Source organism: Falco rusticolus, chromosome 8 (genome assembly GCF_015220075.1).
Source record: "Falco rusticolus isolate bFalRus1 chromosome 8, bFalRus1.pri, whole genome shotgun sequence".
In the NCBI taxonomy this organism is placed as follows: domain Eukaryota; kingdom Metazoa; phylum Chordata; class Aves; order Falconiformes; family Falconidae; genus Falco; species Falco rusticolus.
In genome coordinates, this window is record NC_051194.1 from 58,592,388 (window position 1) to 59,169,103 (window position 576,716).

At 46.1% G+C, this 576,716-nt stretch overlaps 3 protein-coding genes, 3 long non-coding RNA genes and 1 pseudogene across 19 annotated transcripts; 3 read left to right on the top strand and 4 right to left on the bottom strand.

Annotated features, from left to right (window-relative positions):
• The first annotated feature begins 54,473 nt into the window (after positions 1-54,473).
• Positions 54,474-56,492, top strand: LOC119152098 (helix-loop-helix protein 13-like). Its single transcript, XM_037396841.1, has 2 exons — positions 54,474-54,951; positions 56,455-56,492. The coding sequence occupies exons 1-2, from the start codon at positions 54,474-54,476 to the stop codon at positions 56,490-56,492; spliced, it is 516 nt and encodes a 171-aa protein (XP_037252738.1).
• A 33,462-nt stretch (positions 56,493-89,954) lies between these two features.
• TWIST2 (twist family bHLH transcription factor 2) lies at positions 89,955-127,534 on the top strand. Its single transcript, XM_037398906.1, has 2 exons — positions 89,955-90,634; positions 127,048-127,534. Exon 1 carries the CDS (start codon positions 90,115-90,117, stop codon positions 90,595-90,597), a length of 483 nt encoding a protein of 160 aa, XP_037254803.1. The 5' UTR covers positions 89,955-90,114; the 3' UTR covers positions 90,598-90,634; positions 127,048-127,534.
• Positions 127,535-161,884: 34,350 nt separating this feature from the next.
• Positions 161,885-163,233, bottom strand: LOC119152403 (annotated as a pseudogene).
• HDAC4 (histone deacetylase 4) lies at positions 161,951-429,099 on the bottom strand. 14 transcript variants are annotated; one of them, XM_037398255.1, is made up of 27 exons: positions 428,935-429,099; positions 400,981-401,230; positions 325,121-325,192; positions 286,312-286,556; positions 270,024-270,171; positions 264,989-265,109; positions 258,952-259,073; positions 245,850-245,981; positions 242,781-242,893; positions 237,946-238,062; positions 237,660-237,858; positions 234,029-234,243; positions 222,255-222,512; positions 220,365-220,551; positions 213,493-213,626; positions 206,006-206,126; positions 201,456-201,502; positions 193,173-193,280; positions 192,563-192,618; positions 191,429-191,516; positions 190,008-190,127; positions 187,705-187,802; positions 178,952-179,070; positions 177,114-177,247; positions 169,596-169,680; positions 167,664-167,805; positions 161,951-167,161 (listed from the first exon to the last, which is right to left on the bottom strand). In XM_037398255.1, exons 2-27 carry the CDS (start codon positions 401,000-401,002, stop codon positions 167,122-167,124), a joined length of 3,243 nt encoding a protein of 1,080 aa, XP_037254152.1. In that variant the 5' UTR covers positions 401,003-401,230; positions 428,935-429,099; the 3' UTR covers positions 161,951-167,121. The 14 variants fall into 14 exon arrangements, with proteins under 14 accessions (XP_037254152.1, XP_037254151.1, XP_037254149.1 ...); XM_037398254.1 differs by having other exon boundaries at positions 234,029-234,258; positions 245,841-245,981; positions 270,024-270,174; XM_037398252.1 differs by lacking the exon at positions 428,935-429,099 and adding an exon at positions 428,287-428,355 and having other exon boundaries at positions 234,029-234,258; positions 245,841-245,981; positions 270,024-270,174.
• On the top strand, positions 234,392-237,295 carry LOC119152665. Its single transcript, XR_005105842.1, has 2 exons — positions 234,392-234,944; positions 235,527-237,295. It is a non-coding gene; the product is annotated as an uncharacterized LOC119152665 (long non-coding RNA).
• A 93,349-nt stretch (positions 429,100-522,448) lies between the features above and the next one.
• LOC119152595 lies at positions 522,449-526,890 on the bottom strand. The gene is made up of 4 exons (XR_005105815.1): positions 526,257-526,890; positions 526,040-526,160; positions 525,161-525,380; positions 522,449-524,198 (listed from the first exon to the last, which is right to left on the bottom strand). It is a non-coding gene; the product is annotated as an uncharacterized LOC119152595 (long non-coding RNA).
• Positions 526,891-567,530: 40,640 nt separating this feature from the next.
• On the bottom strand, positions 567,531-574,189 carry LOC119152617. Its single transcript, XR_005105820.1, has 3 exons — positions 573,986-574,189; positions 569,075-569,161; positions 567,531-567,741 (listed from the first exon to the last, which is right to left on the bottom strand). It is a non-coding gene; the product is annotated as an uncharacterized LOC119152617 (long non-coding RNA).
• Between the last annotated feature and the right edge of the window lie 2,527 nt (positions 574,190-576,716).

The window sequence follows — 576,716 nt, forward strand, 5'->3', positions numbered from 1 at the left end:
TGACAAATGAATTACAGGTGGGGAGCGCATTGCCCGTTTAAGACAAGGACTGTTTAAGTAAAAAAATCTGTCATTTTTATTTGCTTGCTTTTTTTTAATGTTTCTTTTCAATTCCCTCAAGCAAACAGATTAAGGAACATCATAGACTGTCAAGTAATGTCTGTTTGTAGAAACACCACATCTCTTTGATGCATCTATCATGTGCTGGAGTGGAGAGAGAGGGGTTTTCTTTCACTTGCAGTGTAGCTTCTTTTTATTTTTTGCCACTAATTATGGAATTTCTCATTAAAATAACAAGAAGCACGTCTGGCTGGGATTCCAGCACATGTTTTCATTTTTGAAAACCAATGGGAACCGTATGCTTTCTTCCTTCTTCCATGTCCCATGCAGCAATGGCAGTGCAGAGGCCAGCACCAACGTCCATGCCCTGCTCTGCCAGCCCCATGGCCGTGCACCGGGAGAAGACCTTTTCCCAAAGGCAGAGGCAGCTCACGCCAGGCACAGGGATGATGCCACAGTCATCGGCTATGTTTAAACTCCTAAACTACATGCCATTCCCCAGGGTTTGGACCTGATCTTTATTTCTTTCCCTTCTTAAGCCTTTCTCCTCTCTTCTTCCTCTTCCTCCTTGTTCCATTGCATTTTTTCTCACAGCAAAACTCACTCGCGCAGACCTGCGGCAGTTATTTATAAACTCTCCTTGAACACCAAAGCGCCATGAACAATCATTTCCCTCCAGTTTACAGGAACATTCAAAGTGCTCGGAAACATATTTTCAACATAACTCATCACTTTGAAGATGCGTCCAAGCTTTTGTTCGTGTTTATTGACAGGAAGTTGTTTTTCATGGCTCAAATCAGGAGGGGGATGATGAAGGAGGGAAGTTGCCAAGCAGTTGGAGCTGTACCCTGCAAAACTCGACCCTGCATTCCTGGCATGCATGTCAGCTTCCCCCAGCCACCCGCCACCCAACCCCACTCTTCTTTTTAAGGGGAAAAAAATGTCATCAGAGCTTAGAAAGGCATAAATTAGAGCAAGAGCTGGTGCAGGCAGGTGGGAGAGGGGGAGAAACCTCTGTTATCCATCATGGCTATGGAAGAGGATGGTGTTTTGGGGGCACTCCTTGGCCCTGGAGGGTACAAGCACCCCCCTTGTTTTGCCTCCTGGAGGAAGGCTGTGCTGGGGAATGGGCCAGCACAGCAGGATCATCCCCTTTCACAACTCGGAGGCTTAGGGGAAGTTATGACTCAGGCCTGGGGGGGGGGGGGGGGGTAGCAGGAAAAGAGGGGGCTGGCTGAATCACTCTGCCATGGAGGGGCAGGGCTCTCTATCCCTGTCTCTGGGGGCTCACACAGGGGCTTGTTTGGCTACTTTTCCATGGAGATGGGCAAGAGGTGTGCAAGGTGGCCAGTTGAGGATGGGAGCCCTCCTGGATGGGGCCAAAGGGTGGAGGAGGGACTAGGGGAACTGGGCAGATGGTGATGGGAGAGGGGCAACACAGACACCTACCTGCTTACTGCTGCATGCCGCACGAGAAGATGAAGTGCTCCTGGTTACCACTTCCAAGTCCCAGGGAACGTCTTCAGGGTATATCCTCTGCTGGCTGCAACCATTCTGAACTTCAGAGAAAAGCAGCATCCTTCCACGAAGGCTGTGGTGATACTCATCTCCTGCTCCACGGGCTGGTTGTGGTGAAGAAAGCCAGCAGAAGAGCAGGATGAGTCCCCGGGGTGCGCAGGGAAGGGGCAACAGAGCCCAAGATGAGGACCTCAGCCAGCCAAAGAGGGCTGCCATCACAAGAAAGCACCGTGTGAAACGCAACAGACCCGTTGGGCTTGACCTCACGGACACATTCGAAACCACTCAGCAGCCCTGGCACAGATCAGCACTCTGCTCCGTTTAACAGGGAAAAAGAGAGATTTTAAATAAGGTTGTATCAACCTTTTTATATTGACAATGGGACTGGTTATTATATACTGTGTGCCTGAGGTTCTTCCACTGAAAGGAGTGTAATGCAACACTGGGGGCAATTCTTGATTCCACTTACTCCCAATAATTATTACTTCTTGGCTTGTTGCTACACTATATAGTGTAATGTTATTGCTTGGAATGGTATGTTAACTTAGTTTTTACTGATACCATGTGTTCCCCTTCTTTTATCCCAGTAGTGTGTCAAGAACTGTTTTTGTAAGGATGGTCAAGGGAATATGATTCTAATATTACTGTAGATGATATTAAAAGTTTTATAGACAGTATTCCACGTTTGAACTGGGAGCCCAGAATTCATCCACGAGGGCCTTAATCAGACACTTGAATTGCACATTTCAAAGGCTCAGGTTGGCCAGTGAGGGAGAAAAGGCACTCGCTTGATTACAGGCAATAGCCAGTTTGAAAGCCTCGCACTTAGAAACAAAACAAAAATCTATGAAAGCTGGGCTTATAATATGCAATTTCAGGCATCATTTGGCTTCAGAAGCATGATTTAAAGCAGCCTGAAAAATACATGGGGACACATTGCTTATTGTGTTATTCCCACAAATAGACCCATAAACTGCGCCTGTTAATGTGACAGTCACTGTCTGGCAGAGCTGGGTAACGCTCAGGTCCTCCAAAACTCAGAACAGAACCTGCAATAGGAGCTACAGACCAGGGTGTACCGACAGTTACAAAGGAGCTTTGCATGCTGGCTAGACCAAAAAACAAAAGCTGTGTGCACAAGCGGGCTTTTTTTTTTTTTTTTTTACATCACCATGCAGAGGTGCGCAAGGTAAGGACTGGGCAATGCCTCCCTGCTTGCTCAGTCAGATGGGAGCTCAGAAGAGCTCTGCACAGCTCTGTGATGCTCGCCGGCAACGGCGTGGTGCAGAGCACAACCCCACAAACACTCAGGAGGAGGAGATGCAGGGACTGCATGCTTGCTCGTGGCACTCGGGGTGATGCCTGGTGTGGGAGAGCAGAGTGGAGCTGGGCTGCTGAAACTTCCTCCAGGGACCAGAGCACAAGGACTTGCTCTGCTAGGTTCTCTGCTTCATGTCAACATTTGCAGTGCCATTTCTTTCTCAGATCTGCATCTGCAGTTTACAGTTTATCCACCTTTGGAAGCTGCTGGTTCAGCTCCTGTGAGCGACTGCAGCAGACAAGGACTCCACACATCTCTCTGATGCATTCAAGAGTTCTGTGCTTGCTAACAGCAAGCTTTCCTGTTCAGTCATCAAGGTATTTCTTGATATGTTTTAGAGCAGAACAGGTCCAACGTGCAAAAGGAGGGGACTTTGAAGGCAGATAGCAGCAGGCGGCAGAGTTTTCCAGCCCCACCAAACTTTTATGAGCACTTCCATAATGGCATTTCCAACACTTGGGCCACAACTGCAGTGGCAGCTGACGCCTCGTACATCATAATATGCTTTCTATTTAAAAAACAATGATGCTGGTTTATTTATTGCAGGCGATTACCTTCGCATCGGACGAACGTGCCTGGAAATTCCAACACTTTTGTCATGGCAGCAGGCGGGCTTGGCCTGCCTGACACTGTGTTCATCATTGCAGTCGTCACCAGGGCTGCATGCCCCGCATGTTGCAAGTCACTGCATTGCCTTGAAATGCTATACGCCCGCTACTGGCATGATTACTGGAGTTTCAGAGCTTTCCTTGGGGTTTTTGGGACCCTCGAGGGTGTCTTTTTGGAGGCTTACGGAGCAAAGCTTTGTCCCTAACCAAAGAGAGCTTCAATTGTACTGCAAACCGGCGGCACATTTTCCTGACTTGGCGACTGCTTATGCAGGCTCAGGCAGATGGACATCTGTTTTTCTTTCTCTGGATGTTCCCTTTATTTCACTTCCATAATCTCATCAGACCCAACTCCTGGGGCATCCTGTACTCGCTCTGTGATTTTTCATCAATTGCTTGTTGTGTGCATTGAGCACAAAGGGAGTAGAGCAGTCACTAGCTTGTGCTTACTGGGAGCACCCAGTGGTGAGACATCCTGGAATGGGGCTGGGGTGCCTCAGGAGGGCCAGCTGGTGTGGGACAGAGCAGCAAAAGGTGAGCCAGGGTGACAGCTAGAGGGAGAAGACCTCCTTAGAAACGCAAGGACAGGGTGAATAGGGAATGTGATGGAGCAGGAGGAGCACAGCAGTTCACCAAGAGGGAGATGAGGCAGATGGGCTTATGGTCAGCTCCTTGCTCAAGCACCCTTGGGAGGAAAAGTGGGTGACAGCAATCCTACCAACTCCCACGTGTACAACAATGAAAATACTTCTACTCACTGGCTTACCTGGTGCTCTTCACTTTAAAAAGGGAAGGCAAAACCTTCTGTCTGTAAGGCTAAGGAGTCAGCAAGCTGGAGTGAACAGACCTTGGATGAAATGTTAGCTTTGGTGAAGTCATTTGTTTGTAAGCTTCGGCCAAGCCACCGACTTTGCAAAGCACAACTGGGCTCAAAGCAGGACAAACACCTGTTCTGGAGACCTTCCAAAGCCACAACTGTCCAATACTGCGTGTAACTGCCCAAATTAGAACTAAGTATCCCCAGGTCCTACTTTTCCTACTCATACTTCATTAATAGTCTCTCTGTTAAAAAAACATAGGGAAGTAGACATCTGGACTGTCTAATCCAAACCAGGAAGACTGCTTTTATGCATCCTTATCTGGCCTTCTGAATGTGCTCCCCCGTGAGGGTTTAGCTATCAAGCTGAGGGGACCCATACTTCTGAACTTCTGTCCAGACCAACCCATTTCTGCATTGAGGTAGCTTTAAAAAGACATCACCATGGAAAGTGGTTCCCTTTACCTTCCATACAAACAAAGCTCCTTGCTTCACCCCAGCTCCATCAGATCATGGAGAGTCCATTGGAAATGAAATCTTACATTTGAAAACCAGCAGCCTCTGGAGATGACCTATAGGGTCCCTTACCAGCATGAGCCAAAACTGAACCACTTGGACCACAGACACAGGCAAGCTCTGATGCACCCCTGACCAGCTCAGCTCTCTTCCACTTGACATCTTGTGATGGGGAAGAGCACTTCTGCTACCCATACAGTCCCTGCTGGGATTTAATGGCAAAGGGTCGAATCCTGGACTACCAGGAGCCTCATTTAACTCCTCCAAGATGTGCTTTGCTTCGCCACTTCCCAGCATTCAATGCTTGGAAGACCTTGGTTCTGGTTTCAGACTGCTTTTCTTCACGCTCTCTGCTCCCCATTTCTGTAACTCTTTTCCCATCTGCAAAATCAAGGTAATATTCCAAAACTCCTTTACAACTGCCTGAGCTTTCTGAAAGAGAAGCACAAGGCATTATTCTTTAGGACTGGTTTGAAAGCTGTTGGTCCACAACTTCATAAACATCGTAACAGATTTAAGACAGCAAAGTATGAGGAACAGTCTATCTGCAAGGTTACAGCTACTGCTCCTGGTTTCCCTTTCTCATGTGGTATACAACATAAAAAGCCCAATTTGAAAGGGAACGGTTTGCAAATGAATCACTGTTTCTTAACAAGGGGAAAAGGAAAAATAATCTGCATGCATGTCCACAGCCAAACTCTGCAGGGAGAGATTGGTAGTGGCTGCCGAGATCTGAGATGCACGCTGCACGCACTGGACAGGGGAACAAGGGGGCCTTAGGTAATACTGGGAAAGATTGCTCTGCCGTATTTATTTTTCAGACAAAAACCTGACCTGGAAATCATCAACATCGTTCCAGCATGAGGAGGCTTTTTTTTTTTTTCTTTTTGAGACTGACATGCAATCTTCTGAATCTGAAATTGAAATTTCACGCTTCTGAGGGCTTGGGATGTCTTTTAGAGATCAAACCAGTGCTCATCTCCAGTCCCTCCAGAGACAAGTAATGAGGCCAGGTGCTTTTTTTGAATTAGCACAAGGACTAAATGACACTGTGCTGCAGAGATGTATTTTTAAAGAACAAACTGGATCTTTTAGTGATTGTTCTTAGGTTCATTTATGGGGTAGGGGATCTGATGGGCGGGGGGGGTGGTGGGGGTGTGTGGGAATCATCCTCCTGTTGATCTGGTAAATACATCATCTAAATACAATCTGCTCTCGCAAACAGGCGAGCCCAGGGAGATGAAGGAAACCACATTAAAAACATGATGAAAGTTGCCTCAAGGCTCCTTATGTCACACTTGAGCTTTGGGCAGTTGGATTTTTTTATTTCTTCCCTTCTTCTTCCTTTAATAAAGCCAAACCTAGCCTTCTTTACTTTGGTGTTAAAGGCTGAGAAGACCCCTTGGCTTGTCCCCCAAACACATACACATGCACACATACATGCATGTTTGCGTGCAACAGATGCCCATTGCCTCCTGGCCAAGCTGCAAGCCAAGGGCACATTAAAAGCTCACAGGCAAGAGGGATTAGGGTTCCTGGCTTCCACTTGCTTTTTTAGGTCTTCCAGCAGATGACCTGCCTCCTTGGGTGGAGACAAACCGATTTTAATGGTAAACAGTCAGCTAAACACCAGTCTGGGCTGAAGTAGACAGTTCCTGTTGACACCAGGCTCCTCTGGCATCTCCCAGTGGCTCCTCCAAGGGATTCAAGCAACACAGAGGGGGAAGGGATGATACCAGGTGGGGACCCTGTGCACCTTGTGGGCATGATCCACAGCTCACGATGCTGGAGCGAGGAGAGAAAGAAGCACCCCCCCTCCCCCAAACTGCATTATTTCTACCCTGTTGTGAACTCCCTTCAGCAACGACAGAGCTAAATAAAACTCACACATGGTTTATTTTTGGATTAGCACCCCCCCCCCCCCCAGTTGATTTATGGTGCTATTGTTCTGTACTCTGACCTAACACACCAAACACTTCGAGCTTTGCAGCTCCCTCCCTGCTCCTTCCATCATGCAGGTGTAACTGCTGTAAAAGCGAGGGAGAGGAGGGAGAGGGAGGAAGGAAGCAGAAGAGAAAACAAGGGGAAAAAATTGAGGCTGCAGATGCACACATCTGCTTTCTGACTAATTCAGGGTATGGCACACCCGTATGGGTCCCTTTTTATTGCTAACATTCCTTATAAGTTAAAAACATTTTTTTACCACCCACCCCCCTCTTTTCCTCCAAACTTCAGATGTCCCAGAGGAATGTTTAAATTATTATGGAATCCCAGAGGAGTTTGCTGCTTCCCTTTTTAATTTGTTCCATGCTAGTTGCTGGTTTTTTAAAGCAGTGCCCAGCTTACTCTTTCCTAAAGGCGAGCCTAGGGCTTCTTGTTCCGGCTGTGGTACAGAACTCGTTATAACTTTGTTCCCCAAATCCCTGTGGGTTTATAGTGTGGCTATAATAATTTACTTGATGCTGAATTTTGCGATTACCTGCTCTGGTTTTTGAGCTTTTGTTTAAATAGAAAAGCTAAAAATACTGACTTAAGCCAATCAAAAAAAAAAAAAAAAAGAGGCATTATTGGCCATTTTTCACTTGGCCAGCTTTCACAGGCGAGCTGCAATCCTGTAAGACCAACGAAATGCCTGGTGTTATCTAGCCCTAGGCACAGACTGATGTCTTTGCAGAGCCAGACAGAAAAAAAGATCCATGTGTAGTAAAAAGGAGAAGGCTGGAACTGGGCTTTGACCTTTAGGATCCAGTGAGAGTTGGCAGCTGGGGTTGCAGAAGTGCTATATGGCATTTGCTGTTTTTAACCTCATCAGCCCTCTTTGCCCCTCGACCACTGCTCCAAGGTGGGAGGACAAGAGCAGATGCTGACAAATTGGACCAAGGTTGTCTAGAAAGTACATGGTAAAAAAAGGACTTATTCTTCTCTGCAGCTGCTGGCCTTCCTTTTTTTTTTTTTTTTTTTTTTTTTTTTTTTTTCATCATAAGCATAGCACAAAGCGACTCTGCCTGGCTCTGGTCCCCCTGGAATCCCTTTGTCTGAAGGGAAACCATTTCACTGGCCTTATGAATGACCCTTAGAAACAGTTGCTTCCAAACTGAAGGCAAAAAAGTCTCAGATCCACAAGATGACTGCACTAGGGAATGAAATAGATAAAACTCAAAAGTGTTTGGGAAGTCTTTTGTAAATATGGCACAAAGAAAGAAAAAATGAAGGAGGTGTCCAAAGAATTAGGAAGGGTGATGCATCTTGAAACATTCCCTGTTAATTAAGAGAAGAAAAGCAAATACCGGCCACACCTGTCCTCAACAGCACCAGTTAACTATTAAGCTCAATATTTTGTCAAATCAAGTATTGCTTCTTCACGTAAGAAATTTGCTGTTCACTGAGAAAACAAATTTCAATGAAAATGCAGTGCTGCATTTTTCTTGGTGAACCCTACTTCCCAGCCATCTCTGCATCTACATGCCTTTGAGCATTAGTGAAGGAAGTTTCTGTGTCACTGATGAGGCAGAGACTTTTGAGAATCATGATGGGGGGAACAGTAACGTGGTTCTGGTCTTCCAAGCAAAGAAAGAGGAAGAAAAAGAAATCTCCTGTTACCAGAAAAGTGGAATAAGATTGAGCAGGGGAAAACCTGCAAACACATTACCAAACCAGAACATGCTTGGGAAGCCAGCTGGGTGAGATGGAGCTTGTCCATGCCTGTGCTACACTTGACAGTATAAAGGCAGGGCATTTCTTACTAGGCGAGGGGGACATAGGTCAAATACCTTTTGTGTCACCTATCAAGCTGCTTAGGACTTGGCCCACTGAGATCTTCAACTCCAAATTGTCCATGTACAAAGCCTCAGGCACCCCCAAAGCCACTGGGTGCCTCCTTGCCTGCCTGAGCAGTTCCTTGTACCAGCTGGTTTGGTTTTCAGTGTGCACAGAAATCTCCTCAGAAAAGCCAGGTGGGTCCCAGGAGCTCGTATGGAATTCCTTGAAAGGCTCATTCCTTCGGGTACATCCAGGGCACAATGAGGACCCACCACACCAGACTTATGATCCCACAGAGGAACAAGCATTTGATACCAGAAGGATCAGAGAATGGTTTGGGTTGGGAGGGACCTTCTGGACCATGAAACAATTTGAGTGAGAAACCAGAAGACGGTTTAAGGAGTGAGAGCTGCAAGGTGCTGCAAGAGCCATCCAAGGGAGCACAATATGCCTTTATGTGCCATTACGACACGTTGGCTCTTCATACCTATGGCCATTTCTGGCATGGTTTGGACCTCCCTTCCCCTAGGGAAGAAGGGATAATATCCTGCTGTTGGGATGGGGCTTTCCAGGGAGCTCTTGGGAAGACTCAAATAACTGCTTGGAGAGTAGAGCAGTTCAGTGTGTTTCTGTCCAGGTAATTAAAATTACTATTAATTTATGGACTCCAGAAAGACTTGAAAAGGGAGGGAGTTGAGACCGGTCCTAGAATCTGCTAATCCCCTCTGTGGTGAGGAGTAATTAATGCTTTTCCACTGCCCGAGGGATAGCTCTGGGGCCATTAACTCCTGTGACTGCTCTGCAGCACGAGCAAGATCTCAACAGTACCTTAAGCTGGGTGAAATATTTCCCCTGCCACTCAAGGGCATGTGCCACTTGCTTGCTTTCACAACCTATTACTCACCTCAGCCCCCGGATTTGGTTTATAAATATTTCCATTCTGTTTAAAATCAGGTCCACTAGTTTAGCTTGGCGTGTGTGTGTGTGTGAGATTGGTGTTTGGTATTTTTAGTTTTCTAATTTCATTGCAATCGCATGGCTGCACCCGTGTGCTGCTTTGAAAGACTGTTCACTGGTGCTCAAAATCAAAGGTAAAACTTAGGGGTGGGCAATCCCCAGGAAATGAACATCCAGTGACTCTCCTGTGAACCGAGACAGCTGAAACTACGTGCCTTTATGGGGAAAATTAATTTTATGTATAATTCTCCCTTCCATTTCTATGTGTGGTATCCATGCTGTTTCAATTTCTGTGTGACAAAATGTATTATTGATAGGAACCAGACCTGTGGCTGCTTTAGTACTTAGATATCTAAATACTTGCCTGCAAGTACCATCTATCGCTAAAGCGAAAAACCATGTCACTTGCAATGTCCTTTGGGAAGAAGAAAACCACAATTCTTTCAAGATTTGCCAGTTACTTTACAAGTTAAGCCTGTCAGTTTAGCACTAAATCTTAGACTTAAAATGGTAAAATGAAAAAGCACAAAAAAAAAAAAATTCCTTGTTTCAAAACTGGGAAATTGAGTTTGTCTGAAATATTTTATGCTTGTGTTTGGGACTTGCGATGATTGATTCATGGGTTTGGGAACTGCGTGTGCTGACAGCTCTGAGCATCCTGCCTTCATTTTGTGAGCATGGATTAGCTCTACCGTAAACAGTCTGAAGGGAAGCGATGGGTGAATAAACAACGACACCATCCTGCTTGCCATCACCTCCCACCTGTGAGCCATGGGCTTTCCCAGCAGCCAGCCTTCAGCTCTACCAGCAAGGTGAGGGTTTCTGTACCCTCTCTGCAGCCAGATGCAGAGCCAGCGGGAACTGCCCACAGCCACCCAGACCACCAACATCACAGTTAGGACCAGAAACTTGCATCCTCTCCTTGACCAAGGCATGAGACCTTTGCTGGGGGAGGGTCAGACCAAAGCATTTAAAGATGTGAAAACTGGAATACTGGGGATCTAGGAAGACATGACCTGGCTGCTGAAGAGAGCCAGAGCATCTCTCTTGCACTGCCCAGGGATTTTAAGCTTCCTGGGTGTGTGCGAGGCACAGAGCAGTTTGCTGCTCCTGCAGCTCAGCTGCGCTTTCATCTTGTTGGTTTGCAGCCAGGAGGTTTGCAGCAGGACAAATTTAATGGGACTCTTTTTCTCGCCCTCCTGCCTGTCCCAGCAGGACCCCAGGGCAGCAAGAGGCAGAAGGAGGAAGAGTTGAGCAGCAGCAGCATCTGTGGCACTGGCCTGCCAGCAGCAGGATGTGCCTATCTGCCCCTGGCAGCCAGATTCACTGCATCTGCCTTTTAACCTCAAATAGCAGCACTGGGGGTGGTACTAGGCACTTTACAAACATCTGGAAAACAACCACGTTGTAAATTTGCTGGACACAAACTCATCACTTTGGCCCTTCCCGTGTGGTTATCCCATGGTGAGCTAGCGGCTGGCTTTGCTGCCTCCATGCTGTGCATGTTTAGGACCATAAATCACAGGACCACGCTGTGGGTGGGCACAGAGCATCACCAGTGCCACTGGAGCAGTGACCAGTCACCACATGAAGAACCATGCTTGGCATACCTTTGTCCTTTTCCTTTGCAAACACATTAGCACACGTACCTTAAAAGGTCATCTAGACCTTAGAAGATGCAGCTAGAGACACCATCAAGAGACCTCGTTGACAGACAGACTGGCTCAAGGACCTGCTCAGATTTTCTGCAAATACTGCAAATCCACACAAGCTGCATCCGTTGTGGGTGGCATTCTCTAAGAGTTTCACTTTGGTCAGAATGAGTCAAGCAAACCCTGGATCTCTCCTCCTGGGTGTTTGCTGGAGCAATCCTGGCATGGTGGAGAAGAGAGTCAAGCTGGGGAAAGGAAAAGGCTGTATTTACACTGCTCCCTATCAGGAGGGAGACCACAGGATCTATGTTCGAAGGGAGAGGGTAAAAAATTCTCATTCACAGCATTTAATGAAAAACATCTTTTTCCCTCCCACCCTGCCCCTAAGACAGTTTTCACAGAAATTTCATTTTTCAATTTCTCTTTTCTGGGGTTTACTGAAGAGTGGAGAAGTCTGTCTTTTCATCAATAAAATAGTACACCCCCACTAAGTCTGGTGAAACAAAAAACAAAATAAGAAGAGTGAAAGAAAAGAAGGGATTGTTTCCTGGGGAAAGTCTAATACCATTTTAGCTGTGGTTTCTAACAGATAGTAAGTCCAACTTATTTTATTACTTTTAGGGGTCTAATTGTGATTAGACCTTAATTGTATTTTGGCTTGCCTTGCAAAGCGAAGAAAGAAGCAGCCTGTGCTGGCCATTGGATGCAATCATCTGCTCTTTTGATATGCATGTGTGTGTGTCTGTTTTCTCCTTTCATCTTTATATAAACTAGGAAGTAGAAGCTGCTGTGATCCTACCACACCTGACAGCTTTACTGTCCAGACAGCTTTACAGCCCATTCAAGGGCTCAGGCTCCTGCGACAGAGCTGACAGTGCTGCGGAGGGCTGCGACTGGAGCTGTCGGAACCAGACACAGCCTTGTCAGCTCTTTTTTTATTTCTTCTGCCACCCCTTTTGTCTTGCTGCCACGTTCAGCAGGTGTTGCTCTTCCTTTTGTAGCGGATCCTTTTGAAAAGACATCAAAAAGCTTCATTAGGCACAAGAAAAGGGATCTTTTCTTAGGCTATGTTTGTTCCCTAACTACCATAGATGATCTGCCATCACTAACAAATGGAAGTGGCCGTAAGGGCTGTATTTTGAAAGCTTAATTGATCTGAATCAAGTTTCAGAATCCCAGCCAGATGAAACTCTTCTGCTTGTGCCTGAGCACAAGTTGATTTCAGGGGACCAAAATGAGCGGCAGCCCTGAGCACTGCAAGCAGCATCCTCCCTTTTGTGTCACTTAACCTCAGCGAGTGACGGCCTGATGAAGGCACAAGGGAGGAGTGCTGGGAGGCTGAGCAGAGAGTGACCTCCTGTCATCCCTCAAAACAGACCAGTGCTAGTCCAAGGTGGGGTCCAGCACAGGATCCAGCAGCTCCCCAGGAAGGTGCTTTGGTGTTCCAGGCAGCCTGCACCAAAGCTGAAGCTTGCCCCTCCACTCACCACCCTCCTTCCCTTTTCCCCAAATCAGCTGTGCCAACACCAGCAACAAAACCCAGGAGATTTTCCCCAAACTACTTTTTTTTTTTTTTAATTACCTTTCCTGGTCTGGTTGGGATGGGTTCACCTCCAGGGTTTTTGATGCTGCAGAAGTTCAGCTGTGCCTCGGCTGCTCCTCCATCCACCTCCTTGCAGAGCGGTTTTCTGCTGGTCCAGCCCTCCCCGTGCTGTGAGCACATGTTCAGACTGAAGGGGTTGATTTCTGGGGCTGTGGTTTAGCTTTCTAATGATGCGTGAATGCTGGGGGCAATTTGTGTTTTTATTTTCATAAATAGATGTTCTGTCTCCTTGGATTTCTAGCGGTGTGAGGTTTAGCACATTCATTACTCTCAGCGTTTTAGGACTGAAAAAAAAAAAAAGAAAAATAATCATCAGACCGTTTGTGATTTTTCTTAATAGCATCCAGGGGATGGAAAGCAGCTTCCTCCCCCCAAAAGCAACAGTGATTCAAAACATGAAAGCTGAGTGAGCAAAGCCATAGCATTTCAAGAGCAATACCAGTAGCAAAGTCTACAGCCCTGTGGCTAAAGAGGTAGTGAAAAAAGGCCTGGGACCAGCTGTACCTTCTAAAATGTAGATGTTTTCAGGAAGACCATTACCACAGCAGCGTTATCAGCCTAGCCCTGAGATGAAATTTGTTCAGCACATGAATTCTCCTGGCCCTCGTGTAACCCTGCATACACTTCATACTGTTTAGGCTGCATCCGTATCAGAAAAGGGTTCACTCCACACCTTCAGAGTTAAATGTGAGCCTCGGTCCTCCGTGAAGAGGGATTTTTTTAGGCACATAGAAAGGCACATAGAAACATCATTCAGAACAATCAGGGATGCAAATGGAAACTGAAGTGAAGCTGAGTCCTTACTGATTTTGAGAAAATGTAACTCAATACAGTCAAGATAGAAAACCCAGGTTTTCCAGTAAGTCTGCAATAGCAATGATAATTTCATGCATCAGCAGATCAGTAATTAGCACAACATACCAGCGTTTCTAATTGTGATGCATGGGGGAGTCAGGATAAAACTTCCATCATTAGAAGTAGTTTTTTTTGATCATGCCTAGTATAACACGGTTTATCAGATATGAGTAGGGATTAACATGCAGTGGTTGCTTTTCGGTTGCCTTCACGCCCCAGAAGTGCAAGGAATACCCTTGGGTATGGAATACCATACTTCCCTTCATCTTGTAATTCATAGTGGCTCCTTCCTACCTGAGCACTGCAGCCATACAGGAGGCTGAAGTTCTTCTGCACCATCATGGCCTTTGTTGCATGTGGTTCAGAAATGCTAAAACAACTCCTGGAAGAGCTGTTTATCTGACTTGGATGCTGTGAGATCTCACTGCACCAGAGGCACTGAGCTGCTGCCGCTGAGCTAACCGTTTAGATATTTCTGGGAAGAAAACTCTGTTCCTAATACATGGTGGTGTAGCATCAGCTTCCTTCTTCCACAAACCTCCTGGCTCTGCTGGGCACTGATTCCCCTCGCAGGGTGAGAGGAGAGCTCACTGTCCCTGTTTGTCACTGGCTGAGGACAGCAGCTGGGAGGCCTGCTGTTGATCAGCCTTGCCCCACAAATTAGCTGCAGCTCAGGTCAAGTGGTTTTGAAAACTGAAGACCATTAAGCCAGCCCTCTGAGCAGGCAGTGAGCCTCCACCATAAGAAAACCACAAACAGTATCAAAGCAAGTAACGCACAGCCCTCTGACCAAGGGCTGGAAGTATTTCTGTGAAGAAATTCAGAGCTTTATGGAAATGGAGAAATTCAGATCACCATGAGGAAGTGGCTGGGAAACAACTGGATGGTACTTTTCGATGGTGTCGCTCTGTCCCCATCACTTGGCACCATCTCTGCTAGCTTCCTGCGACATTGGCGGCCTCTTAGATCTGGGCTTGACCCAGACCAGCAGACCTATAGCCCTCACTGAAGCCCTCTATGGTTGTGGGAGTCACATTTGACTTTTCCACAAGTGATGTGGCACAGCGTATACACAAACACACAAGAAGCAAGCCTTTCCTGGGGTATCAAAAACATCTCAGTGCTTCAGTAAGCAGATCATAGTCTGGGTCAAAGTCCTGGTGCTCTGCAGGGACAGAGGGATTCCCAGGGATGGTGCCAAGAGAGCAACACGGTCCCTTCTTGATGCCTAGGAAGGGATACCTCTGCTAGAAAGGGGGTGGGCAAAGCACACAGGGTCTTTCTTTGCACTACAAGGTCAGACCTGCAGGGTCATAATCAGGGCTGTAATCTTCATTAGTCATGGTGAACGCTGCGGAAAGAAACAATGCAAAAACCTTGAAGTGTTCTTTCTGTTTCTCAAAAACACTGTCAGGACAGCCCTGCCTGCCTGCCTTTGCATTCCCTCTCCTGCTTGACCACATCCAGCTTTATCCCCAGACCTGCATGCTATGGGCAGCCAAGATGCAGAGTGAGGGGCTCAGGCGGGGGGAATCTGATGGCTGCAGGATTCTACCTGGCCTGTTGTGTTGCTGTGACAGGGGGCACCAAGCTACGTGTGGGCTGCAAGCTGGGCTGTGTCATTCCTCAAGACACCACGATCTTCCTGATTGCATGACTTCGTCACAGCGCTGAAATCTTCACAATTTATGGGGATTTTCATGCAGCCGGCTCTTGTACAGGGTTTCTTTTCTATTTATTTCACATTTGACATGACTTTTGGCATATTTTTTTTTTAAATGAGCAGCTCCCTTTCTCAAATGCAATGCTTTATTTTTTTGCAACGTATTCAAGTAATCGTGGGTGAAACACTCCTCTCTGGAACAAAGGGAAAAAAATTCCTGTACACATCACACGATGGGCAAAGTCTCTGCAGCACGTCTGGGAACACCCCTTCATCAGGGACCACGCAGGCTTTTCGGATACACTCAGTGGGCTGTGTACCTTAATGGCAGCACACACACAGAGGCTTGACAGTAATGTGGTGGTGGGCTTGGGGAAATTTTGGGTTGCACTTCTGTTACATTTTCTCTTTCTCACTCCTGACCTGGTAGGACTTTGGCATGTCATGCACCATCATTGCATGTGGATTTTTGTGCTTGGCTGAGCTCTGGGCATGGCTCTAGGGGGGCTGGCTAAGCCCACCTGCTCACCCAGATGGAGAGCTATCTTTCAGCAAGCATTGCTGTCTGGAGCTGGGGGAAGAAGTGGATCTGTAGCCTGACACTGCCCAGCGACTCTTCCCAGAAATACCCACTTTCCACATTTCTGTCAGTTAAGGAAGTTAAGCATCTAGCTACTTAGCCTTGTCAAACAGTTGTGGCTGCAAGGCCACCAGAAAGGAAAACTCACATGCAGGGGAATCTGAACAGGTACTTTGTGCACTGGCTGTAGTTGCACAATAGATATCCAAGAGAGTGATTCTGGGTTCAGAACACTGAAATTCCATTCAATTCTAGCCTAAACCTTTGCGTCTGCATCTTTCATCTGAAAGAAAAAGAGGAAAACAGAGGTTTGCAGAAATAATAAAGGTGAACACATACAAGTCCTGGGACACGTCAGCTCATTATTCTTAGAGCACTTCCCAGCATGGTTTCTGCTCGCATGGTCATTTACAACATCCATGCCATCTCAAAGTCCCAAAATGTTTAAGAACAGAAAATCCACAGAAGACAGGAACTGTGGCCTTCTGTGCAATATTAAACATATTTTTTTTTGTATTCTGAAGAATATCTGACCAATACTTACATCTGGTTCTGAATCTTGCTTGCAGTCCTGAGTCTACCAGCCCATCCTGAGCATTGAGTGCAGCATCTCTAAGGACCATGGCTGATCGTTATGCTACTGCATGCAGCAGGAGATGCAAGAATCGTGTGCAAACATACCCGTAAAGGCAGATATTTGTCATTCACAGATACCTGGATCTTCTCTGCTCCTAAAAAAGCTAGCAATAATGCTATGCATTTCTGAATGTCATCTCTAGATTCTGCCTCCCTTAACTGCTCTACCTGTCTCTACCAACAGGTCTATCCTGGGCCATCAAACACTGCAGCAGTTAGCATTTGCAAGTGCTAGGCCTGCTGTCCACAAATAAGATAGTAAACTTTTTTTTTGAGTTAACGAGTTTTAATTTTACTGAGCTATAAAGCCACCTAATTGAAAAGCTCTCCACATGGATGAGATTAGCTTGTCAACCAGGAACCATCACTGTTAGCCGAGTGGGAGATTTGCATGGATAGTTCTCATTAGAGCTAATGCAAGTCATATGTGGCAAGAGAGCACACTTCAGAGAGCTGGGTTAAAGAGCACGTGCAGTGAAAAAGAGGTGGGATACTTGGGCGAAGACTGGGACTGGATGGTCTTTAGGTTAAACAAAGCTTTTCTGAAAGATGTCCCACAGCTTCTAGGATACGGACAAGGAACTCAACAGAACAGCAAATATTTAATGCGGCCCTTGCACCTCCCTTCTACCCCAGTGCTCCGGTCAACAGGTAACCATTGTCTGCTGCCTGTAGGCGGTGGTACCTTCAGGCTTAGGCTGTGGTGGCGAAAGGCGTATAAACACATCAATTGGTCCTAGCCCCAAGGTTTTCGTAGTCCAAGATGTGTGGGAAGATGGTTGAAAAATGGAGGAAAGGGGCAAAGAGACAGTGATAGCCAGCAAAACCCCAACAGCTAACAAACCTAGGTAGCAGCAGCAGCTGTGTTAATTAAAGTTTGTCGCTGTCATGTCAAGGACCTGTTTTTAAGGAGAAAATTTGGAGAAAGACAGCAAGTTTGATCACTGCAGGGCTTCCCATTGGTGCAATGAAATTCTGAAATGTCCTATTTCCCCTCCACAAAGTTTAGACTGGGTAGAATTAGTGACTTTTAGCCTTTTGTTCCAGATTTCCAAGAATCCACTGGTCCCATCACAGGGACAGCAGCTACCAGGCATCTGTCAGGCTCAACAACATATCCAGAGTCTCACACAACATCTGTACACAGCCACAGCTAGGGCACTCCAGCGTGACAGCCTAAATTGGGCAGTATCCTCAAAGACCCACTCATCCATGGTGTCAGATCCATATGCAAGCAGGGCCATGAGTCACAAGCATGCTGAGCATGGCTGAAAGAAACCAGGACACTGCTGGTTGCATACAGTACTAAGAAAATTGCAGCAAAGCCCCAGCTCTGATGAGGACCCACGTTGTTGGGAGCTGTCCAGACACAGAGTCGTAGTACTTTGAAGCTGCGAAGAGCTTCAGTTCAAGATAAGAGACAAAGTATTTCCGTTTGTATAGATAGAGCAAAAGCAGACACACGAGGAGTGGGATTTTTGGAAGGACCCAGCTGCAGGAACCTGGCAAGGAGTGGTTTACAAAATACCTCTTTGACTTGACTGCAGTCACACAAAAAGGCAGGAGCAAAGCAGAGATTCGTTTTCCCACCTCCTCATACCACTTTGACTGTGACATATTGTTCTCCTGATGCACTTACTTGGCTGGTGTATGCACAGAGTCAAGCAGGGATGATGCACGTGGCCCTCCCTTTGCTATGCTGGAAAGCTTGAGGTCAAGACACAAACTGCTAGAGAACATTTTGAGCAGGAGCTCTCACACACCCAAGTTTAGGAAAGGGAAAGAGAAGAAACTGTAGCATGAACATCCCGGCCCAGATGTCAGCGGCACCATGCTTGTCCTCTGGGCACACGTAGCGGGTCCTCACCTCTGCTCCTGCCCGTTCATCCCTACCCAAAACTACAGTGCCTGTTTTCTTGCCGCTGCTCTAATTCACAAGTTTATATTTTCAGAGGCAAAGAAGGCTGAAGGCAAACTCACAGGCTTCCTCAGTCCTGCATTTGGCTTCATCTCTGACCCATGAAAAGAGAAATGCTGTTCTTATGACTCCTTGGTCAATCTCATCAAAGCCTTGCCAGCTGATCTCTCCCAGACGCTGCTGTTGCTTTTTCCTGTGCCTTGGCTTATTCTTAGCCACGACACTTGAAAGGATGATCAAAGCTGAATGATCTCTTCTGTTTTCTCTCAAATATTTTCTCCAGTCACCTCCCTGGGTCCTCTCTCAAGTCAGAACAAAAGGTAATCAAAATGACATTTGTTGCTGGCATATGCAAGTGTCCCAAATTGCAACCACTTCCAAAAAGTTCTAGGTTAAAGCCCTTGTAAATGCATTGAAAACATCTTTTCATCCCTGAAATAAATGTAGTTTCTGAGGAAAAGGAGACTGCAGCCTGCCCGTCACCATAAGCATTTTCCCCATGGCAGATGCTTTTTTTCCAAGGGAGACCGTGAAACAGAACTGTGGTACAAAACCCGGCATGTTGACAGTCTAATTAATTAGTCCTGTCCTAGAACAAATTCTTGGTAAATGCTGTAATGAGCCAGCTAAGCATGTTGTCTACAGAAGGGGGGAGGGGGGAAGAAGTTGCAAAATACATTCTCTCGCAAAATCCTTGCCCAAAACCTCCAAACCTGCAATAATCTTTGGCTCACACCACAAGAAAAGGTACCTCTGGCTTTATCTTTCAACCAACACTTCCCTCACGGCCAAGTATTTTAAAAACTCACAGTAATATGCTTCATATGTCTCCCAGACTGACTGCAGGTTGGGGGGGATGTGGGGGGCTGGGGAGGCAGGGAAGTGAAGCAATTAGGCCAGCAGACGCCTAAATGCCATTTGCTCCGTGCATCTCAACCACAGTCGAATTTCATCCCTGGAGCAAGACTCCCTCTGACCGCTTCTCCAGCTGCTTGCATCTAAGAGTTCCCCAGCGGAGAAGCCAGGTGTCCTACTCGAGTGCTCACACACACGCTGTCAGCCACCAGGCTTTTAAAAACAGAGTATAAAACGAAACCAAGAGAGCAAGCTGCAGTCCTGAAGGTGCTATCTACCTCACTGCCTGGGGAAAATGGCTTCAGCATGTGCCGCAAATGCGAAGCTGCCTGTTCCCAAGGTCTCCCAGCCCAGAGCCTGTACTAAGTGCCTCCCCCCAACACTCCACCTTTCAACCACCAAAAAACGGGATGTACCTGTTTTTATTCACTTTAACATGACTGAGCATATGCTGACAGTTGCTTCACTTGCTGTTGCCATTGGAAGGGACTGGCAGAGCTGGGACTGCGAGGTGAGAACCAGGGAGTCAAACTGGAACCATATGGATGAATCATGAGAAAAATGGGTGGTAAGTATCATGGCTGTGCAAGCCTGACCCTTAGCCCTTGCTTCCATTTCTCACAGTCCTGCTGCACTCCAAATCACCCCTCCAGCATCATTTTCCTTCTTGCACTGTTCGCTGTAACTCTCCCCTTTTATTTCTCTGATGAGACTGACTGACAGACTCATAGGATCATAGAATTGCTTAGGTTGGAAAATACGTTTAAGATCATCGAATCTAACTGTTAATCCAGGACTGCCAGGTCTACCACTAAATAATATTCCCTAAGCACCACAGCTACACATTTTTTAAGCACCCTCAGGGATGGTGACTCAACCACTTCCCTGGGCAGCCTGTTCCAGTGCTTGACAACCCTTTTGGTGAAGAAATTTTTCCTACTATCCTATCTAAACCTCTCCTGGCACAACTTGAGGCTGTTTCCTCTTGTCCTATCACTTACTCCTTGGGAAAAGTGACCGACCCTCACCTCACTACAGACTCTTTTCAGGTAGATGCATCCTTGCAGAGGATTGTGATCGCTGGACAGACTGCAGAACTGCAAGAGTGCAAGGAAAGCTCCTTCTGCAGCACAGGACAAGTGGCTGTAAAGCTTTCCTCCCTTTTTTTGCTTACAAAACCTCAAAAGCACCTAGGGAGCTGGTGGAAGACACAGCTGCTGCAGAGTAACTTGTTGCATTGCTGCAGTGCATGCATCCATCACTGATGGAAGCCAGACCCACACAGTGCAAGTTAAACTCAATGTAGATACTAAAACTGATATCAATAAGTGGTAAATGAAGCCCTACTTTACACAGACCTGAGACAATGCTCACATAAAACCAAGAGATTCACCTCCTCCTTGCTCTCTGCTGCTCACTTTAGCTCCATTGGGATAGCAAAAGCAAAACCCATGTTCAGGAATAAGTTAACAGAAACCCTTGTAGATACAGAAGACAATTACTTTTTGATATAATCAGCAGGTAAAGAGCGTCCAAAGCCCAGCCAAGCATCACCTGGTACAAGCCAAATACTCCTGCTGGACTTAAGTGCCAGTTTAAACTTGAAATGAGGAATAGCACTGATTTCAGCCCAACAGCCGGGCAGATGCAACTGACAGCAGATCCAGTTAGTTGAATCTACATTAGTCATGGTGCAAGAGCTAGAGGAAAGCTAGCTTGGACCCCTGGTCCTGGCTTCCTGCAGGGAGCTGGACATAGGCAGATGTACCCTCTTAAAAGTCAAACACCTTTTTACACCCAAACTGGAAAAGTGCAACAGGGAATCACTCCCAGCCTCTTGGGCTGGACCCTTTCAACCACCTCTTCCTAGGGCTGTCTGAAACATTTTAAGGGGAAGCAGAGCATTAAGAACCATTTTAAAAGTCACGAGAGACTGGATGCCTGGAAATGCAGCGTCCCTGTTACTTTTTTATTTTCTCTCATTTTTTTCCTTTTCTTTTAAAAGCATTAAAGGAACCCAGCAGAACAGACTCCTCTCGTGAGCTGTGGGTGACCCTGCTCAACTGGGTGCAAGTTAAGAGCCTTATGTGTGGACTAGCCACAGTAAGAATGAAAAACTTTGCTGAAAGGCCAGAATAGCTCAACCTTGCAGTAGGAGTCACCCTTCACAATGCATCTACAGGCAGGTCAGGCACAGGACTTAGACCCAGGTCTTGTAGGTCTGAGGCACACTTGAGGACAATGATGGGCTGTAGCTCAAGCAACCATGGCTGTATGAGCTGCAAAGCCCTGTGCTTCAAACCCAGCTACAAGCCTGCAGCAAAGATGAAAACCAGTTCCTGGCACAGGATGTTCCGTGCTTTTGACAAAATCCATGAGGCTTTTTCTCTCCAGCTCAACACAGTCATGTTCTGATTTCCCAAAATCCCAGCAGGTTGCTCTGAGCCTCCAGCAGCTGGCTAAGAAAGAAACATCATCTATGAAGAAAATGCTGGAGGCATCTAGAATGGTTGTCTGCCCGACCACAGTCCTATGAATCAGGAGCATCATTTCAGTAAGACTTCGAAGACCGCACTTATCACAAAGGCACTTGCTAAGAAAATCCCTTCTCCAGGGAATATAGTCTCCTGCCCAAATCACAAGCCAGGAAGATGTGGAAGAAGCCAAGATATCAGTTGGAGCCAGAGCACCTCACATACTTTTATATGAACATGAGATGCATCAGAGCACTTAATTTCATATTTTTAATTGGGGTAGGATTCCCATCACGCTTCTCTCATCTGTTCTTTTTTTTTTTCCACCTGCCTTTTATTTTATTTCTGGCTCTTTATGGCCTCCCTTCCCAGCTGCTTACTATTATCACCTACGATTCTAATCCCTACTTAACTGCTCACATAATCACCCCTTTATTTGGGAACCTGGATTCATACCCTTTGATCCACAGGTTGTCCTTGTATTTCCTGATATTTCTGTTCCAGGGCATCCAATATTTTCCAATGTCCTGGAGTCCTAGCCTGTCCTTCACCACATCATGGAAACAAAGTAAATAATTAGCACCAGAGCACAGGGTCATTTGAATTTGGTGAATCCCCTCTCAAATGTTATGGACAGGCTGCAGTGGCAGCTCTGCTTTTGTTGCTGTTTGCACTACTTTAGTTGTGCAAATACATGGAGTGCTCTAAAAATCACTCCCAAGTAACTTGGTGCCCAGGGGGTTGGCCATGTCAGAGCAACCATGAACCAGGGTGAAGTATTCCGGTGTTAGAAAGGAGTGTTCTGGCTCTGTGCACCAAGTCCTTCTTTCCCTGCTTCTCCTGGCCACACTTGCCCTTGGCACCGGTCTTGCCCATGGCTGACTTGGATGCTTTCGGTGAACAGCTGTGCTCACCCCACCAGATCTCTTTTTTCCCAGCGTCAGACAGGCTCAAGACATGCACTTTGCTTTCTGGCTCAGCCAGGGTGTTTTGATGGAGCACTTACTCTCCATTTCCATGCTTTTACCCCTTGCCCATCACATCCTGCTCTGTTGCCAAGATCTCAAAGATGTCAGTGGGCAAGAACTTCTGCTACCTCCCTTTTCAGCAAAAAATTTCCACTGTCAGCCCTTCATTTAGAAGATTTCATTTGTTTCATAGCTCATAGCCCAACAGACCACTGTGGCAACCTACCCTGGCCTCATGCATCACACAGACCAGAGGATTTCCCTGGGTCAGGCACAACACTTCACATCTGATACAGCACACAACCTAGGAAGGCATCGGAGATGAGACCACCAGTGCAAGCGGAGCATATTGATTCATCATATGTGGTCTCTGAGTGATATTAGTAAATTAAAGGCAAAGGGAACTGCAACTCAGTGAAAAAATACCTAATGATGCATGAAATGAAAATATTGTAGTGGGTGTTTCCAATTGTGATTTAACAGTCTCCTCAAGAGAGAAAGACGGAAGAGTGAAACGACCACCATGCTGGGAAGCTTCTTTAGGCACCAACAGGGTAAGCAATCCCAAATTGCCTTATGCATGTGCCAAGAGCTCCTGAACGGATGCAAAGCAGCTCATCCAAACCTACAGCTCAATAAAGACTACTATACTAAGCATAAATAGAACAGAGAAGGAGACCAATTCCTAAGACACAACAGAGATCCACTGATGGTTCCTGTGGCTTTTGCCCCTCTGGCTGGCCAGGAGCCACATCAGATACATTTTAGTTTGCATTTTCTTGATGATGGCTTCTCCCTGTAATTGCTTTCAAATCTGTAGTCAAGAGCTTTGTCTTTCATTTGAGTAATACTCTCCCTCCTCTTTCTCTCTCCCCATGGACAGCTCATCTAGTGCTAAAGTGCACTAAGATGAATCTGAAAAAGAACAAAGTGTATTGCTTCCCACATCCAAATGAAGCAATTTTAGTGCAATCCAGGAGCAGCATGGGAATTGTGAGAACGGGAAATATTTTCCTTGCTGTTGAATCAGCGGGCTTCTGATGGTCCTCTCCTAAGGTAATCCATCCCTATGTCTTCACCTTCTGGATAAAACTCTTTCATATCCAAAATTATGTCCCCAAAGAGGTATTTATAGGTTGAGAGTGAGTCAACACTTGCTCTTCTTCCAAAGAAAGTCTGTTTTCCATCTGTTTCTCCGTACCCTCTCCCTTTTATTGTATCTTCAGTTGAGAGTGGACTCTCACTGCTGGTATTATATGTGAAACAATGAAGTCAATATTCAAATAACTGGTTGAGATAGACGGGAATCCTCCAATATGGCCTGAATTGGATCACACCAGATAGCTTAAAAGGAAGCATGGTTAACTAAACAGCAGCTGTAATGTAAATCATTGTTAAAGACCAAGAAAGTTCTGAAATCAGGGAAAATGTTTTTCAGAGATGGTCCTAACTGGGAATCTCCAATTTGAATTTTGCAACATGCAGATGTTTGCTTTAACTGGGGAGTTTTTATTAGTCATTAATGTTCACATTTTTGTGTAATTAGGTCAACAACACAATTATTCAGCCTTCGGATCTGAGGCAACACAAGGTCATATCGGTTTCAGTTGATCTTCTGACAACTTGCTTCAAATGACCAGTTTCTAAAGGAAACTGAACTGTATTTTGATTGTTCTGTGAGTAATTCACAATCGATCCATCTGATTCACTCCTACATCCCGTTCCTTGAGTTACTGGGATACATTCCACCTCTCAAGAAATAGATGTGTCATTTCTCCTTTCAAAGGATATGAATCAGCTCAGCTCATCAGAATTGTATCTTCTCCTGTAAGTTACTGTAATGCATACACGCACCTATGCAGGTACTTCAGGTCACGTTTGGGTTACTGGGGGAAGAGGGGGGGAACAGTATAAATCCTCTGCACTAGCTTTAATCACAGCTTCTCTGAGACATGAAGGGCAATGGAGGCTCAGGGTAGGAGAGGATAACACACAGGAACCTTTCATTTGCAAAACTCTTACCTCTACCTGGGGCTTGGGAGTGAAGCACAGGTCAGAGCAACCCCAGCATCGGCTGGACCTCTTCTGTTACACGAGTCTGTCAGGCAAGCAGTCTTCATTTTCTTCCAGCAGCCATAGAGGTGATTCAAACCTACCCTGCAAAGAGCATTTTTTCTACCATCTCCTCAGGGAGCATCTTTCCCACAGGCTGTGGTTAGGGCCCACAGCTTGCAATCATGAAACTCAGCCAGGACCGTAAGCCCTGAGTGACCCCACACCATCTTGGCACCCCATCCAAGGAACTGTCTCACATCTTTCTCATTAAGCAGCTTCATTAGGTGGTTCAGAGTTTGCTTTTTTCAAACCAAGGGATGGGCACTGTTTTAGCGCCACTGCAGCAGGGCACAGCAGGCACGAAGCTGCTCGTGGGACAGTGATGGAGCTCGGTGTGGGTATTCATGTCAGCTAACCCCAGGCGTACCATCTTTTAACTGCAGAACTAAATCCAGCAATGCCTGCAAAAAGATTTTGTGGTCCTTGAACAAGAGCTGTGTACACCACAGGGAAATTAAAGCAGGCCCTCCACCTGGCAGCTTTAATGTCCTGACAATTTCTCTGTCTTTCTAGTCCAAGTCCTCTGTGGATAGACAAAATCAAAAGGTTTTGCAGAAGGAAGGAGGAGACAGAAGCTGCCAAGAGAAAAAAAGCCTCCTGCTCTTTTTCTGGTTTGCTTTGGAGAATACCTCCAAGCATACTGAGTGTCAGAATGGCAACAGGGTAAAGTTATACCAAAAATATTCCTAACATCAACTGCCATGACACGCTGCACAGCTACAGAAGGAACACCTGAATGTGTCCTGCCCACAGAACACACAGTTGTTAGCAAAGTACATTTTGCTGAGGCCTTATTATATCCAGCAGTGTGTAAACAAGAAAGGACTCAACTGGATTAAGCTACACGAAGGCTTGCCATCATTCTGACACAAAAACAACAACAAAGAAAGTACCAAGTAGGAGGTTTTTTTCACAGATATAGGAGAGAGATAAAAGGAAACACTATCTGACCATGAAGACCATCAGCTAAAAAGCCAGCAAGGTGCCACAGGAGACCTAGGCTGGGTTCACGGCACTGGTATGCATGCCCTGGTGTTTGTCCCTGAGGAGCCACTCCAACACAATCCATTTACCTCAGGCCATGTGTGGGTCTGGACCTTTGCAGCTCTGTTTCCTGCCTAACCCACACATACTTTCAGCACAACACTGTAAACTGAGATCACGTAGATGGACACCACCGAACCCCAGAGTCCCAGCCTGCAATAAGGCGGACCTCTAGAAACTACCACTAATGACCTTAACCCTTGCTTGCGTCAGGCAACACACACCATGAACAAGGAAACACGTACAGGTCTCACGGTTATCCTGAAACCAGAAACCAAACCTCAGGTGGAATTTCCCAGCCTGGAACTTGGTTTCCCAGTCCTCCGTGCCTTCCCATCCATGGCTTGCTTATCTCAACCACAACTTGCTTACAATGTGCATGGTGGACTCTGTAATTAGGTAATATCTGTATTATGAATTCCTAAAGAGTCGTGAATGAACAAGACATTAACCCCATCCTCTCAGAAAAAAATATTTTGCTTTCTATCATACCGTAACACACGCAGGCAGGGGCAGTGTGGAATGCTCCTCTGGGGATTTCCAGAGAGGATACTTCAGGCGGTGCTCAGAGGTCAGTGGAGTCATGCCTTTGGTTTCAGTGGAGGTCAGATGCCACCACATTTCAAAGCTGCCTGCAAAAATAAAACCAGTGTAGCAGGAAACCTACAAAATTTAAGTGCTCTGGGAACAGAGATGATGAGGGTCGGCTCTTGGGTGCTGCATCCGCAAGTCATACACCACCAGGGTGACCTGCACATCGTCACCTGAGCTACCCTCTGCAGGAAAAAAAAAGCCATGCCGCCTGCCTCGTATGCATGTTTATATCACACAATGTCAAAGAGCTGAGTAGGTGGGAGAGTTAGGTACTCAGAAGCTGGAATTGCTTCATCCAAGCTTACGTGGGCAGCCATAATTCAGCTCCCTACGCAGTCTTTTTGGGAAACACAGGGAGTCAGGTTTCTAAAGGCTGTATCAAAGCACATGTGTGAGATTACAGTGGCAACTATAAATCTGGCATTTCCTAGCGTTTGAACGCTTGACTTCACCTACAAAAGTTTAAACAGTTTCCTAAGTTTCCTTTGGGGTGGGGGGAGCAGAATTTAATAAGTAAAAGCCGCAGTGTGCTAGAAGCTCGTATCACCAGCAACACGTGAACTGCAGTTGGCCTTCATTGCCACCACTCATACTGCTGGCTGCATAGGACACAACCGTTATTTCCCAGGGGAGGCAGGATGCTGTGTTTGGGTTCTTTTTGTGGTCCAGTCCCAGCCAAGGACCCCAGAGGAAACAGAGGTCCCCCCAGGGGATAGAAGTCAAGGGCCTTCCACATCTCCAAACCCATTGTTCTGAAAACACAACACGCAGCGTTGTACATTTCTAAAGGGAGAATTGTGCCAATATGGAGCTATTTCCATGGGCTATCAAAATCCTTTTATGCACTGCAAAGTAGAGGTAGGAAATTGCAGGGTCTGAAGATGATTAACTGATGTTCATTCCACTTATGGGATGAGGAGATGATATTTCTCAAAGTCCAAAGTCATACCTCTGCTTTACAGACAAAACCTGCTCCAAGGAAAGGACTGGGAGGTGTTAGCAGCTCTGACCCTCCCTCCCACCAGCCTGGGAAGACAGAGGTCCAGGTAGTTCTATGATGAGGCAGTCCAAGACCAAGCCCCAAGCTTCTACTGTGTGCTTGAGCAGCCTCTTCACCTCTGCTACGCAGATCCAACACCCAACAAGACCACACAAGAACTACAACTATCAGACACCTCCACCTGCCTTCTGTGGAGACTGTGGTCCTCCACTCGCATCTGTTTGCGGCCATAGTACCCCAGGGACAAGTCTCATCTTGCAGCACAAGGCAGTCATGCCTAAGATGACTGTCCTGGTCATTGCCTCTAAGTAATGCTGGACAGCCCTCTGGATTCCTGCCCTTATGCATGAACTGTTCCTCCCTATAATGACCTTTGAAGTCCCTCCTGCCTGCTTCAAGACAGTACCATACCTCTCGCATACAACATTCTGCTTAATAACTCCAACAGCCTGGAAATAATGGAGAAAACCCCCACTTCTTTTCAGTTTTGTAAAAAAGAAACCTCACGTTCAGCCCCACAGTGGCTGCTGTCTCCAGATGACCATTTTTATGTGCTTTGCAAAATCTTGTTCCTCTCGTGCCCCTGCTCCCAGAGCTGCAGGCTGGGGCAGACCAGACCCATCTTGCAGGGGCATGGTTCTCATTTTCTAGGCAGAGTCTGCAGTAAATTGTTCCGTCATGGTCTGGCTGCTCAAAAAGTCCCAATTAGACACCCATGGAAGGAGAGAATGGCAGGACTGTTTCCTCCTGAGGAAGCCCTGAACAGAGCTGCAAGGGGAGAAAGGCTTCTGAGGGTGCTTGGGAGCTGATTTTAAAGTGGCCATGGCTGTTTTAGGGTAATGCCTTCCGGGCTTTCATACCGGCTCACTCGTCCCAATTACACCACGCGTTATTTCTGCAGAGCCATGGATACCAGGCACCTTCTTGCTGCAGTTACAAGTGAGCCTGGCTCTGGCTCCCTGTCATTGGCATCACCTCCCACTCACCAAGCATCCAGGACCTGCTGCATTTAGTGGTTGCTTGCTCACATCCCCAAACTAATCTGGTCGTAAACCCTTTTCCTCAGAACCAGCATTTGCTGGGGCAGTGACATGAAGGCTCCCTGATGCATCTATTCCCAGAGCACCACAGTCAGTCCCATCCTGCCAGTACACATCACACTACTTCAGACCTTGCTAACTCCTCTTCTCCTTCATTCCCGAGACACGTAATCTTTTGCCTGCAAAGTGCTCCTAAGCAGAGGACCCTGTGGGCATCAGAGAATCAGTTACTCTTTGTCAGGGAAACATGCATATCACTCCTTTGATGAGGGAGCTGGTGGCAGGGCTTTGGGCTAGGAGACAGCAAGACCTGACATCACATTGCGTGGTAACTGTGACGGTCATCCCTGCTTTGAGTAAGGGGGGCAGAGCTCAACCATGAAAGAAAAAAATTGTGCCATGAAGTAGCTCCACCACCACAAAGTGAATTCATTAGCAAGAGCAAAAAAATAAAAGGAGGTTAAAAAAAAAAAAAAAAGCGCACTTTGGGATGTTTTCCACTGGTGCAAGCATTCAGGTACCTCTGGCCTGGCAGCCTGTTCCAGCTGTAGGCAGGTCCTGAGTTTTCCCAGATCTCTGTTTCTATTAGAAATACTGCGCCTTGGCTCCCCATGGTGCTTCTTGGGAGACCTCTGGTAGCACTCATTGAGAATAAAGGACATTTCAACTGTTCTTGGGTGTATTCTGGGGACATGAGGGAACAGGTCAAAGTTAGGGAATGGTTTATTCCCTGCCATAGGGTGGGTCAGGGCTGGCATCCTCCCACCACATTGGGGTGCAAATGGAGAGCTGAGGGGATAAATGTTTTGCATCCTTTGGGACTGCTTTTTCCCAATCCCTTGACCTCAAAAGCCCATACAAGTTTCTGTTCAAACCGGCTGTGTCCCAAATGAACTGCTGCTCCCTTAGTGCATGATCCTCGCTGGTTGAGCCACATCAGACTTCACATGTGGAACAAAAACAGGATCGTAAAAGAAAGAGCTGGGAGTAACAAACCCCACAAGAGGAAGATAGACGGTCAAACTACCATCTTTGTGCCTGAGATACATACACTCCTTTCCTCACCCACACAGCGATTGCTAGAAACCACGGAAGCCTAAGGCAAATAATTGGCCAATTTGCAATGATTTTACATGAGGTTTGGGCACCTCCCTCCTCAGCCTCCTTTGAACGTTCACCCTTGCACCTGGCCCCTGGCCCTGGGGAGCACCGAGCAGTTATGTTATCCTGTGAGACTACCAGCTGCCTCCGGCTCCTTCCTGCTCTGCGTCTGCTCTCCCTCTCGCCCCTTCACCGCAGCCTGCTGTTGCTCTCCATCACAGGTGAGAGGCTATGTGAACAACAGGGAGCAAGCTTGGGAGAATTATTTTTAAACCCATTAAGGGAGTCACCTAGAGTTTTATGGTGCTCTGGTTTTAAAGCTCAGGAGAGCCTGCATTTGATGTGGAGTATACAGCCTGCAGGCATCATTTCACAAGGCGTTCACCTTTTACCCCACGCTGCCATGCCAGTTGCCAGTTATCTCACTTTGCTTTGATGTCTCCCACGCTAACACTGACAATGCTAGTGGAAGAAATCTCAAGAGATACTCCATTATGAAAACAAGACCCAGAGATACAGCTGATGTCTTAAGTTCATAAACATCCCAAGGCAAACAGGGAAATTTTCCAACTTCAAGGGCTTTTTGGCTTTTCTACTTTTCAACTCACCAATTTCATCCGGGAACAATTTGCAGCAATGCTAATTGTATGCTTTCCCTGAGCTGTGCAAAGTTATAGGCCAATTATTTCTCCTCCACCCCTGTGATGCATGTGGATTGCTGAAAAAAGTATGAAGGAAGAAGCCAAGTCTTTTTGACCAAGCAACAAGTCAGCATCATTCCTTAAAGTCAATGAAAAAAAAATAATTATCAAAATACAAGCAAGGGAATGCAAGGTAGAAGCAGTTTAATGCTGTCATTGGTTTCAGCAGGAAAAGAGTTAAACTGATGCCGAACACTTCTGGAGATGAGAAGTCACGAGGGGACTTTGCAGCAAAGCTACATATGTGTTCCCTGTGTTATTAAAAACCAGAGTATCTGCATGCAAACTAGCTGTCAGAGAAACATGGCAACCTGTTCACCTCTCTGTAGCCTCCTGTTTCAGAGGCATTTGTGTCTGCTGCCTTTATAATCCCAAAGTGTTGATAATCTTATAATTGAACTTTTGATTTGTAAAATTCTTCTGAGTAAGAAAAATACAACTTTACTCACATCAGAATTTTGGAATGTCCACATTTTCCCATCTTCAGATCCTCTGGAACACAAAAGAGGGTCCTGGCTTCAGTGAAGATCCGAATGGTTAAATGCAGGCGTACTTGCAGAATTAGCTAGGATATCCAACCCATTTCAAAGCTTTAAGTTTGAGAAAGACAGTCATGGGCTTTTGCGAAAAAACAGGAAGCCAGCTCCTTGAGTGAGAAATCCAGGTCTGCTTTAAGAGAAGAATCCCAATTTTAATCATTACAGCTAAGTGATGGAGAAGAGAGGGGTAAGTGTTATGAACATCTCGTAAGTTCAGCGTGGGATTTGTGAACCCTTGTCTCCCAAATCTGTTTCCCGTTACACTGAGTGTCCTGAACTACTCTGATTTGCAGCCAAAGCCAGTCTAATGGACTTTTATGACTGGCATAGAAATGCGGTCCAGATTGTCCTAGGGTCACCCAGGTTAGCTGAACTAGAAACCAAGCATATGGTATATGCTGTCATGCATACAAGCCTTTTTCCCACATCGTCCCCAGACATTCCTGCCTCCCGTCACATTGCCCCGTGATTGCCTAGGGAATAAAAAAGAAAACCATGCAGAGCCCGTTTTCACTATAGATGCAGGTTACTGACTGGAAAACAGTCCCACTGGAAGCAAACAGTGTGTGGATGTAGTGACAAGCAAACGAACTACCCACAACAGTGCTAAAGATGATAGTAGAATATAATAGAAATGTTATAATTAATATTAATATGTTTTGTGTTAATTATTATGGCATATAGCTAAGAAAACAAATCACCTCTCCCTTCCCCAAACCCACACTCTTTGGCTACAGCCTCTGGTCCATTAACAACCCCAATTCCAGATGCCAAGTTAATAAGCCTTCCCCCAGACACACACAATTTCAAAGACCAAAGCTCACCACCAAATTCTTCAAGGTTTTCCTTATAAAGAGAGAATGACTGACCAAGAAAGCTTGCTAAAGCCACTCACCTAGGACAGGGCAAGCCTCCCTATTTCCACAGAGCTCACAGTCACAAAAGGCTGTCAAGCTCAAACCTACAAAGTTGTCAGGATCCTTGTCTCAACAAAGAGACCCCTTCTTTCCCAGGGATGAATTTTCTGTCACTTTTTACTTCCCAAGGAGGGCAGACACATGCCTTTTGCACACTGGTGGAGTGTTTATAGTGCACCTAACACGGCTGGGATCTAACACATACATATTGTTGCTATAAAAAAGGAGTAGCAATCAGCGCTAACAAAGCTGTGCAAAGATCTCATAGTATAGAGGTGCCTCTCAAAAAGTTAAGGCTGAAATTTCTGTGTTATAAACCAACAGCACCATGAAAGGAAGACATGCCCAGATAATAAAAAATTCAGCACTTGGTCAATAGCAAGTCTGTTGGTCAGACCTCTGAGAAGTCATGCTTGTGTGGCAGCACCAAACAGCACCATCGTGACACAGCTTCCTGCTGCCCAGCAATGCCCTGCTGGCTATTACTTGGGTCCCAGCAGAAGAGAGACCAAAACAGGGCATTGCTTGGAGGCCAAGGGAAGAAAGCATGTCTGTCCTGTCCCCCCACACCATTTCCACCAGGAAATATCTCCAGGTGAGAGATCAGATCCACCAGCTACATCGATGCAACCCTGTCGAATCCAGCGAAGCTACCCCAATGTGCATCTTATGCCCTGGTAATTCCTTGGCATTTTCCATCAAGACCACAAATTAGTTGCTTCTCTTCTCTGATGACTCACTAAAAAAAGCAGCAGCCAGACAGGTTCAGAGAAATTATTTGGAGGTGAAAAGCTCCTTAACCTACTTCGAAAACCCCACAGCCCTAAACTGCACCATCTGATACAATATTTATGTGCAGCCTATAGATCACAATAAAAGCAAGTAGGCCAAAGACCTATCAGCTCTTTAATGTACATTTGGCAAGGGTACAAGACAACAATTCATTTCCCTGGGACCTTTTACTTCCCTATAAATTCCAAGAGCCACATTTAAAAGTGAATTGGCAGAGACCATTTTATATTGTAAGGAAATTTGTTTGCTTCAGCAATAGGCAAGCATCTTCAGTCATAAACAATGAAAGGGAGGGTAGGCTTCCACTGCAGCTAGCCTTAGTAAGCTAGCAGTATCTTCATGCAGAAAGAAAAGCTGGATCGTGTGGTGAACTACAAAGAAGTTCTACAGAAAGCTGAATAACAGTTTTTGTCCGGAAACCCAAAAGCGCAGGCACTTTTGGAAGGCTATGGAATGTGTTACAAGTTGTAATCCTCCCAGCAGAACCTCAAAAGCCTTGGCTTGTTCTGCTCTTTTAAATTCAGAACTTGACAGCTATTTAACCAGAACCACAAGTGTTAGAGGTGGAAAAGGCCTAGGGATCATCTAATCTATTCCATGACTTGAACAGAGAACAGCAACACTAAAACTGCACTGCAAAAGTGCTGTGAAAATGCCTGCAGAAGAAAAAATCAGCAAAACTGGTGCTGGAAGTCCAAGGAACCACATTCCCCTTGTCTTGCAACTCATTAATTAATCTCTTAGCTTGAGTAGTTGCTATGGTGTTGCTCTTGACCGGAAGGATGATGGCATTGTAATCTGTGCTGCTTCAAGGCTGCCAACGAATGCCCACACATGAAGAATTAATCTTTCCAAGTGGTGTTAACCCGCTCAGCAGGTTCCCCGCTAGGGAAAAAAAGCAATGGCATTCATCCACTACCAAAACATGCATCTTTTATACTTTTATAGCAATGTTGCTTTGAGTCTTAAGAAACAAACTCTCTATAAATCACATCATAAAATATATCCAGACTGATGGTTTACAGGAAAGCTCAGCAATGTCAAGTTTTTGGTGTTCTTGTTTTGTGGATTTTTTTCCTTTTTTTTTTTTTTTGGGGGGGGGTGATAATTCAGCTTAAAAAAAGCGGTTTTCTTCTGATGCTGGAGGTAAAACAGTTTATTGTGTGTGGATTAAAAGCCTTGCTCACAGTTTAAGTATTGGAAGGTCTATCAGCCACTGGCAACTGAATTCCACCATCACCCCCCTCCTTGTTTCATTGGTATTAATATTTGTGCTTTGCAGGTCTGCTGTAAAATGGATTGTGGTTTGCTGAACTTTTCACCCTACTTCTTCCACACGGTTGGGAGCTTGCAGGGGGACAGCTTAGTGAAGTTACTTGTGTACCAGTCAAGAAGTGGAGGTGATCTAGATTTTGACCCATGACTTTCTGAGTCTTCTGAAACACAGCTTAAAGGTAACAATCATTTTCTCTGACGGGGCAGGTAGCAGAGGAAGAAAGTCAGGCAGAAGTCCAATCCTGACAGATGTTAATGCTGTAAGGGAATAAGGTATAGGGACAATCCGGAGGGACAACACCCACCTTTGAGGATGGTGCCCCTCTCTCAGCTTACATAAAAACTTCTTCAGAAGAGTTGCGCTGGGACCACAGCCAAGGAAATCCACAAAATGAGATAACAGCAACAGGAAATAGAGTGAGATAAGGAAAGATTCACGCACAGTTAGAAATCCATTCAACTCCTGGCCACCCTCAGCAACAGGTCACAGCAACTGGTTGACAAAGGAAGACCATGATCCCCTGAGTTGTCACCAGGTTACAGTCTCCCCAGTGTCTTCCAGGATACAGAAGCAACATACTAACAAAAGCTCATCTCTTGTTTGATTCTTTTAAGTCCTTGGTGGCCTGAAGCAGAGCTTTTCCCATGCGGGATCTCCTGTGCTCACAGATGACCTTGATGCTGGAGGTTGAAGCTCCTACATCTGCACAGTATCCTTCCCACCTACCAGAGTAACATGCAGATCAAAGCAAGAGCCAAAGTCTGCTTTTTGGCATGTGAGGTGTTTAATCCAAACTGGTCCCACCCATGAGTCCCAGGTTAAAACCTGAGGTCTTCTGTGGCCATCTACATTGGACTGCAAGAATATTTGGTTCTTCCCTGTATTATGCCTTATGATGGGAACTTTGGTAAGTCAGCACAACAGCAGCTCAGACACAAGTTTGTTGGAAGTACTTAACACCTTTCCTCCTATGTCTCACTGGCTCTTACCAGCATATCTTTGGCAACAAGGAGGCTTAACTCCACTCTAGAAGTCCATTAAGGCAGAATCAAACTCATTCTCTGAGTTGCCCTCATTCCTCAGATCTTCTAAGGGGGAGCGGAGCTTTGCTTTCGAAGCAGCTCTGGGGTATGGAGGAACACGCCAGCCAGGTGGCAGAGCGGGGCTTGGGTAAGACCACACATGGCAGCAAAAAGGCAGCCCAGGGCTGGAGCCTGCGTACCACTGGTGTGGCCTGAAGTGTGGATTCTGCAGGCTTTGGCTTGAACATCTGTGCTAAATACACGGCGAACCAACGCTTTCACATACAGAAAATCCACAAGCAGATGGTTACCACCTCTGGAGCGTTCGGCAGTCCTGCCTCTGGCCTCGGCTTTGCGTGCCACTGTCCTTATCGAAAGGAGTAATGACACATCCCCAGCTGGAACGCAGGCTGTGTTGGCATCCAGCAGCCCAGATGCTTTGCTGCTCTCCCCATCCCTCCACTCTGCAAGCCTGTGCTAAGAAGATCAGGAGCAGATTTCTCCTGAGATTTCTGGCACTCTTCCTTCCAACCATGTCCGGCAACTCCAAGAGAAATGCCTCTCTTTTATGTTTTGGCACTTTCAGTGTTGGCAGGAGGGAGGAGGGAGGAAAACAAACCTGAGGCTCCCAGAAACTCCATAAACAAACAAAGATTTCTTTTCATTGTGGTTCTGAAGAGAGCCAGAGATCTGGGGAGCAGGAGGAGGAGAGGGAGTATTTCAGCCTCAGCGCTGGCGAGCGCTTCTCCCAAAGACAGAACAAAAACGAGCCTCCACCTCTCTTGCACATTACACCATCGCGACATCCCGCTTCGACAGCAAGGTGCTCTCTTTGCAAGGGACAGATTCCTTGCCAGGTGCAGTCAATGTGCTTGCCAGAGGGCATTACACAGGGCTGGCAGCCTGAGGAAACATGCTGCTTCAGCCACCAAAAGGGTGGATAGGCTTGGGTACGTCACAGCGGATCAGGCAAGGGCTTTTCCAGGTGTGGAGGCACATCCAACATCCCTGCTGGATTATGCATGGAAATGGAGCAACTTGGACTCTTACACAGGAGCTCTTCCAGAAGGAACTTTTTCTCTGGTGGTCCAGATAATAGCTGCTCTTCGCTGAGCATGTTAATTATGTCCCTGAGCTTGGTGGGTGGCAAAAGGAGAGTCCGTGCTGCTCCATGGGCCTGTTACACCGGAGTTGTGAGACAGAGAGGAGCCAGCTCACAAGTGAGTGAAGGCTGAGCCTGGGGGGACACTCAGCTGCTGGGAAGGCAGGGAAAGCAGATGAAAGGGCTGAGAGCAAACCTTGCTTTGTGAAAGCTCCAGTACCTGTGGTGAGGCAGGTTTTCCCAGCTGGAAACTCTAAGCAGACCTGCAAGCTACTAGTTGTTCAGGAAGAAACTGCTTAATAAAATAGTTTCCCCCTCTCCTTCCTCCTAAGAGCTGCTGTGATTGTTGCTATTGTTAGAGCATCTTCACTGCCCTTGTCCAGGCTCCTCCCATGCTGAAACCACTCTCGTAGCATATTCTTCTGGGGACTAACAGCTTGATTTTGTCCAGGATTATCCTCCTCTGGCAGTGCAGTCCCGTTTTACTCACAGATTAATTAATGTCACGCTCATACGCACTGAGCTGCATGACTTTTGTGAGTTGTACTAGTGAGCACCTGCTGGCCCTAACCCTAACCCTGCTGACAGTACTATTTTCTTACAAATCTAAACCCATTAAACTGATTCACTGGTACACACTACCCATGCAGCCCAACGGAGTGCTTCTATATAACTCGAGCTAAAGTATAACGATTACTTTTTTTACCTGAAAATGGTTGTACCTGATAGAACCAGTTGTTTAAAAGACGATTTGTTTGCCACATTGATTTAAGTAAGAGTAAGGTCAGGCAATCACAATCTCAAACACACGGGTTTAGTAAAACCCTGCCTCCTGGCCAAGCATGCTGTTTGGCTGTGGATCACTACTGGACAGATGTGATCTGAAAAAAAGCCAGTTGGTCAGATAACAAGAGCTCAGCTCTTAATCCCATCATTAATGATCAAGTAAGTCGAATGAGTCACTTCTACCTCTCTGGCTTAGTTTCACTACTAATAAAAATGAGTAACTTTTTCTTTTTCTTTTTTTTTTTTTTTTTTACATTCATCTACTTCACTGTGATGTTCTGCAGACTGATGAATGAGGTGTTTTTCTGTGAAACAAGACAAAACGATGCTGGTCCTGGGAACAGTCTTCAGGAGATGCTGCTGAAGAAGTGCATATTGTCAGGGGTGGCAGAGCAGAGAGGCCAGAGTTTCAATTTGCTGCTCTGCAGCCACAGGACTTTATATTGCTGCTTCCCTCCCAGTCATTTTCCCTTTTTAGATTGATATTATCAAAAACAACTAGGAATTCTTCAGAAAGGCAACTCTTGCAATGTAGTGACAAATGGTATTTAGTAAGACTAACTTGTAAGGGCTATCCTCTCCCTCAATAGCTCCGCAAAGTACAGCATACAGCTTGCTGCTCCATTATTAGGTATGCATTTTCCATGAAATGGATGCATATGTTTGTATGTGCGTATATATTCGCTTTACCATTGGCTTCTTCCAGCTCTGTCTCCAGCACAACAGCTCCACTGCTCTTGGAAGCAGTTCACACAACAGCACAAAGGGAATATTGCGAGCTTCTGCGAGAGCTTCGCACGACCGATGTGGCTTGCTGTATGAAGGCAAAGCACACATGTACCCAGCCTACTGAAGGTTCGGCCGTGTTTTCTGAGCCACAGGACCGGATCCTGGTATAAATTAACATTTTCCATTCCCAGATGTTCATTCCGCCTTGTTGCGACACCTCTTACCTAGTTTCAGGCTGACCTTGCGCTGGGCTTGAGACTGTTCACGAGTTTTTTAGTCATTGTTAAGAACAAGGAAAAAGAAACAAACATCTGGTTAGCAGAGCTGCCAAGCGCACATTCCTTCGTTGTTTTTCAACCTTTGAATCCCTTTGTTTTCGGCCTGAAATTCCATTTGATAAATGCAGGGAGAGCCACAGGGCACTGATTAGATTCTATTCCGGTCCTGACCCACGCCACTGCTCCATCGGCACTGCTTAGTGGAAACACCGCTGACATCCACAGACCCCAAACCAGAAGTAAGGCCCTGGTGGATCCGTCCCAACCATGCTTACGTATGGGGGCCTGATCCTACTCCCACTGAGGTCAATGGGAGCTTTGCCACCGACTTCGATGGGAACAGGATGGGGCTTTAATGTTGTTACTGCATTGAAATGGTGTTCAAGCCCATCCTCTGCCAAGATGTGGGCTTCTCAGTTTGTATAGCTGTAATATGTTTTTTCTAAATTGGAAACAACAACTTTATTGAATCTTGGCCCATGCTGCTGGCACAGCCTGACCAGACCAGGTGGAGTTGCTCCAGCAAAGACTCATGAAGTACCAAACACAGGAGGGGACACATGACAACAGCTTCACCTTTTTTACCTTGGCTGCACAAGCTTCAGCCACTGTACCTCTGCTCAGGTGCATTCTCCTGGACCACAACTGCTCAAACCTGCGTGAAGTTGACCCTGGGTCCACCCTTCCCAGCTCTGGTTGCCTCTCTATAGCAGCTAAATTTAGTAAAAGATGCTTCCTTAGGTTTCATCTGTTGATAGAGAGACCCCTCCAGGGGTTGAGTCAGACCCTGGCCAGGCTGTACTACCTTCCAGAGGCATGCCTTTTGCAGGAGCCTGCTAAAGGGAAGCTACATTTTTAGCCGAAGCCAGGAAACCAGGATCAAGAGCTCAGTGTGAAAAGCAGCTTTGAGTCCCTTCAGAGCAAAATTCTAGGGAATAGGTAAGATGCAGAAGGATCGCTATATGCTTACTCCATGGGGTTTCTTAGCAAGGCATTGCATTAGCTGTTGCTTGGAATACCAAGCATCTGAGTCTTTTAAAAAGCTTCCCTCTGTTTTTTATTTACGTGTGAGTGAGTCTGTGTGCCTGAAAACCAGATTTGAAGATCATTAATCTGAGACAAGAAAGTGCCAGACTTATACAATGCTGTCCCACCCAGTTGTCAATCCTCACCGACCCCAATCTACGCAATGACTGACGCTGTGAAGCAGGATTGTACCGGACTGGAAAGCCTCTCTTTTCCATCAGAGATGCCAAATCTGCGGTGTGGCTTGATGATCCAAGTTGACACCGGCCATGAGAACAGTTTTGTTTCCTCCCCTTTGGTCACTTCCATAAATGCCAAGTTTTGGGCAACACAATGTACGGCATTTCCAGCAAACCGCTCAATGATCTCATTTGCATTGCCAGGTTTTTTTTGGTTGTTTTTTTTTTTTTAATGCTTTTTCTTTTAGCCATACATTTTAGATTAAAAAATAATAATCATGCAATCTCTCAGGAAATTGGGCTTTCAAAACTGGGACACAAAGAAGCATGGTCCAGTGGAGATCTGAGCAGGCAGACTTTACAGCCCTGCAGCCGCTTGTTGGATACCCTTTTTCATTCAGATTAGTTTCAGCTTCTGGCCCATGCCCTCCCATCACAAGTAATTTTTTTTAACCTAATGCCTTTCCAAGGGTTCTCTCATTCAAGGGAACTACAAACTCAACAGCCAGTTGTTAATTTCGCTTGTGAATGTATAGTCCTTATCGAGCTTTGAGTCTGATTTAAAGTGATTTCTGAGTGGGGAAATTACAGCCCAAAAGAGAACTATCAGTTGCCCATTTCCTACACACAGGAGGTCTGAATGTTATCAGCGAAGTTGCTCAGAGAGCTTCCCATCTCGTACGTAAGAAGAAAAAGGGTTTTGAGTGAGCTTGAGAATACAAATGCAGAAGGACCCTGGCATACTAGGCTTGTCCTGGCATTTCATGACCCTAGACACAATACCATTTTATCAGCTGGAAGGAGGAACAATGCCACTCACAGATGGAAATTACACAGTATTTGTACCAAGAAACCTGGACAGGTATGGTGGAGACTACTGGGAAGTTCAGCTTTGTGGAAGGAAGATTGTTAAATCTTTCCTAAGCTTTCTATTGGTTCCATCTATTGAGACTTACCGATTCAGAGTGGCTTAACAGTCTCTGCGAACCAGCAAAAAGCACCCATAAAATCTTTAATAAAGAAAATGTTTTGGAAAGCCAATTTGACCTGGTCTTCTCCAAATGAAGGGACTACATTCAAGCTTTGGAAATTCTTCCTCTGCATTGTACAGATGCCCTCTCACTGACCCATAACTTCATTTAACTCTCCTCAAGAGGAAGAAAGGAATCCCTGCTAAAATTATTAGCTTTCACAAAGAATATTTTCTTTGAGGAAATGGCCAGCACACGTGCTTTGCTTTCTCAAAGGACTTCCATGAATACAGCACAAACTCTGCGCTCCTGCAGCTAGGAGGCTTTTTTCCAAAGGCAAACACGTATTAGTACCCTGTAATACTCGTCTCTCCTGTTGCACTTCCCACGGAGATGGCAAAGAGACCTCCTTCCTAATTTCTTGCTGTATATCACAGCTACTTCGGATGCTCAGTGCCCCTTGGTCCCATATCCCACTTCTTTCAAACTGCCTTTACTTCTGCAAAATATGAGTCTGTTGGCGCAAAGCACAGAGTGTTCGGTGGGTAGCAAACATGTCCAACACCTTCAACTGCCTTTTGTTCAGCTGCCTGCCCACCCCCAAAAGAAGGATCACAAAGCAGGAGATTTAGACCTGAAATGCAGCCCAGGGATGTTAGCTGGAACCCCACTACAGCCTCATAAGACAACATCTGCCCTGGCCTTTTGGAAGGGAAAACCAAACCAGAACGAATTTGCACAACATGTAATCGAACACAGTTGTTCTCAAAGGTGAGGAGAAGGACATTTGTGCCGTCCTCCTAGCATCCATCGAGGGCCCTATATCCCTAATGTGATCTTGTTCAGCTTCTTGGTCATATTTTCTGCATGTAGCTGGAGGAGTTTCCCCCTCGTGGAGGTTTGCTAACCATAAGGGTTGCAAAGAGTGCAGGAATATTAAGAACAGTTGACAGAAGAGCTCTCAGGGTGACGCAAAGGCTCCTGGCTTACCACTCAGCGTACAGGCCCTTAGGATAATGCATAGCATCTTATTGTTATAATTATTGTTACTTTCATTAAAGTAGAGGAGATGAGAGACCCATAAGGGGAGGAGAGCCTGAAATCATGCATACCTTTTTTATGACACCCAATACAAACTGTGGTCCGAGCCAAAGCACCCAGAAAGCCTATCTCATCAAATCCAGCAGTAGTAGTGAAAAGAGACCTACAAGTTATTTGATAAAATGCCACGTTACGAGATATCGTGGCCTCAGACACAGGGAACTTCAAAGCTACTCCCAGCTATGGCTCTTGCAGAGAGCTGCTGCCTCTCAGTCCATGTTCAGCTTGTTATTTCAGAACACCCAGGGGTGCTTTCCAGAAAATGCTGCCTATTCTGAAGAAAGCGGGTGTTTCCCTTTTGTTCAATATCAGATCAAAAACCTCCTCAACTCTTTGTTTCCCCACAGTGAGGGGGAAATGCAAGGCATTTTTTCCCATGCAAGGCAATGCTTTGACACCACGAGCTCCATCAATTAAAATATTCCACCCTGAAACTTAATAGTTTTTCAGCTGGGGTATCTATTGCACTAAAAGAAAGACCATAGCTGCTGAAATTTAAGCAGGAAGCTAGAAGCTGCACACCATAACCCACTCTGGTTTGCTCCCACTGCTGGATTTTGCAGGGATGCTGGTTTGAGAGCAGTGACTCACGCCTTCTGCTAGCAAAGCCAAAGGGACATCTTTGGCAGCAAGAGGAGTCAGGGTAGGCAGAGTGAGCATCTGCTCATGGCTGAAGCAAGCACAACAAAACCATAGCCTGTCATCCTATGAGACACAGCATTTCTCAGACTGCTACCATATTGTTCGGGTGAGTGCTAATTAAGCCTGTCACGTCACCCAGCCAACACGGGTACAAAGTGTTCCTGTTGCCTAGTATAGCCACACGCAAGCTGAGATGATCGCATGTATCTCCATTGCACCTTCCAATCATACTTCAGACCAGAAATCAGTATAAACCACAGGTTTCCCAAGCAAAAGGATGTTTATTCACACAGTTGTCATTCCAGGCATCACAAAACATAGCCTTCTCACTTCTTCCCAATGCTGTGCAAGTACCATCACGCCCAAAGCAGCTATTTCTTCATCTTCAAAATGTTCCTCCCTCTAACATGTTCTCGGCAGCTCCCCACAGAGAAGTCACGCACATGCAACTGACCTTGAGCAAAACACAGTGTCACCTCCAGTGCTGTGTCCATCCCACGTTCTTCAGCTCTTAGACATCTCAGAATCTGCAACAACGAATAGAAGCATATTAATCTTTCTGATCCATCTTCCTGCAATCCACCAAGCAGTGTCCTATAGCTTGTGACTGCTGGCTTATTACCCAGTCCTCACAGAACGCATTAATCACTTTAAGACATAATAAAGCTTTTTAATGAAGAACAAACTACAGCTGTTAGGAAAAAGCAAATGCTAGGCTAGCTTTTGTGGGCATATCATACAGCAATGCTGCTATAGCGAACTTCCCATTTTGATGCATGCAGTTGACGTTAACTGGCACAAACAGAATGTTAGCTTTATAATTATTCTAATATTTTCTTTTTTTTTTTTTTTAATTATGTGAGACACTGATGCTAAAAAGCAATGCGCTCAAGGAAAGCTCTGCTGAAGTCAGCGGGAGGCAATGGTTAGGCAATGTGGCGAACTCTTCAACAAGCAATATTTTAACCCATCTTGGTAACTTGAATTAGTCCCAAAGCATTAACCCCACACGCCTTGTCTTCACCTCTGTCTCAGTTGTCTACATCAGATACGGCCAAGACACACAAAGCCGTGCACTGCAGAGCTAGCCATGCTGACCTTAGCTGAGGTGAGGCAGTTCATGCAGAGCTTGGAGCTGCTGGAGTTAGGCTCTTGCTGGTACCAGCTCGCTCTGCTGTGACTGCATGGTCTGACATGTAGCCCAGGAAAGGGAATGGCAAGAGCTTGAGGACACATGACCCGTGTAGAAAAGTCAAATGGAGCCAAGCTAAGCCCATCAACTAAGTAAAAGGCAAAGAGGAAGACAGAACATGGGGACAAACTGTGGAGTCACAGATATCAGTGGAAGCGGGGGAAAAATCAGTTTGAACATTAGGAAATGTCTTCTGTTAGTGAGGATGGGAAAGCACTAAGTGAGGCTGCAGTCACTGCCAGCCTCTAAGAACGGGTAAGACATGTCTGTTAGGGTGGAAAAGGTGCCATCGGTCATGCATTAGGGAAAGAAGAAATACATGGCTTACTGAAGCCCTCTGCAGCCACACTGTCCAAGAGGATTTATTTATATGAATAAATGCCATATTTTGGGGATTTGGGGACTCTGCATTTTTTTAGGATTTTTGCTTTTGCAGTGTACCGGATTCTCTAGTTGTACTGCATTGCTTCTGGCTGAACTATAGAACTATGAACAATGATAAACCCTCTGGGTTTAAGGCATCATGTTGATCACACTGGGATCACACCATCTAAACCACTTGGTGAGGTTTACCTTAGATATATCTGAGTCAATCTGAAAAGTAGTTTACATTCGTCATCTGAAATAAGTATAACTTACTCTCATTATTCCCCCCAACCTTCTATACTTAAGCTTTTCACCTATGGTCTCTGCACACACATCCTTTTGCAGAAAGGTCAAGCTAGCTAGAGGAAAAATAAACTTCTGCACATGGAGAAGACAGCTCTACCATGCTCCTCTTAGGACTCATTCATCACCCAGTTTTGGGCCAATGGACCATGAAACTCAACAGCCTGCCCAGGTCCTGCCATCATGAAGACTGAGGGCAGCCCCCTTCCTCCCCCTGGAAGCAAACCTGGGTGGTGTGGTTTCACATCTGACCTGCATGTGTGAGGGTTGTGGATAACCCTGCTTCTCTATTCTACCGGTAGTAGCTTAAATAAGACTGGCTTTCATGAAAGCCAGACCATTGTTTTATAATGCCCTGTAGCATGAAGGGTCTGCCTGAAAAATGCCTAGTTGCCACCTAGGATCTCCCTTCCTCCAGGGCAGTAAAAAGCCAGGTAAAGAATCTGCAAGTGCAAGGGGTCAAATGAACCTGACTACAGAGTTTCTGCAGCTTCATGTCCGTGCCAAGCATTGCCAAGAAAGACTTGTGCTCCGTTACACAGAGGCCAAGTGAAGAACAAGGTTTTTCATTTCTGTGTGTTCACGTGTGTGTGTTTGTGGACATGGGGAAGTTTAGTCTCTTTACTTGTGGATTTCACTGGTATTTCCAGTGAAAAGGACAGTGCTTTGATGCTGGAGGCTGGGTATGTTCCTTAAGAACTGGGGGTGATTCCAGAATGTAATTATAATATTAGTACAAATAAAGCATGACATTTCCTACTACAGCACATCTAGAAAGAATTTTTACATAGTTTTTAAGACTCCAGAGTCACTTTAGCCCAATGGAGGCAGCCAGTCACGCTGGAATACCAGCTGCTCAGAAGAGCACAGACTACTTCAAAGAATGAAGTGTTTAAAATATCATTTTTTTAAAGAAGTGACTTTCCTTTGTCTTGCTTCACTGATTTTCAGTGAGCTGGATAGATTAAGTTACTGCATCATGAGCAATAGTTGAATTACGATCATGAGCATACTTTTCTTTGGTGAACTTGTAGAGAAAATGAATACCATTTTTCCACATACCTGAGGAATAAAAGCACTTGTGGAGAGGAATCTCTCCCACAGGGAACCCTTGTGTACTTTGCAGTAGTATTTTATTAAGAGTTGGAGAGTTCAAGGGTCTCACAAATGTAAGTTTTCAATTAGCTTTCCATTGTGTCCCAAACAGTCTCTAAATACTCAACTAAACTTTAATCCAATCACTTGATTTGACTCCAAGCATGATTTATCTTTTAATCATCATCTGTTCAATGAGAGGGAAAAGAAAGCAAACTTGTTCTTGGCCCATCATGACTCATACATGATTTTACTGCGATCAGAGTTGTGTTTTCCTTTTGGCTGATGCCTTGGCAATTGCAAGCATTGGCTTGGCTTTCTGTTTAGGTATGATCTTTCCTGCTCATTTCCCCACCTCTCCAAAATGTTGAACAGCACTGAATGTTTGTCCTTTATACCTTTTCCCACCGAGGCACGTGCATATTTTTTTAAAAATATCTTGATGTTGCATTAATCAAAAGTGTCTGCTGTTTGACCTGCACTCAAAACACAAAACATGTTTTAAAAAAAGTGGCTCACTATTTTAAATGAACGGCGCTTTTCTGGAAGGACATATTACACAGAAAACACTACAAACAGTAAGACACAAACCAGCTAGTACCTTCTGGGTTCCCACTAAGAGCTTGGCTGTTGGAACTGGGGCAGTGGTGTTTCCTAGCAGAGAGAGCCTGATGAGATTTGGTCCTTCTTCCATGTGGCCGGCTTGCTGGCCTCCTGAGGTGGTACCCATGGTGTGCCTTGGTTTCTCCACCTGAAAAAAAAAAAGATTTTCATGCAGCACCTTTAAAATACTGTTCTACCTTCTGTAATTTCTCCATAACAGCTGAATGTTAAGTGGCCACCACAGCGTATAGATAAATCCTAGGGGGAACTGCATGCTGCCAGCTGGCCCCCTGGGAGCTGCAGCTCTCTGTTCACAAGCCACAGCCACAACATTTAATGACCTACCTCCCCAAAACATCCCAGCCACGTGCTTTTGCCGTCACGCCACAGTTAAGTGCATCTTTCAGGCTAGAAGAAGGAATGCACCCAACCTTTGCCCATGAATGGCATGAACTGCAGAGCCTTTGAGGTCTGAAAGTGTTGTGCAACATCTTCTCATGCATTATTATTCGTGTCAGTGGCTTGTGCAACTCACAGTTCCAGCTAACAGCGGGGGCAGATTTTGCAAAAAGCTGCTCTCATCACAATGCACTGGCTGCCCAGAGCTGTGAAGTAGCAGAACTCCCCAAAGCATACAGGTTCCTCAAGAGATTTCCCATTTAAGTCTTCCTCACTACGGCTAGAAATTTCAGACAAATTCCTTGAAGGCTGACTCAGATATCAGCAAGGCTAGTAATTTTTGATTCCTCTGAGTGCCAAAGTTTGGAAACAAACAATTTCATGAAAAGCCCAGGTGTTTTTTGTTGTTTTTTTATTATTATTATTTTTATTATTATTATTTTAATTGGGGTATGTGTTTTCTTTTGGTTTTTTTTTTTTTGGGGGGGGGTGTTCTTTTTTCTTTTTTTTTTTTTTCTTTTTTTGGGAAAACCAGAGTAGACAGTCCCTGCAGGCTATAGACAACTACCTCCCCCAAATGCATTCAGATGGAAAAGAGAGGAAGGCTTTTCAAGCTAATTTCATGACCTAATTGGCCAGTTCTGCTAGGCAGGAGGAGACACTTGTCTATGGGTTCCACAGGAACAGCCATTCTAAGCCTGGCCAGGAATCTGCACTCTCCTGGCTCTGATGTAGCCAGTACCAGACCCTCATGGAAAGAGCACAGGAATCTGCTTATGCTAGTAATTTCCCTGGCACCCTCCCCCAGCTTCCAACCACCTGCAATTCAGGGACTTCTGGAGTTGTGGCTGGATCTTGCTGAGGCTGCAACTATTTGAAATGTCAGGGTTTTTTCCCCCATGGATTCAAGAGGCCGTCTGAATATCACCAGGCAGCATTAACCTGGGCAGTGAAGGAGACATGCGTAGGTTTGTATCATGCATTTGCAGAAACTCCCATGCCCAAAGCTTCAGTAAATGGACTTGCTTGTGGAGCTACTGAACACTCAAGTGAAAAGACAGACCCAGCTTAGCAGCCTGTAGGCCAGCTTAGAGACTGCGGGGGAGGCTGTGGTTGCTGTAAGTGATATTCATCTGGAAGCTGGTGCTGAAGCATCCTTCTCCCACTCATAGGCAACTCATCCCACTCCATTACCTGCTTCTGATTTCCTGCCAGCATCAGTAAAGACAACCCATTCAGCCACTTCAAGTGCAAACATCTTCACAGGCAGCTCAAGTTAGCTTTAGAAGATGACTTTGTGACCCAGCTTCCCATGCAGGTCCCTGTTTAACAGGCAGTAGTAATTAGGTGCCTCATTAGGGAAGCAGCACTAGCCTGTACTTCCCTGGTCCATCTCCATTTGCTCATTCCTATGGCTGCTGCTGGCAGAGGTTCTGCCTCTTCCCAGTGGTTTTGCTATTGGGAAGGTTGTCCTTTGCCTCCAGGGGATTAGCTAGTTGCTCCCCAGTGCCAAGCCATGCTTCAAATCTGACCTTTGCAACTGGGCTACTTGGCAGTAAATACAGGCATGGTGCAGTCTTCTGCCATGAAATCGGACGCACACCTTCAGCAAAGGCAGTAACAGCCTGCCAGCGTATGCAGATCCTTTGGTGGTCTATCACTCGGAGACTCTGAATCAAGATTAGATGTATCCTTTTAAAAAAATGTCCAACTGCAACAACAAGATACCCGCTGGGCTTGGGGCCAAAGCTGCTGGGTAACCACCAAAGGCGTGTGTTATCACAGCGATCAGACTAGAGGATCTTAATGATTCCCTTCTGGCTTCAAATCCTATGAAAACTCCCTTCATGTTGATGCTGAATTCATGGAGCAGGAATTCGCTTGGGACCCTGCCCAAAATGACTGGCAGCCACCACAGTGCATCTAAACACCTCACCCTTTTTATGGTGGGAGCCTGCATCCGTGCTGCTGGGAACGGTTCTCAGGTCTTTCATTGTGATGCTCATTTGTTTGCCACTGCCTCTTTCTCTCATGTGGTCAAGTAATCATGACCTTGCTCTTCTGCACACCTGCCTCAGAAAATGGTATCACTGCTGATCACCACTGATTCAGAGCAGGGAGGGAAGGATGAGAGATGATGGAATTAAGCTTGCTTTTGTCTTAGGGGGATTCATCTGATCCAAACCTTCCCCAAGACTCTGGCTCCCTCCTTATTGCTGTGAAACACTTGCCTTTCACACAGAGACCCCTGGCTCCTGGCTTTGATCCAACAATGACCTGTTGGCAGGAAAAAGGAAGAAAAACTGAAAAAACAGAGTGGGACCATCATCATCCCTGGAAGGGGACTGTGATGCTGGTTATCCCAAGCTTCCCAAGCAGGGCAGGCTGATGTGGGGTCTAACTGCAGAGCTGTGTCTTCACTAACCATGCTCAGTGAATTTAGAATCCAGGTCGTTCCAAAATTGCCTTTCCAGACTTAATTTTTGCATTTTCCATGGAGTACAGCAAGCCACTCACAGTCCTTTGGCTGTCCCCATCTGTTGCTGTCTTTGTCCTCACACAGATTTAAGAGTTTTCTTTTCCAGACCAGTTTGTTGTCATGGCTGGCACCTGATCTTGTTCCCAGATTCCTGTTTTTTCTCTCCTGTTTCTGCAACACAAAGCAACTCATTAAACAAAAAAGAAAAAAAAAGAGACACTCTTCCCTCCCCCAGTGCAGCATCATGATAACACGGTGTGACAGCTCTCCATTAGAACCAGGTTTTGTGCGTGCTTAGTCCTGCCACTGTGTCCACTGAGTCAACCAAGGCTAAGAGGAACTGAGTTGCATCCAAAGCACATCTAAAGTGGTTGGTAGCAGCCGGGAAGAACTACCTCCCGGATGGACAGCGGGGCTGAAGCGTCTCACGCAGGCAGAGGTTTTCCCAAGCTATTGTTCCTGTTTTATAGTGCGAACATGTGCTGGCTCCCCATAAAGTGGCAACAGCTGTCAGTCAAACAGACATCACTCTGTAAATCTGCCCCAGTGACTCTGTTTTCAAACCCGAGGTCTCCAGGCAGGTTTATGAGGTGCCGCCTGTGTGATTAACAAGTCCCAAGGACCGCTGTGCAGGTGCAGCGAGCAGGAGGGGAGCAGGGCTGGAGGGAGCTGGGGACCAGGTCCCAGCCCAGCCAGAGCCCTGCCATCAGCCACACCAACCTGCACTTCAGGCTTTGCTATCTGAGAGTCTCAGACTCTGAAATTCCACAAAGATGACACATTAATGGGAAATATCATGAGATTTCTGACAGCGGTGCAAGCTGCAGCTGCACAAGCATGGGTTTCTTCTGTCCCATCCGTTTGGCTGGGCCCAGCTGTGTCCCCCTCATCAGCTCCCTCCTTAGGGAAAGCAGAAAGGCTAAAGAAAAAAATGAGCCTCAATACAGGTATGGCTGACAATATTTTTTTTTTTTAAAAGCCCACCAATTCTATTTTTTTTTCATTGTCATGAATACAAACAATGCAGATATTCAGGATTTCTTGTACCCAAAGAAAGGGCACCAGTAGCTCCAGGAATGGACAACCCACCCCTTTAAAAGCTCTTCATGCACCTTGCAGAAGACTTGCTTTCTACAGTGGTTTTGCCAAGGGGCTAAGATTTGTTTTCCTCAAGAAGGAGGGGGCAGAATGATTTTCTTAGTTCCTGGTGGCTGACTGACTTACCTGTGAATGGGAACAAGGCATCTAAAGTTACCACATTGAGATATCCAGATAAACCCACTAATAACAGCACTCAATGTCACGCAAATGACAGTTTTTCCTCTCCCTAGAGATATTTCTCATCAGTTACAGAGGTAGGGTTATTCATGGGCACTACCTGCAATCCCTGAATGCAGCATTATATTAACCTTGCTAGGGATATGCTTCAGATGGTCAAAGAAGTCACTGAGATGCAGGGCAAGCAGCCTTCCTGAGGCTGTTGCATGAACACCATTTTCCTTCAGAGGTTCCCATGAGCACTTCCATCCCTTTAAGACTGAAACTGTACAGCTAAGCGTAGGCTGACGCACGCGTTGTCTCCCAAAGATGACCATTCAGTCCAATGAGCAGTCACAGACCCCAGTACAGTGACTTGGAAGAGGAATTATTTGGCAGCAGCAGTCCAGAAGTCATCCCCCAACTCATAAAAAGCTCTGTGAAAAAGGGGAAACCACAAGTGAGTGTTTTTATTAGAGAAAATACCTTCCTTCTCCTAGAGACTGGGATTAATTTTCTGTAGCTTTGCAAACACCCTGCAGAAAGGTTAAAGTAACCGTGTTCACTTTTAAACACCAAAGACTTTTAAAGCAAAGACTGTCTTGACTAGTTTATAGGAATAATGAAATAAATCAAAGTTACATTAACAGTCATTCACCAGTGCCTTCTTCCAGAAACTTTGACGTCTGATGTTTCTACCCTGCGAGTAATAAAGGTCCTGTTACCTTTTCCGCTTAAAAACAACATCCTGCATATGCTATGAAGGTTTCATTTCACAATCATTTTAGCATCTCAGAAATAGCCATTATCCCTTTGAAATTCACTTGCCCTGGAAATCCGTGTTCTGCTTTTCATTACATCGTTACATTTGCTATTGTTTTAGGTTAAAAAGAAGCACATTCCATTGTTAAATGATAATACTTGCACTTTTCTTGCCCCCAGAACTTCACAAACGATGTGCCCAGTAATTCAGGTATCCCAGGCATGGCATGTGGCTCAAAAGAAGGTATAGAAGCTTGGTGGTCCACCCTTTAGCTGTGGCCGTAAGGAGCTCAACTAGCCAATTAAGAGGCCAGCTCAGGTCCTGGAGATCCCTCTCCGTAGCTCTAGTTTGGCAGTGCCAGTACTAACACATGCTAAGTGAGCCACACCACCAAGACCTGCACTGTCCCACCTGGATAAAGCATTCCCCAAGATTTTTTACTTCTTTCATCTGGTCTTCTCTGTTCATCTGGGACCCAATTCCCAGCTCGGATGATGAGCTGCACAGCATAATGTTGGATTAGCAGCAGTGACATGATGGACTTGTTCTGTGGAGTCATCTAACTTGAAAGTAAAGCATCTGGTCCTTTCTACATCTGTTCTTTGTCCAGGCCAAGGACTGACTCCCTTTATTAAGCAATTAAAGATGATGGAAACATGCTCAAAATGAATGTCCAGGGGGGTAAAAAAAAGGGGGGGTGTGGGGAGCCACTTTGCCAGAACTGGGAGTTTTTGCTGACTCCATTAAAAATATCATTGGGAAGGTTCCATAAGCTGATTCTGAGATAAGGCCCATGGGACAAGAGGGGGAGAGAAAATTCTACCTCCAAAATAACCCCAAGGAGACCCTGTTATCTTTGAGATACAGGTACAGGGTAACAGCTTTCAGCTGCTGAGTCACTGTGAAGAAAAAAAAATGCAGTGGAAATATTCCCTGAAATCAGGTTTCCACCCAAAATTCTATGAAATAGGCAAAATCACAGAGTCTGCTATGGACGTATTTGTTCAGGTGACAGGGAAAGGGGGACAGTACTGAGAAAGGTAGTTCCCAGCACAAATAGAGAAAATTATAAAGGGAGATGTAGATATTTAAACCTGGAAAAATTAAAACCCAAATGACCTTGGCTCCCTTGCCTTCACAGACAAACCCAGGACAAAATTTCTGACTCAAGAATTTGTTTTCATTAGACCCTACTGAATAAAAATGACCAGCAGCCAAATGTTATTTTTGGATCCCACTGGGTCTGAAGAGGTTTTAGGGGAAATGGTGGTTGAGCAGATCATAACATTACAGTAATGTGTCACAATCAACAGCATCCTGACTCAGTGTGGTGCCCATGCTACCTTGTTCCCTGTTGGAGACTCCTCCACCCACATCTGGACAAGTGCAAACTTAACCCAATTAGTTGTACATTCCCTCCTTCTCTGATAAAGTTGCAGGAACACTGGGAGTGCAACAGTTCTGAAGTTGTGTGAGGGTTGTTCATATGAGGGATGGGAACCTCAGCTTCTCTTCTGAGATCTGACCTCTTTCATAGCTGGCTTTCTAAGGGGAAATCTTTTCTTGCTTTTCTCTTTCTTCCCTTCCGTCCCCTCCCCCATTCTGCTTTGTCCAGAGTCTCTCTGAAAGCCAAATTCCCCTTGAACACGCTAAAAGTAGGCTTGCTGGAACATCTGCTCTCCATCTGTGGAGCCAGACATATCCCCAGGCAACACTATTAGCAGTGATGGATCTGGAAGGGAACATTAAGCACCGAAGAAGCATCTGCCGAGAAAGAGGAACCCAGCACATAAACCTAACCATGTTATTTGCTGAGCCTCCTGGTCTCTGCCCATTGCTCCCAGTGGACAACAACTGTCTCCTCCGGAGGCCTGTTCAAGAGAAAACCTGCTGTTCCCTTGCGGATTTTAGTATTTTCAAGTGTCTTATGTTTGTGCCTAAGGTGGCCGAATGAGCAGCTCAGTTAAACAGTGACTGGGGAGCTGTGGAAACATCTAAAAGATAATCTGAAATGTGGGAACTACAAAGCATCCACTGGAGGCCAACGATGCAGCAACAGTGCCACCGAGGTGGTTTGGGGTAGAGGTGGCGCAGCAGGCAGAGGTAGGGAGCTCAGGCAGGAAGGCTTTTCTGCTGCCTTCTTTTCTGTATAACTGAGCCCAAATCTGCTTACAAGGGTGTAGAAGGGGCTGCTGGGATCGGACATGCAGCCCCGCTGCCAAGCATGGGGACTGTAATAAATGGTTTCTTTGGGGAATGTTACTTACACATGACACTGAGAAATATAGTGATACGATTTAAAAGAAACCATTGCAAGACAAAGTCTGCATCGGTTGGTCCGAGTTCAAGTCTCAGATCTCCCACCTGTGACTATGGTCATTCCTTTCACCCCTCCTGCCCTGTAGCCAGCTGCCTCGTCCCTTGCTGGGATTCATCTGGAGCAGAAGCTGTCCATCACTATGGGCTTTCACACCACCAATATTTTGTTATTATGTTGGTATCGTGACAAATTATTTGCTTTGTACTAAGCTAGTATAAAATTTGTGCCCTGAGCTGACCAGAGAAAGCTAGGCGCGTTCTCATTTTTTAACCACCATTTGCCCTGTATTGTCGCACTTGGTATTTTCCTTTGTCAAACAGATTTACAGATAATGGGTTTCTTGCTCAATTTGCACAACAACAAGAAAAAAAAGAGTTCTAGTGTTTCCTATACTGCAACCTTCTTATATCTACTCCTTGCAAAAAACTTTCCTGCACCCTGTTTTCTGTTGCCTTGAATTTCCTGGAGCAGGTAGAATTGTCACAAGGCAAAACCCCAGGTTACTAAGAAGAGTCATTAATAGCCTATGCCTTACCTTTAAATTAATCCCTCTATTCACAGGGCAAAGCTACCAGGACCGCATCCTAAGTCATTGTTAGATGGAGGACCTGATCATTCTTTTGGGTACATTAAAAATGCCTGTCATTTTATGCTCTCTGGCTCTTTATCTGAAGCTACTGAGACTTTGCTTTCAGCTGTCCTATCAGGAAGCTGTCTGTGGCTCATAAACTTCCCAGCAGACATCTCCTGAAACTTCACACAGCAGCATGATGTGAATTTGTGCGTGAAGTCAAGCATTTGATTAAGTGTCTTGATAAAAGTTCTTTATGACATGCTTCAGGAAAAACATTCAGGCTTTCTCTAACTTAAAACACGTTTCCATTCCATTCATCTAAGTCCTTAAAATACAACTTAAACTACTTCTGAATGAATTTAAACATTGGCTGAAGTATCGTGGAAATCAAAGAGACTGAAGCACCCACTTATATTATGCATTTGCTTTAAAGTTCTAGTGGTGCTCAACACCTTCCACCCCATTTGTCCAGCATCACAGGGATGCTGGACACCTCCTACTCTCCCAGTTTCCAGCACTTCTCAAGATGTGGCCCACCTGGTCCACCATTCTAGGACTGCACCCATTGTGATTATTACAGCTGCTGTTATTTTTCCTGTGCTTAGAATGGTCTGAGACAGAGCATCGAGTGTCTGCATTGCCCACAAAACATGCAATTTAAGTGTGAATCAGAAAACACAGTGAGCAAATGAGGTGGTGTTGGCCCACTTAGTAAGAGATACCACCGTGCTCCAATCTAACACAGCAGTGCATCCCACATTTTTATCCCAACTATTCTCTTGCTAGAACTGAAGAAGGTGTCACTAACTTCTGCTGTCAAAGAGGGCGGAACCATGTGTTTCTGACAGCATCATAATAGGTTTTTGTTTGTCCAGCCATAGGAGAATGTGGGTCTATTAACACTTAACCAAAAAAGAAAAAGGACTCTGTTTTGTTTCTTGCTCTAACTACTCCTAACCAATAACAATAACAACAAAATCCCTGCGCGAACCCTACTCTAAATAGCAAGTGGAGAGACTGAACTTGTGCAAGAACTCAAGAGCTGCTTCAGTGGATTTTTCAGCAGAAAGTCAATAGGAAATTCATTCTCTCCTGTTACAGTCGTTGATATTGTTTTGTAGATAACATAATAAAGACAGAAGCACGTGCACTAATTAGTTTTGAGTGGAGAAGAAGAGGATCATTCCCCTGCTGAGAAACCATGAAGTATTTAAATCATGAGCCTTACCTGGATTTGCAATTGGGAAAACTTTTGCGATAGTCTTCCTCAAAGACACAACCAGGACTCCCTGGCCCTGATATTTTTTGTGCTGGGTGTATTAGTGAAATGAGAGTCTCATTTTCTCGAGAATCGGCCTGAAGCTGCGAATATTCCCATCAGCTTGCCTCAGCCTGGCGGGTGGGAGGATGGAAGAGCTTTGTTACAGCTTCGAGCAGGAAGGCTCCACTCCCGAATTCCTCTTCTGGGAGCAGGCGGATCCCAGCGACCAGCTGGATGACTTCCTAGCCGAGTGGTGCCGGCCGCCGGAGCCGCCCTGGCCGCGGGCGCCCGCGGCGGCCGGTGCTGAAGTGGACAGCTCCCCCGCGCCGCCCGCGCCCGCCGCCCCGCCGCCCCCCGCGCCCCCCCGGCCCCGCCACGCCGCCAACCTCCGCGAGAGGAGGAGGATGCTCAGCATCAACTCGGCCTTCGACCAGCTCAGGTGCCACGTCCCCACCTTCCCGTACGAGAAACGCCTCTCCAAGATCGACACGCTCCGGCTGGCCATCGCCTACATCGCGCTCCTGGGCGAGATCCTCCTCTCCGGGTGCGATCCCAAATCCTACGTGGAGCAGTGCCTGAGGAACGGATTGCAGAGCCAACAGCGGGCAACCTGGAATACAAGCGGTGAGTGAATGGAGGGTTGGCTTTTTGGAGATCACAGAAATGCTTTGGGTTGCTAGTGAGAGAGAATCGGTCAAATTGCTTTTGAACATCCACTTGTCGCATCCAAATGGCTCTCATAACATACAACTCACCTTCAAAAAAAAGTAGCTGAGTAATGTCACATCAGGAAAAAAATATCAAACCTTTTCTTCTAACTTCATTAAGGAGGATTTTTACTAAATAAAAACAAACCCCTTTCCCCCCAGTTTTCTAAGCTCATGTGAATGATTTCTTTTGCAAACAAGATTAAAGATTTTTTTTATTCTCAGAATACATTTATAGACTTTTTTTTTTATTCTGTGCAAAGATATTCTTCTGTAATGCAAACTGATGGAGCCTGTAGAGATTTTCTTTATTTTCTTTACAAGTTTTCTTTAGCTTATACCTCACTGAGGAAAAAATACCTAGCTTTGAACATAAACACAATCTCATTCTTAAAAAAAATCTCATTCTTAAAATACACATGTTCATGTAGCCAAGAGTTTCTCAGAGATGTTACAGTTTAACACTGAGAACCAGGATACACAAGTCAGCACATTGAAATTTCAGGTTTGTTTCAAAGTACAGGGGAGCAAATGCCTATTTGCAATTTACATTCTTCTATAATTATTTCTATTTTAAAGTGAAGGATTGTTAATCCTGTTTTCTATTTGGCTTGTACTAAAATTCTGACTTATGTGGACTTGATCGTTGCGCTTGCTTCCACCAGAGCACGTTGTTTCATCAGTCCATTATATGGTGAAGATGGGAAATTGCCCAAGTGCCCCACACAGGCTCTCAGGTCCCAGATAGAAGGCAACAGGGTTTGTGTTACTTAGCAGTGCAGGGAGGAGCAGAGGGTGATTTTCAGTAGTTCTTGGCACTTTGCATTATGAGGTAATTAACACCTTCCTAACTCTGTCCCTTTGCTGTCTAAGTTCCTTTGGATTTTATCATTTTTTGGAACTGGGCCTTGAAGCATATCGGCCTTCTAAAGTGCAGCATAAGTAGAGAAAAGTCATTGCCAGAGAATATTCCCCCTTCATTTCACAGTTCAGTGTCAAAGGGCCAGAGCCTGCAGGTAAAAAGCAATCAGTTTACTTTAGAGGAAAAGTTAATCCAGTCTTTTCACCTTTTCTATTAATTTCCATTAGCTACATGACTGGGAAAATGACTCCTGATATACCCACTGATCAAAACTCTTGACTACAGAGAACATTTATGTTTTATTTTCCAGCTGCCCTCAGCTTTAATAGATAAACAGGTTTTAAAACAACACAAATGGCTCTCATTGGGATCACCTCTTTTGTCAGGCTTGTAGTTAACTAATATTTCTGAAGAGCTCCACTTGGAAAGATCTATATGAATGAGGTTGCTTTTCTGGAGACGCTGAATAGTTAACTTGTTAAATGCTAATTTAAATGTTTTTCAATCCATGCGGTATGTTTTTACTTTGTTTCTCTTTCTCCCTTCTGTTCTGTGCAGATCTGACAGCCCGCCTGTCTTGGGTAAAGTGGGATTAAGCAGTACCCAAAAGAAAGATCTTTAAAGGCAGCATATTGCAAAACCCAATGACCTGACTGCTGGATACCGGCTGTTAAATTCTCAGTACTGCAAGTAAAAGCATGGCACTTACAACTTTACTTATGGCCACAGATCGCTTTCTGGCCACATGTCAGGCATCCAGCCCCTTGTGGTGTTAATCCATTGCTGTGTAGGGCCTTCTGTTTCTCTTTCTTCTAGTTTCTCACACACTGATAGACAGCTCTTGCCTGAAAATAACAAAACATTAAAAATCAGTATCATTGCAATCACAGCAACAACAATATTCTCTTCCACTGGGTGAGAACTATGTCCAAATCACATTTCTAGCAGGTGGGAAAACCTACCCCTGATCACAAGAAAAAACTAAGCACCACCTGTTGCAACGTATTGATGGGCTTAAGATGCCCAGGGCTGTAAAAGTCACCAGTGATTTAGAGCACAGAGACATTAAAAGGCCTGGTTTTCCAGAGGTGAGAGACAGGTCTGTCTGTGTGTCACTCGAAACTTCCCCATGCCTTACTCCCAATGTGACAACTTTGGGAGGCCTGAATCCAAGGCACCGTGCTATGAAAAGGCCAATGGCTGCTGGCACTTGGCCACCATCACGGCATTTCTCAGCAGGTAGGATGCTAGATCTACATCAAAAAGGATGCATTTATTTTACCATACTGATTAGTTCTCTTTATAGCTTTGATCTCTACAGAGCAAAACCAGGTCAGGGACTGTGCTTGTACTCTGGTGGTTTTGGGTAGAAGCAGAGATGAAGAGGAGCCTTTGAGGGGGAACCTGAAGAGAATCTTACTTTTTCAATTTTTCTGTCAAAACAAAAGGGGGAATTTCATCCCAGCTGCAACAATGTATTTCAGTCAATTTAGAATAAAACACTTCACGTCAAACTTCTGACTCTTTTCTTTTTCACCCATTTAAGACACTCAGATGAATTTTTATAGGAAACTGCGCCTGAAAAGGTGAAAACTGTAAAAAACAGCTGAAAATGCGATTTTCCACTTTTACTTACTTCTCCACTCACCTTGGTTTCAAAAATACAAAGCAAAACGAAACAAAATCCCACCACAAAAATATCTACTGGATTTTACTTGAATAAGTAAATAATATAAACCTTTAAAATCTCTAAAATATGAAATCATTGGCTCCTCCAATTCCATTTCTCTCTTTTACTAGAAATGCAGCAGGTCCTGCAGACACACCTGGCTGGGAAACTGGGGCTTTGGTTGAGTTCCTGTTTCTACCTTATCTGCATGACTTGGGGCACATCACTGATGGGCTAATACACTCCCTTCTTGCTCCCTTGTTTACCTGACAGTCTTTCCAAGCCCACAAATGCTTCATTGTGTGCTCTTGGGCAATGCCTAGCACACAGGAACCCAGCTGGAACCTCCAGCTGGTAATACTGAAGTCACATCTATTTTTCCTGCAATGGTAAAGTGCTCCAGATGGGGCCACACAATACGTAAAGTGTATCAATGCAGCAATCCTGATGCTTTGCTTGATCTTTTAGATATGAGTTCACCTTTCTGCATCCTGAAAGACCAAGGTCTGTGTTATCACCCTGCTTCAGCTCACCTCACAGTCTGAGCTTAGCAGGTCTCAGCGGGGAAGGTGAGAAGAGCTTTAAATACCTACTGACTATCCACTCACATGAAAGCAATATAAGGAGATCAACCGGACTCACAAAGCCTTGAGAGGCCCCTGTGCAAGACCGGCAGGACAAGTGATGGGCCTGGAAGGTCTCCACACTGTCCTCCTGGCCCACAGCTACGCATTGGTGGTGTCTATACTCGTCTAAACTGGTCTAAACACCACAATCCAGGCAGAGAGATAGAAGCAGGAGACTGTTTTTTCTAGGAAAGTACGTGTGATGGCACCCAGAGAAGGCCATTCTCCCCCACCTGCTCTGGCAAGTCTGATCTTCTATGTCACTGAAGGTGACACAAGCATCACACATTAGCAGCAATGGGTGGTCAGAGATGGCTTGGTGCTTGGGTCCAGGATGCCCAAGTACTTGTCTGGGACCTCAAAAAAAGAAGAAACCATCCAGCTCCTCACCTTTAAAGCTCTGCAACACACCTTGGAGAAGTGGTCACATTACCACCTTCCTGGCAAGATTAAGGCAGGCTCAGTCGCATCAGTGGGATCACAGCCATCTTCTCAGGGCTGAGAGACCCCCATACTTATCTCAGAGTCACACAGCAAGCCAAGATCAGTGAGTGCTCTCACTGAGGCATGCAGGGGCAGGAACAGCCATGTGCCATTTCTCCAAAGCTGGACAGGACTTCCCACAGCAGACCAAAGGTGGCAGGCTGTCCCGATACCACAGCCCCCAGCACCTTTGGCCAGAGGAAGCTCTTTCAACAGCCCAAGGTGTGATGCTCAGCCATCTACGCAGTTTGGTTGCCAGCCTCCAGCTCTGTGCTAATGGGAAATGCAAAGATCTGCAGGTTCCCACCTCCTGAAGACACCACTACCATGCCGTGCCTGCAAAAACAGCACAATCTGTGTCAAGCCAACTATTTAGAATGTATCCAAATAGACCTGACAGTGCTTTCTGCAGGTTTTCATCAGGATGTATATTTCTTCAAGGTCCTTACTGATGGCAACAGGGGCCTGTGACTCATCCTTCCAAGACGCTTTCAGACGGACTCCACAGGTCACACAGTGTAGTCATCAGGGAGCAGTAACTGCCTCTCCAGTGTTGTCACGGCTAGTGGTGGAATAGCCTCCAACTGGGAACATATGTTATAAAAGCTCGTTCACAGCAAGCTCATTTTGGGTGTCCAAAATCCCTGGCTCCAGGTATGCCCCATTTCAATAGTATCAGAGACTGGACAATCTGCCTTACTTTTCTTCACAGTGCAGCAGAGGTTTGTGCTGGATACAAGACAATAATGCCAGAGCATGAAACACACACACATTTGCTGCAGACACCTGGCTACAAGCAGAAATCTCTTTCTTTGCCCTTTGCTCCAGCCTAGAAATCCTGGGTAATGAGTTCTGAAGCAGGCTGGGGGTGTGCAGTAGCAGCAGGAAAGCACACTCATATAAAGGTAATGTCAGGCACTCTCTCAGGTTTGCGCGCTGCTTGCCGTGGACAGACAACTAATCTGGAGATTACATTAGCATCAAAAGCATTGTAATGACAAAAGCAGGAAGAACTGTCCTGGAACAAAGAGATTTTCCTCAATGTAGTGACTCCAGCGAAGGAAGTTGAAGCTGAAGTTGTCCTCTGAGATGCAGACACCCGTGACTGATGCTCCGTGCCCCAACAGTGATGTCAGGAAAGAGAAATATCTGCTGAGCTTTCTGCAGCCCCGTTCCACCAACACCACCGTGGAGTTCCTGCTGGACTTGCCAGCTGTTTGAGTGCAGCTGGCCTGTGGTCTGCAGGCTGGCAAGCTCTGCAAAGTGCCCTACTGCAGAGGCACTCCCACCTATCGCTGCTGCTGTCAAGGAATCGTTGCACAAGGCATGGCTTTGAGGAACGGGCTGCTGGAATTTGATGATGACTCTAAGCTTGGAAAAACTGTAGCCAATAAATCCTGCAGCAGGATATGTAAGGATTGGGGTTTGGGTTGAAGTCAAAACCAGAAATAAAAATGTTCCTTTCGGGAGTTAAAACTCTAATCCTGGGCTCTTGAGTCAGTAAGTAGGAGTCAATACATTTATTGCCACCATTAAAACTGATGAAGCTGTTTCTCCTCACGCACACTCTGCTCTGACACCGGTATTGTTGCATCACCTTCAGTGGAGCCACACTTGATTGATGCTGGCTGGAGGGGACGGTCCACCTCTGCCTGCCCTCCCCAAGCTACCTGGAGTCTGACAGGCTGTTACAGCTGATGCACCAGCCAAAGGTGCTAAACCAAAGGATGCTTCTTGGGTGATGTCATTTGGATCCAACTGGCTGCTAAAATGGTGAATGTGTCATGCTATCAGATCTGTCTCTGTTTCACCCTCTCTGATGATTCCATTCATTTGGAATGAATAAAAGCAAATAAAGAGGGTATCAGCTCTCTCCAGTTGAAGGAAGCCAAGCTGGTGCTATGGCCTTCTTCCTGCTGAACAGTACAGAGGCAAATTGTCTCTTCAGGGATTTTTTTTTTTTCCAGGACAGCCATTCCTGAATAGCTCCAGGTCTAAGCGCATTTGGTTTTAAATAAGCCTGCCCTTTTCTGACTGAACTTCAGCTCCTGGATGTGGACTATAATGCAGAAAGACCCAGGAGGGAAATTATTTCTGTGCACTACATTTGCCCCCCGCATCAGCCCAGGGTAACTGCTGTGTGCAGACATGCTCCTTGCCCACCCATCTTCTCTCCTGCCAGTTCTGGCTCATTCCCTGTGTCACATTTGACAGCACTTCACCCAGTATTGTGGTGTCCTGTCAACAGGCTTGACTGGCAGCACAGTGTGATTCTCTGCCAGGGAACTACTTCTGATGTTTACCCACATTTTTCAGTTTCGTCATCTCTCCTCCTGAACCCTGAAATTTTATTCCAGAAACAACAACTACAGAGTTCCCAGAAATTATAGGAATTCTATTATACACACACAAGCTGATCGTGCAGCAGCCCATACACAGTAGATTACACCCTAGTCCAGATCAAGATTTTGGGATGACTTTATGAAGATGGAGACCTAGGTGAGGCTCCTCAGTCCATCAACACATTCCCAAAGGAGCACATTGACTTTCAAAGCAGGTCTCAGTGACTTCCCCACTTGGAAGGCCAGGGTCCCCCTTCCTGGGTCATTTCAGTTCTGCTTCCTTTGCAAGGCAGCACAGATCGGCTCTGCTTTTTCCTTGTTGTCTAACAAAGCAGCAGGATTCTCTCACCAGAAATTTGAAGGCCAAACCTCCTATGGAAGGAAGCCAGGAGGTGCTGAAGAATGGTACCCTCATATTGCAGCCTCTGAGGACCAGCTTAGGGGCCCACACATCCCTGTTTCCAGCTCACCAGGGTCCTTGCCAAGAAAAGTGAGAATTATTTGTTACACCTTCCTTCCCTCAAAACTAAACTACTCTTTCTGAAACAATACACCATGGTTCTCGTTCATCAGCTTGGAAAGTCTGGAACAAAAGAAATCAGCTCTTTATTGTGAAGAAAGGAGTTCTTTTGAGAAGGCATGGGTAGTTTCTTCACAAGACATACCTGGGGGTGAAGGGACAATTTGTTTTTTCTTTTCTTTTTTCCTTATTTTGGCACAGACTCACATTAGCAAGCTTCATTTGCAAGAGCCCTACTATGCCAGCATGGAAAAAGGACTTTCATGTTTCACCTGAAACAAGACTGGGCAAGTAATTGGACAACTTCATATTGCTTCTTAAGTGTTGCTAGAGCTTGGCCACTGAAGATCTTGTGATTCACAAGCTGCTTGAGCTGTGGTGCTTAAGATTTTGAAATTACTGAGGCAGGCCTGCCTTCCAGTAACCCAAAGCCCTAATATAAAGAGAACTCTCTTTGGGTCACTCCCATATTGCCTGGACAGAAGCTGGACACTTTGCATGGTGCTCTTCAAGTCCCTGATGGACTGCACTGAAATTTTCAGGCCAGAGACTACAGAAAGGAGGTTAGACCCCAACAGCAAAGTGCTGCAGCACCACAACATTTTGTTATGAACAGAGACGTGGTCCTAATAGGCAGAAACCTCTCAGTGTGAAGAAACAGCTCAACTGCATGGTGAGGTTTTATACCTCAGGTCAGTAGCCAGACACCATTTCATGCAGAAGAGACCCCGCGGTGGTAACTGCACCCTGTAAAAGCAGTCTGAAGAACCCAGTCTCTCTCGCAGCTTTAGTCCTGGTGGATGAGAGGAGGTGCCTTACACTGGCTTGGTACATAGTCCTGCACATCATCCTGCTGCAGTTCATGGCTGACTTTCCAAAACTCACTCCAGCAATACAAGATCAGTCACAAGGGCTGGTTCCAGTTTGCACGTGGATAGCAGTCTCTGAAGGATGGATGTGGCTCCACAGCTGTTGTCATGATGATGGATTACCCCAGGCTGTAGCTGTCTGCACTCATACAACCATACGCATCCTGCTAGATAGAGGAGAAGGTTGAACTGCAGGGAATGGATGTGTTAAAACTCTGCCCTGAGCCAAACACCGAGTACTGTGTCTTCGCACCAGTCCCTTTTTGGATGCTGAGCATCAGTTGGTCAGGAAACACCATGTTTTTTCCTCAAATAATGGGAACACGTAGTACCTTGGGAGCAGGGCTGTCAACAAGGGAGCTCCCAGGTGGTCTTTTCTTCACCGTGTTCCTGTTGCAGAAAGGAATAATATTTCTCTGTACCGCTCATGCCAAAACTCCCTAGCCTTGAGAATGCTTCCACCATGGTCTGCCCTGGACATATTTGCAGGTGAGGTGGCAGCCAGTGCTGGTGCCGTATGGCAGCTGGTGACAGTTCTTATATTGCACTTGTACAGCTTTGAAGGTCTCTGCATGTGAGTCTCAGGCCATGTAAGACCAGCTGGTGAAGCAGAAGCAGCAGCAGGCCTGTTATTAGCAATTTGTGTTTCTTACCTAGCTCTGCTGGCCACTTTCTTGACCAAAATGCTGATGCATTATTCACATGACAGGCACTTCACCACAACCTTCACTCACCTTCAAAACCAATGATCTTCATTTTGTGCAGGATTTCTTGGGCTGTGGACCATGCTCTCATTATGTTGAGCACAGGCTGGCGTAAAGGCATGGGACATGATGCAGGAAGCTTGTCCAAGGAAACTGCAGGAGGAGACTACAACAGCCTGAGGGTGTCTTGTAGGTACTGGTGTCCTGTGGGGCCTTGGGATCTATGGCAGAAGATATTTTCTCCTAGGTCACGCTTTGGGAGGGAGGCAACCAACCTGTTCCTTTTGCATGGCCATAAAGCAGCCTGGCCAGGGCCAACTCCTGGGTCAAAGCTGGACCTTGGACTCTACCCACCGACACTCCTTGGAGCAAGGTAGTTGGTTTGCACAAGTAGAAAAGGCGGCAAACAGGCAGTCTGTAGTGGCTCTCAAGAGAAAGTTAAATATATATTGTCAGCATCCTACAAGCCTTGTGGAAGGCCCCTTACAACAATCCAACACGTTGCCCTCCTTTCCCAACTGGATACCCCCAATAAATCCATGTGTAGTGTCCAGGCACATTGCCGTCGGGGTTACCAGCAAGCCCTGACCTCTGGGAAGAGCCTCCCAAGCCACATCAGCTCCTTTTGTGGGAACAAAGTGTAATTACAACCACTGTGTCTAATTTTAGATGACTCCTACTCCCACCCAGTCTGTTTGCTTAAGTCCCAGCGCGTTTGAACAGAGAAACACCACAGCCAAAGCGATTCCAATCTCAAAGGTGATTTCTTGCCAGGAGAGGGGAAAAGGGGGGCGGGGGAGGGAATAAAATTAGATAATACTGCTTTTCACCAACAAGCAAAGCCTGTGTAGTGGGAGGGTGTTTGAGCAGAGGGAAATGCAGCTGCGGGCACTGCCCTCTCGTGGTTCAGGGTTCAAGTCTCGCCTTTCCCGAAGCAGAGGATGGCTCCTGCGAGCATCCCTACCCCGGCAAAGCGGGGCACCTCCGGCAACACAGGGAGCAGAAACAGCTGTTAAAAAAAACATACAGATAAAATGTGTGCATAGCTTCTCTGTAATCGTATTATGTTTTATGCCTCTTCACCCCGAAAGTACACTTTTTATCTTTCCAAAGCCATTTTTTATACATCTTGCTGCCCTCTCTCCAAGTCCTTATTTACACACCTTGCATACAGAAAGAACCTGAAATATTATATAGCTTCACAGTGCTCCCGTCTGCAGCGCCTGAGTGCTCAGTTAGTGGTGTGGTACTTGCACAGCACCGGGGGAGCCAGGATGACACGAGCTGGCACTGAAAAACCTACAGGCAGCAGATCCCCTGATCTCAGACACCCTGAGGAAGCAGCACACCATTCCCTCTGCTCCCTGCTCTCGTCCTGCAGGCTGCCTGCGCTACAGTGAGACGCCTCTTTCTCTCATCACAGTCTTGCGAATGGCTAAGCCATCTCCTCCAAAAGCCCTTTCCAAAAATAATCAAGCTGAGGCAGACACCGAGCATGGAAAATTTTAGCCCAAGCAGTTCCCGTTAGACACTGCTGTACACAGACGAAAATGGAGCAAAGCAATGGGAAGGGCAATCACGGGTTTGGCTGTTTGGAGTGTGCATACGCGCTCGTCTGTGTGTCCCTGTCTCTTGGAACTGTGGGATAGGAGAAGGGGGGAATATTAAAACATAGAGAGGCCAGCAATTATTGTCAGTCATGAAGTGGCATCAGCCTGGTGAACCTTTCCTTGCAGCAAGTGTTCTCACAGCATTTCCATGCCTGACAGGTTTCCCTCTTGCCTGCCCCTCCAGCAACAAGTCACGCTCACAGACAAGGCTTATCAAACCCCCATTTCCTAGGTCATGCAGTGAGGTTTAAGTTGGGATTCCCAGAGAGGGACTTTTCCTAAATGGTCACAAAGCTCCTCAGAAGGGAACCTGATCCCGATACCCCCAACGCTGAGCCGCACGCAGGCGTGCACACATGCACGCATCCTGCTCGAGCGTGCAGAAGAGATTTCCCAAGCTAACATTTATGCAGTTCTCTGGAGGACAATAAAGTTATATGAACTGAAGTAACCATTATTGGATGTTATAGCACTAGACCCAGCCAGTGAGCTAATCTGAGACCTGGTTTTCAACAAACAGCAAATTCTCTTGTTATTCAGATACCTGCATTTCAGACTCATGATTCCCAAGGTTTTTGACTCACGCAGCCCCTGCTGCAAGCGCCTCCTTAAAGCACGGCACATACTTCTATCACCGTTCTCATTTCCCCCATCCCATATTTTACTCCTCCTGTGAAGGTATATGCATCGACCCACACAAAGCCACCACTGCATTTCAGAGTCTTGAGTGACGCAGCCAGACAAGCTTGCAATAGCAAGACAGACTTTCCCAGCTAGCAGATGCCTTTGCTCAGATTTTTGCCTACCAAACAGGCTGGTTTGCAGCATTTCTGCTCTTTAATCCCAGTTCAGCAGTCCAGGAAGGTGATGCAGCATGTGTTTAAATATCAGCTTGTGCTTAGGTTGAGCTGGCTGTAGCGGGGGTGAGGGTGCGATTAGTGTGAAGGATAGACTCCGGGGTTTTGATGGATCGACACCTTACATGGAATAGCTTATCGCTTCTCCTTTCTGGTATTATGTGCTGCACTCTTAAAGCAACCTTTTCCCGGAAGGTAATTCCACATTATCAGTCAGTTTCCTACAGACACTATCCAACTCTCTCCCTCTGACATCACGGACTAGGATTTCTGCAGCATTGTGACAGTACCAAAACTTCAGGCTCAAAAATATTACTCTGCCCCAGAAGAAGGATGGATCTGCTTCCAGGGGGCGAAAAATCCTCAAGCCAAACGAAAACCAGAAAAGGTCTTTCAATAACTTCATTTTCCTTTTCTACATTATATTCTTCTACTGACTTACATCTTCGTGAACCCATCCCAGCACAGCTCTCCAACAGCCAAGCTATTCTCCGTAGGGTAAAACATCAGCAAAACACGCGACTCCGACTCAGCACTGAAACCAAACTGCTTTGCAAAATGAAAGTAATACGTGGCTGGGATCTTCCCAGAGAATTGAATTAATAATGTGAAAAATCAATAGTAACTTAACAGTTCTACAAAACTGCGAAATTAATTCAGTGAAAGAGGTTGGCAAACCCTTTTTTCTTTTTTCTTTTTTTTTTTTTCCACCTGATAAAAAAGATTTAGAAATTATCAGCTTTCAAGGTATTTTAAATACTGCGGAGGAAGAATTGCACCCTATTAAAATAATTGCTCTTGGAACATTCAAGTGAAATCTGTAGCCATCTTAACCTTGGTTATTTTGATGTTAAAATGTGCTGCCCTTATGAGAGCGTTCATTAAATTGAACATTATCTAAGGAGAAGTCATGCACTCTCTCCTCTGAAGGTGTTTAGCACAGACAGAAGTGCGTCCAAAATCATAATAAGTACTGACCTTTTCAAAGTAATAAAAAGTAGTTAGAAAATTGCATTGAGAAAGTATTTGGGGAATTTGTTTTAATTTTTTACTAGCACATGAATGCGAAATAAGTAGTCTTAAAAATACTCTCTCTCATTGCTTAAATAAATTTAAGACCCTAAATAAACATGGATGGAAGTGATTTTTGGCTTACTTGATCCTCCCCACTCCCCCCCCCCCCTTCTTTTTCTTTGCGATTTCTGTTACCTTGCTACTTATTGCTAGCTCAAGTTCAAAGCTGCAGGGAGGGCTTTTTTTCCCCCCCTCCTGCTCTATGAGCAGATCAGCTTGAATCCGGAGGGGAATTTCATGGTTGTGGCTGTCTCCCTGCCTCCAGAGCTAAGGACAAAGCTGTCTAGCCTCCCTTCGAAACAAACTGTGGTGGAGTGGTTCGGTGCAACTGAATCTCAAACTAAAAAGAAAAATGCACACACAAACCCTCCCCAATTTCATAAAATCAACCAGATGCCTCAGAAGGGCAAATATCTTGTTCCTCTTTAATTAAAAGGTATAGCAAATAAGAATCTGGGTTTAATTAAACAGCAGGAATATAAGATGTTATCTCCCCAAACCACTCTGCCGTGGTGAATTAACTTTTGCTGGGGTTATTTTGTCGTTTTGGTTTTGGTTGTTTTTTTTTTTTTAAAAAATTTGCCACATATCAATCTAAACCCATCACACAAAGAGAATCTAGTTTCTATGAGAATATTTATATGCTCCACAATAACAAGGCAGCAGCTCCTGAGCGGGTATAAACTGGCAGCGCCAATGGTTTGTACTGGTTTGGGCTGACACCAAAACAGGCCCTTTAGAGTCAGTTTTGACAGCCACAGCGCAGACACTGACATACACACACTCACATCTAAGCACACTTAGCTTTTGCTTTAGACGCTGAGGGATCTAGCAAATTTAATTATAGCATTTAATCAATTTTTAAACCCGACCCAACAAACCGCTTGCTCCAGTCCTTCCAGAGCAGTCCCCCTCCCGCAGCCCACACCCTCAGGGATGCAGCGTGCCCGCATCCTTGCACGCGGCGGCTCCCAGGATGTTGGAGACAAACCTGGGATTATTTTTTTTTTTGCATGAAGGTGTCTCTAAGCAGGGTTAAGTGCTGGCTTTTCCCAGCAGTGTGGTATCCCACACCAGCACCCAGCCTGCTTGTAAAATACTGCAGGTGTGTTTATTGTAATCATCCCCCACTAAAAAGAAACAGGTTCAGTGGGTTTAAATATAATTAGCATGAGCTACACTCCTGCCTTTAATCACTATCTTGCTGGTTAATATAATCAGGAAGGTAAACAAACAAGGATTAACTCCATTAAATTAAAAAAAATATATATTCTACTGGAAAGCTTGCAAAGGAATTTTGTTTTGTTATGCTGCTCCAAAGCATCATTTTATTTCTGTGTTACAAATTATTTTTAACATAAAAATACTTTTTTTTGAGAAGACTTCTCCTTCCTCTGCCTCCTGTAATGAAGAGACAAAATTCCACACCTTTGATTTTTATTTTACATTCAATATAACCACAACACTTCGCACTTTCATGGTATTTTTCACTAGGAGAGAACCAAGCACTTAAAAATTGTAAGTCAAATGAAAGATAGCATTTGAGTAACACACCTGCTACTCTGATAATTTATCCAAAATTATACATCACACACAAATACAGATTTCAGTAGCGAGAACTGGTGTTTCCAAACGCTCGGGTCAGTCTATTGCTGTAAACCCTGCGGCTGGACCCACTTGTTTGGCATCCGAGAAAATGCCTGGATCTGGAACAGAGTTTTGCCTGTTCGGATGTGGGATAGGATATTTTGCAAATGAGCTTTATCACGACATAGGGATCATTCCCTTATGAAATAACCACTTATTTCACATTGCAAGCTCTGTTTAAATCACACACCTAAACAGAGGAAACGCTTTCATCAGTGGAGATAGAGGCACAAGGCTGCTGCCATCCCACAGTTTCACGTTCGCAAGGGGAAACCCGGATAAATACAAGCACGTGAATATAAGCCTGTTTGGAGGTGTACACACTGAGTATCTCACTGCAGAGAAAACAAATAGCCAACACACTCTCCCCCCTTTCCTACCTCCACAGAAAACCAGCCCTCGGGATCTTCCGTAGATATATTTAACACAACCCATCCAGCTCTCCCAGAGAAGGGAAAGTCAGCTCTACCAGCATGTTTATTGATACAGGATGTTAAGTATCTGACTAACCAAATTTTGCTTATAATAAAGACACTTTTTGTGCAAATTTTATGGAATGCGGTGTGCCAGAGTTTAGAGGAAAATGGGAGATTGTCATGGTAACAGCACATGGGGGCTGCAGTTGGGAGAGGTCCCTCCGGGAACCACAACACCAGCAGAATTTTAAGCATTTGCAACTATTATTTTTTTTTTTTAAATCACTTCATAGCTGTGCCAAAAAACATCTAGGGGAAAAAAGAAAAGAGGAAAATACTACAGTATTCTTCATTGGTTTGCAAATAAACATCTGTCCCTTCCACTTAGAAACTGCAAAGATGAGAAAATGTGTTAGAAGAAAATATTCCTTCCAAAACACTGCGTTTCAGAAGCAACGCTGCCATTACTGCCGGACTCAAAACAGGTTAAAAAGATGCTCGGTGGATAGTTGCAGCTAGCTGAGGCCACGAGCCTGGAAAGCATTACTGCTTACGACAGTGCTTTATGCACTGTGAGCCCAATCCTGCAGCGGTTTATTCAGTGTGCTCCGTTTTATCCCCTCTGAGCAGCTCCTCCGAGCTCAGGGAAGCTCCTTGCGGTGCATAGATAGTTAGGGATAAAGAAGTTAGAGAGAAAAACCTCAGCAAGGTCTCTGACACCCCAGTAATGCAGCTCACAGGGTCTTAATACCCTCCACGCACGGTGTGGGGCTAAGCGGGATCCTAAGCAAAGCCGGGCTTAAACACATCCCTCCACTAGGTCAAAGATGAAGCAACAGCTTCAAAAATGCGCTGAGCTGCTTGAAAACTGTAGCTTTTGCAAGAGAAGTGCCAATCAGCTTTCCTATGTGAATTGCTGGTGTCAGGCAATTCACCAAAAACACGGACTTGGATGTACCTGTCCCAAAAAATAATGTTTTCCACCCAAATACCTGCATTTCCAGAAGCCAATCGCTGCTTTCACAGCACACTAAAAACGTTTAATAACAACTGAGGTTACTTTTGTTTATAGCCAATGGTGTTTTCTGATTGTATGTTCCTAATTTTGGAATGAAAATGCAGGGAAAAACGCTCACCTTCTCCCATGGAAAATTTAATTTTGTTTTAAAAAAATAATAAATATATATATATTGAAAACTGACCAAGCATTTCTAACAGCAGCTGGGAGAGGATACAAAGTTGAATAAGGCAGAAACACAGGTCTGGGTTCAGCCTCTCTTATCATTCCTGGAGTTGCCCAGGGAAGTCTGAGACGGCAGGAGCCTGTCTGCTCGGCCAGACAGAAAGATGACTTTAACCACATCTGTCCAGAGGCAAATTCTACTGGAGAAAATTCTGTTTCACAGCCACGGCTATACAATGAAAACTATGCACAGCATGTAAATGCGTAACGTCAGGACAACTTAAAAGAGACTTATGTCGAGTCACAAGATGTAGCTAAGCTCTACTTTAAGGACAAGAAATATTCACGCACTGTGGTTGTTTTAAATGAAAAGGTATTTGAAATGGAAATACTACTGGAATTATAGGCTGATCACTTGAAATAAATTACTGATATCACTGTGCAATAGTAATACCTCTGTTTCTGCATCTGCCCCTTGAAAATGACTTCAGGTGTTGATGAGCTCCCGTGTTACACATCGCTTTGCTCGCTCCTGGGGCTCTTTGGAAAGGAGGTAGTGCCTGCGGGGCCGGGAGGCTCAGATCTCCTTGACTCATGTCCATCCCCACGGTGCGGGGTGGAGGCACTGTCCGGCACGGTGCGTGGAGCCGGAGCCCCGTCTGCTGCAAATCAGCGCCAGCAGCAAGCGGCACGCTATCAGCTCACCGGCTGCCAAGCCAGTGGCTCGACCGGGGTGCAGCTGCGAAATGGACCTTTTTTGCTCCTGTTTAGCACAACCTGCGTTTGTTGGAACAAAGGCAGGATCTTTTCCAAAGCGCTCGGTCTTGAGCCGGCGATGTTAGCAGCAGTGATTTGAACAGGAGCAGAGACATACTGCAAAACATTTTAAAATGCCCGCTGTCCTAACACCTGCAAAATCCCAAGGTTTGCCACAGAGTGGGGCTGGAACCAGCGGGGATTTGCAAATATCATTAAAATAGGGGACAGGCATAAGAACGAAAGCAACTCCTTGTTACTTTAGAGACTTCTTTCAGCAATGTCCTTCAGTCTTAGGAGCAAAGTGCTAATAGCCCCCTTCCCACAGCTCCCTGGAGCACCCTGACACGCATTGCCAAGACCTACTGGTGCGCTGGAAGCCCTGAGCTCTCCACAATGCGACGTGGATGATGATAAAGGGACAAAGAACAGCAGCAGAGCCAGAGATGGTTGGCACACACTGCAGCAAGAAAAGAATAGGGTTGGTCTGGGAAATTAGGATCACAAGGCTGTTGTCACCACTTGATGTTGGTGTGGACCAAAATGCCCATTGGTGATCTTTGAAGCACCGGGATCACCACCCCACCTCCAATCTGTTTAGCAAGGAGCTAGAATCAACTGGAAGGATGTGGCAGCTAATAGTAATTTCTGGAGCTCTGAAAATTTGTGGAAATTGGGATAAATTAAGTCAGAGGAGATGGCACAGTCATACCCTTGACATGCTCATGAGAGAGCGTCATTAGCAAGAACATCACTGTAAAGCACTGAAACAAACTCTTGCCTATCAAGACGATGACAGTGAAAGCACATGAATCGCTTCTTGTTGAGGCTGAAATAAACCACTAATGTTTTTTCCCCCATTTTCCCCACACTTCTGGAAAATGTTCACTTTCTGGATTTTATTTATTTTTTTTTTTTTTTACATTTTTGAAAGTATCCTTCTACTGTTACTAACTTTATCAGTCACCCTCATCTGTGCCCCAAAGCAGAAAACAAAAAAGTGAATGAAAAAGAAAAGAAATAAAAGGCATGTAAATACAGAAAAAGGGATTAGTCTAATGTATTAAAATTATGGTTTTAAAAGCTGTATTGTAAGAAAAAAACCATGTATAACCTATTTTGGTAGACTGTACAACAGGGAATCAACAGCAGCAAAGGCAAATCCCTCCTCTTTGCTTTTGTACATGCATCAGCAAGAGCTTTGTAAAGCATTTATTTTGGGGGTTGGTGGTTGACCCCACCTCTTTCTACTCCCCAAGAAAAATCCAAGAAAGCATAAATATTGTTTGAGTTAGCTCAAACTTTTATTTTTTTCTTTTATCCCTTAAACCAGAAAACAGTAGGGAAATAAATGTTCTGATCAAACACGACATTTCATTGTATCTGAAACAAAATGTTTCAGTTTTGGCTTGGGGTGAATTTTGCACTATTTAAAAACACAACATTTAACCAAATTTAGTCTCATAATGTCTTGTTGAAATCAAAATATTTCCCTTCTAAAGTTTCAGCAAAAAGCAGTTTTAATCAGGGAAAACCCCACCCTTTTCAGTTAAATCTAACTTATATTCAACACCAGCTCACAAATAGTTTTTGTCAAACCAAAAAATGCATATTTTGGACACATGAGCAAAACATCTTCTGAGCTCTGGTTGGTGTAGAAGTTGGTACTCTGGGGCCCTGATGTGTGCTTTGGCTACTTTATTGCCACAGTTTGAACATCGCTGCCTGCCCGTCCTGCAGCTGAAAGCAAGGCTGCTTTGTGCTAGGTGCCGCAGGAAGGCTCTGAGAAAAAATACAAGTATCTGCACCATCATCATCGTTATTACTATGATGGAAGCCTGGATGCTGCTGGCTTGGACATTCAACCATCAAAAAAAAAATCCAGGGAATAAAATGCACCCCCTTGATTCTTTTTATCTTTGGATTAAGTTGTCATTTCTTTGGCATCCCCGTTCCCCATCATAGCGGCTTTTGCTATACTTGAAAGGTTTGCCTTTGCTCGATACGATCAATAGCTAAGAACAGCAGAAAGAGATGATCATCAGCACAAGATTATAATATCTTCTTTGGCTCTTCGGTGGCTCTGAAAACGTGCAAGTATGGTTGGGGAGATGGAAAATAATATGAAACACTCACTAACAGCATGTAGCGTAGAAACTTAGAAAACCACTGTAGTCATTGACTCACAGATGGTCAAATGAACAACATGTTTCTATTCCTGTATTTAATTAAATCTTAATTATGCCACCAACAGGGTTCAAAACAGCATTATGAAACAGCTTGCATGAATACCAAAATACGATTGGCTGACGAGACTTTGAACTCGTGTAATTATCTTCCCAAAAAAGCGCACACGTTGGGTCTATAAAGCCACTTCACCAAGCAGCCCATTGCACCACAGCACAAGATTAAAAATAAATTCTTGTAGAATATACTTGGTTCGAGATATGGAGCTGATAAATGGAGAAGCAGATTTCAAATTACCAGTGAGCCCAGCTGAAAGATGCTGGGAGTCAGAGGAAGACTTCCCAAGCCCCCAGTGCGCTCCAGATCAGGCCTCTCCATGGAGGCTTTGCCTCTTACCTTTGTTGGTGTAGATAAAATGGACGCATAATAAAATCAAGCAACACTAATTTAATTCTTCCACCAGCTGATCACGTGAGTTAATTAAAAACAGCTGTATTAAATGTTTCTTTGAATTGTCTTTTTTTTGTTGTTGAAAGAAGGCCCTTTATTGAAAAATATTTTGGAGGATCTTTCTCTCTTGTTTTAAATATGACAGCTAAAAACCATCAACAACAACACAACAACTTACAGGCACATTTCCCCAAGGAGTTTAGTGGGGTTTTTTAGTACTTCCCAGAGCAGAAGGCTGGGATGACCCCTGGCAGGCAGCTCCATCCTAAATTCATCTTGCGGGCTCTTCTTCCACCTTTTAATGCCATTTCAACCTTTTTTTTTTCAACTTGATATTCAGAGCAGGCATCACCTGCCTCTTTCCCACAGACAACCATCGTATGGAAGAGCTACACATCTGAAAGCAAAAAGAGCACAGCATCCAAGGTGAGCTCACCTTACAAGCCACAGGTTCAAGAAAAAGCACAAGAGATGTTTGGGGTTTTTTTAAACCATCTTTTAAACATTTTTACTGCTTTCTACTTTTATGAAAGGTTTTCTACTTCTCCAAAAATTTATATTTTTTTTTTGGTGCACATGCACAACACCTACCCAACAGCCCTCCAGCCTTGGTCTGAAAAGACACTTTTCTGTGCAGAGCAGCACAGGGGGAAAGAAGGAAGATGAAGAATGCAAAATCCCCTGGATGGAATAAATCCTGGCTGGGGACACCTTTATGCCTGTCTCAGAGAGGAAGTAGACCATAGGTGCCTTCAAAGCGTCCTTGCTCCATAGATGCTACTGGGCATCACCAGTCAGGGCGCTCCCACCTGGGGATGGAGCTACTTCCTCCACCACCTTGCTAAGCTAACAAAAGCCCTGGGAGAAGCGTGCATAGAAGCCTTCGCTTCTTTGAATTTTCATTTTAAAATTAAATATGACACAGACACACAGTAGACAACTGGCAGTGCTCCCGCTTCCTATAAAAGCCCAACAGATTTGCTGAGAGCGAGAACGTTTTTTCACACCCCTTACTCGCACTTTTTGATTTTTGACCTAATTTAATTACCGATGCATCTTAAAAGGAAAGCAGAGCTTTTCTCGGGCTTTCCTTTTTCCCCAGTGAGGCCTCACACTCCCTGAAATACCCAAAATCGCTGACACAGTGTGCTCCTCCAGGAATCCAGAGCCTTTCCCACTGAGTTACAAGCTGCCAAGGAGGCTATATTATAACAAAAGAAGTTTTTATATCCTCCTGTAGAGTGGATACTGGAAACTACCATGAAAAGTGCATTATCTGAACGGTATTTGTTGATGGTTAGAATCAGCTTATTTAGGAAATTTCCAGCTGATATGTAAACACACCGTGGAGAAGGACGGAGACAGCAACAGCGATGCAGGCAGTGTCTGAACACTCTTGGCCTCCGTCCTGGGACTTAATATCTTAATAACTCGTCCTTATGAGTCACTGTAGTGAAGGAGCCAGGATCACTCTTGTCACATTTGGTAAGTGGACTGAAACGCAGTCGCGGACTGTGCAGTGGCTCAAGATGGGGCTGGGCAAAACATCCACCGCAATGGGGATGCCATTGTGCGCTAGGGACCTTGAAGAAGGGTATTGTTTAAAGGACTGAAAGGAAAAATAACACAGGGGGAAAAAAAAAAAAAAGGGTGAAGTTGAAAAGGAAAGATGAATGAGGGAGGTCGGGAGCAACAAATTTTAGGTGAGTGTGTCAGAGGACTCAGCGCAGGTGGCTGGCCAAAGTGCTCCAGCCTGCCATAAACAGGTCAAAGTAATCGGGTATTAAGCTTTTTTGGCAATAAGCTTCTGAACGTTTGATTAAATCAATGAAGAATACTAATGGCTCCCAGGAGGCCAGCCTGAATTTTCACTAGACGAGCATGATTTTGGCCCGTCCCATATTTCCTCAGTTTTCCTCGGAAGAAGGCCGTTGTGCAAAGAAGTGCCCACGAATTCTGCCTTTGGGTGCTTTCTACACCCAACACTAACCTGCAAAACGAACTGCAAGTGGTCTCATAAAGAGGACCAGCAGCAAATATTATTATTAAGCAGCCCAACTGATCAATCCAGAGCCTAAAAATCGGGGTGATGGATGCTTTTATCTCCCTTTCTGTTCTGCATCACTGGCAACACAGGTTTTGCAGACCAAGTTGCAGGCGAAGCACAGCCAGGCAAGCCCACTGCATCCACTACCTTGCGCTGATTTCCCTCAGCAAAAGCTGATGAGAAAATAAAAGGAAACATGCAGGGAGCTAGCAAATCTTCACGTCTCTGAAAGGGTTAGACTTCAATGACAAGCTAATGCGGCATTTACCGACAGCACCAAAGAAAAGCAAATCTGAAAGCAAACAGATTTGGCAGAAAACAGATCTGGGGGAAAGGCAGCGCGTTTCACATACGGGTTTTTCAGGGTAAAGCAAAACTCTCTGAGTGACTTTGTAGTCAGCAAAGTGGCTGTAAAACCAGCACCTTCTGAGTCACCCACTGTGATCTTTTCATTCAACGTATCTGCCAGCTCCAGCAACAGAACCAGCTTTCGTGCTCTTGGCCATGTTGGAGCTGCAGATTCGGACCGGCTCTGCGAGAGGGAGCTCCATCCCCCTCTGGCAGCCGTCTTCCCAGGACACGTTATCCGAAATCCTCCCGCCGAGTCTGATTCCTGGCACGGATGTGGGAACAGGAAGGAGCCCTGCGAGATGTTCGGGTCCCAGCCCACGTCCTGCAAAGGAACACCAGGGCTGCCCAGACAAGGCAGCCGATTTTTCCCACCCCAAAAAGCCCCTAGCACCGTGGCCCTGAATTCAATTTCCTCGCCAAGATGTGGGAGTGAGAGGAGAGGATTTGTCCTGCATGGGTGTTCCCCACTACCCCTATCACAGATTCCTTCATCCTTCTTTTTCCCAAAAGCTAAAATAAAAAATAAAAAAAAAAAAGGAAAGAATCAGGAGTTGCTCTATAACATAATATACATACATTTTCTCCACACCCTGATTTTCTCTGCTGTATCCCCTTTTCTGTTGACAGGGAGACCCACCCAAAGGAAAAGCAAAAAGGAACAAAGTAAAGGAACGAAAGGACTTGTCCCCAGAAATATTTCCCTGGTTTTCTTCTACACTGAAGAGACTTTTACATGAGTATTTCAAAATGGGGGGTTAAGTAGCATTCCCTCTTTTTCTTTTTTTTTTAAATGTAAGAAATATAAATACAAGTAGTAGGATTTCCTCCGCATTTAATTGTTCCCTGAAAAACTGTGGGGAATCTGAAAGAAAGTGGAAGATTTACATGAATTGCCAAATTAAAAATGTAGGTGTATCAACATCTCATTGCTTCCTTCTTGCTGTGAAACACTAAGGGGAAAATACTGAAAACTAACTTCCAAAAAACGATGATCGTGATTTTTGTCTAAGATGTGTTTTCCAGCAAAAACAACAAAAAAGAAAGGAAAGTAATCTTATCAGTGACATGTTTTGGTCCCCGCTATCCAAGAGCCTCTTTATTTTTAACCCCAGAGATTTGTATCTAGGTCAAGTGTACGACCAGCCACCCTCCTCCCACAGCGCGAGATCCAGCCTATCGTTTCTCAGGTTAGAAATGCATTTTGCAAAACTCTTTGGGTCAGCGATGAGACTGAGCTCAAGGCCAATTCATATTCCATATGAAACGGTTGGTCCAGTCCTAGCGACAACAGCCAGAATATCAAATATACGACAAAACTGGCCTACTTAATGATATTTAAAACATATGGAACAACAACGTACCCCACATTTCCATAGCTTCACGTGTGTCTGTTACTGATACGCCTTGCATTGTAATGAAAATATTAGTACACGTTGGATTGCCATCCCCCTCCCCCTTCCCTCCACATGGAAGGATTTCGTCATATGTCTGCTCCGGTCTGATTTTGTTATTTATCTCTACTGAGTGCCTGACAGATGTTTGCTTGCAAATTTCTAAATTGGTCTGCATCGGCCTGACTCTGCTCCTGCTGCATTCACCGGGCGTTTTACCCCATTGCATGTGAGGAGCGATGCAGTCTGCCCGCTCCTGCCTCCTTCCTGCTGCGGGGATATAAACCCCTACAGCAGCTGTGGGATATGGTGCTGGGAACACTCACTGGGAGAAAAAAACCCCCACCCCGTCCCATCTCATTCCTCTGCGTTCATGGTATCCAGCCACACAGTAGAATGAAGTGCCGAGGTGGAGAGGTGCCCAGGCTGGAAAGTTCCTGCACGAAACCCATGTCTGGGGACTGGGATGAAGGGTCTGGGGGCATTGGGGCTGAGATTGGCCCTTCAGCACCGACAGGCTGAGCACATCTGACTCTTGTTGATTGTCCCAAAAGTGCTGCTGGAAAAGCCCACTCTGCTGTTAACAGGCTCATATCAGCAGAAGAAAGCACCCAAAAGCCGTTTCCTCCAGGGTCCCACACATTTCCTCAGCCGCATGTTTTGTTTCTATGTACCTTTGCCAAGACAACACCAACCTTGCAAAGTTTTCATGATAAAACCTCCAATCCATCCTTGCCCACAGAATTGTTTTTGTTCAGAGAAAGACAACTATCTTAAAAAGAGCAGTCACACTTCGGGGCTCTCAAAATTGTTGTATTGTGAGGTCAGGCTGAAGATTCATCTTTTGTAATACTTGCAGTAAGCGTTGCTGCATATAGCCTCCTGCTGTCCCCCAAATAAAACTTTTCATGGTTGTGAAAACTTCCTTTAGGAAGTTCTCTTCTTCCTTGAAAACAAGTTGTTTATTTTCAACCAATCAAATTTTTTTTATTATTTGCTTTCTGAATCAGTTTTTTTCAGCCTGTGCTCCCATCAGAAAACCAGATCTCACAGTAAAAAAAAAAAAAACAACAACCAAAAAACACACAAACCAGAAAAACACACAAAAAGCAGGGAGCAACTCTAATTACAAAATATCACTGAGCTCCGGTTGCACAATATGCCGTGAGACGCTGATGTTTCTAGCTTTTAATTTAAGCTTTGCCTCGTAAGCTAGAAGGTATGCATCCCACCAGCCCCGCCAGAGGTTCAGAAAGTGCTGTTAGTGCCTGTTGAGCTGGAGACCTCAGCTCTTTGTTAGCCACCCAAATCTCACAGTTCCCAAGGTGAGGCTGACCCAGGGCAAATCAGAGGCAGTGGAAGCGTTCCATCACCCTGCCCAAGGCTGCTTGGTGCCTGTTTTATTTTTGGTGGAACCGAGCTCTCTGTTCTCCTCAGGCTTCGTTCATGGCTGAGACATGGAGAACAGCTTTCCAGTGGAGAACATGCTTTCAGAGAGGTGAGGTCTGAGCAAAGGGCTGCTCGCATGCCTGTGGGTAGCTTGGTGCTTGCAAGGGACTTTGCACGGGAATCAGATGGCTTTACTGGAATTTATCAGAGATGTCCCACCTGCCTCCTGGTGAGACCCCAGAAAATAGAGATTAAAAGTATTTCCCCATTTTCACTGTGGGTTTGAGCTGTCCCCAGGATGTCACTCGAGCAGAAGCTCGTTCACATGAGCTGGGTGGTAAAGGGACCTCGTAAACTGGGGATCCCCAAGGGACTCCAGTTCTCTCCCTCTCCCATCCTCCCAGCAGCTAATGGATCATCTGTCCTCCTGCTTCTTGTGGGAGTGCTTCCACCCAAATCTGGTTGCATCTCCCACCCTACCACCCTCCAGAAAACAGCCTACCACCCTGCTTCACCCTTCCCTTTCAATCAGCTGAGCATTTCTGGGAGCCTTCAATGACATCCTCATCCCAACCCCGAAATAACTACCTTCCAACGATGGTAGAACTACAGAAGAGCCGCACTAAAATCCCACCAGAGACATCTATAGTCAGAGCCCACGGCAACTTCTACAGCTAGGTGCCTCCAATGCTAATTCTTTCTAAATGAAAGGCTGCCTGGTGGCAAACTGAAAATTGAGCCTTTGAAGCCAGCACACAGCTCCCCAGCCTATTATTGCTTTTTCAGAAATACTCTGCTAGATCAAAATTATACAGATGGTTCTGTCACGAGTGCAAAAGCAATGGTTTCAGTGTCTTCCCCACATACGAAATGTAAGCCAGCTTATACAAAGGATCTTCCAGTTATATTTCCTCCATGTGTTATTTTTATGTATCTTCCAGGGAAATGCAACTGGAGAATTTGAATTTAATAAGTGTGGGATATGGGGTGCTATTAAGTTTTCAAAGCACAATCAAGCAACAGTGATGGATCAAAGGCCTACAAAAATATTGCAAGAAATTATTGGCCCTTTAGGAGACTGAGACACGACAAATGCCTACTGGATTCGTACTTCAGCCCCCTTGGGAGGGCAGAATTATTAAAGGTCGCCGTAAAGCCTGCTGAGAGCAACATAAAGTTTTCTGCTGACTTTGCAAGTTGTGGATCAGACTCCGAGTCACCTGATAGAGCATATAGTGGAACCGACAGTAAATTTTATCTTTGCCAAAAGCGCAAAAGAGAAGGAAATGAAACATCACAGTAGTATTGATGCCAGGAAAAAAAAAAATAAATTGCAAAGCTCAACTGATAATGAAAAAGCTGGGGGAGGTTCAGGCTGAGGACAGGTATGCTTTATAGCTCTCCTCCTTCAGCAATTAAATGCAAGTTAAAAGACCTCCTGAGCTAAAATACACAAAAACGCAATATTTTTGCAATCCACATGTTCTTGTCCTCATGACAAAGAGAGCTACTATGCAGTGTTATTGTTTTAATTCAAGGATTGGACAACATGGAAGCTAGACCATATCCTTAGGCTGCAGCTGCTACCCATGTCACCTCCTGAATTGGGAGAAGGTTTGAGCACGTGCATCACTCACCCTCTTCATTTCAACGTAAGGAAGTAAATGCTTACAGTTGACCGTATAGGACATCATTCTCTCCCATAGAGACCAAAATATGCCTCACCATGAAGAGTGCGGTGGTGCATCCAGCCCTATAATGCACCTTACAGCTTAACCAGGAGTATTTCTCAAGCCCACTTCCCATCTGTGATGCTGAAGGTAGGATGTGGGCAGCTGGGACAGAAAAATTAGAGCCCAGCTTCTTACAGTGCCGCTGGAGCACTGCTTCCTAACATTCAATCCCAACACAGCAAGGCTCAGGATAATATTGAGCAAGTCACCCTTGCCCAGCGAAGAACACCAGGAATGCAATGGAGCCAAGCAGCAATGGAGGTGGGGAAGGATATCTCAGCAGGGTTGGGAGGTTAAAATACCTGCTGCCTCACCCAAACACGCATCTTCTCTGACACTACACATGCAAATCCACAGATGCTTTGCAGGATTGCTCTTCCTGGGCCTTTGTGGGATGCAGCTGTTTCCCTGAAAATTGCATTTCCAGTGATTTCAGCTAGTACAGGTACATTCCTTTACACCAGCTTTAGGGTCTATATACAGTCATGTTTTTACACCTAGGTAAAGAAGACTTGTGCCATGGTCCTGACGGACAATATATCTACAAAGGTAAAGGCTGTTACCATTGAGAGAACAGCCAGTTCACTTAACATCTCTGGAACGACAATCCAAAATCAATGATGCTAATTTATTAATCTTATAGTTGCTTCTTTTAAATTCAGCCAACCTTAACTTCTGAGAATTTGTTTGTTTGGGTTGGGGCTTTTTCACCTAATTGTTTTTGAAAGAAATGATGAGCCTTTCCTGCTTTTTCTCCCCAGATCTCACTATGAATGCCAAGCCTGGTTTCCCCTGGATTTGCTGAGGGTCCCAGAAGTGGAACTCAATCTTTCGGGGTCCAGTTGGGTCTTTAACAAAGCTATCTTTTCTCCTCAAAGTTTATTCAGGTGCTTGAGTTAAATAGGTGTTGGTAAAGACAAAGAAAAAAGCAGAAGTTTTAACTAGTCTGAGAAAAACAATTTCCTCTCTCAGCTGAGCAGGTTTGGCTGACTGTCCCTTCTGATGTTTTAAGTGTACTTAGTGATTTATTTTCTTAAATGGAAGATTTTAACCTTTCAGCATCAAAGTAAATATCCAAGTGAAACCAAACTGGCTGATAACCAAGCAATTTGATCAGAAGGTGCCAGCCCATTGCTGCAGCAAAAATCAAAGAGAGCCACTGGCTTTCTGTGTCCACTCCTCTCGTGGCCAGGCAACCCAGGACATGGTAAACTCCCTCCTGCTCAGCTGCCGTGGTTTATCAGCGATGTCAAAGCAGGGAGCAAGGGCAGCAGGCAGCTAAAGTACCTGGGCACACAAGTAAAACGAAACTGCAACACATGGAGGTAAAGGAGTCAGAGTTAGGGTGCCTCATTTTCCTAAAGAAACCATGTTTTCCTAGGAATGTTGACATGTTTCAGAAAACATTGTTCTATTTAGAAAACAAAGATTTTTTCCCTCAATAACTAATTCTGTCAGGTTTTTCTTTATCTGCTTAGCAAGAGATCCACCAGCCACCCAAGGGTTCTCCAAGGCGATACCCCTTCCCTCTTCCAGGTCATTTAAATACATGAAAGCAAGACACAGAAGACATAAACCAACTCATTTCACTTCTCAGCTGATATCCAAGGGATCCTTACCAGGTCCCACCCTCCTTCTAAGAAACTGAACCACCAAATACATTAAAAGGCACCAATCACCCTTCAAAAAGTGTGAGCCACAGCCCTCCTGGCGTGCAAGTTAGTCCCATATTCTTCAACCAAACCCAAGCAGCAGGCTGGGCACTGGGATGCCGTACTTTGTCCTGCTGCTGCGACAGCATCAGTAATGTCTGAAGACCCAGAGAAGCACTGTTGTTAAACCATGTTTTAAAAAGATGGATAACAAAGGAAGAGTGGCTGTGATTTTTAAGCAGTGTTTCCAAGAAAGAGAAAACAAACTGTAGGCATTTGGGTTTTTTTTCTGCCAAGGTGTGGGAGAACAGCTGCAATTTGGCTCATAACGGGCTCCACAGCCTTGGAGGCAGAAAGTATAGCTCACTGTTTTCAGTAGATGAATATTATGGGAGGTTTAGCCCATTTGCTTGAGTTGGCACAAGGGTGACAGCGATCCAACTAGTAGAGCTCTTCCTCTCTGGTACAGGAAACCACGGTCCCATCTCTGGGATCCCACTACCAGGCTGATGGTGAGTGGGAACACTTCAAAGGTGGGACTTTTCACTGCTGGGAACCATGATGAATGACCTGTCACTCGGCAGCAACCCATCCAGCCCATCAACGAGCGCTGCTAATGAGCTGTCCAGTCTCCCTTAGCCAGAAGACGTATGCAACATGATATGGTGGCCTCAACTATGGCTTAAGCCCTAGAAGAAATGATTGGAGAATTATAGTGCTGTGGGATGAGAAATGAGGACAGATGTCCGTTTTTATCTGGGCAAAGGAGGGCTCCAGGGTTTGCAAACTGAGTGGCTCAGATATCAGCCAAAGCCAAGGTAAAGTCCAGAGCTGGCCAAAGAGACTACAAATAGTTTATTTTAACTGACCCCATCCTCTTCTCCTTGAAAATTCAGGGTTTCTTACTTCAGAAACCTTAACAATTTCCCCCTTCTTTTGCCCTGGCATTGAAAATAGTGACTTTTCCAAATTCTGACAATTCCAAAAAACCCAAGGAGCTCCACCAGAGCTTTTCCTGGGGCTGCCAGCAGATATGCACCCAGCTCTTGGGAGGGGTTTTTCTTCTCCAGGCAGAGCTACCTTATAGCTGCCTATGTCCTAGCTCATCATTTTGGCTTCCCCTTTACCCAAGATCTGAACTGCAGAGCACTGTACCTTGGTGGTTAAGGTCTAGAGGTATCCTCAACAGTTAAAACTTAGCCAGCTAAGGTTCAGGGCAACAAATCCCTCCTCTCTGCGTTCATATCTGCTGAGCAAAACACCCAGGCAAATAAAGCTACTTCTGGATCTGCCTTCGCACACATCAATGGGTGCAATTTTTCAGGTGGCGTCTGTGCGCTTAGGAGGCATTTGTGAACCCCCCCTGGCCAGCAATAAGGAGACATATCGCCCGCGCCATGCATCCCCCTGACATAGCATTCAAAGTGGTTTGAGTGGAGAAGGGGAAAGCTGATTTGTAATATGCTTTGAGAAAGATTCTTATGCGGACCATGGGAAAAGTGATTTATTTAAATTGCAGTATAATTACACCAGGGCTTTACTTTCCAGTACTTTGTTGCTGTCCTTTCACGTCACAACACAGTCTAACTACAAGGCTGATTTATCTCTAGGGTCACTGTTAATCCTCAAAAATACTGAAATGCAGGAATACAAGCAACAGTACTCTGGACTTTCTCTTGGTGGGCTTTCCAGCCATGTGGATTCACAGTGACTGTGGGTTTTGAGGTGTGTAAAAAGAGTAATTGAATCACAGACTGCTGTGCCCACCCTACGGTCAGTGGCTGGATCCAAAACAGGAGCTAAGCAAAGGAGCACGGTGTTTGCAAAGGCACCTGTGCCCAGCAGGAACAATTTTCACCCTGGGATCCTGCCAACACCTTCAGAAGGGGCTGTTGAAGGCATCTAAGACACAGGACTTACAAGACTTATAACTCCTTGATGGGATCAGTGCCTTCCTTACATTGTTTCTGGGGCTTCCCAGATTAAAGACAAAACACTGACCTGAGGCCATCAACTTCTGCAGACCTGTTTTGCTGTCCACAAGGAGGGGGTCCACCATGTAGACCCAGAAAGGACAGTCCCTCTCTTCATGGCCTGGACACGGAGATGAGGTCAGGCTCCCTACATTGGTGTCAGCTTGGCCAAACCCTTTCCAGCCCACAGTCCACACTTGCACAGCTGAAGTCAACACAAGGTTCATCCCGGGAGCAGCCCTGGCACCTCAGTGGAAGCAGTTCTCCATCTCCTGGAGATGGAATGGCTGTCAAGCAATACTCAAAACTGGAAGACAAACTTGATGTTGTTTTGAATATACCTGCCTTCAAGTGGCTGTTGCAGTCCAAAAAAATACACAGAAGCCTGACCCATCCCAGCAGTGCCCAAGCGCTGTTGGAACAGCCGGGCTGGTTTTGGATTCTCCTTGACATTGGTGGGAAGCCCTTCCTTCCCAGTTCAATGAGGCTGGAGATGGGGGAGGAAAAGGCAAGGAGAAAAATATATTTCACAAGCTTTGATTTTCCAGTTCATGAAAAAATACTTTCAGTTTTCCTAGCCCAGGTTTTAAGCTACTACTGCTGCAGCCGCAATTAATATTTCACCTTCCAAAAAAAGGGAAAAAAAATAATCTGTCTTCCCCACGGATTCCCAGAGAGACATTCCACTCTGATCTGCAATTAGTGGTAGCCTCGGGTAAATGATCTAAAATAGAAATGTTATTTTTGGAATTGTGATAGCTACTACTTTTTACTCCCCCAAATGCCAGTTCTTCTTTTTTGCTTTGCACTATCATTAAAAATAGAATCCACAATTGCGATGCCACTGCCTTTTGGTTTCTTCTTACAGCAGGACACGCTATCTTTCCAACGCTACCAACATGAGAAATTGCACAGATTTCTAATCAGACCTAAAACACCGCACTCAGAGTTGGAGGCAGAGCTGTGTCTGGTCTAAATTATCCTTGTCCCATTGACAACAGAGCTTGGATGACCAGGAGATGTGAACTGATCCTCCAACAGCTTAATGTTTGAGATCTCCTTCCAAAACCTGTAGAAGCCACTGAAAAAACATCTTTCTTATTTCAGAGGGGGTTCAGAGCAGAATTTCAGGCCTGTATTTAGCATTCACATGCCTTTGAACACCTGTCTACGTCCCACAGATGTTAGCAGGACTCAGATGCCCCTTTCTTCTCCAAGGCATGCGTCAGTGCTTTGCAGAACCTGGGCCTCAGAAAAAATGTGAATTGCAGTGCATTTTAACAATCTGACTCACCATAGTGTTTTTTTGTATTATTTTGATAAATGCAAATCGCTTACACTGTAGACAGTTTGTCCTGACGGTACACACGGCAAATAAAGCAAAGGCTGGAAAGCTGGCCCTTGCAATTCACACCTTGCTTGGTCAGAGCTTGGATGGAGCTGCCTCCTTCATAAAGTAGGTGGACAAAGGGCCTGTGAGGCTTTCTCAGGAGAAAGATGTCCACTGGGGAAATCTTTAAGTCCCTTCTCTTTTCTGTCATTCTCCTCTAAAACCTTTCCTAAAGAGGTCCGTATTTGCAGCCTCCTCCCGCACAAAGCTCGGGAAGCCAGGTGGATCCATCAAACCTCCCCACAGGGCAGGCATCAGCACACCCAGCTGCCCCAGCAACATCTTTGCAAATCAAAAGCACCCCTTGACCTTGACTGCATTTATTGGCAGGATTAGCAGGCAATAGGACTTGCTGTCCCCAGGTCAGCCTCTCCTTTTGCTTGTATCTTGCTGCTCCGAGGGTTTATAACTGAGGAAGCAGAAAGGAAGAGCGGGCACATCAGCTGGTAACAGTTCAGAAACAGATGTACATTCCTGCACAAAACTCCGATGTTAGCGTATCCAATTACTTTGAAACCATGCTTTGCTCCAACTGTCTTATCCCTAAAGCCTTGCTCCCCTTTACCTCCTGCCTCTTATCTGCACTGCTCACTCACCGCTCCTTTGCTTTTGATTATAAACTTGTCACTGCAGGGTGAATGCTTTGGGAAACATCCGCCTGCCACGTCTGGCCGCTGCTGCGGAGCAAGGCGAGGAATAAGGAAACAAAGCCCAGAAAGCAGAAGTTGCAAAGACAGCATGTGGAAGATGCACACACCAGATCACATTTAGTAGTTGCTGCACAAACACTAAGGAATTACCCACTAAATCACACTGAAGGCAAGGGGGGGGCAAAAAAAAAAAAAAATACAAATCAGCTTAATTAGACCTGGCTACAGTAGAGGCCATTCAACACTGGATGCAATTTGCAATGGGGACATTTCTGAAAGGCAAAATAAATGATGCTTCTCTCTATAGCGGCAGGTAGCGAGGAGGAGGAAGGCAGTAAGCACAACAGCATCTTTCTTCTTTCAGTTTGCTCCAAAAATTTGCAGCCCTGGCAGCTCCCCCAGCAGAGAGGAGCTGGTAGAGCAGTCTGAGTGCGTGGAAGTGCTATTGCCTTTACTGCCAGGGCACCCAACCTTCCCCAAGTTCCTGCTGTGGGCAGAGGGAAGGGTGGCAGGAGGCAGAAATACAAGAGTTCTGCTCTGCAGTGCAGAGGGGCTGAAGGGTGATTTGCTGGCCAAGCCCTGCCACAGGGACAAGTGGACCACAGGCTTCCTACAGAGAATAAGCACTGCCCCCAAAGCCCAGTCTGTGTCCATTGTGTCCCTCTAGAAAGAAATTGTAGGAGCCTGGTAATGGCAATGGTACAGCAGCAGCAGCATGGTGGATGTCACATTTAAACAGGGTATTAAACTTTCACCAAAACTATTTATCATATAGCAGTTTTTATTCCATAACCTCTTTCCCACCACGCAGTGATAGCAGGAAGGACGCATCCACCCCATCCTTCTTTGCCAGCGGTACCTTCGTAGCGCGTGCCTCCCCCACAAGCCTCTCAAAACTCCCTCTTCCTTCAGGAGAACCAGATCACATTTCACCCGGGTCTGTGTACACGTAGACCATGCCTTTGGTCTGCTCCAAGGGAAGATATTTGCAGTATTGTCAACACTGTACTTAGCTCTGGCACTAAGTACTGCTAGGGGACTCAGCAGCCGTAAAGAGTACACACATACACAGCAGCTCTGGAGCGATGCTCGTTGGAGCCAGGCTTATAGACTTCATAATTATGACACAGCCAAGTTTCACCATAAATTTCCCCTAATGAAGCCTGCCTGATACTAAAAAGCTTTGCACATTTAGAGGTTACGCACAGCAACAGCCCCCTTAGGGAGAAATCCTGCCTCACTCTGTCGTGCAAACACTCCTTCGGTCTCATTTGCAGAAGCCAGGCAGGGGGCTGGGGTTGCTCATTTATTTAATACAGCCACGGTGTGTGGAGGAGCGAGGGGCTGCTCTGCCGTGGGAGCACTGTGCTGTGCAGCTTGGAGAGGCACAGCCGAGAGCGCCAGGAGCAGCAACCACTCGGCTGGACCAGGTCTGCACCACACGGTTGCATCCTTTTGCCACCACAGCTCCAGCACAATGCCCAGGAGCTGCATGGCTCCTGTGCATCCACCCGTGGCTGCTCCTGTATGGAATGGAGCCGGGGGCTATCCCAAAGGCAAAATGCCTGTGCCAGCTGAGAATTGGGCATTTTGAGATGCATCCATGCAGTCCACCACCAAAACCCCTCTGACCCCAGCCCCTGGAAGGACCAAGCTCCTCTCCATGGAAACACCTTACTCCCCAGGAAGTTGTCCTGCCTTTGGTGGCACGGCGGGGCAAAAGGAAGATGCAGAATAAGTATCAGCATGCACGTCTGCAGGGCATGGGGAGAGGAGAGGCAGCAATGAGCAGCTCCGTTAGCTCTCGCAAGCTCAGCTCTGCTCCCCTTGCCGCTGGTGCTCTCAAACACAGCCCAAACCAGAGCCCTCTCCCTCCCCGAGCAGCCTCTCACAGGTGCCTACAGCACCTTTGGGCAGCACACTGGGTGCTCAGTCCTGTGGCCCAGCTGTCCTCCCACACTCCACACGCATCCCTGCAAATCCACGACAGCTTACCCTCCATAAACACGGTGCGAGCGCCGGAGAGCCACTGCCGTTAGCGGGGAACCTGTTTACTGGGAGAATCGTGCTTTTTGCAGCTAGAAAGCGGAGGTGCCCCTCCGGTCTCTGCTGGTGACTTCTCTTAATACTTGGAAACGATCTCATGCATTAAAAAGAGTAGACTTCTAATTACCTCAAGTACAAACTAAATACCCCTTATGAGGGGTGTTTTGCCCTCCGAGACACAGTTCACATCGGCACCACTATCAGTAGCAGTTTATTCCACTTACGGGGCTGGCGAGGGGCTGTTCCTTAGGTTTTCCCAGCATAAACATTGCTTGCCCTAAGTCAGCCATGGATGGTCTCTGCCTTCGGGTCCACAGGGCTGGTAAACACCATCCCAGCCCGCTGTACACATGGACCACCAGGTCACAGATGCAAAGCAGTTGCCAACCCCCAGCTCCGAACCTTTCTGGAAACCTGGCTTTGGGGTGCGAGCAGGAGAGGCACCCGTCCTGTCTGACTCGCCGGGGTCTTAAATTGGATTAAAAATCTATTTGCAGAACTGCCTTGCTTTCCGACTTCTGTGCTGCACCTGAAAACCTTTCCTTTTGAAAGCAAACACAGGCTCTCCCCAGGGGCTGCCTGGGGAAGTCTTTCCACTATAAACATTACCTACCAGTAGTGGAGTCAGCCCCAGGCAAGCCAAAATTCCTTCTCCTACCAAGGAACACTTTCCAATCAAACCAGACATTATTTTTTCCATTAATGAGTGTTGATACCTACTGGAAAACTTTGCAAAGAAATCCGCTCCAAACTAATTCTTCTGATACAACATCCACATTTCACTGGTTTCTTTTGTCTTATTTATTTTTATTATTGTTTTATTTTATTTTCCTGCTCCGTATTGAAAACATGATCTTTGCTACTCAGGAATGCGTCTGTTCCTGCAATTTGGGCTGTAACTAAAATCAGAGGTCCAAATCTGATTTTGCTCTGCCTTAGCTCCACGGAAGCGAGTAGAGTTTTCCCACATTTTCCCTGGTGTGATGGAGGGGAAAAAGAGATCCGACATCTCTGTTTGATACATCAGAGACCCTGGAGCTGCTACCACGATTTTTATGTGCTGGGATACCATGATTTCAACAGCAGGATAGTCTGAAGGCAAAGACACCCTCCTATCTACCTTGGCTCTTGTTTCCCCAAAAATGTACTATTTAGTATTTAACGGGGAGTGGGGGGTGTAGAAAAATAGCGGGCAGATGGGCTATGTGACCGGCATTGCCTCTCCGGGGTACTCTCCATGGGGTTTCTATAAATTATAGAAATAAGCTGCTTTCCAGATGACCCATATTTTGGGCTCCACTGGGTTAGTCCAGGAGGGTCTTTCCATGCCCCCCACAAGAGGGGTCTTGCAGGAGCTTCCCCTGGCTGCCCCCGAACCTCCACCTTTCCCACAGCTCAACGCACCCCAGGGGACTTCTGCCACCCTGGGGTCACCCCTGGGACCCTGAGGCAGGTCCCCATCCCATCTCTGCAGGGCAGGGGTCTGTGGAGCAGGGTGCTGTCAGGGACAGAGGGGGGTTTGCAAGATTCTCAGCACCAGAGGGGTGCAAAACAGGGTGTTATTTTGCAAAAATGGGGCACCTTCTTGGGTGCACCCTGACCGGGGCAGGGTACCGCTGCTGCCTGGCCATGGAGTTGGGAGCAGGACCCTCAGCAGCGTGGGCTGGATGCATCCTGCAAGCGCTCAGCCCCCCCAAACCCCCCAGCAAGGGGATTATGCTGGAGGGGTGCTGCGAAATCAGCATCTCTGGGGGTGGGGGTGGCAGCCAGCTATCTTTTATTCGAGGTGCATTCCCAAGATTTTAGTTAAGTGTAACATAAAACTGTGAAAGTTTAGCAGGGGAAAAGCTTTCCTCCCACTGACCTGGCCGGCCAATCAGGAGGGAGCCCCGCACCTCCCTCACTTCTGACAACTATTTAGCAACTGAGCTCAGCTAAAGTTTCCAAAAAGTTAGAATAACTTCCTCTCTCCAAGACCTCAATTTTTTGCACAACCCCGGTCCTTGAAATAAGAGCCCTTCAAGCAACCTGGAAAACGTTTGGTCAGCAAAAAAAAAAAAAAAAAAAAAAAAAAAAAAAAGCAGCCCTCCTGTTTTTCCAAAGGATCTGTCTCAGGAATTTAAAGCACATTTAAGACACACACACACTCACATAACATAAGGAGGGGGGGAAAGTCTCTTCCCCTCCCCTTCTTGCAGAAAGCATGGAAGAAAGCTCCAGTTCTCCTGTTTCCCCTGTGGATAGCTTGGGGACCAGTGAAGAGGAGCTGGAAAGGCAGCCAAAGAGATTTGGCAGGAAGAGAAGATACAGTAAGAAGTCCAGCGAAGATGGCAGCCCCAACCCAGGGAAGAGGGGGAAAAAGTCCAGTCCCAGCTCCCAATCTTATGAAGAACTGCAGAGCCAGAGGATCCTGGCCAATGTCAGAGAGAGGCAGAGGACTCAGTCGCTCAATGAAGCTTTTGCCGCCTTGAGGAAAATCATCCCCACTTTGCCCTCTGACAAACTCAGTAAAATCCAGACCCTCAAGCTGGCGGCGCGGTATATAGACTTCCTCTACCAGGTGCTACAGAGCGACGAGATGGACAGTAAGATGACGAGCTGCAGTTACGTGGCTCACGAGAGGCTGAGTTATGCCTTCTCCGTATGGAGGATGGAGGGAGCGTGGTCCATGTCGGCCTCCCACTAGCCACCGCCCGGGCCAGGCCAGCCCAGCTGCCGAAGGGGTAGGTACCGATTTCTCTTCTCCCGGATGATGCTCTGCATCCGTCTGGCTGCAGGATGGGGTGCCGGTGGCTCCTCTCGCCAGCCCGGCTTTGCCATGGGGTTTGAACCTGCCCATGGAGAGGTGGCACGGCTTGGTGGGATGCGGGGACACTGCTAGGCAAGGGGTTTGGGGTCAGTGACCTGGAGGTGAGACGGACAGCATAGATGTGTCTAGCCCCCTCCTGCTTCCCGGCATCGTGAAAATTCAAAAAAAAAAAAAAAAAGAAAATTCTAGGCAGGCAAAAATGAGATATGACCCATTAAAAAAAAAAAAGTCAGCATGTTTCTGCTCTGCAGGGATGGGGGAGCTGAGAGGGGACCGGTGTTGAGAGCTGACTGATGAGGGATGGGGGGGAAACCATCGCTGCATGAGATTTGCCAGAAAGCGCTGCTTCGGGGAAGGTTTTTAAGAGAGGAAAAGGCGATCAGTACAACCGGCTGACAAGGGGATCCGAAACAGCTGCCGCCCCACTCCACGGGTGCCTGTGCCCAAAAACCCCGGTGCCGGGGCAGCCACATCCTCTGCTGGCTGGGGGGGGACCAAGGGGTCCGCAGGACCCGAGCAGGGTTAGGCGATGAGTTTGCCCCAGGTTGTGCTTCTCTTAAAAGAAACGAGCAGCAGATGTCGGCTGCAACCCCAGGCTGTGCCCCTTCCCCCTCACACAATAAAAAGCAAACAAAGATAGAAGAAACTTTGCCAAATTTTTGTATTTGCTCAGTTTCCCTTCCCCAAAGTGCCGGTAAAGCGAAGCCTGGTGTTAGATGTAGTTTCTTATTTACTCTCATCACTAGTCCCTTCCTCATCGTTTTCTATTAGCGGAAAACTACTTCCTCTTCAGTTCCTTTTGTAATATTCAGGGAGGGAGGAATAAACAGTAAGAAAGGAAGGGGGGGGGGGAGGCCCTTAATAACACCCTCATCTCAAGCTAATTAAGCAGAGCAGCTCTGCATTGTGTCAGCCAGAGTTTGCATATAGCCGGTCCTTCTCTGGAGCTCCGTACATAAAGCAGAGCCCACAAACCCCTTTCGCCAAGCAAACACCCAAAAGGGAAATTCACCCCCCCTCCCCGCAACGTTACGCGTGATGTAAAATGAAATAATTTCATCATGCAGACTATCGGCTCCTTAAGGACGAAAAGAAAGTTTATCCCAGCCCATTGGCTAGGCTTTTTAAGAGAGGCAAATCCATATTTGTTTTAGCAGCAATAAACAGGCTGTTTAAAAAACAACAACTTTGATGCAACTGCAGGAACTGGTTTGAAAAAGCCGAAAAACATTCAACCGAATGTACTAGTGGTGCAAAATGCAGACTTAAACCCATTTTAGAAACCACTTCAAGTAAATGTTCCGCTTGTATCCTGAAACAGTTTGTACTTTGGTCCTGCAGTTAAGGTTTTCATGCACTTCTAGGGAGCCCCCAAAATGTTAGGCTGGTCAAAAATTTGTTACTCTATCCATTGCACGAGCTGTCTGTTGTTTAGTTTAAATAGGTAACGCTGCTGCTGTGGGTTTTACGGCTGTTGCTGATGTTACTATTTTTTACATGCTGTGCCCTGATTTCAGCTGAAAAAAGATGAAATAGAGTCATTTTTTAAAAGGATAAACCCTGTCATTTATAAAACAGAGTGCCTTTTCCCATGCTAATCTTGGTAAAAAAGCTGCAGCAAACAGATTTTTTTTTTTTTAAAAAAAAAAGACTAAACCCACACGCAAAAACCCAGGCTTCTTGTCAAAAACAGATGTAAAATGTCCTGAACACTTATTTCTTCAGCAGCTTAGATTGGCTGAATAGTAAAGTGCGGGGATGGAACAATGCATTTATTCTGTTGTTTCCCAAATTATGTGCTGCCATTAGCCAATGATGTTTTAAAAACTGTTACCTAATATACAACCCTTCCTCTCTATCACACAGTACTTTAGCAGTAAAACCTGCTTTTTTTAAGCATATTTAAAAACCCCACCACCTTTGGGTGAATTATTATTACCATTGCTCCAGCGAGGCAGATTTTATACGTAGATGCTCGGATTTATCCGTACCCAAAAGAAATTGCAAGCGACGTTTCAGACTGCACAGAAAACCATGACATAGAGCCAAACCCAACACTTTTTTGGTTTGTTTCGGGGTGAATCTGCATTCGGTACCTTTGCCGTAACCCGGCTTCCAGCCCAGTGGTTAGATATGGCTCTTTGCTCCACATTTGTGTGCCTCTGAGGACGGCCGCCTTTCCCCGAGCCCCCAGACTTTCCCCCCTTGCCTCTCCTTTCTGCACTCGTGTGTGCATGCACACGCATGTGGTTGAACTGTTGAAAACGTTGTTGACAAATGGCCTGGTGTGGTGCGGTGTCAAATTCTATCGTTTATGGTGACAAAAATTACATCTGCCAGAAAAAAAAAAAACCAAACTACAAGATCCTCACAAAACCCTCTAAAAATGAGCAAACTTAGCTGGGTGGTGAGACACGGACTTCTGCATGGGTCTGTCCTGGCCAGAAGAGTTCTTATGCCTTACAGGGGAGCAGCCCGTTCGCTCTTGATAGCAAAAACCCCCAGCCCTTAAGAAATAGCTGTCTGAATTTGGGATCAGCTTCTGCCTTTCCTTGGGAGCAGTAAGCACTGCAGACACTGGGTGAGCACGAAAGGCTGAGTGCCATTCAGGCTGGATTGCTGCAGCCGTCCTCCCCTTTTCCCTGGGTTTTGGGGACAGACAGGCAAGGAAAGGTTTTCTACTTGGAGGAACGATCGTTCCCCTTTAGCTGCAAAAAAAATCAGAGGAGCTTTTTTGATTAGAAAATCAGAGCCTTGGGAACTGGTAAAATGCCACCTGGCCTCCGTGAACACCAGCAGGTCACTGCTGCTCGCTCCTCTGGCCACGAGAGGTTTTCCTGTTCTGCTCCACATAGTTACAGACAACTTACTCCAGTAGTTTCAAGAGAAACAGGCGCAGCATTGCACTTCAATTAGCACAATAAGGTGTCTCAGCAGACATGCCAAGCTGAGCCTTCCCCCCCTCAAATCTCCCCATCCTCATCGCCGGCACCTGTGCCCCTTCCCTCACAGCCACCTTTCTCTTTTTCCTTCAAAATGTTCAGGATGCTTTAAACTACACAAATAATCAAGAGAAAAGAAAATACGTCCCCTGTAATTCCATTTAGTAGGAAAGATCCCACCCAACTGGGATGTCAGGAGCATCAGCAAAGTGCAAAGGACAATGTAGCCCTGATCGCTGTGCCAGTAAGACCAGTCTGTCAGCAACCTCCTCCTTCCCACTCGCTGCGGAAGGGCTTGGGATGAGCCCCTTGCCTCCCCTGGGCTGGCACTGGCACGTAGTAACACCTTTCCCACCTTTTTTGTGCTGGGGAAGCTGCATGCAATGTGTGCCTTTGATACGCAACCCTCTCACCATTGCCCCTTCAGACTTCCAGGGCTGTTTCCAGTATAAAACACCAGCATCCTATTTCATTTTGTCCTTAAAGAAGCAAACAGATGTTATCTCTGCTGGCCCTGGGAACAACCTCATTCTATAGTATATGAGAGCAGTACAGCTAACCAGGGGTGCTGTCACACTGGAACTAAGCCTTTCTTGTCCCCAAAGCCCTATTTTTTTATACGCACCCTTAGAAAAATGTAAATATATTTCCTTGACAGGAAGGATTGTAAAGTTTGGTATTTACATTAATAGGCTTGTAGCAGGGGTGGGGGTTCATCTTGGTGCATTTAAAAGCCCAGCAAAGCGCATGTTAGATCTTCTGTTTACGTTCGTGTCTTTTCTTGGGAAAGAAGAAATCTGTTAGGCGGCAGACACCAAATGCATTGCAGTCAGCCAGAAAACGCTCAGGCTTGGAGATCCTTGAAAGAGAGGGTGCAAGGGAAATGCTCTGGAGAAGGAGACATGCAAAAGCAATCTGCCATGGGCTAGATGCACATAAACTAATTACCGAGCTGAAAGACTCAGAGACACATACGGTGGAGGGAAAACATTGGATCAAAACCGATGGACCGCTTAGAAAAGCGGTGAAAGCATGTTATTACTTAATCTGCTGGAGGCAGGGCTGTGGTAAAAGTCCTATCAGGAGAGATGTGCATTGAAGGGTCATTACGGGAACAGCCAGGGCATACATTTCAGCTAAGTAGCCCTAATTTGTCTCCAGATTAGTCACCCTCACACCGGTCATCCATGCAAAGGAGCTCTAATTTTAAGAGCATATGAAGCATCCTCATTAAAGAAAGAGGAAGACTGCAAGGCTTCTCCTTTGCAAGCTCCCTTCACATTGCTTCCTTCAGTGCTTTTTGGGGCGTATTTTATAGAGTTATAGGTAGCGGTAATAAACTAGCCTTGGAGATCACAGCAGCCTCTTACAGAGCCAGGACAGATACTGTAACCACTGCTGAAATCTCTTTTGGGGACGTTTCTTGTCACTCTTTCCCCCAGCAATATAATTATTTTTATGGCTGTAGCTCTGAGAATCATTTCCATGTGGTTCAGCACGACTTTGAAATCTCCAAGCCTGAAATCTCCAGAATTTATGTCTTGCTGTAGAGCTGTCGGAACAGTTTGATGAGGCCACGAGCATGTAAGGGAACGCCACCACAACCCCGAGCACAAAGCGAGCTCCACACGTAATCAGGGAATTACAGCTGCTGGTCAGGGAAAGCGCACGTTTCGGGCAGTTCCCCCCACCCCTGCCGGCTTCATGGAAGATTAGGAAGGGGAAGAAAAGCTGATTAAAATAAAGTGCTGTGCCATGGAAAACACACTGGGCCAGATCCTCAGCTGGCTCCGAGCTGCCTTGCTGCTCCTTGCTAGCTGACGATCCCACCAGACATCTCCGTGGGTTGCCGTAAGTGACTTGGAGAGGGCTATACACCATTGCTTATGATTTACTTAAGCAAATTTAGAGGCGAGGGAAAACAAGAAGTCCTCCAGCTGCATACTAGCAGCCTTGTGCTAATTAATGATTAGTTCTCAAGGATTAAAACAGTAGAAGCATTTGCCAGGGAAAAAAACAAACCAACCCAAAAAACAACTCTAGGCACCCCAGCATTTAATTAGATTTGTAGTTGTAGAAGATGACCACTCAGCAATAACAACAACTAATCATACGCAAATAACAAATTAACTCAGCCAGCCAATAAATCAAAGCAAGGCAACCCTTATCCTCATACCCATCTGTTTAACCACTTCCACTCCAGACCCAGCCCACAGCAGCCAGTCCACCCAGCCAACGCCGGGGCACAATTGTGCCATTGGGGCCAGCTTTTGCAACGTCCTTGTCCTTTTCCCGGCAAGGGGAGCCAGTTAAGCAGCAAAGATGCTCCTCTCCAGCAATCACCCCCTCGGCTGGGCTTTTTATTAGGCTCTGCTCAACCTCCCTGGCCCTGCTGGCACTTAGATTTTCTCGGCATGCACCTGGACAACTGTGCAAGGTGGGCATCGGGGCTTCAGGATGTGCTTCTCCTCCTGCATTAAAGCAGGGCTTTCTTTGGGGGGTTGAATGGTAAAATAGAGCATTTCTCTCTGAACTTTTTCCACGATCTGTCACCCTTAGAGCTCGAGGCTTTCAATGTTTACCAGTAAGGAGGGTTTTCCCTTGGGAAGGAAAAAAAAAAAATTACAAAAATCAGCCTTTCTCCTCTAAAAAAAATGAGCCATCACCTCATGGGCAGCAGCATCGCGAACCTGGAGACAGGAGGACCTTGCTGAAGGAGGGTGCAGAAGGGACCGGCTGTTGGTACCACTCCCATAAAAATGTTCAATAAAGCCTATTGCAAACACAGGGTTTCAAAGAGGCCATTAGATCCCTGATCACTTGATGGCCCTCCCTGAGGTCTGAGCCTTTCGGGTGGAAAGGGTGTTTTGATCTACTCCAAACTGAGCCCAGAAAGGCAGCTCAGGAGCTTTCCTGCTTTCCCAAACTGGCGGCCAGTGGGTGTTTGCCAGCACCCAGGCTTTCAGCCTGCCTGAGCTGGGGTCTCCCTGGGAAGGGGTCAGCAGAGCACCTCCAGACCTCTCCTGGGGGCTCCGTTTGAGACCCTTTGTGTGATTTAGGATATTATTTTTTTTTTTTGGCTTCTGTGTTTTGGCAAGGGGTGGGAGCTCTGCAGACCTGGTTGCCTACAGCTTGCAAAAGTGATCAGGCGTCAAAAAGAAAATAACCCTTATGCCCTGCACTGTACGGTGAGCTGGAAGTGAGCTATAGTCCTTCTTCCTCCCATCTTCTCTTCTCCATCTTTTAACCACAGCTTAGAAAACAGAAAAAGGAGGAGGGGGAAGAGACAGATGTCTACTGGTTCAGCTTGATATATATTTACTGGAAGAGGTCCAGTAAGCCTGTACTAGCTTTAATTGAATTCCTAATAAGATAGTTTTGCCTTGTTAACTGCCACCCCCAAGAAGCAGCTTTGCCATTTCCTTAAGAGATACTAGACTTGCCAAACACACACTTTAAAATGTATGAATTAAGTTGTGGATGAATTTAGGCACCAAAAATTCTCATGCAGTAATTTCTGTGATTATGACTTTTGGTTTAAGCTGTTTGGGCCTTCTTTCAAAAATCATATGTTTGTGCTTAAATGTAAATAAACCTAATTGCTCGGCTAAGAGAGATGTGGGGGGATCACAGCTGTACTAAGGCTCCTGTTAAAAAAAATATCAGCTGATCACTCTTGGAAAATTCAGTAGGGTGGGACGGAGCTAGGGCTAAGCTTTCACACGGAAAGCTGCGTTTTGGGTGGCATAGGTATTCCCTGACATACCTGCATCCAGCATCCCCAGTGCCAAGCTTCTTAATAAAATTAATCTCTCAGAAAGATCTCACACAGCCACAAAGACACACATTTAAAACTGACCATGTTTCATGCGTACCATGATGAAATCTTGCTATGTAATATGGCTTGTTAGAAGAAATTGCTGGCCGGGAGGGAAAGCTCAGAAAATCATGGGGATGTTAGAAAACCAAACCAACAACAACAAAAAAACCAACACAAAAAGTAAGGGCAGACTCAGGAGAAAGGCAAACAGGCATATGGCTCCCAGCATATGATTTGCCATTGCTAAAGATAAACCATCCTGTTAAGAACAACAAAGATCTTTAAACCCTCTGCAAAAAGCATGCCTGGGGAGCACTGTGACACCCTGATATCCCCACACCATCACCCCACAGATGCTGTCAGGAGTGTGCTTGGCCTGCAGCACAAAAAACCCACCCTGAATTTGCTCAGGACAGAGAAGCAATAAAACAGTGTTTCACTCTCAGAAGTGGTGAAATGCGGAGGACCAGCAACAAAACACTGTTTGGTTGCTGGTCCTCTGCATTTCACCACTTTCCTTTCGACATCTAAACAGCCCCATCCCACTGCGCCTGCTGCGCGCCTCCGCCAAGGGCAACATATACGCAACAGCAATTATATAAGTGCTGCCCATTGAAGAAAATATAAAATTTAAGCTCCTACTTGGGCATTCAGAGCAAAGACCGTGGGGGAAAGCGGTGCTGCAGGCTGGGTTGCACAGGCAGTGCAGCCAAGGAGGAGCTCCTGCATCCGTGGGTGCTCAGTGATGCCACCCACCCTGAGCACAAGGGTGTCATCCTCCCCGGCAGCACGTTGTTGGATGTGAGCGATACACCCTCATACTGGCATTGCTGCAGGCATAGCAGGGCTCCCAGGAAAAAACATCTAGGGCACAATCGAAGCGACAGCAGGAGTTAGTTTAGGGAAAACAGCTTTCCAAAACTGAGCACCTGTTTCCTTATCCCTTTCACATGTTTCCCACCGGGATGCCCAGTACTACCTCCATGCCACGTACACACCAAATTGTATCCCCCCAAAGAGCCAGGCAAGCCTGACCCACGAGCTATGGCACACCAGCCACCAGCGGGTGCCATGGTGGGGTGGGTGCAAGGACTGAGCCCATGCAAGAGCATCTGCATAGAGTTTTCAGCTACGGCAGTGCCTCTGGTAGTACCTGGGAGTCACCGCCATGGAAACTTCCCAGTAAGATATCAGGGCATAAAACCCATGATAAAAGCAGGCCAGATGAGACAGCAGTGTCTTAAAAAAAAAAAGAAATCTATACATACAACATATTAATGTGTAGGTTTACACATTAGGTGAGATGGCTATTCTGCATCAGTTAAAGAAATTTATTATTTTGCCTGATGAGTTTAGGAAATTTCTAATATCACTGAGTCCTTGTTGCTGCCTTTCATTGCAAGTATCATTCTTCAGGCACAGCCCTGCAATCTCCGCGTTCAAAGCTCTCCTCCAGTTCGGTGGGGTTTTATGCACTGAATAACCAGATATTTTGCAAGAGGTTTTCCATCCCTTGCCACAAGAAGGGATGTTTAATAGATTCCTGTTATTGCTAGCACTAAACCTCTCTTTTATACCGTACGGGTCTGAAATGTTTGCCGTTGGAGGGGAGCTGGAGCAGAGCTAAGCATCTGCTTTCTCACCACCTTCCCCGTAAAGAAGCCATGAAATTTGTATCTGGGTTTCGGTGCAGAGAGGTGGTTCAGGGTTTTGAACTGTTCAAGGTGCATTTTGTGCCTCGAGAGCAAGGGAGATCAGGACATCTCTTTCCAGCAAACCCCTCCGAAATTTTAAACCCACGCAACCTAGCAATCAGTATTTCTTGCAATAGCTTAATGCGCACGAAAGAGTAACTCACCACTGTCTTACATATTCACGCCAGGGAAACAGGGAACACCATAAATACAGGTACCCTGGGCCAATGCCATGTGTCCAGAAGGCTGGGGATACAGGGTAGCAGTTTCAGCTGTGAATAGGGAGCTCAAAACACAGATTTTCAATAGGACTGAGTTAATCTGAAAATTTTACTCATAAGCGCTGTTATTTTGTAAACCAGGTGATACTTTCACTCTCAATGGGTGGCAAAATGTAAATATTTTACAGTGGTTGAGGAGCCTAAGGAAACGGATGTGGCTTTGAAAATTGTAGCCGTGAATTATGCCAGAATAAGAGAGAAAACCACCTTGCTTTCAAAGCACTCTTCAAATGTATTTCCCTTTTTTGATACAGCTTATTGTTCTTATACGTCTTTACTGGCACATTTTCTGCTACAATTAGACAGGTTTTCATACATGCCACACAATGCCTGAGCAGGTACGTGCACAAGCCCCAAGTTTCTTAGATCTGCCCACTCATCCCTGCTCCTACAGAAAAAACCCTCCCGTTTATAGCACATTCGGCACTATTTCCTAATGCCATAATTTCACCAGCTGTGCAAATCGGTTGTGATAGATTTTTCTTCTCTCATGCTGTTTTTTTCTTAAGCTTTCATTTAAAAGCTACTACATAAGTTCTCACAGAGCTCTAGCAGCATTCGCATTATGTTAAAATACAAAACCTTTCTAGATCAGAAGCCCACAGGCGCCCCCCTTGAATTACTCATCCACTGCACCGATCAGTCTGCCTTTCAGCTATTCTTTATTTCAGACACATCCTTAAAAATTACATATGCAGCCAAAATATTTCAAAACGAGACACTTTTCAGGCATTTCTGCCACATCACACTAGCAGACCCAGCCTGACGAAGCAGCTTGGAGAACCTCAAGGGGAGCAATTCGGTGCACGTTTCCCCATTGCATGCAAACACACAGCTCATCCACGCAAGCTGCAGCACCCTGCACTGGGCACCGCTAGTACAAGCCCATCTTAACATTGCATCTTAAAGTAGTCATCTAAACCGCACCCTCCCCATGCAGAGGGTGTTTGCCCATGCTGTTGGCTCCACTGATTTGTCTCTTGGGGCTGGCAGGAACCCCCGGTGAAGACGAGCTATAGGGACCATGCAGTGGTCCTGCAGCAGTACCAGCAGCAAGCACAGGGCAAGCTCCTGGGGATGGGGTGCTGGCAGTCACATCCTGGAGCTGAGCATGGTCCTTTTTCCATGGGACAAGTCCAGCATAGCCAAAATGTGCTTTGAAAGGTGAGGGCCAGCACCACCATGGTGGATGTAAAGAGGGAGAGGAGGGGAGGAAAGTTTCCTGGACTTCTTGCAAGGAGTGCAGGTCAGGCCTTGATGCCTAAAGCTTTGCAGGGGATTTGGTTGCTGGGATGATTCAGAGCATGGGTGTTTGGAGTTGCTCCACTGTGCTTTGTGGGTGCAAACACAGCTGGTGAGGCACCTGCAGCTCCGCAGCCATGGCACCATCAGGGAAGTGGCTGGGGAAAGTTGTTGGCCCAGCAGTGCAACATGCAGCAGAGCTTCTGTCCCCATGCAAACCCACTGCTTCCAGCTGGTTCACTTCTTGCAGGTGTGCATGTGAGCTGGCTGTGGCACAGGGATGCCCCCACCGGGAAAGACAAAGCAGGTCTGAGCACAGCTCCAGCCCGAGTGCTCAGCATTCGGCAGGCACTGCTGGGCCCCCCGCTGTTCATCCTGGTGTCATCCCCCCCAGCCCCAGCATCTCGCAGCACGACAGGATCCCTTGAATTCGGGCTCACTACCTGCCTGGCTGCCAACATCGCAGCACCATGTAGGGATGTAGCACCATCAGCCTTTACCCAGCAAATTTAGGAGGCATCAGATGGGGCTGAGGCAGATGAGGCCGTTTCTCCCATTTTCATTTTCTTAGGAAACTAAGAATTTTTTTAAAAAAATAGGAACAGCATTTGGCAGCAAGCAGAGAGTAGGGATCCCTGCCAAGGCCCAGACAGCTGTACCTTCTTCACTAGCAAGTTGTGTGATCAGCGAGGGCTGTGCTGAAAGCCAAGAGGAGTTACCATAGCTGCCACATTGCATTTTGCTGATCCTCCCTCTGGGAGACACCTTAAAGAAACAAACCCACCCTAACAGCTACGCCAGCACTTGCACTTCACCGTGCATCAGAGGAAAACTATGGGTGACCTCTCAGGGTCTGGGTTTTGTGTTGGTCCCCCGTCCCCCCCTTCCCTGTTCTCCAGCATTTCTGATCCAAGTCGAGGGGACGGGGGGGAGGAGAGCAGTTTATACAAAACTGGTTTTCCGTTTTGTGCAGCCTCGTTCGTGCACAAAAAGGCCATCCGCCCCTCCCATTCATGGCCCCGGCAGCGCTTTCGTGGCTGGATCTTCCCGATGGCTTGAAATAACCCAGGAAATTGTGCAAAAGCCCCAGCGGGTCTGATCCTGCTGGCTGGAGGCACTCACAGCTCTGTGGCTGGGACCGACCCAGCCCAGCCTGTGCCCTTGCACTACAAATCTTCCAGCTTTTGCCTGGTGGGGTCTTAAAAATAGCAGAAGGGAACGGTCATATCATGAGGAGGAAGGGAGATGTGATGAGCGTGGAGGAGCTTTGGGGAGTGCTGAGGGGCTGTGCCTGGCTCACAGCAGATATCCACCAGGAGCATTCCTGCAAGTCCTGGGCAATGGCTAGGGAACCTCCATTCCCCTCCCCAGAGGGTGGGTAACAAAATGAGATGAGAGGCTCTCCAGTTTCTTTTTAAACAGAAAATTATTCTTCCCTCCTCCTTTTCTTTAGAAGAAAAGCAGGAGACCTGTTTCCAGGTTTTACCCCTGCACGACAGCCAAGCACTCCCTAGGCTTCAAGACTTATTTTTAAGCTCATCAGTGAAACAACCTTCTGACCTCCAAAGCCTTCTTTCACATAGCCTGCCACGTGTATCCTTCTTTCCATTATAAAGCTCGTTTTCCTTAAATTTTCCTCCACAAAATACCTCCCCGGAGCTGTGCGTGCTCCAGAGCCATCCTGAGGTACCCAGTCCCTAAACCGTTACACAAACATCGTGATGATGCAACAGATGTATTTAGCAGCTCTGCCTACCCTAGCAGACCCATAATTAGCAGTTTCCCAGGCTCTGAGAGATCTGTTTGAAGAAAAAGATGGAAAGCCACAGGAGCACAGCTTGCTTCTGCACTATTGCTGACTCAGCATCTGCTGGCACTAGAGGGCAGGATACACTATATTAAAGAGCAAGGTGGGTTTGAGGTTGCACCCAAGGGGCACATCTCATGTATGCCTAACAGGGAGCACACGGCATATCTGGGAGCAGCCAGGAGCTGTCTCACTGCACAAAGCAAGGGGGACACAAATTTTGCACCAAGCCCATCCTACAGAGCGATAATCATCAGGACAACAGTCTCCCAGGTTATTTAATTTAGAGTTAGAATGCCAAATGGCATCAGAGGCACTTCCACCACATTGCAGTCACAGCTGCCTGCTGCTTTGCCAGTCATGTAATTCAAGGTGAAAGATTTTTGTCTGGCAAGGGGGATGCTCTGAATGGTATCCACTGACACTGTGCGGCAGTTCATGATCAAAAGCATTTGGCAGACCTGCGTAGCAGGCACAGGAAGGCTACACTGCAAGTGCTGTGGCTCAGATTCTTGGAAATAACCTTTTTCATGCATATTGACCAGCTGATGCTTTCTCTATAGAAAAAGTGTGGTGGTTTGGATTTTTTTAAATCTCATTACTTTCTCAGTTGTTTTTCTATGTATTGATTAAAGCTGTACTGTCTTCATTTTAATAGGAAATTTTAGATTGGCTCCAAACAAGCAAGCATAGGTTTACTCCATCCCTATATCAACAGCCACTTCAATAAACAACCAAAGTTTTAAAAAATTACTCCAAGCAGGTCATGCAGTGCAGTCTTCTCATTAGTGAAAACCTCATAGAATTTGCAGGCTTCAAGAGCAAGGTAATTCATGGTCTAAACACAAGAAAAACTTCTCTCAAGCCACCCAGACCTCTTTTGTGGGGAAGCCCTAATCCTGCAACCACGGCATGCCGCCCTGCAGCACGCTGGATGCAGATACCCGGTACGTGACTGCAGAAAATACTGTGGACTGACAGCCAGGAGCTGCAGGTTGCACCCTGAATAAGTGATATTTCTTTTGTCATCACAACTTGTAATACATGATAACAGCTAACAGATCAGGTCATACCAGCGTGACAAACCCCTGCCAGGATGCAGCCTGTTCCTACTAGCAGCTCCGTAAGCACAATGCAGGCAGAGGATGCGACGAGCATTGTCCCCAGCTGCTGGTACCCACCACTGAGGGACAGAACTCGTTCAAAATAGAAAGATCAGGGTGCACACTGACAAGCTGAGCCCCACCAGGATGCCGTACCTACAGGGCTCTGTGCACCGCAGCACAGCAGCACCCCAGCACAGCCAGTCTGTCCAGCAGCCCCCACTGAAAAGCTGCATTTTAAAGCCAAGACACCTGAAAACAGCACAGGAGATCTTTCAGGATCATAGTCAAGCTATTGGGCTGGGAAGATGAGAGGGACAAAAACAAAAGTATGGATGTTCCATAGATTTCTTAGAAGAGAATCACCAAGAACTGCCGAATAGAAGAAAAGTGGGGGTTGGGTTGCTGTTTGGGAGCAGAGGTGTCTCACCCCTGCTTTGCTGCTAGGGAAAAAGGGGTGTCTAACCATACTCTTGGCTGCTAGGAAAGGGGGTGTTTCATAGGGCAGCAATTTGAGAGCTGCCGAGATGATGGTTGATGAAGGAGCCCCCCCGACTTGTTCCCGTCTGTTCTGTTTGTCTCCAGCCCTTTTTGCACCGCTGCTTTTGGAGGGGACTGTGCATGCTGGTGCCCCGAGTGCCATGGGATGTTGCGGCTGGCTTTGCTCTGGCCAGCTTGCTGAGCTCCCTTGTTGGGGCAGCTTATACCAGAGTCTTAAAGCTACTTGTAAAGGCAGCAGCTCTCTTGTTATTTTGGGTCGTTTGATGCAGTGGGGGCAGCAGGTTTTGCTCTGCCTGCACCCATAGCCCACCCTGGGGGCACTCATTTCCACCACACCCTAAATGAAGGGGCCAGGCTGAACCTACTCCTGGGTCAGACCCAATTTGTCCATGCAATTTTGGTTGAAGGTGCCTCAGTTTCCCCTCTGAAAAGCAGCAGCTAATACTTTTCCTTTGCCTGTTGCCTGCCCACCTTGTAACCTCCCGGGGAGACAGACCCTTCCTACAAACAGCGCATGCAGAGGAGGAATCCACATGCAACCAGACTGTTTTTTCTCTGCCCAGCCTGGTGCTGCCCAGCCAGCCCATCCTCCTTGCTGGTTGTCAACCCATGGCACATAACATCCTCTCAGTACCCTGTATTTTTAGGTGCTTTTCACATCCCAGAGGGATCTGACCACTGCCAGATGGAAACCAGCTCTGTTCTCTGGGCCAGGCTGAGCAGCCTATCTACAGCAATTCGGATGCATTTCACAGTTTCTCCTTTCAGCGATCTAAAGTGCAGATGTGCGCTTCAGATTTGGAGAGAGACAAAACGGAAGGAAAAAGGTTAAGCAGCTCTGTGAGTCACTCCAATACACGACCTACTGTTGATTTAGAAGCCTACCTCGGCAGTAAATACAGAATAAAGTTCTCCAAACTGTTTAACCTTTTGTATTCTGGATAGCAAAACAAATAAATGAGAACAAAACATCCCTCCAGAGTCAGAAAAGCAACAAAGCTGGAAAACCCTGCAGTGGAGTTTAGTACCAAGAAAAAAAAGTGACTCAAAACAAGTGACCTAAAGAAGGTGGGAGGGGGGGAGCAAAAAAAGAAAGAGCAACAGACATGAAAGGCAAAGAGGCAGGCACACACATTAGTGAAGCAGATAACGAAGAGAGCAGGCTGTACTGCTCTCCGGGAACTGCTCCAGGCAGTACAAGGCAGCAAAGGCAAGCAACAGCTTTCCAAACAAGCTCAGGGAGGTTGCACAGCCACAACACAAAAAGCAAAACGCAACACAAAATGCAGCCTATATGCTGCTCAAGCCTATGGCAAGACTCTGGTTCAATGGGCACCAGCACCCACTTTGTGCAGGAGAATGGTTCGCACCCAGATACTCCCTGGGGTTGCACAGACTCAGCACATCCATTACAATCCCAAATTATTTATCCACAGGCAGTTTGGTTGCTGCTTCTCTGGAGCTAGAAGCGCCAGGCTGAAGGCAAAGGACATCCTGGCTGCATACCTGAGGAAGAGCTCAGTGCATAATTGCAAATGGGCATCACGTGCATATAGAGGAGAGTAGTTGTGGGAGAATTAGCTTTACCACAGGCAGGCAAGTCTTACTATGCAGGCAGAGCATGCAAGCTTCAGTGGTGGGGAAGCTGTGCAGAGGGCTGGCACTGAAGACCCTGATCATAGAGGCATCCTTAGCTTTGGAAACCCCTGTGAATTTTTGATGGCAGCTGAACCATACAAACCCCCTAGATCTTGTTGAATCATTTTTGTCTTCAAAGCACAGGGTGTAGCAGCGGAAGGAGAGCTTTCCCTGGGATTTGAGGCACTGAGTGGGAGTTGAGAGAAAGGCCAGCATCTGCTGATCTCAGGGTACCACCAGGAGAATACTGCACAAGGATCTCGAGGAGTTCACTTGGGCCAGAGCCATCCCGAGGTCTCCAGTTAAAGCAGAATCACTCAAAAGCCATGCAAAGTGACTGGGGGAGCCAAGGGGGCTTTAGAGTCCCAACAGTTGCACTGATTAAAAGGAAAAATGATGAGCAAGCATTTACAGTATAAATCAGACTTTCCTTATATATTTAGGCATGCTTGAAATCAGCAGTGCTGTGGTTCACAAGCCACTAGAGATTTTGGGGATGCATTTAAAAAAAAGTCACCACTATGGTCAGCATACAGATGCAAAATTCAGGGCAGAGACAGAACTGCCTGCATAGTGCTGATGCATAATAATTCAGACTCAAACACCTTTTGGAATTGTTTCCCCACCACCACCTTCCTAGATCAGGGATGCAACACTCATCACTTCCATTTGTAGAATAGGGATAATGGCTGTTGAATGGAAGACTGCATTTATTTGTTAAAAATCACACCTGTACCTGGGAGCATCTCTCCACCTTGCTGTGAAGGCCCTCTTGTGTTTTTGCAGCTTTGAACAGCCTGTGTCCTTGATTCTTCCCCATTCCCAGGCAGTTGTCAGCCCCCCACGTCAGACATGAACCGAGACAGGATTTCAGAAACCATGCTTCAAGTTCTATTTGCTAGTTTTGAACTCTTCAAAAATAGTTTGTTCAAGTTTTTTCCACCTAAAGTCTGAATATAAGAAACAATCTATTAAAAATACAATTTTTGATTAACAAAGACATTAAATGCTCTGTTAATAGCATCATTTTAAAAAATTACATGGGACTTTAATAAAATACCAATAAAGCAGGGATAAAGCTAGACATCACAACAGCAGGAGAGGTTTCTGGTACAGGAACAAAAAGCAGAAAAGATCAAGATTTTTGTTTACAGATGCTGAGCCAGCAGTGTTCCCAAATTGTGGGTATTTTCAGATGCATTCCTGTACCTTTATCTGTTCCTTTCCCTCCCTTTGCTGTAGCTCCTAACACACTGGTATTTGCTTGCTACAGCTAGACACAGAACTGCAGGATTCTCCTCCATGCTGCAGCCCCTCCTGAGAATTAGGATGAGATCTTGGGAAGATGCACCTTTTTGCAGTGGAACTATAACAGATGATGCCTGGTGGTGGTAAAGAATTAGAGGCGATTTAAGCATCATCTTCCTCCAAGGCAGGACAAATCCACACTGGTTACATAGCACGAGAATTTCATGTAGCTTTTGAAGCCTTGTGCTAGGAAGAGCCTTAAGTGCAATCAGTGATATTATAGAGAGCTACCAGGAGCTCATGTGCTCTCACACATCTCCCTACCTTCTGCTGGTATGGAGCCCTACAGACAGCGAGAAGCCCAGAACTGGGAGAAGGCACAACACAAAGCTGAGGGAATCTCAGCCAGGACAGGGGTTCATCTCATGTGTTCTTATCTCAGCAGAGGCGAGGGATGGAGCACAAAGGGAGCTGAGGGAGAGGAAGGAACAGACCAGGAGAAGGAGCCCCAGAGATGAACAGCAGAGGAAAAGGGCCTTGGAGACCAGGGGGGAGGCATCAGGCAGAATGAGCAGCTTGGGCTGGGGTTATCACAAAGGGAGGCTGAGTCTGACCAGGCATCACGCTAACACAAGGAGCCTGTTCAGTCGAGATCTCTGCTTTGCTCTGCAGACCACAGAGCACTGCACCACATGGATGTTGCAGGCATGATGACTGGGATGAAGAAGCAGCAGCCAGACCTGCCACAAGCATCAGGGTCGAGAAAGAGGCTGGAGGCAGAAAGACTCCCAGGAGCCTGCAACACCCTTTTCACACCTGCACATCCTTCAGGAGTACAAAAAAAACAGGAAAGGAGAAAAGATATAAACAGGGTTCCTAGAGAGTAGTTGCAGGGTACTTGGGAGGTTTCCCCACTTTCTTTCCCCCTCTGGTCCCAACCTTAGCCCCAAGCTGAGCTGAACCCCTACCAGCTTTCCCACAGGAGCAGCAGGTCCCCAGCTCCCATGGGCTGCCAAGCCTGGGCTATGTCAAAATTCACCCTGACGGTTTTGCAGTTCCCCACCAGGCAGAGAGCCAGTCTGTGTTGCTTGATCATGACTAACATGGTCTAACACCATTAAGTTGAAGCCTGATAAAACTCTTTCACCCTCACTGTGTGCAAGTGCCCACTCCTCACCAGAGCATTGCATTTAAATTTGTCTTCAAACAGCCCAGACTACCTTCCTATGATCTGTTATGAGGGAAGTGATGGGGCCCGATGAACAGACTGGAGCAGAGACGTGAAGCCAAAGAGATTTAGAGCCTCTCCAGAGGCAAGATTATTATTTATTTATTTTAAAGAACCTAGGTTTCCTTAATCCTTTTTAGAACACCAGCCTACATTCATGTCAGAGTCTTTATCATTTAGTTGCTCTTTGAATCTTTTGAAAAAACTTGAGCCAGTAACATACAAGACCAACAGAAGTAGGAATAAAGCAATATTTTCAAGTTTGATGTATACAGTTGGAAGTCCAGGAGAAGACGCAAGCTGGTTCAGAACAGCCCCTACATGTCCTGCTACTGCAGTGGCCCAAACCACCTCCACGGACATTTCTGGTCCCTGGATGAGACCACAGCTCCCTTCCCTCAAAAGGCAGCCCTCAAACATCCCCTTGCCTCTCTTGTGCCTAGGAACAATCCTCAGCCAACACAATGAGTTGATCCCCTGACCACACAGCAAGTCCCCCAAAAGCTAAGCATCTCATCCACAGCCCACATACAGGAAGATCTTGCAGACATGGAAAGGGGGAGCAACTCTAGAACAGATACGAAACACTGATTTCTGCGGTCAGAGCCTAGCTTGTGTAACCAGGCACAGTTCCACTGGAAGGAATCAACTCAGCTCCTTTCATCAACAGAGCATAGCTGGAAATAGTTTGGGCGGTTTAGTACTGGAGAAGTCCAAGAGCCCCATCCCCAGATTTGAGACCATAACCAGAAATGGAAGAGCCAAGTGAGGTGGTGGGATTGGAATAAGGACATCTCTAGAAGGAAAAGCAATGCCAACGGTTCTCCTTAGCCTCTGGAGCTGCTGTGATAGGGCACCCTCCAGCAGCTTTCTTACTCCAGCCCTACCTGATTTGGAGGCCAGCATGCAAACACTCAGAGATAAGCATAGATCCTTCCCTCGTACACACCAGGATGCTTTTGCAGCGTGCCCTGCCCTGGAAGGGGAAGCTCTGTGGTGCAATAACCCAGGAGAGTTTGCCAGAGAAGGACTGAGGGGCAGGAAGGGAAGAAGAAAGTATTTAATAACTCCCAAATCATTTTTAAAAATTCATTAGCTATTATTTCAGCTGCGTGACCTCCTGAAGGGACTTTCTAGAGGGCCAGATTATGCAGTCAACTAGAAACATAAATAAGTATGGAAAGGGCAGAGATCACTTTGCTCGGCCAAATCGTGTGGGATGTCAGGTTATGTTTCCTGTAGGGTGCATCCGTGCTCTTCCAGGAGACCAGTGTGGCCCAACAGCTCCCCCAGTCTGAGGACACCTCCCCAGCCGGCAGGCATGGCACAAGCAAATGAATTATTTTCATTTGGGGAGTGCTGATTTTCAAAGACTTCCTGCCAGTCCCGCAGGGACAGCAGCACGTTGCGTGGCTGCAAGGTTTCCAGCTGCGGATCAAGCAGGCTGCAGCTTCAGCCGTGCTGCAGAGGCCAGCTCGCAGCCAGGCACTCTGCTCCGGGTAAGGGTCCTTACCCTTCGAGCTGCAGCACTCATACCCAGGTAGGGGAAACTTGCGAGTTCCTTTTCATTTGCATTTCTTAACTCCTTCAAGGAAAAATGCACGTGCCCATGAGAACCAGCCAATCTTCCCAATCTTCGTTTCATTCACTCTCTTATTGATGTTGATTTAAATAACAGCTGGTTTCGGGGAGCCTTTAAGTTGAGGAAGTGCCAATCCTTAGAAACCTGTTTGCCTTTTAAGTGAGGATGTGGTAAGAAATACAGCTGGTCCCATTTGCTAGGAGCTGAGGATCAGGTGGAAGAGGAGGCTTTTTTCTGCAAGGTGTGATGTGTAAAACCAGAACCTCTTTGGCCATCAGTGATATACCTATGGTTGTGCTCCCTAATAAATGAACACCAGCTTCACAGTATTACATGCACACCAGTATTTACCAATACAGGCAAGTGCTGTACTATAGGTGCGTGCATGTGTAGGGGGAGTATGCAGCATACGTATAGATATGATAAGACACTTCATCATGCCTTATGGCACCTCAAGTGCCTGAATAAAAGTAGCAACCAGAAATTTGAAAAGAAAATAAAGGCATTTTTAACCACTAAAAAGCACAGAGAACTGAAAAGTGCTTAAAGTCACTACAGACATCCTATACTCCTCCATACCTACAGTGTGTTTGAAGTCTAAATATGCTATCACAGATGATCTATGTATTGTGTGTAGCAGCATGCACACACAGTCCTCTGGACAGAAAGACTTCCCTATACCCTACCTGCAGGGAATTTGATTTCTTAACGAGCCTTTAAAGCTTCCATCTCAATCACTCAGGGTAACATCCAGCCTCCCTCATGCTTCACCGACATACACATGCAGATTTAACCTGGAGAATAAGAAACTAAAGGAAACATAGCTGATGTTGGCAGAACAGCAAAACATGTAAAACTCGATTGCATAGAGCAGAAAAGCTGTTCAGGATCAGCTGCAAACCCAGGCAGTCAGATGAGAAGCTCACCACCAGCAGCTTCTCATCAAGCCCCTGATTCACAGGAGCACAAGCTTAGGTCAGGCACATCCTAGGACAGCTTGTGAAATTCAGAGGGACAGCATTGCCAAAGCCAGAGCACAAAGTCTTTGTTTTGAACAGATGCAGAATGCTCCTCTTCCTCGCCCCCCCCCCCCCCCCCCCCCCCCCCCCCCCAAGGAGATTGCATCAGTACCACAGTAATACAGGTTATTAGCTCAGTGGGAACCTAGCAGAGTTCAGCCTCAAAGGTTCAAACAAGTCCAGCTTGCAGCTGGCAAACCTAAACAAGACCAGCCAGCTGGTGTTGAGCTGCGTCATCCACACTAATTTGGTTGAAAATGTTGACTTAACCCATTCATTTAATCACTGAAACCCGAAAAAACCTGACAACTGGAGACAAGGAAACACCATCTGCTTTTTGCAGAATGACAGACTAGAAAAGACCATGTAAACCAATTTTCCAGAGCCTTTTCTAGGCTTCTGTGTGCACGCTGCGTACAAATCCAGTTCTTGGTAGTCATTTGCTCGCCTGCTTTGATTCAGCAGAGCACATTGCACATCCTTAGTGCATGTGCTAAATCTCACTGGCATCAACAGAGCTAAGAGCATGCATTTAGACATTAGGCATGTGATTAAATACTTCAGCAAATGGAGACAAGCTAAAGGCATGCTGACTTTTTTGCTCCTTTAGCAGAGAGATTTCATCTTTGCATGTTTCTTCCTCCATGGGTTTGAACTTGCTGGAGCGAAACTGTTTGTTCTCCTTTGAAAAATAGCAGCAAGGGAGCAATCAACTTTGTTTTACCTCTCATGAAGCCATAGACTCTGGAAATATGATGAAAAACTGACATGAGATCTCTGAAGTAGACAGCTTATTTATAGGCAAGAAACACAAAGCAGCAATGTAGCTTATTTATAGGAAAGAAACAAAGCAGCAACACAGAAGGCTGGTAGACAGCACACAGAATACACCACCTTCTGTGTCTACTCCCAGGTCTGTCCACTGATGCACATAAAAAAAAATTTTATAAGTTGTTAGTTAGTCATTGCAGAGGAAATTAAAACCCTCAGGACGTTAGTTTATGGGAGCGCAGGCTCCTGGAGCAGAGCAGCGGGTTGGGCAGCTCACAGCACCATCCAGGCTGGAAATGCATTGCTAAAGAGGTTGTGAGTAAGATCATTCCCTCTCCTGCTTCCCGTCACTTGCTTGCCCGGCATCACCCACATAGCGGTTTCAGGAAAGCCTGTAAAGCTGCAGCCAACCTCAAGCCGAGTTATAAGCCATGATGCTAGCCTGATGAGTCTTGGAAAAACTAATGAATCACGGTTGCTCAGAGCCCGGACAGGGACGGGTGGGTTACTGCGATCTCCTCAGCAGACCGTGCTCCCGAAATAGGATGGTGACATCAGAAACCACAAAAACAAAGATAAAATATTTCACCCATGACCAGCCCCAAGGCACATTCACAGCTGCTGCGTTTTTGCCCTCCTCACCAGAAAGCTCTGACATTACCTGAGCTAGGAGTCCACTCAGTAGCCACCAGCGCAGCCCGAGGGGCACAAGCAGAGCCCAAAGCCAACTCAGACAGTCAAGCTGTCAATCAACCAGAGCCAGCCAAGAGGTTTGAAGCAAATCAGATGAGTCCATACGGAAGCATAGCGCATTCAAACAAAACAGCCCTCCGCAGACTCCAAAACCCCTTCTAGCCATGCCAGTAACCTACCCACTGCCACTTGTCCTGCAAAGGTCCCCTGATGCAAAGCTGTGTTGAGCACCCCCAGGCAGCAGAGAACCAGCCTCGGGGATGGGCTGGCAGAGAGATAGGAGAAGTCAGAGGGGTGGCTGGGCTGCTTATAAACACCGAGGCGGGGGAGGAGGGGGCTCATTAAGCTAAAGAGCAACACCTGGGTGAAAGGACTCAGGCTGAAATCTAGAGGGCTGATTTTAAGCTTGGGCAATGCCGTCTGCGTGGAAAGCAAAAGCTGTAAAGTTTACCAGGAGGGTTGTACAGTGCGGTACTTGCAGTGAAGGCTGGGGTGAGGGGCCCAGGAGAGATGCAGGACCCAGGATGGCTCTTTCCAAGCTTGTGTCCATGTTAACATTGCTGCCAGACCATCAAAGACTGAAAGAGCCTCTGGGCACTAGCAGATAATGAACACAAAGCAAGCCATGGTCTATCAGCACACTTACTCAAAGTCACTATTGCTGTTCCCAGCGTTAGCATCAGTCGCGTACAGGGTGCCCAAAGGGCGAATGCAGCTGAGCTGCTGTGCTCCTGTCCCGAGCTGTGCTCGCCCCAGCCCCGCACATCAGCTGGTGGCTGTCTCTGAAGCACAGCGTGGTTAACATCACTGGCACGTGCCAGAGTGCCTCACTCAATGCCAAGTACTTCTTACCCTGGTGGGACTGTTTGGCGTATAAAAATGTAACTCCCTCCGCATGAGGGCAACACCCTGTAACCCCACGTATTTTAAAGAGTTGGACTATTCTTGCCATAAAAAAAGATCAGAGTAGCTTTATTGACTGCAGTGGAGTTAAGCCGGTTTATTCCAAGTGAGAATTTGGCCCCTTGACTTCAATGAAGCCGTGTTGATTAATCCCAGATGGAGACCTGGCCTGGTACAACCCCCTTTGAAAGTCCTGGGAGATTAGTAACACGTAGGCTGAATCACCACTGTTACTCAGAGCCTGGGTGGTTATCGCAAACCTGCACCTGCCGCCGCCTGAAACGCTGCCGGGCTGGGGCTCAGCAACTGCCATCACCGACTTCAGGGACCGGGGTGTGGTGAGCCAGGGCACATTCTTCAAACGCTGCCTCATGCTAGGGGGGAGATGCCAAAGTAGCGCCCTTTCCTCCGCAAACAGCTGGGAACGTCACCCAGGATGCGAGTCCCGGCTCTGCCAGAACCCGGGCAGGGTGCCATTGAGCATGTTGGGCAAGGAGAGAGGGCAACCCTGCTTCTTTGCATTAAGGGCTTTTCGTGATGCTCTGTAAAGATCTGGAAGTGTAAAAATTGAGGATTAAACCCCCCAAGTTTCAGGGATCTGCCACGGCATCTGTTTGCCAGTTTTGAAGACCAAACACAACTTCAAGCAGCAAAGGGAAAACTTTCTTCCCTGCTCCAAATGCAACAACCCCAGGGTCTTTTTTCGGTAATCACCTCCAAGTTCCTCTCAGGGCAGGTAAAGGTTTGCTTCCCAGTATTACAGGCGCAAGTGCCATACTCTTTGCAGGGAAGGAATCCACTGAAAATTAAAATCGCTTGACTTTCACAGCAGTTCCTCTACACAAGCACACACCCACACATGTGTGTGCCTGTAGAGAAGACGGTAAAGCTGTGCCATGTGGAGAAACACCAGAATAAACCCATTCAAAGGTGGGTGTTGGTGGATTTTTGAGTCTCAGGTGGTAAAAATGCAGAGTGGACGGTATGTAGCCCATCTCCCCAGCACATCAAGCATGCAGAGGCGTTATTCCTGGCTATAGGACACCGATGTCTCTCCCCACATGGCTGGCTGGCGTTCCCCCTTTGTTTGCTTTGAGGTTGCATTGCGCAGGTCAAGGTGACAGCAAAAGGGCTCGGCATTGCGTGCAGAGGAGGCACGGCATCGCCGTCAGGAGGAAAGAAATGCCTAAGCTTGCAGTTCCCTCACCCCAGCTCTGCCTTCCAAGCGTTTCTGAAGTCAGGCATCTGGAGCGTGATGTAATCTGAAGATTGATCAGCAGCAGCACACGTACAGCTGCACACATCTGGCCTACAGGTGTTTCAGCTGCTATTTGTCAGTGACTGTATCGAACATTTAAAAGCACCCCGAGTTTGTAAGGCAATCATACCTGTCCCATGGATTGTTCACAGAAGTCCACGAAATGCCATTGATTTTATGCAAACTGTCTCTGCTTTTTAGTGGGTGGCCTCAGGCTTTTTTGGGGTTTTGTTTGGTTTTTTTTTTCTAAGTAAGGAGTTTAAACCATGGATGCTTTTAAAGAAGGGATTTTGTTGTTGTTATTAATTCCATTGGCATTAATCTGTGTGGTTGAGTCAGTCATAATGGATGGCCGCTATCATTCACGTGCTGATTTACTCTTAGGAGTCAACTTTATTACGGAGTCTTTGTGCTGCACTGATGAGAAAAAGCAGAGGCTGTTCCTCCTTGTGCTCAGCTATGTACAGGTACAGAAAGACTTACTCCCAAAGTACCTAATCTAAACAGGGGAGGGACAGGTAAAGTGGAGAAATGGGTTGGAGAGGTCTCATCCCTGGGGTAGGACCTGCTGGTGCCTAGTCCCAGAGGCAGAGAACGCTGCTTGTCGCTTCCTGCGGGGATGCTGCCTCTCGTGCGGTTTGCAAACCGCAGCTGAATCCATGTTGCACACAGGAAAAATAAGGAGAGCAGGGAAACTGCTGGCTGAGCAGGCCAGGCCGAAAGAGTTCCCTTGGAAAAAGAATAAAGCTGCAGATGTATATATTTATTTTTAGAGGTGTTTTTCCTAGGATTTGTATTATTTTGGCAGGAATGCAACAGGGAGGAGAAAAGGTTTCCCTTTGTCCAATACTCTTTGCTATTCTTAAATGGGGTGGAGGCAGCAGGGTATTTTACAGCCCATCCCATATCTCAGTTGTGTTTCTCCCTGTAGAGATGTACAGGGACCAGAGACACATTTCGCACTGACTGCCAGCATTGTCGGAGCATGCTGCACACCCTGCTGCAAGCAGCACCCGCTGCCCCACGCCACCATCTTCACATATTCCCAGCAAGGAAGACCTATGTTTTTGTTGATGTTTTTCTCCCAGATAGTCTCAATCAACCTGCGAAAACATGTTTGTCTCAAACACCCATGTATTTCATATTTCACTTTCCAAACTGCTTAGTGCAGCTTAAGCCTTAGCTTGCAAGCTGGATTCATGCAGGGTAAGATTTGCACATGGCTTTTGCCGTGAGCATCCCAGTGTATGGGCCATCTGTAGCAACTTTGCCCTCCTTACCTGACCTCTGCATAACACATTTCCATCGCTTTGGCACTGCTTTGGCTGTGCACTTCAGGCAGGGAGAACCAAGCGCCTGCCCAGAATTGCTTGTGGTCTGGCAGCTGGAGCTTGTATTGATCTGAGAAGCCCAGAGACTGCAGGATGGGTAGCTCACGAGGCAGAGGAAGACATGAAATTACTTCCCTTACCCTTGGCACAAGTGCCACCAGCTTCAGAGCCACTCTTAAAGGACATGACCGTGTCTGTGCTACCTCTCCTCCCCAAGCCCATATCTTTTACTTGAGCTGCCCAAGAAGAACATCTCATTCCCTGCTTTTTTCCCCTCTGCCTGCTCCTTTATTCCACACCTTTCTTGTGCAAAGCCAGGCTTGTGTGTGAGTGCCTCTGGGGAGGGGAGATGAGACCAAGGAAACAGCAATGGGCTTCCTCTGCTGCTCTGTCAGCCAGGAGGGCTGGTGGTGGCCCTCCTCTTTGCCCCCAGCTGCTGGTTTCCCCTGGCCACGCGCCCTTTCATGGCTCAGGAGATGCTGGTGGTGTTCCCCCAGCGCTTGTTCTTCTGAGCCACCCACGAGGCAGCTGGGCAGAGCTGAGGACAGAGCTTAGATGGTCCTTTCAAATGTCGAAGCAGCTCTGCTTTTTCCTGCTCCAAGTGCTCATTAGCAGCTTCCGCCTTTGGGCAATTTCTAGCCGTGCTTTCAGTGATGTGCTGCCAAGATTTTAACAAGGGGCTCCCACAAACCTACCTCCTCCTCCTCCAGCTGCGACAAACCCCACTGCCCCGTAGAGGCCGATGCTCAGGCTGTGGAGGAGTGCAGGGCTGGGGGAAATGTTCCTTTGGGGCAGATCTTTCCTGTTTAAAGCTTTTTTTAAAAAAAAATATTTAATTTTCTGGCGAGGGAGGGACGCAGCACCTCAGAGCAAACATTACTTAACTGCCCGGAGGTTGCTGCAGAGAGGCAGGACATACCACAGGAACTCTGAGCATCCCAGAAGCAAAATGCTTCCTTGCAGAGTTCTCGCTTTTCCTCCCTACCGTGAGGCCAGCTCCAGGTGACTGATTTTATCTGAGCTGGGGCAACCACCCACAAGCCAAAATGCCAGAGCAGCAGCTTTCTGTAGGTTCTCCAGGGCCCCAAAGGGCAAGTTTTTCCATGGGAAGTTGTTGAGCCCACAAGCTTCTGTGTGTGATGGAGGCCACCTCAGCTTTCTGACATTGATGGGCATGGATGAGCTATGCCAATCCACATCAGGGCAGAGCTGGTTTCCCAGAGGAGCTCTGAGCTTGCAGGTATCTCACAGATCCAGGATGGGGCTGCACCAGCCCTCCAGTTTCTCTCTTTGGTGAGCACCTCTCTGTTCTTCTCAGGTGGAAAGGACCTGAAGCCCCAAGGAAAGCCCAACATCTTGGTTATCAAGACCTAAGGAAAAATTGAGATCAGAGCACGCAGAGGTGTTAAACTTGTTTGTGAGGGTGGTAGTCTCCCTGGTGCTGGAGACACCTCTTCTGCTCCAGGCAGTGTAGCCTTGCTGAGGTACGCTTGAAACTGGAGGAAGGTGAAAGCTTGTTTTCCACCTTAATTATGAACTAGGTGCAAGATCAGCTGCTTGATACCAAGAGTAAAGTGTGTGTGGGTCAAAGCAGTCAACTAACTGCTGATTCATATGTTCCTAGATAAGCCCATAGATTATAGATTAATAAAGCAGTTTAAATACAGGCCATTCTGGTAAACACAGCAGTGTCAACTGCACTGCACCCATGCAAGCAAATGGTATCTCATGCACTTCTAAAATGTGAGTTTTCTACATTTTGATAATTTGTTTTTAATTTAAAAAAAAAATAATGGTGAAAAGGAAAGAAAAAATAAAGTGACAAATACATTGCAGCATTGTTAAGCTGGATTCAAGCATCTTACAGGTCTGGCAGCTCTTCCAGGACAGCATGGTCAGACACTTATTCCACAGATAGGTGGATAGGATAGGACAGGATAGGATAGGGTAGGATAGGATGGGATAGGATAGGATAGGATAATGCCTATTTAGATGGGTGGTCATGGGCAGCAATGAACCTTTCTGCAACAGAATGAGGGGTGAAAAAAAGAAGGATTTAAAGCAAGATTATTTAGTCATTTCAGTCAGTGCTGGCTGCTTGCTGACATCAGGCTTATTTTGAAAAAAATTGAATCAGTCCACTTCTGTCTGCTGTGGGTAGGTATTTAGGAGAGGAGCACTCGCAAGTACCCCAGATCTCTCTCGGCTGTGGGTGAGGAACCGTTTTTGGCAACCAGTCCCGTTCCCAGCCTCACGGGTGTGCTCCATCCTGCTCTGCTGGCCAGGATGAGGCACGGGCAGGAGGGACCAGGGCCACCGGATCTCCCCTCGGTTCCTTTTTCTGGCGTTGCCTCTTTAGGAACTTTCACTGCCGCGATTTTTCCCTGACAGTGAGGTGTGAGCCAGCCATCGACCTCTCTCGACGGTGCACAGGATGGGCTGGGGAGACAGAAACAGTCTCAGAGGGAGGAGAAAAAGCTTCCTCCTCCATTTTCTTACGACACATCCCCATCAAACAGCTAGTTACGCTCCTGATAACAAACCAGGGATCTGCCGGACACAGGGAGGATGTTTTCCCTCAAAGCAGCCATGGGCAGATAAATCCTCCAAGGTCTGAAAATCCTGGGCTAAATTAGATTAGAGGCTTTCCTCTAGACAGTGAGGGCTACGTTTGGTGATAGCCTGGGGGGGACCTTCGGCTCAGGAATGAACAACTGTGAGGGATATGTTTTTAAATGGTTTCCCAGCTGTAAGATGCACATAATTGTGGCTTTCCTTCATCTGGGAGACTTCAAGAGCGGATGGTTGATAAGGGTTCATACCAGCAAAGACAGAAAAACACAAGCCAAGGTATCTGGTTTCAGTCTGTCCGTACCCACAGCATTAGATCTGATTTTGGCCCTCTCTCCCCCCCTGCATGTACACAATTATCTGAATTCCTTTCTCCGCTGCTTCCTCCCCTCTGAAGCCTTGCAGACCGGCCCTGCTGCCTTTTCCATTGCTTAAGGGACAGCCGTGCATTCGGACTCTCTCCTTTCCTGGCCCACGGAGGGGTCGGTGCCACAACCACAAGGACCAGCACTCCTTGGAGGGCAGGAAGCAACCACTAGGATGGATATTTAATCCCCATCCCCATCTTTTTAGCTTTTTGTGGTGGGAAAAACCCTAAAAATCAAGGGATTTCTGCTATTTTAAGGTGTCGTTCCTTTGTGCCTCGGTTTCCCCATTGTGTCTCACCTCTGTTGTTTGCCTCTGGTCATGTTCAGAAAGAGGTCCTCCAGCCCCTTGCATTGCAGCTGGGTATCCCCAGGGACTATTCCACAGGCAAGCACGGGGTGGTTTCCCAAGGCAAATGTGTGGGCAGCAAGCTAGATGCAGTCAAGGACACAACTGAAGCGTTGGTGTCCCACCTCATGCCGCTGCCGTCTTGTTTTTCCCCATCCAGGCACCCTGTTGTGGTGCGGTCCAACAGCGGAAGGGGGACCGTTTCCAAAATGCTGGTATGTGGAAACGGCTTTCCAAGTATGGCTCTCCATCCTTCCCAGGGATTGCCAAATGCTGGATTTTCCCTCAAGGGAGCGCAAGCGCTTACTTGCTCGCAAAGGTCCCACTGCTGCTAAGCAATATGGTATCTTTCCTAAAAAGTTGCATTTTTGCACCATCCACATCACAGAAATGTTTTCAATTTCACATATGCGCTGCTGTCCACTTTGGCTCTGGGGACAGCTGACAAGTGCATAAAATAATTCAAGAATATCCCTTTGGTAGAGATCCAGCCGATGCCTGCAGTGAGTTACGTACGCTATATGCAGAACAGCATATCCCTTCTTCCTTTGACTCTGCTGTAAAAATACTTGAGCATACACTAAACCATGCATAAACACAAGCAAAACGTGCAGATAGCATTTTCCCACCCTTAAACAGAACAAAGACTGTGTTTCCACAATCACACCTAAAGATTTAACCAATGCAGCTGAAATTCTCCATGTGTTTTAGTTTGGGTTTTAGCCTTTTGATGCAAGCTGAAAGTAGACACTTCAGCACAGGAATTGCAGAATTGAAAAGCCTTTGAAAAATTCCCCTGGCGTCACTCTGACGACTCTTTCTGACATCTAGGTTTGACTGACACAGCAAAAGCTTCTCTACAAACTCGAGGAACAGGTGGGGCAGCCTTCAGCTGTGGAGAAATTGCTCTTGTTTTGTTCAGGTGAAGCAGGCAGAGAAAGGAGAGCATCAAGTGAAGAAGCTCCTTCGTAGGAGGACTCAGGGGGTTTGTGAGCACGGCAGGAGGGAGGCAAGGCTGTGTGCACAGCCTGCGCTTGGGCATACCTTAACTTCAGCTTGCTACGTGACACCAGGTGCTTCTGCGGGCAGCAGGAAGGCAAGAAGCATCCCACCTGCCAGGGTTAAGGAACTATGCTGGTTTCCTAAAGTTTGCCCAGGCACTCTGCTGGGAACACAAGTCACCTAATCTAGGTGGCAAATTTTGCCTATGTACATTCCAACTTGCTTGGAGTCCAGCTCCAAGCCCACTCCCGGCATCCACCACCTCACCTCCACCCTAGCACATCTCTGCTGCTTCACGGTGGCGGTGATAAAAGCCGAGCCAGAATAACTCCCCATCCTTCCTGCCTTAGGTCTGCTTCATATGGCTCACAGAAACACTCAGCCCATGCATAGTTGGAAGGCAATTTTGGGAGGCTCAGAACTAGGTCAAAACAAACTTAATTTCCTCCAGGTCCAGGTGGGACGTCGCTTTGCAAGCTGGGCGATTTGCACGCTGCCTTTCAGCTTTCCACCCGCTGCTGTCCCAGCCTCCAGCACACGGTCACGGGGAAGCCTTCAGCATTTTTGGAGCACGGCTGTTTTCCACTCTCCCCGTGCTCTGAAACAGCTGGACCGTTTTTACCCAGGCTCCAGAAAACAAAAACAATGACAAGAAAGAGGAATCACCGCTGGGCATGGAAATTTTTCAGCTCAAGTGGCGTAAGTTTCAGAAGGTTTCGAGCAGATAAAAAAAAAACACAGGAGGCTGGAAGGCAAAGCGTACAAAGCTGACCGTGGACATTCTGATTGATACATGCCATATGCTTTTTTAAAGCAGTCGTTCCCAAGGCAGCTGGGAGCGATGGTCCCTGGTTTGACCCAGGACCCAGGAATGAGCGGAGGAATGAGCAAGGTTAAGGGTGAACTGAGGGCATTTGGCTGTTGAGCACCTTGTGTAGGGACCCCTGCCCATGGTGGTAACAACCTCTGCCAGATTAGGTGATTTCTTGGTCCCCAGCAAGAGCCTCCTGGGTATCTCAGGCCTCTGCACTTCAAGCTGCCATGTAGGTCTTAATGACAGTCCCCTTGGCTGGCAAATCTGGCGTTGAGTTGGGTCACAGAGGTGGGGAGAGAGGAGCATGGGATGCTCGCAGGAGCCCAGGTCGCCTGCCATGGGTTGCATCTAGCCTGCTGTCTCGGTAGCCAGGCCAGACAGAGCTCTCTTGGCCAGGAGCAATCCAAATCCAGACTTTCTGGCCTGAGAGTCAAGACGCTGAGATTTGTCCTCCCCTTCAGCTTGGCATTTCATAATCTAAAAAAGAACAACCCGATTTCTGGAGTTGCTTGCTTTGGCATTTCAAAAATTCACGCCAGCCCATGCTGACCTTTTCTCTCCGAAGGCACGGGGGCCGACACGTGCACCCCCAAGTCACGTTTTGCATTGTTCGTTGTTGTTTGTCCCTGTCCCCGTGCCTACGCGGCAGGATGCACGCAGCGCTGGTGCGGCAGGCGGGCGTACCGGGGGTATGACATAATGCAATAACCAAATTAGCTGCATTTATTTATTTTGAAAAAAATATTAAGGGCAGCTGCTACTTAGCGCCGACTGAAACATTTTATTGATTTTTCTAAAGCAGGAGTGTCCCCTTTTGTGTTGTATCCCAGCATTGCTGCAGCCCGGTGGTTGGACTATTCCAGAATAACTCATCTACATCACATTTTCCTCCTCTTGATAAATATATAGAGGCTCTCCAGCCCTGAAGGTACACACTGGGTAACAACTGGAGAGGTCAGTGCCTGACATGCTTGCTCTGCCCCATATTCTTCAGGTGTTACCTCCAAGCAGACCCAAGTCAACAGGCAACTTCTACCCCATTCAGCCTGCAGCATGCTCGTAACCTCTTACCAGCTGTTTTGCAGCACCTAGCATAATAAAGCCTTAATTAACAGCACAGACAAGGACCAGTGATAGCCAAAGTAGGCTTTCCTTGTACATTTCCTTACATTAATCCTTTCTGGTTATTCCCAGTTTGGAAGGATGAGTTTTGAGATGGTGGCGATAGGGATCTCCAACTAAGTTTGTTTGGTGCTTTCTCATGGGTTGGTTTAACATTTGCTTCCTCCGTGTGTGTTTGTTTCCTGGGGAGGAAGATCACGGAGCTCCTCTGTCACCCGCGCCCAGCCACGCTGCTGGCTCTGCTTATACCCTGCCTCCTCACCCCTGGCAGCGCCACCGCTCACAGCAAGGCTGCCCCCCACTCCAAGCCCCCACAGCCTGCAAAAAAAACCAACCCTTGAATTTAATATCCCATTAAAATGAATGTTGTGGGGGTGCTTAAAGAGCAGGCGCAGTCTGAGGAGAGAGACTTCAAAGGAGGCAAAACAAGGCAGCAGGGATGGTGCCGAAGGCAGCAGAGCTGCTGGGAGAACGCGGGCTGGGAGCACTGGGGCAGCCACACGTGGGGTCGGCGAGGAGCGTGCCCACTGCTGCCACGTGTAAGAAATTCGTTCTTGCAATTCAAACTCCTTTCAGCAAGGATGCTTGGTCAGAAACCACATGCCCTCCAGAGGTGCCTGAAGGGAGCATCGTCAGCCCACGAACAGTGTGCCCTGCACCAACCCACGGAATGGGGCTGGGGTCTCAGCTTTGACCCACACTGGTTTTTACTTCCCCAAGTTGAAGGGGAACGGGGGAGGAAACCATCTATAAACTCGTTTGGTGACTGCCACAATCAGTACCAGGTGGTTCGGGGTGTGTGCTGCACCACCTTGCCGCTCGCGCCCCTCATCTCCCCGCTCACTGCCTGACCCTGTCCCCAGCCCCAAACACAAGGCAAGAAGGTGGGCCAGCACTTTCTGGTATGGATTTTGGCTGGCCAAAACCCACATGGAGGGAGAAAGGTTGGGCCCCAGGAGGAGGACCATTTTTTTACATTCCCAACTTGAAAAGAAGTTGAAAAATCATCCTAAAAAAAAAAACAAACCAAACAAAAAAACCCCAAACCAACCAAAACAAACACCAAAACAAAACCCAACAAACAAACTCAAAACAGTTTTGCTGCATTTCCTATTTCCTTTGCACTCTTGGTCATGTTATGGAAATTAATTCAATCCCTTTGTAACCCAAACCGCCCTAATCCTATATAAGCAAAGACCTTGGGGACCTGTTGCAAAATTTCCTGCAACGAGGGCTGTGCTCTTGCTGCCACCTTACATCAACCCAGCAGCTCTCAGCTCTTGTTTCTGGGCTGTGCTCTTGGGCTGGAGAATGCTCCTTATGTGGCTGGGAAATGCTCCTAAAGCAAGGAAAAAATAGAGCAGCGAGCCCCCAGTTCACTGTCCAGAGGACACTGCGTTAGGTCTGCAATACACCAATGCATAACAACTGTACTCTGTGTTACAAGCTGCAGCGTAAGAGAAACACTTGGAAAGTACGTTCAGCTGAGAGCTTCACCATGCATGTATCATCTCTCGGTCCCAGCACTATAATCACGCACTGTTATACTACAGTATTATACCCTTCAGCTATACCTTGGGGAATCATAAGGTGCCTTACGGGCACCAGTGGATTAGAAACCACAAGCACTGTAAGAGACAAAAGGATGTACTTCAATTTCCCAACCAGGGAAACTGAGGCACATGCAGGGGTGAACAATTACATGGCAAACCTGTGCATGAGCCGGAATTAAAACCAAGCTCTGCAAAGTCCTGCTGTGCTACCACGTCACCTTAAAGCCAGGAAGGAATTCTGCTCCCTCCCTGTGATATCTGCTGTGGGCTTGGCTGATTCTTTTAAGAATAAGTCCCATAGAACCATCCCTCGTCATCCAGCAGCCGTAGGAAGCCTGCGGCCCTTCCTGCAGGAGCGTTAGGGAGCCTCGGCGGGTCCGGCTCGGGGGGCTGCATCCGACGGGTGCCACAGGAGCAGCCAGCAGCTGAGTGCCTTGGCAGGCTTTGACAAACACCTTTCTGAGTGCCTCTGGGATCAAAGGATTATAAACATGAAGCACGACCTTGGGAAGGTCCATTAGAGCACAAAATCGGTATGGGAAACTTCTCCATAATTTAAGAGGGGAGAGAGCCAGAAGGGCCCCATAGACTCATTTCATAGCTCCTGAAGGCAAGCGGGGCTGTGCTTCCCCTTCTGGTGATCAGAGCCAGCCCTCCTGGGGGCCCAGGCACAAGGCACTGGGCTTACTGGGACACGTCAAGATGGGCTTTGCAGAAACAAGGGGCAGGAGGAGGCAGCCACCACAAAGAGTCTGCAGCAGTGGTGTGGCAGCACTGGCTAGGAAGGGAGGAAAGACCATCCCACAGGTTTTTGGGGGTATTATCCCACTTCCTCAGCCAGGAGCTGATCCTCCTTCACCCTGCAAGACCCAAATTACAGCGAGCGAGGACCAGGTTTCTAAGATGAGGGTCACAAGGCAGATTCAGAGTACAATTTCTCCAGTATACATAGCACTCTTAAGCAAAGTGAGAAGCTGCTGAACTCTCCTCACCTTATCAAGCTCCATGTGGGATGCTAGCAGGTTTTTTTTTTAGTACAGTACTCCTCTATTTGAGTGACCTGGAGAGGGTAAGTGAGGGGGAACTGGTTGGGTGCAGACATCACACATCTCATCGTCACTTCTCTGCCTGCAGTGGACACGTTTCCACACATCCCACCACCCAAGCCTGTCCCTCATGCAACAAGCAGATGTCCACCTCCTGTTACCATTGATGTGTTTTTAAAATTTCCACTTGGAGCCAGATTTTCAAAACCAGTCAACATCCAACATCCCAAAGGTCCAGAGAAGAAGAAACAGATGTAATAGGTTTCTCATCTTGTGTACTTCTTTCCTTCTCTCGTGCTGACAGATTGGCTCTGCGGATTAGCGGGTTTTACTCTTTGATGGGGATCTTATATGGAATATGTGGTAAGAACAAGCAGCAAAATGTTACATGACATGAACTGAAACACAAATACATGTCAAGATGGGGAGAATAGCCCCTTCATGGCCAGATATAGCATCTCCCTTTGGGTGACCTCTATATCTGGTCATAATATTGCTCCATCGGCTGAGACAGGCTGCTTTAGCATGTGGTGAACGAGCACAGAAAACAGCAGTGGAAATGGCTTACCAGATCATCTGGTCATGGCAGGGCTGATAACCAGGTATTAGCCAAGCGATGGCTGAGCAGCAGCCACATCTGCCTGCCGTGACTCTGGTCCTGGTGCCCTGTGTGGGATGGGCAAGGACGGGTTAAGCCCTGGGAGCATGGCAGGGGACCTGGCAGAGCCATGCCAGAGCCCTGGGCCACTGCAGCGCTGCTGTCCACAGGGTAGACCACACTCATGCACCTCATTGTAATGGGGAAGCAAAGTTAGCACTGAGATGCTGTGAAATTCCCATTTTTCCAGTTGGCTGGAGCCAAAAGAGCTCCTGGAAACTGCAAAAAAAAAAACCCAACCAAAACAGTGACAATGAGACCAGCAGCAGCAGCCAGAGCAGAGCATTTTACCTGGGGTTAAAGACATTGGCTTGCAAATCACCAGCTTTGCTCTAAGAGCAGCTTTGTGCTGACCTCTCCAGTCTTGGCTGGGATTTAAAAAATCAGTGGAAACAGATCAGCTCAGTATTGCTTTCTACCTGGTTTCACCTTGTTTTACATGGCAGCCAGGTTCAGAGATGAACAGGGCACAGCGATACCTTGTCTAGCTGGCAGCGAGCATCCTCCACCCCTTCTGCTTGCTGGGGAAAATAAAAAAAAAAAACCAAAACCAAAAGACAATCGGAAAATCACTCCATGATGTCTTCCTCCACCCCTGCATTTCATTTTCCTTTCCTGAGTCCCTCCCAGGCCAGGGCTGCCGCAACACTGGTGTTAGGGAAGGGCCAGCCTCTCATCTGTCAGACGTGCGTGTACACGAGCCACCGCCGCTCGCACACACCCAGCAGTTCAGCTTTTCTAAGTGGTCCTGGGCAGCTTGTCAAGCCCCAAGCTCATCTGCAGAATGTGGTTGTAATTAGGTAATTAATAACTTTGAGAAGGAAAGGAAAGGAAATAAGCTAAATGGAAGCTTTCCTTAGTGGGAGGAAATAATTATATCTGCTTTTTGATATATGAGCTGAGGTGGCTTTCTGTTCTGAAGGCAGAAACAGCATCGTGCCTGCAAAGCCACCCCTCCCCCAGGTTAGATTGGATCTCTCATGGGCACTGCTGGGTCACAGAGTTTGTCTCACCAGCCCACAAATGAGCAGCAGCAGGTTGTTGCAGATCAGAGCAAACCCCGCAGGCGACAGTGCTCCCCAACATGTTGCTGAATCCTGTCACATCCCGATAAATGGAGCAGAGAAGAGCCGATATGCAGGGCTGGGTCACCAGGAACCACATGGGAAACAGGAGTTTAGCACAGCTCCTCAGGGCTGGAGATGCTGCTGTCAGCATATGGACTTTTCGATGGTTGCATTGCTCCTGCCTATGGATTTATCATTTCACAGTGCAATGCAAAAAAAGGCTGTGACATTACCAGCCTCTGGACTTAGGCTATACATCCAAAAGTCAAAGGAATTCTTAAGTTTAAGCTGATTTGTTGTTGTTGTTGGTTTTGGATGTGCTTTGATATTGCCTAAACGTGTTACCCCAGGATGGACGGAAAACATATTCAGTTCCAGCAGGGTTTGCCTGATTTTACAGGAGGAGCCACTGTGGATGGAGTTTCTAAAGCCCATCTCGAAAGCCTGAGCATCCCATCTCCCTGTTTCGCTTGCTTAAGGGGCGGTGAGGGCCGCTCCTGATGCATCGGATCTTGCCCAGATGCTGGATTAACCATGTGGCTCCACGCTGCTGGGACCAAGGGCAGGCTTCAGCACGTGGTCACAGGTGTTGGTGAATCACAGCCTTGATTCGTAGGGGAAAAGAACTTATCAAACATATCTCAGAAAGATGTCCTGTATTCAATGTATTTATTTTTCTTTTCTTTCTTTCTTTTTTCTTTTTTTCTTCTTCTCTCCAGACTGTCCAGTGTCTGAGACTGAAGTGGAATTGGGATATATCCAAGTTTGTAGCTTCTGAAACCTTAACAACCTCAAGTAAACTGGTCCAAAAGACCCCTCTTGACCTCCCTCGCTCTGAACTCTTGCGGAGCACTTAGACTGAACAGAAAACAGCACCAAAGCTAACGGTCTGAAACTTTGCAACATCTCTCCCCAAGCGACTGACCAAAGAGAAAAGAGAAGCAACATTCCTGGTTGTTCGTTATTGTTGGGTTTTGTATCTGTCTGTCTGTGTGTTTGGTCTTATTTCAGATTTATTTTTTTTTCTGAAAAATCTTAATTCAGGAATACATTTATGAGAAATCTTTGGGTTCGGATTTTGCTTCCCCTTAGCTGTATTCTTTTGTGTGTGTGTGCGTGTGTGTGTGTGTGTATTTTTTAAAGTTCAAAACCTGATTTCTTGTAGAGTAACATCAAAACTGGACCAAGGCTCTCAGAAAAAAAAAATAAGAAGAAAAAAGCCCACCATGTCCCCAGCTCCCTGCATGATTTGTTTCAAGTACAGCCTGGATTACAAACCGCCCTCCACACTCTACTGCTCTTCCTTATTGCTCCATGATTTGCTACCGCTCACCCCCTCCCTCCCCAACTTTTTTTTTTTTTTCATTTTCTGTTCTAGTGTATATGTTGCTTATTTGTTTTATTTATTGAGATATTTTTAACGAGCTAAGAGACTGCAATGTCGCTGTGTATACTGCTTCTCTTGCCAATAAAAATAAAGATGTCATGCAGCTACTGCGGGTGTGAGATTTACATTCTTGCCTGCACGGCTCCGAGCAGAAGCTGAGCTGCTTCCTTGCACCCCGCAATGTTTCGACACTCACCGGTTTGGCTAAAAGCTGTTTCCCAGGTAGTGAGCGATGGGGTGCAGAAGGTACGAGCATCACTTGTCCGGGCTGATGTCTGCCTGCATGTACCAGGAGTAGTTGGTGATTTACTTGCACCCTGGCAAAGCAGGTTTGCTCAGGCTGCAGCACCGTGGTCTCCAGTGCACCACTCGAGTAGCTTCTGCTGTCAGCAGAGCCTTTATTAAGCAAAATCCAACAAATCTCAGTATGCATCAGACCCACCGGTCTGCACGCTTGCCTTCCCCTAGAGTAATGAGTTGGTCTCCCTCATGCTTGCCGGTGGGAATGCGAAGGGCAAGCACTTCTCAACGAGAAGAGGGGCTGCATGCTGCTGTGCAAGGTGCTGCACGAGCACACCATGATGGAAAAGCTGTGCCCATGACCCAGAGAGGCCTTTGCATATAGTGCCCAGAAGAGATGCATAACCCACAACAGCCAGCTGCACTACAGAAACGGTCACCCAGAGCCGCTGATCTGCTCCTCCTTCCCTCTTACCTTCCACCCTGCGAGCAAACACTGGTGGGCTTCGTTAGTGCTCACTCACCTTCCTCCTCCGCCTTGCAGAGCCCCATCAGACACTTGGTCCCCATCAGACACACTGAAGCCAGGCTTCAATTTCCAGGTCATACATAACATGTTTAAAAATAATTAATAAGAAAACCAACAGTTTTAAAAATTACTTTAAAGAACAATCATGGATCTGGAAACATGGGTCTAAATTATCCCAAATGACCTTTTGCTCTCACACCCTTTCCTTGCTGGATTAACAACATTAATTAGCTTGAGAGCATCTGTGCTGCAATAGCGAGGTGACAGAGAGAGATTGATTAAAGGGCAGGTCTAAGGCACAGGCGGTTTGGAAGCCTCAGCATTCATTGTTGGGATTATCAACTTTGCAAAGCAAGAGGCAAACCAGATCTTTGTAAGAAAGATCTGCTCAGAAATTGGCAGGGAGTGATGTACTGGGAGAGACGGGGGAGAAAAGATGGTGAAGGATAATTGACTCTGGGGAAAAAAAACAAACCCAACAATGCTGTGGTGTCTAGAGCCATTAAAAAATAAATCATGTCATTCCATCTAAACTAACTTCAGAGAAAAACATTTTAGCATGCCAAATCAAGAACATACATGTGTGTATCAGATGCATTAATTGCCTGATAGGTTTCAGAGCTTGAACATCAAATGTTTATTTTAAAACAAGTGCAGTTGCATAGAGTAAAATATATCACATCCATTAGAAGCTCTTACTTTCTTAAAAGTAAATGACATCTCAGTCTGGACTTTTGGTACCAGCAGAGCCAAAAATGCCATTTAAGAAGGTGAACTTAACAGATGTCACAAGATGCAGCATGTCACACAGCAAACGGGATTATTCTTTTTTCCCCAGGGTATGTGCGTTTGTGTGTTAGTTAGTGCAACTTTGTGAATCTTTAATGATGCTCCAGATTGCGTCAAACTGATTTCACCATAAGGAATGACATTTCTCCATGCCTGGCCACCTAAATTCAACTTCAGCTTTATTAAAGGCTTGTCAGAAGAGCCTGTTGTGCAGCTCCACTCTCCCAGGACATGAGCAGGACCAGGAGGAGATGGTCAGACCTTCCCAAGCAGTTGCCACCATAGCTGCTATCTGCCTGCCTTCATGCTACACGGGGTCTCCAAGCTGCTGAACCCCACACTCCCATACCATGCATTCAAGGACCTGTCACGGTAGATCAAAGCATTTGACCTCTCTCTCTGCAAAGTGCACTAGCAACTACTAGTGAAAATAAATGCTCACCAGCACTCACGGGTACCTCTTCCATGAATTCTGGGGGTTAGCCCAGGCTCCTGTGGGTGAATGGCCTGGGAGAGGTAAATTTGGAGCCCAGAGGTATGCTGTGACATTTTTTTTTTCAGGCAGAAAAAGTAATAACTGTAAAATCTGCTCAGGCCAGCCAGCGAACAGCCGTGCCCTGGGGCTCGGATGAGTGGTTTCAGTTCCTGAGGGAAGCACTAAGGCTATCAAACACTCCAAAAAGTCCTGACAATTTGAGAGCTGCAAACTCTCCGGATAACAGATTTTTAACAGAAAAAAAACATTTGAATTGATGAATAGAAAGACACGTGTTTCAATCAGCTGCTGAAAAGGCTTTTCATCTTGTGCGAGTTCGTCTTACACGAGCTGCAGCCCGCAGCCGGTGATGTGGGTCAGTTAGGAAGAAGCTGAAGTAAAAGGTAAGACTCAGACCCTAAAACTGCAGCTGTGTTGTCATGCACAGGACATAACATCGATATATTTGCTTTTCTTTTTCATACGTAGGAGTTTTATATAATAATAATACTAATATAATAGCATTTATCACACCGTTCACCCAAATTCCCAAGGGGATTAAATGAATCCTTCCCAATCCCACCCCTGCATGAAACCTCAGTGCCCTGTGAGAGATGATGAGATGTGCCCAAGGGCAGGGACAGACTGTCTTGTGCAAAAGAGAATGCAACAAAAAGAAACCCTTAATGCAGCAGGCTTAGTTGCAAGCGATAGCTCCCAACAACAGGGTTGCTCCTCCGTGGCGGCACGCACGCACACGCGGAGCCTGGCTAAATACTGGTCCTGGACCGTTTAGTCTCTGCATACGTGAAAGGCTACAGAAAGCACCCAGGGCATGCTATTTTGTGCAGGGGTCCAGCTAACAAAGCAAAATATTCACTGAAAAGAAGCGAGGCACTGAGGTAGTGATGTAAAGCATACCGATACCTTTATATTTTTTAGGGTTTTTTTACTCGATTCCAGCTCTACTTAACACCACCAAACCCCTCTATTTTCAAAACAGGGGGGAAAAGTCTTCAGCTGCCACTCACATTTTCAGCTAAAGTCCTTGATACAGACCAAATGAAAAAATAATTAAAACCTCCCACCCTAAAATGAACAAATCCAAACCCCAAGTCCCATCCCTTGGGATCTCTTTTCTCCCTGGCCTCCCCCAAGGCCACCCCCTTTTCATGCAACTGGGGGACGCTAACAGCAAGGAGGGACTGGGGAAGGGGGAAGCACTGAAAATTTTTCCCAGTGATGCTTGTAAACTTGGAGCCCTCGCTTTGGCTGGGACCACCCAGGCACCATTCCTGGGATGGCAAATTCAGCCCCCCTGGAAGAGTGACAGCAAAGAGAGGTCTATGTTGGTTAGCATCATCTCAGCGCTGAGACCTCGGCTAGGGGAGCTTGCATCCCACCCAAACCCAGGAGAGGAGGGAGCCCCTGAGCCTTCAGGACACCTACGTGCAGTCAGCTGTATGATCAGGACAATGATAAATCTTCTATTTACTGCTGTTACGAAGCGTAGTGACAAAGTGGCCTTTATCAGGTCTTTTATCACGATAAAAATTGTACCCAGAAATCACAAGTGATGTGAAAGATTTTTGCTGAAACTAATCTTGTGTGTCACCTGGCCAGGCTTGAGGAGCAAAGCATTGCAGGTAGTCATCTCCCATAGGGCACAACCCTCGTTCCAGTACGGATGTGGCCTCCATCCGTTCTGCCCAGCTTTGCTCACAGCATTGACCAGAAACGCCCTCAGGTGTTTTGAATGAGGGCTCTGTTCACTGCTGGATTCATCCAAACATGGGCCTCAAAAGCCACGGATGGCTTCTGGATGCCTGGAGTTTGGAGATCCCTTCCAAAGTGCTCACTGAGAGGAGAGGTTGCAACTACAGATACCAAGAAGCAATGCCCACCACCCCAAGAAAGCTTCACCAGGGTTTTCCTGGGGCTGGGTGCTGAGCCCCACCTGGCCAACATGCACAGTGGTTGGGGAGGAGCAGACCCTTCGGGCCCTTCTCCATCTTCTCCAAGCAGGCAAAACCCCTGTCAGCAGCTGCTTCAGCAGCAAGCAGATGGGCTGCCGGGAGCCACCAAAGGCAAAAGGAGATGTCAAGCCCAGCAGGATACCCTCTTCCACAACCCATCCCTTCCTCACTCGGGCAAGCTCTCTTCACAATGATTAAAAATGGTGAGTTTCTGTCTCACCCTTAACCCTTTCTCCCCCTTCTAGCACCAAATCAGTAGCCAAAAGCTGGTCACCCCAAGACGAAGCAAATGCCCTACATACCAGCACTTCACCCATGTTTTAATGGAATAATTCAAGCCGATGTAGGGTTTTGAGCTGTATCTCGATGCTTTTTGTGGTTTCGATGCCATTCCACTTGCCTTTGTAGTCTCAGAATTTGTTTTGAGCATGGTAAAGTGCACTCAGCCCTTTTATGATTTCCTGTCTTGTTTCAGAGCCCTGCACTGAAAGACTTTAGTTGCCTCCTAAATCTTTTTCCAGAACTCTCCTGTCACTTTAAATATTGGCCAGCATTTTGTTAGCTTCAAGACTTTGAAATAATATCAAAGTAAACCTCAAAGGAAAATAACGCAGTAAAGAGTTAGGTTGGAGCTTAATTCATATTTAAATAAAGATCTTTCACTTCAGCTTGGGTTACTGTGTAAAATAACTGGGAGCAAATGGAGCTTTTAAAGTCCTTATTCCCCCGGGGGGTCTATTTTGAAATGATCGGTAAGCCTACCAGGCAGCAGAATGAAATTGCCTTCCCATGAAAAATTCCTTACCGTTGGGAAGAAAAAAACCTTGAAGTTCTCCAGAATCAAGATGGACTTTTTTCCTCCCTCCCCTCCTGATCTGTGATCCCGGAGGACGTTTGCAAATGGTGCTCTCTCTCCCTGCAGGCAGACAGGAGCGTTGTCAAAGCCTTTGCAGAAGGAAACAAGGAGCTAGGGACGCATTTGCAAGTCAAAACATAGATTTTTCTTTCTGGTTTTTTTTTTTGTTGTTGTTGTTGTTTTTTGTTTTTTTCTCCTGGGGTGGAACCGCACATTTTCTAAGATGCAAACAGGAGATATCCCCCTTTCCCCCTCCCAGACTGCTAGTTTGCAGGGAAGAAGGAAGGAACCAGGGGCTGGTTTCCAGCGAACCTTAGCACCTGACAGGGATTTGTACCAGACCACAAGGGCAGATTTGCAAGCTGACCGCGCAGCGCAGGTATGTTTGCAAAAGCAGCCAAGCACACAGCTCTCCTTGACTTTATCAGGGGATCTCCTTTGAAATCTGCCTTTAAGCTTCACATCCTGCTGCAGCGCGGAGCAGAAGCAGTGATGGATTTTGCCTTCCACATACCCTCTGCTTTTATTTCTTATTTCCTATTCAAGCCCCAGGAACAGTGGGCGGGAGGGACAGCTTTTGTGAACGCCAGCAACTCCGGATCTGCCAAAACCCAAAACAAAGGCTGTGAGAAAAATATTTCTGCAGGAAGCATTTGCTGAAACATGATTCATTTCTTTAAGATAAGTCATATTTCCTCCAGCCAACACTTACAAAAGGGTTAGCCTCCCTTATCCGTGCTCCAGCCTGGATGATGAATACGGCCAGAGCATGTGCTTCCAGTTGAGCCTTTGCAATGCTGGTGTGCTCACACCGCGCTCGACGCGTGGCATGCTGGCGTAAGTCTGCTCTCATGCAAAGGTAGTTTGAGGCTGAGGACTTGCCTGGTTTGCTCTGGGTTTTTCCTTATTGTCAGTGTCATGTCCTCCCCCTGTAGCAAGTCACGCTGCTGAAGGGGACTCTCCCCCCCAGCTTCACACCACCACTTCAAGCAGCATTGTTTTCAACCCGGGTCGGACATCCCTGCCTTGGTCGCTGTGGCTTTTTCACCAGCTACTAGAAACAATGGGCTCAGTGGGTCATTCGCAGTTCATCACGTCTTTCAGTTGTCCGGGTAGTTATTGGAAAAAAACATTCCTGTTTTGCACATGGCCACAAGATACGTAATGAAATTTCCTAACATCCCTTATTTCAGAAACCTCTTTCAAGAGCGGCCTGCCAGACTGCAGCTTGCTTTCCCAAATTAGTGATCTGGTGGAAACTCAGCAGGAACTGGGCGAGGGACCAGCTGGCATGGCCTGGGCGACGCGCGAGACAGCAGCTCGCAGAGCGCCACGGGAGGTCGGGACTTGCGCCACCATGCCCCGTCCCACCAGGGTCTGGCACCAGGGCTCAGCTCCAGTACCTGCACCGCTGGGTTTTTGGACCTTGACTCCTGTCTTCCAGCAGCCCTTTGCTTCCTCACTCATGGCATGAGGAGCTGGCTGAGCATCTTCTTCCTTCTTGCCCCAGCAGGGGCTGGGGGCTTTGCAGGGCTCTCCATCCAAGCAGCAGGCAGGGCAAGTCCTGGTGGGAGGATGGGCCCAAACACTGGGCAGGGAGCTCCATGGGACAGCCCCTCTCACCACGCCGGTGTGGCGGACACCGGAGTTGGCAGATCCCATCCACGGGGCCAGCCTCACATCTGCTGCACCCAAGCATGAGCCTCACACATGGCAAACCGTGGCCGCTCTTTAGCATCCATCCAAGATGAGGCCGCTGACCTCCATATTTTCTCTGCTTTTTCTCCACTGCTTACCCCTGGACACCTCTAACCTGCTCCACTGGTCTCCACCAGACCACATTTCATCAGAGCTTCCTCTATGCAACAGTGACTATCATCACAGGCAGTGCCTGTTGGGCCCTGTGGCCACCACCCTGCCCCACCAGTGCCACCTTCCCTCTAACAGACACGTGGCACCAGGCTGTAGTGCCTGGTAGGCATGAGGACATCTGACCTCAGACAGCTCCTTGCGGTTCGGTGGGAGTGATGCGAGGCAAGGAGCTGTGGTCTTTTGGTGGCCTCAGGTGGGATGCCAGGAGAGATACAGCTGAACGGGGGACAGGCGAGTACAGGAATGCTGTTTGCAGCCCCACTCCAGAGAAAGGTGGATAAGTTTGTGCCAGCACTCAATTTTTAACATCTTGGCTATGAGGTGAAGCTGATTTCCTTCCAATTTATGTTCTGCTTGGGGTTTTTTTTTGTGTGTTTTTTTTTTTTCCTGGGATACAATAAGTCAGAGGAGTTGGCTGGAGAGATGTTTGTGTGAGTTATTACCTGGCTTGCTCTCCCCGCAGGCAGATCTTCCCATGACCCCTCGCTCAGCAGCAATGGGGCTACATCATCACCATCAGCTACACCCAGGTATTGTGCCCCACGCCACCACCGTGCTTCTCTGGGTGCATTGGAACAGCTGGGGATGCCTGGTGGTTCATGGCCTGCTCACGCTGGGGTTTGGGCTTGATCTTCAGTCACCGGTCACCACCACAGAGCATCCTTGTCTCATCAAGGTGCAAGGACAAGCTCAGCTACCGAGGGAACTTGCACCATCCAAAAGCCAGCAGAAAAATAACTATCTATCAAATCTTGAGCCTCAGCCTTCTCACATTCTGGCAGTTGGCTGAGATGGGATGAGATTTGTCCCTACTGGAGAAACAACACTGAGCACTAACTTCCACAGCCATGAAAAAGGAACCACGAGTGCGAAGGAAGAGAGAGGAGCCGAGGAAGAAGAGTATTAGCATGCAGTACGGAAAGGAAGGTAAGCTAAGCCCTGCCTGCTCTTACAGACCACACGTAAATACCTCGGCGTGGAGATGGATGGCTCATTCAGGTGTCAGCTCAGACCCACATTCCGTATACCTCAGGTTATATATTTCATTCAAGCTAAACTCTGCTTCTCTGCACCGGGACCTCAGCATTGCTTTTATAAGCCCGTATTGTTAATGCTGCATTAAAATAGAATTACATCAACAATGCCAATATTTTTGTTGCAAACACTGCAGGAGCAACGTATTCCCACTGAAGCAGTGAGAAGATAGTTTATGTTATTAAAACCTGCTCTTTCCTGCTAGTTCTTTGCAAGAAATTCCTCAAAATGTCCATCAGATCTGCAGAGTTCTCTGCACACCTCCGCAACTCTCTGGGATGAGTGGGACCGAAGCCCTCGGTGGGATCTGTCCCTGCCCTACCCTCCAGCTCCCGTCCTGTGCAATGTGGTGCATGGGGTCTCCTCTGTCTGCATCCCACCCCTCCCCACGATGGATGATGTTAGGGTATTAGGCGAGGAAGAGCATGACAGATAAAGGCAAAAAGCTCTCTGAAAGGGGGCTGCAGACCATCCCCAGCCCTGCTAGGGGCAGCCACTCGAGGCAGGATGGGGGGAGTCTGGCCCCAGCACCACAGCACAGCACAGGCTGGGAACGGCTACCTCTGGTACAGCTCTGCTGGGCTGTAATCAGATCTTACTCCACTGAACCTCATGCTGTGACATGTTTATATGACCAGACCCTTTCCCCTTCATTAGTATTGGGGTCAGGAGAAGCCAAAGGTCAGGCTTGAAGCCAATGATTTCACTTCTAAACAAAACCATTGCCTCTCTCTACCTTCCTCCTCAAAGAGCTTGGCCATAAATTTTCATTTAGTAGCACCAAGTTGACCACCCACCCCACCCCCCCACCCCCGCCATTCCCTTTAACAAGAGGGTTATTTCATTCCCCAGAAGCAGAGGGCAGTTCCTTACTACCCCACGTCTCAAGCTATTTGGGCAGCTTTGGCCAGTATCCTGCCCCGTGCTCCGATTTACAAAGTGCCAGTCAGAACTGCTAGAAAAATAAAGGTGGCAGAGACGCGAAACTGCCCGGTTTTAATGGCTCTGCCACCCGTGTGGCCACAGTGTCAGTGCCCCGTTTGACGTGCTGGGGGCTGGAAAGTGCAAAACCAAACCCCGCTGTCAGAAATGTAAGTGCTTTCTTTGCTTTGAAGAGAAAACAAGGAAAAAAAAAAGCGGAAAATGCAGCTGGCTTTCAGGTTTGCTGCTTGCGCTTATTTGTATCCTAGAATCCAGCTAAAGCTCAATGTCAAAGAGCAAACCAAACTGCACGAGCCAAAGTGCAAAGCATCTGTGTTTCTCCTTGGGAAACTGTGTCCTGGAGAGGAACGGCGCTTGCTGCAAAGCCCCTCTGCCCTCCGCTGCTGCGGACAGCTCTGAGTCTCCCCAAAGGTTCCGCTTTACTATAGCTTTTACAAATCCTGCACTCTCTCATTGCACTTTTCCAGTGGTGGTTCCCAGTGCCTGTTCATCTGACAGCACCTGCCTGTCCCGGGGGAAGTTTCGGAGCTCAGCTGGCATGGGAAAAGAAATTGGCTCCTGCCACACATTGAGGAGGCAATTTAGACAGCCAGATTCGAAAGAGGCTAAGGGATTTGGGTGCTCACATTCTGCTGAAAGCAAGGAGCTGCTTTTCACAGCTGCCTGTGAAAATCCCACTGGGACAACCTGACCCTTCCTGGAGCTGAATGCACTTTCTGCCCTGGGGCTGCAGGTTCACATCCCACAGCAGGGGTCAGGGTTAAAAGCATGTTTGGTGGTTTCAGCTGGGTCTCAGCTCCCATCCATCACACTGAAACAGGACAGTTCAAGACCAGTGGGTGATTTCTGAGCCATGGGGTTCAACTTCTCCAGTGTCTTACCACAGCTTCAGGCTAGGGGTGCACATCCTCCTGCATCAGCCTGGCCAGGGACCAAACTGTTGTGGATGACTGCCCAGCAGTTGCTGCAATCCCTGCATAGCACGATGTTTTTATTTATGTCCTGGTGAGGCATAATCATAATAATGGTGAGCAGCTGCCCATCACAACCAACAGTGAACTTGCTAACAGAAGCACCTATAAATCCCGCCCCCCAACCAGAAGCGAATGTGTGCATCTCCCACCCAACACGAGTGGTGGGGTCATACCCAGCTGAGCTGGCATTGCTTTTCCAGCCCACTCGGCCAGGGCTGTTAAGGAGAACTTCCCCTGACTAGGTCATCCTCACCTCCCCAGCCTTGCTCAGCATGAGGGACGGTGCCCGTGGGTTGGTGCCATCATCTGGATACAGCTGCAATGAAGAGGAGGAGAAGAGGTGGGAGGAAGAAGACTGGGAAAAGGACAGATTTGGCATTGTCCAAGTCAGGGTCTAAGCCTAGTTCCCTCCTAGCGCTACAGATGGGTGTAAGTGGGACCATGCTGCTTCCTCTAGTGGGTTGAACAAATATAAAAGCAGCAAAAGCATACACCACCTGCACCTTACCTACCCTACATCATCTCTGGTGCTCACGGCAGATCTTCAGGGGGGAATTTTCCCAGATGATGCCCTAACAAAAGCAGCAGCAGTTGAGACTGAGATCTCTGCCATGCTCAAAAGGCTCAGAAGCTGAAATGGAGCTGTGAGTGATACTCACTCTACCTTCCTCAGGCTTCCACGCTTGGAAACGGGGCTGGAACACACTCACATATGTATCATCTCTTCCAGGATCTCCAGGACTGTCTGGTCTACCAACACAAACATACCATTGAACCTGAAGGAAAATCAGGCTGTGGATTTTGGCTAGTGGCAGAGGGTGGGTTCTTTGCTCTGGGCTTGCATCCTGTCCTGGAAGTCACACAGTCCCCAACCTCCAACTTTCTTGCAAAACTGAAAAGCAATCCCAGCCCAGGATAAAAATAAAGGGTCCATGGGGCCCTGTCACTCTGGGGTCAACTGACGCAGTGGACGTGCAATCAAGCTCCTTCATATAATTTTTCCACCGCCTTTTACAGGCTGGATCTGAAACGGAGCCAAATGACGAGCAGGGGGGGATAACGAATCATGAGCCTGGGGTTTCCTTTGTACAGTCAAAATCCCAAGCCAAGTCCTGCTGGCTGGGATGTTCCCATTATCTTGCAGGATAGAGCACTGAGCTCCGATGGGCTCCTTCCAAAACCCCATCCGCTGTGATGGAGAGCAACCTGCCCTGACTCAACGCCTGACTCCTTCTGGGATGAGGAGGGGGGATGAGCTTGGTTCCCACAAGGAGCGGAGGAAGCCTGTGAGGACCCTGTCGAGGCACTGCTCAGCTTCCCTCTCTTCGGAGGAGGCAGCGGTGTCTCCATACCGACCTCTGCACCTCCCACACACACTCTATGCCTGTCCACCCTTGTCATGCTTTTGGCTCCCCTTGAGCTGACACTGCCAAGGTCTTTGCAGAGCTCTCGCAGCATTGGAGCGGAGTGACTTCCCACTCGCAGGCGCTGTCTCTGCCAGGATGGCTCTGGAGGAGCTCTGGATCTTGGCTCTGGAAGAGCTGGCGGCTGGGGACCTGCTTGGATGAGGTGCAAGGGACACGCAGGTGGTCGGTGCTCAGCCCCAAGTGCCTGGACAACCCGTGCTTGCGTTGTGCTCGTTGTCATGGGTTAGGCCACCAGCCTGTAGGCACAGGTGGGATCTCCCTCGGTGAGCCATCAGGGCGCATCCATCCTTAGCTAGCTGGCGCCCCGTTCCAGCCGGGTTTTGCAGTGTGTGGATGACTGCATCCAAGATTCATTAATGACCCAACTCCGTGTTGCTGTTTCAGATTAAATTGTTCCCAACGCTATGCATTGTTATTTGGGAAATGTATGAATTTTTCCCATATGTCTTTGACCTATAAAATGAACATCCCTCACAACTAAAAGGTTATTGCCAACTACGACGTGTTTTCATTTCTCGTCTTTAAGCACATTTCATGGTTTGCCAAAACTTTTTAGGAGGCTGAAACTGAAGGCCTTGACTCAGGAAAGCACTTCAAACATGTGCCAAATAGGACTTACGCGCATACTTGCATCTAAGCACATGCTACGGGCCTGTGCTGGACGGAGATGCTTTCCCAAACCGGTGCCAAAATCTATCTTCCTCTTCATTAACTCCTAGGCTCTCAGATTCTGTCCTCAGCTTTAGTGGCCACCACCTACAGGTGAAATTTGGCTTGCAGATGTATAGCTCCTAGATTGCAGAGAGCAGCTAATTATTTGAGGATTGCTGGCTGGGGCTTTGGGAAGCCATAAAAAGCCAGAGTAGGTAAAGGTGGGTCATGTTATTTAAATGGGTATTTTAAAAATACAACAATTTGCAGGAATTTCATGGAGTGGTTGGTTTTAACAACAAAATCTGGAAAAAATCAAGAAGGCATATTTCAAGTGTTTCTAAATGAGATCTCTGAAAGGACTTTGATTAAAAATTTCTCTTTTCTAATTTTACAATATAAATGGTCAGTGTCCAAGTAAATACTTCATTCAGGCCGACTCAAATATCTTGCTTGACAAACAATGTCTCTTCGTTCTTTTTTTTTTTTTTTTTAATTTTGGTTTGCCAGAAATTTCCAACATTTCATTTTTTCAGTTCATCCTAAATCAGTATTTCAACTTTCTGAAATTTTGCTGCTAGAGAAGTCAGTGCTCGTATATCTAAGCGTGTCCCAAGAACTGAAAGCACAGCTGGGTAAATAAAAAAGTCCAACTCTAAAGTTCATCTTTAAGAACTTGCCAGTCATCTGGGAGGAATTCAAGCTGCAGCAGATACCATGGGTGTCAAAAGACAAGGGAATCTGTACTCCACTTCCAGGAAAGAAGTATTTCATAGTTACAAGGAAAAATATGGGATGGAGACCAGCCCCCACCACCCGGAGCTTTCAGCATTCTTACCTGCACTGCAAAATCCCCAAATCAAACCTCTCCTGCAACACGTCTTTTATCTCCGAAGCACCACTCTGCATGAAAGAAAACCCATATTCTGTTTCGACACATTTCTGGCATAGTTAAGCTGTTAACCCACGGAGCGCGGCTCTCGCAGAAGATGTCTGGGATGGGAGTGGGTGGCTGCAGCTTCCCTCTTGCAGGCTGTTTGAGTGCAGGGCTGCAGTCCAAGGCAATGGACAACCACAACAAGGCTTCACCATGCTAATTTCCAGCTACAGAGAGCAGGCAGAGCACTGTGTTTAGTTAATGGCCATGCGTGACTTACCCCACCATGGGACCTTAGGAAAGGCTGCCATGAGGTAAGATGCAGGACCACGCAGTTGGATCCACACGGCGATCCCCGCTGCGGGAGCGTGGTGCAGTGCATGGGCCGAGCGGAACGGTGGTGGCAACTCAGGAGAAGCTGCCTGCGGTGGCTGCTCTGCTGCCCAGGTTAACCAGCCTGTGCCAAGGGGGGAGCGACCACCCCACATTTTCCTCTGCTGGGACCCTTCACCTCCTGCCCTTCCCCAGTCCCTGCCTCCTGGGCTCTGGTCGTGTCCTTATCCTCCAGCCCACCCCACTAAGCCAAAATTCCCATTGCAGCCCCCCTCAGCTTTGCCAGACTACCCCTCTGGTCTTTCTTGACACAGAGAACTGGTGATGGCCGGTAGCACAAGAGTCACCCTGTGTCTGCAGCTCTGGCCCCATCCCCCCAGACAAGCATTGCCCTCAAATGCAAATCATGGAGTAAAGACAATGCTGGACTTTGTGTGAAATTAAATCTGAAGTTTTTATCTCAGCAAGGCAGGGGTCAAGCAGAGTCATTTGGCAAGCCCCACCATCAGATCTGCTGGCCCCGCTCCTGAGCACACAGCTTCAAGACTGCTTTAAAAGACATGAGCACAACGATCACCCAGCATCTCACCTCCGAGCCCAGCCTGAGCACGCCGGAGAGGTGGTTCTTGGCCAGTGTGCATCCCCAGGCAGCGCTTTGGAGATGGTCTTCACCATGCACATTTCTCACATCAGCAAAGTAACCGGAGCTCTTCCACCCATATGGCTATTATAGAACAAGATGGCCAACATAGCCAACATAGAGGGGAAAAAACGCCCAAATCACATTTTTTTTGATCCTCAAAAAGTTTGGTCACTCCTGAAATCAATTAAAAATGAAGAGGTTTTAATGGGGAGTTGAAAGCAGCAGTAGGGTGGGTCACTTGTTTTTATTCCTATTGTCAAATGGTAAAATCATTCTCTTATTTAAGATGTCAAAAGCCTGTGAAGCAAACAAACAAAGCCCAAAAGCGCCAGCTTCCCAACACCCGACCACAGTGAGGCATTCATGGACACGAGGAAATGGGCTGCAAAACTTGCTCAGAAAAATAAACCTCCCTGAGAAGGGCTTTGCCAAAGTTAAAGGGGAAAAGAGGTTAAGAGCATTTGTGGGAAAGAGTGCTAAAAGGGAAGGATAAAAGAGACCAAAAAAAACCCCCCCAAAAAAACCCTAAAAAAAAAAAAAAACCACCAAAAAACCCAGGAGGAAAAAGCAGAGGGAGAGGGGACTGGGGCTAGGGCTGTGCCAGTCAGGAGGGATTTGGCCGGATGATGGTTTTACTGCATTTAAATGTGTAAGATACACTTTGATTAATTCTAGTAGACTACACCAAAGTCATACTTGCAACTCCCAGCGAGCTAATTACGGAGAAGAGGCGGACAGTGACTCATGTTGGAAACTTCCCAACTTCCAAAGGGAAAAAAAAGAAAAAAAAAAAAAAAAAAAAGAAGAATCTCAGTGCTCAGGCAACCACCACATGGTCCCTGGACCCATGCTGGGACAAAGGTCGGGGCAGGCATGGCTGCGGGGAAGAAGCACTGGCCAGGCTGTTCCCAAGGAGGTCTGGCAGGGGACCCCCCCGCCAGGAGGATGGGGGGGGCATGGGCAGGGGTCTCTGGCTGTGGGGTGCCTCTCCAGGGCTGGGTTTGCCCCAGCATCTCTCCAGCCGTGCAGGTAGGGCAGCTGTTTCACTCAGTGCTAATCCCATCACTGGAGGCAAGGATGCTGCCATCCCAGAAGAGATGACCCCAGAGAGACGTCAGCGAGGTCTGCCCTAGGTAGGACCTTTCTCCTCCCTGACACTGAAAACACCTTCTGCCAGGTGAAACGCAAGAGGGTAGGAGCTGGGGGATTGCTACGTGTGCCCCTGCCTCTGCGACCACCCTGTCACCAAGCCTTCCAAAGCCAAGCCCAGCTGAAGTGCTGGAGCCGCAGTCTTGCAGAGACATGGATGGAGCCCACCAGCTCTGGGTTGCATGAAGGCCAGCTTTGATGGGTCACAGAAAGAAAAACAGAGCCACAGACCCCGTGTTAAGCCTCAGGTGCCCTGCTCAGCTCCTGCGTGGTGAGGAGCTCCCTCCCCTCTGTTCATGAAATATTTAGCAAGAAGGAGATGCACACAGGCACACAGATGTTTGCTCAGCAATGATTACCGCCAGCTCCAGAACATCTCTCGGGGCAACAGTGGAGAAACTAAGGGGGGGTCTTTGCCTGATATTTATTATCCCATCTCAGCTCTGTTCTCATCTACTCAGTTTTAACTCTCTGAGAAGCTGACAGCATCAGAAACCAAAGCGAGAGCATCAGATTAACAACATCTTTCTTCTGCAGGCTTTCAGCCACATGTTTGAATTGGTTCAGCCCATGAGCAAAACTGAAACCCCGTAATCTTACAGGCTCGAGACAGAGATGGGGGGATGGAGACAGCAGATTTAATGCCTTGTAGCCAACTGTAGTTTCATTTCTTTAGCAAGAAAAGAAAATTACTTTTTTTTTTAACTATTTGCTTATGTATTTTTTTTAAAGAAAGCAAGAAAGGAAGCTGCAGGGTGTGACCCTCATCTCTACCACCCTGGCTCTCAGCTCAGATTGCATCTTGGCAATGCCAGGGACATGTTGCATGGGCGCGTGTCTCTAGACCTGAGCAGGAACCCATCTCATGGCCTTCAGATGGCATTAACAAGCCATTAGTCTGCAACACTGTGCTCCTCTCTGTCTCCCGGACTCCACCACAGACCCAAATGGCTCCATAACCACTAGAGGGGGGTGGAAGGTAATTAGTTGAGAAGATGATTTCCTCCTGTTGCGTCCTTTTGGGAAACACAGGTGTTGGTGGGGTGGGGAGCTCTGCAGTTCTGGGCAGGGTATGGACGTCCACCACACTGCAAGTTCACAGCATCCACATGAGGAGGTTTTCCCCATCGTCCATGGCACCAGTATGCTGCTGAAGCAACCTTCAAAGTGGAGAAGCCATGTGGGATGTCAAAGTTATTCTACAGAGAGGGCTGTTGTGACACTGGTTGGGGAACGAAACCCCTCGGGGTTCTCCCTTTGGGGAGAGAAAATTCAGCAAACCACAGGTTGGAGAGCTGCAGAAACAGCTATGAAATGCAAAGACGGGACAGCACAGACGGCATGAGAAGGAGTTAAAGGCAACCTAATTCAAAATGTATGTGATCGCCCATGCCTCGGCCGCCTTCCAGAGAGGTTGCAACACCCTGCAAGCCAGCGATCCTGCACTGCACGCCTGGGGCAGGCGTCTTGTGGAGATAAGAATCAAGCTGCTCTGCAAGATTCATGGTTTCTGGGAGGCCAAGAAAGTGGAGCAGCCACTTGGTGGGAGGAAATGCTCCTTTGGGCAAGAGGAACCTGCTGCAACCTCAGGAGAGGATGAAACCTTGTGCCTCCTCCACCCATCCTCCTCCTAAGTCAAGAATGTACAGACAATTTCGCCTGATGACCTGTGAGATCTTCTAAGGGTGAAATAAACCATTTTCCTGTTGGAAAAACAGACTTTTAAGAAAACAAGGGTATGGTAACATCCATTTGGAAGTTTTCCACTGGGAAACATCACAGGAGTTGTGCTTTTGGACTCCCCACATCTTTCCTGCTTTCTGATTCATGCCATGGGACAGCACCTTCTGTCCCCAGCACGCGGCTGGGCTCCAGCAGTGTCTCTCCTGCTTCACCAACGAAGAGACACGGGGCACCAAGGAGAAGAAGACTCCAGGTGACAGGATGGCCATTTGCCTAAAAGCAGATGCTAGTGCTGACCCAGAGCATGTCAGCATGGCTTGATCTCCATAACCCATATTGTCTCTGAAGTTCATTAATATAAATAAGTGGAAGCACATCACTTGAAAACTCCATTGAAGTTGTGTGTAGATGGGGTAGGTAGGGCTCTCCCTGTCACCAAACCACCCACAGAACCCTTCAGGATGCTCAAAAGCAAAACACAACCCTCTGCAAATGTCCAGCTTGGCCTTCTTAACTGCCACAGCAGGGAAAGGGTTAGTCAGGAGCTATGTGAGGCCAGGTCCATATTTTTGGCTCCCTTAGCTCACCCTTGCCTGATGATGTCCAACAGCATCCACAGGGCACAGGTACTGTGGGCTAGAGGCCACCACCACAACTCCATGTCCTCCTGGTCCCTCTGCTGTCTTGCTGTGGGGGCTTTAAGGCCAAGGGCCACTCCTGTCCTGCACGTATTGTTCAGATGTTCTCCTAGACCATGAGAATGGTGGAGCATGGACAAAAAGCTGACACTCACAGGGCATGGCAACATCTGCATTGGTGTTTTTCCTCTTGGTGGGGAGCTGCTGCCTGCAGGCAGTCAGCCTCAGGGGAGAAACCTGCAGGCTTTCAGAGACGCTGCTTGCTCTGCCTTCTCACTTCCTACTCTCTCCAGTTTCCCCTCCTTGCTATTGCAGGACAGAATGCTGATGAGACAGGATTAGGTCCAACCCCAGTTAGTCATTTCCCAGTAATTAGCTTGGGTTACCAGAGAAAGGACACCAAATGTTTGCTCAGGTCGCTGTTGAGACTCCCAGCCACAAGTGTGCCGGGAGAAATGGGCAATGCTGGTGTGTGGGGTACAAAGCCACATGAAAGCGGCACAGTCCTCTGCTCGGAGCTGGGAGACAGTGCCCTGCTGCCCTACAGCGCTTCTCTAGCACCCAAAACACTCTGTGGGTTTTCCTAGGGGACCATAGGAGCCCATGCCTTTGGTGCCCGACCCGGTCCCTCCTAACGCTCCCGTTGCCTGTTGGGATGTCTGTGCGTTGCCCATGATAAGGCTGCCTGCAGTGATACATGCAGGCACACACATGCTGCATCACATCGATCATTAGAGAACTGACAAAAGATGAAACCCATCTGAAGCTGCCAACATTTCACTATCACGTAAAGTTCCTTGAGCCTCTGCTGCCTGGGCCCTACAAGCAATACCATCCTGCAAACAGTTCCATCCTATAATCAATATTATCCTATAGGCAATATTGTCCTCTAACCACTACAATATAGCATAGCTCAGTTTAACCTCCCACCGTGATGTTCCCTGGGTTGGGCTGGCCTGAATGCCCATTTATCCAGGGAAAACACTGGGCTCTGGGTAGGAATGAGAGTAAGATGAGCAGATGCTCTGCAAACACAGCAAAGCACAAAATATTTGGCATGGGAAGAACGGAAAGCGTGAGGTGCAGGAGGTACCTCACAGCACATTTCAGGCGGCACCCTTCAGCTCCACCAGAGATGTGGGCCACGTCTGCCCGTTCCTCTGAACAAGCGCTGTGCCTAAGCCATTTGCCATGCAGCTAACGGAGAGAGGCTGCTTCGCCACAGCCTAAGCCTGAGGTGACAAGTTGCCCCCTGGGGTGCTGGTTTGCTTCCCCTGATCCAGAAGCGCAGCGGGTGGAGAGCAGAGGTAGGTGACTAGGCAGCTGTATCGGGCTGAAGTCCATCCTGCCACTCACGCATCTCGGTGCTAGCTCCCCACCTGCAAACAGAGGACAGGGCTTACATTCCCACACGTTTCCTCTCTCTTCTGAACCCTTTGGAGCACAGGTTGTCTCTCCCCACCTTCCTGGCCTGAACCCCACACAACGGGGCTGTGCTCCCAGCTGAGATGCTCCTGTGAGAAATCTTCAGTGGTAGCAAATAAATTCAAACCCAATGCAAAAGCCCATCATGTAAGAGCCTATTGCACCTCATAGGCCACCCTTGGGTCAGCAGCGATTCCCTGCAACAGCCTTTGGGGGATGGTGGGAAACAAAGCTGGGTGATGAAACCCAGACTGGACTTACCTTGTTCGGGAACTACCGGCTCTGAAAAATCAGTGCTGCAAATGTGTCATGGGTGGCTGGCCGAAACACTTCCCAGAGAGATGCATGGAAGTGTTTTTTTGATTAGTTCTCTGTGGTCAGCCTTGGCTTCACCAGGGTCCTAGGTCCCCATGGTCCCTCATCAGAGATGACATAAAGCCACAAGGTCATCCAAGCACTGTTCTCACTGTAGGACTCAGCAAGCGAGGTCTTCCCTGTGATTCACTTAGGCAGAGCTCGGGCACTAGGGCTTCTCCTTTTCTTGTTGGCATCATAAAAATAACCAAATAAAGAAAAAGTTCAAATGAATCCTAAATAAAAAGTCTGTGTTGACTAGAGCAAATTTCCATGTGGAAAAAAAATGAAAGATTTGAACATTTTTTTTTTCAGTCTTGAAGCCCCTGAGGTGCCTTTTTTTTCTTCTTTTTTTCTCCTCTCCAAGTAATTTAGTGTGTGTCTCAGTGTGTCCAAGCCAGCCCAAGCATTCCTCTTGGAGTGCAGCACACAAGTCACTGGGAAAAGCTAGGGACAGTGGAGATGTACATTATATACAGGCAATTTAGCGCCAGTCCTGTGACACAAAGAATATCTCTGGTTTTGCTATTGGGAAGCTACATTTTACTGACTTGAGTCCCCAGCCCACAATGAAGCAATTATTAATGCACTATGACATAAAGATGCAAAACAAGTTTAATAGTTCAGTTGCAGAAATGTGGGGGGCAGAGTGAGCTATCCAGTTAGTATGGTATATTTCTGTGGGGCTGGGAAAGATGGGGGGCCTTCCTTGCAGCAGCCTCTTTGCACCACCAGCACAGCAGAAGCAAAGGCAATGCAGTGAAACTCCTTTTCAGGGTTGGTTTTTGTTTTTTTTTTTTTTTTCAAAAAAACATCTTTTGGTTTGGGATGCCACTTCCCAGAAAACGCTGTACTGGTACATCCCCGTCCCTGCTTCTCTCCCCCAGCACGCTCTCCTTGCTGACGGGGGTTTTGCAGAACCCTGGCAGCCCCCTGGGAAAGGCAGCTGCAAGGAAAGCGAGATTTCATGCTTGGCTTTTGCACACAAGCCCTGCCGCGCTCCCCTGATGGACAGGTCCCGTTTCCCCCAGGACAGAGGAAAGCTTTTATCAACAGCCCTGGCAGGAGGGCAGGAGGCAGGGAGCTCTGCGGCTGATCAGCGGGTTGCTTGGCTTTATCACCAGCAATATTTTGCTCATGTGCATACATCCCCCTTGGACCACTGAAACATATGCCCTATCGCGTGCAATTCAGTGGGCTCTGAAGAGGGAGCTCAAAGCATTGCCTTTTCCAACTGCAGCATTGATTAGCCACTCCCCCCCCCCCCAAACAACAACAACAACAACAACAAAAAATATTACTCCAGATATCTTCCCAAGGTGATCAGCTGGGGCTCCGGCCGGATCAGGGAGTTTCCCCCCTTTCATCTCTCCCTGATCAGCCCAAGCAGCTCTGGAGTCTGTCAGCCCTGTGATATCATACCTTGGCACAGCCCCCTCCTGTTTGCTTTTTGCCAGGATGAATCCTGTAAACACTCCCAAGAAATCACAGCAGGCCCTGGGGGAAAAACATTTTTTTTTCCCTCCTCCTCTCCAGAGAAATGGCTGGTCCTTTGTGCTCGCATGGGATGCCGGGGAGGGAGAGGAGAAAACGGAGGCTGAAGGGAGGCAGGAGGAAGGCTGGGGTTGGAGGACCACGCTGCGGTTTTTCCTGGAACGATGGAGCGGTGAGGACGACCTCAATAACTACGGAAAATAAACAAACCCGGGGACGAAGGAGCCAGCTGGGTTCGCTGCCAGTCACTTGATTTTTTTTTAATCTTTTATTTTGCTCTGTTTGTTGATGCCTTTGTTGAAAAGGCTTTTCCTTCATGTGTCAGAAGCATTGCAAAGCACGGGGCAGCCAACACCCAGCTGGGACCAGCCCTAACCTGGCAGCCTTGGTCTGGTTACTTCAGCAAACAAGGCTTTGGGGATTAACGAGGCATGTATCTGGCTGGTTGTTTCCTTTCCCCTGCCCTCCAGATAACTCCTGAGCCCATTCCTTGTTTGGTGACTAACCTAGAGGAGGGCAGTGATCTCGGAAAGATGATATTTTTTGAAAGTTTCTTGAAAATGCTCCAGCGGATGGATGGGCAGCCTTAGGGCACACAGAGGTGGGACTGGCTGCAGCCTGAGCCCAGCCCAGCTTACCCCAGCATGGCAAAAGCCACCTGATGAGCAAACCGGAGCCCACCAAGGGGTTGCAGGATGCTCAAAGCAATGTGGGGGGAGGCAGCCCATAGTCATCTCATCCCAGTCCTGCTGGCGCTGCAGCGTGATGCCGCACCGTGCGTTCCTATTAATGATCAGGGAACCACAGCCTGCTGCCAGTGCAAATTTTAGTCCAATACGATCACACCAGGTGTCTGTAGACTGCTGGGAGTTTTCCTCGCCTCAAGTCTCCTGCAGCTGGATAGACCTCAGGGGTACCTACGGGAAAGTTGCTTTGGGTTGCCATCCCTCCCCAAGGCTTGCACGCAACCATCTTGCAATGTAGAGAGGGAAAGGAAAAAACCTAAGCCTCTAAGCACCATAAAGATTTTATTATAAACAAACCTCTGAGAGCACTTTGGAAGCTGGGATGATTAACATTCCTTAACGAAGAAGGTGGGAGTGGAGCAGGAGCTGGGGGAGGGGAGACGAAACACCCTCCTGTGGGTCCCACCTTCCCACCTAATCCCCTCATTGCCATCTGGCAGATTTACTGGCCCCAGTAATGTCGCTCCCACTAATATAATGAGGAATTGCAGGCTGTGCTATATTTCCTCATGAATTTCACCTCCCTGCCAGAAGAGTTCAGGGCTGGGGCAGACTTTTATATATATTTATGTATATAAAATATATACGTATAGATACTTATATATATTTTTCTTCTTTCTGGGTGATTTCCACCTTTCCGCATCTAAGGACTCATTCATCCTCATTTTTGCTACTCACCAGTTTTTTACTGTTTGCCCAGGTTGGATTAAAGAAAATAATCGAAGGATCGAACCCCACACCCGTCCCCTCCAGGGTGGGGATGCTCTGCCAGTGCTCCTTTTCGGGGGTGCCGGGGGGGGCTGTGGCAGATGTGCAGCCCCTCGCCCATGCCACAGGACCACCAAGCCTGGCAGCAGCCTGCTCTCACCCTGCTACCAGCCAGGAAACGCCAATTCAGTCAAGCTCAGCCCCTGTTTAAAGGGCTGAAAAGGAGAGGAGGGGATGGCTTGGACTTCAAACAGTCCTGTTCCTCTTCCCCCACCACAGCCATGGACTGCATTCACAGGGTCATGATCAGGTAGGGATGTGCACCAGCATCTGAAATCACTGGTCTCCAAGCTTCTACCATACTGATTCATCTCATGCCTATGTCCATCATCCCAGCTCAAGGCAGGATGCTGAGAAACATAGATGGGAGATTTAGAGGGGTACCCCTCACCTGTCTCTCCTCCTAGGGATGGGTCCAAGCTAGTGCTGATGAAGGGACACCCAATAGCCTCTGCGCTGGGGACCGGCAGCGACAGGGACCTTGCAGAAAGGAAACAGGAGCAGAAAAATGAAAAGATGCTTGCTTTGCTTCGGGTCTGGACTTACTCCCCACTACCGCCTCCCATGCTCAGAGCTGTGCGTGCTTCTGGGAAGAGAGAGCGAGAAATTAGTTTTTCTCTCTCCATTGGTATTGTGGGATGGGAACACAGGAAAAGGGAGCTCTCAGAGGACACAGCTGCTCTGGGCAGACAACAAGCACTAAAACCCTTGGGCACAAAGTATCAAAACGCCTTTGAGCAGCTGAGTGTTGTACAACATGAGCTCTGGCACTGATGCTTCTTCATCTCCAGCTCAGATGTGTGGCTTTGCAGGCCTGTTTCACCTGTCTTGTAGGAGAAGGGCAAAACCAAACAGGTGGAATTCACCTTTTCCCTCATCCCGTGTCCAAACCCTCCAGCTTTGCTGCACCCACCTCAAATCATCCTTCCATTGCAAGCTGCAGTTGTTTTTGGAAAAACAAATGTCCAGGTCAGGAGTTCAGAAAATAACTGTGTCCCACAGATTAAAATTCACCTGAACAGCAGAGCTGCTTCCTTCGGATGGCACCAGGGTGCTAAGCCCAGCAGCGAACGTCCAGGGATGGTCACAGCTTCGTTGTTCAACATCCCTCCTGCGCAGAGCATGCCCATAAGCCAAGCCATCCTCCTGCAGTAAGAGGTGACCAAGCCCCTTGTTTTAGGACAAGAAGCCCTAAAATATGTTTCTAGGTGAATTTTGTAGTGAATCAAGGCTCCTAGCACTGCCCCTTAGGAAGGGCTCTCTTGTTTAACTAGAGGTTGGCAGGAGCCTGGTGGTGCAGGCATCGTTCCTGCTCCCTAAAGGTTTTAGGATGCTCATTCTGGGCACACCCTGCTGAAGAACATGCCACCCCCTCTGATGACCAAGGGTTTCCTGGGTCCTTTCTGTAGGTCACCCTATTTTATAACCAGGAATTGCTGTTCTGCAAGGAAGGTAGTCAAAACCTGGGAGAAGGCGAAGCCCATGTGCACACAGGCAGGCACATGAGGCCAGGCATCCAGGGTAGCTCCCACCCTGCCCCAGGACCCAAGGAGGGTCCAGATGGCCCCACGTAGTTCTGTTTCACATAGCCCAGGGGCTCCTGGAAAACCGCAGATGTAATGCTTGTGGGTTTATAATACTCCTGGGTTTTCTCTCCTGCTGCGCAGAATTAAGCACACCTGCCTGCTGGAGGGATGCACACTTCACCCACAGGACCTTCCCGCTGGAGAGCGGGCTCTCTGGACACAAGTAGGCTCTCGAACCTGAATTTCAGCAGTATTCCTCTTTTAGTTCTCAAGGAAAAGCAAGGCTGGCATCACTGCCACACGGCGGCGGCTTCGTAAGGAGCTGGTTTCCCATGACTGGTGTTAGAGGAACCCTTGCTCGCTGGTATTTTCCAGCCCTGCCTGCTAACTCTTTCAGCACTACACGAGAGGTGTTTTTTTGGAGCTGAGTCTGTGTGTTGTTTTCTGAGCCAGGGTGATGGCTCGCTTTCCTTGCCTGCAGCTGGGAGACCTGATGGAGCCAGTCTGGAGGGACTCCCTCGCCCAGGAGGAAGGGCCACCACCAGCATCGCTACTCCTCAGCTGAGACAACATGGCCAGGCCATGTCTGCGTCCTGCTCCTTGAGATACCCCAAACAGCCTGGCTCCCCTGCCAGTCCAAACTGGGAGGAGGTCCTCCATCCCATCACTAGGTCAATCTTGAATGCATGACCAAGGCACACCAGACTAGAGATTTTAAGCATCGCAAGGAGAAGCAGCAGGTCACAGTCCTGGGCTTTGGTACCACTGGAAGTCCCACAGGAGGTGATGAAGGATGCCTATCACGGCTCTTGTAACGCAGGGGAAAGGCAGGAAAGCTGAAGGACAGGGCAGGGATGTGCCCTCTCAGCAGCAGGGGGGAAATCAGAGACTGGCAGTTCTGGCTGACCACCTGACACAGCCTGTGCTGTCCCATTTTCTCATGAATATGTTCGCAAGCACGAAAATCTGGATCACACCCTTTAGGAGGGGAAGGAAAGGACTTGTACTTGAGGCACTCCAGCTCCTTCATGAGATGGTTGTCAGACTTTTTTTTAAGATGTTGTTGTTAAATACAAGGCTGTTGCCCCAGAAGAGCTGCTGTAGCCTTTGCCTCTCCAAACACTATCTCAGAACAAGTCGCACACCTTCCCACCAGAGGCTGGCTCTAAGCTGCCTTTTTCCCACAATTTCAGAGTTTTATGACCAGAGTTCCTCATTTTCCATGTCATTAATCTCCCTGGGTCCTGGCTCCAAGCAGACTGGAAGCCAAATCCTGCCAGACGGGTTCCAAGTGAAATCCAAGTTGTCTGGAAAAGAAGAAAATTCAGCTAAAAATTCAAAAAGCACGTGAACCACACGCTGGCTCCCACCAACCACCCAGCAGGGCAAGTGTGAGGCTGCTGAAGCCAACAGACGGTTTTGGTGGCAGTCAGCGTGCCTTTTCCCATTACACTTGACTTTTCCAGCAGCCAGCCAAAAGATGAAGGGTTTGTTTGAGCTAACATTTTTAATTTTGCTCAAGGAAAAGGGAAAAAAAAAAAAAAAAAGAAAAAGAAAAAAGAAGAAAAACTGAGAGATCGTTTTTAAGTTTCGCAAGAAAGATTTTTTCTTGCTTTAAGAGTTGCCATTGAGCACCACCAGTCAATGCCTTTTTCACAGCTTTTTTGCAGTGACTTTTGATTTCCTCTGTTTGGCATTTGACCTGCTCTGCTGTGAAACTCCAGTTGCCCAAGGTGCCAAAGCTGAGGATGAGACAGGCAAATCCTCTTTCAGGCAGGGCAAGGGAAAAGAAGAAAGGACAGCAGGACAAGGGAGAAGTAGCAAGAGTAAAAACTCTCGCACCTGGACATCTCTGAAGGTGTCCTACCACCTTCAACACAGCTTTCTCCCCAGCTTCTGCAGGCTGCCCATGCAGTTCATCTTTGCTGTGGAGGATGAAGCTTAGCACTGCAGGAAAAATACTGATCTTCACCTCTCCTGCAAGCTGCAGGTGACTCTCAGCTTACCACCACCACCCACCCACCCAACCTTTTCTTTTTTTTTTTTCAATTACTCTAAATTTGAGATTTCAGGCAGTGTGCCTGCCTGTTGCTCTCAGAGATGCTCTTCCCGCATCTCCACGCTGATGGGGTGGCCCTCAGGATTTTGCCGTGGGCTTTGCCCAGCCTCCTCCCAGACTGCAGAGCACATGCCAGCGCTGCTTCCAGTGCCTGGCTGGCAGCACCGGCTCCCCTTCGGCGAGGGCTGTGCAAGCTACCAGCCAGCTGCCCTGCCCATGAACTCGGGAAACCAGCTACGCTGGACCCGGAGACAAAAATCAAGGCGCCGTGTTTTTCAGCTAAGGGGAGGTTGGGAGCTGCGAAGTTGCATGTTTGTGTATTATTTTCCTCCCTCCAGAAACAAATGCCAGCATGGTTTAACTAGAGGAGCCGTATGGCACTGCACCAGGAATAAATTGCTAAACAGACCAGCAGCACCAGCACGTTGAGCCAGGATCCTTAGGAACAAGGGCTCTGACAGCCCGTGCCGTGATCCATCGCACCTCCGTGCCAGCTCTCGCATAGAGCAAATCCGAGATGCGCTTCGGAGGAGCCCTAATGAAATCTGCAGATACTTTACTGCTCTGGTTGGATTGCTCTTCCTTCCCTCCCCCTTCAAGCCTCTTCAAAACAGAGCTTGGAAGCAGCCTGTGATACTTAAGTCCTAAGTCCTGCCTTTCTCGACTCACAAAGGGAACCAAAAGGAATTGTTTTGAAATAACAGTGCAAATCAAATTACCCGTCGCAGATAAGGGGGAGAGAGGTCAAATATGAAAAGGCTTTAGATGAAAGAAGAATTAGCCTGCAACCCACAAGGAATAACTCAATTCAAGTCTCATTTTCAGCACCCCCAGAATCTGGCGCAACAGAGGTCCCTAATGTAGCCCAACAGATAAACCTGGCCAAGACAATTTGTTATACTGCTGAACACAGAGCCATTTCACCAACCACATGCTAAGCATCAACCGTCCCCTAAAATGGGAAAAGTATATCAACGTATTAGAAGCCATCATCAATCAGCCCAGAGGAAACCAAGCAGCCCTGATCAGGTTCCAGCCAGGGCTATGGGAAGCCACTCTGTGGTTTGGGTCTGCAGCTATTCGGCGCGCTTCCTCCTCCTCCTCCCCCTCCTCCCCCCCCGGCTGCATCCCTTGGAGGTGGGGTTGGGTTGGAGACCTGGCTGCCCCAGCCTGCAGACATCCCATGGCACCCAAGCTGGGGGGTGGGGGTTGCAGACCCTCTCCTCTTGGCTGCACCAGCGCTCGCCCGGCGCTCCCCAGGCTTGGCAGGGTTATTGATGGACTTGGGACATGCCTGGGGCTCCCAGCAGTGCTTTTCCACTGTCTCTGCCTCAGCTTTCTTCCCTTTCACACAAAAAGTTCTCTCCACCTTTCCCAAAGACATATTTTATCCCCTTTGGTTGCAATCTTCCTTCTCCCGGAGCGCAGCAGAAAACAATTTGAGAGCAGACCCAGCGCAGCCCTACCAAGGCTGGGCTCGGCTTGGAGGCCAGGCAGGGACCCTCATCAACGCTGAGACCCACCTCCTGGATAAATAGGCTCCAGAAATTCCTGTCGCTCACCACTGAATGAACCCAGCCAGCTAAAAGGCGGTTGCTAAGCTTGTGCTGGCTGTATTATTCACGGGGATTGGGGAGGATTTCAGAAATTGCTCTATGCAGCAGGGAAGGAAGGATCATTTTTTTCCTTTTTCTCCTTCAAACTGAAACACATAATTGAAGAGTGAAATTCTGAAAGCTTTCTCAGGAACTCTGGGCATTTAATCACCTTTAAAGCACAGGAATTGCTGCCCATTCCCTTCCTAATCTAATGGGAAACAGGTCTCTCGTTCCTGAAGGCCATCTGAAACTGTTGACCATTTGATAATTGTGCCTTGACAGAGCACAAGTACAAATGCATGACGCTGTCTGCACCCGCATCCTCCCAAATAGAGTAAAAAAACTTTTTTTTTTTTTTAAAAAAAATTGCATTGAATTTGCAGATTCAAACCTTTCCTCCTTGGGACAGGGGAATGAATTAACGACAGGATAGATAAAATAGATAAGGATGACTCAAAAGGACCATAATCAAGCAGATAAAGGACACCTGCCTGTGGCTGGTGCACACTGACGCTCTATGCGATCAGACCTGTACAGGAAGAAATGTTTGTTTTTCCCTCTGCTGCCGTGCACGCAGTGCAGCAGTGAAATGTTTTTTTTGGGATTGGGGTGGTGTGTTTCCTTAGAGCAGGGGTGAGATTTTGGGGAAGGTGTTTGTTTAAACCCCCATACACTCGCTTCAGAGGAGCAGTAGCTTGGCCAGGTAGGGAGCTCGTGTAGAGGAGCAACATGTACCACCACCTTTTCTCAGGATCCTGCCCTTTACACCTTGTTACGGCTGCTGAAGCATTTGATGTGCTTGAAATGTGGGGAGAGAGGCAGGAGGCTGGCTTTTACCTAGTGGCCACACAGAAGACACGTGGCTTGTTGTTTCAGTCCCCACCTGGCCAGAACAGCAGGGGTGCTTCTTGCACAGAGGCTTGTCCCCAGGCTGGAAGATGCAGGAGCAACGCTTTAGCCAGGAGGGCAGCTCTCAGCCGCTGCTCTCCACCAAGACCAGGGCCTCACTGCTGACACTGCGGGCAGCTCTGCTCCTTCCCCTGCTCAGTTTCCTGGCCCCACTTCATCTCCAGCCTCATCTGTTTTCCTTTGAGAGATAAAAATCTGTTTTTAGCTGGAAGCATGCACGGTGCTGCCCACTCCCCCTGGAGCAGGACCTGTGGGTGGCTGCAGCTGCTGCCCCGTCGCATTGGGCTGGGGATGTGCAGGATGCTCGGGGACCAGCTCCCCGTGCAGGTGGCCATGATGGAGAGCAGAACCCTGCCATTCCAACTGTCCTGAAAAAACCCCATGGCTCCCCCAGGGAGGTTCACAGTCCCTTTCTGAGCTCAGAAAGCAAAGCACGTGGTGGCAGGGTGCTGCTGCCCAGCGTTAGGGGACCCACGGGGATGACGCCTGCCCACGACATGGCAGCCCCCATCCCGGACCGCTGCTGCTGTGCTGCCCTCAGGCTGGTCCTAGAGGAGAGGCTGTTCCTGTGTCTGCAGCTGTGGAGGGTTTGGCAGTCTCCTGGCTAAGCACCGGTTGCTTCTGCTCTAGGCCCTGGTTTTCTGGGCATTTTCAGGTTTGGGTAGCATAAGAGAGTTCAAAAGACAAATCCAAGCCCTGTGCAATCACCTCCCAGGTGGCTTCCCAGATTTCCACATCCTTCTAATTATGCACAAATCCCACGGTCCTACCCGATAAGCCCCTTAGTAAACAGAGACAATCCCTTTTTCTCAGAGCCTGTAATTAGTTCTAGATTTTCTCCGTCCCTGCTGAAGCCTTTCATTAGCGCAGCCTGAGATACTATTTGCACAGCCGTGAAATATGAATATATTCTCAATCCTCAGCAGAAACTATTTTTGCTAAGTTATGCTGTTGTAAAAAAGGCAGGCTGTGACTTCCTCACTACCTATAGCGTTGGGTTTTTTATCACTCCCACAATTACTAAAATACATTCTCTGCTATCCTGCAAACAGCATTGCACAGCCCTGCTGGGGAGCCCCGGTTTTCAGGCACCTCCAGAGATTTGCTCCCCATGGCTGTTCCCTGCGCAGCTCCCACAGGAGCAGCCTTGCATTCATGGATGGCTCACCACCACTTTCCTTGGCTTTTCCTTCCTTTCTTCTGCTTTGCAACATTCTTTAGCCAAGCCTTCGCAGCTCGACCCTCCTGGCCCTTCTCAGACTGTCTTTTCTTGCTTTTACCTTTACATTTCTCTGCCATCCTGCTGTGGGTGGGTGAGTGCGTGAGTGGCTGGGTAGGGGCTTAGCTACCAGCCAAGGGTCAACCCACCACAACACGTTGTAACATCTGTAGATCCCTGAGGAGGGGACTGGCTGTAGTGCATGTTGGAGAGCCTAAGCTGCCCTTACCAGGCATGTCTAGGACTTCTATTAGGTTGTTCACATCTTCATGCAGACCTGCAGCCATCGGTATATTCCTTTGTACAGTCTTAGCGGCAGATGTCATCAACCTTTCGGGTTCCCTTGGAAAATTCCCGGTGTTACTGAGCCTGTCACTAGATGACCTGACTGAGTCTTGTTTGCAGACGTGGTCTGCAAGGCATTTCTTTCTGCTTTGAACCTCTCTCTTCTCCTGGCAACGGGCATCTTCATGCAAACACACGTGTTGTTACAGCCATACCCTGTGGCAGACTGTGAGGGCAATTGCTAATTCATCCACAGCTGAAAAACAAAGCTCCATCCCATTGCTCTGTGCCCACACCACAACTCGTTTGGCCGGCACCAGGGTTTTCCAGTGTCTCTGAACTGACTTTTGGCACACCGTCTGCATTTCCTCCACCTGGGAGTAAACACTTACTGGCATTTCAAAGGTTCTGTCTTGGTAGGGTGACTGCAGGGTCTCTGGGTATTCTCCTTCAATGCTTTGTTTTGTGTTCCTACAGCTCCTTGATTCAGCTTGTAGGATCTCTTGAGTTCCACTCCTTTCATACATGGTGTTTCTTTGCAGCTGGATTGGCTTTTGGCAGGTCTCGCGTGGGTCACTGCTGTCTGCAGGCGGGATGAAAGAGCATCAGCTTTGAGCGCCAGCCACCCGTGCTGGCTGGTCCTGCTTGGCTTTGCTTGTGTTCCTTTTAAATCTACCACTCTTCCTCCCACTATTTACCTGGGTGGTCTGAGGCATATCCTCTTGCTAAAATACCAGCTACCTGGGGACAAGGCTCTTCAAAATGGCAGTTCGTGCCCTCCCGCTTACAGCTACTGCGATTAGACCAACATATGACGTGAGATTGTTGCTTTGCCTTAATGTTGAGGAAATCATGGCAGTTGTACCCATGGGAGCAGATTTCTGCTGCTTTGGCCAGGCTTTAGCCTTTCCTCCCATACTCAGGCAGAAAGCTCTTAAATTCCTGGACATGACCATGTTATTGCAACTTTTCATCTGGTATCACGACGTTTTGCTCCGGAGGGAACAGTGTGAAACACCTCACAGCCTCTCCCCGCTGGGAACTCGAGCTCAGCTCCCAGTCCTCTTACAACATCCCAGAGCACCTGGTCCAGCTCCTCACTGCGAGGGCACCAACATCCCCAAGCACTAGGCTTTCAGTACACATTTTTTTTTCCCCAGCATCATTATTGCCAAATCTATCTTTTCCTTAAAGCTGTTACTACTAAAAGGTAAGTGCAATTCAATTTGCACTTACCGAGTTCCACAAATAATTCTTCCTTGCTCAGCAACATTTGCTTTTGCAGTGGAAAGCCCTAAGCTGAGCTCTACCTGCAAAAGAGCAGCCGTGTTTCTTTGGAAAAGGGTCATGAGAGAGAAACCAGCTTTTGGAGGCAGCCCTGTGGCACAGCCCCTGGGGGAGCCCTGGGCACTGCAGCTCACCCACCAGGACCTCTGCCCGGAGCTGGGGAGCACGGGGTGGGCAGCGGCAGCCTCGTGCTTACAGCACCTGCGCTCCCACCAGCAGTAAAACCGCTCCTGCCTGCCCTGGAGAACAGCACATGATGATACAGGGCAGCTTTGCAGATTACACCAGCGGTTTTGCCTGATAGATGCAGGCAGGGGGAAGAAATGAGTTCCCAGCCCCCTCAGTGATTATCAGAGCAGCCCGTAAGAGATCAACCATGCACCAGCCCTAGAAGAAAGCTTCCACTCAGCACAGGTCCAAAGCCCGTTGTAAAAGCAGGAGGTTTTGCTGGCACAGGCTGAACTCTTGCCCCCTGTGCACTCAGGCTGTATATTTAATATTAGACCCCGTTCTTCCCCCTGCAGCACTTCCATTGCTACAGAGACATTAATTTAAAGCACAAAACCTTGACTTGCTGCCCAGAGTGAGAAAAAGCCTCTTTCTCCTCTAAAAAAACCTTATAAAATGGGTGAAAAAAAAAAATAATCTAACCCTTGAAGAGCCTCGGGAAGAGTGTGGAACAGCACCCACCCTGGTGCCCAGCCGGGCATCCATCCCTTGCACCCAGCCATAGACACCCATCGCAGGAGCTGGGAGGGAACCACCTCAAAGGGGTTGGGGCACCTTCGTTGCAGAGAAACATTATTTTCTTTAGGATCAACAGATTTCTGGCTATAAAAATTTCCACGGCTAAAGCAGCAGTTATTGAAATAATATATTTCATGCCGAGACTCCGGCGCGGGTGCCATGCCGTTGAGTTTAACCCTCCCCGCTGCATCGCATCAGGTTTACGTCCATGTGCTCACAGCAAGCCCAGAGCATTTCAAGCGAGATTAAGGCAGCTCTGGATCGCAGATGCATTTGCAGGCCTGACACGTCAACACTCACGGACCAGGTCCTGCTCCCCAGCAAGCTGCATGCCTGGGGCTGGACCAGCAGGTTTTAACCAGTGGATTTGGAGAAGGAAAAAGTATTGTTGCAGATGCAGATAATCAGATACCGCGGGTCCTGGGGACGCCAAAGCAAGCCCTGTCACAGGCTGCCCTCCAAAACACCCAGCCCAACGCTTTTAAACAGCCTCCCTCCATCACGCTAATTTGTAGGGCCTCAAAACCACCACTCAGCAACAAATATTTATCAGAGCCCAAAGTGCACATTTGGCTTCGCAGAGTGAGACCTGGGGCTTCTTAAAGGATTAGCAGCCTCTGACAAATGCACTGTATGGGGACTGAAATCATATTTGAAACAATCCCCGCTCCCCCCAGGACAAGCTCTCTGCCTCAAGGCTGTAAGAATCAGTCTGGATCACCCGGCAGTAGGTTTCACACCAGCAGGTGAGGTCCCCCAGCTCCTGGAAGGCTCTCTGGAAGACCCTTCCCAACCTTCTGCCCAGAAGACCCCCATGGTTCCTCTCGCAGTCGCCCTCCCAGCTGTGCTGGCAGATGTTACAGCCAGCCGCCACCCCCGCGTCACTCATGGTCCTAAATAAGCCCCATCCCAGGGCCGTCACCCTGCCCGCACACAGGGGCTCTGCCCGCTCAGGCCTTCCCAGTCTACAGCTGGAGCAACAGGCGATGCTGGCTGTCCTGTGGGGTGATGCCCAGGATCACTGCTCTGGTCCTCTCGCCATCTCTAAGTGCAATGGCTTAGGTGGGCTTTGGCCGTGAGTAACTTTGTCTCTTTCCTGCAGAGCAGAGGCACGTGCCACGGACCGTTGTGGCTTTGCACCTTTGCCCTGGCTGTCCTGCCCCAGGTCTCAGCCTCCACGTCTTGGAGCACGATGCTCCCCGCGCATGCAGAGGGCTGCAGCGAGCACGCGGGGCAGCAGCAGTGCTTTGCCGAGGGATCGTGGGGCTCACAAGAAAACAACTTCCTCCTGTGTGCTCTCCCCTACACCTTGCACGAGACGCCCTGCAGACACCGTGAACATCAACCTGCTATTTCTACTACCAGACTCCCCAGCTCGTGGCACTGCTCTGCCGAGCAGACAGGCTAGCGCAGCGGCTGTGGAGATCACCCCGAGCACTGGCAGGCTCATTCCCGCACGAGCAAGAAGCGCGCATCCAGGCCTGTGGAAGGAAAGGCAATTTCCTCCTTGGCCAACTGCTTAGGTTTTGCCGGTGGCGTCAGGCACTGAAGCCATGAGTGGGTCCCTAGACTATCTTTGACTACTCTTCCCTGCTTCATACACTACTCACAGGCTGGGACACGAAGCTGAAGGCTGCTCGCCAGGGCAGATGGCGTCAGGCTCATTCCCCTGCACACCAGGGCTGCTCTGCAGCAGTTCCCACACGATGGGTAAGTCCGCTCCGCAGAGGTGCATGAGCCTTGGCTTAAACACGAGCCCCAAGGACTTGTCTTCTCCCTCCAGGAGGGAAACAGTGAAAGGGTATCAGGCCTGAAGTGTAGCTGGTTGCTTGGGAATCAGAGGACTCCTCCAGTTGACGTCAACAGAGAAGGTTGATTTTTGATGGTTTGGTGGGCTCCTGGGATGAGCAGGATGATACAGAGGCTAAATAGAGGGAAACCACATCTAAATGAGACCATGAAAGAGAAAACATGGATCTACTTCACCCTCCCAACTTGAGGGCAACACCGAGAACCAGTCCTGAGCCACGCACAGCACAGGCAAGCATGGAGGATCTGTCCCCATGGGGCAGACGTGGCGCGTGGGTTTGGGGGAGAGCCTCCCACCCAGCCTCACCACCGGGCAGAGCAGAACCAGACCATCGGGCATGGGAATGGGACTCACCCTGGAGGCGAGGGACATCGGTTGAAGGGGGACGGGCCACAGCCCTGCGGATACGGGCACCACGCGAAATGGGAACAAGGACCTCTGTGGCTCACGCCTCGCTCCCTACAGAGCCAGCGGGCGGGAGGGCTCGTACCCAGCTGGCTTCGAAGCACTCTAGCTCCAGCGAGCAAAGCACTGACAGAGCTGGACACAAACGCTCAGGTTTCCCCTCCTGGTTTTCCTGCTTTTCACTCACTGGTGGTTTTGGGGGGAAGTTCAGCTGCTCTCACAGATTTCTTGCTGGAAATTGTATTTCAGTGGGATATTTTTTTATTATTCTACACCCCTCCCCATGCAGGCACTCGTCAGCACGTGTCTCGGAACAGCTAGGAAACCGGGCAGAAGCTCTAGCAATTTTTCTACCGTGAGCATCCTGACATACACATGGGTATCCTTTGACCAAAAAGCTGCTTCAGCACCCAGACACCCCTTCCATGACATCAAGAAACCGTTTTGTTTAATGAAATATCACATCACACCACAGGCACCCAGATGAAAAGAAGATCAGCAACAGAAACCAAGGTGATACTATAATTAACTTTTTCTTTTTATTTACACCACAAGAATAACAAGTTGTCATAATGTGGTACAAAATACTGGACTCCTAATAAAGTTGAAATTGAAGTTGGTACTGTCAGAGAAAAGACACCATTGGCCAGTAAAAAAAAAAAAAAAAAAGAAAAAAAAAGAAAAGAAAAAGAAAAAAAGATAGAAGAGAAAAGAAAAGAAAACAAAAAAACCCAAACAAAAACAAGAATGAGAAAAATATTCCAACTCCACCAAGAAAAAGAAAGGACCATCAGAAAATTTAGCACAAAGAATGCTACCATCACTTAAAGTAGGGTCCATACAATAAGAGTGAAATTGTGTCTAAATTACAGCGTAAACCGGTAGCTGCTACCAATGGTGACGTCATACTGAGCATGTATAGGTATAAAGTAGAATATAATATAGTTACAACTTTTTGATACTACATATCTGTAATAAGCTCTTGGGTGAATAATGTTTCAACCCCTCCCCCCACTTTTATATATATATTATATATATAAGTTTGTCATCCTCATAAATTGGAAAATAGCGCCTCCACTATGGAGCACAGAAAAGTGTTAATTTATTTTCTTTCAATAGGATACTTTTTCATCAATATCAAAGACAAAGTGAAGATGAGCTGAGAACGAGCTCAACTTCATGACAATGAAGAAACACATTTTCCTTTTGATGTAAAGTCTCGTTTTAAACCACAGTGTTGCACAGTACACGACTGTTTAAAGTGAAACCTAGCAATAATACATCATGTAAAAGTAATTTTAAAAAAGTTAACACAGCTGTGCTGAAGAGTTAACTCTTTAAAGTCCTCATCATTCATCTCCTTTGAATTAATGACTACGTGTATTGACAAAAGGTTGCATCCAACCTCCCCACCCAGCTGAGAAATCAAACCAAAATACCAACCCAAATTAAAAGGAAAAAAAATAAAAATGACACAGGCAGTTTACTTTGTGTGTTCTGCGTAGTTTCCCTAAAAACACTGTTTCCACATAAATACAATAAACTCTATTATTGGTAAGTCACAAGTGCTAGATAAACGTCTTTTTTTTTTTTTCTTCTTAAAATGAGAAATGTTTAAGTAGTCCTTTTTATTTACTCTTTAACAATAAAAAGCACGATTTCTTATTAAGTTCAGTAAGACGCAAAAAATGTTCCCACTCTCCTTCGTGTGTAGCTGTGTGGGTGCGTGCGTGGGTGCATGTGTGTGTGTGACAAGAACATCCCAACCTTTAGTCTCCGCAAATGCCACGAGAGGAAAAAAAAAAAAAAAAACCAAAAAAAAACCAACCCAAAAAAACCCAAAACCACAATTTTTTTTTTTTTTTCATTTTCAAAGCTGCCAAGTTTGGCGTGCAAAATCTGTATACAATATAAAGACATGCCAACCTTACAGACCATGCAACCTCAAGGTGTAGGAAACTTAAAAAAATATATTCATATATATTTATATATATATTTATATATATCAATGCCCGTAAAAGACATGGGCCCAAAAAAGTTTACAAAAGGAAGAATGGAATGAATACATGACTGTGACTAATAAAAAAAGGAATGTTTTGTATTGAAAGTAAAAAAAAAAAAAACCAAAACAAACCCCAAAACACAAAACCAAAAACCAACAAAAACCCCCAATGATTACTTGTGTACTGCAAACTGGGCCTCGCTTCTCTGTAAAGAGGATTTAAAGATGCTCTTTTCTTTCCAAGCAGGTACAAAGGATGCCCTGGGCAGCACCGTGCTGGGATGCAGGAGCATCCTGGGCTCCCACTCCGCTGGCACAGCCGCCCTATGGCAAAGTCATCTGAAATGAAGAAGCTAACGGCTCAAAAGGTGAAAAAAACCCGGTGAGCCTCAAAACGAGGGCTCTTCCCCCCCTCTCCATGCCTGCACCGGCCCCGAAGAGCATCCCCACCCTGCCCGGGGAGCAGGCGCCGCTGCAAGACAAATCCGTATCGCCGGGAGTTTGGAGGAGACGAGCTCTAACATCTCAGGAAAAATCTTTCCATCCCTGGCAAAAAGCTGAGCGAAACGACGGAAAGAAATGAAGGTGGCATCCTGACAAGCTCCTCCGATTTTTAGAAAGAAACCAGCTCAGCACGGCCAGCCGGTGGCTCTCAGGAACGCAAAAAGAAAAGAAAAAGCTTTGCCACGACCGAGAGGAGAAATACACAAATCCTCCAGCGAAGAGCTGACAACAGAATCGATCGTGTAAACATGGTTACTGCCCACAGCGTGTACACGGCAAAAGGAAGATTTAAAAGTCAGTCACCAGACTCGGCAGCCAGATTAATTTTAGATCACAGCAGCAAAGTGGTCAGTTGAAAAAAAACAAACCGCAACATCCCCAGGTACGTCGTGTTTTTACACGGGAAGATTATTTTTAGAACATGCTGAGGATGGTCCTACATGACCAAAGCTATTCAGAATTTTAGCACGTACTTGGGTTTGCAAAACTCAAATACAGTAGTGTCTGGTTTTTAAATTGCATTATAAACCAAGGAATAAAACAAAAGCCTCTTGCATTTGCTCATACATTTGATTATGCTTCAAATTCCTCCCGCAAGCGAGTCCTGAATGGAATGAAAACGGCTGCTTCGAGAACTGGAAAAAAAATAAGTTACTGGAAGCGACCCCGTCAGTCGTCATCGTAACAGAATAAAATAATAATAATTAAAAAAAAAAAAGAAGAGCTACCCTTGGTTGTTCAGACGAGGGGTGTGTGCTATCCTACAGTGCTGTAAGAAGGCACGTGTGTCAATCCGGTCTCCTCTAAGCTGCTCCATCTCCTCGCGGCAGGGCTTTGCTGCTCCTCCGACCCGCCGCTTGCAGGAGGCGACAGCCGAGGCTGGCACAGGGCAGCCACCTCCTCGCAGGGGGGACAAACGCCTTTGGGAAAAGTTCTCCAACCCTACCAGCGCCGGGAAGAAGAAGAGGAGAGAAAGAGAGAGAGAGAGAAAGAGGACGGGGGGAGGTGTGCGTGCATGTCTGCGTGTCCGTCTGTCCGGCGGAGAGAAAATGCCAGCTGTCCCACGAGTGTCCCACAAGCCTTCCCAAGGGCAAGGGGCTACCGAAGCCCCCTGTGAGCCTCGCCACGATCCGCGCGGAGGACAAAGACATCGCCCATTGGAATACTACTACGTCGAAGGTACGAAAACTCCTTATTTTCTTTACACAGCTACTATAACAGAACTGAGGAAATATACAGTCGGCGGTATCATTATACAAAAGAGCCCATCGCATTCCCTCCTCCTCGATAAAACGCACCCTTTCTGAAAAATAAACTCTGACAATCTGCCACAGTTCCTTACGCCTGCAGAAAGCTGCTCACTGTACAAAAACACTTAAGAAAAAAGGAAAAAAATTAAAAAAAAAAAAAAAGGAAAACAATGTACAAGCCAGAAAAGTGGGAGGAAAAAAGGTTGTTTAGACGCTATTGCCATTCAGAAACAAAACCTGCCAAATAGAAAATAAATGTCAGAGTCACACAAACAAGGCTTCTTTAGGGTTTTGTGAAATATCAATATAAAAATTAACAGCAAATTCATAGTCTTTGCTATAAAAAACTTTTTTTTTTGTTTGTTAGAAAAGGATCACAACTAAAAACCTTAAATTAAAATACAAATGTTTAGGGTAGTTGCCCAGTGGCTATAACGTGTTGGCTTTCTGAAAAACTTTCCAACCTGTCATCTGAAAGTCCTCAAGTTTCAACCTGGATCCTTTTCCAAAAGCACCTTTTACGTTCCAATTCACAAATCTGTCCCTAGGGAGCTTCCAATGGCTACTGTTATAGTATGCATTTATTACATATATTTTTCTATAAATGCATCATAAATATTTTTATCAATAATTCATAGGAATCCGGTTTCTAAGCTTGGAATACATTTGGAATATACATTATACACATATATATATTTATACCTAACAATTTAAGCAATATCTCATGCTAGTTGCTTTTAATAAAAAGCATTCCAGTCTTAAACCTGCATTTGTGTCTAATACATGCTTCAACAACCAAATTGATAAGTTCAATTACTAGATAATGTAGAAGAGAGAAAACATTTGAAAATTTGTTTTTAAAAATGGTTGAATTTCAAAGACCCAACAGTATTTGCCACTTTCCTGGCAACTACCTTAATTTTTTTTTTCTTTTTTTTTTTTTTTTTCCTTTGAAACAGCAATGAAAGAAAACAAAACAAATCCAAACTTGTAGACAGTTTTTGGAGACGCTCTGCTCAGCTGATGCCTGCTTCCCACCATCATGCCAGCACAAGCCAAAAAGTCTTCCTTCCTGATGGCAGTTCTCGGCTTTCCCAACCAGAGGAAAAATATTCACGAACTGCTGTGTTCTTTGTGTGTTTTTTTTTTTTGTTTGTTTGTGGTTTTTTTTTTGTTTTGTTTTGTTTTTTACTTAAGGCATTGTTCCTCAAACTTCAGAAAATCCAGCTGCACCAAATCCATCAATTAAAAAAAAAGGCACAAACTCATCTTCAGATGGCTTTGGAGACAATAAAGCCGACTCCATCTGGGCTACCGTTTCCCCCCTTCTTTTTCCCTTTCCTTTAGATGTAAGATGAGTCCCTCTATCCCTGTCCCTCCCCATTAAAAATACACCATCTCCCATTGTTCTGGTTTCGACAAGAATGTCGTTGACTCACAGGCAGGCAAGAGCCATTTAAAAAATCCAAGAAATGAAACTACAAGATGGGTCGAGTGGTTCAAGCGGAGATTGCTGAATTGTGGGTAATCAAATTGTAAGCACCAGTTTTACGTTAAGGTTTGTTCATTTTATTTTCATATGTGTTGTTGAACCTTCGATTTTTTTTTTTTTTTTTTTTTGGCAACTCTGCCGAAGACTTCACGGGCGTTGTTCCCCTTTCCGCTCCCAGTGAGGACCAGAGGAAGAGTGCCCAGCATGTCAGTCCTTTACTGCTCTTCACCGGCATTTTTCTTTTTCAGCAAATATATACTGTAGACGCATATAGATATGGAGAGATTTTGTTTTCGGTTGCTTTGTTTTACACCTGGTTGTCCTTCCGTATTCTGGAAAAAACCGTGACAGGACGCAGGAGTAACAAGAGAAAGCTTCTTGGCAGAGCTTCAAGACAAAGACGAACAAACAGGAGAACTCCAGCTCGACGGTGAATGCTACAGGGGAGGTTCCTCTTCCATGGGTTCATCATCAGGTCTGAGCGGTTTCACAGCCAGGTAGGATGGGAAGGGAGGCAAGAAAGAAATGAGGGTTGAGCACGGCAGAGCTGGACAATTAGTGGTGCTAAGTCTCACGCCTTGCATTCCCATCACCTTCCCACCCACGCAGCTGTGCTCACCCGGAATTAAAACTTGCCACCGAGAATGGCTTTTAAGACAATATGGTTTTGCTTGCGCGATGTGAACATTTTTTTGCAGCAAAACCTATTTCCTATTGTGGTCCAAACCCATGCTCAGCTCTGGCTGGAGCAGAAGGGTCTGGCACCGTGTGCACCGTACTAAGGTCACACAGAGATCTCGTGGCACTGGTGTTCTGCAGCCCATGAGGTCTTTAGAGAACCCATGCAGGACAGGAGATGTGGGGAAGGCACGTGCAGTGGTTAAAAGGATAGGATTAAGCTAGAAGGCTGCCCACCGTGTCTCCCCCTGCCTGGGCAGACTCCGAGACGCGACGATAAATGGGAAGCAAAGCGACTCACCTCTTCTCAGCTGGCTTCACGCCCACTGACAGAGATGCCATGGCTGTTACAGTCTCTGCCTCCTCGTTCTCGCACTTCTGAGCCTCAACCAGGGAGTATCCCACCGTGGAAGCGTAACGCTGGAGTGAATGCCAGTACTTGCCTGGGGCAGAGGTGAGAAGAGAGGCAGTCAGGACACCCGCACCGCCACAGGTCCAGCCCCACGCAGACAGCTGGAGAACTGCCTGGGGAACACTCCTCACGCCTCTGCAAAATGCAACCTCGATCCACGCTCACTCTCGCTTCAAGGACCACCCTGAGGTGCCAGGAAGCTGCGGGTGGAAGCGGGTTCCTGCGAATGTGTGCCAAGGGAGCCCTGGCAAGGCCCGAGCGATCCCTGTGAGCTGTGACCATGCTACTGTACTAACAGAGGAGCTGCTAATGCTGCTGTCTTAAAAAAACAGATTTTAAATCCAAAAGGTATTGAGAGCATCGACAGACATGCACCCACACATCCCTTAAGGACACCTAGGATGTCAAAGCTGGGCTGCATTGCTGTCTGGCAACGAAAGACACTCTCCTTCGGCTAGGGAAGGCAGGCAGGAGGTGGAAACTGGATCTGCAAAAGGACAAAGGCACAAGGAGTGCTGGAGGTGAGGATCCAAGCTGCACAGAGGTGCACAGCATCCCTCTGCCTTTATGAAAGGGGCGGCTTAGGTGCTCTAAAAACCCCTTGATGTTTCTTTTTCACTTTAAAACCCTCAGAAACTTTTACACCTAAGGAAAAATACGTGACAGGGAAGGATGTAGCCCAGATTTGAACTGGACACCTGCATTCAGTTGCTAACTCCAACGTTCTTTTTGTGGGCAAATCATCTCAGACTAAAGAAATCGAAGTTGTATTTAATTTTTACGTCAGCAGTCTGCCAACATTTCTGACTGTAGAGCACAAGAAAGGCTTCAGAGGGAGAGAATAAAGGACGTTCTCTTGGCCACCAGGCAGGACACACCAAATTTACTGGTCACCCAAGAAGCCACAGCAAAGCCGGAAAGCAAGAACCCATACAGTGAGGCCAGCCGATGGGGAAGAGGGACTTGTTTTCAAACATCTTCACTTCTCCTGTGCTATGCAGCAGATCTGAGGATCTTAGTCAAAGCCCCTTTTAATTTGCTGAGCTCATTTTAAGGGAAAAGATACATTCATTGGCTGGCTCAAGGTGCTGCTGAGGTGCCCCATCGGTGCTAAGCACTCTGCAGAGCAGCTTCTGGAAATGGAATTGTAATTTCTAAAGACACCAGGCATTTTTCATGGGGAAAAAAAATTAAAAAAAAAAAAATCCTTTGCTGTCTATTAAGTTCTGTTTTTGCCATATAAAAGGGAGATTAGCCCCCCTCCAAGTTTTAGACCACGGGAAGATGGCAGGACGTAGCAGTGGGATCCCCATGTTACTCAGGCTCTTTCGCGCCGTTCCCCAAAAATATCCCTAGGAAAGCTTCAACTACAATGTTTTTAACCTCCCCAGCTAAATAAACCTAGAATATTAGCAACTTTATGCAATGCTGTTTAACTTTCATGCCTATCCATTCTTCATTAATGGGTGCCACAACACCCAACAAGACAAGTTACTCAGAGATCCTTGAATGCTTTTGAAGAGGTAAGAGCACACTCTAAGCACAGGACGGCCTGTCCTGTCCTTTACGGAGATTTTAGAGGTTTTAATACTAATTCCTCCTGAAGTGCTAAAGTATTTCCCTGAATCAACTGCTCCCCGTGCATCACTCGATCCTCTACTGCACGCACAGTAAGACCAGCTTGTGGCTGCACAAATCCAGTTCACGATTCACAAATGAGGACAAGGGAACATGGAGTTGCCAAGATGATGGAGAAGTCAAATGGGTGCCCCACGGGGCAACCCGACAGGGAACCAGCTGCGTGAATGGGGCTGTACTCACTGTGTATCTCAATCACTTTCTCCATTGAATGCACCGCATTAGCGTTTGCTCGCTGCTGGAAAACCTTTTCTGGAAGAGGATCAAGCTGGAAAGAAAGAGGAACACCGAAGAAATGTTATCTCAAGTTAGAGACCAGGCATTAAGAGCAATTTAGCAAAGGGCTCTGCCGTATCAAGCCTCGATTCCATTCCCTTTGTTCCTGTTTTCCACCTTTAGTTAAACATCCAAATACACAGACCTCCTAAGTGCCCTTGTGATACTCAGTGCAGCCTCCTCCGCACACAAAACGCTGCAGCTCCGCTGGGCTTAGCAGCCGTGCAGCACAGGGGCTGCTCCTAAAGAACTTGCTGCAGCCACTGATTGGACCGTACAAAGAGGCACTATTACACAGACCCGAAAAATAAGGCTGCTTTTACGACGGATCTTTATAAACTATTTCTCAGATCTACCTTTTTGCAAAGTTTTCACTCTTAAAACAACAAAAAAGTGCAAATACAAGGGACTTAAAACAGCCACACTTCTGGTTTTCCTCTAAAGAAATAAAAGGGGTAGCTTTTTAATTCTGCTGAATACCTAATCCAGCATATTTATTAACTCTTAACTGAAAAAATCTGTACCCTAGGAGTAAACAGCCTAATTTTCATGCAGAGAAAACACAAAACACTGCTTTAAAGCCACACCTCAGCGTGACTATAACTGCAGTCACCGTCAATGCCTCTTACCAGCTGCTGGGTTAGTTTTGCCGGGGCAGAGCAGCATTAGATCTGTAAGTTAATCCTTAAAAAAACTGCCTTGAAGTTACTGGTAAAGGCTCATAATTAGGTATTCAAATTTAGGCTTTTTGATGCTGGCTTCTTCCCTTTGCTCTTTGTACAAAACCGTGACATCTTTACACAAAAAAGAACATGGTGCTGGTATTGAGAATTTAAGTTTAAAGATGACAGAGAAGGAGTCCCGAAAATGTTCAGTGCACACGCACACAACAGGCAGGTATCGTTCTGGGCTTGGCTGCTTTGATGCTCTAAATGCAAACAGCAGGTAGATGACTTCTGTTTGCTGTGAGCCACACACCACCCTCCCAACGGCAGCGCTGCCCTTGCTACCGACTGTTCACAACAATACAATATCAAAGCACTAAGAACAATTTACCTAAAAAGGAACATGGGACAACAAGCGTATCTTCATTTGGCTACACAGGGATGAATTAGGAAATGCCACTTTAAAGAAGCTCCTCCAAGTCCTGCTCCAGTTACACCAGAGCAAAGCTCTGCAGCATGGATCTACCTGTAAAAGCCTGGATACGAAACCTGCGTGGGCAGTACGATGCTGATGGAGCTGCCTTGCAGGACTGTACTAGCCAAGGGCTGGTTTGGATGCAGTCCCCACTGGCAAACCCACACTGCTGCCAGCACAGAGCACTCCAGCCCACGGCTGTGAAATAAGCTATCCCAGCAAGGGGAGGTGGTTTTGCCACCGGAGCTACGTCTCCATCAGAGATTTCGGCCATCCCAGCTGTATCAGGCAGGGAACACACATCTCTGCTGACCAAGCGGTGCTGGCTCACAGCGGTAGCGTAGATCACTGAGACCATGCTTTGATCAGCACAGCTGTTTTAAATAAAGAAATAAAAGTGCTCCTAAACTAATAGTGCTTTAGAGCAAAAAGCTTCTGCACACTTTGAGACTCACTATACAGAAAGCTAACATCCAAACTAGGTGCACATATCACTTTGCTTTGGGGTGCAAGTTCTCCTGCCACCCAGGAGAAGAGTTGCCCTTGCAGTCTGCAGTCAGGAGGTTACAAAACCACCAGGGGATCCAGTTCACCTTTACATTGGCACAGACAAATGCACTATGGTGACCGACTGGCAACAGCTCCAGAGCTCCCTGCAGCAACGAAGGACATCACTTTTCCCATTCTGCAGGCATGAAAGTGCTCTGGCAGCCAGGGCAGGGGAAAGAAGTGAGAATGAGAAAAGGAGGAGAGCAAGAGAATGCTGTCTCCTCGCTTGACAGCATTTCCTCCTGCTTTCTAGAAGATATTTTCCTCTCATCTGCTAGAAAGCTCAGCCTGTATCCACCCCAGCCCCAGCAGCCTTTGGTCAGTACAGAAGAAGAGAAATTAGATCAACACCCTGAAAAACCACATCCTTCTCACGGTGTTTTTTACGCTGCTGTGGGTGCCATGGAGCAGCAAGCCAGGGCTCTATCTGGTGGCAGAAAACATCAGTAAAGACAACGAGCCTCAAACATCCTCCTCCATCAAGACCGTGGGGGGTGCATCCCAGGCACAGTCTGTTCTGCAGGGGAAGCATGCGTGTTCTTTCCCGGAGGAAAGCTGCTAACAGCACTGCTGGAGGGTTTAGTTTTTACTTGCTTTCCTTTAAAAAATAAACTCAAGGAGAGGAGAACGCCTTCTTCGACTGGGTTACTCTTCTCACCCTGAGATGACCATCCTCTGAAAAGCTAGAACTGTGCCCTTTGCTGTTTACGAAGTTGTTAAACCTTTTATTGTTGCAGCTATGATAGTTGCTTCAATTCCCACTGGACGAGAAGCCTGAGCTCAAATAAAACTAACCCACAGCTATAATTAGTTTGTTGTGGGGTTTTTTTCCCCATTTTTTTTTCATTCTCAGGAAGAGCCAGCAAAGACCTCACAACACATTCATGGGGCTCCTGCCCTCCTTCGGAAACAGCAGCAGCACAGTAACACTGCACAGGCATGGCTCCAGCAGCAGGCAGGAGTCAGGGTGGCCTCCCTCCGTGGCACCAGCATGCCTCCCAGGAAAGGAGCTGGATCTGCAGCACAGAACTTCCAATTTATTAAAAAAAAAAAACAACAACAATTATAATAAAAAATGATGAAACATTATAAAAAGGTCATCCAGCGGAAGGAGATGGGGTTATTTGCTTTCAGCAGATGACTCTGGGGAGGATACTGGTTTCCTCTGGCACAACAGGAGTCTCTGGTAGGTCAGGACGCCTCAGTAGAGCAGCTCTACTTGGTTCACGTGCATGGCCAATGGCTTGGATTAGACTCACAAGAGCTCAAGACACCTCAAAACCAACTACGTACTCAAGAAAAAACGTTCCACAGATCTGATGCTCTCCAAGCCCATCTTTTTTCCTTTCTTTCCCTCTTGCTGCCCCTGGTTCTCCAACTAAGAACATGAATTTGTCACAAACCTCCAAGGTTGGGTATCCAAAACAAGAGATGTCCACAGCTGTTAATTGTCTCTGAAAATAGCAGTCAAGGTCCAACCAGGGATATTCCCCAGAAAAGAAGCAGACACAGTTTTACAGTTAAAAAAAAAATATATATAAAAAAAATAAACGGCAAAGTTTAACTGCAACTTCTGTTCAAAGCCAAGAGAAGCTGCAGCCAAGAGATCTGCTCTTGCGACCACATGGCAACCATTCCATAGGTACTTTGTGAGGACTAGAAATTGCTCCATTCCAGATTTAATAATTATGGATTGCACTTTTTATAAATACTCCACTCTAAAAATAATTCTAGTCCAAATTGGCTTCTGTACGACATTAAGTGAAGGCAAAAGCAATTCCTGGACAAATCTTTTAAGTAAGAGCTTTCTAATGCCTCTCGGCTGATACTGATATAAAGCATGCAACATCAGGCGGCCCGGCCACACGTGTGAATCGTTTCCATTGCATGCTCCTCCTCCCGAAATAACACTCACAGACAACGGCCTCACCCATTGCTCTCCTGGAAAAAGAAGAAAATAACTCTGGGCTTTAGGCAAAGGTTTTAAGCACCTGCTTATTATCACCTTCTTGTTTATGCAGGATGTCCAGAGTCTGACACTGGACACATCTCCGCTACCTGGGCCTGAAAAACGACAAAGCATTTGTAGCAGCAACAGGCAGCACTGCGAGTGCTTCTGAGCTCCAGGACCACGTCCCCCAGCACGTGCCTCCCATCTCTCTCCCCCCACCGTTAGCAGCTCCCATGATACAGGAGCTCCACACCCTGGTCCAGGCATGGTGCTAACGCTACTGATGCTCCAGTGCTTGAACAGCTGCATTGCTCCCTGGGAAGAGACAGTTCACAAACACCATTTACCACGGGGCAGAAGCTGGTTTGAAGGGTAAAGGCTGGTGATGCCCATGATGGAGTGAGCAATTCTGCACGGCTGCTGCCTCCTCGGCCCTCCAGCGCTGCTGGCACACTGCTCTCAGAGGCTGCTTTGAGTCCTTTTAGAACACGCTTTGGGTAATATGTGAGAGGAACGGGGCTTACTGGTCTAAATTACGACCAGCAGATCTTCCCTGCGTTATGCCCATCTTTGATTTTTCAACTGAAGTTGTGTTAGTTTTGCACAACTAAAGTTGTAACTAAAGCAATATACGTACACTTTCAAGCGACTTTGCCTGGTGCTAACTCATTTCACATTAAAATAATCTGCTGCAAAGCTAAAGCTCTGTTTTAATTTCCTGGACAGTTGGGAACAAGCCGGCTCTTGCCTTTGCCGAACGCGCTTTCCGAAGGGGGAGTTTTGATCTCCACCGGTGAACGCAGACGCTTTGGGGACTGGCACCGTTCCCCTCATTTCCTACCATTTCCCCGTGTAACTCCAGCACGGCTCTTCAGCCAGCAAACCTCCCCACAGCCCGTCGCCGGCCGCAGCTGGCTGTCCATGTGCACGCATGCGAAATCGTCTAACACACTGTATATCAAACTTCATCAAAGGGTTGTGGGACAAAGCAACAGCAGTTCCCTCCAACTTCCTTGCATTAAAAAGATTTTATAAAAGACCTTGATAAAACTAGTGTTTCCTGCTTTTTGATGTGCGGGTAAGTCAGGGAACATTACCATGATATCTGCGCAGCCTTATAGCCCACCTAGGAAAAGCGAGAACAGGTCCATCTTTAAGTATTTTAAAAGTGCCTTATAACTGTCCTGATACACTGATTAAAAAAAAAAAAAAAAGTTTGGTGGTTTTTTTTGTTTTTTTTTTACCTTTAAGGATCAATATTCATTCTGCTAAATGAAACCACTCAGGCAGTTGACAACATCCAAGCTATCGTGAGTGCTGAGATCTCCCCAAGGCCTCGCACTTCCAAACACGTTTGTGGCTTGGATCAAGTGCTAATTTATTGCACACAGATTTTCACACCACATTGCAGTCACCCGCCCGCATCGTAGGGGCACGTTAAGCAAGAGGAATGACATCCTTCACACGTTATTTCCTCTGTCTCCCCTTCAAAGCCCATCCTGCCACCAGGGCCAGCTGCACCCCAAGGTGGATGGAGCTAGAGGAATTGTCTGTGGTGACACCAGTGCCATCAGCTGTCAGTTTGAGGTGGGTGCTACAATAAAAACTCCGTTGCTTCCCAGGCTGAGGTAGCAGCTGGCTACCTGTGTTTTTGGCTGTCCCAAGGGCTGAGCACAGGCTGGCGTGTTGGCTCAGTTACCCGTGCTGAGAGCCTTATCGGAACTGCCCGGCCAAGCACAAGGAGCAGATGCTCTCTGGATGCTTGGAGATGGGATGCTGGATGATTGAAGCAGATACTTTTGATGAATCCCAGCTGTTTTATCTCTTGGACTGGTTAGTGAGGTTTCCCCAGGCACTGTTGCCCTTCACGTGGAGTATGGATACTACAGGACAGAGCACTCCTACGACTGGAGGTCAAACATAGCTGATCTGCGCCTCCACACAGATCCAAGCTCCCTGTTCCAACTTCCCAGAGCTGAGAAAGTCTGATGGGTCACTGAACTGCAACCATAAAGTCAGAGCAAGTCTGCTCAGGGCGGGTCACCATCGTCCCCCAAAGTCAGCTCCCACTGGAGCCAGAGCCAGAGCTGAAACGCTGCTTGGCTGCTCCTCTCTGTGGTGCTGCACCCTCAGGTGTTGACTATCTGTCCTCCCTCAGCTCCTGCCCCAAGAGTGTCTTCCGCAAAGAGCGGTGATGAGAGAGCCTGTTTGTGCTTTCCAAGGCAGGTGAAAGCTTCAGAAGGAACCTCCTCCTTCTACCATCTGACAGGTCTGCCTTCAGAGGTCATCTCTGCAGCCTCGTCCTGTCCTGTTACTCTTACCGCGGCCTTTTGAGATTTGCTCGTTTCCACAAGGTACTGAGGGCAATCTCTTAATTAAAGCGACAACCTAAACCAATTCAAACACACTACCCAAGCCGTTAATGCTGTCCGAGGTTTCACAGCCACCTCCAACTTCCAATCGCTGTGGCTGCTTCCCCAAGGCTGAAATTTTTAGCTACAGGGATTTTTAGCTTAAGGGATCACACTACGCTGCTGTTTTAATTCAGGCTATCAATCCTCAATGATTGCTTTGAACAGCTCCAGAGCCCCTGCTCTACCAGAACGCCCACAGCAGATACCAAGTGGGGACTGTGCCTGCAGCCGCAGGCTGAGCAAGCAGCCAGGTGGAAAATGGATGCGAGGCACTTTTGCAGTCTACCGTGCCCATCCAAGACAACCATTTGGACTTACGTGGAGAACAGGTGTCCAAAAGTGACGAATGAACCAGAAGGAGGGAGGCTTGACCCAAACTAACCAGTTACTCATACTCAAAAGCCCAGAGATTATACAGAAAATACGCTTCTTGAACAGAAGCATATGCAAAGGTACAGGCACAGCAGAAGCAAAAGAGCCCGAGTCTGAGATTTCGCTGCAGATAACCGATTTCTATATTTCATTGCTGCCATGTTTCTGCAGTACATGACCCTGAACTCTCCAAGCCCGAAGACATGTCAACAGCCACCACTCTAGACCTTCTAATCATCAATCACATTTGAAGAAAGGTAGGTGTGAGCTGCTCATTTGGTGCCGGCTGCAGCGGGTGCTGATAGCCAGGCTGCATCAGGGAGGATGGGCACAGGGAATTAACATCATTTCCTCCTTAATTCCACTGACATTAAAAGTATGGCGGGGTGGGGGGAGCGAGGTAGAAAAGCTAAAGTATCTAGAGTTTCCTCTGCAGGAAAATACCCCTCCCTAAAATCCAAACCCTAGATTTCCTGGGTGTACTTCTCTGTCTGGCTCTTATCTTGCAGTCACACACCCTGGCCTTTCCAGCCAACTTCTGTGATGCAGCTGAGGCTTTTCCAACACAGCAACGTGCAGGAGACAGAGAATGTAACATCGAGGAAAAAATACAATTGACACCAACGTCAAGCAAGCTGCCCAGCACGGCAGGCACAGGCTGTAGTGCTAGAGAGGGGCTTGCCAAAGAGAGGGGAAGGCTTGGACAACACCTTCAGAAAGAAATGAGACTAACCAGTTATTTTCTGAAGAGCACAAAACAAATTATATGGGTAAAGAATAAACCCCAAATCCAATTCTTACTTATTTCAATCCTTATAATATAGATTGCCAAACACAGGTAGCTTTTAAACAAATAAAGCATCCACTCTTTACATCAACGTATGTCAAAAGGACCCAAAACAATGACAAAAACTTGGCGGATTGACTGTTTTGGAGGATCAGATGCCCAGATTCCAGGGGGGTGGAGGTCATGGCCCCTGGTTTTGCCTGTCTCCGTACCTCGTTTCCCAGCAAAGCAGAAACACACGCTTCCGAGGCATCGCAAATGGCAGTCAGGTCATGGCCTCCTTCAAGGGCCAGGACGACGCGACCCCCAGCCAGGCCCATCAGCTGCTTCGTCAGGTACCCGAAGCCTGTAAGGAGGGAAAAGAGGAAATGCAGGAGAAGGGCAAAGGTTGCGGCTGGAATCAGGCTCCTGGCGAAGGATCAAAGAATTATAGAAAGGAATTACATCATATTAAAAAACCACAAGGGATTTGAAAGGACTCAATGTGTAATATAAGCCAGGTTGGATTTTAATACGCTCGCTGCAGAATTCCAGCCACGCTTCCCCGCTGGACCGGCTAAGCCATGTGCACCGCGGGACGGATCCGTATCTCCCCCACGAGCACTACGCTGCAGTTTATCCCAGGTGAGAGGCACCACCATCCTCCCTACCACCCCTCAGCACCCTGAATTAAATACAGCAGCAAATATCTAATTAGAAGGAAGGAAAGGGGATGGAAGGAGGCAGCTTTTTGCCCTGCTTCGGAAGATGCCGAGTCAGAGCAGTCATGGGGGAGGCACGGGGAAGGGAGGAAGAGAAGGGGAAATCTGTAAAATTGCTGCCGGTGCTTTCAGTTGCGATAGCAGCATCGCAGTGCCCCAGAGATATCTGACATCTAGTTCTTAACAGACATTTCTTCCCGTATATAATATGCTATAAAAATTCCTGGGGCACGCGGGACTTTGATCATATGACACACAATACATTTCTACCCTTTAAACAAAACAGAACCAAGCTGAGAGGATTTAAAAAACGTGTCCTCAAAGCAACCTTCCCCCTCAAATAAAAAGATAAATAATAAAAAAAATCCAAACAAAAGAAAATCTAGGGCATTTCTACCCTCTGTCCACACTCCCTGCTTTCTGTTTTGCAGTGACCCCCGCGAATGCCTTTGCAAATTGGCAAATTAACAGTCAGATAAAAAGATTCATGGCTGACCCCATAACCATTTTGTGAGAGCAGCAGAGCATGGGAAACTCAACAAGCAGGTAAACAAGATCTTCTCATTACAAAGTGTTTCTGGATATCTTAAATAACTTGTCTCTTGTAAATCTATTTCACTTTATTCTATTATAAAGTTTATAGGTTCAGCTACCTTACAAGGTTCTGAAGTTCACTGTAGAGAGTAAGTTTCCTGGCTGAAAGAAACTCTTAAAAAATAATAATAAAATCTCTTTGCAAGAGAAACTGTCTTCTCAATGGACTTGAACAAAACAGTGCCAGATAAACCCAGCATAACTAAGGGCAGGAGGGAGGGAATTTCAGTGCATCTCCTGGGCAATGCAAAACATCACGGATCCAAAGCAAAAAGGAGCTTTTTGTGGGCCTGTATAATTGCTTCAAAGGTGGAAAACAAAACTACTCGGCTCGATTTTTTCATAAGGTATCCTGACGGAAGAAATGGACTTCTGCTACCGTTCAGAGCAAGGTATACTGCTTACATCTGGCATTGCCTCTTTCTGCAATTTTGCATTAAAATAAGTGTAACACTAATTCAGCAGCTGTCTTCTGCAGAGATGTGACTACAAACAGTATCTAATTTATTTGCACTCAAAAGTGAAATATGCAACACTTCAAGGAAATGAAGGCTTCAGCCCGACGAAAATATATATGGTACAGTGACAGAACACATGAATATTCAACAAAAAAGGCTGAAAAGTTTGCCATTGAAATGAAAGATCTGAAGACAGACCCCAAAACGTTAAAACCTGCAAATACTGCACTGTAGTCCCCAGGACAGCAGCAATTCACACCAGTTTTGGATCGCTGCTCTTGTAAATCCACAACTTACATTTTGCTGATAGATTATATCCTCCAAGGGGTGTGGGATGGCCTTCCACCGCATCGAAACCAGATGACACCAGCACAACATCTGGGGCAAATTCATTGGCAATGGGCATTACTACCGTTCTGCAACAAAAATTTAACAATGGCAGACACGTTACTTTGGCTCTTGAACAAATGTAGGAACACTTAAACCATCTTGAGCAAGCCCGTTATAAAACCTGGTACTATTACTCCATGGTAGTGAAGCCCATCTCCTATTTTCTAACAAGGTGAGAGCCTGGCAGACAGAACGCCTTGTAACGCCACACGGTACAGTTCTGAAGTTTATCTCATGTTAGTTTTTTCAGTGAGGTATATTATTTCCTCCATCAACAGCCGCACGTTTTGACTAGGGAAATAACTTGTCACATGCAGCATTTCCCACTTGTGATCATATCTCGCTATACGTACAGGGCACGAGGGCATAAGCAGAAAATAAGGGGGCATCTGGCACAGGCTGCAAAATCACCTGGGAAACCTCTCCGATGGCAGCTTTGGTTTGTGGCACTCCTTTGAAATGCCTTCTTTAGCCTTTGCAGCATCTGCAAAGCTATTAATTTTTTTTCCTTGCTGCACTTTTCATTTACCATAATGAAAGGCTGAGGATGTCACATGGGGCAAAAAGCTTTAATATGCAAATATCCCACCAAAATACACCTCTCCAAACTCTGGTTCCCCATCCTCTAACATTTTGTTCACGAAAATTGGACTGAATTGCTTAGCATCCATAAACTATTATCTATTTAGGCTGGTTTTTAATTAAACAAGAGGTCTGTGTCTATGGTTTCTCAGCAACAGGCCTTTTCCCATCGATCTACTCAATTTCTGTTCAAACCCACACAAGTTGCAAACATCCCGTTTCCCACATCAAGATGCCATGTAAACAAAACTGGAAAGTTGAGCAGAGAGCAAGTAGTTGCTTCTTCATCTAACAGCTCCAGCACAAACATGGCAGAACTGAAATTACAGCAAGGAAAATAAGTCCCAGCGATGGAGCTTCTTAATAATTACAATGCAGACATCCCCAGTCTTTTCTCATTAAGAAAGCCCGTTGCACGCGCTCTTGGATGAACACCTCGTGCCTCCAGTTCACGCTGGGGTACCCACGTGCATGGGGCTTGGAAGTTGTTTTGCTTTTTTCAGTTGGGCACTGATAACTGCAGGAAATGGTAGAAAAGCAACAAGGCGCACAGAGGGCTGTAAATCTCCATGTCAAGGCTCCTTATACAGAGTAATATTTTCCAAGTTACGCTCCTTTGTTCTTTTTCATTATTAATGTACCCACCGAATCTTCGAAGTATCCCTGGGCAACCTGACCAGTGCCGTCCCTTGCTGGTACCAAAGACAACAGTATTTCCCCACTTCCCCATCCTAGGAAAAGCTAAAGGTTAATGTTCTAAAACATGAATTGCAGTTATTCATAAACCAAAAGCACGAACCTGTAAATATCTTTGCATACACGAGAACTTCACTTTTATTGAGTATAGTCGTTATGTGATGCTCCGAAAAACAAAAAGAGCCCAGAAAGGTCTGTTTAGTGCTGAGATTGCTCAAGATTGCTATCAAGACACCCATAAAAATTCGCATTTCTTGCTACAACGATGTTAAACAGCCACAAGACATCTGCTAGTGTCAGCAACTTGTATTAGCCCCAACACCGATCTGAGCTCATGCCATTTTGCATTCCGCAGAGTTCATTTTTTAACGGAGCATTAACATCTACCAGGCAATGAGCTGCTTCCAGTACTGGTCAAACCATCACCGAGCAGGCAGCCAGGGACACCCAGCACATCTCTGGTCAAGGCTCTCAGACACCATGTAGTCCAAAAAACAAAAGCCTTCTAGTTTTAATTTTCTGCCAACTAATTGCCATAGTAACCTAACAGCCTCCTGCAATCTTCCTTCCTGCCAGTCTCTGCACACAGACACAGAAACCTATGCAAAAAGGATCTTTTTTCTTCTAATTCTAATAAACCCCGAAAGAGGAATTTTAATTTTTTCCTCAATCGACATGATTGCCGTATACGTTTTGTCCTCAGGGAGATGATTACATAAGGAAGACAAAATACCACAGTTTCTGCTGATGACTTTACAGTCGACAAAAATCTGTTTAGTGAAACCCACAGACTTTTAAAGTAGAAACCACCTCCTTCACAAAGGACTAAAGCAGCAGTTTCGATGCAAGTGCACGTGGCAGAGTTTGTTGTTTTTTTTTTTTTTCCTGAGCTTTGAAGTACTGCTGAGCTCTTTAATTTCTAACCAAAGGAAAACCTGCTAAAATCATCAGATTTTTCTTTCTTTCACCCAAAGTTAGGGTACCACAGGAGCTGCTAGCAACTCTGTTGATGCGCGGGATCACCATAAATTGGTTGCAAACCCAAACCTGCACCCCTAAGCTGCGGGCATGGTCTGTCAGCACCGAGCAACCCACGCAGCCCCAAAACGATTTCTTGGCTGCGGGACAACTCACCCGCTGATGCCCCAGCAGGACCACAGTGGGGGCAGCCGGCCAGCAGCACGATGGTGCTGGCGGTGCCCAGCTGAAGGTCCCTGCGTGGTGACAGCGGTTCAAATATACCCTCTAGTGGCACAGCCAACACAGGCAGCACCGAGAGCTAGCCGTGAAGCCTGGCTGTAGAAATTTTACGGGAGAAAAAGCAGCAGTTGCGGGTTAAAAGTAAATCGATTGGTATTGGACGACAGAAGAAATAATTTTGAGGATGTCCAGAATTCTCTCTGGGGCAGGATGGGGTGACCTTGCAGCCACAGCCAGTTATCCCAGCAAGTATCTTCAACTCTGAGCAATTATTAGTGGTGCTCTGGATGCACAGTACATTTCTTATCAGAGTTTTAAGAAACATTGCCGGTCCCCTGGTTTCCCTCCAAGAGGAGCCAGGAAGATAGACAGAGAGTCTATGCCCAGGGGATAGGTGTTGCACGCCCAGCCTGGACAGAGGCTGCCGGGGAGCCATGGGTGTTCAGGGGCAGCCAGCAGAGAAGTGCAAGATGACAGGGTGTCAGAATAACTAAGCTAATGATGCTTTCGGTACCTTGACTATCACAAACTCATCCGAACACGACAGCACTCAAATCCAGATTGAACCCTTTCCTTTACCCAGGACTCCTACCCAAACTCTCAAGGGCTGCTATAGCTTCTGAATTTTTCCCAATTCCAGTATTACACCAGTACTCCAAAGCTGCAGTCCCAGCTCTATTTGATGCTCTCCAAGAATAGCTATATCTTTGGACATAAAACTTGACCCAGGATGGCCGAAGTCTTCCTGCCTCTCAGCACTCCCTCATTTTTCCTTTTTAATAAAAAAAAACCCCAAAAAAACACACCACAAAAACAACTCAAAAACGCAATGCAAAACACTCGTATGTGAAAATTTAAGAGCCAGGCAAATGAACCATTTTGAAATGATGTATTTCTGAGATTTTCTCTGTAAGCAGCGTTTCAGGCACATCTAAGCCAGTTTTTTAGTCTTTAATTTTTCCTTGTGCACAGATGAAAACAGCCCCTTCGCTCAGATCCATCACAATAAAGGTAAGTCCTCAAAAGCAAACAACAATTAAACTGCAAACAATCCTATGGCTTTGTCCTGGTGATGATACTATAAAAAAGCCAGAAATTCAAATTACTATCAAGCAGATGAGCAGTTTTGTCTGGAACTGGGTCTTTTTACAGCCACCTTAGCCATTAGTTGAGTTAGTTCACTGAGGAATGAAAAGTGTTTCTAACACTGAATATTCAATAAAGCTGTGCTGAATCTTTTTAAAACACAGGGCTTACCTTTAAATTTCCTAAATTTTAGTGGGCTGTTTTGCTTGCTTAAAATAAATTAAAACCTTTCATTTGACTCTGGTTACAGCTAAGCTGAACAGCTATGCATTAGTTAAAACTGATGGCTGCAAACAGTAAAAATTACCCATCGTATTCTGCAATCATTTGTGGAAAGAAAAAAAAACAACCCCCAAACAAATTTATATCTATTTTCCAGAAGACTCAAAAATTTTTAGTCTTACTAGCCAATTCACCAATTAAACGCCTAATAAATGACAGGCAGATTAAACAATCCTACAAGAGGATTTTTTTTTTTTTTTAATGCTCAGCTGCAGCAAGCAAATTGCTGAAACTTAGAAGGCTGAGCACTTTTTTCAGAGACTCTTTCCCCACTGTTGGTGATATATATATACCCCCACATATAAAGATATATATATAAAAAAAATATATATTACATATATAAAAGAATCCCAAAATGTTATCTGCTGCTCCTAATGCTAATCAGCCGCCTGAAGACTCCGGTCTTTGTTTCTCCAAGCAGCCATCTCCACGGTCATTTACTATGTCAAAAGGGATTAGGAGTTTGAGGATGAAATCAGCGTTGGGAGAGCATGAAATCTAAAATACAGAAACAACCGTTCCAGGCAAAATATCTTCCCCTCCGCACCTTCCCTCTTACTCACTCCTGCAACGGTTTATGGATCGAAGGAAAAAAACAAAATCCCCCCAACATTGGCTCCTGAACTCATTTAACGCTTTCTGAGAAAGGCAGGAGGAGGGACCTTTCAAATACAGTCCTGGCTTTTGCTTCTGGTTTAGGTGTTTTAAATAAAAATAAAACTAACATGGAAACAAGCTGTATATGGAATTAGAATGGTGAAGGAGACCTCAGCGTAGGGGAAAAAAATTGTATGAGACAACACAACTGTTGGAATCATCAGGAAAACTTTCTTAGAGTAAATTCAGAGGAAAACTCCTGTGGATAATACAAATTTCACTAAGTAATTGTTGTTCTCACGTAATAAGGAAATAGCCGCAGTCTTTGCATTTTTTCTGGAGGACTCTTACCGGGTTTGCACACTCTGCTTTTGAAAATGTCATGAGGATTTATAGAAGCAAACATGATTTCTGCTTGTATAACAAGTTAGGGAACAACAGACCCCGGTAAAAAAAACCCAAAAAAACACAACCTGAATTTTACAACTGTTTGTTTCTATAACTACGGAATAACAGCGATGAATACCAATAACATTTTGATGAGTTAAGGACTTTTAAAATTATATGCCCTGCATTTTTCACATTAGAGTTTAATACACTTCTGCCTAATCTGTGAAATCTGTATTGCCCACATACTTTGGCGGTGAGTTCAGCCGCGGGACCTTCGCCCAGCGAACGGTCAGCTAAATTATAATGTCATGCTGTCTCGGGCAGGCAAAGCTGCTGCTACGATGGGGTGGAGGAGCGCCAAGCTCGCAGCAACTCCCCAGATCCCTTCTGCACATCTTATTAGTGACTGGGGTGACTCCACCCTGTGCCCCCCCCAACACAGCGATCATGATATCACCCCAACCTCGAGACGGGGCAGCCGGTGATTTCAACCCTCGGTTATGAAGACAACAAGCGACAAAGTGCACGGCAAGGCTGCTCTCTGCTTCGCATTTTTAACTCTTGTTCTCACTTGTGAAATGGCTTGGCGGTATTAACAAACGTTAACAAGTCCGGCTATCCCGTCCGACCCAGCGCCGTGCTGCAAGCAAGGGAAAGCCAATATTCATAGAAGAAATTCTCAGTAGAAAAATAATCGATGCGAGTTACTCTCCTTCCTTCAGAAAGAGTAAAAGGACACTGAAACAGGTTTTCAGCGTGGGGATGATAGGTTTCATTGGGATTTATTTATTCACTCATCAGAAGACTAACTTAGGATGACAATTATCTGTTATTATTTCATTGGAGCGCATGCTTTTATCAAATCCATACACCAGCTCATGCTGAAACAGAACAAACAAACCAAAAAAGCAAAGCGTGTTGCTTATTTTTCCTCCCCTTGTTTTATGTAGAAAGAGGGCTTTCTTCCCTAAAAGCAGACAAGCAAGGGAAGAGTTAAGGCTTAAAAAAAAAAAAAAAGAAGAAAAAGTATATCAGTATCTTTGCCTAGCTCAAAGGATTTCCACTGATTCCTCTACAGACTTCAAAGCCTCACAGTTTGGCATTTGGACTGGTTTGAATTAAAGCTCAGTTCTCCACTGTGAGTTTCCAAGTTCATGGTGAAAATGCCTGCTGCTTCTGGAGTTCATTATGGCCAATTTTCTTATCTTTTCTTCATCTTAGGTTTGATCCCCAGCAAATGCAACGTGGCATTCGATGGGGTGGAATAACAAGGTGCTGCCTTGAAGGCATGCATTGTCTCAAGGGGCTAACGCAAGAAAAGAATTAAAAAAAACGATATATGACCCATTCCCTTCACTTTCTAACTCTCAGGGGACTATAAATTGCAAACTTCAAAGCATTATTTTACATTAAAATCAATAGAAAGATTCAGGGGGAAAAAATGTTTTTCAAAGAAGCTGGTTAAGATTTAAAAAGGTCACTTGATAATGTATTATCATGACCAAACTTGGCATAAGATTAAAAAAAAGCTTCCAATTTAACTTACTGACTGAAGGTGTGCACATGGGGCAGACTACGGGAGGTGCTACCTAGGAGGACGAGTCACACCATCCCTCGGCTTCCCAAAACCCTGCCGAAATAAGGGCTTGTGACTAGCTCCAAAGTATGTTCCCCAAATAGCGGCAATCTCCGGACAAAAAGACACCAGTGCTTATTAAGGAATGGCTGGCAAAGGCCTTACTGTGCAGACTGAGCAATTTTCCAGGAGCCTTGTAACTCAATTAATATTTAATAGTAAGTATATCACTCTATCATGAGCTACAGGTTCTCTTTATAATGAAGAGATCAGTCTTGTTGACTGCTGGGATAAACAGACTTCCCCTTTGGAGGGAAGTGCTGCTTTCCTGTAACAGGAATAAAACAGCGAGACAAATGACAGTTATTTGACTCGATGTTATTTTAAATTGTATACATTCTTTGAAGGCTTTTTAATGGCAGGCTGAAGAGGAAAAGCTCTTTTTGCTCGGTATAACCGAATACAAATACGCGCACAGGGAAGAACAGAAAATAACGCTCCCAGATTTAATGCTCTTCCATGAAGGTGATATTCCATCTGCGTGTCGCCAGAAATTCGCATCCTGGTTTTTGGCAAGTGTGTGTCTCCCTGAATTTATGCGGGTTGGTTGCCAGAAGCGCGCTAAATCTGGTTTGAGGACAGAAAGCCACTTCAATCCATAATTGTTAAAAAAGATGCCAGCTGGAGAGAAAGGATGGATCCCTGGCATGGGGGAGGCAGGGGAGGGAACAGGACAGTCTCTAAGAAAAATAGAGCCTATATATCGAGCAGGTCAGAGAATTATATTCGTTCTCCTGGAAAGAGTATCAGAAAGGAAAGTGTGGTCTCACACTGGCCTCTCTTCACTACTGCATTACTTTCAAGTTCTCTACCCAGAGATCTGCCTTGGTTTCACCTTGTTATTGTGTTGCTTCCACAGTTAATTTTAATACCTTCCTTTCCGTGTTCTCTGCAGCTCTGGAAGGCAAACACATCACTCCAGGCTTGCAGCCAGACCCCAAAACACCACTGACGTACAATCACCCTGCTGGGGTATTTCAGCTGCTCAGAGCAGCAAGGGGATGTCCCACCCATACTCTTGCTATGCTCCTGTAGCAACACTGCTCAGAGAGATCACAACCTGGGTGCGCATGACCGCAGATCAGCTAATGTGTGTTTTGTTTCATGCATCTCTTTTGACGATGCTGATATGAGGGGGTAAGTAAGGATCAGCTCAAACAATTCCCTGCAGATAGCTCCCTGTGATCCTCAGGTATCACGTGCTTCTGCGAGCATGACAGTAAGACCAGCAGGACACGACCAAGTGGCTTCATCCCCTGTTCCATTTGGAGACCCAAATGATGCCAGATTTTTAGGAGCATACCTGAGTACGCTTGTACGACCCAACACGGTGGTTTTACTGGCTTTACACTATTACTGCTAATCAAGGAGGATATCCCAGCAACACATTAATTCAACTCCACAGCTTTGCTTACCTTCATTCACACTCTGACAGTGAGTGATGAGTAACCCTTATTTAAGAGATGGTTGTACTTTTATTCATAACACACAACATGCTGCTTCTGAGGAGAAACCAGAACCCAGTAAGAAAAGCACAAACCCAACAGTTCGGTCGTTGCAATTTCCAGTTGGTTGGAACAGGCACATTCAATATCTTGGGTGAATAATAGTAACATTGAAAGCTTATCAAAACAAGCCCACGTCCCTTTGCTAGGTACAATTGGGAGTAAGCTGTGAGCAGAATTCTTACAGGGCAGAGACTGCATGGCCAACTCGCCCAGAAGTGGGGTACCGTCGCCTGCAGCACAGTAATGATGTCTAAAGCCTTGGGGCAGCTGCACTCCCAAGTTCCAGCTCGTGATGACTAGTTAAAAAGTTTTCCTGGGTTCCTCTCCCCACCCAGGTGGGTTTACCCACAGAAATACTCACCCCAAAGAGGTAAAAAGATTTTTAGCCAAAACCAGAAAAGATTATTTGTATCCGTTGACATTTTACATTCATGCATCGATCAGTGCTGAGCAGCAAGCATGTCAATCCCTTAATGTCACAGGCACGCCTTTATGGCCAGAAATATCCTATTTACTTGATCCAGCTTTCTTTTTATTATGGTAGTCAAAAAGTAATCACAACTAGATGTAAATCTCATATTTCTAAACTTATCAAGAGAAACTCAAGATTAAGGAGGACTGCACGAGGAAAAAGAAACCCAATTTAAGTGAAAAATGTTTGTAAGAGGAAACGTCAATATTACCTGAAAGCAGTTAAGTATTCTGTATCTCCCATCGGTGGATCAAGGCCACCAGTAAAGGCCATGTTAACATTGAAACCAACTCCTGCTCCTGTGCCAACCTGAAAAAGGGAGATGATGCTCTTAATTACACATATGGCAACAGCTACCTGTGGCAAGACACCACTGCTGTCTTAATATTCCTCCAGCTGAATATGGATTTTGATTCAAGAGCTCAATGGTAGTGAGGTTAATTTTTCCCTCTAAAGGAACCTGGTCCCCAAAACAAGAGTGAAAATAAAGCTCCTCCATGCTCTGATCTTTATGGGAGCTGCGGACCAGCGGTACTTGACTGCTGCTCACCCAAAAATCCGCCTCCTTATCAACTGGATCCTCTTCTTCTGCAGGAGACTGTGTTACATGCAATACTTTTCCTTAATTTGCTTTCAGCTTCATTCAGAAGCTTATTTTATATTTCATTACAGTTGCAACTGGGGGAAAACCCCCACAGTTTTAATCAGAGCGAGCTCCCCCTCTGCTGGGGAAAAACATGATGCACAGAGATTTTCACTGCTTGAGGGACACGTGGGTGGTAAATGCAAGTACCTGCCCACCCTTGCATCTACTGCAGACGTTCCCATCTGCACTGACTGCAAATACCTGAGAAAGGGGAAAACTGAAAAATAAACCAGAAGTTTCTAATAATTTGTTTTCCAAGAAGCAGGGCCATGTTTTCCCCATCCATATTGAAACCCCAGAGCCTGCGTTCAGTCCTTTCCTCAAGCAGGGGCCTCTCAGGTGCCTGAGCACGGTGGCCATGAGCTCAGGCTGTGGGTCCCTAGGGACAGCAAGGGGGCTGGGCAGTAGCTGCTGACACCGACCACCAGCAGCTCCCCACAGGGTTCCGAGCATGCAGTTTGGATTTTGCAGGTGTTTTTTTTTTAAGGTCTCTGCATATGAATAGAAAAAATGTTAAGTTGAAAATTAATGTCTTAGAGAATATACAAGTCAGATAATTCAGGATAAATAAAGCTGCAGGGCTCCTGTTGCACATTATTCCTTGAATCAGTGCTAATACTGCTGGCGAAAAAACCCACCGTGGATGGATGAACCCCCTGTGGTATTTAACCATCTGTGGCTTTAATTGTATTTATTTTGTACTCTTTGCTTTATTCACTCTGGAATGACACATCTCAAAATTACTGTAAATGGTTAAATACAGAGCGGATGGTATAGCCTAGTGTTTCCTTACAACACTAGATATTTTGTAAACCAGATTACTAGGTTATTAAAAGGTCAGCAAAAAAGTAGGTCTGAGGCCTTTGCATATCCTGAAGCAGAAATTAAGCCTGATGCAAGGGGCTGCTGTACATTCACTGCAACGGTAGTACACAAACAGGGTACTGAAGCAGTATCATGGCACATTTGAGTTTCTTTAAAAATGGAAATGAAAACATTAATGTTTGCTGAATCCGAGAATGTAAAATTGACAGGGTAAGAACTCTAGGATTTTCAGGTGTAATCTGAAGTGCCCTGGAATACACAAAACTAAGTATTCCATATAATTTCCCTTTGATAAATCACTCCGGAAGGACAATTATTTCCTGCTAGCCTAGTGGGAAAGGAAGGATGCAATGGATGTAGGAGCATCCATCCAGAGTTCAGGGAGAAAGGTCTCCCAGCTTCAACGGCTGAGCCCTTCTGCTGCAGGCTGCAAGAACGCCACCAGGAACCGGTGGATCTGGTCCAGCAGCATCAGTGACCAGTGCTTAAATCCCACATTGGAGCTGTGCAATGTGAACGCAGCAGTGGCAGCGAGCGACGCCTCAGCAGGGCCAGGAGACGGGGAGATGGACAGGCTCCAAGGCCATGGCAGGAAACCTGAGTGCTGGTGGCACAGCCACAGACAGCCTGTTCCTCCTGCATCTAAGAAACAACTTATGCCTGTAATCCTGAAAAGTACACAGAGTGCTGGGACAGCTGGCAAAGGGTCCCTCTGGAACAGGTTGTCCTGTAAGGGTTGGAGAGCCTAATTGCATTGACTCATTCTCTCCTCATTAGCCAAGGCGCGTGCTTTCCAGCTCGCAGGGCAGGACACAATGCCCATGGCTGTTAGGACTTGGACGAGAAGGCACGGAACGCACAAACCCGAGCGATGTGTTCCCAAAGGGGCACTAACAAGCACGAGCGTGGGAGCGGTGGCAGGAGCTTCTCTCCAAGCCTTGCTTGGCAGAGGGTCCCTGAGATTTTGGGGGGCACCTGAATCCCAGCCCCGAGCAGGTTCTATCAGACATAGACAGATGCTGTGTCAGTGCTAGCACCCTTACCTCGTCAGGAGCACCGCTGCCTGGAAAGAAGTTCCCATCATCATAGCGATGTAGTGAAATATAAAGAACATTAGGATCATTGTAGAAAGCTTGCTGAGTACCATTCCCGTGGTGAACATCCTTTGGGGACAGAGATTACATGAGGGAGGTTAGCACCTTGGTAAAAATGCAGATGAAAGCCATCAACTTGGGATTCAGAGGGGTTTTCTTTGCTGTTGTGCTTCATTTTCCGCACTTCTCTGATGTGGCTGAAGTAGTTTATTGCAAATCAAACCTGCTTTGCACTGGCTTCAGATTAGACTCCTTGTTTAACACACGGGATAAATGGGGGTAAACACAGTCCCAAGTGTATATCAAAACTGAGGACAGGATTAATTTACTGGGATGGAGAGAATTGGATTCATACCCTATCTTGCGGGACAGAGAGACTATATTAGTTACCCCAGATTTGCATCTTTAATCAGTTTGCAGGGTGACCACTGATACAAGTGTCCAGCAAAGCTGTACTGGACCCAAAAAGGTTAAACAACATAAACCCACGACCCAGATCTCCTATTGCATTGCTGCTTGGTGAAGAAATGCAGCCTGCAACCGGACGGGTATTAAAAATGCCCCTTTGTGACATGAAAGACAGTTGGTGGGAAGTCAGGAAGAGGATGTCCATCTGGTAGGTCAAAAAGACAAATACATCAATTTTAACTTGCAGGTCTAGTCCATGGGAGACCTGTGGCAATTAATCAAAACTCCTGGCTGCCACCCAGCAACTCAAATGCCTTCTCAGCCACATAAAGAAATTTCTAAATCTATTAAAAAACCCCAAACTAATACAACTATCAGCCACATTTTAAAATCTATACATCACCACAGCAAAATCCCAAACAAGCTCTTTCTCAACTCCGCTACGCTGTCTGAAGAGAATTCCACTGTCTCATTCCAATTTAGAGATCACTTTTGACTGCCTGCCTACTCGCACAGAGGCTGTGCTGGCCCAGAAGCGGGACACCGAGACCATCCAGACCAATGGTCAAGCCATGTAACCTGTCCTCAGATCTCAAAAGGAAAGGTGGGATGGACCAGTTAATGTTCCAACTTTCAGAAAAAAATAAAAGCCCACCACGGTCTGCAGTTACCCATCCCTGAGACTGCATGACGGGCTTGTTTTAGAAAGCAACTACTTTTAATTACAACTTCATTCTGAAAACTATGGGCACTGTGAAAATTCTTTCTTTTATTAAAACAGTTCAACGAAAAACCTCAAACTTTAAAAACCAAATTTTGGCTTGCAGACCACAGGCAACAATTTTTTTCACCAAATTACAAAGTCAGGGTTACCCTTGCAAGAAAAAAAAAACCAAAAAACCAACCACAACAGAAAAATGTCTACCTGCTCTCCTGAGGGGTAAGAACTGGCAATTACTCACCCAGTCCACTATAAGGATTTTGCTAACGTTCAGCCTTTGCTGGAGCAGCTTGGCTGCAATTGCCACGGAGTTGAAATAGCAGAAACCCCTGGAGGTGATGAGAAGGGGGAGACAAGAGGAAAAGGAGAGGTGTTAATTATAGGTTTCCTTGGTCCCAATGCATCTGTTACCTAGATATAACACAGTAGGAAAAAATTTCTTCTGCTCTCACTTTTCTTTTCTCCCTGGAATTGCACGTGTGCTCAGAGACACAAAATAGCCACACAGCAGCAGGTGTCCTGCGATCTCTCTGGAAATGGGGAACATTTCACACTTGCCCATGCCTGCTGCAATGAGATGCTGCTCGGTGCCAGCTGCCCAGGGGACCTCCAGCGCTGCACACGAGGGAAGCGGACAAGAGCAGATGGGGAGAGGACGTGGCAAGAAGCAAAGGAAGGGAAAGGACCTGGGGTCAGAGCACTATAGTGCATTGGTGGGGAGGGAGTGGACATGCCCAGAGAGGCCTCAAAACGCTGGGTCAAGGGGAATTCAACAGCAAGCACTCATCTCCCGCCAAAGAGTGCCGAAGGACCCAAGACACGAAACTTCAGCACACATTAAGCCAGATACACAAAGGCAACACGATTTATGCACAGGGCCCTGATCTGAAAACAGTCTGATGGCAAAACCCCTGCTATATTAAACCCATGCAAGATGCCCAACTTCAGCTTTTGCTTTGTGAAGCCTTCCCACTCTGAGACACTCCTAATCCAGTGTTGTCACCCCAAGACACAGTTATGTTTGCTATTACTACTATTAGTTGCGTACCCTTGCTTTCCTCACATTGGAAGAGCCATCAGCATTTAATTTAAAACAATTCACAAGAGTAAAGCAAATAAAAGCATCAGTGCTTTTTCAAAGCATGACTGTAACATTGGTTCTTGCTAAAAAAAATACCCACCCCGACACAACTGAGCAGAAGTTTGCCCTCTTCCACAGAATTAGTGGGAGCGCTGAATATAACACTGTCCAGCACATCAATCAGCAAGGAACTCTGCAATGATAACCTAACAAACTACCTCTCTGATGTCCAGCTGCCGATCACACAACAGATGAACACTGATGCAAGTTAATAAAGCACATACGCATACTTACATGGGTGTGCTCTCTTCTGCGTGGTGACCCGGAGGCCGAACAACAGCAAATCCATTCTAGACAGAAAAAATAAGAAAAGGAAAAAGTGAGACAGAAGGGAAGGATTATCACACAAAGACAGATGTAGAGTTTGCAGCCAGAAGCATTAATTCTGCTTTGGAACTATGTAGTTGTTCTCGATGGTTTTCTCGCAAGACCATAGCAGTGGATGATGCTCTCCCTCATTTTGGAGTGGGGAAAAAAAGTCCACATGAATTTCATGGGAACTGGTTGGTACTGCATTTCCTTCCATAGAGGGGGAAAAAAAATTCCTTATGAAGTTACTGAAACAGCAAACGGGCTGGCCCAGCTGAAGGCAACAGCAAGACCCTCAGATAACACTGGAATAGTGATTTCATTTGCTGCTCTGGTTTCTTTCTTCCTTTTAATCGGTGCGTAAGAACATTCACCAGGAGTCTGTTGTTCACTTGCTGATATCCTTAAAGATTTTTATGACTAAAGCCAGATGGTGCCATTAAAATGAAGCTAACTGGACCTCCTGCATAACACAGCCCTGAGCAGGGTCCTGTACAGAGCCTCTATCAAAGCCAAGTGTTATTTTCATACCAACCTTCAGTTCTCCTGTGGCTACTTTGAAAACGAGCTCAATGACACAGCCCACAGCCAGGCGAGCGGCACCAGACGAGTGAACTTCGTTCCAAATTGTGTCACTGTCGACCTAATGGAGACACACAGCAACCACATTTAGGAGCAACACGGACAGCCAGCAAACAGACCTATGTTTTACAAAGAAAGTTACTCATATGTATTGAATACATAAATGCATTAACTGCATTAAGTTTAAAAGCATTACATTGCAGACCTGATCTTGGCAGTACTGGGGCTGGGACCCTACCATGACTGTAACATCACCACTACCGAGTGTCCATCCAACCAAATGATGCTTGAGATGACTGTTTGCAACAGCTCTGCAATGCTAAAGGGTCAGTGCCTTAACAGAGGAGCAAATTCAGCATCTCCAGCACTGCAAATTTGCATGTGTCTCCTACCAACATCACAGTATCAGTATATCTTTTAATTGCTGGAGGAAACTGATCCCAGATGAAACAAAAAAGGTTTACAAAATCATTCAACGATTCTATAAAATAAAACACAATAAAGAAGGATTTCTAACAATGGGCATTTAAAAGATGCCTGCCCAGGACTAGCAGGGTAAGGTTACGTGGACAGCAGCTTCCCTGGGGAGCCATAAGATCAACTCTGTCTCATCAAAGCTAACAGCAGACCTTCAACATCTAGCTGCTGACTACAGGCATTTATTTCAATGCTCAATATTTGACAGGACCACCATCCTCTATATTTTCTCCCTGAAAATGTGCAAATACGCCAAAGGCAAGGCAAGGCACTCTGCAAACATCCCCACGTTGTTATTATATGAGGTCACGTCCTAATTTAAACAAAAAGTGAGAAGCGTTGGCATTTACCACACTCATCCCAACAACTGTACGAAGACAAGATTAGTTTGCAGACATGTGATGAAATGCCTGTTCCTTTTTTTTACTGCCACTCAGCTGCGACTCTGCAGAGAGCAGAGGGGGAAGGACAGCTCCCGAGGGGCTGCTTCCAGCCTGAAGCTCTGGATCTCCTCCGCTGCACCCCCGGCCGTCCTGCATGCAGTGATGAAAGCAAAGCTTGTTTGCTTCTTGCCAGTCACAGCCTTTGCAAAAGCCAGATTGCTGGGACTGTCCCATGTCAAGGCCAGCTCAGCTGCCTGGGAACAGCATAGGATAAATGTAACGTTTCGCAGTGTGAAGGATCAGCTATTTTTCACATATTACTTTGCTGAGCCTATTTATAGAAACAATGGCAAAGAAGAAGGAAAGAAAGAGCTACTTGCTTTGTCTGGCACCCAGTCTGCTCACTGAGCTGCGGGGAGATGCAAGTGACCCCACAGGAGATTGATCCACCTCCTTCATGGCTGTGCTAAGGCCAGTGGAGATGGTGCCAGGTCCATTATCAGGGACAGCTTCTGGCAGCATCTGTCCCGAGGATGCTTTTGAAGTTACAGTAAACCAAGAAGCATTTGGAGAATACCAAAAAGCCATGTCCATGCGGTAATGCTGCCAATATGTGCACCGTTTCAGACTCTGCAGAAAGCCACTGCACCGGTGGTAAAGCCTTACAGTGACTATTTGGGGTACAAGGGCTCCCCCAGGCCCCCATAAATTTGAGCAGTAACATGGGAACAGAAGCACGATGGGGTCTGAGTTATGCACAGCTCCAGGAGTCCTGGGTCAGTACTGCACACATGCAGGAGAAGGGACTGATCTGACCACATCCCTCCAAAAGCCCCTAGCAAGGCAGGAAGATGGCCAAGATGCTGCTTCTCCCCACTGACCAGCACGTTAAGTTTCTGTGGGGGTCTGTCTTTGGGCTCTCATTGGCAGTTCTGTAAAAACATTATGGGATGGTCACGCTGCTTTGCAGTCAGGATGGCACTGCTACATTCCCTCAGGGGATCCAGCAGTCTTCATCCCCAGATCCTCTCCCACCAGTATCTGTGAGTGGGAGACACTCATGGTTTATACAACACAAAACATCTATTTGCCTTTTGCCAAGTGCTGACCACCTCAGTGCCCTCGGTCTCGCTGCTCAAGCGCAGTCTGGGCTGAGTGTGTCTAACCTATCTTTCTTGGTCTTGAAAAAAAAAATGCCACAGGACACCAGCAGCTAAAAGCTTCCCTCTCTGCCTGGCCGCAGCAAGTACCAGGCCCCTTCCACGGATACAGAATTACAGAGGGCCACCTTCATTCACCATGAGGCACCGGAGGAATGGAAATACAAACCCCCAGAATTCACATATCCTAAGCACGGCTTTACCTAAGGGTTCCACAGACCCTCGGACCCCCTCCGATGTCTGATCGTGCCAGCCCTCTCCATAAAGCATGCAGAAATCACTGGTGCCTGAGCCAAGTACCGCCACGTTCAGGCCCTTTGATGCCTGCAGAAACCAGGCTTGTGTTGGCAGCGTTTCAAGAAGAATGAGGAGGGCAAGACAGAATGCTTTTAAAGAGTTGTTATTTCTGCAGAAAGAAGTTAAGTACTTTGAAAAAGGCATTCCACCTGTGATTTTGAAGCTAATTTCATGCCCCCACACTCAGCTCCCCAGCAGGAGGAGGACCGGGGTCCAGAGATGTTTGCTGCCGCCCGCAAGCTCTCCACTGCTCCATCCCATGTGCAAACATCTCCAAGATAAGGATTTAACACCCAGGCACCTTCCCCAGAACGGATGTCTGGAGACCACTGGGCCCTACTCCAAGGCAGCACTTCATCATCTGTAACTCTAAGTGTTTGAACAGTCCCACTGAAGCCATCAGTGCTCTGCAGCAGAGGGGCGTAGGCCCTGCCATGGTGGAAAATGTTATTAATGTGGCCCTGAGCTGGACTGCTCTCCAGCTCTGAAGCTGCTGCTGTTTGGTGCATGGGCTGCTGTTGACCCCGCCATCATTCCTGAATTCTGAAGTTCATTACAGGGGAGACGCTATTTGGCTTTCCCTGCCTCTGAGCTCTTTGATGTAGCTGCCATCACAGGAGTTGTTGCTGGGACAGCACATCAAGCCTTACCATCTGGAAGGACTTTATGGAGAGAGGAAGCATATTTCTTGCCTTTTGTTGATCCATCAGCGTGTATTTCTCTTTTTTTCTCCCGAGCTGGAGGATACAACTGCGTCAGAGATACTGAGTCTTCCACATCTGCCGCTGTTGGATGAAGAGCGGTTGTCCTGCTCAGCTCTTGAGAATAATATTAATGCCTGTCTCTTTTTTCTTGAGAATAATATTAATGCCTTGCTCATTCCAATAAAGAAGCTGCTGTTTCTGTTAGGTGAGCCCGTAGGAGAGGGCTCCTTTAGAGGTGGGGAGAGGGAATTCAGTGCCTAAGACCTGCCGCAGGCTCTTAACTGTCGCAGCATGTACTGTTATTAGAAAATGATGAGGGAATGCAGAAACGGAAGGGTCAACAGGTTGATGCAGGCTGTCTTTTATGAGGAATGTCTAAGATGTTTCAGTGTCAAACCCAAAACAGTTGTCTTTCCTTGTAAACTTGAAATCTTTATCGATATACACAGTGAGGTTCCTGCTCGCACTCTACTAATGTGTTAGTATACTCTACTAATGTGCAGGTCTTTCCAAATGAAATGAGTGTTGTACAAAAAGTTTCATTATTCTGATCTTTTCTTTAGCTGAATAACTACACAGATAAGAAATAAAGCACAGGGACAGGGCTGAGACAAGCTGTACCGCAGCTCCAGACCCTGCAAAGCAAAGGGAGCGAAGGAGTTCCACTTTTCCCTCATCACTGCTCATCATCATGCTTAGGTGACAGCAGCACACAGTCTGTGCTGCCAGCCAGCTGGTCTTACCTAACCGTATCTCCTGCTACTCTAAAGCACTGATTAAATAACCATGCTCACATTTTGTTCTTCTAAGACTTGCTAATTAGTATTTTCTCATTTCCATTCCATGGAAGTCCTTTTCGTTGTCTCTGCTTTGCAATAATGTACTTTGCTTGTACAGGTAAAGACTTTTATACACTCTAATCAAGACCTTACAACCAAAAATAGTGTAACGTATTCAGGAAAAGATCAAAACCATTAAAAACCACTTTTTAAAGACAGAGATCTTCAGACGTTTTTAGAACGAGCACAGAAAAAGAAAATACTACACACGAAAGAACACAAAGTTACTAGCGATCCTCAGATCGAGTCTTTGAGTGTTTTGAAGAATTTGGATGCAAGTATGCTGGAACAATTTTGCAGATTTTCAAAGCTTGAACTCCTTTCTCCAAAATCTTCTAATTATCCTGGATGAGGTAACCCTCCGGTGCATAGAAGTCATACATTAAGAAAATAATGTGCTGCAGAGAAGTGAAGGTAACATCCTAAGTAAAAATACTCTTTATGGCACTTGCAGATGCTGCTGAAGATCAGCAGGAATAAATTACTGTTGCTTAAATCAGAGCTCACATCTGTTGATATAAGTGCTTCTGTGCTTTCTTCTTTTCCTGCCACAGTCAGATGATTGCAGATGGGAGAGGTTTGTTAGCGGCAGCTATGGTGATGTGAAGGCTTCTTTGTATAAAGCAAATTAGGAAAAAAAAATAATAAAAATGACAAGAGTTTCCAAGCACCGGGGAAAAAATTTACGCTTTTTCTCATTGATTGCAAATCACTGTGACTTAGTTGTTAAGAGAGAGATCGAAAGGTGTTAGTTGATGAAGTGATTTGCTCAAAACTTCTTCCTGCTTCTTCACTCTAACTCCCTTTGTCTCGCTGGCTGGTAAGAACAACTCACAGTTACCCAAGTGCCTGACATCATCCTTCATCCCGGCGCTTAACAGCTCTTCAGGGGCTTTGCCTCCCTAAGCCGCCCTACATTGCCTTTCAGATCCATCTATTCTTTTAAGCTACATCACATCCCTGATGGAAGAGAATTGCGTTTAATTATTTACAGAGAAATAACTCTCATTCAAGCTTTCCAGCCCATAATTTCGTGTGTCACCCTCAGCTCCTGAATTGTAAGCAAAAGCAATCATTCAGCTTTTACCTGCTCCAGGCCAGTCCCTCTCCTGCCCACCGGCATTATTTAGCATCCAACACTGAATTTCATGTGCTGCATTACTATTTAGTTTCTTGTTATCATGTCACCTTCTGTACTGCTTTGCAGGCAACTTTTGCTTTGATGACTCTAAATTTAATACCGTCAGCAAAGGACACTTGCTTATGAACCATCCCCTGTTTTGCAACTTTTCAGTGCCTCTGGGGGACTAACTCTGACCACTATTTCTAATCTTCTGACTGGTAATAAATCCAAGATAGAACCAGTCCCACCTTATTCTCCTAATTTTTGAAAAGTTGGTGGGTTTTCTTCTTTTCTTTTTTTCTTTCTTGCATCATATTTACTCCTTGAAAAGCATTTGGCAGACCAGTATCAAGCTTTCCAGGGAAAATTGTCCTTATGAAGCAGTCAGCCGGCTGGAACGCCATCCAGCGTCATGGTGAGCTGAATGCAAAAAGCCACGAAGCATCCTCTAGACTGCACTTATTATGTGACAGAGAAAATGAAACCTGTGCTGAAATAAATCCCTTCTCCTCCAAATCTGGGCTACAAACCACAGGTAGTTGAGATAATGTCCTACAGGTGCTCTGATCATCATGTGTACCTCATGTTCCTCCACCATCAGGAAATATTCACCAGTACGAAGTGACTGGAGCCCACACAAACTTCTTACAGCACCAGGGCTGCCTCTCTACAACCTTCTCAACTTGCAAGAAAAAGGTAAACCAGAGACTGATTACTGCTCAGCAATAAGTAATGTTCTGCTAACCTGGCAATCTTGAACAAGGGAGAGTCTAAATAAAACTTCATCACTCCAAAAAGCTGTATGGCCACCTTGCCGCTTGACAGTGGCCTGCGAAGCATCAGCAGAAAAACACCCCTTAAGCTCTCTTGCTAGAACAATTTGAAATAATTTCTTTATACCATAACAAGCACTCAATCTCCCAGCAGTATTCACATGCTGAAATTTCTCAGATTTACATTATACCTCACGCTAAAATTCTTTATAACTGGTGGTTTACCCCAGGCTCTGATTTTTTTAAAGTATTTTTTTCTGATTTCCTTGGAAAAAAAAAAATGATGACATGCATCTCGAAAATGTCTTGTCATCCTCTTCGGTGCAGAAAATAATTTGGTTTTCATCTGCTACTGCAAGGCGTGCTCTGTGGCCCCAGCTAAGATCCCACTATAGGGCTTCTTCCAACAGTTTCCCGTAGCAAATTAAATCAAGAGCAACTTGTCTCGCAGAACTGGCACGCTAACAAAGGCTGCAGTTTTCCCTCTATTTCTTCAATAAACATTACCACACTGCTAAGCCAGCTTTCTTGACAAACCTCACACTTTGAAAGACAGTAGAAAATTAGGTTGAAAGGACCTTGTGAGATGACCGTACGTCTCTCCTACCCCAAAGGAGATGGTCTATGCCTCAACCCCTCCAGAGCACGTACAAGTGCAAAGGACTTAATAAGCTATAGCCAATTGTTCTGTACCATAGCCTCATTTCCCCTACAAATGTACAGCTGGGCTGTAGGTATTAATTAGAAACGCACCCCAAAAACAGTGAAGACCATGTTTTCCTGCACCAGCCAAGAAGGCAGCAGAAATACGCAGTCAGCACTGTACCCCGAGGTAACTGGGGAAGGATAACCAAGCACAACAACAGAAAGCCATTTAAAAAAATAAATGAATAGATCCGACTATCATGTAGTTGTTACTAGTAAATTACTGGTTTTAAAAAGCTTTTCCTTGAAAACATGAAAATTATCTGTTAGGATTGCTAACACACTGTATGAAAGCCAGCAAACGTTTTATTTAATATTAAATGGTCTGTGGAGAGAACTGACCAGCAAGTTGCCTGCAAACGCTATCTTTATTACAAGCGTATTGATAATACCCACGCTGTGGCGTTTCCTGCCTTGATTTAGGATTTAATGCAAGACTTCTGGGACCGCGCTAGGCTCAGGCACTGTCTCTACTTGTTACCATTCAGACTTCATTTGCAAATGATAATTTTTGCTTTGAATGGCATGCCTGACTGCAGGGCAGAGTAAATCCAAACCTTTTCAACTCTAGCCAAAAATTTGCCATGAATTAGGAGACTGCAGCATATTTACAATACAAAATAAAATATCTCTACGAGTGCTCAGCAGTGGCGGTATGAATAAATGCCGATTATTCTTTTTTTTTTTTTTTTTTTTGATGGGATAATTTTCAAAGCAGCGATTTTGCAAAGACTCAGGAAGAAAACAATTTTGTTTCATTTCCATAACAGAATCCAGACCTCTAAATTCAACCTCACGAGCTACAATTATGCATAAGAACTACCACTGTGAATTTTCAAACACAATGCCTTTTATTGTCTCTTCTCATTCTTTTCCCTTCCTGTTCTCTGAGTTTTTCTGTACTGTCACCCTCCACAGAAACTTTAGAGCAGAAAGTCTGACTTGAAAGGAAAACTTTCAAGTTTTCAGGTTTCAAAGGAAAACAACACAAACCTTCAACACAAGGTATTTGGATGGTATTTGGATTTTTTTCAGCCTTATGGGAACAAACAACAACAAAAAAGTCTTCTTGTTATATGGACTCTTGACAGATGAAAACTAATGTTCAGCCTTTCCATGATGGATAGGGGGGTATTTTTCAGAATCCATCTGCGATTGTCCTGAAGCTCAAGAAACGAAAGATGCCAAATACTGAAAACTACAATTCCCTTGCGAGACGTTTCATTCGAGGACAGTAATGTAGCCCAGACACAAATGCAGCAAGTTACTATTTACAGGGACTTCCCAAGTATTGTCCTTCAATATCACAATTTTATTAATATGTTTTCCACCTGCACTAGGAGGCAGGCAGCTCTGAAGTACAAATACTGAAGATGAAACACCTACACAGCATGAGCAGCATGAAAAGCACATCTTGCTTTCTATGTAGAAAGCATTTTTGGATGCCAGGGTTGCTTTCAAATGTAGTAACCTCTAAGCCGTTAAACATCACTGCCTGGGAAATGAGGTTTCTCCTCCTAAAAGCCAGAGACGAAACATGCCTATGAATGTCACACACACTTCAGCTCTCCAAAACAGTTTAAAAATCTTCACGCTGCTTTTGAAGAAAGGCACGTGAGGCTGTCACTGCAATCCCGCACCCCAGGCAGACCCTGTTTATAAGTAACATCTGGTTGCAATTACCCACTTGATGGAATGCAAAGCAACAATTTTTGTTACCAATGGGACTGGGAGAACAAACAGGACATTATTTACACATTAAAGAGAGTACTCACCCCGACACCACCACAAGGAAGCCTGACAAACATCGACGTTAAAGAACCTGTAGGAAAATTGAAAAAAAAAAAAAAAAAAAAAAAAAAAAAAAAGGGCCCTGTAAGTCAGAAAGTCAAAGTTCACCAGATTTTGGTCCAATTTTATGGCAATGCCGCAATCTTTCCAAACACAGCAACAGACTGGGGTTTTCTTGCAATTTCCAGAAAACACACAGCCAACCCTGCTACATACACAATGTACATGCTTGGGCTTGTTCAAAAGCCTTCCCAATATAAAAGCCTTCCATAAATCACTTATTTTTATACAAGAGTTTTTGTGCTGTCCTACATTTCAAGCAGTCATGCTGACTATAGATGATTGAGATGCTACCAACAAGTGCTCCGCATGTCTTCTCAGATGAACATTTTAATCCCTTTCAACCAAAGGAGGATAGGAAATCATAAAAACCACCCTAATTATCAGTCATCTGCAGTTACTAGAAGACTTTGGAGCGCATGAGCTTCGTAAAAGAGGAAGACAAAAAATAAACCAGTGGCAAGCAAAGAAAACGTGTTTTGACTGAAAAAGCAAAGCCAACATTAAGAATTTGAGAAAAATGGAGAAAACCATCTGCAGGGCTAATTTTGCATCTGTAAGAATTGTAACATCACTTTCTGGGCTTGCATATGAGCAAATTATCTCCCATTCAAAATTCTGCAGGTTTATAAACTATACTGAAACAAGAACACGCTGTCTCATATCCATCACCACCTTACGTGTATGACTTGTACGTGTGTCTATGCACCACAAGCAAATAGGGAGAAGGAAATATAGATGCTGCAAAAGATCTGGAGTACGCTGCCTAAGGTTCATTTGCTTGAGACCTATTGAAAATTAACAAAAGCTAATGGTGAAATAAACTGGGTTGAGTTTTTTTGTCCCCCACCAAAGCAGGTTCTTGTTCTGGTCATGCCTATACTGAAAGAATAAATTCCCTTAAAAGCTAACTACCAGTTTTGTAGAGTGTGAATTAGATGTGACAGCAGACAGACGTTACTGAGGGCCATGCTGGTGTCAAACGCATCGCAGACACATACGTTACCCCTGTGACTGAAAGCAGAGTTAATGCATCTGTATTATTAATCTGAGTGCACAGCGAGATTCACTCTTTGATTAGTTCCAAATGAAAGTTCTTAGATCATCCTGCTTCGGACCTCCTGTCACATCTTTCACTGCTAATCCACCCATTATTTTGATATTTATCTTCTTGACAACAATTTATGATTGCTTTCCACAAATTCAAAGCAGCCTTTTTTGCCTAAGTTTAAACTTGTTCAACAGGTTCCAAAGCTTTATACTGTCAAATGAGAACTTTTTCACCCTCAGACTTTTAAGGGCTTTAGCAACACTTCCAGGTAGAGCTGTGCAACCTGCCTTGAAGGCCACCACCTTCAAACCTGCCTGATAAAACACAGCAAAGCAAATCTTTGCGATGCTCAAGGCCCTCTGGGAAAAGTAACTTCAGCATCAGTGGTGGGCTTCCGTTGCAAGTCTCTCCTACATGTGTAAAGAAGAGCACTTTGAGAAAGGAGTAAGACCCAGAAGTGATGAGCTACAGCACAATTACAGAAGTAAACAGGAGAGCTACAATGATGCCTGCTTACAATTCTGAAAAACCTGAACTACTTACCCACTTCCCGCTTTCTCCCAAAGAACTGCCAGATGAAGGGACACCCCCTTTATCATTTCCAGAAGCTTAAAACGAAACATCCCATGTTTTCATCCCTCAGCTTTATAAGTTCTTCCTTTTCAGCTGAGGTTTCTCATGCTTTTTTTTTTCCTCACAGACATATCAAAGGCAAAGAGCTTACACGGAGTGAGCCACCAGAGCCGTACACATATCAAGACACTCAGGTCTAACAAACTTACATTTGCATATGTGAACCTAACACAAAGCTTTGGTCTCAGACTTCAAACCTGCCATACGTTTACCCTCTAATATATTTAAAAGAACCCTACAAACCTGTTTTGTGAATTTTAAACCCTTTTAAACTCTCAAGAGGAGGGGATGGCTGAAGAGGGGGCTGCTTACAGGCTTGTTCACCTCTATACACCACTGCACACGCTGTGGTTCTTCAGGTAGGTTTCCCCCAACACAGCAGTGGCTGTTACCCTTGCTCAGGTCCAGCACTGTGGAACCCATCAAGTTAAGAAACTGGGTTTAGGGCCAGCATCGCCCTTCCTGCCCTGCTCCCAAAGGAGAACTTCTCCCTGGGTGTGATGCAGCCTTCCCAGCCAGGCTCACCCCTCTTGTCAGTTTGACTCGCTGTGTGCTGTCCCCTCCGGACCCTCGGCTGCCAAGCCACCAACCTAATTTTTCCTGCCTGGTGTGAAGACTGGCAGCCATGCTGCACAGTGAAGCCGTCTGCTCTTCCTCCAAGCTTGGTGGCACAAGTGTCAGCGCCAGCTGTGGCCTATGCACCATGTGCAACGGGAGGACAGCCGGGCAGCGGGAAGAGGCAGTCTGCTGCCGTCTGGGCAAGGATGGTCATGCAAGCTAGCAGCGAGTCCTACTGCTAGCAGCTTAAGGTTGAAATGGTGCCACGTGGGTTTAGGAAACAAGGTCTAAGCTCAGCTAAGAGCTACTGGAAAGCTCTGCCTACTGGAGCTCCTAGGGACCTGACCTTCTATCTATGGCTGCAGCGCTTTGACAGCTTGGTCTTCTTTGCAAATAACACCCAAACAGGCAATATTTTGCACTGGGATACCCTTAGGTATTAGAATTATTTCTCTTCACTATAAAAATAAACTTGATCTCTACAAAATGAGTGATTAAAGACACAGGGGGCACACAGCGAAACCACAGAAGTACTTAGGCAGAAAGACTGCCTCCTTCCTCAGGTTCTCTAAATAAACCATCAGGAATGGTTCAGCAAAACCTGGGTATCCCCAAATCCAGTTCTAACCAAATAAACTATCTCCAAATGTATCTGCGGGATTATTGATACAGATTGTACTGAGCATCAAAGAGGGAGTAGAAAAGTACTTCGAGAGGATCTGACCTTTGAATGAGCCGAAAACACTCAGTGTTATCACAGTCCACCCTAAAAGCGTAACTTGCAAGGGGTATCTCCAACAGGAGAGGGGTTCGGGTGACCTACTGCCCGCTCAGCCCCTCCATGGAGATGATGACCATTGCCACAGGCACGGTGCTAACCCTGCCTGCTCCAGGCTGGTGAGGCCAATGGCTCAGATGCTGAAAGACTGCCTGGATCCCACCACAGCGGACGGTGAGGACACATGTCCTCACACACCTTCCGTGCTATGGTTCACAAATTTGCAAAGAAATCAGTCAGTGTGAAGATGGTGCAACTACAAACAAGGAACCTTCTCAGATCCACCAGGGAAGATTTACATGCTGTTTCTTTGGACTGGTGGATATGCCTTACGCAAGGTGAGAGTTTTACACTACCAAGGATATGACATCATAAATTCTTTAAACTTCATATACAAATTGCGCTATCATTCAGCCAGAAGTGTCTACTTTTCATTTCTCGGGGTTTTAAAGAGGTGGTAAGTTAGCTATAAACACAGTGCTAATTGCATGTTTGAACAACTGGCTAATAGCTTTCCTCTTTGGGGATCTAATGTACATAGTGAGTATGTTGCAAAATCTTTCCAGCTCTTTTGCTGTGACTACTACATCATGCAGGCCATCAAGTTAATCCTCTTTTTATATCATTCAAAGTCAAGCTAATCCCAAAATAAATATTCTCAACTTCTAGGTTCCAGAACTGTCTGTTTGCTGATCCCCATGTGAGAACTTCCAAAACTGCCCCTCCAGTCTATCACTGACTGCTGTGAAAAGGCAAAAAGTAAAGGGAGATGATGACATCTCCACAAAGGTAAGGTGCCAAAATCAATGCGGTTTGGTTGCTGTGGGGCGGGCTGGTCATCTGAAAAACTGTTCTCTAGATTTTTTGCAGGGAAAATGTCTATGTTTTATGACAGACACAGACCTGTTTCAGGAAGATCCAGTCTCCAGTGAAAGGGACAAACAATCTTACTCCAAATTGAAAAAAAAATAATGTAAGACTATCTAAGAGGCCCCTGCATATCTCTTGCAGATTATCCATACAAAACTGACGGCTATTTGTTGGTGTCTATGCAGCTGGTTGGTGCTGCAGATCCAGGTCCCTGGTAAGGTGTGCCAGTTCCTACCTAGCAATGGATAACTTTCTAAAATGCAGAGAAGAGTAGCCAAGGATAAAACAAAGTGTTTGAATTACCTTTCCTCCTCAGGGAAAGCTCTTTAGGTTTTGAAGACATAAAAGAAAGGAAGCTTTAGCTATCGAGGTTTTAGGGATCTACCTGAACAAAGGGTGACAGATGTATCTTGTGCTGCTCCCAAGCAGACACTGAATGGAGGTGGGAAGAATCTTCTTGGGCATTGCCTGGGGCTGAGGATGGAGGGAGTCCTGCATCGCACCTCATACCGCTACTGCTAAAGTGACTGCCAGTCAAGGCTAGAGGGAAGGAAGGGGACCCCCCACCCCCCAGGGAACAATACCTAGAAGTTTCTTGCTGTCCAGTTTCTGTCTGTTCAGAGGGTTTGTGCCATACAGCAGCGTATGGGCTTCCGAGTGAACTGTCTGCAGCTCTTCTAGAGTTGCTTTTCTTCCACGAATGCACTGAAAGATGAAAGAAAAGGAGTGATGAAGTCACTGATTAACTGCTTAACTCATTAAAGAACTTTTCTTTTTCCTTAGCGACTCACAAAGACAGTAACCAAAAAGCTAAAATGAGTTCCTATGCAGCAAAATTAATTGTAAGACAGATTTTGGGTTAATCCCTTATTCAAAATACTAGTTTCACATATAAATTAATCTTTAGATCTATTTATGTTTTGTTTTAAAAATACTTACCACAGAGTATACGCTAAATTACACAAGCATTGCTCAACTACTGAATACTCAGGATCTCAGTTATAAGCCATTACAAAGTGATTCTCTGGTGAAAATGCGTCCCTCCAAACCACCTCCAACAATCCCACCATGATTACTAAGCTAACCTAAAAACTTCTCCCAAACACAGCGCTTTCCAAACTAAACGAACCTTCAAGAAATCAAGGGTCAGTTACAAACTCTCTGCTCTAAAACTCATCTTGGAAATCCCACACGATTCAATCTGTTGCACATTGTTTTCTTATATGATGATGCAGGTGGAGCTGGAAGTACTGTAGCCAATATGCTCAACCCTGATTTTTTTACCAGCTGAAACTCAGGAAAGGCAGATGCACACTAAAGCCAAAACCCTGGCTTCACTGAAGATCATGGCAAAGCTTTTGCTGATGTCAGCAGGACCCAATTTCATATTTCACAAATTGTCATAGGGGTCCAGCACACCTCTGAGGTTTCTTTTGTTGCCATCACGCATTTGCAATGGAAAATATTTGTAAGAACAAAGTGCTACATGGAGGTGCTAAATCTTGGGCAAACAAGGACCATGTCATGGCCTCTTGCAGAGGAGGGAGTGCTCCCCAGCAGGCAGATGGTGCCATGGGTTATCAGGTACACCAAGCTCTGACAGCAGAAAAAACACCTCACCTTTTTAACTGGGAGCTTGCAACTGCCTCCAAAATGTTGGCAGGGGAAATACACAGCGAGCCAAGAAGTGCTGAGGTTGGGGGTAAGTCAAGAGGTGGCCATGACGGAGGGTAAGGAGTTATTCAGAAATGAGGATTGCTTTGCTTCAGAAACATGTGTGCACTCCCCCTGCCCCAAGAAAGTATTTCATATGGCTTGGAACTACTTCACAATTTTTTGTTGCCATTTGGACTAAAACACTCTAAAAGGAGTTGTCACTTCGGGCGGGGGGGTGCTGCTTCCTACAGGATTATTCCCCTCTACAACAGTAATACTAAAATATAAATAGTTAACAGCAAAACGTTGGAAGGCTCTGGAAGACTCTTCTAGAGGTCCCATGGTCACCCAGAACTTGAGCCTCAGCAACAAGCATCCCGCTGTGCAGCCCACGTAGGATCGCACACATCTCCTACACAGCCTTCACCCTGGCTTCGTCAAAGCCAGTTGCTTTTTTAAGACTTCCACATCCCCGGAGAAGCAGAGTTTCTAATAAGAACTATAAAAAAAGTATAGCTTAAAGGGGAAAAAAGAAATCACACTCCTCAAAAGAACAGACTTTCAAATGGAAAACTTGTTCTGAAGAGAAGGTCAGACTGTGCCTCTTGCTCCTGAGAGCTGCTGCCGTTCGGAAGCACTGCCGTGCGCTGCTTACTCTGCAGGAGAGTGCCGGAGACAAGATGCTTCAAAGGCACTGGCACTTCCAGCCAAGCAGTGCCTGCTTCCACACCGCGCTGCCATCGCGGGCTGCAGCCTGGCCCAGCCACAGCACCCCGGGCTGGAGCACGCTGGGCGCACGGGGGCTCCAGGACCTCCGCCTCTGAAGCACGAGCCACAGAACAAACTGGATGGATTTTTTCGGTCTCCAGTCTTCAGCGTAAGCCCCCATCACGTGTTGCAAAGTGCACAGGAAACACTTTGTAAAACCGTTTGAGGCACAAGGCATCAGGCATCAAAGCACGGCAGGAGTGCTCATGCACTGCCTCTTCTAATTTTGGCATTTCTGCTCTCCAGTTCCTCTTTCATTTTCTCCATGCTCTGCTCCACCACCTAGGTTTCCTCAGGTTAATGACAAGGCAAAAATGCAGCATCCCATTAAAGAGGCAATAATCACAAAAATGCTAGACCCAGAAGAGACAGAAATATCTGGCAAATCCCCCTTGAACTTTTATCCTGTCTTCCTTTTTTGTTCAGGGTAAGCCTGCCTCAGTCCCTCCTTACATGCTTTTGCAGCTTCCCTCTAACCCATATGCCAACTCTTTTCCTTTGAACAAGATGTACTGACCCATTTTCAGCTGCTACATTTAGTGGACGTACAGAAATAGCATTTTGTATTTCTTGGCGTTATGTGAAGACACGAGGAGAACGGCAGCCCGCCGCGATGACGCGCCAGCTCCTCCGTGGATGCAAACAGCTTCAGCTCCCCAGGACGGGGAAGGGCTGCTCCCATTTAAAGTAGGTGGCTCTACCAAGACCATCCGAGCTCTGTGCTTCTTGCGAGGGTTATCAATACCACCCTCCCCTCCACGTGACACCCATAACCAAATAGAAACTATGAGCGGATGAAGAACTTCCAGCTCTGCTGCAAGCAAAACACATTCAAGAAAAAAACCCTACTACTTACTGGGACAAATATATAACCACAAACGCTACAGCAAACGTTGCCTAGGTAGAAAGGATTATGCTCAAGAGGCTCTTGCACCTTTCTCATCTGCCGGCTCAGGCACCACAAGCTTTCTCCTTGGCTCTAACACAAAGACGCCAAGAAAATAAATCCCCCCACAAATAAAGCTGGAGTAAAAAACCATATTCCTCACTCCTGTTTCCAGACCTGTCACAAGTTTTATCTCAGTCTACAGCTCAGCCTGCGATCCACACTCCTAATTTGAGCAGTTCCTTGCTTTCTAAGAGCTCGTAAGTCCTGATACTCTTATCTTTGAGGCTTTGCATTGCCTATTGAGCTTGCTTACTCCTTATTACACTCCCCCTCCTCAACCTCTTTCCAGGCTGCTAAACCCCAGCTTTTCAGCTCAGAAGTAGGCTTCTTAACCCCAGTGAACTAGTTGGCTCTTTACCCTGTGTCCTTTGTGCTCCTTCCTGCACAAAACCCAACCTTTGCCTCACCATGCCACCACCCCTCTCCCAGTGCCTGACACACATCCTTCTGGACATCCATCTGCACATCCATTTCCTTGGAGCCAGCTTTTCCTTTGCATTTCAAAGAAAAGAAAACCCCCACTAGTCTCGTAGTTTACAATTTATTCACCACTTCACCCTATGATGCTTCAACAGGAGAGGAGATGAATCTTGAGCGACAGCCAGCCAGATCTTGCCCCAACCGTGGCCCCCAAAAATGCCCCAGAGGCCAAGAAAACAGATACAAAGCTTCTCTCCAGACACTGACTTCCCAGGCACCACTGCCAGCGCCTCCCACACGGCCTGGGTGCTTCGCCATGGGAAACCCTGGGCAAGCAGCAGCTCTCCAGAGGCTTCACCCGCCCAGACCTGTCCTGCCCTCCAACCGGACACCCATCCGACGCTGTGCCAGGAAAACGGCGGACACGGCTCTGCTCTTAGAGATGGCCAAGCCCTGGCTCTGATTTTTCATGTCAGTCCTCCGCAGCTGCGATTAACCTTCAGCTAACAGACCTCATGCTTTCAACAACACAGGACTGCTGCCAAGATGTGCTTGGAGACGGACCCTGGTTGAGGAACTCATTCTTCCTCATCCTGGTCGAGCAGCCCGGGGATTTGATTACCTCTGAAACACACAGCAAAACCTATCGATTTCCTCTCGCTCTTGATGAAGGCTGGAGGATTACACTATACCATGGATTGTGGGTTTTCGTTTAGGGGGCAGAATCTTTTATTGAGATTGCCTCAATTAGTGTAATTGTTACTTCTGAATGCTGCATGTACACCAGAGTAATTGTTGCATTTTATAAAGCTAACTTAATTAAACAAGCAATACTCTAAACCACTGCTGTCATTAAGTCTGGACAACTGCTTTCGCTCCAAAGGGTCATCCTTAAACTTGTGCAACTCTGCCAGACTCTTACCTATCACACCGCAAATCTGGCACATATTTTCCCCTCAGCTGGACGTAAAGCGGTTTTTGGACGACTTTAGTAAATACATATCTGTTTCACTGCTGAAAAATGAGAGGCGGGGGGAGAAGTGATGTGGTATTTTCTGTTCTAAAAATATTTGTGCCCCTTCTGGTTCACTTCTCTTGCCTCCAAGAGAAATGGTAGGAACCCAGCACTTGGCAGGTTGTCTAGGAGCCTCTCGGCTGCCTGTTGAAAACAGGTTTTCACTTAGTTTGTTTCTGAAGTTTCAAAGCAAGCATTTGTTTGCATGCATGATAAAAATATTTATCTGTGAGTCCTTTTCTGGCTTGGGGCATGTGTGCAACAGAAACACCAAAAGAACATTTCCAGGAGACAGACACCCAGAACTGTTTGAGCTTGCATGAGAAAGCAGAGCTGGGATTTATTTTCAGCATGCAGTTGCGGGGTGAACGAGAGCTGTTAAACTCTTTCTGGAAGAGGACAGGGATCCAGTGGAGTCCTGTCTAATCCCACACAGTGTGTACGGGATTATTTACTACGCAGGGTGCTGTGTTTCTAATCTGTGTCAAGCAACTACTTGCAAGCAACAGAATCAAACTATAACCACACCCGGACCACAGCAAAGGGCTATTAAGGAAGGAAAGGGAAACATGAGGATAAGGAAATGTCAAAGTTCAAACTGTCCTTTTACAAATATGAGTTGTAAGAAAACGGATTAAACTACATGATCACAAACAATTTTCACATCAGGCCCTTGGGCTTACTTAACTGGCTTATAACCTCTGAAGCATAGGACAACAGACCTGCAACAGTGAAGATAAAAATGAGCATGCACAGATGTGTCTGTCAGCAAGACCAGCTAACCCCCACCCCCCAAAAAAACCCGGAATAAAATAGGAGCTCAGAAAAAAATTAAATATACAGCCTGGCAAATTTCTGAGTGCTATAGTCCAGGTGTTGCTGTTGACTTGCTGCAGACCTACTGCTAATTCTAAAAATATTCACCTCTTTCCCAGTGCCTGTAGGGCTGCTATGCAGATGGAGGAGTTCTAATCCATCAAAAAAAATTGTAGGTACATAGGAGGCTGCATTGGTGGTAAGTGTCACCATCCTCACATAAAGAGCTCCATTAAAGTTTGCACATCACACACACACACTACTGTGGGTGGGGATAGAGGGCACAGCTCATGCTGTCCTGCACGGAGCTTTGGCATAAGCAACAGGGATTTGGAAAAGTAACATAATTATTAAAAATAATGACAATTATTAGGCCAGACTTCAAAATTCCTTCTAAATTGATGATATAATGGAATACGTCCCACAGACTAAAGCTTTCTACGTGGTCCTTGGGATAAGGAGACAAGCCCATCGTCCCAAGCGATGCCAACACGTCACAGCCGTGCTCCAACCCAGCAGCAGAGACCACTCGAGTCCAAAAAGCCGTCCCCTTGCCATGCAAGTGCACCTGATGTGGAGGTAAACCTTCACTGAAGGAAAACCCTGTATGGTCCTTCACCCTGCTCGCTGATAGACAGGTTCCACCTGAGGAGCTTCAGAAAGACTCTGAAGGGCAGTGAAGTGTCCAAAAGGTTTTGCAACGCAGAAAAGAATCACATCAGTCAAGAACAGCGGAAAGTGAACAAGCGGTTCCAGGAAAAACCCTATCAAGAACAGAAGAGTGAAGTGTGGAGGCAGGAAGGAGATGGAGAAACCGGAAAAGGTTGTGCCCATCAAGCCCATGAGAAAATTTAAGATAAAGAAGGAAACTTTAACACGGGGGTCTGGGCAGGAGTAGGAGATGGTGGGGATAAAGGAAAGCTAACTAGAGAGGGAAGCAAGCACAATTAGAGCAGCTGCTTATTCTGAAATGGCACGTCAGACCTTGAATGAAGCCATCAAAGAAGAAAACACCGGTATTAAGGCAGCATCACATATTTCTTGTTTTCTGCAAAAGGAGGAGTCAGGATGAGGCAGAATGTCACCAGTGGTCAGAAGGGAAACACAGGTGGACATCAAGAACAATTCCAATTGTGAGAGCAACTGGAAATATCAAATTAAGGAAAATAAGAGTTCCCTAGGATTATATAGTGAAGAACTTACACATTACAGAACATCTCTCACATAACTGTAGGATACAAGGCAATTAGCACTGCACAGTTTAACTCCTGCTTCTGAACAGGGGAGCTAGACAGCAGTGGGGTACTTGTTTGGTTTGGGGGTTTTGTTTGGTTTTATGTGGTTTGTTTTGGGGGGATTTTTTTATTTATTATTTTATTTTTTTTCCCCAAACAATCTCAAAATTCAATTAAATGGGGCTTCACAGACAGAAACAGGTTTGAAGTTCCTCCTTGCTCTCTTCAGGGATAAATAAGGGTATGATGGGGAACTTTAGTCAATGGCAATGCTGCCACCACGTGGAATATTTCTAGCCAGATGCTGACATAACTCAAACCTACCGTGAGCTTCAGTCCCATCAGATGCTCAGACAACTGATGAACACACACTACCATTAATTTATCATCACTGCTATTAGTTATTAATAATAATAATTTACTATCATATAATCATTAGTCTTCGTGGTTTAGTATCTAAGCTGCTCTCTTAGTTTGCCTCACTCTTAAAATACGTTTGTCCAATAAAGTTGATTTAACCTTTTGTGACGGAATAGTGCTTAGCTGCAACCTCCTACCCTCATTCTTTTTACATTATCTTCACCACAAATTGACCATTGCTTACCAAAGAGTATTTAAAAAGTTATTAAATCACAGAAATACAAACTTTTGGCTCCAGAGTTTTTGTTGTTATGATTGGAGGGATGACAAATAACAGTTACTTCATATCTTCTTCTTACTTCGGCTGCTTCAAAATTGAATGCTTTGTAGGGACTTCCAGTTTACAGGGAATAGTAAATTACAGAAATAGAAAATTACAGAAGCAGCTTCACTACAACATCAGGCAAGAGCATTCTCCAATGTTCCATGAAATTTCTAACAGTCATCGCAATGCAATGAAATCAGATCGCTAGAAAAGTATTCCTGACAGACGTGCATACAAAAGCATAAGCAGTCATCTAGGAATGGATTAAATTTAGGCCACATATGGCAAAACACTGCCAACAGCTGGAGCTATAAAAAATTCAAGCCAGAATGCAGTATAAAGTTTGCACATCCAGGTAGCAGTCAACAGCCCGAGCTGCAGGTTTGGTACGTACGCTATCGTCCAGACCAGGAATCAGCCCCCCAGAATGCTCATAATCCAGTAGTCAAATCAGCCAGACTAATCTAAATTCTCCCTTTCTCCCCGGCTCACCATCTCATCCCCCCCTTCACTTTTTTTTTTATTACCTCACACTTGCCACGGAGACCCGTCTCCTGGAGCCGGGACCAGATGCTCTGGATCCTCCCCGCGTGCTCTGGGTGGCTGTTTGTGTTTCCACAGGTACACTGGTGTTTCAGCATCAAAGTGTCATATACAAGGCCTGCAGCAGAGGTTACAAAATTGCTCTCAGTTAAAAAATAAAATAAAAAATTGCCAGATATAGGGGGGGAATTTTTTTATTTATTTTATTTTATTTTACAACAGTACTTTATATTCAGCTGAACACTTCTAGACAAAGACTGTGTTTTACCAGGAGCCACAGAGCTCTAAGAAATGAAAATCCAAGATGCTGCTTTGAGACAGTACCAAACCTACAACAATTGCTTCCTCTGGAAATGGAAAAGAAATTAGTTACCAACATCTCCGCAGGCTGAAGCTGTGAGAGTGACAGACAAAGGTGACAACTGAAACCATCAGTATGAGCACAGATGTGCTGGTGTAGGAACCTGATCTAAGAGGGGACTGGTTTGCAACTCTTCTGTTGGGTACTTTCATAATTGCTGTTAAAACAACTCTAGGGTTTGGGATTAAAAACCAGAAGGAATAAGTCATTAGCAGGCACTGTTTCATAAAATAGCTTGCGCTGAAGTCTTTGCATCAACACTATTTGACAACATGCTAATTAAGGCTATTAGCACACACTTGGGCATAATTATTCAGCACGATATGTAGGTATTTAGCAGTGTTGTTTCATTTGAACGTGGGAGTCAGGCAGCTAAATCCCCTTGCATTACCAAGTATTTATGGCATGACAACAGTGTAGGAGACTTTGATTCATGCTCCAGAGTTGTCCAGGTACGTTTTTGGAAGGGGAGTTATGATTTCATAGCCAATGTTCCACTGGAGGAAAACAGCAGGTCCTCTACAGCTATGCAGTCACAGTGACAAAAGACCTTTCCTTTTTTCCACTCAAGCAAAAGAGGCATAGTCAAATGTTTAAATCTAGCCTTCTCTTCAGCCAGAAGCTCCAAAGAACAGAACAAAAGCAGCTGGATTTCCCCCCCCCCGCCCCGAAGGAGTAAGGTTTCTTGCAAGCAATATCTGTCTGAAAGCACAGTATAAAGTTGCAAATCGAAGGCCTTGACAAGAATCCAAAGCCTTTGAATTAGCGGTGAAGGCAGGAGCTACTCCCAGACCCAACATTAAAGGGTCTGCACTCCAACCAGTATCGCTCCTCCAAAATCCCAGACGAAGCATACCTATGCTGCGGCGGGCAGCACGAGCACTGCTCGCAGAACTCACCAGAGCTGGCTCTCATGTTACTAGTTCAACTACAGGTAAACTGCACAATTTGCAACCGCATGGAGTTCAAAGGGGCTGGTAAGAAACCAGACTCTGAGAACATACATGGACACGCAGCCTGGAGCTGAGCACCGTGCTGCTGCATGTACTCCAGCTTGGCTCGAGCTGCAATCACACCTTCTGACTGAGTGTGGGCATGTTCTGCCACTGAAAAATCTGGCTTTCCCCTCTGAGGCAAACCCTGGCACTGACACTTTCAGGTATTCAGCCTTAGGGGATGTATTTGGCAGTTCCTCACTTTGCTGTAGGTGAGTGCAAGTAGAAAAAAAAACACCAACCAAACAAAAAACCCCCAAAAAACAACAAAACCCAAACGACACTCAGTTCTAGGAAGAGAACAGAGCACTGGTTAATTGACTGCCTTTGGGTTAGCCAAAGTTCAGTTAAATAAGATCGTGCTGCAAAGCTCTGCAGAAGTCTCCCACATTTAATTCACAACATCAAACTTCGTTAGGAGGTGCTGGGAAAGGCAATCACTGTAAATGTCACAGAACCACAGACTGGTCAGGGTTGAAGGGACCTCTGGAGACCATCCAGTCCAACTCCCTGCTAAAGCAGGTTCTCCCGGAGCCGGTTGCACAGTCGCGTCCAGGCAGGTTTTGCATGTCTCTGGAGAACAAGACCCCACAGCCTCTCTGGGCAGCCTGTTCCAGGGCTCTGTCACCCTCAGGGTAAAGTTCTTACTCATGTCACCTGAGAAGAAGCTGTAGTCCAACGGTAAGGCTGGCTGTCCATGAGACCTCCCCAGTCTGAGATCATTTAAACTAGCGCATGGTCTTCAGTAACCTCACCCTAAGGTTAATTTATTTTTGAAATAACCTCATCTTCAGGGGACATCAGGCATTTTGACAAAGTATTTGGTACCCAAAAGAACCCCACGTACACGTCCTCCTAGACCCTATGCAACTGTACTAGGTTTGGATAATTATTCGTACTAAAGAAAGTGGTTCTGCCTTCTTTTTTCCAGATATCTCACGGACTACAACTAGGCTTTATATATTTAAAGTCAAAAGGTGCATGCGTATCTATTCAACATATATATTTACAGCCAATAACTACCCTTGAATTTAAACAAAAAGAAGTACAGGCAGCAAGTCACTCATCAGATAGCTGCTGACCTCTCGGGGTACAACCCCGGATCCCCTTCAGCTATGAACAAGAAGATGCATCCCATTTGCAAAGGACACTCCAACCTGGAGATAAATCTGAGGCTAGTTCATGCCATACCTTCATAAGTTTGCGGAAAAACATCAGGCATTTTCAAGCAGTGGTTTTTAAGCAGCCTTTTCTTGCTCACCTCCTGGATTCCCAGACGATGCTTAATGCTGTTGCTCTAACAATTCTTTTCACTGCCTGGGAGCTGGGCAGAACCTGACAGTGAATTACACTGATAGCGCTGCAAAGTTGGAAGGGGTCTAAGACCATTTAAATAGTCGAAATGTGAACCCGTGTTGCAAGTTTCTTTTTAGAGGGTGTTTTCCCTAAGTCTTTAAGCTTTAAATACTAACTCCTGAAAAATTATTATGAAGCAGCTCTAGGTACAAAGTTAAAGCAATGCCTAGCCAGATTAAAAGTCTCCCTTTTGTTCTCTATTTTGTACCTGGGTAACCCCAGAGCCTGGTAGGGCAGAAGCCAACACAGATCAAACTTAAAAGTAAATGCAAATGAACAACCAGCTTTTTGCATTGACCTTATATTCTTCTGTTCTTCCTTTGTCTTCCTACAGTACAGCAGATCTGGCAGGTTATCTCCCAGTTTTTTTGGAGGATGTTTGGTGTCAGCTCAGAAGTAGGCAGTGGTATTTATCAGCTCATCCTGTGCGGTGTCAGCTACGGGAGCTGCACCGATGAAAGTAAACACAGGTAGCTGTCGGCGAGATCCCCAGCCACACAAACCAGCAGCTCCTCATCTGCATCCCCAAGCACTGGAAGGCTACACGTGCTTAAAATACATGCATACATCTAAAATGGGTTTTGGTAACAGCCTGTTCAATATAGGCAGTCGACGGAGTTAAAGAAACAGCTTCCAGATAAGGGGGTGGTAGGACGCACACTCTTCCTAATTTGTTGATGGAGACTACAGTGGGCTTTATAGAATTTGGTTGGGCTATAAAGTTTCTCCTTTCTCAGTGACTCACTGATAACAGTAGTGTCTCAATGAAGTCCTAGACTGTAATCAAATGTCACTCAACATTTCTCTCTCTTAAAAAAACAAGCCACTGGAAAGAAGTGAACTGTTCCAAGCTCCTTCCTGTGGTTGGGGACACTCAGATGAAGACACACACACACACACAAAGGAAAGCTTGGCAATTTAAGCTTAAAATACAAAACTACATTGGCCATTATAAGTTAAATTAAGTGGTGCTGGAAGCAATACTCTTTAAGACATGAGAACAATCATTTTTAAAGGTCAGCACTAAAGCATAACCAACTCGCTTTTCTTGGCAGAACAAACATATGATTTGAGGTTCAGATAATTATATTGCTCTGCACAGGAGGGAACAAATGCCTTCATCAGAAATGAAAAATACTTTAATGCAGAACATCAGAATAATTTGTGGAACCATTTTTACAGGAGATCAGAGACTGGATAATTGGAGCTATGTAAATTAATGGCCTAACCTGAGAAGTCTTATTCAAGTGTGTAGAACAGTGCATGCAGAAGTATTCATTAAAGTCAAGGGGGCTACTTGTGCTAGCGAGGGCAAGTTCAAGGACTAGTTTTCTTTTATATGCTAGCAGGAAGGAAAATTAAATGTCATGCTTTGGGACATAAAACTGATTGCTTGAAGAAGTCAGGAAGGGCACTGTTTTCACTTTCATGTGGAGTAATGCACATCATGTTTGAGAGTTATATTATGTTGTTCTTTCCCTGTACCTTTGAAGTCTCAGGTACCGGTCACTGAGAAAGACAGGCAAATAAATTATACATAAACCCCAGAATTTCCAGCTGTCCAGTCCTAACTCTGTCCAGAGAAAGCATTAGTGTTTTCTATATAACACCCCGAACATGAAAGCGATGAACAACTTGGATAATAACTGATCTCTTAAAGAGCCACATTCGTGTCTAGAGTGATTGTGGTCGGCTGCAGTAGGGCCACTGAATGAGGATTTTTTCCAACCCTCTCATAAAATGATCACAACAATTCCGATCTTAATTCCTCTGAAATTCAAAGCGCATAATCGTGTTAGGATCAGTCTCCAAAGCAGTCACTTATCAAACAGATGGATTTTCCTAGTGAAGAAGAAGCCTGATGCACTTCAGCACTGCTTGCTTTGAAAAATACCCAAGACTTTAATTTCCTGCCTTTCAAAGAACAGTTCAATCCTAGTGATTAAGCTCTAAGTATCCACCTCCGAAAACACTATCTCCAACACACCGTGGACAACCTTAAGAAAACATCAGTGATCTAACTTGCACACACGTGCTCAACAGCTGAAATGCCTGCCTTTTTGCTCTGTGTTTGCGTGCCCAGAGTAGTAGGCTCTTTCTTCCTGCCACTGTTAAGGGCTGGTTAATTAAACTAGTCCTTCACCTTTTATGGGAGGTGAAGGACTAGTTATAGGACTAGTGTAAAGGTCTTAACTTTTATGCTTTGCACCTGTATTAGTGCCAGTGAGTGCCCAAACCTTCCTCCCTTGACAGCATTTTATTGTGTTTCTCCTTCTCCATTCACCTAGCATAAATCTAGAGAACTGCACAAGATAGAAGGCAATGGAAAAATCAAGCTCTTGGAGCCTTAACATGGATAAATGCCATGAAAATGATATTTTACAGGTGAACTACAGTAAGCATTCTTCGTATCATTGCACTGGATCATGCAGTGCTATATAAAAGCAAAGTGATATTCCACCTCTTATTTTAACCCACTTTTTTTTTTTCTTTAAAACTCTGCCTCCAAGGAAAATAAACCATAACATCCTAAGTGTCTTTTCAAAGCAGCACAGTTCTCAAAATCTGCATTCTTACAGTTAGCTGTAATTTTAAATGAAATTTAGAGGCACATATCTGAGTCAAACGTATATCCCCTGGTAGGAAACATTATTGTATGTTCAAAGTCTTGCATATGATTGACAGAACTTAAATACCAGAGGAGGAGAAGGGAAGAAAGAGAAGGAATGAATAATCTTGTAAAGTAGGGCCACACTTCCTTGTTTTCAAAGCACCAAGATTTGGGTCTAAGTGTATTAGATTCTCAAGTTTCATCTGGTTTGACTGTAAGCCAGGGGACTACCCTTCTTTGCATCCTTGGCAAAAGCCAAAATCTAGAATAATCTTGCTATAACTGGTTGCATTATAAATGCATTTTTGCTGAAATTCAAGGTTTCAATACTGACAACAAATAGAGACTTAAAGGACTGATTTGCAAAAATTAGATACTGCTTGGGCTTTTACAGAGCTGACTGCACACGCTTCCTCACCCTACAGCGAGCTGCTGAAGAACAGTCATATTTAAAATATCACTATTACTATACCACCAGTGTCTGAAAATAAACCCAATTCACAGTGCTGGTTTTAAAGATGCAAAAGCTGTGGGTTAGATAAGAAGAAATGGATACGCAAAGGAGAAACAAAATCATGAGTTGCTCTGATTTGGGGTTTCTGGATTTTTTCCTGCTTCGTTTTCCCAGGGCACACGACACATTGCAAAATGTTCATTCACAAAATAGAGCTCGACATTTGGGGAAGAAGGCGGACTTCAAAATAAGACCGCCTAATCATCCAACATAGGACTTAAGAAGTTGCACATGAATTAACTTTCATCTGTTGCTGAGGTTACAGATTTTACAGACAGAAAGGATTTTGGTGCTTGTCAAGATTCAGGAAGAACAATTATTTTTTTGCCTTGAATCTCTGTGAGGAGATTAACACCTTTTTTGCACTTCTGGTTTTCACTAGACAAATGCAGAACTGCACTTGTAATTTCCCTTAGAGGTGACGACTAAGCAGGTAACACTCTTCAGTCTGTTTGTCTGTTCAAGACAACTTGAAAAAATCAAGTCACCTCGTTTTTCCTAACCTATGGGCACAGACTCCTGGGCAGAGATTGTGTTACAGACGGAGGGGTAGGCTGGCACAGAGCCTGGAGCGGATAACTTATGGCATGAGATTGCACAGGGACTGGAGAAGGTGCAGAAAATACAGCCAACAGATACTGCATTTGGCACGCTGTCCTTTTTCAGCAACATTGCCTCTCTCCGCTTTGCATCTAAATCAGCTTTGTCACAGCATATGACTCGTCCTTTTTTTTTTCTGGAGATACATAATTAAAGTACTGTGCTATGCCTCTATTGATTTTTGCAGGTTCTGTCTGGACTGTAGGGTGTCTGTCCCTCTGAGGAAGGGACAAGAAGGACGACCGGGTGTAAGACAACTGGATCTCATCCTTGAAGACAGGATGTTGCAGTCCCCAAATGCATCTGAGACGCAGACTCCCAACAGATAGCTTTGCAGGGACAGGGCAGAAAAGCACAACATATGGCAAAACAGTAACCACAGCCCCATCCCTTCAGCCTCCAGTGCCCCAAAACGTTACCTGTGGTGAACCTTGGCTTAGTGGGTGGCTCCTGTACAGACATCGGGAAGGTGGCTGAGGCGGGTGAGGACTGTGCACGGGACAGAGGCCGATGCCCTCCAAAAGAGACGGGCATGCCAGCTGCCTCCAGCGACGCCTGGTAGTTTCTCAGCTGGTGAATACGTTGCTGCTCCAACAGAAGGGCTTGCTGTGGGGAAAAGAAGCAGGTAGTTGCTGAAAGTCTGTGTGGTAGGGTTTTTAAGGATTTTTAAGGTTTACAGGCTTGGACTCCTTTTCCTGATAAATGAGCACATGCACACGCATGTAGCAAATGGAGATGTGCATATTTCCAGGGCGAAGTCTGGCACACGCAGTGTGTTTGAACCACAGGCCTGAAGCTGGTGCACACTGGCAGAGTCATTAGCAGCAGCAGCTCCATCCCTTCCCTGGGACCAGCTACATCTTCCTCCCCCAGGTTGCTCCCACCCTGCTGCACTGGTGCATTTTAACAGCGCAATGCACCAGGCCATGGAATGAGTCCGACTCAACCAGATCCCAGGCAGGAGAGGGAGTTTTCAACTGAGCAGCCGCACCATCAGCTGGACAGGGTCAGAAGGGATGGCTGTTCCAGCTTGCCACACTCCGACCTCAGCCTGAAAAGGTTCCCATTTCCTCTCCTCTCTGAGGCAAAATAATTGCAAAGGACGTAATATTTTAAAGACTCCTCAGCTGTGACCAAGCGTTCAGGATTAGGGCAAGGGGGTGGGGGTGGGGGGCGCTGCACTTACAGAGGAATGGTATCGTTAGCGGCATGTTACATTTAATCTATTCATTTATTTACTAAGGCAATGAGGCTCAGATGTGACTATATAAATCAAATAAAACTTTGAACAAGCATGGCTGGCAATGGCATTGATCCTTCAAGGCAGCGCCGTTATGACTATAACACTGCTCAGTAATGAACCGAAAATGTAATCTCTGAGCAACAACAGCCAGCGACATTCACAAGGGACACAAGAGTCAGCTCCGCAGTACCAGGAAGACGGCAGCAAGCAGCGAGATGCAAATGAATACACAGGGCAACCAATTTGCACCTGATTCACAGACATTGCAACTGCAAACCTGGCACAAGCCCACTTCACCTAGCCAAGGGCTGTGGATTTACTCAGAGTTACACCCTGGCAGGGCTACAGCAATCTGCTCTTGGCTGCAGATCCCGTGCTGGGGTTAGGCAGGGCTGTGGGTGCAGTCAGGTGCTGAGGGCTAAGGGCTGGCTGTAAAGACGAGCAGAGCACTGATGCCTTAAGAGAACCGTAACCTTCTCACCTTCATTACTGCTACCACAAGAGGCAGGTTTTGGGAGACTGCCGTGTAATTGGGAAGATTATGCTATGCTACGTTGTTATTGGATTTATCACTTGCAATCCACAAGCCTCCGGTATTTACTCTCAAAAGTGAGCACAGCTGGGCTCTCTAGGATCTATAGCTCTAAAGAAGGAACTCCCTCCAATGAACCTCACCCCCTGTTCCCTTATCCAGCCCTTCTCTGGGGCGGTCGTCTTAAAACATGAAACCAAAATAAAATACTCTGCTAACACTTAGTGCTCAAAAATGTCAAGACACACTTTATCTTCCCAAAGAAACAAACGGAAAGTGGTTCAGTGGCTGCAAACACACTGACTGCATTTTATGCTGGTGATCCAAGATTCCCCTCCCTGGGACTTCTGAGCTGACACAGTGACTCCAGGGAAGGATGGCACTGGTTTTACCTGCAGCTTTCTTTACGTAGCAAATCCTCAAGAGCTGGTCCCCCCTAGCTTCTTCCCCTTAGAGTAGCATAAGGTGACTATGAGGAACCAAATAATTTTCTACAAAGAATCAAGTCCCACACTTGGTATTTTGTGAGCTCACCTGACGGAAAAGCAGCTCCTGCTCAGCCTGCCTCTGCCCAGACTCCAGCTCCTGCTGTGGCTCTGCCTCCTCCTCATCACTCTCAATGGGTTCTTGCTTCACTTGGACCATATTGGCCAGCCCCGGGGCTTCCTTCTGGCTTGTGACTCTGTCGCTGTATGGCTCCTCCAAAAGGGCTTGGTGTTCTCGTAACTCTTCTTCTGTCTCCTCAGGGTGGCTTTCATGCTGGCGAGCTGGTTCGTTGGGTTTTGATATAATCTGAAAACAACCCAGAGGTTAACCAATAAATAAAATGCAACTCATCCCAACTAAAGTTCACTCTGTTCTCAAAGAAGCAGCTTAATGAAAAGAGCAATTATGAATCACAGCTTTTATCTTATCAACTAGGTCCAAAACAACTGCTCAAGGGAAAGGTCAGAGCAACCTTAGCATTAAGCGCTGTGAAATCTTATGTCCCAGATTATGATGGCCCCTTCATTTTCCACTTGATTCTCCCTCTGAAGAAAACATGGGCCTGTTGTGCTTACACACTGACAGATGCTACTCCGTTCACAAACCCACAAAAGAAAAGCATAACCGCCATCAATACATTTGGCAATTAAATTCTGAAAAAAAGAAAGAGGCACAAACCCTCTACAGGAGTTTCTGCTACCTTGTTTACCCAGCTTCTTCTTGAATCACCCCCTGAATTTTATCTGTAAAGAGAGTGGCTGTCATAAAGACTCCTCTGAAACTTGCACTCTTATGAAGTTTGTTAAGAGGGAACTGAGGACACTCAGAGCATCTGCACAGAAGCAAACCACGAGAGCATCATTCTAACCAGACCTTCCCTAACTAGAGGTATGAACTTCTCTGAAAGTGCCTGCTGAAACAAAGGGAACAATATAATTCTCACTACAATTCACACAAGCTCAGAATTTTTGAAAGTTCTTTGGCAAGATAAAATTCACAGTTCTCCGTCTCAGAGTGCTTATGATTTTTATTTGGAACCAAAGAAATAAACACACGAACTCTTTTTAAATCCAGCGTAGGTAAATAAATCAATTTCCTTCCTTTAAAAGAGCTCAGGCTGTACCCGTTTCACAGGCTTATAAAGAAACTGCTGAACTTTGAAAGTTGTCAGGGCAGAGCTTTAATAAGGATTAGGTCATTGGTATGAAAAGCAATATTGATTTTAAATCTAATAAAGCTAAATCAAAACACAGTTATTGAACACATGCAGAAGGAGCGACTACTTGTAAGTAACTCGCTCTTTGAAGAACAGTGGCTCAAACCTGAAACTAAGCCTTCTTCCCCAAATGCAGGAAGAGAGGCTCTGCCATATAACTCAGGCAAACCTATACAGAACAGACTGAGGCAGACAAAGGCAATATAAAGGACTAATTGCCTGCAAGTATCACAGCAAGGACAGCAAGAGGTTGCTCCTAACTACATCAGAGGATCTCAAACAACTGGGGCCCAAACCCTTTAATATCGGAGAGCTGCAAGGACCAGGATGCAGGGCCGCAGCTTTCCAGCACATTGTAGATTACTGCGTTTTGGATGTGTCCACTCCTGAGAGGAGCGGGACACGCAGAAGGGCATCACCTTCCCTAGAAGCTTAAGGCAAAACCCTGCAGGGTTCACATGGCCACCCCAGTACAGATGGGGGATGCAGCCCATCCCTCTTAGTGATGAAAGCTAAAATTTTTGTACCGATCAACAACTGGCTGCTGTTGGCAAGAGGGTTTTGGTTTCTGCAGCAGTGGGACCGTCTTTGAGAGTCAACAGTTTTTTGGAAGAGATGGGATCCACCTGACCAAACAGGGAAAACCCACCTTTGCCAACAGGCTGGCCAAGCTGGCAGTCAGAGCTTTAAACTAGAAACAACATGGAAGGGAGTGGTTCCTCAACAAGCAGCTAAGGAAGCTGGAGCCAGGGTAGGCAGGCCAAGGTCCTGGGGTGGTGTGAGCAGAAAGGACACGGCAATCAACAAAAAAGAGCTGAAGTAGCATCCCTTTGAGCCCAGTCATGTAAAGGAGATGCCTCCAGAACAGCCTGATGGAGGTCTCAAGCCTGTCCTGGGGAATCAGCATGCTTGGGTGCCTCACTGAAATGCCCCTACACTAGTGCACGTAGCATGGGGACCCAGCAGGAGGACTAGAAGTCTGTGTGCAGTTACATGGCTATGACCTCCCTGAGATCATGGAGATGTGGTGGGCCAGTTCACGTGACTGCAGTGCTGTGATGGGGAGATACAGGCTTTTTAGGAAGGACAGGCTGGGAAGGTGAGGAGGGGAAGCTGCCCTTGAGGTGAGGGAGGAGCAGGAATGCATGGAGCTCTGTGCCTTTGTATGGATCTGGTCAGCCACGAGCTTAAATGTCAAGGTAAGTGGACAGCCCAAGATGAGCGCTCTTATAGTGGGTAGACTGCTGTAGAACCTCCTGATCAGGTAGAAGTAGATGAGGCATTTTTCAAACACCCAGAAGAAGCTTCACTTTCACAGGTCCTGGTCTTCATGGGGGACTTTTAACCACCCTGCTATCTGCTGGAAGGACAAGACAGTAAGGCTCAAGCAATCTAGGAGATCTGAGTGCACTGATGATGAATTCCTGACACAGGCAATTCAAGATGCCAACATGGAAGGTGCTCTCCTGGACCTGACACTTACAAACAAGAAAGGATTATTCAGGGATGTGGAAGTCACAGAAGCAACACTGGCTGCCAGAGTTGGTGATGGATATTGGAGCTGAAGATCTGAAGAGAAGGAAATAGGGCAAAAAGCTGGACCACAGCCCTGGATTTCATGAGACTAGACTTTGGCTTCTTCTGGGATCTGCTTGGAATAGTCCCACGGGATACAGCCCTGGAGATTAGAGGGGTCCAGGAGAGCTAGCTGATACTCAAGAAAGGTCCATCCCAACTAGTAAGAAGTCAAGCACAGGCTGCTGAGGGCCTGCATGGATGAGCAAGTTGCCCCTAACTGCACTCAGGCTATAGAACAGGTGGTGTACAAGAGCTGGAAGCAGGACAGCTGACTCAAGAGAAGAAGAGAGTTGCTATTTGATCTTGTATGTATGGTGTGAAGAAAGCCAAAGCCAACCTGGAGCTGAATCTGGAAAGGTACGTGAAGAGCATTAACAAAGAGAAAGACAAAGACTAGGGAAATCGTGGGCCCACTGCTGAATGGAGGAGGTGACCTGGTGACAAATGACATAGAAAAGGCCATGGCATTTCACGCCTTCTTTTCTAGTAAGACCATCCTTCAGGAATCCCAGGCCTCTTAGACCAGAAGGAATGTCTGGAGCAAGGAAGACTTACTCTTGGTGGAAGCCCACCAGATTTAATGAGCACTCAAAAACCCCTAGACATACGTAAGTCCATGGGACCCGATGGGTTACACTCAGGTGACAGACAAGAGGCAATGGGCACAAATTAAAACACATGAAATTCCTTCTGACCACAAGAAAACATATTTTTTACTGTGAGGGCTGTCAAACATTTGAACATAGACCTTGCGGAGTCTCCATCCTTGGGTGATATTCAAAACCCAATTGCATATGGTCCTGGGCAATCTGCTCCAGCTGACCCTGTTCGAGCAGGGACACTAGACTAAATGATCTCATAAGGTTCCTGCCAACCTAAAAGATTCAGTGATTAAAAATTCTCAATGTTTTTTGTGAAATACCCCCCCTTCCCTGCCCCAGTTTCATTACTTGTAATATGCACTGGATAACCAAACCACGTTGAGCTAAAGGTCGTTCTTCCATCAATTTTCTTTAAGGTCTCTTAGGCTTGATGAATATGATCTATTTTAAAGATAATTAAATCACCATAAACCATCTTCTGCTACTTTTTTTTCCCCTGCTTGGATCGAAGGCCTCAAGCTTTGAACTTAATACCTTTTGAACTTATGAACTACACAAGGTAATTGCTGGGAAAATAACTTACAATGTCATTGTCAAATCTAATGGAAATGAGAAGCAGTATAATTCCCTAGAAGTTTTAAATTATTCCAACTCCATAAAAATGTAAGAATTAAATGAGAAACACAATGAAGGTTGAAAGATCAAGTGGTCAATGACAAGGAGATTTCAAACATTGAGTTTGCTCCCCTAACACAAAGTGAATCTCTTGGTATGTCATTTGTTCTACCTGCTGCAACCCTATTCTTCTTAAAGGGTAATTTTGCAAAGAAAGCACTTTGTTATGAATATATTCCATATAATATGTGAATATATGCATCCCAGGCCCATTAAAACTCCCTAAAAAGCTTTCATTTTTGCAATTTTATGAACACGTGTTTGAGTAATTTGAGGTAATAAAAGTGTACACAAATGAACATATAGTTAAGATAGCACTGAAAATTCTTACAAACGTATCTCAAATAGTAAACAGTTACATAATGCGCCATAAATAACTTCTTCTCTTAATTAGCTCCCTAGCTTCCTTTGCAATGAGGTTACTCCTCTACTTTCAAACACAGTAACCTCTGGCTATCACATACTGTCACCATAAAACATCGTTAAAGGCACTGCCTTTCTAGCCTCAGACAGCTAACTACTTCAGTATGGAAGAAACCATACATGTCTAGTCACAAGCGTTTTTAAAAGACAGTGCAGCTGCAAGATTTCTTATCTACATCTTTGAAATAGAAAGAACAGAAAGAAAAAAAATCATAGCAACATTAGGTCACAGTACAGGAAAGCAGAGAATTCATCATTTTCCTGCAGAATGCTTCATAAGGAAAAAAAGCTGCATTTCTTTGCCAAATTTCAAGTCAGCTGGCATCTGATTTTACTACTAGATATATCTACTTCATTCCTTCTCTGTAGTGGTAAGTTCTTAGGACACTGCAGACTTCGAAGATACTACTGAACAGGCTAGAAACATCTGTTTACTCATCACAGACCAATGAAGAGTCCTCAACAGAAAAACACCTGAGAAGCTCCTAGAAGGATATAACTAACTCACTTTTTCTTTTGGTAAAAAGTGTCATAGGGACCCGTCTGGTTCTAAAAGGTGGCTGAAGAGCTCCTGGGGAAGCAGAAGCAGAGCTGAAGAACTTTAGGGCTGCATAGTAAAGCTTCCTATTGGGACAGACCAAGTCTGATGAAGCTGTGCACCTCTGAACCTTTCTCCTAAGATGACAAGCAGTTACAGAAGAAATTTCTCGTCCCGCACAATTATAAGGACAAGGTTCCTTCAACACTGAGCAGGACAGATCACCTCAGTTATCGAAGACAGAGAGAGATGAAAGTTGGGCATGACTAAGTAAAACTTGAGATAGATCTATTCTCGAGATCTTTTCCAGTTTAGGAGTCCGACACAGGAATGTGGCATTTCTCCAGTGTTGCTCATCACAGTAATGGTTACTGAAAATAGAGAATAAGTTTGAATCACTGAGGGGACTGCTTTCACATACCAGATTAACAACCATCTTGTGGAAAAGGGCATCTCCTCAGTCATACCCTTCAGAGCCTTCAGTGCTGCTGGACTGACTGGTGTGCAAAGGATACAGGTGCTGCAAACCACCACACACATCTCCAAAGTTTAGCATAAATCATCACACTTCCATTCAACTCATCCGATGTTATCTACACATAGTGGAAGCTCAAAGAGATCATACTTGACGACAGGTCGTTCCACACCAACAAACCCCATTCCGCTTTGCCAGATACGTACAGCTGGTCAAAACTTTGTGCAGACAGGGATACACTGGAAGGTGGTTGAGACAGCACTACTGGTGGCAAATATCCAGTGTAAATGCTGGGAACTGCAGAGCATGTCCTGTGGGGCGACTTCCCTGTTTTGGGAACAGGGTGGAGTGGCAGAAGGTACCAGCCAGGACCCAGCCGGCCTCAGCCTCTTCTGTGCGGGTACCATCAAGCACACAGAGTGCTGCTCCCCGCGGAACAGCACGGTGGGGGACACAGGCGTTGGTGGGGTGGCACAGCCTGTCCCACTGACCAGAGGAAAAGAGAAGCCATGAAGCAAGGGAGGATGGCAGACTGGCTTGGCCCTGACTGTGCCAAGCTGTGCAGAAGCTAGCAGAAACCTCCCTTTCCTCCCTCTGGAGCTGAAGGACAAAGTCAGGGAAAAAGGAGAACAACTCTGGATAGCTGGAGATGCAGCTTTGATGAAAATGAGGAAAGAAATTGGGGGTGGGGGTGAGGGGTGGGGAGATGGTAAAGGCTCAGCTCAAAAGCATCCTGAGACAGATGGTTAAAAAAGTCTTGGTCTTGAGTCAAGCATACGGATAGGATTTGAGAGGTGGGAGGTAGGTGGTGTGGAGCAGGTACACCAGCTGGGATGCTCAAGAGAAGTAAGAGCACTAGCATAGAGACACAAGGCAGGAGTGCATCCGCAGGGGAGCGTGCACATGGGCAAATGCTCAGAGAAGAAAACATTGCTGGGGGCTTGGATTAATTAGTCAGAAATGATAACACATCCCTTGCTCTTCTGGCTATCGACATGACTCTTCCCACACTGAGGTCCCTCTTGGATTGCAATTTTTAACTTTTATGGACTAAGGAGAAACAAGAGATGATAAGGGATGCTGGGGAGAGGCTGAGTTAGGCACAGGCCACATAAGGAGCTGGCAGAACCTTCGGCAGCAGCTGAAGCCTAGACAAATCTCTTGTGGGGTTTTTTTCCCCTGAGGAGACAAGGCAGGAGGAAAAATACAACTGCTTGAGGCAGCAAGTTCTCTGGTAGGACCATGAGACTTCTGGCCTCTGTGCCTAGCTGAGAAGAAATGACCCAATGGTAATGAATCAAAGGGACCACCCGGAGGGGAAAAGGAGGAGAGTGAGAAGACAACACCTTGTCACCAGCAGAACCTGGTTTTTTCCCCGTCTCCCAAATAATCAGAGTTGGGGTTGATTATGTTAGGTACGCATCTACATATCGCCAGACCTGCAGCAACAGCCACTCCACGGAACAACAGCTCCTGGCAAAACCACTGACCGGCATTTACGCAGTAATAGGTGTGACGATACAGAAGCACATGAATGCCGAGCGTCCTAAGTCCTGCTGAACAGCGTTTCATATTCAACTGACTGCGAGGTGCTCAGCAGGAATGCTGAAGGAGGTTTTCTGGAGTTTTTCAATACCTGTTATATCCAAAGTGCTGTCTGGATGCTTTCCTTTACCTGTTCAAAGGGTAACAGCCCTACCTGGATGCTGTGCAATACAACCTAACACACTGTCTTTTTCAAATATGACAAATTAAATATTCCATATACAAAGCTATTCCAGGAGTCACTTGAGGCTAAACAGTTGACGCGTTCCAAAAAAAAGAAAAATAAATAAATAAATCAGGAAATAGCAAGGTTAAATTCTAGGTGTTAACAAAAATGTAACTACCAGCCGAGTTGAGGCACTGTAGTCTGGCATACATGCGTTACCATATATATGTCACGGCAGGAGAAACGCCTCACTTTCCAGAGTGTGCTAAAAATGGGCTTTACTCAGAAGAACCATAATTTGACCACAGAAGCTCAGCATTAATCTCCTTAACAGTACAATTCAGGGCTAAAAGGGAGATTATCTGTTCTAGTAAGGCCTTGCGAATTATACATCCAGGGGACTAAAGCCAAAATGCTCATCTTCACTACGGAAAGGTTAAAAGTTGAGTTTTCCAGCACAGAATTTACAGAAACCTCACATGTGTATTTCTTTTTAGAAAGGGAATTGCTGCTTCAAGACTTACCATGCTGAAAAGCTAACACTTTTAACTTAAAATACCTGGAGTGTGCTCACAGAACAGCATCTTACTGTACCTGGTTCGCTGTCACGACAAAAATACCCCCCTCAAATGCTGACTTCCAAATGCCACACAGAACCATGAGCATACCACGACTCTTCTCCCTCATATATAAAAGACTAAAATTTGCATCTTAAAAGAGACGGAAGTCTGCAGAGAAATTGTAATTGCTGAAGATGAAATGATGTTGGGATCACTGCATGAATTTATCATACAGCAAAAGAAGCCCCCTCGCCCAGCAGAACTCCTCTGATCATGGGGAAAAGTCACTCCTGAGGTTTGAACGTTAAACCTGCAAAAAGGTGGGAAACACGAGCGTGCATTGCCTGTGTTATTTCAGGTCAGTGCTCCCGTGCACCTCCGTTAATGTACACCTTTTATTTTTAGGACTGTTTACTGTTACAGGGCACATGCCTCATTCTGATCAAAGGTTGCACAGAGCTCAACTAGAAAGAAGTGATTCAGTATCTTATCCAGAATCTCATTTAATGTCTCAAACCCTGATTCTGAAGAAAGAGTTGATTTCTACATACAGTTTGGCAGCGCGATCACTAGGGCACATGAGTGTCCTGCAAATATTAGCACACCCATGTCCATGATGAACTTGACAGCAGGCAGGGAGCAGAGCTGCTCCGGGCTGCCAAACACACAGCTGGGGCAGTGATTATGAAACCCCACAGGATGGGCGTTTCAATATGATATGGTTGATGTTAAGATGATACATTTTAGGTGCGCAAGCACACATCTGCAGCTAGCAGCTCCATTTCTCTGTCCTTGAAATGGCATGGGGAAGGCGAGCGTGCAAGCTGCCCGCTGACTGGATCTGCTTGGCAGGACAGGGCTGTGTGGCAGAGAGGAGAAAGCCAATTCCCTGCCACGGTGACAAGCTGCCTTAGCACTAAGGCCCCTTCTTTCCCTCTTCCATTCCTGTGTGTCCTCCGATTTCTGCACACCACTGGAGAGCAGCCTCGCTTTTACCCTTCTCTGTACTAAGTTCAGAGTCTTGTGAAACTGATACCTCTTGATCATCAAAAACTGGATGAAAAAGATGCAGGATGAAAAAGATGCAAAATAAAAAAGAGCGAGTGAGACTTGGATGGGAAAATTAACTACTCCCATGTCCTAGTCTGAGTGCTCAGCTTGGCAACTTTAATAATGCTCTTTTCATTCATGCATGTCTCTTCTGCCCCCATGTTTTTTCCAGGGGGTTGCATGTTTTTTTGTTTACGTGTGTTTTCCCCCTCCTTAAAACAAATGCAAATGTCACCACCAGGTGACACCTAGACCATCAGATAAGCAGGGCTGGGACCCTCCTCTTCCATTACAAAGCCTTACACTGAGCCAGGGGAGTCACTTGAGCAAGCCGCTCCTGAATGCTTTGCTACGCTCAAGCAGTAGTACAGCAGGGACTTCAGAGCCCAGGCTGGAAGGATTGCACCCCAGGGAGCACAGGTCCCCTTCAGTCACCCGAAGGAGCCTTGTCCCTCTTTTGGACCCGTCTCACCCACCGCACCCCTCTGCACTCTCCTTCCCTCAGCCACCCACACTGTCCTCGTTTGTCCTGTTCCAAGTTACCACTCCAGAGCCTTAGGCACCAAGGCTTCACAGCCAAATCCCCTAGATGGTTATTCTTATTACTTTTAATCAGGAGTAAAACAACACATTTTTCCTGAGTTGCTTTCTTGGAAACGGCACGACTTGTTTTGGCTGCAATCTTCTTGAAAATTTCATCTGATGTAGACACCTCACAGGGAAAGTTTAAGGCCAAAATCTTAGAAGTTTGGAAAACCCACAAGCAATTGAAAACAGCCTCGTATTATATACAGGAAATCCAACACAACCTAAATGGACAGTGCTGTCACTTCTGCTAATAATTAAAAGGCAGCGATCTATTATATTATTTTTAGTCGTGCCCTTACTCTCCTACACACGAGGGTCTTAAAATATCTGCGCATCTGGGAAAAGTCTTTTTCCATGTCAGCACTTGGATGCTATCCCACGGGATAAATTTGCCACACGCATACAGTGCTAGTACCAAAATGATTTTAACTCATTACTTATATAAATCAAACACAGGGAAATCACCCCTGTGCAATCAGTTTAATTACACTTCCCACCCCACCCCCACCCCCTGCCTGCCTCATGCCATGGATGCAATAGATCACAGCTCTAACAAAGCTGAAATTCAGAGTGCTGCAGGAGGACTTGCTCAGCTCCGGTCGCACACACTCTCCAGCTCCTGGGAGGTCCAAGCCAAAGTCTGAATGAGTGCAGTGGGTACGTCACGGTGAAGTCTTTGGACGCTTACAACCACTGGCAATGGAAAAGCCTTAAAAACCTCAAGCAAACAAACCGTCGAGCTGACATTTATTTCTGAACAAAGAAACCCTACCTAGCACCCCGTGTCTGGTGATACTGCTTATGAAGCGTGTTGGAGGGGGGTAAGGGAAATTTCTATGCAGCTCCCCACCACCCCGGTGTGCGGGACTGAATGAGGTCCAGGGCTGGCACACGCGCTGCACGGTGGCAGCTCTCCAGAAGTACATGATTGACGTCAGTAGCTTGTGTAATCATCCTGCCTTAGCTCAAGTCTATAAACAAAGTTTTGGGGGGTTGTGGGGTGGTGTTTTTGTGTTGGTGGTTTGCTTTTTTTTATTATTTTTTTATTATTTTTTTTATTATTTAATCCAGCTCTCGGTAGTTGTATTTTCTCACAGGACTGGAACAGTGAAAATATTTGGAGAAACCTCCACCAAAACTTACACTGCAGCAACCTGAAAGGTCCGTCTGCCACTGAACTTGTCCTCCCAAGCCTGAAAGCTACTACTGGATTTGCTCACTTCTTAAAGAAGGCCACCACTGGAACTCCTTGAGAAAAGTCTTTAGGAAGTCTCAAAACAGTACAAATCAGAGCCAGAAAAATATCACCCTGATTATGATTGATTTCCCCCTTCCCTAACAGCCTTTTTATATTGCAAATCTAGAAAAAGGCTGTGCCTTCTCAAATGCTGGGAGAAAACCTCAGCTGGGGTAAAACATCACAGCTCCATCCATATCACTTGTGATTAGACCTCTTGTGTGTAAAAGGTGAGTTTTACCTTCCCATAGGCTAAGCCACCAGGATAGATTTTTGACTTTTTTTTTTAAGGCATACCCAATGCAATCACCTCAAAGCACCTTTGCTTCAGCTTCGTTGCAATACTGGGATGTTCAGATGATTTTGGCTACACAGCAATTGCAAAAACCTGTACACTGACAAATGGCGCTCTGCAATGTTCACCTGATGTTCTCCAAGTGATTTACAGAAAGCAAGTTAATAAACGTAGTGCTTGCTTTCTTCAACACAATTTTTGAATCACGTCTAATTGATCTTCAAAACCACCTCTGCAGGACGCACAGCAATACTGTCCTTATTTTCAGGTGAAGAAATGGATAGGACACTGTAATGCTTTACACAGGGGCATAGTTAAGAGAATCTGGACTGAAGATGGGAACAGCTTCTCTGTTTCCAATGGCAATTCCAGCGAAAAATGCTTCAGTAAATCTGAATATCTTCACTTGCAATTATTTTCTGGTGTTGTCATGACTGAAATTCCTTGCTTCTTGTTTTCTCATATCCATATTACTGCTACTTCTCCCTTTCAAACCGAATATATACACAGGAGGTATTTCCCCCATATTCCTTGACAGCATTTTATGTTTTCTACTACAAAACTGACAAAAGATGCTGATATGGATAAATGCCAGCAATGACAACTTTAAGAAGCATTCCTGGAAAGCCAGAAGTTTGAACTGTACTCCCTTTCTGTCATCTGCAACAGACGTATTGATCCTTGCCTTGGTGATAGATGTCCACATCTTTGTTGACCTATTTCTCAAAATCATGAAAAAGAGGTTCAAGGCTGAAGGCCAGTTGGTTGTGGAGGTAGAGACCACGTACATTACCGCACAAGAAATTGAAATACTGTTGGCTAAAGTTGGTATTGATGCTGTATGAGGGAAAAACTTTAAAAGCATCATGCCTACCTTGTTGATGTGCAGTTGTTGTTGCTGGAATTGCTGTTTGTGTTTCTCCAAGAACTGCTGGTGCTGCTGCTGGATCACTAACTGCTGGAGGGCCTGGGCGTTCTGCGGAAGGGGAGCAGACTGCGTGCGCCCCAGCGGGCGATGCTGCCGGAGTTTGTGTATTGAAGGGGAGACCCGTTCTCCACCAACCAGAGACTGTGCATGGAGAGGCAGTCCTGAAAGATACCAGTCTGAAGATAATATGGAGGAAAAAACAGCAGAGAAGAAAAAAAAGGAAGAAGAAAGGAAGGGAGAAAACGGCTGTTGAGTAACACTGATGGTGACAATGATATATAATGTTAAAACCAGCCACCTCACCATTTACAGTTGAAGCATCCTTAGAAGAGAACAGATAACAATTAATTACCATTGGATGGAGGGATACTTTGCTTTCTTTTGAACTCTTTGTTTGCTTGTTTACTAAAGAAACTCGAGGGAAACACTTAATTTCTTAAAATCAGCAGTACCTTGCAGACCCTCCCATCACTCCATGGGTGACGTGCATTAAGATCACAGTGGTAGTTTGGAGAAATTTAAGTCTTACAGCTTGCCTAGGTATAGGGAGTAATCCCAAGTTCCTATTAAGAAGGCACCAACCCAAGCTGCTACCCCACAGCATCCAGCAATTACAACTTACAGGGGGCTCACTGGACACACTGAAGGATGATGGATGATGATGATGAAGCTGCTTCTTACTTCAGCCAACGCAGGGCATGGCTGCCCTTGGCTGTACTATACCCCACCCCACAGAAATGGCTAGGCACAAAAACTTCCATGTGGTAAACTCTGACAGGTTTGCATTGGAAAAAGGCACACACCCTTGAAGCATTTCAGGAATATGGGACCTATTGGGCTTCATTGTTTCTGTAGAAAGAAGGTAAGTTAAGAGGCCAAGATGACAAATACCTAGAATTGTTTCCATCACTGTCCTGTGCGTACATGCTAATAACTTAATGAAAACATAAGGTTATTTTGGGATAACTTGCATTACTCATATGCCCTTGGCAATCTGGGTGTCTCTGATGACTACCATGTGAAATACCTATCTCAGCTCCAGTAAGGGCATGTCTTTAGGAAGTGTCTTGTCTTTTTAGCTGTTCTTGGGGTAAGCTAGTTCTTGCTCTGCTCTCTGAAAACATTACCATCACATACTTCTTAGAAAGCTGGGACATGAAGACACACCCAACACAAAGCCCAAGCCAAGGGCAGAGGAGCTGAGGATAAACATTTACTTTTGCTCGCTACCCCGTGTGATAGAAAGGCATCACTGGTGTGAAATGCTGTCTCCCTGATGTGGATAAGGCTGCACACACTTTTAGGAAAGATCAACTCTTTTGCTTTACCTCATTGTATAAAACAAAGTAAAGACTGTGCAAGTGCTCAGTAACATTCAGACATGTTGCCCATTTCAAGGGTCAGGGAAGTTTTAACTACTCCTTTTCTTCCATCTTTGGTTTAGGAGAGAGAGAAGCTGCCCAGAAATCTGCAGCCAGCTGAATACAGCGGTTTAGAAACACCTTGACATTTCTGTCCCAGGACATTACCTCCTTTTCCCAGTGATTCACAGATCTGCCCTACATGGAAGAATGTGACTCATTTAAAAGCGTCTCTTCTTGGGGAAAGATTTACTGAATTTCTCCCACCCTTCGCTTTTCTGAAAAGAATCATGTAAAAAGGTACCTTCTTTTACAAACTCATGTCTCTCTAAATGCGTGTGTGTATATATATATACATACGTCTGTGTGTGTGTATGAATGAATATATGAATAATTTGGAAAGATATGATCCACTTCCCTTTATCAGAAGTTCAAATTAGACAGTAGAGGAAGGGATCCTATAAAGTTTGCATAGGACACCTTGGAAGACTACCTTCCTCCAAGTGAAGGTTTTCCAGGGAGACACCTTGTTCCTACTCAGGATGTACATGTCAATGTGAAGGATATTATCCAGACCAACCTGTCACAAAAGGAATGGCAGACCTAAGGAATTCTGCTCTAGTTTCCCCAAACCCCCATATCTACCTTCCAACACAGAAAAAGCATGCCATCGTGCTGGATCATCTTACAGCTGTCAGGAGACTACCTCCAGAGCTGAAGGCAATCAGCAGAATACTAATAAACTCCACTTTGCTTCCAAGGAAGTTTGAAGTACTAACTGCAGTTTGGCAGCCAGTCCACTTAGGGCTTTTGAGACCATGTGTTAGCTTGCTCTCTTTCAGTTGCTGCATCTGGAACGTGTGTTTCTTCTTGTTGCTCTGTTGTATTGTGAATATTTCTCCTAAGAGTTGGTTTATAACATGTTGTACTTACTCTGAAAACACCACACGTAGCAGGTGGACTAGGAAGGAACACGCTGGGAAGCAAACACAGTACACTGTAAACTCAGGGAAGCTTTGAGAGAGGTCGAATAGAAATGGAACAGCACTTCTCCCTATGTGTGCTTTAACGCAAATGCCAGCACAAACAAAGAAGAAAGTTTTGGTGATCAGGTAAGAGGGGAAGTCTTCTCCAGTGGCTCTTCATCAACAGACCCTGGGCAAAGGGCAACTGGTGAAGAGCCACATCATGACTCTGGGTAACCTCGTCATGCCACATCAACCATGGCAGAAAGAGGCAACAGAAATTTAGGTAAAGGTTCAAGGAATCTGCACACACCATCTCACGGCTCAGAGCGCTGGTTAAATACCACGCTTCTGTGCTTCAGCTTCCCCATATGTACATGCTTATAACCTTATCACAACCCCATATATATTCCTGGGATTCAAATGTAAAACCAGACACAAGCTAAACCTGAGAGCCATGCTGTAACGCCTCAGTGATCAACATCTCTCAAGAATTTCCATTAGATGTGGAATGAAAGAAATAAAAAAATAACACGTCTGTAACTTATGCAGAACATCCTTTGTCCCAGCATTACACGCTGTAAAACAGAAATGCATCCTACTAGGGCTTATTGCTTTGAATCAACCCTATTTACAGAAATATGCCTTCTCGCAGGTACTTAATTCTGAAAATATGACACAGGGAGTGATTCAAAGCAATTAGCACACTGAAAATGTAACATATACAAACAAATACAATCTGTTTGAATGCAGTTGATTTTACTATATTTTTGCCACTTGTAATAATGACGAGAAGCAAGTATTTAATCTGTGACTTTGTAAATGCATGCCTTTCATATACGGAATAGAAACTATGCATGATAAACAAGAAAGGTAACTGTAAGATACATTTTTATCTCCACTTCAATCTAAAATGGTTAAAACTCTACAAATGTAGTTTTAAATTTTTACCTACAGACTTAGGCTTTACTTGTGGAAGTAAATACTATTTATTTTCATTCCACTGAAATGACAAGGAAGCTTCGCCCTACCTCTGGATGAGATGAGCGATCTCTCATTTTGCAAACATTGCCACCATCCAACATATCGACAAACACATCCTAAAAGTTGTATGTTATACCTACAGAATGTATAGATGATGCAGTATCTCTTTTGCACAAGAGAAAAACTTTACAAAAAACCAAACAGATGTCACTCGCTCTCTTTCACCAGCTGGGTCTGAGTTTTGCACATTATCTACGGAGTGCTCACCTGTGACTAAGGGAGTTTGTGCAGTTGGCTGTTCCAGTAAGACCATGTGTTGCAAAAGAGGGTTATGTGCAGTTCCCCCATCTCTTTCCAACGTTGTAGTGCTCAAGTAGGGAGTGAGGTGAGTGCCAGGAAATAAAGAGATCCGCTGCTGTAACGTTGGGATAGTAAGTCTCTCCGCATCCTGCTGTGCTGATCCTCCCTGCAAATGCAGAATTGATGACATAGCGAGTTAAGTCATAAATCAATGCAATCAACATTTCAACAGCTGCGTTCCTCCACCACTTACACTGGAAGGGCCAGTTGCAGGCAGTCCTAGCGTGATGTTGGGCAAAGAAGGAGACGTGTAGAGTGGAAGCTGTGTTACTGAGCCTTCACGATTCACAAGTCTGTGAGCCAGGCTGGTCTGGAAAGAAAATCAAGGACATTGTTCTGGTGAGAGAGCATCCATAGATCGGATCAAAGACACAGTACATGCGCTGTGAGAACACGTCAGAAACACACAGAGCATGTAACTTCACTGCTAACACTGAAAATACTGAATGGGGGAGCTAAACTGTGCTTCAGATCCAGCCTAAACAAGCACAGACTAGGTGTATGCCTTGAATGCTGCTGCCATGGCCATGCAGGGGCGACGTGACCAGGATAACAGACAGGGACGATGCCACTTTGCAACTGCCACCAACCTCGCTGCCCTACAGAGAGACCTTTTACAGTTTATTTGATCCTTCCTGGAGTCTAAAGATCACTCCTGCCTCCTCACTGGTACTCTGCTTCTGCTCAGTCTTCATACAGTACCACTGCAAAGAGCTTTTGCAAAAAAAGATTTAACAGCTTACCTGTCCTCAAGTATTTGCCCTTTTAAAGCTAAAACAGATTACCATAAAAAAAAAAGCATTATAATGGCTGTTGTTCTCTTTAGCAAATCACAGACAATTTATGCTATTTACCAGTGTGCTTTAGTTTAAATCAGACTTCAGAATTTCACCAAAAGGTCTTACGGTTGCATTTATGTAGCTATTTCCTGATTTTCAGGGTGAAATGCAAGACTTACTGAATTACCTTACGGCTATTTAAAGCAGGAACACTTAAGTAAAAATACCTTTAATTTCAAAGCAAGATTGATTTGAAATACACACTAGAAAACCCATTATAAAAATTACAATAAACTGCCTGATTTTCCTGTTAGGAAACAAGTGTGTGGATCACTCTGAATTCTCTACAGGTGATTTTCCAACTTAAATAGAGTTTAGATTTTAAAAAGACTTCACTCAGGTGCCATAGTGAAAAAAGGGATTATGATTAGCTTAGTATTATACTATGGAACCATCTATATCAATGTAATAGGGACCGGAGCAACAGCTTTATACATTTTAGACTTAAATTCACAGTCCTCTAAGTCACTGAGACTTTGTAGGTTATTTCCTTGGTTGCAGGGCTGGGTCAGCTCTGGATAATAAAACCCTATTTTTCTCCCTCAAAGACTCTAAAAAGAAACTTAACAAAACCTTGCTGCAACCTGTTGGGGTGGGGGAGTGGCAGGAAGCCCGTAAGAACTAATACTGCAAAACCAACATTTTCTACAGAACAACCTTTGAGAGCAATCCTGCCTTAACCCAACAAGCTGACAGCTTGCACACGACACCCCACCCGTGCACCTGAGGTTCGTGCTGCTTGTGCAAGGAGGACAGGAGCAGTAAAGCCTTCCCGTGACCCTGTGTGTCACCAGTATCAGACACCAGGCTGCCTTGCCAATGCACTCTTCAATGCACCACTACCTTGCCAGTCATTCTCCCCATGTCCAACCGTGACCAAGTACCAAGCATTCAAAAGTCACCCAGTTTTCATACGACCCTGTGCAAAATTTCATCTGCAAAGTGATTTTTTTCTTATTTCCTTTTGCCTTCTGGTGCTTTCATTAGCACCATTCAAACTTACTGAAAATATATTACAGATCAGTTCTCTCGTATAAAGAGTAAACCTATTTTTGAGATCTCAGCTCACAATCTGCTGCCCTAAAGGAGGAAATTTGCAGGGAGCATTTTGCTGTTGAATGTTACCTGGTAAAGACATGTGATTGTGCATACCCACACACTTCCAAGTAATTTTGAGCACTACTGGCAATTTTTCTTTAATTTAAATTACATAATGTTAGCACGCTACATTGAGAATCAGATGGTTATTGTCAGCAGAGTAATGAAATATTTCACTGGTAACATAAATGAAACAAAACTACATCCATTTTCTTCTTGAACAATCAATACTCTGTAGTGCCTCAAACTATCTCCTGGGGATTTGTTTTAAAAACAGCAAAGAGAGAAACACAGCAGCTTGACGCTATCAGCATATGGTATTTAGAAGCATTATCATCGCTTGAAATATACGGATCCCATCTACAGGTTGTACACAAACATTTTTTGAATTGCACAGAAGAGAACAATTTCAGCATGTATAGTTTTTGTCTGTAGTTGGGTACTTTATAGTCTTGTATCAACGGTAATGGCAATGAGTATCATGTACCTTTCGGAGATGCAAACCCCTTTAGATTTAAAAACAGTATTTAAAAACAGATATTGTCTATTTTAAAAGGAGGCAGAGAGGTGTAGTCCTTCCAGGCTGAAGGCAAGCACTGAAACTTAAATAATGAACTCAGATACCATCTTCCAACATAGCTGAAATGGTTCAAGAGGTAACCTAGCAAACTAAGAAGCAGAGAGACCTACTTCTCACTTAAAATAAAACATGAAGGTAAGCATGAAACACAAAGTTGGCAACATTGTTTTTTCAGAAACATTTAAAGATTTCTAAATATTGAAAAGTGGGAACATGAGAAAGCCAGGACCACTGGTATTACAGAAAACTCCAGCACTTGGGCTAGCAGGTAATACTAATCTTACTGAAGATGATGATTTTAAAGAAACCCAAACCCTAAACCCCTACCTTGCCTAGTTATTTTTCTAAATGAACCTATACAGGCAAATGGATCAGCTAGGATCACACAACATGAAATGCTGAAACAAAGTGCAGAGTTATTTTTCCCCAAAAACAAATGCAAAGGACTAGGACATCTAGCTAAGCCCAGCACTTCAGGTGTACTTGAATGGAGGAGAACAGTTTGTGCAACCGGTTATCGATGTTCTGTTTGCCATCACACAGTGATTTATGTTTCATTCTGTTCCGTGAATGGCAGTTATCCAACACACTTAAAACAGTCCTGGGCAGTTTTAAAATTGAAACTGCACAATCATTTGTATGCTTTATTTTTCCTGTTTTCCAAAAACTACAAAAAAGCAAAAAAAAATCTAGATATTATTTTCACGGAAATAAAAACTAGATTTTCTTACTCCATTACACATAGGTTGTTTGGCGATGGTGTATCAAATGCTGATTTTGTTAAAATTCAAGATGAACTCACTTCTTTCCTTGCATGCAGCAGCATCGCTGTGAATTGCCCACTGCGGTACCGTTGCAAACAAGGCAAAGACGACTCCCAGGGAAAGGCTTTGGTAGTACAGGGACTTTTTCCAAATTGAGCTGCTCACGCCTCAGCTTAAGTTATAAAATTGCTGTATTACAAGCAGTTGATGAAAAGTTTTCCTTTCAGTCTGTGTCCATTTTCTTAGGCATTGGTGGTCTAGTCACAGATGATTAGCTCAAATTTAGTTGAAAAATAAAATGGTTAAGAGAATAAACAGCTTCACATTCACCTGTGTGTGAGCTAACACTGACTTGTGGGAAGCTGACTGCTCTGTTTATATCACAAGGAATTGTCAAATCCACTAGTTTTTTCCACCAGCAGTAATTGGGGATTTGCAGTTTGCTAAGTATAGCCAAGATTGACAGCTCCTGGATCGGTAAAATCGGTAACTCCACGCTAGTCTTCCTGGGGCTAACACAAACGTACTTAAGATGTGCTCTTAGCTCAGCCAATCTTCGGTTCTGCAAACCTGATAAATAACCCTGTACATAAGAAATCTTTTCCCAGGTCTGCTCCAAACTACTACAAGGTTGGCATGCATCTCAAAAGCCACATCTCTTTAGAGCAGCTTCAGCTGCCAGTGTGAAGTGGCAGCTTTATCTTTACAATAATTGCCTAAATCTTGTAAGGTCTGCAGTAGACTGGAGTGGATATAGATGTGTGTTGGTTAATTTGGCAGGGGAAAGGGTGGAGTAGAAGGCATATTCCCCACATTAAATTCTGTTACACTACATCAGAAAAAAAGTGAAAATCTGTACAAAACTAGAAAGCCATAAGGACTTACATTTATACCCTAAGAAGCCCTTTTCAATTCTGAAAGACAATTTGGAAGAACAAGCCCAAGCTGGTTTTTACAGTCCTGATGTGGAGACAGACACTATATTCACCAGGAGAACAGCTAATGGTAAGCTGGATTAAAAAACCCAAAACACCAGTAACATTACACAACCACACCAGTTTTCTGCATGCGAGGTTTTATAGTGGGAGCTAGTTAATATGACCCACACCCCAATATCTGCCCTTAGAAAAACCTGGGCTTCAGTAACCCTGAACACAGGAGCTGCTGTGCTGAATCAAAGCCCAGTTTACCCAGTCCAACATGCTGCCTTTGACATCCGTAGCAGATGCCTCCAGTGATGGTGAAAGCTTGTGGGATTATAAGCTATCTCATGGCATCAGGCAGCAAGCTTTCAAATCCCTAAGTGGGAAGGAAAAGGTTAAATCGATTCCCTTTAATTCAGTTCTGGTTTAGATATATTTAGACTAACCTACTGCACACAACAAGTTCACCCTATATAGAATATATGAGAACAGATTCCCCAAATTTTAAAATACTTGCATTTGACCAGGAAATGCTCTTCACACTTTACCTTGCTAAATCACTTTATTTTTACTCTCTCCTCACAACAAAACCACTACAAGTTACCACAAGCAGTTTGTGAGCTGGCTCAAACTAGATTTAATAAACAGATAATGCATCCTGTTAGCCCAGACTGAGAGGTAATTCCCAAAGTCTGCTCCAAGCCACGATCTGGTTTTTGTTTTAGTTTGGTGCACACTGGTTTGTACGCCTGAATTCCTAAAACTCTGCAAAAACCGATTAGAAACCCAAGCGTTAAAAATCAGAGTGAGGAAGGGCTCTGTACCTCTGCTTGAATACTCGTGACTGATCCTGCAATTCCGTTCTCAGCGCTTATGTTATTGGAGCTGTTGTTTGGAGAGCTGGGACCAGATCCAGGAGCACTGTTGCATGCAGAGTCTAAAAACACATCCAAAACCAACTTTTAGCATTACAAACAATCTCTGCGATGGTATTTAGACAGATAACAACCCCTCAGTTTTTGTTTTGGAGGAAAGTGATCCTCCTCCTCCCCGTCTCCCCTCTAAATCTTCCCAGGGCACTTAAAATACTGACAAACACTTTCAAATGGTCTGTCCAAGTACCTACTTACCCCATTTGTATCTTCTCCTTATGGGGATTTCTCCTCTAGTGTATTAATAACTCTAAATACGATTGCAAGATAATAAAAGACATGGAAGACTTGAAGAGGCCAAACTGGAGGATGCCAGATTGTCCTGCTTTATTTTTCTAGAATTGCTTCCCTCATCCTCTTTAGCCCATAACCCTAATGACACCCTCTTGCCACGTATTGCATCAGACTTCACACTGGAACAACCAGGGAACCGTCTCCGAGTTGACATTTTCCCATGCAGGCTTCTGGTGCATCTGGATTTACTGGAAATACGCCGCCAGCACCGAGCCCTCACACTGACCACACGAGAGCTGACCTCTGCTTTTATAAAGAAGCATCAACGTTTTCTGGTGCAGGCAACTGGGCATGTGTAACGTCCCCGTCCCCTGCAAAGTGTCTGCACCATGCCAGGTCCTCGGAGAAACACAACCTGCCTTGGCTGCTCTGACAGCACTGAGCTCCCAAAAAGTGCCTGGGGACTGACTCACAAGGATGATATTTTGCCAGGATGGCATATTAAATCGTTTCAAGAGATTTCAAAGCTGACATGGGACTGGTCACACAACTGGCCATGGTCATGGCTAAGTAGATTTTACAAAAATCAGGCAAAACTTTACAGGGTCCAAAACAGTAAAGCTGTTTCAAACCACTGCTTTCTGGGGGCAGGTAAGTCTTCTCCACTCAGGAAGTAAAACACTTTCTCATTGGAAAGACCCAAGGCAGAGTAAATCCCCCAATGTAATTCTGTTATCATCACCTGAATGCTCAGAAAATCCTCTCAGCTTTGTATATTTTATCAACACATCCCCTGTGAACTCACTAACCAGAACCATGGAGATGACTAGCCTGAAATCAAAGCCTCCCCATTAATGATACAGAAATAATAAACAGAAACAACATATGAAATTGCAACAGCCAGAAAACTTCCCTCAGAATGTCTCTCAGCTGGTGTATGGCACAGCTTCCAAAGTTTTTCCTTTGATTTTGGAAGGTAAATAACATTTTTTTTCTGAACTTTCCCCGTTCCCAAGCACAGGATTTGCCCAACACCAGAAGAATCTCCCAGCAGCTGCAACGGTTCAGGCTGCAGCAGCCTCATAATTGCTCTACGATGCCCCAGTAGAAACAAAAGCCAATTGTTACAGTTCAGGGGATTTTAAAAAACTGTTCCTTTTGAGGCATTATTCTGTACATACTATTTTGATCTTTGTAAGTACATCCAACAAAGTAACAAAGAGATTTTTTTATATTTGTTGTTTTTTGGGGGGTTGTTTGTTTTTTTTAAAGAAGAAACCTCATTGGGGTTTTTTTTGGCTGTGCGCTGGGGAGGCATCTATCAAGAAAACTCAGCACTGAGTAACACCTAGCTGAGCACCTAACACTGAATTTCTCCATGGAAAGCAACTTCGGAGAGTCTAGGTGTTTTGAAAAAATATTCTGTTTGCATGGAAAATATGTGCTTCTCCTGGGACTGTGTCATTAGCTACAACATATTGGATCTCACGCATACTACCTAGACATAGGAAACATAACTGGTGCATCTAAACTGTATTCTTCAGGGATTAGACATAATTTATATTCCCTGAAGTGGGACTTTAAAAACTTATTTCCCATTAAAAAGTCCCCTTTTACCCTAACAACTCAGATATTTTTTTCTAGCCAGGCTCCAGGCTGGCTTCTTGAATCAGGTCCATGTTCAGTGAGAAGCAGGAGCTTCCACTGCTATTTCTGAAGGAAAATATTGCTATTACTGGGATCAAACTGTCAGCCATTAGAGCCTGATTTATCTTAAAAGCCATATTACATGTAGCAATATGAGTGAAGTAAATTTGATTTTCAGATCCGATACGAACTACGTTTAACTCTTGAAATCACCTATTCCCTCTGCAAACAGAGGGTCTCTGACACAGAGTGGTGCAGAGTTACCCCTGGGGTCTCCCAAAACCACCGTGCTCTCTAAAGAGAGCTCCCTTCGATTTAGTTTGAACGATGACAGCGTGCCTTAAAGTGAGACAAGTCTGGAAAAGCTGTCACACACTGGTACTTACACAGAGGCATCCCTAGATGGTGCTAAGAATTAACTTTATGGTAATCTACGTAATCTAATTCACTCTGATCCCTCCTTACAAACTTTACTCCCAGAAGAACATTATTTTTCAACAATAAACTGTCAAAGAAGTAGTCAAAAATATTGCTATATATATATAAAAAAAAGCCTTGCATGTTTCAAAACTTTAGCATAATTACTTAACAAGGAACTATGGCAGTCTGCCCAAAGGCTAAAACAAACATGGGTTGTAAAGCATTGACTGCTGGAGGACAACAGCAGAGAATTATGGCCTCCCCATGGAAATCAACAGGATCACCTTTGAGAAATTTTATTTCTCAACAACCTGTTGCTGAGGATCATTGAAATGCTTGGGGGGAAAAAAAAATGGCACTCTGGTAGTATATTTACATCTGTCTACGCCTGGCTTCAAACAAACTACAAAAAAAGTTCATTGAGTTGGTAGCGCTGTCTCAATGGACGGGTCCTGAGCAGATCTATCTGTCAGCGCTGCTGACGCACAGCTGCACCAGCCACTGCGGAACTCTGCCGACTTCGTCCAGGTTTCACCAGTGCTGAGAGGCACATGAGAGAGCCAGACTGCACAATTAACTGGATGCAGGAGTTAATTTTGGGAAGGGACATCTCACTGAGTAGGCAGCTGCCAGTGCACATTTGTTGCTTACCCGACGTACCTGTGACATCCAGCGGGCGCTTCTTGAGAGCAGTAACCACCGGACCATCTTTTCTGCGCAAGAGGGGGCTGCTCCGTCTTTCAGCAACTTTTTGCTTTAGTCTGGATCGTAACTTCAGGTTGGGTTCAGATGCTGAACAGAAACAGGAAAAGCAAACAGTGTTTTGGTTACTACTATTTCAGTAGTTTTTTAGTCAACGTGAAGGCTGGGTTGCAGTTCAGCATTTGCAGAAGCCTAAATGAAATTAGTCATTTGATAGCGTTTATTTGGAACAAGGACTTCTTAATACAATGAATGGTTCCCAGCCTATGTGATATCTGAATTCACTGGCAATGAAAGTCAACAGCATTTTAATTAAAAAATAATAATCATCCTGCAATGTCTTCTCTCAAATGAAGATAGAGACTTGTAATCTGCTGTGAACTCATTCAGACTACTGTGGGGAGCATCACTGACATCGCTGTAGTTTCCCGTCTCTGCCCAACTTGCTTCCAAGCCGTGGTAAACCGAATTTATGGGATTAAAAAAAAAAAGATAAATCAATACAGGAATTAATGGGACAACTGAGATGTTGCTGTTTGGTCAGCGTCAAGCATCACTGTGGGCCTGAGATGCTACCTGTGATGTGTTGCTGAAATGGGCAGCTCCACACCCTTGGAGTCATCTGATCCGAGGGCGAGCTGGCTTAGGGAGATACATCAGGGGAGGCGTAAAGAAAATACAAAAATCAAACCCCACGACCAAAACAGGTGAATATTTTCCTGCTGGTTCACTTTCCTGAAGCAACTCACCTGGAGTCAGATGAGCCAGTGTCAACCGGAGCCACTGTCAACGCAAGAAAAAGGGCACGAGAGTGTGGCCAAAGCCAAAGCCAATGCCAGGGAGGAAGAAGGTTTATTTATTTGGGAAGCAACTTGGTTACATCATCACAGCAACCAAGTTAAACCGTATCTAAACCCACATCAAATACTTTGAAAATTCAGGGCTGCCAAGGGGAGGTGTGCATGTATTTCCTGAGACCACAGTCTGACTTGCTTTGTGTACATCACACTTTTGGGAAACTCTCAAAAACTTCTGCTGTACCTGAGTCCTGAGATCTCATTTCTCCGAAAGTCAAAGCAGAGCTCCTAGGAACCGCTCATGTCTGTGGGTTAATAACAGCTAGCAACACTGAACACATCTTGCATGGCACAGCTTACCAAGTTTTTATAAAGGTAGTGAAGCCTTAAGTCAAGTTTTCTCCTGCAAGATGATTTTCTCTGTAAACTTTCGGATCTCAGGTATACATGAAATATCCGCTTTGGTGCTCGAGGGCTCCTGACAGTTACGGGATTTGTGAACTGGTTCAATCTTTTCGCTTCCTCAACCTCTTAACGACTCTGTGGCTTAATCCCTTTGAACCGGCAAATCCTGTGCTCTCACCATTAACTACTGATACACTCAGCTCCCTACACTCCAGGGCCAATAATCTACATTTCTTTAGAAGAATTAAAATAGGGTTTACAAAATTATTTGAATTAACTAAGTCTGTCTACAGATATATTTCCCTGCAGTTGGCTTTGACCACTAGGTCAGGTAAAAGATCAAGCCTGACAACGTTAATTGCAGGGCTCAAAAATCAGAAAGCTGATGAGTTCAAGATCAAACGTTTGAAGTTAAGCCATCAAAACAGTTCTTTGATGAAACTTTTGGGAGGAAACCCTCAAAAAACCAAAGAACTTTTCATTAATGTCTTGGACAGAAAAATGCCAGCAAGAGATAAAGGGAACACTAAAAAAAAAAAAAGAAAAAGTGTCAGACTCCTCAAGATGATGCTTAAAATGCAGCATGAAATGCATTAGCAAAGGGGGAATCATCTTATAGGTCATTTGCATATAAAATAGCAGGGGACTGAATGCAAATCTTTCATTTGCTTGGAGGGCAATATTTAAGAGTGGACTAGTTAAAACACAAGTGTATGCTCTAACTACCTACTTTATAAAGTCCTTTTCAAAACAGAAGTTGACTTCTTACTTTAAATGTAGTCTTTGGGTAAGTGAACATTCAGTATCCTCATCCCACATCCTTTAATCCACAGCTTTAATTTGTTTCAAATATTGAGTATTAGTAACTGCCTAGATGCTCTGGTCAAGATTTTAAAGAACAAATAGGAACACGTCATATCTAGATACTGATACATCCATTTTAGATACTGCCAACCAGCAAATGAAATATAAGCCTGTGCCACAGCTGTTGAAAGGATCTGTCTTCTGAGAAAGAAAAACATGACAATAAAAACTGTACTTCAGTGCAAATTTTATTCATATGCAATTTATACCCTGCTTGGTGTTCATCTGAAGTATCTTTTGTTTGGGAGCAGACAAGTAATTGTGCGGCTTTCAACTACAGAGAATGAATTGGTTAGAAACACCTTAAAAATGGGCAGGGAAACAAAAGATCTGGGGTCACAGATTACACAACACTACCAGATACATTTCATTTGTAAAGCCACAATACAAACATCCTTCCGTGTAATAGGATGGAAATGAACATAGAAAATTACAGCCTTAAAAAGAGAAAACACCTCGAGAATAAGTTATTGCAAAAGCAGTGCATTATAATTTGTCAGACAAAACTACTTTCAGGCAAAACCATTCCATATATCCTCAGCTGGCAGATCAAGTTTTGAAACACCAAAGTCCATTTAAAGAACAGCATTTGTTCAGTTCACTCTGATTTTGTTGTTTATCCCCCAGATATAATCCCAAACCTAACATGTCATCAAGACCTCAGAGAGCATAATCCCTACACGCATTTAATTGGGTGCTATATAGCCCAAAGTACGTGAAATAAAATTCAGCACAGGCAGCTCAGAACAGTCTCAAATTGAACCAATTTACATATAGCATATTATATAATAGAAGATGTAGCTTTCAACAGAGGCCTTTCCAAAACTCAAAACAATAATTTACTCTTATTCAGATGGTTTTTAAACTACTGCATTATAAACAAATATTTTCAAGCTGAAGACAGCTGTCCTTCAAAAGTATTAACCAGGAATGTAAATGACATGTAACTATCAATACCAGAGAGTAAATGTAGGTGTAATGCTCTATCAGGAACACCAATTCCACTGAAAATCTGATATTCACCCTGTCAGGCAATGTGCCCAAACAAAGCCTTGCTCCCCGTTGCTGCTAACTAGCATAAACTTAAGAGAACTGGAGACTAAATTACAAAACTTACTGGGCTTCTACATCTTAAGGTGATATCTTCTAAACAAATGCCACCAAGTTATCAAAAAATCAGTTTGATTCCTGTTTAGCAAACAAATGAAGCCCATGCCCAAGTCTGAGTCAAGCTTCCACAAAGCCAGTGGGATTTCATAAGCAGTGACATACTTAATTTGGCCTATAATAAGGATTTATACAAAGAATATTTTGTTTTTCTCCAAGTAAATTAATAACTAGAACATAAGCCAAAAGCTTCCCTAGTTTTCACAGGCTCAAACCCAAGATACCCCTCTTATACGTCATTTATTGCAGCAGGACCCATGTAATCCAATTCTTCAACGTTTATGTCATTCTCATTGTTTTCTTCCTAGAATTGCATCCCCTAAGCTGCTGAACTAATCTGACACTAAGTCTGTGTAAGTCAAAAAACCACAAAGTCCTGGGCCGAGTATGCCCTGTTCCCATTACCCATCCACATTTATGAAAAAAAGCAAACAATGCACCATGAAAACCCTCATCCCAGTCCTTGCACATCTTAATTTCAGCAGCTGGGGCTGAGAAGGGCTGCTACTCTTTCAATACTATTTTTAAGCTTCATACTAAGCCTCATCAGCCAGGCAAAGGCCAACACAATTACCTTGTCTCTCTTTGAACATCCAGATCACCCCACAGGTAAACACAAGAGAGGGAGAGACAGTGCTGTGTGAAACCAGCCTGTAGTGCAACCCAAAATTTTAATAAAGACAAATTATCTTTTGATTAAGCAGGAGAGACCACATGTTCTACAACTGAGCGTTTGCTCCCTGCTCTGCAGTTTCTTTGCTCCCTGGCTGGTTCTATCCCAGACCTTCATTACTGCTCCTCCGTACACATAGCGTGGTCTCTCCAAAAGTGGATCACGACCCACCTAGTCAGGAGAACCTGATAAAGCTGGACATGGCAAAGTTCACCTACAGTCAAACAAAAAGATTTTTTTTTGTTGTTTTGGAGCAGCTCCAGATCCCTCTGGAGCCCAAGCATGCTATTGTTCTTAATTTTCAATACTCGTAGGCAACAGGATAGAGGGGGACAAGAAGAATTAGGGTCCCGCAAATGTACCCGGAGGAGACAGGTACCACACAGAGCAAAAGTGGCAGCAGAAAATTCCCAAACTGGAAAGAAAAACAAGAATAAAAAGAAGACAGCCTGTTCTGCAGAAACAAACCTTCTTATTAACTTGGTACCATGTTGGATGGCATCACCTGAAATAATGTATTTAGGAATGTAGGGACATGATTAGAAAGGGCTAGCTAAAGATACGTGCTGGATTCTCCTCCTTTTCTCCTAACTGTGCTGGCATGAGCACTGTGTAAGAGCTCTGTGGAAAGGCTATTTATGGAAGTACTGTGTCCTTAAAATGATAACTTATTATAGGCCAATATTTAGCACTTCTCATGCTGCAGTTTAGTAGTCACAGCATCTCATCAGTAGAAAGAAGGCTTTAGCACCCGTTAAACCAAGCACACAATGTTGACATTTTTTACAGCTTCACTATCATTTGCTTGCCTGACTACTAAACCACACAAAATCACAGTAACGGAGCACCACAAAGGTTTCCGCTGTGTATAGCCAGAACCGGACTAGGAAAATAAACACGTGGAAATGCCACATCCCATCTCTGTCTTTGCCTTCCAAAGTCTAAATAAAGACAGCAGCTTTGCACAGGTCAAAGTATTATCTGAGAGGGAAGACGAGAGACATGTGGAAAGGGATAAGAATGGAAAGGAGAGAATGAGGTCCTCTAAGCGAGTTTCTTCAATAAAGTGTTTAAAACAGCACTGAGCTCTGCAGAAGGTAAGAGAAAAACATGCAGTTCCTGTACAGCAACCAAAAAGCTGCAATGCCTGTAGCAGAGGGAGCCGCTGGCTGCCTGAACACAAGGGCAGGGAGCAGTTACCAAACTGGGAAGACCCCAGCAAGTGACCCATGGTGGCCAGGACTTTTGGGGACAACCTCCTTATATTAAAATGAGTTTCTCCCAAGAAACCCTACAGGGATTTTAAACTCAAGAACTGCGCTGAATTTTACTGAATATATTAACAAGTTACATTTAAGTCCAAGGTGGGTCAAAATACGGATGGTGGTGTCCCCTCCACCCTTCATCTCAAAACCAACCATGTACTTTGTTTTGAGCTGCCATCTGTTCTCTACCTAGAAACCTTCCTAGCACAGCTGTGGTGACTGAGTCCATGCCCTGCCTTGCCAGCTCTGGCCAGTTTGCCTTTTTTCCCCTCCTCCTTGCCCTGTCCCACAAGCATCTCACCTCCCCTTGCCTGATGCTGAGCTGCTCCTATGGGAAGGAGCGAATGACCATATTTCCAGCCTCCTCCTGCCCTGGATGCTCTTCCAAGGAACTGTAACAGAGCAACATAAACCCCGTAAAAACAATCTCACACCGTCACACATGGCTGCAAACTGCTGAGGGCCAGGAGGGAAACGATGCACTGAGAAGCCAGTAGGACATGCCTCAAGAGACACAAGTTTCTTTAGAGCTTGGCTGTTGTGATTCAGTTTGGAAAAGAAACACTCCACGTCACCGCTCTGGATGCTGTTCATGCAGTGCTCGTGGTCAAAGCTGTCCCACAGAGGACAGGCACGCACCCATCACGCGCTCCTAGCTCTGACTTGATTCTCCTTTCTGCTAGATGCAGTGGTCCAAAGGCCAAGTGTCTCAGCTCTGGCCAGAAAAACCTGGCCATCTCTCTCTCTCCGCACACACAGAGGTGACACTGTGCACTCTCCTGGCAGTTTCTGTGAAGCAGAGATGGAGCTGAGAGGACCAAGAAGGAGAACAGTGGGTTCACTGAATGACTGAGGGTAAGGTCCTGGGCGTCCCAAAGCCCCCACTCCCCAAAGGTGACGCTAAATCAGAAGACCTTGTTTGGTCTTCTACTGGAAGAGGTTTCTCCTTTCATGCACCACTGACAGTACTCTCAAGAATTGCTTTGATGGACATGCTGGCTTTCCCCCCATGGATCCCCAGCTCTCACGGCAAAAGCACACTTGTTTTATCAGAGCCCTGAGCAAGGAAAGGAGGTGTCACCTCCTTTTGCCTTTAGGCACACCTCAGCACTGGAGAGGAGTGTCCACAGAACAGAGTTCATAGCCACTGGCGGTGAAGAAAAACATGGGAGCAAAGAATTCCCTAGCGTGCATTTGGATGTCATTATCAGAAGAAATGGAAGGACTACTGCAAGCATTTGCTGGTCCTCCAACTGCACTTTGGTTTGTTGCTGCTCTCTGAAATGTCAACGGGCTGGTCTGAAGAGCTATTCTGTAGCCTCACAGTAATAAAGTAATTTTTGTCTTTAATAAGTTATTTTTGGATTAGAGAGACTGACGTCCTCCACTTGGAGCGGGAAAGGGTATTTATAACAATAGGGATTTCTCATGCAGGTCAGTGCCCTCTCTCAGCAGAGCACACCCCGAGGCAGTGCGTGGGTCCCTGGGACACAGCGAGCTGCCCAGGAAAGCCAGAGCTCCAACCATGTCAGCTGGAAGGACAATGTGGGTGGGAAAGCAAAGATGCTCTCGAACTTGAGTGACACTCCATGCTGTACAAAGCTCAAAGATTTTCTCTAAATTATACTCCCACGCTACACCGGGATTTCAGCCTACTCTATTTTCCTCTAAACAATCTTTGTCATAAAATAAACCACTTAAAACATTCCAATAACCAGAACCAACTCAGAGAGGTATTATGCCTTTCTTGACAAATGCAGCATTTTAATTATTGACAAATCCTTTCATTTTCCCTTTTCTTTCTTTTAAATGCAAGAAGTTCAGAAAAATTTCATCTGCTTAGCTGCAAATAAACAAACAACTCTGTGTTTCTGCAATACTGTGGGGAAACAACATCACAGGATGCCGGATGCTTTCCTCTCTCAGGCTCCTCTCTTTTGCAATGGCAAAAGATTATTAGCAAACAGGAGACTGTTAGTGCCAGCCCCTGGTCGCCCCATCGTGAGCACACACTGTGCACAAGCAGTGATTTCTTGTGCCCGGCAGGGACATGCAGGCAGGGAAGGACCACACTGCCTGTTTCATGGCCAGCTCTGGACAGGCAGCAAGTGATCAGGACCCTGCAGCCTAAGTACATCTCATCATCACCCAGTTAAGTGCAAGTTGGGGCTTAGAAGAAGACTTGTTCCCAATCTGCTCATGATTGAGCCAGAAGAACAACGTCGACCTTTTCTATTTCTTTTCAGAGGCTGGTGGGCTGGAAGCTGTAGTGGTTGCTGGGACCATCAGCATGGGTGATGTATTTGTCAGATTGCTTCTGCAGTAGGTCCCAAAAGGTGGTGAAATTCAGGAAACCACTGGCCAGGGCAGACCTCCAAGTGGCAGATGGGCTGGATTCTGCCCATTTGCACCACATACAGACAAGTATGAGGAGAGGTCTTCTCTTTGTTGCATTCCTTTACTTGTTGAGGGAACTCACTGCAGCAAAGGAGTACATAAGCCATGGGCTGACAATGCCAAGTTGAAGACTTATCCTTGGATCTTTCCTGCCAGTTCTTAACTGTGTGGGCTGTGAAGGTTGAAGACAGCTTTTTTTTTTTTTCCCCTTTACCACAAGCCTTAAGACACAGTACTTGACCTATAACCAGTTCTCTTTCTGTCATTACTTGTGCAGAAAGCAAAAGACATTGCTGGGATGGGAGGTTTTTGGATACTTGTTCTTCCCTGGTCCCCAGAGAAAACAAGCTGAAAGAGGGGTCTGTGACACTTTCTACTTGTCATATCTCCCCAAGTACATGCCACACGCATGCACATGCTCTTTTACTATCTAGGCAGGAAATTTAGAAGCATATATTTGCCAAAGATGTCTTTGTAAGCTCCCAGTCTGGCATTCAACTCAGTCTAGCTTTGGAAACAGTGGAAACTCACACCCTGACGATGCTATCCCACAGCTCTGCAGTGAAAACATATTTGGGACCACAGGAATCCTTTGCCTCCTTAAAATCTTCATGCCCATCAACATCCTGATCTTCACCTCCCCAGTGCAGCCAGCTGTGATACTGGATGTAAAGGAAAAGCCTGGACCCAGAGCCTCAGTGCTGCTTCATGAAACAGTGACCATGGCGGCAGCACCCATGGGCCAAGTAGCCCCAGGAACTGAGCCAAAGACACCAAAAAACGGCCACCCAGAGGTTGAGGGTGCACAAAACGCCAGAGGGTTGAGAAGCACAAATAAAAAAGGACAAAAGGAAACAATAGCGCATTTTTGATAACATCAGATTTGTGAAAAATCCCACCTCTGCTGACAGATCTGACAGGAGAAAGGTTTAAAGACCAGCAGCTAGCCCAGGGCAGGGGAATTAAGCAGCAGCAAAGGCACCGAATCCCTCCCGCGCAGGCACGCGGAGGGCTGAAGGAGAGCAGCTGTCTTGGGAAAGGTTTGCTTTATCCAACAGCAGGAGCAAAACCACGATGAGATCTGAGCGTGCTTCACAACCCGCATGGGTCCTACAGACACAGCCATTTTTACACTTACAACTTTGGAGAACGTCTTTTATGAGTACTTCAAAAGAAATAAGCTGTTTTTCTTACTTTGGGGTCAGGTTTAAATATAGATACAGGGAAATGTTTCCAGTTCATGCATCCCAGTGAGCTGAATGCATGTTGGCCAGGCGAGCCTAGCAGGTGCCGAGTTTGGCAAAACTTCTCATGATTTTAACGACAACTAATTGAAATGCTGTGGCTTTCATTAGAAATCCTAATTAGCTGTCAAGTCCCAATGAACACAAGGAATACTTACTCTACATCTATGCAGGAGTAAGCGGGAAAGCTACTGTCTGACAGGATATGGTCCAGCCCTGCACAAGATGTAAAACAAAAAAAACAAACCAACCCAAACCAACAACCCAAAACCAAACAAAAACCCCCTACATAAGCAAGAAGAGAAGCACGTTGAAAAGTTAAATAATTCTCTTTACAAATCTCAGTGATGGGGGTCGTGTCAGCTTTCTAATTAACAGCATGTTTTAATACATCCCTGCTCAAATTTCAGAAAGCAGGGAATGCCATTAACAAACTTGTTCCTGGGGAGAAAATGAGGACACCATATTCCTTAGAAATGCAAACCTGAAAAGCTACATTAAAAATAATTTCACAGCTCCCAGAAAGCTGTTGACAAACAACCCTTGGGGTTATCAAAACAACCTACAAAAGACTGCCCCAACCCACGCTCTAAAATCAACTCTGAAAGGATTCTCCAGAGATTTTTCTTAGAAGGTCCTGGTACAGCACATAATGAAGCATCACTAAATTTGGAAGACACAAACCTTGATCTGGGGGCAGAAAAGGTCACTTAGATTTTCCCCTCTCAACAGCTGTTGACAAAATGCGTACACTAAAGGAAACATACATATAATGAAGGAAACCACACAAAAGGGGAAATAAAAATCCGTGTGCTAATCCAGTTCTTTAACAGCAAGAGCATGAGCAGCCCCAACCAAACTGTTGTTGGGGATGAGCCCCAAAGTGTTTAGAGGGAACCGAGTCAAACACATCCCCCGGGCAGGCTAAGAACTGGATTCAAGCAATTAGTAACTGCACCAGCCAGCAGCCTGACAGGAAAACAATTTCATGCAGAAACTAAACGGCCAAGAAGCTGGAACATAATTTAGTAAACCAAATCAGACAGGGTGGGATTTCAGGGGACAGGATGCATTAGGAGCGCATTGCAAGCGTCCACTGTTTCCCATGCTGGATGTTTCCAAGCACCCTTAAGACATCACTCACGTGCACATTTTCTACCAAAGCATGGCCAGTTCACTGGGTCTCTCTCAACATGTTCACATCTGGGTTCTAGACTAGCAAGTTATCTTCAAGTGTGCACAGAGGAATAACCTGTGACCACATCGTGATGCTTTAAATAAGAATAAAGAAAGGTAGTATTTCAAAAACCCAGTGCAATGACATATTTATTCTTCTTAACTTTCCAAGGTGCAGGACATGCTGCCAGCTCTGAAAATGCACCCTAGAAGAAATGATCATTCAAACTGCCTTCCCCCAGCCCCCTAAGTCACCCTATCCCTAACGATGATGTTGGTTGGATTCCAGCCCTGGTAATCAGAACTGTATTGTGATGGACTCTGTTATTTGAACTGCAAATATTTAATCAAATTTAATAAAATTGGACTACATGATATGGCGGTTTTAAATTACAAACACAAAGCCAGAGTTATGGCTGGTGCCAAAAAATCTGAAAAGCTCACCCGTAATAAAGAACTTTATTTAGGATGGGCTCCAGCCTTCCCTGCCTTTTGTTTACACCAGACTGTTCAGCAGCCTTTCTTCTCCAAGCAACTTAACATTCTTGGCAATGGGATTTCTGCAGGATATCGCTGTGCCAGAGATTGACGTGCTGTTGCGTTGAAAGGAAAATAAAAGAAAACAATACAAAAAATTTCTCCCCTGAACCTTGCAAGTGAACTCATTTGTATCACAGACCAGTCCCCAAAAGATTAATGCTGGTGCCCAAAAAGAACAAGCACCAGTGTTCTGGAAAAACAAAATCTGCTCAACATTTTCCTGTTTTAAAACAACAATGATTATGGTTGCTTCCATTTTTAATAATGTGATTAGATAAATTTATCATGCCTAATTCAGCCTGTCTGACAGGCCTTTTATTCAGCCAGAGTCTTATTAAGAACTCAGTTCGGGAAGCAGCAAAGGGCTGAGATGTGCAGACACTTTTCTTCTCCTGCAGAAATCCCCTTCCCTAACATCCGGAGCAAGAAGGGTGACCAATCCTCAAACCCAACCTGACAAATAAGGTCCCCTGAAGCGATAGGCAAGGGAAGTTTTGGAGCATGTCAAAGCCCAATCATGCTGTGGGAACGCTAAGACACCAGGAATGGATCGCATGGTTTCACAAGGTATGGGAAAGAGCTAAAAATCTCTTGGAATCACACTGCCCACAGGTCCTAAGTGATAGGTATGGTGCTAAGGGATGCTTCCTTGCGTAGAAACGCTGCAATTTCCCAGAGGAGCCTGAAAGCCTTCAGCAGAAGAGATGCAAACAGCAGCAACGGCTTGTAGCCTGCTTGCTAGCAGCCTGGGCTTGTGTTTCTCCTCCCAGGCACATGTGTATGCTAAGCACATCTTTGTGCTTCACCGGCTTTAGAGCTAAAGGAAATCTCCTTTGAGAGCAGTCCTCCACCAGCACTCACCTTCCCTATGAAAGGCAAAGCCCCGAAGCCCAGACAGCGTCACTTCGGCTGTCCTGGGCATTGGCGACACAGCAGCATCTACCACACCTAATGGGGTGCTTGATCTTTCATTATCTAGAAGAGGAGATGAGAGGATACCCTACCCTTCAGCAAATCCAGTTTTCTAAGCTCTGCTTTTGGAGTCCTTCAGAAAGGGCACAGTCAAAATTACCACCAACAAAGGTACAGGGTGTGCCCAGGTAAAAAAAACCTGTATCTTGGAGAGGGCTTGCCAGTTATTGACTTCTTGTGCAGCTGAAGTGTCTGACCCAACCTATCGTGCCCAGTGAGGGGGAAGACAGTCTACTGCACAGCAGATGGGAATCCATCCACAGGTCCATCCAGCAGGTCAGATGCTATGGTCCAGAATGAGAAGTTCCCAAAATGGTCTTTTAATGCGCAGAACTGGGAGGAGGCACAAGGCAGCATTGTGGAGGTGTATTTTTTTCTTGTCAGATGGCAACAGAAGAACCCCCCCCAAGCTTACAAAGGTAACAAGACTTGTGTTAAACCATTTATGACACCTAAGACCTGCTCTACTTCTATTAGGAGAAGAAATGCCACGAGAATACCTACACCCCTCCCAGAAGGAAAAGGAGGGGCTACCAGTTCTTACGAACTCATTTAGGGCAGCCAATTTGACCAAAGATCATAGTAAATTGGCAGGGAGATTTGGTTAGCACACCGTCTTCATTCCTTATTGCAAGGATGACACAGTTTTTGACTGCTGGTGCTCATCCCTCCACATCTGAAGATCCACAAAGCATACCTGAGAAATAGCTAAGCAGCACCTGCAGAAGGTACAAAGTTCAATCATAGCCCTGCTTTCCTCTTACCTCCGCTCCATCTTTTCAGAAAAGTTTTTTCCCTGTTCGAAAGCAATTTCCAACACACAGCGCTGTTGGCACCATCCACACAACCAGCACTGCTCCCCAAATCAGGATGACCTCGTTGAAGCTCAGTTATTCCCTGAAGGAAGCAGCTGAGGATCATGAGCTGGCCAGGTTAGAAGCTGAAGCTGTGTTGGCTTAGGCATGCGATATGGAGCTGAGGACCACAGCCAAGCAAAACAACCTGGTTTACATAATATATAGTTGAGAAATAACTGACCTGCTTAGCCACCGTGCAGGGAAAAACCTAACTGAGAAATAACTGTCTAGGTGTGAACCAAAACCCTTGCAGGAAGTCCCAACGCTTTGACTGGCAGAAACATTTTTATTTATTTTAAGTATAAACTTGTATATAAAACACAAATCCCAGAAGAAATGAACTTTTCTTGGTACTTTTCTCACTCAGCAAAACATACTTTGACTTCAGACACCCAGATCTCTGTATTAGCTTTGACTTTGTGAAAACATCTCACAAACTTTGACACACAACTCCGCTGTCTCCTGCCTGCAGCTTTGCAAGTTCACACACCCAAAGCAACTCCAGCCGCCCTCTTAACACTGCGCGTACAGTGACAGATGAAGGGGGAGAAGGATGGAGGGGGTGGTTGTTAAATAAATCACCCCATGAAATACAGCTTTTCAGTGAAATACCTTTCTTAAAAAAAAAAAAAAAAAAAAAAAAAAAGGACCAAGTATCACAGCAAAGACAGCAGGCAACACAGAAAAGCAACGTGAGCGCTACCTGTTTTTCTGAGTGGGAAGTCATCTTTGGAATCATACATCCCCAGTACAGGGTGATTGTAGGTGCCGGATACGCCACTTTGGGGTGGGGAGCTCTGGTCCAGAGAGCTGTGCTGTGTCTTCCTGCACGGAAGGAAAGAGAAAGAGAGGGGAGAAGCTTTACACCAGTGAGACACAAAGGGAATGAGTGCAGCTTCATCTTGTCTGTTAACTTTGTTAGTGAGGAACAGCATAAAGGGAAAGATCTTGGTACCAGCTTTCTCCTAGGTACTCCTATGAAAAATACATTGAAGTCTAATATACAGGAAGGTAACTAAACGCATGCTTAATTTTCAGTGTAAGAATGACCCTGTTGAGCATGGCTCAGCTCATGAAGGTATTTAAACTGTGAGTATAATTTTAAGCATGTACTTCGACTGGGTTTTGTCAAGTCATATCATTGAAGCTAAGCACGGGTATCGTTACTGCCCTCAAATGCAGCATGAACAACTTCCCTTCACTGAATAAAATGCAGACATGGCAGATGAAGTCTAAGGATGAAACAAAACCGAAGGATGAGCACATTAGGTGCCACATCTTTAAGCTGGCTAACAGCAGCCATGCTGCATAGGTGGTCTTCTGCCTTTTGCTTCGCTGCCTCCTGACCCAAGTACTTTGCAGAGATAGGGCCAAAGTACTCAACACCTTTCCAAATTAACTTCTTGAAGCTGATAATTTATAGCTTTGTTTGAGCAGGCTGCTGGAAGTAAATTACAGTCTGTTTGCTAAGGATATTAAATAATGAATGAGTTTTCTAAGCCTCCTACCAGTTTGTTGGCTGCATCTTTCCTACTTAATAACTTGTGCCCAGCTTTGCAGTTTCTCGGGAGCTCTACCAACCCCAATCAGTACAGATTTCAGGAAGTCTCCAGACTCTGCATGTTAGCAGAATAGCTACATCAACAGAATGACTGATATAGCCACACAGGTGAGAGCCATACACTTATGAAACATCTTACATTTCATGTTTAAATAAACAGAATTTAAACCCTGTATTACTTCTTCAAAATATCAAAGAATATGAAAAGTGAGCAGCTTTGATGAATATCAAAAGAAGTGAATATTTGGAATTTTACATTGCCTAATAACCAGGCTTTCTTGGGGACCTTGGTTAAAAATATTCTCCTACAAAAGGTTCTTTCAGGAACCAAAATGAGCCATTCCCAGTTGAAAATTACACCAATTCATCCAATTCCCTGAGCAGTTGCTTTGAAAGCTCAAATCAGAAGTAGGATGTTTGGTGAGATGCACAGCATCACTTCCACTACAAGTTCTACCCTTCAAAAAATAAGGGGCTAATGAAACATCAGGAAAACGAATCGAATTTTCTACATGATTTTGTTACAAAAAAGCTCTGAGAAGTTTATTTGAACATCTACATCAAAATTTTCTATACCCACAGTTCTTACCAAGCAGTATGATTCACTGTGGTTTCCTAATCCTCCCCCCTTTATATTCCAAACTTCTCTGTACATTCAGGCAGAATAATTTTTCAGGCTCTTACACAGTTGTATTTTTCATTAGCATTTGCGCACATCGTGTACCCTTTTACATTCACACCAATAAATGCCCACATGCACGCACAGTTTAATCATCACCTGAAATCAAAACAGAACCAAACTGAAAAATATTTGAATCCCTCCTGAAAACAGAAGTCGCTTTCTCTGCCCGGATCTGCTCATACCATGGGAAGGCAGCACAGAGAGATGTTTCACAAACAGGAAGCCTGGACGCTGCAAGCCAAGAGCCCTCAAACCCATCGTGTCACACAATGACATTTTTTGCTCTTGCCTATACAAGCAATAGACTTTTCTTTCTCCCCCCCCTTTTTTTTTTAATCATGACTTAAGCTGCACAATCATGTACATTGAAGCTATTTTCATCACTTTGTTAGGGAATGGCAGGAACTCAAAGGGCCTGTTTAGATGTGCTTCAGGGCTGCTGAATGACAGATATTTAACTCTGCAAACAGGAATACATTATATGGCTCAAGGACTGGGATCCGACACCCTACGCTGCTTCGAGCAAAATGCACTGGTCTGCATGCCTGTTCAAGAAATTTAGAGGTCTTGAAAGAGATGAAATTGTATACTAAATCGAGTTTGCGGGCATTCCTGAAAGCACATACCTTCACATAACACATCCCCTGTTCTTTGAGCTCTGAGGTCCCTCAAAAACTCATGTGCACACCAAAGCATGCATGGTACTTCAAACATATTCATGCAATGTAAACTGAATATATATTGAAGCATACGTATGTATGCTAGCATGTTTTGAGTACAGGGACCGTAGACATCTATGTACACTGCAATAATTGAACATATAATTAAATCTCTCTAGCTCCTTACCATGCAAATACTCAGTTAAACTCCCTTCATGACTGCTACCACATTGAGTGGCTACTTCCCAAGCGTGTTTGTGACAACTTCCTAGGGAAATAATAGCCCTGTTTGCTAACCCCAAGGTGCTCTGTCTGTGTCCCTGCTAAGCCACTCTTACTTATGTTAAGTATCTTGAAGATCAAAACCTCCTGGAAGCAGGGCTGTCAGGTGGGTTCAGAATCCACAGGAGGCACAGTCTGACAATGAAATTCAAAAGAACCCATTCTGTTGTTGCCTATCATCAATGTAATCTGAAAATTATAGTCCACAAAGCTATTTTAAACAATTACATATAGACTGGAGCTGTATATATTAAACAGATTTTACCAAGTGGCTTGAACACCATAGAGCTGAAGACTGAGCAAGACCTTTGTGAAAGCCCCCTAGAAACGTTACTGGGCATTATCAAGTTCTTGTCTTTTGTTTAGTAGATTCTTTGGATTATGACTATATCCTGCAAAACCTCTGAAGCTGGTCCCTTTTCATCTCAAGGGTTGATCCGTGTGTGACAATGCCCTTTAACATCCGTGACTAATTAGAAAACATTCACTAACTAAACATTTATATATATATATCTATATTTATATATATAAAGCGCCTATCACCATATTGATAAACATTCTTTGGAACCATTCTTGATGGCAGAGGTAAGAACAGGAGTCAGTCTGTTAGTACCTCAGCACTTCTGTTTCCAACCAATTTTTTTTTTAAAAAAAAAAAAAAAAAAAAAGCCACAAGACTGCTGCCAGCCTGCCTGGCTGGTGTTTAATACTGCTACTCCATCAGGGTTGGAGGGAGACGTATTGTGAACGGACACCCAGTACTGCACCAGTAACCAGCAGTGCTGAATGAAGTTCAAACAGATACAAGCCACTGAAGGCAAAAGCATCTGGACATCTCAGTGGACAACCGAAGCCTGGCCCAAAAGGGCCAGGGGAACAGCAGCTATTTCACATGTCAATGGAACATATTTCATGTCACAGCCATTGACGTAGAACCACTGTGGTGTTCAATACCCTTAGGAGATCTGTTTTTTCCAAGTAATGCTTTCAATTTTTTTTTAAAAAGGAATTCACAAACCTTAATAAGACCGAAGGAAGTGCTTAAAAGCAGGCGTGTCATTTAAAAGACTATTTCAGCATCTGTTACCATTTAATTGGCTTGCCTGCTCACAGTAGGAGCATCAAGTCTATCTTCTGCAAGCCTCATTTGCGTGTGTTAAATCCAAACACCACCCAATTGAATCACATTAGAAGTATGTGCGTACATAAATATCTCTATAACTGAATTGGTAACCTATGTGAGGTGCCATATAAATAAATACTAATTTAAAGGTTTTCTCTTTTCTGAAAAAAAGTATTTTTTAAATAGAACGGAAACACAAAATCCTCAACTTCTGCCTTAACAACTGAAGGGTGCATTTAAAAATCCTCCACCGCACGATAAGACACTAGTCACGCAGCCCTGCTGCCATCTGCCCTCCTCAAAGGCTGAGCAGAACGAGCTCATGCCTGCCTGCAACTTATCACTGAGACAGACCCTTAGAAAGATTTGTGAGGCCTCTGAGGCTCTTTCCTCCCTCTTCACATCTTGTGTTAGGAACCAGAATAGTGAGTGATCCTCTCCCCACCGTAAAACAGACGGAGGGCAGATGAGGGGATGGTAAGCCCATTAAATCCAGAAGGAAAAGGATGGCCCCTTGTGCAAGAGTCTGTAGGTTGTCTCTACCTGTTGGTATCCCTGGAGCATCACAAGAAAGGGATGTTTTGATGAACGTCCACAATAAACCTAAATGCTATATTGGTGCTTGGAAAGTTCTCAGCATTAGCTTAAAACAGGGCAGGGAACATACTAAAACCTTAAATATAACTTGGCTACATAACCTCTGGCATCACTCCTGGCCCCGCACCGTACAGGGGTATTATAGACTGCTGCTCTTTGATTCATCTCCAAATACTGGATTCCTGGTGAAAAAGCAGTTAATTGAAAACTGTGCAAAACATCAGGAATTCAGCCCACTCCCAAATTTATTTTTCTCTTGTCTAAATTCACCTATGATGGCAATTCTGTACCGGGTTTCTCTAGGGCCAAAGGACCAAAGTGTTTGGAAGGAAGCACTTGTTTAACATACTTAATTCTAATTGACTTTATACCACTTTTGCATAACAGGCATTTTAACCTACTGGAAAAAAAATGGGAGAACGCAGTGGCTCAGAGTCTTCAACCGCTTTTAACAAAATCCCCAAATTTCATGGTGAGTCTCAATTAAGAACAGTGGAAAATCAGTTATCTAGAAAAGATATTTATGTTTTCTTGACTGAAATTCAGTTTCTCCTATTTCTTCTACTACCCTTGATACTGACCTAGTGGGCCTTAAATATTATCTTTGCATAAAGCTAACAACATTTCACCACTTTAAACAGTGTCATAACCATACAATTTTCAAGTCCTAGATTAGATTTTCAGAGATGCATTAAAACTGCTCAATCTCACCCTACTGGAATAACGTTTGGATTTTTCTGCCAACTACACTTCAGCATTTCTGTACTTGCTCATAGCTGGGATATCTTTCAAATCTAATTTCAGCTTAGTTTCTTGAATTTGGAAACATCTTCTGACTATGACCTCATCATCTCTGTATGCATGTTAATTTCTTAAATTCTTAAAATACTTTCAGACATCCAGCTTGAACACAAATTTCACAGCAAAACTTCCTTGACTTGTGTCTTCAAAATTCCATGAATTTTATGGTCACTAAAGACAACATCCAAACTCCTTTTTTTTTTAAAAAAAAAAATAAAATTTAAAATATATTCACAATGTTATAGTAGTGGAAGCTTTCAAATCATCTCATATTTTCTGATTTTCTTTTAGAAAATGAAGAAGTGAATTTCTGGAACTGAAACTTGTGCCTTGTTAATAATGCCATCACCTGTATTTGTTATTTGGTGCATCTTAAATAACTGAAGAAGTCACTCTTTGTTCCCATGTCATTATAACATTAGCTGTTACCTTCTCACCCCACACCTTCTTGAAGGCCAACAGTTGAAAATGCAGTTGTTGGGGCAATTGCGATTAGAAGTGCAGACAGGATGCATTTGATGTTTCCAGCAGTTTACAGAGAAGAGCCAAGTAAACAAAACTTTAAACTCTGAGAGATTAAGATGAGCAGTAAGCATTAAAGGCTTTAAAAATGTAACACTAGCTCAACTATCCTGAGTTGCAGTTCACTAAACATGAAAAGTAATTTCCCCATTTCACTAAAGTTCAAGTTTTATAACACCTCAGGACAAAATTCTGGGTGAAAAGCTAGAGAACTTATAAAGGTTGATCTTGATTGTAGAACTTGAGAGTTTGAATAATCATGGATTAAAGATGACCAGCAAAGACTTCTACTCACAAAAACACTGTGACCATCACAGAAGACATGAAAATTATTCATACTGAAACCCTCTGAAAAACAGATTTTGGTAACGTACAGCAAAGTCAAACCCTGATTCTATCTATCACTGTTCTGGTTCATCCAGTAAACACATCGTGTCTATTCCCCACATCTCCAGCAATTGTGAAAAAAGGTGGCACCGGCTGAATCATAAAGATAAGCCCAGTACCACTTACCCATACCAGAAGCGAGGATCACTGGATATGCAGTGGTTGAGATTCCGGTGTGCCAATGCCTTCTTCTTATTTAAGACAAATTCTTGTAATTTCATCTTTACTTCTGTGCTTGCCACTGCACCTGAAGTGTCAAAAATAAAAAAGGTTATTTAATCAATTCACACACTTTAAAGAATTTAAATTTCTAAAAAGAGTCAGAATTCCAGTCTAAAAGAAGAACCTTTATTTCAAAGAGAAAACAACAAAGTGCCTGCAGTAGGGAGGTCTCTTTTTTTTCTTTAGCTTTGCATATAATAACAACTTATGTTTGAAAACAGAGATTTAATCAGAGATTTATAATTTCACTATAAAAGATTTCTGAAGAGGATTTTTACACTTGCATAAAAGTATGCTTAGAGTAAAGCACTTGTACTAGGTATTCCAGCTTTCTTTTAATCAAAGGTATTTAAGAAAAAGGGTCTTGTGTACACTCAAGTTTTTAAATGTCACATCTGCAAGCAGAAGGGGAACGAGACAAATGTCTCGTATGTAGATTTTGTCTTGAAAACTTGTAAATAGGGACCTCTTTGTTCAAAAGTATCTGTGTACAATAAGACCTACATAATATTCCAATTCATTTACAAGTGTGCAATCTATTTCTTCAAATAGAAAATCTAACATTTAAAGAAGAAAGTCAGTAATTTTGTAGTGTAGAGTTAAAATGTCAACTGTGTAATTTCTAATCATTATTTCCTCCACAATAGAGACCAGTCTGTTTTACTGCAATGATGGATTAAAATTATCATTCAGTTGACAGAACAGATTCGCAGGCACAGTTCCTGATGGAGTAATGCATAGAAAGTTTGGCAAGCAGAACATGTGGAAAATGATAGTTCATCTATACCGTGGCGTAAAGTAAGAATTCCAAGGAAAAATATCTGGGCTACAAGAGAATGAAAAGGCCAGGAAAACTGCTTGCTCTACTGGGAATAAAAACTTAAAATACAACAGGGTGACCTTTTGTCTCCTGGATCCTACTCAGCAATGTGGTGCCATTTGACAGACTGGGGAAACCATTTTTTTCGATCTGCCCAAGTAAAGAAAACTGCAATAGTTCTATAAAGCACTGCCTGAAGATGTAATATTGTTCAACCACCAAAGCTGTGTTCCAAAGCTTGAAAATTCACCTTTTTGGAGCCCTGCCTTTCTCACCAGCTCTACAAATGTACATTTGGCATGTAGCCCAATGGGAAGTTCAACTGAGGAGCTGGAGATAAAGTCATATGAGTGTAGCAAGCCACATGGCTAGACCAGAATAGGTGACAAATTCACGCTTAAGGCTTAAAGGCCTTATCTCCCCCAAAAGTGTCATCTTTAATCTATTAGCATCTTTAAAATAATCAAACATGACTGTGTTCTGTCAGTTTTGGATAAATCTGATGTTATTTAGAAGACTTGAAATCAAACATTTTTGAATCCTGAGGTTTATAAAAGCTCCCCTGGCTTGTCTTCCTCTTTAATTAGAAGCTGAAAGGCCCCATATACGTTTAACAAGATACAAATGTGTAGGCCACCCCTTCCCTGGGCAATGTCAGACCCATGGACCAAGCTGTCATGTAAGACCTTCCGACCATTACTCAGCTCTTGACCCTTGAGTTCAAAGATCAAAAGAAAAAAACCTGAATCCAACTCACTTCTCATATACTATACTGGGTTATTGTGGACCCAGTCACATTGTTATAGGCAGAAGTGCTGTGCGGGATCCCATAAAGATGTTAAAGAGGACTCCAAAGGCAGAAAGGGACAACCTGTCACATATGCAATAGTATACACCTTGCAGGGGTATAGGCAGACAGGACAAGAGCAGAAGTCAGATATTAAAAGCCCATACACATGGAGTAAGTCAACAGGCAGAAAGCAAGACACTCAACCCCAATAGAAGCATAAGGCGCAGAAAAGTAAAAGGAGAGTGAGAGAGAAAGAACCAGAGAGCAAGAGGCCATACAGCAGCTCGGTCTGGGGGACCAGCTGTGCGTGGTGGCGAAAACCAAGCTGTGAAGATGGCCTATTCATTTCAGAGGGCCTGACTGTTTAAAAGGAGCAGGGAGCAAAGAGCAGATCAACTGATAAGACTTCAAACAGGAGAGCGCCACAATGAGCAAAGTACTGCAGACAGGATAGCTCTAAAGAGCCAAAACACTGAGCCAGGTTACTACAGCAGAGACAAAATCAAGTTACATATTGTCCCAGGATCAAATAGCATCCCAATATAGGACAATGCAGAAGTAGTGGGAAGAGAACGAGGGAGAACAGAAGCAGGACCAGGCTCTCTCAGGAGAAGTTTGCACAATGAAAGAGCAGAGGAGCAGAACAAATGGTAATTAATGGGAGAAACCCCTTAAGGATAGCGTGGGCTGACCACAGCTGGCCAAATTGTAGCAGATAGTGCAAGACAAGCCATGGTCCAAGGCTGGCTGAGCAGCAACAATTGAATGGTCCATGCCCAGAAGTGCTTGGAAACACCAACACACAGGACCGGTTCTAGGTTAAATCCTAACCGTGGAAAGACAGGATGAGCAACTATCATTTCTTCTCCTGTGAAAAAAAACACCTTTACTTTCATATACATCTTCCATTTGTGGAAGTCATGTTTTTCCTAGAATCATGTAGGTTGGAAAAGGCCTTTGAGATCATCAAGTCCAACCAACAGCCCAGCACTGCCAAGCCCACCACTGAACCATGTCCCCAAGCACCACAGCTGCACATCTTTTAAACCCCTCCAGGGATGGTGACCCCACCGCCCCCCTGGGCAGCCTGTCCCAGGGCTTCACCGCCCTTTCGGTGGAGAAATGTTCCCTCACACCCAACCTAAACCTCCCCTGGCGCAACTCGAGGCCGTTTCCCCTTGTCCTGTCGCTCGTTCCCAGGGAGAAGGGACCGACTCCCACCTCGCTCCGGACACGCTCCAGCCCCTCCGCGTCCCCCCTGACGTGAGGGGCCCGAAGCTGCCCCGGGGCCCGAGGGGCGGCCGCACCGGTGCCCAGCGCAGGGCACGGTCCCTGCCCCGGCCCTGCCGGCCACGCCGCTCCGGACACCAGCCAGGGCGCTGCCGGCCGCCTCGGCCACCCGGGCAGGCCGGGGGCTGGTGCCCAGCCGGCCCCAGCCGCCCCCCCGGGCCCTTTCCCCCCGGCCCTGCCCAGCCGCTGTGCCCCGGCCTGCGGCGCTGCCTGGGGCTGGGGTGACCCGCGGGCAGGGCCCGGCGCTGAGCCCTGGGGACCCTCACACACCGTCGGCCCGGCCTGCCCACATGATGAACATTTTTTGACGAAAAGCTTTACGACAGCAGATACCTTTATGATATCAGATATCAGTTTACGAGGGACAGGTTAAGGTTCCTGAGATGAGAACGCAAGGAGTTGATGGTATGTTAATATAAACCGATCCTTCTAAAAGGTACAAAGCAATATATTTTGGCTTACAGTGACAGGGGAAGGAGGGAGAATAAACTATACATCTATTACTCACTCTTCATATTTCAGATCAGGACAATTTTAGCTCTGTTGCACTTAGCAAAATTTTCTGAGGAAAATAACTTATAAATACTTAAGAGCTGAGATGCTATAATGATTATATACCATAGTACTTAAATAAAAAGTAATTTAAAAATAAAACTGTAGCCATGGGAACAGGATTTTCAACTTAACGTCCCCAAATCCTGTTTTTTCCTCTACACCTAAGTGTCTCACCCACAAGGTGCTTCAATGCTTTTACCATTTTACAGCTAATCAGGCATTTTTATTTATTTGCAAATTACTTTAACGAGAATAGCCAGATATCAATTTTGCAGAGAGGCCCAGTAAAACATTGATACAATATCAACAGCTGTTGAGAACAGCAGGGTGAAGTGGAGACGCTTACAGCTTACATCCTCCTCGAACCGACTGCCTTATACTCTGGAAAATAAACACAAAGCAGCAAGAGGAAAATGGAAAGCATCGCACGTGGCAGCAACTGGGCACCAGAGTAGCAAACCTGCATTATCATCGCCTTTACTCACTCCTAAATGTTAAACTGCTTCTATTAAGTAGAATCTGATCCTTTGGCCTTTCTAGTACTTAAAATGAACAAAACCCAACCCAAACACACGCAGCCGCACTGCACTTCCTATGAGCGGCTTCGCAAAGATAATGGGGTAGGTCTGTGTGTTCCCTGATTTTGGCTGCAGCTTAGCCTGCTGTTGCAAGACACACATGCAGGATAAGGAATTCAACCTTCAGACGATTTTTTTTTAAGTCTCCTAGACCCCAGTCCTTTCCTACTAGAAAACACTTTTTTTGGAGCTTTGTCTTCTTCCTGGTCCCCAAACAGTATCCCATCTCCTGGTACCCTTCAGCCCTCTCCACTTCTTCCATCACAGGCTTATTTCATTTGAAATGAAGACCTAATGAGTACAACTTGGTAAGGTATTTTTCCTCCCATTCACTTCTAAAAGAAAACCGAACAAGCAACCAAAGTGTCTTTGATAAGGGAAATTGTGAGGCCATAATCATTTTACTGAATCTTGTGAAGTGCATAATGACACGTGGGAAAGGCAACCACAATCTGTAACCTCATGAAAGAAGTACTTTCTGAATGAAAACACTTTAAAGCTAAGAACTGAGAACTCCGCTACATCTTAAGAGAGTGAAATTAAGAAAAGTGAAAGAAAAAGAAATGCAGTGTGCATCTGGTGTATTTTATGGGCTTAATATTCTGCCTCCATTAGGAATGCTGCCAAAAATACTTCAAAAAATGTTAAATCAAGTAAAGAGACGATACGCTTCCTTTTGAAAAATGCTAAAATGGCATTTAGTAAGACAAAAATGAAGATAAAGCATAGAAATACATTTCTCTCTAACCCTCAATACCTCCTAACAGTTTACATAAGCTCCATGCGCAGCCAAGCTCTGCAGAGAGTCTAGCATGAAGGTTTCTCCAGCTTTATGAAGCTGCTTTATGGCTTCCATTCATCTGCTCTACCTGTCATCGCTGAAACAAGCGAGCTTGCTCTACTTACTCTCTTTTCCTTTCTCTTTGTTTTTTAGCTGCTGAAGTTTCTGCTCTCGGTGCTGCTTCTCCAGCTCCTGCTCCTGTCGGTGCTGCTCCAACTTCCTCTGGTGCTCCAACAACTCCTGCTGATGCTTCATTGCCAGCATCTCCTGCTGCTGCTGCGGAGAAGGGACGAGGGGAAGAACAACAAATTAACAGCGTCAAGACTTCCCAGAGCTAAACCAGCAGCTGCTACCAGGTGACAATAATGTTGCTTAATTCATAGACATAGGAAAAAAGGCATTTTCCTCGTCTAGAGGCTCCTGCACCACAACTCATTTCATGTAGCCCATTTCTAGTTCAGGATAGCACTTATGCTAAACCATAGGCACTATATGCTCCAGGTTTCAGTTCACAGTCTGTTTACAAGCACAAGCATCCTGTTCAGAAAGCACCTAATCCGAGAAACTGACAAAAAGCTTCTGCCCAAGCAGGTGCTTCCCCAATCACTTTGCTGCTTCCAAAGGGTACATCCAGGTCCCCAGTTCTCCGCGAGCAGTCTGCTGCCACCACGGCCCTGCCGGAGTCTGGTGCCCAGAGTCTGTGCTGAGCCAGTGCAAACTGCTACTGCAGGTGGACATGAATTTTCTCTCCATTGTCTGTTTTAATTAAAACCCCATTAGGACATCTTAATGATGAATACTCACATGTTCGTTGTGTACGAACCCTATGCTGAAGGAATGTCATTGAGCTCACCAAGTCAGGCACTCGCAGCAAAATACACCATCATCAACATGGGCTTTGCAAGACCAGTTCAGTCTCCTTGTGCATATGCTTTTTTGAATAAGCCTTCAATTGTATGACTTTAGACTCTGGTTTCTCTCTCTTATGAGGGAAGTTCTCATGGACTAGGACAACTATATCTTTTTAATTTCATCAAATGACGGTTACTTCCCATCTGCAGTGCAAAACTCATACCCCAAGCTAAATGCCAAAGGACTAGCTGCCTTGTGGCCATGACCACCACTTGTTTCTGAGCTTAATTATAAAAGAATTACTTCAATAGATATATAAAAAAATATTCTTCCAATAATCTCTCAAGGAAGAATTTATCCTGGCTCTCTCGATTTGCACACATTCACGGAAAGCACAGAGAGACAGGTTGCCTAATTAAGGTCAAGATTTGCAAAGCTTTCATCAAATGGAGTGTTCAAGACTTGAAGCACCAAAGGCTCCAACCCTCATACACTGCAAGTCCTCCCTTGGCGGGGGTGTCCAAATCCCAGCACCTGGAAGATGAGCATGGAAACACTAACCTCACAGGAAACTTGGTGTGGATCTCCCCAGCCCAGAGTGTCCTTTTTGGGCCCAGGGGTATTCCCCCAGAGACTGAGAGACTGGAGCAATCAGTTGGATCTGCCGGGCCCTGGGGCGATACCTGTCAGTGCTCAGAGAACACCCCATGTCTTGACAGCCAGCCAGAAGCAAGCCAGGCTGTGGAAAAGCAGGTGACAAATGACAAGTCTCAGCAGCTTGCAACTTGGCTAGGTGAGAAAGGATATCCATGGGGTTTGCAAAAGGCACTTCCCTGGGCACAGGGCTTCCCCTTGAAATCCACTGAAAACTGCTTTTTCTTAAAAAATAAATAATATATATATGTATATCTTAAATGAAGATTTACCGCCTCCCGATTTTATGTGCACTCTCTCCAGTAAGATACGTGCTAAGGCAAACTACTTGGGCTGCTCTGCCACCCCGATTGCCTTACGCCTGCCCCACACTCTTTACATTGGCAGCTTGTAAACTAGCAGATTGATTTTAAGCTGGCAACCTTAACCTTCAGAACCCTTACCGCTCTGGCGATAGATGAGACTTCTCTGAGGCTGGACTTAATGGGTGCCTGTGCTCAGATACCACCCACTGCTCCAGGTTCACAAAATCCCGTATGTGGAAAGGGATGAGGACAAGCCACAGCTATTAAGACAGGGAACCTGCCCCCTCCAAGAACGTCTTGCTCCATCTTTCTCCAAACCCTGACAGCATGCGCATACACAGGACTCCCACCCCACATACACTGATTTTTCCTTCTTCTTTTGCATATTTTTCTATTTATGCTTTTGACAGCAATTTCTTATTTTAATTTGTGGCATTGTAAATTTGTACCATCTAATGTTTCAGTTGCAGATATACTGTAGATGATACACAAAATTATACCGTTCTATATAAAGATGCAAAAAAATAACGTAAGAGGTACTTTACAATCTGCCTGGCTATCTGCTGGAAAATCTTGATGGAGGAGTCCCGGCTGCTGGCGGTTCCAAGCAGACTGTTGTAAAACACCGAACCCCAGTCAGCAGAATTTGCAGTGATTGCACCCATGTTTCCCTTCCTAATTCTATTGAATTTTATGTAAACAACAAAAAACCCAGACTTTAAAAACCTACAAAAGGAAAAAATAAAAAACCCTAGAGAAAACTAGTTATTTTTGTTTTATAATTAAGCAGCAGCTTCCACTAACACATCTCCATTTGGAGAAAGAGTATCTTTTCAGACTTCCAACAAGTCCACCACATGGTGGGCTTTTATAACCTAGCCATAGAAAGTATGCAAATGAACAATATTTAATGCACAATATGTTAAAACAGGTTTTGTTATTTTTATGAAATCAGGAGCCTTTTCTCTCCATCTGCAGTCTCCTAGGCTTTGCGTGTTATGCTTCCTGCAATGGTTTACATACATTAGGATGCTTTAGAAGGAACTGTGCTTTCATTGACATCTGTAGTGAAATGTAAATGAAAAGACCAATTTGTATCTGGATGGCTTATAGAAGTTTCATTAGAGATGTATTGTTTCCGCTGATTTTGACCCCGGTTTCCAGAAAGCCTATTCTTAATATAGTTTTCAAATCTTTTCAAAGTTGAAAAAATATAAATAAATAAAAAATATATATAATGAGGCAACCTCTCCAATTGTATCCATGAAAAGAAAAAAGAAATCACTTTGTTGGTGTCTGCTGCAGCCTCAGAAAATGAGTGAAGAAAACTCATTCCGGTGCTCTGTCTGAACTGTGATGTCTTCTTGCGGCATGAATATTTCTCCATGCTTAGGGTTGAAAACAAACTACACAGACAGTATTTGACAGGAAATACATTGTGCAGGCTCAGCAAAATGCAGGGGCGCTGACGATGCTGTGCCTTTACCAGCTCCCCAGCTCAGGCAATCCCACTGCACAGACTGTGTCCAGGTTTTACAGCTCCTCTAAGGACCTCGGATAAGAATTTGGAGTGCTGACCCATGGTGAAGCTTGCATTGGCTCATCCTTACTGCTCCTGATACCCATCTTGTTATAATAGAGCCAGAGGGAATATAACTATCACATTAAATCAGTTTTCTGTGCAAAAAGGCCCTTCCTAACTTTAAAACCATAAGCTTTAAAACTCACTTGATGCTAGACTGTGCCCTAATATTATATTTTGTGGGGGTTACAATTCAATTTTTTTATTTTAAAATGTTTTTTTCTGCTGATGCTTTGTGAAGAAAGACCCATAAGCAGCAAGAGAACCCACCACTGACTAACATGAGAAGCAGGAAATCTGGTAACATACAAAAACCTGTTCCCGTTCACAAAATAAACTGAAACTTCAGGAAAACAATGAGTTTCTATTTCAGTTAAAGCAATCAAGGCAAATTTTAACAGGTAGCGAGCGTTCAGACCAGTCTGTGGCCAACTGCAGCATGGTCTTACCCCCTCCCGCACCACGCACTAAACTTCTTCTGGCAACATAACACCCACACATTGTGGGCTCAGTCTGGCATTTAACCTTCCTTTGACTATCTCAGTGGAGGAAAAAAAAAGCCCGCTGATGTCTAAAGGCAAAATGTTTCAGAGCGGCATTTGAGTGGGACGCAATCTCCCATGCTCGGGTCTTTTGGGAAGTGCCTGAGTTAGGAATTCATAAGCACCTCTTGAACTGCAATTCACGGCATACCAAGAGACGCTTAGGTGGCTCTGATAAGGATTATTAAGTACAGAGTGAGACCTTGCTCATGTACCACGTAACATATTAGATCTCTCTTGCTGGCAAATGAACCGACCCCAGCTCCGCACCACCCTTGTATTAACTGTGCATAGCTGGAGCGGTGTGGTTTTTCCCCAAATGAAATTTAAATATTTGTGAAATACAAAGCGATATGCTGAGGGAAATCCCTTGCATTCAGACTAATTCAACTATCAATTTCAGGAGCATACCGTGTGACAGACATGCACACTGTACTAGGGAGTGCAGCTAGGAACATCTGAATTAGGTGCTCTTGCCAAAATAAGTATTTGTAAATATTTATAACTATGGGGATTCCTGCATATGTTTAATGTCACTGCTTCCACTATTTATGAAGACTACATAAATGTTCAACTGTACCTGTTGTTAGTGTTGCTGGTGCTCCTTTAGCATATATTAATATTAATAAATGTAATAAGGAGAATGTAGAGTATTTCCAAGTATTTATCAACGGTCAGCTAGCTGTGAGGACTTGGCGGTGCAGTGGATTTTGCCATCCCATTCCTCAATTGTCTTCAGTTCTCAAGCACGTCTACCTAGAACAGGGACTGACACCTTATCAGCAAGTGCACTGTCAACCTCCACTGCACAAAGAAACCTCTTTTTAAGCAAAGTGGAGCTAAAACTGTTTCCTTCAGGCATAAAAACAAGTGGAAACAGTGCTCCAAAAATCTTCCATCAAACTCAGCCCAGAAGCCAGCCAGTGTCCTCCTGGGAAGTGCGTGGTGCTGACAGCAAAGATCCCATTTACCAGAAAGAACGAGAACGTATTTCATGGCGACACGTTGCATTAAGACTTCTATAACCACTTCTCAATTTGCTAAACTAGTAGCAAGAACGTGGGTCCTTCCTGCATCTCAGTAACTTGCAGGTACTACCTTATTCTTCTCGAAGCCACTGCTCTCTGCCCATGCTCCTCTGTTTCCTCCTTCTCACACAACAGTCATTTTAAAGGTGTTTCTGTCATTTACTTCACACGCCACGGTCAAACTGATTAAAATCTGCAAAGCAGGAGAGGTTTTGAAGCTTAGACTATGGCTCCTAGGTTTTTATAATATATATTTTGAATAGCTTACTGCAATTAGTGGAAGGCAGCATAAAACTATTTGTACCCAGACAGCTCATCCTTACTCATGCAGTTAATCACAGATGCAAGCCTGGGTTAACAACAGTTGGCATACTTATTGTTGATAAATGTTTCCTGGGATCCAAAGCAGCTTAGTGTTGCGTCCAACTCCTAACTTGCATCTTGATCTATGCCAGAGATCACCTGCTGAAGGTGTTCCAGCATGGTGGGACATCACTCCAAGCACTTCTGCTGCTCTTTGTATTTGCAGGAGATTCCTCCTTTCTCCCAGCACAAGGCAGCTAGGGTACGAAGGAACACAGATGGAAAGGCAGCCTGATCCTCCAGCTATGGGTCAGCATTCCTCCCCACCCGTACACATGTTTCCATCTCAGCAGAAGGTCATGCTGGCACCATCCAGCCCGTCATAAGATTGCAGTCTGAGGACTTCTTGCAGGCAAGCTCCAAGACATTGTACAACTACTTCACCTGCCATCCCTGAACAACAGGTTCAGGGCTTTGATGGAGGCCCTACCTTCAAAGAAGTTGTAAGGATGTGTAAGTAAAATACTAGCTTCAAACCCGACAACTTAATGCTAGACAAGACCAAAAAAATCCCAACAAAGCAGATCTCAGCACCCCCTGAACTTGTACTCTTAAAGGCTGAGCTAAGGCACAGCCCAGTAAACACTTTCACAAGATTCATGTAATTGTCCTCTCACCTAGCAGGCAGTGAGGCTGGGCTTTTGGTGCAGATAGTGGTTTTAAGGCAAATGATCTGCCACCTGCTTTGGCAAAATTCTACTGTTTTGAGGGGTTCAATCAGGTATTTAAAATTATCTGGAGTTCAGATTCTGTAAAAATAAAGGAAAATTGTAGGTGATGATCAAGAAAGAACTCACCAACACACCTACACATCAAATCATCTCTGAAAAATCATCAACTATGGGTGGAAGCAAAGCACAGATGTTGACAGATTTCTGGGAGAACTGTTGTATTGGGTTATTTTAGAGCGATCTCAATGCTGGACATTCCTTTGGCTGGACTCTCTGCTTCATCTTCTCTCCATCCTGTTTACTGAAGTCTCAGGCTGTGGCTCCAGTTTCAGGATTTGCTCTCTTGGCTCCGTCATGGCGTGTTTCAGATATCTCCTGGAGCACCGGAGGCTAGTTAGAATTAATCAGTTGTACTGGGATATGAGGGGCGGGGGGGGGTGTGTGTGGGGGGGAAGTTGTGGTTTTCAGCAGAAGCCAAGACACAGAAATCTGAAAGCACAGCTCAGAAGAATGAAAGTCTATCATTTCTTTTCTTGGACACATCAGCGGCTGAACATATATTCGGCGTGCCCCTTCCAGCTATCAGGCAGTCTGACAGCAAGCAGCCCTGTGCCAGAAGTTCCCGTGGGCAGCATCTCTTCGCTGTGCAGGGAAATGATCCTTCCCAGCCGACAGCTTCCTGGGCAAGAGACTGATCTCGGTTAGACATATCCTACTGAGAATGTCTGGTGTTCAAGTTTATGAGGCTCAGATGTCTCCAGGAAAGAGAACGATGGTTATGTTCCCTGATTGCCAGCTCTAGGTGAAAAGATCTCACGTTATAGGTTTGGCACAGCTTATATATGGATATGTAATTTTGTATTCTAGTTTCCTTCCCATGCCATTACTACTCATCTCTCCTAAAAGGCTGAAAGCTTGCACAGCAGCTTCGTCCCTCTAAGCCCTGAATATCTGCAAAAATAAAGCACTGGGAATGCATTCGTGTGTGCCTTTTGCTCCCTGACTGCCACTCCAGTCTAGTTTTTAGCATTCCTCCAGAAGCAGAGTATCCAAGAGCCTTTCTAGAAAGCAGTGAGTTCCACTCATAGTATCCAGCATATTCAGTTCCTATTCCTGTTTTCCCTGCTAAAGGTGAGGAAAACTCTTCTGCATATGCCTCTGCTGTGCTTTGCATGGTTGTTATTATTGAAGGGGAGGATAGATCCGTACACCTTGCACCAGGAGCAGGGAACATCCTTCCAAGCATGGATGGTAATACGGAATCTCTGTAAATCAAAGAACCTTATAAATTGTCCTCTAAAATAAGGAGCCCCGGATGTTTAATGATAAATGAGATTTTATAATGCCATAAGCAATCAGACCTCAGTCCTCAGAGGAGCAGTTATGTCCTTTGTGAACTGTTTTGGGGTGTAGGGAGCAGAGGAGTTGGAATTAGGCTAAAACCAGTATTAGGAGTGGAGATGTAAGATAAAGAGATCCTATAATGGGACCAGCTAGAGGAGCCACCACTGCATTTTGGTGATATCAAAGAAGGAACTATGAATAAAGAAAAGGAAGAGCGTGACTGCATCCACTGATCCACCATTCCCAATCACCCATGTGAAGGAAAAGTGACCGAACCAGAAAGTTGGCAGAGATGGGAGGCCTCACCGAAGTGCTCCTGCTGGGCTTCTCAAACCACCAAGTTAAAAAAGGGGGGTGGGAGGGAAGAAAAGCAGTGAAAATGGAGTATTTGCATCCACAGCACCGCTGGCAGCGTGGCTGCTGACACACAGCATCAGCTGCCATTACTGTGTGATTTTGGGTTCAGCTCCATGCGACAGCGGGTGGACATGGGGGTAAAGCAGATTGCAAAGTGCTGCTCTTCGTCTGACACGAGGCAGTGACAGCCTCAGCACCCACGGTGCCCAGAGGAAGGCTGCAGGCTAGGAACAAATGTTTAACATCATCTGATGCTCGTGCGAGCCCAGCAGAAGTGTTGTGTTTAAAGGTAACATGCCATCAATGCAAATACCAAATACTTATCATTTTTATACACCACCACTGCCAGTTAAACAGGAAACAAAAGGAGATTAGTCCAACGTTGTTCACATTGTGTGTACGTGAGTGAAGTTTTTCACAACCTGATTTATGTTTTAAATGCAACTTCATTCTCCCATACACCAGCTCAACGTTGTTAAGAGACTATATTCAGCAACAGGAATTACAAGTTTATGAATGTTAATTTATCAGCAACAGCAATATATTAACAGGTCAATATTCCCAGCATAATAGCAGGATCCACTTGGGTATTTCTTTACTCCTGCCCTGATTCTCTATGTGTTCTCTTTGACTACTTCCAATCTATTTTATCTAGTTCAAAAATAAGATAAAATCAGAGTTGAAAATTCCCAAGTGAATGTGAACTGAAAAATATTCCTTCTGCTGTTTATTTTGAAATTCCAAATTGAATAGAGATCATAAGGTTTCTGGCTTTTTTTTTTAAAAAAAAATATTCACTGTGCCCCACACGCATTTTGCTGGGTGACAAACTTATGCTACAAAGGATGAAAGAACAGAAATTTGACCACTTCAAAAGCTGTTCAGACTCCACAGAAAAAGTGAGCATGTGCTACTAAAAAAAAGATCCTGTTATCTGTCAGCCAGTGAACTCTGCCATTTCTGCCATTTACGTCAGACATTCAGCTTTCAGAACACCCATAAGTCAGCCCAATTGAACTCCCAACTTCACAAGATTAATTAACAAGAAAATGCACTGGGTGAATGTCTCTTCTTTGGCTTCACCAAAGGAATGTGGAGCAGCCGAGTACCAGGGGCAACAGACTTTTCATCTCCCACTGCTGATGGCTCAAAAAACCTCGATATTCTGCTCGAAAGCTGTAAGCTCCAAAGCAAAGAGACTGGTACAAGGAGGACAAATCCGGCTGTACCAGCGGACTCCATGGACACCAGTACAGGGACTCACAGGATGAAAGCCACCATGTCCGCTGACTGCAGTGAGATCTGAGACTTCACTTTTGACTGAGGTTTTTGCATCTCAAACACTGGTTTACGCACCTCAAAAGTGGGAGAAAACTGGAGTTCTTGTTCTGCTCCTTCCTCCCAACAAACCATGGCCCATCTCAGAAGAAACCAAAAGGAAATATGCTTCTTTTACCAGTTTTGAAGTAGGTTTGTAAGAACCAGGGCAGACAACCTTCCTGGCTGAGCAATTCAGCTTCAGTCCAGAAACCACCAACGCTAGGTAGGAAGAAACTCAAATTAAATCAGCCTGCTGCATGACTACTTCAACTGAGAGATGGGGCTTACAGATGTCCAAGCTGTTGTCTGAATGTGTTGACACTACCCACCTCTCTGCACGCAGATTTGTCCTCATCATTCTTGGAAAAGATCTTGAATTGAGGCTGAGGAAAGTCACCTCCCACCCTCCAAAGACAGCAAATACTCTGATCATACTAAAGCTTTCCTTAGGGTTACTTCTGTCAGAAGTTTTGCAGGATACAGGTCTAAATCTTGGAGCCAGCTCCATGAAACAGAAAAACGAGGCAAGGTCACCAAAAAAGAACAGGAAGCCTTCTAGAAATAGCAAGAGAGCACAGTACAATACATTCAAGTAGTAACAAGGCACAAAATGTTCAGTCTGGTTTTTTACCACCAACTGTACCCAGCCGCAGCTTTCTAAGATGAATAATTCTATCATGTCAAAATACAGACAGAGGTGGACACCTGGTATCTCCTCGCTTTTTAAGTTTCTCTTGAAAACGATGCAGGCTGTAAGAAATGGGCACTCTGCAGAAGAGCGGCACAAAACTGAGCGAAGGGAGTCCCTCTGCACTGGCTGCAGCAGGCAGGAAGGATGGAACAGACACGCTCAGCAACAGGAGCTGGGGTATGGGGGATGTGGTAAAATGGAAGTCTGCCCTTCCAGAGTCCAACATGAGCAGCAGGTCACAGGGGAAAGGGGATGCTTTGCAGGAACCAAGGCACTACCCTTCAGCGTCCCTAACCTGGGGGTATGGGGAAGGTGCTACCTAGTGCAGCTACAAGGGTGAAGCAGATGACACCAACCCCATCAGTGGATTTGAAACAAGCACATTTTTTCCTGTAAAGTAGGAACTGTCATGGAGAGGCCACCAAAAAGAGGCTCTAGGCACTGTCAGAGCTACACTGAAAGCAGCCACGCTAAAAGACAATGTGATTTGTGCCCAATGAGCTATCCTACAAGCAAACCTGTCATTCCAAGGGCAGGTGGCTCCAAATGAAAGCAAACAACAGTTTCTCACTTTAGCATCAACACGACAGTTATTAAATGTAGTCATCTTTGGGGAAAAAAAAAATTACATTTGCTTTACAGCATTACAAAATCTATCCAGAAGATTCCCTGCAAGACTTTTACTCTCCAAAACAAATATAAGGAGTGGCCAGAGAGTTTGACCCCATGTCTCCCAACACAGGGCTAACACCTCAGATGCGTTACCACCTCTCAGTCGGGGCTTGGAAGCTATGCTGATGAAAAAAAAAAAAAAAGTCATCTAAAACCAGCAAAAACTAATAAAACCACTTCATCAGGCTTTATCTGAACATTGCTATATATATAAATCCAATATCTGAAAACATTCCACATATTTTTATTTACTGGCATAAAGCCATTAAGCAGCATAGCATACTGCTAACTGTAGGAAATCGCTGTACTGTTAAAAGAAAAAACAAACCAATTTCAGAATCCCTCCTCAGTGAACATCTTTACAAAGCTCCTTTTGCTGTTGCTAATTAGATGGAAAGCCATGACTTCTCTGAACACCCTGTATACATTGCATGTACAGCCTAGCACCACCTCTGGTACTGATGCACACAAATATCCTTTTCTCAGATGATGGGAAAACCGGGAATAGCATTGTGTGACAGAATTAACAAGTTTGCATGTCTCCAGGTTAGGATTTCAGGTCCATGAGGAGCTGTGAGGCTCAGCTGCTTGGCTGTGTTGCTATCCCATCACCATCAGGACTCTTCTGGTGTCTGTTGTCATGTGCTAATGCTGACGTGCGTCAGCATCCTGAATAAGTTTCCGGCTTTAGCTATAAAACAGCCAGAGCTGGGAAGAGCCCTGCTCTGAGCTTGGGCAGCACAGGGACAGAAGAGATTAACCGCACTACCCACCACATCCTTCACTCCTCTGCTGAGCTCACACCTCCCAAGGTGCCTCTCGCCCTGCCAAAGTGCGGATTCTATCCCTCTTCAATCATCTCGCTCCGGCCCTTGACCAGGAGGCAAATGGAAAAGCTTTTGGTAACTTCCAGCTGATCTTGGCCGGGAATGAGTGACTCACAAAGGAAAAAATTCACTGCCGATTCCTTTGCAATCAAAGGTCAAGGAAAGCTCACACTGGGACCTGTGGAGAGGCTTTCCACCGCCTCACCAGCAATGACCCAGACGCCAAGCTCCTTATTCCATCATTGTTTTTGTTTAGGAAGGCAGATTTGAAGGCTATAAATATTGTTACACATCTGGCGAGGCACGCTGGAGCGGAAAATCTGTCTCCCTGAAGGTAGGCAGCTACAGGAGAGAGGAGCTGTCACCCTTGCCTCCAGCCAGCCCGCAGCAGCCTCTGGTGCTCATCAGCTCTGGCTTCTTTTCCCGCACCACTTTCAGATGTCAAGCCTCAGCAATCTGCAAAGCTGCACTGGAGTTGTGAAAGACAGTTTTCCCTATTTCCGTATGGTGTGAAGTCTTCATAAGGCTCGGCTTATTTTCCCTAAACATGTCAGGGTTTTCTCGTCTGCATACAACGATCCCGCTCCCTCCATGTGCCGAGCTCTGTGTCCATCATCTTCTTTTCCATATTATTTCACTTGTAGCCTAGCTCTCCAAATTGCAGAGTCTTCTGGAATTTGTCACCTTTATGTGGAAGCCATATCTTCCAAAACACAATGTCTATAAAAGCAAGGACTGCTCGGGGGGACACAAGGGAACGGATCACACGTGCAGGCAGACTGCAGCCATCCCATCATCTTCTCCTCTTGCACTAGGTCAGAGGATTAAAACCAGGCAGCCGGAATAAAAATAAGTTCTGGAAAATGCCAAAACTTCAGATTTCAACAGGAAAAAGTTATCTACTTGAAAAGAAAAACAAGACAGACATTTCAGCATTTTTCAAGCCAAATTTCATTTACTTAAGACGACCTTAAGATGTTTCTTACACTAGTGCTTTGCTTGGGGGTGGGAGAGATGTTCCCCTCTACTTAGTTCACAGCAAATCAGAACAGTTCCTCTGCTCACAATGACACCACAGTAATAGAAGAAAGAAAACAAACATAAAACATGACTCCTCCTGTACTAGCTAAATGCGTAAGATGTAAAACAAGTAAGCTCTTAAAACCCTCATAGCGTTGCTTGCTGTAACTTAGCAATGCTGGCTGTATATGTCTGCCCAAAATACAGAAGAGCTGCTTAAATGCATCAAAACTATTTTTTACTTTTTACAACAGATGTCCAGCCACTGTATTCCTGTTGACAAAACTATTCAACATCTATAGGTGGAAGACTACAAAGGTACTTAAACCTGAATGTCTTGACAAAAGAGGGATCCAATGCAATATTTGCTGTGCATGCGTAACTGTACGGACACGCTGCTCTACTATATCCAAAACATGCTTACTATCTAGGAATTCTAAGCACTAGGATTTAGAAACAGGCGTAAGGGTAAAGCACAGAAAATGCTGCTCAAGTACAGGAACAGGTGAACAAATAAATCGGAGAATCCTAGAATCATGTAGGTTGGAAAAGACCTTTGAGATCATCAAGTCCAACCAATAGCCCAGCACTGCCAAGCCCACCACTGAACCGTGTCCCCAAGCACCACATCTGCACATCTTTTAAACCCCTCCAGGGATGGTGACCCCACCACCCCCCTGGGCAGCCTGTCCCAGGGCTTCACCGCCCTTTCGGTGGAGAAATGTTCCCTCAGACCCAACCTAAACCTCCCCTGGCGCAACTCGAGGCCGTTTCCCCTTGTCCTGTCACTCGTTCCCAGGGAGAAGGGACCGACTCCCACCTCGCTCCGGACATGCTCCAGCCCCTCCGCGTCCCCCCTGACGTGAGGGGCCCGAAGCTGCCCCGGGGCCCGAGGGGCGGCCGCACCGGTGCCCAGCGCAGGGCACGGTCCCTGCCCCGGCCCTGCCGGCCACGCCGCTCCGGACACCAGCCAGGGCGCTGCCGGCCGCCTCGGCCACCCGGGCAGGCCGGGGGCTGGTGCCCAGCCGGCCCCAGCCGCCCCCCCGGGCCCTTTCCCCCCGGCCCTGCCCAGCCGCTGTGCCCCGGCCTGCGGCGCTGCCTGGGGCTGGGGTGACCCGCGGGCAGGGCCCGGCGCTGAGCCCTGGGGACCCTCACACGGTGGCCTCGGGCCCTGGGCCCGGCCTGCCCCCTGCCCCTGCACAGCCCCCTGCCCCGGGCAGCCCCGCGCTCCCCCGCACGGTGCCACCCCAGGCTGGCTGCGGGGCCACCACCCCCTCGCCCAGACCGTCGATAGAGGCGTGAAGCAGGGCCAGCCCCAAGCCCCAGGGAGCCCCGCATGTGCCCGGTGGCAGCGGGATGTGACTCCATTCCCCACGGCACTGCGGGCTCAGCCACGCCGGCTCTCACCCAGCGCAGAGCATGCCCGGCCCGGCCGCTTTCTCCAGGAGATGCTGTGGGAGACTGCACCAACGGCTTTGCTGAGGCCCGGGCAGACACCGTCCACAGCAAGCCCACTCTAGTCATCAATCATTACATACAGTCTTAACCCACAGAAATCTGGGCTGGTGTAGGTTCCCCCAAGCCTTTTCTTACCCAAAGTGAGACTTCACCTCCACCTGAAGAAGAAACTTGGGAATGAATGTTTGTAAAAGTGATGGAGAGACGACACCTTCATTACAATACCGCAAACCCGGGCTACAAACCAGTTCCAGCTGAAGACTCACACTACATCGCTCAGCCTTAACTATTGCTGCATACTGAACACCTCACTTTGGAGACAAGACTAATGAAATTCTTAATCTCATCAGTGACGCCATAAGCCAATCATCAAATGAAGCTAACTTATTTTGAGCTCCCAAAGAGGATGTCAAGAGTTTGCTGTTTCCTTCATGTATTTAGTCTAAAGATTCAGTGTTTGCGTAAACAGAAAAGATGACAGACCGCATCCCCATGCCAGACATGCCCAGCAGTAGCACAACTGCTTAGACCGTTCACAAAACAGGCAAGTTTGCATGCTGTGCTCTCCCTGCCCATGGCAGCAAAAGATGAGAGAAGCAGTAGAAAGCATTTCCTTGATCCAATTTACGTGCAAGAGCAAGGCCCCCCTTGCACGTGTTGAGCAGCACGGTGTGCATGCGTGTATGTGCACACATGGGATGTTTACTAGGCACCCTGAGGAGCTGTTTTTTAAAAAACACGTGAATTTCTCCAAAAAGAGCTCTGCATCTGCATTTAGCACTATTTCCATACCAAATTTTACAGTTCTAGTGCTTCACTTACACAGGATGAATGTTTTTTTTATTCCCTTTAATATCTCTCCTTGCTTTTTTCATGAGCCATAAAGGGGCTGGACAGCTCAAAGCTCAATTTCCAAATATGAGATCATAAATTTTAGTCCTCTGGATAAAATAATAGCTTCTCTGCACCTACAGTCACTGGACTTAAAGTTGCCAGTTTCTGAAAATTGGTTTAACCTGAAAGCCACCTAAATGTTGGCTGCCTTATGAACAAAAATGCAAGAAGTATGTTTTCACAAAGAAAGTGCATCATAATTACATGTCGGTGTATGGTTTTAGGTTTATTTTCTTTGTGAGATAGCACGTGGTTTATGTCAATAATGTGCTGTTTTATTTTTAAAGCAATTCTGGTCACAATGACACACTTCCTCCTATTGGAGATCACCTTGCAGGTCATTCTTTTCATACAGGATTGTATCATTCCTATTTTAAGTTTTTCATCTAGCCACGCTTAAACATTCAAGGAAGAACTTAATTACCTAATGGTTTAGATATACTGTGCTAACTGGCTTCTCAAAATCAGATCTCTACTTCCTTCTAATGCAGACTTTTACCAGAATCGGTCATAGCTTTAACATAAATGAGAGCAAATATTTTCCTATCATCAGTGCTTTGAGCTTGTCCATTAAATCTGAATGACCCTTTCTTGTTTTTGATAGACAAATACCCAAATGCACAAGTAATTACAAGGAAATAATGGAAACATTTGTCACAGAAACTTCCCATTCTTTCTTCTTGAACGTGCTACGTGAACCACAGATGCCATCACAGTTCTTATACTGTTTGTGCATGAACACGTACATACAGACACGTGTGTATGCTTACGTAACTACATGCATACAGGCGCATATGTACACTTATAATGTATACACACATATGAGTGTATATCTAAGTGTGTTTACACACGTACATCTCCCCACGCCTTTGTCCTGAAGAGAACGCAGAGGGCCCACTAAGGACACAGGCATTTGCTGTTAATCAGTCTTCAAACAGTAACTGTTCTTACAAACCGAGGCTCATATCTGTGTTTGAAAAGTCTGTAAATAATACACCATTAACTTTTAATCCTGTCTTCCCCACTCTGACATGTATTTTGTATTAAAATGAAAGTTATATAAGGTTGAATTGAGGTTGCTTTTTAATATTACATTAACGCTATTTACCATGTGCAGCGCTAATCCCCCTTTGAAAAGAGAGCATATTAGCAATTCTGAAAGCTTATGTTACCATAGCAATAGTCTATCACTGTGAAATATTTATATAATGTCTAACATTTTCACTATGCAACAGCCATCTTCTAAACTGTACTTCCTACTTATCCTGCGCATTAAGTTTACTCTCCATCCCGTGCGACGGAGCCGTGCACAGCACCCGGCCGGTGCCTAACTTGCACTGTGCAACTCTGAAAAAATCTCATGGTGTGCAGACATACCCGCACCCGCGACACCTGCGGAGACACTAGGGTCCAAACATTTGGTTTGCACCTTGCACCAATGGCATATGCCCAGCACGTTTATATTCTACTCCCAAAGATGTGATATTAGTAACACGTGACCTAAAAGCCCTCCCATTGGGTTAAATTCTACTGAAATTTCCCAAATCCAGGGAAATCAAGCCACCTGTTGGCAGTGAGGCACAGGACTTCTGAATATATGCAGACAGGTGGATAACATTTAACATGACAGCAGTTTACCTTGCTTCCTCTCCTCCACTCTATCCCCCTTTTACATCTGGGTGCTCGCATCCCTTTACAAAAGACCATTCTCTAAACAGGAGTTACCAAGTCCACCACAGTATCTCTAGCCCCAAAATAAATTAGTCTGTGCATCTCCTCCTTGTGAGGAGATGCTTTCACACGCCACCCAGCACAGGGCTGCCCATCACTTACTTTGATGTGCTCATGCAGCTGGGCCTCGTGCTGCCGGGAGAGCTGCTCGTGCTGCCGCTGGAACTCAGCGATGAGGATCTGTCTCTGGATCTGCTGTTTTTGCTTCAGTGCCAGGAGCTCCTGCTGCAGTTGCTGTTCCCGCAGTGTCGGCTCCGTCACAGGCATGGAAAACTGGTGGTCCAAGCGCAGATCCATTGGGACTGAAGTCGGTGCAACTTGCAAGGGCAGTGCTGTGGTCACATCAACTATGTGAAAACACAAGAGGAGCGATAAGTGTATTTCCCCTTCACACAGGGATCTAAGTCTCATACTGTGCCCAGCAAAGACCTTGAGGAACCATGGACTGAATCAAGAACACCACCATTAAACTTGCACCATTTTTTTAAATGATAAAAAAGCATGACAGGAGTTCAGAGTTCAAGAAGTTTTCCTCCAGCCACCATCTCCTATAAATGTGTGCTTTCTAAAAGCAAAGGACTTCAACATCACCCTCCTTGATACCGTTCATACCATTCTATGTATATGTGTTCAAAATGTACACCTCTGTTCCACACTTCTAGCATCACTTGAAATAAGAAGGATAAAGATTAATCTAAGACTTCACAGAAAGGATCAGTCTTGACTTACAATGGATCAACTGACTCCTGTGGTCAGGAACACAAGGGTCTCAAATTTAAGAAATTTATGCAGAAAAACACTATGTGCAGTACCCTTTATAACCAGTTCTGGAAAGAAGCTTAGCCAAAAGCTAACGGGTAATGAAGCATCTAGGAAAAATTGTTAAGTGCTTTGGTGACAGACTAGACTTACGCACTGCAGCCACCAGAAAGGTGCCAACGGGTCTCACAGGCAGCAGATGCAGAGCAGAGCAGGCAGTGATAGGAAGCAGGTGCCCCAATGGTGACTATGCAAAGACTTGCCTGTCACTCAAACACCAAGTGGGACAAACCTGGAGCACAACCAAAACTAAGGCAGACACAGACAGTACGTGTACCAAGAGATGTATGCTACAGGAAGAAAAAAGGGAAAACTATCACCTTGATTATCTGTATGGTAAAGATCAGTTCTTTGCCTACAGAAAAAGCATAACCCTGAAGACAAGAGGCTTGTCGTAAAACAGGGCAGCAGCAGACAACTACAAAAAATACTTCTGCAATAACTGAACTCAGCTTGTTTCCATGAAAAAAAAAGAATTTCTGCCATCTCATGAATGACTAAAAAATTCTAAATTCCACCTGAATGACAGTTCTGCGTTTCACACGTACTCCATACATTTGCCACATTCAATGCGTCTCTCTACAAGGCAATCACTCAAGTAACTCTTCCCGTACTTTTGAATGATCATCATCTGTAGAATGAAAAAGGCTAATCCTTCAAAAACATTGACATTCAAAAAAACTGGAAAATAAAGATTGTGGGTTTTTTCCTTGGTTGACTGAGGTTTTTATTTTATCTAGCATTTTATTTTTTAATATTTAAGATATGTTTGTGCAAGGTTGGAGGGAGCATCAGTAGCATCACCGAAGCTGGATCACATCTGCTATGACATCTACTCCACCTGAAAGAGTTACCCGGGCTTTGCCCAGGAGCCTGCAGCTCCTGCGCACGCCTGGGGAAGGCTATGAGATCTCACGGGGGTAGAGATGCTGTGCTATACAAAACCATAGGTACCATGAGGCCAGCCCCAGCAGAACAGACATCCTTCCAAAGCAAAGGTAAAGGCAGTATTACTACACAAAAGCTGATTTCTCCCTGCCTACAAATTAAGTAGCTGGTGAAATAAACTCCCAATTCAAAAGGAAAAAGCATGGAAAACATTTAGGAACTGTAAAAGGCTTAAGGAAAAGTTTTACTAAGATGCACTGCCAGCTTTTAGCACCTATATGTTGCCCATGAAAACAGTACTTGAAAAGGAACTTTCATTTTATACAAAATTAAACTCATATTTCACTTCAAGCCTGATCATTAAACCCTAGGTCTGATTTCAGCCACCTCCTCAAGGATGTGAGAGAGGAGTGCAGAGTCCTTCCAAGCAGCGTGTCCTCAGAGGTCACCTGGAATCAACTGTAATTGTTAGAAATAAACGAGGATCCTGCACCGAGCGCGGCACGCAGCCCTGCTCACACAAGCCACTTCACTGTCTCCCTTCTGTGCCATTGCCCGGAGCTCTGAGCACGATACCCAGCAAATGCCCATGCCTAACCTCTGTCAGGACATTAGCATCATCAACCTCAGAGAAACAGTTTTAATAGGGTTCTCCCCAAATGCTATCCATTTATTTCTTTGGCAGTAACTGAGAAATGCATAAAAAGCTGATGCTGGTAAAATCTGAAGCTACATAAAGCACAGGTGCACAGAAAAATAAAATTAAAATGTATAGAGGAGTAATTCAGAAAAATCTGGGGTGTTTTGCCCGGCTGCCAAGGGCAAAGACACAGTGCAGGGACAGGGACCACTGGAAAGGCAACTCCATCCTAGACAGTGGCTCCTTGGAAAGGGGGATGTTGGGCAAAGTGGTGGGGTTTTAAAAAGCACAGCCAGGCCAAAGCTGCTGGAGCTCAAGAGGGAAAACAAACGGGGTGGGGGGGTGGAAAGGAGAAAAAATAAACTATCACATACCAAGAGATGAATGTAGAAATTTTGCTCAGTCTCCACAAGACCAATTTCAGGGAGAACATCATCACTTCTTCAAAAGCAGAGAAATATTGTTTAGTAAAGAAATACAGCTTAGTGTAGGAAATCGAAAGCACGGTAAAAAAAATAATCATTGCTTTTATTTGAAAATAAAGATGCAAAAAAGAGGGGAGAGAGCGTTACAGAGAGTAACTGTCTCTGAGCTGAGAGATCTGAGTTGAGTTTCTTAACCTTTCTGGAGAAGAGAGACCATGGTTTTGTGTGCCCCACAGTTGGTTGTTCCTCTGGAAAGCCCCGGTGCCCAGGCACTGTGAGGCTGGGAAAGCAATGCCACCCACCCACCCACCCAGGACCTCAGCAGACACCTGGTGCCCTGCCACACTGTCCCTCCTGCCCAAACACCCTGCGGGCAAGTCCTGCCTGCACCCACACGGTGCAGGGGCCACCTCCCGCTCCCCATCACTGGCTCCATCACATACGACCCCCCAAAGCAGGCAGCAGGGTTGCAGGAGCACAATACGTGTGGAAGTGCAGCATGCTTCCCCCTCCCTACGCTCAGCTTATGCCAGGGAGGAGGAGACTTTTTTTTTTTTTTTTTTTTTTTTTAAATGGAAACATTTTCTGCAAAAGGTCACATTACTGGAAGTGTTGCTATTTTTCAGCCCACAAGCTCTTCCCTCCACTTCCCTATTGTTTTCCTTCCTGTGGCCTTTTCTCCACTCCCTTCTCTCCTCCGCAGGACCAGAGCTGGGATGTCTTGCCACAGATCGCCAAGCCACAGCCAGGGATTTCAGGGAAAACACCACGCTCTTGCCTATAGATAAGCATTCAACACTCCAAGCAACATGCTCCTAAACCTTCCTTGGTAACGGACGGTGCTTTCCTACGTGGTTGGTACCGTGGTCAGCCCCTTCCCATTCCTGCCCACAGAGCATCCCTATGGCAACTGCTGCAGCCACTCACACAGAAAAAACTCTTCATCTGTTTTCCCCGCACGCGAGTGGGAGCTGACAGCTTGAAACCAGCCCTGTGGAGGCTCTCTCATTTCACAGACTATTGCTTCAGAACCTTCTCAACTTAGATGCAACGCTTTAAATTAGATCCAGGTTTGCCATGATTTCAGAGTGACAGACCATTTTGGATTCCTCCAGTACTGCTCACGCTCAGGCAATCCCATAAGGGCCCTGTATCTATAAGGTACCGGCCCTAGCAGCACGATATATGGGGCAAAGGAGGCAGTCCAAACCCATCAGGTGTCCCAAAGACTGTGGGAAATGGGACATGTCCTGGAAAAGTAAGAGAGTAGAGTTTCCACGTCAGCAAAAATCCCCTTACTATGCTGGATGTATATGGAAAATGAGGGGGGAGAGCGAGAGAGGGAGAACAAAAGAAAGTCCTAATGTGTACTAACAGGTATTTGTACAAAACAAACAAAAAAGCCCACAAAAAGCAATCCACCTTCAAGAATATGATGCAACATGGCTATCAAAATTCCATTTTAACCTTCTGCAAATGGATATTATAACCTGAGCATTACTAATGTAATCACCGTATGTTACGAAATATGCACAGTAACTATTCGTGGAATAGCAGCAATTTTATTGGGTGGCAAATCTAGGGGAACTCCATGGACGGCCACAAGATTTCACCAGGGGCAGCAGCTTTCCAGCACTAATTAGTTCCACCTTTAAAAGAAGCGGAAACAGATCTGCACAACTCTGCTCGGTCCTACCCCACCAAATCAAACCCCTAGTGTTCACTTCAACCTAAGGACGCAGACACACCTGACCACCAGCAATGCACGGAATCCACGTGGAAATGTTACCCAGGCAAGTGCTGGACATGGACACGAGCACTGAGTTGCTGGAAATCTATTACTCCTCCTCTTCCCAAATTTATAGACAAATCCCCCAGAGCTCCAAAACTCCCCAAAGATAGTCTTGAGTATGATTTAATGCAACTTTATAGTCCCCAAGGCTCCAGGAAAGCTTGAAACAGTTAATCCTAGAGGATCAAATCCAATGAGTCAGTAAACTAAACAGCGCAGCGGGCTCTGTGAATCACAAGCCTTTTAAATGCATTGACTATTTTTATGTCCAGCCAAAGATTTCTGAGCACCTGGCAATAACATCTCCCATCTTTTATACATGTGGACTAAAGGTCAGCGTTACTGGTACAGAGGCAGCAGTCACTCTCTCCCGCTCACCCGGTCTCTATGTAAATCTGCTTATCTTCAATATCGCTCACTGAATTTGTCAATGCTCTTTAGGCTAAATGCAATTTTCCTTGAAATCTGCCTGTGTTTTCCTACATGCACCTTTTATGATCCAAACACCGTGTTTTCTAAAAGCAGAAAGTAAAAGCTTTACAACATGTTAAAATAAATCCAACTTCAGCCAGAAGGAACACACCACTACCTGCGACCATTACTGCTTGTGATAAATGACTCCTCGTAAGAGCCTTAACTTGCACCGTGGTGGGTAACGGTCCTGAGAAAACTTGACGAACCTCCCATTTCCCACCCAACGGGACTCATGCCCCTGAAACACCCAATGTGCGGGCACAGGGCGCCAGCTGCAGAGATCGCGACCACAATTCCCATTCAGTCTCGGCGGAGGCTGCGTCATCCCTGGCTCTTACTATTTCAGTCTCAAAAAAACCCCCTATTTGAAATGCCATGAGTTGCCCACAGAAGCGGCATGTGCTTCTGACCTACAGAGCCCTCCCGAAAACAATAAAACCTTCTCTGCTTAATGAACACATCATCAAAACAAAAAAGCCTGTATTCTTATGAATATTTTATGGTAGACTAGAAAATTGCTTTTATAGGTTCTGCCTTGAGAACATATTAATACAATCAGATTCATGACGTTAGCAAAACACAAAGACTATATTCAGACTTCTAATGAGAAATGCCAAACTCATGAATTAGAAGACAAGATCGCGATTATGAATAATAAACTATCTCATGTTCTCCCTGCTTTTTCCCTCCCTGTAGGAACAGAAGGAGAAAACAGGAGGATATTTTTTTTTTTTTACCTAGGCATGCACAGATTAGGTTTTTTTTTAGTTTTATACCAAGTTAGAAACACTCTGCTGGTTTTTCCCTCCCAAAATAAATGAAACATGGCTATGCATCAAAGACTGCCTGTATGTTGTATGTTAATTAAGACCTAAAATCATTCTAGTCCCCATTGATTGCCGGCACAGAGCGGCCTTGTGGTTGAGATTGTAAATTCAGCATCTCGCAGCTTGCCCATAACACTGCTGAATGGAAGTTATCTTAAACACATTTAAGTTGTTAAACATACCTGCTGTAAACCTGAAATCGAGGGTGCATTTCCTCCAAAAAGTGTTTGACATTAAAATCATTTCACATAAAGGCTGCAGATAAACACATTATCAGAGAAGTCATATGCTGAATATCTTCCACGCTCTAAAATGAAAAACAACTTCCACACAAGTACTGAGCATTTTGGAAGGGATTAAGGGAAAGTGACACTACTTAAATATCTGCATACATAGTTAAATAAAACTAACAGTGATTTACTTCCCCTTCTCTGATATAGCATTTTCATGCAAGTCCTTAAAGGAAGAAAACGTAGCAGGACTGAGTCCTGAAAACACACTAAAATGATGTTAAAACAAAACTTCAGTACCAGACAGACATGGGATATTTGAAGCAAAGATTTAAATTCAGATCTTGTTTCAGCGTAACCTTTACTTAAGGTGAACTTTAGAAATACTTCTCAAAGTAGCTTCTTTTAAAAATCAAATGCTTTTTTCCAGAAAGAATCTTTTTTTTCTTTTTCTGGTTTGTTTTTTGTTTAAATTTAGGCAGCCCAGAAAACTGCCTCTCACATTTGAAATACATCACCTTCAAATGGTGAGTGCATGAAACATTTTCCCTGACACCTCCCTCTCTCCGGCACAGAGCGAGTCCCACTGAATTTGCACAGCTCCTTCCCAGCCGCCCTGCTCCTCTTTACTCGGCAATTCCCTTTGGCTTGAAGGGAGAAATCGCATCACCCTCCTCAAATCTGCTGCAAAACCTGGGGATGAGTGTCTGGTCAAAGCTGGAGGAAGAAAAGCAGGACCCTCCCGGCAGCCCCAGTAGTATATAAAGTACTGACATACCACCAGGTGTCTGTGACAGAGCAAGCTTAGGAGGCAGAGTGCACAAAAACCCGATAAAAGAGCATTTCGGCTCCTACAGTAACTCCATAGTCCCTGGTGCCTTTCCAAATCGCCACACACCAGGGAAGGGATGCTCCTCTGGACGGCTGTGGCTGAACGTCCCTGGCCAGCGCTTTCCAGAAACCATTGACTCAGCTTCTCCCCCCTCTCCGCGCTTGGGCTTTATTTCTAACTAATGAGTTCGCTTTCTAATTACTGGTGTGCAAGCGTTGCCCTCCAGACAGATTCTGCCAATAGCAGCACATCAGCCTTTGAGTACACACAAAAAAATAAATCTGAAAGCAAGAGCCTGTGCTCAGCAACCCCAAGCTCTCGGCTGCTGCCGCTGGAGACAGCCCCATCCTGCCCCACTGAACCAGTGCCATCCCAGCACAGCACAAACTGCAGGACACCGAGCAAATGTGTGCACAGATCTCCCCCTCTAAGCATGATTTTCAGCTCCTTTCATCCCTGGGCAGAAGCAAAAATCATGTGTTCATTCCACAAACTTTATTTCCTGGGGGCTGCCCTTGCTGTCTGGCAACAGCTTTAATTTTTTTATTTTTTTTTTAATCCTATATTTTGCAAAGCCTTCAAATGCCAGGTCGTTGCCAGCAGCAATGACTTCGGCATGACAGGAGCACAGTGCAGGCAGGCTTCAAAGCCTCGAAACGCCATTTCTAAAACCCACCGCCTTCATTTTGCTTGAAATCAGCCTCGAAAGGAGGCAAGATGCAACTGCTCGCTCCAAGCACGGCCGAGGGAGCGTTTGCGGTGATTTATTCTGAAAGAAAGACTTGCGTTAATTTGAGCTAGTTGCTAGATTATTATGAATCAAGTCATCGTCATCCCCACCGCGATCTGCCTGCTCTGCCCGTGCAGTGCTGGCAGCAGCGGGCAGGGGTGCTGGCATCCCCTCTGCCAGCCGGCACCGTGGCTGGGCAGCCAAGGCACTCTTTTTCCAGCAGGGCTTCCACTTCCGAAAATGTCAAAACTCACCAAAACACTCAGCGATGGTGAGATCAGAGCTATTAATAGAAACAAGCTACTGCAGTATCTGACTGCAGTGCCAGGATAAAAGAAGCATATTTTGTGTGTAAAGCGGAACAAAGCGGGCGAAGACATGGCACAGCAGCCTCGGAACGCCTGACATTTAGTCGGTTTTAATCTACAGCATGCTACATGCCCTAAATATAAGCAGAAATTAATAGGCAAAGGGAAAAACAACCCACGTTACCCTGTATATTCAGCTTATTCTCTAGAAAAGATTTCACCAGGCTGTGCTAGAGGAGCCCCAAAACTTGCCCAGGATCCCGCACAGGCAGCGGGAGCAGGAGGTCTTGGTAGGGCAGCACCCAGGACACCAACATCCTCTGCAGCACATCACAAGCATCGTATGGGGACAGGATGAAGACATGGTCCTGCCACACTCCCCCGCGAATCTGTACCATACCAGGGCAAAAGAAAAGATGATGTGCAGAGCTGGAAAAAGCGGGGTGCTGCAGGGCAGCAGGGAGGACTTCATTATCTCCTCTTTACTTAACTCTTACCTCTACTCTCCCAAAGGCAAGGACCAGGATCCCAAGGGTGTTTATTTTGGGCTAAAATTACGCAACAAGTTTAAGCATCACAGTGCAGCTAGCCTGAAGGACAGCGAGGTGCAGGAGTCAGACCCGTAGTATTTCACTCGGAGATCAGAAGGTAGTCCTCACTTACAGGGACAAGCCAGTCCTCTGTTCACAAGTCTGTGAAGAAAAGCAAGCTGCAGCAGCGCTGGCGATGGAGCCATCCCTCACAAGCAGGCAGGTCAGTACACCGCAGTCGCCGGTATTTTTCATAGCTTGCTACAGAGCTGCGTGGGTGAATGCAAACGCAGCCTGGATCCTTTCTCGGCACACAAGCTAGGAGTAAACAGCAGCTGAGGTTTCCTACAAGCACCACACATGCTGCAGTTCAGCAAGGGCTGGAGTCATTCCCCGCTATGAGAATATTTCATGCGGCATGAATGGGAACCAAAATTAATCATCGCATCACCCATTGAAACACACTGTGAGGCACTGCACCGTAGGCAACAGATGGAGCTTTAAATGTCACTCACTCATTCATTGCAAAGAAACTTTTTGCTGATTACTACTGAGACCTGAAGACACGATAAGGGCGCAGTGATTCTGGATTTCTATAACCAGATTTTTTGATCCTAATACTTTCCCTGAAAAGATCTCATTAGCATTTATTGGAAACCTACATACAAATTTTATTCATTATAAGAAACCAAAACTTGAAGAGCAAGTCAGTTATTCTACTTTTTCCATCTTAGATTTAAAACATTTAAAAATGTCTCTTTCCTTGAAGAAAAGGAAAAAACACCAAACTACATCAACATCAGACAGAAAACAGTATTTTGTAGTGTATTCCTGTTCACAGCCTCAGAGCAGTGTATCAGAGTTTGGAAAAACGTAAACTTCCTTGGCTAAATACGTGGATCTTACAAGCCAGCTGCTTTTCTGACGGTCCCATCTAAAGCATGGCAAATGACTTCAGCACTCTTGACTGGGGGCCACAGCAGCACCCTGATCTCCTGAGCACCTTCAGCAGGATTCCTGCTGCAGCAGCAAAGCCAAACACTTCACAAATAACACAGGGCAGCGCCAAACACACAAGTCCTTCATGAGAATGTGAATTGTTCATGGCACAGCACATATTGAGAAAGCCAGGAAGAAAACCTTGATTGCACAGACGTATCCAACAGATGAGCCTGTGCAGGATAGAGAAGCTCCAAAGGGAGACATTCATGTTCCACCACCTCGTTTTCAATCATTATCCTACTCCATCGTCTTGTTTTAATCAACAACATCTTTAACAAATGAGCATCTTGGATGATGCCAGTGCTTTTAGTGAAATTAAAGATCATGGCATCAACAGAGTCAGCTTGGACTACTACTTACTTTAAACTTCATACAATTGTGGTAAGCCTTTCCTTGCATGCTGGGAGGTAGACAACCAAAACCCCTATGAGTTTCCAGAGGAAAAAGCATCTAAATAAATAAACACCAGAAAACAAAACAAAAAGTATATATCCCTTCTTAAAAGGCATCCCAGGGAATATAATTTCACCTGCCTCCTTGTTTCAAGCATTATCTGGCAATTGAACCTTTTTGATCCATCTGTCTCACTGTGGGCACAAAAAACTCCTCACCTTACCAGATACCCAAGACAAAAAGGCAGGTTGAAGGAAGCTCTGATACACTTCTGAAGGGAGAAATCTACATGGGTTTCTCATATGCTTCTCTCTAGTCTCCCTATGAACTTCCTTCAAGGGAAAGTGATACTTTAGAGAAGAGAATTCAACGTGGAGGAGATGGAGCAGGATCCTGCAAGTCTCATCCTGTCCTGAGATTGCACATAAAAAACTCCCCAGGAGGAAAACAAAGTAGAAAATCTACCCAGCTAGATAGGCATGGGTGAGTTTGAGGGATACACAGCAAATGTGGGGTTATACAAATACCTGGACGTTCTTGCAGGGTTCCCTCTGGAGCCTGCAAAGTGGTGGCCCCTACATCGGCAAGAATACAAAAGCGAGCAGACAAACTAGTGACAGAGCAGGAGAGCCAAGAGTTAAAACCGTGAACTTTCAGGACGAGAGCAGACATCGCATCTCCTCGCTTGGGTGGATCAAGGAAGAATTGTTTTCCCATTATAACTCCTGTCAGAGCACAGTGGTGCCATTCACGTAGACAGAGGGGATCCCGGGGCAGAGTGGGCAAGATGATGTGATGAGAACTGAAGTGAAGGTTCGCTTGCAAGTAGAGATGGTGCCAGCTGGTGAACAGCCAGGCCGTTTGAAAGAGTTGTGTGATAAAAGGAGTTATGGCTATGAGGAAATGCTGTCAGCTTCCTAAAGACATCGAGAGGAGCTGGGAGATCAAAGTCACCTATCTGCTGCTGAGAGGGAAGGCTGGTCCTCTGCCAAAACCACACAGAGAACCCACGGCCAGCCCCTGCTCTCCCGCGCCTGCCGCGTCCTACCAGCTTGCGAGGTGAGGGAAGGGAAATCGTTATGGAGGGAAGGGAATCGTTATCGTTACAAAGGAGAAAAAGCAGCAGCACAAACGTTGCTGAAGGCAGGTCTGGGCACCACCAAGGAAAGCTGCGCGGCGGAGCAGAGGCGGCGCAGCAGTCACTGGGATCAGCAGCTGGTGACACCACCAGAACGGGAGCTCTAACAAACAGCTCAAGATCTAACTTCCCGATTTATTTTGAAATTAAGCCATGCTATGTTAACTCCCCAAGATCAAAAGAGAAGGCAAAACAAAATTCTTAGAAATTACCTGTTTCATAGTATATGCCGTAATTTTACTAAAAAGACATATTCTGCTCATTTCAAACAACAAATAAATGGTTATTAAGAACAGGCTAGTAAACTCATTTCTGTCACCAGTCAATGGACCCCCAACTGTATGGATAAGCCCAAAAATGTGCAATGCAATTTCCTCCATCATGAAAAAGAAAAAAGAAAAAAAAAAAAGTCAAAGCAGCAAACCCAGCACCTAAATAGTAAACTGTAAAAGGAAAGCGTTCAGCGGCTCTCAAAAAATCTCATGGATTGCTCAATGGCTGCAGTGTTTTCAGCAGTTTGTTAGAAACCCAGACCCTGGTCCAAGAAGAGAAGCATGTGTTCAAACAGGCAAGTAGCCCACAGCTTTCTGTAGCCCCTCTCTCAGGGCTATTGCTTTCAAATAATCTATATACTCAGGTACCTCGGCTGCATTAGGACCCAGGACGTTACTTGTTACCCATTCAAAATTATTAAGATGTATAGGGGGGGAAAAAACCCCAAACCATCACTATTTTAAGATAACGTTAAACACACGTAGTCTTCTAGAGAAATTCAGACAACCTCAAAGTATTCACATTCCACAACAGCACAGAGAAATCACACCAAAGCACCTTCTTATTTCTGCAAAACACACAGGTGTTGCCTTTCAGTTCCCTAATGCAAACACTACGAAACACTCAGAGTTAAGATTATAATAAAAACCCCACCTTTTCCTTTCCTTTCCTTACTTTTCAAGATGCATTAGGTAAAGTGAATATATTTTTAAATATAGCAGGCTGATAAAGGACTAAGAATAGTTAGAAAACTGTTTTGTTAAGGAAGCCCATTACTGTTAACGTGGGCTAACAGAAAGAGTAAGTCTTTCTGTTGCTATTACCAAAATCCTAAAGGACGATGGATTTTCCCTGCATCCCCCAGCCGAGCAGTACTCCATGCACAACAAGGTTTCCCAACACCAGGGGCGACTCTCACTCAAAGCAAGCTTTTTCTTGGCTTTTATGCACAAACCACTGACATCAGCATGGCCTTTTAAATATGGAACAAAAACTCAGCACTCAGTCTGCTGAAAATACCCCCAGCCTTTTAAGACCGGAATATCATTTTCTTTTATCAGTATTGGACAGGCATTGCTTCTTACACACGTGGAGAGCCAGAGTGACCTACAGATGAGTTTTAATATAACGGAACCACAACAATACAATGATTAAGATCCAGGTTTAATTATATTTATATATTTTTACAAGGCATAGTATTTTTTTAAACCCACTCTAAACTTGCCTTCTTAAGTAAAAAACAGGGTAGCAAGAAACATCTCTCTGAATGAATACATTTTTTTTAAAAAGACAACTGTATTTTGCTGCTACAAGCTTCTAAAATTAAAATTCTAATTTTTTTTTGATTAAAGGATGTAAGTTGGTTGCTCACCCGCTGTGTCTGTCAAGCAGCTTCACAAACGACCTGTTGCGCAGCATTTCAGAAGGCAGTGAAAGGACTGCCACCGCTGCCTGCCCATCCAATGCATGCAACTCTTTACACAACCAGCCGCAATTAAAAGGTCCCTGCCACTGAGAACCACACTTGAACGTCGCTAAACGTTGCTTATATAAATCATAGGTCAAGCATTTAAAATAGCCCTCTCCCACCTTTCCCAACATCAACCAAATGGTGGAGCGCAAGATGGCTATCTCGCCCCCCCCCCCCCCCCCCCCCCCCCCAAAGATTGTCCTTCAGCTGGCGTAAGGAGCACCACTGCCAAACACTCACCGTGTACAAATAAGGAAAAATTAAATATACAATGGATGCTTTCTAAGGCTCACAAGAAAATTTTGCCTAAAACAACCGCAAACAACCACTTTTTCCCCTCCTGCATCCTTATTATATATTAGATGCCCTACCCCAATTGAAGAGCAATGACCATGACACTCCCGTGCCCCTCTAGGGCTTGGTAGAGAAGATGGACAAGGAGGACAGCCCGTGTTCCCTCACTCCGATGCACCGGCACAGAAACAGCACACCCTCACCCTTCTTCAAACAAGGGTGGATGAACGAGGACAAACACCCACACAAGTTCCCACTTCCCTCATGCTTCCATCGTACTTTCATCGCCTTCTCTGTGGTATCTATCACTCTCAAGAGCTTCAGCAGCATGCATAAAGTAAAAGACTGGCATCAGCTGGGTACAGAAGTTAGAAAGTCATCTTTATGTTGACTCTGCTGTTGGAAGCTACCTAACTGAGCAGCATCCTAGCTGGAGACAGATCGTTCACAGCTGTATAAAATTTGGGTTACATTACATCTACACTACATCTACTACAACCAAAGCAAGAGGTGAACAAGTCTTCCCTCACTGCTCCAACGAATAAAGAAATTCTGATTTATGTCGCTTAAAAATGCAAGTCAGTCCTTTAGCAAGCTCCATTTAATTGTAGCTCATACAAAAATGGTGTTTTTACCATGGTTTTGAAATAATTAATTACAAACATCATCGTAGCTAAACTTGGACTCTGTCAAAACACTTCCACAAAGAGTTGTTTTTCTTCTGTGGAATATAAGAAAGTTCAGGAGGGTTCGCCCATCAGGTTCCCCTGGTAAGTTGTTTCCTTAAAACAAACCTTGAATACTAAAGCATCTCCTTTACTGACTGCTACTACCTGCAGAGTAAAATATCTTGCTCCTCAGGGATCTGGATTCCGGTGCGAGCTCCTGCGCAGCACCCAGCCTGACCACAGGGCCACAGGGGAGTGCGTTTGCCCCCAAAAATAACACTCAAATCACAGCGTGCAGCTAAAGAACTTCAAAAGTAAATTGGTAAAACCAACGATACAGACTGGCACAGTCTCAGTGAATTAAATACTCTAATTTATGAAATTTTAAGAGTTGTACCTAGTGTAAGTCAGGTTGATCGAAGGACAGGGCAGACATCAGTGAGTTTGGGAACCCACAGCTGAACTTGACTGGGAACAGGGACCTCCTGGTGTGGGAGGCAGGCACTGCTCGTGGGCCCCTTGCTGCATTCACGTTTCAGCTCCACATCAGAAGAGCAGCAAGTAGATGGCTTGTTTCTGTTGGGCACCTACTTCCGACTGTGAAACCTGGACTTAACTACAGGGTTTCTGAATAGTGGGAAACTGATGCCTACTTACTTATGTGGTAGGCTACAACTCTGCTCCAGATATGTTCAAGCAACAAACTTCTCTGCCTAGGGATTGACTGTAGCCTGGTTCTTCCACAAAAAGCAAGATGCTGTGAAAAGCCCAAAGGTGAGAGACTTAAAAATATCTAAGGATGGAGATCCTATACGTATCCTTATCGAAAATAAAGCAACGATGACTGACTTCTTAGAGCATCTGAAAAAGACAAAGACTTTGGACAGAACCTGAAGAGGGTTCAGTGATTCAGCTGACCGAGGCTTAAGAGGACATTTCGTTACAGAACAGAAATGCGGACAAAAGGCTTTCAGAAAACTGGAAGAGATAAAAACGACATCCAGACAGGCAACTGAGGAACAGCTACAGGAGGCAAGCTGAAAAGGAAGGGTTTTAAAAGCAAGTTTAAGGAGGTTGAAGTTGATTCAGTGGTAACTGGAGACAGGTAGAGATGGAAATTATTCACCTATCACTTCCTTGAAATAGTACGCACCCCCTTGCTATTACCAAGAAATGAGGCTACCCAAGAATGTCAGCGGACAGTCATTTTTGCATTAGGGTTGCTTCCAGAAGCCCCACAGCGGGCTCCCACATTTGTGCTAGACACTGAAATGTATGGCTGGAGCCGGCAACAGTCCTGAAATGCTTCTCAGCTGAAGACAAAAGGCTTCAGGGAGGAGGACAAGGCTGACATGAGGCAGAACTTGCACTGATGTCTCCCTTCACATCCCCCCCTTTTTTTTTTAAAGGTCTGGAGAAGGATTAGTATGAAATTCCCCAGCCATTTGAAAAAAGAGAAACCGGAGTGGCAGAGGAGCAAAGGCTGGGTACAAGCAGAGAAGGCACCAGCCTGAAGCAGGAGGCAAAGGGCACAAAAGCAGGACTGGGTGAGGAAAACCAGTGCGACACAGTGACTTCGGATATGTCAAGTCTTTCCCCACAATCTCAGTCCCTGCTGTGATCAGCACTAAGCACACCCTGGGTAAATCCCAAATCAGCAGCAGGGATTTTACAAGCTGCCAGCCATTTTCTAGATTACTTTTCCCATTGCTTCAAACAAAACCATCAGTGGTGGGAGTTGTGCCTTGCCAGAGTATTATGTCGGCATGACAGCACCCAAATGCCCACCTTTGGGTCTGAGAAATGGAGAAGGCAGCAGTCTTCTGCATGCACTCTCAACTCAGCACCTTCACTGGTGAAGGCCGAACAGCAACGCATCTGGGAAGTTAACAGACTGCCATCTCTCTTCAGATTAGGGAATGCACAAAGGACCACGGGCATGATATGGCTCCTTAGGGTCTGTCTTCAGACTCTGGATCTCTTTTTATAGCACTCTGCAATAACTAAAACATGATGAAAATGGGACATTCAGTTCTTGCATTCGCTTCAATATTCCTACACAAAAAAATGTTTCAAAGAAGGTATCCAAATCTAAACAGATAATCACTACCAAAACCTTCTTTTGATAAAATTCTTCTTTCATACCAATACAGAATTAATCCCTTCTTCTTCATCAAGCAAATCACATTTTACATGAATAGCATTTTATTTTTAGGCCACTTTAACAATGCACTGTGTATTCTACAGATTCATCCCTCAAGTCTATGAGCCCATTCTTAACAAATGTTTTCCATGAAATGTTAGAAAACCATTTGCATACAATCACTTTTTTAATTTTTCTTTTGTACAACATTAAGTTGTACCTATTGCCTTTGTAGTGCCATTCTGGTTTAAAGCCACCAACATCAGTTTTTGTTTCTAGAACACATCAAATTACTAGAAACACTAAGTCAGAAACTTCTCTCATTTACAGTAAATATTTTATAAAATTACTTCTCCTTAATGTCTTGTTATCTCAATGTGCTAAGTCATTTAAAGAAATTCTGGTCTTAAGGTGTGAGGTTTTTTCTTATACAGCACAGAATTCATCCAATAAAATGTGTACCCAAAAGATTACAGAAAGAAGTCAACCTTGCAAGGAAAGCCAGACCATTTGAAATACTCATAAAACAAAACAGCATGTGTGAAAACTAACTGCTTAGCTCTCTTTAGAGCATCATCGTCTGAAAAAAGCAATTCTTGTTCATAAATCCTAAAAATAGAGAGAGAGCATAAAGGGAATTTTACTTCTAAATGGCACTGATAAAAGCTTATGGTTCCAGTAACTGGTTTCTAAGATCTCTGTTGAAGAACTGGAAGACTGCAGAGAAAAGACCACCGTGGCTGTAAGACAGCAGGGAAGACACTGCCATGAAGAACGGCAGCTGGGTGAGGCCACCAAAACTGCAAAGCCACTGGGTTACAAGATGTGAACACCAGCTAAAACAGAAATGTCAGGTGCTCACAAGCTTCAAGGCTGCAGTAAAAGGCCTCTCCTTCAGCTGTGAGAAGCAAGCTTAACTGAGGCCAAGTTAATTGCCAAGATGCTTAAAGGCCATAACTACTACCAAGAGGAGTGGTGGATCTTCCCCCTCTCAGTTCACAACTCTGCCTTGCCAGACAACAGCCTTTTGGCAAACAAGGTACTAACCTAAATGTTTCTGGGTGGCGTTTAACTTCAAACACGGGAGGAAGCCAGGTGAGGTGATCTAATGGCATTTTGTGAGAGACCCCTTGTGTATAGTTGCCAGAAAATCCCAGACCATGTGTCTCCTGATGTGCCAGAAGCCCGCATCTGGAGGCCACACAAAGCTCTTGTGCCCCACAGGGCGCAAAGCCTACGAAAGCCCCTCTGCTCTCCCAGCTGATCAGCCAAAGGAGCCAACCCAAAGAACAGCACTTAGCTTTTCCAAAATGCCATTGTTACCATTTTTTTGTATACAGAAAGGTCTAGAAAAAGCCTGATTTCTGTGCATGCCTGTGCGTCAGACTGCCCCAACTATGAAGACAACAAGCAGAACTTAAAAGTACATTTAATCCTGCGTCAGTGTTTCCATACTGAAATAAAGCTGTCTTAAATCACTACAGCCTAATCCTCCCGTGATATAGCTGGCTTTAATTTGCATGTTTCCACTTCACAGCCGATTTGCCTCAAGTTTGCTTTGTTCAAGGTAGCAGGCTCTAACTGCAGAGCCCAGCTTTGGTGGGTACCATGAGACAGCTCCAGATCCTCTCTACTGATCCCCAGCCCTGCGAAGAGCCTGGGAGATTTATTAAAGACTTCACAGGTTGTGCACGAGGTGCTCGGGGGTCCAGAAGTGACACTTGAAAATGGGGGAGGGATGAAGCTGCATGAGCTGTTGTTCCCTTGTGTCTTCAGTGGCTGGCTGGGTTGAGAAGCTCCCACCACACGTGCCCCCTTGGTGCTGGGATAACTGGCCAAACAACCGGATTTAAGCAGGATGCAGAAGCAATCTGGGTTAAGCACAGTCCCTCCCCACCAGCACGGAGGAGCTGGGTTACTGGGATGACCAGAGCGACGGATGCAGTTCTGCAAGGGGAGGCTACAAAACTAACTTACATCTGAGCACATAAGGATGTACACGTGAAAGGACTATTTAAAAAGCCCACTATTTGCAGAATGTGCTACAAGAGTAGCACGTTACTTAAGTTGTTGAGCCCCATTTTCAAGGAAGGGTAATATAAAGAGTACAAACCAGTGCTGTTTTCCACAAGACACGGAGGTCTTCAGACTGGCAGAGGCTATTTTAGGTGGTCTGCAGGAATAACGTCATTTACAGACAAAACAGAACTAGATAAACCCGAGCAAACAAAGTTACCGGGAGGAAGAACCATTCGGCTGAAATACCTTACAGTCAGTTTGATCACCAGTGTGTATTTAGAGGACGCAAAATTCGTTCTTGGCCTTACCCAAACTTTGACTTGCTTGTATAATCATCACTTTGTCAGAAATGCCATCTCGGTATTTTTAGGTGACAGTACATTTGTTTGCACTGTACATTTCTGGTGAGCAAACTTGTTATATTTTTTAGGTCACTTGGTTTTACCATCTGCCTTGATTTATGCTTAAGAAAAGTGTTGTTTCTGAAATCCCTAGTGTCATACACAATTGTGAAGATGTCATAACCAGCAGCAGCTTGATTTTGTGTCATCCCGATGTAAATACTCATGGCTAATGGAAAAAAGTATCATCAAGTACGAGAGCGGTAACAAAGCATTAGTGGTGTCTGTCTCCGAGTCCCCTCAGCCCTGCACTGGGTCAGGGTATGATTACCTGCTCCCCTGGTAAGGCTGGTGTGGGACAGCCTGAAGGTCAGCGCCAGCGTTGGGGACAGCCGATGCTCAACAGAGAGCACCCTGGGGAGATGCCTGTCCACCACCACCACCTCCTGCAGCAGGTAGCGACCTGCATGCAACCATGGCCATACCCATTCCCGGAGAGCCCCACAAGTGGGGACACAGGCAGATTATCTCCAAGTTAAAATAAAATCACAAATTCAGCGTTCTCTCCCAGAAAATACTTTCAAGGTTTGCACACCCTCAACCTTTCACAGGAAACAGCCTGCATCATCTTTTCATTCATAGTGCCCAAAACTTCACTAAAGACAGTTTTTAAAAGCTTAGCATCATGGTATGCCGAAAATATTAGTCCTGGGCTATAAATCAAAGTGGACACCCATGTTGCTTACCCTAAACTCAACACTTCTGCATACTGACATAGGCAGAAATGCAGAAGAGCGGTGACATGCACCATCCTCCGCTTCCAGAGAGGACACAGAGGTAGACTTGGACAAAACCTACACAATAGTTTGGCAATGCTCTACAATGGGTTGTGGTTGTGTGGTGTGGTGGTTTTTTTTAAAAAAAAAAAAACACAAAACAAACCTTTTTTTAAAAAAAAGATTCCCACCATACACATCTATTCCCTGTATTTGCTTCTAGTTATATTAGCCTGCTAGTCCCAAATCTTTAAGACAATAACCAAAGGCACCTTTTACATTAGTATAAGTGGGGCTTCTATAAGCAGTTGCACATTTTTATTGCTTGAAGTCATTTTGTAATCAGAATGTGCACACCAGAGCAGGATGCCTGTGCAGTCAACATGCCATTGCATGACACAAAACGAAACCTGTGGTGGGAGAGATCCTTCCTTCACTGCAAGACTTTTCCTCTTATTCTGAGCCCATCTCAGATGCTCGAAGCAGCTTTTCCAGCCATACTGACAGTGACAAAAACAAGGCAATATGACAACTAGCTGGTCCTTGGGAAGAAAACCACAAAATTATTCACTAAGGTCTTGGAATTTTATAGCTGATTTGTCCTTGTTTTGACCATAGTCTCACAAGTGATGCCAGCAGCAAACCCATCTGGCACGTGTAAGACTAAATATCTGCTGCTTGTGAAAATGAATGTCTTAAAATTAGCATTTGTGTTAAGATCTGGTTTGCAATGGCTTAAAGAACAAAAAAGTTCACTTCAATTTAAAATACTTCGCGCTTCCAGACTGCTTTACCAAGGAAGTCTAAATCTGTTTAGAGCTAAAGGAAAAAGGGAAGGTACAGAAAACCAGGAATGCTGCACTTGGGCACAGCCTTCACACGGCACCTGGCTGCTTGAATTTTCTTTAACAATAACCCAGTTTATCTCATTTGTGGGAGGCAAAGAGCTTCCTGACCGTAACTCTTCCAGATGCTCATTACCCGAGGAAGGCAGATAACATGACACTCATGACATTACAGTTCTCCTTTGCTCAACAGGATCAACAGTGGCAGGTAACGAGGCAGAAACCCACAACCATAACCATATTATATAGACTATGTTGAACCCATTAACTAGCTCACACCCTTAAGAAGGTTTTAATCTCCATCATCATCTATGTTGCAGTTAGAAACATCCTCAATACTCACAGACAGCTATATCCACCAACTGATGCACGGCTTAGTCTCTTGGATGTAAAGTCGTATTTAGATATAAAATAGCAGTTAGTATTATAATTCAAAGGTGTAAAGTAATACTGTGCATTATAGAATGGCTACTCAGAAGCTGAAATTTTCATCATATGCAAGAACTTATCTTCTGGGATAAAGAATAAAGCACATTTTAAACTGCACACCAACTTAGGATCTAACATGCTCTAGGACTGTCTGAAAAAACAGATTAAAGCAGCTTTAAAAGGACTAGAATTTTCATTAATATTATGGTGATTTTTACATCGCGTGTAATTCTTTTTCATCTGTCACCTCACGCACCTCACTCAAAAGTGGTTTTTCTCTTGTGCAGAATTATGGCGTAGCTCCTGTACCCTGTCCTGACCAGCATCGGTGACTACATTAGCGCATAGCCAAATCTCTACACTGAAGCCCAAATTCTTTTCTTTTTTTTTTTTTTTTAATAAAAAAAAAAAAAAAGGAAGAAAAGAAAAAAGGGGGGTGTGTGAAGCAACAAGGAAAAGTTTATATGGATAAGTCTGGGAGAAACAGTGTAAAAGAGCTATTGCTTGGCAGAAGTGTATGAGTATTCACAAGCTTCAGGAATTTTGTGGGGTTCAAGTTGCCAAGTAACTGCATTTTCTGCTTCTCTCTTGGCATGGCACTGCAGCAAGCCTTTTCCAACGCAGCAAACAGCACCAAAACTTCAAGGTTCCCGTCTCTGTGCAAAAGAACACAATCTGTGGTGAAATTGGGTTTTTGTGAAGAGAAAACTGAGTCTATCCAACAAATAGGTTTTTTTCCTTGAATATGAGTAAACCACATTTTTGACCCTGAAAATGTACAAGTGGCATCTGTAAGCGAATGCTTAGGGAAGGGGGGGAAACAGTGTCCTAAAGAAGTTCCCCTGAAACCCTCCCCTTCAGATTAGGGCAGAGGAACAGCTTTGTCTGCCCATGCCTACCTGAAACGATTTTCAAGGCTGTTGCCAGCAACTCGAAGGCACCGATGGAGAACAAGATCCAAGTACAACACACAGAGGCAACACAGTGCTTGCACAGCAGATCATCGGTACCCAGACAGCTGCAAAGAACCTAAGAGGCTTCAGTGAGCAGGGTTGTCTTATACACCGTATTTTGAAAACCAGTGCAGAAAGTTCTACAGGAAGGTGAACTGAGTTCCAGGATGCTCTTGCAATAGCTACAAGATGTCATACTGGGGTGGAGCACACATGTGCAAAGCAGCCACAACTGCAGCAGCTCTTTGAGTGAGCCCTTGGTAGAAGTCAGGTGGGAACAATGCTCCAAGATGACTCTTGGTAATGGAGTCTGAAGGCTTCGACTAACACTTTGAATGGAAAGGAAGCAACAGAGCTGAGACGGCTCTTATCCATATAAGATATGTATAAAAGGAGTGGAGGTGGTGGCAACGTCAGCTTCGCGCCCAGCGCTGGCATGTGAGCAAGCAAAACTGGGCTCCCAGTTCAAGCTCCCCTTTCTGCTCCCTCTGTGAGGGCATCAGGCTGAAGAAAGCTGCAAAGGCAGAAGGTGACAAACCTCAAGGAAGCCCATGGTCTCTCAACTGCTGATCAGTACAGGCAAACATCTCAGAGTCCTGCTTGCCATCCGTGGGAGCAGGAGTCACTGGGCAGCAGGTCTGCAGTCACCCCTGTACTGCTCTGTGGCCCTTTCCAAGCAGCCCTAAGCTATAGAAAGAAGCGCAGAGACGGTACAAGAAAAGGATACAGCACAAGGAGTAAAAAAGAAAGCCAGAAACAACTCAACCTCGGCAAATTTTACGCATCGTAGAAGATGCTAATCACAATGCCATAATTAAAGGCTGAGCTGAGTCGTGGATCTCCAAGCCAATGCTCACCAAGATGCTCTGGGCACGCAGAACGCAGTCTGACAGCAGAAACCTTTTTCTAAGATCTAACCTCAATACTGCTGGTCAAAATACAAACCTTCTTCCCCTGGAGGAAAAAAAAAATAGAATGTATATATATAAAAATAATTTGTGTCATTACTGTGAACACATCTGCCCTATGCAAAAGGATAATTTGTGGGGTGTTTTCTTTCGGTTTAGTAATTCTGTGTATTGTTCTTATTTTGACAGTAAATATCACCTTCTTTTCTTTTTTGTACTGAATGATGGGTCCCCACTACCTGGCTTCAGGAGTGAAGAGTTAAAAGCAGAGTGGATTAATCCATGTGTTCCCAAATCGAGATAAACTGACAATTTTCGGGCAGTTCCCGTTACACTGAACGAGGTGAAATGACCCCATGGCTCTCGCCCTGCCTCAGAATAAGAGAAAGCTCATTACAGATACCGTACATATTTGGCATCACATAAAACAAGATGAAATTTCTTGGCTGCTTATTCAGGATACTTGATATTTGTGTCAACATAGCCAATGTCTTTCCTGCTATGTTATTTCCAGCTCTTATCAGCGTCTGGACATTGCCATATCATGTCTCAAGGCAAATGTAAAGCAATAGTCTAAGCAGAAGTTGAACCTTTCCCTATGCTGTCATTCTAGAAAGGAAATTCTAGAGAATTTCATTCTTTGCAATTTTAAGGATTATGTTATTACTGGTTTGGTTTTGTTTGGGTTTTTTTTATTACTAATTTTTCACTGTGACTACATCCTCTCTTCCCTTAAAAAAAAAAAAAAAAAAAAAAGATAAGGAAAAAGTTCTCTTCGCACACCCACAGCACACACTAACACCCTTGTGCTGCAGCCTGTGCCAGGCTGTAATGATGCCTCACAAATCAGCATGGTGGGCCCTCAAGGTCCCAAAAGGAATTTTTTAATCTATTTACTTATTTTTAGCACCATTAGCTTGACTAGTAGCCAGGCAAATTTGAGCCGTTCCGAGTGCTCTGCCCATTGCAAGGAATTTTGGGAGCATCACCTCTGAAGGTCAGTAGTCGTTGAATACTGATGAACCCCCAGAGCTCTACCCATCTGAAGTGGGTTGTGAGGAGCAAGTCGTGGTAGATCAGAGCAGCCACAAACCATGCTTTTCTCATTAACCAAAGCACCTCCTAGGTTTTTCCCCAAATGTTTGAGATATCCTTCTGCGTGTTTAACATGATTTACAGTGTGCTAATGATACAGAAGGTTTTTATTACTGCTACCACCAACGTAACAGCTGACGATGCACTGGTTGCACATTTGAAACATACCCTGCCCCCAGACAGCTCACATTAACCTTGGAAAAGTATTGGTTAAGGCGCTATTAACTTTCTGTAAAGTTGCTTTGCTTTCTTAGGTAAACAAGTTCTCTGTCAAACAACTCTGAACCGGGAGGAGAAAGATGGTATGGCGTTGACTGCCACCAAAACACTCATCTATTAAAATATGTTGCATACTAGCATTGTCAGTTAGTTGTTTGATAAGATGCTCTCACACAGTTCGGATTGGTAAATGCAAAAGACATTACAAGTGGCAGTATTCCCTGCGGGGTGTTCCCAGCAAAAGGTTAAAGCTAGACCACTGCATTTCTATTTCAGAGGGACCCAGTGGAACTCCCTCCCATGGGCTCTTGTCCCCCACCCTCAGTGGCCATCCAGAGGGAGGATGATGCTGACCAGAGCAGCAGCAGCAGCTGGGTCACGAGAAGCAGAGTCAGGAGAGGTGACCACTGACAGCCAGGTTGCCTCCAACCCAACCCAAAATGAAACTTCTTCCCAAATCCCAGCAGATTTGGGAAGTTTCCCCATCCTCTTTCTCTTTACCTGGGCGATGAGTGCAACAACTTCAATCCTGCTACCAACAAGCTTTTCCGCTAGCCAAAAACAATCATAAGAGACGTGTATCCCCCAAATAGGGCTTATGTGTTACCACCACGCTGTGGAGACTAACCCCAGTCACAGAGGGCTGATTTGCTCGCACAGAGTGCCCTGGAGTACACACAACTCATCAGAAGAAGTATAAGGAAGGAATAACTCGGGAAATGAACTCTTCTCGCCACAGACTTTTTTTCCCCCACCCACAGCACCCTCAACAATGCTGCTGGCAGTCACAGTCCACACTTTATGCCACACCAAAAAAAAAAAAAAAAAAAAAAAGTGCAAGCAGTGGAAGTGAACACTTCCCATCCAACCTAAATACATAACTGCTGTTACCAGGCATGTAATGACTACACCCTTAAATAATTAAAAATTTCCAAGGCAACATAGGTACACCAGGAAGTAAAGGTCACTACCAGATGTCCTGGCAAGCCACAGTGACGGAGTGGTCACCAGGCTTTAAGGTACACAACTATGGGGGAAGCCACCTGCTGCTCTCCACAGCACTCTTCAGGAAAAAACACATTGCTAGTGAGAGTACAGGTAATTCAACAGAACAGCAGGTCACAACAGAACAGCTTCAAGGAAAAGTCCTTTTCCCCCACCACTTATGGGTATCGAGCACAAGACACATCTAATAAGCATCCAGCAATGAGGTGGGTTTTTTCTTACACAATGCTGACTGCTCCCAAGGACTGCGTGTAAAGGCCCTGTCATGAAGGGTTGGTTATGTTAATTCACACTCCATTAAAGTTTAGGCATATCAAACCCAGCCCCATTTTATTCTTGAATATCACCTGGAACCAGTTTTGGGGCTCTGCCGCTCCAGTAGCTTGGGCCAAGGTGGAAAGTCATCTTCACTGTGTACTGCCCACTCCATACAAGACAGATGATTCCCCAGCTTCCCTCAGTCTGCGTTTGGACCAAGATACCCTGGACCCTGTCCTGACTCATCTTCTTCCCCACCAGTATTTCCTCCTGCTTTCTTCACTGCGTTATCTTATAACCCCCTAGTTCCCACGGGCTCTTAACTCCTGAGCCTGAAAACAGAGCCAAGAATGGAGGACACAGGGCTACATTTTATCTAGACAGGATACGTCCTTGAAACTGGGATTTACACACAAATGAATGTTATTTTTCCTATCTATATAAATGTGGGTTTGGGGGTATTTCTTTTGCTAACGCTCCACTTGCAGTTTGCCAGCACAACATGTTTGCCACCAGGAAAACCTGGCTGCTTTTGAGACTCTCTAAGACTACCAAAGGCAGGAAAGGCAGAGGAGGAGCCATTCTCTCTGAAACATCTGAGCTGGCCTTAAAATCCAAAGCATGGTTTGTGAGGTTAAATGCCCTCACACCCACATTTCCAGTGGAGTGGAATCCTGAACACCATGATCTGTTTGAGTTTCAGGGACAGAGCCCAGTGTTTCTCCCCAGCTCTGCACCTCTGCTCCCACCTGGGAATGACCTATGGCTGCCACCACCCAGCGTGGCCAGTCCCGCTCAGCATCTATAATGATACCTCTCACTCAAACACACAGTCATAAAGTCTGCTCAAATAAATATTTTAATCATGTTTGTGTAATCAAGGGCAGGACACCTGAAGTAGCTTTTTTTCCCTTGCATTTTCAGAGGTATGAGGCGCTTCCAGCCTCTCTGTGTTTCAGTGCAGGTACACAAGCACACACGGTCCCACTGAGAAGGGGATGCTTCACTGATGCTTTTAGATATCTGCCACTCGTTAATCATGCTTTGTTTTGAATATTTGGAGGTATCAGATCAACATGCTCCTGGACCCCAGGATCAAGGCATACTGCATTTGACAGGGTAACATGTTTACAAGTGCTACAGCATATTACGTGAAGGGAATTACTGTCATGCTCTGAGCTGGGTTTTATCAGCAGAACTTTACTGCTCAGTTAAGCAAAATCCCTCATCATCTAACCTGGGCTGAGACAGATGGGGCAGGTCTAATGCCATCTTAAGAAACTTGCAATTTAAATGAAAAGCACGCCAGCTCCCTGGCTTACTGTTGGAAAAGCAAGAATTAATTTTGCTCGCTCTTCCTTCCCAGCGCATCGCAAACACCTTCACAAACCTATTGCTTATCCTGAGACCTCAAATCACTACCTTTCACTAACAGAAAACAAAGAGAAAAACCCAGTGCTCATCAGAGAACGATTTCAGAAATGGAGGAATCTGACCCCACCTGCTGCCGGGCCAGATCTGTATCCCAGGCACTGGAGTCCCAACGCTCTCCGGGCAAATGGCTTCGGCTCTGCCTGCCACTTAGAGGTTAGCAGAAGCAGTAATTTGTTTGCTGTGATAGCAGACCTGGTAAGACAAAGTTGTGTTATGCGATGACAATATACTGTCTCCTCCTAAAAGGAGATCTCTGCTTGGAACAAAACTAAAGCAGCATCCTTCTTCCACACTCCCCCATCCTGCAAGCCCTACAATATCAGCATGGTATTTGAAAGGGCTCTGCTCTGCCCTCATCCTCTTTCCTACCTGTAAGACATCCTACACATTAAAAAAGGGACATAATGATACCTGTGCTAATAATTTTGCATCTAAATTTCTGAGGGTTTCTATTACAATTCACTCTTCTCTGTATTCCTAAGAAGGGCAAGAAAACCATCACTTTAAAAATTACAAGCTTTAAGAACTATGACAATAGCACACAAAATGGAATAAAACACAGTGCCTTCACTTTCAGGTGTCATGGCTTAGCAAGGTCAAAAGTGAACATCATTCACAACCATGAGTATTAAGAGATGTTTTCTTCGCAACTGCACACACACACACAAAAAAAAAGGCGGCTCTGTATTATAAATAGTTATCAGCAATACAGAGAGCAAAGGATGGTCAAGCAGATAGGACTCATGACACTTGGCTTTTACATTTTACCTTGAAAAGCCTCAACTGCATGAGTAGCATGCATGAGGGACATCCACTCCCCTAATACCTGATGGCCAAGACCAAGCGCTGGGGATCAAACAGACATCGCCTGCACGAGAGGAGGTGACCAAGTGTTGCTGCTGCGAGCCACAGAGACCACCACAAACACACACATCCACGCTTGCAGCAGAACATCAGGTCTGTGAACTCACGTGGTGGGGAACCAGCACAGGGTGCAGCAGAACAGATGGAACACGAGCAGCTCCAGGTGGGGCTTATGCTGGGACAAGTCATGGTCTGGGGTCAGCAGCCCTTTGCTGTGGAGCCACCTCTCAATGGGGTGTGAGCCCTCAGCAGTGGCCAGGAGAAGCCTGTGCACGGCTCCTGTCCAGGCTGGAGCACACTGACCCAGAGCTGCTCAGTCACAGCAGAGTCCTCTCTGGTCAAGTGTTGCTGCACACCACTCCCCGATGCACCCCGTAGCACCCGTATGATCCAGATGTTCCCTTATCTGGAACATCGAAGGTCCCCTTCAGTGCTGAGGCAGCACAGCACACAGATCCCCCTACCCACCTCCCCTTCCCCAAAGGCAACATGTGCACGTGCCTTTCCCCTCGCACGAGGAAGGTGCACAACTTGCAGGCGCTACACTGCGTTTTGTAATGAGGGAGCAAGCCCGGACCCTGCCTTGCTGACACCTCGTGCTGGCAAGATAACGCTTCTCCATCCCCGAGCCTTATCTCAACCCAAGTAACGCCGCATTCGCCTTGCGGCAAGCTATAAATAGGGCAGCTTATCGGAAACTCAACAAAAATAAATGCTAGCTACTGATGGTTGACCCGGGGCACTAGAATAAAATTCGGAAGGCACCAACTGTGTTTAGTTAGGATTAATCAGGCATGAGATGCAAAGCTTTAGCCTCTTACTGAGTTGCCAGAATAAGGAATGAGCACAATATTTTTCTCAGGTTTCCCAAGGGTCTCCATGTGAATGGCCACAAGGTTACAGTTGTTTCAATTAAAGATAGTGACTATCAGGAGAAGTCTGGCCAAAACCTTCCAAGTTCAAAGAAAGTACAAGAACAAAGAATTCAGACAACCTGTATTAAAATGGGGAAGAAAAAAAACCCAAACAAACCACCCAAAAAAAACCCCCACCAACAAAACAACACACTGAAATGCAGGAAACCACTGCCACTTCTCCTTCACCTCCACCATTTCAACCCCCACTGAAAACTTCCACGCTGCTGATTTTGTGTTGAGGATATCCTACACATCATCCAAACTCTATTGCAGCTTTCATTCCCATCTAAGTGGGTGGGTTTTTTCCGTTCTTATTCTCCTGGTTTCTGGTATTTCTAACATTTCAGAAGCTGGGTTAGTGCCTGTAAATTTTTTTGTCTTCCATCCAACTCATTCACTCTCACAATATTATTTGCTTGATAGGAACTCATTCCATAGGTGCGTACAAATACCACTGTGCAAGGAATTAGTCAATATATGTCTACCAGATTCTGTATTGTATTAAAGCAAAAGCCTGCAAAAAAAAGGGGAAACGCCATTACACAGAAACCCTGATTTCCAATATGAGGCTTAAAAAGCAGTAACTTATTTTCTCAGACAACCAACAATTTAAGCTTCACGCTCCTAATCAGGACACTGAGTTCTCATGGATGGAAAGCTGACTGACATCTGCTAACAATTCCTCTACCTTGGGTCATCAAAGCATCAGGCTATCACCTGGACACGACTAGGGACTGATTTTTACCAAATTCATTTCAATCTCCTACTATCTGTTGCAGGTATTGTGCAGGTGACCATAACCACACACCACCACAAGGATGGGCAAACAGTTATTACCTGATTTTAGAGGAAGGCAGAGAAGAAAAGCCAACCAATCTGCCAAAGGTCAGAGAGTAAGTTGGCAGCAGACACAGAGCCTCTGCATTCCAGAGCAATGAGCTGCTGGGATGAATCACAGGTATCTTCAAGTCAGGTGAGGAACTGTCACGTTCCTTCAGAAAAAAAGACCTGGATGCATTTTCCAACATACACACCGCAAAGCGCCGTTCAAACAGGCCCAGCTGCGACGCAGAGATTAGGGGCCAAGCCTCGAGGTTGCTGTTACACAAGGGAACCTCACCAAACCCACCCATTTCCAAAGTGGGGTTTGCAAGGGCTAGGCTTGCATTTGCAACCACCTGCGTATTTATTCTTCCTGTGGAGGGGCATGTGTGCTTGTCTGCAATTCTGAACTGACCTTTTAGCACAAGGCAACACAAAACCCTAGATGACTGCAGAGAATCCTCGCATGCTGCAGCTTATGGGGCCACAGCTGCAAATGCATCTTTACTGGTGAGAACCATGCTGATCTACCTCCTAAACACCTGTGCATCAGCTGGAAACCTCTCTCCATCCCTGTGACCATGCACATCTGGAGACCAGCCCTCACCTCCAGCCAGATGTGCGAGGAAAGACTTCTGTATGTCATTTGCCCACCCCAGATAAGAAGCTTGTGTCAGGCGCAGATCATCCAGTTTCTCTCAACAATGTTCATTTACCTTCACGACCAATTAGCTGCACCATCGTTAGTTCCCTGCTCTGTTCAGTTGACTCCTCCTGCAGCGACCATCTCGGGACCCTGGTGACACACTTGCCACGAAGCCGCATCACGGCTCCAACGGTCACACAAAAGTGCCACCACTGACCAAGGTGCCCAGTTACCTTAACGCAGTCAAAACAGTCAATTTAAGTGAATCCTCCACTAAAAGATTTCAGTGAAAGCTTCTGGCAACATTTACGACAGGATCTGGCTCACCACGGACGATAGTGATGAGGTGCAATTATTTTTCAAGTGCAAAATGAACTTGAAAATAGCCCCCTCAGAACTCTGAATCTGTCCATTCCCCGTCCTCCCCCAAAATGTATCAACAAACCAAACCTGCTAATTTCATTCATGACAGAGTTTTCTTTCCCTGACTGGAGGAATCCAGTCTACCCAGCAAAACTTAATGGAAATCATTCAATCAGAACATGGATCTCCTTCCTTTACCGGGACGTTATCAAGCAGATAGGTTTGCTTTGACCAATTTTGCAGTATATATTCCTTTTCTAATACATTACACAGGCATCAAACATCAAGAAAAGTACAGCAGAAAATAACTTGGTCTGATATTTTTCTAATAAAACAATTTCCCAACAAATTTAAAGCACAAAATTAAGCTCTTACTATATATAACTGAAAAAATATTTGAGCTTAAGACAGCTTCAGAATAGCAAAAAAAGAGAGGATAAAGCTAGTCCTCCCATCAATATTATTCTTAAATACCTTATTGTAACAGCTTGATCTATTTTTAGAAGAAATTGAAAAAAAAAAAAAATGTATTCATGTACTTAACCTGAGAAACAATCTGCATCCAAGTGGGAGATCACTGTCATTAGTGAAAACAAAAGCCTTCCATACATCACTTAACCAATGCACATGATACGCTGACAACTCACAATCTTCAAGACCTTCATTAGTACCACGACAGCATGACTGTCTATGAGCAGGACTACACATGATTAATGAAGGCAAGTTTTGACCTAAATTTCACCCATGCTTTGGTCTTCAGTGCAGCCTGGAGAACTGCTACAACAGCCTACGAAGAGTTCCTCTCTCCAATGGAAAAAGGCAGTCCTTGAATTCCACTGTACACAATTCACTAGCAAGAACTGTAACAGCTAAAAAAATAGCTAGCAAAGTATCATTAAAATGTGCAGTACATTTACTCTGTATATTACAATTACAGTTCCAAATCAATGATTCCAAAACCTTTTATTAGATCATAAAAACTTAAGACTAGCTTTTAATGAAATCTCTAATCAGATATGAATGAATCATCTGATATGACACAATTTCTTGAATGAAAAACAGATGGAAAAGTAGTAACGACTGAGTGGTTTAAATCACATGATAATAGTTAAGCCAAAGGGAGCAGATATGTAATCATAAGCACGAGTTTCAAGTTAAAGGACACACCAGCTTAAGGTAGATCTCAGATCAAGGCATTCAAGGGGCAAGTGCCAAGCCAGCACCAACCCATACCGGTAAATAGATGGCTTTAGTGTGAATGAACTTACTACGGCATCTGAGGCACAGAAATGCTGATTTCACAGTTGCTCGGTGGCAGGACGAACAAGGCGGCGATCGAGGAGGACATCCCTGCACAGCCCTCTTTGAGAAGTCTGGAGAGTCTGTGCTTTAGCAAAGCATGGGCACGCAGAAGGAAACCATGCCGGCAAAGCTGAAGAGCTCACGCTGCAATCCAGCTTTCAAAAGACCCTGTATGTTGAAGGCAACATCCCATCTTTCAGGACTTAAGAATTCAGAACAAAGTTAAACCATTACACGTCGGCAGCAGTCTTGCATTAACTCAGCGCGTCAGTGTTGCTAGGGCTTTTCAGCTTGAAGTAGCTTGGTTACAATTTCTGTTTGTATACTTGGTGAATTATGTCTCAGACTAAATCGTTTTGGGGTTTGGAGCAGGCTTTCTGGGGCAAGGAGAGGGGAAGAGACAAAAAGGGAGAGGAAAGGTCTGTTTAATCAACCGACAGCAATTCTCCAGGTCAGCATCTGGAGACTGTTACATTATTTTAGGCGTCACTGCACAAGCCATTCACCTGATATTCCCTCCACCGCCCAAAGACAAAGCAGAGTCAAATATAGCCCTGAAAATCAATACACGCTGTGGAAGAGCCTCAAGCATCTTTATAAATGTATCTCGTGTCAGGCGAGGAATTCCTAAAATCCTAGGAACGCAGGTGGCTGCTCAGAACAGACCTGTAGCATCTATTTCCCCTTCAGCAATAAACTACCCGGAGTTAAGTTTGGCATAAAGCACTCTGGGGAGCTCCGTAGCACAGAGCACACCAACGAAAAGGGAACGCGGACCAAAGCAAACATGCTGCTAACAAACCAGTCCTCCGCAACGCCTCCACCCTCATCCTCCAGCTAACACATCCATCTAGCAGGCATCAGGAGAAGCTGATGGAAAAGGGGAGTGGAGTACAGGGTGTGTTGGACCACCCCAGCCACAGGACAAGCGATAGTTTGAAAAGGTGAGGGAATTACAAATAAGATAAAATAACAACACAACAAAGATTTCATCTGGATTAGCTCTCCAGGGTTGCAGACACAGGTAAAAACATCCAGAGTGGAAACACACACCACAAACAAGACACGGCACAGTCACCGAAAGATCACATCACAGAATTTTTTCACCAAGAAATGCCTCAATCTGTGATCAACTTTCCATGAAATATTTATCACTTTCCATTCATTTCACGGTACTGTTATTTTTAGAAGAGCCAGAAGCAATGGGAACAGATTACTGATTAACAATTCAAGGGAGCCTTTAAATGTCTGCTCATACCATGCCATCTCCTCCTTCCCTAAGAAGTCAAAGTTTAATGTAAATACCATCTTGCATTCAAAGACTCTTCCCTCCATCACCTGCTTTTAGATAAAAGCAAAAGCACAAAACAACCTTTCCTTTGGTAGAGACTCTGTGAGAATTATCATTTTTGAAAATAACACTTTGTGAACAGTCAGAACTAAGCAAATCCAGTGAAACCTATAGTTGATCAGTGTGAATTAATAAACTAAACAAGGTGAGGGAAGAATAAAGAAAAATAGCAAGTTGGGTCTTGCAGTAAAGCAAACTTTCCTGCCAGTTACCTTTCATCTAAGAAAACAGCTCTGTATTCAAGCGCTTAAGATTTAAGTGCTGCTTTCAGCTTTTAAGAGGAACAAGTTGTTAATAATTCATCCCACCTCCTCCGTTTAATAACCATTTCCTCGTGGGTAAGAAAGGAGGTGACAGCTAAATATTTTTTTCAGAGACAAAACAGAGTTCAGGAGCTGTGGGCTCCTGCTCTTCCCACCCCACAGGACCAGAACACCCACGTTCTGGGCAGATGACAAAGCAGTACCCACTCCAGCAAACCCACCTCAGGAAGACAAGTGGCTTAATCCCTTGCAGAATGAAGACTCTGGAGTTCAGGCAAGAGATGGTGCCTCACCAGGCTGGCCAGAAAGTTCACCCCTCTTGCATACATCCCTACACACGCACACAACCCTGCAAAAGGCACGTACTGATGGAGAGTTGAAGAGTCATTAAATTATCCTATGACCGTGACCAACAAAACCTGAGTTTGGGTGCAATGTTCGTCCAGCAAAGGCGTCCTGAAGCTTGAACTTCCCTGCTACTCTGCAGGGAGCTGCCAGAGTTTCCAGGTGTGGCAATTCCCTCCCTCGTCCTGCACAAATAACCCCAGATTTGCTGACCACGTTCTGGACGTGCTGCAAAAGGGTTTTTATGAAAGCACAACAATACAGCAAATCATGCGTGGAAATCTCAGAGCTGGCTGAAGCGTTATGCAAAGCTTTCCTTGCCGAGCATTGGGTTAAGATGAGCTTTAGTAGCACCTCTAGCTGGTAAAACACTTTTATTATCATTGCCTGGGCTACATTTTGCAGTCTAGCTTAGGGTTGAAAATAATACCTCCTGCAGTAAATACAAGGTTAACTTTATTTTAACCATCGAGGCTCTAAGCTACACTAACCTGCCATTTCTCCGCTACCTTATGCCAGAGCATCTAAATGGTGGCAAAATTAATATACCAAGCCTGACAAAAACAGCTGCAGCTTTTAAATAAGGTAACAGTAGGACTATAACCAAACAACTATTTAATTTGCTTAGTGTATGGTTGTGACATTAAAACGGTTTCTCATGAACTCAATGATAATTTGGGGGTTTGGGGTGGGTTTCCCCCCACCTCCAGACTCCACAGAGAATAGATCAGGGTATTTTTTACATTAAAGGATTAGATTTTCCGTGTGTGAGCTGTACTTCTGGGGCACAATAAAACCATACGCCGTTCCTGTACTAACACGTCCCAGTGTGAACAAGGACGAACAGGCTCCTGTCTGTGGAGGCGCAAGCCTGTCGGGAGCCCCAAATCCTAACTGACCAGCCAGCAATCTGAACCTGCTTCAAAGCCCCACTGCGCCACGCTGATTCGGTACCTTTCTGAAGGAGCTTTAGAAGTAGACACACTACAGAAAGCAGGCAAGTATCTGAAAACACGGTGCAGTGAGAGGGCATCCTGTTCCTTTGAAAGGATAAATTAACAAAGGCATGGTATTCGGCTCCGTTAGACCAACTGGACTACCACTCCTTCCTCTTAGAGACAGGGATTAATCTCCAATTTCAAAAGCCTGTAAAATCGTGTAACAATATTAGTCTAGAGGCTCTTGCAAACCATTTATTCACACATACATCAACATTTTTTTCAAATGAATGTGGAAGTGAGACTGGTTAATTAGATCCAGAACGAAGAAAAAGCAGGGAGCTGAAATCTCATGCATAATCTTCTGGCTGCCCCTGCTCTTGCCAGTGTTGGATCCAGCAGAGCCCCGGTACCATACTGGAAGAGCCACCCCAAGGGCTGAGCAGCAGCACTGGAGCAGATACCGCAGCAGGAGGTCCATGTAGGCAGCGGCATGGATGGAGAGCAAGAGGGCAGCCACGTCAGGAAGAGCCGCTTCAGGCAGCTTAATGCAGAAGATGCAGCGGCTCATCACCACCATTAGGATATCCCCAGTCAAGCCCCTGTTGCCCTTCTAGCAACTGCTCAGCAGCAGCCACCCCCTATGCTTTGTTTAACCCACCAACTCCTAGCGTTTTGCAGCAGACTACTATCAACCCTCAAAAACTCATCAGAAAACCACCACTGATTGCTAACATGCACGACAGCCTCACAGACCGCCAGTGGGCTCCCACACAGCTGGAGAACAATCTCAAAAAGGCATTCCACCTGCTCCACAACAGCAACCAGAGAGAGGTCTTCACCTACGGGGCAAGAAGCCCAGTTTCTTCCTCCTCGTACCATGCATGTGCATGCTGCAATGGGTATGTCCCAATGCAAACTATTTGTAAGCTGCCATCAACCACAGCAATGTTAGATGATTTCATTATTACTTTTATCACAACTTGGGAACGCATCCCTGAAAAGCCAATGGAAATGCTATGGGAAGGGGAATTTCTTTCCTAATATAGTAATTGTACCATACACAGATATCGCCAGGACTTCATATTAGGCCATGACCAACGCACTGGGGAAACACGGCTGGTTGGTTGAGACTGTTCATCCCAATTTGCAGTTTTATTACATAAAGTTTAAAAAGGGCCAGTTTCCACCTTATTTATTTCTAGCATTTTACTTCTATATCACAGCTATAAAGCTGTTTTCACATTTCTAATACTAAGGAAATTACTTAAGATTGTTTTGTAGCAAAGTGAGCAATTATAAACTTTATACTAACAAGAAAAAATGAAAATACTTACAGGAGGTAGTTATCTGAAGTACCATAAACACAGCCTTATAAAGAAAGAAAAATCATTCCACAAAGTATGCTTAATGAAGTTCTATTTGATTAACCTCAAGGATGGTAGCAACAGCACACAAGTGATGTTTTTATCAGGATTATCTGGGTATTTACACAAATTGAGATCTTTAAGGCTGCCCCCCCCAGCTTTGCACTATGGAAAAGGCATAGAATATCTCAGTTCAAAAACACAGGAAGAAAAAGTAAGAGGACAAGAGAGCTCTGTGCTTCCCTCCTTACATAGGAATCACTGCCCTTATGCAGACTACAGCTAAGTTTAGTGCTAAAAAGAAGAAAAATACTTTTAAGGACACAAATACTTAAAAAGCAGTATACAAACTTGTGGGACAATTCCTTCCAGTGGCAACCTCTGTGCTCGTGCATCCAAGAATCTTTCTCTGCTGTTAACCATGGCTACTGAATCATCATGAGATTTTTTCCCATGTAACGTGAAGTGAAAAATAATGTGTAGTCCTTGATCTGAAGATCTTCGAATTCGGCAAGTAAAGGTTAAGGAAAAGCAACATCACATAATAATCGCAACAATTTATTCCCTTTCCTCCCCGGGCCAAAGAAGCAGTAATATTCTGAACCCAAAAAGCAGAAAGCAGCATTATCAAACAGATTATTTTATTCCTGTGTGAGATGTGGGTTGTGGGGGTTTTGTCTTGTGTTACTCCTACAAGTAACTAAGAAATTCAGAAGCACCAATTATAAGTGATACATTTGTAAAAAGAGAAAATACTTTCCTTCCTCAAATTAATCCTTAATTTATGCAAAAAGAAGATAGGAATCATTTTCCCAAAAAACACACCTGGCTGATGACTGAACTCCATTGTACTCAACCCAATTCACTCCTAAAACCATTTCATAAAAGTGATCTAAATATTTCTGTTTTATAGTTGAGATGCTTCCGCGGGACCACACAGGTTTAGGGCCTCGTATTGTACATCCCTTTCTCACCTTTTTACATCAGAGAAGAACAGCTAACAAGGATCAAACCCCTTCTTCATTTGGATGATAGTGAAGAGAAACGTTTTGGTTTCCGACCAACACACCGCAACGGTTTTATCTTACATAGAAATGCAGTTCTGGGGATAAAGGTTCATCATCCACTCAAGTTTATTCAACGTGAGGGGTACAAAACAATTGCTTTACCATGACCAGGACGGGATAAGGTTATAAACTAACTATCCCAGGAAGTGATTAAGCATATTTTTTTTCTTGAAGCTGTTTTTCAACACCATTATTTCAGCCATGCCTGAGACTTGGAACAACACCCCACAAACCCACACACAACTTGTTTTTCCAGAGCAATACTTGGTGTTACTTCTCCTTTCTTCTCTCAGAAGAATCTGCAGCAAATTGCTAAAGGTAGTAACGATAAAATACAGACATGACAATCATTTGCCCAAGTGGGTAACTCTCTCAATGTGACAGCAATTTTTAACAGTCATTTTAAAAACCCACCAGGATACATAGGTATAGGCAGGCACCACACCTGAAAGCCAGATGATGCGCCACTTCCAAGATCAGTGAAATTTGTTTGCATTTCCAAATGTGCCAAAACATCTAATTACCGTTCTGGAAATCAAAATATAAGACAGACATTTCCAGCCCATGTACTCACTGCAGGGCTGAAATGATTTCTCCAAAATTTAGCAGAAACTGAGTAAGCGTTGGGACTTGAGTGAAAAGTACCGGGGTGAGCACTCTCCAGAGTCAATGTCACATCTAGCATAAGGTCACATTTTCATTCCCAGTCGGTCCTACCCTTCGCCTGTTACATGCACAACCAGCCTGAGCTTTCCAGCATGAGGCAGAAATTCCCGTGGCTCAAATGCTGGCAGAAGTCCTTCAACAAAGAGACGTCGCTGCCTATCTCACATCCCACCCACTCTGCATGAGCACAGCACCCCAGAGACGGCCAGCTGTTTATTTTTTCAGTAGGCATACAGGTGAGCTATTAAAAATACTCAAAATGGAGTCCAAACAGTAAGAATTCCATAAATCCTGTATGAGTCCGTAACACCTTCAAAAAGCCTCCTTCAGGTTACCCAAGCTGTTAACCAGCATCAGCCTTTGTCCTGAAATGCCTCAGAAGGAAACATCAAACCTAACAAGCATCAACAAAAATAAATAAAGAAAGAAAACGAAACCCAAACAAACAAACAAAAAAAGCCCAAACAAAAATGAAAATGAGAGTAAAAGACTAAACCCCACCACATCCACAATACTGGCCATTGATCTACTGACAGAAAAGAGGACTGTGACTCCACTTGTGCGAAGCCACAGAATGCAGTCCAGCACACTGACACAAAGTAAGTTTAAGCTGACCTGTGTTACCACAGTAGACTTAAAATGAGAATCTCTCTCAGGGTTAGGGAAATACAACCTCCCTTACCTGACAGACAAGTTTTGGAGCACACTGAGGGAAGAGAGATTTCTCAGAATCCAAAGCCACACACTTGCACCTGGGAAACAAGGATCTCTTCCTTTTTTTTTTTTTCCCCCCCCCCCAACACAACAGCTCTACCTCCTTAAAACTTTCTTTCCCCAGATACACGTTTAAGTCCACAAAAATCTAGGTTAGGTCACAGCCCTTTTCCACCCACCCACCCCCAATCTACTGAAATTGTTTTGAATAAGCTTCGTTTACATTTTTCTAACTTGCATTACCAGAAGGGCTTAGATCTTCTGCAAGATCTCTTCCTTAATATAAAAGGACCTAAAGGCATTTTGGACGGCAACAAAGAAGGGAAAGTTGGGGTTTTGGAAAACTCGAGCTCCTACCTAGAAAGTAGATAATGCTTCATATAGCCTATCATCCCTAGTATAAATATCTCTACCTGTTCACACCTGGAAACAAAACACTTTTGGAAGAAAGAAGGAAGAAACACAAAAGACAGCAGCAGAGCGCTTTCTATAGCATTTTGTGTTTTGTGACCAAAACTTCGGTTTCCATCACCTGAAGTGCTGCAATTGTGAGCCGTAAGATCTCTCTCAGCTGCGTGAGTAGCAGACAGTCTCCATACAAACACTGTGTCATACCAGAAGGACCAGACCCAAGAAATACCATAGCAGGATCATCAAAAGGCAAGAAAAGCAAACAGCCCAAAGCCCAGCATGATACGCTTTGATCAGCCTGTGTTTGGCTCCTCATTTCAATACAAGGAGGTTTCTCCTTAATGGGAGCAGCAACTCAAAAACCTACTTTGCTGCACGGTGCTCCTTTTAGGCTGTGAAAGGACTCGTACTGCTTTGTTTTGCTGTCCTCCCCTTTCTAAGGAAAGGGAAACAACTCCAGCCAGGTGAGGCTCTCCTTAGCCCCTTGCCAAGGCAGAGGGCTGAGCTACTTCAGACTCCCAAGGCTGCTGTGCTCCATCCTTCCCCCACTCCCAAATCCCACTCACCCAGCCTGGGAAAGTAGATGTGTGCAAGTTCTAACACACTTTGTTCCAGCATTTTGCATTTGCATTCTGCTCTCCCACTTGCAAGAGAGAGCTGCAGAGTATTTTACTGCATTCCCAGAATAGGAACAATATTTAATAAAAGTTTCTTACCAGAGCTAGGCATGTGGTTCACTCTAGGTGGATTCAACAGCTCTACTGGCTGGTCTCTGCCAGAAAGCCCATCTGGAAAGAGAAAAAAAAGATGAAATTTTAAAAAAAAAAAAGCCAAAACACATCAACTTTTTGATTACCTGAGCTATTTTTAGACATTCCAAGCAGAAAAAAAGATCACTAACCAGTTATCAATGTAAAGCAGAAACACAAGTAGCATAAATCAATAGAAACAAGAACATTAACAGGACAGCTGTATAACAACTGCTTACACTAAAGCATAAAATAAAAGATACTGCATCCCGAATTACGCTCAGGTTTTCCAGGTCTTTAAATCCACAACTGGTACTGATCCCAATCCAAGGAAATACACATGTCAGCTTATAAACCTTACCATACAATAACTAAATTGCAATTCATTCCTTGCTCTGAGAACCGAGTGAGTTAAGACAGAAACGCAGCTCTGTGAAGCAAAGTTGAAGAATAGCTGTAATATGCCAGGGAGATGTTAAGGAAAACTGACAAATCACTGCAGGAGATTAAAATGCATAGACATGCATAACAAGCTCCATTTTGCATAAGTTTGGATTTCAGAAAGGCATTAAAAACATATTTTGTAAATGATATGCAGAAATCCATCTTGCCGAAGCAGTTCTCTATTTAAAATATTTCAAAGATTGTATCTTGCATTCAGGTACAGTTAAAACAGAAGAACACAGTACCTACTGCTGTAGACTGCCAGACCAGATTTTCTGGTCACCCATTCCCCTCCCATCTACACCCACCCCCCCGCCCCCCCAATAAAAGTGGCAGCAAAAAATGCTACATTATGTTTTCAGTACTTAGATTACGAATACTTGAATACAGAAAACTTATCTCAAACCCATTTCTTCCACTGTAAATACCTGCACCTTTGCCAGTTCCATCTCACTTGTTCTCCTCTAATGCCTTTCTGTGCTCTGTGCTGCAGCACAGATACGATCAAGCCAAACCCTGTCTGGAGACATCAAAGAAGTCACCCCATCTCTCTCGGTAAAAGCAAAGGGCAGTATTATAAAAATGTTAAGATGTCAGTAGAACATTAACACACATACCAAACAAGAAAAAAAAAAAACAACAAAAGACCAAAAAACCCATCACACTTTGTGTTCTTCTCCCTCTTTTCTCCATTCCAGCTTTCTGTAGAGAAAGCATAGTTGGGTCTTCTCCATCACTGGCATGGGTTTGCCTCCAGTGACCATACCCAAGGACCAGCGCAGCCTCCGGCAGTATGTCAATAAATTAAATTATAGCCATGCCGAGTTCTTCTCAGACAAGTAATATAGATTATTCACACTATAATTTTTTCGGCTTTTGGCTTGTTACTTCTAGAGCCAAGAGAGTGGCTCGCCTCTCTGTACCAGTGGCCAGCCTATGGCATCAGTGGCCAGCTGAGCTTCACCTGCGCAAGCCGCAGGGAGCAGCAAAAAAGGATGAGGCAATGGACTGAAAGGGTAGAGAAACACATCGCTATTTTAAATAACATTCAGCTATCAGCCTCTACAGATTCACATCCCAGTGGTCTCTGCAGATCAGAGTGTAAATGGATAGGGGGGAAAAAAAGAAAAAAAAAAAAAAGATCCTTCCTGGTTACTATAAATGTCAGGTTTTACAGCTTTATTTTTTTCTGTAAGACAGGCATTCGTTGTCATAGCCTTCATTAGTAATTTTTTAATTCATTGGCGAACTTCAACCCCACTTGCTGCTGAAGCTTTTGCTATGTTTCTGCACTAAATGTGCCAGCACCACCCAGGGATCATGAGCAGCTCCCAAAACTCATCACTTCAGCCTGTCAGCAGCTGAAAAAAAAAAAAAAAAAAAAAAGATAAAAATCACTCTGCTGGGCTCCCCTAGCAACGAAGTAGCAGCAGCCCCAGCTGTACCTGCATGTGCCATGGCTCGGCCGGAGAGAGCATCTGGGAAAAGGGAATGCTCAAGAGGGAAAGGCAGGAACAGCCCCAGGACTCCCACCTTTTCGTGGGGAGCGGAGTACTTTCAGGTTCTCTGCCGAGCTATTTCAGGTGAAGATGTGCCGTCAGAGGAGAAGGACCCACCTACCACACCGAGCCCTGCACCAGCAGCCCAGGTGCTCTACAAGACAAATCCAGGTCAGCTTTGACGAGAATACCCATTTTGCAGCGAGGCTGTCGGAGCAAAGGTGCGCTTCCTCATGCTAACCCCAGCAGTTTTGAACATGTGACATATTAAACCTGCACCTCCAGCAGCACAAAGCTGCTGGTAGAGGACAACTGACAAAAGCCCAGCTATCCATGGCATGAGCCCACAGCAGGCTCTCCTGCTGGCCAGACACCGTGGATGGGCACCTGGACAAAGCAGGCAACCCACGCTGATGCAGACCAAACCAAGAAATCATGTTGCCTGTGGAGTTCCTCCAGCACTGCTGTGAATTTTCAGTCTCACCAGTGCATCAGAGATCACCAAGAAAAGTGTTCGTTAGTGGGGATTTTTAAGGCTTTTTTTTTTTTTTTTAATTCTAAGAAATAAAGTACCTACATTTTTCAACTATTTAAAAAAAAAAACCAAAAAACAAAAAACAAAAACACAAACCAGCACTCCTCAATCTTTGTCTCAGAATGAGTAATAGACTAATCACAGAAGAACATTTAAGAACATCTTTTAAAGTACTGATACTTTAAACACTGGAAATGAAACCAAACGATGTAAGACCAAGGTTCTATATTTGCTGTATTGATTGATTAAAAAAAATAATTCTCTATTTGTTGGGGGGGGGGGGAGAAAGAAAGAAAAAAAAAAAAAAAAAGGTGGTTTAGCAGGAGTTACTTGTGTAAGGCACCTCTTCTCCTAAGCTACTAGTATGGATGAAAAAGGGTTAAAGTAAAACGTAAACACGCGAGCTGGCACATCACTTGTATCCTCCTGAGGGGTAAGCTACCTCACACCCCAAGCACACTAAATGCATCCACCCCGCAATTGTAACATAGCAAATATGCTATCTGCACAAGTTGTTTACCGTATTTATATTTTTTAAACCCTTTGAGTTGGAGGGTCCATACCACAATCATTTCACCCTGCTTGCTCCTGATAACCTACTGTCTTGTTTCCCAGCCCTTGTACTCTCCTCTCCCATGCAACTTGCAGACAGGTACATCACCTCTGGCTGCAGGACAAAAACCTGCACTTCCAGGCAGGCCCACGCAGCCCCTGGGATGACCCAGGATGTACCTGGGGCACCTGCATTCACTCCCACTGCAAATACACCTCCACTTCTGGAGGGGAGGGGTGGAAGCACAAGCATGCAGGTGGCTGCACAGAGGTTGCAGCGCCCATGCAGCACCAGGCATCCCCGTGCTGCAGTTCCAGGCAGCAGCCCCACAGAGGGAACCAAGCATCCCTAGCATCTCCACAGTTAATAAAACGGTGAGAAGCAAAGCAATGTTGAAGACATTTCCATTTACTCGCTTTCTAGCATCTAAAGGAGTTTTGGGTTTGCTTTTTTTATTAAAAAAAAAAATGAAGTAGCTGTAAACAAACACAAGTTCTGCTCTATTGCTCCCCATACACATGCCTTCTCTGTTACTATAGGACACCAGCAGCAGTGAAAAAGCCAGGCCCTCGGAGAGATTTCAAGCTCATTTTATACAGCTACTATGACTCACTGCAGAAGCCGCGCACATTTGAGAAGCCTGTGCTCTGTACCCAGACTGCCCCAGCCACAACTCACGTTGTCCTTTTCCCAGCAGCATCCCAACAGCTGTAGGCCAAAGCCAAAAAGTCTTCCTCCAGCCACCTCCATAAATGCAAGCAGTCTCTCTGGTTTCAGACGCCACTTGCTGTCAGGATACTGCAGGGGATTCCCCAAAATCAACACGGTTGTACACTGGGTCAGCTACTTAGGGTGAGAAATACTCTTTTGCTCTGGATTGCGGTAGTTGCACAGGATCTGTGTTACGCAAAGATGCAATGTTTCATCTATCAATGAGCTTCACTCAATAAAAAACTGAGTGTCTTGGACTCAAAACTTTGCTTCACATGCAGAGTCAGCTTGGTTTTTGTGAGCCCAAAAACAAAGAAAGAAAAAGAAAAGAAAACAGAACACAAACTTGGCTTCTCGAAGCAGTTAAGCATTCTTCTTGTCTCTTCAGCTTCCTACAACGAGCTAAAGATGCTACAAGAAGCAAAGAAATAATTTAGTCAAGAGCCTAGGTGATCAGTTTATTAGGAAAGTTAAAATAGTGCAGCATTTAATGAAGCATCATATCTACTGCCAACACAATACTGACACAGCCCCCACTCCCTAACAAAAACGAACAAACAAAACCCCAACCCAACCCAACCAAAAAAACTTAAGCCTTCTGAAAGGAGCAGAAGAGTCCCTTACACCAGTCTGAAAGAAGGCTTTAAAACCCTAACTGCGCTACACCAAATTTTGATCAATTACTAAAATCCATAACACCCAGTATACCAGGGTTCCTCCTTGTTCAGCAATACTGCTGCCCACAAAAGCGCTTACTTTGATCAATTCATTCTCTCAAACAGAGGAGCTAAACCCATGTCAAACTTTTAACGAATGATCTGTTAAAAAAATTCTAAGAACTGACAGCTGAAAGATGGAGGGGTTTGGAGGCCTAGGCTGTGATTACGTGCTTTATATGAAAGAGAAAAAAAATCCCATGTATTGCATATTCAACTGTGTTGCTTCATAGATCCTGTTGCACCATGACACTGAAGATAATCTGGTCACCTGGGGTAATCTAAGCCTCAAGAAAAGTGTGTTTTCTGCTACTGCTGCACTGGGTTTTCTTATCACCATTACTGGAGACACTCTCCTAAGCCAATCAATGTATAATTGACCTTTGTGTGACAGAGGAAAAGCAAGATGGTTTATCCCAACACTTTGAAAGCACTACCAGAGCGGTCTAGGTCTGTAAAGGCTAAAATGAATACAATCCGTTTCCTTTACAAAAAAGTTTTACCCCCACCTACTACCTTCACAAAGTGTTCAGCTCCAATCCTCTCCACTATTCACCGCATATCTACAGAGAAAGCTTTGACAATTACAGAACTAAAAGAAAAACACAGAAATTACCTGTGCCACACACAACTCTACTTTTATCCCTGTTACTGCCTAGAAGGGATCACAGGGGTGGTTTCTGCAGCTCCCAAAAAGTGGGCAGGGATGGGAAGCAGCCTGTCTTACTGCCATGGACAGACAAAGAAAGTGCGAAGAGGTCAAACCGTGCAATCATGATTTCACTCTTTTACAAACCACAAACCCCAATTTGAATAGTACTGAGACAAACCAGATTACCTACAAAATATTTCTGAGCTCTCTAGTAGCCAAATTTTTTTCCCTAAGCTACTACAAATAATTGTCAAGAAAACATCCTCTTGAATTAGTTCCGCATGAATCAACCTAAGGTTTTCACCAAAAATACCAGAAAAGCGCAGGGCTGAGTTGTCCCAGTTGTACCGGGGAGGCTGAACTGGGCAGATTAATCCCAGGGCTGACAGCAGCCGGCAGTGAAATGAATGCCTGCAGCCTGTCCGGTCCAAGATGCTCACCAGGGAAAGACAAACTGCACCATCCATCGAGCCTGCAAGGAGGCAGACACCAGCCTGTCTGATTTATGGCTTGAGTTAGAGAACATTTAGTGTAGCTTAATTTCCAGATGGGTATTTCTAGTCATTAATTAATAAGATGAAGCCATTATTCATTGATGGGAACACTTTATTTTTATCCTAGTCTGTTTCAAAGAGTTGTTTAAGTTACTTTAAAAATATAGCCAGGACAGGTTTGGAAATAGGTGGGTTTGCAGGATTTAAGCATGTTGAAAACAGCAAAACAAAGGCAAGATGGCTACAGTACCCTCCAGAATAAGACAGAAACATGCACAGATAAAAAAATTCTCAGAAAAGATGAAGCAGCAAAATGAACATCATCATCATCCAAGGCAAAGGCAAAACAGGGATGTACAGCTTTATTACCTCAAAGAAAAAAGAACCAAAAAAGAGGTTAAAGCATTCAGTGAGCTCTTAGAAAGACTGTAAGCAGCCTTACTATAATTAACTCTGATGAATTTAAAAATGCAAGGCAGAACTGGGAATGAAGTGGTTATTTAAATAGTTTTCCACGTATCCAGATCTTTCACCCTGACGCAATTCACCCTGGCCTACTTGAATACCTTGAGTAAAGTGATGAACAACCAGCATGATCTTTAAAGGACACCCAGGGTACAGGAAAACTTCTGCAGACCTATAGAAGTAAAGCTTGAAGAGAGGCAGGGGAGAAAGGCAGGAGCAAGAGGTACAGAAAATCGGCATTATTGACTAGGATTTTATTTCCTGAAAGAAAGGACAATTTCAAGAGGCAGAACAAAAACAAAACAAAAACAAAAATAATCAGGTAACAGGTAAAGCAAGATGTGAAGTTGAAGGCAGGCAAATGACTTGTTTCTCTGTCAGTTTGCCTGGCTGGCAAACTGGCAAAAAAAAAGTTATTTTACTCAAGTTATAAAAGGACACAAGCAAAAAAAAAAAAAAAAAAAACCAAACCAAAAAAACCAACCACACAAAAACAAAAAACCCCCACCAAACCAAAAAAACAACAATCCACATTGAGATTGAGAGGCTACACAGGGCACATCAGTAAGAAAATCAGGTCTTCATGAATCCCCCCAAATGAAGTACGCACCTGGTTTAAAAGGGCCCCTCAGTCATCATCTGCTTCTGGATCTACCACATGCACCGTGCTGTGGCAGTTCACAATTCACTGGTAAGAGCCATAAAGCTGCATTTAAAACTCAGGTTTGTCCTGACACCCTGGAGATCCCCCCCGTTAGAGCGTGAGATGCAGAGTTGAACGGCAAGCTGGAAAATGGATGGACACATGAGAAAAACCCTACCCACCTTAATGATGATGTTGATAATATTAACAGTCAAAAGTACAGTTAAAAATGAAAAATACCTGGCAGAACAAGGACACAACAAAGAAAAGACGAAGGACTTTACAAAACTGAGCATCCACTGTCGGGCAACAGCGCAGAAGATGTAAGTTCACTCCAGGATGCATTAGCAGGCACATATAGACAAGGCAGGGGAGGTCATTACTCAGGGATGTGACAGACTCTGCGGCCAACGTGCTGCCCTCTGGTTTAGATTCAACACCACAAGATGAATTGTAGGCAATCTAGGGAAAAACCTCTGAGAAAAGATTTTAGAAAAATGAAATAGAGGGTCCACAGAACTCGTAGTTTTTCTACCATCAGCCAGTTCTCAGCTGAGGGAAGATGACACAGTGGCCCTGAGACTCTTTCAGGATAAGCAATTACGTGCTAATGCAGCGAGTTTGAGACCTCTTGACCAAATAAATTTCTGGTCTTCCTTAGTCATATACTTTCTGGAAAACACTTCACTACATAGCAGTAATTGATTATTTCTGAGAAGACAGGGAATTATCCCTTCTGTAAGCAACAAGTCCCAAAACCTGAGACCTTGCCATTGAACTGCCAGTCCATGTCCTCCAGGCGAGGCAGCTACTGCCACTTGCCGTTCACAACTTCGGCTTCCTTTCCAAGCTGGTTTTGGAGTGGGCTTGGCACACAAATTGCAAAACCTCCAATGGACTCTACCATTCTCTATAATACAGTAGGAAACAAAAATATTGTTTCCATATTTCCAGTTCGTAGATAAGGAAAACTAGTGCAGAGGAAAACTGTTGAGCAGTCAGACATCCCAGTAAGACATTAGCAACAGTCTAAGTGACTGCTGACGAATTTGGTAATTGTTTCTTTGCAAACCACTCACAAAGCACTAACCAGATGATTTTGGCTATTTTTTCCCCAGATAGATACAGCTCAAAAGTTTGCCCCTGTACTTTCCAAGCCAAAATAAAAAGAAGCTGTTCTGTCTCAGTGTCCAATCGATAAAAAGCTTCAGGCAAAACAAGGCAGCTGACAGTAAGCCCAGGATAAACAGCCATCAGTTGGTATCTAAGAGACTATCCCAACCACATCCTTTCAAGAGCATGCATCCACATTTAAAATTAAGCTTCTGCTAAGGACAGAAAGAAAGGGGATGTTTCTGGATCAATGACTCCTGAATTTGTAGTTGTCCTCAAGAAAACAATTACCTTGTTCTCCTCACCGCTTTCTAGTAAAACAATTACGAACTTGTCTCACAAAGAGAAGAGAGATCCATCCCCTTCTCTCCAACCACGCCACCTTCCCCATCTGCTTCACGGTACAACTGGAAGTCACTTGAACACGACAATAGCGCACTTCATCGAAAAAGACAGAACCAGCCTCACAGTTACCTTCTCCTAAGGGATGAGCTGGTGCGTGCTGCATCGGGGTTACCTTCCAAGCCGGTATGAAGAGGCGTGTTGGCAGGATCCGCTTCCATTTTGTTAGGAGCGGAGTGGCTGCCCCACTTCCCACACTTTTACGCATCCTGTAGTTTTAGTTGCATCAGAGAGCAGTCTGAGCACACGGCCTGGATTTTTTTTTTTTTTTTTTTTTTTGGGGGGGGGGGGACGGGGGACGGGGGATACATCTCAGACTCAACCCGAAATGCCCTCCAGTTCACCTAACACACTCCAGCCAGTAAAAGGGGACTCGTGTCTGGGGGACTGGCCTGAAGGCAGTCCTAAAGCAAGCTTCAAAACAATCCTACACAGCCTGTACACCTCATCAGCAACATTTGCTGTGCTCCACGGAGCTGATCCTCCGCACGGTACTTGCCATCACAGTCACGAGCTGTTCTTCTTGCCTTCCCCTTCCCCCAGCTCCCTCCCTCTGAGGAAGGCTGCCCAGCGGTCCGCAGCCTCAGCCCTTGCAATCAGGCTGCTGCCAGCCGCTTACGGGGGGACAGGCTGTGAAAAGTGAGAGCTCCTCACCCTGACCGGCACTGCCCAGGAGCTATGCGCTGTCTCCATTACACGTGTAAGCCCACGGCAATTTCATGGACCTCTTCCAGACCCAAGAACATCTTGTGGTTTTTTTCCCCTCTGCTATCAGCATACATGTACCACAGCCACATTATGAAAAGTATCTTGCATTTTTATACATGAGCTGGGGGGGCTGTTTTGCTGAACAAGGTGCAAATGGTATTTTTCTGTGTTACTTTTTGGTAGGATTTGGGGTGGTCCTGCCCATTGCTGTATTTCTAAAACCGACCGTGCATTAACCTTGTAGCCTTGGGATGCCAAGCAGCTAAAATAGGATTGCTGAGGAATACAAGTCTCCAGCCCTGACCGTTAAGAACAGCCCGCTAAAACACCCTGACTTGCATATTAATGGCTACGGCGTGTAACAACAAGTTAAAATATTAATAATGAGAATAGTAATTAGCATGGACATATTATTTATTTGTCTACTCATTTGAAATTTACAGAGAAAAAAAAAGTCTTCAACATTTACAAGAAAGCAATTAAGGCAGCAAATGGATTATTTCTCTTTAAACCTATGAGAAAATGCTCAGTGCATATTTCCTCTCTAATTTGTCTGCACTCAAGAAGCTATTTTTGGAAGTCTCCCTAGACTGTATTGTAGCACCACATGTACTGTAATGGCATTTTAATTAGCCCAGAGAGCTGGAAGATGCACTACGCATCCGAAAGAGAAGCAGCCTAACAAAATGAGCCCATCCTTCTCTTCCCTTCTTTGAGATTTACAGCAGCTATCAAGTCAAAATACCAATTATGGTTTCAATTGGAATCGACTGTGACTGCTATAAAAATCCAGAGCATTGCAACAGCCTATAGAATTCAACAAACGTAGTGTTTTAAGCACTATTTACTCATATTTTAAAGGTAGATGGTAAAAATAAAATGCTGCAGATATCAACAGGCAGGACAGCGGATAGAAAGAAAAGAAACAAAAAAAATCATTAGATTTGGGCTCTAAATATGTTAGGGTTTGGCCTGCAAGTATAAATAAGAAAATAGCCATTTAGATGAAAGCTAATCCATTCCTCTTTATATGGGGTTGTTTATGGGTCTTTAGTATTATTATTACTACTGCTACATCCGATATACAAGTTAGCCACCTTCCATTGCAGTGAGTGACGTAACGCATAAACATCAGAACGGTCTTGTATATATTTAATTCGCCGTAATTCTGACTCCTTTACTTTTGATGCAGTAGAAACTAGGTCAGGCTGACATCCGCCTTGGTTACAGAAGAGGCTGACATACCTGCAGTGGTACACCTCCTTCATGCCCTTGACAATACTGATGACTCCAGAGACATTCACAGGTCCAGACGTCAGGTGGAGCATTCCACTGAAGCCAGCAGCAGACCACAGCACTCAGTACCTCACAAGCAAGAGCTATGGTGTGTTTCAAGCTTTCTTTCGCATTGTAATCCACATTGGTATTTCACAAGAGGCAGAAGATACTCTGGCGTAATGTCTACTAGAGCTTCATACTGCTTTCCCACCAAAACCTCAGTAAAGATACATCCAACAGATCCCACTTGGGTTAACACAAAGGTAAAAGTAACACTCGGCAACAGTCAATAAGCACGGCAACCTTTACCATATTAACAGGGGGTTACCCCAAAAGCTCAATACCTAAGATGTGTTAAAACAGGAAAGGCTGTAGTCCTCAGGATATTTGGAGATTAATATCCAAATAACAATACACTCCTTTTCAAATGCCAAATTGTAAAAGCGGCGTGTTCTACTTCCTATGCCATTATTTTCCTTATTCTTTGCAATGGGAGGATAATGCAACTCCTACTAAAGATTACAACCTTCAGTTTCTTCAGCAGACTCTGACGACTTGATCCGCACAGAAATTTGAAAGATAGGTCATTTTGGAAATCCACAGTAATAAAAGCATCCTTCACATTTAAATATAAGTAATCTAAGGTCTGTGGTAACCTATCCATTAGATTAAAGAGATAAAGCTTACTGAAAATGGTTTGACATAATTACAGCAAACAAGAACAGCTAGCCATTTCAGTAGACCTGCTTCCCCCTTTGGGCAAGGAAAGTCAGAACTCCCTGGAGCCAGCCTTTCCACCATCCCCCAGGCAGATAAAGCATTAAGTTGAAGAAAAAATAAAATACAAAGGAAAGAAATACCACATTAAAGAAATACCAGGTATAGTACGCTTTTGATGTGTATTCTTCCTTTTAAAGCCAAAAATATCCATATTTAATCCTGGTTTTCATTCCATTCTCCTGTAACAAGTTTCAGAATCAGCCCATTTGGTACACAGAAGACACCTATGAAGTCCAATTACGGACCAGCTCAAGCAGGCACTTCCAGTAGAAGCAAAGCACGTATCCTACACTCCGATCACTTGTCGCACCTTAGCCATTTCTTGCTGTCACTCAGGCAAGACGGAAAACCAAGAAAAACACTTGCTCCCATTCAACACCAAACACCTACCTAGCAAACGCAGCTTATCACAAAGGTGTATGGAACAGCAGCGTCCCGGCCGTTCCCAAACGTGCTCTGACACCTAAGGCAGGAGCCGGCTCAGCCTCCTTTGAGAGCTCCAACACCTCCCGTGGGCAATCCTCCTGCACGCAGCCGCCGGTCAATCTGAACAGCCGCCGGTTTTAGTTCTCCAGTTACAGGCTGCAAAGACCACTATCTTATTTCATGCACAGTCACCATTAAGCACGCATGCCATACCAGGACACCACTATGTCAGAGACCCAGCTCTGGCTTTGGCTCAGCTTACCCAATCGTTTCCCGCAGTCTCTCTTCTGCAGCCAACATATCAGAAGGTATTTGGTGGTGGGCATCCAACACCACCTCCTGCCTAGCGCTACCTCGAGCCCCAGGAGGACAGCTCAGGGTTTCCACCACATGGAGAATCATAGAATGGTTTGGGTTGAAAGGGACCTTAAAGATCATCTAGTTCCAGCCCCACTGCCCCAGACAGGAGCCCATATCATAAAAATAATAAAACACATCATTGTGCATCATTGTGTTCCTGTCTCCCCAGGGTGCTGGGAGACTCGGGGTAGGGTCTGCAGGAGCCCACTCTGTCCTGATGTTAAATCCATCTCAGATGAGATGCTGCATGCACAACAAACCTGGTACTCCGCAGAGTACTTTCCCATGATCCCCACCCTATCTGACATAATTTCAACAACTACCAACACCAGGCAGCAGGAAAATTGTCCCAGTCTACCTGCTCCTGATATAATACCAGCCATTATCTGCCAGCTTTAGGTAGTCTGCATATAATATCTTCATGTCAATTCATGTACAGATTTCTAAAATTTGGACTTCAGATATTTTTAAATCACAAGAGGGGGAAAAAAAAAAAAAGAAAAAAAAAAGACTACCATGTCAAAGCATCTAAAAGTAGATTCCACTTTCACAGACTTGGTGGAACAGCAATTTCCCCGCTTGCAACGAAGGAGCTGAGACTACGCTGTTTATTACTATAAATATATTCATAGATATTTTCCCTGGCACGAAGCACTTCAATTTTAAAGGCAAGAGATTCATCAACTCTTATGGATAGCTTCATCCTTACTGCTTTTATTCTGTCACTGAGCACACGCTCCTGGCAAGAGTGGAGGAGGGTACAATCTGCTACCATCTGCAGGGTGCTATCCATCTGAAAAGGTGACTGTCTTCAAGAAATTAGCATAGTCCAAGCATTAAACTTAACTCTGGAATATTACGTTCAACCAACAGACTCTTTCAGGAGCCATTCTGTAAATGTTCCTGTTCCCTGCTATCTGCATGGTGTGGGGTTTTGTCTTTTTTTGTAAGTTCTGATGTAGCTTTTTATCACAGGTGAAAAGAACTTTCCATCCTTCTTGGTACATGAATGAGGTAAAGAGAGTATTCCACAATCACAGATAAATATTTCTACAGGTGATCAGTATTCTCAATGTGAGGTGCTTAATCTGCTGAGACGGATCCCATGAACTTCAGCACATTAAAAAAAGCAAACTCCACAGGACTCCCTTGGCATTCAGCAGGAGAGGTGCTGCTGGCACCCAGCCATTTCACAATCATGGACTATTCAGAACACATGAATTCACATTTGATAGCTACAAATTCACAGATATAATGCCACTTTAATCACAACTAATATTTCAGTAGGTTTTAAAAACTGATTGGGGATACAAAAATGAAGCGAGGAAAGAAAAAAAAAAAAAAACCAACTTGAAATTATCTGCAATTGTCAGCAGAAGGAGACCTATGAAGCACATTTTAAAGGCAGGAGAGAAGGTTCAATAACCTGCTTAATTTTCCCTTCTCTCCGGTTGAATAAACTGTCAGGAAGAAATCCAGCTGAATGATAGCCTGGCTTTTCTACAGCTTCAAATGAGATTCCAGCTCCTGCCCACACGTTCCCAGGACACTATGTTCAAGCTAATGAGATACCAAGAGGAGAAAAGCCTTGCCACTTAAAGAGGGAATGAACTGTGCGTTATATGAACCAAATGGCATGGGCTTCCTTCCTTACCCCAGCCCTGCATTTAGCTAGCACACACACTAAATAAGACTCATCCACAAAACTATTTCCAAGGCAGGCTGCGTCCAAGGGCTCTGATCCTTTCCACAGAAGAAAAGCAAAGTGATAATAATTACTCAGCAACCCATTACACTAATGCTTTCAGAAAGCAGGCGAACCCGGGGAAAATTCCTTGACGAAGCAGAGGGCTGGGAGAATAGAGGCAAAGGAAACACGCTTGGACCCCTCCCTGGACACTGCTGGCAACAGGTACCATCTACGATTTCACTACTGAGCAGATGCCTTCTCGCTTTACAGGCTGCAGCTTCTCGAGTGGATGGCAGAATTGGAAAGAACAGAGGAAAAAAGGGAGAATTCTTCGTTGAGGAAAATAAAAAATGGAGACATGGAAACAGGACCGTCAGCAAACAGAGCATGACTTGAGTTTGATGGAGCTGCTGGGTCCCAGGTGGCTGTCAGACTGCAAGGCTCTGTGTTTCAACCTTTCAGAGTGCTCCATCAAGCCTTTCTTCTACAAAACAAGAGCTTAAAAACTGGGGGAAGACCCCACACAAGTGAAAAAATCCTTCAGAGATCTGAGAAAGCTTCCAATCAAAGGCAAAAACCAAACAGCACAGTCAGGGAAGCTGGACTGGACATGTCTGCTTTACACACAGGCTTGTCAGAAAGCTACAACTCCAGAAGCTTGATCCTAAGAGTGTTCTTCTCACCTCCCCGATGTCACACCAACCTTATTCAATGTGCATCAGGAACAAACAACAGCTCCATGGGTCCTGGTACCTCACATCTTTTTCCCTCCCGGTATCCCAGTAACCCCAGCTCCTCTCTCCCCCAGAGCTTCAGTAACGTAGCACAGTGTAACTTGTTTAAACCCAGCTCCCTCTATTTTCACATGCATCCATCAGATTGCCAGAATTATAACTAACCCATCCTGAGTGAGATCAGTCTGCTCCCCACCTACCCAGTGCCAGGGTAGCGCTCCATTGGGTCTGAAAGCAAGTGGCTGTGCTTCCTTCTCTCTGTTACCTGTTTTAGCCATCAGGTCAAATACTTCATCCTAAGAACTCACATTTAAATATCTGTTTGAATTACAGCAGGCAGGGATTGATTTCAGCTCGTATTGCTACATTGGGGTAAGCCAGTGGTCAGATGGAGGATGGCCAGTCTGCCGACTCACCCACGCACACTCATCTCCCTCGGGTACCCGCACAGCCTCTGCAGCTCTGCTTCCCCAAGAAGCTCATCCTCACATGTGGTATCTTCTCTACGTTCAATCCTGTTACTGTAACAGCATAAAATCTGTCGCTCACCAGTGAAAAATCCTTTTGGTCAAACATTTTAAGCACCAGAGACAAGCTGACCATGCTTGTTAGCAGCCTAAACTGCAATTCACCCTAAGCCCGTTAAAGACAGCAATCACATGTTTCAAATCACACAATCATAGAACGGTTTGGGCTGGAAGGGACCTTAAAGACCATCTAGTTCCAGCCCCCTACCATGGGCAGGGCCACCTTCCACCAGACCAGGTTGCTCCAAGCCCCGTCCAACCTGGCCTTGGACCCTTCCAGGGATGGGGCAGCCACACTATCCCTGAGCAACCTGTTCCAGTGCCTCACCACCCTCACAGTGAAGAATTTGTTCCCAGTATCTAATCTAAATGTACCCTCTTCTAGTTTAAAACCATTCTCCCTTGTCCTATCACTGCAGGCCCTACTGAAAAGTCTGTCTCCATCTTTCTTCTGAGCCCCCTTTAGGTACTGAAAGGCTGCTATAAGGTCTCCCTGGAGCCTTCTCTTCTCCAGGCTGAACACTGCCTCTCTCATGCCACCCTCTCTCTCAAAAAGGGAAAACGACAAGTTTTATTTCCTTGCTTTGCTCATATTTCAAGTAGATGCATATAAAAACTTAAGAAATCTACGTACAAAGTTTGGACAGTTGGTTGGTTTTTTTTATGCAGTCACATTCTAGACCATCAAGACAAAGTAGTTGCTTCCAGATGTACTTCAGCGAGGAAGAGCTGTGGTATCGTCGGCATGTGACGGGACAGTCCACGTGAAAGGAACAAGCACCGATCTCCAGGGGTTTACATACAGAAGTCATGGTGCTGCTCTGGGTGAAGCCGCCATGTGGGACCCCAAAAATTACTAATATCCAGACGTGAAAATCCTTTCCCAACAAGCTAATCCAAAGTGCTCAGGAAAAAAACAGCCAACGGAGCCAGTGCCCAGCAAAGGGCAACTGCTTAATCAAAATCATCAGTTGAAATCTGAAATTATCCTGGAAGTACACAAACTGCAATTAAAACAACGTACGCAATTCAAAACAGCTGTGCCCAGCGTGACCACACTCCAAACTTCAAAGCTGACTCTTCACTCTCAAAATAAACAAAACCCCCAAAAATGCCAAAGACAAAAGCTTATTTTAGACTAAAGATAAGAATGTGGAGCCATTCATCAAAAGACTATTTTACTTTAAAATACTCAAACTAAGTATTTCTGTGGAAATTGCTGTCTTTATGTGTGAGCCGTGAAGACGACGCAGACTCTGTACAGAGAGCATCGGATGGAGACCATGCAAGGTGGTCAGACAGGTAGGGGTCTATCTCTCTGCACTCGCACAAGAGTAGGATGGCAAAGGACTTAGCTTACACCGTCACGATAACACCAACAGCAAGAACAGGCCTTTTGCTTCTTTGTGAGAACAGCAGAAATCCCAAAGGCGTTAATGCATTTTTTGAACTGCTCGTAATTGAATTTGGGTGGTGGTCCATCAACGGAGTTCATAAAGGAGCTCTTCCCAGCCGGCCCTCGCCAACTCACACCACAGCTGTGGCATATCTTTCCAGGATCATGGAGGTTCTCGTTTTGGTTTTAGGCAGATTTCAACACCCAGACCTTCTGTTCCAAGAAAGTATTTAATGCTTCCCTTTATTGCATTAATCACTAGCACACACATCTGGCAGTCATTTCCAGCCTTGTAGAATTAACTCAGAGCAAAGTCCTCCAGCAGGTAAGGAACACAAGGATCATCACTCAGGTGCTTCTGAAAACCTTATGTGCCAACAGGGAAAGTGCAACTTGTACCACCTCGCCACCACTGAAGGCCAAGAAAGCACCTGAGTACCTGGCCTCCTTGTCAAAAATGGTTCACGCTACCAGCCCAGGTTGCTCCCCCAAGGTAATAACCAACCCCAAAGGCAGGCTCCCTTGAATGCGGCTCTCCAGCTTGCTTCCAGATTTTCTTCTCATAACAGGATGCACTATTTTAACTGCTGGCTGCAGAGCTGGACATTGGAGAAGGTGCTAGGAATAACTTAAAAGAAAGAGATCTTGATGGGAAGGGAAAGCAGAGCTAAACTGATAGCCAGCTGCAAAGGCACAAGACCTCAGAAGCATAAAGAGATGTTCTGTAGGATGCCACAAGCAGTATGCTGCCATGTGGTGTTCCTCCACGTTATACTCTAGGCACCTCCAGTTTTCATCCATGAGGTTATATGGGCTTCATCCTGCACACCTCAAGCTCTGACTTACTGCTAAACTCAGGCCCTTGTGATGAAGCAATTCCTTCCACTCCACAATTTTTGCAAGGAAAGTCTCTTCCACTCTACCTAGATCAGATGTTTCAGCACACCTGGCATCTGTGGGACCCAAGACGCTGGGGCACAAGTTTCTACTTTGATAAACCATGTGCATTTCAAATGCAATACCTTTATCCTCAGCCTCCAAACTGTTGCATTTCTCATAAACTTGAGACTCGCCTGGGTATCTTTTCTTGTCTAGATGAAACCCAGGCTGTTTTACACTGTCAGTAGTCCCTATTGTTGATAAAAGTAAAAGTATTATTCTCGTGAAACTGAGACTGCTCACAGAAACCGGTTGCAGCATGCACCTCAAGGAGAGAGACGGTGACTCACCCAGAAGACAGCTCCCAACACCTAACCTCAGCGCCTGCTTTGATTCACCCTGATGATGGAAAGCAACGGAAAGCTCTGGCAGAGGAAAACCTCGCCAACGCCATGAGAAAGGTACAATCGACAACTCCCCTGCACTCAAAATTTCTTTTTTTCCTGTTCTGTCACAAATAGGAGGTTAACACAAGCTGAAATGCTCATATACTTAATGTTTTTTTCTTACTGCTTTACCACAAAGGATCATTATTCCATGGCTAATATAGTAATATTAGATAATATTAGCAATATACATTTGCTGTAGTAAAAGCACTTTAAATTGCATTAAACACAGTAACATGAGACTAGCACATTTTCAAACGGAAATTTCTAATCCCTGCTCTGTTGAGGAGCAACTCCCATTTCCAAGCCAAGGAGAAGCAAGCCTGCCTTACTTACCATGGGGCCAACCCAAAGTGCTGGCCTTTGCATATGTTCAAAATAACATCAGGCCCTCAGTAGTTGGGGGGTACAAAAAAAAAAAAAAAATATCGTCTGCTAGCCTCCTTCCCTTTTACCTTAAGTTTAGTGTTGCTCAGTGGTTGCACACAGCCAAAATACCCACCCACTGTACCAGGCTGCTTCAATAAAACTACACACGAGCCTCTACTCCTTACCTGACTGGGACAGACTCGCTCCAAACAGTTTCCAAGATACTTAGATGCACCTCATTGATGGTGTTGAGCAGCTTCAAACAACGAAAAGGCACTGTAACGTTAACAGCAAAATGCACCACAAGAAATCCACAACTCTATGCCAAAGTTTCCCTTGATAAATAGGACAAAAGAAATGAAAAATCCTATTAATGAGTATTACTTGTCCATTCCTTTTGAGCCTGCAACATGCAGTCTCACAGGGGACTAAAAAGTGCCAAACCACCCCATGGGCTGCACTTGCGTAAATGCCGCAGGCACCCGGACGTGCACAGTGCACCAGGTCTGTCTGGAGGCAGCGTTAACGCATAATAAGAAATCTCAGGAGTTTTAACACCTAGGTAAGGCCTGAAATCCATGAGGATTTCTCTGAATGCAGAATCAGATGACTGCATGATGAAATATTTTTCATGTGTTACAAAAGAAAAAATAATGTTCTAAAAAAAAAATATAAAAATTCTGTAGAGGTCTCTAGATATTACAGCAGGTAGAAGGGTTGCTGTGTGCTTTAACGTCTGATTCCCCTTCCAACCAGGGGCACTACACAGATTGTTCCAATGCAGTCACCACTCACCTTTCATAAAGAGGGAAACTATGCTGATGAACTGCAAGCAAGATACTGTGAACTACCTAAACATCACGCAACCAAAAGTGTGTTGGATCAGCAGCGAAGTCCCCACTCCCAGCTCAGGAAAGTCTAAGATACCACCTGCAGCGTCCCAACAGCCCACGTGCCATCAGAAGGCTTCTTAGGCTGCCCTAATGGTTCTTCCAGCCCTCTTATCCCTCCCCCTCCTCCCCCAAATCCCATTCCAAAAATGAAATTAATACAAACTTTTGAAATTTGGGGTTCTAAACCAAATTAACTTGACAACGATAAGGCAGCAGAAAGAACATATTTTTGCTGTAAAAGCTCACTACCCAGTTCAAGCAAAACTAAATCACTGATTTATGACCACTGAAAACATCAGGCTTGAAGTCACACGCGAGCTGACAGGAGCTGCTGCAGGTTATAGTGAATATAGCCACACGCCGTCAGCTTGCACACCGAACCGCCTGCGAAGCAAACGCTGCCGTAACCCAACGAGTGCAAGCGGAAAGGCAAGCCGCATGATCCTAGCTATAGAGCGTTTGACAAACACGTACCCCGCCACAAGCAGGAAATTAAAAACCACAGCTAAATAAAACAAAGACTGAGAGTTGCAAGTAATGCGATAAGCCAACTCGTAAAAACAGCAATGCCAAGAAGTGTCATCATTCTTAGTAATCAAAAAATATCTGAAAAAAAAAATGAAGAAAAAAAAAAAAAGCCTTCATTTTAAGTCATCTCTTTTGTTATATTGTTTTCTGTTTGATGACTGCAAGTAGAAAAGTGTAAATTAAGATACTTGTTTTTACTGCTGAAGATACTGCTCAAGGCACCGTTAAAACAGAAGTAATCAGAAGAAAAAGGGAGGATTTGGGGTTTTGTTTTGTTGTTGGGTCTTTTTTTTTTTTTTTTCAATCTGAAGTTATTTATCTCCCATTTCTCATCTCAAAGCCGTGCCTCCCACACCCTTCTGGGTGCCCCAACTGACAGCCAAGCGGCACCTCCCAGAAAGCCATCAGAAGTCCATCAGAGCTTCTCCCAGCCAAGCTTCCCCCATGGAAGGGGAAAGATTTCAAAAAAAGATTATCAGCAAACGTGGGAGTGGGCAAATCAAAATTAACGTCTTGTACCGCTGTGAAACACATTTTCAAAGAACAAGGTGGATGTGACCGTGTCATAACCTGTTCCCTACACTGCAGGAGCCCAGGGCCTTTTCTGCCCTTCCCACAGAGACAGCACTGCACGGAAGGGGCCACCCCACTGCTCCGTGCTGCTTGGAAGCCACGCCAAAGCCCTGCAGATACCGAAATGGCCAGAGAGTGATTTTACACATACATTTAGGAAACCCACAAAACAGATCCAAGACTCCTCAGGGCAGAAGGGAAGCATGTAGGAAGATGGCCATCCAGAAGGACTCTGGCAGGCTTAGGAGCTGGGCCCCAGCAAACCTCATGAAGTTCAACAAGCCCACGTGCCAGGTCCTGCACATGGGCTGGGAAAATCCCATGCACAAATACACGCTGGCGGAAGAACGGATTGAGAGCAGCCCTGAGAAAGAAGGGTGGGGGGGTGTTGGTGGATGAGAACCTCAACGTGGCCCGGCAATGCGTGCTCACAGCCCAGAAAACCTAACCCTGTCCTGGGCTGCACCAAAAGCAGCGTGGCCGGCAGGTGGAGGGAGGGGATTCTGCCCCTCTGCTCCTCTCTGGTGAGTCCCCCCCAGCAGCGCTGCGTTCAGCCCTGGGGCCCCCAGCATAAGAAGGTCCATGGACCTGTTGGAGCGGGTCCAGAGGAGGCCACGACGACCATCAGAGGGCTGGAGCCGCTCTCCTGTGAGGGCAGGCTGGGAGCTGGGGTTGTTCAGCCTGGGGATGAGACGGCTCCGGGGAGACCTTACAGCAGCCTGCCAGGGCCTGAAGGATACTGGAAGGCTGGAAAACTGGCACAAGAAAGCTGAAGAAGCACTTTTCACAAGGGCATGTATGATAGGACAAGAGAGAATGGCTTTAAACTGAGAGAGGGCAGATTTAGATTAGATATTAGGAAGGAATTCTTTACTATAAGGGCGGCAAGATGCTGGCCCAGGCTGCCCAGGGAAGCTGTGGCTGCCCCATCCCTGGCAGTGTTCAAGGCCAGGCTGGACGGGGCTGGGAGCAGCCTGGGCTGGTGGAAGGGGCCCTGCCCGTGGCAGGGGGGATGAAGCTCGATGGCCTTTAATGTCCCTCCCAGCCCAAACCGTTCTATGATTCTATGGCAGCTTGAAGACAGCAGATTATTAACTGCTACAGAAAGCATCCAGAAACACCATGCTGGTGCAACCAGAACTGTCCACACTGAATCCAAGTGCTCGCTCCTCCCCAATGCTCCTGGTGAGAATTTTTTTCCCCCCAGCAAAAAGAATCAAAAAATCCCCAGAGATATGGATCTCTGGGTTAGATATCTGGCTTTGCCACAAGATAAAAAGGCTCTGAAACAGGGCAGATTGGACAAAACAACCTAGTCATTTTCAAGTCAACTACTCTCTCCCTCACAAATGATGCTGCTTTCACAAGTAGGACTCTCTGGAGAAGAGATATGTTGCCTGGAGTTATGAGCTAGTATCTTTAAAAAATATTTTTGTTCAACGCATAATGGGTCTCAAACTCTTTTTCTCTTAAAATAAATTTTAAAGTATTGCTTTTTCCTTCATAATGCCTTCCAAATCCATATTATATATGTTGAAGATCGTAAAATAGAAGGCTTATTACACAAAAGAAAATGTTATCATATCAATTAACACATTTATATAAATGCACGTATATATATTGATTATATGCATGTATATATACAATTATTGCCCTAATACAATAATATATTCCATTAGTTTATGTGAACAGCAAGTAACAGCACGTTCAGTAAATGCACCATATACCAAAAAGTGGTGAGAAAAATTAAATAAATAAAAGAGGACCTGAATTTATCTGGAGATGTTTTGGCTGGAAATGCATTTCTGGAAGCTTTATCCTTCCCTCCTTCAGGGTGGAAAACAAAGGCTGTAAATTGGCAGTTTCCTTAGTTGGTGGGTTCCTGGTTTCCCACTGCAAAACTGCCTTCCTTGCTTACTGGTGACACTGGTGGCCCGCAGAAACTGCCTCTTCCTGCACCATAACAGCAACATGACTTTTGTGCAGTGCACAGCCTGTGGGAGAAAAGCCCAAGCTGGGCACCAAATAGAGACGAACAGCCCTAAAACAGCCCACACATGAAACGAAGCCGAGGCAGGGGAGCAGGGGCACTGGGGTCTGCTCTCCCATTGCATTCAGGGAGCACACCCCTCCCTCCGCCTGGCTCAAGAACTGCCACACGCAGCCCAGTCACCGTCCAGAGAGGCACCAGCCAGCTCCCCGTAGTCATGGCACACGGCGGTGCACAGCACTCAGCACCTTTCACTCCTCACTTCTAGTTTAGGTCATTCCCTGAAATGATTGAAATACGCTACATATGAGATTTCCTCCTTATGCCAAGTCACTTCAAGACATTAGCAGCAAGGTGGGATCTCAGGATGACTGAGCTGGCAGTGGCTAAGCAGCACCGGTGTCGGCAGGGGAAGAGGAGTCTGCTGGCATTTCCCATGCTCCAAGGCATTCACCACTAACAAAATACTCATATTCTCAGTTTCTCATTTCCTAGAACTAGTACACATTATTATCCTGAACATATCATCCTACCTGTATGTTATTTAAAACAAAAAAACCCCCAACATTATTTCATACTTTGCTAAATGATGAATGCCTCCATCAAGCTTTGGCTGCATCTTTCAGTGGTTTACACCAACAGCTGGTTTTGTTTTCCTTTCCTCCAGCCAGTGCCAGAGGAGCCAGCCCTGTTTGTCTCTCATACCTTGCCATGCTGCCTTTTGCGGGTGCAACAGCATCCAGAGGCAGTGCTGCTGTAACCGTCCCATCCAACCGGCAGTGCCAATCAATGACCTCCCCAAAAAAATCAATTCTGGCCCACATTTCAATACACTGAATGCCCAGCTAGCAAGAATTGCTCATCCTTTGTATACCACATGCGAAGGAGCGGCTGAAAACACTTGAAATTTGTCAATTTTGTTATCTCGATGAGATTTCCCTCTGCACTGTGCACTGTTTTTCACTTCTTCGATTGGAAATGCATCAAGGCAAAGCCGATCCCACCATTACTGACGTACTATACCAGCAGGACTTCCCCCAAAACGAAGCCTTCGGACAGGCTGTCAGCACACCACCAGCAAGCCCAGATGTGAATGGACCTGCAGGACAGAAACGTGTCTCAGCTGCAAGTTCCACATCAAGCCATACTCAACACAATGTTGGCCAACAGGAAAACCCCTGGATTTGCTGCTCCCCCAGGCACTGCTCTGCCACTGGGATCCCACAGGCAAAGCAAGTGGAAGCAAAGAAGAACCCCAGTTGTCCTGTACTTTTTCCTAGCCATAAATCTTGTGGTTTGATTCCTCTACTATATGTTAAGTCACCAAGTAATGCAAGAGAAATCCTTGCTGCTTTACCTCAAACTCTTCCTCAATACCCAAGGCATGTATTCCAACAGTTTTCTCTGAACATATTGTTCTCAAACCGTGGTTTAAAATTCATCTGTGCCCCTGCATCGTTGCCATCCTGTACTCCTGTCTCTAGCATACATGAGGTTTGACCTTTTCAGATTTACATTTACAGCATTCAGAATCTTTGTGAGCTCTGTTACAGAGAAAAATGAACCGAGAGGAATTTCTGGAACGGTGACCGGACTACTGATGTTTCCTACGGCAAAACACACGCTGCCTGTATTCCAGCTTCCTAATACCCTGGTAAACAAGAAAAAATTGAGTAACAAAAGCAACTTAACTAGCTGGAATCTTCTGAAAGACGGAAAACAGACTTCCATGGCTGCCCACACAAAGTGAAGATGCTTTGGCAGTTAACATTCAAGGGTAGCACAAACAATGCTCCAAATGAAGAATGCAGCAGAAAAGAAAAAAGAAAAAAAAAAAAAAATCAGACCAGCAATTGTATCTCCAAGTGAAGAAAAGGCAGGGACTTTTTAAGGAGTTTCACCATGTATCCAGCTTCATGTTTCTCCTTTTCCTTTGTGCTGCAGATGCCTTATTGTCTTGGTGTACTTAATTTACATAGATAACTTCATCCAGCAGCCTCAGTACCACGAAGTTATAATGAGTTCCCAGGCTGTAGGAACCCACAGCCAGGAGCAGACCTTTTTCTCCACCACCAGCCCCACGAGGGAGGCATGCACGCTTTCCCTAGACCACTGACCCCTTGTGATGCACACTCAGACCCCAAAACGCTGGATTTACCAGTGCTCCTGCCCTGTGTGACCATATCTGTACAGTTGCATAGGAGTGCAGAACCAGGCTCTTGGATAAGGAACATCAGCTCCTGGATAATGACGATCCTTCTTAGATGCACATATCTTGGACCAAAGGATCACCAAACTCAGGCTTCCTCAATCCTAAACGCTCTTCAGTGCTATAAAGTCCAAAAGGCCTACACCAAGAGCACCAAACAGAAGACACCAGCAGCACCAATATTAAGTACAGCATGAAGGAGGGTTTTCTGGGGGGGAAAGTCCTCTCAGTCAAGGCATCTTACTACGAACAAGTTACTCCTTTTCATGTATTTCTTTTTTTGAGATGTTGATCATTGAAAATAAAGTGCATGAAGAGGAAGAGATGGGCTAAGTTCAAGGAATGGCAGCATCCAATAGTTTTTTTCACAGATTCCCTACCACCTCACTTTGTAGCTTGCCACCCTGCAAATCACCAGCCACCTACAAGATGCTCAGTTCTCAAAATAATACTCCCTCAAAACAAATGCATCTGCAACGTATAATGGATCTGTAGCATTTAAAATATTTTAGATTTAATCACCTGTTGATACTTCCAGCACCGTAACACTGGACAGGAAAGACACAAATGTGTACAAACAACACTGTTACAAACCAGAAGCACTTCCCTCTGTTTTTAGTGTTTCTTTCATAAACTACTACTACCATGCACGGTCTATCCATCTTTTCCTTCATCAATAAAATCTATTGATCAGCATCACCGTGAAAATCCAGAAAAAAGGTAAAGAGAGTGATAAGAAATTGATAGCTAACTGCAAAGGAGACAGGTCGGGGGCAGAGGACATAGTGAATTACCGTCAGAAGGGAGATGGGAAGCACAAGACTCTAGGAAAGGTGCAAAGAAGTAGGAAAATAGGACACAGCTGGTATGAAAACTTTGCCGGTATGAACTTTGATAGTCCTGCTTGGGGCTAACAAGCCAGCTTGCTTTTAGTACTTCTTTGAAAGCTCTACCTGTGAAAGGGAGAGTTTAAAGCATCCGTAAGTTTTTGAGCAAAGTAGCTAAAAAAATGAGAGCCATCAGCAGAGCCTTTCCACACCAGAGGGGTGACGACCCAGGTATCAGTTGATCCTGCAGTCCCCTACCCTTCCAAAAGGAAGTATCAGGACAGGGTGTGGGTGTTACGTTTCTGTCAGCTCGAGATACACCATACACACACATCTCACAATCTGAGTGCCATGTCCCGAAAAAAACCTAGAGGAAGCAGAAGAAGCACCTTTAAGTCTTTAAGGGATGGCTGATTTTTTTCAACCCAAGAAAATAAAAATTCTACTACATCAAAAAGAGAACAAATCATCAATGGCCTGGAAACTTACTTTACTCATTCTCCAATTGTAATTACCAGCTTGAAGCCCATATTTGATTGTCTGTGCCTAGCTGGAGCTCCAAAAAGATGTGTGAGAAGCAGCTGGTGGGTGTAGCTACCCATGAACCCCCAAAACACCCCAAGCAGACTGTCCCACAGCCATATGTCCCTGCTGGGGAGGGGACATCTCAGCCCTGCAGGGCAGCACAGCTCAGTGACCTGCACTCACCCTCACAGAGAGTGGCTAAGGAAAAAAGATGCTCTCTGCAAGCAAGGAAAACCCATTCTGGTATGCCAAGGAAAAAAGCAAGTAAAAGAAGGGAAAAGAAAAAAGGTGGAGGTGGGGGATGTGGGGGGTGAAGCCACAAAAAAGGGAAAGAGACCACACTTGGTCTACATCACCCTAGATTTAAACCCATATAAATAGTACTTGGAACCCCAAAAATATTTGCTCACCTGCCCTCTGGTTCAGGACTTCTCTCGTGTTGCAATGTATATGGCCTGGAATGAAGCTGTTGACTCTTGGATGTGGGCCTTGAGATCATATAAAGCTGCTGAGATTTCCAGAAGTTACAGGGCTGTAAATTTTCTGCAGAAAGCCTGCACAGTTTGTGTTGTAATGCAAATTTTAAGTCAATATCCATGGGGGTTTTGTAACACGTTCGGAAAACACCCATCCTCAAGAGACTTAGGACAAAACCATTTAGAAAGTATTGGAAACACCACACGCAAGCCCAACTTTTCGCTAGATACTTCGAAAAACAAAGTCACCAAATGGCAAGTACACAGCTCCATGCCTCATTTGATATTTAAGTTATACAGGTGGCTGACTAGTTCTAGCCATTTCACTTACTCAGATGCTTTGAGTGAGCTTTAGAAGAGAGGGGGGTTGGGGGTGGGTTTTTTGGTTTGGTTTTGTTTAAGTGCTGTTGGAAACACAAGGAATAGCAGAGCAGAGAAAGCTCACACAAACTCAGATTTCACCCAAAGGAGCAAACACCACCACAAATTCTTGGACCTGTGGCTCATAACAAGCCCTGAGACACACCTGCCATCAGGCATTAGTTCAGGACCTGCAGTGGTATCTGTAAGACCATGTGTGTATTACAAGTGTGAATAAATTCCTGATTGCCAGCAAGTTGGGAGGGAATAGCTTCTGCATCCCAGTCACAGGCAGAAGCAAAACCAAAAGCACCAATAAAATGCAGTTGAGACCATGAGCAAGCATCACTAGCAGATGACGTGGTGGGTTCTCCAGGCGCTCGCTCTCTTCAGAAAGAGCCCACCAGCCCACTCACTCCTTGGTTCACTTCAGTTTCACTGAAACAAATCACATTCACAGGTAGGAGCAACTTCAGAGGACTAACTCCTACCTCAGTGCTGTAAATTTGAAGTCGGCAGCTGCACCCTGGAGCCACAGGAGAAGACCTAAAACTTGGAGCCACGGGCAGCTTTAGCAAGGCAGAGCACTGAACTGCTGCAATTGAAGTCCTTTGGTAGCAACTCAGGATCAACAAAAAAACCTGGTTTTTCTGTAACCATCGATTGCAGTTGTGACCACACAGGTACTTCCACGCCCAAGAGCGCTGGAAGTGAGCAGGCTTGCATTTCACCCCAGCTGAGCAGAGAAGGACAAAGAAACACCATTAGGAGAGCACATGGACAGGGATTTTCAGAACAGGGCTCTTCCAGAATCCCAGAAGCCTCACACACAACTCCGTCAGACTCACTTCTTCCTCTACAGGGCATGTCAACGCATGAATACACAGCAAATGGGGTAAATACCGCGAGTCAGTTTGGATTTCGGACAGCTGGGGTAGTGGAAAGGAAGGGTTCTTCAGGCATAGCTTTGGTGGCTCTCAGAGGTGGGGACCTCAGCCAGCTCTCGCTCAGGGAAGGGCAGTAAATCTGCTCCTGCTACGCTGGCAGCACCTTATGCTGGGTTCCCTAACTCCCCATCAAATGATTAATAAAACCACATAAGGCAAAGCTATTTTTACTCCCGTGGACACCATTAGAAATGTAAGTCAACCGTTGCAATACAGTGGTTTTTATTATGCAAGTAAAATTATTATCTGTCCTCGAAAGCAGATACTATATATAAAGTCATCAAAAAGGACTTTGAACATGCACTTTAGAAACATACAGATCAATGGGGCTCTTGTTCACCTGCAGTTTAGGCATCTTCCCTCTTAAGGAGGCATTGCACTAATGTGGTGCTGGTATTACACAGCCAAGCTTTCACATACATACCACCAGGCAGCACCCAGCAGCAGCTCCTCCACACAACACAAATTTGCTACACGAGACTGTGCTGCTGCCTATATGTACATACATATGCATGACATTGTGCTGCTGCAATATATACATGCATGTGCATAACGCAAGACAGCTACTCAAGGCTAATAAAAAAAAAATCCTGAATATACGCAACTGACAAAATCATAGCCGCACATTCACGTTTGCCACAGAGAGAAAGACCGCTTTGAAAAATAACACAGCAGATAAGGAAAACGCAGCAGGCAGATTTTTAAACACTTGGGCTTTTAGAGCAATGAATGGTATGGAAGAGACTAAGTTTCTTTGGTTTCTGTCACCAAGTGTTTCATCAGACAATGACTGCGTCAGGAGGAAAGAGGGGGAAGGATACGGGTATGGGTAGGGACTGAATAAAAAGATGCTAACCCTGAGGTTTGGCACTACTTAACATAAAGAGGGAAAACTCGAGTGTCTAGTAAGATTCAGGGTAAGATTTTACAGTCCCTAACCAATATAAAAAAACAAAGCAATTCCTTTCAAGGCAGAATGAGAACAGCCCCACTGCAAACTCTTTCTACTGTAGAGCCACAGCCACCAAGATAACCCGAACTATAACCTCCTCTCCTCCGCAGGACAGCCACCTCCAGCTAAGAGTACCACCCACCAACACTTAAGGCATGTGTGGAGGAGCTCAGGGCCCCAGAGCAGAAAGCTCAAGGGTTGCCCAACTGGCTTTACTACCAGTATCTCTTCTGCCATGAGTATTCACTTCAGTAGGTCCCATTTCCTTCCTTGCCTTGCTCTTGCATCTCATTCCTGCCTCTACACTAGCTTTTCGGTTGAAGCATAGCAACTGTGCCTGCAGACCAGCAAGTAAATAAAATAAAATAATAACAAAAAACACACAAAATGCTAATATAAATTAAGACCTGTATTTTGCCGTACCAGCAACAAGTCAGTCAAGGGTATTATACTTCCAAAAGGACAAAGCCTTTGCAGAACTTCTCAAAAATAAACAACTGTCACCTGAAGTCAAAATCCATGCTAGAAGTTCAAATCATACATAAACGTACACTTTCCACCAGCTTCTGTCTGCTTAATCCCATGGGAGATCAAAGTGCCAGGCTCCAGACTGCACTCTGAAAGCACTTCAGCTGCTATGCTGCCGGAGCACAAAAAGGGTTTTGAAACATATGTAGTTATCTAATAAAACCGAACTACACTCACTAAGACAGCATAAAACAGAAGGCACTGGCCTATGGATTTTGTGTTAACTTAATATTGACAGTTTCAAGCCCAGAAGTATTACTTACAGTGTTAAAAAAAGAAAAAAAAAAAAAGAGAGAGAGAGAGAGAAACAACATGGAAGATTTTTTGTTTCGAAGACCTTATCTTCAAAAAATCAACGAGCAACTCAAGGACTCGAAAAGCTGGTGAAGAAAAGCAAAAACAGCCTGAAAACCTTCAAGCTGCAGTTTTAGGTTACAGGATGACAGCATCCCAGAGTATTTAACAATTTCCACTTAAGTCAAGCTAATAGAAAGATTTAACTTTAATTTCCACTGAAGTACTACCAAAACCTTTCCTTTGGTTTAAGATGGAAAAAGTATTTCCCCTACTTTTTCAGCTTGTTTAGGATACAGAGTTAGGAATGGAGATGAAGCACAAAGAAGGTGCCAAAATTAAGCACGGCTTGACTGATCCAAACTTTCCCCTTGCATTTGGGTCTTCTCAGGGGGGACGATTCCTTCCTCAGCACAGCTTTCTGCCTCTCCCATACGCCAGGCCACAAGCTACCACAAAAGCAAGGCAAACTTGAAACACGTCCCACTTTGACTGTTTGATTCGGACAAACAGGTCGGGATCTTTTATGAAAACCCTCCTCTCTTCCCTGGCCCTAGATTTGCCTTGACCTGACACACTCGTGCCAACCAGCTCTCCTAAAGACAGACCTCTAGCAGGACTGTTCAAGGTCCTCTCATCTTGTTTTTGGAGGGAGAAGTGTTATTACCGCAGCCTGCGGTGGCAACGGAGCGGAATCAAAGCCTGGGCAAGCTCACTGCCATAGTGAAGTGCCACTCGTGTCACCAAGGCCCCTGTTTTGTGCGTGGCACGGGGAACAAGCAGCCCAGCTCCCTCCGCCAGCCGAGCGGGCACCGCTGGCTGTGCATCTCCTCTTGTAACGCCGAGTTCCTGGTTTGCCAAATCAGAAATACACTTCATCATAAAGCAGCTGCTGGGTTAAGACCTGCATTCTTACAAATTTCAAAGCTTGCACGGGTAAAAGACATTTGGGGATTGACCACTGAACTGGTCACGTGCAGCCTTAAAAAAAACCTAGCCCAGTACTATGCTGGTTTTGCAAGTCCTCCCTTTCCTAAGTCCAGGAACAGTCTTTCTTCAAAGCCTTCTGTAACACACTGCTCTTTTATTCATTAGTCTTAACTGCAGCCATTTCCTAATTTCGAAATGCAGTTGTTCATAAATCAAAGTTCAAATGGTGCTTAAAAACAATTTAGTCACTGCAGCTGGTGACCGTTGATGTTTACAACATTGGTAACTTCTTAGCAGGGAAATACCCTTCTGACAACAGCATCAGTCTAGGCGTATCACCAACTACTCTTTGGTTTTAGGTTATCTTCTTGCAGTTTTGTTAGCCTGTAAAGCAGGGTTAGATGGCCAAATACCCACGAAAGCACCAGAGATTAAGCAGCCACTTGTCAGCCAGTGAAGACCTGCAAGGCGAGGAGAGTCAGAAGGTGCTAGGAACGCACATCTGTACTTCATTAAACCGGAATTTGCCAAATATCCCACAAACCAGAGGAGAATTTCTGCTCTAGGGAACCACCTGGCTCCAGTTAACTTTTCTGTCCAGTCTCCCACCCTACACATCTACAAGTGCAGCCAGATTGCCTAAGGGCACCTCCCTGAAGTGCTCCTCGACACCAAGGGGGAACTAACGTAACTTGCACACCCTTTCTTTTTCCTTATGTAAAAGCTATGTCTGCACGTGGCTGTTTGTGATAAAGCACAATGATAACAAGTCCCTTCTTAAAGTTGTCCTCCTCAAGTATACAAAAAAAGGATGGTGTCACTTAAAATAAATAATAAAAAAAAAGCTCAAGAATGAAAAGGTATCAATGTATAAAAGTATTTTAAGGGTGAGCATCAAGAGGATGGTGCCAGGCCCTTTTCAGCAGCACCAAGCAACAGGACAAGGGGCAAGGAACACAAATGGCAGCACAAGAAGTTCCATCTGAATATGAGTAAGAATTTCTTTGCCTTGAAGGTGACAGAGCGCTGGGACAGGCTGCCCGGAGAAGGCTGTGGGGTCTTCTCTGGACACATTCAAAGGCAATCCTGTGCCACCTGCTGTGGGTGAACCTGCTTTAGCAGAGGGTTGGACTAGATGATCTCCAGAGGTCCCTTCCAACCCCAGCCATTCTGTGATACTGTGATGCAGTTCCATACGTACCCTCCCAAACATCTCCTCCAACACATATTTAATCAAAGAGAAGGGATCAACACAGGATTTCAAACAAACTTTCAAGAGAAGTTTTCATTTTTTGTTATTATTTTTAATTTTCTCTATTTTACAGTCACCTTTCCTATATGCAATAATTGAGCAGCAGAAACACTGCAGAGCAAACCCAAGTACCTGGACAGCAGCACCGTGGTAAGCACCAACATCATCCACACCATAGCTCTGCCATCACTAGACCAGGAGGACCAACGAACAGAGCAGTATGACCAGGCTTTTCAAGCAAGCTACTTCTGTTTCATTAATAATATATAAAGAAAAACAGGTTTCTCAGTCATATAATCCGTAAGCATTAGCAAATTCATGGAACATTTCTGTCACCACACAATGTGGACAAGAAGAGTCCATCACGTTGACCAGTGTAAGGATATGGAAGAGCATGGGGGTGACTTATTATAACACAAAGAAAAAAAAAAAAAAAAAAAAAAGAAAGAGAAAAAAAGGGAGTTGGGTAAGGAAAAAAGTGGTAAGGGTTGATGAGGTCCTCTGCAGCATTCAGAAAGATTGTTTCTTCTCTATTACCCAAGTAATTTCTTACATACTATGAACTACCATACTGCAAATACATGATGTAGGAACCGATTTAAACAGTTACCTCCTTGCTAGTCTGCCTCCAAGGATTAAAACCACCCAGCAATGACATCCCCAAGCCTGAAGAAAGAGGCAAGCAGGCCTGTTAAGTATTCATTTCCACAGGGAAACACCAAGGTTGTCCAAAAACCAGACAATTAAAACCAGTCAAAATTTATGAACGGAAAGTCCAGAGGAGGAAAATAGGGGCAGAGAAAAAAACCCTGCGTGCTCTCTAGTGTTTTATCAACATTTATTGATTTATTTTAAAAGTTGGGTAGAACATCAGAAATTAATAGACTGCCATATGCCCATGTGCTGCATCTGCCACAGCAATTTATTCTTATAGTTATTTTATTACCTTCTTTGGGAACTGAATGAGATAAGGATCGGCATCCTGACACTTGGAAATTAGCTCATTTCCATGACTGTCAGCAGGAAAGCAGGAATTAATCCTCTAATTTCAGCCTGAAAAATAGTGAGAGCAAGTCTAATGAAGAAAAAGTTTCTGTGTTTATAAGGGCCGGGGGGGGAGCGTTTGGAAGAGCGGTGGCCTTATTATGCTGGCAGGCCTACAGCCCATGAGATCAATGTTTTGATGAGCACAAGGACTGGTGCCAAAGGGGGACGGGAAGAAGAAGAAGAGACTTCGATGAGCTGAAAGCGTGGAGAGAGGAAGAGGCAGGGAAGTGGTTTGAGAATGAACTAGGTCAGGGGTGGGTTTAGGACAATGGAAAACAGAACATGCTTGTGCAGGAGCATCAGAGCTAGGGAGGACCTTAGATAGGGGTCCTGAAGGCCGGGAGGAGTGATGAAAGGAGGGAATATCGTCACTCTCACCTACAAGTGCGAGAAAGATACTAAGGGGGGCGGTGGGGAATTGAAATTAAAAACAAAACAAGAGGATTTGCAGCGGACCTTGCACGCAAGACAGCATACGCTTTACAGTTTTCCTAACTGCTAGACAAACCTTCACCAAGAGGGTTTCACAAGGGAACAAATAAAAGCTCAGCTTATTTCCAGGAACAGCCTTATAACTATTTCAAAGATCTCTAGCTAGGTACCAGCAATTTTAAACAAAGGGCTGATAAGACTGTTGTGGGGTTTGGGGTTGTTGCTTTTTTTGTAACGCCTCTCCAAAAGACATTCTGCACATTAGCACCATGAAGTCATGTCCCACCCCAAGCCTGAGTTTGCCAAAGGGATTTATTTCTGGGCTTGCAGTCCGCTTCGAGGTGGGAGCTCCATTTCAGCGCTGACATTGCCTGGCTCGCGATCCTGCTGCAGTCACCGTTTCTAGGTCAGAAAGTACAAACCTACTGTCTAAAAGTGTAGATAATTCTGCAGGAAAGGACTCCCATGTTTGCAGATATGGGAAGATGATTCTTTAACAGGTTCAACTTGACTGGAGTTTTCTTATTAAAAAAAAAAAAAAGAAAAAGAAAAAACACAACACCGACACCAAATAATTAAATGTAAAGACAAATCTGTATCCCTTTACATAAATACACTCATCACAGCAACCTTGGGAATAAACCACGTGCTTGCACAAAGAAACCTGCAGATATCGCTCTCTTGAACACATGCCCAAACCTATACATTCAAAGAGTTCAGAGAGGTCTGAGGGATTGAAAGGAAAAGAACAGCAACTTCTCATCTCCCACCTAAACCACAGGGTCTCTCCCCAGAGTCTGAGCCTCGACCATTGAACCCAGTTTCAAGAGGATCTGCTCGAAGCAGTGGCTCGCACACTTGCCTCAGTCTTGTGTTCCAAACTGCGAACAAAGCCTCTCTTAAATGTGGTTTGATTGACGCAAATCAAGAGCTGAGCGGGTGATTCATAGTTGTCAGACCGTAACACTTGCATAAAAACAGCATGTGGACAAAGTCGCTGATGCACTCAAATGCTCGGCACTATGATGAAAGGCATTAGAGTCAATCGCAGACCACTCACAATAAGGTGTGGGGGTTTTTATTCCCCTTCCTCCCCCCTAAAAGACATTTTGGATTTTCCTAGGTAACAGAGTTGTAATAAATCTTCAGGCACAAATGTGTAATTAGCATCTTGCTGTACTTCCCTACAGCTTGGCAGGAAAGATTAATATGTCAAATACAGTTAAGGCATAATCCCAGCGGAGTTCAGGGATAACCCGTAACCAGACTCCACTGATTTCCTGCAGTTTGACAGTAGGGCTGCCACACCATCAGACATGTATTTTGACCTTTCTATTCCCAACCTAAGTCTACTCCCTCTCCCTCCACAGTAAAGACATTCCCCCTTCTCTTTTCCTTTCCCATGAGCTTCACAGGAGCATGAAGAGCAGGATCAGACAGGTCTGTGGCTGGGGACAAAACCATTTTGCCCCGTTTCATAAGGGTGCCTTGAGGAAAGAGAAAAATGCAGCATCTGACCTGACCCCAAGCTACAACTCTTCTTCTTGCTGACCCTGAACTGGTCCCACTTTCCTTGCACTTCACGCAGGCTCTGCATAGGCTATTCACCGACGTAGGTAAACCTCGGATCTTTCTATACTCTCCATGCATCTCAATCCACCTTGCCGAGAAAAGACACCATGAATGGCAAACATGACCCGACTCCATAAATTCATCCTCGAGCAGCCCAGTTGGAAAGCCTGCAGTCTTGAGCCATACCATACCACTAGGCAGCTGCAGCCCTCTCTTGAAGGAGCCAACATCCTTTTTCAGGAAAATGGTTGAGCCAGAAGCACACTTCTTACTTCAGTAAAGCCCCGTCTGCCCCACAAGTAGAGATGGGTACCCTACCCCACACCCACAGGGCTTAGGAAAGCGCTCAGGGAAGTCAGACCTGGCTAGACTCTGGATTTTCAAATTTGGGAGAAACAGCATGGATCAAAGGCCTCGGTTCTCCTCCTAGCTGGAAGAGGGTGGGAACTGGGGGAACGAGCTGCTAGGCCACAGGAGGGTCCCTGACATCAGCAGCAGGCTGGTGCTGTGCTGCTGTAGCTCTCCCCACCACACACAAAGAGAGCATACAAACTTCTACCGCAATTAACTCATGAAAATGACACCATTATGTTCCTGCAAACAATTAGGAAACAGAAGAGAATATACAAAGATCCTGTCAACAACACAAAATAAACCAAAGATATTGTTTCATACTAATCTTTTCATAAACCATTTCAAAACAAATGTGACTGTAGGTAGGAAGATCCAAACAAGCATGACTTCTGAAGTGACTCTTAAATCCAAGATGCACCTTGATGATACTCAGGTTCCCAAGGCACCCAGAACAACATGTACCTCCTCTCCAGCAATGTGCCTATTGAGACACCATCTTTCCCTTTGAGGGACTGGAAAAAGGTGTCAAGATCTGCCCAGTGGCCTGCACCAGATTCTCCTCCACCTTCAGCTCTGCTACCAACCCAAAGCCTCTGGATTCTGTGCCGGCTTTGCTGGAACAAGCCCATGTTCTGCACCCGAGCTCTCAAAAGAGACTTCCTTATCCATGCATCACCCACAGCCCTCCAGCTCCTGGTGTTGCCATCACCACTTGCATTTCCCAGCTCCTCACCTCTCCTTTCAGCTGCAGCATGGACCCCACTGTCTTGCAATGACCCAGGGAAAGTAGCTCCCCCAGCTTTTTTCAGGAGTGTGTAAAGAGAAGGCTAAGCAATGGAAGTGCCCACCATCGCTAGTCCACAAGACTCACTTCCTCCCACCATTTTCTTAAAGTCAGATGGGAAAAAAAAAAAAAAAACCAAAAAACAAAAAAACCCAACCACTAAATCGAGCTGGCAGCATCATCCAGGATCCTGGGAGAAAACGGAGCCGAAACAGCAAGTACCTTAGACACAGGGCACATCCACATGAACATTTCAATTTGGGCCACTGCATTTCAAAAGGGCAACTCCTGGGACTCACCACTTAAGCCACGTTCTGGTTCCTACTCAGGGACATTTCAGCACACAAACTAGATTTCTCTGCAGAAAAATTAACCCAGAAAAGGTACTCTGAGAGCATGCCTAATGGACTTTCTCCACTCATGGATATTCAGTCCACACAAGGAGATCAAAGCCGATGCAAAGCGAGCCCCTGTGAGACATGCCCACCCTCCAGCACCAGCCCCTTCCCAGCATGGACACAGCCCATGTCACCAGGTCTGCTCCTGCACCGAGCTGCCCACCCAGGGCCCCTCCACAGCCTGGACCCTCTGCCACTTACTCATTGCCGTATTTAAACAGTGCTGCTCCGCTACAAAGAAGCCACTTAAACTGAAGAGTAAGAGCTTTCAGTAATACACCCCCTTCCACCTGGCTCAAAAGGCACAAGTCCCAAAGGCTGGAGGTGCTCAAGTTCAACATCTCCACATCGCTGCAGCTGGGACCAGCCTAAGGACAAGCCATCCCACCAACACAAGAATATCAGATCTAACTCACCAGGATGAAAATAATTAGACGGGGGGGGGGGGGGGGGGGGGGGGGGGGGGGCAGAAAACAAGGAAAGAAGATTTCTCGGAAACACGTTACCATGAAAGAGTAAATTACAGCAAGCTTAATACCGCAGCGCTGCAGTTGTCACCCCTCCTCGGTTTCTGATTTAGTCATCATTAGGAAAACACAACTCAAAGCAGAAAACTCTCATGAAGTTAGTTGATAAAGCGCTGTGGCACGTTGCTAAGAAGTAGATTAAAAAGCTAATTTGACTCAATATTTTTCAGTATAAACACATTTGGTTCCACGTTGGTTTCAAGTGCTATGTCAAACATACGAGCCAGGACAGCTGAATAGACTCTAGAGCTGCAGGTATTACAAGCCACTGAGATAACAGACACCCAAAAACGCAATTAAGGCTGCAGACAACGAGGTGCTATCAAAGGGACTGCACTAGAACAGACTCTTTAATCTGAGCTTCCAAAACCTAAGAACTGCTATTTTTCATAGTTAGCTCCCAGGAAACTCCCTTTTCTCTCTTTAAATTATCTGGTGGGAAGACTTTTTTTCGAGTAGTACTGAGTTCTCAATTGCTATGAGCAACCTAATCTGCACCCAAGGCAGTTACGGCAGATTCCCTGCGCCCCCCACCCCCCCCACACACCCCGTTACACTGCTGCCCAAGAGCCTGGCAGGACGCAACTTCAGCTGTGCTCTCCGAACAACAGATCGCTTCTTATTTCCTTGGCCGAATGAAGAAAGGAAGGGATTTTTGCAGGCAGGACCCTACAACCAGCTGTCTGCAAGTGTCAACAGCTGGAAGCCGATACACATTATCTTAAAAATAGAGAAGGCAGCAGAAGATAACACATGAAGATCAGGACAAGGTGACAGACAAGAGCAAATAAATACTTTCAAATATAGCAAATTTCAATAGCTCTTAGGGTTTGGGTTTTAGGAAACCATCAGTATGACTAACATATTTAGGAAGTCCAGAAATGAAATCTTGCGTTGTTTTTGGCTTAATGCAGGAAATCAGCTTTAATGACAACCTACAGTTAGCTCTGTAGTAATTTTCTTTCTACTTCATTGACATACATGACAAGACTTTATTAGCAGGGCCAAAATTAAAAACAAAACATTTTTCCCAGCTGCAAAGAATGCTTAAGCATTCATTGACACCTCGAGAAGAGAGACAAAAAAATTATTTCAAAGCAATTCCATCACCGTTTTGTATTTCAGTTTTTCCTCATATTTTAACATCAGAAGTTTTATACTTTGTACACCCATGACCACAGTTTTCTCATCATCAAGATTAATGAAAAATTACTTTCATAAAGGGCATTATGTATTGTTATATCACAAATAAAATTATGACTTTAACTCACAAAACCAGTAAAAACAGACTCAAAAGGAATACCACCAGGCAACATGGATTCTGACTTTGCTCAAAGGCTTTAGGATTTCACACAATCCAATTACTAGCATTAGAAAATTGAAGATTTTTATAGGGTGGGAAGTGATTTTGATTTAAAGCACTTTCCCCATATTTGCCACCTAAACACCACACTATTCATGCTTATGTATGGGGAGTGGGGGAAACTCCAGACACCAGTACTGAAACAAGTGTTGGTGCAGTACCACCCCCACGACTTTGTCCCTCATCTCCTCCCAAACAAGGTCATTATTGCACATTTTGTTTGCTCTTATGTCAAATACCTCATTTTATTGGCTTTTTAGGGGCTTTGGTGCTACTTCAAGCTACTCTGGGCTCCCTTTGAGAAGCCAGAGGCAATTCAGGATCCCCACCATCGTACAGCTCAAGAACTTCCTATAGGACTCACCTAAACCATAAGCAATACTCAAGATGCTTCTGAAATGCCACTGTTGGGACCCCACTGACCAGCCAACCCCACAGCCGCCCACCCCACTGATTTTTCCACTGCCCTAGATTGGCACAAAGCATGGTTTGAGGAACATTGTTGGCAGAAAGATTTTAAAAAAAAAAAAAAAAAGTTTAAGGGATGCCTGGCCGCCTAAAAACTTTGCTAGATGCAGCTGTCCCCTTTAAAATTATGGGAAGATTATTTGATATCAAACAGCAAACTAACTCAGAGTGGGCTAAAACCATTTCAGTTCTTAAAAACATTACTTTTTGTCTTTTTGTTTTGGTGGTGGTTTTTTGGTTTGGGTATCTTTCTGGGTTTTTTGCAAACAGAGAAAAGACCTGGTGCAACCTGAGGTCATTTCTTCTGAATTTGATTTTTTTTTAGAGGGCTTACACATCACCAGAGGTTAAAACTGTTCAAGAACAGAATTCAAAAACAGTTCTCCCAAGCAAATCCTATTTTCGTCATGCTTTCCAGTTGCCTCAGAAGTCTTCCAGACAAGCCTAGCACGCTGGTACCCCTACAAGGAAGAGCTTCTTTGCATGCTACAACAAAAGAAAAAAGAAAAGAAAAAAAAAGAAAAAGGCCTCTAGAAGCACCATTCACAACCAAAGCCAGACAACTTACTACCAGTAATTAGGATACGGCAATGAGACCAGTTGACAATTGGGAAGAAAAAAGGCTGTCTTGTTTATTTACAAGGGGTCTCACTTCTAGTGGAGATTTTATTTTTATACCTGTGCAATAACAACCTACCTTCCTTTCTCCCAAACACCTGTCTTCTAACAGTCTTGAATTTATTTAAAAAAAAAAAAAAAAGACAGCAAATTACAGCATCTAGTGAGTAATGTGGTTGAAGGTTTTATTGACACTTGTTTGGCATGACCAGGACAGCTCTTCCAGCTTTACCACTTGTGAATAAAGGGCACATTTAAAAACTAAAGCCAATAAAACATATATGCTACATAAATATGAGAAGTATATTCAGAGTGCAGATCTTTTCTAGGGTGTTGCCCCCACCACCTCAATTAACTTTAAGTGGTGGCAAGAACTGGATAAGCAGCAAGGGCAGCGCTAGATAATTTATTGCCACGTTAGAGATCTCAGAACAGCAAACAAGATTAAAGACATCGGTACAAGGAACTATGCTCACACCTCTGGAAGAGTTGCATATAAATTTCCAATTATCAAACCTGAAGCAGAAGTATAGGTTGCTTGCTTTGGGGTTTTTATTGTTTGGTTGGGGGTTTTTGTTTTAGAAATTTAAAGCAGGGATGATGTTTGAAAACCTGATTTGGAAGAAAGAAAGAATGCAAAACCCCTAAAAGATTTTGCTTGAGCCCTTCTGTCTGACATTAGAGAACCTCTGCTTTAGAAATAGAAAGGAGGAGGAATAGAGAAAGGAATAATAGATAATGATTATGGAAAGGAAATTGTTTTGCTAAATTGCCAGAGTCCTGTTACGTCAGGAAGTTACCCAAACAAGTGATCCTGCAGCACAGCAAAACCCTCCCAGGACTCCCCAATATAACTTCAGTGGGAATGGTCCCGTAAGAACTTCCCAAAGCCCTGTTATGGTAAAGAAAAACATCCCAATTTACTGGAAGTCAGCAAGAGCAGAGTCCTTGACACGGTCATCAATGTCTTCATCTGGCTCCAAAAAGCTTACTGCGGAAGTATGGCTGACGGTACAATTTAGGAACATGAAAACTTTACTGTCTGTGTAATGAGTTACTAGTATGAGGGATGAAGTAATTAAAAATCAGGGATCACCATAAACACCATGGGTCAAGGCTGCAGTGCCTTGACTCCTCTCTCTATTTTGTAGCCGACGCTCTTAGTACTGGTTTGGTGGTTTTTTTGGCAAGCTTGCCAAAGGTTCTGCCTGATTCAAAACATATCAGCCACTTAAATAAAGTATTAAGACCTCCATGCAGAAACGTATGTCCAGAGCTGACCTCAAGCACGTTGCTGACAGGTGCGGTTTTAATCATGACTTAAAGAATCACCACCTCCACATATTTAACATAAAACTGCAAAGAATTTTCTAGACAGACTAGGAACAGGAGTTGCTACAAGAGTCCCCGAAGAGCTTTCGCTAATAAATCATTTATATTGCTTGAGTACCAGTTTGGCAATTAGGGGACGAAAGAAGAAGCGTTATTTAATGCATGAAATTCAGTATAGCAGAGCTCCAGGTAAGGCAGGAACACGTTTCAACACACACACCACCCCCCAAAAAAACAAGTGGGAGTAGAGAGACTCTCGCGGCACCTGCTTTCACCACTGTGGGAACTACTCTCACTTAAAAGAGCCACTTACCGCGTCCCTGCTTGCACCAGGAGAACACAAAGGCGCTCAAGTTGGCACTTCTCGGAAGACGCTGCTGCTTGGTGTTGCAGCTATTTATAGCCAGCACAGTTCAAGGTGCATGCTGCTGCAGACAAGCGAACAGCTTGTTTTCGCAGTAATTGATCTATACGGCACAGATTATATAAACAGTTGTTTCTTGCTCATTTCCACTCCACCGGCATCTCCCATGATAAAAATGCACTTGTCAATACGGCAGCTGCTCTCAAACGGCAGAGCTGTTAGCAGCTGCAAGGTCTTTAACTGGGAACTCTAGGTGAGTTTTGGAAAGATGTTCAGAAAATACAGCTGCAAAGCCTTCGCGTGCAGCTGTATGCAGACACAGCAGAGAGCGGTAATCTCTTTCCACACTATTCTTCTGCTGTTTAAAAAAACAAAGCAAATTTTCTGTTTCGCTCACCGTAAATCTTTGCTTAAGCATATCTACACTAGTCTCTATCAATATTTTGACGGTAAACTTGGTACACTGGTTCTGTTTTCAGAAAAAACGGTCTGATTTCTTTTAAAGCTATTACTTCCACTTCCAAAGGTTGCTATTTTCTGTAATTTTATCCTTACCTTTCTGCATCTCTGCATAGAAGACACAGCTATGTTGTGCCCTGGAAGCAAACGCAGCGTGTCCAAAGCTGACCACCTCTCTCTTTTCAGTGCTGTAGGACTGTAACATACCGCTCGGCAGGGTTGTGAACCAGCCTGCCTTAAAACAGTCTTGTGCAGGACCAACCCTCAAATGTCAAATGAAGCGTTTCACTTCTTAAGACTGTGGGAAAAATCAACGCCGGCAGCAAAAACCCAAACCACCGCGTGTGAGACCGCCTTCTTCTGGGGACTGCTGCCGCTCAGGCTTGGAGCACCAGGAATAGCTGGTGACCGTGCAGACAGAGATCAATGGGTGAGGTGGTCAAAGGTACGTGATAAACAACTCGTTACTGCAACGGCTCACGTTTAGTGCTAAATACATATGCACAGACTACAACTAAATCTGCCTTTGCAATTAACACTGGTCTGGAAACATAATGAAATGCAGACAACCCTCCTTCCCCTCCCAGCCCCTTGGAGAGAAAAAAAAAAAAAAAAAGAAAGAAAGAAAATGTCTTCTTGCACCTATTTATTAAGCTAGCTCTGTGCCAGGCTGGGAAGCTGCTTTTACTACCACTGCCATCCTCACAGGAGGAGCAGGACACAGGACTGGAGCCACATCTTCTGCAGGGCCAACCCAGCAGAGCACCTGCCTCTGCTGCTGCTGCTACCCAACAGCACACTCCAGCCACCGTATCGGAGCAAATGCAGGCTGGGAAGCTGCTACAAACTGGTGGAGAAGAAGCAACTGAGTTGTTCACCATATGTGTAACTGCTTTGTTCTACCTGGCATCAACAAGGTAACATCTCATCTCTTTTAGTTTAATCAGATTTTCAGAGCTTCATCAGAGCAGGACCCAAAAGGTACAGTTTAACTCTATGGTATGAAGAATGTCCCCTGCACTATGATACCTAATCACTTTTCCATCTTAAAATTTAATGACAGCTTGGAGGAGAGAAACAAGGCTGGAACCTGGTTAGCATACATTCAGAGCTTGGAGCCCTGAAACTCACTTTCTTCCACAGATAGAAGCCGCTGGAAGAGAGGAGAAAAAACAACACCAAACTTGTTTTCCCATCAGTGATTTACCCCGTTTAATTTTCCTAGCTGTGCATTGCTAAATCAATGCTTACCTAAAGAGCTGCCTGCCTGTTGAGCAATACAGTCTATAACTGTGTTGCAACTGAAGCTGAGAGCGCAGGATGACACACTCAGGAATACCTCCTCTCCTTGCAAGCTCCCTCTGGTTCAGCTCTGATAACTCAGCTCCGCTTCTCAGGATGACAGAAGGAAAAGTGCAGAATACACCTATTGCAGAGATGACTGCAATGAACACCACTGCTGTGCTCCTTTGTTCAGCTCTGGGTTTAGCAACTCATTTCTCTACCTTTATGGAGTAGCTTCTGTCCTTAACCACAAGTATTCGTTTTGTGATAAGCACGCACATCACGCTTAACCCTGGCAACAAGTCCATGGGCCTTTGCAGAGCACCTCAGGAGAAAGGGGTGAGAAGCCCACAGATATTACTTCTCAGGAATGACACTACAAAGAGAGACAGTAGAGCTTTCTTTCTTCACTATGCCTTGAGACTTGGAAGCCCATCTCACAGAGCTGAATCAAGTCCTGGCTCTATCCTGCAACAGCATCGCTGATCGAGATGTTTATTTCACAGAGCTTTTCAGGGATTCATACAATAACAGTAGCAAACAACCACACGCAAAGGTTAATACTGGGTGTTGCTAGAGAAAACTCACCTCTTCCAGTTGAGGCAGCAGTGTACTACATTAGCTTAGAGGAGAAAAAAAATTGGGGGGTTCTATTGCAATTAGTTCAGATGTAAACACCTTCGAACAGGAGCTTATTCCACGATATGATGTGGAAAGCACAGCTGAATTGTAATGCCGTGCCCCATGGAGATGATGACAGGTCAGACGTCTAACGCCCAAATCAGCAGTCAGGAATGTCAGTTACACCAAAATGCCTTTGAACAGAGGAGTGAAGAACACCGTTTTACAGGGACCATGTGACCACTTAAACATTCGTAAATCCCCCATAAAAGCTAGAGACTATTTTTCATCAATTTTAAAAACAACAACCAAACTAAGGGTAGTGCATTAGTCAGGAACATACATTCACTCCCCTGATGTCTTTCAGGGTTCACAAGGTTCTCATCTGAGCATTTGCCTTAACACCTAGAGGATCTCAACTGACCAGCCAACACTAAAACAGCAGGCCTGTTTGAACAGAAATACCTAAACATCCATTATTCCACCCTCTGAGCCTGAAAGCTGCCTTCCCAAAGAGCCATAAACCATTCGACCTCCATGTTAATGCAGAGTCCACAAACATTTTGCTGCAGCCTCAGCAGATGAGAAGTCATTCACCTCTTCACAGCCCATATCTGAACAAGAAGTGCCCAGAAGGATGGGGATTTTTCTCTTTACATCTTAAAAGGAGCAAGCTCAAGTCAGTCTCAGCTGATTTTATGCAAAATATCTGTGTGTGAAAGAGCTATTCTGTTTCACCAGTGGTGTCCCTGCACATGTCGCTGCTGGCTGCTCTCTCCCTCTGGGCAAACAGGACATGGAGGCGAGATGCTTGTTCTGCAGAAGAAATGCATATATGCATTGATATATACATGCATGTATGCATGTTCAATATGTGTTTTGCGTATATAAGCATATTTAACAGCAGCAGTAATTCCCATTTACTATTAAAACCCCATTAGCCACTGATATTGCTTCAATTCAGACCTTTATTTGGCAAACAGCTTGCACAGATACCAAAAAATTGTTGTATTCCACATCCTTTTCCTGGCACCTGTCCTAAAGAGCTGCTGCACGGAGCTCCCAACTGCTCGAGCCCCTGAGCTCAGCAGCAGAGAAGATGGTGCTGCACTCGCCTGCATCATGTCAGCATCTGGAAGGTGCTCTTTGCATCTATCACAGAAAGGTGGTGTTTCCCCCCACTCCTCCCCTAAATGATGAAAGGTTTATTTATTCAGGAACCGACTACAGTGAGCTCTAGCTTACCTGGGAAAGCTTCCCATTCACCACAGGCAAGTGGAGTTTTCAAGACATGAATGTCTGTTTCATGAACATCTGCACTCCATGAATGCTCAGATTAAGAAATTTATAAATGTGAGGATTGTGCACAAGGGCAATACATTATATCTCTAAGGAAAAAAACATGAGGTGCAAAACAGTACAAAAGCTTAAACCGGCACTTGTCCAAGATCATAGTACCTCATCTTCTAAAATTCACAGGAGAGTATCACTAGCTGCTCCCCCCTTACGACATCTCTCCAATACACTTTCTCAACATATATCACATTCCAAAAGTCACCCCGTCCCAGGTGTGTCATGGATACCCAAAGCACAGACTACAGCCCCACCTTGTGCAAGCCGGACCCATGCCGTGCTGAGTTACTAACCACAAGGCACAAAGATCCTCAAGTGAAAGCTGTGCGGTGCGGGAAGCCCTGTATCCTTGACAGCCATCCGGAATACATAGCCCCAACCCCTTCTGCAGCCAGATAAAGCTTTATTGCTATGCTAATCTGCCTGATGTCCCCAAAAAACAGTGTACTATTGACCTTGTCTTACAGTCTTCATGCAGACACGCATCAAGCAAGTTACTGGAAAAGTTGGGGGTTGGGGGGAAGGCGGTGAGTGGATGAAAGCAAGCCCCCTCCCCAGCGTGGATGCCACCAGAAGAGAGAAGTTCCTCTAAGCTCCCTCATCTTTTTAGGGAAAGATTACAAAGCTTTAGAAACTAGCAGCTGCCTTGGGGTAAAATGTGAAATGATCGACTTGACTCTGTGCCATGCTTCGGCTCACAGAGAAAACATCCTTTTCAGCAGTGGCAGCAAGCCTGCAGGTGACTGCAGGTTAAAGAATTGTTATTTGGAAAAAAAAAAATCCCCAAACATATAAGGGTTCGCAGCGGAGATAATGACATTTTGCTCAGCAGGTTTCATCCATTGTGAAATCTGGGGGTAATATTCCACAAGCACATTACCCACCGTCTGAAACCAGCACCAAAATTTACTCCTGTACCAGCAGGCTGTTTACAGGACATTAGTTAGCATTCCTTTACCTCCTGCCAAAGGATAAGGGCCAGGTAAAAGCTATGCAAAACTCTGTGTGATTAATCCGCTAAATCTGTGATTCAGCGCCCATCATGCAGGAGTGAAACAGTTAATCTCACAGCTTCAGAAGACAGCAACAAATTTCATGCCTTCCTGAAGCCAGCAGACATCAGCTACCTCCTCCCCTGTAGGGCTGAAAAGGCTTACGGATTTAAACCCACATTTCATTTGAAAATAGACTGCCACAGCACTGTGGTAGTATGACAAATTGACAAAGTCTGCAAGTTAATTTGTATCAGCCTTTAATCAAGTCCGTTTCTAGCAGTTTTCCTTTATTATTGTCTCAGCATCAAGGACAAATTAAAAGTTACGACAAAGATGCTAAGTGCATCCCTGTAGCAACAAGCATCTCTGAGATTCACCACCGATACTGACATGTTTCCTCAGCACAGCTCACAAACATGTAAGCAAAGGCCCCACACGCAAGTTCAAGTAATGCCATCACCTTTCAATTACACATACGTGAAAGCTTCTCCTATCCATGGGATCTCCTATCTTCTAGCTGCTGCCTGTGGACATGGGCTTTCTCCTGAGGCTGTCCAGAAGGGGGCAAGAGACCAACAGGCAGAGCTGGAGACCAACTGGTGCAAAAATTAATGTTCTCCTTGAAGTCTGAGTAGGCAGAACCTGACAGTCCTTAAGTACCATCCACCGGAGACACAGGCTTTAAAAAATTGCCTGACTTGGATCAGCAGTTTGACTTAACAGCTCCCTTCAATAGCAATCCACAAAGCACTCTCCCTCGACTTTTTTTTTTTTTTTTTTCTTAGTCCAGCCACACATTTCCCTTGAAGGCCGAGACTTACAAAAGCAGAGAACAAACACACATCCTTCATTATTAGAGGAGCTGACTCGACGCTATTTTAAAGAAATAAAATTCTATGCATTTCCTTGAAATTTTAACAAATCCTATATAATTTTTTAATAGAAGCTTAAGTCTCCTTTTAGTTTGCCAAGGTTTAGATTGTATATAATAAAAAGGATAAATAGATAGGACAGAAAGTCAGCTGGCTATATTGGACCAAACGCATCCCCTCAAATTGCACTTTCTTGCCTGTTTTCTCTGGAGGTTGTATGTTCTTGTGCACAAAACATATGGTGCATCTTGGCTGGTTTGGGAGGGGAGAAATTCACTCTGGACGACAAGTATCATTCTGACAGTTCACCCTGCATGGACTAATAGCAGGGGGTGTGTTGAATCCTTCATCCTACCGTTACTGGAAAGGTGATGCCAAAAAACCTCAGCAAATATTAAGACACTGGTGAATTCACATTTCCAGTTAGAGTGAGGTTTGGGGAAACTGATAAGACGGAGGGGTTTTCTCACAGCTTTCACCAACACCCTGGCTCCCTGGCCAGCTCACCTGCCACGGCTGGACAACCCCCAGCCCTGAGAAGCTCTGCAACACAAGGTGGTGCTGGGACTCCCTCTTCCAGATCGGGACCAAGGGACCCTTGGCTAAACTTGCTCCCTTGGGATTAGGACTCCACCAACCAGACACTGGGAAAACAGCATTTGTGTTTTACAGAACAGGCAGGTACAGACCCAACAGACAGAGCTGGCATGTGGGTTGCACAGCCACTTGGCAAACTGCGCGATTACGGGCTGAGGTGGAATGGATATAAGATGGCAGCATCCAAATTTAAAGCCTGGTGCACAGGGAGAAACTGCACCACAGCTAATGACAGCACGTGCAGCTGAGACCAAACCTACCTGACCTCCAGAAACGTGGCCAATTCTTCTGAGTTGTGCTTTCATCCCACCTAGCTGTGAGACAAAATAGCAAAGCCTCCATATAACAAAATCCTTATACCAAAAGATGGAATTGGTGATGAATTTTTTGGAACCTAAACCACAAGGCTTGCACTTCTGAGGGTGGGTCTACGCAACAGCCCAACCTACAAGCTGCTGCCTAATACAGTCAGAAACCAAAAACCTGGAGACCAAGGTCCATTTCTTTCAAGCTTCAACTAACCACCCTATCCCAAGTTTCCACAGTAAGAGCACCTTTTACCTTTAGCTTTTCTCCTACACAGGAAACAAGGAAGGTATTGATCCTTCCTCTCTGTTTTCTAGACTCATTTCAGCAAAATGACAGCCCTGTGGGGCACAATATGGCATTTGATTTGCAACAGCTCTTGCCTACAGATTTGCCAGGGCAGGTACACAATTATTTGGCATTAGCCAGTTTGTTTAATCAGGTATTACAATACCAGAAGCTGTAGCATCTCTAGAAGTAGCTTGAAATTTTTCATAAAAGCCAACCTAAGTACAAGGTTGGTATGAGGTTCAAAGACATAGAAACTCCGAGGTGAACTTTCTTCAACTTTTTTGATGCAAATCATTTAAGACATGCTTGAAAACGTGATTTGGTGGTTGGAGGTGGGATGGCCTGGGGTTTTTTGTGCAGACGCAAACTTCTGTGAGTTTGCTGATCAATACAGTCCCAATAGATCCTACACTCCTCCTCCAGCACAAGATCCCATCCAACATTTTGATTAGCTCATGCGGATGTTTTGGTTGCTCTGTACTTAGCGCGATTAAGAAATCACACCTTTGCAATGCAGCAGCCTCTCTCTCAGCCATACTGCATATTCAAGTCAGCACCATGGGGTAGTTTTGTCCTTACAGCCATAAGATTTTACGTATCTTTCAGGCTGTATTTAGGGAATTCAGGATGACGTGTTGCAGCCTTTGTGTTTTGTTGGTCAAGTAGAGCATTTAAGGGCTTTGAGTTCAGTCAGTTTGATTTTTAAGGCAGCCTCAACACCTCTTCTCCAGGAGCTGCTCCTGCTTCCACATGAATACATCAAAAACCCCAAACCAGTAACTGAAAACAAAACCAAGGCCAGAGTTGCACTCCTCTTGTTTCAAACAGCAAAATCTGAACTGGGGTGTTTAGCTTGGAGAAAAGGAGGCTGAGAGGAGACCTTATCACTCTACAACTGCCTAAAAGGAGGTTGTAGCAAGGTAGGGGTCATTCTCTTCTCCCAAGGAACAAGCAATAGGGCAAGAGGAAACAGCCTCAAGTTGCACCAGGGGAGGTTTATATTGGATATTCAGAAAAAATTCTTCACCAAAAGGGTTGTCAAGCACTGGGACAGGCTGCCCAGGGAAGTGGCTGAACCACCATCCCTGGAGGGGTTTACAAGACGCATAGCTGTGGTGTTTAGGGACATGGTTCAGTGGTAGGCTTGGCAGTGCTGGGTTAACGGTTGGAGTCAATGATCTTAACAGTCTCTTCCTACCTAAACAATATGATTCTGTGAATTCCCATAGAAAAAGTTAAATCTTTCAAGAGGTTTTAGACTTAAAATCTGCCCAAGTACTTCAAAAGTGACTGGGGGGGGGCAGGAACAATATTGCAAAACAACAAAATACCAAAGTGAAAACCCTAAACAAAATAAAGAACCCACTCTGATAAGAGGCCAGCGTATTGAGCTCATCAGCCAGATTCTTATTTTTCCTTCTGAGGAGCCCATAAGTACACTAGACATTTTTAGATTTAAAAACTTTTAGATTTAAAAGAATTTTAAAAGAATTCTTTTAAAAGAATTTTAGCTTTAAACATCCTAACGGTTCTCCTACCTCCATCTGTTCGTGTGCTCAAGAGTCTACCCATCTCTTTATTCCTTCCCCACACTTTGGTCAAAAGTATTTCAAAAGGGACTGCAGTACCAGTATGTTACCTTTCTAATCAAAGAAGGGTAAAGAAGCAGAAAATGGAAACAGAAACAAGAGATGCATTAAGACAGCATTGGCCCTTTAGTCCTAAGCACAACCTGCTGCAATGGTACTCTGGGATCTGTAATTTATTTGATCTGAACTGCTGCACATGAAGAGGAACAACCTACTGCAGAAGCACTTTGTTTTCTGGATGATTGTGACGGCACTGGAAAAATGTGTTGGGGCTTTACCTCAAGAGCAAAGACATCCAAAACAGTTATCATCCCCAACCAACCACAGCACGTCGTTCCACAGAGGGATCTCTCCCCTGCAAAATGTTTCCCCATAACACAGTTTACAGAGCAAAGTCTGAAAGACATAAACAGCAGTAATTTTAATTTGCAGTGGAAGGTCAGGCTGAGCTGCAGCTGCTCTGGATATTCCTTGGCTTGTGCTCAGCTGCACTCGCAGCAAAGCTGGGGCATGCAGCCCAAACACTAACCCCTCTTGTCTCACCATCAGTAACCTCCACTCGTGAATCAGAGCCCTTCCACTGCAGATCACCCTTTCTGCCACAGACAGGAGCTGTCAGCGAATGCCATCGTACCTTCCTGCATCGTGCAACTCCTTAATAAAGCAAGAACCAAGTTTTATAAAGATACACAATACTTACACTGGAAATGCATACTGCTACTAATGGAACAACTTTTAAAAGTATTCCTTCTCTGCCCTTTCATTTCAACTGCGTATATGTCTTCAAAAAGTTACTTTTGGGAAACCTCATGCTCCAGGAACCAGATTTTAGATAGAGTGCTTATAGAAAACCATTTAGTCATTTCTGCTACTGCTACAAATATTAGGATTTGGGGCCACGGAAACCCCAAGAGTTTGAGGAGAGGGAGAGAGGGTCTGGGAAGCTCTAGCAGCCGAACATCCAATTCATTATTTGCTAGATCAACAGCTTTAGCTTCAGCCTCCTTCTAAAAAGGGATTTAAAACTTTGCAATATTTAAAGCTTAAAAATAATTTTTAAAAAAGTGAATTACAACTGCTGTTCTGAATAAAAACATGAAATCATAAGTGGCAGAGAAATAAAGGTGCCACACTCAAAACCATGCTAATCTGAAATTGCTCACTGCTTTTCACTTGTATTTTACATTTGCAGGACCTATTTTCTGTAATTCCTATTTGCAGAATATCTATTAATGAAGCCATTCAGTAAGAACTCATAGAGGCTCATACCTTATGCTATACCTCTCCAAGTCCAAGTCAAGTTCAGCATTGCTCTACCAGCATCGCTCCCCACCAAGACAGCACTGTAGTGCCTGGACCTTGATGGCAACATGAATGCCTGAAACACTATCCTCCAACACAGTAAAAAAATCCCTGCTGCCATCCCAACACAAAAATGAAGCAGTAGGAGAGAAAGCCAGACTTCAAGAATACTAAATGCAAGGACACAATTTGAGCAGAGATGTTCCTCATGCCCCTCACAGTGGACAGAAATATCCCCATTTGTGTAAATACAGCCTTAGTCAACAGGGCAACAAATCCATACATAGATAAATGTCACAGGCTGACGTCAGTGCCAAAGCAACCTAATCAAAGTACAACCTTAATCTATTTTTAAACCCTAGTTAAAGAATTTTTCTTAAAAAAAAAAAAAACAACAACAAAAAAAGGTATCATTAAAACTCATCTTTTAAAAGAAAAAAAACTTTAAAAATATTCTATATAGCAGTAAGACTGAGCTGAAGTATTTATTTCTTTCTGGTACTGCAGACATAAAAGAGAAGCTATACTGAACCCCAAAAACTAGCTTTTCCATCTGATGCGTCACTGCACTAGAAAGCAGAAGATAAGGATTTGTGAAAGCATACACATCAGATTGGCACTAGCATTTGTATTGGATATTTACCCAGACAGGTTAAAAATAACACCGAGAACGTTCGCAGCCATGCTGAAGGTCGCTCTCAGCAGAGCTGCTGTTTTTATAGTATGAGCTCCTGGCGACACGCGACTTGCTATTGCTAGTATTTTTGTCCCCAGAAAACACGCCGCACAACCACGTTCCCTTGGCTGAGAATTAAGGTCACAGAGGCTGGTCACAACCAATATGACAGTGACACAACAGAGAAATGAAGCCCAACACCTACTTGATTGACTTTTCTCCTTCTTAGAACTAATCCTCCACTGACTTGCATTGAAAACAGTTATTCCTGTCTACCAGCACGCTCCGGCCAACATTCCCGTTACGCATTTCCATGGTTTTAAGCCCCATTACCACAGGGTCCAGTTTCAGTAACGTGAGAGTCAGCATGGCGCGAGAGGTGTTTACATGGACCGAGCCACAGAGCTTCCCAGTCCTCTAGCCTTGCAGAGCACTAGTGTAAAGGGAAGAGCATCATTACCTTCAGAAAGGTGCCTTTGTAAGCGAGATGGCCGAACGTCCACAGTAACTAACTTGAGGGGATGTTTTCTGTGGTGACCTGGAGGACTCAGGCTGGGCTCCACGGTCTCCGTTTAGAAATGAAACTATTCCAACTAGGAATGCCTGATGCTGCCTTCAGCTCTGGCTTCACTGCCATCCTCAAGGACTTCACAGGTGCAAAAGGCCTCACTCCTTCCTTGCAGGTGTAAAGTTTTCTATAAATGCTTCACGTGGGAGGAAAGAAAATGTCTTCAATAGTTTAATCTTCAGTTTAGGGGAATGGACTCTATCACAAAGCTTCATCCTTACTGGAGGCAACAGCAGGAGACAACTGGCCAAAGGATGGGACAGAAAAGGCAGGCCGTACAAAGTGACAATACAACCCACGCTGCAAATTTGTATTTCAAGGTTGAATCTAAATACTCAGAACAGAATCGTTTCAGGAGGCAACGACCAAATACCTTTCAACAGCTAAGTCCTTGTTCCCAACAGAATTTTTTCAGAGGATTTTGTAGTTGTTCTTTTGAAGACCATATGAGGAACACAGATTATTTTTCGCATTTTCATCCCCTCCAGCCTCCTTTCCTTAATGTTTGCCACCGTCCGTGCAAGCCATGTTCAGTACAGACTCAACACAGGATGAAGCTTGAGCATGGTAACTGGAACCAAAGTGAACACACACCAAGTCCTGAAGTCCCCTCTGTCCTTCTCTCCAGCAGCCCAGGTACAGTGGTCGTTATCAAGACTCATCACCACCCCACATGGTAGTGATCTCAAGGTTGCTTGTCCGTTCTCCAGCAGCTTGCAGAGTACTAGCTACTAAAGCTCTTGAGATTAAGCCCATCTTGCTGCTGGTTTTCCAGGAATGGAAGAATGGAAGAATCCCCTGGGTTTTTTTCTAAGGGTGGCTTGCTCACAAATATTAACAACTTCTTCACACGTAAGCTTACATCCCTCATCACTGGAACTTGCCAAAGTCATTACCTGGTGTTAGTAGAGCTGAGCAGTAACCACATATAATGAACCCAAGTCCTCTCTTCCCAGGTTGTCCTTTACAGGAGAGGTGGTACAGATTGGATGCTATTTGTAGTGGCTAGCAGCAGGTGTTCACATTGATCTCTTATCTTCATTCTTTGCTGGGTTTTAAAGAAAGAAACTTGCTGTTTAAAAGGAGCAAGAATCTTTAATTCATTGCCAGCGCTTCCTTCGGCTGGAACATACAACTGATTTAAGGATTTCTTGAAGTTATCTGTACTTAACAGAGAAATGAAGATACCAGCTTCATGAAAGATTTCCGACTTATTATTCTTCACAGAGACACAGAAAGTAAAGACCTGTTTAGCATCTAAAGGTACGCTATGCAGCAGCCACCCAGTAAAAAGCTGTTGGCGCAGAACAGAAAGATTTTTATTCAGCGGAACATAAAGCTTCATCCATAACATGCTTGCAACTGTCAGTGAAATGGCATGCCGAGAGGATTCGTAAATCAGTGGTGCCAAGCCAGGCCCGCGGGATGCAGTTGGGATGCCTGACGCGATTCCAGGCACCCTCATGCTCCCTGTGACAAACTGCACCTCTAGCCCCCGTGACTGCCTCCAAGCATGGATTCCACCAGCAAGGAACTGCTGGCTTCTGAGCCTAACCAGCGTGATAACAGAAGGGAAGAAAATAAATCTGCAGCAACACCAAAAAAAAAACACACCAAAACCACCCCAAAAAACAGGAGGTTAAAAAACAAATGAGAAGGAAAGAAGAAAACTAAAATCAGCTACCGCTCCGTGAGATCATATATATGCCTCCATTTGTGAAGATGCATGTGAAGATGAAGACAGATGTTTATCGATCTCTCTCTCAACCAAGGGGATGCCTTATTCAATGGAAGACAGCAGAGATAAACCTCTTGGATTCTTCCACTGCTAGTTTATCCATTTCCCCAACAGAAAGAATCAATGATTATCCATTTTCCCTTTTATCCTCCTAGTCACACAGCGAATTTGAGAAAACGAGCTAACCACAGCTCCCATCTGCTCTCCTCCCAGATGTTTCTTCAGCTAAAGAAGAATCCATGGCAGAGTCTGCTCCAAACCTGTTTTGATAGGATTTTCTTACAAAACTTAAGCATGATAAGTAAAGCAGCTCCACGCTGAACGCTAAATTCGGTGCAAGTCTGCAGCTTGACGTTACAACCCACAGAGCCGGACATACAGAGGTGGTCTCCCAGGACTAAGCAGTTTTGTCCAGCTCATTTCCAATTGGAAATACACTAGGTCGCAGATCTGGAGTAGCATACAGACTTTTAATTACACAAAAGAGCACAAGTACAGAATAACAAAGTCTTTAAGCAAGAACCATACTGAGAGCTCTGAAGTCCCCTGCAGCACTTTCCCAACCCCCCAACAAATAAAACCCCATGTATTCAGGGGTGGGGGGAAGGAATACAAAGTACATTTACTGTAATACTTGCAGATGAAAAATTGTAATTGCTCTGCCTTGACATCTGGTTTCTATTTCGCTTCCATTATATCAGATTACATAACAAACAGATGATGCACTACAGCTACAGAGTTCTTCTGCAAGTCTTGTGCAGATTTGCTGTTTACATTCTTGTTCATAAAAATCTAAGCTATGCCACACACACAGGCATGCTTGAAGGAGACAAAAGGCACCAAAGACAAATGAGCAATTTTCAAAGGAAAAAGTAAGAGCAATTTGAGGGTGAGGTAGGCATGTTTTTAAGTCCATATAGAAAACATTCAATTTCAAAATCCAGTTCAGAAATTGAATCTGCACGTAACAGCACTTGCAGCTGTGCAGACAAAGTTTATATGAACAAGCTACAGGGAACACAAGTTTACACCCGGGTGAAAGAGTTAGGTAAGCAAGTGCCAAATTTAATGATGCAAAAACAAAATCCACTCTGCCCTGTCACATTACTGTTATCTAACAAAATGCAACTCCACATCGCTTGTGTCCCCTCTCCACCTCCTAATTTGGGTCTATAAAATGTTTTGGGTTTGGTATTTTGGTGGGGTTTTTTCCCCAGACAATGGTAATTCTAAGGCACTTCTGCTGTCATGCTCTTAAGACTGTGAATCACTATATGACAAACGTGTAACTTTCAAAATCAGACATCTACTTTGCTGACCTTGCCCCTAGACACACATTATAAACTTTCTTCTGAGTCAACAGCACATCCTTCCTTTGCAGCAATTCAGGAAGTCATGCCGTGCTTATAAAGCTGATTCAGCTAAATACAGGTGATCTTCAACGTGCCGGCGAGGTTTCAGTTCATCCTCACTACGCAAAACCTGTAGTGTACTTTATCAGAAAAGATTACAGATTTCTTTCCAGCATGTACCTGCACGTGCTTCCTCCCTCAGCACTGCAAGATGCAACAAAACGATTGGATCTGAGTACACTGCATCTCAGAAACAGAACGTAATAATGCAGTTGTGGAGTTACTCTAATGTACAATAGCATGTCTGAGGCTTCTAAATCATGTGCTCAGACATGCAATTTTATCCCCTGTCCCCAGTTCCCGGTTTGAACAAACTCCTCCTCCCCAAAACACAACACACAGGAATGAACACCTCAAGAGCTGCCAAATTATGCAGCTTGTGATGGTTCTGTGCTTCTTTCTACAGGATGCTCAAGTTCTATCTGGAACAAGTCTGTATCATTTACAAATCCCATATTCATAGAAAATCATAACCACAAAATACTTCCCACAGTTAGAGCATGCAGCAAGTGACCCCAAACTAAGTTAGCCTCAAGCTTCCCACTGCACATTTCCCTGCATTTTTGCATAAGTTTATGTCCTGCAAAGTGCATGTAGAACATTTGGGCCAGCAAAAGCATCCAGATGGGCTACAAAGATGCTTAGAAGACTGGAGCATCTCTCTTATAAGGCAAGGCTGAGAGAGCTGGGCCTGTTTAGCCTGGAGAAGACAAGACTGAAAGGGAAACTCACCTATGTATACAAACACCTTAAGAGCAAGTGTCAAGGGGATGGGGCCAGGCTTTTTTCTGTAGCGCCAAGCAACAGGACAAGGGGCAACAGGCACAAACTGCAACACAAGAAGTTCCATCTGAATACAAGGAAGAACTTCATCCTGCTTTGAGGGTGACACAGCACTGGAGCACGCTGCCCAGAGAGGCTGTAGGGTCTCCTTCTCTGGAGACATTCAAAACCCACCTGGACATGATCCTGTGCAACTTGCCCCAGGTGAACCTTCTTTAGCAGGGTGTTGGACTAGATGATCTCCAAAGGTCCCTTCCAAGCCCAGCCATTCTGTGATTATCAAGCACCATAATGGCAAGAACTACATAATCATCTAATCCAATTATTATATTACTCTACACTCATCTCAGGTTCTCTTGTTTTGATTCTTCGCAGCATGAAACATCTCGTACCACTCGCTGTCAGGTGGGACACAGGACTAGATATGCCTTCGGGCTGCTCAAGTATAACACACTGTGATCGGATTTATAGCTTCAGTAACGACCAATTCCAACAGGAACTTGCCCATTTTGTCCTACAGCAACCTCATCACCACAAGTTATTTTCAAAAGAAGCAAACACGGAACCCACTCTGCATGAGAAGAATAGAAGAGGTAGAGTAACAATCACTACAATTTGACGGTGTAAATTTTGTCCTGTAAGGGGACCAACAGGTTTTACGTGAGGAAAAGGAGGCCTAAAGCACAGTGTAAGCTGCACAAATCCAGACATACACTCCTAACATGCAGCCTTTAACTGTGTACCCTGCACAACCACTTACAAGAATTAATTCTAAGTTTCATCCGTGAAAGCCCACTTGCAGGAAATTTTCCAGAATGAACATCCCTTTGATTCCTAAAGTTTTCAGTGAATAACATTGCAGGCAACTCCTCTTTCAAACACCCTACCAAAAGGAGTTCAAACAGCAGGGACTGACTCCTGTGCACACTTACCTACCGTCAGGCTTACAGGCATCTAACGCTGCTTTTAGTAGAAGTGAAACAAAACTCATTTTTAATCCTTAGAACTGACAAAAAAATTCTAAAAAGGTTTCCTGTACTCTGTCTTTACCAAAACATCTTGGTATCTACAGGCCATAGGAGCTGATGGGTAGCCCTGACATCTGAACCAAACCAACAAGAGCAGGGACAATACCCCTGTGCTTTGTTTGGGAAATGCCTGCCAAGAGTCCTTGTGAATAGGACCTCTCCAAGTAGAAGGTTAGTGACATTTAAGTTGGAGGCAAACACAAAAATAATAAAAGCATTGACAGACATCACCTTAATGCCGCTTTCCAGTTTTCCAAAGGCCAGTTACTGGCTTTTCTCCCCACCTTATGCTTACATAAATCTGCACACATTTACATTACATGGTGAGCAGGTGACAGCAGAAGCGTTGAAGGTGTTAGTCACGGGCAGATAAGTAGAAAACTATGGTATTTTGGAGCATGTTTTAAAGAAGTCTATCCCTCAGGTACTAAAAGTATCTGCTGCCAGCTCTGGCAAACACAAAACTAAAATGGGTATTTTGCTGGTAAAAGAATCACTTCTGGCTATGTCTTAACAAGTTTATCACTAAGCACCAAGCAAGCAATTAATAGTAGTAATCTTGGAACAAAAAGACAGTACTAGGTGTATTCATTTTCTTACCACAAGGTGTTTTTCCCCCTCTGAACGTTTCTGCACTGGACTAGGTTCCTAGCAAGCCCAGAAAGAACTACTTGAGATAGGGGCTTACAGGAAAACAGAAGGGAAAAGAAAGCAAAAAAAAGAAAAAAAAGAAAAAAAAAAAAGAAAAAAAGAAAGAAAAAAAAAGAAAAAAACCACTGCCACCTGCCATTACAAAACACCATCCACTAAAATACCACAGGTCTCCTAAGGAAGTTCCATGCAAATACAGCACAGACATAACCCAGAGGAAAACTGCTCTAGCCAACATCCCCAGTGCTGTTCAGATGAGACCTCAAGGGACAGCAGTTCTATACTCCAGCACACAGCTTATACCTACCCTCACTTTGCTGCTGTTCTCCAAGCATCATAATTAATAAAAGATCTTTAGGTATCCATCTATTAAAATGCATCAGGGTTGCATAACACACCTAGAACAATTTCACTGCAACAGCTTTCTTGCAGACCTAAGAAACTGCAGCAGCTGGGTGTATTACCCAGAAGTAGCTTGCTTTTTTGGTAGTTTGGTAAGGCAAAATTTGCAGTTGGGGTAAAAATCCATCATTGGACTAGGAAAAATTTAACAACCAGTTCCCAATACCCTGCGTCAGCAAGGAAAGCTGTATTTGCACCAGCCACTGTTTTGACTGCAAAACCCACAATGGATCCAGCTTTCCTTTCTGTGAAACATTCATGCTAAAGACAGAAACACACAACGCACTCCTGGGGGAAGCCATCCCATCGACAAAGAGGGCAACCACCCGATAGCCAGAAGGAGAAACAGCTTCACATTTTGGCGTGGATGAACTAACACCTAATTTGACTCGCTTCAGTTATCCTCGAGCCGAACTCTTGCTTGCACTACCTTAACTCACTCCCAGTCAGACATCGTGCCTACATCATCTCCTAGCCCACGCTGATGAGATGTTTGTAGCTGGTGAAGAAGCTGAAAGCCATGAATCGTTCTTTGAATACCTCCTCCCGCTGACGGGGCGGGAAAACAGGCAGCAAAGGGGTCCTCTCCCAAAAAATCAGCACACAGCCCTAGCCATAACAAGCCCTAGAGCACCCCAAGAGCAGAACGGTAAACCTCACAGGGAAGATGAAGGATGCAGAAAGAGTTTTAATTTTACACTTTCCAACATTTTTATTTAGAGCAGCATGCAACAGTGTGACAAAAGGGGCTACATGGCTCTGACTTTCTTGGAGGCCAAGATGAAAAGCTGTTTCTTCAGCATCAAAATTTTAAGTGCTTATTCATTCCTGCTTGTCATGTGTAAGCAAACTACTCCTCCATTCATTACAGACTGGCAGAATGCAAAGGCGTAGAGCAGAAGCCTTCACTTTTACTATTATAAATGATGCTATTTTTGCTTTTAAGCCTCCGGTATCACAAATCACATATCCCTCACAGGCATCACCCCCAGCTCCCTCCACTCAGCTATTGTGTCTTCCAGAACTGTAGGTGTTTTTCTCCTGCAGCTTTACCTGCTGAGAGCAATCGGGAGCTAGTTGTGACATCTGGCTGCTCTGCGACACGCAGCAGCGTTGCAAAGAGTTGCGTGTGTAAGACTGTGTACAACTGCTTATTTATAGGACAGTCCAATTAATAAAGAGCTGCACGCGGCCCGCAAACCACGGCTGACAACACAGCTGTCGCAACAACTGTCCAATTTGTGCTTAACCCCCCCAGCTTTCAACATTAACGTCACCTTTCAACACAGAAGAACAAACTGCCACGGCCGTTCACCATCAGACAATGCCAGACATCCAAAACCGCGGCACACATTGCGTTTTCTGCCCTCTCATCTGTTTCCACCAGCAATAACTTTTCACTTCTGCTCAAATGCCAGACAAAACATCTTTAAGCTGCCAGCATGCTTCTCTGCTGGCACAGCCAAGGGCACTCTGCAAAGGTCAGTGGTTTGAAGAATCTGCGTAACGTATCAGAAAGCCCTACGAGCATGTGATGCTTGGAATGAGAGGCTGAGCCATAATTAGATGTTTCAGTGTTTGTTATCCTGGAAAGAGGTCCACAGCAGCATTTCGTGAGTCCAATATCAGGGCGGGGGGGGGGGGGGGGGGGGGGGCAGAACCAGCACAGTTGAATTTATTTTCTCAGCATCTAAAAAAAGGGCTCAAGCTGAAACTAAAATTTGGAGAAGCGACAGTGCGTGCAGCCCAGCATTGGCTAGCAGAGGCAGGGCCGCCTGCTTTAGTCATGTTTATAAGAGCCTTACAGCAGAAATATCTCTGACTGCATCTAACACATGAATCAGGTTACGTGGAAGCTCCAAGTCAGAAATTTTGTAATTAAAGGAATGAGCTGTTGATCAGTGGAAGTGTCCAGCAGGCTCCCCCAGTTTCAATCTGGGAGAAGGAGGAGGAGGGAAGAGAAACACACCAGTTTTCCTCCCTGCTTCTTCCTTGTGCACAAAGGTATCCTCTGCACGCTTAGTCAGCAAAATTACTAACTTGGAAGTTGCAGAGTGGTAAATAGAGGGAATCTAAGCTGATAAATCACTTTAAATTTGCCAATACAAAAAACCAAAAAAAATACTAACAAATCAGGATATTAGCAACTTGCAAGTGTGACAAAAACAGTCCAGTTTGCAGACATGATGAAAATGCCGCCTTGCAGGAAAATGGTCAGAAAAAAAATATTTCAAGAGAGTAAATACCGAGCATTCTGCCTCTTTCAAAATAAGAGCCAGTTACAATCTCACTGACAACGGTTTCTAAACACTACTTAGTTCTCCCTAGTTCAAAATAATTCCAATTTAAGGTATTTGGGGGGGAAAAAGCCACTACAGTTCAAAAGAAATAGATGCACACTTGTTTCTTGCAAGAGAAAAAAGGATTTTCTAGCACAACAAAAGTCATCTTTCAACACAACAATGTCTCATACTCTTGTTTGCTGAAGTCACCAATACATACATCTAAACCAACTACAAGCATAATTATTTCAGTATAAAAACAAGCTCCTTCTGCACAGCTCTGTAGGCTTCAGGAGCAAAAAAAGCAAAATTAAACACTGCAACCACACCCCTTTATTCCAGCCCGGCTCCCAGCTCACCTTTCCCAGGAGGGAGGGCTCATCCCACAGCACCACAGGCCAGCAGAGTTGGGCTCCCACACCTGAAGAAATCCAACTCTCGTGACTGGCAGCTCCTGAACAAATATTCGCCAGCCAGCCTCTCCTGAAGAAAGTAGTTTCAACAGTAAAATACAAACCAAAATAAGCAGGAAAGAAGGAACTTTAGAGCCTATATGAAGGTATTTTTAAATTCCTTCCAGAAGGAAGGAAACTCGGTTTTAGGCTACATGGGCTCCTTCCTCCTGCTGAAAGTCCCAATCGATGCATGGGCTGCGGTGGTCTGTCCTCCTTACAGCTCAATATGGATGAGGAGCTGCCGAGGGTCTGACAGGTATTATAGCCTTAACAGGACAACAGCAAAGCAAATAAGAACTGGCTTTCGATGAGAGCATCTACTCAGCAGCCGTGTCATCTACTCTTGACACCTACAAGCCCAGAGCAAATGCATTAATAACTCTTTGGCCAGGCAAAGGCTGCACTACATGCGTCCAGTTTTAACTTGCTTATCCAGTCTGAGTCTTACCAAAGCTGGCATCTCTCTAGAAGATGCCTAGGTGGCCAAACCCAAAGATTTACAAAAATGTTGCTAGGTGCATCCTGCCACACTCTGTGCATCCTGTGATGGGCACAACCAGCATGCTGGACACTCCAGGAACGAGCACCGGTGAAGGCTAAAACTGCAGCAGCCTTTAGACACAGTAGCAACTTCTCAGAGGACACCTCTTAGGACTGCGGGCACGAAGGAAGTCAGAGACAACTCAATGTAATGGCCAGCAGCAGGTGCCTTCCATCCCTGATCAAACAGTAGCGCAGAAAGCTCCCAGAACCAAACCTCACCTCCATGAAAGGAAACAACCATTCCATGTCCAACCTGATTAACGTGGGTATTTAGTATCTAGCTCTTCACGACCAGGGAAAAGGAAAAGCAAAGCACACCTTGATTTAACGCACAGCTTTACTCAGCAATTAAGAAGTCTGTCTTTAGCCCAACACCGCTTATTGTCTATACCACACCATGCTGATACCCCGTTTATTTAAAGGTATTCCAGACACCTGAAACAGGGAAAATGAGTGTGTGTGGGTGTGTGCATGTGATGAGCAGGCTACAACATCCCAATCCAAGGAAAGCACAGCCCAAGCCAAACACAGCCCTAAGGAATAAACTTTGGCGATGGGAGAAGCCCAGAAAGACAAGTGGCAAAGGAGCAGTATCACGCATGCTAGCAAACAGGAGCTGATCTGTACCCACTGCAGAATTAGTATCTGAACCAAAAGATGACCCTCTAGTCAGCTTCAACAAAAAATCCTCTAACTCAGGCTTTAGTAACCAAGGCAGAGTTAGGATAGACATATATATACACACACACACATGAATACACATAGCCCCACATCCCTGAGCCAACTCAAAACAGTCTTGTTGCTGTCTAACAGTATAATATACTCCTGAGCAGCCACTTTCTGCCAAGATCCTCCAATTCAGGCTAGGCACAGACTCACTACAGGAATGGCACAAAAGCATAAACACCGCCATCTGACTTTACAATTAAAAGATGGAAAAGCACACACAGCCTACACACCAACACAGGTATGGGCAAACAGCTGCCGAAGTGCCACAGTGACATAACCACCGCTGCCTCTTCCTGCAACGTTCAACATCTTGTGGCTTCTCTGGCACAACTAGGCACATCTCTGACGTAGGAACAGAGAAACTACACAGTGAAATATTTTTTAAAAAGTATTTTCATTCTCAAGCCTCCAACTCTAATAGGAGAAAAGGGAGGAGAAATACTCTCTGCACATATTATGCATTAAGTTTGACCAAAACATGTAAATCTCTTCATGAATATTAGTTTACAACTAAAGAGAGGAGGAGGAAGGGAAAGAGGAGACATCCACGCTGTAGCTCCAACACTTGGCACAAGATGAATAACCCTGTACTAGAAAATACAGACCCTGTCAAATCCCTACTTTGAGCTGAGAATATGCCACACTTTCCTTTCTGGCAATGAAAGTCAACTTTAAGTGGACGGTTTTCTCATCAAATAGAAAGGTATTGTATCTCTGGAAGTATTAAAGATACAAATCACATGAAGGCCTGCCCTTTCAGGCTTCCTCCTGCCTGCAATAGGCTGACACAGGCACTGGGATCAAAAGACTGATTGTTTTTGAAAGGACAGAAAGATTATTTACACAAGTTTACTATGAAACAAACAGGTTGTTTGATAGCAGCTACAGCTGGTTTCTCAAACTTGGCAAAAAAACCCCAACTTTAAAAGCTTTCATGCAGGAGCGGGATGTCTAGGAATTTTCCCCTGCCCCTCCACCAGTAGGTTTTGTTTGTATTTAGATACAGGTTAAGAGAATAAAAAAGAAAATACATCTTAACTTCAGAAATATTCTTAACATTTCTCTGCCATTTGGTCCATCAAGTCTATTCAACTACTTAGTTTACAGGTAGGGGAGCTGCAGGGGCATTGGTACTGGGATGCTAGTGGGAGGAGGAAGATGATCCCAGAAAGACCAAACAGGCTGCTTCACCAGAGCATTCTCTGAGAAGAAAGCACTGGAGTCTCAGGAGCCAGCAGGTTTCACAACAACCTGATTCGCACTGACAGGCGGCTATACACGTATCATTTCAGCCTCTTCAGCAGCTCCCTCAAGCTCCTCCTCAAGAATCAAAATGCAGAAAGAAGACTGAGTCTGAAGTGTCAGACTGCAGATACTCTGTGATGGGGGAAAGTCTTTACATCTAAGTCCATCACTTATACACATTTCTTTAGCATGCCTTAATCGCTAGACCAATATTTCATAGCATTCAGTTACTTCAGACACCTCGGGTTTTTGCTTTGCTTCCTTCCTGCTTTACTGTGAGTTGGGAGGAACTGTCAAAAACCTACGGACATTTTTTGCCATGGCTTTAGCGAGCTACTCCAGCAAAGAGGCAGCGCTCTCAGGCACTGCCATACACTGACACCAAGCTGCAGGAGTCCACAGCACCCCGCGAGCTGAGAGGCACAACTGGTCTTATTCTGCCACTGCTTGTCACAAGGAGCACAGCAACACATGGATTACATTCAGTACATCCTGCTTATCACCAATAGTAAACTTGTTGCAGAGGACTGTACTTCCGAGAAAGAAAGAAAGAACAAAACTCCCAAACAAAAAACACCTTGCTCTGCTTTTTGCAACAGAAAAGCAACCTGAAGATGAGTATTCACTTTACTGTTCAGTTGTACTCTTTTTCTTTTTAAATGAGACTAGGCTTGCAACTGGATCTCTTAACCGAGACAGGCATACAGATAGCACTGACTGGCCTACTTGAAGTGTGCTGTCACCCTCGCAATTAAATCCAAGTTTTCTGACTCCTACCCAATAATCACAGGCACTACATTTCCCAAAAACTGAGCTCTACCCTATCCTTAAAATCTGCTAAATTATTTACCAAGTTCCTTACCTTCCACTTCTTGAAGCATTCAGCACCCGGTTTGCACAACAGTTGTTCGAGCAAATGGCTTTGTAGAAGTTTCTTTCATCCGACTGATAGAACATCTAAAGATCAAGTAACTGTTGCCCAATTGCTTTGAGCAATTATTCCCAAAACATCCCATCCTTTTGTGCAATGCTATCCATATTGTCCCTGACAAAAGCAAGCACCAGTTCTGCTCTGCAGAATTACTAGGGAAAAAAGCACAGTCTGAGCAAGCAGCTCAAAAGCAAGTCTTCCCAAGTGACCAAAGATGAAGAAGTGAAACAAGGTCCCAGACTCACTCAGTAGCCCCCCCCAAATATGGGGAGCATGAAGCAGACACCGCCATAAACCATCACAGATGCTATTTTGAGCTTGGCTGCCTTCTCCAAAGTGACAACCCACAGGCAATCTTGGAGCGGAGGATTGCAGCAGCCAAGCTGTGAAACAACCAACCGACACATACCAGGATAGCAAGAGGTAAGCAGGTGTGAGGAGCACCCAAGCTCACTGAAGAAAATCAGCAAAGCCTTGAGTATCAGGGTCACGCAGACTGGCGATCTCCATTTCGTAACTAGCACAAACTTAACCCAAGCAACAGAGGTACAGTGACAAAGGCATTTGGCTTGCTCATAGCTATAAATATGCACATATTTGTTCTATTAAATGACACAAACACGTGTAAAAACATTATCCTCTAAGACAGTTGTAAAACAATGTATTTTTTTATGAAATACAATTCTAGAAGCTAAAAAGTTAACGGGAGGGAAAGAGGCCCAACTTGTAACCTGAAATGCAGCAGGTCTGATATCCCACCAAGCACGCACCTCACACAGCACTCTCGGACTTGGCCACTTTGCAGCTGCAAAATTAGCAACCTCTGGCCTACTTTCAGGCATGTTAGAGTCCAACTGTATTTACGCTGACAGAGACAAGCAAAGGTTGTGACGATTTATTGACGCAAGAGCTATTTCATGCTCCATGCCAGAAATTAATCAGTGGAGGAGGAGGAATTCTCTTTAAGCACCCGGTTAGAAAGCGCTTTGGTGAACTGCTAAAAACAACAAGTTGAAGTCTCGCACGACAAACATGATTTAAAACAACACAGAACAAAATAAATTTTAAAAGGGCAGCTTCTACACAGCAGCCCTTTAGAAAGACTTTGAAAATCACAAGCCAGTGCCTGAAAAGAACTATTATACGTACCTTTCCTCATGAAGAAGAAAACACGTGGTAAGACTAATTCAGAGAGCTCCTAAACCTTTGTTAACACAAACCGATGCTACGTTTGTTCAGATCACCCTGCCTCAAATACATCTGGGGGAGGTCAAGGCGGTGATTAAGGTATACTGACCCTGCAAGTTGGCTATAGCTGCTGCAATTCTTCATTCAAAGAAGTAAACCAGAGGCAAAAGTCCCATGACCTATTTGAAATAGCTACTGTACAGAGCTACAGTTAAAAAAAAAAAAAAAAAAAAGCAGCAAGATTCTTTAAGGCAGACTGAATGAACAGCATCACCCTTACCTGCCAAGAAGCCATCATGATAAACCTGTCAAAGAGTTACGAGCCTGCAGAACAGGCCTTCCACCTGCTGGAAAGAAAAAAAAAGAAGAAGGAAAAAAAAAAAAAGAAAAAAAATCTAATGCCAATCAGATACTTGCTGCTGGCAGGGAACAGATGCCAAAGCCCTTCTTCTCGGTTTGTTAAGCTGTAAGAGAATCTCATGCCTTCTCCTGGCAAAGGTTGTATGAGACCAGTGGTACCCTATTTAGAAAAAAGCAAGTACTTGGAAGTTGCAGAGATCTTTCCTAAAGTGACAAAAGTCAAAGATTCAATACCTTGGATGGACTATTGGAGTTTGGCATGTGGGCTCTGGACTTTTTATTATTCTGGGTTACTTTTGACCAGAGAAGAAACAGGGTATTAGACTGGTCTAGTTCAGGCTTTTATGTCTTCTCACAAGAGCAGCTCAAGCATTTTATAGAACAGGAGCACACCAGTGCAAAAAAAGTTTAAACTAATGTTTCTTTTTATAGCCAGCATAAAACAAAGATCACAGTTAAAGGAAGGGGGGAAGTCTGTTTAACTAGAAAGTACAAGTTTTGAATGCTGAAGTAGAATAGCGAAAAAATTGTTCTCAGTGATTTATCTTAAAATCACCAAGCTTTAAGGGTTTCCTGCCTAAAGATGGTCAATTGATAAAAAAAATACTGAAACCAACTTTATATAAGGGATAAAAAAAAAACCAAAACACCTTCCCTCTGATCTCCCAACAAATAAACCAACTGAAGGAGCATTACCCATCTCCAGCTGCACCCAACTTGGCTGACTGGATGTCTAAAGTGACCACACGTACAAATAACTGCATTGATCTTGGTCTATTGATTAGAAGGTGAAACCTGACAGCAAAGAGTCATTAGACAGTAGTTCATAGACAACAACATCTATTAAAAAAAAAGTCAAAATACACAATACGATGAGTACACTGCCAAGGGAGGCAGCAAGCCCCAAACCCTCTCGCCCCAAGGCTCATGCTCCTTGCTATTACACAAAGTCTGATGGGGCTACAGGACTGACTACAGCAGCCGCCTTTCAGGACAAAATGGTTACCTGAAGCCAAGGCTAGCAGTTCAAAGCTCACAAACTAGACCTCGCTCCTATTACAATTTTCCCTGCAAAGCTATTTATGTGGTTTGGCAACATAACAGCTACAAACAAAATGAGTACATAGATTCTTGAATAGTGAAAGGGTCAGGATTGATTTTTTTTGAAAAAAATTATTTCTTTGAAATCATCTGTCATTTCTCCAACATCCTGATCCCAGCCCTACCACAGAGCACAGCTGTAGCACAGTGAGAGTTTCCAGTATTCCCCTCCACTGCAAGCAACTCTGCCTTGCCCATGGTTAGAAATTACTCCAGGAGGAGAAGGTGGTACTGGCAAAATGCTGCTTGCTCATCGTCAAGTCAGCAAGCATCAATACACAAAGGAAGACTTTTTTTTTTTCAGTGCTGGGATTACTCACCCCTTGATACAACCATAACAGTGCAAAACAAAACCGACGGAACGGTTTTACAGAACTTATCTCCACCAGCATCCCAGCACACAGCTCAGGTGCTCATAGCGAAGAGCTCAGATGTCACTACTCCACTCCTCAGTGGAAGGAAGCAGAACCTCAAAAACATTTATTTCAGCCACACACACAGCTCTGAAGCAGACAGAGACAATGCAATGTTCCTCATGCAGCAAGGTCCAACTGTGCAGTTCCCTGCAAATGCCAAAATTTCAGCAGCTTCTAGAAGCAACTGGGCAGATGACAGAAACAGAAAAAGGACCAAGAAAGTAAAATTTAGCACGGCCAGTCCCCCCAAAAAAAATTCCAAGTCACAGATAGCTATAGGTTGAGAAGGTGTATTGATGGCTGCTGCCACAATCTTACCTGCTTTTACCCTCCTTCCCAGGCATCCACAGCGAGATGTGGCCAGGATCCCAAGACCTGGTCTCCCCAGGGGCTAACCTTGCACAGCCATCCTTGCAGAATATACTCAAGACTTCACAATTCATGCCTTCAAAATAAATCTGATGTTGCTACATCAAAGTTGAGCAGACCAGATACAAACACTGGGAAGATTAAGTCTAGTCTGTGGATTCCCTGGCAAAGCCTGTGCTGCTGGGGTTCAAAGGAGAATTAACATTGCCCACTGAACCCGACACACATGCATGCACTTCTGATAACTCAGAAGGATTGGTGCCACCAGTGGTACCTTCAAGCTGCGTTTCTCCATAGGTGCTGGCTGACAGGCGGACACGGAAAAGCCCTTCACAATCAGAAGGATGTGCTGTACCCCCCCGTAGGAAAGTTAAATGACAACCAAAGCGAAGCAGCTTAGCAGCACTTTACAAACAGACTTAGCTCCAGAACTTGTGAATAAGAGCGTATTAACTAGCAAACATTCCTAATTATGGTCTTGATGTACAGACTCTCCCCTTGGGCTGAAATCAGTGGGAATGGGAAGTCAGCGAGCCGGTAACCCATGGAGCCAGGTGAAGGCAGAACGTGGCTGTGCTTTAAGGTTCATAAGCTGCAACAGCAGCTTTCCAGGGTATTGCTGGATCTGGTCTAGTTCTGAAGGGCTTTTAACATACTACTCATCTGGTTTTCTAAGCATTACAAAAATTAAACTTGAATCGTGCTTGAAATTCAAGACAAATCCCTAAATTGTTGCAGTCAGCACACATTTCTTTTGTCTGCAAGAACATATTAAATAATCTTCATCTGGTTCAGTTTTAAAGAGATCACAGGGAGACAGGATCTGAAAAAAGCCCACGAGTATTTTCCTATACGCAATTCAGCATTCAAAAGGTGCAACATTTAATATTAGCTTCATCCTTTTGAAAGGTTAAAAATTTACTTCAACATTTCAGCACATCACTATCAAGCATCATTTAGCCAACCATGACAGTAGTTCCCAGAGGGAACACCAAGAGCTGTTGAGTATTTTCAAAACAGCCAAGGGCACTGCAGGTAAAGTATCTGATTTTCCACTCAGTGATGAAACAACAGTATTTTGATTTTGGTTCTAGAAACAAACCATTTAAAAGATCTGCTGATATACTAAATTCAGTTTTCTTAACAGAAGAATGAATTGTATGCCCTGTTTCTCAGTAGTGAGCACGTCAAAGCTGCTAACAGAGATTCACCTTGCTATTTTGTTCTTGCAGGGAAGTCACTGGAGCCACGGCCCCTGCCCCAGCCAGCCTCTAGCTCTCAAGCACCAATGGACAAGGGAAAGAAAAGCAAGTACCACAATTCAAGAAATCAGGAAAAACAAAACAAAAAAAAAAAGAAAGAAAGGATAGGAATAGAAAAGATGACTGCACCGCACTGAATAAATGGCCACAGAGTCTCCATTTGGCCAGATTAAAAAAAACCATAGTGGTAGCTGCAGTTTTACTCTGAAACACGGCTGCAGAGAGGGTTAAACTCTGCTCATTTTACCTCAGTCATTGTGCAACACCACCAGTTCATTAGTTAGATCAATTATTTGAGATCTAACCCCACTGAGCATCTTCGAAGTTCCTATGTGTAAATTCATGAAAACTAGAAAACAGCCATATAAAGCTACCATAAAATCCACGCAGAGTTGTATTTCATAGGTGTTACCTATGACTAAGACCATTCGTGTTTATTCGCAATAACAGATTTCTGCCATCACAGCCTGGCCAAGAAAGATATTCCATGCTTTATCCAGAGTTTTGACCACTTCACTTGGTAACTCAAACCTTGCAGGTGTCAGTGCATTTTACAAGCCTGCCTTTGCTTAACAGCTGAAATAGAAAAGAACAAAGGCTGAGGGGGATATTCCTGGTATATAGCAACCTATGGGGGAAAGGGACTTGTCAAGCCTTTACTGAAGGATCAGAGTAACATATCCACAATTTTTCCTTCTCCAGTCAGGTACTCCATGTTCAGTCACTCCTGTCTATTTCCTGACTGTAAAGTCAGTTTCTAAAGAGGCTAAGAGATAAAAAAAAAATATACAAAATCTACATGAAAATAAACATCATTGCAACTGTTTCTCTCCAATGCAACAATGTAAAAACTTAAAAAACCACACAACAACAACAAACCAACCAACCAACCAAAAGCTTTCAGCCAATACCTTTCAGAAACAAGGCAATATTTTTTTCTTTTGCAGTGAAAGTAAGCAGTACCTGTCAAAGCACAGGTAGCCAGACAGCCCAATTTCTAGGCTTAAAGGATGAAAAATGCCATGTATGGCTAATATCCATCTGAGAATAAGTGGATTTTCTGCCCCTGCTCTTGAATCACTTTCAGAATCAGTGGGATGACAAATGATTCCTTCAACATCAGTTCTGTCCTAATTGATCTGACCACATCAAAGGCACACAAACAAGCCTCATCAGTGCGAGAGCCTGGCGCAAAGATGACAAGTTGAATAATTCAAAATAAACACTGAGAATATACTTGTTACAGTCCAGTAACAAGTTTGATTTGGGGAAATATACATGAGATGATACAAGTCAAACTGAGGTTGACCAAAAGTGAGTAACAAAAATGTAGTAACCATAGGGAGAAAGGTTTCTTTCCTTTCCAAGTGATAAGCAAGCTCCATCTTAAACATTATCATCTGACTTTAAAAGTACAGCCTTTTTTATATCCTTTTCCTACCCTGTACCTTTCAAAAATAATTCAGAGTTCTCTGCCTCTCATCATAAGTACCTGCTTCTCATCTTTGCACTGCAGGATACATCACAGGCTAAAAAACTTACTTTAGAAACAGGCTTTTAAAGAATTCCAAAGTGTAAGAACCGCATTTAAAGAAAAAGTAGAAATGAGAGGAATGTACTTAGCAGGGACGCTGACCTAGGAGGAACTTCAACTTGGGGTTCAACTTGAAGAACAAAACAATTCTTCTCTTTTGAGGGTACAATAAAAACCTTGTACAGAAAGTGTCGACCATTTGATGCTCCAGAAAGTGAAAAGTTCACAGGTTTCCTGGTAGCAGCCTTCAAACTTTCAGGGTCCTCAAAATGATACTGTTTTTCTTAGAGGAAATCCAGGACAGGCTCAGCTTACACATGCATAAGAATGAGAATGCAGGTGGAGTAGGTATTCTGTCATGGGCTGAAGAAAGAAAAGTAAATGGACACGTGCCCAGTTTCCATCTGCAAGGGGTTTCAGCTCTTCTAACCAAAGCTTCTTACTGTCAGATCTTGTTGCCGAGTTTACTTCTCAACCAACCTCAAGGTCCCCCCAAATCTGAGGGACAAGACTACTCAGGGCAAGAGCTGCAAGGCACAGCAGTAGCTCTTGCTGCTGAGCTCCTACTCCACACGCTCAACGCTTACTGTACGGCTGTAAAGGGCAGGTGGCAGCATCCTTTCAAAGGAGCTCGTTACCTCTGCTGGGCCTGCCAAACTGCTGCACTTTTCCCCAAAACTTCAGCTTCCCATGAAGCACACATGTGGCAGTGTTGGAAGAGGACAGGTCTCCAGAAATATTTATTTCCAGACAGAGAAAAGCAAGCATTAGAGATAATGAGGTTCTACCTGTATTCACTGCTAGTAGTATTTTACTTGTCCTTGTAAACAGGAGCCTGAATACCCAGTCTAGAATAATCCAGCTGCAATGAACTGGAGCACCAGACAGGTAGGGGGAAGCAGGGATACACCATGTACAGATGTTCTTCCAGACAACAGCCACCAAGTATCAGTTGTGCCCCAGCCCTGCTAAAGGATGACTGGAATTTACTCCTCTAGTCCTTATGTTTATTGAAAGAATGATCTTGCCCCCAGATAACTTACAGAAACAGACTCATTACTGCCAGAAAGTAGGTCAGTGTCATTTAAAGCCCGTTTGAAATGCATCTCCACAGAAACTTCTTAATCTTTAAAAAGAGAACACATAAAATATTTATTGGATGGTGCAAGATGTTTGAGAGGCTAACAGGGAAAGCTTTTATGTATACTGCATGAAATGGCTTTCCATGCCTCATTGAGCCATGGCGTACGAAGGGAGAGTGGCTTCTTGCACTCGGCAGATAAAACACCATACAAAAGTACTTATCAATTGAGCAAATCACAGCACATGACTTGCTAACTCATTCTGCCAGTGCTGTGTGATCATGAAGCTTTCTGCTTTCTCTAGTATCTCCTCTCAGTCTTAATGATCCTGCTGCAGATTTTTCCATATCAGATAGGCAGCTCATTCTTAAACTTCAATATTCCTAATTATCAAACATTCAGCATTTCAAAATGTAAATGAAATTTGCATCTCCGCAAGAGTAGCTCTGAAGAAAGAATATAGCATTTGCATTCAGACTGGTTAATTCCTGTAAGATAACATTTCATAAACAAAATGCTTCATTGAACATGGAGATTTTCAGCTTTTACAAAGGAAAGTGAACTTTAAACAAATACAAATCAGTTGAGTGATTAACTTTAAGTGTTTTGTTTTTTTAAACTAATCTTTATGTATAACTAGTATCAGCAGAACAATCTTTACTGATTAAAGAACCAAATGATAGTGAACTCAAGCCACTGAAAATTACGGGGGGAGGTAGACAGCGACCGCAAGAAATCATTTAAGGTCAATAAGGGGGGGGGGTGGGGGGTGGGGGGGTGGGACACGACACAATACGAGACCAAACCGAAAACCAGGAAAAAACCCCCCACACACACTCGTAGCCCAGCCAGCCTGGGGAAGATGAGCAGCAGCAGTACCACAGGTTATGTAAGGTAAATTTCAATTGTGGGCAACTTAACAGTTTAAGAAGTGAAATTAAACACGCTTTCCCCTGCCTCCCCCCGCAAGCTTTGTCATAATCCTAAATGTTATCTTAATTAGCCTAATTTTCTTAATTATACTTTGCAGCAACTTGATCTTTTATAGCACAATTTCAGCAATTTTTTTCAGCTTTGTTCCAGCGCTGGAAGAAGCAGTGACTCGTCTGCCAAAAGCCAAAGGGCACATGATGCCTCTGAGCTTTGTCTTAACTAGGTCCACCACCGCAGGGGAAAGCCTGTCCTCCTGCCAGCCCACGCCCCAGTTTCAGGCCCTTTCCCCCCTCCCTCCCCCTGCCCAGCAGGGCCACCCAAAGCCATTCCCATTCCTGCCCAGGAACCCACCAAGTCTACCAACACCTGAAGGGAGCTGGTCATTCTCCACAGCAGCGGGCACCACACGGTGACGAGCACAGGGTGCTTGTGGCAAGAGGGGCACCAGCAGCCCACTTGCTTCTCCCACTCCTCATGCTTCCGTGTGGCAAGTTAAGTTCACAAGAGCTACTGGTCTTCACCCAAAGCTCAAGTAGCAGACTGTGGAGAGAGCCTTTGGCTCAGAAAACAAAATTCAAGGTCTTTGCCCTGCGTCTAGGGCTCAAGACAGATCGATTTACCCATTGGAAGTTCTTGAGAATTAACTTCTCCCGCCTGGGTATTCTTACTTCTCCAAAAGTTATTTCTTACTCTCTAAGAAAGCTTACCCAAAACATTACAAAAGAAATAGCAGTGATGATGGACAAAAATACTTTTCTTGGAGAACTTAAAAGTCTTCTTTATTTTTTCACCTTGTTCAGTGAGAAGCCTTCCGTACCCAAAAATTCGCACAAGAGAGCTTTGCAGAGTGGAAGGAAAGAAAAAAAAAAAAATACCCAACCCACTTCCATTCATCTACACTGCAACAATTTTATGGCACTGTTCCTAAAACATCCCATTAGTGATAGGTTTCGAGAAGATTAGAGAAGAAAGCTCATATCCATTGAAGCAAGGTTTAATAGGCTCTTGAGTTAAGCCAGAGCCTTCCCTTAAACAATGCACATCATTAGTAATAATTACCTGTAGCTGTATAATCAAAATAGCTATCATAACTGACATGAGAAGTCCAGATGTCATCTTTGGCAAGGTTTTGAAAATATTTCTACCAATTATTATAAAACTGACTCTAAAAGAGAAACAAGCAGTAAGAATACCACAATGTAAGCCAGGGGTAAAAAGCCATGGTGATACGCTAGAATTTCAACTCAACACTTGGAAATACCACCAAAATAAGAACCTAACACCTAGAAAGGGCACAGGGAGAATTTCTCAACAGCATTTCATAAGAAGTAACACTTTCACAGAACCACAGAATGATCAGGGTCGGAAGGGACCTCTGGAGATCATCTAGTCCAATGCCCTGCTAAAGAAGGTTCTGCTAGAACAAGTTGCACAGGATCATGTCCAGGTGGGTTTTGAATGTCTCCAGAGAAGGAGACCCTACAGCCTCTCTGGGCAGCCTGTGCCAGGGCTCTGCCACCCTCAAGGTAAAGAATTTTTTTCCTCGTATTCAGATGGAACTTCTTGTGTTACAGTTTGTGCCAACTGCCCCTTGCCCTGTTGCTTGGCACTACTGAAAAGAGCCTGGCCCCATCCTCTTGACTCTCACCCCTAAGGTATTTGTAGATACTGGTAAGATCCCTCTCAGCCTTCTCTTCTTCAGGCTAAACAGGCCCAGCTCTCCCAGCCTTGCCTCACAAAGAGGGATGCTCTAGTACCCTCACCGTCTTCGCTGCCCTCCACTGGGCCCGCCCAGTAGTTCCCTGTCTCTCATGAACTGGCGAGCCCAGAACTGGACACAGTACTCCAGATGCAGCCTCACCTGAATTTGAGGAAGTTGATACCATTTGAAAATATTTTCATACAAAGCACCATCCATACACCATCTACCATACTACAGAACACCATCCATTAAAAAAAATAGCACCACAAGATCATTTCTTCCACTTTTTCAGTTGTACGAAAGTTCTTCAACCTTTAAATGATCTTTAAGTGAACCAGCTGATGACAGGCATCGAGTTTCTATCACGCCTTTCATTTCAAGTATCACTATCTATAGCAGGTTTAAGTGTATTTCTAAATAACAGAACTGCAATAGTTTCTTTACATTTGAAATGGCTAACTACCAGAGCAGACAATATTTTCCCTTATTAGTAGTCTTATTTTCTACAAAACATACAGTAATCACAGTTTTAATTCTTACGGAGCCATCCCACACCTCACCTAAGGTCTTATGTGACAAGAAGGTTTAAGAACAGCAGCACAGGGGAACACACGTATGTCCAAAGCCTCCAGCTGAGCTGCCACTCCCCTGGGTTTTGGTTAGACCAACCTCCTCTGCAAGAGCCACTCGAGACACAGTTTTAGAAAATGTAGGCTCAAATCAATTTTTAGGATTACAGAAACACTTCTTACATGAGGAGCTTCTCTGTTCTTTTCATCAGCCCTTTTTACGTGTGACTCCCTGCTACACCATCAGCACAGAACTTGAGCAAAAGAAGCAGAACCAGTAAAAACAGGCAAGACCAAAAAAAATAGAAAAGCCCATAAAAAAAGGGCGGGTAGCAGATGAATTAAAGGAAAATAAGTTAAGTCAGCAGCAGGCTTTCAATACTCCTACATCAATAGAACAGCCAAACTAAGAAGGACATTCCTCGTTCCCAAGTATCTGGAGAGCTACTCATTATTAGTAAAGCAATATCAAGTTATATTTGTTTGTTGGGTTTTGAATATAGGTATATATTTAACCTATCCCACCACAATGAGAAAAAAAGCAGGTGGCCATTAGCTCCTCAGTATCACTCATATTTGAGACAGGGAAGTATTCAAATAGCAACTATCCACTTATTTGAAGAACAGTTCTTTGAAAAACATGACATTGCAAGAAGTGTGTCACAGGTGGATACCTATGTGCACTCTACTCCTCTGAATATAGTTTCTCAACTCGCCATAGTACCAGAAGCAAGTTTCAAAATCTAAAAGACTGCTTACATTATGAAAGTAGAAGCCAGATATATATTTTTTTGGTAATACTGGTAACATTGGATACTCCTTTTAGTTCCTACACAAGGATCAGATTTTCTATGCTGCTGCTTGTAAACTCCAGCATCCCTATTCACTGCAGCAGTTTCTTGTTCCCAGCCTCAGAAACGCAAATGGGCTGTTACAAGTAATTCTGAAGCAAATACGAAATTCTTTCCCCTCAAATACACAGTTCTGTTAGTCACAGGAGCTCTTCATTGGCTTTTAACACTTCAGTCTTATTTGACTGTTAACCCAAAACTGATTAAACTGAAGTCACAAAAGTAATCTCTCAAAGGCATAGTTAAGTAAGTACTTTCACGTGCCTTGTCGTTGTTGGATTACTTCCTTCCCAGCCTTCTCTCTAGCATAAACTGAAATAGTCAAAGCAAGCATTTCAGAGCACAATTAAAATTCCTCTTCCAAAGCACAAGTTCACAAAGTTCTGCCTAACACAGTTAAATACAAGCGTATGAGACAACTTTAAGATAGAAATCAGGTAACTGAGTATCTATAGATCCTCTTGACAGCCAGAAACATGCAATTTTGTAGGGGTGAATCCTATGTCTTAAATTGCAAGGCACATTAGGGATAATCCCCCAGACAACAATGAGATGGATCAATTGACTCTTGTTCCAGCAAAACTATACTTTCCTACTACAAAGCACTTTAAAAGTCAGATTTTCTCAAATATCAATAAAGACACACCAGCAGAACCATGACCATTCCTTGGAGGTACACTACATGCCGTTAAGATCTATCAGCATAGATTTAACAAATTTAATATCTGGTTACCATCTCTAGAAAATACCTCCAACTGTCAGTGATACGTACTGCAGCAATGACAAACCTAAAATGGCAAGATTTCCTTGTAACTGGTAACAGCAACACAATTTTCCACCTTCACACAAAGGCTCTGCTTTAAACAAAGCAGCAGTACAGGGAGAGGGATTGGATTATCATTTCAACACAATAAAAAGTCTGTTCGTGTAACAAACACATGGTGTTTTGCTGCCGTAACTAGATTTGAAGCGGTTTTGCCCTTACCTGGATGGCTTTGGGAGCTCATTGCTAGTAACGTCTAGTCCTCTGGAGAAAGGATTTGAGACGGATCAGTTTCCACGCAAGTAACAGCAGCTCTAAAGAGCTCCAATGCTTCACCAATACATAGAAATTGGAAGTGGGGATTAAATCATGGCCACCTTATAAAATCCAGGGCACAGTGACATGCTGAGTTGTATAGGAAGTAATCCAACAGGGTGGCAGAATATCTTCTAATGGCTTTCAAAATGGGAACCTGCAATTAAAGAAAAAGATGTCTACATTAGAGAATTAAGATTTACAATCATTTAAATTAAACATTATATAACATATTTATCCCCAGAAGAAAAGATTAAACTAGGGCACTATTTTAGGCATTCAAGGTTGCAGAGACACTAATTTTCAGTTACAGATGTAATTTTGATTAATAACCATAAAAATGCAGGGTAATATTTAACATTACTTAAAAAATTAAAAAAACTTTTCAACTACACATTCAAGTCTTTAACGACCCAAACTTGTGTGTTAATTCTCATTCTCCAACAGCACCATATGAAGCCACTTCAGTCCAACAGCTTCCATATTTTAAAAGCCATATGTATGAGTGGTAACTGTACTTCATGCATCTGTTCCCCAAAGAAGTCTAAAGAAAAATTCCTCAGTGCCAAGAAGTGGTCTTGGAGCAGGAAGGAAAAAAACCCACACAATCAATTCCACTCCCACTCGACCCGAGCCTCCAGCAGATTATTAAGAAGCAACTTCATACTGCCCCAAGAGAAAAAAAAAAATCCACTGTTCCAAATTATTTTTAAGCTGAATATTAGATGGAAGAAGAGAGGAAAAAACCCACTGAGTTAGCAACCTACTGTACCCTTGCCCCCCACCCCAAAATAAAAATATAAAAGCAGGAGACACCCTAGGTTATAGAAACCCCCACGGATGGTTACGGCTAATGCAACCAGCAATAATTATACCAAAAGAACCTGGTGCAAGGTGTCCTGAAATTCACTTTTTGGGGTTGGGGGGTGGGTGTGTGGCACTATACCAAGTGGCATCTAGTTTTTCTAAACAGCCATGTTTTACAGGCAGGGTGTATCGGGGAGATTGCTGTTTTAACATACATAGAGAGGCCTGCCGCTGACACATGCTACCAGCAAAAGCTACTGAAATGGATTAAACCAAATTGTGTCCTTTATGCAAAGTATTTCACAACCACAGGTTACTTCCCTTCTTTGCATTGAAAAAGTCATCGGCATTGAGGCTCCCAACAGATAACCTCTCCTGGATACCCAGGAGGACGTTCTAACAGACAGCTGGCACCCAGAGGAGTCCCTCGCTGCCCTGACAAGGCACTTCTGCCCTCAGGGCTTGGCTGGCCAGAACGGTTTATAACCAGCACTCCCTAACCCACTTCAGACATGAAGTCAGCGTGCTGGCAGAAGCCAACTAGTTAACCCATCGAAATTAATCCAGCTGACTCCGCTCAAAGCAGAGGAGGGAGCGCTCACCCCAAACTGCTCCACCAGCAGATCTGAGGGTGTGGTGACCTCCAGCAAAGAGGCAGCAATATCGCTTGGGCGGGGGATGATTACGATAGTAACTACTACTGCTTGCACAATGAGCATCTGTACACAGTCTACCTGTGCCAGTACACTTCAAGCAGTCCCACCTCTTCTCAGAAGAGTTCTCACCATGCTCAGATATCCGTGTTCCTTTCCAACAAGGCAGCAAAACCAGGTCTAAGACTTGACTTGAACACCACCACGATTGCTTACGGTGAGCCCTGCTTTATAATGGTACTTCCCTGGTGTGCAGGGCAATGCCCAAGCAGACGCTGTCGAGCAAAGAGGCCTTCCTTGCTGTATTTCACTGACAGGCCTCCTTCATCGGCTGCTTCTCTCTACCCCAAGCATCTCGGCATTACAACTCTCCAAGTTCCTCTGCCCATCCTGCATTTTTAGAGACCTGGGACACTCCTTCATGTTACGCATCACATGTTACATGTCAAATTCAAGAGAAAATTACTGAAGTGTCATTTCTAATCCCTGCAGATCTCTGCCATCCCAAACGTTCATCTTCCAGCTCCATTAATTTGCACATCCTGTTTAGACCAAGCATTAGCAAAAATATTAACACCATTTATTTCCAATAAAAACCGCAGCATAAGCAATCTCAGCTGTAGGCAAGAAGGATTTGGAACAGAGTTAACAGATTTCTGTCTACTCGTTTTAACAGTGCAAGAAGGAAATATGGTGCATGAACAGTGAGAAGATGTGTACGCATTTCCCAACAAAACTGCACTGAAACAGTGGCAGCAAATCCACTTACCAACACTACTGGTTTACCTAGTCCACTTCTTCACCCAAAGGTCTATCTAAATTCAGTCAGACATGAGACACACCCAAAATATGAAGCTTCTGCATGATTTAGTAATACCAGTGGCTGGTCAGAGCAGAGATCACAAAGTAACCATGATCAGATGGAAAAGGTATGGATTTAGTTCACTTTTTTTTTTTAATGTTTACTCAGCTTTCTGGAAGAAATGCAGGAAAGTATAAGCAAAATGGACTTTTCCAGAATACAGATAGCAGTCCTTTCCCAACTCATCCCACCACCAAACTCTAGTTTTCAGTTACCACTTGTACTGATCTCAATGCAGTCCAATGAGACATTTCCAAAGCAGTCAAAAGTTGTTGTCAGGCCCCTACCTGCAACAATTCTTACATAAATTTGTCATTTTGCCACTATCTCACAAAAACCCTTCCCAAATTGGGAGAAGCAAAATGCTGTCTACCCCTTTGTCTAAGATATTTGGAGCCCTATAGGATTTTCCAAACAAATGCTCTCCTTTTACAGTTGGACTCGATGATCTTAAGGATCTCTTCCAACCTAAATGATTCTATGATTTTAAAAACAACAACGACGAGAAACAAAAAGAACAAAAATCCCAAAACAACACAAAACACCTAAAACCACAACAAACCCAAAACTAAACAACCAAAAAAAAAAAAAAAAACCCCACCAAAAAAAAACAAACACACACAGCAAAAACCAGAGCTTGCTTTACTTCTACTCCACTGCCTTCCAGGACAAGAGCGATCCCATCTGGCCTGCACATCTCAGCCAGAAGAACAGCAAGTCCACCCCACACACCCAGCAGCACGTTCCTTGCAAACTCTTCAGGCACCAGCAAGGACTGGGTCATGGCCGGGATGAGCAGCTTAGGCAGCCTGCCCACTACTAACCCAGACACACGCCGTATGTGATAGGGATGAGTACATGTTTGTTTATAGCAGCACGATCCTCTTGTGAGTAACTCCATAACCAACTATTTTGGCCAGACGTGTCTCTCACCTTTCTTTTTTGGGGGGAGTGGGATCACGGGCACAGCAGGCTTCATGCACACATGCTCAGGTCAGACTCACTGGGCTCCAGGGTGCAGAATGAGATGGACAACTGCTGCCACGGGAGGATCGTGCTTAGCCTGCCTGCCGTCTCCAAGCGAGCCCCGGGGTTGCCGGCCGGTTAGGTGAATTTTCTTGGCAGACAACAATCGGTGGCATAGTGCCTGTGCCAGCTTTGGCACTTCACATGGAGTACTTCCCCAGGCACAGAGCACAGGGCAGCCAAAGTGTCCACACAGGACTGTGGATGGCACTGCACATTTCAGACGACGGTGCAGAAAGACCAAGCAGAACCGTAGGCTAAGACAAGCAAGTGTGTAGAACACTCTTATATTATACGGTGTAGCAAACAGAACTGGTATGATCAAGCTTCCTGCCTCGCAGGAGAATTGTTCAGGGTCTGGTACCTGCTGCTTTTTTTAAAAAGTCTGGAATAGGAGCACAAAGAGCAAATTAATGCCTATTTATTTCAGCCTACTTCTACCAGGGTATGCCCAAGAGCACGTGCTCCATAAAACCATGCCAGCTGGTGCATCTGCTGCTTGATCCTCATCACATCTCTGGTTCAGAAGTTAGCCACAGCTTGAGTGTGTGGTCATCTCCTTGTCACCAGCTGATAACGAGCCTCTATACCTGCAGTCACCATACAGTAAGAGACACACTGAGGGGCTGCAGCCTCAGCAAAAGCCCCTTATTTCTCAGTTGGTTTGGTGCCTTAACCCTCCCTTACTATGCGCTTTCCCTAGATTAAGGGGACTATTGGCCATTTTAGCTCTTCTTGTATTTATCTTCTACCAGTAAATACATCACACAAAACGCTCAGTCCTCAGCAGTATGGCAGGCAGACCTTCCAGCAGTTATGTCAGGGAAGGAATGTGTCTGCTTAAAATACTTTCATGAGACTTCGGCTGTTTCTTCCAGAAGCTGCAAAGAAAACAGTGGCAAATTTGTCAACAGGCCGGGCCACCACACATGGCGACACAGGAATAACGCCTATAGGGAAAAAGCACATGGCTCTAAATACAAAACCATTAAACAGCGTTCTAAACCAGAAGGTCCCTCACCTTCTTCTTCTGCAACTGCATGACCAGGCTTGCCCCCCAAAACCACAGACAATAGCTCCACAACTCGGTTCTACACTATTCCTTCCACAGGCTTTCTAAGATCCCTTTTTCCCCACTGGGCATCTAAGCAACGACTAAGACAGAACTGCACGTGAACTAGGAAATGTAAGTAATCCAACAGTTCTCCAACTCTGTTTCCATACATTTTGCAGCTACTGAAACCTTTTAAAAAAACAAAAATAAAACAGCAAGTAACAGGAATCTTACAGTTCTGCCATACAAATATTTTGACGGTATGAATGTTCACCCTCCTCTTCCTAGCCCGTTCCAGATGTGCCTCTCTACTAGTCACAAGTACAGATGTGCAGTAACCAGTAATTAAAGTTATGATAGAGCTTTATTTACAAAGCTCTATTTTTCAGAGCCTAAATTGCTATGGTACTTCAGCCAAGATAAAAATCTTGGCCTAAGGGTGAAGTTTCAAGATTGTTTTAAGCCAAGTCAGCCTGGTTGCTTCAGGATACCCAGCTATCGATGACCTTGCTTCATCTGCTGGCCCTCTCAGACGCATACCATCAACACTACAACCAGCTGACAAGATCACTTTAAAACCTCAGTTCAACAAACCCAACTGCTCGCTGACTCAACGCATCAAAACATGGTGTAAGTCATACACCTACTATACCCATCGCCTGTGCTCTGAAGGTTACTTCTAGGTCCAGAGAAAGCTGCTTTGCCTTTCAGACCCCTAAAATGTTAAAAACTCTGCAGAAGACACTGCATTTTAGCAGGACAAGGAAGCCAGCTCCGTGAAGACAACAGCAAAAAGGATGCTAGAACACCTTTCACATCCTGGCACTTCTTTAGCAGCACTCCAACACCACGGAATTTGGTCTCCAGAAGCCATGGAAACACCCATGTTCCAAAAAGCATCGTCACCAATCCTTCTGCCTGACACGGCAGATTAAATACCAGTAACACTTTTTTTTTCCCCAAAAAAAATAGTCAACCATTATTAGATTCCTTCCTGCATTAACAGGAAAATAGTATCGTTAAATGCCACATGCTCCATGTAAGATAATGACAACATCATCTTGATGCTTGCTTGAATTCCTACTCATAACACACAGCCTGCCAACAACACAACGCTGCAGCATGCATGTGCTTTGCACAGACTCACAGAGCTAATGAGAGGCCGTGCCTCTGTTGGAGATTATTGATTAAATCTTTCCTTTGACAACAGATCCTGAACTTTACCCAGAGAAAAGAAAAAAAGCTGCCTTTGCTTTTCAGGGGTTGTTTATAAAATACTGCCAATATAGGATCTATAGATGAAAGGAGGAGGGGACAAGGAAGAGGCATATAGCTGTTTGAAAACAATAATAACTTACTGTGACCACAAAATGATTCACTGCATCTTTATTTAGAGCAGAGGCAGTGTGAAACAGTCTCCCAGGCTGATTCTTCTCTCTAAGGACCACGTCTCCAGAGCTACCACTTTGCAAGATGACAAAAAAAGTAGCGGTAGTCCTGAGGACCCACGGAACCCTTTGACAACATCACTTCAACTCCTGCTTTTCAAGCAAAATACAGCTTTACTGAATCTGTCCCAGGAGACCAAGTTTCACAAGCAACGCCCACTTACAGAAGTGCTGGTTTTCTACAGTTTCAAAGATACTCAAACAGACCTCCCCCAGAAAACATATCTCCAAGCCTCAAACAACATCAGACGTCCTCTCAAACAGTTTTAAGTCTCCGAAGACAGTTTCTGTCTTTAAACACATACTGCAGGAATAACAGGCTGCACTGTAAAATATACCATCAGCTTAATGCTCAGCTGTGGACAGAAGAGAAACTAGAATACCATGACAGTAATAGAAAATAAAAACGGAACAGCAAATTTGCTGCCATATTAGCCCAGTTCCTCCAAAGTCATGAATATTTTTTGCAGATCTGGATACTACCCCTCCATTTCCAAATTCACAGTATAAGAGTTTCAAAAGGACAAGAAAAAGAAAGGGAAAGGCATGGCACAAATTTCTCATACAGGTGAAGCAGGTAAGTCTTCAGCCAAGACAGAGGTGACTTAAGGATATTACAGTGATGCAGAATCATGATTAAAACAGAGAAGTCATCAATCACTCTGCTTTCCACCTGTTTCTTTCAGAGCAAAAAGTTTTTCCCATTTGTTTTCTGGGAGAGAGGTTGGGTGGACACAGAAGGGAGAGAAGGTATCAGAAAAGAAACTTCAGGTGGCAAGCTGAAGCAGAGACCATTGCATGCCCCTTCTTAGCTGCACTAAGAAACTCTGCCCTGGGGTGCTGGAAAAAGCTAAAGTCTTCCTGAATTCCAAAGCAAATGGACAAACTTCTTAGACAAGAGGACAAACACCAAGTGCTTCTGCACATGGCCAGGAAACCCATGAGACAAGTCACTAGCTCACAGGAGAGTGTTTCAGAGAAATGTCACCGTTTGCATGTCCTGTTGTGAAACACCTCCCAAGGTACTTTGTGTTGGATGCTGCTGGAGAATGTGGCAATCAAGTACCTTTAAAGACGAATGCCCACCTACACACCAACCTAGCGTCACCAAATCAACTCAACTCTGCTTTGTCCTACACTGATCTGACAGTCCCATCTTGCAAAATACAAAGTTTACTCCATATAACTTTTTTATATTGCACTGAAATCGCATACCAAACTCTTTAATTAGTTTCCACAGAAGTGGTGAGTACACCTGCAATCATTAAGTGAAAGAAAACACTCAAGTGAACTGGCAGGTGGGAGTATGTAAACTGCACTCCGGTATCTTCAAAGAGCAGAGAGCAAAATCAGAGTACCTGAAGCCTTCGTTACGGTTATAACTGTGTAACTAACAATTAAACAGGAAACCCAACCTAATACAGCTGTTATCAAATAGCTTCTCACCGACAGTACACTAGGTACATACACATCACAGTCAGTACAGACCCAGGCTGACCAGCCTAGCCCTTACTACTAAGGCAACCCATCTTTGCCAAACTCATTGTTTTCATACTTTTACCTTGCAGCAGCAAAACCAGAGATACCTACCTTTAAGATCAAAAGCTCGACACAATAAACCAGATGTACTAACCATTTAAAAAATACAGAAGTATTACTCAGTACTTCAAGGAATTAAAACACAGTACATTTGTTTAGCAAACGCTGACATTTCAATGCCAGCCATTACAAGTGCTATTCTCATATGACAGCCTAAAGTAGAAAAAATACAGTGTTCCTACCTCTCCCTTAAACCTCCACTTCCAAATACACCCTATGAAGATTTATTGCTTATATGCTCACACTAAACATTTTAACTTTGTGACAGGTTTTGTATGGTATAATGTTCAGGAAAAGATTCAATCTCTAACCGTATTTGTCCTAAGTGTTAAATTACAGTATATGTGCATTAAGACTTCAAGAATAACCAACACCTACTCTGTATTTACGCAGTTCTTTCAGAGAAGGCTATAATACATTGCTAGACAGTCCCTGGCAGTTGCTTTTGGAGCAATCCTGCTATTATTTCAGGCAGTGGCTTGTTAAGCAATCCTTTGCAATATAAGCAGGGCTATACATGTACCGAAGTCACCATCAGACATTAAAGGAAAGCAAAATTAACAGTCACCGCAAATGGCAAGACTCTATTAACTAATTGTGAGCTACTTTATTAACACGGAACTAATCCACAGCTATTCAAGGGTAGCAAACCTATACAGAATTAATTAATCTAATTATGGGTAACAGAAATGCTCAATAAAAATAATCAAGAAAAAAATTGCTTTCTACAGTTTCACACCCTTTTGCTTCTTATTGTCAAGAAACACTCCACTACTAATGTCCACAGCACACAGATTCTTCAAGGCTGCCTTGCTCAGGCTCTTTTCAGTTGTGTTTCAAAGTGAAGTCAGCTGCTCAGACTGATCTCTGGTAGCAGCCCTTGCATTTCAGTTATGTAAATCCAAATGCTAAGACACCAGCCCAAACTGAAAACACAGGGGACACTGATGTTTCAGTAGAAGTGAAGACCTCTTCACCCATTTCAATGTTAAGTCAACACATACCTGCCACTATTAGAACTCGCCCCTAGCAAAAGTCTGCAAGTTTTCCTCACTAAGCTTTAAAGCAAGGGCTGCTTGGAAGAACATGCTTTTTACGTATTCTGCACAAAATTCCTCATGGTCCCATCTACAGACACTTCTGCAAATCACCACCTTGATCAACAGTTACAGCTGCTTTGAAAGTTGAAGGTGCCTCCACGTCCAAGAAAAACCTCAGATCTTCCGGTGGACACCATGAAACCCCAGAACTTTTTATGGCCCTTCTCCTTCATTGCTAGGAGTACACAAGAGCATTAACATTATTTCTAGTTCCACAGATTTCACACCAATAGCAATACTATTGGAGGATCTGCTGATACCTCCTCTGGTTTTAGACCTCAACTAGCACTGCCGTCCAAGCAGCATTGCAAGTATCTCAAATACTCGTAGAGGCAAAAAAACAAGGCTTTGGGAATAACCAAGTGAACGATGAGTGGATATAAATACTCCAATGCATAATCCAAGACTGAACAAAAAGTCATCTTTGGGAACCCCAGCAACTGTAGAAATACCTCCGGTTCACCCTGTGGACACTCCAACATGAAGTGGTCAACAGCTTGAAAAAAAATTTTAGTCAAGCAAGAATACAGCTCTTCTATAGGAGCTGCAGATTCAGAAATGCAAGTGACTGTGTGTAAAACCTGGGAATATGTAGATCTGCGGGATTACAGAGCCCTCCTTGACTAGCAAGACTCTGGCAGAGGGTCTGAAAGAGCAGGATGCTTCTGAGCTCGATCCAGTTTCTCAGCAAGAGCAGCAAGAACAAGCAGTCTCACAGATGGATCCGCGTGGGAGGGAGAAAGGATAAAAGTCTGCCTCGGGAGCCTGTTCCAGCTGCTCTGAAGCCTTGGAGGAGTTGGTACAAATTGGACAGTTACCTATAAAAATCTACCGTCTTCGCTTTTTCTAAAGCCCTCTTCTTCCCTCATCCCGTGTTTTATCTCCATCCTAGTATTTCTGCCTCTGAAAGCAGTCAAATCGGAGAGCTGAAAGCAGCACTTGACAGAAGGGAAATTAATACTGTGAGTTTACGGACAACATCCGTCTCATTTCTTCGTTCCTTCCTTGCAGATCACCCTAGCTACAGTAATTCAGATGCACAAAAATCAAAACTCCTTTTAAATACTTGACTGAAAGTGATAAAAAAATGTTATATACTTTTTAATTAAAATCCCCCGACGATGTTTTCAGTGCCAGGAAGAGTTTGTGTGACCAGCAGACAGCAAGCTCGTCTCACGGACTGAAGCATTCCCATGCAAACTCCAGAACAGCTGAAGCTTCCTATTGATGCCTGTGATCTGAACACAACACTGACAACATATTAAGTTCCCCCCTAATTCATGCGAATTAAAGTTTCAGAAACCTCTCATGTATCCCAACACTTTAAAACATACCATTGTATCACTATACCGAAGTCCCATTAAAGCATTTCAGCAGCACTGAGATCTCTCTGCTTTGCTGACACCCATCTTCAGCGTGCCATACCAAGATACTCGCTAAATCGTCTCCCTCCACGCTACTAGCGTAGCAGACACCAAGGGGGGAAAAACTGGATCACAATAAAAGTTCACTGATGCAGCCACCGTTTTTTCCACAGGCTTCCTCAATGATGCAGCTTTCAGGGGCTTATTTTTTCAACTGCTTGTGCAGACACACCATCATTCCTTCTCTTTCAAAACAGTTTGATACAGCCAGGAGAAAAAAAAAAAAAAGGGGGGGGGGGGGCCGCGGATACAGACACCTTTATGTAATTAGTTTTGGGAAACAACTGAAAACCTTCAACTTACCAACCACATTTTCACTCTAGCTCAGCTTTCTTAACTACTAGAAATGAACAACCCACAATTCTTTACTTGGGGTTGTTTTTCAAATCCTCATGCATAGGTAAGGAAAGGCAGAAAGAAAAACATCCACCTTTTCTATTCATGTACCTCAGCTGTTACAGCCCACATCTGAACTTCTTGTTCCTTCTGACAAAGAATCAAAATTACTGGTCACTAGCTGTGCCTAACCCATCTGGTCTACCAGCACAAAATAGCTGAGTACATGTGTCATCAATCACTGTTAATTACTTCATTAACTTGGAGAAAAATATTGACTTTTTTTTTTAAAGAACAAACATTGTTTAAGGTTAGTCTAGTTTGGTGGGTTTTTTTAATTGAATGCTATCTGATTACCAAGAGAAAATAATTTAGTCTGAACAGTAAAACAATTCTGTCACATAATTCGTACAATTCTTTTGTCTAGTAAAACACTTCCCCAAGTCTCTTTTGGAACTGACTATATGGCAATGCTAGTTTTAACCAGCATTAAAGTTTAACCAGAAACTTTGTTACGCATGTTCACAAATACCCCGTACTCAGTGCACGATGTTAACCACGCTAACCATTCCCACCTACTACTACCGTGCTTTTAAAGTTCTGACCTTTGTCATGCTCTTGGAAAGAAACATGCCCCAAGGTCTCCCCAAACAAGTTGCATCATTTTCAAGTGGACATTTAGCCCTCTGCTGTTCACTGCAAAATAGCAACACAGAAAGAGAGATATTAGAACAGTTTGTGTGTTTTAATCATCAGCAACATGGATACCCAATATTTTTTTTGGCATAGGGAAAACAGTAAAAGAAAATCCAAATAACAAACCAAGTGTTATCATGCTAGCAGCACAGACTAACATCAGTTAAGATTCATACAGCATGATACAAACTTCCCTCTGGACTCTCCCACTGCTTCAGAATCAGAAAATGACGTCTGAAGATGTCAGCTCTGCCCCATCACCTCCATCTCCCCTTATCCAGCACAGGAGTTCACCCCCCTTCCAGGCAGAAGGGTCCTACACACCCATGACTGCCCACCCAGCCTCATCCAGACACACTCCCTGGGAAGAGCCACTTAGTTATTTATTACATTTTTTCATGCCCCAGTTAAGTAGTGTAACACTCATTATCAAGCTTCAAAAAGCTATTTTGTTTGAGGACAACACCGATGCCACTTTCTAAATCCAGATGACACATAGCCCCTGCAAAACACACCTATTAATGCAGCTACTATGCCACTGGCAGGAACCGACTGCCAGCTACCACCATTCATACACACATCCCCTTCCGCTCCTGAACTCCATCTCCCATAGTCTGTCCCACAGGAACAGGGCTCTGCTTGCCAATACACACTGCAGGAAAGCACGTAGACCTCATATAAGCACCCTCAACTCTGGCTGTTGCACAGCTCATCACACAACAGCACACCCTCACCCACAAAAGCTAGCATCATGGGATCCAAAGTTTACATTTTTGTATGCTTTACTACTCCTGCCTTACACTGAATGCTGATACCGTTACCAAAACACTGCACTCCCCACAGCAACGCAGTAATCCAGACCCCATTCATAATGAACTTGTGGTGTCACTCTTCCATTTCTCCTTTTAATGTGCCTCTGTTTTCCTACAGCCAACAAAAAAGTGTTAGTGTGTATAACCGTAGTGCGTTATGTCTTTGCGTATCTTCTTACTCAAAGGTTCTCAATCAGGACATCACCTAAACCCAAGTTTTACAGATACGCATAGAGGATACCACATTGAAGAGAAAAAAAAAATACAACTTTCAAGGCAAAGTGCAATATAATTTTTGCTGTTGTTATTTGTTGGGAAAACCTTTTCTGCTCTCATCGTCTGCATATGAAAAGTGATGCTGACATACACCTGTAACAGCATGACAGAGCTGGCAGTCAAACACTGAAATTCAGACAGCTTTTAGTACTCCGTCAGTTAAGTCCAAAGTTATTTTTGCCATGTAAAAAACCTTAAATGCTAGCTAGAATATTTTTCTTTAAATGATATTTTAAATTATATGTGACGTGTTAGCAGTGATTTTTTTTTTCCTTGAGGAAAAATCCAGAGAACCACCTTTGCTGAAACATACTGCTTTCAGGCTGAGGTTTGTCAGGCAGGGAATGCACAGCAAGCAGCACCACCAGCTCCCCATGGACCATCCTGCCACTCACGGGTCGTGCCCAAAGCACATGGGATCACCCCTCGGGACACTGGGCAGCCCAGGGCACGTTGCTCAGTCCCTGGCTTATTCACCAAAGCTATTGAGACTTCAAGCACAAGTCTGCTGGTAACTGAACAGGCAGCAATCCCTATGGAAGGCTAAGTAAATGTATACCTTTATATTCATAGGGATTGCAGGTTTTCCACTTGCTCCATTTTTAAATTACAAGTCACACTCTCAAGCCACAAACACAGAATAGAAAATTAACTCAATCACCAGAAAAATGTACATCCCTGTGCTGTGAACCCTCTAAGCAGGGTTAATTTTTTTAATAACCAATATCACCCTTTAATAAAAAATAGATCTTCAGTCAAATATTTCAAGCTTGCAGCTGACAAGCAAGAAAAGCAAGGAAGGAACAACTGATACTAATCATACTTGAGGGGGTTGGGGCTTGGTTTTTATTTATTTGTTTGTTTTATAACACATCAAAGCAAAAAAGGACAAAACCCTTTGAAGAAACACTTGCAGGTTACCTTTAGAGAGAGGCCATCAGACTTCTGAGTTTACTTACCCGAGTGAAGGAAGAGCTCCATTTACTTTATGATTTACACAGCATTTTATATAGCCCATTTTGTCTGTTTGCACAACACGAACACAGCAAGACAAATTGGAATTGTTCCTTGAAATAAGAAAACTGGATTGTAAAGCCACAAAAACTGGGACATATTTCAAGGACTGATACAGTATCTGCCATGGGGGTTTTTTAAGGTAGGGTTTAAAACACTGTCAGTTGCCAGTTGAAAAGACAGACTTCAACTCAGTATCCTCAAGGAAGCCTTAGAGCCCTTGCTCGGATATGCAAGGATTCACATTTGGTTAACTTTCTATGATCTAGATTAAAATTTATACTGCCATTTATGGCTTCATACACTAAATAGCATGGACACAATATTCCTTCCTGTAAGACATTCCTTTTTCAGGGTAGGAATCAAGCAAAGAAATTTAAACTTGCTTTCATCCCTCTTCAGCCATCTCTCTCCATTTTTAAAACACCATAGCCCAAACTTCAGGCTCTTTTTATTCACTCTTTTGGGGTTTAGGATTTTGCACCTTCGCATGCTCCTAAATATCCTCTTGAAACCTTCCCACTAACAGTTCTGCTACCACACCAGGAGGAATTCCTCAGCTTTCAAGATGACAAAGCCTCAAGTTGCACTGGGGGAGATTTAGATTGGATATTAGTAAACATTTCATCACCAAAAGGGTTGTCAAGCACTGGAACAGGCTGCCCAGGGAAGTGGTTGAGTCACCATCCTGGAGGTGTTTTTAAAAGACGCGTAGATGTGGCCCTTAGGGACGTGGTTCAGTGGTGGGCTTGGCAGTGCTGGGTTAAGGGTTGGACCTGATAATCTTAAAGGTCTCTTCTAACCTAAACAATTCCACGATTCTGGAAGCTGTCGTTACCCACCCAAAGCTCTGCTGTGCAGAATCTCCTTTTGCTTTATCACTTGCTACTTGGAATACTCTAAATTAAACGAACGGGAAGGAATACAAGATACTGCCAGAATCTTTGGTTGTGTTGTTTTTAAATGTTAATCTGGATGCGTCTTGTGTTACCATGAACACAATAATTAGTAAGTTACATTATGTCAAGAAAAAAGAAAATGGCCTGATAGCCAACACTAGCAACAACTGTGGCCCCTTTCTGTAAGAAGTCAGTGAAAATGCAAAGCTAGCTACGGTGCACTACAAAAGACAAATAACTCCTTTGGATTTTAGTCATCTCCGAAAATTTACATTTCAGCACCAGTTTTAAATTCAAGCAACAGTATGCAGCCAGTGCAAAGCAAACGTGACTCCCTGTTACCTCAAAACATTCTGCATGCAAAGCACACTCCAAGGCTGGGCCGGGGGGAAGGAGATTCTAAGAATTTTTTCCTGAAATGGAATGGAGAGATAAGATCAAGCAAAAAGGAACAGAGACGGCTGACATATCTTGATGCACAAAAGCCAGTAAATATGCAAATAGGCAGCCAGTAACAACTCCAATTCTTCTAAAATATATTGCATGAACGCAAGAGAGACAAGTCCAGCACAGAACTATACAGAACAGTTCCTTTTCACCAGAACAGCTTTATATCTCATTCAAGGAAATACTGAACAAAGGTTTCTATTCAGAAAATGTCACCACTTCGAATATCACAGCATTCATGAATACACAGTATGAATAACTTTGGACATTTACTTTTTAGGAGTCTAATTTGGAAGTACTATATAAAAGACTCTACATAAAGCTATAAACCACCCTGACAAAGCTGCATCAATTACCAGTTACAAACCCTTCCACAAACCAGGAAAGAGCTTGATGCCCTGAAGCCACAAACAGCAAATTTCACACAAGATGTCAGAGAGAGAAGAAAATACAGGCTGTATTGACCATGCACCCCTGAAGACAGATATTACAGTGCAAGATCTGAAGTTTACGTGACTTGATAGCAGATGATAAACTCAGGAGAGCCGTTTCAAAAAGGCAGTACTCTGACATCCATCCACTGTCCTTGAAGTTTTGAGAGAGACACCATGCAGAAATGTATAGATATGAAATATACGTGACTGATACATATATATATGAAATATATACATATAAACACCAGGGCCAAATAAAGCATTTTTTTTTATTTTCACTTCATTTTATCTGCCTACCACCTCTAAATCAGAGGCACAAGCTCAAAGGCCAGTTTTGGCTACAGCCCGAGACATGCATTTTGCACATTCATAAGCAAAAGCAAAAGCAGTTCTTCCCTACAATGGCAGGGGCTGAACTCGGCTTCAGTAACTTGTTTCAATCAACGAGCCTGTTTCCTAAAAAGGAGGGGGGGGGGGGGGGGGAAGTACTCCAACTAGGACACCTGCTTGACAGCCCTTAGCTTCTCTTCTGAGACAAAGTATGCGGGGAAGTCAGCTACCTAACAAGCACAGTTGAACTTCAGCAACTGCCAGTACAAAAAATATGTACAGAAGCTAGTAAGATGTAAAAAAGGAAAAAAATCAGACCTTTCCAGGCTGAATAAGCCTCCCACATATGGCACAATACAACAGAAACAATTTATCCAGAAATGTAAGCCACTGCAGAGAGATTAAAGCAACCTACAACTCTCCAAAAGCAAGACCTTTAGCCAGCAGTGAGGATTCAGGTATTGCTACTTGCAGGAAACGATCTCTAGATCTCTCCATACCTGCGGTAAACATAACAGATAGCAATTTAACAAGAGATCGCTCAGCAAAACTCACAGCACTGAAGCTCTTGAAGAAAGGTTATGACAAAGCATGTTCGCTGGCAGGGAGGCTAAATGGAGACACAGCAAGGGTTTGTGAGGGTCTGTTCCAGGAGAGAAGAGCCACGCAAAGAGGAGGGGGAGAGAGACAAGCGATTGCAAAATGCCAGACCATGAAACACCCGTGCTCGATACGTGCTCTTTCCATCACAGCCACGCCAAGCACTGGGCACCTACTGCCCAGAAAGCACCCGGTGACGGGGCTTGCTGCCTTTCTCATTTAGTAGGCCTCCTGTAGCTGCAGGAAAACATCTGTACCTTTTCCTATGTTTGCTTGAATTTCACACCCACACTTGTTGGTTGGCTACAGCATATGCTCAGAATTCACTTAACCGTATTCAGAGGCTGTGATAATTTAGATTTTTGTTGCCAATGTTAAGAACAAGCCTCAGAGCTATACACTGAGGCCCCAGAATTTAAATACATGATAACACTGTAAATAAAAGGAAACAAATTCCTCAAGGAAAACCTTTTCGCATGCCAGATCAGTTCCCAATAGTAACTGCTCTGCTTTGACAAGAGATAAATATTTACAGTCTAAAACAGAGAACACCTTGTGCTGCAATACTATGAATGCAAGCCTCATCAGTCCCCAGTATACTTAAGAGGTTATTTTCTTTTTTTAAAAAAAAAGAAAAAAACAACAATCTGAGTACTTAGAATCACACATATTAGTCTGCTCATTTACACCACCAAAACGAAAAACTGAAGGTAGTCACACAGAGAAATTGCCAAACATACTGAATCCAGAACAGATTTTCACAAAAGGAAACCTCATCCCCCAGGGAATGTAGACAGTTTACAGCAAAAGTCTAAATTATTGCCAAGAATATGCTGCTTTTTGCCTTTTTTTTTTTTTTTTTTTAATTTAGCCTAACTTGCTCCTCTTAAAAGTTGCTCTAGTGAATGCAGAGACTGAAGATTTTTCTTACTGGGGCAAAAAGACAACAAGGAGGATTGCATGTCCATATCAAACTCCTTGGACTGGGGGGATACCACACTGGGAATACCTTCAGAAGAGGGAGCAGAAGGCTCAGGCTCTAGTTCACTAGGCTATCTCTCAGCTTCCAGTGTGCCTCCCAACCTCCCGGCTTCATCAGCTCCTTCCAGCAAAGGAAAGAATGTGGGGAATGTCATTCATAATGGCACTTCGGAAGATCTAGGAATGGAAAGTTTACAATAACTGGATATCCTTCTCATGAGGAGGGGTGATAAGCCTCATGCAAAGAAGATGCTCACAATTCTAGCATTAGATGGCTACATCTCAAGTCGCTTCAGTTTTCTGGTACTTTAAACCAAGTAAATACCTAATTAAACACAAATGCTTTTTTTTTTTTTTTTTTTAATACTGTCTGTACAATCCGAACTCAAATTTCTAACAGGACCTGCACAAGGACAGCCTGGTTTAGCTGTTACACTACAAGATTTCATATATGGGGTGTAATATTCCTCACTCCACTGCTGTTTGGGCTTTTACGGCACATATCCTTTGAAGTGTGGCAGTCCAGCCACTGGTAGGCTTATCGAATTGTTCAATGCCTATTTACAAGGCTCAGTTTTCTTCCTTCCTTCTCCTCTTACAATGGAATTATTACCTTGTGCAAAACTTTCCTCCTTTGACCTCATTCACGCCATGGTCAGCATTACTCTGTGATACCATCTCCACAATCAGTCAAGCATTCTGCCTTATGTTCTGTGCACAAGTTCTTCATTTGCTCCCCTGCACGTCGGTTTATTTTTAGACCAGCATTTTTATAGCAAAGACCAGAAGCAGCACACTTTCAGTGCCAAACTGAATTCAGCTGAGATTTCTAATACTGTTGATAACCGACGTAAGAACACTTGGGCCATAGAAATTGGTACTAACTACATGTCTGCCATCCAGAACCACTGTCAACCCCCGGGCACTCACTGCAGCACTCTCCAGCTGCCCCACACCACCACCCCCAGGGTTACCAGTCAATTTGCGAAGATCAGCCCAATCTGCCCAAAAGGGATTCATACCATTCACTTCTCCATTAAGAGAATGGATTGTGTTCTGTTTTTCACGTGTGTGCAAGCTTTCTGCACCGAGAAGGATTTGATCCCCACCCCTAAATGGAACACCAGCTATCATTACATTTGCAGTACCACGAATCAGACACAAGAATCAGATTTACTGGGTACCACCACCAATTGCTCTTTACAAAGCATAACCTAGTACAGGAAATATCAATATAAGATACCCACATACAGCCAGGGAGGTGAACAAGACCATGTAATCTATGTAAATCCACCCAATACCAGCATGGATCGCTCATAAAATTGCATAGTAAAAGTGTTTTTTATTTTCAGCGATTCACACTCTGAACAAGATTTCAACTTACAAGGCTGTCTTCTTCAAGGTATACTGTAACCAACAAAGCATTCAACACATACCACATGCAATCAGAGTAACTACCCTGATGTTCACTTCTAGTCCTCTCCCTCCTCCTTTTGTCATGCTTCCAGGCTAAAAATCCTGCGAGAGGCAGTCTTCACTCACATGTATCCTTCAGCCTCCACCAGAGTCTGACAGCAGGTAACAGTTGGACGAAATAAGCAAATAAATTTTTCTCCCAACCAAACCATTGCCACCAGATTCAAACAGAAAATCAGTCTTGGGTAGGAGAAGTGCACAACAGAATCCATATGGAAAAGAGTTTATTTTAGGAGGCTCATTTACATCAAGTAGGTGAGGAAAAACTGAAATGCAAATGCAGATCATGGTAGCCAATTTCTGTTCCAACCCACTGGAAGGATTGGTTACTCAGCAAGATACCCAACACTAGATTCAAAACCACCTGGCTGCACATGGCCTCTTCATCTTGCCTTCCCTTCCTCTTCATCACAGAACGAAGACAAGACAAAATCTTGAGCATAACTCACTACCACACACATCTGGGCCTTGCTTCCACTGAGTAAGAGCAGCTGCAACAGAATTAAACTTGGAGAACTTCAGTTAATTTGTGACTGTAACCACCAGCTACCTACAGCAGAGGTGACGTTTACAGAAATCCAGGAGTCAATTTGTTGACTAACAACAGAAAAGACCAGCAACAGACTAGGCTTTCTGCTTTGCACATGGAGCAAGAAAGGGCTGTGTTTAGATCCTGCTAGCATTGTAGGGAGCCGTTTCTTTCACTGCCCCTGGAGATGCAACGGCAGCACAAACCATGCTCAGGAACTGCATCGTCTCCCTGGGAAGGCAGCAGGAAACTGCACCTTACTGCTTTCTCACCCTCTGCAGTTTTTTGACAGCGCCGTCATTCATCCCCTCCAACAAGTCCTCCACAAGAAACATGACCTGTATCTTCCCAGGTATTCCAGAAAGATGTCTATGCTTCCCTTTTCCCCAAATGGCCTAAGGAAAGCAGCCAGGCCTCCCAGCAGGGTGTGTTGTGCTGCAAGAGGCCAACCTCTGCATCACAGTCCAACTACCTTGGTCACACCAGGGCTGGGAGAAGTCCCCTCCCGACTCAGCCCAAAGCACTGGGTACAGCCATTTTATTTATTATTTTTTTTCAAAAGCCTTAGCTGGATGGACAAGCAACTCTCTTTTTGTTTGACGAAAGTTCCACCTATGCAATGCTCTAAAATATAACGTGGCCTGCAGGAAAGCTCAGTTTTGCCTAAATTCTCCTTCCAGGACCCCTCCTGCCTGACAGTCTGCATCACAGCTCTTTCCTTTCCGCTGGTCCTTGGGAATTAAATAATCTTTACACCCTTCATCGTTTGCAGTTTGAGCCACTCACTGCAGTCAAAGTCAAGGCCTCAAGGCCAAGAGCTCACCTTCCCTCTCATCCCATCTTCCAAATCAGCCGGTGTCCACAAATACCTACCCCACTGCCACTGTGTTTCCAGAGTAGACTCTTCCCTTCCCACTGCCCCGAGCTACCAACCTCTCAAGGTTAAAACTCGCGGACTATTCCATTTTTCAGAATCCTCATTGTTTTAAAGGTGTTAATAACGCAACTTTTCTTCACTTAACACTTCATTTTCACGCACATTATTTGAGCAGAAAAGCAAATGTCACTGCTCTACATTTTATATGAACCTGCAGCAAGAAAACAGGCACATTTTTTGCCCCCCCCCCCCCCTTTTTTTTTTTTTGTCTTTTTGCTCACTAGAAGAACTACCTGTATTTGCTATTTTAACAGAATCTGGGACAAACACTAACAAAAACTAGATAACTGTAGCTCCTGTGGGGAAAAATGTAACTCTCCTAATACTCCCAACAACACTCTCTTTCAAAATACTTCTTGGGAACAACATGCAACAGAATTAATTCATTGTTTCAGGCTTACATTCTGGATCCTTTTCTTGAAGCTATGCACACAAGATGGAAAGTTTTGCCAGCACAACACCAGAACTAACTTGAACGTTTTTCTACTGAGCACATGCAACATAAGCTGTTTTAGCATGTTAGGAAAACGCAACACAGTAGAAGTACGTTAACTGACTAGAGATAGCATTGTGAAAGACACAGGTTTCCATTGAAGTAAAATGAAAACTAAGGGGAACAGCGTAACGTGCTCTTCTACCTTTAATCTGAAGAGCAAATTTGAATAACTGCTTATTCAACATGAAATGTTCAAAGACATTAGTGCGGACGCAGCTGTGATGCTACACCTTGCCACCAGTGTCCTTGTGCGCAATCACAGAGAGGGCAGAGCAGCACCAGTTTGGGTAAGTACAGCACCCTGCTAAATCTTGCACACCATTACTAGTGACAGGTCAGTTATGAATAACTGCTATTTCTCAAATTTAAGCTAACGCTAATTATATCAGCAAACTAACGCTAACACGCGCGTTTGACAAATGAAATTCCATTTTACATAGAACAAGCCACAGTATACTAATGTTCACAGAATTTTACAGTAATTAAGTCTTACTGACAGACACCTCATTAAAGCACCAGTTCTTCAGAAAAATTAATAAAGTAAATTATTTCCTACATGTGAAATATCAAAATTTTTCACTATTCATAAAAGACGAATGGAGTTAAGTTCAATCGGATGTCAGTGTTCACCAGAATGAGTGACACACTTTAAAAGATCATTCAAAACAGCACATTGCTACGCTGCTAGCACCCAATTTGAGAGGTTAATCTCCCATACATCATTTTATCCTATGATTGCAAAAAAAAAAAAAAAAAACTTGCACCACAATTCCTCATCCAAGAGCTTACTGCCTTGTTATAAAACATACAGACACACACATCCAGCAAAGGTTTACAGGAGATCAAACTCAAAAGAAAACAAGAGAGTAAACACAGGAACAAACCCAGACATGACAGCCAGATCGTGCCCAAGGCAGGGTCTTCAATTTGCCATTTCAGCAAGTCACATCTGCAACACGGACAGCTGAAAAACTTGCCAGATGGTTTCCTAGACATCATCATCTCATGGGCAACACACTGCCCGAGCAACACTGTCACCTCCTACGGACTTGTCTAAACTACTGTAACAATGCCCCAAAGAAAGGAGCTGTTCCTTCCTCAGACCGCGGATAAGCCACATTAGCGGCACACATGGCCTTCGGCTCCTCCCAACACCTCTCTGGTCCTCAACCAAACCAAATGGCTGTCTCAGAAGACTCTTTGGGTTAAAAAAAATAAAATAAAATAAAAAAACCTAACCTTGACCAAACTAGAAAAAGGTTTCTTAGTAGCCCAAGATCCATTTTCAAACTGCAAATTCCTTCTTTTAAATATGTCCTGTATGAGAAACAAAGGTTTAATCATTTGATATGGACAGACAGCTAAGTATGCCCGCAATCTCAAGTCAACACACATTCCTCTGCGGTAGTAGACGGCAGTTTGAAGCACATTTTAATAAGTAATATCCAACCGGAAAACATGCAGGAAAAAAAATATGTTGATCAAGAAGTGCCTAGAGTAATGAATGCCATGGAAAAAAGGGCCAAATTTTTAGAGGAACACCAAGCTATAATTTCTTGCAAGGGGAAAACCACACAAGCTTTCCAAGAGATTTTATAGTCTTTTCCTAATTATTCCCTTTTTCAACATTATTATGCAACCTCTGTGTGCTTTCCTGCTTCTCTAGCCCGCTTTATTTCACCCATTCCCACCCCCCAACTTCTTCTATATTTTGTGAGGCAGCTCCTTTAACATGGCCAGAAATACAGCACATATTTGTCTCTTCTCTCAGTTTAAACTGCCCGAGTCTTTCCGGTGAAGAAGCATTGCCCAAAATCTGCTTGCTATTCAAGCAGTCCTGGCAATGACAAGCATCACTTCATGAATCATCTGTTATATATTGCCTTATCAACATGGTCCACTGCAGGATAAAGTAAACCTGGCCCGCTTCAGTTTTCTGCATAACACAATTAAAATGCAAGTGGCATTAATTACTAGAGCAGTCTGAAGAGTCCCCTCATCCAAGGAACTTGAATATAGAGACAATATATGTAAGAAACAATCTAAATCAAATCAAAATGCCAAGATGCATTTCCTCCCCCACCGCACATAGCTTTTACTTCAATATTTCAGAAGACTATTTACCCCTTTTTACTAGGTAAAAAAATTGCCACATTTCTAATTATTAAAGCAGACAGCTTTAGAGTTTCTGCTGTTTCTTAGCTTAAACAATTTGAGGCTAAACCACCTATTTTCATGGGGTTCCGTCCCCCCCCTTTAGAGGTCTGAGATCAGTAAGCAAGCTGAGGAGAACCAGCTTCCTTTTGTTGCTTTTGGATCATTGGTATGCTTCAACCTGGGAAACCTGGAAGCAAAGGTAAATGGAAAACAGAAGCTATCCATTAGGGAAGTGGACTCAAAACCGAAAAGCAATTTTGAATTCAGTGACAAGACACATCCTGTCAGCTTCTCTGTCCAGTAAAACACAATTTCACAAAAGCACAAGCTCAAAGGATTCCAGCAGGAGTCTGATAAAATTTACACCCAATGGCTGGTCTTGTAGACTAGGTAGCAGGAATGAAAAAGATTACAGAAAAGCAATGGGATAACTGGAAACAAGCTAAAGGTGAAATGGAGGAACAATGAAGTAGAAGATGACTCACCAAATAAACCAGCAAAAAGGGTCAAGAACACTTGGCAAATATTTAATGAATGTTGTTACGAGTGTCCAAATAACATGTTCAATTAATATTTCTTTGTGGTTTGTAACAGGCTTTGCCATTTGGAACAGGCTAGCAACAGATACTATTCAGCAAATAAACTCTTCTGGTAACGCATCTATGGTTGAGTACACACAGTAGTAAGACAAGTAAAAATACTGTCCCGAGCATTTGGGGTTTTATATTATACATACATACATATATATATATATACACACACACAACGCCAAGGAGTATTTATCTCCAGTAAACACAAATATATACAATGCCAAGGAGTGTAACACAAGCACTTCTTTAACTGGAAAAGGACACCAAAGTAGTGTTTCAACCCCAACATAAAGCTGGCACAGCTGGGCAGCGAGCATTCTGGCTTTCAAACCCTGAAGAGAGCATCACGTTAGCACACTCTCACACCACTTAACCCAGACAGACGCACACTACCCTTGAGGAAACACGAGGATGACTAGTTACTATGACCTTACAAAGATACGGCGCGGCATACAAGCAATCCAAAAGTCCCAGAAATGAAGATAGTAGTATTTCAGTGGAGCATGCACAATATTCAGCTGATCAAGAACACAAATGCCCTACATTAAACTGTCAGTTTGCCCTCCTTAAGGTAAGCCTGCGCAGTAACGTTTAAGAGACACTCAACATACTAACTTCTTCTAGCACGAGTTATTTGAGAAGCACATTTGTGAGCAAACCATTTTAAAAGCTCTTGCCTATTCTCAGCTTTGGAAGATGAAAGAAATTTCCCCTAGAATATTTAATCCTATCACATACTGTGTATTTGGTGGCAAGTTTTTGTCTCAACACTTTGTTTTAAATGTGTCTGGGCATGTTCATGTATAGAAAGTCTGCAGCTTCCTCAGATTTGAAACCTACGAGTGATCCTAGAGGACAAGTTTCAGGCAATGCACCAAGTTTCTGAATCACAGATACACCTTAAGATGGCTTTAAGAAATCTGTTCCCCAGAAAGCACAAAACTATTTCAAAAAGATTAAGAGTGCAATCTAATCCAAAATCATGGACTCCTGCTCAATTTTAACAAGCCCTACTCCTCGCCCTAGCAGTTCAGCATGTGATTTAAGGTTGAACACTTGAGATGAACGCCCCCTCTCCAGCAGTCCATAAACAGGCAGCTCCTATGCTTCCACCTCTGCCCATGGTAGAAGGCAAAGAAAAAAACAAGCACTCACCATAGGAGCAGAAAGTCACACTTGCTCAAGCTGCTGCTTTTGAGAAGTGTGCAAACCACAAGGCAGGCAAGCTACCTGCTTGTGGTGAAAGCAGAAAGACTTGACAGGTTGGACAGAGCTTCCTTCCAAAACCATCCATAACCTAGCACAGGTCCACGGGACCTGCAAAGCTTCTCAAATCCAGATACAACCCGGGTTTGGGAAACAGCATGGAGTTCAAGCCCCTGAACATTTGGGAACAACTCATTTCTTGGAGGACAACCCACCGCAGTCTGCATCCACCTAAATATTTTGTATCAGTTCCCATTACTGGGTAACTTCTTCAGAAGTTCGTAAATTTCAGGTGTCTGTAAATACATCACTCAGGGTTAGGGGGGGGAAAAAACAACAATTTGTTCTAAGTGTATTGTTGCTTTTTCCTTTTTTCTGCATTAATGGCTCACTGCCTGTGAAACACTTGACCAACACAAAGATCAACATAGGCAAGAACATAATTTGTTTTATTTTTTTTGCTAGTAAGTCTCCATCAAAAGGCAAGCAGTAAATGAAACTGACTTCCACTAAGGAGTTCACCTGCATCACACATTAGGACCTTGGTGTACTCAACCTGCTGTCTCGTAATCTGGGGCTTCTTGAGAACTTCTTCACTGCTTTCTCTCAGGGCTGACCACAAGTGCAGTAGCTCACACCTGCCAGTTTTCTTCTACTTCAGAATAGTCCATTGGAGATCAACTACATGAACACAGACTGCTCAACAAACATGTCCTCCCAAAGGAATAAAAGCTTTCATGCCATACATATGCTCTCCTTTCATGCCTCTATCCCATTAAGTAAATGACAAATTCCTCTGGTATTCTGAGGTAATTTTCAAAATGTATTTCACGCGTTTCCTAATCTGCCCGCTTTCTAAAGCCAAGTCCTGGAGCAAAACCAAAGAAATTATAAGATGGCAAAGTTACATTTTAAAGATTTAAACATTTTGGGATTTCTCCCACACACACACAAATTCAGACAACCAAGGACACAGCTTAATACCAGCAATGGAAATCTGTCAAATACACATGCTAAAACACGCCATCCAAATATGAAGAAATGTATATAATCCTGGAAAGCCATGTCTTACACATTTCACTTTATACAGAAAATCTGCAGTCGCTAAAACTTACTCTTTCTAACTGGGTGGCATTTTACATTTCCAAATGTAATTGAGTGAACATGTTGCCATGGTTACAGGAGGATTCTGCAATAACTTTGTTGCCTTGTAATTGCTGTATATTTGTATACAAGCAGCTGAGCTTTCTTAATTCAATGCCCTCGACTATTTCAGAAGCTGCGGAGCGGCAACAGCAGCTTTTAGGCTGAAAACTCCATACAGCAGTGGTGGAAACATCAGAAACGATTAAAACTCAGTGCCGCGACAGACCGCATTACACACACACACAAGAAAAAAAATAATAGAAACCTTGCCAAAAAACAGATTATTATATAAACTTCAGAGCTCCTTAGCTTTAAAAATGTTGCTGTTAAAAAAAGTCCAATTCAGATAATTAACTCCAGGTAGCTTTTGGCAACAAGCGAAAGCACTTTGACGGCAGCGAATACAGCACAAGTCCCAGTTATTGACAGTACATAATACCTGTAAATCAAAATGCGCTGGCAAGGAGATTATTCACTCAACGGTGAAATTCACTGTAGCACAGAGGACCAAAATAATACTTGCTCCATCTCTTCAGTCTCAAATTAGCATTATGAAGACAACAGAACACAGCTGTTAGGAACAAGCACGAAATAAAGCTGCCTGTTGAGGAGAAATGGAGAACACTGGAGAGCGCCCATACCCCCAGCTCCGCCACCCTGAGCTGCACACCCCATCCCAGATTTGCAAGCCATTTTCACATCCTGAATCCACCCACACCTTCCCAACACAGATCCCACTTCTCAGGAACATTTTTAGACCTGTAATCCATTCTGGAATATCAGGCGAGCCTGTAAAATGAAATCCGCTCTTATGGCCAGAAAACAAGCGGTTGCAGCGACAAGCCTAATTTATGCAAATCTCCCAAAGCAGGCTACCGACAAGCAAACAACTAAAAATAATAAAATAAAAAACAAAAACCACCCAAACCTTCCACTATCGTGAAACGCGTGCACACAGCAATTACGCAAGTGTTTTGAATAAAGGGCAGGTTTACTTCCCTTTCAGTGGTACGCTGCACCACGCTATAAAGTCCGATAATTGCTGTGTAAATACGTTTGCTCGCTGGAGCTGTCACGCTGGGTTGGCCACGCCACAGACCCCCAGCAGCCCACCGTGGCGGGGCCGGGGCTGGCACAGCATCTGCCCTGATAAATTCCTGCAGCAAAACCCACACAACTGCTCAGCAACACCTCCCTGCGCGCTCCTCCGAACGCCCGGTAGGATTTATTTTTATTATTCTTATTATTTGGGGTGGGGGGGTGGGGGGGGGGTGTTGAATTCAGCGTTGCACTTCGCGTTTCGGAGCGGCACTGGCACTTTGCTGACGCCCCCCCTCCCCAAGGCGTGTGCCGGGGACGCCGCAGGCTGTGCCGGGGACGGAGCCCGGCTCGGCTCGGACCTGTCATCTCCCCTCACAGCCCGCGGCACCTCGGGACTGCCGAAAAGCGCCTGATGCTGAGGGGAACACCTCCCGGCTTTCCCAAGGAAAGCCGGTTTGAGGGATATTTTTTGGTTTTTAAGGGGTTAGGGCCCCGGGGGTCGCGGCCACCCCCGTGGCCCAGCCCGGGAGCTGCTGCCCCGCCAGGCAGCCCCGGGCCCGGCGCGAAGCGCGATCGGCGGGGCCGCGGGCGGAGCCGGCCCCGGCAGAAACTTTCCCCAAGTCCCGCGTTATTCCCGGGGCGGGATAAGGGGGCAAAGCACCGACCCCGGGCCGCGGCCCGCTCGGCGCCGCAGGGCCCCGCCGCGGGCGTCGCCCCCGCCGCAGGGCCGCCGCGCCCGCCCCGCCGCCCCGGCCAGCACCCGCGCCCCGTCGCCCCCGGGCCCACGCCCCGGCCACAGCCCGGGCGGCCGGCCCGGCCCCCGCCCGCGGCACTCACCGCTGCCCGCATCGCTCCCCGCCGAGCCCCGCGCAGCACCGAGGCGGCGGCAGCGGCGGCGCTGCTCGCGGGGGGGGGGGGGGGGGGGGGGGGGAGGGGGGGGAAAGGAGGAGTCGCGGCCGCCCGGGAGGGGAGGGAAAGGGCGGGTCCAGCGAGGGAGGGGGCGTGCCTTTCAACAGCGCTAGCCCCACCCGCCTCATTCACAAAAACGCGAGCGGCGGGGAGGCCCGGCGCTCTGAATGGGCCGGAGCGCTGCCCGTCACGCCCCTCCCACCCCGCCCACCGCGCCGCTGCGCCCATGCCGAGCGATGGCGCTCCCCGGCCCCGCCCCGCCAAGCGGCGCCGACCAATCAGCGCGCGGCAGGAGCCGCCGAGTGGCTCAAATCCACCCGCCACTGCCGCACCGGCAGATCCCATTGGCGCTAGGAGCTGCCCATCACCTTTCCCCCTCCGGAACGCTGCGCGCTTCACGGCTGGAAGAGAGGAAAAAACAGCCGTGCGGCCGCTTAAGGCCCCGGCGGCCGGGAGCGGCCTTGCCGCGGTTAAAAGCCGGCGGGCAGAAAAGCGCCCGGCCTTAAAGGGGCCGCGTCGAGGCGCGACGGCGGGGGCGGCGCGGAGCGGGGGGGCGGCGGGGCGCCGCGTACTGACCTAGGCGGCGGCGGGCGAGGCGGGGAGGCTGTGCGGCGATGGCCCCGGCGCGGACACCGTGGCGCGCGCGCCACCAACGGACTCAGCCCGTGATGGGATCCGCCATCTTGGAATTTTTAGATGGAGAGTCACGTGGTGCGACCATTTTTCCCTCCGGCCAATCAGGAAGCGCGGTTTATTTATAGCCACAGCTCCCTTTTTTCTCTCACTCCCCCCCCCCCCCCCTCCTTCCCGCGGGGGGGGAGGAAGGGAAGCAATCAGGCCCCGCCCCAGCCCACTGGCCCCGCCCCGGCCCACTGGCCCCGCCCCGTGGCGCGCGGCCCGTCGCCTAGGTGACGGCGCGGCCCTGGGGGTCGGGCCGGTGTCCGCCATGTCGGCGCTGGGCCCGCAGCCCCTCAGCCCGGGCCGGGGTAGGCCGGGGTAGGCCGGGGACGGGGAGCGGGCTGGAAGCCTGGAGTTTGGGCCTCCGAGGCCGGCTGCCTCCGGCCCCCTCAGGCTCGGAGTCCCCGGGCAGGCAGGGACCCTTCACTGGCAGCACAGCACCCGCACCTCGCCTCTGCTCGAGGGGCAGCCTGTGGAGCAGCTGAAGGGCAGCCAAGGCCTCAGCACCATCCCCTCCCGCCTGGTGACTTTGTCCTCACCCCAGCATCTCATGGCCGAGCACGAAGCTGCAGCAGCCGGAGGAGCAGCGTGGGGTGAAGAGCTCTCCACACAGCACTGGGCGGCTCTGCACCAAACTAGTCTTCCCCGCTGTCCCCTTGACCTATAGCTTCCTCCGCAGTTTCACCTCTAAGAGGTGGGAATGTAACAGAAAGAGCAACTCAAATCTGTATTAATTTGACTAAGGGAAACATGAGGTGGAGGGCAACTAGTGCTGTTAGATGATGTGCTCTTTAGAACTTAACTCTTCCGATTGTAACAAGAAAGCTACGTGCTCTTGTTGTCTTTCCTTAGGTGGTTTGATGTATCCGAAACTATATTTTGATTCTCAGGATACTGATGGCAATAGATTAACTCCCATACAAAATGCAAGCCATGGTAGACACATAGCATTTTAATAGAATATTGAACTTTTTTTTTCTCAGTTATATGTATTCAAGATCCCACTGCTGAAGTGTTAATTTTTTATCCATCAAGTACTCTCAATAAAAAATGGCTGCTGAGTACACTGCTTTTAATAGCAAACAGCTGAATCAAGATATAAAAAAAAATGAGAAGAGGAGAGTATAGTTCAAAATCTTTGCAAATCCTTGCTTTTATTATCAAGAATAATAAAAAAAATAAATAAAAGGAATTGTTCAGCACACTCACCTCTACCTGTGTTTTCCTAGCAACCATTCAACATTTAATTGATTTATCTATTTTCTAAAGAATTACCCTATTGAACTGTCAAGTCTTCTCTAGCTGCAGTTTCTTGATTGGCCAAGCCCATGGCTGGCACGATGCTCATTGCACTTGCATTTTGTTGGTTTACCTTTGACTAGCACAAATGCCTAAAACTAAGCAGTCATGCTGCAAATGTTCTGTATCATGGGAAACAAAATATTTCAGCATCTGTATTAGCTGGTGCAAGAAAGCGCAGCTAAAGGATACCTGCAAGGCATGCTCTGTTGGGAGCGTCCTGCCTGAGATGCATTAGGTGACAGTCTCAAGCTTCACCAAAGAGATTGCCAATGGCCAAGGAAAGTCTTAAGTCTCAGATGCCACCACATCAAATATTATTACTCCCTTTTTTGTGGCAGCTGTTAACCTTTTTCTGAAGGAAAGCCACCGTGGTGGTCCTAGAAAGAAGATGACCCCTTTTCCATTCTGTCCGAGGTGAAGGCCATCTGCACGGCATTCAACCCTCTCCCATCCAAGTACATTGCAGAGGGCTCTTCTGCTTCACATAGGTGGAGCCCTTGGCTTGCACAGAGTTAAAGGAGTTAATGGTACCAGCCCGTTGGGCACAGCAGCCTGCTTCCACACCTCTTGTAGCAGTCGGGGTCCTGCAGGGCAGTCACCGTACCATACTCATAGCCCATTAAATACACAGGAACTTCCCATTTAGTTTTCAAGGAGTTCTTGACATCCTTGACCAAGACAATATGAAACATAACATTCCTATTTGTAGGCAGCCATCCCAGCACACTTCTGGTGGTTTTGATTAATTGGCTCTTGCTAAATTGTTTTTAAACTTCCAGATTTTCCTTAAAGAAAAATGAACTCCTGTAGTTCAGCCATCTGGATTTACATAAATTCTGGAACCTGACAAGAATTGCTAACAACTTTGTCCCTCCCTCAAAATTTACATATACATGGTAGTATATAAACACTGCTCGGTTTTTTTTTTTCCTTTTTGAGATGTTTAGCAACTACATTTCCATTTGAAAGGGCCACCCATCTAAAAATCCTTGCCATATTGATCTGACCCCTACAGTTGTTTTTTTTCCCATGCTGTGAACAACACACTAGGGTCTTGGCAGAGGTCAGAATTACTCTGACAGTTCCATTGGCAATAGCATCCCATTAACTTAAAATTTCCGATCTTACTTTAAGAGATTAATTTATTACTGACAACTTAAACATTACACTTTGATTATTGTAAACTTCAGCATACAGACAGCATGGCCTGCCTTGGAGAAGGTCTGAAGTTTTTGAATATTCTCCCTGTAATACACACCTAAGAACACCACTGGCATGAGGAGCACCACTTCTGCATAAAGCTGAAACCCTTTTTGTTTCATTTTTAGCTTAAATTGCCTTGTGGGCTTGTTTGTTTGTTGTTCTTTGGTTGGTGAGGTTTTAGGTTTCCTCGTATGGTTGTTCTGCTGTCTTTATTCAGGGCCAGTTTGTGTGCTCACATGTATGTATGTATAAATAATCTAAATTATTTTTAAGTGTCAAGAGACCTATGGATGTAAGTGCTATAAGACTAGAAGCTTACTAATGCCGACTGTATAGCTGACAAGGCAATACTTGCAAAAGCTATGCGTTCCTTGGTGAATCTGATGATGGGTGGTCAGCACAGGACCCACCCGTAGATTCTCTTGCAGCTCCCCATTTCTGGTACAGCTGGGAGATGGTTTGGTCACTGATGTGGGTTACAGACAACACTTTACCTAAATGGTCGTGGCAGCTTCTAAACAAAACATATCCTAGAGGTACCCTACCCATGTCCCCCACCTGTGTCCCCTGTCCCCATACGCTCCACAGAAAGGGTTGGACATTTTACTGCAGGTCCATTCTCTTGGCTACAAACCGCAGAGGCGACTTGCCTGGCCGCATCAGTTGCCTCCAACGCTATCTGCATTGCTGAAGCAGTTTAAAAAGAGGAAGCAAGGAGAAAAATGTGCCCTAAAAGTTTTATCTTCAAAATGTGATTGATGCAGTACTAGTGGCTGTGGGTGTGAATAGGTGTATCTATTAATATCCAGTCTAGGCTAACCTATGCATAATGACAGAAAATTAAACCTTGTTACTGTTCATGTAAATTAGAGCTCAAGAGATTAACAATAAAAGGTATTCAATCCTATATGTTAAATCCCACTGTATATAGCATAGTCTGTTTTTACTGTAATTGCAGCTAAAAAATCTACTCAGAAGCCATTTGAAGCGAAAAATAAAAATAAAATTAAAAAAAAAATTGGCAGAGCTAATTCATAAAGACTTAAATAAAATGCAATTACAGAACTTCCCGCCTACCTCCACCTCATCTTTAGCTGAACTCTACTTCTTGTTTGTCAGGAATGGTTCCATTTTTTAAGTTCTTAAGCAGGAAACAGCCATCACAACACTCCAGCTAATTTCCCTATCTAGTCACATGGATCTGGTGAAAGTAAAACGGGGTACCTCAGCTTTCCCCTCTAATCCAGCCTCTCCCACCACCTCCAGAGCCAAAAAAAGAGAGTATCAAGTGAGGAAGAAAGCCAGCAGGAACTTCCTCTAGAGCCACTGAAGACCTACTCCAAGTGCCAGTGCCACTTGCTACTTTAGAGAGGGTCAAGCCTAGATGCAAGTTTCTACCTGGCGATTGCTTTCTCTTCTTGCTCCTAATCAGTTAGTTGCTATCGTTGCTCTCCCTTGATACTTCTCTGCCGCCAGCCACGCTTCTTTGCTTTTATCTCCCACTCCCATCTGTTCTGCATCCTCCCTACAGCATACTTATTTACTCCTTTCTGCTATCAAAAAAAAAACAAAAAACCAACAACCCTGCAACAAACCAACCAGACTTAAGACACAGCTGTAACGGAACAGGGAATGTTAAATTTGTATTGCTCCGCTCCTGTGTTTTCCTCTGACATACCTTTTTGTTTGTTTTTTCCTGGTGAATTTTGCTTCAGCTGGGACTCCTTCTTGGATCTTTGTACAATGCTCTTGCAGACAGAGCCTTCTCTTTTTTGCTATGCTGCAAAATCTGTCTTCTGTGCAGAGCAGTCCTGTCTGGCTTAATGTGAGCTGCAAAGGAGAACAAGGTGGTTCTCCTCCACTTAAGGGAGTGCCTGTTGAGGCTGAAGAAGCCTGTATTTGGCTGCAGAAGCTATTTTTCCAGCTTGTCTGCAGACCCAACACTTCATAAAGTCTTCATCACTCAAGGTCTGAAAAGCTTAAGGTCTGAAAAGCTTAAGTTCTGAAGCATTAAGAGCCAGTCTCTAAGAAACAAATTCTTGCTGTTGCCTTGGACAAATTCAAGTCCCTGTCCTCTACTTGGAAAGAAGGAAAAAAAAAAAAAAAAAAAGGCAAGCAAGTGAAGTTCAAAGTGAAGGTCACAATGTAAAACTTGCTCTCCTCTTCATATTTACATTTTGTAAAAATCCATCATATGTACCGTTTCTCAAATTATACTCTTTATTTCAGTAATGTCAAATACAACACGATGGCATTTGCGAATGCAAGAATTAGTGGCAGTAGATGAGAGATGCAACAGGCAACACTTACTTCCCGCACTGGAGGTGTGGTGGAGCTTGGTGCAATGCAGCTGGAGACTCAACGCCTACGTGTTTGCCACAGAGGTGTCAGGTAGCTTGGCTGCAGCATGTCCCGTCCCTGAATCACACCTGGAAATAGCCATCCTGTGCAGCCTGGAGAGCAGGGGCAACCACTTGCTTCTTTGTGCTGCAGTAAGGAAAAGTCACGTTGCTGTTGTTTGAAAAGTAAGTCTAAGGAAGACATAAGCTGAAAAAGTAGAAAACTTATCGAAAAAGCTTGCATATGAAGACTGGTAATGAAGATACATTGGATTGTTATGGCAGTAATTTTGTCCCAAGTGCAATACACTTTTACAATAAATCTCCTTGCTAAAATTTGAACAATTTTTGCTGGATTTTATAAACTCCCCATTTCTTTAGCTATTACAGCTATGCTTTCAACTATATTATATAGTGAACTGTTCTGCAGCTGTTACAAACCACTGTCCAAAAGTTCTTACTGTGCTGTTATCCCTCTTGATTAAACTGGAGAGTTAAGACTACAAAAGAAATCTCTTTTTCCCCTCAACTGTTTTGTTGGTTCTGTCAATTTTAATGTCACACTAAGGCTTAAATTTAGACATAAACAAGAAATAAGTCAAAAATTAATATGGAATCTTTGTGAAGTTGAGGCTATAATAATTGTTGGATACACTTAGTTTAGCAGTGATTTTTTTTTCTGATTCTTAATACAGGGGGAGGGGGGAATATTTATTTCCTTGAATTTTCATCCATGGCAGCTGTTGGGAGAAAAGCGTGTGTCTCTATAGTGGGAAACAGAGAAAACACTGATTCATTTTTCTATTCTGTCTCTTTTAACCAAGAAAAAAAAAAAAGAAAAAAATACATCCTACATGATATAGGGTGAAAAACAGTTAAAATCCACATAAATGTAAGGAGAAAAAAAAAGAACCAACAAAATGACAAAAAAGCAACAAGTTCCTTTTTCAGTAAAAGATATATGTAGTCTGGCCCCTGGGTGTTGGTTTTAAGTGAAGATATTGACTTCCAGCTGAATGACGACTAGAATATTTTTCTACTGAAATATTGATAGTAGATTACACTAAACCACAAACTATCTCCATAAAGCCCATCATTTCTAATCCTAATGGTGTTTTCTTTCCCTTGGATGACTACTACGTTCATGATATGATGGCTTTATTCTATCTGGGGGGAAAAACTTTTTACCATACAGCTAAATTAACTTGTCAAAAGACTTCAAACTTCGGAAGCTTTTACAGCTCAATTCAAAGCTATTATTCAAGATTGAATGAGAAGGCTGTGGACTGTAAAAGCTGGCAAAAAAATAAATTTCACAAGCATTCACAAGTTGAATGGAATACTTACTTTTTGTTCAGGTTGTGTGTGTTTCATTGAGCCATCTCAGAATAGCTGTATTTTGCCTATAACCCCCTCGCTCTGCGATGAAAGGCAGAACGCTGCTTTCTGCTGCTCTTGAAGCTGTGACCTCGTGCGTGCTCTTTCACACACACTTGGTTATATTTAGTTTGTGCCAACCTAAATAAGTGTCAACCAGCTCTCCACAAATGTGGGGAGCACAAAAGAGAATGGCTAGCCACTAAACTGAGGCAGAGCAAGAACACAATTAAACTTATTTTTATCCTTTTCTTACAAAATAAGATCATAGACTATCTTAACAACCAGTTACAGCTTTCTCATGCAAATAAAAATGCCTGGCTTCAGGAGCAGCATTTGCCTTTAAGGAGAAGCAACTTTCAGATTTTACAGACAAGTAGCAGCTGGCAGAGCTTGTACTTGGAGCCTTTCCTTTCACAGATCCAATCTACTTTTGGGACAAAGCTTGAACAAAAAGCCAAGCCAACAATCACAGCCCCCGGCAGGGAATCCAGGGCTCTTAGACCCAGGACTCTGTGGGGCAGTGTGCGAATAGATTCGCAGGCAAAGGATGTGGCAGAATGGGATCCGTAATGGCCAGCACGGTGAGCGGCCTGAATCCAGCATGCTCTCAATGCTGCTGCCGCTAGCTGGTCGATGAGGAATGCTGAGCACAGGAGCAGGTCTTAAATACATCTTGTCACTAATGCCTGCAGGGAGGTTCTGCCGTTCACTTGGGACCCACAACTCACTCTCTCATTCAAAAACTGAATGAGAAGCACTTTGCTTTTTTTAGAGAAGCCTTGAGCTTGTGGTGTTTTCAAGTATTCAGAGCATGAGTCCACAGAATAGGGGAATCCAAGTTCACTTCCCTCTTCTGCCTGGCAGGTTCTTCCCCCTGAAAGGACTGTGGTCATGATGGCATGGGATAACATCCTTCCTGCTGTGAGAGCAGGCTACTGAGCAGAAAGATGTGCAGGAAGCATGAGATAAGAGAGCAGGCAAGATGTTAAGTTCCTTAGCCACTAGGCTATAGAGGGGGTGAGAAATGTTTAGGTTCCAGAATATCACCTGAGTTTCAGCTGGCGTTGACAGGACCAGCAGCATAGCACCAAGATGTTTTGGGGCTTGGCACTCCAGAAGCTAAGCTCTGGGGAGCTGCCTTCATAATGAGGTAGCAACCTCCCATAGCCTGGGGAAGAGCATCTTGGAACTTAGGTTACTAAACGAAAGCTAACCATGTTATTGGATCTGGCCTTTTTCCTGAAAGCACCTTGGTCCTGCATCTGTAAAATAGGAATATTATTGTTTCGCTTCCTAAGGAGAAAATGAGCATAAATGCACTGGGATTTCTTACCCATTAGTAGGAGACCTGCAGATATAAGTGAGACAGAAGAATATCAAAAAAAACCCCAAACCATCACCAGGCACTTTTGTGATTGCACGCAAGAAGGAAAACTTTAGGCTGTGGCAAGCTAATAAAGTTGCTGACAGTTTCTGTCTACTGCAGTTCTGTTCCATTAAAAGCAAATGGTAACTCAAACATCTGTCACCACTGTACAAGATCAGTAAACGTAGATTCTCTGTAGTCTTCTGTACCACTGCATGTTGACATTACCACTGCTTATTTCTGTCCACTGGTTAGAGATGGCCACTTGACATCAATGCTGCTGAGCACGCTTCAGCCAAAGCCCCATTAGGCAGGAGGTTTATTTTATGCACATGGAAACCAAGACCAGTCTGGACACTAAGTATATTGACAGTGCCCAGAGGCAGGAGCTGCTTGGGAATAAATCATGTTTTGTCAGACAATGGTCCAGAAGAGAAGATGGCTTCAGTTTCAAGCAGTTGAGACTGAAAGGAGCACTAACAGATGATGTGTGGGGTCAAAACTGCATGGACGTTTCAAATTCCCAATTTCTTCCTCCTCTGTTTTGTTTTTCTAAGGGTTATTTAATCTCATTTCATATGGCTCACAGCTTTCTTATTTAAAGTCCATGCATTTCCTGAATACCTATATCTATTACAAGGCTTGGGCAGCTGTGTTTTGCATTTGGCAAAACCTCAGTCATCTTGTTTTCCCTTTCCTATGACAAAACCAAAACCACAGCTAGTTTTGGATTTGAACCCACTAGGAAAGTACTAAAAGACCTCAGAGCTTCTTTATCTATCTGCTTGTAGGGGAGCAATCACCGTGGTGTATCAGCTTTTTAGACCAAACCTTGCTGTTGCACGTCCAATAAAGAAGGGGGCAAAAAGACAGGCACAAAAAGTAGAATTATGTGAGCAGAAGCATCAACTGGGCACATGGAGAAAGTAGAGCAGAGCATTAGACTAACATACAGCAAGGAGCAAGACCTGTTCTTCCTGAATGTACCTGGTTGCATTTCGCATAAATAATCCAGAAAATTTCTGCACGTTAGAAGTCTGGAGTTCACGCCAGGAGGCTGTCTGTGGACGTATAGGTCTTGTGCTGAAATGTGTCATCTACAGATCCTTCCTGTAGCACTGGTCCAGCTCTCTATGCAGACACACAGACGCATCTAAAGAGGGAAAATGCTCAGATCCTTATCTCTCCTCTTTAAGATTGTTTTCCTAATTCTTGTTCCTTACCTCATATCTTAAAAACTTGTGTTCATTACGAGCACTTTCACCAAGTTCTTAAAAAGCATCACAGCAGATCAAGACGTGCCAACACAAGTACGAGTGTCTAGAATACCAACAGTGAAAGGGGCTTGTGGAAAATGGTATCAAAATCATGAAAGGAATGTCTCGAAAGTCTGAAGAGTTATACTTAGGCCCTGTTTGGCACTATTAAATCGTTGAGTGGGACTTCTGCATAGCACTCTCATTTGCAGGTATGTTGTTTAATAGAAAGTTAAGGCATGAGTATTCAGCCATCAGTGTTAAAAATAACATGTAGAATGTATTATGATGAGAGGTCAGAAAAGTCAGAACCTCTGCAGCCCTAGAAATGTGTCTGTATGTGTCTATAAAACACAGCCAGAAAGGAGAGTTACTTCTCCCTCCCAGGGTCACTAGGCAAGATCAGGCTGGTAAAAGAACAGGAGGTCCCTCTAGCTTTCTTCCACCAAAAAAAAAAAAAAAAGGAAGTAAAAAGGCAGACTTCACATTCTGAAAAAGAGCTGATAGCAGAAACCCCATGGTGTCATGGACTAGATTCAAGGAAAGGACTGAATAGGATAGAGTGGAAACTAAAACTGAAGAGTTGTTTCAAAAAACTGCGAGGCAACGGAGACCAACCCTGAAATGGAATGTAAGTGAGATATAGATCACTAATACCTACACTGCATAATAAGTACTATACATTTTTCCTGTTGGAAAAGGAAGAGTTTGCAATAGGTACCTCTAGAGATGATGTTGCAATGGGACGTGTCTGTATCGTTCCAGTAGATTTGGTTCAGGTTGTTTGCACTATCATAGTGTGGCATCCGAAGAGATGAGGCACACAGAACTTGATTCATCCTTATCAGGAGCTTTCTGTCAGGTTAGCAGGCAGCCTGTTGCGTGTTAAAGACTCAGTTATGAACACTGATAGGTACTTTCCAAACATCACACATTAGCAGGCTAATGTGGATAACCTCTAGGAAAGCTACTGGACTGGCTGGGAAATGTGAATACGGTAAGTAGAGCCTTTGGAACAAGGGGCAGGACATGTTCTGGCTCATACGTAGAGCCTAAGATGCGATGATCATCTGGTAGGAAGCATGGTGGACCAAAATTGGGCTCTGCTTCTAGATCAGCAAGAAGAAGAAAGTGTTAGTGCTTTTTTTTCTTTTCCCTCCCCCCTGCCCCCACCCCACCCCACCCCCCGTTTATCTAGTTAAGTGAACAAAAGACAAGCAGTAATTTGCCCGATTGCAAACCCAGCACTCAGGAACTCACTCATATTTTGGGTAGGGCAAGAGGCACGAAAGAGTCGGTAGCGCGTGGCAGCGGAGGGCTGAAGAGTGGGAGAGGCATGCTGCTTCATTTCATACTTTCTTCTGAACCCTGCAAAACCCAAACCGCTTCCCTCCAGCGCCAAAGCACAAGAATACTTTTTGTCACCTTGTTTTTGGTAAATTCAGACAACTGTTTCAGTGGAGATTACTTGTTAAATTATCCACAGTGCTACAGATGCTAGGCTGTTTATTTTGGTCATATATTTCAAAGAACAGTTTCTCCAGCACGCCGTGTAACAGCTGTGGCTGATAAAACTCCTGGGTATAATCATTATCCTCTTTTTCCTGAGAGAGGCTGTCACAGATTTACCATCGAGTTTTGGCCTAGATGCTGGTGCTCTACAGTCAGCCAAAAGTAAAATGGAAATGGATATCCTTAACATGACAAAAGCAAAAGAATTTTCAAGGTCGCAAAACTAAAGGAATTGCAATTATGAGACCAGAGGGAGGAGCTGTGTCCGGCATAGGTACAGGAATTTACTGTGGATGTGACTGTATTGCTGCAGGCTCATTTCTCCCATGCACGGCCATATGGATCTTGCCACAAGGCTGAGCATTTTGGAAAGTGGTCTCCTGTGCCATCGCGAAAGAAGTTCTCTGAAGATCTTTTAGGTATTTCAAAGCTGAATACTTAGGAGCATCCATCGGTTTGGATGCCTCAGTTCCTGGCAGCTCTGTTAACTAAGGGCCTGACTCTACAAAACTGTCTCTGAAGTCACAGTCCAAAAATCTAGCCTGAGGTTTCTCCTCATACAGGAACCATACAGTCAGACCTGGAAACCGATTTAAAAGCATGGGCATCCTTAGCCTTTAACGTGCAACCGTACAGTGCACAAGATACAGCTGCACACTTCGAACAGAATATATGCTTGCAGCTCTTCCTCCATACATATTTTTGCAAGGCGACTTACCCATCAAAATTAATTTTTTAAGTAGTGAATGCAGCACTCACGAAGATTCAAAGCCAACAGGCTTTGGTACTGGATTTCCTTTCATACAGGCAGCAGCCCCTCATGGGGCAAAGCAGGCTCCCCCCGACTGCCTTGCCAGCCCTTCTCAGCAGCAGCCTTGAAGGCTTAATCCTAAAATTGCAGGGCTGGTCAGTGCCCTTCCCTGTAGGTTCAATCGCTGGTCTGTCTGCTCCAGCTTTCAGCGAGGATGCCAAGTGGAGTGGTGGTTTCTGCGATGTGCACACCTGACCGCCAGAACTGGAGTGAGACCACCAACTTATTTCACATTGGTCACTGACTAACCACTGGAGGTTTGCAGCTTTCCATCACTACTAGGCTGGACAGGATTCAAACCAGCAACCTCAAGCAAAAACCATCCCTGCTCCTGATACATCCCGTCCTCTATACGTTTTAAAGAGCAAGCAGGACAGCCCCCTGTTACAGAATAGCAGCCTTACGGTTGGTTTTAAAGAAGTAGTTTTGCTTTTCTGGACTTGAGCCCAAAATCCCACTTGGAGTAACTCACATTCACGTCAGCAGAACAACCCTAGCCAAATATAAAGTGGGTTTTTTTCCCCCTTTAATTAAACTGTTATTCTCTCAAATCAAATGGAAGCGTTATCACTCTGAACTAAGAAAGATCACAGGTGAATGTTGCCAGTGAAATTTAAAATCAACTTGAAATAGCTTTACTTTTAGCAGAAAGTATGGGGGGGGGGGGGGGTTGCTGGATGCTTCCTTACCAAGCCAACTGTTAGAATTTAAATAGGGCAGGTTTCTAGACTATCAAGTGCAAAAGATATTCTTCCTGCCTCCAGAAGAGATAAACCAAGCCTAAAGAAACAAGAATGCTCTAACTCCTCACATTTTGGAGGGATGATTATGCCAAAAACATACCCATTTGCCACAGCTGCTTGCTCCTTCATTCCCAGGACTACTACAAGCTTTGCTGGCAAAGACAATTCCATCCCATCACTGCTGAGCAGGTTTAGTAGCACAGCTCTGCAGGTAGTAGCATTTCTAGTATTCTTCATGTGCAGAAAGTCCAAACACCAGAAGAGCGGCACTTACACCCAGCCCAGATGCCTTGAAGACCTCCGCTCCCAGCAGTCCTTACCAAAAAAGCCTTGCTACAACGCTTAGCAATTTATTTCCAGCCTGCATGGAAGATTTAAAGAGAGTGGGGTGCAGAAATGCTGGAGAATTGACAAAAGATAGAGTTAAAAAAAAAAAATAGAGTGGAAGTACACATCTACTGCTCATTAACTGATTTCAGATAATACCAGCTTGCTGGGGTTTTTTTCCCTAGCTCTGGTGGGGAATGTTTTATTTGCTTAGTAAAGTTTTCACATGCAATATGTTGTTGCTGTTTTGTTTTGTTTCTTAAATCCTTTACCTATATATTTATTATAGGCGGGTATTATACCCTCGCAGTAAAGAAACACTGGAAAGTGCTAGTTAACTTCTCAGAGCTGACTGAATAATACCATAAATACAAGGGTACTGAAATGACAACAATAAAGGCATCTGTACTTTGAACAATAAATATGAACTGTAGCTGTGCTTGGATTTTATGCATGCTCTAGCTAATAGGTATTCAGCTTGTGTGGGCCACTGACATTTAAATAAACACATGTGCAATCCAAGGGGGTTGGCTGCAGAGCTTCTTGTCAATTGAATCCAGCCCTGGGAACACTACCAGAGCGGTTCAGGATTGGAGAAATTCCACACTGGGCTAGCCCTTGGTGATATCTCTCCTGAAACCATAAGATGTCCTCCATGGGGGATGAGGGGGGGGGAATGACAATGGGGATGAGGAGGCGGTGGAAAAAAACCCAAAAATGTGGCTGCAAAGAAATGCTGAAAATGTTTATAAGGAAAATATCTGCCAGCCTGCCCTTCGCAGACTCAAGAACTCAGCTCCGCTGAAACAGCTTGTCAACCTTACCAGTGTTCCTACACTGTGCTGGGGAAAAAAAAGAACTCACCTTTTAAAGAGTCCTTTTCTTTTTTCTTGACAAAGCAAGGCCACAGAATACACTCATGTAAATCTATTACCGATGTGAAAGGAACAGGCACCTGGGTTACAGGACGCAAAAGGATCCAGAGATAACAACTTTCTGCAGCACACAAGCTCCTGAGGCCACCTCTGTGTGCAAAGACAGGTTTGATTAGGGTGGAATAAGCTTGATTGCATTTGTGGAAAGGAGGAGGACTAAATGCTCTAAGTCTTTCTTTACCTTTTCTAGCAAACCAGTCGGTAGCCCTAGAAATCAAACATTATTTGGAAGCATCAGCCACACTAAGCAGCTATAGGCATGCTGTTAATCCTCAGCACCTCATTCCGAAATAAGCGTAAGACTACGAAGTGTCCCGAGTGCTTGTTTTGCATGATGCACACAAACCACAGGTTATGCCCTTAAGTGTTCATAGGTCATTGAATATTCTACAACAATATTTCTGTTGTAGAAAGCCTAGTTTCACATCCAGTTGTTACCTTTTCTCATCGTGGGTGCATACCATGCAGATGAGGGATAACCCAGGAATAAGACATCAACACTGGGGCTGCCAGCCTCAGAAAAAGGGAAGCTGCCAGTTAAAAAATAAAAAGATAAAACCCCAACAAACAAAGACAATCCAAAGGGGAAATCCTTGAGCTATTTATCACCAAGTTTAACACTGAGCAAAACAGTAGAGGCTATGTAATAGCATTACAGATAATTAGAAAACTAAGATGAAAAAACATACTTTTGGTCGCTAAAATCACACCTCCTGGGGAATTCTTTGTGGGCATCAATGCATACGTAAGTAGGGACAATTTTGTTGATACCCTGTACTCTGGTTTCTCAAAAGCTCCCTCACCAGGGGCTCCTAGGAAACTAATATCTCCTGGGATTAGAAAAAAGGTTCTCAAGTGAATTCAAAACTGGTAGAAAATAGGAAGGGACAGGTAGGAATAAATGGTTATTTTTCACAGTGGAGGGAATCCCAGTGGAATCCCACAGCAATTTGGGCTGTGATATGCATTGTTCTCAGAGCCTAAAGGATCTGGAAAAGGGATAAAGGAGCGATTTGCAGAGGATAAAAAAAAAAACACAAACAAAACAAACAGAACTTAAAGTAGCAAAAATTAGTGCTATCTACAAAGAGCTGCAAAAGGTCTGAAGAACATGGCAATAAAACGGAGTACCAGGTGCTGATAAATAATCAGGAGCACCAAGGCAAACTGACCTCACCATAGTCCCTCCATTACTTATTACCGCTCAGGAAAGAGATAATCCAAATGGACAAAAACACCCATTCATTCCCAAATGGTACGCAAAGGGATGAAGCGACTGTAAGGAATTGCCAGGAAATGGCTTGAGAAATCCCTCCCCTTAAGTTATAGTTTACATCTGGCCAGTTACTTCTCTGCCTGAAAAAGAGGTGAATTCTGGATCTCCGCCACCTTTTCCATCAAATGAGGAGGTGGGTGATGGTGGTGAACATGTTGTCGCTCCTTCTAATGGTACAAGAGCACTGTTTGATGCGCATTCTTACCGTGATGCAGATTAGAAAAAAAACCAAAACAAAGCACTTTTTCATGCAAGTCATGGAGTTCACTGCCATAGGTAGTTGTGGAAGTGAGAAAAACGAGCGTGCTCTAAAGGCAGCAAGCCAAAATAAGGGAAGGTAAGCTGAACAAAAAGATCTAGGAAACATAAAAATAGAGAAAACCCTCTAGCTCAGTAAGCTGTTAAGCCGCAGCTTCCTAGGAGGGTTTGCTGGAGCCAGCGCAACGCCTGTTTTTATGCTCCTTCCATTAAGTGTCCACTACAGGCGATGCCAGAGGCAGCACACAAAGCTAGCTGAGCCTTCGGCCTGCCTCCCTACAGCTGCTCTTGCATTTCACAGATTAACTTTGGATCCGGACATAATTGGTACAGAAAGGAAAACATTGAAAGAAGTCTGGGAGAGAATGTCTAGCATGCGTTCCTAATGGAGCCAATGCTTTCAAAACAGTTCCTCTAAATATAGTTTCTGAAAAAACACTGAAGTCAATAGGATTTAGGCACGGATGTAACTTCTAAAGCATGCAACTGGGTTAGGAAAAAGGAGTATTTGGAGCAAGGGAAATTTTCCCCACAACTACCTTCTTGTTGGGGGACAATCAGAGAGAGAACCTTGTGTGTGAAATGTCCGGAGAAGCAGCTAGATAAATAAATAATAATCACAATAATCAAGTCACTGGAATCAATTCATTCTCATCACCAAAGTCATTTATGCCTTCTAAAGGAACTTAAAGATAACTGAACTACCCACCAAGCCTGTAACCAGTCATACTAAGCTGCCTTAGTAAGTGTTCTTGAATTCTGTGTTTAAAAAGGGAGGGCATATGGATGAGTAAGGATACAGCCATAGAGAATCAGCACAATTTCTCTAAGGGGAGGTTTTGCCTCACCAGACTACTGGTTCTGCAAAGAAGTCAGCAAGCGTATGGATAAAGATGACAGTTACTCTGGTCTTCTTGGATTTCCCCAAACATTTCCAGTATTCCCCTTCACCGAGCACTCTGAGATACGACAGGAGTGAGAGGAAAGGTCCTTGCACAGATTAGAAGCAATAATCAGCCAGAAAGAACAGGAAAGCAGAGGATACAAAGCCAACGGTAGCCGAGGCTGGCGATCCAGAGGTAGCCAGGATGTTTCAGTGCGTGCTCATTTCTGCTTTCCCAGGAGCAGAGCAGCACAGCCGCCGTCTCGCTGCTACCCACCACCACAGCGGCGGTGGAGCCTCTTCCCTCGCAGCAGCTGCAGAGCCTCCCATTGATTTCACTGATGTCCTGCCTCACCTTCTTCATCAAGGAATGAGATCTCTGCTTTGGCTTCCAGCAAACTTGCTTTTTCTATAGCAGCATGAGGTGTGCTTGCTAGCGATACCTTGGTGGCTGCTCTGTCACACAGCAGAGGTTCCCTGAATCCCTGTGAGTCTTATTTGAACAATCTTACTGTGCAGGCAGTGGGTTTTGTAAGAAAGACGTTCAGACAGGAAAAGCATTTTTGAAGGAGGATAGGAATCAAGTTCACCATCTTCTATATTTCTTTTTGTTTGCCAGCTAGCCAGCGTCACAGATGAGGCTATTTTCCAGCACATTTCACAAGCAGACAACTCACAAGCATCACTTTTTTGATTCAAAACCTTTCATTTGCCAGACATTTCCCAGAACATCCATTTCAGGAAGAAATACTTGTGACTGCATCAATGTCTGCAGTCGGCATGCATGTTGAAAGACATTACAGTGTGCCACCAACCCTGTCTGATCCAGGGGTAGCTGGAGGCAATGCTGAGGCTGATGGATGCACCTGCCTGGTCTAATCACTTCATTTAGACAACCTGGGATCCTGGTTTGGGTGGCGCTGGGTGCTTAACTCCGCCTGAAGGTTGGAAAGCTAGAGGTGCTGCTGGGAGCACAACACAGAGGAGGAAAAAAATAGTATGTCTTGGGGTAGAGGGCTGCCTGGGAAGGCAGACTTGAGCTCTGCAAAAATAGCTCAAGGAAGATGACGTTGCATTCATTTACAGAAAAATGTACCTGACTACAATGAACACAGTCCTGGCTCCGCTATTGTCGTCCTCCTTGTGACAACAAACTCTGAGTAGGATACAGCTGTACAGTAGCACAGTCAGCACTCACCGAGGTCAATGGAAAGACTCCACTTTATGTCAACAGATATTGGCACAGTCCTCAAGTGGATCCATAAAATACATTTAGGTCCCACCACAAAGTTAACCACAGGGGTAGCTGAAGGTGCTTGAAATCCCCAGCATAATTCCCAATGTAGCCAGCACGTGGGCAGCAGCATTCCCTAGTGTCCTGATCCCGTCACAGTACTGTGCTCCCAGCTGCCCTCCTCGGGGGCAGGGAGCCCATCAGGTTATGGGTTTCTTTGAGGGATGAGCATCACCTTGCTGGAGATGCTGGGAGCCTTGCTGGGCCAGGGTTGGGGGGTGGGGGTGGGGGGTGGAGGGGAGGGAGGGGGTTGCAGGTAGAGGATCCAGCCCCAGATCCTGGCGCAATGCCCACCAGGAAGCACAATAGCAGGTGCCAAATCTCAGAGTGGTCTTAGGGAATATATGCAAACACCTGCCTAAAAGCAACTGAATTGAGACCGCCAACTCATTTTGCACAGACTACAAAATATTTACTATGATTTCCATTCCCCAGCAAGTGAGGCTCAGATGTCATATTGATTGGGTGCAATGTAAGAAGCTTGACAGACAGAAACGATGCAGAGCAATCTGGAAAGCACGGGAAGCTGGGCTCCACAGAACACCACGTATTTTTCAAGACAACCAAATGCAAGTATCTGCATGTAGGAACAAGAGCACACGTTGCATTTTGAGGACAAGGGACTGCATTCATCGGGGACTGAAACCAGAAAGTCCCTGGCAAATAACTAGCTACACGGGAACCTGCAGGAAGTGAGGGAGAGCTCATTCCAGTACTTGGATACAGACAGCGAATCAGTAAAGCACTTTGGCAAGACCAAGGCTGGAAGAGTGCAGAAAGCACATCTGGAAAGCAGCTATTCAAGGAAGAGGCACAGATCTCAGCCGAAGCCTGGAAAACCTGGAAGTTCAAGGCCGAAACATCTCATCTTGGGCTGGCAAGATGGTCTGACAAGTCCATAACAACCTACATTGGAAGAGCAGGAGGAAAGATTTCTAGGAAAAGACATGTCCTGAATTTAGGAGAAACAGGCTCAGGAGCCTGCTGGCTGAGTGCAGGGGGACTCGGTCTCTGGATTAGCAGTGAAACGTTCATGTGCTAACAAGGGGAGTAATGGAAACAACCCTGCCATGCAGCAGAGCCCTCCCCAGCCTGTAAGTCCAACAGAGATGTTTCACTAAAAAGCTGGCTCCGAAGGGAACCCCCAGGAAACCTATTGTTTAAAAACCTTCATCCTTTTTCAGCATCACAGCAAATCTGATCTTTCTGGAGAAAGATCAGACTTTCTACCCTTAGATTTTCACATGCCCAATGGTACAAAGTTCCCAGAGCGGCTGTCTGTATTATATTCTCTCCATGTGTTACTGGACAATCCAATTTCTTTCTTTGTCTGTAGTTACCAGATAGTTGAATTTATTTCAGTTCGGGGAATATTTCCTTCAAGAACTGAAGATAGCCAAATGCCCGAAAAGATAATTTTAATTCTGTGAGAAGCTGTTCTATGATGTTATGATAATATCTGCTATATATTTTGGTGATCTACTGCTACGCCTTAGGTTCTGTGTTTAAACAGCTGACTTGTGTTATGGAGCATTATGTAGATTTGTTTACACTCAGCTGAGTTATTGCTAACAAGAAGTCTTTGTTAAGCATCACAGAACTATATTTCTTCATGATGGAAAGGTGATACCATTACACTACAACAAAAACTAACCTGATGTTGTCCTTTGATGGACTGATTGCTGTTATCTGGGAACCCTGTGATCCCTGCCCGCAGCACAAGGCACTGCTATGCAAAACACAGGGTCCAAGAAATGACATTTAAAAAGACATTAAATAAAATCCAGCCTTTAGAGAAGTGCCCCTTTCTATCCTCAACAAGATAGCAAATCAAATTTAGTTCAAATCAAAACTACCTCAAATAGTGGCTGCAGTACACTTGTGGCCATTCAGGAAATTCTGCTGGAAAGGAGAAGGGCTGGAGACTTTGGGGACAGGGAAGCATCTCGTATGGGACTGAGGCAAAACCAAGGAGCTTCCAGACTTGGATGAAATGCACAGCTTAGTGCAAATAACTGAAAACTGGTTCCAACGCCATCCCCTGAACAGTACCCCGGAGCAGAGACCTGCTCCAGCTGATACCAATGTATGGATCAGCCTGGCCTGCCTGGGACCATGCCTCTAGCCCTGTCCCACCACAAGCTCCTTGTCCTGCAGCAAGCAGTGAGTGTGCTGATCCCACCTGGGTGAGCCCCCCTGATTCTGGTTCTGTCTCTGGAAAATAATCCACCCATACGCCAGAGCTGTAGTGATTGCAGTTGTTACAGGACCCAGGTCTTGAGCTGAGAAACCTCTTTAGAAGCCGAAAGGTACAGAGTAGCTTTTTCACTTCCCTCCCAGCTAATTTATTTCCAGCTTTTTTAAAGATGGACTCTCTCGTGATCAGTTATTCCTTGACAGTACTGCTCTTTCAGTAGGAAACCAGTCTCCTTCACCGGTCCCAACCGGCATGACTGAAAAACAGCCTTGCTCTTGCAAGTAAATTATAGGAGAAAGCTGCTGTCTGCTTAATTCCTTCCTCAGGCAACCTACACAAGAATCTTGGCCACGGGAGTCCCCTGTGCAGTCAGTCTCGCTTTGGAAGTTGATAAGAATAGGAGAGAGATAAATCAGGGGATGCACATGGGAATGTTGTCTTCACTGCTCAAGCTGAGCTGTTAAGCCTGTAGCCACCAGACCTTACTATTTCTTTCCAGAGCCTCTGGCCAGAAACGCTTGTGATCTTAAAACATCAGTGCCTATACCAGTTAACTCTTACGCGCTCCTTGCTTCTTACTAATTGTACAACACACCACCACATACACAGGCACTCCTGACTCAGTCCCCCAAGGTCCTTTTGCACCCTGAATTTTCAGGCACCGGTAGTTTTAATATTCACTCTTTCTAGATTGCCAAAGCAGCAGTAAATCCTAATCTACAGATTCTTAAAACCACTAGCATTTGATTCTTTTATTACCAGATACCTGCTGAGAGCTGCCTGTGTTGATATTTTACTGACAGCAGAACATTTCATACCCTGTTATTATCTGAAACCACTTGGAAAAAATTAACACATGCCATGAAGACATCCTGAAGATGGAAGCTGCCATCAATGATGCTGACATTTCAGGATGTAATCCAGGACACCATGCATGGTTAGACCATCTATGCTAGTTTAAAACAAGTTCAATTAATCGTATCACTGGTAGCTGGAGTACTATCCAACAGGTAACAATGCTTTTACTAAACAGACGGTGCGGACGTTACCTTTATGACCACCTCGATCGCATAATGCATTTGTCTTTAATGTGCTCACAGTTTCTTACTGTCACTTCTCAGCTTGTTATATGAGCTGTAATCATAACTTTCTTGCAACATCCCCAGTAAAATTGTCATATCTGACTGCCATTTGCTGTAAGGCTCATTTAAATTCTCTTCATCTGACTGGCTGGGTATTCTTTCCCAGTTCCAGTAACATCTTTAAACAATCCCACTGTTGCACAGTGAGGAAAAGAGCTGCTGCACAGGTAGCAAGCAATTTTCCACTGGTTCACAGGATAGGAAGGCACAAGTCCTTAGAAAGGCAAAGGGAAGCATAAGCTACCCTGTGCGCTGAAAAGGTAATACCAATGGGTTCCCTCCCCCCCTCGTTTATAGTGCTTCCAAAATACTCAAACTTAATTTTTCTCCTTTTGTTCTCTCCCATGCAGCAAACATTAATCCCTTCCTTCCCCACCTAGCTCCTTGCCATGAGCAGAGATGAAATAAACAGCTGGGCTAATCCTGCCAAGAGCAATTTTGCCTCCCAGCAGCGTCAAAAACACCGTTGTGTGCATCCTGGCATCGGCCATTTCAGCACAGCCTCAGGAACAGGATTTGCACAGCCAGCAATAGAAAAAACTTGGCTTTTCGTATGTCCGACCAAAATAATGGCTATTTAAAAATATCCTTGGCAAGGGATTGGCAGAGCGCGCCTTAAAATATACATCAAACTACTTAAAATCTGCAGGGACTCAACGAGACATCAGAGGAGAGCAGTTTAACATTACAGACAGCAAAGAGGGTCATTGTTAGAGCTACATGGAAAGAAAAGTACTTCCTTTTCAAAGGGGAGTCGGAAATAGTGTTTCGTTTCAAGGGGGGGTTTTTTGGGTTGGTTTGAGGTTTGGATTTTCTTTTTTTAACCTTCTGTGTGGAAGGGGAGGCAGCCAAGTGCCAGGACTGGGCTGCCAGTCAGCTCGAGGAGGAGGAGCACCTTGCCCGGCAGCAGAGAGCTTTGAAAACAGATGCTGGGGTAGTCCTCTCTTCTCCCCAGCATGCAGCCAGAAGAAGATAAGTAATGAGAAAGTAAGTAGGCATCTGATGGAAACCTGCTTGGGTCCCCCTGCAGCTTCCTTGAGGTCAAACTGAGCCCACGAAACTTCTCAACATCAGCACAAGAGGATAATTCTGGGGGGGTAGGGGGAAAAAAACCATTTGCCTGGAGAGTTTCTTGTGGTTGTTACGAGTTGTGAGGAGCAGGTAACACGCAGAGGTTGTTTCAGTGGGTGCCAGGGGGCAACCCAGACACGTACTGCCCCTCAGGGTGCTCTGCTCTTCAAGAACATGCCAGTGCCAGCTCCTGCGAAAACATACTGTGTTAGGAAGAGCGGATTACATAGGCTGGGGCAAGAGAAACTAGTAGCAAGAAGGCACTTGCATGAAAAGCATGCCCCTTCTGCTCAGGCTCGGCTTGCAGGAAGCTTTTAAAAACTCCTGGGATGGAAACTTCATGGACCCTAGAGCAACCAGCAGAATATTTCAGGAGGTCTCAGAGGCGGTGCCAGGCAGCCAGCCTGCGATCCCCTGGCTGCAACACCAGCAGCATCTGCAGCTTCGCCTGCTCTGCTGCGGTTTAGAAGGCTGGAACAGCCTCCTGCTATCGCCTTGCTGACGGCAGTCACCCCAGGGAGCCTGACAGAGAGGACGAGCACTTGTTAAAATAGATCAGCTCAGGGGGTAGCCAGATCCACAAATGCTGGCTTCCTGCTATCTCCACCTTCTCCAGAACATTTCTGCTCCTCTTTTCCATGTCTATGAAGCTTGTGGGCCATGAAATCAGAACAAAAGAGCCAACAGAGAGTGCCTGACTCCCTACCATCAAGGATTCCTACAAAACGTCTTACTGCAGAAAGGCCCCAGTACAAAATATATACAAAACTGGCTATGAGCAGTAGAGGTACAGAAAAAGAAGTATTTTGTAGGCCTGCCAAAGGGAACGGAGTGGGAAGGGATGCTATTGTCAGGATTACACCTGAAGCAGCCAGCTGTGGTAAGAACAACCTAGAGCGGCAGCCAAAGCAGAGCAAGGCTGCAGGCATACCGGGCTTTACTGGGCCAAGAGGTAGAAACGGTGTTGGCAAGGTACAAAGCAGAAACACCAGCAGTTAATTCTGAATCTGTAACAGCTCCTTTAGAGATGTCAGCTTTGGGGTAGGATTCCTGCAAATGGAGAAAGCTGTGGACATCTAGAGGTCTAACTCTAGAGAAATGCCTCCAAACAACCAGAAGAGGAGAAGCAGTTAAAGAGCAGCCGCTCACGCAGAAGGATTAAGGCACAGCATGACCGACATGGAAGGAGAAGGACAACTCGGCTGGACTGAGCGTCATGTTTTCAGTACTAAAACTTCTGGAAAAGGGTGCCTGAAGCCTAGCTCAGGCAGATCTGAAGATGTTCACGGACTGCAGAAGAAAACCAGCACCAGATACACCCCCAGTATGTTTGATCAAGGCTGATGTTAGAAGCAGAGAGGCAGAAGAAAACACTTGCGGTTTGATGCAGGACAGAGCAAAGAGATAAATTACATGAGCAACAGAGAATAACAAGAGCATTGCACAGTGATCCACAAGCTTCCCTTACAGCAACCACACACAAACAAGTTGGAAACCGGTTCGAAGACCGCAAGAAATGAAGAACTACAAGATCTAACAGATACGTGAGCTAAAATAATCATTTCCCACGCTTCATAATACCCATTTCTCCTCTGCTGGGGAGCTGACCATAGACACTTCAGGCAGATAAAGGGTTCAGTAGTGCTGTACCAGAGCAGCAGGCTCACGGAGTGAAACAGTTGCTCTACATCCATGTTGCATATTTTTTTTAGAATTTTAACTTTGGATAGCTCAGATCCTGTGACCTGGGTGCTTATTAACGGTGGTCATGCATTAATACACCTGATATGAAAGAAAAATGTTTCCCTAAATGCACCCGTAGTTAATGGGCTCTTCCACAGGTGGGTGCCAAGCGAGCGCTGCCCCCATGCCGAGCTCGTGCTACACGGGAGCCGGCGGCAGTGCTGTTGGCACAGATGTTTCAGCATCTGCTGCGCTCGTTGCTGGGATGGTGCCAGCTTCAGGAGGACAGGAAGGGGCTTGGGAAATGCAAGTCTGTATTTGGGTCAGAAACCATTTGCTTGAGTGAGTTTCCAGTTTCCAGGGGACACGGACACTACGCAGAAATAAGGTCTTCTTGAGGGAAACAGCACGTGTGCTTTCTGCATAGCACACAGAGCTTTGCCCAGCTTTGAGCCTTTTGAAGGGCAGCATCACCCTACACTATCCCACTCTCTGTTTCCTCTGATCTCTCTGCTGGCACCTTAGCCTGATCACCTGCCCGTGCACTACCTTCTTAGGATTGAATCACTGTGAATACATGAAGAGGACAAACAAGCTTGTTATTGATGTGTTTTGGCATTGCTCCATTTATTATTGATGTGGTGTGTAAATGGCGGCCTGCTGTCCACTTCCTCTGTTTTAAAGTCTTAATATCAATTATTAAAAATAGTCTGAGGCATGAAATATGGGGCAGAAAAACACTTGCCCATGAGTGATGGGCACACAACTATGATACAGCTACAGCTGAGCTGCATCCTGCATCCTTACTGTGACAGCTCTGAAGGCTGGTGCTGGCTGCTCGTGCAAGCGATGGCAGCCTCTGCAATGCCATTTCCTTCCCCTGCTGAGGCATGGGGGTGGCACTGCGGGAGGGATGCTCTCTGGAAGTGAGAAGCTATCAGGATGCACATTACAAGCAGAGTTTTCCAAGGTGGGCTACAGATGCGACACTTGACATGGGCACCAAAAATAAAAAATAGAAAAAAAAAAAAGAAAAAAAAAAGGACTGGTGTCTGGTGTCTGTCAAAGGGATGTGCTGTCCCACCAGAGTGTGGATTGCATGGCCTGAACCAGAAGCAAAAGATCTCATCTCCTCTCATCCCACTGTAGGCCCCTAATTCCATATAGCACATCAGCTGCCAGCGCCACACCACCACAGAGACCAGCTCACCATCATGCAAGGAAAGGCTGCACACACAGGTAGGTGAGAGAGGGTCATAAAAATTAAAAACAAGTGCCACTGCTTAATTATTCAGAGTTTCAGCTACTTCCCCCCTAGAAAAGAAGAATCCTTGGGGCTGGGGCACACCCCAAAAAGGAGGAGGGCCTGACCCTCTCCATGCTGTAGGAAGCCTTCAGAGCCCAGCATCTGATCCCAGCTCAGCCATTCAAAGTCATCTATTGAGCATGGTGGGTCCCAGATGCCTGGTTTGCTGTTTTGTTGTGGGGGCTGTTTTCATGCAGGCAGGACACAAATCCTGCAGTTCAGCCTTTACCACCTCCTGTCCTCCAGTGCAACGTACCATCACTTCCACCCCCATCAGCCTAGGCATCCCCATTTCACATGCAGGACCATATATCTCCATTCCTTAAGGGTCCCTGGGACTGGCACCCCATCAGGGGAAGGCAGAACCCCCTTGTCTGCGATGTGCTCTTAGAGAGTGACGACATGGACCATTACAGCAAAAAGACAGGTTATTGAACTCGATGTCTTAAACTTGCATCACTAGGAGCCACACAGCAGTGTGCCAGGAGCTATAGACCACAGAGATGGTGGTCCCTTTCCCATCATTTAGAATTCCAGAGTTAGCAAGAAGCACAAGGTGGAGGACAGCCACAGACCATGTGGACTGGTGGTTTGAAGTTCACTGCCTGAAAAATAGCCTGATGAGGTGAGGGACACTGAAGCCAGCCTTGCAGCAGTTCCACAAGCTTCATGACAGTGCAGCCCTAACCCCATGAGACAAAGAGGACCTATGGGCTTGATGGAGATGTTTTGGCAAGCAACCCGTGGCTATATAGAAAACACTTCTTAGAACTGCACACTCGGAACAGAGTTTTCCCTCCCTCTCTCCTCCACCCCCTTCTTTTCTGGGGATGGCAGGCAAGTAGCAAACGCTGGGTTTATTCATTCCCTCTCCATTGATTGCGCCGTGCGTCACCGACTGCACGAGTGTGGGAGGTGCAAGCGTGCCTCACAGTCAAATCACCAGCCTTTCAGCTTAATAACACCTCATGGGGATACAGGCTCTCTTCCCCTTTTCAAAATAAAAACAGGAGAGGAAATAAATGTTCCAACAATATAAACCAAAAAAGAAAGGAAAAAAAACCCCAAAACCTCCACAGCAGGAGGTGAAGGGGAAAACAACACCTGGAAAATAAAAGAAACATTTCATTTTCTTTTGCATGAAACAGGAGAGAGATGTCATCAAGAGTAGACAGCAGATGGTGAGGACCCTGGACCAGAAATGCTGAGCAGCGGCACAGGATAAGGCAGCCGGGTTGCACCAGCCCTGGGGAAGGTCAGTGCCACCGCTCTCCAGCTGGGGTTACACACAGCCAGAGCATCAGCCACCGAATCCCAGAAAGCTGGGCAATACAGGACTTAAAGTAAACAAGCCACTTGGCCAGCACTGACCATTTCCATGAGCACCTGTGTATTTGGGGAGCTCTTTTTAAGGAGGAAGGTTTGAAGGCGCAGGATGGACACCTGGAGAGAGCCTGAACTGAGAGCTGGGCATTTTCACTCCTAGCAGCCCCCGTGGGCTCAGCTTCTGCAAACTGAACTCCCCATTCCTGATGGCCACCGCCAGCGAGTCCTGCCATCCACTCTCACAGGTGCCTCCTAAGGCAGGCATTCCACCACATGCCTGCTACACGCTTACTCTCTGATATTTTTATCCCCTGGAGAGCTGACACAGTAGTCCAGGCATGCTGATCAGGCAGACACATATCTAGGCTTTCATTAGAGAAGAGGCATTTTGTTTGCTCAGTGGTTCAAAGCAGCCTCAGCTGATCCACAATGGTCCATGAATGCGATGGCTGCACTAGCTGCCAGGGAGGCCCTGCTGTCCGGGCCAGGGGGCTCGCAAAACCTGAGACCTTTCCACACAAAAAAAGCATGGGTGAGATCAGCCATTCACCTTGTGATGAAAACCCCAAAAATGCAAGTGCTTACCACCACGGGAGAAGGAAGACAGAGGGTCGATGACAGCAGACATCTCCAACAGGGAGAGAAACCTGGCTTCCATACAGACAAGAAGATTCCCTTGCAGCAGGAGATCAGGGTCCATTTCTGGACAGAGAGGTGTACAGCTTTTACAGCTGAGTGGCGTTCAGAGGAGCAGCACACCTAAACAGACCCGTGTCCCTGGCTGCAGAGCCAGGGAAGCAGGCAGGAGCCTGTCCATTCCCTGTTATAACAGACTTTCCCATAGCCCAGAGTTTTCCGATATTCAGCTATAGGAAACTCTGATGCTCTGAGAAGATATGACGTTCAGCAGGGTGGCACGTACCCCGTGAAGGCCATAAAACACCTTCACAGCAAGAGGCTGCTGGCTCCACCAGCAATGACCTGCACCACCTTTGCCAGTACCCCCTGTTTTCCACCAGTGCCAGCCCCACAGCCTGGGCTCGTGGATCACCAGCCCTGCAGCCCGCTGAGGGCCATCAGACCCACCCCAACACAGAGCTACAGCCCGGCCCGGGTGGCAAGCAGAGCTCGAGGCCAGCTCAGCACCCATGGGCTGCTGCTGACCAGGATGCTGCCGACCCACACGCAGCCACGTGCCACCGCACACCGGCTCCTCTGCCACGAGCTGCCCGTGCAGAGGAGCCCACGCTCCGGCAGGCAGATGATGTTTTTCTGAATGCATCCCCATTTATAATGAGACATTACTCACAAGCTGGAGAATAAAATAGAATAATAGCATCTATCAGCGTTAGTCATGTTTCAAATGCGTACCTTTCAGAGCAGCATGGGATTTGATAGGATAATCTTCCAATAGACACGTAGGAAGCTTTCATTGAGGGACACGGCCCTGTTGGCAAATTACAGCTTGCTGCTCTTTGTGCTGCTACGCTGAATGCTGCTGCTGGGGGGAGTAAAAGCTTGGAGTGGGGTGGGAGGGTCACAGCCCCTTAGAAATAGGTTCAGAGCAAAACAACAGTTTGGGGGAGTTTTGCAAACTTCAGGCACCACAATTCTTTTGGCTCTTGATGCCAGGCCATACCTGACCTGAGTTTCACAAGGGCTTTTTCTTCCCCTTCCTCTACTGTTTGATGCCGACATCCTCAGTGGACGTATTCCCCTATCCAAACAAACCCTGCGCTGCTGAAAAAGAACATGTGCCGATTCAGAAGAATAAACTCATTTTGCACATGTGGAATCAGGCCTGAAACTTCTGCAAGCAAGGAATGCTGCAGCCTCCCGCAAGCATCGTGTTTGGGATGCCTTACCAGAAGGGGCTGGGAATTTTGTAAAGAAGCTGATTAAGCTGGGAGAATGAAGTTTTGTCTCCAAATCCAAAACGCTTCACTCATGCATCTGTTTTGATGATGCCCTGACGAAAAGCAGAAACCCACTTGCTGGGAAAGCCCAGCTCTCCAGCATCCTATCTAAGGTCTGCCCTTCTGGGGAGCCCAGCAAGACAAGCTGGCTCAGCACCAGGACCACTGTGTTTTGTTTGAGAAAATTCATTGCAGGACTTCAGCTCTGTGAACAACTCTTATCTTTTTTTCTTTTTTCTCTCTGCCTGCCCTCCACCCCATGTTTGAGGCACAGTGAAATCTGCCAAGCAGTCTTTTTTCTGTATGCTTAAGGAGATGCAGAGGAAATTTGGTTCCCAGTCAGATGCTTTTAACCAATTTCAGCAGTGGCGAGATGCAAGAGAATAGCAATTTTGCACAGCAGTGTGGTGATGCTCCTCATAGCCTCCTGCCGATCTGAGAAAGGCTTCTGTGATATATTAACAAAACAGAACAGAGGAGGTAGGAGGAGGGCCCAGTGCCTCATGACCTGCCCCAGGGAAGATCCTCGTACCCTGGCTTGCCCAGAATAAGGGCATTTTGTTCTTGGTGGCAGCCAGCCCCAGGTCAACGCAGCCAGCCATGGGCAGTGGAGGCTGTCAGCCAGCTCCACACCCTTCAGATGAAGGATGCAAAGGCTTCCAAGCTCAGCTAGAAAACACAGGCAGCCTCCAGGAGAGTAAAAAGCCACTGGGCATCCTTGCCCAAGAGCTTCTCATATTAAAAAAAGGAGTAGAGAAAAGTGAGACGGGAAGGGAAAGAGTTGCGTAAGAATGGTGCAGTTCCCCCAGGCTCCCACGGTGGGCACCGATGCCCCTGGTCACAGGTAAGCTGTGAGCAAGCCTGCACATCTGTGCAGCAGGGGGGTGAGGTCTGGGGGCCTCTCAAAGCCCAAGAGAGGGATTAAAGTGACCCTCTCTTCACAGGGTGGACCCACAAGCCCATGGTGTGACTCTGATTCCTTCCAAACCTTCAGTGATCCCTCACATCACCCCAAAGAGACGAAAAGCTTGATTTCCCCGTGGCAGCACTGTGCCTGCTACAACACCCATGCTAAAACTAGGAATAGCAAAAAGATGATACTCCCTCCCCTTTTCTTTTGCTTCCAGAAAGGGAATGAATTAGGAAAAAGAAACAGCCAACTGATGGGAGCTTCAACGGGAGGGACAACGTCCTCTGTACACCTCTCCCCATCTCTCTGGGGACCACAGGCCTCACCGGCACATCAGGGCTGCAGACTGGGGATGAGAGAGCAACGACTGCCCCTTTAAACTAAATTGGGGTGAAAAAAAAAAGATAGTATCCTGCACGTTTTTGAGCATGAGACTCCCATACAAATGGTCCCCACAATGTTTAAACCATTTGGGCTCCTTCCTTATGCTGTTTCTAAGTTTGAAGAATGCCTGCTGGGTATGATTAATATTCCTCCTCCTACACTTACCCGTTACTCCTGACAGCAAAAATTAAAACAGGAGCTTCTCTTCATTCAACCCCAACCCACAGGAACGTGGTTACATGGGGAAAGTTGCTAATAAAAAGGGGAAGGTTTGTAGATCTACTGCATTCACAGCCAGGAGAGGTGTAGCTCTCATTCAGCATCCCTGATGGATGAAAGATCCCTCACCTCCTCCCGACTGGATGCTTGGCATGAGCGCTGCTCAGCCGGGTTTGGGGGGAAAGCTGCAGCAGAAGACACCTTAATTCAGGTCTCTCTTGTGGTAGGGATGCCCATGGGATCACTGCAGCCTTGCTTGCACCAGGCAGTGTTGCTATGGGCACTGCTGCCTAGGAGCAGCCAACAAGATGGGGAATAGAGAGGAACCGTCCCAGAGCCCTCAAAATTCAGCTTCTTGTTGTGCTGCATGTGTTTCTCCCCTCATCTTCCCTCCTCTTGCAAGTTTCAAGTTACCTTTCACCATTAAATAGTTTTATCCTTAACGCATCTGACAACAATACTTCGATTAACTCATGCATTTAAACAGATGTTTAACAACAGGTGGGGAGAGGGCACAGCAGCTCAATATAAACCATTACTCTGGGCAATCCCACATCAGCCCAGCCCTCCGCATACATTCCTGTATATGACATCTGATGGGGTGAGCTGGGGAGAGGCTGCAGAGCCCTTCAGGGAGAAGCTCTTTGCAGTCATAGCCACTGTTCTCCCCATGCCACAGTAGGTCCATCTGTATGACCCTCCTGACACCTGCTGCTGGTGGGAGCAAAGCCACCACGATTTGCTACAGGACCAGGGGCCACACTGACGATATGTTGACGCCTGCAAAGGAGGAGTGTACCCAAAGCACTGCCACCTTCTCATCACCTCCGTGGGGGGATGCCCACAGCCCTGCCACACCTCTGCGGCCGCATGGCAGTAGCCCTGTCTCTGAGCAGGGGTGGAGGTGAAGGAGCAGTACGGGACTGCAGCTTCAGCGATACAGGAGTAGTTTTTTGTCATCCTGCCTCTGTTTCCAGAGGGAGACTTGCTGTGCAAGTGGGGCTTGACACAGCACTACCAGGAGAACCTCTTCCAACATGCAGGCGGTAAAGGCTGGAATGAACGCACTGCTTTCCATCTCAAGGAAGACCCAGGCATGAAGAGCAGAGCAGGGTGTTCCCACCCCTGAGCAGGCTTTTCCAGGATAAAGCCCGGCAGGTAAGGTAGACAGCCACCGGAGTCCAACCCATCCCACAGAACAGCAGGGTCACAAAAGCTTCATAGGTTCCACCTCAAACACATGCAAAAGACTTCAAAGACCTTTCAAGGTAGTACAGCATCCTAAACCAGAATGTTAAAAGCACCAAATAGTTCCAAAACTCACAGCATGGACCTGTAAAGCAGGTACGCAAAGTTTAACCCAAGGAAGCCTGAGGGATTAGCCAGAACAACCCATAACTTGGTTTGCCGTGAGGACCCATGTCTTGCAGGAGAATGTTTCTAAGATGCTGCAGGACTCCGCAAGGGTTGTGCTAACCCTCCTAACTGGGGACTGCACCCCCATTCAGCGAAGCCAGGGACAAATACCAGGTTCACTGGTGTGATACCTCTTGCAAGAGGACAAGCAGTTGGATCTGAGGGCAGCATCCCAGGCTCATTTTTGTGCCGTTTCTGTTTGGCCTGTGGGTCAGACAGAGCAAGGCAAGCTCAAACCTTCTCTCCATTGAAACAGGCAGCTTCTGGCTCAGAAAATGCTTGAAGCCACCTGGACCCACTGGCCTCCCACAGGGATTTGGAGATGCCCTGCATCCCGGATTCAGCAGGGTCATACCCCGGCTTTGGCCAACCGAGGACACTTTCACGTCTTTTTTTCTAATCCCAGATAACCCCTGCTATGGCCAAATGGGTTGTACTCATCACCTGCAAGCAGGAAACACCAAGCCACAGCCATCAGCTCCCTACAAAAGTGGTACCCTATCAACTCTGCCCCACTTATTTTCGGCTGGGGATAGCAGTTTGCCTTTCCTTTAACCTCCTTGCAACAAAGGGATGGGGAAGTTGATGTTTCTCCCATACGTTACCATCTGGCTTGGCTACAGCAGATCGCTAAATATCAGAGAGCAGAGTTTAGCTTTGATTCTGGAAAGCTTCAAGGGACATCGCACAGGAGACACACAAAGCTAATGAGCCAGAGATCTCCTTAAGAAAACAAAACAAACAACAAGAACCATTTTTAATTGCAACCTTTTCCCTTTAATTAGCTTCCCCCCCTTTTTTAAAAGCAGAAACAAGTCATCAGGAATTCAAGGCAAGCCTAAGAACATTGCTGTTCTACAGCAGCCCGAGTTTCAGCTGGATACAAGCAGGATTCACCTGCAGCACCACTGGCACTGCCGCTGCCGCACTCCGGGCATTTTATTTACCCCTAAGCAGCGCCATGCCTACAGTCACACGGGAAGCGTAGCTGGCCCATCTATGACGCAGATGGCATAGGTGCCAGACCTGAGCCAAGATGATGACACAGTAGGCTTGGGGGCTTTCCCCCCTCCTCCACACCCCAGGTAAAGCTGGATAAGTGCTTTTTAAGACCTTTGAAAGCATCTGTGGTCTGTACCACAAGGGACAGCCTCCCTGCAGAGAAAGGGCAGGGCAAGCCTGACCAGGCTGCAGTGGGGCTGGGAAGGAGGTGAGACCCCAGCTCCATCACTACAGCAGTTGGGTGCCCTCAAACTCCACAGGCTGCTGCCACACAAATAAAGTTAATCGGCACCTTACACAAAGTGCCTTCACAGGGCGGGTGTAGAGAGTAAAGAGGCAGTGAGGAACAACTACATTCCTCTTTAATGAGGATAAAGAGCAAAATGGAGTCAATTAAGTCTGTTTCTGGTGACATTTGTCTAAGTACATGAAGATTGGTATAAGCTAAAGCAAGACAAGTTGTTTGAACTCCGTGGGCAGGATTATTTTTTTTTTACTTCAAAATTAGTTTTTCATGATGCATTTCATTTTTTTTCCTCTGTTACTGGTAGGTTCAAAGGACATGTGGGACAGATTCAACTCAACAGTTTGTAAACAGCTGACGTGGGAGGGAGAGGGCACTTAAGTTATTGGAATTGTTTTCATTCAAAAAATTTTGTAAATTAATTCCTCCCCCAACTGCCTGCTATAAACACCACATAGCCATGTTCCTTCTCTTCAAATGGATCATGCAGACAGATGTGCCTTCTGTTCTTTCGCAAACATCAAGGCTGCCTCGCTCACTGTGTAAATGTCAAGGTGCTAATTAGTTGTAACGGGAGTCAGGCGAGGACAAGTCACAGCACAGGGAACACGACAGCAGCATCGAGGAGGAGTCGCTGCTGGTTTTCAGGCGGCCCCTCCGCAGCCTCCAAGGAACACGACGGGCAGTGCAGCATCACAGGGACCAGCCGGTCGGTCGGTGAACTGCCAGCAGGGCAGGAAGGAACAGGTACCTAGGGCTGATGGCAGGGGGGGGCAGGGCAAGCAGGAGGTACCCCTGCCCCACACGTACTGGATGCCCAGCAGCCAAGGGAGGACATCCCCTGGCTCACACACCGTGTGCATGTCTGCAAGCAAGGAAAAAGGGGAGCATGGGCAAGGGAGGCATACGTCGATCTGGCACGCAGCCTTGCCACTGAGTTTATAATGTCTGGTTTTGCAGCAAGCACCAGTTCCTTTTCTCTGGGGTGACATCAACAAGTTAGATGCTTCTTTCTCACTCCTTGGCAGCTTCATCTCAGAGAAGGCAGTGTGAGTTGTTATATCCATCACATTTCTGTCAATACTTCACAGTTTCCATTCCCCCCCTTTACCACACTGTAATATTTTAAGCCTCAGGACAGAGATGTCACTTTAGTCCTCTTTGTTTAGACAGTACCTGTTGACCATTTAATTGCATAGTAATTACCATGTAGCACCAAGGTAATTACATGGTAAATACCATTTCATTGAAAGTGAATGTTCCTCTCTTCCTGCCTGTGGTGCAGGCCATGAGGCAACTCCTCCTGGCTCTACCACGTGTGACGAGTCATTTATTACAGCCCATAATTATCAAGCTGTTACAGGGTGTTTACCTGGTGTGCCTCAAATTACCATTTAGGAAACAAGCAAAAGCAGAGGTGGCACCAGAAAGGTGCCCAGTTATAGAGCAACAGCCCTGCATAACAGCACCCATCACTGCTTTCTCTCTGTTGTAGCTGTAGAGGAAGGGTAGGAGTAGGCTGACAGATGGAGGAGGTTGGTGGTGGGTAGAAAAGCCCTGCTGAATTTGGCAAGTGCTTCCAGGTGTCAAAAGGGAGAGCTGAGGCATTTTGTCTCAGCAGCAACCAACTCAATTTCCATCAAAAGCAAGGGAAGTTTATAACCCTTCCTTCTCCACGCACCTCCTCCCTGCCCTCCGCTCGATGCTCACGCCCAACTCAGACAGGGTCATACCTGCTGGTAGAGCCACCCAGGGGGTGGATCCTGCACACGTGGGGCAGAAGGGACCCTTTTGATGTGGTCACCCACTCCGCAGACCCAGGGTCCCTGACAGCCAGCTCAGCTCAGGCACAATCTTCCACTTGCCACATGTTTGCTGTTAGCAAGCCAACCCCAGCAGCTCCACGGTGGCTGCCACCCTGTGGTCCCACCAATGCTTTACCAGGGGTTGCAGCAGGGATGCTCTGATCCTTGCTAGTCAGGCTGGTTCTTCACCTGATGAAGCATAGTCAGCCATAACCAGAACATGGTCCCTTTCCACCAGGCATCAGAGGAACGCATCAGAGATCTTTCCCAGACTGGTAGGAGTGAGAAGTAATTAAATGTTATTTCTCACTAGTTATTGCTTCCCCTGCCTCTGTGAGCAGCTGTCTCCTGGCTCTTGCTTGCATTTGGAGCTTGTTGGAAGCATCCCTGCGTTGCCCTTTCTGCTCTTCAGCAAGCTGACTTTCCCCAGGACTCCCTTCTGCACTTCCCTGCAGGAAGCGAAGAAAACACTGCCTCCGCCGCCGGCTCATAATCCTTTACTCAAACATACAGATTATTTAAACATAAGCAGGGATTTCATACCAGGTTTTGGAATGCAAGGGACTTGGGAGTATTAAATTCCACCATCTTATCTTTAGCATGCTAAGTCCTAACACCCTGCCACACAGAAACAGAGCGGCAACGCTGAGCACTGGAGGAGCGATTGCTCTTCCAGCACGGAGACTGTCAAGTGGGAAAACACAGGCGTTGCAAGCCAACGCTGCCCACCTCCTGGAAGGAAAGCAGGGAGCGTCCAGAGAATCTTCTCACTGCTGCACCTGCAGGGTTAGTGTTATGCATTCAGCTTCTGGAGGGACACAAGAAGGGCTTTATTCCAGCTCACAACAAGCAACGCAGCACCTCCAGTGCCCAAACCATCAGTGACCACCAAAGGCAGCTGAAGGGCTACCCAGGAGAAGGGACCAGCAGCTACCAGAAGATGGTGAAATGGGAGAAACAGCAGCAGGGTGGGCTACTCCCCACCCTGTGACCATATTCTATCCTTCCCCCTCACCCCATATCATGCACACACCAGCCTGCCCTGGCTGCGGGAAATCAAATGCACAGCTTCTCCTACCCTCCCCACCAGCCCGGCTCTGGGCTCCCTCTGTCCCAGGGCATCATGCCACCACCAACTCCAGATCTCTCCCAGCACACTTTATGCCAAGTCCCTAGTTGCACTGCAGTGTCACCTCTGACACCTCTGGCTGCCAAGGTTGAGCTGTGGTGTCCAAGGGCTGAGCCTGCATTTCCCCTCTCCTTGGCCTGCAGCCTTTTCGTAGAAGCCTCAAGAAAGCCAAGTTTCAGCCACAGCTGTCATCAGACAATAGCACAGTGATCTGGAGCCTGGATCCCCAGTAAATGAGCTAATGGGAATGCAAAAAACCTAGAAGGAAGAGCACTGGGATAGCCCCAATTACAGGAGCTATGACAGCACATCGATAGCAGGGACGCCGCTGCGCAGGACCCTGTAGCTCTGTCAGGAGGATGCAGGGAACCACACAGACCTGCTGCAGCGGGTGGAAAGCAGAGGAGAGAGGAGCTGCTGCTGCCAGGTGGCACATGCTTAACCACCAGCAAACCCAAGTCCTCCCAGTGACCCACACCAGCACAAGCTTCCCGCACTTGCCAGGCTGGCTGGCTGAGCCAGTGCCACCGGCATCAGGAAGGTGGGACAGGGCTCGGGGTTTATCAAAGGCCGCAGCCTGCTTATGCAGGCAGAGAGAACTCTGCTCATCTTTTTGAGCTGCTCCCCATTTGGTCCTGCTTCAGGGGAAGCTTTGGCACCTCTGGATGGAGATGTAGGACATGGGCAGGTCTCCCCAGCAGCCGTACAGGGAAGCTGAATGCTGTGGTGCACAAACAAGGGTCTTAGATCAGGCTGTGCACCAGCCCAGGGTGCACCAGCAGGACTAGCTGACACGTGCCTGCTCTGAGCACACGCAAGGGGAGCGTTTCTTTCAGCTGAGGACCTGCTAGAGCCAGGTAACAGCAGTGCCAGCACGTGCCCCAGAGCATGGTCACGCTCCAGCACTGACGCCCCTTCTGACACTCCATCCCTGGCACCACAGCCCCAGCACAGCTAGCCAGAGCAACAGCCAGGGCAGCAGGAGGAAAAGCCTTTGCTTATATATTTAACCCTAGTGCAAATATCCATGGACCAGGCAAGCACATACTTAGGCACTCTCTGAAACATTAGCTCCCCGAGGAGCCCACATTCCCCCCACCCCCAGGCTCTCTCACTTCTCCAGCAAGCCCACATACCAACCTGTCTCCACCTTTTCCCCCCCAACCAGCTCCATCTTTCCTAGTGATCTATTTCCCCTCCTGTCACCCTAAAAATAAAAAACCGCAACAGGACTCTTTACCTCTTGCATGTGTAGCTCCAGCTGCCTCCAGGAGCATTATCAGCCTCTGCTGACACCACAGCTCTCCCCTGACCTTTGCTGGTCTGCATAGCCCCTTGCTCCTCCAGCCATCGCTGGGGAAACCCCCCCAAAGCTTTGCTGTAGCCCTACCCTTCCTTTTAAGCCTGGTGGTCTTCAGCAGTTTTTAAGTGGCCACTTGATTACAGCCCAGGTAGGTAACAAGGGACCTCATTAGCACCTTCCAGGTGTCTTCACCCTTGCAGTAGTGGCAAGAGGGTATTCCCTGCCCTCTTCTAAATCCATCTCTGCCAACACCTGCAGTCTCATCATAGAGGGATGGAAAGGTCCTTTGGCAGCTGTGGCTGGCTCCCAGGCCACCGTGCGTGATGGGGCAAGCACGAACACACTGGGATGGGGGTGCAGGACACGATGGAACTCTCTGCTCCCCAAAACATGGGGGTGCCACCCAGCACCCTGTGGGATGGGGTCCCTGTGTAGAGAAATTGCTCCGTGTGCTGGGGATGGATGCTGTGCAGCTCCAGGGCTGTGACAGGATGGGAGGACACGTGTGACTCCCCAAAACACACTGTGCCCCTGGATGCCCTTGTCTCCATGTGCAGGGGCGACGGCACAGCTCTGCAAGTGTGTGTATGTGCCTGGGAGCCAAAATAATGAAGCTGTGTGGGAGGGAGGCTGGCTCTGACTCACCCGCTGCTCCAAAATACCCTTTTCTCCAGAGGAATCTGCTTTTTCCTCTGCTCCTTGCTTTAAAGAGGGCTTTGAAAGCCTCTCCCCCCCACCCCCCCAAACCTGCAGCATCTTCTGCTGCTGTCGCAGGTGGTACGAGCCCGCATATCGCATGGTGTGGCACAATTTTATAGTGAAAGGAAAGGAGAAGCATTGGGGCATCTCACCTCACTGCCAGGCTGCTGAGCTGGGCGTGCTCTTGCAATGTTTGGGGGGTTTCTCCCCAAAACACCCCCTCTCTCCAAATGCTTCCAGTGACTTGGCTGAGGCAATGCAGCCGCACAGGGCTTAGGTGTGTCCTTGGGCATTTCTGCTTCTCCTTGCAGACCTCCTAAGGATGTAATCCTCTCTGTGAAATAAGAGCAATGAAAAATTAACATGACATTATGAAAATGTAAGATCTTGCATCCTTGCCAGCGACCTCACTGCAGCCAAAGGAAACTCTGGACTCAACACAGTCACGTATGCCCTCAAATGTGGCTGTTCTGCCCGGTTATAGTCACATATAGGTCAGTACCGTGGTCCTGATGCAGAATAGACAGAGGTGGCTTCTGCAAGGACTCACGGTGGCTGCGATACGGACATACATGATCCTTGAGAGGTCGCTAGACAGCAGCAGCAAAACTAAAAGTTTCTGAAATGATAGGAAATAAGCTCCATGCTTTGGCCAGTGAAGGAGGGCAGCGTGTAGCTGGGGGGTGGAGAGGTGTCTCTGTCACGCTGAGAGTTTCCAGCTGGGACAGAGCATCTCGGTAGTAGACAATGTGTTGCCTGGGGTGGCTGGCTGCTGTTCCCTGGGACATTGTGCACAAGGCTTGGTGGTCCAACCAGCCTCACCAGTGATTTCTACTGTGCGCTGGTGTGTGCTGAGCCACCCTCCTCCCTGCACACCACCGCTTGCACCTACGAGCTGGCTGTGCCAGGGAGCCTGCATGGTCCCTGAGCACGGGGGTCTCACAGGGTTGCCTGCTCCATCCTTCCCGCAAGGCAGGTGTCCCTCTGCAGCCTGGCATAAGAGATGTGAAATGAAATGTCCACCCTGCTTACCATGGTCACCACAGAGCTCATCCCAGAGCTACTCTGCTCAAGCACCATCCTCTTCATTCCTCCTGTGAACCTCCTGTATTTTCCTTATAGGTAGGTGCTCACGTAACTGGGCATGAAAACACTTAGTAGAAGGTCTCTTCATATGTACTGTCAGTCCTTCTTTTTTATATTTCTTCCCTCCTTTGATTCTACCCAATTAGGCTGTCGCAGATAAGCTGTATTTCTCCTTCTAAAAGAGAGAGAGTATTTACTGTTGACTCTGTGCTTGCCACCTGTATTTTCTCTGTTGTTTCTCCCCCCCACCCAGCTCCAATGGCTCCGCATCATGATTGCGCAGCTTGTTTACTGATCTCTGACTCTGAAAGTTGACACTGTGCTCCAAGAAACCACCCTCCAGCACATCTCTCCATCCATTACTGCATGCTAACTTTGCCACTCTCACTTTTGGCACTACAGTACAACAGCAATCCTATAATATGGTCATTTTCACACAACTTCAAACTGAGCATCTTTATTAGCAGGTGCTAAATTGCTGCTCCAGCTGCTGAATGGTAACAATTAACTCAATTAACATCTAAACAGATGTAATTTTTGAGGAAACGAACAACATTAATAACAACCAAAAGGGGAAAAAGGCTGCAATTACAAATGTGGAAAAAATCATGCACAGCTACAGACAGGCGTGTGCTGTTTCCAATGTCCCCTGGAGAGCTGTTAGAGCACGGCCCTTTCTCTGAGTGTTGGCAGTACGTGCAGCTCATAATATGCATCATACTTGCTGCTGCGGCTGAGGCTGTATCTGCAATGGATGCAGCACAGCTTGTGTCCGCAAAAAAGGTTTAAGAGGTATGGGCTTCGCTTGTCATTTGGAGGCCTCACACACGTTGCAAGTATGGAGGGATGAGCCCCTTCCAGCAAAAGCAGAACTTTGCCAAAACAGCTCACCAAACCACATTGCAAATAGTGTGCTTGAAAAAATAGAGATAGCTTACCAATAATATTTTCTTGCATCTCCCCACTTCCTGGCTGTCGGTAGGATACGTTGAGGAGGTACTGGACGTGCAGATGTGTTGTGTGATGCATTGAACCACAGCAAGCTGTTACTCAACAGTCACATTCTGCAGTTTATAACCCAAACATCAGCATGGGCTCCGAGCAGCCTTTTGCTGTGTGCTCCGTCTGACAGCCCTGGAGATAACCCTCCAAGCCCTAAACCCACATGGATACAGGCTAACCACCTAAACTCATCAGTGCACTGCCTTCAGCTTTGTGGAGTCACAGCCTCTCCTACAGAAAAGGCATTTGTTAAAGAAAGCAGACAAAAGCTACAAAGACCAAGAAACCAGGCATCTGCATTGCTCCAGCTTCAGCTTGGTGACCTTTGGTTACCAGGAGTGACCTCCCGCCCCGTCTGAGCCGCATGTAGCACACGGGGACATCTAATGGCAGAAGAACAACACTGTGAATGGTGCGACTTTAAAAATGTGTTGCCACCGGTGGTAGTTTTGGTGGAAAATGTACATTCCCAGCCTGAGCTGTGGCTGTGACCTTGCCTGGGCCCTTCCAGCTCGCAGGTCTTGTGAATGTTTGTGGGATGAGATTTTGCTGCCTCAAAGTTTCACAGAAAAGAAGTTTTGTTGCTTCCAAGCTGCCTTTATGTTTATATCCACAGCTACTCGCTGCAAACTTGAGCCTTCAAACTGCCATCCTGGTGTATTTCAGTTATCACAAAGCAGGTTTTTTTGAGAGAAGCTTTTCTTATGGCCGGTGAGAGCAGACAGCATGGTGCTGGGTCCCTGGTGGATTGCTTGCTTTGCCTCCAGAGCTGGGTGGCATCTCCCTACCAGTGCCATGGGGCTGTGGTTGGTACCTGGTCTCCTGGGCTGGGGGCAAGGCAGGAGATGACATCTCCAGCGCTAATCTCAGGGCACTAGTGGCCTTCTTTAGGGGAGATGGGCAAGGATGCTCTCTGGTAGCTCCAGTGTGGTCACCAGCCCTAAAAGAGCCCTCCCATGCCCAGCGACCCTTTTTGCAGCTGTATGTGGACCCCTTTTCCCCAGCCAGTTGTGCTCCCTACAAGGGAGGGACAGGACCCCTTCCCCTGGGTCCTCTGTGCCCAGGAGTGGGACAGAAAGACAATGGGGACACCAGCCAGAGCTGGGGGATAACATGTCCCAATGTGCCCAATGAACCAAGGACCAGGACATTCAGCTGCTGAAGGTGCCCAGGGAAGGAACCACAGGCTACTGAGCAGGAAAGACAGGCAGGGATGCTCCCAGCCATGGGGCGCGTGGCAGCCGTGGGCTCTCCCTGGCACCTTGGCTTGGAGGAGGTGAGCACTGCACCCAAGGACTCCCATGGCACCTCCAAGGGCACTGCCAAAAGGGAGCGTGCCCAGCCCTGGCAGACCCCCAGGGGCTCAGGGAATACATGCTTGAGCCAGCCCCAGCAGGCAGATACCATAAATGCAGATCTCTGTTAGGTTTAATGTTCAGATTAAATTTTTAAAAGCATTTAATTGGTGATCACTCTGATATTTCCATTTGTCTGCCCTGCGTCTTGCTGCGTTTGCTCAAAGGTAGGTGGATTCTCCCTGGGCAGAGGCAGGGAACCGTTTGCTCTCACCAGTGATCTCCAGCCACAAGGACCAAAGAAAGTAGATAGTGGGTCTCCCCTTGAACCTGAATCCCTCTTCTTGGAGGCTGGAGAAGTTCTGGGTTGCTTCGAAAGGGATTTGGCTTGATTTTGTGTTTTTTTTTAAAGATTGATTGTTTACGTACGTTTACATCTCGTTCCAGATGTCGACATGGGGGAAGTCATATCCAAATTTGTGTTTTACTCAGGATCCTGGCATTTCCATGTTCATTTTTGTTGCATTCAGGAGGAAAATAAAATGTGCAGTGACAAGCAAGAACATTCCCTTTTTATTTCAGCCAATTCTCAAAATTTTGTAATTACCATTTAGGTCAGGGGTTTCTAAAGAAAGCAAAACCCGAGTACCTGTGAAAGGAAGGACTGGCATTTTGTTCTGCTAGCAATAGCATGATTTGCCAAGGGTTTTCTCCGAACAGGAGTTCATCCTGTTAATACCTCCCCATGAAAAGGCTCTGCTTTGACTAAACAGCATCTTTCAAGGGGAAATGACTTCACTGAAAAAGTTGGGGGTTAATTATACTCAAACAAGTTAGATGGGTTTTCGCCCTCTCGCGAGTTTATCTCTGTCTTCATTTCAGCGTAAATACGATCTCTGGAGCGATGCACTCGGTCACGTAGCCTGGTCATGGGCAGTTGTTGACAGTGCTTACCCACTGCTCACTGCTATCCTCTCTTCGAATTTTTAATTCACTGTAATTAAGAGTTCTACCGGACACAGAGCAAACTTGGGGATAAAAACGCTCACTGCACAGGGTTTGGTGAGGCAATGGCTTAACCCAGGATTTCTTCTGGAAAAGGCAGCTAAAAGAGATTCAAGACATCTCCTGATGTAAATAGGAATATCAGTCTCCATTTAATCTTTATTTAGTCTTCCATTCAGCTTAAATGTTATGGACTGGACTGGCTATTTGTAAAATACACAGAGAGGCTGCACTCCTGCAACAGCATCCCAGTACCGAGGGATGCTCTTCTGCTTTTCAGATAACATGCAGCTAAAACCTCTCTTGATGCCACTTCCCCCGGGGTTTTTTTGCTTTTTTTTTCCCCAGTGGCAGTGGGCCAGTGATTTGGGTAATGATACCTGTGTGATTATTTATCACCAGTCAATATTTGATAGGGGTTTATCTGGCCACAGGTGGATCATAATTTCTTTCTGGATGAGAAGATGAAGACTTACAACACCTTGACACTACTCCAGGATCACCGTTTTCACGGCTGCCAACAGGACAGCTTATGTTCCCCTGGAAATCAGGGTTGGTGCCAAGGCTTCCCAGGGCAGGCAGCAGCCTTCCCCTGGGCATCGAGCCTGGCGAACCCCAGCACTGCCCAGTTCCCCTCCCACTGGCAGACTTACTAACGAGCTGCAAAACCATTGCAAGATAAGAAATGCCGGTGGGGGCTGAAAAAACAAACCAGCCCACAGCTGGTCTCCTATCTGCTGGAGATATGTTTTAACAAGGCAGAAAGGCACTTGGGTTTTGGTTTTTGAGGAGGACAGAAAGAGAAGCAGTGCTTGAGGGGGTCTCCCCGGTGGTTTCACAGGTGGGAGGTGCAGCAGCAACCCCAGCATGGGCTTTGTCCGGCCACGGTGCAAGAGTTCACCACAGTGGTATGCCAGGCTTGGTCAGCCTGCTGGGAAAAAAAAGAATTAAATAAAAATAAGGAAGGCAGTCTTTTTGGGTGAATAATACATTGCAGACCGCTGGCTGGGTATGGATCGCCTCCTCCCCCCTCCCCCCCAAACCTCTCTGCCAAGTCTCAGCAGCTTGTGCTGGTCTTAAAACCCAAATGCCACAACACCACATGGCCTGAGCCCAAGCCAGATGGCATGGGTGGGTTTTCCACCCATCCAGGAGTGGGATGCGGCTGGCCCCCTGGCAGCAGAGAGGGCACGGTGGGCTGCGAGCACTGAAGGAGGCTCCGTTTCAGCCCCCCAAGCCTGCAGAGTGGCTGAGCCAGCCATGCCCCATCTCTTCCCTTTTGCAGGGACTGGGGTGCTCCTGAGCCAGCCCCGCACAAGCCGGGGACCGTGGCCTTCTGTGACAGGGGTGACAGTGCCTGGCTCCCACCCTCCAACCTGCTTTGAGCCTGACGGGGTCACCCCACTGCCCACAGGTCTTGCTGCTCGCCTGCCCAGAAACACCCCAGCAAACCTGCTCACAGAGGAGCCGGGAGTCCTGAGGAGCCGCAGCAGTCCAGACCTGTCCCCTTGAGCCCCAGCTGGGGCTGCCTGAGGATGCAGGAACAGAAGCCAATCACACCCGCTCCTCCGGCGGGATGCTCCAGGCACCTTGGTGTCACAGGGCATAGCTCTGCACCTCTTTGCATGCCTCGTGCTCCGGAGGGGCTTGTGGGGACAGAGGAAAGCCAGGATGAACAAAGCCATCTGCAACAGTTATGCTCACGCTTTCGGGGCCGTTGGTCCCATGAAAGAGCCTTTCAAGTAGGACAGGGTCTGGGCAATCTCCTCTGCATTTCTAGGCTTGAAGTGCATGCCTGTTCTCTAATGAGGTTTATTCATGTCAGTGTTTCTCGGTATTATGTGCAGTATCTGGATAAAATAACCCTGTCCCTCAGTGGGGAGTCTCCAGCACAGTGGTCTACACAAATACAATAACAAAACTCAGTTGCTTTTTCAAGCAATAATGAAAGTCATTCAGGATATGAGCCAATTCCCATCTCTTTTAGCATCCACTTGGTCTCTACTCCAAAGCTTTTTGGAAACCCTTAACTGGTAGCTTTGAAGCATTTGGAAAAAAAAATGGTTTCCCCTCTTCATTGATGTACTGTCTCTTTTTTCTGCCAAAACCCACACTTTTTTTGCCAAAATAAAAACCCACTAGTGTATGAAAGCAGAGCTCATCCTCCAGGGAGGGGAGAGCTAGCAAGTAAGCTGACAGAAATAGAAAAGCTTCCAGGAAATAATATCTTCAGTGCTGTTTTATCTGCTTCATCATACTGCAGTCAGAAGAGATTTTACCAGGGTCCATATGAGCCCAATTAAATCTAATTTTCACAGACCTCTCCAGAAAAATATGTCGCGAACGAGGTCACAAAGACGTTGTAGAGACCATGTTGCTCTTCACACTTTCTGCACCCCCCCTCTTGTGACCGTGATGAGTCTGGCTGTGATTTACTATGCCACACGGTGTGGCATATGTCAGGTCCCACATTGTCCTCCGGAGCACAGAGGTGGTCATTGGACAACCCTTTCTCTGCCAGAAATTCATCAGCTCTGTGTAGTTCATTAGGGAGGGACGACAGACCTTTCTGGTGAGGTTTGCAGGAAAGGGATGGTAGAATTGACCCCATTTGTCTGGAATTTGTGGCTAAGAAAGCAAGCGCAGCAGGGACATTCAGCCCTCCAAGGCCCACCAAGGGTCACTCAATGCACAGTGCTATGGGAGATGTTTTTGCTGAGCAGGGGACCCCAAAAGACAGCCCCTTCTGTGGAAGCAGGGGCAGGGGCACCTCCCCCGTGACTTGACGACTCCAAGCAACTGCAGTCCCGGTTTCCCACAGGTTTTGCTGAAACACCTCCCAACCCACCGCGTACGAGATCTCCAGGTGAGATGAACAGGCAGGGTGTCTCTTCCAAGACGGATGCTTGGGAGGTGTTTGTGATCAATTCCTTCCCAGTGGTATTTTCCAAATGCAAAGCCATTGCAAATCTGGGAGGGCTTCACCTCTTGAGTGCACGTTGCAAAAAGGCTGGCTAAAAACCCCCAAAACGGCCCCAGCCCACCTATTTTTATCCAGGCGCTTGCTGAGGTTACAGACGTGACTTTGTGAGAGCGGGAGCGGAGCAACAGGGACGCTTGGTGCTGAGCTCTGCCCTCCTGCCCTGCCGTGGGCATGCTGCAGGGTGACACCAAAGTGGAGCAGCGCAGCCCGGGGACATCCCTCTCAGACCAGCAAGTGAGCCACGTCGCTGAGTCCCCCGATGCTAGACCAGCATCTCCCAAGCTCAGGAAATCTCAAGGTCCCAGCCTCGGTTTTCAATTAATCTTTCCCACAGGGAAACCCACAGGTTTCAAGCTTCTCCCTCAGCAGGGACTGAGGAAAGCCTGACAAGTCTGATTTACAGATGACGCTGGCTTGATTTTGCAAGGTGCCAAGCATGCACCTTGTGCCTGGTGCTCAGCAGGGCTGCGATCAGCCTGGGGGGGATGCACCCCCCGCCCCTGCAGGAATGTCGGGCTTGTGCTCTGGAAGATGCTCTTTGGGGAGATCAGCAGCAGGTCGGGCTGCGAGAGTCCCGCTAGGACACGTGTGTTCCTTTATGGGTCCAAAGGGAACATTTCTCATTATCTCTCCTCGCAATTTAATTAATCTGCGTTCAGTAATGAACCTTGAAATTTCAATTAAAAACATCATTACTAATCAGGACAGGATTCAAAACAGTTGAGGGGCTCTTGATGGCTTTACAGCGGCAGCAAGTTCGGGTTCAGGCCAGAATTTGTGTGCACCGATCTCTTTATTTTGGACACGGATCCACAGCGTTTTACACCCTGCATGTCTCTCCCCCTGTCCTGGCAAACCCAGGCATGGGAGACATGGCTTGAATTTCCTTCAGCCTTCTGCTTTCCACAGAAAAATGCAAGACTCCAAAATAAAGCTGAAAAGGGGAAGTCACCAAAAAATAATCACCAAAAAAATATCAGCACCGCCACCCGCCGGTATTTCTCCTGGGACAGCCCCTGCCAGGAGCGGTGCACTGGTCTGCACGTTGTCCGGTGATTAAAAACTTGCAAAGGGAGATCTGTGTATCCTCAGCCCATTAAACAGGCTGCCTCGGCATCACTGAGCTGCACCGTCTGGCAGCAAATCAGAGAAGCCGCAGAACACAAGTTCTGCCCTGGTAATGTCAGTATAACCTGACCCAAGCAAGGCATCCCTCCCTGTGACCAGCAAAAAGCCGCCTCCTCCTCCTCCTCCAGCAGGGCTGGATGCAGCTGCTGATGCCCTGCTGCTCCGAACACCACGAGGCCGTAGAAAATGACTGTACTGCCAAAGCCAGCGCTTAGAAGTCGCTCCCATGGCTGTAAATCCTGAGCCACAGAGCTAACGTAGCCCTTCCCCTGGCTCCAGTCCACCGGGTGAAAACTGGTTTGTGGTCAGAGCTCCATGGAAGACCTATCTGGAGAAAACAGCAAAGGTAAGCAAGGTAGGAAAGAGCAAAAGAGAAACCAACCCTGTCCGTGTAGCCCAAGTTGCCCATGCCCTTTAAAAAATAAAAGAAAGAATGGTAAGTATATTCATTGGAAGAGAATAAAACTGAGATTATTTTTTTTTCCCAGAGGAAAGCTGTACCTCCAGAAGGGTTTTAGGTGGATGAGGAAAGCTGAGTGAGCAGGGGACACAGGAATGCCAAATGGCCTGGCAGTGCAACCTTCAAAGGGACAGAAAGATAGAGCAAGGCAAAATCATCGGGCTTTTTATCTGATTCCACAACATTTGGAGTGTAGTTTTCAAGTCTGGGCATCCAGAAATGTTATTTTTTCATTACTGAACAATGTAGCATGCCTTTGTTATTTAAATAAATTACAAGTGGTGTTTTTCAGAGTGGTCAGTGCAGACATTTCTGCTGCGCTGGGAAGGTCTCTGGAGCATTGCATGTGCATTATTTCCCAGCTACATGATTGCTTGCTGATTGTAGCCTTTTGTAAAATGCCCAGCAGATCAAATTATCCCACCCAGGAGGTATCTGTGTAATGATGCTTATTCTGTTTCCAGTGCTATGCCAGGCTGAAGCTCTTTTGGACCACTCAACTCCCATACAGGGCCATGGGGTTAGCTAGGAATGGAGCTGAGAGCTCCCACAGACATGCTGGAGATGCTCTGGCTGCCCAGAGGATGCTTCAGGTCCCCAGTCTGGCCTGTGGAGCAGAGCTGCCCCCATGCAGGATAAAGGCAGCTCCAGGCTACATTTGCCCCTCCACCAAGTCACAAACCCCCTCCTTCCTGGGTCCTAGTGACAAAAATACCGGGGTGAGGAGCACTGCTGCTCTGTGCATCCCCTGGGAAATTCACATGCTCATCCCTCAGAGCCAGAGACCACCCTGGATTTAGGTGGGCTCAGCTGCAGGTTTTACTCAGTGTCCGCAGAGGCAGCGGACGTTAGCTGGTTAGCAGATGCGCTGATCATGGAAACCTTGAAGCAGGCAAAGCCAAGCAGAGCCCCGCTGGGTTCCCATTGATTTCTGCAGCCAGCCTGTGAGCCAGGACAAGTTTAGGAAGGGCCGTGACCACAGCACTCCTGTGACTGTCCCCATCGAGCCGTGAGGCACCGCACGGACGGAGCGGGAGTCCCTGGGCAGGCACCAGAGGTGGAGGCAGGCGATGCTCAGGCAGACACGCTGCCAATACCGGCACTGCCTCCAGCCTGCCGGGCTTGGAAAAGGATGGGAAACAACATGGACTGAGATTCGGACACCACTCACACCACATAGGAGAGGACACGCTCCCACGTGGGCATCTGAGCATTTCTTCTCCCTTCCCAGTTTCTGCATCCTGAATTTCTGCTCTGAACTGACCACTCCAGAACAACAGATGGAAATTATTCCCTGAAGCGCCTTCACAAATAGTTTTGAACTGTGGACATGGCAAGAAGATTGGAATTTGAGTACAGTTCCATAAAGTGCAGGTAAAAGCCCCATCAGCCCAGCTGCCTCTCCACAGAGAATGCAAGCGAAAAAGGGTAAATGGCATCTCCGGAAAAAACCCCTCTCGTTTCATGTGCTGTTTCCACAGCCTGGCTAGTCTACAGCTTGGATAATTAGATTTCAGCCGTAAAGGCAACATTCACAGAATAAATTATTAATTACAGATTGTTTGCCCAATATGAAGTGAGAAAGTAGTGAGCATTCAAAAAGCCGTTGCATTATGAAAAGACGAGGTGCAAGCACAAGTGCCTCCAGCTCAAGGATATTCTCCCCATTGTCCGCCCTGCAGCCTCACTCCCCAGATCCAAATCGGGATGGCGAGATGCCTCCTTCACGTACAGCATATTGCACACACCATGACGACCAGCATGGTCATGCCATGGCTATGCAGAAAGAACGGGTGCTTCCCAAGCATCTCCCCCAAAAAACCCTGCCCTCACACCCTAAGCATGACCCTGGAGGGGCTCATGCCCCTGTGCAAGGAGGGGCTAATCCCACTGTGTAGCTCCTGGCCCCTGCAGCCCTGCAGTCGTGCTTGCCCACGAAACGACCGTCCTTTCTGTGAGCCTGGCTGGGCTCGTGGCTCGGAGATGTTTCCTGGCAAGGAGCGCTGGGGTAATTTTGTGTGGGGCCCACACCCAGGATTAAAGCTTTGAAAAAGGAGGAAACATGGGAGCTTGGCTCAAAGGCACACAATAATTACCTGAGCAGAAAAAAAAAGAGCCTTTTCTTTCCTGGTAGAAAGCATCTGATAAAAGCTTGAGACCAGTGGTATTTATATTAGCAGATTTTACATCCTCCTTGTGTGTACTTGGACTGCGAGATATAAATCAAAGCAGAGGTTCATTCCAAGAACAGTTTATTTTTATCTGAGAAGTATGTGCTGGCGAACCAGATATTGGTATGTTGATTCTGTTGTTTCGGGGTGATTTATAACAGTTTCTATTGTTTTATAGTGTGTTTCACTCCAGAGTACTTAATTTATCCAAGTCACGGGTTTAGGTTTTTTGTTTTGTTTCGTTTAATGTATATTTTCTTATGGGTGGGTTTAGGTTTTAGTGGTTGGCTGCAGCGTTGTAGCACTTTAAAGCAAAGGAAGAATGTAAACCCATGAAAACAAATTCTAAATGGGTTTGCAATCAAACATATCCCTCTCTAAATTGATCTGTGTGAGGTGGAAACCAGCACAGAGTGCTTCTCAGTATATGATTGCCCTTTAACCATTGCAAATCCTCACCAGAGTTTGGGGACCAGCCTGCACCCCTAGAAGCGATGGGTAGGAGGCTGAGGTGCGGGGCGGTACCTGCTGCAGGGGAGGTAAAGCAGGCACCCGCAGGCTTTGGAGCCCTTGGTTGGCTGGTAGTGTGCACAGGATGCTATTAAAATTGTCAGCCTGAAATATTTGCTCACCCAAACGAAGATCACATGGAATAAAGGAATGCAGCAGAAAGGAGATAGTGGGAAGCACCAACCGTCTCTAGCAAATCCTGCCTTGCCGCTGCCCCAAGCCGTTTAGCGGGCTTTCCTGCAAAGCAGCTTGCACTTTGGCCCATGTAGTCCTTTAATTTAGCCACACAGCATGGTGTGCCACCCAGGATCCCTTTGGTGGACATTCTACCTGCTGCCAGTCTCCCATCGCAGACACCGGGATGGAGCCCGCAGCCCACCTGGACTGGGGAAACGCCATCCTCACCAGTCCCCCTTGTTAATACACCGATGCCAGCAGCCAACTTAGTCTTACACCAGAGGAGGGGAGTCAGGGGGATGATCTCTATTCCTCCACCCCATCTCTTTTTGTTAGCAAACATAATAAACATCATCATCAGGAAAGGAAGAGCCCTGAAAGCCATGCAAAAAAAGGTTGCGTTCACAGCTCTGCGCCCAGATTTGCTCAGTGTCCCCTCGGCTCTCCCAAGGGAGCAGTGCAATCCCTGCAGTTTTCAACTGGAGTCCTTGGAAACCTTGGCAGGGGTTGGGATTTCAGCAATTCTGTAAGCATGGCTTTGCCTGGGCCCTGCTGGCAGGGAGGACTCCCATTCTGGCCGTGGCAAGGAGAGTACGCCCTGCGCTGGGCTGTTCATCAGTACAATGCCTGCGGCTGGTAATTAAAGCAGGGAGAGAAAGAAAAAAAGAAGAAGAAGAAAAAAAAAAAAGGGGGGGAAAAAATCACCTTCTTCAAGATTTATGGGAATATAAACTCAGGAGCTGAGATGCTCCTATCACCACCTATGAGGCCCAAGGGACAGCTTTGACTTAATGCAGAGTCGGATGTTTCTCTCGGTTATGAATTCAGAAGGTGATCTGGGGAGTGTGAAGCAGAGACATACGAGTGCTTAAAGAGGAGCACGCAGGAGCTTCGGTGCTGCCAACTTTAGTCTCAGCATCCTCTTTGTACTGCAGTACCCAGCACCTGTCCGGACTCGGGGAGGGCAGTGACCACCTTGGGCCAGCAAGAGGCTTTGGGAAGGGGCAGGTGGGCAGCACGGACTGAAGCCCACCTCCCCGCAGGCACACGGGCACCGACGGCAGCAACGCCTGGGCTGAAGAGCTGCCTGCTGCACCGGGGGGGGGCGGGTTTGCTGCCTTTGGGGGGGTGTGTGTGTGTGTGTACTGAGATGGGGTTTGGACTCTGCCTTTGTGGGTCTGCTGCTCTTACACCCGCCCTGCTCCACCTCAAATCCTGTAATTCCAGTAGCACCTGGTGAAAGCATCCGTTGGGGGCCAGAAGGATCATGGCCCTGCTCTAACAAGCAATTTGTTATCCAGGGAGAGCAAGGTAAAGCAATGCTTAGGGCTCTCCTGCCCCAAGCACCTCCATGCCGTGGCCAGGAGGAATCCACACCAAGCAGAGAGGCACCCTGGACTTATATCTTATAAAGTCTTATTTGTATCTTACATATATATTAATAAATCTTATATATATATTAATTTTAAAAGAGGTAAAAGAAATGTGTGTCCAGGAAAAAAAAAAAAAAAAAAAAAAAAAAAAAAAGCAGTGCCAAGGAGAGTACTTGGGAGGAATTTTTTAAAACACAAAAATGAAAACATCCAACCTGAAGACTTTGTATCCACTTTGGAGCAGGACAGAGAGACCTGGAGCAGAAGTTTCTGTAAGCTGCTGCAGGCTTCCCTGCAGAGGGGGGAAAGCCAGGAGCACCTCACCCTTTCGGGCTTCTAACCCTCCACGGGAAACCTGTCCGCCCCTCGGAGCCATCCCCGACTGCACTGGTGAAACCGCCGCATACGTTCCAGTTAAGGTAATCTCCTGCCTTAATAATTCATGGCCTGCTTTCAGGAGAGCCTGAAGCTCGGAGGAAAAATGAAAGCTGCTGGATACATCTCGATCAGCAGCACTGATCAGTGCCTACCCTTGTAAAAATAAAAAGTAAAAATCAGTGAAAGCATTTTTATTAAGCTATAGGGTCAAGTAATAGCTCCTTCCAAGCTACAGCAGTCACACCTGGCTGATTTACACTTTCTTCTCCCCTTAAGTCACATAATAAAAGCATTATCCTGAAAAGAAGAGAAAGATCTTAAGAAAAAAGGAGTGTTACCTGACAAATACACTTTTAACAGCCTGGCAAACCATAATGCCTCGTCCAGAGGTTGCTCTCAAGGAGTTGTCCTTCAAGGAAAACCTCTCCATAGATGGTTTGCATGCCTGCTTCCATATTGCCCATCGTTATTACCATCATTATATTGTTTAATTATTCTAATTGCATTAGTGCCGGTGGATATTATTCCCGTGGGGCCTCGGATCTGCTGAGGCTTTGCAGACTAACCTGGCAGGTCAGGTGGGAGGCAAGGGGAGGTGTGGGAGGACAGGATGGTGTGATGATGACCAGGGATGACCCAGTCTGGGCTCTGGGGGTCAGGCAGGCTGCAGGGTCACAGAAATTTTGCTCGCCTGGGTCCACCTGAACAAACACTCCTGCTCTGACCCCTCCGCCAGCGGATGCAGATCTGTGCTCCTCGGCAGGCAACCAGACATCGCTGGCCTAGCATCACCCTCCAGCCTTCCCTTCCTGCCATGTCCAGGGAGCAAAGCCTTGGTCCTCCCTCAGTCCCTGGAATGGTGAAAAGCTGGGCTTTATCAAAAGGTGATGATGGTCTTGGGCATGTCAGCATGCATCTTAGAGCGAGGGTGAGGGCTGGCTGGCATCAGCCACTCCAGAGATAAACCCACTTTTGCCTATACCTATCTTTCCTCTCCAGCCTGTTCAGCAGTGTCCCTTCTCCTAGTCTCCAGCACTCCTCTGCGCAGCATCCTCAGGCTCTGCTGGGGCTCTGCACGCAGGTGTGTGCACAGGGCAGCATCGCTCGCTGCAAACGTGCGCGCTCAGTTGCACACCCAGCCTCCTGGCCATGGGACAGGCTACTCCCTGGGTACCGCTTGTTCCTGCTGAGGACAGGAGACATGCGTGCTCTGGTGTCCATGGCCATGGGCAGACTGTCTCATGATGTTTAGCGTCTGGAGACCTGTATGGGCATGGGTTGCCTTTGAAGCTCTAGTTCCTCCAAGCACAACGCACAGCTTTACTGAGCCAACTGGAAGCAGCGTGGTTAACAAGACAAAACCCATAAGTGTCTGCAACTGTAACCTGCTTCCTGGCAGAAAAACATGTCTTTCTTAAAGTGGCTGAAGATGAGATGCTCATCTAATTACAGCCCAGGCAACACGCTGTTCAAATGAAGCAGAGCTTAAAACATATATCAGGGTGGCTATAAAACGGCAGAGCTCGTGGAAGTCCAGGGAGCTACTCTAGTCTACACCAGCTTGAGGTCTGACCCTTTACTATTTGAAGACTTATCTTTTGCTATAAGAAGAGTCTCCCTAACAACACATAGTCTTAGAAGTCAAGCAGTCAAAGCACATGTGCAAGCCAGCACACGAAGTCAGCACGCAACCTGCAATCCTGCAGCGTGTCCTCATTTGGTTGCACCCATGACCACCCATTTGCAGCCTAGCTAGGAGGAGCAAAGACATTGTCCATCTAAATTAGTGCTGTGCTACACCTGAGTGAGTGCATCTGCTCTCACTCCAAGCAGCACCATCTCCTTCAGAGACGTGTCCAAGGAAGCTGTGGCCGAGACAGCTATCAGCTCACCTGCACCGACCCAGAGTTGTATCAGAAGTCAGATCCCTTTTGAAAACTCATGTGTTTAATATATACTTGCTCCAAAACATGGGGATCCCTCGTTGCCATAGACCCTGCACAGCCCATTTTGGATGTCGGCATCACTTCCAGTCTCAGCGATGTTGCTTGGTACTAGGTTGCTCAGACTAAAGGCATACTGGGTGAAAAAGCACTAAGCTGATTAGTTTGTGATTTATCTTCCTAGAGTGTCATCAGGTGTCCCTTCTTCTCCCTTTATGAATGGATGCCTCCCCTCCCTTGTTAAGGGTACACCCCCACAAACGAGAAGGTGTTGGTTTTTCTCCTCTGAGCTGAGACACTCCTCTTTGCCTTTTCTCACCACACCCACCCCTTTTCTTTCTACACACCTTCTCCATTTTACAAGGAGTTCTGGCTTTCAGCAAGGTTTTGTAATCCTTTATGAGCCTTGGCTGATTTCGCACAATTCTCAGAGATGGCTGAGGGATGGAGACAAGCATCTGGCTGGGAGAAGAAAAAGTCCTATAAAACAGCTTCTAGACGTTTCAGAAGCTGGTCTGAGTACCTTCAAGGTACAGACACAGTCTGACATACCACCGGGGCTCTGGGATCCATCTTCCAGGAATCAGAAAGATCCCAGGTGACTATATACCATTCCAAGGGACTTGGGTTATGAAATGCATGCAGCCTACAACTGTTGCAGCCATCAGAGTGGCACAGGCAAGACCTGTACCGCCAGCCTTTGAAGTTCATGGGAACTCCTCTGGTATTCTCGCAGGAGGTGTTCCCCATCAAGATCCATCTCCAAGAGTCACTGCCTGAGGGACAAATACCATGCCCCTACAAATCTCCAAAGCTCCCAGTCAACAAGACATTGATTACTGTCTCCTACCCCACGATTTCCAAGTCAACGTGGGATTTGCTGAGGTGCTGCCTTGTGGCACCTGGATAAAGCGGCTTATTACACCAAAAGACTCGATGAACCTTACAGTGTGGATCTGACTCCCTGTCACATTCACAGCCATTTCACTTTTATTTCAGGCAGTACAGAATAATCCTGCAGTCAATTACTCCCACTTTCGGCCTTTGTGCACTGCCAGGTATTTCAGACAGTATGAAAGACACTCAAAATATTCTGAATGACTGCTCCAGGCTGTTGCAAGCAAACACTTAACACAATGCATGGGGGGAGGGGGGTGGGGAAATATACCTCTTTTCACTGAAGAAGTCAGTGGGCTGCATCTGTGATGAGGCAGGATCTTATTTTGCAAAGCACTACGACTGGAGCAGCAGCTCGGGCTAGGTATCAAGTGAGCTCAGTACAACGGATTGATGCTGCTGAAACAATATTTACTGACACTGCTGAGTTCAAGGCTAGACTAAATCGGTAGAGTGATGCTCCTTTTTAATTTCACCAGGAGGAAAGGCAGAAAAGGAGCCAGGAAAGGAACAAATAGCTCAGAGGCATCCAGGGCCACAGTGGGAATGTGCAGAATCCTGTAGCAATAGCTCTAATAAACCCAGAATTTTATTTTTCCAAGCTTCCAGTTATTAAACGCACCTAAAATTATTTTGCCTTCCTCTCTCAGTGAAGGCAATGAGACATGGAGAATCGACATGGGATATGCAAGTAACAAACCTAGAGGCACAAATGCACTTTGTAGCACAAGATGCAGCTTTAGCTGGTTGGTTTAGTACCTACATTTCAACCAGCCTTCTAGGAGCCAGCAGAGGTAGTGTGACCATCACCATATAACCAGATTAACCAAGACTGCAGTGAGCATCCCAGCTCCGTTTGGTGGTGTCTCCATGGAACTCCTCTGCTTTACCACCTGAGCATGCTGCAGACACCGATGTCCCAGAGCTGGGGTGGAGATGCAGGAGGATGGAGGGTCGGATGCTGCTTGGGAGGGTGAAGTGCAGTCACACAGCTTATGGAGTTATGGAGCAGCTGCTAAACTTCCTCCTTCAGACTCGACACCTTTCTCTAGCTACTCATGATGGGGGGAGACACCGAAAACGTGCTGTCCTGAATGCTGGCCAGCAGCAGGTCTGACCCCCAATGATTGTTCAGTCCACCCCCACAAACACGCAGCCTCTTCCCAGTAAGGCATTTCAGAAGGTCAGCAGAAAATGAGGTCTTTTCTTTTGAAAGAAGATGGAAAATATCAGAGACCTTTCAAATTGGATAGAAAATGTCTACTTTGAAATGTCTTTTACCATTACTTTAGAGAAAATACAGAAGTGTCAGCTCTGTGGATGTGTGTGCAGATGACCTCTCATGCCATCAAACGTTTCTGACTCCCACTCTGAGACACTATAAATAGCTGTGTGCACAATTAGCAGGTTTCAGGGCAATCTACAGAAAATCATAATCCACATAAAATCGATGGGATCAGCTTTCCCAGCTGTAACAGCAAAGGTCAGAAGGAGATCAAAGAGGCAGAAGATATGACCCTTGGGACAAGCAGCAGCAGCGGCAGCAGCTCTGCAGCCTGGCGATGCTCCAGGGTCCTGTCCGCTTCCTGGGATGACCCCGATGGCTGCAGTGGGCTGTGGATGCAAATCAACATCACCCCAGCACCCTGCACCACCCCGCTGCATGGCGACACATGTAGTACCTTTGATTAAAAATGCATGGCATCAACTGTGGCTGAGGTCCCCCCAGCCGCGTATTTAATATTTCATCCATGCTGGCTGTTGGGCTGGAGCGAATGTATTAGCCGCCTCTCCAGTTGGCTGCTGCCCCAAAGCTGACACAATCTGACAAGAGTTTTCTCCTTTCTCACCTCTGCAGCATCCCAACAGCAGCCGCAGCTGCAGCGGCAGCAGCCAGGATGTGGTGCCCGCTGACAGTCACCACAGCCCACGGTGTGCACAGCCTGTGCGTGTCCAGCGTGTCACCCATCTCAGAAATCACTGCTGGTGAATGCGAGAAGTGTGTTCGAAAGGCAAGCAAGTGTCCTGGGTAGGACTTACTTTTCCATATGGAAACCCGACTTTCACAAGCTATCGTTTGCTTCGCCCTTAAGACTGTTTGGGGACTAAAAGCATCAATGGACTGAGTATTTATTTAAGAGAGAGCAAAGCCTGATCATCAGCTGACAGAGTGCAAAGTTCTCCAAGGAACGCACATTTTACTTTCCCTTGTTTTCTGTTGCTTCATTCAACCAGAAGGTGCAGCGCTGCAGTACTCATGAGCTATATACCATGGGGGTGGTTGATGGCCAGGCAATTAGCAGTTCTGCGCTCCGCTGATGCCCAGTAAATTATCCCTGGCAGGTAGGCACGTGATCTGCCGCATCTCATGCCTCAACGCAAGGAGTTTCCTTCTGTAGTCGTTCCAGGGATGAGCTATGTAGATTTGGCTCAGGAGAGCCTCAGGACTTTACGTGCTGTAAATGCCCTCCGCAGTACTTTCTCTCTTGCGTCATTAGGTCAGAAAGTGGATGGCAGAGGCAACACGCAATCTTAGTTGCACGCCGCTGAAGATCACAGGGTGTGATCTAAGAGCAATGGGCCTCACGGGTGGCAGGCACGCCGGCTCACAGCGTGGGAGCCGAAGCAAGCCTGGGCATGCAGCTAGGCCAGGCTCTGGGGTAACAGCAGGACACGTGTGGTCAGCCCTTGCCGTTGGGCAACTCTTTCCCACAGGCCATGTTATTTCTGCTCAGATGTGCAAACTCTGGCTCGCTCACTCCGCCCTCACAGGCACTCAGGGTTCGGGCGGGGGGGTGGGAATCACCAGCATGGGAGACACCAGTGGAGATCCTCTTCTTCCTCTTGAGTCTCCGCATGGCTAGGATGGAGAGGTGGAGCCTCAGATCTTAGGCAGAAATGAAAGGGAAGCACTTAGGCAGCTCATCAGTAGTCTCCCAAGCTAGCTAGCTAGCTTCGGGGTGTATGCCATCGTGCTCCAGATCGGAGCTTCTTCCCGATGCGCTTGGCAAGGACATCGGGTGTGGAGGTGGAGGGAGCAGGGCTGAGAACACCTCCAGGATCCAGATGAAAGAGGATGGAGTTCAGCCCACGCTCTGTTTGGAGTCCATCGGAGACATCGTTTTGTGTGAGAAAAAAAAGGAAAGCATATTTTAAAAAAGCTAACTATTTCAGGAATGCCTTTCCCCCCTCCTCCAGGACGGCTGTGACGGGCCTGCCCACAGCATCCAGCAATGTAAACGGCTGCTGGCACATGGGGCCGTGCAGGAGCTCGACCTGCCAGCGCTTCCTTCCAGGCAGAACTTCCCTTTACAAATGTCACAGAGGAAATTGTTTCCTCAAGAGCTTTATCGCTGATTTGACACGGAAAGACTGGCATGTGCTTTTTTTGTTTGTTTGTTTGTTTGTTTGTTTGTTTGTTTTTAAGGCGGGTGGGATGCCGTCTTTGGAAACTGGCTTGCAGAGGTGAAAGCCCAAAAGCAGCAAAGAAAAGGCTCCACCTAGCAAACGCAGCAGGACTGGATAATTTGCAAGGCAGGTGACGATTCTTTTTGCAGTCTTGCAAGCAGCAGGTGAGTAAACGGGCAGAGCTCAGGTTTTTGCAGCCCCAGAGGCCAAAACACTTTGCAGCCATGTCACCTCCCAGTGTTCTGAAGGCAGCTGGTGGTTGTGCAGAGCTGCTCTCCACCAGCGATCTGCTTAGGACCTGTTGATAATTGGGTGCTGTATTTTGGTTGGAATGCTGTGTTTTTATCACACTGTATTCGCTCTCTTCTTTCTAAACCTTTAGTCTTCCCACCCTTTCAAATAGGCCACTTTCCATTCAAGTGGCTCCATCCCTTTCCAGCAAAAATATGTAAACCTAACGACTAATGAGCAATTAATGCATTAGAATGCTACTGTTGACTCTTCTTTATATCATAATTACTCATAACAAAAGGCATATTACCCACGTCCATTTTAATTCATGTTATTATCTCTTTTTCTGCTGCTTGGTGGGGTTTTTTAGGTGAACAATACAAGCTCAGCCTCATTTCTGACCTTGATACGCATGTCTCAATCAAGCTTTGCATAAGAGAAGCGACCCGCAATCAGAGGCAGCAGATGCTTGTTCCCTGACCAGAAGGAATTATCAGGAGAGACTTGAGGCTTTGATGCTCGGAATAAGTTGTCAAGCAGAAAATTGAGTACAGAAATGCTCATGGAGGGCAAGGCTTTCCATGACAGGAGCTTTTCTTTTTCAGACAATGGCAAGGACCTTGCTGTTTGCCGTCGTTATTTTGTGCGTTTTCCTGATGTTACGATTGAATACGGCAATGCTGGTGCTCTCGCAGCTGCTGCCTGCCTTCAGGAGTGGACGGGAGGCTCTGGGAGGCGTGCAGATTTGTGGTGGAGGGTTGGGAAGTGGAAAATGAGGTTCCCTTGCTTGTCCGGGGTTTGACTGCTCATGGGAAGTAAACAGCAAACTTCCAAACACCCTTGGGCTTTATGTGTTTGATGATGTGCTCTATGCTGTGAAAAGCAGCATGGCAGAGAAGTAAGGTAATAATGAGAGGGACCAGGGACAGGTGCTCCATATCCTACAGCAGACTTACTCCAAGTGACCTTTTGGTATGCCCAGAACTTAGTTGTTCATTGTTTAAGCACCTTGGAGGACTGATTGTGTCCCCCATTGGGAGTGAGCAGAAGTGTTTGGGAACCCATTCACTGGCATTTGCAGAAGGTGAGACCCTCGCCAGAGCACCCTTTCCTTCCCCTTGCACAACTCAAAGGACAACCTTAATTTCTCGTCCCTTAGCAGAATCCAGACGGTGTGACCAGGAATTTCTGGTTGGCAGGATGTGTATGGAGATGCGCTCCAAAAAAGCCATGAGCCCACCATTAACTGTGCTTGGACCAGCTAGATTGACTCCTGCAGTCCAGTATTCACCAGACTCCAGTCCTAGGCTTGACCTGCTGCAACACTGCCCCTGGTTTCCTGCTGAGCTCAGAGCCCAGCAGGGCTTCCAGTGCTTCTGCCCCCCAGTCAAGGAGGAACCAAGGACAATTCTGACCTTGAACTACAGCAGTGGTCTTGCAAGAGACACCGAGGCTTGCATATTTTCTTGGTGAACAAATCAGCATGTAATCAACTGCTGCTCAAGTCCATCACAGCTCAGGAAGCAGAGCGACACTGCAACTTATAACACCTACACGAGGTACAGCACCTTCAGTCGTCACACAGAGATGGCCATGTCTACCTGGGGGTGCAGGGAATAGGAAGGACCAGACCATACCTCTGCTCAGGAGAGATGACCATTGTCCAGAGGAAGGGGGAGAGGCAGAAAGAAATTACCAGGTGGAGTTTTCAACGAGTGTTCTAGATTCCATACTAATTCTATGGAGTGTCAAGGAGAGGATGCTGGAGAGATGACCTCCCTACCAGCCAACTTGTCCTCAGCCTCACCTGGGGCACCTGAAGCAGTATGAGAAGGTTGCTTTCTCATCCTCGCAAAATGAGCGTTGTGACCTAGAAGCCTCTCAGGGCTGAAGCAATGACTCAACAAGTCAAAGAAGGGTAGGGGAGCGGGAAGGAGGCAGGAAAAGCACCCTGTCCCACCCGGGACCAGCAAGCAAGCAGGGAAAACCTGAGGAGAGCAGCCTGGAGGACCCCCAGGGTGGATCTTCAGCTTACGCACTGCAGTCACACCAACTTGCTGCTGACCCCAAGGGAAGAGGACACTTTAAAACACAACATTGGTAGAGTCAGGCCTCATGCTTGAGATGACAACTGTTGAAAGACAAGCTGGGTTGTGAGAAACATTGCACGCAGCATGGCTGTAGCCTTCCCTAGCCATTAAACCAGGATGGCTTTACTGGCCAGGACAGCAAATCCAGTGAGATGGGGAGCTTAAATGTCTGCCCTGGAGGGGCAGCAGGTCTACTTGTATGCTTCATAGGAGAAACCACAGCAGCACTGATGATACTTCTCAAAGAGCAATGCTTGGGAAGAAGGCACAGGCGAGTGGAAAAAGGAACACCCAACAAGATACGGCGCCAGCCTCGAGAGGGCTGACGGTGTCCCTGTGGGCAGTGTGCATGGCAGAGACCTCCGGCGACACCAGCCTCTGGGCCAGGGGTTGGTCACTGGGACAATGCAGAAAGGCCATGGGCAAACCTAGTCGCCCAGAGCTCGGGGCTGGGCATGGGTGGCCCGGGCTTCATTCATGGGAGGCTGTTTGCTACACTAAGCCGAACCTGCAGTCACCTGCCTCAGTTCCCTTCCACCCCTGCCTCATCCCTTCCCCGGTGGGGGGATTGCTCCCCTCTCCTCGTGACCCACCAGTCAGAGACCCACCAGTCCTTTGCGCACAGCAGCAGCAGCAGCGAGCGGAGGGGCTACGCACCAGGAAGCCAGTTTATCACCAAACCCCAGCAGTACAGAAAGGTCACGATCTTCACGAGGGACCACAAGGTACCTTGCCTCGGCTCACCTGCCTGCCTGAACACACCTAGAACGTAGGTACATTGTGCTGCCCGTGTGCTAAGTTCACGAGCAGTTTTACAGAGGTAGAGGGATGCCTTCAGCTTTCCTGCCACAATCTCATTCCTCAGCTCCATACAGGAATTTTCCCTAATCCCTTCAAGCTGAATGGGAGAGTTGTTCACCTCCAAGCTGTACAGACAGCAGAATATGACCCCAGCAGTTTGCAATGTCTTATTAAAACCAATGAGATTAAAACCAATGAGCCTTAAAAGTGAGTGGGAAAGAACTGGTGAGAAAGCAATTCTGTTGCAAAGCCCTGCTGCATTGTTGGGCTCAGATGTGGGGGGAGAGCTCGATGGCTGGGTGGGAGATTGGGCAGGTTTCCTACAGTATTCCCCATCCCTCCCTCTCTCCCTGGTAAACACAAGGACAGAGCTTCTGCTGCAGACTGCAGCTACCCAGGTCCCCCAAAATGACCCTGAGACTGCTGGCTTGACTGTTCTGCCTGTTCAGACCTCTGTGGATTTCTCTACAGCACCTTTCTCCTGGGGGTCCACTGGTATGTTTGGATACACCACAATATCCAGAAACCCATGAAATAGAGCTCACGGCTGCGAGGTTATTGTCAGTCCGCTACGGGGAGGTCTGCTTTTCCACTGTAGATAGACTGGGAGTCTGCAAATCTAAAGAGTATGGGGACAACTGCTGTGGGGTCCAAATTCTGTTGTAAGGATTCAATGTGAGGAGAGGCTTTGCCAGCCTGTATTCCTCCCATTCATCAGCTAGGAAATGTGACTTAAAGGAAAACCTGAAAATGCAATTGCTTCTATGAAAAAAAAAAAAAAAAAAAAAAGAAAGAAAAAGAAAAAAAAGAAAAAAAGCCAAACAAAAACCAAACAAAAAAAACCCCAGAACCATTTATTACCATGAGCCATCATTTCAAAATGTGGGTGTTCAGCACCTGGCAGCTTATTTTCTAAGGATATACAGCAGCACAAGGCAGGATTGGCTCCGGAGCCACTTGAAGAGAAGTGTCAGGACCAGGCTGCTCTGAAAAAGGGATAAGAGAAAGGAGAAAATGACGAGGAAGAATGGCAGGGCGTCTAACACTTTGCATCTAATGCCTCCACATGGCTGCAAGTGCCGTGGCAATTTGGCCCTGATAACACGGATGAAGAGATGTTGCTAACATATTGCTTCCTTGTCAAATGTCTCACTGGTTTTGCAGCCAAGTCTCCTGCCAGCGAGGCCGCAGCAGCGCCTCTCCGCTACTTTCATATGCAAAGAGGTTGTTAACTCAATTGCCAATAAAATTCTAGTGGGTGGAGAGGAGGACATCTGCCTGTCTAGTCCTGTGCTTGCCAACATGGTTCTTTTATTCCTCCAGAAGCCGCAAGCTCCTACTCGAGCTGGTATTTTGACAAGCATTTCTGTTTTCTTGACACAATGGGCAAAGTGGGCACAGATCTTGCATGCCACTCGTAATATGTTTTCTGTGCCGTGATTTGCATCCTTTCTGGAGGACGCCTGGCACAGCGCTGCACAAAGCAGAACGAGCAGCTTGGACAGTGGGTTTAGTCTGACATGTAAATGTACCGCTTTATTATGTGCAATTGCGTTAGGAGAATGTGAAGAGGACGCTTTGCAGGCTGCGATGGCTACGAGGCACTGACAAATTGAGGCTGGGGGTGGGGGCCAGTGGAAGAGGCTTTGGAGGGGGGAGAAAAAAGGATGGGGATAATACTGAAGCAAATGAGTAGTCGCCAGGAACCGCACAAAATGGCAACAACCGTTTGTTTTAATTATACAACTTTACCATTGGCTGCTGCAAACCTGAGGGGCCCAACTAACTGAAGCTGCAGCCCCTCAAGGATGCTCCCCCAGAGCAAAGGGCACTTACAGGGCATCTGTGCTCTCGCAAAGCTGCCCTCAAGTCCAGTCAGTAAAATTGCAGATGAAAAATAAAGCTACTGAATGATTAGAGGTGGCAGCCTGGTCACCAGGAGTGAGGTGGGTGGACTTGATCCCCTGGGGCTCACAAGCAGACAACGTGATGATCTCTTCCAGCCCTTTCCAGCTCTAAATTTTGGGTAGTCTCTGCTTTCATGGCTGAGGATGAGCCACCACCTTTGCGACCACGTGATGCATTTATATCTACCAGAGGAGGCCAAGCAGCCAGAGGGGTTACTGCAGGAAAGGTTTAGGCACATCAGACTGTACAGATGGTCAGAGCCAGAATCTCTCAGGTATCACACAGGGCACAATCAGCTCTCCTCCATCCTCATCTTCCCCAGGCATGCCCTGCGTGCCAACCCTGCTGCCAAGTCTCATAAATTTCCCTCTCTGAGCCCGCTCGACAGAGGGGTGTTGAAAGATGGTCCAACTGCACGCTCCTACGGCTGCCCAAGGGCACAGCAGCCAGCGCTGCTGCTCTGCATTCCCCCAAAACAGACCCCCCTCCTCTTTTTGGGATAACCACCGAGCTAAAGGACAGCTAATTTCATGCCTTATAAACCAGATTCACTTTAGCACAAAAATATAACAGAGAACTTTCTTATCTCTCTGGGGAATGTCTTGAGACTCAAGCTGTTTTATTATCTGGGTTAGTTTGACATCCGAGAGGAGAAGATTGCAATCTGAAATCTGGAATGGAAAGGGGTTTAGTCAATGTCATTTCCTATGTTCATAAATAAATGACCAAGAAGAGATACGTGTCACACTGTTTTCATTTATTGGGCTGAAGGTTCATCTTTAGAACAAAAGATCAGGAATTTATTGTCTTATTAAATATCTGGAGGCTTTTAATAAGGTGCTGTGTTACTTTGACCATCTTACCATTCTGTAATTTGATTATCCAGTCTTTCCGGCTCTTAATTGATAATTAATTTGAATAACGTGCAAAGAATTGAATGATGGAAGAGAGAAAGAGAAACAGATGGTTGGTCTATGCAGCTAGAAAACATTTAACAGGGGAAAAAAAGTATCACATTTGGAGCATAACAATATACTTTGTTCATCTCTAGGAAGGGACAATGGCATATGTTGTGGCTCATGTCTTCAAACTTCTGCCCTGGTAAAAGAAAGGAAGGCAAAGATATTGAGACTGCAGCATAAAAAGGGATGGTAAAACATGCAAGGACTGGAGAGCTAGCAGACCTGAAGTCTGGCATAGCCTTCACTGGAAAAGAGGGATCCAGGACATGTAATTTGTTGGAGGTCATGTTGGTGTGGAAAATCTTAAATTCATGTTCTCCTTTAACATGCAAAACTGTTGAAGATGGAGAGATATAAAGCCGCCACATAAGAGAACTCCATGTCGTTGTTTGGAAGAGATCTGCATGTTTTGTGTTCTGAAATTAATTCCTTGCCTCTGACTATGTTACAGAGAAGATCCAACTTCAGGAAACTGAGAACAGGGAGCATGGCATTGAAATGCCATAGCTCTTCTTACCCCACTGCCACATCACTGCCTAAATCCTTACTGGCCCTCCTCGCCCCTTACTACCATCTTCAAAATTTCCACCAATAGAAATCTGCGTAGAATTTCTATAGGAATAGAAAATGGGTAGAAAGTGGGTGCCAGAATTTCTGCATGAGACACCATGCTAAGGCTTGTGCTCAGGAGCTGATTCCCACTGGAGCCGTGGGCTCACACAGGCTGCTCCCTGGGAGCATCACACTGATTTTCTTCCACTGGGTGACATTTCGGGCTTGGGATCATGTATTTTTCAAGGCACACCCTCTGGCTGCAGAGCTCTTCTTTCTGGTGTTTCTGGCCATCACATGGCTAAGCCTCCCACAACAATGAGTTTTATGAAAGCATCCTTTCCTGGAATCTACACCCACATTTTTCAGAAGGGATGTTACTTAGATGTATTCATTCCTCTTTCAAGGACAGTCTATGCTTATGAAGACAGGAGAGAGTTATGACTGAAAGTAATTCTGGTTCTGACTCCAGGAGGGTAATAGGAACAAATAAGCAATGTATTTGCGCCCGTACACCCACAGATGTCAAAGGCTTTGAGTGGAGCAGCCCAAAGCACTTACATCACTTGAAAGATGAATCAGTAGCCTACAAACACATGCGTTTTGTTCCCTGGACAGTGCCACACTGGTTCCAGATCTGAAAGCAACCAAGGATTCTGCAGCCACTGCTCTTCACTGTCTTCGCCCAAGTTAAAACTATCACGTTTTCCATGTGGAGGATGTCTAGGAGAACTTACCCCCACACTCTTATGTTCAAACCAGTGCCCAATGCTAAACCCTCCAAAACCCTATGTAGACCCCACAGTTCAAATGATCTGGAGAAGTGCCAGAAATCCTTTATTAAACTGCTGAGGGACCTGGTGGAGGTTGGTGTTCTCAACTCAGCTCTCTCAACACAGAGCTTTGGCTGGAGCTCAGGGAAAAAAGGAGAGTTTGCCGCCTTTGGAAGAAGGGCAGGCAGCTCTGGAGGGCTGTAAGGATGTCACGAGGTTACGCAGGGTGAAGAAGAGAGAGGCAAAAGGCCAGCTAGAGCTCAGGCTGGCCGCTGCCATAAAAGAAAACAAAAAGTGTTTTGACAAATACATTAGCAACAGAAGGAGGGCCAAGGATAACCTGCATCCTTTATGGGATGCAGGGGGGAACACTGTCACAAAGGGTGAGGAACAGGCTGAGGTACTTAACGCTTTCTTTGCCTCAGCCTTTAACAGCCAGACCAGCTTCCTCAGGGTGCTCAGCCCCCTGAGCTGGAAGACAGGGATGAGGAGCAGGATGAAGCCCCCACAGCCCAGGAGGAAATGGCCAGTGTCCAGAGCTGGGCTGGGGGCTGGGGCACAAAGCTGATGGGGGGGACTTGGGGGGGTTCAGCCTGGAGAGGAGGTGGCTCAGGGGGGCCCTGATCGCTCCCTGCAGCTGCCTGACAGGGGCTGTGGGCAGGGGGGGTCGGTCCCTTCTCCCAGGGAACGAGCGACAGGACAAGGGGAAACGGCCTCGAGTTGCACCAGGGGAGGTTTAGGTTGGGTGTGAGGGAACATTTCTCCACCGAAAGGGCGGTGAAGCCCTGGGACAGGCTGCCCAGGGGGGTGGTGGGGCCATCCACCATGATGGACAGGGTCCGTCTTCTCCACTCTTTCCTTTACCTAAATCACAGCCAACTGACCTGTTCCCCAGCGATCCCAGCACCTTGCCAGGCACCCATTTTACATGTGTTATCTCTTCTGGGTAGACCCCTCAGAGGCCTAAAAACAACCCGTGTGAGATGGGCATTCAGTCTAACTCGGTGCAGCCGCTGAGACATTTTCAAGGCCGCTGATGGTTCCCAGACAGCCAAAGGTTTATGGGTTTGGACACAAGGACCAGTGCCAAAATCAACAACACAAGCATATACTGATCTTGAAGACACAGTTCGCCGTTTCCCACCCAACAAACCCCTTCACCTTTTCCAAGACGCTTGTAAAGCACTGGATACCCATAATAATGGGGATGACCATTCTCCCTCTGCTTACCACACGCCTTTGAAAGCTGTATCTGGTAAGATGATGTGTAAGCATCAGCTGTGACATGACTACTCCTTGCACAGCCTTCCTAGAGAGACACAGTGCCCAAGGTCAAACAACAAACACAAGGAGTTTTGATAGGGCCTAAAAAATCATTCCTTACATTTCTTCCGCTTTTCCAACCCTTCCAGTGGGGTAAAGAACCGAAGAATATCATTAAAGAGACTCCCGGCATCCGTCAGATGCAAATGGATTGCAACAGTTTTTAAAAGGGTTAAATTCACAGCCTGAACTACTTGGCAGAATCTCTGAAATCATTATTCTTTTATTCATAGCAGTAATAAATAATAATAAACCTAAACATCCCAATGGTCCCCACACCTCCTGCATCTCCCTAGCTGCGGATCTCAAACATGAATAATAATTACAGCTTATCAAATCAGCCCATGATTAGAGACAACAGAAAGACATTTCATATTGTTAACTTCCTTGCACAAGAGGAAAAAAAAATCAGGTCATAGGGGTATTAAAAATTTATATCATAGCATTTGACTTGACTCATCTCTTAAAAAGAAAAAAAAACCCAGCATGTATTATGTATTTAGGCAATTCCTTTTAAACCCTTTCTCGAATGAGCATAAGATAGGCCAATAACTTGATAGATGGATGGCTCTATCTAGGCAGTGTGCATATTTTATGTACACATACACGTGCATACACTTAATGTGCACTCACACCTATATATAAAATCATATACATAGAGAGAAAGGTATAAATCTATTTATATCTCTTAGCTGAAGACAGATGCAGAGCTAATGTTAAAAAAATCTCTACATAGATAGCATCTTATTTAAATCTGGCAGCTTTAGAAGAGTAACTTTTTTGCCAATTTTTTGTAGAGTCGCAGCAACCTCAGCAAAGCTTGGTTCATTAGCTGCCTTGTTCTTCTTTATGTTTGCAGGTTGTTTTGTTGTTGGTTTTGTTGTTTGGTTTTGGTTTTTTTTTTCCTTTGGTCATTTTTCTAGCTTCCCTGGTCAAAAAATACCTTGACAAGGGAAAAAGAAAGTCCTTGATTCCCGCACAGCAGTTGAAGCACAGGTGACTGGCATAAATCAAGTCAGACGAGAGGCTAAATTTTCAACTCATCACTCAGAGGATTAGGAGAGGAAACCAGCTACTGCTTGGATTGTTTTCAGGACCCATATCATGCCCTGTTCACCAGTCCTGCTGGGGTTGCAAATTTGCTCCGGGAGCTCTTATAGCATAGACAAAGTAGAGCACTCCACGCCAGATAATTTTGTGTATACAGCATGTATGTACATACGCACCAGTCCTCTGATAAGCAGGCCCAGGTTTTCTGCAAACGAAGGCTGCCTGGAAAACAAAGGAAGAGTGTTTATACTGGCTCTGCATAAAAAAACCCGGGGACCAGAGTCACTGGTGTCTGGAGGCAGCGGCTGGGCAGGGGAGCCCCACAGAGCCAGCAGCCCCCCAAGGCAGGTCCCATCCCATCCCATCCCTGTCCTGCCAAAGACGTGCTCAACCACCTGCCCAGTTCAAAGGGAAGAAAAGCAATTTCAGCCCGGTCTTGCCCAAGGCTGCCTTGATCTTAGTGTCCGCCGCTGTTGATGGAAGAAGACACCTCCAAAACTCTCTGGATGCATCCTGATTGCCTAAAGCCTTGCTCAGAATTTTCTTCAACCCATTCTAACCATTATAAAAACCAGCTAGAATCCTGACAGTACTCAGAAAAATCCTTCCACATGTTTTCATGTAAAAATCCATTTTCATAAGAGACACAGTTGTGTGTCCAAGGATGTTGGCACCACATCTTTCCAAAATGATGCTGGAAATCTTAGAAAGGCAAAGACTGCAGAGCACTGTAGTGAACAGATCTGTGTAAATGCCCTGGCCTCAGCCTGCTGTTTTCAGGAGAGGTCAGCGTATTTACATAGATGCGTTCATAGGGCAGCCGCCAAAATCTCCTCTAAGTTGTTTTGAAAGCTTAAAAAAAACCCCTCAAATATATTTTTTTCAACATCTGCAGTCAATGAAAGGAGAGATGCAAATCTGCTGTCATTTGCATGCAAATTTTTTTTACATCAAATCAGTGACAGAATGCACAATAAACACACTTTAAATTGAAATATTCCATGTTCACTTCCTCCTAGCCTTGCCTGCAGCTGGGATCCAATTTTCATGCACAGCTCCACACAGGTGACCATCCTCCAGCGGCTCTGAAGCCAGGAAGAGTGTAGGGAAGATGGAATTACAGAGGCAAAGTAATTGCAACCAGCTCATGACTCAAAAACCAGCTGTCAAGAGAGAGAGTAAAGATGAAGGTTCTTCAGATATAAATGCTGTTAAAAGAGCCTGTATCTGCCTTAAACCCGAAAGCATCCTTTATGATAACCACTCGCATTTTGATCTCAGGGAAATACGATAATTGGTCGCCCTGGAGTCCACACAATCAGGAACAATAGCAAATACCTCTGTAAGGTTTGTTTGCTACAGGCTTTAAACAGCTCATTTGATGTGCAACGACACTCCAAGGGAGGGCCGTGCTCAGAACATCCGTGCCGAGATGGACCAAGGATGCGCTGCGAGGCTGAGGGGTTTGCTTGGGTCATGTGGGAAGTGCGGCAAAGCTGGGAAGCGATCTGTGTTCCCCCAGCCCTTACAGCCATGCTTTTGTGTCCCACCACCATCCCAGGCCCTAGCCCCAGCCCCACCCATGCCCATCCCCTTCCCCAAACATCCCCAGCCCCATCCCAGGAACTTTCTATTTCTTTTCTGTATGAGACACAGCAGCCCATCCAGGCTCTCCAGCTCCGTGCCAAGTAAGGCTGATTTTAGGATACACAGAAAAGTGCTTCAGAGCCCGCCGTCTGCAGGGGTGAGCTCAGCGGCAGCTGCACATCGCTCTCCTCCTGCCATGACTAACCTCACCACCGCACCAGGCACGTCCCGCCTTTCCCTTTCAGTCTGTTGGTTTCTGCAGTGTACTCACAGCTCTTTTCTGGAGCTGGTGCTTCACTTTTCCTACTGGTAGAAAGTGTTTCCTGACGTCTGACCAAAATCCTTCCTGCTGTAATTTAAACCTGCTCATTCTTGTCATAGTTGGTCAGCTGCGTATTTTTGCTGCCGATTCCAGCAGCTCCTGGCGAGCCCCGTGCTCCCCCCATCCCCACAGCGCTGCATCTCCATTGAGTTCAGCCTGCGGCTTTCCCAGGGAACGCGTGTTCGCTATGAGGGCAAACCAAAGGCAACGCTGGTAAATCAGTCATGGGTTTTTTTAATAGCCTGAGGCCACTCTGCTAGCCTTTGGATTGTGGGATGCTCCTGCGTGTTTCTCCCCCATGCCATGGGAGCGGGGCAGGTTCACCCAGGCTGGTCCCAGCTAGACGGCTGGCGGTGTAGGAGCCTTTAAAAGTCGCCTGGGTCTGTCTCCACCGTGCAACAGCCACAGCTGCTCGCCTGCAGCGCAGGCATGCCTCGCTGTGACTCACACGCTATTAAAAGCCACATTTCCCCGCGCAATGCTCTACCTAAAGATATAGATAGGCGCCCAGCAAGAACTGTAAAGGCATTTAGGCTGGCTAGTTAGATCTCACTGGAAGTTAAGCACCAAATTCACCTGCCTGTTAGAAATGAAATGCCTTCTGAAATCAAGCCTCCGGCACTTCTGAACTCTTCAAGCAAGCCGGAAACCCCAGGTCACCCAAGACACAGGTCAGCGAAACAGAGCTGCACATACCTTCCCATCCTCGTTTCTGCACGTGGCCAAGCCAGCAAGCCTGGGGAAAAAAACGCACAGGAGAAACCCTAGTGAAACTCTGCACAGAGCCAATGTTAGTGCCCACTTGTTGCACCCCTGCACACATATTGTGAGGGGAAATTCTCCAGACTGTCAGAAGCGCTGCAGCGAATCAAAAAACCAAACCACCCTGAAAGGGTCCCAGCCTTATCTGTTTCTTCTTTCTCTGCAAAATTCTCTGCAGAGCCCAAGAAGAAATGTCAAAGATAGGGCAGGAAGGCGTGATGGAGTGTTATGTGCCCAGGGTGGTGCTAGCACACACATGTGGGTGAGCATGCACACGCACATGTATGTGCTCTCCTTTGGCTTGAAAAAAACCCCCAGAGTTTGCATTTGGTATTCAAAGGCCATTTAAAATACAGGATTGATGAGTTGCTTCTTTCTCCTTGGTTGTTTTGTGGGGTTTTTTTCCCAAGAAATTAAAACAACTACTTGAGACCACCTTATCTGGTGGTGATGGGATAATCGGAAATGCCTTGGTATAGCTGGCATGTCCAAAGATACACAGAGGAGCAGCATGAACATCTCAGAGACACACACAAACTTAATAAATGTTAGGGACAAATCTAATAACCGCTTTGCCATCTCAACAGCTCTTTAGCTGATATAAGTGACACTAACATTTTCCCAGTGGTTTTGCAGTTGTTTAACTCTGTGGAGTGCAGGATCTGCAGCGGCACTCTGCAAACTCCTTAAAACACCCACGGTCGGATGTTTCCTGAATCAGCAGCACATCTGCCCAAGGTCTCCTTGGCAAACCTTGTCAGCTGCCTCTGGAAAAGCCCAGACATTGCTGGCTGCAGGTCAGCCAGCAAATATTTCCTCCCTGGCTTACGTGCCCATAGGCAGGAAAAATGCTATTTGTGGCAATCTCCCACCTTTTCTGTTAAAAATAAAATTTGAAAGCGTTTCAGGTCTTCCTGGTGAATGATAGGAAGAGTGATGGCACCAAGTATTTACAGGGAAGCAGGCAGCATCATTCCGGTGCTTCACTCCTTCTTCCATTTCCCCTCACATTTGTTGGTCAAGAGCCTTCAAGGTTCATATCCAGCACCTGGGTGCAATGACCATGTGGATGAGGACCCCTCACTTCAACTGTGGAGCACCAGGAGAGGTGTAGCTATCAAAAAACCCAGCAGAAAAATGCATAACTCAAAGCAGAACTGATGGCAGCAGCTGGAGAAATGGGAAGCTAGAGAGATACTAACGCCCTCCGACAGATACAGATGTGCAGCAAACTTGCCCTGCACAGGCTAAGAAGAAGACCCATGAACTTGCAGCCACATCCAAACCCACCCTGCTCTGCAGGAAAGCTGCATGGTTTCCAAAGTGGTCTCAGGTGACAGCAGAGACCAAAGAGCAAACCTCCTGCATATGTGCAGCCACACAGGAGACCTCCTCCCACCCGGGAAGGACTGCAGTCCCATGCTCCGGCACATCCCACACCTCTCTGCTTGACACCTCCCCGTCAGAGAGATCACATCAGGTGCATTAGGCTAAACCCTTGCTCTAGAAAAGGCGTGCCTGCACGGGCAGTTATTCTGGACTAGGCATAATAAAAGCAATGCCAGTTAAATTTCCTCATGCAACAAGGTTTACCTGCCCTTCGGCATCCCATATAGCTTGCATTTTATGGTAAAGCTTTTGAAAAACAGTTGCATAACCTTATGTACCAGCCAACGGCTTGCCTGGGGATGGCGTGCCTGATGATCTGTACAAAGGCTGTGGAAAATTCTTTGATGGGGCTGTGGAGCGAAGGCAGATGGCCAAAGAGTCAGTTAGCCTTTCCCACCGCTGACATCCCAAGCACCCTCTGCAATGGATTGGTGGTCACCAGCAGTGGTAGTATTGCCAGGAAGGAGCTCCGGAGGTCCATGATCTGATCCATGCTCAATGCAGGCAGAGTGATGCTGAGCTGAGCTCATCACAGATGAGCTTCGCCCAAAGTGAGCATCATGCAAGAGGCGATGTTTGCCGCTGATCCTGAGAGGAGGCTGGAAACCATTTGTTTTCCTAAAAAATGGGTTTGTGGAGGCCTTCAGCTATGGCATGAGGGCTGGTGGGGGCAGGTGGCTCTGGAAGGTGCCTGATAGAGATAAAAGAAGGAAACGATGAGATGCTTCAGCAGGGGGATGAGTAACACGTGGAGAGGTCCTACCTGATCCCTGCCTGCATCCCCACGGAGGGTTGTGAAGAGGAAAAGCCCTGCGTGGAGAAATCCAAGGAGCTGGAGGAGTCTGCTGCTGAAAGCTCGGTGGTGGCTCTGCAGCGAGCCGGCAGCAAGGTTGGCCCCGGCGCATCCGCTCTGTGGCGTCGGGAGTGAGTCACCACGCCAAGCGTGAAAAGGAGTTTAACACGTGAAGACAGCCAGCCTCCCTTCCCCCTGCAGCTTCAGCGGAGAAAAAATTAATCTGCCCTTTTCCAGGAAAGTGCTCTGCAACCTGATTGCTCTCATATCTGTTTATTAAACAAAGGTTTTGGGAGGAAATTCCTTGCTGCGGTGACAGACCACGTTTCCAAGGTTATCCCAGAACACAAAGCAAGACGACAGTCATTTTTCATCCCATAATTAGAGAAAGCATCTTAGCAGATTAACATTAAGCAACATTTGCATACAGTAATATGGTTACAGGATGGTGCTCCTAACCAAATTAAAGACTGCCTCTCTCACCCTTGCTCACCGCCTTGCAGCAGGCAGGACTGTGTTCACAGCACCGTTCCCAGGGGATTTAAATTACCAGATCCAAAGTCCACCCAAACCCAGCCATAAGGTGCCCATTGACTGCAACAAGCTGTCTGTCATGGGGTTCCTGGAGTTTGCTTTCCCTGTCGCTCATTGTATCTCAGGGCCTCTTCCCAGAGGTAGATTTAAGAACAACATCCCTCTGCCGCTCGGGTTTCCCTGGGTTTGCTCACCACTGAAAGCAGTGTGATGCAAATCCCAGTCTGGGATGCCCGGCAGGGTTTGGGCATGGGGCAGTCATGAAGCGTTTCCAAGGTCCCCCAACCACCTTTGATGAAATGCTCCATCTCCAACACACCCCCCGAAAAACCACCCGAGCCCAGCCACTCCCAGCTTCTCTGTAGCCGTTTTCAAGGTTCCCAGACTTAACTGTCGAAGGCTGCAGACACATTTATTATCCTTTTGCAGTGCCATCTGGCATTTGTGTATCAGAAGAAGATTACATATATGTCAAACAGGGGGAAAAATATCTTTTCCTGTAACAGTTGTAGAAGCAAGGAGGGGGGGGGAAATATAAAAAAATTAAATCCTGTGGACCATATGGAAGGCTTTTTCTTAAGTGATCCATCTTGAGCAATTAGGAAGTGTCACAGCCAATATGCAGATCTTGGGCTTGCTGCAAGTGCTGGGACAGGAGCGGGGCAGCAGGGTCAGGCTACCTGAGCCACTAACGCTGCGACTGCCTGAAATAGCCTGGGAGCACGAGATGCCCCTCCTCTCCCAAAATGGGGGAAGAAAAGAAAAGAGAAGGGAGGGAACAAACAGCTTGCAGCATGCTAAGTGAATCAGAGCAATGGCCTTTCTTTGCCTTTCGGGCTTTTATCATCGCATGTCTTGCGAAAGCAATAGGTGTGAACCCGCGGTGGAGCCTCGCCAGGTTTTCAGTGCCTGCTCTGTGCCTCCCGATGCTGGGGATAGTGGAAAATTACTGGCTTCTCCTCCCAGAGCTGCCACACAAGCACGCTTTGGCAGGGTGAAGGAACCAACCGCTGGCACGACCTGAGAAGCACCGAACGGAGATGGCATTGCCACCACATCCTGTGGAGAAGGAGCTGGTGAGCACGGTGCACTCATGGTGCCCTCTTCTCGGCAGGGGAGGCACGGTATCTCCCTGCAATGGCCAAGAGCATCCTCTGCAACCCACCAGCTGCATCCTCCACCTGGCAACTGCAACTGCTGGCAGATCACAGGTAAAGGAAGCACAGCCAGCACCGTCCAGGGAAAAGTCTTGGTGGGAAGGTGGAAATAGCAACTGGGGATGTGTAGGACCTCCTTTCCCACCCTGCATCTTGCAGTCACTCTTGTACATACAGGAGCTGCTGCAGCAGCCAGCCCCCATGGGGAAGAGGGGCAGCCCAGTGGCTGGGGTGGGAAAGCAGCTCCCACCATGCCCCAGCAAAGTAACTGGGCTTATGCCAACACCACAGAGGCAGCCTGGCCCCATCCTGCTGTGTGGCTGGTGCACAGAGGGAAAACAAAAGAAATACCACAAAGTCAAACAGCATCACTGCCTGGGGGCAAAGCCGTCTTCCCCCACTCCTCTAGGGAAAGGTTCATCACCTCCCCTCTTTTCTTTCCCCTTCCACCATTGCTGCTCCGGTGCAAATGATCAGTGAGTAAGAGGACCAGAGGTCCTCTGTGGATCAGTTTAGCCCAGTATTTATTTTCCTTCCAGCACCCCAAAATTTCCCCTGGGTTTTGCCGGTGTCAGCCTAAGACATTCCCCCGCCTTGCCCCCAGCCTCTGCTGATTCATGCTGGCCCAGGCAGATGTTTGCTGATGTGGCGGAGGGAGGGGGCCACTCTCTACCCTTCCTCCTGTGAAAATTTATGCCGTGGAGTTATTTTTACCAGGAAATCCAGCTGTGGTCAGCCCTTTTCTGGCAGCTGCCCAGCCCCATGGGTAAGGAGCACTGATAACCCACTGCTCCGCACCAATACCATCATACACTGTGCCAACCTCCCTGCCAGATACCCTTCCCCATCCCCCAACATCCCCCTGCCCCCAGCATCCCCCTTGCTCCCCAGCATCCCTCACAACAGCATCAGCTGCAAAATGTCCTGTGGTGCGGGGCTGTGCCAGCAGCAAGGCAGCAGTGCCCTGCAGCTGCCACCGGCACCCCTCTCCCTCCCTGGCCCATGATTTCCACTGCAAACACCCGCCTGCAATGGCATTTCTGCACTGGGCCATGTGCCACTCATAACAGCCAGCGGGCCTGAGTCACCGGTAAAGTTTCATTAAGGCTTGACTGTGTCACCCCAGATTTTGCGGAGAGAAGCAGAAGGGATGGAAAGTAGCCAAGGGGCAGAAAGACAGCCGAACGTCACCAGGATAATTTAAAGGACTGGGAGTTTTAAGCTGAGGAGGAAGCACCGTGGAGGCACACCATGCAGGAGATGCTTTATCTAATGAATATGCCCCCCCTGTCCCCTCCAGCAAGGGCCGTGGCTGAGATGGGGCAGCAAGGAGGGATGTCCAGGACACAGTAGTGCTTCAATCGCAACCAAGATGGCAAGCATGAGCACCCTGGTGATGCTCCAGACCCCAGCTGTCTCTGCTTTGCCCCATAAACTTGGTGAAAGCACCAGTAGCCACCCACACTGAAGGGTATCCCCACACCAGCCCACCATTGCCCCCATGCTTAAAATGACGCCAGAGTCAATCAGATGGGGGGAAAATTTCCACTGGTGCCTTTTCATTGTAAAAATTCTTTTTAAAGGGAAGAATAAGCATAAGTCTTTCCTATCAGTGACAGAAAACATTTTTTCACTCAGATCTGCTTGGCTGAGGGGCCTGTCTAACAGCATCTCTGCCAGCTATGGTCTATGACAGAGCTCATGAGAGGTCTGCTCCTGTTACTGTTTCTGAGCTGCCACCACCATGCAGGTGCGTCTCCAGCAGTTCAGTCACATGCAGTGAAGGAAAATTCCTCCTCACAACTCACCTGCAGTGCTGGTACCTCAGTCTGCTGGTTTTGTCCTGCTAAGGATGGCTGCGGTCCACCTTGCACCCAGGGTAAGAAGAGCCTTGCTGTGCATCCCAGCCCTGGTGCACCACGTTAAAACTGTTCCCTGCAGGTCTGCATCAGAGGAAAAGGAGCTGCCAGGTTTGCTCAGTAATGTTGATAATGAGCTTCTCAAAAATTGCTGTTGTTAGAAAACCCATTCGACATGTGTCCCAGGAGAAACATTTGTGAGGTTGCTTATGGCTTCTTTGCTCAGCCTTCCCCATCCTCCCCAAGGATGAACCTGGAGACTGCTGCAGGCTCCAATCCCCCCTCTTCAGGGCCATATCAAAAGCTCTTTTGAGAACAGGACACTTACCCCTGCCTTGATCCCTCTGCAGAAGCCGGTGTGCACCCCAGCTCTGCGAAGCATCCCCAAACTTACTCGTTTCTTTGGCTAGCATCATGAATGTTTCCAGCATTTCCCACCCCCAGTTTGCACTGGTAGCCTGAGACCTGCCCAGCAGTGAGCTCCCTGCCCTTCTGTAGCCAGTTTCTCCTTTTCTCACCTTGCCCCTTCCCCAGAAAAGTCCCCTCCTTTGTAAAGTCCCACTGGCTTCTCCTCTCCCCTGCTCAAGCTCATCAGGAGCTCCTCCATCCCTGCAGGTTTGGGCAGGAGTCTACCCCTCAGCATCCTTGCTCTGCACTGGGGGAAAGCCCTGTCCTGCACCCCCAGCTCTATGCAGGCTGCAGAAAATCAGGAAAATCGGCATTGTCTACTCCCTGGTAAGCGCGGTTCAGCTGCCATACCTTTCACAACAGAGCTTTTGCCGAGCGGACACACTGGCACCACACTCCCGCCTGTTCACCGCAAGATGCTTGAGGCAGCATAAAATAAAAGCTAGTCACCAACATAACAATTACCTCCATAAATACCTATATAGCCACACTGGAATTCATAATCTGCGTGCTGTCAGATATTAAAACCCAGGCCTGTGAGTCCTTGCCCTGCAGTGCTGCCAATCTGCAGAAAAATAAGGGGATGAGAAAAAAAAAGAGGTGTGATGGGCGGATGGATGTCAGTTCGGAAACATCTGAGTGGAAACGAAAGCTGGTAGTCTGCAAGGACCCCGGTTTTTGTGTCTACTGTTTCTTCAGATTTTATTCCTATTCTGGGAAAACTGGGAAAAAGCATTTCTGGAGTCAAATGAAACATATTATTTTGCTAAAATGGAAAGATTTCATCTCTGTCTCAGCATTAGAATAATTTCCATTTCAAAAGTAGGCTGTGATTTTGAAATGAAAATTCAGACTATCCCATCCCCAAAGGCTAAAGTAGGATGTTTTGACAGACCTTTCTTTTTTTTTACCTCTAGGGCCTTTTTGCCTGAAATCAATAAATTCCTGCAGCAAGCTTTACATTTGACAAGCAGCAGCTTTTCACCAGCCAAACATCCCCTTAAATCTTCATCAGTCGGGGGCCAAGCCACAGAGAAGCTGCAGAGGGATGGCAGCCTTGTCGAGGTCCCTCTGCCCTTGGATACAGTTTACTCCATCCTTAGTGCTTATTCCTCGAAGATGTTTTCTGGCAATCCACACACGTGCCTCTCATTAGCACTTAATACATAGCAAGAGGAGATTATACCTATTTCTCCCATCCAAGATAATCTTCTAATGTTTGAAAATAAATTGCAGTAATATGTACCAGCAGGTGTTACCTCTTCAATGTTGTCTTGTTTGTAGCCAGTCATAAGACAACATTCTCATAACATCAGAGGTAAGCAGATGGTACTTATTAATTTACATTGCAAATACACTCTAATATGTACATTGAAAAGCCAGTTCTGTGGGAGGCGGCTTTACCTGGCTCGCGGAGTACATCACAGCCCAAACACTTCACCTGAGATCAGAAACAGTGCTGGAAGAGCACTGTCCCGTTGCCTTCGCTCACGCTGATAAAAACCCTGATTTTTCTTGCCCTGAAATAGTTCTCTTTTCCAATTATTATTTTTTTAAGTTGTCTCTTTTGGTGCAAACTGTGTTGCAGCAAAGCTGGGGATCTGGGCATATAAAGCAGGACACCATGGCACAGAGCTGGGGGCTCAGAGGACTCTCCTTGGAGCGTTATTCTGGAACAGCACTCAGAAAGTGAGGAAAATCAGAAATCCAAACCAGGATTCCATGCTTTCTTTCTACAAGAAGAGATGCTGTGCATTAAATGCACACCTCCTGTCCACCCAGGCAACTTCCAGGTGCAGCAAAGCTGCTGTCACCAAGACCTCAGCATCCCTGAAACTGAGGTTAGAGATTTCATTCTTGGCAGTACTATTCACTCTCTGTGAGACATACATCTGTAGCACTATAGATCTATACAGACACAAGCACCTGCACGCAAATACACACCGATACAGATACCTTGGGCTCCCTCAACCTTCTTAAGGTGGTGAAGAGCAGCGTGGTCCCGTCACCTTCCATCTTCCTTCTCTGATTTCCCATGGAGGATTGGTGCCTCAAGGGCAACGTGTGCCATTTTTATAGTGGCAGTTGAGGCATCACACCAGAGGAACAAAGACATTTTGCACCCCTTTGGAGGCCTATTTCCACAGGTGTCAATCAGTACCCAGGCACCAAACTGGAGAAAATGACACCCAAAGTTATCAGAGGCAGCAAAACTCCAGGCAGCACAAACACAGCATATGTCCAAAAGTAAACAGATTGCACGAAACTTTTCTAACATGCTGAGGGGCCATCAGTGCTGAAATCGCTGTTCCTGAGATGTGGAGCTGACTGCAGGGAGAGGAACGTGTGGTGGGAAGGAGCTGCTGGTGCTGTTTGTTCCCTTTGCTGTGGAGCGGTGTCCACGTTTGCAGCTCTGCTGGCGGCTCTGCTGAAGCACGTGCTCACCCGCCACGCTGCAAGCAGAGGTGCGCGGGCACGTGGGCATTGCAGGGCTTGCAAAGCACGCAAGCTATTTTCTTGGCCAGGCCACCCAGCAAATCCTGCTCCAGGAATGATTGGGGCTGGATGGAGAATTATCAACGCAGATGGACTTAGACTAAAATAGCTCCGTCCTGTCTCCCTTTCCCACCCCCCACCCTACCTTCTATCTTCTGCAAACTGACACAGTTGAAAATTGTTGACTAGCTTTCTGGAAGAGGCACAAATAAATTGTTAGAAAAGGGAACCCAGCATCACCAAGGAACCAAAGAGGTGTCAACTTTTGGTTAAAGGTGTCTCAGAGGTCCTGAACTGTGGGAGCAACAGCCCAACTTTCTTGCTAAGGACACCATGGCTGCAAATCTCAGCCCAGCTCTGAAGGCTGTGGCAAGGGAAGACAGCCCAAGGACTACAGCGTAGCCTCCTACATACAACCTGCCAAGAGCATCCAGCCTGCCCGGCAGTTTCTCTCCGTGTTGCCTAATGCAGGGACTGATCCCAAATGCAGCTCCCACCCAACCTGTTTGGAGACCTTGCTACTCAGGTCCATACAGGGCTTCACCCTGGGGAGGTGAGGGACCTGGTCCTCTACTATACATCCCATGCTGCAGGTTGGCTTGCTGTCTTCTTGGCAGGACCTCATGGCAGCATCAGCTGCCCCACTGCGGCAGCCCACCACTGGAGGTGGACACCTCACACACCCTGCTCCACCTCACTCCTGGACCCCCCTGACAACTCATGAAACCAACATGGGCTCAGGGCATCCACAAAATGGTGTCAAAGGCTCTGCCCTGCCTCGTGGGGCTCTAGCAGTGCTGTGTACTGGAGATGCTGTGGGGCACACAGAAGTCATGCCACGGGAGGGGAGAGCATATGGGGGGAAGCAGGCCCCAGGGAGCTGTGAGCTGAACCCAGCGGGGAACAGCAGAAGACAATAGATGCCTCTGTTCCAAAAATAGCTGGCAATGTGGATTCTTTCCAAGGAGGAACCCAAATCTGGAGAGTGCATGAGGCAGGCAGCAGCATGTTGGATGCCAGAGGAGCTGGACAGGCACATTTCAGGAAGCCAAACAAGCACACCGACTAATAGGTAATGTGGCAGCCAGAGGCCTGAATGAGCAGGTGGTGAAACTGCACGTCTTGCTGAAAGACATGCTGGGCATAGAAACTGGTCGTGCAAGGCTGGCAGGGCAGCCCGCAGGCTGCCGGGGAGCCTGCCCAGCGCCCCGCTCCTTCAGAGAGCCTCAAAACCGCTCCCTTCCCGCAGGGCAGGACAGACGGGACAAGTGCTACGAGCCTGGTCCCACCATGGCCACCTCGTCATGCTCCACTCGTCTCCCCACCACCCTTTGATGGGTTCCTGCAGTGCTTTCAAAAGGGAGGGATGTGCAATGGTCCCACTCCCCTAGTTGAGCCTCTGATCTATTTCCCATGCATTGAACCAGGAGCAGTGCCAGGTGGCAGGGTGGCCTGGTACCTGGCAGGGCACGGAGAGCTTATGGAGCTGCTGCTTATCTTGCATGGGCTCAAGGCTTGAAGATGAACAGCTCCCGTGTTTGAAACTGCATCCTTCCCTTGATGCTGCAGAGCAGGGCCAGGACTGGGGTTGCAACGTGACCTCAGCTTTAGAGGGATCATTGCTCGCATCCCACGACACCAGGCTCAGTCAGAGACCGAGGAATAGATGGAGCAAAAGTGCCAGATGCCATCACCGTGCCTGACTCGTTTCAGACACATGAGCCTGATATTCCCAAACAGGAGCAACAAGAACATCCCAGCTGCCTTACACTGCCACCGTGCTTTGAGAGGCTGCCTCTGCCCCTCCCCATACTGGCTCCCATTCTCTGTCTCCACCACCTGGCGCTCACCGGGTGTTTGGCCACAACTTCCAGCCCGTACCTGTGACCCTGGGGACTTCCCAACAGTCACCCTGCTGAGCACTGGCACTGCCCAGCCAAAGCCAGGCTGCTCAGCACAGTGAAAGCATTGCTTCTAGCCCATATCCTCAGTGCTACCTGATTTCAGCAAGTGATGTGAGATCCAAGAAAAAAAAAAAAAGTAAACATCAGGAAGCTGTGTTTAAAAGTACAGAAGGAAGACTTGAAAGATTCAGAAGTAAGACTTGGGTTCATGGGCATTTTGAAAGAGCCTTCTGCTGTTTTAGCCTGTGTGGGTCCCAGCTGCAGGGTCTGTCCTGCAAGCAGAGGAACAGAAGGGCTCTTGCTCACTCCTTTCTTTTGGATAAAACCAGAAATATTGATGGAGATGATTCAGCAAATATTGCAGAGTTTGGGGTGAACCTGCAGTCTTCTGCAGCATGACATGCACCACGCGGTCTGCCACCCTCCACTTCAAGTGGGACAGTCTCCAGTGTACATGCTGCTCGGTGCTGTCGGTGAGCTTGTACAGATCTAGTTTCTCTCCCTGAGTCCACAGGACAGGTGCAGCCATATGAGCAGTTTCCTCTTGATGCAGACGCCCTGGCTCTTCACTGAAGTTGTTCTCCAACAAATATTGTTAAAGCATGTTCAAAATCTAGGCGCAAAATTAAAGTGCCTGGGCATCATGGTAACATCATCCCTATGTGTTTAAAATCCACATGCCATCAGATCTGAGCAAGGCGAGTCGGAGGTCTGGTGCAGCACCTGCCTGCTGGCCCCTCTCTGCTGCAGCCACCCTGATGCCCATGGCGAGGGCTGGACCAGCAGGACCTGAAGGATGGGAGAACATCACCCACGCCTACAGAGTCTGCACTTGGGAGGGGAAATTCGCTCCAGCTGCCAGCTCTGGGTGATAAGACAATCTCCCTTCATCTCTTATTGTCACTAGCTCCACCCCTTCATTCTTCTTTTTTTTTCCGGCTGCACCCAAAAGCCTGAGCTCCCCAGTGTTTCGTACCCTGGTCTGCATTTTCTCCTGATTCCACTGCGTCACATTGACGTCAGGGAGGCAGCCAGGGGCACGCTCATGGGGCTTCTTTCATAACCTGCCTGCCCTGGGGGCACTCGTTAAACGTTGGGGTTGCGTGATACACAGGTAACGGCACTGGAGACTGATTGCAAGCAGTTCCGAGGGAACCCATACTGGTTTTTCCACAGAGTCTCCCTGCCAGACCAGGAACAGAGCAAACATGCTGAGAAAGGAGGCTGGGAAAGGGCAGGTACCTGTCTTGGCTGGCAGGGCTCAGGGTGCGTGCACAAAGCAGTTTGCAGCAGCGACTTCTGTGTGCATTGCTGAGCTGGCAGTACCCATACAAGGGGAAGCACTTCTAGAAAGTGGAAAAAAAAAATAGTTTAAAACTCAAGTTATTGCAGACTTTGGAGCTTGGCATGGCTATTTTTGCAGGGTTGGGGATTTTTGGTGTTGTGATCAAGTGAAGTCACAGGAGATGACAGCTTCTGCAGCTTGGGTCAACAGACCACATAGTGGTCTGGGTTTCATTGGGATGGACTCCAACAGAAATTCCCCATGGGAGGTTACGGGCTGCCAGGAAGGGGCATGCAAAAAGCCAGAGGGTGGGACAGGGCTGTCCATCCAGAGCTGTGGGGCAGATCCCCCCTCCCATGCTCAGCAGGGTTGCTCCAGGGTCTGCACAGGACCCTCTGCATCCACTCTGGGACAAAAGATCAAGCGTCTGTCCCCAGACCTCCAGCTTGGGCAGCACTTCTTATCTATCCATCCCAGCCCACTACCTCACTGCTTGGCTGTGGGTATTCATTCCAAGCACCAGCCCCACCAGGAGCACATCAGAGTTATCCCGTGCTCTCAGGTTGGAGTTGGCTGCGTGACAGTGAGGGGAATGGGTCTTCAATTCTTCCATTTCCCTTTTGCTCAAACGTTTTCTGGGGGGGAAAAATAATAAACAATAGAAAAACCTTTAAGAGTTCCCCAGCCCTGCCTCCTTCTCCTTCATGCCAGCTCTTCGCTGGAAAACAAGGATTACCTCAGCTGCTCAAGGATTTCTCTTGCTCAAGGAGGGTTGCTATGTTAAATACTGGCCCAGCCTGGGTTTCAAAGAGCCCGGGTTTTGGGAAGAGGGCATAAATTTAGGACTCATTTGGGGCCACAACCCTAATTTTCAGACTCTGATCTCTCCTTTCCACGTAATGAAAATCCATTTCTTGTCTTTGGGGAGTCTATTGTAGACAGAAGAGACCAGCGTGGTTTGCATATGGAAAAGAATTACTATGAGTTGCTTTTTAAAACATTTTTTATTGATGTGCTCCCGGTCTCCTGTTTGCTGGTGGGTAATTAAGTCAATTAACAAGCATCTGTTTATTTATTTCCCTCATTTATGGATGTAAGCAGTTTGGGTAGCAGTTTGTAACAAGGGCCTGCTGTAGCTTGCCTGCCGATACATGAATATTCAGGCAATCGCTTGCCTCTATCTACAGGGACCTGCCGCCTCTGCCCTAGGGAAGCCAGGCACAAGCTCCAGGGTGGGCAGTGACGGGGCAGGCTGTGCCACCACGGGGCTGGGATCCTGCCCGGGGGGCAGTCAGGAGCATGGTGGGCAGAAGATGGAGCACTGCCAGCTCCCTGCCACATTAGGCCCCGTCCTGCAGAAAATGCCCGTGTCTGTTGTTTTTCCTGGGTGTAAGCACCCATAAAATAATTTCCCTCCTGATCTGCATTTTGGCAAAGCCCCTCAAACACTCTTGAAGCCCTGCTGGGCTTTTGTGTCCCAGACCAAGCCTTTAGCATCCTTCGAAAAAACAGGCTTGGGGTGCCGTGCTTGCAGGGAAGCCTGCGGAGGCTGGAAACCAGCACCCATCTCTCCTCTGCCCACAGAAGGATGGCCCTATTTAATACATCACCCCCGCACGGTGCCCCTCTCCTCCCCAAACACATGGACTTTGCCCTTCCCAGATGTCTAGGGGAGGAAGCACCACTGGGGAAGCTGCAGCTTCCTGGGAATTCGTCATCCCTGGGTTCATGCAGGGCATCCGGGTGCATCTCCACCAAGCCCACCAACCCTTTCGGCCAGCTGGCTGGTCCTGACCTTCTGGCAGAGGCTTCTCCCCAGAGCACTTTGGGGTCACCAGAGCAGCCTGGACACTGCTTTCCCCAGCTCCCCTACAAAACAGGCTCTGTATGCCCAGAGCTAAAGACTACGAACCTGGCAAGCGACATTCCCACGTGGAAGAAATAACTTCTAGTGATATCTTCAAAGAGTTATTTAATCACAGGGAGCACAATTAAGGAGGCCTAGGAGCAAGAGAAAAGGGATTAGCAGTATCTGGGAAGAGCATTCATCACAGCGAGCAGTTTGCAGGGGCACATCTGCTGCTGACTCCTCTCTTCCAGATGCACCGGTTTTATTGCCATGTCAGCAGGATGAATGTTTACTCCCTTCTAAAGCTGTCAGGCAACTCAGATGCCGAAACTGTGTAACGCTAAACATGCTTGTTTTCTAGAAGAAGAGGGGAAATGATGCTTAGAGATGAGGGAATTGCCAGAGCAGATTAGACAGGCCTTGCATCTTCTGCCTCTGACATGAGATACCATCAGCAGCTCCAGAGGAGGCTGCAAGAAAGCCTGTGGCTGGAAGCAGCAGGGCTACCTGCCCCCCTACACACATGCTTGGGAGAAAGCAGGGCAGGAGTCTCCAAACGACCCTTTCAAAACTCCTTGGGTCTGGTAATTTAATTAGTTTAAGTGACAATTACAGATAGATGCGCTATCTCATTGCAGCATCCACTGGATGGCTGGACTTTCCCCCTCCAGCTCTTCAAACAAGACAACAGAGTTTTGGCACCTTACAAGCAAAAGTCCCTGGGGCTGGCAGTGCTGGAGCATGTGTGCAATCAGGGACGGAGGGGTTGCACGCAAGAAAACACGAGAAAACACGGGTGACAGTGAGGGAGGGCACGCATGGGCATGTCATTTCCAGGATGTGGGGAGCATCAGGAAGCTGCAGGGCCCTCGCCGGAGATGTGCAGCTTGCTATCTGACCAAAGATCTCCAGGGTGGCTGCAGCTGGCTGGTCCCTGTTTGTAGCTGGGACTACACCTGCCATGCGGTGCCCGTGAACTAGTGCTGCTGTTCCAAGAGCGGGCTGTTCTCTGCACCACCTACGGGAAGCAAATGAGAGGAAGGGATGTGAGTGGAGATAGAAGGTAGAAAACCTCAAGCAGAAGCAGCGGCATGGCTGGCTACAGATGGCCCAGAGCAGGCAGGATGCCTTCAGCACAATCAAGTGGTTTCCAGGCAGCAAGGCTTGGTTTGGGGGATTTGGGGTGTCTAGGAGCTAGCACAAACACACAGAGAGCCTCCTTCCACGAGCAACATGGGCAGGGGGTCCCCAAAGAGGCAGGATTCTCACTACCACTCACTTCAGAGCTCACAGAGATTTGCCATCAATTTTGAGACAACACAATTAAAAATGCCAAAGCAATCCATTCCCTGTATCAACGCAAAACAAGGTGAGAAACATCCCAGAGGAGTGCCAGGAACATTCGTCTGTCCACGCAGGCTGGCGGGGAGAAGAGGTCAGACCCCGACCCCTTTTGCTGCTCAGCTGTCCTCTGGGTTGAACCACTCTCCAAGCCACACCACTGGCTGAGGCTTGGCAGCGTCAATCTGCAAACCCCCAGCTCAAGAAGCAACGCCTCCCCTCGCTCAGCTGCTCGTGGTCTTTGCTCCTGCCACCGCCCAGGAAGATCGCACTGCCACCCATCATCATCCTGATCTACTGCTGTCCCAGGCAGAAGAGGAGCACAGCAGTGCTGGGCTCACCAGTGCAATTCTGGGCAATTCTTCACACCCATCCCGCTCTAACAAGAGACCCAGAAGAAGCCTCCAATGTTATTTATGGCAGAAGCGGGAGGTATAATAATAATAATTGGATGAAAGTTTCCCATAATGGATAGTGCACTGGCTGCAGCCCAGAGCTGCTTAATAGACCCGATTTCCATGTGACAATTGAGTGAAGGCGCTAGAGAAATTCACATCAAATGGCTCCAGCTGATAAAAAAAAGATACCTTCAGGACAGTGCAGAGCTGGGACCTTGGGTGGCAGCTCCCTCGCCACGCAGTGGTTTTGTGGTCTGCCCAGTGGATGCGGTCCCACTGGGGCAGTCCCTGCCAGCTCCCATTTTATGGCTGGCCACACTCTGCCGGAGTGACTGGTCTGCTGGCTGGTGGGAGCAGATGGTCTTTTTAAAATACAACCAATGCTGCCAAGGGTTGGCTTTTATTAGCTGCCTCGGCACGCGCAGGCTGCGAAGTGGCACCCATCCATCTCCTCTACCACCCAGCCCCACTGCTGTCCCCCTTCCCCCTGCCCCACGGATACTGATGGGATTGCAGCTGACAGAAGAAGGCCTGCTGTTGATTTTTGCTTCATGTTTCAGCAGAGGGAGAATAAAAAGGTTTAGTTTCTGTCTTAAATTAGCATTGTGGTGAGATCAGAGGCTGTTGCAATATTGTACAGCCTGAGCCCACCAGCTAATGAGAGCGCATCAAAGGCCCTCAGAGAGCCTTGCCATCCTCATCTCCCTTTTGCAGCATGGGGGTGGGGGGTGGGGAGGGGTTGCGGGCTGCAATGCATGCCCCACAGCCACGCTGCACAGAAGTCCCACCAACCATGCTGGATGGAGGTCCCACTGATGATGCCTGATGAAGGCTGCACTGACTACACAGATCCCACCAGCTACCTGGAGCTGGGGCACAACACGCACCCCCCAGCCATCACTGGGCTCCCCAGGACACAAGGGGGGTGACAGCAAAGCCAGCCCTCAGCACGGTGAGTGTTGGGCTTTGCTCTTGCCCCATGCTGGGGCTGCCACCGTAGACTCACTGTCAAATTACCAATTCCTGGCTGACACCAAGTGTGGGGACATTTTTTTTTGGTAGCAAAGCTGGATTAAAACGTTCTACACACACACACACACCACACCACCACCCCCAGAGAGCATCCCATATTGGGTGGGATCTGGTTTTAAAAGTTAATAATAAACAGTTACTTGCCAGATTTTGGTATTTGGCTTATTCCAGTGTTTCATTGTGTATGTACGTTTTTGGGGGCTACAGTGCAGGAGACAAGTAGTTACCAGCATGACTACAGAGGCAGTGAACTGCAGCATTAGGGCAAGTACAAACCTCCAGGGCACAGGGGAGGAGGGAAATTTCTTCCACCCGCTTTGCCCCCAGAGGAACCGCACTCATAATTGCATCCTCTGACCCCTCATTTAATTCTTTTTAAAGTCTCTGGAAGACACACATGAAGGGAGTATATTATTTTCCTGGGCAAATGAAATTATATGCTTTCCCCCATGGAAATCATTTCTATTCTGCACCTTTTCCTTAATCCCACACAATTTGAGAGATAGCTGATTTGTAGATTTTGCAGGCTCTTTTTTTACCCAGTGCTGCCAGAAATGAAACTGATCACGTATTAGTTTAGATCCCACACTGCACGAGGCTTCTCAGCTGCAGACTGTCTGGGTGCAGGGCTTGCTGCGTGCTGGAAGGCAGCGTGTTTGCTGAGCGCTCCCCATGTCCCCCATGGACGGGGTATGCAGGGATGACAGCAGGACAGGCTTTTAAGCAGCCACCCCTGTGCACACGCAGGACAGCTGCAGCAGAACCCCTGGCTTCAAAGAGTGACAGAAATGACTGTTTTATAAAGCAGCTCTTAAACATGGGACACAGCAGGGACTGCCCACCTGAAAAATGCAGCATACCTGTGAAGTCAGCTTTTTGGTAGTCAAGGTGAACTTTCTGAAGGCAACTTGGCACCAGCCAGCAGAGGAACTGCACTCAGCACTTGGCCCAGTTGGGGTCCATCCCACTGCCTAAACAGAGGTGGGCTTCTCACACAGCCCCTGGCTTTTGCAGAGGCTTTCTGCCACCTGCAGATTGAGCTGGGGGTGCTAAGGACAAGTGTCCTCTAGTAGAGAGAGCCAGTCTGCTGCAAGAATGCTGGCAGGATGATGTGGGAAGCACTGCAAGCCACCCTCTGCATGAGGGAGAAACGCATCCCTGGCAGAACCCCTCCATCTGATCCACCTGGGATCAGTGGGGTTAACAGCACCAGATACTGAAACCTTGTAAAGGGGAGGCTTTGGTGTCAGGGAAACTGGGAAGCTTCCCAGGACCTAGGGCAGAAGAGGCAGGGGGATCTTTTTTCCTCACTGCAACTGTCTCCAGCCATTGGAGCTGAACTCTGCATCTACGCTACTGCTTTGCGTGCCTTTTGGATCAGAGGACATAGTCAGTGGCATCAGAGGGGTCACAAGGGATTAAGAGAATTATTATTCCCCCCCTTTGTCTTTAGGCGTGACAACGTAGGAGGAAGATATGGAAGAGGCATATCATGACCACAGAAATGGGCACTTGATCCAAATTCCAGGGAAGAGAAAGAAAAATATGAAGTGAAATAAGTGATTGTTATGCGGGAGAATGAAAGAGCAAGCAAAGAGGGTACTTTTGTGAGGGTGGGTGGTTTCCGAGTGTCTTTATAATGCAGCTCGAGTAGGGTGCCTCTCACAGTTATTCTTATTACCATTAACAATTACCTCTACCTAATGCTTTCCTCTTCCAAGCCCTTTACAGGCACTCGCATACTGTGGATGGAGTCAACAAAGACGTAAACAGCACTAGAGTTAGGATGCAGCAAGAATGAGCCCGTTAGAAAACAGAAAGGAAGATGTCATCACATCTGTGCCAGATCTCCCTCCCTGAAAAGGCAGACCTGTATCATGGCATTCATTTACAGGGGCTGGTAGAACAAACAAAACCCACAAACCAAGAAACAAACACCAGAAAACCCCAAAACAAACAATAAAAAAGGTTTTGGTTTGAACATGGAAAACTTTTCCTGCAGGGAAGAGAGATGCCGTTATTCACATAAGACATCGTTGAGCTAACCTTCCCAACAGGCTATCCTGGGGCACCACCTACCCTGTGCCAAATTTTTTGTGTGTCCAATGCATCCTGGGTTTATTGTCCATTTCAGCACAGCTTCCTCCAGTGCTCCTCATGACTGATAGCTCAGGCACGGAAAAAAGTCCCCTGTGGCCAGTTCTCTGGGACATCTTGTCCTTCCCAGAGTGTGAAGCTCCCCAGGACTTGCACGTGTTTGTGGCCCCTGCCCTGTGATGGTGTAACAGCCCCACACAGGAGGATTTCACTGACAAAGGGACTGCTCTGGGCTCCCATTCAAGAGGGAGATGAAATAATCCTAATGGCATCATCTCATTTGGCCTTTCTTTTGCTCCAGCTGTTCCTGCTTCTCCTCCAGAGATGCAGCTGCTTTTGAGAATCACTGAATTGGAGGAGGAGAGGTTTTGGCATCTGTCTCCCCAGTGCCCCCCACACTTTCTGAGGTGGCAGGGCTGTTTGCCTGAGGAGACCTGTAACACGAGCAAGACAAACGTTAGCTGTCTTGTGTGGTCATGTCTGGATTTCAGGGCAGGCTTTCCTGTTTGGACAAACGCAAGGCTCAGGGTGAAATTCAAGAAGGTGAAAATCTGCATGCTGCACATCCAAGAACATATCAAAGAGAATGAAGCTCCAGCAGCAATTTCCACACAGCCCTGGACACAGCCACAGCCTCACCAGAGGATCCTCACCTTCACCTCATCTGTTCTGGCCTCCCATTTCTTGCAAGAGGGGCAGAGACCCTGTGGCTGCTAGGGGTGTAGCCCTGTGCCAGGGGACATGGGGAGGTCACAGCAAAGGACAAAACAGTTTTCCTGAACTCCTCCTAGAAGGTACTGAGCTAAGGGGTTTGGGGAGGCTAAGACTAAACAAACAAACAAACAACAACACAAAATTAAAAATCTACATAAGCTGGAGACACCAGCACAACCGATTACAGTGTCTCCTCACGTGCCTGGGTTTTCGGCTGGGTTAAAAGCAAACAGGGTTACAAGCCTCCAGCAAACTCAGCCTGCTGCTTCCTCACCTCCTCACAGCTTCGGTTCAGACACAAGTGTTACTCAAACAGCTCACATTCCTATGGGTAGGGTGGAAACCTTGGCTGCTTTATAGTTTGTGGGCAAAGCAGATTGTAACTCGTTGTTCATCCTGCTCTTCGGGGAGGTCTTCTCCGTGGGCTTTCTCACAAATTGGAAAGGGGAACAAAGCCAGTGACAGAAGTCTTAAAGCAGCCAGGTCTCACTCCCAGGCTGCGAGGCTTACTTCTCTGAATCTCTTCCTTGGAAAGCTTCTTGCCTTTACTAAGGACTAACTGGAAATCCTGTAGTTCAAGCGGGGAGCTTAACCTGAGCCCACTTGAGGCTGCTACAGGCTACAGACACTTGCCCGTGCCAGAAACAAGTGAAGATGCTCTTTCTCACCAGAAGCAAGTCAGACAGTAGCCTGGCAGGTAGCCTGCAAGGGTCTTGCTGAGCCAACCCTCTTGCTGTAGCAAGGATGCTCTCCTCTGCATCCTCCACTCAGGCCAAGGTTTTGGCAACAGGATCAGCTGAGCCCAGGATCTCCAAACAACTCAGCATTTAGCAGCCACCTTAGACCTTGCAGTGCTTCCACATGTCCCAGGGAGACAGGTCATTGCCACTTTGGTGCTCAGTCACCCCTCCAGGCAGTGTGAGCCACTGTAGGTGCTCAGCCTGGAGGGAGTGTGGAAGAAACCCAAAACACCTGGTGCAAGCTGGTCTCCCATCCTCATCTGACCCCCAGTTCACACCCCACATGCCAGCAGACACAGAGCCATGGGAAAAATCAGTCCGGGGCAGAAGTGATGTGCAGGGCAGGTTTGTGAGAGGCAGGGAATCATCTGAGGAACTAGAACAAGAGACTGAGCTGTTTTCTCCTTACTGCGCCTTCATCCTGAGGACTTGCTCCCTTTTCCCTCAGTGCTCAGAAACTCACACAGAAGGTTTGGACTTTCCCCTTAAATGAACACTACCATTGAGACTTCTCTCAGAGAATTTCCCCAAATGGCCCAAACCCATGCTACTGCTGGAGAGGCTGCTGAGGCTGGCCTGGCAAATACACCGAGTACTGATGCAGCACTGAGCTTGGAAAGGAGAGAGAAGAACTGTCTGCTTTTAGGGGAAAAACAAAAAACAAGAATCTCTCCGATATTCCTGTGTTCCCTCCAAAAAAAAACCCTCATGTGGAAAACACTCAACACACACACACCTCCAGCGCACCCCTGCCCTTGCAGTAGCTCTTGTGCGCTAAAGGATACCCCATTTTATTTTGTACAAGCCAAAAGAGCCTTTCCAGGCAGCAGGACAGTGACAAGACGACCCACAGAGCTGGCACACAACAGCCAGCCCAGCGGGGTCCCAGCATCCAGCAGGGATGCCAGGCAGGAACAGCAGCCTCCCTACATGTTCAAAAGGTCCTTCCCAATTAGGTACAGGCCTGATGACAAGGGAGTTTGGGCCACATTTCTAGAGGTTTTGAGAAGCCTGTCTCCTCTTACCTCTGCTTGGGGGAACGTAACCCTCAGTACCTCTTCTTTCTCCCCAGGCTCAGAGCAGGTGCTCATGCATCTCTCTGATACACTGGGTGCTCAAAGCTCCCCTCTTCAGCCTCAGGGATGAGCTTTATGGATGTCTACAGCCTTCAGTGCTGGGTACAGTTCAGTGCTTCAGGTCTGGATGGACCTGCAGCTGCCTCAGAACCAGGGTGCAAAGGCAACCCCACTGCGAGACAGAGGGAAGGTGCAGGAGAAGCATTGCACAAAGCTGTAAGAAAGAGCAGGTGAGAAAAACAGCCCACAAGAAGAGGTTTCACAGATTGCTGCTGAGCCAGACACTCACCGCTCTCCCCTGGCAGGGACTCACAGGCATGCTCCTAGCAGCCGCACCTTCTCACCAAAGCTTCAGATATGATGGCCACCCGGACCACAAGTTCCACAGTCCAAGGATGAGAAATCAAGGAGAGATGCAATAAATAAATCCTTCCTATCTCAAAAGACTATTAAGAAACCAAACATGTAAGTGACTTCAATAAAAAAACTGCAAACAAATCCCTAACCCCAAGAAGGGAGTGGTGTGCTTATATTTCAGAGGCACAGCTGAGAGCCCTACCCATGTCCTGAGCAGCTGAAAAGCATTTCATCCTTCACAGCAGCCCCTATCACTGCTGGGGAAATTTCACTGCCTTCAAGTGCATCCTCGCTGGGAGAAAACACAGCTTCATCAATATTTGATACTGTGGGTGATGGTCTGCAGCTGAAGCTTGCTGCTGCCATAGTCCTTCCTCATACAAATTACTGCAAATGGCTGAGGGATGGACCAGCCAGCACGCAGGGCGAAAGGAAAAACCACCCAGGACTGCTGCCTGCTCCACGCTGCCTGGAGGGGGAAGCGACACAATGGAGAGATTACAATGAGCTTATAAATCAATGGGGGGAAAGCGGGGATTATAAACACCCGGACAATCGCTGAATACACAGGGAAGTGGACAGATAAGTAAAGGCAGAAGTTTTAGTAAATATGCATTTCAGGGGAAACACTGCCTCTTGCACCAGCAGAAGAAGGTTTATTTGCAGAACGGAGCCAGTCAGTTGACTGGTGCCCCACGGGCAGGACCAGCTGAGCATGTGCACCCACTGAGGAGACAGGATGGAGCCTGTGACCTGCACCCCAGCATCCTGGCCCCACAGCAACCCAGCAGGATTAGCGGCTGGCACACAGCACTATACCTAACCCTGCGGGAAGTATCGTGACAGGGAAGTAGCTCTGAGGACAAAACATGCGGCATCGCTGGCTGGCAGCTTTGCCTGAGCTCCTCACACTGCTGGGATCCTATTGTATGGCATTGGCCTTATTTCTCCCCTGTACCACCGATGTCTGCTCTTTCCACAACCCTGCACCCTGGCAGCAGTTCTTCTATCTCAGGGGCACCAGTGCTTCCCGGGAGGAATGGGAGGACACCATCCCCACTAGACCAGGGATTAGTCACAAGCCAAGGGCACCTCCTACAAGGAGCCCGTAAAAGTGCAACAGGAAGATGCACTTTGATGTGAAGTCCTGGGGAACTGACCTTGGGGGAAGTGTGGTGACAGACCACAAGGAAGCTTTGTCCTCAGTCCCTGAGTGGTCTTTGACCTGGCTGTCAGACAAGGCCGCTCCAGTGAGCACCCTGAGGGAGATGACTTTTGCTTGAAGTCCTTTAGGTCCAACCGTCTGGGACTGGGGTTCAGCAAAGCTGCCTGGTGTTACCTGGGGCCTGACACCACCTTTAAAGATGTGCGCATTCAGGGACACAACTAAGTAAAGCCAGAGTGGGGAGAGGGAACATCAAATACACCTGGTCCTGCCAGCCATGGTGCAGCCATCTTTTTGTAACTGTGCCCACTCCACAGTCCTCCCTTTGCCTTGTGCTGGATTAAAACCAAAGCAGCATCTAAAACGGTTGCCCCAAACCTCCCTCTCAGCTTCAGGCTGCATTTTCTGGGCCAGAAATGTCTGACAACATATTTCCTGAAGGATGCGTGGAAGTCTTCAAATCTGATGTGGCAGCCTTTCTTTCCTTTATTACAGGCAGTGCTTTCCTTAGGGGTGACCCCTGTATTTATGCCCTCAGCTAGAGAAAGATGCTATAGCACATGTGGGAACAGGCTCCAGCTCTGCAGAGGGACCAGGACAGACTCCAGCCGGCAACTGGTAGCATAGCCGGCATCTGACTCCGGCCTACTGCCTCCTAAATCCCTGACTCTTCAAAATCCCCCACCCCTCAAAATCCCCTTGCACAGCTGGTGAAAGAGCCAGACCAAATGTGGGGTGAAGTGCCTGGAGGCTGCAGGGAACAGGCAGCGGCACGAACTCAAGCACCCAGTGTCCGCAGAGGCGGCTCTGCAGTGTGCGAGAGGAGACCCCTTCCCCTGCAGCATTCTGCTTGCATAAGCAACGTTTATGCTATTAAATTCAGAAAAGCAATAACATCCCCAGCAATAGATGCCACTCACGATAGCTCAGGGAACAGATAAGAATCCCAGAGCTATGTTATTCCTGTTCAGAGCCTTGGTCACAGTGACCTCCATGGATACTTTAAAATCAAGCTGGTTTAACTCTGGTTCTTTATTTGTTTGTGTTACATCCACTTTTTAAAGAAACTTTCAAAGACCCTAAGCCCTGCAGTGTATCTACTGTTCACTAGCTTTCCTTTTTAATTGAATGAGGCAAAGACCAGTTAATTAAAAAAAGATCTCCATCTCCCAGCTGACATATTGCCCTTGGCCCAAGCGATAGTGCTCCCCACCCTGTGCGCAGAGCTATCAGGCACAACGTGGACTGAAATGGAAATGCAAGCAGTGAGTGTGGCTGACAGAGACTAGCAAGTGCCCCTTCGAGCTCGCTGAATTTGGAAGCTCCTACTGAAACAGGAAGGCAAAGTGCCAACCACAAAATGAACCTGGCAGAATGAGAACTCCCTCTTCTCCCTCCTCCCAGGAGATAAAAAACAGCCCTTTGAGGGGATGTGCTTGCACCATACAGGGATCCAGTAAAGAAGTGTCAAAGCCAAAGACTTTTTTTTTTTAAAGAAACAGACTCAGTTCATTTCCCATCAAACACCAAAGCCTGGGCACATTACTGCTTTGGGGTGCAGTGTGGTTCAGCAGTGCTCTTATGCTGCACCCCTGGGCCAGCCCCGGAGATGGGACCTATGTCCATGTATTGGCACTTCTTCCAGCGAGGTCTCCATCGCAGGACAGGAGATGCAGCTCCAGACCCTAACCCTGCAACACTACCCTCTTCTTCAAGCTCCTTAAGTGTGCGTAGGAGATAAAACTTGCTTCTCCCAAAACAGGCTCCTTCCTTCCCACAGGGACCCTCTGATAGCAAGACCTATTTGGCACCCCCATGTCTCCTCCCAGATGGGACAAGTTCTGGTGAGCACAGCCAGGACCAGCCTGTCTCCTGGAAGGGGCAGTGACCAGAACAGGCAAAAGACAGGCAGGCTGGGCAGCCGGCAAGCAAGCATCCCAGCTGGCTAGAGAAAGAGGGGATGGGTGGTCCCATGGACCCCACAGCCCACACCAAAAAGCTCCACATCCCTGTCCCTACATCATTTCTAATGCAGAAGGGCTGCTTCTGAAGCAGCAGACACACACGGCTTCATTCAAAACCTCTCTGTGTAATTACAGATCCATGGTTTCTTCTGGGCTTCCACTTATTTAATCATCCTTTCTCATCTGCATTTAATACCCTAAGCTCTGTCAGAGGGCAAAAACACAGCCTTTACATCCAGAAGGACAAGAGTTCTCTGCAACAGCTGCTATATTTAACAAAAAATACACTGGGTTGTCATGGCAACCCTGGTTTCTAAAAATAGAAACGCCATATACAGCACAGTTGAGAGCACAGGCTGCGCTAACGGAAGCTGCTTTTATAGAGCACTGGGAAATGGAAGTAAACTTTCGTTCTTCGCGGGAACTGGTATCAAGCAAATCATGCAAAATCACAAAATCCTGTACTAATTAAAACCTTGATCCAGTGCAAAGGATCCCCATTTCCCTTGGCTCAAACATTGATCCGTACTCTCTAGTGCCTCGGCTCAAAAGTGTGCTTCAGTGGGAGAGGACTGAAGCAGGCTGCACCAGCCGAGCAGCAATGAAGCTGGCATGCCGGAGCTGGATGTGGCTGCTTTTCCTCCTGGCGCTGACATGCCGAGGCCCAGCATGACCAAGCCACCGTGCGCTGGGCATGGGGACAGGTTCTAGCCGCCCAGGAAATTGGGCAGGTTGTCGGGTCACCCCCAGCCAGCAGATCTGTTTGGATAAGGCTGGGTTTTGGTAAGCTCGGTGCTCACAGCTGGTGCTCAGAGGAGCATCTGGTCCCGCCTTGCTTGCTCTAAATGACTTACAGAGCGGGTATCAGAGCCATGCCCCGCATATACAGGTTTCCAAATGGCCTTTTCCCCCTCCGCTGAGAAAACCAGCACTTATGGGCATTAAATCAGGCTCCCCCATATTCCCTGAAATATGGACACCCCCCTCAGCACAGCATTGTTAGCAAAACATGCAATGAGCACCCTACAGCATGAGCCAGCTGAGCATCTTCTGAAATCTGATTAGCAAGGCTGAGCAGTCACAGCCTGCTTATGAACAGCAGTTGCTTCCTATTGCAGTCTAAGTCTCCAGTCATCTCACTAATTCTCCTTGACATTTCTTGCTCCAAGTGGAAGACGCACGCGTTGCCAGATTGCAAACCCCCAGTGTTGTTTCCAAGCCCCACTTCCCCGAATGGGAGGACCAGCTGCACGCTTGCTGCTTGCTGCATCCCACTTAAAACATCCCCTGGTTTAGCTCTCCCCATGCAGCACTGGCTTCTAGGAATCCTTGAGCGCTGTGGCTGAGTGCTGCGTGCTTTCTGGATGATGCACAGCTCTGCTTGACTTCTGCACCATTCTTTAAAGGAAGACATTGGATAGCGAGGAAAGGCCCTTGAAGAGGAAAATACTTCACGTTGTTGTAGCAGTGTGTGTGAGTGTTCATTTTTTTCCCCCTTAAGAAAAAACAGACTGCCAGACCTGATGGGATCCTAAGTCAATCCAATGCAGTATTTTCCCTATGTCATGGCTGATACCTGTAGCCTCTAAGAAAACGAAGAAATCCCAAGTTGTGCGTTTGTGGGATTACCTGCAGTGGTTTGCAGCCAGTACTTCCCCAACGCTTAGCGTGTGCTCTGCCTCAGTTTTCTGCTACTTTTGCATTTCATAAGTTCTTCCTGTTGACTGTAGTATTTGGAGTTTTCTCAGTACGTTTCAAAGCAGGATCTTGAAATGGACACATTTAGGCATCTGTATAGAAAAAGGGAGCTTAAGATACCTTGAGATCTCCATGGACAAATCTGCCTGTCTGGGGACCAGAGGCTCATATGTTCTGAAACCAATAAATAATTTTACTGCAGGCTGAAATAGCATTGAAGATGATGTCACTTGGTTTACAATCTGAGTTACACTATAGCCCAAACCTTACGCTGTTAGCTGCAGACACTCAAGGCAGCTCACGGTGCCTAGCAAGCATGCATCCACCAATGTCATGCTTTTACAAGTACAGATGTGGCTGTTGTTTCTGCAAGCATAGCTTATTATGCAGGGTTTAAGTGACTGAACCATGTCACGTGCACAGATGCAGCCTGAAGGTGAACCCCAGGGACAGTTAGCCCTTCCTAAGACCTGGTAGAACAAACCTGATGGACCTCAGACCTTCAGATCATCATCTTCAGACCTCATGGTTGAAGATCATTGCTTTCCCTGAGAAAATGCAACATGATTAAATGCTCATCAGGAGCACCACTTGCCTTGTTGGACAGCTAGCCAATGTCATGCCAAGCCCACAGGCCCTCTCTGTGGGCTTACACACCAATTCATCATGTAAAGCTAAACCCCTTCTCTCTGCACACTTCAGCACCAGACCTTGCCAAATGCATGAATCCACTTTCCCCACTGGGCATGCAGGGAGACTGAGGGGTGAATGCCAGCAGGCAACAGGGGCTCTCTTGACTCATTGCATCTCCCACCCACAGTGGACACATCAACATCAACCCCTTTGGCTCGTGGTGAGGGAGCACTTCTCCCCTCCATCAATTGTGCCTCTGCCTCTGGGCTTGCTAAATACGCTGGCATGACACAATCAATGCAACAACCCATTCTGTTACCTAAAACTGGACAAGATGAAAACGTTTATGTGAGTCATTAAACGGGTAAGTGCCCGGAGTGTGTTAGTGTGCAATAAATAACACTCTTCCCATACTACTCACCAAGCTGGGGTTGCAGACGTATCCAGCTCGCAGAGGCTGGCCCTGCCACAGGGCTGTGGCTGCCGGGAACCTGGCTTGGAGGGTGCTTCAGCAGGAAAGAGTGCGAGAGCATCGGCATGGGCTTGGCAGGGGGCCTCGCTCAAGGACTTCAGGTTTTGTTTGCTTCATCCCACTTCATCCTGACCCAGTTCCTGGCCAATCCCAACTTGCCGTGAGCTCACTGCAGAGGGTATATAAATAATGGATGTTTCTCCGACTCCCTCCACCACCTGTGCTGTCCGCTATAATTTCAGCTCAGCATCTTTCTGCAGCCTCCCTGGGTCTCTGGAAGCAGAGCACATTTGCCCTCCTGTATTTTCTCTCAGATCTGGCCCACATTCACACCTGCCCTGCAACCTTTCCTCCTACAGAGCCCAGTGTTCAGACGGATGGTCCTTCTTTAGCTTACAGCCACCGAAGGCCATACACTGATGGCTGTATCAGCAGCACAGCAGCCGCTCCTTGTTATTGACAAGGGCAGCAAATTCATGGCACTTACGGCGCACAAATAAATCCATAGCTTTGTGATCTGTGAAAGGAAGGGCTTTAATGGTGAATATTCTCCAAAACTGGCAAAATGGCAAAGGATGTGGATGAGACTTAGACCAAATGTTCATGTGGCGGCAGGTGGTCCAGCTCCTTGGGCTGGGCTTGGCTGCTAAGCACTGAGCTGGACCAAGAGGATAAAGTGAAGAATGCTTGCTGCTGGAGGCTGGTGCTTTTAGAGCAGGGCAGGGAGTTAAGTGCACAGATCCTGTTATTGCTAATGGTGTTTGTGTTTAGAGCTCCCCAGGCGTTGCTTTAGAAACTGCCATGCCCAGGCTGTTAACCCAGTCTCACCTGCTGTTTAGCTTTTGGTACTCAGATGCAAAATTGTATTGTGTTTGGATGCGCAGGGCATGTCGCGAAGTGCTTGCTGCAAGTGCTGCAATTTGCCTCCCGCGTTCCTGCCTTTCGGCTGCTGAAAATGAAAAGGAAGGTTGAGCGACAGCATCTCAGGAAGGGTGGGCAAGCAGGCAATGGCCCAAACTGCTCTCCTCACCCAAATCTCACTGACCTTATGGGAAAGGGGAACCAGTGGCGGTGCTCAGAGGCCTGATGAGTAGAAATGAGCCCCTAAAGGGACTTCAGCTTGACTCCCAGCCCTTCATTCCCACTCCAGTGAGTTCCTCTGGCAGCCCTCCCAAACAACTGCTCACAGCCAGTTCTCAGCGCTGGGCACAAATGGCACCCCACAGGGCAGCAGCAGCAGAAGTATCATGGACAAAGCTTAGTTGCTTAAGGTTCTTCAGTGTCCCACCTCATCAGTGGCCAGTACACAGATGAGCCATGCCTTTGTGTTGGAAGTAGAGGAAATTTCTTTTGCTGACTTCTGTTGAAGAGAAAAGCCCTGGTTCCTCTGATGCTGGGCACTGCAGTATCCCCTTCCGGGACCTTTCCCTCCTGGTGTCTTTATCAAAAAAGATGAACTAAATATTTCATGAGGGCACTCTGCCCTCCCCAGGAGGATTTCCATCACTCAGTGAGGCCAGACCACATGTGTATGTAACAGCAACTCTCTGGATGCTGCATGTACAGACTCACCCAAGCGATGCTCATAGTCAGGTGGGTGCTTTATCAAGGAAACACAGCTTCTGATGGCACTGTCCCAGCCTCAACCTGCTGACATCAACCACAGGTATGTAATAACAATCCTGCACAAGCCCACAAGGCTTCATCTACCCAGACTGATAAAGCATTTGGCCAACACATGGACTGTGTGGCAGTTGTGCTCTGAGAGTCAATGCAAGAGACATAATGAAAAGTGCTCAAGATTTACAGGCATGAGACAGAATAAACACAATAAGCTGCTTAATTTTGATGTGAATCTGGCCGAATTTGCATCATATGCCTAGCTGGGACCCCTGGAAGAAACTTTGTTGCCAGCACATTCAAAGGGACCAAGGAGATGCATCCCAGCAGGGCCAGGGCACCAGCACACCCAGGCAATGCCTCCAGACAGGCGGCTGACACAACTAATCCCAGAAAGCTGCATCCCAGGATGTCCACGCATCACAATTCCTCACCTTCCTCCAGATTTCATGCCACTGAGCTGGCTCAGGTCTGTGCCTTATCCTTGCAGACCTCCCTGATGCTACAGCATGTGTCCCTCCGCTCCCACGGGCTGGATGTGGTGTGCGCAGCCCTCTCCCTTCTCAGTCCCATGGCAATGAACCAAACCAATGGCTCGGCCTCGGTCCGGGATTTCTCACGGAGCAATGAGTGGTGGCTCACCAGCACCGGCTCACCTGTGCAGCATCGCCCGAGACACCCCGGCTCCCTCGTCCTGCTGCTAGCTAACTGAAAGCAGCTGAGCTCTGCCTGCTTCCCCTCCAGCATGACTCGCTGCATCCCCTCCAGTGCGGCTCCATATGCCACCAGCAGCAGAAGCAGGAAGCAAATTTTCACTGCCCTCCTGGGGGTCTGTGCAGTGTGGGTGTCGAAGGAGAGCAATTGTAAATCAGAGCCATCTCCTGTTGCTTTGGCCACCCCCACTTTCTTCTTTTTGGCTCCTAGTCTCCGGCTTTCGGAAACTCAGTGTGCCCATATCCCCCACATGCATCAGCGCTACAAAGCCCCTGTAGGAGACTCGGGGACAGTCACAGGCAGCACAGCCTGTGTACTTGTAATAAATCCGACCTGCTCTATACTTGCCAACATACCCTGTGTGATGAACATGCCCACTTCTGGCAGGCAAAAACTGAGAAAAATCACAGCAAGGACTTGTGTTTCATTAGGAGTCTGTGCAGAACCCACATTACAAGCCAAAGGACACTCAGGTACGTCCAGCCTGCTGGAAATTATACAACCCCTTCAATGACAGGTGTATCTGCAGAGATCCCCAGGATACTCAACAGAACTGCTCTCTTGAAGGAGGGTCCACTCAGAGATGCAGCACCTTCTGGTACAAATTTGGCCAGGTTTCTTATTTCCAGGAGTTTCAGCTCAAGAAAGAACATGATTCATTATCAAGTCTTCTCATTGGCAGGCATGCCCTCTAAAATAAGAGCAGATGTTTGCTTCTCCTTGTCCCAATCTGCATTGTGTGCATTTATATTTCTAAGATGTTTTTTCTTCAGGAGACCTTAACACTTTCTGGGTCAGAAGCAAGCAAGAGACACCATGAACCAAAACTCATTATGTCAAGGGCTTTTTAAGCATCTCAGTGCACATCTCCAGTGTGTAAGTAATGTGAGAGAATTTCATGAGCTACGGGAGATCAATAAATCATTGAAACAATGACCAGCTACAGCAAATCCTCTTCAGAGCACCTGGCAAACACAGCTCAGCCCACAAAAGAGGCATTGCAGCTTTGGTGTCACACATCAGGTGAATAGCAACCACGTGCCAGTTCAGCCGCCAAGGACAGAAGAATCACACCAGCCCGAAAATTCAGGTTTTGGAGTCCAGCAGGCTGTAAGGTAGGACCTGCGAAGCTGTAGTGTGGCTTCCCCATTTCCCTCTGTGCCTGGGCTCCCTTGCCAGGTTATTTCCCATCTAGATCTGCAGCCACATGGCTCCCCTGCTGTCCCAAATGCAATCACAGGGGACAGCACCCTGCATGAGAAACTCCAGAGGGGTCCAGTGGGATGGGAAGCACAAGCTATGAATCTAACCAAACGCTGTGGTGGCCTTGCAGGGGACACCACCTGCACTTCAGCCAAACAGGGATTTTGACAAAACCCCTTTTTAAAATGCCTTCTTCAGAGCAGGGCATTTTGCATGTGCAGATTTTCCACTGAGGAAATCCTCATTTTAGTTACATTTTTGTAAGAAAGAAACAAAAAGGGATACTTTTTTAGTCCATTCAGGGTGAAGACTGTATGACCAGACCTGGTCAACAGAGTAGAACCAAACAAGCACAGGGCTAGGACAGCGTATCTCGGTGTGACCTCTCCAGCCTTTTCTTGAACAAAACCTCATACAACCACCCTGAATTTTGCCTCAGGTTTCATTTCTTTGCTCCAGGTTCAGCTGGGTCTATCTCCAGGAGTCAGGAATTAAGTAGCATAGCTATTCCAAAGTAAATTGCTCTACAATTGCTTTTCCATAACAAGATGGTTGTTTTCTTAGGGCAAACCACTTTCATTCTTGAGGAACGTGTCAGCAGGAGGAATAGCCAGAGAAAACCTGGCTATGCTGCTATTCTGGAGCTATTATCATCAGGTAAAAAAGCCGGTGACTTTCCCTCCTGAAGTGTTTGTGACCCAGCCAACCTGGCAAACAGGAGTGACCCACTCTTTAACTTTCCCTCAGCTCAGTTGAGGATGTCAGGGTTCCCTGTAAATACCCCCAGCTTGGGCTGGGGGTGTGGGGAGAACGCTCTGTCTCCAAACCGAAAGGGCAGAGAAAGCATGGAGCTGGTCCAGCGAGGGAGAAATGTCTATAATTAATGTAGTAGGAAAATTACACGTTTATATAGCCCCCCCTAAACACAATAGCAGACATCCATTTCCTGCAGGGCTGTGGATGCTTGCCAGCCCACAAATAAATCACAAAACCACAAAGCCAACAAGGAGGAAAAGAAAGGGGAATTATCACATAGGATGCAGCAGCCTTTTGTACCAGGAAAATAATCAGCGTCTCCACCAGACATCTATTGTTTATCAATAATATTCTCTAACACTCCTGCCATTTGAGTCGCAACTGGGGAGTAATGTTCAAACTGAACGATGGAGGTTTCCTTGGATTTTGCAGGCTCCAAAGGCACAACAAAGAGGGATGGAAGAACAACTTGGGAGATGCTCTGACCTGCCCCAGAGGCATTTGTGGGACAAAACAAAACAAAACAAAACAAAAAAAAAACAAACAATGCAGAAAACCTGATATGAAATAGACTTTGGCATGAGTAAAAAATGGAATAAAACCAAAGCTCCCCACTTTCCTCCAGGAAGAGGGTGCCTGGAGTGCAAGGATGGAGGCACTCAATGGTTTGGCAGTACGTCCAGAGGGACTGTGTCCAGTGATGCTGGAGATTAAAAATAAGGGAACAAACAGTTTTAGTGAGGACTTGCAGTCCTACTCCCACATTCTCCCTCCCCTCGCCTTCCCCATAGAAGTTTAATGGCATGAAGTCCAACTTCACAGCACATTTGAGTCAATGAGAGCCTCTCCATTGACTTTCAACTGCCTTTGGCTCAAGCACTGGGATCATGACACCGGTTTTATGACTTCCCCTGTGGCTTATGAAGTTGGGCTTTATCAGCAACAGGAGACTGGAGGAGAAGGTCCATTAGTGGGTTTCAGAAGGGCAGTTCCTGTTTTCTTCTTAGCCCAGGGCTTGTTAAATGAATTACGGGTGTGTGCCATACTTTCCAGAATATATTTTGGCTACAGCAACACTGGCAAATGTGTGAGCACTCCCAAGTGGGTGTTTTTTTTTTTTCCTGCCTCTGCTCAATGCACTGTAGGGTGAACGCTGCTGGCCAGATTCCTGGTGGAAACCATGCTGGGGCACCTTGGGGCTGTGGCTAGAGGGGTCTCATCAAGCAGGTCACTGTGCCTTGATCTCAGGGGTCCTTCACAGCATGGTTTGAGCCATGGGTTCACTGGCTTCTGCTGAGCCCAGCTGCAGCAGCTGGACCTGCTTTTGTGCAAGATCTTTGAGAGGGTCCCCAAAATGTTTTACTGAAGCAAGCTTTAAGTTGAAGTTCTTTATGTGGTATCAAAACCCATCCTCTGCTGCTCACATAGAAGCTTCTCCAACACCTCTTAAATGCTAGAGGAACATTCAAGTGTGATCTCTTGGGCTGAGGTTGGTTTATCTCACTGAGCACCCTTATTTTGTTGCCTGGCTATCAAACGTCCATCAGGACCAGAGGTCCCACGACCTTGAACAGTTAAGATGAAATTCCTCCCCAAGTCCAGGCTTGCCAATCCCAAACCCTCACATTTCCTTCTCTTATCCTCCCATTCCTGGGAGGCAGAAGGGAAACACAGCTGGCACTTAGCAATGTCAGGGGATAGAGCAAAATGTTTCACTACACCTCAGGCACTTAAACTCTTCCTTTCTTTCCTTGGCCTGCTTAAATAAAAAAAAGAGAAATGGTATATATTGACGCACACACAAAAGTGAAACATTTCTTTAGGAGAAAATGGTGTTTCTGTTGCTGATTATTGGCTGCCGTTCAGGAGGTAGGGAGAACAGCAGACATTAATGTCTGCCTGTTCCTCAGTGATTTGTGCTTTTGTGTTTTGAACAACATACGTAATTCTGATAAAGGTATTAGTGTATTTCTTGGACTGAATAATAAATTATTAAATGCAAAGCCCTCTATTTATTCACTTTAACACTGAGAACTTAAATGCGAAACACTAAAGACATTCAAGCTCTCAAGGTCCCCACAGCAGCTCTCTCCACACTGCACAAATGAGGTACCTGAAATGATTTGGCTCTATTTGCGGGGTGCACATTTCAGGGATGAGGGCGAGGTCTAGGGCAGGCATGGGCATTTTCTGGACGTTTGTACAGCACTTTGCTCAAAGCTGTCTCAAACCCATCCTGCAGCAGCAAGCAGTATATGAGAGCAGTGGCTCCTGCAGTAATATCCTCTGAACTGGGTACAAGGCAAGCTCCCTCTTGAGCTCATTGTGACTAAGTGGCACACAGGAACCGATAAGCACATTCAGGATAAACACATCTGGAAGCAGCTTGCTAGCGACAAAGAAATGCTTATTAACACACTTCTTAGGGTAAAAATGGAGCAAAACTAAAATACAGCAAGCACAGTCTAGAGTTTTCATTTGGGGGGGAGGGAAAGCTGTCCTCAAACCAGAACATTCAAAGCTGCTTTGACTTTTTTCACACAGCAGACTAATTCTTTTTTATTTGTGTTTCCATCTTCTTTTAACCAATACTACTCTATTCTGGCTTTGGCTTGCTGAAAACCATCCTTGCTGAATTGGAACAAAGTGCTGAGATTTCCACAGCAACAAGCCCTGCCTTGCTCTTTTCCCCTGGCTCTGCCCCACAATCAACGGGTTTCAGAGGCACTTGGCAGGGCACAGCTCGTTCCAGGATACACCAGCCCTCAGAGCCACCTACGTTATCTTTCTGAAAAGGTCTGACTGCTGTCCAACTCAACTCATCCAGCAAATGCGCTGGCCACCGCTGGAGGCAGGTGAGCTATCACTGTGTATTCTGGAGTGCCATTTGCCAGCACCATCCCTCCTGCCTGCTGGAAGCCCTCAGCACCCACTCTCGATGGAGAGTGGGTGAAGGGGCCACCATGACCCCAGCCTACAGCTCTGCACCTCACCTGGATGCAACCTTCCCCCATGGGCATGAGGAACAGCTACCCTGTGTTGACTGTCCTTCAGTCAGAACTTCTCCAAAATGAAAACCAGGCTCACTTCAGTGCAGACATCAGAAGAGGTCCTGGGCAGAGGGAAAAAGGTTCTGCCAGCCCCATGGCTGCATCCCTCACCAGGCTGGGCAGCTGCCCACAGCCTGCATGGGATGGCCGATGGTTAGCACTGGCGTTCTCCAGGCAGTTGTGATGGCACATACCAGATGACATATTCTCCACTAGTTTGCCCTCCTCCCCGAGCAACAGCTGGGGTGGTTTTTTTTTCCCTCATCCTTGAACATTCCCTTTCGTGTTTTACCCCAAGCTCATTCTCCTGCCTGTTCCAGGGCTGTTCTCATTTTCTAACCCCTTCCCCCACCCAAGAGGCCCCTGTAGATTCATCCTTTCCTCCAGCTGTGAATCCACATGAGAAGGGAGATTTAAAAAAAAACACCCCAAACCAAACCAGACTCCCCAGAAACATAACATGCTGCAGCCCACATAACTGCATAGACTCAGTTTAAAGAAGTGGTAGGATGATCCAAAGTCAGCAAGTGCTTGGTAGTCCAGGCAAAAGTTGTCAGAGCCTTGTGCCCCTGTTTAGTGTTGCTGTATTGAAGGGGAGAATTTTAACAGGGTACAGCTCCAGCTGGAGGCAGCACCCTCATACTAGGGAAGGGTAGATGGCACTTGCACACATGGCATCCAGGGCATGAAACTAATGAAAATAATACACAAAGTGGGCCCTGAGCTGGGTGGGTGGCAAGAAGTAGAGGGTGTGCACGGAGGAGAAAGCTAGGTTAGTCTGTCTGCAGAGAAGGTGGAATGAGAGGATTCAAAGAAGGCTGGGGTCTGTGAATGCCAAGGGTTGGCGGAACCCAGCAGAAGCGGGTACTAAAAGCAGAACACCATTGCTTGCCAGGCCAAAGAGAGGACAGCAGAAATACCAATGCAGCTGGAAAAAACAATGCTTAGTGCATTGGTCATCAGTCGCAGCGCTCCTAAATGTGATGGGCACCAAAGCTTGTCACGCACATACACAGCAGGGCAGGAGATGTGTGACGCTGCTCCCGCCTGAGGTGTAGGCACAGCTCAAACCACCCAGCTGCTGGGCCATGGTGCAGAGAGCGAGCCCTGCCAAGCCAAGGGATGCAGGGAGCCTATCTGGGATGTGGGCAGAGGCAGCTGAGCTCTAACAGATTTCCACTGCAAGACCTGGCACCCCTTCATGAAGGATTGACTGAGAAATATGTTTGGGTTATGAACGAATAATAAAATGCAAGCAAGCGTGAAGCCTGGACACAAGGATAAGTTACACGAGGTCTGGGGTGGAGCCTGCTATGAGGAGACCAGCCAAGGCACCCAGAGCCTCCTTTCTCCCTGCAAATGTGGCTCGATCCCACCTAGCTGTGGCCCCCAACACCCTACACATGTCCCAGCTCGAGCACAGCTGAGGGAGCTGCGCTGCCCCAGGGACAGGGTGGTCTGGGGCGATCAAACATCTGTGAGGATTTCACCCCTCCACCCCAGGCTGAGCCTGCTGAGTTCAGAGCGGTGCTGAGCTGCAGCTTGGAAATTGGCAGCCAGGCACACACACCTACAGAGTCAAACAAAAAAGAGCGTCTTTTCCCCTTCACTTGTATAAACAGGAAGAAAAAAAACTACAAAAAATTGGTTTAGTCTAATCCTAAAATGAAAGTTCATATTCTTTAGCTAGGTTTCAAAAACAAAGTCTCTGTTTGACCTCAAATGTTTAATTTGACCTAAAATCATTTGCTTTGCTTTTAGTTTCTTGGATACTTCAAGGAAATGTGCCGATTTTAAAATCAAACAATGGTTTAACTTTCTTTTTTTTTTTAACAACCTTATGTGAGTTGTTTTTTGTTGGTGGGTTTTTTAAGTAACTCTGTAAGCAGGCAGATCATGAACACCCTGGCCCAGTGAGTCTAGCTAACAAAAGCTGTAGGACATTGTCCAGTCCATGTCCGTGTCACTTTGTGTACTGAGAGGACCAGACCTGGCAGATGAAGGGCCATGCCACAGTGCAAGACAGAGGGTCTGCCTTTGGCTGCCTTCCCCAGCTAAAACCACAGCTCAGGCTGGAGTTGCTCCATCCGTAGCCCAACAGTTACCCTCCCTCTGGGGCATTGCTTGGGGATGTTGGGGCAAAAATCACCCCTTCCAAATGTCCTCGCTGGCTGAGAAGAGCCTGAATGTCTCATCCCAGGGACCTGTGACAGGATTTTGTCTCCTTTGGCCATGCCCATGCGGCCCATCTGCTCCATTCAGCTCATAAGACGTTGCCAGATGCCCCAGTCCTCCAAGGAACTGGCTTGCTATTGAATTTAACATTTGGCTGAAACCAGCTCCCGACTTGGTCTTCAGCAGCTCTCCCACACCAAGAGGGTTTAAATGATTCCGTAGGGTAACAGTCTGACATTGCCCCAGTGACAACTTAGGAGCATTGGCTGACTGAAGAAGAGGATCAAAGGCCTGCAGCAGCAAAGTGGCACAAAGACAAATCCCATTCAACCTCTGGCTTGAACAGGGCTTCAAGAAGGGTTGAAGAAGAACCCCTGAAGAAGTTCAAGATGTCCCCAAATGGCACATTCTGGGATGAGCTGCAGAACAAAATAACAGTCTGCTGCCCTATGGAGTTCCATTTTTTTCAGTTGTAAAATGTTTATCAGGGAAAAAGCCCCACTTTCCAATTAAGCCCTTTCAGAAAGTGCAGTGTTTGCTCGGTCAGATGGCTGTTTTTAACAACAGAGCAGGTTTCTTAGTTTTAAGATCTGCCAGGGTAGAAACAACCATTTCCCTTCATACCAAGTGCCCTTCAATTGTAAAACAACAACCTTTACCCTCATTTAAGAACAATAATACCAATTGCACTGTGTTTTCCTTTGCTTTCCTGATTTATCCACTTGGGAGTCTGATTATGGCCTCATAAAAGAGTATAAGGCTACTACTAACTTTTAACTGATACAGTAAAAAATAGGTATGGGGTATGTATGGAAAGTAAATACTCTGCACAGGACACTGAGTACTTTGTAAACCTAAATAACTCTGCTATAGCATGAAAGTGTCTTTACTTTTGGCACTACAAAAAGCCAGAATCAAATTGGCAGAGAGCAAGATATACAAGGAGATGAATTCAAACCAGAAACGCATCACACTGCCATCCAGAAAGACAAACAACCCAACTAGTTATAACCTCTTTTGACTGAGCCATGTCACTGTCCCCCTGAGGTGTGTTGTGCTCCATCACACGGCATCCCAGCCACTGTGACCAGAAACAGCTGAGTTTAAAGATGTAAAAAGGAGGTTTGGAATCTGTAGCAGCTCAAAATGCAAAGCACAAGTGCAGGCTACGCTTATACTCGTGCTTCATCTGCATGTGGGACATTTGAAAAGCCCCGGGGTACCACTTGCCATCTGCAAGCAAAGGTTGTGCATCCCCTGCAAGCTCCTTAGAGCAACATGCTGGTTCCAGCTGTGCATCTCAGAATAGAAGCTTTTCACTCAAACTATCTGCTACCTTATAAAACCTCACTCGCACCTGCTTAGCCTGACCAAAAACATGTTTCGAGCTAGAGGTTCAGCCCAGCCAGGAGAACAAGTAGGATGCATCATTTTACACCTCTCTGTGGGCTCCCCAGGGCTGGCAATGGAAACTTCAATTAACATGTGATACAATTTTCTCTTGCTAAATGCTCCAAAGCTCCCAGAAAGCACTGGCCATCACCAGCACTAACTGTACCCTTGTCTGTGATGGTGCACAGAAACAAAATCGCTGATTTTCTTTTCCTTCTTCAATTAGGTTGTCCTCAGGCCAGTCCCTCTGAACTCCAAGGACTTCTCTCCAAGAAGAAACTGCTTTTTAATTTTCATCAAGACATTAAACATATCAGTGAGTAGCAGGATACACAGGACAAGAAGAGAGCAGGCAATGTTTTCCACATGTTCTGGGAGGGAGTAAACTGATGTGTAACACAAGTGTTGTTTGTAAGGGTTTGGACTGAATGAAGTCCTTTGCAGATACATAACAAATTGATTTCACTTGATAAAAAAGCACTTAGGACAAATTAAGAGAGTCATAACATTGTGCTGTTTTCTAGATTAAAAGTCTTGGGTTATTTTATACTGTTCTTCCAGCAGTTTCCATACCACTGCGTTTAGCTACCCACTTTGAATTTTCAACCAGTTTCAAAGGCAACCCAAGTCTCAGGATGGATTTGCAAGGCTGACACCAGGCTTGCCTTCTCCTTTGAGCACATCATTAAGAAGGAAGTGACCTTGTGTCCTGCTGCGCTATTAGGGAGGCCATTTTCAGATGACAGTACTGTTGGGAAACCACACTTCATGAGGGGCAGAAGAAGGATTGGCAGAAGCCACTTAGAAATCAGGGCATTGCACAGCTCATTTTAAAAAAAAAACACTCACACGTCTGGGTTTGAGGCAGGTGACAATAATAAGCAGTGATAAATGAGCATCAGTCTGTGTTCACATAAAATGTCTCATCTTGGCCAGGTGCCAGATGCACTGCCAACAAGGATGTATTAGTCTCTGTTGTCAAAACTGCTCTATTTTTAAAAAATTAAATAATTAAATATCCCCTTGGCCAAATGGAAAGAGTAGGTGATGCCTGGGTAGGAAATGGGGGCAAGTGTCTCAGCATGGACCACTGGAAGTACCTCCAGCTTTCTAGATGTGAGAAAGTCATTTTCCATCTCTTGCTGTTCCCCTAATACCATGAAGTGATGCCTTGTGCTCAGCTGGGCTGTGGTTCCTACCAGGCACTCAGAGACCTAACATTCAGCAGCAAAAGCAATTATAATACAACAGTACTCTCTAGGACACCTGAGCTGTACCGTCACAATAGTCCTGACCCAGAGGGTAGAGGCAAGACTGGTTTTACAAGCTTGATTAAAAACAAATGGCACCTCAACTCAGAGTGACCTTGCTGGCATGACCAGCCTTACCCACAGAGCAGCGGGAGGCAGATCCACGGTCATGTACAGCAAAATTAGGATAGCAAAGCAGAGTCCCTCTCTGAGAAAACTGCGGGGCAGTAATGGCCTTTCTTAAGGGGCAAGGCTGGTGGTAGGCATGTGGGACATTACTGATAGGAGCGCACTCGTCAGCTACTTGGAGACACAAGCATAAATGTTCTCTTCAACTGATGCTTGCAAAAGTAAAATCAAATGAGCCCTGATGGCAAGATTCAACAAGACACAGATATAAATAGGGAAAGACTCCCACAATATCCTAAAGGACAAGGGCTTGGCTTCAGCAGTTGCTGCTTGATCTGGAACAGCCTGGTGTCAACCAGGGTTTATGTTTTCACTTGCTAGAGGAGGCTTCCTGGAGAAGCCTGTGCATCAGTGGCTCTACTATATCTCCCACACTGCATTCTCCTTTTAGCCCCTTCCAGCATCTCAGACATCAGCTCATCACTTTCCCACCATTACTTGTCCATCATTATTACCAAGAAATAGCTATATGACTGTATACATCTGGCTATAGCTCCAGCTGACATGAGTTTATTGTACTTGAGTTTAAGAACACTTTACAAGGGCCTATAGCCTGCCATCCATCCATTTTCTTGTATCCTTCTGAAGACCAAAATTTCCCTTCATTCGACACTTCTCTAACTATCCTTAATAAAACAAAAAAAAACCCATATTTCTCCCCCTTTGTAGCTTGCTCATGTATTTTGCAGGCCTCCTGGTTCTTGCCTGCGCTCAGTGATAATGACTCGACAAGAAAGCTATAGCACGTTACAGGAGCAGGCTTTGGTCACTGGAATTTTTAGCCTGTGTCTGACACATGGCTTTTGGAGGCAGAGGATTTCATTTGTTGTGTCTGAGACCATTGCCCTAAATACTTCCTACTCCTCTCGATTTTCCCAGACACTATATGATCCCGGAGGGCATTTCATATTCCCTCCAACTTAACTGCAGTAGAGTCCGAAACTTGCATTGCTTCTTCCAGAGCCTAATAAAGTCTCATGAGAACAACAGCTTTTTGTGTGTGGTTACTTTCTATATCTGAAGGATACTCCTGAACTTTAGCCTGACTTTTGCTTTTGGCTTCTCTCCTAGAACTTTGATCCAAGAAACCCTCTCAACATGTTCCACTTGCTCAGCTGGGGAATTCAGCACTGCGGTATCTTGCATTGCAGATTATTTTTAGGGATGATCAAATCAAGACAGATAAAATAAGAAACAAGCTGAATCTTTGCTAGAGCTGACTGCAAAATGCTGTGACTTACCAGCACATGGTCTCATGGCCAGAGTATAATTCCTCACCCAAGAAAGAGGAAAACATATTCCTGATTGACCTGATTCAGAGCGGGGCCTTGAACTCGGCAGCCTACAGACCACACTGTCAAATTAGTCTCTGTCTCCCTGGTATCTTGCTTCCTCGGTATCAGCTATCTCCTGCTTCTGAGCTAGAGAATTCCCACACAGAGGCAGCTTGTGGCCTCCCAAAGGGAGATGCAACAGCAAGCAGAGGTGCCCTGCAGCACAACAGCTCTGAATTTGAAGCTGAACTGAACAACAGCAGCCAGGTGATGTGCATGCTGATGCACAAAGGCTTAATTTGGGAGGATACAATGGGCAGCCCAACACTCCAGTCCAAAAAAAGCACTTGAAAGAAAGCGCATGTAACTGGGATCACATTCTGGATCAGTGGTGTTGGGCTGAGTCACAGATTCTCACTGATGATGAATGAGAGACATTCCCATTATGAGAGGCAACACTACCTCCCAGACCAAAAGTTTTCACATGGGCAAGCCTCCTTCCATTATCCTGCTGTCCATAGGCTCTCCTGGGCAGCAAGAGCAGACCTTCATGTAGAAGCAGCTGAACAAGCCAAGGACGTATGAACAGACCTTGATGGCTCAGTTGTGCTGCCTACTAGCATCCAGTGAGCAACACAGTTTTATGACAAAAAGGAGAGATCGCCATAGGTCAACACAGTCACCTGCATGCCAAAATACTCAAATTAAATCCAAATCTCATTTCAAAGACAAGGAAACATCATCCTTAGCTTGAAGGACATCCTAAACAATGATGGCCAGCAAAGCTGGTGATGCACAGCCAGATTTCATTTAAGATCTTTAATAAATGATTATCAGATCTTTAATAAACTCAGCTGGGCTGTCTAACTACAGTAGTCATCATCTAGCACTTTACTGGAAAGAAAAGAATAGCAGAAAACAGTGAGACATACCTCTCTGTGCCATATGCCAAGACTTAAGAAAACTGTTTTGGGGGAAATTCCACAGCACACTGCAGCAGAAACGTGAAGGACAAAACATGTTTTTTTTCACTGATGTGAGGAAACAGGCTTTGCTGTTAATTGGTCAGTATTGCCTGGGGAAAGAAATTTTTTTTAGAAAACCACCAATGAGGGACAAAGCAGCTAGCCTGAACTAGTCCCTTAAAGGTATTTATTTTGAAGAAGGCAATTTTCTCTTCTTCTTTTTTTTTTTTTTTTGTCAGGTTTACTATTGCCAACAGTAGTTTAGCTTATGCTGTGCCTGCTGACCTACCACATTTAGCCTACTTACACTAATTAAACTTTAATTAAGTTTATTAGGTGTTCATCTAACATCAAAAGTAAGTCAAAGGTTTTGCAAAGTGTTTGCTAAGGCCTTAGCATGACTGGGCAGTTTTGGTTTACATAATTTTATTTATATATTTATATAAAAGTTGGGGTTTTTTAAAGTGCAGGTAACTTCTAACCTACTCATCATCACCTTTCCGAAAGCCACAGCAAGCACTCGGTCTACAGTTCCATTTAGAGCCGGCGTTGCAAGGAGAGGCACTTACTGGTTTGCTGTTACTCTTGCTGTAACAGAGACCTCGAGGGACTGACTTGTGTTTTAGGATGCTCTCATCAGTCCAGGCCCATCAGGTACCTCAGGTTTCTCCTCCTAGGTTACCAGTCATGCCTTGTTGCATTTCTGCTTCTTTTTAAAAAACAGGGACAGGACTCTTCTTCAATTCCACCCTGCCAGTGCAGAGTGAAGTCTCTGCTTTGTGCATGGACAATTGTTTTCCAGTCAGCCTTACTCTTTGCTCAAATAACTCAAGCCAAGTTTCCTGACAAGTCCAGCCTTTCCCCATTTCTTCTCCTCTCTGATTCCCCCATGTCCCAGCAAACGTGCTGCCATCACGTGTTTCTGAACTGAAGGAGGCAGTACCAGAAGTTTCACGTGGCACTGGAACAAGTGTATCACAAGGCACCAATGAATTAATCAGTGGTCTGAAAGATCCCATTAAAAAAGATCCTAGTGCTATACTCAGTTGAAAAGCATTGTTTTTCTTTAATTTCTGTAAGATTATCTGGGAAAGTGAAAGCAAGCTGCACGTATATACCTCAAGAACCAGCAATCTATTTGTTGGCATCCATAATCGTCATCTTACATAGTTCACTCCATTCTCACCTTTAGCAAAACTGGTCAGCCTTTTACCCTGGGAAAGCCACTGATATTAAAGCTACTGCTTGGGCAAAACTCCCATGGGAGCTGTCCCAGCAGCTGAGCACATCAAGGAAACACAGACTGAGCCCAGCACAACCCATCTTCAAGTCCCAGTTCCCCACAGCGGGGCACAGGACACTGGCACAGCATTTGTCTCCAGGAGGTTTTCAGCCCAAGGTCCTTCTGCAAGTCCTCTGCCTTGCAAGTCTTGCCAGCTGAGTCACTCAATGGCACCGGTGCTGCACGTGCACTCTTACAAACTGAAAGCACTGTCCAGTTTGTGTTGGCCTTGGGTCTACTCACTCCTCCAGGTTACGGGCATGCCACCAGGCAGCCGGTTCCCCTGGGGCTGGCAACATCCCCAGCTGTCTCGAAAGACCCCTGTCATTATTAGACTCCCCACCTCTATCCACAACCTTTTCCCACAGCCACAGCCACAATAACTGCACAGCCCAGGAGATCACCCGGCAGCAGTTAACACAACCCAGTTTATTTTGCTATCAGCCACATCCGCACCTGCTCTTTGTTCTTTAGATACAGTGCCTACTCCCTGTTAGCTTGTTCGTTGTTAATGCTCAACTGATTATTCAACGGGTGACTCCCTGCTCTGGCATGATGTGGCACGGAGAAGTCTTGAGGCCAGTGTGGGCACCCTACAGGGGATGCCGGCGGCGGCTGCTGGCTCAGGCACTGCTTTGAGCGGTGTGTCTTTCTCTGTGAGACTGCACACAGGGCTCCCAGGCACCCACAGAGATGAATAACAAACCAAAATGTTCCAAAAGCAGCCAAAGGGCAGGATCGGGTAAAACTCTGTCCCATCACCCTGCCATCAATCAGTGAATCACTTGCCCTGTTATCAAGGTGCACTGATCTTTGCCAGGAGATACGGAAAAACTTCCCCACCACAAAAAACATGCCTCAAATATGGACAAAAATCATCATTTTCAAATAGAAGGAAATAGCTTTTAAAACAAGACAGATTTTCATTTTGGATAAAGCTTTCCAGACAAGCTATGATAAGCATAGCATAAGAAATTACGCAGATAATTTTCTACATAAAAATGCAGGGGGAAAAAATGCCCCTTTTTTTTTTAAACAAGCACCAACTTAAAAAAGAAGGTTTTGGAAAAGAATATTTTGGCAACAAACTCTTCAGCTTAGTACTTGGCAGCTGCCAAATATTTAGCTTTGCAAAATAAAAAATTGTTCAGAGCTTTGGATTTTGCTTTCTTTTCCCTTTTCAAATGAGAGAGTGTGCACTGGCACTGTGAGTGAGAAGGTTCTGACAAAAAAAACACCTCACCACCGGTGAATTCTCAGTGACTTCTAAGTAAAAAGATACATTAATCTGAAGCTAACTCCAAATTCCCAGGAGGACCACACATAGCTGCATGGTCTTCTCTCTCCCTTAATGACAGATACCTCCCAGTTAGTATTAGAGGAGATTCGAACGGGTGTTAGACACCCACAAAAGCAACATCTCATTGGTTTCCTCTTCTCTGAAAGGCCACTTGCCTGGCAGCTGTTCCTTCGCCTCCTCCTTCACCTTCCCCATGCCACACTGCTAGTCCGAGTGCACGCTTCTCCTGAAACACTCCACAACTCCCTGGAATACCATTGCAGCAGAGATGAATGAGTCAGGGCCTCTTTTGGCTGCTTGCAGCTGGATGACTTGACAGAGAGAGACTCCAACCTTAAAGTAAAAATACTACTTTGTAAACAAAGCTGAGATGAGATTTAACACAAAACAGAAACAGGGAAGTCATTGTTCCAAACAATAATCACCTATTTATTTTATTTTTCAGTCTACCAAAAGAAAAATGCTCGCAGTGAACGTTCTGTGCAGAAACACGGTTTCCTAATGAGATATTCTGTATGTCAGCGAGGCCAAGCAATGGAAACTCTCCATGTAGGAATTAAATGGGTGCATATGCCTCCTCCAGCAGAAGTAAAGGTCTGGGAAAACAGATGCCCCTTGCACACATCTTGGAGTCAATCCTCCTAGTACTTTTTGGCCTGTAATGTATAGAACAGGATAGCAATCTCTTTGGGCCTTTAAAAACAAATCCAAAAAGCTATGATCTGTCTAGAGTATTAGATAAATTTACTCCCAGAATTGAGAAGGTCTCTCCAAACGGCTTGCTGCTAAACCTCAGATGTCATCACATGGAAACATCCAACTCAGAAGCATCGGCTCACCACAAGCATCCCAGCAGGGTAGGACCCAAGTCACGGAGGTCTGTTTTTAGCCCTGGATGAGCCCCAGGCGGGAAGAACAAGCAAGCAGCGCAAATCAGGGGTGTACCAAATCCATGCAGCAAGTGAGGCAGATCTGCCCCAGGGTGCTTTCGGAAGGTGGAAAGACGCCCCAGGGGCGTCTATACTGCAGGTCCTTATGGCACAGGAGGAGAAATCGCAGTCTCTACCTGTGCCGCTTTGCGAGCTAAGCGCTCCCCCTTGCTTGTTCTGTTCATACTGACATCGATTTGCAGCCTTTCGTGGAATATACGCTATAAATACATATGCCAGTTTCCAAAATAGCCTCACAGGGTTACACTGTAAACAGTGCTGCTCCCTGATGTTTCCTGCATCTATTTTCGTAGCTCTGCAGAACCTGCAGCAAGCCCCGTTTTCTGAGATCCTCTCTCCCAGCAGCCCCTCACTCTAAGCTCCAAAAGGGCAGGAGGGCTTTGGCTCCAAACTCATTTGCTCGATGGCATTGGAGAAAGCAGAGAGGTAACTAGAGAAACAGAACATTTGGCAAATGTGTATTGAACTTCTCACAACAAACCCATTAGTTCAGGCGGCCCATCTCTATGGCAACCAAACAGCACAAAACCAAGACATTAACACCTAAATTTATTAGTGTGCAAGTGCTTAGCTATTATCATTCCAGGGGTATATTCCCATCCCTACCCCCCAACCTTGTTTTGGTTCATAATGAAGACAACTCGATTCTAGTTCAAATGCCAACGTAAACATAGGAACGCAATTTACAGACAGCAGAGCTGAAGTTTTCAGATTTTTAATCACAGTTTGAAAAACAAACAAAAACCCCAAACCAAAACAAACAAAAAAAAAGGCTGTTTGTAGGGAGCTACTCAATTTCCGTTTTATTTTGCAAAACTGTTAAAGATTTGCAAGTCATGGGTACAAGGGGGAGAGATACTCTCCATCCTACCCTAACAGGTCTGTGAAGGTCTTCATTAGGTGGAGGAATTGGGAATATATACTGCTTCTCCAAAAACAATTTCAAATCACCTTGCTTTTATTTTATACAGATATTACAAGCAGCTCCCCAGGAAACGTAACACAATCTCTACTGTGCCACAAGGCTTCAGGTCATGTCACAGTCACTGGGCTAAGTGTGTTGCTATTTGGGTACGTTCACTCAAGAAATAAGCAAGGGCTAGGGGTAAAGATGCTGGGAAGCAGACACAGTGCGTGGCATCGTGGGGTCTGGCAGCAAAGCTAATGAATTCAGACATTTTTGGAGATCCAAGTGTGCCTAGAGGGTCCTTAGTGAATTCCAGTGGCCTCAAGAGCAAAGACCATACTGAGACAGCTTGTAGAAGACAATGAGGCATTAGGTCTGTATCTCTGCAAGTCGACGCGAAGCAGGAAAACGAAGGATTTATCACAACACAAGGCACATTTGAAATTGTGTTGGCCACTCACGGGGCTAACAACACTCTTCACATTTATCTATGTGTTCACTGAACTTCTTTCATTTTTCCTTCAGGATTTAGAATAACTTACATGAGGAATAAGGATCTGGCTTTACTGGGGTGGACACTCTTATTGAGTCTAGTCCCGCCCAGTCTGTCAGAGACAGAAAGTGGGACCAGACAGACTAGCAGCCTCATCATGTCCAGCAACCTCTATGCTGGCCAGATGTGCAACAAGCCTCATTGCTGGGACAGAACTGCCCTCCCAACGACAGCAGCACAGCTAAGTGAAGTAAGGAAAAACCTTCAGCAGCATGTGGCGGTGAGCCTTGCCTGAGGATCAAAGAGACTTTGTAAGTAAGCGGTTACCATTTCTGGAATCAGAGCATAGTAAATATGTGGTTAGCGATAAGACTTAAACACAAATGGATCTCATAGGTGGGTAAGGAGTGCAGGTGATGGAATAGGCTCACCAGTGCTCCATGTATGCTAGTAATGTTTGATAACGTTAAACCCTCAATTACTGTAGAGGGAATGGTAGAGAGAACACTTCTGAAGGCCACCAGAACCATTCCGACACCGACAGGTTGAAGACGTCAAGCAACAGTTGCCTCAAACTCCAACATAACACCTCAAGGTATGCGTGTGGGAGCGGTGTTAGGTTACCCCATCCCTAAGGAACCACACGGCTCCACAGACCAGACTCAACAGGTCTGGAAGTCCTTTTCTAGACCATTTGGCATTTTCCCCCTTCTGTCATGCACTGCTGTTTCCAAGTGAAAGGCACCTTGTCTTGGGGCTAATTCAGATGTAATCACTGTAGGGTTAATCCAGATGTAATCATTAAGCATCCTGCGCCTTTGAGCAATGACAGCAAAGAAAATCCAGGCTGAATGCTCAGGAAAACTCTTTAGTGGGAACAGCAGCAATGCACTGGGAGATGATGCCTTGGGAGAGTGTGGAGTCTCCACAAAGACCTGTCAGGAATTACTTACATAAAATTGATGCTGCCCAGGGGCAAAAGGACTAGCTGCCTGCCCAGGACACCAAGGACAGGCACTGCATCAGTGGTGTGGAGTGCAGTATGTTCACTCTCACACAGTGCTGCAATCGCTGGTGAGAAGTCTCATGAAAAGTAAGATTTGCCATTGTCACAGGCATGATTTGCCACGGTACGGAGCACATATAAAATACATATAAAATGCAAGATCTGTTTGATCAAAGCCAGAGCAAACGAGCTATGGATTTTCACAAGGTTTTTCAGCTCTTTAAGGATAGATGCTAGCATGGAAAGGGACTGAATTCCTTCCAGAGGACCATGCCCAGGCCATATAACACAACACTGCTTCTCAGCACTGACAGCAAATGGATTACAGGGGACAAATAAAAAAAAAAGCATCAAACCAACCTTCTCCTCTAGCATCCCTCAGGTGGAGTCAGTAGAGCATTTCTGAACTTGACACTAGTGAAACCAAGAGCTAGATTTAGCCCATCACTGTACAGAAGGTCTAATGGAAAATTGCTTGTCATCTAATTTCAGACACGCAAACAGAAAATGTTTAACATAAGGGTTGCAATATATTAACCGCACTCCCATTAGCAGTGGAACAATCCATTACTAATATTTCTCCATCCTCAGGCAGCACCTCCTCCTGAAAGCAACTGCCAAGATTTAAGCTGACCAGGCCCCAGTTTCCAGGCCCTTCAGGCAGGTTACAAGAAAGCAAATTAACAGGTTGAAACCCTGACAATTTGCTTCTGAAATAAGGTCACTGAGGATCCTGCAAGTCCCTAACTAGCTGGCTTGCTATCAGCTGAAAGACATTTCAAGAACATTAGCAATGGTGCCAAAAATATCTGGGCTTGTCCCTGCGGCAAAACAGCAGCAGGAGAAGGAGGCTGAGGATAAAATGTCAGTATCTGAATAGGCAGAGTGATGGGTGGAGTTGAGCTGTTGTTGAGACCTTGTTTGTTGGGGTATCGCCACTGCCAGGAAGAGTAAACCAGCACCAGCTAGGCGAGGATGTGCCTCAACGGCGGAGCAAGGGTGAATGCACCCTTGGGAAATCACTGCTCTGCAAGTCTGTAGACCTCCAAGAACAGCACGAAAACATCCAACAAAAGAGCTGCAGTATGGTTTTCCTGTTGTGGACAAGAAAACATGGCCAGACACACTCACATCACTCTAGCAAGTCTCCTGCTTTCTGTTAGCCAGAGCTAATACTCTTGTCGCCACGACACTCCACCAGCTGAAGACCTCTGACAATAGATCTAAGCACACAGCAGCAAGCCAGCTTGAAATAAATCTTCAGCATGTCCAGCTCCTTACAGAAGATGCAATTCCACCAAAACAAGATGCTTGGCAACATCATGCCCACTTCCCCTATGTTTTTCCTCTATAGGAACACCTTTTCCCATCTCCAGTCTCTCCTTACAGTCTTCTCAAAAGGGAAGCCTTCTTTTTTTCTCCAGTGAAGTAACAGCTGTGTAACAAAACACAGCAATTGTAACAAAATTCATACCCCCAAGCTTCAGTATAAACCCAGCCTAAGAAACACTTCAGTGTGACCTGGAATAAGATATCTCAGAACCTTCTTTCATGGCCTTCATGATTTGGTTTTTTGGATTTGTTTTCTAAATTAAACATTTAGAAGCCTCCGTGCTAAGACTTGGTGCTTTTCCCCCCAGAGTCATCCAGGGCTGACATATCACTGAGGCAAGGCGGGCATTCTGCTCCTGGTCCGTGTGAACACAGACCAGCTCTGACTGCTTTTTTAAACATAGCAATGTTTCTGACTCCTAAAATTCATGTTACCATGCCACTGTCCTAAGGGGAGAAGACACACTGGAATATATGCAGAACCTGGGTACTAGCTTCTGGTTATTAATACCCGCACTCCACATACGCATGCACATAGATGCAGATTGTGTAATAGCTTTGAAAAATCATCCAGGCCCTCTGGAGACAGTGCCATCTTGAATCCATTAACTCTGTTATGAATAAATGAATGAACAAAAGCCAATTTTTTTTCTGACTATGTGGCAAAGGCAGAGGACAGAGACATGTAAGAGCAGAGAGGTGGAGCATGACTCCACACATGACACCAGCATCCCGAGTGTGCCCCGTGATGCTGACTAGTCCTGGTGGAGCCACACACAACCAAGAGGTGCCCAAGTCCAGACCTGGAGGCTGCCATTGCCCGAGTGTGTTTATTTTAGTCCTGCTTGCCTGCATGCGTGTTCCCAGCAGGAGGGGATGTAAATGGGCCCAGCCATCCCTGCCCAGCCCTCCATCCTCCGGCATGTGCCAAAACTGTTCTGCTCACGCTAGCGCGAGGTCACATTTCTTGGCAGAGAGCTCAGCTCCTTCTCCCCTCTCCCTTCCCCCATGCTCCTGGTAAAATATGAAAACAGCCTGCCACCTGCCATTTGCCTGGCCTGTTTCTCTCTGTCTGCCAAAAATTAGCAACATGCCCCAAAATATAATTGGAAACACTGCACTGCACTGCAGGGGTCCCATTTCTGTTGCATAGAAAAGGCTTGAAAAAAAGCCAATTTAATTTCTAGATTCCCCGGGCTGCATATAGCTGCTAAGTGGGGAGGTAAAAAAAGTCACTTTTATCAGGCCAATTCCTATTAGTAGATTCAGATCTTTTAACAAGCCATGCCGTAGGAATCAGCGAGCTGTCATTGCAAGCAGATTTAGGGCATTGTTCCTTGGAATTAGAGTTGTGTGGGAGGTCAAAAGTTAGAGGCCAGCATTCCCAAACTTCAGAGCCAAGAGCCCGGGTGTGCACACAAGAGCTGGGGGGTGGCAGAGGTTTTGTGAAGGCTGACATTAACCCTGGGAAGCAAACTGCCCCATTCCCCCTCCTCCCCAACAGATCTTGCGCAAGTCCCCAAGAGGATCCCTGCAGGAGGCATTTGCAGATGAGTCCAGGGCTCTGTCAGGGCTCCACTGCTATTGCGGCAGCCGGGGCTTTAACTCCCATTCAAGTTTCTTTAGAGAAACAGCTTTGCGAAGTGCTGTGTGGCTGAGGGAGGGCTGCCGCGTCTCCTGTGCTCAGGGCAGCTCTGCCTGCAGGCGCCCCGGTCCACAGACGGTGAGCCAGCCCTGCAAAGCCAGCAGTTATCTCCCCTTTGCAGAAGAGGGGCAGAACAGGGGATCAAGAAAATATAGGGCACCTCATTCATGCCATGCTTTGGCAGAGAGCTTGGCCAGCAGATTTCTGAAACTAAAAGCAACATTTCACCCTGAAGAGCTGTTTACATTGTCAGGGTTGACTTGCCAGCCTTACGAAAGCACTGTGCCAGATTGGCTTATATTCTTCCTCCCTCAAAATGCTCAGGGTCTGCTCCTTTGTTATGAGGTGTCAGCATCCACCGTGCAAAGGAGCTCTGCTAACAAACCAGGTCTCCTTGGGCAGACCGGTACACACAGACACAGGGAACTCTGCCACTCTCCAGCAATAAAGAGCCCCGCTGGAGGCTTTCAGCTCCAGTGAGAATATACAACCAGGGAGTGAACATGTCACCCACTCCCAGGAGTTATCATAGGCCATCACACCGTTTGCCCAGCATCAGTAAGCAATCAGTGCTCCACTTTTTGCAGGACTAATTGAGGTAACTCTTATAAATGAATTGCCAGGCCATCTTCAGCCTCACAGGGCACTAGAAACCACTTTGTAAATTATGCGCTATAAAATTAATATTCACTACCATCCATCCCAAGCAGCAATAATACCTCCTACACGGCAAATGCCTCCAATAAAACCAAGCAAAAACCCCTCCTGGCCAGCCACCCTCCAAAGCGCTGGAGCCCTACCTACTTCATGTAACCCCTTGAATTCTGCTGCCTCCTTGACCCTACCACACTCACTTAGGGTGTTATAGTCCAAAGAGGAACAATCCCACCGCCTTCTCTTATGGCGAAGAGTGCATAAACCTGTCACAGCACTACTACATAAGTCCTCAAATCCTCTCTGACCAGGCTCCTCAGAGAAGATGTGTAGAGATGCCCAGATCAGACATCCTGGGGGCACTCAAGTGTAACTGAAGGCCTTATACAGTGCACGAGACACTGGGAAAATTGAACATCCTGGAGATAGGCTGGGAGACTATATGTAGAGCTGGGACTCATTTACCTAAATCCCTTTACGGATCTGATGCATAGAACTGTGGGCTGCCTTAATTTCAGCCTCAGAAGGGAAGAGCAAGAGGGAACCCCAGATTCCTTCTCATCAGGCTGCTTACTGAATAGACTTTCATAGATCAAGGAGTGAAAAACATGGTTGAGTCTTAACTACTTTGAAATTCTTCAGTGTTAGAATTTTTTCTATAGCAGGCATGCTATGAAATAGTAGGGAGATGACCCTATGTTTCCAAAAAATAAAAATGTCATCACAAAATCCACAGCTGCTCCACATTTGCAATAAGCTGTTCAAAACAAAATAAACCAATACATTTGCTCCAAGAAATACGCATTAGGCACTGGCAGCTTGCTTCCCTTGTTCTCTATCCCCAAGTACTTAAGCTGAAAAGAGGGGAAAACCTTGAAGTAATATATGCGTGAAAAAGTCCTGAGTACAATAAGTGCTCTCCAGTTGACTCCAAAGCTGTTATTAAACTTGAGGTTCCTGTGCTAGCAGAGCACAGCTTGAGCAGCATACTCTGTATTCACCACCACCATCACTAGGCTCTGATAATGCAAGCAAGTCAGGTTTCCACCTACAAATTCCTGGAAGTTCATAGCCTAAAGAGCAACATGCCAGTACCTCGGTATGAGCAGGCTCAGCTGGAGAGCATTATGGAAACCTCCCCTGCTAGGGCAAAATACCAACGAACTAATCCTGAGATCAGAATGGGCAGGCTCTTACTTGGAGCCAAACATCACCATTGTGTTTTAAACTGAACTTTTCCCAGTGGTCTTCAGAACGAGGTGCAGTCAATATGAAGCAGCTAGAGTATGTATGTCATACAAGACATACTCAGACTTTCAGCTCCAGATAATGACAAAGGTTGGGTCAAAAAAAGCAAGCATCCAGAAGCTGGCCAAAGTCTCTATAGCACATTGTAATCATCTCCCCCAAAACTGATTCCATAATCTGAACATACCATCCAAAGGTGTTTCAGTGAACCTCCCACCCAGAGGAGGGGAAGACCCCTCATTCTGCATGGGCTGGAAGAAGGAGATAGACGGTTCAGCATTTCACCAGTACCACAGGAAGGAACAGACTCCTTCAGTGAGCTATGAGAATATGCAACATGGTGGGAAAGACAAAGAGAGACCAGTGTCTGCACCATGATTCAAGGCAGAGCATGAAAACAACTAACTGAGACCTGTTTGCAGGCATTAAAATTCTCCAGGGAAGAAGGAATGGGAGACTAAGAAGGAAATCTAAGAAAAACAGTGCACGCTTAAAAGCAGCAGCTCATCACTTTAAATATATCCATGCAGTTTATGATGTGTATTTTCAATAACCCAGACCACCTATCATTTCATCCAGGCCTGTCATGACTATTCATCATTGAAGAAGTTTTGCCTGAAGGGGTGCAAACCCATGCCACTGAACTGCTGTCCCCAGAAGCAAACCAAGCATCACTGGGAGGGCAGGAGGGGATGGGGCCTTCCGCCTGTGTTCATTGTGCACAGCGTGCGTGAAGCTTGCTGCCTTCTTCTCCAGAGCAAACGGCTTTTGTTCCAGATGGAGGGGCTAATAAACAATCTCTGACAAAAGTGTGTTTCTGGGACAACTGGGAAGCAGATGCCAGGGACACAGAAGGGCTTGTAGTCATGCTGCTGGGCTGTGCAGAGCTCTGACACACTCCCCGCCTGACAGAGAAGCCCTGGCTGCAACAGAATTCATGTTTCATTGGTTTTCTTTTTTCTTTTCTTTTTTTTTTTTTCTTTTTTCCTTGGGATGCGCTGTCTGTCAGTGGATGGGGGTGGGAAATCCAGTTGATAAACTATGGAGCAAACCACACAGAAGGCTGAGGAACTGGGGTGGGAAGGAGGAGCTGAGCAGACAGCAAGTGCTGCAGAAACCAGACCACAGTGCTCTTGAATTAGCAGCACGGTCCCTGGGTGTCTTAAACTGGGTAGGGGAAGCTGAATGTAGCTGTTTGTAACCAGCCTGCAGCTCTTGTCCCTCCTGAAAATGGGGAGAAGAATTAAAGAGTATGCCCTGCACTAGGGATGCTCTGAGGGTCCCTTTTTCTAGGGCCTGGCTTTGGAAAATGAAGCGTCTCTTGGCACCCATTACAGCAAGTACATAGTTATTTCTTCTAGTCCCCTGGACACTGAGCTGGCCCATAGGAAATAAGGCATTAAAATTTTCTCGAGTTTAAAAGCTGGAGAAGCCTATGAAGCACTATCTTCAAGTCAAGCCTCACAGAGAGACACAGTCAGGAAGAACAAATAGCTCAGTCTGCTGTCCAACAGAACCGAGCACCAGGCAAAAACCAGAAATGAAGAAAAATCTGAGGCAGGACTAAACTACTGTGTTCAAAATCAGATTTTCGGCCATGAAGGACTCAGATAGAAAAGCAGGTGAGGGAAGGTTTCAACAACCACAGTGAGCTAGAGACACGCTTCCCCCCCAGCCTGTTGCACCTCTGTGCCCGTATTAATCTCCTTTCTGCTGAGGACACATAAAGGAGAATTTTCACCTGGCATTCCCAGGAGACCTTAACTGAGTTATGCACCAAATACCTCTCAACTGCTGTTGGATCCGAGTCCCTGATTCCCACAGGCCCTTTACAAACACCCAGCCTTGTGTTAATGACAGCGAGACCAGCAGCAGGATCTCTCCGTCACAGGGATACCTGCACCCAAAGATTTCCCTGAATGCATACACCAGAGGCAGTGCCCAACCTAGCTTGCTCTGAGGCACCTCTTCTTGATGTTCCCAGCCCTCTGAAGGGCTAAACCCCAACAGCCAGCTAAGGTGGGACACAAACTGCATGTGACATGGACAACCACAGTGGCGTCAGCAATGCCTCTCAGTTTCCACTGCTCTCAAGCGCATCAGCTTGGGACCCCCCTGGGCCAGTTTTTCAGTTTCCTCAAAGTCATCATTAAAGTGTGTACAAGCTCAGGAATGGAATTCTTGCTCCACTAAAGATCAGGGTTTTTTACCTTGGCAAGAGGGTTTCATTGTCTGGCTACTGCACATTCAGGTACAAACTGGTGCCATGCCCTGTTCATCCAGGCTATGTTCTTGGGAAGTTCCAGCAGAGACTGTAGGCTAGATCAGTTTGTAAAATGTCTCTCTGTGGCTATTGAGGAGCACAGGAGATTTCCCAGAAAGTTTCAGATGTGAGGAAGCATCCAGGTGCACCACTGCCCATAGCAAAAGCAATGCTAATGCAGGTACACAGGGAAGTTCCAACTCAACTGTTCCATATTTTCGAGGCTGGGCTCAGAAGGGTATTTGTACTGGTACAATCTTCACTGTCAAACCAAGAAATGCATGCTTGGTATCTGCAACTAATCTGTTGTTTGTAATAAGCAAGTGGAATTATTTTAAATTTATAATGAGAATAAAACTATCCATCAGCATTCCTGCACAATGACAAAGGGGAGGTCTCCCCTCCTCCTACTCTGTGGGTTCTCTCAAAGTGAGAGATGCAGCCAGATGTTTGGAAACAGGCTGTTGACAGTACTGTGGAGTAAGATATAGGCTATTATGAGTCAATTAAAATTTTATTAAGAGAGAGTGGGCAGGAGGTACTGATCTTCTGATTCCAGCTGTTTCACCCTTCTTGTGGGACAAGTAAATTGGAACTTTCAGATCTTCCATGGGGAGACCAGAAACAAACAATCCAAACAAACGCAAGGACTCGGTGCTTAAGAAAAACACTTCTTTGTGCTAGCTGCGCTTCAACAATGCACTCGCATCACATACTTGCACATGGTATATTTCACTGTTAAACACACCCAGAAAAATAAGACCGGCACAGAAAAGCTAATAGCAATCTGTGTTCATTGTAAAGAGGTCATGAGAGACCTGAATTATCTGAAGCCAAGGCACGAATAATAAAAATGAGTTGTCAGGACCAGGCTGTAATTCACCTAAGAGCTCTGATAGAGCCCAAACATGAAGATTGGAAGTGTTGCTCAGGTTGGATCAAAAAAAGCTAAAGTGGCAAATGCAACATCTGAAGACAGCTTCAGGAGAAATACTGGGTGCTACAAATAATTTATGCCAAGCTAGACAGGAGGAACTGCAAGAAAGCAGAGTGGAAGATGCAGGGAGAAGTACAATGTGTTGTGTTGTCTTTTCAAAATAACTTTTGACAAGATCCCTCAAAGGCTCTTACAATAACCCAAATTAGGTCCTCACAAAAGGGTAGAATGGTAGAATGGTAGAAAAGACGGTAGAAATAAAGTGTGAAAAAAGTAAGCGCTCTTTGCAATGGTGATCGACCAAGAACTAACTAGCAGGATGCTGTTCTTCAACATGCACAGGGGAAGTCTGGAGAAGGTATGAACAGAAAGGGGATGAAGAAAGAAAACGTACAGGGCAGTCGCAACCAAAAACAACTATGAAGGGATACAAATCCTGGTCCTTATTCCATACAGTCCAAGGCCTAATGGACTTGCAGCAGCAGGATCATGCAATGGGTTTAACACTGCAAAAGAAAACATCTTCTTTTCTCAGCACACAAACAGCAGAATGCATTGCCACAGGACTTTGTGGGACTCAAGAATATAAGAGGGCTCAAAAAGAATTAGGCCCACTTGAAGACAATAGACCTAACAATGCCTATTAAACACTGGGATCTGATTGAAACTTCCAGGCCTGGACATTCCCCAAAATCCTGACGCTGGAAGCTGGAGGCTGAACTGGAAGCTCAAGGGTACAGCAGTCTTAAGTATGTCTCTGCTCCGAGTATATAGGGCTTCAGATGCTGGCTTGAGCGGCCTTGATATGGCCACACCGGATGGTTACGGATCAAACAGGCTGCTTAGCTCTGCAGCGACCAAGTCTGACTCTTCAGTTTGTTCCCCCTTTGGAAACCATTTCTCTATGTGCCTTTGTTACTGAGGGAAACTAGGGAGAAGTTTTAACACAAGCAAAAGCAAAATTCACCAGGGCCACTCACCCTAGGATATATTTATTAACAATGGGGAAAGGTAATGTCAGTCTCCCTGCCGAGGACAGAAGCAGTGACTGAGTTTAGCCTCAGCTAAAAAGCCCAAAGGTTCCTCCTTGCTGGGTTATAGATACAGTAGCTGAAAGCTATGGCATTCCTGTCTGGCCTCCATCGGAGAGGTGGGTGGCAGGAGCAACAGGACAGGATCAGGTACTATTGATCTAGGTGGCTTTTGATTCAGCGTCTGGACAAGTATGCACTGGGTTTGCATGCAGTCCTTCTCTTGTTACCACTGCTCTTGCATTACACCAACTGCTTTCGGTACTACATTGCTCCAGCTGAGCTCTAACATCAGGAGACAACTCTGTACGACTCCCCTGACAACTGCAGTGAAGTCCTAAGCAGGAGGACCTTCAGCTTTCAGTTTATCATATCTGTTAAGGGGACCCTAGAGCAGGTTGATACTTCTTCTGATGGAGGAGATGTGAGGAGGCTCAGAGCTGACCTTAGGCACCTCAGAGAGCAGTCCCCCTTCACCTAACCAGGAGCAGGAGCTCCCAAGTGCCTGTGCTCTGCCACTCTAACCCTAGCTTGAAAGCAAGGATCCCAGGAGCTCTCCTTGCAATGGGAGAAAGCAGGGTAATCTTTTCATCCAGCATCTCACGAAAGCTAGTTTTGCAGGAAGCCCTGCCAGGCTTTCTGCAGTATTTACTACAGCCAGGGCTGTCCCCTTGCTTTCCCACCAAGGAACATTTTGTTCGAAGACAGCTAATGACCCATTTACATTTGCCTATAAAATGATATTGGGTTATTTCTCCCCACCTCTTCCACCACTTGGCTGCCTCTGGTTTGCAGAGCTTGTCAGGGCTAATTACATTGGCTTTTTCATTGAGGGAGTTTTTTCTCTTTGCATGTGTTTTCTGTTCTGAGCATAGCACAGTTTCAACAGGTTTTTGATGCTGCTGTTGTTGTTGTTCTTGACAAGAGCTGCTGTTATGAAACACATCCTCATGGCCCTGCCAAGGCCCCAGCCAACTGCAAACCAGCTCTATTTGACGCAGGAGCAAATTGAGACCATTTGGTACTTGGGGCACTGGACATCTTATTCAGACTGCAAGGGAGCTGGGAAAAGGGCTGAGTTTCTCCTCCCTCCCCTTCCCTTTCAATACACTCATTTGTTCCTGCAGAAACAGTCTGTTTCTTTTCCAGTCTTCCCTCTTCCCTAATTTTAACCATATGCAGTCCAAGATGGACATGGAAAATTACCTGCCCGTTACTCTCAGCAGATGCCTGCCACCAGTTAGGCCAATAAATTTCCCTTAGGGACACAAGCTGTCCCTTGCACCCTTTTGCCAGGGGCAAAGCTACTCAGATGGCAGCAAAACAAGAGCATCCCAGGGCCCAGCCTTAAAGCCAACACAGGGCACAGACCCGCAGCTGATCATGGAGCCAAACTCAGCAGGGGAGCACCCTCTCCTCCAGCACACTAGGGGATTTGAGGTCTAGGGGAGGAGACCACAGATCCCCTACCAAGTGAGACCTTCTCCCCCACGGAGAGAGAGTGCCTCTGCCTTGAGGGGGCCCATGTCAAGATCACAGCTGTTGTGTGCGGTCTGGGCAATAGTTTCTCTTCCCCACTCTGCTCCCCAGCGTAGCAGCTCATTTATCAGGGAAACGCGCCAGCAAGCTGAGGTGGTGGGAGAGCTGGGCCACAGCTGTGCTCCCGGCAGCCCTCCACTCAGACAGGACTTAGCATGTACCATCCCAACACCAGCTAGGCTTGATCAAAGCTACGTGGGGCCATCCACTCTTGCATCCAGTGGACGCCAGGCAGGCAAGCCCAGAGATCTTTCCACTCAGGTCAGCGTTTCCATCCTGGAAAAGATAAAAGGGATGCCCTGGGTGGAGAACAGTGCCAGCTTAAGTGCCGTGGGAGATGACCACACAATCCACCCCACAAACTGCAGAAGGTGTCAGGTCAAACAACGTAGCTTCCTTCCTACACTGGTACAAGAGATGGGATTAAAGCCTCCCTCCGTGGCCTGCCCAGGGGAAGCATTTCAGAGCATTGGATGCCCCAGAAGAGATGCTATTCCTTATCGGACTCTGTCATGGTCAGCTTGGACCACAATGACTTGGCCAAGGCTTTGAAGGTGTGGAGCTCTGGGCTGCTCCTCACACTTGGACATCACAGACTGACTCTGGGGAGCTCTTGCACCCCACCAAGACTCCAGGCACCATTTTAATTAATGAGGACAACCTGTTTTACCATGCACACAACCCCAAAATATTTCAACAGGAGGTTGAACTGTTTAACCCAAGGCTTTGGCTCAGCTGAAGTGTCACACTGAAGAGCCCACGCAAGCCATGGGGAGCGGACATGAGAACACATCTGGCAGCACTGCCAGCACCCCACTATGGGATGCCCCTCCGCAAGCAGGGCCCTTATAACAGAGTGGTAATTATATTTTAAAACCTCCAGTTCTAATAAAACCCATTCACACACATTCAGAGGAGTTGAATCTTACTTACAGCTCTTCCCAAGCCCTTAGGTTATTTTCATCAACTACAAAATTGTTAGATAATCACAACAAATATTATGTGGGGGGCTGTTTTGGAGTATTTTAGAGTCTGAATGTTGATTTTTTTTTTTGATTGCAGCAGTGGCAGCTGTGGTGAGGGGTTGCAGGGCTGCGGCTGCTTGCCGCTCCAGGGATGGCGGCAGCACCTTCACCCCGCTGGAGGCAGCGGCCATCTTAAGCAGGGGAAGACCGCTGGCTCCGAGGTGGCTACAAGCACATCTCCGTCCCACTGCTACAGCATGGCCCACCATCACCAGGCCCAGCACCCCTCCGTGGCAACAACCACAAGGATCCAGACAGACAGCCACCTCCTTCCGTCCCCCAAGGTCAACCAGGAAACAGGATCCCCAGTGAGGGATGCGCCGCCATCTTATCCCTCCCTCCCGCAAGGCACCAGCCCCCGGCCTGCAGGAGCAGAGGGCAGAGCCCCAGCCCTTGTGCTGATTTTCCCCTGGCAGCTTTCAGGATGGGGGAGAGGGGCCGCAGGGAGAGGCAGTGGGGCTGGGGTTACCTCACGTGGCCGTGTGTGGGTGAAGCCACCCCACCGCAGACCCTTGTCCCCTCAGACAGGCCAATGCGCCAAGCCTGCGGCAGCAGCCCACACAGCACCTTCCTCCCGCCTCTTTGCTAAATAATCCTTTAAAAACTCTCCGTTGTTTTTTCACTGCGATGAATTAGGAGGCCTTCACTGTAAAACAGTGATTCTGCAGGGTGGAGGGGATAATTACATCCCCCCTTCGCACCGCTTCGTCTTGCCCGGGGAAGACGCCAGCATAAAAGCTGGGTTGTAAATCATTTTCGCACATGTTAATATGACTGTTTTTGCCGGGGAGGCTAGGGAAATAAGGAAGTGCATGTATATTGTCCTCACCCTTTTTTAATTTAAAGAGGACGCCCCCTTTCCTAAACATACAGAGGCAGAAGGACACAGGCTCGGCCCTGTGTCTCAGCCAGCCTGACCTAAGGGACGTAAACCCCAGGTTAGATCCTCTCTGCACAAATACCCCATGGCTGGGACAGGATATCCTCCTTGTTACATTTCAGACGAGACCTTCCTCCCCCAAAACACGACAAACTCTCCTTCTCCAAACTCTAATTGTCATCCGGTCTTTGCGACCCACTTCAGAACCACCTCCGAGCTTCACCGTGCTGCAGAAGCGATGTCCCGAGGGAACAAAACACCTCTGAGCTTTAGGTCCATCCTCTACTGAGCCATACAAACACAACTGCAGAAAACACGTACAGTCCATTGCTCCTCTCCATGTAGTAGCCCAGATCTAAACCATTTCTTGTGTATCAGCAAAGGCTGTACTACCAAAGAGAAAACAAACAGGAGAGTCCTCCAGAATGGAGCCTATGAATGGCCCTGTTGGTCTATCTGTTACTGATGCTGCATCTGGAAAGAGAAAACTATGTCATTTCATGCAAGACATTTTCTGGAGCATTGGCTGAATTTACTTCATCTACCCGAAACCCATTTTAAAAAACTCCGGCAGCAAAATCAGAAGAACCAAATAGAGGCTTTTTGGTGTGAGAAACGAAACCAAGAAACCCAAATCAGCTTACGTGAAGACTGATAGTAAAAGCTTGTATGTTTTAAGAGTTCGACAGGGGACACAAAAAGAGGTGATGAAATTGCCCAAGGAAAAATCTAAGAGGGAAACGAAGGAAAAATCTAAGAGGGAAACTGGTGACATGTGTATTATTGCACACCAGGCATTGATAAATGTTCATTGTTGGAGACAGAAACACACCACCCTTCCTTTTCTGATGTGGGCTAGGCAAAGGGCATGCACCAACAAACCCTGTAACTGGATCAAGCCCAGGGAAGAATTTCATTCCTTGGGTAGTGGTGGTGTGTAAGGTGGTCATCACAAGCCTCAACCCTTGGGTTTGCTTCTGGAGATGAATATTGCCTCTTCCTTGCACTTGAAGTGCCTCAAAGGGACAGGCACAGGGTGGACCAAGTGAGTCAGAGTAGCCTGTGTTTCTGCAAGCTTCTGAGCTCCCGGAGGCCTTCCTTTTCAGGCAGGGTCTTGCCATGGATAGGAGCAGCTCTCCCTGGACTAACTTCTTCAAGGATGTGAACTAGCACAGCTGCCCTGCGCTCCTGCAGCTGGGAACCCAGCCCGGCTCATTTCAGTGGAAATCTCATTAAGGAGGAGGTAGAGTTAAGCGACAAAGAAATCAAGCTTATCAAGGTCCAGCTAGGGATAGTCAGAGGAAATGCAGCAGCCAGAGCACATGCCAATATTGTTAATGCCTTTTTGGTCTGTATCTTAGAGAGGGTTTATTTTGGCAGCTGCAGAGTGTGTTAAAAAATATGTCCTTGCTGTATAGATTGCATAGACTGTTGCAGAGAGCCAAAGCTACGAGGCAGCACAGGGATGTTCTGACACCAGGGCTGAATCCTCACCTGGCAGAAGTCCACCTGGCTCCAGCAAATCTAACAGCATTGCACCGCTTTACACCAACTGAGCATCTGGCCCCAGTTGGTTGTTTGTTCTGCTCATTATTTGTTTTTCTGACACCTCCTTTGGGCTTCTCATGCTTAATTTACAAAATGGTGACTTTTTTAGATGCTGCAGGGCTATGTGGTTATCATTAAACTCAGCCACATTCTGTAGCAGTTCAGCAAGTCATAATGGGCTCTTCAGATCCAAGCCTTCCTCTTAGTGTCAGTACGGCTTTCTCAGCTCTGATATCCCCAAGATTCAGAAGGGTTCAAACAGTTCCAAGAGCAAGCTTGGAAATGAGAGACCTCTGTTTGCCAATGGCCATGTGAGCAAGCTTTTTCCCCTCCCCCAGCACTTCTTCTACAAGAAGCACTGCTTTAGAGGGCTAAAAACCAGAACCAAGCAGGCCTGTCTTCCGGTTCGTGACCAATGGATGCCAGTGACTTACTGATGAATCAAAAACAATGATAGATTTGAGTAGCTAGCCAAATCTCATCCATGTGTGCATCTCTTGCATGCTAGAGAAAGACTGTTCTGGATGCATGGTGTCCTTTCCAGTGCCCACACACAACAGACTGGAGTCCATGAGCCATCTGTGATGGTGTCCTAGAGATCCTCAGCAGGTCTGTCCCTGCTGGAGAGGTCAAGGTGGTGGCCATCATGTGGATGGGAAGCATGTGCTACGAATGCTACTCTGTCCCTCATTGATCTGTTCGAAACATTGGTTCTTAGCTACTTTTATCCAGAAGGTAACTAGGTCATTTCCTGGAGAGGTAACCAAAGGGACAGCTATTGTGGTAGTGCAGATAGATGGGCACCTTTGTGAGCCCATGGGAAAGTGACTACAGGAGCCTTTCATCCACATGAGCTGGGGATACCACTGTGTACTTGATTTGGGGGGTGAGATACTGTTTCCATGCTGTGGTTCATCAGTCTTACTGAAGGTGGGAATCTCTGCTCACAAAACTCTTCCCTAGCAGGGCCAAATAGATCGCTCTCTTTGACTGCAAAAGGCAACACCAAGTGTGACCAAAGGCAGCTCCTTACAGGATGCAAATAAAGCTTTAAAGAGAGCAAACTGTTGCGAAAACAAAAAGAAACAGCTAGGTCAGCAGTAAATCAGGCATCCTTGGCACGGGTCTCAAGCTACACACAGCTAGGACCATCTGGTGGCAGCGGGCAAGCTAATACATCCAAAAGCAGCTTGCTCTGGCCAGCGGCATGTGACAAAGGCTCTTGTGTCCCTGTAAGAAAGGGCCCTGCAGGTGACACTGATGAGCGTAAGCAGTACTGAAGAGATTCTTCGCAAGTAGCTGTCATAGCTCTCACTGCAACATCATCTCTCCCCCACCTTAACATACCCAGAGCCCTAGAGTACTACTCAGCCAACGGCAAGACCCACCTTATGTCTTCAGATTTGCTGCTGCCTGGTCCTTCCTGTTCCCTTCGCATTCTGTGACCAGTCTCGTGTGCCAAGCCACTACCTTGTGTGTCCAAGGCCAGGTTTGGCCTCATGGCAGGTGAATGCAAAGGGCTAGCTACACCTTGACTGTACAGGTCACCATAAAGATGGTGCTGGTGGCATGTACCCCTTTGCATTTTAGCATGGCTTTTTCAGCTCCGCAGTTGCAAGGATTCCCACCCATAGCAATTCTTATGAGGAGCTGGGAATCCCTTCACTGCATTTTCAGCACGCACATCTTGGATTTTCCTGTTTCAGGCGTGGAAGCAGTAAAAGAGCTGAAATTGTACCCATCGTGTTGCTATTGGTTGCTTGATCTTCTCTCCCCCCACTCTTCCTCCTGCCGCCCCCACTTCATTCCACATTTTTCACCTCCCAATGCTTTCTGGAGCTTGCCCAACAGAAATAAACGCATCCTGACCATCACTGGTGGGGCAAGGGGCAAGAGGTTACTCTCTCGGTAAATTTAGCCTCTCACTGACAGATTTATCTTCCTTAATCAGAACCAAGTGTAGTTACCGAGGTTTGTTTTTGTAGACTGAACTTCCCCAAAGTCAGTGCACACACACCTCCTCCTCCCTCCCCAATTACATAAATGCTTTTAGTTAAGAGCTAATTTCCTGGAGCGTGTGCCAGTGCTCTCTCCAAGCAAACAAAACAAAGACGACACGTAAAAAACTGTGTTTTGCATCGAGAAGGAAGCTTGCCCTAATAAAAGTCCAGGAATGAGATGGCATCAAAGGGTCTTTTCCCCATTTCTCCTCCTTCATTTCCATGTGTAAGATAAAGCAGAGATGGTGAGCACCTTTCCAGTCTAAAAATGCAGGTTGTCCTAATAGACCTTGAAAAACCTTGTATAACAGCATAGAGAGGTCAGTGTGCTGAGGTATGTTGCGTTAACTGGCTGTAGATGAACTTGTCTGGACTTCACCAGATCTTGTCTCCATCCAGAGTGACCCAGAAAGTCATTTTTAGCAAGCACAACCTCAGGACCTCACAACAGCTGGCCATATGTTGCCTAATGCAGGCACCGAGCCTTCTCAGATGCTATGATTTGTCTTTCCTCCTTTTGCAAAATGTCATTTCACCCAGTCAAAGAGAGCTAAAGTTTTAGTCAGAAACTAAAACGCGCCTTTCACTAAGCAGGTGAGCCTGACAGATTCACCAGGAGAACCACATAGCCTCTCCATTTAAATCAAGACTGCCTCTCTTGTCCTTGCTTCATCCTACATTCACACGTTGGCACTACTGATGTATCCCATCCTGCCGCAGCTTGGATCGCTGTGGCGGCTGATCTAGCCAGGCCTTGGCTCTGCAGTCCTCTCCTGGGAACAATTTGGAGGCTGTGTGGTAGGAGAGACTTTGTGGACATCTTACTACATGGGGCTCCTCCTCTACATCTGTCCATAATCTTACTTGAACATTTCCCTTTCATTTTTCTTCCCATCATGCTATTAATTAAGAACATTTCTAACATGTGCCAGCCTGGAAAGGAGTGTGTTGTAATGACCATTTTTCTTCTGTTTCAGTTTAAACGGTTGTTTTTATTGAGCTCCTAAAACGCAACCAAGCCCATAAAGAACTGATTTTAAGAGAAAAACTTGAATTCGGACTCCAGTAAGGTTCAATAAACTTCCATTAGGTCTCAGACAAGTGGATCACATGAATGGTGACCATGACTTCAGCCCTTCTTCACTTCTGTGTGTCACGCATGAGAAGCCTGGCTAGTGTAACTGAGTAATGTTTCTTCCCTGCCTTCTACAGGCCATGCTGGTTGCTAGTTAGAAGAAAAAGCAAGAAATAGGGAGGGAAATCCAGGATCTCTCTGGTCTCAGTACAATGCCTCCATGGTTGTCATACAGTCCTATTGGATGTGTCAGCACAGGCCAGCTCAAGGTGACCCGTAACAAGAAGAGATACTGCAGGCTGCGGCATCCAAAAGGACCAGACCTAATAGCAGTCCCTTTTGGCTTTCACACTTACTACCTCGTCTGGGATCCATCCGGACAAAGGCCATTAATTAGAAACGTCGTTTGCTCAGACTTAGCCCATGGAAGCTATCAGAAAGGGTTGCTTTGCCGTCGTGCACTGTTAACGTGTTCCACTTGGTTTTCTTTCCTTTCTCTCTGGACACAGGAAATGAAGAGGATCTGGGAGGATAAGATAAGGCATGTAATAAATTGACTTCTTATAAATCAGCCTGTCTCTTGATCTTTCCACTGCTGCCTTGGTTTGTGCTGTAACAGGGTGCAGATGAGCTTCGTTCAATAGCTTGGTTTCTGCCATCCATCAGCTCCAATGTCTGTGGCAAATCTCCAGCAGGTTCCCTGTTCCTTATGCTTACCTGGGGAGCCTTGTCTTGAATGGTACAACGGTGCACATCTGCACACTGAGAGGCCCAGTGCCTCCCATCGGATCTAATCTGCCTGCTGTAATACAGCTTGACACGGCCAACCACACCACCAAGACACAGCCCTCAGCCTCCTGCTGTCATAGCACAGGCATTACTACAGCAACAAGCCCAAATCGGCTGTTCCAGGACCAATATGCTGTCTACAGCCATGACCCATGCCCGATCTTGCCCTGCCAGACTGCAGAGTTAAATGCAAACACAACTGGATGTTAAATCAGGCCTTCACAAGAGTAGAAGACAGACAGACAGATGTGTCTCGGCCAATCTTTTAGCCTTCTTTTGTGCGACAGACTCTGGAGAATTTTCCAGGGGATCTGCAAAGGTGCAGATTTAAGTCTCAGCCACTGCCCTCCACAGAGCAAAGAGGTGGCAGAGAAAAGTCCCTGTCACTTGATACCCAGACAATAAAAAGAGACTGTCATCCTTCGCAGGAGTCAGCTTTGCCCACGCACAAAGCCAGGAGGATCCTCTGCACTCGCCTGCTCTCAGCCACCCCTCCGTCCCACTTCTGATGAACGGGAGCACCACCCTTGCTCACATCTGCCCTTGAAGGGCTCACCATGGATGGCTGGCACTCCCCATTGCTGGCTGGAATTGATTTCTGAGCCCACCACACCAAAACGTTGCCATGGGGTTACTCTGCCCTAAAACCAGACAGCTGGCACTGCAGGAATCAGCATGTCAAGAGAGTCTTTAAAGCCTCAGCTCACTGTGACACCTGGCCTTAGCTCTATGCTCCAGTGTTTTGCAGGAAGGAGAAGGGGGTTTCTGGGCACTTGGGGGTTTTCTTCTAGCAAAGTCTTACTCATTTTTTACCTTTTCTGTGGGGGGTGCTGGTCCCAAGGGGCTGCTGCCATTCTTGGCACGAGACAGAGATCTGCCCAAGAGCTGTGGGTACAGTAATCAGCAGAATGATTCTCCAGAATCAGCCAAAGCCATATGTGAGGCTCCTTCCACGGTCACAGTGTAGGACAAGGCACAGCCGCTGCACTTCTGGGTTTGGCTCTGTTCTCACTGTGCTTAATTAGCCAAATCCACTCTCTCCCAGCAATCCCCTATTTCCATGGCATTTCCCCATCCCAGTGCCTGGGGCTCTACCTCACCACCTAAGGGTGCAGTCCCCAGGTTGAACCACTGTTTCCCCACCGAGTCTTTGCTTTCTATACTTTTAACGCATTGCTATCTTACACTGCACGGCATGTTGAGGCCAATGCTGCTCTCCTAGCTTCAATGCAACTGATTAATGTCCACCAAATGGGCTTGAGATAGGACCCAAGTACCTATGAAGAAGTTGGGGGCATCTGCATCACACTTAGGGTGCGAGGAGCCCCTCCACAGCTCATACTGGGAAAGCCCGTGACGGAGGACACTCAGGGTATCCTCACAACTCACTGCCCAGCCCATCTGGGCCTATGAGGATTGCTGCGTAATGAAAATACCTAGGAAACGACACATGGAAAAGCAAAACGCAAACTAGCAGTCCTGGCACAACTAGCCTGCGTGGATCTCAGACAGGAATTCTGCCTGATTTTTTTTTTTATGTCTCACTGGTGTCAGTAGGCAGAGATGAGCCTCGTGCAGTGGTTGCAGCCCCAGCTGTCAGCTCCTAAAGCCTGGGCGAAGGCTCACACAGCCCAGCCTCTGACGCCCGGACCTCCCAATGCACCGGGGCCGTGTACAAATCTAGGTGGGGTTATGTTGCCATTATAAGAGCATTAACGTTTTCTTTTCCCATTGGTGCAATTAAGGATGAAACCTTATGTTTCCTTTTGCGTACAAAAAAGTTAGGTCAGCCCAGAAGCATTGCTTAAGCACAAGACAGCTTAGCTGAGCAGTGAGGAAGGCCACAGCAGCTAAGAGAAATTGCAGAAGAGGGGAGAAGCAACACAGAGGGGAGAGGTGCATTTATATATTTTCTGAATTAGCACGGGTTGAGGTGGAGTCCTTACCCCGTGACGTCTTTAATCCAGACTGGGCACCTTCCTATGTGAAACTCCCAAGAAACCACCCCAGATTTTTAGCTTAATAGCAGTTTTTTCCATCTTGCCCTACTTGGGCAAGCAGTAGCTATCTATATGCAGGACAAAGCAGCATCTGCCGGATTTCAAAGCTCACCCTGCAGCTGCCTGGAACTACAGCAGAGCCTGAGTAAACCGCACCCAAGACTGGGCCCATGAGCTGTCTTTCATGGTGGTCACGGTGGTGGGGATGGCCTCAGGTGCACCAGGGACCAGGAGCACTGCAGGGGGCTCCCTGGCACAGCTCTCACTGGAGCTTCTCCCTTTGCCCCTGACCTGGTGGTGCAGCCGCTATCAGGACCTGCTAGCCCCAGCTCCAGCTGGGGACTGCTCCCTCTGCCAGGCAGACAGACGCTCCGCAGTGGCAGAGCTGTCTGCACAGCCCAGCTCCATGCTGCAAACATCAGCCCAGATGTGTTGCCCGGAGCACATGGATGCAGCTGGGGCAGCTCCCCACATGCAATGACAGTCACTCACTTCAGCTGACATTGTCCACTTCTGCCCATCTTCCAGGGGCTGTACTGGACCAAAGTGCATCTCCGCTGCCCAGAGACGGACCGCCGTTTCCAGAAGGCAAGCCGGGAAGGTAAATTTTGCTCTCATTTTTTGCTTAATATCAAAATTCCCCTCATTTCCCATAGAAAGCAAGCACACGTGGGACTATTTTTACCCTGAGTTATTTTTACTTAGTCTTTCCTACGTTGCCTCTCACATGGCTGTAAAGAGAGCACCCCCACCACACAGGCATGCGAGAGACCGAAGGCAGCGGCTGGAAGGGCGCTTTCTCCCTCTACAGCATGACAGGGCTGGGGGCAAACGCGCTGCTGGTAATTACAGCACAGCATCATTAGATCAGCTGCTGCTTGCAGCCTTGCTCCCCAGCCCGCCGGGTGCAGTGAGGCTGTTCCTAGCCAACACTGCTGCCTGCACCAGCCCCGTTGCTAGAGACACCTCCAGCCAAACATGCTCCCATCCTGACGGTGCTGCCCCAAGGGACCCAATTCATGCTGTCCTCCTCTTACACCACAGAGCAGTTAGCCCCCAGGAAGACAACAGGGTGCTGGCGCAAGCTGAAGGCGCCTGAAGCTGCGTTCAGAGCTGAAGCCTGGCCATAACCATCAGCAGGGCACCGTGTGGCCCCCCTGGGACAGGGCCCCCTCTGCCCATCTCTGCCTTAAAGCAAAGCCTCCGGGCAGGCGGCTGGGGAAGGGGACCAGGATGATCAGAAGTCGCTTTGGCCAGGGATGCAAACGCCTCTGGCCAGGGTGAATGCTGTGGGTGCTGCGGGCCAGTGGATTTTTTTGGTTTGGATAAGCAATGTGCAAAGGTCTGGGTTTCACTCCTTAGGGGAATTAAAACATAGCCCAAGCCTTAATGTTTTTGCACAAAGGGGAATCACTGCTTCCCACCAGCATGACTAACCTCACTAATTGCAGCCTTTGCGGTCAAGCAGCAGCTGGGTAGAAAGGCGGTCGCGCTGAGAGGCTGGTCTGGAAGCGGCACTGTGGCTGCGGCCGAGGCTTTGGCTCCTTGCAAGCGCGGCAGCGTGGATGTGAAGCTGGACAGGAGGGGAGGCAGAGGAGGCCAGACTCTGCTCAAGGGACCGTCATTTCCCAGAGCTGCTTCTTACCCTGCCATCACCTCTCAGAGCATCTTCCCAAGGCTCCTGCCAGCTTCCCCAGGAGAAATCACAGCCTCTCCATCCCACCAGCCCTCTGCAGCCCAGATAACAGCGTGCCACACCGCCCGCAGTGCCACGCTGCCCGCAGTGCCGGCCTGCAGCATTTGCTGGCAGGTCCCCCGTTACCATGGCAATGCTGTCAAGGTTCAGATAATATTTTCCTCCAGCCCGATTTCTGCTGCTGCTGCTTTATTTCCCGCCCCCCCCCTCCGTACTTTGCTAGTCATGCCGGTGCAGCCTACCTCGTGAGGCAGCAGGGAAAGGGTTAGGATGCTGCTCTGCTGTTCGGGCTTCGGTCACATTGCTTGAAGTCCTTGCTCAGGAGTAACAGCATTAGATCTTCTGTCACAACAGACGTAAAGCTGAAATCAGCAAGCAGATACTAACAAATCCTCCACTGTCTCTTCTCATTAGACTTAATCACAGGGAAAAACCCAAAAGGCCTGAAACATTTTGTTAAGTGACAGATAGATATTTTTTTTTTCTTTAAAAAGAAAAGCTCACCGAGCAGAGGGGACAGCCATGGGTACAGCTCCTCGTCAGTGTTGGTCTCGCTATGGGTGCTGCTGCTGTGCTCAGGCCCTCTGGCAGCCCCTCTGCCTGCCCATCCTCTCTGTTCAGTCCCCCCATCTGCGACCCTTCTCTCTGGAGGGGCAGCAGGGCAGATGACAGCAGCCTGCATCGCACTTGCATGGAGGGCCCAACCCTGGGGGTCCATCCCACCCCAGTGTCCAGCGCAAGCCTCCTGGGCTCGCAGGAACATCTCCTTGGGGCCACAGTCCCTTTTCACCCAGGTGCTATTTCCTGGTGGCCTCCATCCAGCTTCTCCATAGCAACATCTAGACATTAAATACAGACGCATCCCCAAACAGCCTTTGCAAAAATGCCACCTCTCCCTACCACAGACAGGCATTTTCAGGGAATGTCACATTTCCCCCTTACCCATCTCCAAACGAAGATGGGAAAGCAGCTAATAGGAGTGGTCTCACATTGTCTGCGTCCCAAGCTGTTAGCTAGCTGATGAGCTGCTAAATTATTTTTCATCCTTGCTGAAAGAGATTAACCTATGGCTTTAGATGCAGAGGAACAACGTCTGCTGCCCAGGACAGCCAGGCAGTGCCAGAAGCCCCACTACCAGAGGCTGCTCACACCCAGGGAGGGAAGCAGGGCTGAGGGCAGCTGGGACCAGTGGAGGCAAAGGGCTGCTGGCACTGGGTGCAGGCAGGCAGCAGCACCCACCTCACCACCTTCAGAGGATGGACAAGGTGCACAGGAACAGCTACTGCAGTAAACCTCAGCATGGAGGATTCTGCTCAAACACCGTCCTGGGGACTGTTGATCAGTTATTGCTTGTAGAGGGGGGAAGAGGAGAGACTCCCTGCAAGGACAGGACAGCTGGGACCATCAAGGAAGGCCAAGGAAAGCCTGGCACCCGGCTCTCATTGCCAGGCACCAAGAGAAAATGAGGCCAGAAAATTAAGAGCCATAGAGGTGGGATGCTAACAGAGCATGGCCTGGAACTGCGCAAAAGAGAAGGTGCTGCTCTGGGAGACAGAGACACAGCCTCTACTGTGTCCTGGGACTTTCACACAAAAATACCGGGGCTCTTTACCTACCTTTGCTGCTCTAGTCTGAGCATTTCAGAGAAAGCACAGTACGCAGCCACACTGCTCACCTGCTTTGCAGCTCCCCATGACACCCCTAGTGATTCATCTCCAGCAAGTTCAGCAGCAGGGTGCAGCTCCCGATTCCAGCCAGTTTTCTGAAAAGCAGACAGCAGGGGTAAGAGGAGAGACATGGTTGACTCCCTTAGTTAAGGAAAGAGCCAAATCTTTATTGGACACTGCTGGAAGACGCGAGGCATTGCAGGGAAAGCCGCAACCACACCCACGAGGCACCTGGTGAAGTGTCCCAAATCCCCTTGATCCCAGCCCGGGGGTTGCTGTCCATGCAGTGATAGCAGGTCATCTTTAGCTGGGGTTTCCAGGCTCTTTCCTATGAAGACATTGCTACCTGATCCTCGTGCAACTCAGTCCTTTTAGCCTGAAGGTGTGATAGGACAGGGTGAGCGAGCAGAAGAGGCTGGAGCAGCCTGAAAGCACTTACATACACAAACAAGCTCGGTGAACACCCGGGCACCACAGTGATGCTTCAGCTGCAGCAAACCCTCCTGCAGAAAGCCCAGACCTGCTCACTGGCAGCATAAGGTAGAAAACCTCCAAAATGCTAATGCATTCCTCTTCTGCGACCCACTGTGTGGCTGAGCCCAGCCTGTGCTCCAAGCACTGGCAATTCAGGAGGCCAGGAACTTCTCACACCGGAGCCTGCACTCTGGTTTCTCACAGCCCCTGTGGAATTTTCCTAACATACATCAACTCACTTTTTGAAGTTGTGTAGCTATTTGGCACCTGTGGCATCCTACAGCAAGCAGGTCTCCTGCTTAATGGCACTTTTTCCGTTACCAAAGACAGGGAGTCACCTTTTCTGCATGTAATGGCCAGCTGCAAGCAGATATTCAGTTGCACGAAGCACGGCCTGACTCCTCTGCCAGGTCTCCGATCCAGGCCAACAGGCAATGCTGCCGCTCGGTACAAATAAAGCAGGGGAGGTAGAGCAGCACTGCATGCAATTGCAATGAGAGCGCCCTGAATTAAATGGAGAGCTCAGATAACTGGAGCAATCCCTTATCAAACACTGAACCCCATGGAGATGGGGAGATTGGTGCTTGGGTCACCATCCTGCCTCAGAGCAAGCCCTGTGCTGCTGGTGCTTGGGGTTTTTTCTCTTTGCCATCCTTGATTACAAGAGTGGTACTTTGGCAATCATGCTGAGGCTACTGATTAGCTGATGTTGGGACATCGTTCCAGGAAAGGCAATCATTTCTCAAAGTGCTTGCAGCTCCCAGTTCAGGGCAGGTGAAGTGCTAATAAATATTGAGCACAGCAAGTGAGTCTGACTCCAAAGCAGCTCAATAAATTAAAGGCTATTAGAAAAAAAAAATATCTGCAGATGCTTCTGCCAACCTTTCTTCTCCAGCAGCAGCTCTGGGTGCTGGTACTTTGCATTCCCATTTCACGGGCAACTCACTGGAAGGAACTGCTTGTCTTTACATTGCGAAATCCAAACTGTTGAAATCTCCAACTGAGATGAAATTGCAGATCATTGTTTTACTGGGCAAAAACCTGCGCAGCATCCCATCCAGGTCCGAATCACAGCTAAGCATGCCAGGCTCTGTCCTCCCAAGCTGACATCCCGAAGGCCAAAGGTCCAGCACACACTGCAGGCTGCACAGACATGGGCCAATTGAAAAGTAAGTGCTGTCTGGCAAAGAAATGAGCTGCTAATTTATTGAAACGCTCTGCAAAATAATTGCATTTGGAAGCCTTCAGCTGTCCTGGGTTTGTGCCTTCATGCAGGAGTGCAACTTCAAGAGATAGGACATAAAAGGGAATGGAAAACCAAAGAGATCTTTGAAGCTGGGGCAAAAGAGCATACAATCAAACAGAGCAAAACTCCCAGCTCCCACCCCACACAAAGCTTTGCAGCTCCTGTGGACAAGCAATTAAGAAACAAATCAGCCCTGTTTGTTTTCACAGAAGTGAGAAACACCTCCAAATCTGGCAGCAATTTCTGTTCCTTCAGACAACTTGCTCACAGCAAGCTGCACGCAGGGATGGGGCACAGGGAGGAAAGAGGACCACTCCATCCGCTCTCCTCCTGGTACATGAGGTGGCTCCTACCCACGGTGAGGTCCTCCTCACGTGTTTCTTTTGTTTCAGGCCTGCCCATTTGTCACTGGGATACTCTCCAGTGGGTGGCTGCTGTCCTCCATCCAGCATGAGAATAGGGGGCTGGTTTGGGAGGGTTGGGGAGGTGCTGAAGTCGACTACAACAGAGATCTGGTGTCTGAAGGGCATTGATTAGAGCTGTTTTGGCAGGATCCCTATGACCTGAACTATGGAGGAACAGGTTGCTTTCAGCTTCCTCTACAGCTGTGACAAGGAAGATGTCATTCCCCTACTGTGATTTAAAAAGCGGTAGGGAGCTGTAAGATGAAAAAGAAAAAAATCAAGCAAACAAAACAAATCCTCAAAGATCAAAAGTATTGAAGAGCCTTACCTGGATGCTTCTAAGGAAAACAACCCCAGAAACAAAACCAAAAAAAAAAAAACAAAACCCACAACCAAAAGCTCACCCAACCCAGAAGCACATAACTACATAAACACAAAACCCACCTTCTTGAGCAAACCGAGACCCACGCAGGCTCCCAGTACCTGGAGCACAACCCTGCTTGCCAGGATTTACTCAGAAAGATGAACTAGAGCCTGCCTTCTCCCCAACCCCCACCTTTAGGAGGACATTTGGCACTTTCCCCAGCTCCTTCAGCAAGGAGGGGAGATCAGCCATGTGACAGCTACCCAGGCCGCTTGCCTCCGATGCTGACAGAGGCTCAGTGCAGTGCAGTGCCTGCTCCCTGCCCTCTGTTCTTTCTGTTCAGAGCCGTGAGTTTCGACAGGTCTGGGTCCTGGAGCTCCACCGAGACGAGAGCAGAGCTGGAACACCATCCAAAGGCAACAAAGGCGTCCAGCAGCATCACCTCCCTGCTCAGCATCTCCAGTGCAGAGGACCTCTCTCAAGCTCAATCTCTCTGCCAGCATCTGCTCCTGCAAAAGCTGCAGCCCAGCTGTGCTGCATGGTCCCAGCTCCTCGGGACTCTGCCTTTGCTCCTCAGCTTGGCTGTAGCTCCAGGTGAGAAGCAGGCTCCACAGCCCAGCCAGTCCAGCAGTGACCTCTAGTGACACGTAGGGGACACTCTTCAGTCCCCACATCTGGGTGGTGACATAGGCAAGGCCACAGGCTACCATGAAGGATGCTGTCCTTGTGAAGCAAGTCCCGGCTGAGTTGGTGGGAGCATTGCTGCTCCTGGGTGGCACTACCAGGTCCTGGATGGGCAAGAGGGTCCTCATCTCAGAGCCCTGGCTTGCCCCCCAGCCTCCTTGCCCTAACTTGTTCCTCTCGGCTGGGCTGGAGCACTTCTGACGCTCAGGCACCCGCTAAAGCCCAAGGAATGGAAAATTCATCAGCCATATGTTGCTCCTCCAATTAATCGCCCTTTGCTTCTGGTTTACCAGAAAGCAGGTTTCCCTTTCTGCTCAGGTGAGTCAGCAATGGCTCTGGAAGGGGTTTCCTCCTGGAAACCCTCCACTGAGCAGCCGTTGCCTCCCCAGCACATCCCAAGCTGTGCAGGTATCCTCCAGACAGGAACACAGGGGGCTGCTGAGCCGGGGGAAGCTTAGCTTCCCAGGCAATTGGCACAGCCTTTGCTAAGCACCCAGAGACAGTGTCAGGATCACGGCATGGTTTAAGCTATAGGAAGCAAGCAGCGGCAAGAACCGCACTTGAGCAAAATAGAGCATCTCAGCCGGGGCAGCCATCTCCACAGCAGGGAGTCGCTGAGGGAACGCTGTGGTCCCCAGGGATGTACCAAAGCATGAGCTGATCAAAGAATGCGGCCAGGACGCGTGTGGAGCAGGCTGTGTGCCCCAGGGAGCATCCGCGCTGCAGGGCTCTGCTTCCAACTGGATGAACAGATACAGCACAGTGAAAAACAAAGGGCAGAGAGCAGCCTGGGATGCAGAGGAGAAAAGGGCTGAGGACCCATCATCCCCAGCCCCTGCTTGCTACTCGTTCCCAGGCGCTTTTGCAGCACTTGCACTCACACAAGGGCAGGGGAAGGACGGGGTCACTGCCACACCAGCCCAGCAACACAAAGAGGGGCTCAGAGCTCTTCCTGCTGGAGCTAGCTGGCTTCCCTCCCCCCTCCAAGTGGGTCTTCTCTGTGCCTCTGTCTCCATCTTCCTCTTGGGCCATCTCCTGGATCAAGGTTGTCACACAAAGCCAGAGTAATTGCCCTGCCTTGGAGAGCTCTTCTGAAAATCAGCGCATTCAGGAAAATGCATCTTGAAGTCCTCTGGTGCCCAGCAGTTGGGGCCATCCCGGTCCCAGGGACAGAGCTTGTATTCACGCTCTGCAAACAACAGGGCATTCAGCAGAAATGAAGAGACAGTAAATTCAGAAGTGATGAAAAAATGCATCTTTTCACACAATTCGCCTTGGGGAACTCAATGTCATATGACGTAGCCAAGGGCAGGGACTTGTGGGATCAAACAACTGCTGAGCTGGCCCTGGGTATTTCTATTATTCATACCAAAAAAATAAACTACATACAAATGTGAAAAGCCCACTGAGTGAACCACACGCAAGCACCAAAAATCACTCGGGCTGTTTTGCCTATGAAGCACCAGCTGGAGAAGACTTCCCAAGGAGAGACCACCTTTTCTGGGAACAGGTTCCAGGGACAGCCTGGATGCGGGGTGCAGGACTTCTTGCAGCTTTCCCTGTGGTTCCTGCTATCAGCTGATGCACCTTGGCTGAGTCAGAAAAAAAAAAAATAATATTTTGCTAGCGACAGCAGCGACCAGCACTCCCACCACAAAAATGGGTATCGGGACTTGCTCCTTCTAGCCACTCTTGGATGATTTTCCTGAAATCCCCACATACTGCTGGGAAAATCTTGGTTCCTCACCTCTGCACCTGTCCTGCAAGGAGCTGCAGCCAGTGATCAAACTGGGCGTAAGGGCACTTACAGCTTCAGCCCATGTCCCAGCTTCTCTGGATGGCACCATCAGGTGTGGCTCAAGGTCACGGCCGTGTTCGGTCCTTCCCTTTACTGCAGTTGATGGAATAAATGGGTCTACAGCAGTAGCGTAGCTGATATATCAAAAACAGCACTGGAGGAGGTGTGAAAACGTGAAGATAGAGATACACAGAGTCAATCAGGATAAAACTTGGGCTTGGAAAGACCAACCCTCCTTCCCAGTCCCATTTTATATCAAGGGTTCGATCTTTTGCTTGAGGTGCAACAATTTCCGAGATCCTAAAACATACCTGAATTTTTTAATAAAAGTACAGTTGGTGAGAGGGACAGAGACTTGCAGTGGGAAGTTGTAATAAAGCACGTGTTGTTTCCCTTTTAAACTGCAGAGGGAGAATGCAGGGAAAGGTTTAGAGCAGAGGCTTAGCCCTGGAAGAGCTAGCACAGTAAAGTGGTACCTGCAAAAAACTAGTATGCCACTAAAAGCCCCCCAATACCTTCAGTTTTTGAAGATTTCCTATTAGTACTTACAGTACGTTAACACTTGCCCCGGGTGCCAGTGCCACAGACTCTGGGTACCCGAGAGCACAGCCTGGAGAAGACTGGGGATGCTGCTGGAGCTTTCCTCGCCGGGTCCAGCCATCCTGCACTGTGGTCCCCGGCTGTACCACCTCGGATCCCCTGCAGCGCAGAAGAGCTGGGGAAGCAAGTGCGAGGGGAGGTCACATAAACCCGCTCTGAATCACTGCAAGGTTGGGGTTTTTTTTTCTGTTTTAAATTTTGTTGTTGGGTTGTGTTTTGTTTTGTTTTTTTAAAACTGGTCAGATAAATGTTTTGAGAAGACATATTAAAGCAATGGCTGCTTTCTCCAGGGAACTATCAGGATGATTTTATTTGGCCAGAGCACGGTAACAGGGTCAGGCTGTCAGCTTCTATTAAGATTTGGATGTGCGTCACTGAATGGAAAGTGCTTGGCTACACTGCTTCTCATTAGATTGGTTTATGATAAATCTAATCATTAACTTACTACACTTGGCCTATCTGAAGGTTATAAGGCTGGCTCTGCAGCCGCCCCAGCAGGCTGCAAACCAAATGCCTTCCCTGGGAAGGGCAGCTTCACCGTGGCAGTGCCCGGTTCACAACAGCAAATGTCTTGGCAAAGCTACTGCTGGCTCACCTGGCCTCTCCAGCCAGCGAGGCATTGCCCTCCCTGTTGCCTTGTCCCAGTGGGATGCATCTGCACCACACTTTCACCCCAGTGGATGTTTTTGGATAACCAAGGGGTACTCAGGTGCTTGACAGCTTGGCCACATGTCACTCATTGCTTCACACCTCCTTCTGCAGCCCCTCACGCACGAGGCACAAGGCTGGGCTCCAGCACTGCTCCAAGGGCATCGCTGAAACCAAAGGAGGTGAAAACTTCCCCCTATTTTTAAGTCAGGCAGAGCAGATGACTCTTGCCATAGACCAAGCTCCTTGGGGGACCCCCTCCTACGCCACATCCTGGCATCAAAACTCCACTGCAGCTGGTACCCACTGGTGTAAACAGGGCTGCTGGGGACCCACGCTGGGACTGACCCACCCCAGCACCCCCGGCACAGCAAGCACTTGCTGCTGCATGAGAAAAAGGAGGCAAGACCAGGGTGCACACTTGGATCTGGGCTGGTGGATTTCTCCCTGGGTGCAGAAGGTCTGCCTCTCACACTTTCATGTATCCAAATCAAGGACTTGCATCCCCCCCATCTTTATCTAAAGTAACAGAGCAGCTTTTAAAACTCCTCTGACCACCTCCTTGGTGGGCATAAGGATGAGCAGAGAGGGCCAGACCAGCCATAATTCTTACCTCCTCCTCTCCCGAGGGGACCCAAGAGGACAGCCAGCCTAGCCCCGAGGACACGGGAGCATACTGCAAACCTCTGATCAGAGACAAGGGTGACTTGGCTCCCCCAGGGACGGGCAAGGGACCAAACCACGAGGCTGCTGGAGGGACGGCATCAATGCCACATGGCAAGCACGTGGGACCTGCACCACAGCTCCCCTGCCCTCAGCTCCCATGGCAGGCTCAGAGGGGTACAAGGCACCCCCAGATAAAGCTGCAGAGCTGGGAGGCTCGCTCGCCACGTCTTTTCAGTGCATGTGTTTTTTAGCCAAGGCAGGGGCCCTCCCTGCTGCTGCAGCTCCTCTGAGCTTAATCTGCTCAGGCCAGTTCTAAACGTGTCTGCCTTGCATCCCACTGGCAATGAAGGCTTAACATGAACGCTTCCCATCTTCATTTGTTTTTATGATCTCATGAATTTATCAAAGACAATTAAGCCACCCCTGGCTGAGGCATCCCAGGCAAGCTGCTGGAGTCCTGCTCTTCCAGAGCAGCTTCTCCAGGACAAGGAGGGCTCCTCCATGCAGGACTTGGCACCATCAGCCCAGGCAGGCCCTCTGCCTGGAAACGCGGCAGCAGCTCAGCTGTGAGCTGTCAGGTGCTGTCACAGGAGGCTGTGCCACATTCCCCTGGGCTGTCCCTGCCCGTGAGAGATAAAAAGACGCAAATGCAAAGTAAATGCAAACAAGCGCTAAGTGTTTTCTGCAAGGTATTTAGAGAGCTGCAGCGGGAGGGGTCCTGCTGTATTTTGAGCCATTCATTATCCCCATCTCTAAAGGGCATCCG

Bases quoted from the DNA above. Each gene is read 5' to 3' on its own strand.
- LOC119152098 (XM_037396841.1), top strand. From the start codon at position 54,474: ATGGAAGAGCTTTGTTACAGCTTCGAGCAGGAAGGCTCCACTCCCGAA. The intron at 54,952-56,454 runs GTGAGTGAATGG...TGTTCTGTGCAG, and splicing joins GGCAACCTGGAATACAAGCG to ATCTGACAGCCCGCCTGTCT.
- TWIST2 (XM_037398906.1), top strand. From the start codon at position 90,115: ATGGAAGAAAGCTCCAGTTCTCCTGTTTCCCCTGTGGATAGCTTGGGG.
- HDAC4 (XM_037398244.1), bottom strand. From the start codon at position 366,180: ATGTTACAGTCCTACAGCACTGAAAAGAGAGAGGTGGTCAGCTTTGGA. The intron at 286,557-325,120 runs GTAAGAAACTTT...GTTTTCACATAG, and splicing joins GAACCACATGCCTAGCTCTG to TTGATGTGACCACAGCACTG. The intron at 193,281-201,455 runs GTGAGTACTCTC...TGTCTCCATTAG, and splicing joins TTCCTTGTGGTGGTGTCGGG to GTCGACAGTGACACAATTTG.